Genomic DNA, 576,716 nt, shown 5'->3' with positions numbered 1-576,716 from the left:
GACGTACCAGGTGAGCCTGGGTTTCGGGTCGCCCATTCCTGAGGTGCAAATTGCAACCAGCAGTGCTCCTGTAGAGTAACTATCAGAGAGTTGTTCTATCTGGGGTGGATTTTTTGGAATTACTGTAACATAACACACTTGTTAATCAAAAAAGGGCACAATAATGATTTAATTAATAATAATATTTTTAAAGCAGATTGATTAAAATTGGTTGTCTGGCTAAAACTAGCGGATTCCCATAAACCATGATTAATTACCAGTAAAAAATAAGTATTTTAAGGGGGAGTCGGTTGTCGGAGACGCGAAATAATTATGTCACCTGAGCCGCACGAAATCTCGAGTTGAAATTAATGACGTCAGTTTCAAAGGTTGTAAAATGTGTTCCCGGCCATGGGTTAACCCAACTGTGTAAATATGTCTTTCTCGTACTCTAATCCGGACCCTCTAAGTGATTATTTATTCCCATTCCGTCATGAATAAGATGGTAATTTAAATGTGATGTTTTGCTTTCCTGTCGTATCACACCCCGATTTCATTACGTTAATCTGATTAATCTAATTCATGAATACCAACTAGTGAGACACATATAAATATTTGTCGAGGCTGTATAAACCTTATTATACTTCCTGTGTTCTGTCTATCTAGTTCTCTGTCTGTCTGTATGCCTGTCCGGCTGTCTGTTTGCTTTCTTATCTTGGTGTGAGGATGAACCGTTTTGGTTATGGGCAAGAATAACATTATTTCATTTTAGAATAAATAAAAAAACAGTGATTTTCAGTAATTGTGAGCTTCCTAAGCAATTCTATATACAAGCTGTTTACACTTCTATAACCAAAAAATTTTTAATTATAAAAATTTCATGTGAAAATTGTGAAATAAATTTCTAGTGGAAGCAAAATTGGAAGAAATTTCGGTCCTCCTGAGTTTCGAAGAAAATTTCCCGTAAATACTAATGAGCCATAATTTCGAAATTTCTTGGGTGCATTAATTGCTACAATTAATACATACAGTATATAACGATGTTACGAAAAACGTAAAAATTTACTAATATTCGTTAAAAATGTGAGAAATTACTAAAAACGTAACACTTTACGTTTCCATACGATAAAATCGATACGATCAAAATCCATACGATCATTTTCCATACGATCAAAATACATACGATTAAAATCCATACGATCAAAATCCATAAGATTAAAATCCATACGATCAAAATCCATACGATCAAAATCCATACGATCATTTTCCATACGATTATTTTCCATACGATCAAAATCCATACGATCAAAATCTATACGATCAAAATCCATACGATTAAAATCCTTACGATCAAAATTTTGTTACTAATACTAATTTAATGAAATATTAAAAAAGTAAAAATAAATAATTTTAATTCTTCCTGGATTCCCAAAAAATTACTAAAAACGTAAGAAATAACTAAGACATAATCATTTTTTAAAAAAACAATTATTAGAATTAAGCTTTTTTAACTAATTAATACAGTACTTATACACATTTTTGTATATAATTAAGGTTTTAATAATGTAATTTTGTGTACAATTACAGCAGTTGTAAAACTTTTTAAGTAAATTTGTATATAAGTAAAACAATTTCCAAGAAAATTTATATATAATTTAGATAGTTTCAAAGTCTGTAGACAATTAAGACACTACTGAAACTTTTATAAGACTTTTGTGTTTTATGGATAGAGTGGGAAACCTACAATTAGTGCAGTTATCAAACATTCTAACACAATATTATATACAATTTAGGGAGTTATCAAGCTTTCTTAGCCATTTTATTTACAATTAGTAGTTAAACTTTTAAATATATTTATGTATATAATTAAGATTGGTAAAAAGTTTTTTATATAACTAGATACCTTTTAAACTTTCAAAGGAAACTTGTACACAATTTCTACAGATTCAAGGTGTTTAAACAGTATAAAGCAATTATGTGCATAATTTGGAAAAAAGTTTAAATAATTCTTTTAAAGATTTTTAACTTTTAAGATACTAGTGAAACTTTTTAAGTACTTTTGTGTTTATTTTGAACAACTCACAGATATAATTATTTATATTGAAATAAGTAAATTACTTTACTTTTTCTAAGTAATTTTAAATAGAAGGAGTCGCAAAACTTTTAAAACAATGTATAGGATTTAATATAATTTACATTTTTGTGCATAATATAATTATATATAATTTTAATTAGTTTATTACATAAAATATGTTTTAATGTAATTATTATTTTACTGTAATTTATTACTCCAATTACACATTAATGGATTTATAAATAATGATTAATTAATAAGAAAATAAAATTTGCCCGTAATATGCAATAATTTTAATTGATTAATCCAATTCTTTATTATAATAAATATTTATTAATTGAAACAAAATATTTTAAACAAATCACTTTTGATGTAAATATTTTGCTAAATGAAAATACCATTATGATATTATAAATGGATCACATGAAATACTATAATTTACCAATAAATCTATGAAAAAATTATATCAACAAGTTTTGTTCGTATTTATTACTTTGAGCAACAAAAGAATAATAATGCATTTGATGAACAAGTAATTGGCTTGCAATTCAGTAACATCTGTCATTATTTATTAATTTCCCAACCCACGTGATATATTAATAACAGATATAATCAGTTTTAAAGTAATAATTCAGTTTCAGCTATGTAATTAACTGTTATAATTAACGTGTTATGTGGGACTAATTATTTTCACGTGAACGTTATACATTTATGTTTTGGCAAATTGATTTCGTACTCGTAATTTATTAAAGACCCAATTAACGCAACTAATTAACCACTTCATCATATTTTTACCTGCCACCGTGATGTTGTACGTCTGAGACGCCAGGCGGAAGGCGGGCGCCTCGCTGGACACCTCGCATCTGTAGGCGCCCGAACTGTACGGCCTCTGCAACGCCACCAGCCACAGTTCGCACGTGTCCCTGGTGCAGTGCGACCTGTTGGTGTCCACCGTCACACCCGGTACCGGATACTGGACGTAGTTCGTCGGTCCGGACGGTGCGTATCTGTAGAACTCGTGGTCGTCCTTGTACCACTTGACGGCGTACAGATCCTCGCCGCCCATGTCGAACTTGCAGTACAGCTGCATCTCGTGCCTGGGATCTTGGATTGATGGGGCCGTCATGTTGGTGAGGCGCAGACCCACTGATTCATGACCTGCAAAAAAATAACGAGGTGATTTATTCGATGCGGACGAGGTACTGGGTTGATCAATTACGTGACCCAATTATGAGTTAAAGGGAAAATATGCTCCCATCCCGACCTGGTCTATTGATACGGCGTAAAAAACTAATATGGCGGTAATTTATATTTCTTAAGAATTCCGTGTACAAGTTCGTGGACGCCATAAATTTGATGTCGGAGCTATTCAAACAGTTAATTTATTCCTATCATTTGAAGGGTCTAGAAAAAACAAATTGCTGCTTATAAAGTTTGCCAGTCGATTTTTTAAGGGTCAAGGGGATAAACAGGCTCATTCAGTTATTTGAAAGTTTAAGAAGAATTTGCATTCGGTTTTCAATTTTCTCCGGCAGACACGTTCGAACAAAAGGGGGAATTTATTTTCTGTAATTTTGTCGATGTGCAATTGCATAGCTCAGATGGATAAGTTATTTTATATGATATTAAATTTATCTTCCTGGGCTGGCATTTTATCTGGCGATTAAATTGTTCTTTATTGCCTTTATGTTCGAGTTGCATTTCTCGATTGAAGCTCGAGCAATATGAAATCTTGAAGCGGATAAACAAAGTAAGCGTCTTTTATTTAGTCATTACGAATATTTCTTGTAAACAAATAAGAAATTTTTTAAAATTAAACTTTCAACGTCGTTGACTTCAAGTTTTAATAGAAGGGAATTAAAAATGTTTTAGATCACAATCTACGAGGAAACCTGAGGCCCTGGAAATTATTTTATATTAAAACAAAAATTTTTAAATTTAATCAGGACATAAAAGAAGCAGGTAATTTTGTAAAATTTACTACAACTACAGTTACAGCGAGTTTTACGTTTATTAATTAGATACATTTTTTGACAGATTTTATTTTAATAAATGCAGAAAAATTGCTAAATTTCACAATAAACGACTGTTACTCACAAATGTGTATACAAAAAATATACATTTATAAATTTTTATTACAATATACACTTTACTCAAATAGCCTTTTTTTATTTTTTCTTAATAATTTAAAACAAATTTCAAAAAAAATTGTGGACATGCAAAGTAAACAACTATTATTAGAAAATACAAAGAACTATATTATAATTTTGATAGATTGGCTAGTTTATAAAAATTCCCTTTATTATATTTTTTAATGTGATAAGAACCAAGTACAAATTTTTAAAAAAAATGTGATTTTAATTAGCTAAAATGATCACAAAAGTAAAAAGATACATTCATAAAAAATATATTGACATGTTGGTAAAATATCCAGTTTATTAAAATTGCCTTTATTCCATTTTTTAATGTGATACTTAAGGATTTAAGATTCATAAACAAATTTTGAAGAAAAATGTGATTTTAATTACCTAAAATGAACACAAAAAGTAAAAAGATATATACATAAAAAATATATTAACATATTGGTAAAATATTCAGTTTATTAAAATTGCCTTTATTCCATTTTTTAATGTGATACTTAATGTTTTAAGTTCCATGAACAAATTTTAAAGAAAAATGTGATTTTAATTAGCTAAAATGAACACAAAAAGTAAAAAGACACATACATAAAAAATATATTAACATATTGGTAAAATATTCAGTTTATTAAAATTGCCTTTATTCCATTTTTTAATGTGATACTTAAGGATTTAAGTTACATGAACAAATTTTAAAGAAAGATGTGATTTTAATTAGCTAAAATGATCACAAAAAGTAAAAAGATACATACATAAAAAATATATTAACATATTGGTAAAATATTCAATTTATTAAAATTGCCTTTATTCCATTTTTTAATTTTATACTTAATGATTTAAGTTACATGAACAAATTTTAAAGAAAAATGTGATTTTAATTAGCTAAAATGAACACAAAAAGTAAAAAGATACATTCATAAAAAATAAATTGACATATTGGTAAAATATCCAGTTTATTAAAATTGCCTTTATTCCATTTTTTAATGTGATACTTAAGGATTTAAGATTCATGAACAAATTTTAAAGAAAAATGTGATTTTAATTGGCTAAAATGAACACAAAAAGTAAAAAGATACACACATAAAAAATATGTTAACATATTGATAAAATATTCAGTTTCTTAAAATTACCTCTATTCCATTTTTTAATGTGATACTTAAGGATTTAAGATTCATGAACAAATTTTAAAGAAAAATGTGATTTTAATTTGCTAAAATGAACACAAAAAGTAAAAAGATACACACATAAAAAATATATTAACATACTGGTAAAATATCCAGTTTATTAAAATTGCCTTTATTCCATTTTTTAATGTGATACTTAAGGATTTAAGTTACATGAACAAATTTTAAAGAAAGATGTGATTTTAATTAGCTAAAATGATCACAAAAAGTAAAAAGATACATACATAAAAAATATATTAACATATTGGTAAAATATTCAATTTATTAAAATTGCCTTTATTCCATTTTTTAATTTTATACTTAATGATTTAAGTTACATGAACAAATTTTAAAGAAAAATGTGATTTTAATTAGCTAAAATGAACACAAAAAGTAAAAAGATACATTCATAAAAAATAAATTGACATATTGGTAAAATATCCAGTTTATTAAAATTGCCTTTATTCCATTTTTTAATGTGATACTTAAGGATTTAAGATTCATGAACAAATTTTAAAGAAAAATGTGATTTTAATTGGCTAAAATGAACACAAAAAGTAAAAAGATACACACATAAAAAATATGTTAACATATTGATAAAATATTCAGTTTCTTAAAATTACCTCTATTCCATTTTTTAATGTGATACTTAAGGATTTAAGATTCATGAACAAATTTTAAAGAAAAATGTGATTTTAATTTGCTAAAATGAACACAAAAAGTAAAAAGATACACACATAAAAAATATATTAACATACTGGTAAAATTGCCTTTATTAAAATTGCCTTTATTCCATTTTTTAATGTGATACTAAGGATTTAAGTTTCATGAATAAATTTTAAAGAAAAATGTAATTTTAATTAGCTAAAATGAGCACAAAAAGTGAAAAGATATATACATAAAAATATAAATTAACATATTGGTAAAATATCCAGCTTATTAAAATTGCCTTTATTCCATTTTTTAATGTGATACTTAATAAATTTTAATGAAAAATGTCATTTTAATTAGCTAAAATGAGCACAAAGAGTAAAAATATATATACATAAAAATATATTAAAATGTTGTTAAATTACCCAGTTTGTTAAAATTGTAAAAATCCTATTTTTTAATGTGATACTAAACGTGATGTGTGAAATGTGATATATTATAAATGTGGTGAATGCGCCAGTGTTCACTTGAACAACCAACAAGTTATTTTCCAATATAAATAAATATTAAAATATTTTAGTGGCACTTTATTAAATAACATAAAACGGGCCATTATGTTTTTTTAGCATATTGAATATCTGTTTAATACTATTCCCAAATAAAATTATAAAGGTAAACATGAAAAATAATAAAATGGAAGAGGATTTTAAAATTTTGCCGAATTCATCACTTTATTAAAACCGCAATTTGCTGCTCGATTTTTTGTGAACGCGCCAGTATTTCATCCAGTAATTTTGCCCTCGTTTTTAGTCGCACGCCTAAATTCGATTTATTTTCTGATCTTGTTTTTCCCAATTTGTTAGTTCTTTTGTTACATTAATTGCCTTGTTATTCAATCTGGTCCAATAAATCCGTTCGACATTAACATTGATTAAAGATGGAAAATCCAGATCCAGATTTAATTTCGTGTTTCGTCGTAATTTCGTGCCCCGACCAACGTGTGTGTTCATACAAAGTTTCTCTGTGTCATAAATGGTCGTTTCCTATGGAAATTCCATTTGGATCGACTCTTTTGTAGATCTATATATATAGTCTGAATGGAGATTGAAAAAAATCAAATTAAGATGGTATTTTTCACTAGACGTTTTTTTTTCCATTTCTCTAGTGTGTTCTACAAAAGTATCGTGTTTCCATCAAGCATTTATGAATGTCACGTTTTAAGATTAGAGGAGAGAATAAAAAAGATACACGGAGATGGAGAGACTTTGATATTAGATTACACACTGACAGAAGTTATAAATTGTTGGCGTGAAATGTTTCAACTTTTCAAAGATTGCTACATACGGGACGTCTGGGACTACTTTTTCATCAAGAAATAGTGGAAAGTCGTCGATAAATTATTTTTAAATCGCCCCTTAAAGTCGCTCGAACTATAAAAGTCTCGTTTGTTCTACATCGGGAGTTCCTTAGTAATTATTTGGTGAAAATTAGCCTTGACTCTACCAATTTATTTCCCAACAAACTTTTAAGTCTATGCCTCTCTACTCAAACTGATTACAAGCGATCTTATAATGCTTACCATGGCTTTTACTAATATTACATTCACATTACCGAGTAAACTCCCTTTTATTCACCTCTATTTTCTACTTTTATACCTCTCGTTTATTAAAATTAAAATCCACTTCATTTACCACCTTCATCTGCACAATTATTTACCGTTAATCATTAAAAATTTATTACACCTGTAAAACCATTCATAATGTAAATTTTATCAAAAAATTGTGCCCTTTTTACAACTTTTATCAGTCTGAACGCATTTAAAATTAAACTCTACAAAATGAACCAACATTTATTGTTTACCGGAATAATTCAGTTTATTTTTTCGTGTGTTTTGTAATAAATTATTTCGGTTTAATTTCATGATATATTTTGAGTTGAAACAAAATTTTATTTTCGACTTTTTTGTTCGGGAACTCATTTATTTATTTACATCAAAATCTGTTATTCACTTCATTTTCCACTTTAATCTCCATTATTATTTGTTGTTAATCACTTAAAATAACAAATTTACAAATTGTATCGAACTTTTGTTGAACTGTTAAAAACTCTCTGAAATTAAGCTCAACAAAATGGATCAATATTTAGGAGTGATTCAGTTTATTTTTTGTGTCTTGTTATAAATTATTTCATTCTAATTTTGTGATATTTTTTGGGATAGGACAAATGTTACGTGGAAAACTCATTTTTTTATCTAAAGCATCACTCATCCCTTTACTTTATTTAATCAGTCAAAAATTATTACTCCTGTAACATCATTCAAATTGCGAAATTTATTAAATAATGTGCTTTTTATGATGTTTATCGAAGTGAATGCTTGTCAAATTAAACAACACAAAAGGGCCCAACATTTATTGTTTACCGGAATAATACGGTTTATTTTTTGTGTGTTTTATTATAATTTAATCGTTTCCTTTCATAATGTACTTTGGATAGAAATACAAAATATTTTTTCAAATAGTTTTTATACTGAAAACTTTTTTCATCAAAATTTATTCATGTAAAATTATTCAAATTTCGTAATTTATTAAATGCTTTTTATCGAACTGAATGCTTTTAAAATTAAATATTACAAAAACAGGTATTCACTTCACATACTACATTCTTCTTCACTATTACTTATTATTTAATCAATAAAAAATTGTTATTCCTGTAAAATTAATCAAATTTCAAAATTTATTAAATAATTAAATGAAGGTGCTTCTTATGATTTTTATCGAACTGAATGCTTTTAAAATTAAATATTACAAAAATCAAGTATTCACTTCACTTACTACATTCATCTTCACTATTATTTATTATTTGATTAGTAAAATATTATTATTCCTGTAAAGTTAATTACATTTCAAAATTTATTAAATAATTAAATGAATGTGCTTTTTATGCTTTTTATCGAACTGAATGCTTTTAAAATTAAACACTACAAAATGAACCAACATTTACTGTTTATATAAATAATATAGCTTATTATTTGTGTGTTTTTTATCAATTATTTAATTTTATTTACTTTGGTGGAAAACACAAAATGTTTTTTAAAATATTTTTTATGAGGAAAACGCAATTAATATGAATTTTGCTTCATCAAAAACAGGTATTCCCTTTACTTATTACCTTAATCTTCACTATTATTTATTGTTTGATCAATAAAACAATATTATTCCTGTAAAATTATTCAAATTTCAAAATTTATTAGATGATTAAATGAATGTGGTTTTTATGACTTTTATCGAACTGAACGCATTTAAAATTAAACACTACACAATTGGACCAACATTTACTGTTTATCGAAATAATTCAGTTTATTTTTTGCGTGTTACATTATAAATTATTTAGTTTTAATTTATAACATGTTTTTTAAAATATTTTTTATGTGGAAAACGCAATTAATATGAATTTTGTTTAATTTGTTTTAACATTCTGCTACGGTCATTTAAAAAATAAAATTTGTAGGAAATGTTTAAAATAATTATAATATATTATAAATGGAAAAATGAAGAATAAATGAATATATTTACATAAAACATATAATTAATAGGAAAGAGAATTCAATATTATTACAAGCGTGATTTAAATAAAACTAGGGATTGTTTTTTTATTGGCCGTTTTACAGTTTACAAGTAATTGCAGTTTGAAAGTTTGTTACGGAGAGAACAAATAAAAAAAGGAGGGATCGATAAAAGACGAAAACCATAAAAGCGCCGTTTAAGTTATAATTTGATTGGTAATTGATTTGTAATAAATTTGTCTGTGTTATGTAAATTCGTCTGTAAATTGCGAATTAAATTTATTTTAACGGGCCGGAATTTTCGTCCACCTTTATGTTATTTCAATTAACCTAAAAAACTTTTTTTCCCCGCCAACGCCCACGGCTTAATAATCCCGTCAAATAAAATATCCCGGGATCTTAAAAACTTTCGCGGGCTAATAAGGGAATAAATCATTAGAACTTCCGGCAAATGCAAATGCCCAAAAATTCCGTGATAAAGTATAAAAATTGGAAATCTTTATAGAATAAATTTATACAGTCCCATCCTTAATTTATTTCACCTTGGCGCAAGCAATTATACTAGATTAACGACAATTCTAATACAGATCCTATCGGGAACGTATTCTATAGGTGATAAATTTCGGAAATAAGCGGGTCGAGAGACATTAATTTATTTTAGAGACGCTATCCAGCAGTGATTCCTGCAAGAGGGCTCCTCTCTCTAAAATATTACTTCATAAATAGTCCGTAAGTTTGGTAACGTTATTGGCCAAAACCAACTTATTTACCCACATCACATTATTTTACATGAAATCTATGTTCATTTATCCGGACGACCGTTTTCGGGATCTAAATAACGACTGTTACCAGATTAAACTCGGCAACGCACAGTGGTGTGTGTATCCTTGACCGAAAAGATCAAACCAATAAATGAAACTAATTAACATATACATTGTTTTATAGAATATAAAAAGAATTGTCTGAGTACCAAAGACTTGAAAAATAATTGGATAATTTGAATGTCAGAAGCATAACGAGCAGTTGGTTAGTGGATAGACCTACAAGAAAAATTCAGGTTTCTATGCCCAGCTAAATTTAAAAAAATATGTAAGTAACATTTTCTGGAATAAGAATGTAGTAGTTTTAATAATACTGTATAAAATGACATTATTTTAATACTACGTATATTATTTTAATACTGGATAATTTGAATGTCAAAAAACAATTCAATCTTATCGTCAAGCCGACCTAGAGGAAATGGGACTTGCTGAAATTAGTTCAAGCATTGCGAGGAGTTGGTTAGTGGCTAGACCTACAAGAAAAATCCAGGTTTCTATGCCCAGCTAAATTTAAAAAAATATATAAGTAACATTTTCTAGAATAAGAATGTAATAGTTTTAATAACACTATATAAAATTATATTATTTTAATACTACATATATTATTTTAATACTGGATAATTTGAAAGTCAAAAAACAATTCAATCTTATTGTCAAGCCGACCTGGAGGAAATGGGACTTGCTAAAATTAGTTAAAGCATTGCGAGGAGCTGGTTAGTGGATAGACCTACAAGAAAAATCCAGGTTTATATGCCAAGCTAAATTCAAAAATATATATAAGTAACATTTTATAGAATAAAAATGTAGCAGTTTTAATAATACTGTATAAAATGATATTATTTTAATACTACATATATTATTTTAATACTGGATAATTTGAATGCCAAAAAACAATTCAATCTTATCGTCAAGCTGACCTGGAGGAAATGGGACTTGCTGAAATTAGTTCAAGCATTGCGAGGAGCTGGTTAGTGGCTAGACCTACAAAACAATCCAGGTTTCTATGCCCAGCTAAATTTAAAAAAATATGTAAGTAACATTTTCTGGAATAAGAATGTAGTAGTTTTAATAATATTGTATGAAATGATATTATTTTAATACTACGTATATTATTTTAATACTGGATAATTTGAATGTCAAAAAACAATTCAATCTTATCGTCAAGCCGACCTAGAGGAAATGGGACTTGCTGAAATTAGTTAAAGCATTGCGAGGAGTTGGTTAGTGGCTAGACCTACAAAACAATCCAGGTTTCTATGCCCAGCTAAATTCAAAAAAGTATATAAGTAATATTTTCTAGAATAAGAATGTAGTAGTTTTAATAATACTGTATAAAATTATATTATTTTAATACTACATACATTATTTTAATACTGGATAATTTGAATGTCAAAAAACAATTCAATCTTATCGTCAAGCCGACCTGGAGGAAATGGGACTCGCTGTAATTAGTTCAAGCATTGCGAGAAGCTGATTAGTGGGTAGACCTACAAGAAAAATCCAGGTTTCTATGCCCAGCTAAATTTAAAAAAATATATAAGTAACATTTTCTAGAATAAGAATGTAATAGTTTTAATAACACTATATAAAATTATATTATTTTAATACTACATATATTATTTTAATACTGGATAATTTGAATGCCAAAAAACAATTCAATCTTATCGTCAAGCTGACCTGGAGGAAATGGGACTTGCTGAAATTAGTTCAAGCATTGCGAGGAGCTGATTAGTGGCTAGACCTACAAAACAATCCAGGTTTCTATGCCCAGCTAAATTTAAAAAAATATGTAAGTAACATTTTCTGGAATAAGAATGTAGTAGTTTTAATAATATTGTATAAAATGATATTATTTTAATACTTATATTATTTTAATACTGGATAATTTGAGTGTCAAAAAACAATTCAATCTTATCGTCAAGCCGACCTAGAGGAAATGGGACTTGCTGAAATTAGTTAAAGCATTGCGAGGAGTTGGTTAGTGGCTAGACCTACAAAATAATCCAGGTTTCTATGCCCAGCTAAATTCAAAAAAGTATATAAGTAATATTTTCTAGAATAAGAATGTAGTAGTTTTAATAATACTGTATAAAATTATATTATTTTAATACTACATATATTATTTTAATACTGGATAATTTGAAAGTCAAAAAACAATTCAATCTTATTGTCAAGCCGACCTGGAGGAAATGGGACTTGCTAAAATTAGTTAAAGCATTGCGAGGAGCTGGTTAGTGGATAGACCTACAAGAAAAATCCAGGTTTATATGCCAAGCTAAATTCAAAAATATATATAAGTAACATTTTATAGAATAAAAATGTAGCAGTTTTAATAATACTGTATAAAATGATATTATTTTAATACTACATATATTATTTTAATACTGGATAATTTGAATGCCAAAAAACAATTCAATCTTATCGTCAAGCTGACCTGGAGGAAATGGGACTTGCTGAAATTAGTTCAAGCATTGCGAGGAGCTGGTTAGTGGCTAGACCTACAAAACAATCCAGGTTTCTATGCCCAGCTAAATTTAAAAAAATATGTAAGTAACATTTTCTGGAATAAGAATGTAGTAGTTTTAATAATATTGTATAAAATGATATTATTTTAATACTACGTATATTATTTTAATACTGGATAATTTGAAAGTCAAAAAACAATACAATCTTATCGTCAAGCTGACCTGGAGGAAATGGGACTTGCTGAAATTAGTTCAAGCATTGCGAGGAGCTGATTAGTGGCTAGACCTACAAAACAATCCAGGTTTCTATGCCCAGCTAAATTTAAAAAAATATGTAAGTAACATTTTCTGGAATAAGAATGTAGTAGTTTTAATAATATTGTATAAAATGATATTATTTTAATACTTATATTATTTTAATACTGGATAATTTGAGTGTCAAAAAACAATTCAATCTTATCGTCAAGCCGACCTAGAGGAAATGGGACTTGCTGAAATTAGTTAAAGCATTGCGAGGAGTTGGTTAGTGGCTAGACGTACAAAATAATCCAGGTTTCTATGCCCAGCTAAATTCAAAAAAGTATATAAGTAATATTTTCTAGAATAAGAATGTAGTAGTTTTAATAATACTGTATAAAATTATATTATTTTAATACTACATACATTATTTTAATACTGGATAATTTGAATGTCAAAAAACAATTCAATCTTATCGTCAAGCCGACCTGGAGGAAATGGGACTCGCTGTAATTAGTTCAAGCATTGCGAGGAGCTGGTTAGTGGCTAGACCTACAAGAAAAATCCAGGTTTCTATGCCCAGCTAAATTTAAAAAAATATATAAGTAACATTTTCTAGAATAAGAATGTAATAGTTTTAATAACACTATATAAAATTATATTATTTTAATACTACATATATTATTTTAATACTGGATAATTTGAAAGTCAAAAAACAATTCAATCTTATCGTCAAGCCGACCTGGAGGAAATGGGACTTGCTGAAATTAGTTAAAGCATTGCGAGGAGCTGGTTAGTGGATAGACCTACAAGAAAAATCCAGGTTTATATGCCCAGCTAAATTCAAAAATATATATAAGTAACATTTTATAGAATAAAAATGTAGCAGTTTTAATAATACTGTATAAAATGATATTATTTTAATACTACATATATTATTTTAATACTGGATAATTTGAATGCCAAAAAACAATTCAATCTTATCGTCAAGCTGACCTGGAGGAAATGGGACTTGCTGAAATTAGTTCAAGCATTGCGTGGAGCTGGTTAGTGGCTAGACCTACAAAACAATCCAGGTTTCTATGCCCAGCTAAATTTAAAAAAATATGTAAGTAACATTTTCTGGAATAAGAATGTAGTAGTATTAATAATATCGTATAAAATGATATTATTTTAATACTACGTATATTATTTTAATACTGGATAATTTGAATGTCAAAAAACAATTCAATCTTATCGTCAAGCCGACCTAGAGGAAATGGGACTTGCTGAAATTAGTTAAAGCATTGCGAGGAGTTGGTTAGTGGCTAGACCTACAAAACAATCCAGGTTTCTATGCCCAGCTAAATTCAAAAAAGTATATAAGTAATATTTTCTAAAATAAGAATGTAGTAGTTTTAATAATACTGTATAAAATGATATTATTTTAATACTACATATATTATTTTAATACTGGATAATTTGAAAGTCAAAAAACAATTCAATCTTATTGTCAAGCCGACCTGGAGGAAATGGGACTTGCTGAAATTAGTTCAAGTATAGTGAGCAGTTGGTTAGTGGATAGACCTACAAGAAAAATCCAGGTTTTATGCCCAGCTAAATTCAAAAAATTATATAAGTAACATTTTATAGAATAAAAATGTAATAGTTTTAATAATACTGTATAAAATTATATTATTTCAATACTACATATATTATTTTAATACTGGATAACTTAGTTCAAGTATTGCTAGAAGTTGGTTAGTGGATAGACCTACAAAAAAAAATCCAGGTTTAAAATTTGTACTTAAAGCTTGAAGTTCAACTAACTGTACTGTCTCTGTAATAAAATAAATTTAATATTATTTTCTCTAGACCAAAGGATAAAGAAATATGCATCTTCAGTTTATAATCTAAGTTACTTAGATAAGGAAATACTTTAATATATGTTTCAGTTTTATAGATATTCAAATTTTGTGTCCAGATTATGAAAATTTGAAGTTCTTCCTATAACCAGAGCATCACATTTTTAACCCTCTTCGAGCAGGGCCACCCCACCGTGCAGCCCAACGTAACAACGTAGCAACACCAAATAATAAACCATCGAAATTAAAACGAGCACGACACGATCGAGTGTTTTTCCGTGTTGTTTGTTTGAATTGTAAATATTGTCGTTTTGGTGTGCACACCGGGAACCGCAGAACGAAAAGATTAATAATGGTCTCCGAGTAGCGATCGGGTTAACAAGGTATTTAATTACAAGTTTGCTTACGCCGCGTCGATAGGCGGCGTCGCCCGTTTCCCGTAACGCCGTATCGAGTGTCGATCAAGTGTGTTTATTTTATCTAAAATGAACACGTACCGCCCCCCAAAAAGTTCCGTCGCGCGTAATTTCATTAGACTGCTTACATGTACGAGGACTGTCTGGTTGCACGGTAAATAGGTAATGCCTTTCGTGCAGCCTGAGTAGTCTATGGAGCGTATCTGGGTGCAACTGGGGGAATAATTTTCCTGATCCAATTAACCATAAGTACGAGATCCGCCGGGATACATTTTACCCGTCTCTACTTCACGACACATATAGACGAACAAATTACACCAATTATATGTAACCGTGAAAAGAATTTACTTGTTAGTTTTTCTTTACTTTCCACTCAATAAGAAATTTAATGCCGGAGGAAATATAATATACTCCATTTGCGAAGCTGAATTAGTTATTATGCGCTTGGAGCGTCTCTTAAATTTACTTCATTCATAACAATTTATTACCCTTATTGTATGAATTACAAAATTCTTAATAGAAATTTGATATTTTTATTTCACGATGTACATACTATTAAGAAACAAAAAATAAATATTTATATTTATAGTTATTACTATCACTGATTCTGATTTAATTAAAAAATATTTATGTGCATATTTATTTAAAAATAATTTTCATATATGACATATTTGTCAAAAATTTAAATAATTCTAATTTAATTTTAAAAAAATATATATAAATTCAATAAATTTGTTTAGAAAAACAATTTATTTTTATAATTAAATATATATTTTAGAATATAATTCATTTAATGTTATTTAATTAATATATATATATATATATATATAGTTAATTTATTTAAGTTGTACAGTGAAATATTTATATTATTATTATATTTTATTTAATTAGAAAAATGTTGTAGATGATAATTAATTAAGTTTATTTATATAAACTAGTAGGATATGGTAACATGTAATAATATATAAATTATATTTGGTACAATTTATTTGTTTGTATTTACGGGAAACGGAAAAAAGTGGCGCATCCACCAAAACTGTAAATGGCTAATCATTACTTATAAAATAAACTTGTACAGTATGATTTAAGTACGAATTTGGAAGAATATAAAACATAAATTTCTTGTTTTTAGTGCTATGTGAAAATAAAGAAGTTTTGAATATTTATAAAGTTGAACAATTTTTTTACTTCTTCCATAAGAAATATGTTTTTAAATGATAATTCACTTAATGTGATATGATTAAGGAAATTAACTTTATTTATATGGATTGTAAGGATATGATAACATGTTATAATATATAAAATACATTTGGTAAGATATATTTATTTGTATTGACAAAAAATATGAACAAAAGTGGCGCATCCACCAAAATTGTAAATGGGTAATAAAATAAACTTAGGCAATATTATTTCACTAAGAATTTGAACAATATACAACAAAAATTTGTATTTTTTAGTTCTATGTGAAAATACAAAAAGTTTTGTTTATTTATAAAGTTGTAAAATGAAAAATGTTTACTTCTTTTAATAAGAAATATGTTTTAAATGACAATTCACTGAATGTGATATGATTAAGAAAACTAACTTTATTTATATGGATTGATAGGATATGGTAAAATGTAATAATATATAAAATACATTTGGTAAGATATATTTGTTTGTATTTACAGAAAACGTGAATAAAAATGGCGCATCCACCAAAATTGTAACTGGGTAATCATTATTTACAAAATAAATTTAGACAACATGATTAAAATATGAATTTGGAAGAATATACAACAAAAATTTCTATTTTTTAGTTATATAGGAAAATAAAAAAGTTATGAATATTTATAAAATCGTATAATGAAGAATTTTTTACTTTTTTCAATAAAAATATGTTTTAAATGATACTTCACTTAGTGTGAAATGATTAAGCAAATTAATTTTACTCATATGGATTGGTAGGATATGACAACATATAATACTATATTAAATATATTTGATATATTTACAGAAAATGAGAACAAAATGGCGCATCCACCAAAACTGTAACTGGGTAATCATTATTTATAAAATAAACTATATCTAAACAAATATCATTTAAATAGGAATTTGGTAGAATATACAACAAAAAATTGTGTTTTTTATTTCTATGTGAAAATGAAAAAAAATTATGAATATTTATAAAATTGTACAAGGATTTTTTTTAATTTCTTTTAATAAGAAATATGTTTTAAATGATAATCCATTTAATGTGATATGATTAAGAGAACTAGTTTTATTTATATTATATGATATATTGTTATGATATTTATTTGTATTTACAGAAAATGTGAACAAAAGTGTAAATTTATAATAATTATTTATAGAATAAACTTGGACAATTTTTATTTCTATGTGAAAAATAAAAAGTAAAAAGTTGTGTAGTGTATATATTTAATATCATCTCACTAAGAAATCTAACAATATTTACATGGATTCGTAAGGTAAGACAACATAATGAAAAATTAAATTAATTTTATTAATTAGAAAAAAGTTGTATAGCCAAAGTATTTTCTTTAATGAAAAATACATTTTAAATGATAATTAATTTAATTTTCTAAGAACTTCTCTTAAGAAAGTTAATTAACATTATTGTGTGCAAAAATTTTAATATTTAAAGAAATTAATTTTAAAAATAAGTAAATCTATGTTAAGTAAATAAAAATTATGTAATATAAGAACTAATTAGATTTTCAACATTATAATATACCTTAAAACATTTTTGTTGCCATTCAACAAAAGTTGTAAGACGTTAATTAAAAGTTTCCTCTAGGCAATTTTAATGGGAGTGCTTTTGACGGCATTACCAATAACTCAATGGGACAGTAATTTCATCTGACATTGAGCTTATTACTGGGCAAACATAAAGAAAAGCTCTTTAAAGTTAAAAGTTGTGACGCCTAAAGTCTTCAATCAAAATTGAATGTATTCAATTACATTAGTTAAAAAAAAATGTGTATCGTAGAAGTCAAATAATAAGTCCATTCGAAAAATGTCAATACCTTATTATTTACATGTCAGCAGTCATATGTATCGAAAATAAATACAATTTAAACGTCAATAAAACTTCAGGATTGGACAGACATGGCGAAAGCAATTATGTGTCTGACGCTTTCATTTATAATTAACGCCCTTTCATTTGAGAATTTTATTAGTTTAAATGTCTCAAAATACATTAGATGTGCTTTGAGACGGTGCAAAGATAAACAGACGGTGAAATCAAAAGCTTAGCATAAATCACAAAAGGTTGCGATCTTCTTACAACATGAGGTCCCCCGATCATTTTCCTTTCGGTCCTTTTTCTCGCTGTTTAATTAATCCTCATAATTTCAGTAATCCCTTCGGACTTAATAAATTAACTTCACTTGTGTATATTAAATAACCACACAGCCCGGGGGGGTGAACGCTATTGACGTCGAATATTCATTAGACAAAACTTTGCAGCCGGTGCAAATAAGTAAACGCATTAAAAATTAATATTCTACGTACACAGAGCGAAAGTGTGCAATTATTAAGAGTTCAAGACCGCCCGAGGCTCCGATGATGAGGTTGTGTCTATATAGTTACGTCGTAAAACGTCCCCCCCTCTGATAACGTTTCAAAGGGGCAAGATAAGCTCGGATAAAAATTATGTAAAATGTTGTCAATCAAACTTTTTTCCGTAATGTTCATGTGTGTCAAATTGGCCAGCACCACATGGGCATTATTAACACAATTTTTTAATGGATTTGTGGAACTCGTTTGAAAGGTGTTTTTATTGTCTATTCAATGTTATTGTGGTGGTTAAAATGTGTTGTGTAGTTACAGAGTTGTGACCGACCGAAAATGTTAAGAATTTAAGTACCACAAATAAAATAATATTCCATATATTTTTTTTTCAAATAAAAAGTTATGAATATTTATAAAGAGAAAATATTTTACTTTCTTCAATAAGAAATATGTTTTAAATAATAATTCACTTAATGTGCAAACTAACTTTACTTAAATGGATTGGTATGATATGACAACATGTTTTATTATATAAAATAGATTTAGTAAGATATACTTGTTGTATTTACAGAAAATGAGAACAAAAATGGCGCATCCACCAAAACTGTAACTGAATAATCATTATTTATAAAATAAACTATATCTAAACAATAACATTTGAATAAGAATTTGGAAGAATATAAAACAAAAATTTGCATTTTTTTATTTCTATGTTAAAATAAAAAAGTTATGAATATTTTAACATTTGTATAATGAAAAATTTTTTACTTTTTTCTATAAGAAATATATTTTAAATGATAATTCACTTAATGTGAAATGATTAAGCAAACTAACTTTACTTATATGGATTGATACGATATGACAACATGTAATACTATATAAAATATATTTGGTATGACATATTTGTTTGTATTTACAGAAAGTGAGAACAAAAATGGCGCATCCACCAAAACTGTAACTGAATAATCATTATTTATAAAATAAACTATATCTAAACAATAACATTTGAATAAGAATTTGGAAGAATATAAAACAAAAATTTGCATTTTTTTATTTCTATGTTAAAATAAAAAAGTTATGAATATTTTAACATTTGTATAATGAAACATTTTTTACTTTTTTCTATAAGAAATATATTTTAAATGATAATTCACTTAATGTGTAATGATTAAGCAAACTAACTTTACTTATATGGATTGATACGATATCACAACATGTAATACTATATAAAATATATTTGGTATGACATATTTGTTTGTACTTACAGAAAGTGAGAACAAAAATGGCGCATCCACCAAAATTGTAACTGGGTAATCATTATTTATAAAATAAACTATATCTAAACAATATAATTTGAATAAGAATTTGGAAGAATATAAAACAAAAAATTGTATTTTTTTAGTTCTATGTGAAAATGAAAAAAGTTATGAATATTTATAAAGTTGTATAATGAAAAATTTTTAACTTTTTTCAATAAGAAATATGTTTTAAATGATAATTCACTTAATGTGAAATGATTAAGTAAACTAACTTTACTTATATGGATTGATATATTATGACAACATGTAATACTATATGAAATATATTTGGTAAGATATATTTGTTTGTATTTACGGAAAATGAGAACAAAGTGGCGCATCCACCAAAACTGTAACTGGGTAATCATTATTTATAAAATAAACTAAATCTAAACAATATCATTTGAATAAGAATTTGGAAGAATATAAAACAAAAATTTGTATTTTTTTAGTTCTATGTGAAAATGAAAAAGTTATGAATATTTTTAAAATTGTACAATATTTTTTTTAATTCTTTTTAATAAGAAATATGTTTTAAATGATAAACCACTTAATGTGATATGATTAAAAATGCTTTTATTTTAAATAAAAATAAATATAATTATTACTAACCTAACCTCACATGTAGATTATTATTAACCTAACCTCACATGTAGAAAGTATTTAAGAGAATTCATAGAAACTGAAAGCGCTTAATTTTTTTAATATAAATCAATTTGGTCCGGAAAAAAAAGTTTAACTGACCACAAACAAAATAATATTCCATTTCTTTTTTCAAGTCGAAAAACGTATACGATAAGACCTAAACAAAAAACGATAAACGGGCGGTATAAATAAACTAGCGAATTTGTTTAACACCATTAAAACAGATTCAAAAAATTCCGTAGCATAAAAATCCAATTTTTAAAAATATTTTATACTTTTGCCCACCACTGTATTATAATTTTTCAGATTTTAACACAGAATAAAAATTAGTTCTCAAATGTAAAAAGGGCAATCAATTTTTAAATTTATTATTGAATTTGAAATTTATTGAAATAAATATTTAGATTTACTGGTAAAAATTGTTTGAAAAGAATTTTCAAAATAATTAGTTAAAACGATTTCATGCTCAATTACACTTCGCAATTTAAAATGAGTGGTGAAATTTAATTCAGATTGTCCACCAAATTAGAATGCATGTTTAAAGTTATTTGTACGTACACACAGAGTATTAATACGTTTATTTAAAATCATAAACCACATTTTGCGTTGCACAATAAAATTGGAACAGATAAAAATAAAATAAAGGGTTTTAATTGCCTTGAGCTTTAATGATTTTAATGTTACCGTCCACGTACTTTGTACCGTTGTTTATTGCAAGGAATGTGTAGTTATCATGTTTAATTATTGTCGTACGCGGTATTTGGGCTTTAGTTACGCTTCTATTATCTGTGTTGTAAAATTAATCCTTTAATTTGTTGTACTTTTATAAATTGCTCCGGCCTGGATGAATAGCACTCATTTTAATTGTTAATTTAATTATTTCTGTTTGGCGGCAACTTAATTATCTCGTATATAATACGCTGTTTGTTTCTGTAAATGTTCCCTTTTTTGTGTTGAATTTTAAAACGGAGAAATTCTAATCTAGATCACCTTAAAATTGCTCACGCAACTTTGGACGGATACATTGTTTGCCTTTACGTACTTAATAATTTGATATAAACGATTTTCTTAATTAATTAATCCTTTTGTGGCCGTGGCCCGGATGAATGCCAGTCATTTTAATTGTTAATTTATCCATTTCTCATCGACGAAGACTTCATTACATCGAATATAAACGTCGCATGAAATGTTTTAATGGATTTTTGGGTTAATATTTCATTATTGCCACTTAATTCCCATCTAATATGTATAGCGAGATATATAAGACTGGGGATATTTTTGCTCACCCCTTTTCCCGGCTCCTTCGCTGCGGAGATCAACTGGAAATTTTAGGTATTTTATCGAACAATTTGTGTTTCGAGACTCGTTAAAGATTTAACATTATTGGATGTTTTGAGGGTTGTGAAAATGTGGTTTTAATTTAACCCGTTTATCATCCTTATACGTAAATCAGTCTAACTCAATTAAAAAATAAATTGCCCTGTATCATATTAGTACTACCAACCATATTAACCTACCCTGATTTACCCTAAGTTTGTTTAATAAAAGTTAAACGTGTAAAAACGTAAATTACCTTTTCCTGAAACTAATAAAACACTGCTATAATTTAAAATAAACAAACATTAAAAAATTTCTTTTTGAGATATTTTACCAGTAATTCAAAATTTTTATTCCAAATCCGTTAGAAATCTATCGACAAACTCCAATTTATGGGCAAAATTCATTTACAAATATTTTTTAAACATAAATGACTGTTATTTTACTCAAACATTATTAACGTGGAAAAAGCTGTGTAAATTATCCAAAAATTTCGAATTCAATAAATATTGACAATTACAGAAATAATTATACGTTGAAATTCTACGTAATTCCAAATTTTTTTGATTATTTAAAATTATTGAATTGTAAAAAGCAAATTTCGTTCGAATAAACATACAAATTTATATAAATATTTTTGTATTAAATTTAAAATTCAGTTAGAATATGTCCAGTAATGAAGAAGATCTAAATAATTTCTTCTCCTGAAGAAAATATAGCTCATCAAATTTAAATATCAATAAATGTTTTTTTCTCATATTTCTAAGTCACTAAATATTTTTTAAGACTATTAAATTTTTCAAATTCTTGGCACAATTTTGAAGAAAAATGGTACTCTTGATTAATTTTGATTATCACAGTCGTGGATATTTCAGATTTAGTGTTGAGTGGCTGTATTATTTTTTCAGCAAAAACTTAAAATAAAAAATTTATTTAGATTTACTTCATTACTGCTCTCAAATTTTGACCACCTATTTTAGAAATTTTTGTATCATCAACGGGATTAAATCATTTCAACAAATTTTTCCGAAAATCGTTTTCGACCTATTTTTCCAAATAATTTTATATGCATGTGCCAAATCCCTTAAAACAACAAAATAGTACTCAAATTCTATTTTATGTGCAAAATAATTTTACAAATATTATTTTAAACACGAAAACAATATTAAAAGGGAAAAAGGTGTATTTATATTTTTCAGTTAACAAAAATGTTTGGATATTATATTTTTCTTCAATGGTTTACAAATTCAATTATAAAAAATAAATATTGATTATAGAAGTAGTTGTATAAAAATGTTTGTAACCGATAACAATTACACTAACGCCATACGATTAATTTAATTTTAAATTGACACAAAAGCGTTAAATTAACGATTTAATTTAAATCGATATTTGCACACACACACATACACAGAGAAAAAATATAAAATAAAATAAAAACTTGCATTGCACAACAAAATACATAAAAACTGCTATAAAATTCAATAACACGCCATGTTTGCAGATATCGTAATACATAAACAATATTTATTAGAATATTAAACTGGATAGTGTAAATATTGATTCAAGTAGACAGAGTACCGAGTGGGGCGACTGACATCATCTCAATCATTGTGTTTGATATCGTCTGACAAACTAAATAGGCATGCATTATAGTTCAATGGACAATCGGCTAATTGTTGATCTATTACAGGTTTATGGGCTCTAAGAAAACACATAAACCGTATTTACGCATTAAACTGTGATCAATGTTTAATACGGGACTCAATTTATTGGATCTAGATTTAAACGCATTAGTTTACTTTTATTGTTTGCCGTTGCTGTTAACATCAATCGGGTAAAATTACGCATTCAGCCGCACGAATGGAAACCCAATCGGCGCATTCGCCAACAATGTGGACAAAGACGTGGCGCATCCACCATATTTTTATGTGGTGGGTAAAAAGTGGTTCTTGAACAAATAGCCTGTAAAATGATGACGTATTAAATAAATAAATAAATAAATAATAGTTGACGTAAGTTATGTTGCTTAGTACCATTTAATTTATTTGAATGGTTTTTTTATTGTATATTCAGAGACATTATGTTGGAAAAAATAGGAAATAGAGTTGTGACTAATTTATTTAATGTATTATATAAACTTTTCAAAAAATGTATTCAGTATTTATTACTAAAATATTCAAAATTTACAGTTGGTTGTTGATTCTGTTTATAATTTAAAGATATTTTTTTGAAAGACACTCTTCTCTTTCGGCCATTGGAAGAAAAAACTGATGTAGAAGACATAATTATCATGTTGGAACCCATAATAAGAGATATTTGTACTAATATCACACCAATAAGTGTCACAAGATCATTTTCCATGTAAAAGGTAGTTACAGTACTTGTCAATTTGGCTCACCTCAACTTTAAAGCAAATTTAGTTAAATTGGCAACATTTTACAAGACTGTTATTTGAGGTCGATATCTTGCTCCATTCAAAAGTTATCAGGTGAACTTTTACCACCTCGCCGCTGTACATGCAGTTTATATTAAAATTTGATAAAATACGTAAGACGGCCGAAAAAAATTTAGGATAATAAAGAATGTTTATTATGAATAATGGATGCCGAGTCAAATAACGCTGTAATTTCTCTTGTTGTTTGCCAGGTAAGGTATTGTGTGATAGATGGATGCGTGATGAAACGGAGGATTTTACTTTCCATTATTTTTCTCAAGCACAATAATTTGAAAATTGGAACGATTGGAATTCCCTTCCTGAACATCTGTGCCATCGGCATCGCATCTTTCATTACCTCAGTTATCAAATAAATACAATCAGGGCTTGATGGATGCACCGTCAATTCCACGAACAATTTCCGACAATCGTAATATTGCATATATATATATATGTTTTTTCAATGCTGTCAGTCAGTCGATTAATAATTCTTGTGTGTAGGTGAAACATGATTAAAATAGGTGAAACTAATTGGTAGACGGGGTTAAACGGATTGATCGGACCAAACCTTCCGTTTTGAATTTTGTAGCATTTAAATTCGTGCAGCTTTTACGTTAATTATTTGCTTCACGCCGAGTGCACTTTTTTCGACTGGTAATTGTAAATACTCTTTCTGGCGTTGTACGTTTCAACAATGGTTAAATTGGTTCCATTACCTAAACATATTTTTTCCCGTATTCACTTTATTAAAAGTAGGTATAATTTTCTACGCTGGAAAATGTACTTGGCTCTATTACTGGAGCTTATTTTTAAAATAAAGGTAGTCGAATCTACATTCATTTGTTTATTTACATACACGACTCATTGGGATTTTTAAATACAATATTTGAGTATACTTTTCTTTAATAAAATACTGATTTTACTTAAAACTTTTTTAATACTTTTAATTAATTAATAAAGTATAAAATTCAAAAATCAAATAAATATTCATATATTCGAATAGTTAAACATTTATTGCAATATTTATACTGGAATAGATACTTCTGTATTTGAATATTCTGTAACACATAGATTAATCGAATATTCGTACTATGAATGAATATTAAAGTATATTACAATTCAATATGCTTACCATAAGTATTCAAATATCAAGTATTCAATTACAATTTTGAAATGTTTATTATATATAATATTCGGGAATATATAAATCGCGGTTTATATTATTATTTTACTTAAAATTGCATTGAAGTATTAAAATATTCAAACTGTAGAATATACGAATAAATGACGTGTATAAAAATTGGAATTATAAATTATATATAACATCGTTATTTTCGTTTAATTACATTAATTATTTGATTATTTAAAGATTGAAATATTTCTTCCTAATCTATAATATTCAGTACTATATAGAATAACCAAATATTCGTTAAATATCAAATATATAAATATATTTATGCAAATGTATTGTCACTTAATTACATATATGAATACACCAAATATACGAATATTCAGTTATATGGATGAATATTGAAATATTTAAATATTTTAAATCAGTTACATATATAAATTATATGAATATTGAAATATTATTTGCCATTATAAAATATTCAATTCTAAATAAAATACCCAAATTTTTGCTAATATAGAGAATATTTGAATATTCATATAAATGATTTTAAAATAGTTACATATATTATATATAGAATATATACTTATTGTCCTTAGTTACATATATGAATATGTTTTCCTTAAATTATTACTTATTTTTAAAAGTATTAAATTGATTAAATATACGAATTATTTAAATATTGAAATATTCCTTCATATGGCAGAAAGTTATAAATAGATATTTTAAAGAAAGATGCTTTTAAATTAAAATAAGTTTAATCATACGGTTCATAAAGCTTTATTAGCCTCTTGAATATTTATATAAATTATCCTACTATTATTTTCCTTTAATATTCATTCAATACAAGTATGTCTTTACAGTTCAATTTTCTATAGAAATGCATTTATGTTGAAAATAACAATAACATGGACAAATATAAGCAAACGTTCTGTAAAGAAAAATATCTGATTTAAATTCCCTGAAATCCACAACTTTTAACAAACAAATATTATTATAAAGCACACTGCGAAAGTCAAATATAAATCCGACGAATTCAAATGAAAACTTACTGATATAAACGACTTTTTACATTTATTATATTTTATTACGAATACTATTTTTGTGTTCGCATATTAATATTATTATTTTTTATTTTAACAGAACATAACAATTAATTACCAATAAAATAATAGGGGATTTTTGGCAAATGCGTCAATTTAGCAAAATAAATTAAACAGCATTTTAAATTTGTTTAATATTTTAAATAAATAATGCGGTGCGTATATTTAAAAGCACAGTTGATTTGTTACCATGAATATTTTATTTGCAAAAATTTCGTTTAGTATTAAATAATAAAATTTGCCGATTTCCGTTTAACAAACTGTACATTACAAAAACCGATAAAATATACTTGTAATAGAATTCAGAATTCAATTCGAATATTTGTAATTCGTATTTTATAAAGGTTATTTATTTGTAACTAACTAAACTTACACTTATACTCGAATATATTATAAATATATTCCTACAATAAATTATTATAAATAATGTATTATTATATATACTATAATCTTGAATTTTTTGAATAAATATTGAAATATTTTATGTATTATGGAATATTTTACTATAAGAAAAAATATTTCAATATTTATTTAAATATTCTATTAATTTATTAATAAATATTCATTTATATTTAATTATTACAATATACTTGTAATGGAATTGAACATTAAATTCCAATATTCATAATTCATATTTTATAAAGGTAGTTTATTCGTTATTCTACAATGAATATTTGAAAACTTAAATGCATTTTTATGTAAAATAAAGCTAAAAAATAATTTAAGGTAAGCAAGTATACAATTATATTTAAATATTCAAATATTTACCCATATAAATGAATATTTGAACGTTTAGTATGTTAATATACAAACATTTATCAAAATAAATCATGAGCCACTTATCTTGTATCTGATATGTGTCTCTAACTAAGATACAACAAGGACATTTCTAGTAAATTTCGAAATATTTAATATTTCAGTGCAGAGATATAAAAATGCAGTTTCTTTCAGTCAACGTTTAATAAAAATGAGCTAAAACACATTGGACAGTATTTCTTTTAGTCTTATTTTAGATTTCAAATATTATCACAAAATTATTTAGGTGTATTAAAAGAGACAACATAAAATACATATCAATGAACCATCATTGTAAAATAATATCTATATAATTTAATAATTTATTCAGTATCATATTATCTATATATAATAATTTGTATATTTTTTAATTATTATATATATAAATATACACATGTATATGTATATACATATGTACAATAATGTAATGATTATTATTGATACATCTAAATGAATTATACTGTTATATAGTGTTTTTATTAGTAAAAAAATATATGCTGATTTTGTTTAATCAAATTATTTTAATAAAAAACTAAAATATTCATTAAATCAACTACGAATTACAAATACATTGTATTTAGTTATATGAATCGACAAAGCAATATATTCAAAAATAAAAAATACTGTAAATTTTATTGTTTTTTTTTCTGTTAAATTTCGTATTTAGTATATTAAACATTAAAAAAAAACAAAAAAATTACTATAAATTTTTGTGATTTATTTACAATTTATATTTAAAAATGTATTAAGTAGCTTAATAAAATATTTTAATTCTTATATGAAAAATATATAGTAAGTTGTCGTAATAATTTTTATTATTACCTATATTGTTACATCAAGAAAATATTATTTGCTATACTTAAATATAAAAAATAGTTGGAATTTTATTATTTGTTTGTAAAGTTTTCATAAATTAATATTACAGAATATCTTACCAGAAATGCTGATCATTTATAATTTTTATTAAAATATCTGTTAATTAACTCAATAAAATATTGTGTTCATTATATTTAAAAATTATGTAAGAAGCCGTAATTTATTTTACAAAACATTAAGTTTTTGTACTAGAATTTATAATTTTTGTTATTAAATGTATTCATTGGTTGGATTAATAATTTGATTTGTTATATTTAAATATAAAAAATAGTTGGGATTTGATTATTTGTAAAATTTTGTATCATAAACTAACATTACAAAATATAAAAATAAATCATGAACTTACATTTGTGGTAAATTTAGAGATATTTAATATTTCAGAGATGGAGATATAAAAATGCATTTTGCTTCACTCAACATTTAATAAAAATGAGCTATGAACACTTAAGTTTTAGTCTTATTTTAGATTTCAAATACTATCATAAAATTATTTAGGTGTATTAATAAAAAATACATATGATATAAGTGGTCAATAATTGTAAAATATTAGCTAATATAAATTTGAATTAAATAATTGATTCAAAGTCACATGATCTATTTATAATAATGTGTGTATTTATAATTATTACATATTTATTTTAGAATTAGAATGGCACTGATTTTAGTATTCAAAAAGTACATGATCAATTTATTTAATCAAATTATAAACTAAAATATTCATTAAATCATTAAATCAACTACGAATTATACATACATATATTGTATTTTGTTATTATATGAATCAACAAATCAAAACAAAAGCCAAACCATTCACCTGCGCCAATGACAATATCTATTTGCATTGGTAATATTTTAATTATGCTATGTGCTATACGATAGCCTTTATTATTTACTTCACACCACATGCACCATTTTCCGGTCGCTTTTTCCAAACACTTTTTTTGCACCGTTATACACTCTGGAAATAATTAAATTGGGTTCATTATCTAACCATGCGGTTTTTGGCGTTTTTGTTTCGATTCGCCGGAGTAATACGCGGCCGGTTTTCGTCCCGGAATCGGTTTTTGTCGGTCGAATTTTTTTTTGGCATTTAATTTTTGACCGCAGCCGCCGCCACCCCCGAAAACCGATTTTTTTCGTCGGTCTGCGTGTGGCCCGAAATTCGAAAAAAAAAAAAAGAGGAGAATACCAGCAACAAGAACGCCGGGCTCGGCCCAGGTTAATGAGGACTAATAAAGCAAATTAAATGAAAATTATTCATTCCAGCGCATAATTTCGCCGCCTGTAAAAGGCGCAACTACTCTACATATACATACCCCACGTAATAAACTTTAACGTTCCGGAATATTATTCCTATTGTATAAATTTTAATGAAGTTCGCAAGTTGCAGCCTGCAAATTTTATTTTATTTTATAATATGTTAACTTGCGCTTCTACTTGCCAGACGCACTTTACTTAATTTGAATATTTTCGGTTTGGGAAATGTAATTAATCTTTATTTTTGTCAACAAATGCGATTATTGAAGGAAGCTTTTTGAAATTGAAACATGTCAACACAATTTGTTTATACAAATTTGCATTCTGCGCAAACACGATAGTTTTTAATTCGTGTTAATTAGTAACAAGTCAGATTAGATTTATATTAACTACATCTGTAAAATCTGGCGCCAATTAAATAAATCATTTACTAAATTAATTAATAGCAATTAGTGTAGGTGATAAACTGATAATATCCGAAATAGAAAATTATTATATATTATATATAATCGTCATTATATGCATTAATTATTTTGATTTTTAAATTATATTTGCTAAATTTAAATATAATACGTAGTTATAATTTTATTATTAGTTATTTGTTACATTTGAAAATAAAATTAGTTTCAATTTTTTTGTGTAAAATTTTGTTGATATCATCTATTAATAAAAACGAACAATAAATTTGTGCGATTTGTTTATATTTATAATTTGGATTAAAAAACCTGTTGATTAGCTTAGTAAAATAAATAAAATTTTATTCTTCATTAGTAAAATTCTGTAAGTTGTCTTAAATTATTACTAAACATTAAATTTTTTTTATTAGAATTTATAATTTCTATTAGTAAATGTATTTAATTAGTTGGATAAAAAATTTGCTATATTTAAATATAAAAAATAGTTTGTAGTAGTCAAATTTTTTGGTTTTTGTTCTCATAAATTAACATTACAGAATATCTTACTAGAAATTGGTGCCAATCATTTATAATTTTTATTACAAAAATTGCAAATTAGTTTAATAAAATATTGTGTTTATTATATTTAAATATGAAAAATAGTTACAATTTTATTGTTCATTATTAAAATTCTGTAAGTAGTCGTAAATTGTATTACAAAACATTAAGTTTTTGTACTAGAATTTATAATTTTTTTTGTTAAATACGACAAATAGACATATAATTTTATTATTCATTGTTAAAATTTTGTAAGTTGTCGTAAATTATATAACAAAATATTAATTTTTTGTTATTAGAATTTATAATTTTTATTGTTCAATGTATTCATTCGTTGGATTAAAAATTTTATTTGCTATATTTAAGTAGAATTGTATTATTTTGTTTGTAAGATTTTGAAAGTTGTCATAAATTACCATTACAGAATATCTTACTTGAAATTTGTACCATCATTTATAATTTTTGTTAAAATATCTGTTATTTAGCTTAATAAAATATTGTGATTATTATATTTAAATTGAAAAATAGTTACAATTTCGTTGTTCATTATTAAAATTCTGTAAGTTGTAAATTATATCACAAAACATTAAATTTTTATTATAAGAACTTTTAGTTTTTTAAATGTAATAATTAGTTGGATTAAAAATTACATTTGAATATAAAAATAGTTTGAATTTTATTATATGTTTAGTAAATTTTGTAGCTTCCCATAAATTAACATTACAGGATTTCTTACTAAAATTTGTGTCAATAATTTATAATTTATATTAAAAAATCTGTTAATTAGCTTAATAAAAAATTCTGATTTCTGAATTTTATTTAAATATGACAAATAGTTACAATTTTATTGTTCATCAGTAAAATTCTGTAAGTTGTCGCAAATTAAATCACAAGACAATACATTTTTGTTATTAGAATTTATAATTTATATTATTAAATGTACTAATAAGTTCGAATAAAAAACTTATTTGTTATATTTAAATACAAAAAATAGTTCGTATCTTAATTATTAATTGTTTGTTAAATTTAAGTTCTCATAAATAAATATTACAGTATATCTTACTAAAAATTTGTGCCAATAATTTATAATAATTATTAAAAACAGCGTTAATTAGCTTAATAAAATAATCTGATTATTATACTTAAATATGGTTACAACTTTATTGTTCATTAGTAAGTTCTGTAAGTTGTCGTAAATTATATCACAAAACATTAAATTTTTGTTATTAGAATTTATAATTTTTGTTATTAAATATATTAATTAGTTGGCTTAAAAATTTCATTAAATTAAATATAAAAAATAGTTAGAATTTTATTTGTTGTTTTTGCTATTTCAATTTATAATTTTTATTATTGAATGTATTAATTAATTGGATTAAAAATTTGATTTGCTATATTTAAATATAAAAAATAATTTTTATAGTTATTATTTTGTTTGTAAGATTTTGTAAGTTGTCATAAACTACTATTGCAGAATATCTTTTGCTAAAATGTTAATTAGCTTTTGATTATTATATTTAAATATGTAAAATAGTTACAATTTTGTCATTCATTATTAAAATGCTGTAAGTTGTCGTAAATTATATTACTAGAATTTATAGTTTTTATTATTAGATATATTCATGATGAAAAATTTTATTTGCTATATTTATAAAAAATAATTGGAATTTTATTATTTGTTTGTAAAATTTTGTTCATAAATAAATATTACACAATATATTAGTAGAAATTTATGTCGATCATTTATAATTTTTATTAAAATATCTGTTAAATAGCTTAATAAAATATTGTGATTTAATAATCAATCAACAATAAAATTGTAACTATTTAAATATAATTATTTGAAATGTCATATTTAAATATGACAAATAGTTACAATTTTATTGTTCATCAGTAAAATTAGTAAAGATGACGTAAATTATATCACAAAACATTAAATTTATTGGAATTCATATTCTAATTATTAAATAAGTTCGTATAAAAAATTTATTTGTTATATTCAAATATAAAAAATAGTTTGATTCTTCTTAATTGTTTGTAAAATTTCATATAAATTAACATTACAGAATATCTTACTAAAAATTGGTGCCAATAATTTATAATTTTTATTAACAAACCTCTTAATTAGCTTATAATTCTGATTATTTTATTTAAATATGACATATAGTTACAATTTTATTGTTCATCAGTAGAATTCTGAAAGTTGTCGTTTAAATCAAAAAACAATAAATATTTGTTATTAGAATATATAATTTGTATTATTAAATTTATTAATAAAAAAATTATTTGTTATATAGTACAATTTTATTGCTCATCAGTAGAATTCTGAAAGTTGTCGTTTAAATCAGAAAACAATAAATATTTGTTATTAGAATTTATAATTTGTATTATTAAATTTATTAATAAAAAAATTATTTGTTATATTTAAATATAAAAATAGATGGAATTTTATTATTTGTTTGTAAAATTTTGTATTCATAAATTAACATTACATAACATCTTATTAAAAATTGGTGCCAATCATTTATTAATTTCATTAAAACATTAAATTTATTAGAATTCATATTCTAATTATTAAATAAGTTCGTATAAAAAATTTATTTGTTATATTTAAATATAAAAAATAGTTTGAATCTTATTAATTGTTTCTAAAATTTCATATAAATTAACATTACAGAATATCTTACTAAAAATTGGTCCCAATAATTTATAATTTTTATTAACAAATCTCTTAATTAGCTTATAATTTTGATTATTTTATTTAAATATGACATATAGTTACAATTTTATTGTTCATCAGTAGAATTCTGAAAGTTGTCGTTTAAATCAAAAAACAATAAATATTTGTTATTAGAATATATAATTTGTATTATTAAATTTATTAATAAAAAAATTATTTGTTATATTTAAATATAAAAATAGATGGAATTTTATTATTTGTTTGTAAAATTTTGTTTTCATAAATTAACATTACATAACATCTTATTAAAAATTGGTGCCAATCATTTATTAATTTCATTAAAACATTAAATTTATTAGAATTCATATTCTAATTATTAAATAAGTTCGTATAAAAAATTTATTTGTTATATTTAAATATAAAAAATAGTTTGAATCTTATTAATTGTTTCTAAAATTTCATATAAATTAACATTACAGAATATCTTACTAAAAATTGGTGCCAATAATTTATAATTTTTATTAACAAATCTCTTAATTAGCTTATAATTTTGATTATTTTATTTAAATATGACATATAGTTACAATTTTATTGTTCATCAGTAGAATTCTGAAAGTTGTCGTTTAAATCAAAAAACAATAAATATTTGTTATTAGAATATATAATTTGTATTATTAAATTTATTAATAAAAAAATTATTTGTTATATTTAAATAAAAAAATAGATGGAATTTTATTATTTGTTTGTAAAATTTTGTTTTCATAAATTAACATTACATAACATCTTATTAAAAATTGGTGCCAATCATTTATTAATTTCATTAAAACATTAAATTTATTAGAATTCATATTCTAATTATTAAATATGTTCGTATAAAAAATTTATTTGTTATATTTAAATATAAAAAATAGTTTGAATCTTATTAATTGTTTGTAAAATTTCATATAAATTAACATTACAGAATATCTTACTAAAAATTGGTGCCAATAATTTATAATTTTTATTAACAAATCTCTTAATTAGCTTATAATTCTGATTATTTTATTTAAATATGACATATAGTTACAATTTTATTGTTCATCAGTAGAATTCTGAAAGTTGTCGTTTAAATCAAAAAACAATAAATTTTTGTTATTAGAATTTATAATTTGTATTATTAAATTTATTAATAAAAAAATTATTTGTTATATTTAAATATAAAAATAGATGGAATTTTATTATTTGTTTGTAAAATTTTCTTTTCATAAATTAATATTACATAACATCTTATTAAAAATTGGTGCCAATCATTTATTAATTTCATTAAATAACTGTTATTATCTTAATAACATATTTTTAAAATAATAAATGACTAAAATATTTTAATTTTTATATTTTTAATTTAGTTAATTTGTAATATTTGATAATTTATATTAAAAATATAGATATCGCAACATTTTGTTAGAAATTGTGCTTTTACCGTTCAAGTAAAATTACGAAATTAGTTTGTCTGCAATACTGTCTATAAAAAAAATTATAAAAGAGTAATTTTGTAGTTTCAGCAGTGTTTGGTGTTAAACAAGTCACATTCAAGTGCCGTAACCCACATTCCCGCAATTAAAATTCGCAAGTTATAATGCAAATTAAAAAAATTCTGTTACTATAAACTTGCGCTTGTACTATGCAAACGCACCGCACCGACGACGATTTAATCTCCACAAAATCAAAACGATTGTTTGGTTAATTGGAAATGGTGTGGAAGACAGTACGAGTGGCGACGAGTCGCATCGATTGATAATTAATTAAAAACAAAACAACAAAAGGAAAAAAAGTCCGCACTTACAAAGCAACAAGACGCTGAACAGATGAAAGAACTGGTACCCGAACATTTCAACAGCACCGTCCGTATCCGGCCACAGCACCAAAACCACTAGAAATTGTTTAAAAACGGTCGAGCGTCAGATTAAAAAGAGGCGCGAACCCGTTTCGTATTTATGCGATGGACAAAAATTGCGGGAGCGCGTAACCGGTAGCCGGATCCGCGGCGATCCTCCGACGGCGAGCCGGAACAGTCGAATAAAACGGCTTTTGGCGGGTTTATTCCCGAACGAGCACTGCGTGTGCGGTACGCGTAAACGGCCGTATTGTGTGCCGGTGTCCGCGGGGTGGGCGTGCCTTTCGCTACGAGACGCCAGTCAAGTGTGTGGGGCCCGGGATCCGTTTGAAGCTGAGTTCCAGGCTAAACTGACTCTCCGGTTTAGGGCCTTTTGCGCCTCCAACGTTTTGCGTCGGACCCGTTCCGCTGAAATGACGATGTTGGAATATCCGCGGCGGGACGTTTCCTACTTTCCTTCTTTTGCTCCCACCTTTCGCTAGTTTTTTTTTTTTTACTATTTTCGTTTCTTTTCTTTTCATTTCTTCGACTCTCTTCTTCCCACCTGGCCGGCCGTGGTGTGGTGGTCAAAATGGGGACCGGGACGGGACCTGGACATGCTTTCGCGTTCGGTGGCTAATCGCTTTCTTGCCCAGGGTTACTTGGTTTATTGCTTTTTAATTAGGCCTTTTAAGCGGCACAAAAGTTTGACTTTGCACAATATTAAACTAATAACTAACCGCCAAGTTTAAAACTTATTAAACAGTTTATGGCAAGACAGTTAACGTGTTAGTTGCTGAAAAAATACAGCTTCATAAACTTATATTTATATACTCCACATGGACTAACTTTTATCACAATATTAAAGTTTTAATACATGGACAACTATTAAAAACTCGTTCTACAAGTTAGGCCACATTATTTTATATATATTGTCGCATATTTATGTAATATTTGTTTTAATTTTAATTGAATATAATAATAAATTGTGTAAACTTCTTAAAAAAACATTAAAATATGTTCTAATCGTGAGTTGCTTTTTAGAGATACCTGTTGAAAAATACTGAAAAGTAATTCATGTGCTTCAAATGCTTAATTAATTGATAATTTAGTTACATCTATTTTTAATTGAGAACAAATTAATGAAATTATAACTGAATTAGCCATTAATCTTGATTTCCTGAAAGTTCTTTATCTAGTAATAAATACATAAATAAGATACTAAAGATACTTGATTACTAAATCAAATTAAAAATATTAACGCAGTAGATAATATCTTAATTAAAGAATTACTTGTCATATTTAAATAAAAATTATACGTTGTACTTTTGTACAAGAAATTATAATGTTTCATTTAAGAGCTTTCAAGCTTTTATTCGATTATAATAATAATTATTTATTATTATTACTGCTTCATATATATATATATATATATATATATATTATATTTATATACTCCACTTGGACTAACTTTTATCACAATATTAAAATTTTAATACATGGACAACTATTAAAAATTAGTTCTACAAGTTAGACCACATTATTTTATATTGTATTGTCGCATATTTATGTAGTATTTATTTTAAAATCTATTTTTTATTAAAATTAATCATTTTACGAGCTTTAAAGCTTTTATTTGAATATAATAACAAATTGTGATTAAAATATGTGAATTGCTTTTTACAGATACCTGAAGAAAAATACTGAAATGTGATTCATGTTGTTTACATCTATAAATGCTTAATTAATTGATAATTTACTTATACTTACCATTAATCTTGATTTTCTGAAAGTTATTTATCTAGTAATAAATACATAAATAAGATACTAAAGATACTTCATTACTAGATCAAATTAAAAATGTTAAGATATTAGATAATAGCTTAATTAAAAAATTACTTGATAAATAAAAATAATAAATAATATCATAGATACTTAATTTATACATTTTCTATACAAAAGAATATAAGAAATTATAATGTTCCGTTTAAAAGCTTTCAAGCTTTTATTCGTCTCTAATTACAAATTTGACTAAGTTCTTTAATAAACATAATAAAAATTTATTTTACTCATGATTTCATTTTAAAATTATACTAACTACCTGAAGAAATATACTGAAAAGTTTCTCATGTATTTTATACCTTCAAATGCTTATTTAATTGATAATTTCATTAAATTTATTATGGTTCAGAACAGATTGAAGAAGTTTATTAGAATTTGCTGTTAATCTTGATTTTCTGGAGCTCATTTATCAAGAAGTAAATACATGTTCGATTTATGATCGTATCCAACACAACTTTATAAGCATCAAAAGTATTGTTACACCGAATTAAGAATATTAAGGTACAGCATTATAAAAAGGCTAAATTTTCAAATATAAATGAGTTATGCGTGTTTAAATTTCAGTAAATCGTAAAGAATATATTCTCATAGTTTCTCATTTTGTGAAACTACCTGAAAATTAGGCTCACAGGAATGCTGAAAGTGAAATATTATGGTACAAATTCATAAATTGTATTTTAAAATCGTTAAAATAATTAGTTTAAATCACTTGTTATAGTTAAGTAAAAATTATGGTTACAGTTGTCATAGAAACTTGTAATTTATTCGTTTCCTGTACAAAAAATATAAGAAATTTCGATTAAGAGCTTTCAAGCTTTTATTCGATTAAATAAAAAATTTGGTAAAGTTCTTTAATAAACATAATAAAAATTTATTTTTTTCCTGATTTAATTTTAATATTATACTAATTACCACAAGAAAAATACTGATTTATTTATTATTATTACTGCTTCATAAACTTATATTTATATACTCCACATGGACTAACTTTTACCACAATATTAAAGTTTTAATTAAATTTAACTATTAAAAACTCGTTCTACAAGTTAGGCTACATTATTTTATATATGTTGTCGCATATTTATGTAATATTTGTTTTAACATCTATTTTTTAGATAAAATAATATAAATAATCAATCTAATAAGTTAATTATTTTAGGAAACTTAAGGTTTTAATTGGATATAATTATAAAATGTGTAAACTTTTTTAAAAAACATCCGATTTTTAGATAAGAATTATAAGAAATTATAATCATTTTAGAAGATTTTAAAGATTCAATATAATAACACATTTTGTAAACTTCTTTAATATACATAATTAAAATATATTCTCGTGATTCTTTTTTAACATAATTTTAGTTACCTGAGAAGCTTTTCATGTATTTTGCACCTTCAAAGACATCCACTAATAATAAACTTGCTGATTTACGATAATATCAAAGTATAAGTTTTTATCTAATAAAAGTTTTAAAGGATTATTGAAAATGTTGGGATATCTCATAATAAACTATTAAGTTAATGTAATATTGTGAGAACTGCCATGTTAAAATTAGTTTTATTATAGCTTCAATTAAACGAATCGGAGTCGTTTCAATCAAATAATAATTGTGATTGATAACTGCGGAAGTAATAATTGAAAATTCGTTGGGTAAAACGAATAAACTATAAAATTTTAATTTTTTACGTCACATAACATTACGTCAGTCTTTTAACCTGAAATTCCACATATTCCACGCCAAATGTTTCCTACGTCTCACTTAATAGTTTACATGCATAAGAATCGTATTGTATATTTTATTAGGAGCCGCTATAAAGGCAAGTATCACAGGGGGGATTTAAAATAGAAAAAGGAGACAATTTTTCGCCGCGTCAGAATATAAACCGTTTTAAAATTGAATTAACGTACACAGCACAGATGACAACTTTCATCCCGGAAATTTTAAATCAATTATTCAACAAGTTTGTCTCTTTTTCAGGTCAATTACTAGAAAAGAATTTTTTTTTTTATTTCTCCCTCTTGCATTATCAGTATGCAGGCTAAATAATTTTGTTAGCATTACTTTAAGGCTTTTAACATTATTATTTACTTCGCACCACATGCAGTTTTTGCGAATGGTGTTTTGCAAATACTCTTGGCCGGCTTTATACGCTCGAGCAATGATTAAATTGGTTCCATTATGTAAACAGAGATTGTTTTTGCCTTGTTTCAATTCGCAGGCAAAACTGTTTCATATTTAATTTTGAATTACTGGAATAACTCATAGCTTTACTTAAATAAATTGTTGAAGGGATAACAATTCATTCAGCATAATAGTATCATTTAGACATAAATAATGTATTTGTGTCAAAATGTTTCCTTGTGTTTATATTATAACTTTACAATTGTTCCTTTGTAGTACGAATATACTTTTGTTACAAAAGCTTCGAGACATAAACATTATTTAACGGATTTTTATGTATTACTTTTAATGTTTTCAATATTTGCTGCCAACGTGGCTTTTAAGAAGGATTTCACGAAATTATTGTTTTTAAAACTATTACTATAAACGTCAGTTGAAGGAAATAATAGTGACACTTAATATTTTATAGAAATTTAAACACCGTAACTCAAAATGACAACAGTCATTATTACAGCAACAGAATATCAAAATAACTATTTTATTTTATGTAAACACTGTTGAAATAATATTAATTTACTATTGTTGTTTTATTCAGTATTGTAAAAACTATTATATTATTATTCTGTAAAATACAGAAACTTTAATTTTGAAAGGAATTTTTAATTTTTAAATCTGGGGGGAAGAACGAAAAGATTATAACGAAAAGCCTGATTAATATCAACACACAAGCAACCTGGTGATTGATATATAATAGTTTATGCATTTGTACAATAATATTTCACTTTTAGCATCTTCAGTTTTCCTGTGAGCCTAATTTTCAGGTAGTTTCACAAAATGAGAAACTATGAGAATATATTCTTTACGATTTACTGAAATTTAAACACACACAACTCATTTATATTTGAAAATTTAGCCTTTTTATAAGGCAGTACCTTAATATTCCTAATTCGGTGTAACAATACTTTAAAACTTTTGATGCTTACAAAGTTGTGTTGGATACGATCATAAATCGAACATGTATTTACTTCTTGATAAATGAGCTTCAGAAAATCAAGATTAACAGCAAATTCTAATAAACTTCTCCAATCTGTTCTGAACCATAATAAATTTAATGAAATTATCAATTAAATCACCACTTGAAGGTATAAAATACATGAAAAACTTTTCAGTATTTTTTTCCAGGTAGTTAGTATAATATTAAAATTTAATCATGAGAAAAATAAATTTTTATTATGTTTATTAAAGAACTTTATCAAATTTGTTATTAGAATTGAATAAAAGCTTGAAAGCTTTTGACGAAACATTTTAATATCTCATATTCTTTTGTATAGAAAACATATAAATTAAGAACGAATAGAAAACGTATAAATTAAGTATCTATGATATTATTTATTATTTTTATTTATCAAGTAATTTTTTTAATAAAGCTATTATCTACTATCTTAACATTTTAATTTGATCTAGTAATCAAGCACTTTTAGTATCTTATTTATGTATTTATTACTAGATAAATAAAATCAAGATGGCAAATTCAGATATAATTTCATTAATTTGTTCTCAACTAAAAATAGATATAAATAAATTATCGATTAATTAAGCATTTGTAGATGTAAACCAGATGAATTAATTTTTAGTGTCTCATCAGGTAGTTTTAAAAATCAAATCACGACAAAAATATATTTTAATCATGTTTTTAAAAGCTTTAAAGCTCCTAAAATGATTAATATTTTAGATTATAATTAAATACATTTTGTTATCTAAAAAATATATGTTAAAACAAATATTACATAAATATGCGACAATTTATATAAAATAATGTGTCCTAACTTGTAGAACGAGTTTTTAATAGTTGTCCATGTATTAAAACTTTAATATTGTGGTAAAAGTTAGTCCACGTGGAGTATATAAATATAATTTTACGAAGCAGTATTTTTTCAGCAACTAACACGTTAACAGTCTTGCCATAAACTGGTTAATAAGTTTAAAACACGGTGGTTAGTTATAAGTTTAATATTGTGCGAAGTCAAACTTTTGTGCCGCTTAAAAGGCCTAATTAAAAAGCAATAAACCAAGTAACCTTGGGCAAGAAAGCGATTATCCACCGAACGCGAAATAATGTCCAGGTCCCGCCCCAGTCCCCATTTTGACCACCACGGCCGGTCAAGTGGAAGGGAGCGGGTGAAGAAATGTGGAAGCAAAGAAGCCTGATTAAAATTACTAGACAAGTAACCTCGTAATATACACGTAAACTAATTATTTGAATTATTTAAAGGATTTGACATTTAACCCTTTTAAATACCGGCGCATTCACCAAAAAATAAATTTTATTTTCGTTTAAGAACATAAACTGTTATCAGAATATAGATGGATATAACAATATTATTTTCTTTCTAAATAAAAGCTACCTATTAATTAAAATAATTTAATTAAAATATTTTTAAAATAAATAATAAATGAAATGACAATTATAATTTTCCGGTGACCTCGAAGCTCACTATTTTAATTTGCATACAGGATACTTATCCAGACCTAATAAAACTCGATTTTCGTTTGACCTAAAATATAAATTCAATTGCTTTTTGTATCCAAATTGAATTTATATGCTATTAGAGTCTGCTTCAGCAACGTTTTAAATCTCATTACTATTGTGTGTCTTGGCTATTTAGACGTCTACCCTATTATATAAAGCTTATTCGCTTTGATATGAAAATACCAATTTTTATCCTCGCTTGTCACTGCTTATTGGTATATATTTAAATATGAAAGGTTTATTTTTACATTTTTGCTTTTAACCAGCGTTGATATTTTCTATTTTAACACTATTTTCACTCAACTATTGATATTCCGAATGTAGGTTTTTATTACCGCACAAAACTTAGATTTAAATCCTGTTTGAAATGGCACAGAACTTCCGACAAGGAGCACAGTCACTAATCTATAATTAAAATGTTTATTTGTCGAATTTTTAATTTCACGTTTCCATAATTATACGCCGCTAATTCAACTTTTTGGATATTTAATATTTCACAGTTTTTTTTCCGTCGAGTAAATTTTTAATCTTTTTCACGGACAGAGAATTCCCAGAGCTGCTGCGAAACCCCATTTAAAAAGAGATATTCGACATCTTAATACAAACTGGGTAGGGCCAGAAAAATGGGGAACAATACCCCTAAATATAGCCAAGCTCGGGGTAAATATTTTAGTTTTTCGCCTAGTTTACTATAAATCGACAAAGGAGGAATTTTCACGGCACGATTTTTAGCCGGCAAAACATCCTTTGTCCCGCAATAGAAACATTACTATTAAACTTTTAAAATCACTCTTAAATAATTACCGTTCCGCGTTCTACGTCTGTGTCGAGTGTAATTCAGTTTAAAATTGATATTTTAGCAAATTCGCAAGTTTGTTCATGTAAAATATTAATACCTGTTAAATATGCATCAATGGAATCTTAAAACTGTTTCCCTTTAAAATTTAACGAACGTTTAAGTACGGCTTAGTCACATTTTGTTAAATTTATGGAGTATAAACACCCGAGTTGACGCACCGGATTAAAAAATATTATCTAGCCTAAATTATATAAATAATTATAAACTTTGAACTTAATATGGGATATTTCCACCTTTGCTACGAAAGACGGTTTCTGTTCATACTCAAAATCTGGGTTCAAATTTTATGTTGGTCTAAATTTCGAGAAGAAGAGGCTCCACATCTTCTAAGTTATTGGGATGGTTAGGATGGTCCCTTAGACGTCTCCTAAGAATGTCTCAGATATGTTATATTGGGTTGAGATCTGGACTGCGAGGGTGCTTCTAGATTACTACAAGCAATGTAATATTTACTTGGTGGTGCGTTAATTTGTTGGATTTACCACATCTGCAGAAACCAATTTAGTTAATAAGAATAGTAAAATTATGGAGTATAAACACCCGAGTTGACGCACTGGATTAAAAAATATTATCTAGCCTAAGTTATATAAATAATTATAAACTTTGAACTTAATATGGGGTATTTCCACCTTTGCTACGAAAGACGGTTTCTGTTCATACTCAAAATCTGGGTTCGAATTTTATGTTGGTCTAAATTTCGAGAAGAAAAGGCTCCACATCCTCTAAGTTATTGGGATGGTTAGGATGGTCCCTTAGACGTTTCCTAAGAATGTCTCAGATATGTTATATTGGGTTGAGATCTGGATTGCGAGGGTGCTTCTAGATTATTACAAGCAATGTACTATTTATTTGGTGGGGCGTTAATTTGTTGGATTTACCACATCTGCAGAAACCGATTTAGTTAATAAGAATAGTAAAATTATGGAGTATAAACACCCGAGTTGACGAACTGGATTAAAAAATATTATCTAGCCTAAATTATATAAATAATTATAAACTTTGAACTTAATATGGGATATTTCCACCTCTACTACGAAAGACGGTTTCTGTTCATACTCAAAATCTGGGTTCAAATTTTATGTTGGTCTAAATTTCGAGAAGAAGAGGCTCCACATCCTCTAAGTTATTGGGATGGTTAGGATGGTCCCTTAGAGGTCTCCTAAGAATGTCTCAGATATGTTATATTGGGTTGAGATCTGGACTGCGAGGGTGCTTCTAGATTACTACAAGCAATGTAATATTTACTTGGTGGTGCGTTAATTTGTTGGATTTACCACATCTGCAGAAACCAATTTAGTTAATAAGAATAGTAAAATTATGGAGTATAAACACCCGAGTTGACGAACTGGATTAAAAAATATTATCTAGCCTAAATTATATAAATAATTATAAACTTTGAACTTAATATGGGGTATTTCCACCTTTGCTACGAAAGACGGTTTCTGTTCATACTCAAAATCTGGGTTCGAATTTTATGTTGGTCTAAATTTCGAGAAGAAAAGGCTCCACATCCTCTAAGTTATTGGGATGGTTAGGATGGTCCCTTAGACGTTTCCTAAGAATGTCTCAGATATGTTATATTGGGTTGAGATCTGGACTGCGAGGGTGCTTCTAAATTACTACAAGCAATGTACTATTTACTTGGTGGTGCGTTAATTTGTTGGATTTACCACATCTGCAGAAACCAATTTAGTTAATAAGAATAGTAAAATTATGGAGTATAAACATCCGAGTTGACGCACTGGATTAAAAAATATTATCTAGCCTAAATTATATAAATAATTATAAACTTTGAACTTAATATGGGGTATTTCCACCTTTGCTACGAAAGACGGTTTCTGTTCATACTCAAAATCTGGGTTCGAATTTTATGTTGGTCTAAATTTCGAGAAGAAGAGGCTCCACATCTTCTAAGTTATTGGAATGGTTAGGATGGTCCCTTAGACGTCTCCTAAGAATGTCTCAGATATGTTATATTGGGTTGAGATCTGGACTGCGAGGGTGCTTCTAGATTACTACAAGCAATGTACTATTTACTTGGTGGTGCGTTAATTTGTTGGATTTACCACATCTGCAGAAACCAATTTAGTTAATAAGAATAGTAAAATTATGGAGTATAAACATCCGAGTTGACGCACTGGATTAAAAAATATTATCTAGCCTAAATTATATAAATAATTATAAACTTTGAACTTAATATGGGGTATTTCCACCTTTGCTACGAAAGACGGTTTCTGTTCATACTCAAAATCTGGGTTCGAATTTTATGTTGGTCTAAATTTCTAGAAGAGGCTCCACATCCTCTAAGTTATTGGGATGGTTAGGATGGTCCCTTAGACGTCTCCTAAGATTGTCTCAGATATGTTATATTGGGTTGAGATCTGGACTGCGAGGGTGCTTCTAGATTACTACAAGCAATGTACTATTTATTTGGTGGTGCGTTAATTTGTTGGATTTACCACATCTGCAGAAACCAATTTGGTTAATAAGAATAGTAAAATTATGGAGTATAAACATCCGAGTTGACGCACTGGATTAAAAAATATTATCTAGCCTAAATTATATAAATAATTATAAACTTTGAACTTAATATGGGATATTTCCACCTCTACTACGAAAGACGGTTTCTGTTCATACTCAAAATCTGGGTTCAAATTTTATGTTGGTCTAAATTTCGAGAAGAAGAGGCTCCACATCCTCTAAGTTATTGGGATGGTTAGGATGGTCCCTTAGACGTCTCCTAAGAATGTCTCAGATATGTTATATTGGATTGAGATCTGGACTGCGAGGGTGCTTCTAGATTACTACAAGCAATGTACTATTTATTTGGTGGTGCGTTAATTTGTTGGATTTACCACATCTGCAGAAACCAATTTGGTTAATAAGAATAGTAAAATTATGGAGTATAAACATCCGAGTTGACGCACTGGATTAAAAAATATTATCTAGCCTAAATTATATAAATAATTATAAACTTTGAACTTAATATGGGATATTTCCACCTCTACTACGAAAGACGGTTTCTGTTCATACTCAAAATCTGGGTTCAAATTTTATGTTGGTCTAAATTTCGAGAAGAAGAGGCTCCACATCCTCTAAGTTATTGGGATGGTTAGGATGGTCCCTTAGACGTCTCCTAAGATTGTCTCAGATATGTTATATTGGGTTGAGATCTGGACTGCGAGGGTGCTTCTAGATTACTACAAGCAATGTACTATTTATTTGGTGGTGCGTTAATTTGTTGGATTTACCACATCTGCAGAAACCAATTTGGTTAATAAGAATAGTAAAATTATGGAGTATAAACATCCGAGTTGACACACTGGATTAAAAAATATTATCTAGCCTAAATTATATAAATAATTATAAACTTTGAACTTAATATGGGGTATTTCCACCTTTGCTACGAAAGACGGTTTCTGTTCATACTCAAAATCTGGGTTCGAATTTTATGTTGGTCTAAATTTCGAAAAGAGGCTCCACATCCTCTAAGTTATTGGGATGGTTAGGATGGTCCCTTAGACGTCTCCTAAGATTGTCTCAGATATGTTATATTGGGTTGAGATCTGGACTGCGAGGGTGCTTCTAGATTACTACAAGCAATGTACTATTTATTTGGTGGTGCGTTAATTTGTTGGATTTACCACATCTGCAGAAACCAATTTGGTTAATAAGAATAGTAAAATTATGGAGTATAAACATCCGAGTTGACACACTGGATTAAAAAATATTATCTAGCCTAAATTATATAAATAATTATAAACTTTGAACTTAATGTGGGGTATTTCCACCTTTGCTACGAAAGACGGTTTCTGTTCATACTCAAAATATGGGTTCGAATTTTATGTTGGTCTAAATTTCGAGAAGAATAGGCTCCACATCCTCTAAGTTATTGGGATGGTTAGGATGGTCCCTTAGAGGTCTCCTAAAAATGTCTCAGATATGTTATATTGGGTTGAGATCTGGACTGCGAGGGTGCTTCTAGATTACTACAAGCAATGTAATATTTACTTGGTGGTGCGTTAATTTGTTGGATTTACCACATCTGCAGAAACCAATTTAGTTAATAAGAATAGTAAAATCAATTTTTGTCTGTCTATTCTGGAACTAACAGTAAATTTAATGTTTAAAAAAATTCTAAAAATCCCTCTTTAATTAAAATATTTATAATTAAATTTCTATCAGTTGTTTAAAATAACAAAGGTAGATTAAAATAAAAATTAATAAATAACAAGATAACATTTAACACATCTGCAGGAAACAACTAGACTAATAAACATGCATTCGCGGTTAAAAACGCAATTTATTAATTAAAAATCCGTCATATCATACCTGTGTTTTAATTAAAGAGCGCAAAATTCAAATCCGGAATTTTAAATTTGTGTAGTCACGTCCGTTGCGCCAGACTTTTTACATAAATTTCACGTGTACGTTCAACGGCCAAATGTTTTCTACATCTCACTTAATAGTTTACATGCATAAGAACCGTATTGTATATTTTATAACGAGTCGCTCTAACTGTGGGTATCATATGGGGGATTTAAAATAGGGAAAAGGACGCGGGCATTTTTCGCACGGCGACGGCGTGTAAACTATTTTAAAACTGAATTAACTTGTGCGGCACAGATGACAACTTTCGTCTCTGTATTTCGGTAGATTATTCAACAAGTTTATAACTGGTAAATTAATGGGAGGCACTTGTAATTTGTTGACCGGCAATAGTTAAAACTTTTATTGCGAAATTATTATTTTGTTTTAATTATGCACCGGAACCGTTTAATTTAAATTGCATGTTTTGGTGGATGCGCCAGTTTATCGAAATTAAAAGTTTTAAATGCCTTAACTGGATGATTTAAAATTTTATTGTTCTTTTAATGTGAATTATGTCGTTTTAAAGTTGGTGTTATTAAGTATAACTTTTGTCTACATAAAGTTAATTTGATGCAAACTATTTAATATTTAGATTATTAAAATATGTTTGAGTAAAAGTTTATAATATATTATTAAACATGTTCAAAAGTAGGCATTACACACTTAATATTTTGATAATCTTGAACATGTTTAAGTAATATTTCAATGACAATTAATGAATAATTAAATTTTTAGTAATCAGTAATAAATTTTAGTAGAGCCAAATTTAAAAATGTCTAAAATTAATATTAAATTTTGTCTATACATATTTAATATTTGGATTTGAACATATTGAAGTAAATTTTTAAAATGTATTTATAAATATGAACAATTAACGAATACATAAAATTTAGAGAGTTAATTTTATAACTAGTACCAAAATTTCAAGTTAGGAAATGTCTAAAATCAATATTATATTCAACCTATTTCGTCTCGATCTTAAGAAGTCAAATTGTTGGTTTTATTTTTGGGACATCATGATTATTGTTATCAAAAATATACATAATTTAGTATATATATAAAATATACGTAATTTTTTATTAATATGGAACAGGTTTAAAATGTATTCTGAGGTATTAAAATTTCTAATTAAAAAAGTCTGAAATTTACATCAACATTAAGAGGTCAATTTATTCTTTATATTAATTTATAGAACATATTATTTATTTATGTTTATTATTATATACCAACTTTAGTATTTTTATCTCGTTTTCTGTTGTTTTTTATTAAGAAATCGGCTTATTATTTAGAAGTTAAAAAAATTTGGATAAGTTATGAAACACTCTATATATGTAATATTTTAATAATGCTTGAAAAGGTAAAAATAAAAGTTTGTAGATTCAAATTTTTAACTAATATTAAAAATATTTGAATATTTAAATTTAATGTATTTCCTCTTAATATTAAGAGATCAATTTATTCTTTATATTAATTTATAAAACATAAAAAGTCACTGTTTGATCTTGTTAGTTGCTACAAATATACATAAACTAAATAAAATATATTTAATATTTTGATAATTTTGAACAGGTTTGAGAAAAATTTTAAAATGTATTCTTAAATTTCTACATTTAATTAATACATAAATATTTATTAAATGGAAATAAAAATTTACAGTTTATAAAAAAAATCTCTGAAATGTCTGAAATTAATATAAAAGTATTTCCTTTCGACATTAAGAGGTCAATTTATTGTTTATATTAATTTATAGAAGATACAAAACTACTATTCTTAAATATTAGAATTTAATGTATACGGAAAATATTTATTAAATGAAAATAAAATTTTATAGAGTCAAATTTATAACTAGAATTAAAATTTCTAATTAAACATTTTGTGAAACTTTTTAAATTATTTCCTCTTAACATGAAGAGGTCAAGTTATTACTTGAATATTAATTTATGGAATATGTAGAAATATTTAATATTTTGATAACTGAACGCGAGTCAAATTTCTAATTAATCTGAAATTAATATTAAATTCATAGTATTTCCTCTCAACATTGAGAGGTCAATTTATTATTAATAATAATTTATAGAACATATAAAACTACTGTTTGATTCTATTTATTACTAATACAAATATACATAAACTAAATAAAATATATTTAATATTTTCAGTAGGTTTTTGTTAATACATAAATATTATTTTATTAAATAATAAAAGATATTAGATTTAAACTAGTACTCCAATTTCAAATTAGGAAATGTCTGAAACTATTTCGTATCGATATTAAGAAGCCAATTTGATGATTGAAAGCTCATGTTCGTTATTATTAAAAACATATTTAAACACATTTAATTTAATAATAAGATTATGTCGAACATCTTTAAGTACAATTTTGATACATAAATAAATATATAACTATTTATTAAGTAGAGATAAAAGTTTGTAGATTCAAACATATAACTAGTACTAAAATTTCCAATTATGAAATGACAGAAATTAATATTAAACTCAAACAATTTCGACTCTATGTTAAGAGGTCAATTAGCTTATTCATATTAATTTATAGAACACAAACAAATAGTGTACACTCATGTTTGTTATTACAACAAACGTATACAATGTAAAGCGAAGTTATTCACATTGAAGCTACAATTAAATTGCACTTTTCTCCGGTATTTTTCAGTTAAGTTAAAAACCGTGCTTGAAATGACATGAAAGTCCTGTCAGAAATTTTATGTGCGGATCTCATGTGATTAGGTCGAGAGGGAAATGTATATAGTGCGAAATTAAATAGACGTAAAACATAAAATAAACTAAATGGAAAACGTATGTTTATCTTGCTCATTCCACAGTGGCTGGTCACCTTAGAGCCAATTTTCCACTCAAGTTGACCTTCAGGCACAACTGAAACCTTTTTAAAATTCAATATAACACCCTCTGTTTTATCTACGTTTGTTCTAATGTTTTTGACGACTGTCTAGTGGAAGCTGTGGCATATTGAACCATAAACTCGTGATATTTATTATATTTCTAGATTGAGGGAGCAGCACAATATATAAGATCCAATATACCATTCATATGCACGGTAAATAAACTCGTGGCATTTTTTTTTTTTTTTTTTTTTTGAGACGACGGACCAGTGAATATTGAGCAAGGAATCATAAACGTTGGGGGAAGCGACTGTAAGTAGGTGCTAATCTCACGGGTATTCACCCAAGCCAACCAATATCCACCCCGGGTCATAACTATGAAATATCACGGGGGAGAATAGGAAATATGTTATATATTGAACCGAAAAATCAAGTCCAAGGCCAAATTAATCGCTATTTCTATTAACGTAAATCCTTCACAAAATCAACACACGTTCGCACAATTTAATCTGTTGGGCGAATGTGAAGAATTCAAATTAGTATCTTGAATGCGTACAAAAAATATTGATTTTAAAATATACGATGCGGCAACAATGTGAACTTTATAAATTTCAATAACAATACTCATAGTTTCAATCTCATACATTGTGCTTTGAGGAACAGCGTCGTTTTAAATTATATATTCTTTAAGTAAGTTGTTATAAAAATGATAATTACGGACACATTGAACTAATAATTGAGATTTTGTAGGAAGGGTGTCATCAAATATGATTAAATAAAGATCAACACTTATAATACTCATAGTTTCTGAGTCATACTTTGCTTTTACATGGAGTAGCATAGTTTTAACTTTTACTTTCTATTATTTATTAAATAATTTCAATGATAATTACTAACTCATTAGAATAAGGTTTGAGATTTTGCAGAAACGACGTCATCAAAGATAATTAAATAAAATGATAATGCTTATAAAACTCAAAGTTTCTGTCCTATATTTTGTTCTTATAAGAAACAACATATTTGTAAATTTTACATTCTATAATTAAGTTTATATAAAAATTATAATTACGATCTCGTTGAAGTAAGAATTGAGATTTTGAAGGGACGGTGTCATCAAATATGATTAAATAAAGAATAGCACTTATAATACTCATAGTTTCTGAATCATACTTTGCTTTTACATGGAGCAGCATAGTTTTAACTTTTATTTTCTATTATTTATTTATTATTTTCAATGATAAAGGGGAACTCATTAGAATAAGGTTTGAGATTTTGCAGAAACGACGTCATCAAAGATAATTAAATAAAATGATAATGCTTATAAAACTCAAAGTTTCTGTCCTATATTTTGTTCTTATAAGAAACAACATATTTGTAAATTTTACATTCTATAATTAAGTTTATATAAAAATTATAATTACGATCTCGTTGAAGTAAGAATTGAGATTTTGAAGGGACGGTGTCATCAAATATGATTAAATAAAGAATAGCACTTATAATACTCATAGTTTCTGAATCATACTTTGCTTTTACATGGAGCAGCATAGTTTTAACTTTTATTTTCTATTATTTATTTATTATTTTCAGTGATAAAGGGGAACTCATTAGAATAAGGTTTGAGATTTTGCAGAAACGACGTCATCAAAGATAATTAAATAAAATGATAATGCTTATAAAACTCAAAGTTTCTGTCCTATATTTTGTTCTTATAAGAAACAACATATTTGTAAATTTTACATTCTATAATTAAGTTTATATAAAAATTATAATTACGATCTCGTTGAACTAAGAATTGAGATTTTGAAGGAACGGTGTCATCAAATATGATTAAATAAAGAACAGCACTTATAATACTCATAGTTTCTGAGCCATACTTTGCTTTTACATGGAGCAGCATAGTTTTAACTTTTATTTTCTATTATTTATTTATTATTCTCAATAATAAAGGGGAACTCATTAGAATAAGGTTTGAGATTTTGCAGAAACGACGTCATCAAAGATAAATAAAATGATAATGCTTAAAAAACTCAAAGTTTCTGTCCTATATTTTGTTCTTATAAGAAACAACATATTTGTAAATTTTACATTCTATAATTAAGTTTACATAAAAATTATAATTACGATCTCGTTGAACTAAGAATTGAGATTTTGAAGGAACGGTGTCATCAAATATGATTAAATAAAGAACAGCACTTATAATACTCATAGTTTCTGAGCCATACTTTGCTTTTACATGGATCAGCATAGTTTTAGCTTTTATTTTCTATTATTTATTTATTATTTTCAATGATAAAGGGGAACTCATTAGAATAAGGTTTGAGATTTTGCATAAACGACGTCATCAAAGATAATTAAATAAAATGATAATGCTTATAAAACTCAAAGTTACTGTCCTATATTTTGTTCTTATAAGAAACAACATATTTGTAAATTTTACATTCTATAATTAAGTTTATATAAAAATTATAATTACGATCTCGTTGAACTAAGAATTGAGATTTTGAAGTAACGGTGATATCAAATATGATTAAATAAAGAACAGCACTTATAATACTCATAGTTTCTGAGCCATACTTTGCTTTTACATGGAGCAGCATAATTTTAACTTTTATTTTCTATTATTTATTTGTTATTTTCAATGATAATGGGGAACTCATTAAAATAATGTTTGAGATTTTGCAGAAATGACGTCATTAAAGATAATTAAATAAAACTCATAATTTCTATCCCATTCATTGTTCTCATAAGAAACAACATGTTTTTAAATTTTACATTCTATAATTAAGTTTTTATAAAAATGATAATTACGAATTCATTGAACTAAGATTTGAGATTTAGAAGGAACGGCGTTATGAAATATGATTAAATAAAGAATAATACAGATATTACTCGTAGTTTCTGAGCTATAGATTGCACTTATATGGAACAGACCAATGTTAACTTTTACCTTATATTATTTATTTACTAATTTCAATGATAATTAAGACTCATTGGAATAAGGTTTGAGATTTTGCAGGATATACATTGTCAATGATAATTAAATAAACCAATAATACTTTCAAATCTCATAATTTCTATTCGATACTTTGCTTTTATATAAAACAGCAGTTTCTAATTTCAGCTTCTACAATTACTTTGTAATTTTTCTATACCGTTAGTTATTGTTATTAGGATTATTAAAATCGAGAACAGAACATAAAAACAAGGAAAAAAAGATAATTACGAACTCATTTGGAGTAAGAGTTGAGATTTCACAGGAACGGCGTCATCAAAGATAATTAAATAAAAGAAGCGTTAATGGTCTCGTATAATAATTTGTTCCTTTATTATATAAAAAAAAATATACTTCCCGCTTTTTAAGGACCCACCTGAGAATTATAATAAAGCTCGCCGAAATCCAAAAAGAGATTTATCTGATTTATTTCGTGCGAATGTTTTCATCTGATAATTACATAACAGTGTATTCAAAGAAGGGCTTATGTACTTGTTAAATAGCTTTATCGTACACAACGGGTATCAGACGGTTGAATTTATACGTCTTGAGAGGCGCATAGTCGCAGGAACGATAAGAGAAAGAAAATTAGTTATCTTAAGTGGGTTATATATGGCAAACAATGGGGTTGGAACATCGTCTCTCTTATTTCAAAACCGCAGCTTGGAGCATGCAGAATAGAATACGTTCGACCTCAGACGTTTCATCTAGGTTAGGAAAACTAACGCGTTATCTTAGCAATCTTGACTTACGCCGTAAAATGATTTCGCGCCACTTGTTTTCCATCGGTAATGGATGAAACGGGGACGGCGACAAACTCGATAGAGCATGTTTGAAAAACCGTCGAAGAAAAAAAAGACGACGATCTCCATGCACGCCGTGTCAATTTTGTTTTTGGCCTTGGTCCTTTGAAAATGGGATGATGAACAGTCGAAGTGAGACGAAATGGATTACGGTGCTTGAGACGTTCTACACACAATGAAATTAAATAGTTAAATTGTTCGATAAAAAAAAAAAACAGTAACTTGACAATCGTAAAATGCGCCGAGAAAACAAAACTGGCGAAGTTCTATGTTTGGAGGAAGACGTCTGAGCGTTGCGTTGTAAATGAACATCGCGGCAATATGTTGTACAATGCTCTTACTATCGGCAAAGTTTAAATAAACAGACATCACAAGCGCTATCGGAGTCACGGTTTTACAAAGAAAAACTGTTTCTCTTCCGTCTTGTTTTGTCTTCAAAGGTAATCGAGTAATTCCAATATAGTTAATTTAAGGTTTGAAACGAGCTAAAACCAATTTAACAATAGTTTATCTTATCAAATAAAATGAAACTTTCTTTAGTTCAAGTTAAATATTTGCCGTTCTTCACTGTTTGCTTGTGAAACACATGACTTTATTACAATACAATGACATGCCTTAAAAACTATTCATTACTCTGGTTTTTGTTTGAGCAAGCCGCAAATGAACTACAGTAACAGACCGAAGGGAAATTCACGAGATGCAAATACAGGGAAAAAATATCCGACACGAAGCTATTTGTCTGTCGTTGTGAGTGAGCCGCTGGTTTTACTTTTAATTATGCATTGCGTATTGATTAAAACATAATAAAAATGTTAAATAATATCACCAATTAATTTAGATAATTGGATATGGTTTAGAGATGGGTTAGCTGGATGTTCCAAGCCGTGTTAACTTGAGTCCAGGATAATTTGCGTCAAACCGAACTTAGATTATTACTAACTCGAGTTACTATGAGTTTATGTTTTTATTTTATTACGTAGAGTACTGTGGTACTTTTAAATAAATATTATTTAGTTAATATTTGATTATATTTATAATCATAATATAATATAGTAATATTTATTTTTTTAACCTTACATGTCGTTTTATATTATTATTATTATAAAATTAATATTTATTTATAATTTAAATTTGAATTTTTACACCATGTTAACCCTATTCCATTTAATAAATATTTATGTATTAATTAAATGTAGTAATTTAAGAACACATTTTAATATTTTACTTACATTATTAAAATATTAAATATATTTTATTTAATTTATGTATATTTGTAGTAATAATAAACAGGGTCAAACTGTAGTTTTGTATGTTCTATAAATTACTACAAACAATAAATTGACCTCTTAATGTTGAGAGGAAATATTTATTAATATTATATTAATTTCAGACATTTCAAACATTTTTTATAAATTTGAATATGTAAACTTTTATTTCCATTTAATAAATATTTATGTATTAATTAATGATAAGAGGAAATACTTTGAATTTAATATTAATTTTATATATTTTTAATGTTCTAGAACATACCGTAACTGAAGTGAGATATAAAAGGCGCAAATATTAAAAAATCAGCAACATGCTGACGTAAACTAACTTTCACCGTATGTTCTATAAATGACTATAAATAATAAATTGACCTCTTAAGAGGAAATACTTTGAAATTAATATTAATTTCAGACATTTTTTAATTAAACATTTTAATACTAGTTATAAATTTTACTCTATAAACATTTGTCTCCATTTAATAAATATTTATGTATCCCTTAAATGTAGATATTTAAGAATACATTTTAAAATTTGACTTATTTAGTTTATGTATATTTATAGTAATAACAAAATGTGGTTTTATTTGTTCAATGAATTAATATTAACCATAAATTGATGTCTTAATGTTGAGAGGAAATACTTTGAACTTTAATTTCAGATATTTTTTAATTAGAAATTTTAATACTAGTAATAAATTTGACTCTATAAACTTTTATTACCATTTAATAAATGTTTATGTATTAATTAAACGTAGTAATTTAAGAACACATTTTAAAATTGTACTTAAACCTGTTCAACATTATCAAAATATTAAATATATTTTATTTAGTTTATGTATATTTGTAGTAAACATACAGGATCAAACAGTAGTTTTGAATTTTATATAAATTAATATAAACAATAAATTGATCTCTTAATGTTGAGAGGAAATATTTTTACTTTATTATACGATATTTCAGACATTTTTTATAAACTTGAATATGTAAACTTTTATTTCCATTTAATAAATGTTTATGTATTAATTAAATGTAGTAATTTAAGCACACATTTTAAAATTTTACTTAAACCTGTTCAAGATTATCAAAATATTAAATATATTTTATTTAGTTTATGTATATTTTTAGTAATAACATACAAGATCAAACAGAAGTTTTGAATTTTCTATAAATTAATATAAACAATAAATTAATCTTTTAATATTGAGAGGAAATATTTTTACATTATTATCAGATATTTTAGACATTTTTTATAAACTTGAATCTGTAAAGTTTTATTTCCATTTAATAAATGTTTATGTATTAATTAAATGTTACTACATTACTATTTAAGAACACATTTTAAAATTTTACATATACCTGTTCAACATTATCAATATAATAATTGACCTCTTAATGTTGAGAGGAAATATTTTGAATTTAACATTAACTTCAAACATTTTTTAATTAGTAGTTTTAATACTTTAAATTTCACTTTATAAACATTTTGTTTGTTAAAGTGACCTCTTAATGTTGAGACGAAATACTTTGAATTTAATATTAATTTCAGACATTTTTTAATTAGAAATTTTAATATTAGTCAAAAATTTTACTGTACAAATTTATTTTAGACATTTCCTAATTAAAAACTTTAGAGCTAGTTATAAATTTGGCTCAGTTAAATTTAATTACTGATTAATAAATATTTAATTACACATTATATTTGAAAATGTTACTTAAAAATGTTCAAGGTTATTAAAATATTAAATATGTGAGAGTCAGTTTATTTTAAATATTTCTTAATTAGAAACTTTTTAATAAATATCTATTTTTTAATATGTTTTATAATATATTATAAATTTTTACTTAAACAATTTCTAATTATCTAAAAGTTAAATATACACATTATAAAATAACAAAAAATTAAAAGAAAATTTCTAGTTATGTTAATAAAGACAACAGAATTTGACTGTGTATTAGATGAAAGTCAATTGGTCTCTGCGCACAATTTCTACGCATTCAAACTCATAAATGCGTGGAAACTCTGCGCTATAGTCAATTATTACACTATATACTAAAAAAATTAATATATTCTGTTAAATATTTAATAGAATTGCCTCCTTTTGTTATGTATTTATGTAATTAAACAAAAAGTATTACCACATTAATTAAACTGTGTATGTTACTATCCAGTTTAAAAACGCAGAAAATGCAGTATAAAATTCGTAATGAACAATATTCAATATTTCAGAATTTGCTAAAAAGAACATGTTAAAAAAATTATCAAGAAGCTGATTTAAATTAACATATCCTTTGTAAATGTGTTTCCATTTTAAAATTAAAAGAAAGTTACTAATCAATAAAGATAACTGATGTGTCATATCTTGGATGAAACTCGGTTAACCTCTGCGCACAATTTTTACGCATTCATGGTCATAACTGCGTGGAAACACTGCGCTCTAGTCAATTATCACTCTATACACTAATATAATTGACATTTTCAGTTAAACATATAATAAAAATGTTATGTATTTATTTAATTAAACAAAAAACATGTGCGCATTAATTAAAGAGTATATTTTAGCGTCCCATTTAAAAATGCATAAAATCTAACATAAAATTCGTAATGAAAAATATATAATATTTCAGTACATGTCGTAAATGAAGTGGAGTATGCGAGATGCAAATACAAAAATAATTGCACACCACAAATTAATTTCGCGTGATATACGTCGCATATTTATCTGTCACGTGGAAATTCCGTAAATTTTTCCCATGATTAAGGTTAGATAATTATATATCCGGTTACAAAGCCAGAACAAGAAAGAATATGAGAATTAGGAAAACAGAACAATAACACCGTTAACAGCAATTTCTCTTATGTCGCCGGCGAAATTTTGGGGGAAACATTGTTCTCCCCATTCGCCCCGAATTTAGTGCCTTATTACAATTACTTATTTATTTCTCACCTCAGCACGGTAGTGGCAACACAGATAATTTATAACAGTTTCTGGTGAAGCGGAATTTATGAACGCCCTAAACATTTTGCCAGTTTCGTTCCAAATTACTTCAACCGTTGGATAATTGTTTTCGATATGATACACCCTCGGCAATTATTTACTTGTCAAAATATGAACGGGGAAAATATCAAACGAAATTATTCCGACCACGCGCGAACGGGACTATAAAATTGTTACGAATTGTCGCTATTCTTTTTTTTTTTATTCGCCGTCTCGTTCCTCGTTGTATGAAGACAGTGTTTATTTTAGAATGTACCGACAAATGTTTGCTATTTTCTTGACATTTATTCCTTGTTTATAATATTCAAACACGAGACATTTTAAGAATTTATTTGGCGAATGGAGCCAAGCAAAAATGGAGGCGATGTTTCATTCATTTCTTCAAGGCAACGCACAAACTTTAATGGGGGATACGTACGTATTTTTTTATGAACAGAAAATTTTATTGACGTTCAATTTAAAAATAAACACTTCAAATTAAACACTCACGCCAGAGAAGGAAGGAAGAAGAAGCAGCGACCGTAAATTTTAATGAACTTTCAGGCGTGTAAGCTCATAAAAGCAGATCAATGTTATATTATTAACAATCTCGAAAAAATGTCGCAAATTGAATTTAATGCGGTTGAAGTTTTCTTTATAGAATGACACCGTTAATTAATGGTGGTCCCGGCTCGTCTCTGTGGGACGTAATTTGAGGGCCAGATTAAAAAAAAAAAAAGCTGCATGGCACAAGTTTTAATATCAAAACTTTGAAAGTTTGCGTGTGCATAAAAAAGTTTTTGATAAACTCACCTTGCGGAGGTGAGAAATATAACTAATTAAAATAATTGTATTAAAAAATAAAATTGAAGTGGTAAATTGGGGCGACATTTCCCGGACCAACGGAACTTTCATGTGCGGATTTGTCAACTTCGAATTCGGCCGAAAGATCAAAAGGAAAATAAAAATAACGAGATACGTTATATCTATGTATATATTTTTTAACATTCCTCATTTAATTTTCCTGTAATACCCCGGATTTTTTGTAATAATTTTGTTGGGGGTTTTTTATTTAGTAAACGGAACATAAATGAATTAGAGCAGTAAACGCGAAATATGCCATAATATTTGATTATTTAAAACCTATAAAAAGACGGGTTTGTGGGAACAGTCAAAGATGTTCCCTCAACGATAAATAAAATTGCGAAGTAAGAAAACTTTATTTAATTTTAAAATTTCAATATTTTCCTAAATATAAATTGGTTGAGAGATGTACAAAATTATTTAAACATTTTTAACTAAATTCACGAAGCTTTGAAACCCAAAATGATCTTCTTTGTTTATTATAATTTGGTAATTTGAATAAGAGTTTATAGACAGTGTATTATTTAGCAAATTTAAAAATAGTTTATTCTGGCATGTCACTTAAAAAACAATTTATTCTCGGGAGTTGTGAGTAAGTGAGTTAAATATGTATTATTAGATATAGTAAAGTTTGTATAAAACTACAGTAATAACTGAAGAATGGTTCGGTTTTATTAGAATTTTAAATATGTAATAATTATTTGACGTTGTAAATCTGGTTGTTTTAAAAGTTAAAATAAAGGTGTTTGTTGTAAATCGCTTTTATCTTCCTGTATCTAGAAGACAAAGTTTCCTATATATGTTTCTAGGTGTAAGTTTTCTTTTATTATTAAAGTTATACGTTACGCTTATAAAGTTCCCATAATAAAACCTGAATCACAGCGTATTGTTGTGTGTGTTTCAACCAAATAGTTTGCTGACATATTAGTTAAAAAGTGTCTAATATTCATTATTGAAAGTTGCAAATTTGTCCACAAGACCATGAATATTAAAATATGTTTTTTCCTTAGGTTGTTTTAGTATTTTAAAAATGTAATAGTCATCTGTCGTTGTAAATCTGCCTATTTAATGGGTCTAAAAACTCCATAAAAACATTGACGAAACTAGGTGTATACATAATTCCCTACTTAAAAATGTATGGAGTGCATTTTTCATAGACCACATTAGCTGCAAATAGCAATAATGTATGAGGTTTATTTCTCTTGGTGTACATTAAATTTTTATAGCAATAATAAATGCGAGAAGTTTGATGTAGACCGGAGAAAAAAAGGAATTAATCCAATTTTAAACCTTTACTATGTATTTAACTAGGACATTATGCATCATAATATTGTTGTTAAATGAGATCGATAACTATAATCGAACAATTTTATATCTCCGGTGGCATAAACTTGAATACGTAACATTGGATGTGTTTTGACTATAAAGTGAGATTGGATTGCGTTCGGTTGTAAAGAATATTTTGTCAGTCAATTTACCAAATCAAATTAAATAGCTACGTTTCATTAAATGGAGTAGCCACATAATTAAATTATAATAACAAGCCATCAGTGGATATCAAACCAACCCTATCTCAATTCAAACTTTGTTGTTTTCGGATGGGAAAATAATCTTAATACACGTTTTGGCATTTAGTTATAATTGGTATCATAGGGCACATAAATTTGTATTGAAACAAAAAAGTTTTCAATTATATTTCATCAAATTTTATAGCTTTATCATAGTGACTATTGTACGTAATATATGACAAACGACAAAGGTAAATATCTTACAATTTATTGAAAATATCGCTATATCTTCTGAAATATCTACGGAAATTGACTTTGGACAGTATTCAAAGAAGTATACTTTTTTATTTAAAACTATAGAGACTTTCCAGAGGTACTTTATTATGTAATATAAATATATGTCCTTAGAATTTTGAAATAATATGTGTGAATTCCCACATTTTAATAAGAAGAAGCTCGAAATAAAAGAAGTACAAACAAAATAATGGGACACATTATCATTTAGTAAGATTGTTTATAATACTTTTATCAAATATTATCTTTGATAAATTTAACATATTTATTAAAAATACTATTTTCTGTAAGTTTCAAACACTACAAAGTTAAATATCTCAAAATTTATTTATTTTTTGGAAAGTTTTTACATATTTTTAACAGTTCTAGAAATATTTACGAATATTGACTTTGGGCAGTATTCCAAAGAAGTATACACTTTTTTATTTGATAAAATGTAGATTTTCCACAGGTACTTTTTATGTAATATAAACATCACTTCTTAAAATTTTTAGATAATATACGTAATTCCCACATTTTAATAAGAAGAAGCTCGACATGAAAGAAGTACAAACAAAATAATGTAACAGATTATCATTAATTAATATTGTTAATAATACTTTTATCAAACATTATGTTTGGTAAATTTAAAATTTATTTTTTGAAAACTTTTTACATATTTCAAACAGTTCCTGAATATCCACGAAAATTGATTTTGGGCAGTATTCAAAGAAACATACTCTTTTTTATTTGATAAACTGTAGAGACTTTCCAGAGGTACATTTTATGCAATATAAATATATCTCCTTAAAATATTGAGATAATATGTGTAACTCCCACATTTTAATAAGAAGAAGCTCGAAATAAAAGAAGTACAAACAAAATAAAATGACAAATTATCATTGATTAAGATTGTTAAAATAATACTTTTATCAAACATTATGTTTGGTAAATTTAACATATTTAGGAAAAATACTATTTTCTGTAAGTTTTAAACACGACAAAGTTAAATATCTCAAAATTTATTTATTTTTTGAAAACTTTTTACATATTTCAAACAGTTCCTGAACATCCACGAAAATTGATTTTGGGCAGTATTCAAAGAAACATACTCTTTTTTATTTGATAAACTGTAGAGACTTTCCAGAGGTACATTTTATGCAATATAAATATATCTCCTTAAAATATTGAGATAATATGTGTAACTCCCACATTTTAATAAGAAGAAGCTCGAAATAAAAGAAGTACAAACAAAATAAAGTGACAAATTATCCTTGATTAAGATTGTTAAAATAATACTTTTATCAAACATTATGTTTGGTAAATTTAACATATTTAGGAAAAATACTATTTTCTGTAAGTTTCAAACACGACAAGTTATATATATATATATATATATATATATATATATATATATATATATATATATCAAAATTTATTTATTTTATGAAAACTTTTTACATATTTCTAACAGTTCCCGAAATATCTACAAAAATTGATTTTGGGCAGTATTCAAAGAAACATACTCTTTTTTATTTGATAAACTGTAGAGACTTTCCAGAGGTACATTTTATGCAATATAAATATATCTCCTTAAAATATTGAGATAATATGTGTAACTCCCACATTTTAATAAGAAGAAGCTCGAAATAAAAGAAGTACAAACAAAATAAAGTGACAAATTATCCTTGATTAAGATTGTTAAAATAATACTTTTATCAAACATTATGTTTGGTAAATTTAACATATTTAGGAAAAATACTATTTTCTGTAAGTTTCAAACACGACAAGTTATATATATATCAAAATTTATTTATTTTATGAAAACTTTTTACATATTTCTAACAGTTCCCGAAATATCTACAAAAATTGATTTTGGGCAGTATTCAAAGAAACATACTCTTTTTTATTTGATAAACTGTAGAGACTTTCCAGAGGTACATTTTATGCAAGAAGAAGCTCGACATAAAAGAAGTAAAAACAAAATAAAGTGACAAATTATCATTGATTAAGATTGTTAAAATAATACTTTTATCAAACATTATGTTTGGTAAATTTAACATATTTAGGAAAAATACTATTTTCTGTAAGTTTCAAACACGACAAGTTATATATATATATATATATATCAAAATTTATTTATTTTATGAAAACTTTTTACATATTTCTAACAGTTCCCGAAATATCTACAAAAATTGATTTTGGGCAGTATTCAAAGAAACATACTCTTTTTTATTTGATAAACTGTAGAGACTTTCCAGAGGTACATTTTATGCAATATAAATATATCTCCTTAAAATATTGAGATAATATGTGTAACTCCCACATTTTAATAAGAAGAAGCTCGAAATAAAAGAAGTACAAACAAAATAAAGTGACAAATTATCCTTGATTAAGATTGTTAAAATAATACTTTTATCAAACATTATGTTTGGTAAATTTAACATATTTAGGAAAAATACTATTTTCTGTAAGTTTCAAACACGACAAGTTATATATATATATATATATATATATATCAAAATTTATTTATTTTATGAAAACTTTTTACATATTTCTAACAGTTCCCGAAATATCTACAAAAATTGATTTTGGGCAGTATTCAAAGAAACATACTCTTTTTTATTTGATAAACTGTAGAGACTTTCCAGAGGTACATTTTATGCAATATAAATATATCTCCTTAAAATATTGAGATAATATGTGTAACTCCCACATTTTAATAAGAAGAAGCTCGAAATAAAAGAAGTACAAACAAAATAAAGTGACAAATTATCCTTGATTAAGATTGTTAAAATAATACTTTTATCAAACATTATGTTTGGTAAATTTAACATATTTAGGAAAAATACTATTTTCTGTAAGTTTCAAACACGACAAGTTATATATATATATATATATATATCAAAATTTATTTATTTTATGAAAACTTTTTACATATTTCTAACAGTTCCCGAAATATCTACAAAAATTGATTTTGGGCAGTATTCAAAGAAACATACTCTTTTTTATTTGATAAACTGTAGAGACTTTCCAGAGGTACATTTTATGCAATATAAATATATCTCCTTAAAATATTGAGATAATATGTGTAACTCCCACATTTTAATAAGAAGAAGCTCGAAATAAAAGAAGTACAAACAAAATAAAGTGACAAATTATCCTTGATTAAGATTGTTAAAATAATACTTTTATCAAACATTATGTTTGGTAAATTTAACATATTTAGGAAAAATACTATTTTCTGTAAGTTTCAAACACGACAAGTTATATATATATCAAAATTTATTTATTTTATGAAAACTTTTTACATATTTCTAACAGTTCCCGAAATATCTACAAAAATTGATTTTGGGCAGTATTCAAAGAAACATACTCTTTTTTATTTGATAAACTGTAGAGACTTTCCAGAGGTACATTTTATGCAATATAAATATATCTCCTTAAAATATTGAGATAATATGTGTAACTCCCACATTTTAATAAGAAGAAGCTCGAAATAAAAGAAGTACAAACAAAATAAAGTGACAAATTATCCTTGATTAAGATTGTTAAAATAATACTTTTATCAAACATTATGTTTGGTAAATTTAACATATTTAGGAAAAATACTATTTTCTGTAAGTTTCAAACACGACAAGTTATATATATATCAAAATTTATTTATTTTATGAAAACTTTTTACATATTTCTAACAGTTCCCGAAATATCTACAAAAATTGATTTTGGGCAGTATTCAAAGAAACATACTCTTTTTTATTTGATAAACTGTAGAGACTTTCCAGAGGTACATTTTATGCAATATAAATATATCTCCTTAAAATATTGAGATAATATGTGTAACTCCCACATTTTAATAAGAAGAAGCTCGAAATAAAAGAAGTACAAACAAAATAAAGTGACAAATTATCCTTGATTAAGATTGTTAAAATAATACTTTTATCAAACATTATGTTTGGTAAATTTAACATATTTAGGAAAAATACTATTTTCTGTAAGTTTCAAACACGACAAGTTATATATATATCAAAATTTATTTATTTTATGAAAACTTTTTACATATTTCTAACAGTTCCCGAAATATCTACAAAAATTGATTTTGGGCAGTATTCAAAGAAACATACTCTTTTTTATTTGATAAACTGTAGAGACTTTCCAGAGGCACATTTTATGTAATATAAATATATCTTCTTAAAATATTAAGATAATATGTGTAACTGCCACACTTTAATAAGAAGAAACTCGACATAAAAGAAGTACAAACAAAATAATGTGGTAGATTAGCATTGATTAAGATTGTTAATAATACTTTTATCAAACATTATGTTTGGTAAATTTAACATATTTAGGAAAAATACTTTCTGTAAGTTTAAAATACGACAAAGTAAAATATCTCAAAATTTATTTATTTTTTGTAAACTTTTTACATATTTCTGACAGTTCCTGAAATATTTACGAAAATTGACTTTGAGCAGTATTTAAAGAAGTATACTCTAACAGTTCCTGAAATATACTTTCTAGAGGTATTTTTTAATGTAATGTAAAACAATTTCATAAATATTATAATAAAGTTGGAAATATTATTATAACTTAATTAGAAATAACACATCTCAAAAGTCATATATTATTATATTTATATTTCCCAAACAATTCGAGAAAATATACACATTTGGTTGTACAGAATATTTTCTCAGTCAATTTACCAACTCATTTAATCTGATAGCTACGTTCCATTAAATGGAGTAGCCAGATAATTAAATTATAATAACTAGCCATCAGTGGATATCAAACCAACCCTATCTCAATTCAAAGTTTGTTTGTTGTTTTCGGATGGGAACACGATCTTAATACATGTTTTGGCATTTTGGAACATATAAAGGATAATTTCGGCGATTTAGTCCTTTGTATAATTGGGACCGGGATGGGGAGGGGGCTCTAGAAATGTGTTTGTGTTGAAACAAAAAAGTCCCCAATCATATTGTCTAACATTTTAATAAGAAAAAAAACGAAACGAAAGAAGTACAAACAAAATAATATATTGATAACATTTCTGGTTCATTTAATCTTGGCCGCTTAGACCGTCTATCGTGTAATTTTTTCCCAATATAAATCGCATTTGATCTATCTATCCAAGTTTGCGAGCGGTGGAGAACGGCAAACATTTATTGTATTACTATACAGGAAACGTCCAGATACAAAATAGATTAACGTCTTATATATCTTCGCGGAGCAAAAAGAAACAATCCTAATATAAGTGTCAGAATTTGCGGATGCTATTTTACACTCTTATTTATGTCTGACAACACCGATCCTTTTCTTAATCCGCATTGTCACGTACGTGACGTCGGCATTTGAATAATCACTTCAAGCAATATTTCTCTTGTCATACGTTGTCCGGCATTTCCGGAATCCGGCCCGTGAACATCACATTCGTTAATTTATATTGTCACGTAGAAGGACGTGTTCGTCAGATTTTGCAATAATCCTTTCATAATCGTGCGATACATCTTAAATAGACCGTACACAAAATCGAAAATCACAATTGCCCCAGTTCCACTTCCAAAACCATCATCACTATCGTATTATTACAGTAATGTGTTTATGTTCATAATCGAATGAATAACTCGAACGGGACAAAGCCGGTTCTAATAGTCTACACGCCGTATTAAATCCAAACTACCACAGATCAGTACACTTTTTATTGCACAATCGCCGGGGATTTTCACGGTCCCATTCGATTCGCAATTGCACTTCAATTAAAACACGTTTCTTTGTATCGCTGCGCCGAAAATTGATCCGGGTATGCGACACACTCCGCCATTTGCCCTAATAAAAGAATTAGATTGATATATTTCGTTTTTTTTTGTGCTAGTTCCACGTTCATCCTGTTGTCGGAATGGAGAAACATCCGCCGTTGGACTTTTTGGAGACGATATAACATGATTTTAAACTCATGCATTAAACCACGGCAATTTCTTGAAGAACCCGCATCTCTGCGCGACGTTGCTGAGTGAACAATTTAAAATTTAAATCGGTTCGTTAAAGTGCTGAAAAAAGTATCTAACCTCCCGAAAGCTATTGTCAACATAATAATGAACCTCTATCATTTTACATGCAAACAAAATGTTTCGGGGGGAAAGTTTTTCTTGTTCTTTGTCGCTGCAGAAGCCCCGTTCGGGGGTCACCAATTATCCGGTTTCTTTTTTTTTTTTTTTTTTTAATATTTATTCGCCGTTCCACCCCGTTTTGGATGAAAACTTTAATTGCGTCTTGTCTTCGATATTAGGTTTCGTAATTTTTACACTTTATTTGCGTTGATGTCGGAAAAAATATGGATAATCAAGTTTTCGGTAACCGGTGTTTTCTTTCCTCTAATACTTTCAACTTAATGAGAGCCATCCGGGCTTTTTTAACCGATAAATTCAACTAAGGACAAACTTCTTTGATGTAGTTACCGCCGACATTACACATCACCAGTTTTCTCGTGGACATGACATTGTAATAGTCGGAAATCAAAAACCGACTCCTGTCAAAAAAATTTAGACAGGCGACTTCGTTTAGGATATATTTATATAAAAAAAAAATAAAAAGAAATAATGTACAGGATGTCTCAAATTGATTTTATTTAGTTTTTACGAGTGTTTCTCATGTTATATATAATATTATTTCACGTAAATATTATCAGAAATTGTATATCTAAACTAGAGACAACTCAATATATCATGAATTATACATTTTATAATGTATATTTCTTTGATATATTATCTTTTAACTAAGATAAAACATTATTTCAGATAAATTTCGAAATAATGAATATTATTGTCTGTAAGACATAGAAGAAGTGACTGATCAAACATATATTAGATAATTACTGATTTTTAAAAATATTATTAATGGTTATGACATCATAATATTCTTGTTAAATAATATGTTTAGTATCTTTAACATAGTACATCCATGAAAAATACTACTTTCCCTATTTCGCAGACGATAATTTTAAACATCTCGAAATTTCAGAAATTGTATATCTTAACTAGGGACAACAATATATTAAATTATATATTTTATAATGTATATTTCTTAACATATTACATTTTCTAACGTATAACATTATTTCAGGTAAATTTCGAGATAATGAATATTATTGTCTGTAAAACAGAAGAAGTAACTGAAAATTTATCTTTTATATCTCGTCTCGAAATTTATCAGAAATTCACGAATTATATTATATGTATATTTCTTGATATATTACATTATCTTTAAACTTAAGATATAACATTATTTCAGGTATATTTCGAGAAAATAAATATTATTATTTATAAAACATAGAAGAAACTGATAATTTATTTTTGATATTTTTGAAAATTAAATTTTATCTTCGTAAAAGGCATAATTACAGATTTTTAACAAATTATTATACCTAATATAGTCTATGAAAAATGCTATCCATGTTTTGTAGATGACATATAGATATCTCGAAATTTACTAGTAATATCGTTATATCTTAACAGAAATATCTCAATATTTCACACATTTGTGACCATTTCTGAAATATTAAAGAAAACTGACTTTTGGTAATTCAAAAAATAATAATAACACGTATATTCCTTTTTTATGAGAAATGGTAAAATTAACTTCATTAAACTTTGGAGATGATATAAGCAACTTTTTTATTTCAAATGGAATAACATCATAAATGACTTTTGTAATGTGTTAAATTATCTTTACCTAAAATATAATTATATATTTGGTAAAGTTCGAGATAATTAATACTGTTGTCCATGAAACATAATAAATCAACTTGTGTCGGGTCGAAAACTGTTTTTGAAACTGTTTTGTGCTTTTTTTCGAATTAAAACTTTTCATTGAATCGCGAAAATTTCATTCATGTAACGATCACAAGTTAAACAATGCAAAACAGACACAATTCACTTTTGTCCGTACCGCATAATTATTGTTGTTGAAAGTCTGACTCTCCTGATGTATTAAATTCACAAAACCAATTAAAAGTGGAACGTGCAGTAATGTACATATGTTATCAATTGATCGTAGTAAAATTGTTTATTGTTTGTATTGATACAAATTAAGCGCCGCTTTATATACTATAACATTCATAAGCTTAAAGTTTTAGTGTAAAGCTTCCATTGTTGTTATCACTGAAATACTTATTTAATCCGGTTTAATTAAACAAGATCAAAGTGAAAATAAAATGAAAACATTTATTTAAATTGAAAATATTTACGGTAAAAATGACATAAAAAATAACAGATTTCATTAAATTTCATCAAATTTGATTATTGTAATCAAATGGGTTAAATATTATTCGAATTTTTATTTTATGTTTTAGTAACATTTTGTCTCTGTCACAACAATAAATAAATTCTTTTTATGTTGTATGTTTACACAAAAATATTTAAATTTGTTTAATTTTTATGATAGAAATATGGTAAAAATTTGCTTACAAAGTCTATTTTTATTTATACTCTAAAAACTGAATTTGAACTAAACTTGAAAATAATTAAATGTAATTTATAAAATTTATTTATATGTAGGGTGACATTTGTGAAAATGAGTTTTTCCTTTTAGATTTGAAATTTTAAGTTTTATGTAAATTACTCTCTATACTTATTATTTCTAACAATTCCATTAAACAATTGCATCAAACATTTCAAAAGAATTAAATTACATCTAATTTTTTTTTTTTCTAAATTAAAAATTCTGATTTTGGGCAAACTTATGTGCATTTTCATCCTTTATTAGATGTGATTTGTTATTTTTTATGTTTTGCATTTAACAACTTATTATAAATAATTCATTTTTTGTAAAGTTATGAAATATGTTCTAAACATATTATTAATATGTTCTGGATATTTATTAATTTAAATTGAGTATTTAATTTAAAATAAAATATATAAATTACAACAATTTTTATACTAATAAATACGTTAAACATTAAATTCGTTAAATTTAATATTTAAATATGATTTTATTTGATGTTTTGCATCTGTTGAAATAAGTTTGAGTAAATATTATATAAAAAGTCACAATAATTAAATTTTAGTAATATCGTTATACATAAATATTTGATTTTAATAAATACATAAAATTATGTAAAACTGAAAAACTCGTAATATTTCTTTTAACCTTGAAAATATTTAAAAATTATTAAATTAAATTTTTAAAACTGTTTATTAATTAAAATTGAATATTTAATTTCCAGTACTTTTTGATAAAACAAATCATAAATTTATCAAAAAGTTAAAATATATAAATATTATTCAAAAAAATTGTAGCAAATTTTATACTAACAAATGCATAAAACATTCTATTAAATTTCATAAAACCTGATATAGTTATCCATATATAAATTATTATATAAAGTAACTATTAATAATAATATTACTATTATTATTATTTGTTTTTTGTTCTTTGAATATGACAATGTGTTTGTGTTTCTTTATAAAATTATAGTCAAAAGAAACTGAATTTTTTTTTTTTTTGATTTTATGGCTATTTCATCTGAAAAATAATATATACAAAAATTAATGTTAAATGTAACAAAAATGTTATTATTTATATTAATAAATAAAATATTTAAAACAGTTATATTCTACTCATTTATTGGTTAAAATTGAACATATAAAAGAAATATATATCTCATTAAATTTTATTACATATATTTTTTCGTTAAAAAAATGTAAATTTCTGAATTTACGATCATCTTTTATCCATATTTAAATTATTATATAAAGTAATAGTAAATAAATTTATGTAAATTAAACAAAAAATTACTAAAATAATGAATAAAATGGAAAAATGTATTATTATATTTCCTTAATTAATTATTATTAATTATTACAACTAAAAATTTGTTTTTTATGTTTTAAATTATGAATAATACTTTATTATTAAATCACAATGAAAAGTACAAACAACAATTGTTTGTTTTAATAGCATTTTTTATCTAAATGAGAAAATTAGTTTTCCTCTATTATTAGTTGTTAACAATAAGTGCCAATTACATTTTCAGAGTATTAAAATGTTAATTAGTCTTATCAAATCTCCCTTAATCTCACTCAAAGTAAACATTAATGTTGTTTCAGAAATTTTTGTAAAAATAACAGTTAAATTGTAAAATTATAAAATTAGTCAAGTATATTTATATTCTTGTAATTATTTTAATTAAATTGAACTGTAATAAATTAATTAATACGGAATGATATAAAAGATAAAGTATAAACTTATGAAAAAGATAAAGTGCAATAGAGTAGGCAGCGAAGAACACAACAAACGATAATATATGTGTATATGTCCACATCTAGTTTTTGAAAGGAATGGTTTTATTTGTTGAAAGAAAGGGACGGCAAGAAAGAAATAATGAAAGCAAGTAATGTCGTGACCGGTGGTAAAACAAATGGTGTTGCAGGGTGTCTGTCAGCGGTGGCGGGCGGGCAAAAGGTTGTTTTTCGCATCCTGCCCCCATTGTTTCTCGTGGAATGATTCTTTTTGATTTAAGACCAACGAAGAGACAATTTATATCGACGGGTGGATTGCGCCGGTGGCAGTGGTTTATGTGGTGTACAGAACATGAGACCGTACTTAAGCGCACCATTACGCTATGACCGTGATCACAAAAGATGTGACACATCATCAACAATACTGTCACACGCTGACATACATATACAAGACTTTGGATCCCAGCTATCCTGCCTTACTGGCTGTTACTGGCTGCCCGTGTCCACTCGTCACTTCTTCGCACTAGAAAAATTGCTTTCGTTCCGGCTTTAAATGATGCCCTCACCGTCTAGAATTCTAATCAACTCCTTCCCTTACTTCGTTCTAACCACTTTGTTTTCCACATGCACCGTCCGTAGACCATCTAACGATTTGACACGTGAGATTCACTGAATAACAGATTATCCATAATCCTCACTTACTCGTCATTTACATTCAACACCGCCTCACATATTTACCTCTTCTTAAAACCCAACATGACACTGTCACATTGAAAACGGCTCACGTAAATAATAAAAAAATACACACGAAATGATTTCACATTCGCACAATGTTCGTTCAGAATCAAAGTTTTCTTCATTTAAATTTAATCATCACTTACAACGTATATTATTTCACTCGATCAAGTCGAAATGTTTAAGCAACTATGTACTTGATTGGCCATTATAAATAAAATAGAATGGGAACTTCCTTTAAAGGCAAACTTTGATTTACTTCTTATTGTAGTGCGGAAAGTTTATAATGAAATATACTAGCTGGGAGGATTACATCGAAATTCGAGTTTCAATGCTGGAACATGTAGATTATAACTCTCCAATTAGGTACCATCAGTTTAATTAATTAAGTTCATTGAAATGTGAAATCTGCCATGTTCTTTTACATGTGGAAGTTTAATCTTATCGACGTGTAATTGATAACACGTCAAAGTTTAAAACGAACCGTAGTTTGTATTTCAGCCAATCATTTTTAATTTCAATAACTATTGACCAGTCCATAATAGTGGACTGAACAACAAACTGAAAATGTATTTATAAATATAAAAAAGTATGTAAATTGCGTTTAAAAATATAATATTGTAAATTTGACTATCTAGACTTTACATTTTCTTCATAAAAATATCTAAATTTCACAGAAAAAAACTGTATACAAGTTTCAGATGCCCATATTCAACTTTATCTCAGAAAATATATCTTTACTTCATAAATTAATTGGAAATGAGTTTAAAAGTAGATAAGTTTGAAAATTCGTTAAATAAATTGGAGTAAATTGGAATATTTAAATCTTGCAGAAGAAAATTTTATACAGATTTCAGATTTTCAGGTACAGTCCTGTGGAAAATTGTTGTATTTAAAAGTAAATAATATTGTAAATTTTATTGTAAAAGTAGTTTACTTTTTCTTTATATAAATATTTAAATTTTTCAGAAAAAAAATAATTGAAAATTTGATGGTAAAACCAATTAGATTTTACATTTTATCAATAAATATACCTAAATCTTGAAGAGACAATTTTATACAGGTTTCAGATTTTCAGGTACAGATTTATCTTCATAAAAATATCTTTACTTCACAAATGAATAGGAAAAGTGTTTAAAAGTAAATAATAATGGTAATTCAGCTTTACTTTTATAAAAATATATAAATACATCTTTAATACATAAATCAATTGGAATTGTGTTGGATATTATATTTTTTAATAAAAATATTTAAATCCTGAAGAATAAAAATTTATACAAATATCTGATTCACAAGAACAAGTTTATCTTATTTTACAGTTTGTTCATAATAATAAACATTCGTATAAATCTTTCAGCAGAAAATATTGCATAGATTTCAGGCTTATCCTTATAAAAATATCAGAAATGAATAAAAAATATGTTGTGTTCAAACAAAAATAACATTGTAAATTTGAAGATAAAACAAACTGGCTTTTTGTGTATAAAATATATAATACATATTTGGAAAGGACTTTAGGAGATTTCAGGTTTTCATATACAGGTTTATTTTTACAAAAAATACCCTTACTTCAGAAATGAATTGAAAATATATTGTGTTTAAATATTAAATATTATCATAATTTTAGGGTACAACACACTGGTTATTATATTATTTCCATGATATACACAAATCTGACGAAAATTATATACCGACATAATAATCTACACAGTGATTTTAATTACAATCAATATGTTTTTACTTTAATGAGTGCCAAAAGTCTTTAATCAATGCACAATCGCTGAATGTTTCATCAGTACAAAACAACAAACTGTAATAATCGAAGTAAAGATTTAATTGGAAATGCATTTTTTTAAGAATAAAACCGTTAATGGCATCAAGTTCAAAGCGATTCTTTTGTCGGGGATTCTGTTTTATGTTGCTCTTTGTTAATTTACAATTTTTCCGATCATGCTTATCGAAGTCGGCGATAAACAATAACAAAAAAATTAACTGGAAAGGCGAAACAATCACGGATGTTATTTAATAAACAATAGCTGTTTTGAGTCGAAACGTAACTTGAAACTGGACGTAAATAATAAAATTGGATTATTAACCCTAAGTAAAAGTCGTATGGACAAAACAATAAAATATTAAATAATTATAAACATCATAACGAACATCATTAATGTACGTAAAATGTTTGCATATGCAAAGCTTTCTTGTTTTTTCCATTAGTGCTTTAACCCCTCTTATTCGGTCCAAATTAAAATCGCATTTATCAAGATAATTTATTCAGTGTACAATTAAAAAAAAAACACTCGTGGAATTTCACTCGAAGTTGCAATCAATAAATTTCATTCCGTTCCATATTCAACAATGATTTGCGGTCGATGGCAGCAGATATTTGCGCTTTCGAATTTAGCCCTTTGACTCCCGAAAAGTGTAACAATGGAGCGAAATTGAAATTGTGTCTTGGTCAGATTTTAATTACGACGAGCAAAGAAAAACTGAAACATCCGGCGAATTTATGTATAACCGTGCCACCACAGTCACGGAAACGTTCAATTTTAAAAATAAATGAAAAATAGTCGACAAATAAATGATACTAGGAGATATTTTTGTTGTAAATGGTATTAATTATTCTCGTTTGTCCATTCATTTGCACTGCACGTCTTTTGAAGTGGATAATTTGGATTATTTAAAAAATCAGAATTTGGACCAAAATGAAATTCGGACCCAGATTTTGAGTATGAACAGAAGATGTAAAACTGTCACTCGTAGTAGAGGGTGAAACACCCCATATTAAGTCTATATTTTTATTTTCTATAAACATCAAATTCGTTCAGTAACACGATGAACACGGGAAAAAATTAATAAATTGGTTCACTTGACATTTATTCCTATCTCTGCAATATTTTTTTAGAGGCAAAGAGTTTGAACATTTGAATGATTACTCAAAAACCAATTGATTTTATCGGTCCGTAATTGACAATTTGCACACTAGATGACAAAAAGGTTGTTGATAACGAGGATGATTATATTATTGATTATATTATTGATTAAAAATAATAAAAATTTATTCGTTTGAGAATATTAAAATTATTCACTTCAAAAGACTTGCAGTATATTTAAAAAAATACGCATATAACTGGAATTACAGGAAAGCTCATTTAACCATTTTTCATCAGTTTATTTGAATGAAAAATATAAACATTTAGCAACAAACTTGTTAACTGTATTTCATTACATCTACATTTTTATTCCATTTTTGTCAGGTAAGGTAATTTTTGTAATTGTGTAAACCATCGATTAAAGACGCAAAACTTAATACTGAAATTATTTGTTGTTGAAAGGAGCTGAAAATTGGCAAAAACTTTCTTCAGCTGTAACTTCAGTTATTTTTCTTCCCATCGAAACGAATTAGACATCGATGGATGCACAATCTACTCATCTTTCTATTCATCATCTTTTCATTCACCTCAACTTAAGTGTAAGCTTAATTCTGGACGTCACTTTAAGTAATCTGACAAACTGAAAAAGCATTAATTTGCCATTAACTAGATGATTGGCCCAGTTTAAAAAAATTACTTAAATGTAATAAAAATTTATTCATTTGAGAAAATTCAAATTATTCCCTTCAAAAGACTTTCAGTGTATTTAAAAAAATACGCATATAACTGGAATTACAGGAAAACTCAATTAATCATTTTTCATCAGTTTATTTGAATAAAAAATATAAACATTTAACAACAAACTTTTTAACTGTCTTCTAGTTCTTTCATTACATCTTCATTTTTTATTCCATTTGTGTCATTTTTTTAGTCCATTTGTTCTTACTGAAATTATTTGTTGTTGAAAGGAACTGAAAATTGGCAAAAACTTTCTTCAGCTGTAACTCAGTTATTTTTCTTCCCATCGAAACGAATTAGACATCGATGGATGCACAATGTACTCATCTTTCTAAAGAAATATCATTCACTTCAATCGGGCTTACACATAATTCTGGACGTCACTTTAAGTAATCTGACAAACTGAAAAAACATTAATTTGCCATTAACTAGGTGATTGGCCCAGTTGAAAAAAAATTAATTGAAAGTAATAAAAATTTATTCATTTGAGAAAATTCAAATTATTCACTTCAAAAGACTTGCAGTGTATTTAAAAAAATACGCATATAACTGGAATTACAGGAAAGTTCAGTTAACCATTTTTCATCACTTTATTTGAATGAAAAATGTAAACATTTAGCAACAAACTTATTAACTGTCTTTCATTACATCTTCATTTTTTATTCCATTTTTGTCAGCTAGGACAATTTTTGTAATTGAGTAAACCATCGATTAAAGACGTAAAACTTGAGACTCTGAAATTATCTGTTGTTGTAAGGAGCTGAAAATTGGCAAAAACTTTCTTTAGCTTTAACTCAGTTATTTTTCTTCCCATCAAAACAACTTAGTCATCGATGGATGCATAATCTACTCATCTTTCTAAAGAAATATCATTCACCTCAATCGGGCTTACAGTTAATTCTGGACGCCACTTTGAGTAAACTGACAATCTGAAAAAACATTAATTTGCCATTAACTAGGGGATTGGCCCAGTTGAAAAAAAAAATTAATACTTTAATCACTTCAAAATTGAAATTTGTAAACAAGAGTAATCGTTAGCTGAAATAATCCGACTAGATTTAATTGCAAATCCAATTCTTAAGATCATTCGGCGGAATCAATCGAATCTTTTGTCGAAGATTATTTTCACTCCTTGTGAGCACAGAATTTTACCTTTTGAGCTTCTTGAAACACAAAAAAAAAAAATGCTGCCGAACGCGAAACAAAGAATTTGCCGTATTTGACTGAAATGTAAGTTAAAACTGGAAGTGATCAACGATCGCAATTGAATTACGAGCGGTTTAATTGAAAATTAAAATAACGATCACGGACGAGTTAATTAAAATGTTGATGCCGCAATTAAAGAAATATAAACAAAACAGTCTTTTGAATATTACGTGACAATTATATTTGTGTTTCCCCTTGTAATTAAATTATAAACCGATATTTCTCTCTATAAACTTTTTATTGGGTTATTTCACAGTCGAGATGAATTTATTTTAGCAATGCACAAATTTCATGCAATTAAATGTTTCCGAGATACCGGAATAATTAACACACAGCGCAATTATAATTGTAAATATTATTTTTCAATATACTTTTGTCGTCCATGTTAAAATGTAATTTTTAATAATTTATTACTGAAAGCATTAATTTTTAATAATAATTTACATAATGAAACTTTAAAAAGTGATATATTTAATTTGAATTTAATTTAAACGTTGTTTCATGTGTAAAAGCTACTTTATCGTCACCAACTGTAAATTGCAATTAAAGATGCATTCCATTTGCACTGAACTAGTTAATCAAGTTTTTATTTATTGACTGCAATTAAAATTTGACAAAGGAACAAATTTCAATTTATCCCTATTATCATACTCTTCACTGTCAAAGAGTTAAATTTGGAATGCACAAATTTCAGTCCCATTCATCGCGAATCCTTGTTTAATATCCCGGAACAAAATTTATTGGAGATTTTTTCCGCGGGAGTGTTTTTTAATTGTACACAAAATAAATTAAAAGAATTATCTTGATAAATACGATTTTAACGACTCTAGAGACAGTAAAAAGGGTTAATGCTCTAACTATAAAACAAGATATTCCAGTTTGAATGTCTAATAAATCTTTGGTAAAGAAACTGTATACATACTTCCAGATTTCTGGATTCTGGTTTGTCTATACAAAAAATGTACTTATTTCAGAAATGATTGGATATTTAACGAAAGTTTGGAAGCATAACAAACAATTTTTGAAATTCTATTAGTAAAAATAAGTGATTCTGAATACAGATTTCAGATTCTCACCTTATATTCTTCTTTCAGAAATGTATTGAAAATATTTTTTGTTTAAACGTTTTGTGAATTTGAGGATACAACACATTGTTTTTATATTTCATTCATATATAAATGGTTCAGAATGAATCTATATACAAATTTCAGATTCCCATATTCAGATTTATCTTTATAAAAATATCTTTATTTCAGAAACGTATTGAAAATATTTTGTTCAAAAATAAATAACGTTGTGAATTTAGGGATACGACACATTTTATTAATAAAAATATATAAATCTTTAAACTAGATATTGATTTTAGCTTACTAGATTCAGCTCTATCCTTATAAAAATATCCTTCCTTCAGAATTGATTTGAAAATATTTTGTTTAAACATTAATAACGTTGTAAATTTAAGGATACGACAAACTGTTTTTTACATTTTATTCATAAAAATATAGAAATCTTTCAGAAAGAAACTATATACAGGTTTCAGATTCCCAGATTCAGTTCTATCCTTATAAAAATTATCCTTCCTTCAGAACTCTATTGAAAATATTTTTTAAACGTAAAGAACGTTATGAATTTGAAGATACAACACTGTTTTTTTTTTACATTTTATTCATAAAAATATAGAAATCTTTTAGAAAGAACTATATACAGGTTTCAGATTCCCAGATTCAGCTCCTTCCTTCAAAATTGTGTTGAAAATATTTTGTTTAAATATAAATAACTTTATGAATTTGAGGATACAACACTATTTTTACATTTTATTAATAAAAATATAGAAATCTTTCAGGAAGAAACTATATACAGATTTCAGATTACCAGATATAGCTGTACTCTTATAAAAATATACTTTCTTCTGAATTGTATTGAAAATATTTTGTTTAAACATAAATAACGTTATGAATTTGAGGATACAACACTATTTTTACATTTTATTAATAAAAATATAGAAATCTTTCAGAAAGAAACTATATACAGATTTCAGATACCCAGATTTAGCTGTATCCTTATAAAAATTATTCTTCCTTCAGAATTGTATTGAAAATATTTTGTTTAAATATAAATAACGTTATGAATTTGAGTATACGACAAACTTTTCACATTTTATTCATAAAAATATATAAATATTTCAGAAAAAACTATATACAGATTTTAGATTCCCAGATTCAGCTGTATCCTTATAAAAATTATCCTTTATTCATAATTGTATTGAAAATATTTTGTTTAAATATAAATAACGTTATGAATTTGTGGATACAACACTGATTTTTTTTACATTTTATTCATAAAAATATATAAATCTTTCAAAAACAAACTATATACAGATTTCAGATCACCAGATTCAGCTGTACTCTTATAAAAATATGCTTTCTTCAGAATTGTATTGAAAATATTTTGTTTAAACATAAATATCGTTATGAATTTGACGATACGACAAACTTTTCATATTTTATTCATAAAAATATATAAATATTTCAGAAAGAAACTATATACAGATTTCAGATTCCCAGATTGAGGTGTATCCTTATTAAAACTCCTTCATAATTGTATTGAAAATATTTTGTTTGAACATAAGTAACGTTATGAATTTGAGGATAGGACAAACTGTTTTTTATGTTTTTTTCATAAAAATGTATAAATCTTTTATACAGATTTCTTATTGCCAGTTTTATTATTATTTACTTTATTTAAATGTAATATAAGATTGTAAATTAATGGTACAAAAAACTGATTTGAATATATAAACATTTCAGTAAAAAACTGAACATACATATCTCCATATTCAGGTTTATCTATATAAAAAGTACCTTTTGCCTCAAAAATGAATTAAAAATGTTGGGTTTAAACGTAAATAACATAGTGAGTTTAGGGGCCACAACAAATTTAATGAATAAAATATAATATTAAAAAGCAAACATCGAGTATCGTGAAGTTTCTACGCTACTAACACGCTACTACTAATTACCTGAAAATTTGGTATCAGATCTTCGCTTAATAATTCAGCATGTGATCCTTGGGGGTATATGTATAACTATCCTTACGCCATTCCACATCAGGACTCAAGTTTCTCGTGATGTTTACAGTAATTTAAACCTCTTTGCCGAGCTTACGTTTACCCTTTTTAATATTTAAAGCGAAACTTGTTATTTCATTAAATAAAACTGCGGCTAAAAATGTGTGTGGGTGTGGGTAATGAAAAATTTTTGGTACATTGTAGTAGGTGAGTTTGACCACTTTGTAAACCGTTGTTGTTAATTAGGAAGGCGTCAGTTCAATCTCAGTCATCTAATATGAATTTAGAAGTTTAATTGACCTAGATCCAATGATCTATTATAGTACAATATAGTGTAGTCTAGTGGAAAAGAGTAAGAGCATCCGAATTTGTGGCGCAACTTTATTGGCCGATTAACTTTATAGCAAGCGAGGCAGATTAACTTAATCGCTATTTTCTGACGCCTGTATTATGGTTCCACTGCTGCCACATATAAACTAATCTTTATCTATGCATAATGAAATCTTCCGTCGAATCGATTTTAAACAAAACGCACCAGTAGCACTAGGCACTAATCTGCATATTCATGGAAGTGTTCATAATTTCAGCCGACACGGAGATAAGGTTTCTGTATTGAATCAAATGGATTGTTTCGTTGTTAATGCGACCATTTTTCGTCATAACTAACCAACGGAGAAAACGGCGACAATCTCAATTTATTCAGCTGGCTCCGTCTGCTCATAATTAACACCGTTAAAATATAATGATACAGAAATGAATACAAACTAAAACCTTAAACCAAGTGCATTTGTTTCATATTAATTTGTTCCCTGGCTAAATACGGTAGACATCATTTGTAATGGACTCGCCTGTAATGGACACTCGGTTATGAACAATTTAAATACCTTTTAAAAAAGTGTCAACAATGTCGGATGTTATGGATTTTTCTATGGACTATAAATGAATGAGTGTCCATTTCGTGCTTGATTTTCTGCATAGAGAATAAAGAATTCTAATCAATAAAGTAATTTCGCAGCCCTTTAAATGATTTAAAATATAAAGAAAGGAAAATATTAAATATTTCAATATTATATATATTTTTTTATATATTCGGCCATGTAGTCCTGCTTCAATAAGGCTATTTCTTACTGTTCTGCTTCTAACACCTAGATTAAATTTTGTCGAAAGTTCCTCCGTGATTTGACTATCTTGGGAGTGGTTTTTTGTGGATGTCCTGTCTTGCTTCGATCTTCAAGAGCACCTTAACTGCGGAATTTACACAATATCTTCGAAACAACACTCTGAGTAATATTTAATGTTTTGCCACGTCACTTTCACAAAGTTCAACTACTCTTTTCCTAAGTTGAAGTGAAAAATAAACGTGTTTAGGCATTACTACGTTGAAACCGACCGAAAATGAAAAAAATTTAAGTATAATTGATCGTACATAAAATAATATTCCAAACTTAAACAAAAAACGATGAGCGGGAATACTAGCATATCGGACGGTAAGCACAAACTAGCGAATTTGTTTAATACCATTACAACAGATATGAAAAATCCCCGGGGATACAAATACAATTTTTAAATATATTCCATACTTATTTCCACCACTGTATATTCCTGTTTTATTTATATTATTTTATGTTTTTTTATGTAAATTTCTTTATTTTACATTGAGTTTTTAATGAATAAATAAATTATTTGTTTCTGCGTACTTAACTTAAACAAAATGCCTTCATGTAATATTAATTTCTACATTTTTATAAAGATTTTTTAATTTAAAAATACAATTGAACCAACCTGTAATAGATCCTTTAATTATGCATATTTTTTTCAATTATTTAATCTAAACAATTTAAAACAATGTCATTAATGAGAGACACTATGGACTTACCTATAATGAAGACTAGGGTGGGCCAAAAATGACGATTTTTTTTAACATCCAAGACTGAAAAATTGGTTTCTAGATATTTTTAAAAAATTCTCTTCAAAGGTATGTTAATCTTAATAGAAAGGTCTTCATCTAAGTTTTCCATTTTTTCTATATGGAAAAAATTCATATCTCACCATTACTTGATCGTACAGAAAATATACATTTGTAGGAAATTGAATGCTCTATAAAAAAAGGTATCTTACAATTTTTTCATGACGCTTACCGTTTAGAACAATCGGTCTCAAAGTGTGAAAAATTTAACAAAAATTTTATTTTTACTTCTAAATTTTATAAACATCAGAATACAGAAAATTTCTATTTACATTTTTTGCAGGGTATTTAACGTTCTACAAAAAAAATTTATTACCATTTTTTCATAACTCTTACAGTTTAGAAGACATTGAAGGTCAAAGTTTGAAGAATTTAACAAAAATTTCTTTTTTATTTCTATATTTTATAAGCACCAGAACACAAAAAATTTCTATTTACATTTTTTTGTAGGAAATTGTACGTTCTATAAAAAAGATGTATTAAAATTTTTTCATAACTCTTACCGTTTAGAAGACATTGAAGGTCAAAGTTTGAAAAATTTAACAAAAATTTTTTTTTTTTACTTCTAAATTTTATAAACACCAAAACACAGAAAATTTCTATTTACATTTTTTGTAGGAAATTGAACGTTCTACAAAAAAGATATATTAAAATTTTTTCATAACTCTTACCGTTTAGAAGACATTGAAGGTCAAAGTTTAAAGAATTTATCAAAAATTCCTTTTTACTTCTAAATTTTATAAACAACAAAACACAGAAAAAGTCTACTTACAATTTTTGTAGGAAATTGAACGTTTTCCAAAAAAATAAATTAAAATTTCTTCATAACTCTTACCGTTTAGAAGACATTGAAGCACAAAGTTTGAAGAATTTAACAAAAATTTCGTTTTTATTTCTATATTTTATAAACAACAGAAATCAGAAATTTTTTATTTACATTTTTTGTAGAAAATTCAATATTTGAAAAAAGAGATTTATTAAAATTTTTTCATAAATCTCACCGTTTAGAAAAAGTTGAAGGTTAAAGTTTGAAGAATTTAACAAAAATTTCGTTTTTATTTCTATATTTTATAAACAAGAGAAAACAGAAATTTTTTATTTACATTTTTTGTAGAAAATTTAATATTTGAAAAAAAAGATTTATTAAAATTTTTTCATAAATCTCACCGTTTAGAAAAAGTTGAAGGTCAAAGTTTGAAGAATTTAACAAAAAATGTCTCTTTTACTTTTAAATTTTATAAACACCAGAACACAGAAAATTTCTATTTACATTTTTTATAGGAAATTGATTATTCTACAAAAAAGTTATATTAAATTTTTTTCATAACTCTTACCGTTTAGAAGACATTGAAGGTCAAAGTTGTGGATATCTTCTAAATGGTGAGAGTAATAGATTAACCATGAGACCTTTTTTGTAGAGCGTTTAATTTCCTACAGAAATATAAAATAAAATAAGTTAGTATAAAATTTAGAAGTAAACAAGAAAATTTTGTTAAATTGATACTGAAGAAAAAATTGAAAACTGATTGGAGGAGGACCTGCTTATTAAAATTAAGAGCTCATCTTTGGAGAGCATTTTTAAAGGTGTCCAGTATCCAATTTCTGAATAATATTCAGAGCACTTCAGTGCATTTAAGGAAAAAATATAAATAAAGGAAATTATAGATTATATTTGAAAAGTCAAATATTTTTTTATTACTTTTAATTTTGTTTATATTTTTTATGTGTTAATCTTCACAATCGTCTGAAATTCATTATAAGTGAATTCTACTGCTTGTGTTACCATTTCCAAATTTATTATAAAATACATAAAAAATATAAAAACTATTTTTCTATTTATTGTAAAATTATAAGTTATTTTTGAAATTTCATTCGGTCAAACATATTTTTTTGTTATTTGTAATATTCGATACATTTTTTTCCTTTTTATGTAAAATTCTTTATTTTATATTGGTTTTTAGTGAAATGTAAATAAATTATTTGCTTCTACGTATTGATATTATTTTTAATCCAAATATTAGATTTTTATAAAATAGAATTCCTACTTGTAATGGACTGATTTTTAGATTTCTGTCCCCTGTACTACTGTGTATTATGTTACACAAAAATATTGTTTTTATATTTATTGTAAAAATACACAAAAATATAAAAACTACTTTCTTTTAGAAAAGGCAACTCTCACAAGTTTAGTAATTATTTTACGGTGTTGATTAGGTCTTCCTCACGAGACAGAAGCGTGGTATACAAAAGTGGTTGTTTTGCGTGAATTAAAGCCGTCCCCGCCACCGCAACATAAACGATACAAATGTGTAATTGGTTAGGTGTCGTACATGTTCGGCTGTCAGGTGTGATTGGTCTTGTAAGCTCGGATTTAAACGTGTACAACCATCCGCCGCACCGTTACGGTAAATACGGCAAACGTCGCATTGTGTCGACAGGAAACACTCGAGACAGATAACGGGGACGTTCGACGTGAAAACAACACGTTTGTATATTTGTCGAAAGTTCAATTATGACACGGGAGAGAAAGCAATTTCGGCTCGCTATATTTCAGCAACAGAAACACTGTTGTTCACTCAATAGAGTTAACGTTATTAGAGGACTTGACACGTGGGGCACATTCATAACCTGAACATAATTGGTGAAATAAAAGGCAACGCGCAATATTTTTTTCTGCGTCAGCATTAATCATTTTTGAAGGATTTTCAAGGAGGGGTGTTGTAATAATAGGGTTATAGAAATATTTCCGATGATCACGTGCAACGTTTATCCATGTAACCTGTCACTGAATCATTTGGCCAGGGCCCAATAAAATCCTAATGAAACTACTAGGCGGCATGAATTTATAGCAAAACAAAATGCGCCCCAAAAAACTACGTGCACGAAGAAATGGCCCAATAAACGGCAATCTCATCTCGCTTATTTAAATTTTCGATAGATCGACGAGGAATTTAGGTGTCGCATATCGCAAATAACGCCCGGCAATTTCAGTTACGTGATCGGAACATTTTGCACATATAAACTTGTACAAGACGTGAGGGGTTAAGTGTATTTTTACGGTCCATTACAGTAATCATTAAATCCGTGTTATATGGATCGGAACACTGTTTTCACCGGAGAGTTGTGGAAATTTCGTGATCTGTGCAGGACAACATTCAACTATGTATTTGCAGTGGCGTAACAATATTTTCATTGTACTCTATGTGACTTTTTAATTTTGGTGGCAGTAAATTTAATAACTAACAACACGGACTACAAATGAATGAATGTACATTAAAAGCTAATTTCACCTACATTTCTACAAAGGGATGGTCAACAAGGAATTCTAATTAATAAAAAATGTAAAACACCGTAAATGACATTTATTTAAAGAAAATATATAAACTAAGGAAAATTATACATTATTTATTATTTTACGTGTCCTTTCAGTTAATAAATAGATTATTTCCTTCTACATATTGATATTGTTTTAATCTAACCAATAAAATGGAATTCCTACTTATAACGGACTAATTTTCAGACTCCTGAAGTCCACTACAAGCGAGTTCCACTGCGTATTATGTTACTCAAAAATATTTTTTATACTTATTATAAAATGTACAAAAATGAAAAAAAAATATGTTCATAAACTAAGTACCTCGTTAAGTTTTTCTCAGTTGTAAATTTTTTTCTTTTAAAGAAGTAGATTAAACTAATCTGTATTAGGTCCCTTTATTTTGGCTATTTTAACAATGTAATAAATAACTCATCTCTAATGGATTACAAATGAATAAATACACATTAAATATTAATTTCACTTGGGGATTCTCCTTATTAATAAATAATTGTTATCATTTTTAACCTAAATTTTAAACTTTTATAAAATAGAATTCCTACTTATAATGGGCTGATTTTCAGACTCCTGAAGTCCACTGCAAGCGACTGTGTATTATGTTACACAAAAATATTGTTTTATTATTTATTATAAAATGTACAAAACTGAAAACAATATGTTATTAAACTAAATACCTCGTTTGATATTAAGTTCTTCTCTGTTGTAAAGATTTTTTTCATTTAAAAAAATAAATTACATTAATCGGTATTGGGCCCCTTTATTATGGCTATTTTTGTCTAATTATTCATTTAAAATACTATTAAACAGAATAATAAATAATCGATTTGTTGACTCACCTCTAATGGACTAGAAATGAATGAACAGGCATTAAATGTTAATTTCACTTGGGTATTCCCCTTATATTTCTATGCAGAGATGGACAACAAGGAATTCTAATTAATAAAATAATGTTCAGATTACTGTAAATGACATTTATTTAAGTAAAATATATAATCAAAGGAAAATTACTGATTATTTTTGAAATGTCATAATTTATTTACTTGTACATATTGGTATTATTTTTAACTTATATATAAGATCTTTATAAAATGGAATTCCTACTTCTAATGGGCTGATTTTCAGACTCCTGAAGTGCACTGCTAACGAGTTCTACTGAGTATTATGTTTCGCAAAAATATTGATTTTATATTTACGAGTATTATAAAATGTACAAAAATGAAAAGAATATGTTCTTAAACTAAGTATCTCGTTTGATATTAAGGTCTTAGTTATTTTCACTTGGGGATTCCCCTTATTTTTCTATGAAGAGATGGTCAACAGGGATTTCTAATTTACAAAATAATGTTCAGATCACTGTAAATGACTCCTGAAGTCCACTGCAACCGAATTCTACAGTGTAATTTTATAATAAATAGTTTTTATATTTATTATAAAATGTACAAAAATGAAAAAACAAATATTATTAAACTAAGTGGGTATTTCCCTTATTTTTCGACAAGAAATTTTAATTAATAAAATAATGTTTAAAGTACTGTAAATAACATTTTATTAAAGAAAAAGGATAAAAAAAGGAAATTATAGATTATATTTCAATTGTCATTTGGTGAAACGTTTTTTTTTTTTTGTTATTTACAAAGTTCGACACGTTCTTTACGTTTTTATTTTAATGAATAAATACGTTAATTAATTCTGTTAATTCTGTTTCCTGAAGCTCATCAAATAAAACATATTTTTTGTATTTTATTATAAAATACACAAAAATGAAAAAATATATTTTTAAACTAAGCATCTTCGTTTAGTATTAACTTATCCAGTACTATAAAAACTTTTTGTTTCAAAAATATGATAGACCGACTTGTAATCGATCTCTCTATTATGAATATTTGTTAAAAGTTGTTTAAAGTTTTAAATACTATTTATTTATTTATATAATCAATGTTGGAAACTTATCAACTAATCCTTCATCAAGAATATTATAACTAAGATATAAATTTCTTTTGTTCTTTTTTGTTCAGTATTTCCTTGAAAATAAATTAAAATATTAAAATATATGAGGATAATATGATGAATAGTTTAAGATTGGGGATTATTATGTTATTTAAAAGCTTTTTAAACTCTTCCTAACTATGTTGTTTATCCTTTTTCTATATTTTTTAACTTAAAAATGGTGCATTCAGATGCTACAATCCATGCGAATTTCCTTTATGAGTTCACAAATCAGCTTAAAGCAACAGGAGTGACATGTCGCATTCGCAATTTGTTTGGAGAACATGCTGTAAGATATGAAGTCAAGCAAATGAGCCTTTTATCGATCTTATTGTCGCATCCGACGAAAAATAAGTTGATTACGTCCATTCTTGCAGGACTATGCTGGACAATGGTATGAAGCTAGTAAATCTAATCTGATAGAAGAGTATTTAACATCAATTTCACAAAAACTTACTCAAAGGAGAGATTATTTAGTTTATAGAAAAGACGTGCTTCTTCACAACAACCCAAAATAGGCTTCAAAATGTTAAATTTAGTTCAACCTTTGTCACTACATAGTCTAGATATGTCTTCAAGTGATTATTATTTATTTTTGTCTTTGTATTGCCCAATTTTTTAAGTAATAAATGTTTAATTCTAAAGAAGAGGTCAAAATTGAGGTTGATATTTTCTTCATTATTGATTATAATTGTGATTAAAAATTAATTTTCACTCTTTCACAAAATATTGTTTCGTATTTTTATCAAAACTATATTTAGCTTAATATAATAATACAAATTTCATCCTGCAGCAGTAAATAATCTAATCTTTTAATTCTTCTTCGAGTAGGAATTGAAGTAAATATATCCGAGGGTGCATCGTCCAACTTCCAACTTGCTAATTAAATCATAATAATCGCAGCATGAGTCGTAATCGTAATCATGCCATAACTAGTTGAAAGTATTGTAGTCCAGTAATTGACATTCCAACCCGATGAGTGGCTCATGTATATAACTTGATTAATACATTACTGAAATTAATACCATTGAAGACTTGAGAATTACCATTGACAATGCTTCAGAAACAATATGTCAACATGTTGCTTGTTAACATCTTGTATCGAATCATGGATACGTTGAGCGATATATTGTACACAGGAAAATAGCAGTAATTTTGACAATTCGCTTCAGACAACACCGGACGAACTTTAACTACCTAAAGCAATAACTCCGTAGTCAAATATGACTTGTTTTGGTGGCTGAACTCGTAGTACGCCCTGTATAAAAATGCTGTGAAAACTGTACGGAAACAATTTTCGTTTCAACGCTCACAGAAAATCAAACGAAAACGACCGAAACAGAGTTTGTTTTGATCCCCTCTCAAATACAAGGAATGTTGCACTAAATTGGATAGAAAATCACGGATAACTCGAGAAATATTTGTCCGATCGAATTGCGGTTTTATTTATTGAAATCGTAGGAGTTCGTTTTGAGAGTATTGCTAAGATTAAATTTATTTTTAGACGCATTCGAATGTCATGTATCACGCAGTTCCGTCATCGATGTAAAAGTTTAATTAACAATTTCGTTCCTGACAACTTTGTTATGAATTTTCGTTCGGGACGCAAAGACGATTAATTTATAAGTTCGGGCAGATGCAGAAGCAGACACAAACGAGTGGTTAGCTGTAATAAATAAGGGATATTATTAGATCTCAAATGAGCACTTAAGAATTTTATTCAAGTCTTTTCATTTCTTGGTTAGATTAAAGACGAACGTTGGCTGAATTGCAAATGTAAACTTAGCTGGGGTTAACTGACGTTAAAATGTTCATATTATGTTATGCGATAAATATGCTTGGATGATATATTGCTGGCCGACCCTCTGCTGTTTAAATTATATTTATCAAAAAATTATATGTCAACCCGAAATTCATTTCAACAGTGTTCGCCTGCTTTAACCCAGTTAAGTACGCGTCCCGAATGAATAGTTTCGTCTCTTTATGCCAGGAAACATTTCCATTGTTAATTCGAGATTATAACAATAATAACTTCAACCACAATTATTTTGTGAAGCCATATATTATTTAGTTCAAGAAGTTCAACCATTATTCTACAGGATGCGTACATAATCAAATTACAAGTGCTACAGTTGCCGGCGTCAGGTGAACCAAAAAATAATTGTGCACTAAAATAAAATTTGTGCAAACGCTAATGGATTACTGAATATTGTTCTGCATCTGTTAATTGTGTCTTTGCGTATGATTTGGATTTGAACAGTGTAATTCACGGTAGTTCTAGTAAAATTTTAATTTATGTTGGCACTAAACAGTTTGGTCGGTTGTTTGAAATTAATTTTATGGCTGGATAACTGTATGCAGAATGGTTCGGTATTTCCTACTATTAACAAATTAATGAACTATTTCCAATTTGAGGTACGTGCCGTTTCGCTAGTACTTAATTAAAGGTATATTGTTTCCTATACTACATATGGATTATTGACGAAATGTGAATTATCAAACATGGCAAAATTTCCAAAATCAATCATTGTTACAGGCATATTAAGTTTAAAACAAAAATTTACTAGTTTCAAACACGCATGAAAAATTCAATTCAATTTTATATTGCAATACTATAATGTTTCTAAACAAGATGCATTTACACAAAACAATATTTGACTGACAACAGACATTTACAATGACAAATTGTAATTAGGATGTATATTAGGGAATCCCATCTAAGGGTGGGAAAATGCATCTACGAGTTATTGAAATAATTATTCTCTTGGATGTTTAGTTAATGTAACTGGGGAATATTTCATTAACTTTATGAATTGGTTATGCGAATTTTGGTCCCATTTTCCCTCACTATCAATACATTTTAATATAACTTTCCTTTAAGTTTATTACTTATTTATTTTCAATCGTTATCCATAGGAAACTGAACTAATATTAATTTAATTATAATATTCAATAAATTGTGATATATTCTAAATGAAGAGATATGGAAACAGAAAAAGAAACAAAAACAAGAAATAACAAGACAAGACAATCAAAGGAAGCAGAGAAGAAAGAGAGAAAATGGAAGAGAAGAGGATGACAAGAGAATGAAAAGAGAAGATAAGAGAATGAGAAGAAAGAATAAGAGGGTGAGAACAGAAGAGAATGACAATAGTATGTGAAGAGAAGATAAGAAAAGAGAAGAGGATAAGAAGAACAGAAGAGAAGAGAAGAGAAGGAAAGAGAAAGGAAGAGAAGAGAAGGGAAGAGAAGAGAAGGGAAGAGAAAGGAAGAGAAGGGAAGGGAAGAGAAGACAAGAGAATAGAAGAGAAGACAAGAGAAGAGAAGACAAGAGAAGAGAAGACAAGGGAAGAGAAGGGAAGCGAAGCGAAGGGAAACGAAGGGAAGCGAAGGGAAGAGAAGGGAAGAAGAAGAGAGAAGAGAAGAAAAGAGAAAAGAAGAGAAGAAAAGAGAAGAGAAGAAAAAATAAGAGAAGAGAAGAGAAGAGAAGAAAAAATAAGAGAAGAATAGGGAAGAAGAAGAGAGAAGAGAAGGGAAGAAAAGAGAAGAGAAGAGAAGAGAAGAGAAGAGAAGAAAAAATAAGAGAAGAGAAGAGAAGAGAAGGGAAGAAAAGAAAAAGTTATTGGAATAATTATTATCTTGGGTTTTTAGTTAATGTACCTGTAATATATTTCATTAATTTTCTTTAATTAATATAAATATAAATATAATAATCAAAAAATTCTGGTTTATTATTTTAGTTTTTTAATGTTTTACCACTAGGTGAAGAGTAGAAAAGAAAAGAAAAGGGAAGAGAAAGGAAAAAAGGGAAGAGAAGAGAGGAGAGGAAAAGAGAAGAGAAGAAAAGGGAATATAAAAGAAGAAATGGGAAAAAGAAGAGTGCACAGAAGAAGATAATAAATCAAGAAAGCAGAAGAGAGAAGATGAGAGAAGGTGAAAGAAGATGAAAGAAGATGACAGAAGACAAGAGACAAATCAAACGAAAGCGACCAAAACAGAGTTTGTTTGAAATTAGTTTAACTGGATAACTGTACACAGAATATTTCAGCATTTCCCACCCTTAACAAATTAATGAACTATTTCCAGATACATTTCTCTAGTATTTGATTAAAGTTACATTGTTTCCTGTCCTACTTAATGATTATTGTCAGAAGGTAAATTATAAAACGTGGTAAAATTTCTAAAACCCATCATTACAACAAACATATTAAGTTTTCAACGAACATTTACAAACTTCAAAGACATGAAAAATCTTGTTAAATTTTATGTTGTAATAATATAATGTTTCTAAATGAGATTTATTTACACAAAACTACTAATTTGATTGAAACAAAACAGACAGTAATTTAGTCAAAAGATAAAACTCAACCAACCGTTGCCCAGATATGTCACGCATTTAAGGTCGGATAAAAATATTATAATTTAAAGAGAGATTATGAGTAAGAACGACAATAAAAGCGTAACGTGCTTACACGTAATAGGGGAATATTAATTAAGAATTTGCATGAATTTTAAGTGGAGCATGTCCCTTTACTAGTTCTTTTTTGTGCAGCATTTCCTTAAGTATAATTTACTTTTAAGTCGGCTGAAATTGGCGATATGCATACATCAGCAGGAACAGTAGGAGAACGAATCTTAATGAACGCCTTTTAGATGTTGGTGTAGGAAGCCAAACTGTTTTGTAACTCGTGCAGTTAATTCAGTGTAAGGAGTCGGAAATGGCAAACCTCTAAAGCTTTAATAATTAGAAAACAGGGGCTGTAAGCATTACCATCTATTTCCTGGTTGTATTCAACGTCTAGTAGATCAGATCGTTCAATGGATGTAGCCTCAAGGCGGCCAAGTATTCGACATTCGAAAACTCGAACAAATTATTACCCAGATACGAGTTTCTGACCTTTTTCAGCTTTTGCTTTTATAAAAGCCACGATCTTTGCGCCAGACTCCAACTACCCGTTTATTAGTTTCTATTATTGGCAAGCATCAATCAGAAAATTCACCCTCACACTGGTCTATCGCCTTTCAGCCCCTCACCCCACCTTTTATGTCTCTTTCAAGAGATTTCGATTCAATTTTCTTTTTTTATCAAACTTGATAACTAACACTTTCAAATAACAATTGATGATTGTTGATTAGACAATAAAAATAACGTGGTGATAATTCTGGAAATAATTGGTCCTGTAAGAGACCGATGTAACCGTGCAACGTTCACCGGAAATCTTTTATTGTAGCTAATTTTCATTATCAAGTTTTTACGAGGGTTAATTAAGGCCCCTCCATAAATCATCATTTAGTGTCTGGAGCGGCTCGAGGGGAAATTTTTGCACGGAAGAATCCCAAGAGCGACCATAAAGGATACGGATAGATAGCCTTTATTCCCCCCATCTGAAACAATATACACTGATGGCTTTTTTATGAACATATTTCATTAGATGAAGGACATGCTATTACTGTTTACCTTAGGCGGATATTGAAGCACGAAACTCAAGTTATAAATTAAAGCCGGGATCACCCCCCATACATGTCTGTATTAAAAACGTATACGCCGGGCACTTACTCATGCCATCTTAAAGCGCCGACCCTGTTTAATAAAAATTTATACGGCCGCATTGTATCGACGAAAAAATCGTTATCACCGCAACACGTTCAATATTATTATTGTGGCCGCAATAATTTTTCACATTTTAACTAAATTAACAAGTAAAAAATCATTTGTTATACCCAGCTAGACAACCTAAAAAAGATATATGAGTCCTTTTTTCGGGGGAAATTTAAAAAATCACACACACTCACACCCACGCACAAAGGGTTGTAATGAGCGAGATTCCAAGTGAATGGAAATAAATCAATTCGGCGTGAATTTATTGTGAGACGTAAGGGGTGGGTTGACTTAAGTGCACTCTGTATTATTAGGGCGCGTGACAAGCCAACCAGGGTATAATTGGCGAAATAAAAGGCACCTACAATATTTTTTCCATGTCGGCATCAATCACTTTTGAAAGGTGAGCCGGATAATTACATTATAGGAATATTTCAGCAGACGATGTGCGGTGTGTGCCCCGCATCGTCGGTGTTTATAATGCGTGCCTTGTTTGAGCGTTTATTTTTGTTGTTTCAATTTTGACAAATTAACATTTATGTGTTCGTCAGTGTCTCTTGATTTATTACTTGTTAATTGGGGCATTGTTTAGCGTTAACTGTAATTAGATTATGATTAGATGGGGTTAAAGGTAACGCATATTTACATAGGTTAATAGGAAACGTCTTGATCAAATGCCAAACTGTAATTGGAATGTATTTAAGCAAATCCTAGATGGGAAAATGCATCTATGAGTTATCGGAATAATTATTCTCCTGAATGTTTACAAAATGTAACTGGGGAATACTTCATAAGTAGATTATATAAATTTTGGTCCCATTCTAACAATATATTCTTATATAACTTTATATTTAATTCAAATTTATTTTCAATCGTTTCAACAATTCATTAATATTAATATAATTGTAATATTAAAATATACTGATATAGAGAAGATATGAGAAGAGAAGAGAAAGTGAAGAAAAGATAAGGAAAGTAAAGAGAAGAAATGAAAAGAGAGAATGACAAAGTGAAGTGAATAGAAGAGAAAGAAAAGGAAAAGAATTGGAAGAGAAGAGATGTAAAGATAAGGGAGATAATAGAAGACAAGAGAAGAGAAGAAAAGATAAAGAGAAGTAAAAAGAAGGGAAGAGAAATCAAGATAAAAAGAGAGAATGAATGTAAAACAAGGTAAAACAAGATAAAAGAAGCAAAGAAGAGAACAGAAGAGAAGAGAAGTAATGAAATAAGAATAGAAGAGATGGGAAGTACGAAATGTAAAGATAAGAGAAGATAGAGAAAAGAAAAGAAAAGAAAAGAAAAAGAGAGAATAGGATAGAAGAGAAGAAAAGAGAAGAGAAGAGAAGAGAAGGGAAAGAAAAGGGAAGTGAATAGAAGTGAAAGAAAGACAAGACAAGAAGATGTAAAGTGAAGGGAAAAGAAGGGGAGAGAAGGGAAGATAAAGGGTGAGAATGAATGTAAAAAGAGGGTAAAACAAGAGAAGGAAAAAAGAGAACACAAGAGAAGAAAAATAAAAGAATTGGAAGGGAAGAGATGGGAAGAGAACTAAGAGATGTAAAGATAAGGGAAGGTAAGGGAAGACAAGAAAAGAGAAGAAAAGAGAAAGAAAAATAAAGACAAGAGAAGAGAAGAGCAGAGAAAAGAAGAGAATAGAAGGGAGAGAAGAGAATAAAATGAAAGAGGAGAAAAGAGAAAGAAGGGAAGAGAAATCAAGGTAAAAAGAGGGAATGAATGTAAAAACAAGGTAAAACAAGATAAATGAAGGAAAGAAGGGAACATGACAATAGAACAGATGGGAAGAGAAGTAAGAAATGTAAAGATAAGGGAAGATAGAGAAGAGAAATGAAAAGATAAGGAGAGAATAGGAGAGAAGAGAAGAGTAGAGAAGAGGAGAGGAGAGGAGAGAAGAGAAGAGAGGAGGAGAAAAGTGAAGAGACGAGAAGAGGAGAGAAAAGAAGAGAGGAGAAGACAGGAGAAGAGAAGAGGAGAGATGAGAAAAGAAGAGAAAAGAAATTTTTATATAGGTTAATAGTAAAATTTTTCATCAAACACGAATATTATTGTGATATACAAGAAATCTTAGATGAGAAATGATTCTATCAGTTATCTAAATAATTATTCTTTTAGATGTAGTATTTATAAGTTGATTATTTAAATTTTAATACCATTTTCATCTAATGATATTATATTTTATTATAACCTTATTTTATATTTATTACAAATTTATTTTCAATCGTTATTCATACAACACTTCATTAATATTAACATAATTATAATATTAAAAAATTACTGATTTATTTTAGTTTCCTAATTTAATTATACAATGTTTTATCACTACATTCCACAATAATTTTGTTCATTAATTTATTAAATTTTATGCATCATTGTAATTTCGAATTAATTTTATTATTTATATATGACAATACAAATAGCATATCGTATAGCATATTTTAAACATGATAAAAAAGTGTAGTAAAAATACTACTACCGAATGTTTAGTTGCAAATTACTTTTGCCTTTTGAATTGTGAATGTTAAATATAAGGAGAAATGAAATATTTTAGACCGGCCACCCTGAATTACCAGGGTTTCATAATTATGTAGATAATTTACATTTTGATTTCCTCCCTTTTAAATTTCCATCCATCTTAATATACAAGATCCATTCATCAGATTGTATAAAAATAAATCTTTTATTCATTCAATTTAATAATCAGGACACACGTGAGTGCGTACATATAAAAAAGGCCAGTTGAAATATATTTTTTTTCTCCACAGGTTGAAACCGAGTAGAGAATCTGCGGTACGGGATGATGGAGAGAGTGAAATAGCGGCCTTCCTGTTCATGTGAGAAGGGGAACTCCATTGTCTGTCGTCTCTATTACGCTTTCAACTCATACCCCGAATGTAACTACATTAAACTGATAGCGTATTTACGTTTGGTATCTTTTGCATAATTTTAATTTAGCTCGGCCCACTATTTGCATAGATTTTGGCTCCGCCACAATTCTGGCACTGGCTGGTAGCAAACGTTAACTATGGATCAGTTAGACCACGGACGATTTACTATAATTGTTGCGGTCTGCACGACGATTTTCTGAAATTAAACCCAACCAAAAAAAAAGCAAAACGGCACGTTCATTAATACAACAAGCTGGATCCTTGATTGAATGGACCGTTAACATTCCAAGATATTAATCGGCGTGATCACGATTAATATTTTGTGTCCTTTTGTGCGGTAATACTTAATACAAACTCGCAACTAACGGGGCTGATTAGACGTAGAATTTCTGGCGACTATATGGACCGTCGAGGACCGAAAGCGCAGCGAGTAATTCAATCAATGACGGAATTTCGGTCGCTATGACTATACGGAGGGTACGGGAACGTGGAATATCAGAAGGCATCTACAACTAAGCACTAAGCACATGTTGCTAGTGTGTGTGCGGGAAAACATGCATTGTAATGTTTTCGTAATCCATCTATCTAAGCATCCATCCATCATTTAATGACTCTTTCTATTACTGCAAGCTGGAGCGGGACGGCATTTCAATAATGAGATAATTTCCCATTTACTTTTCCTGTTTTTTCGCCGGCTTAATCCATTTTACTATAATCTAACTGGGTGGTTGTTTTTTTTCGTTTTCCTGCTACATTTATCCTGGCGACACTGTTTTTCATTCAGGAAGTCACGTGTTAAGTGTAATGTAGTGTAGTGAATTGATATGTTTATTTTAAATTGGTTTAGTACAAAGGCAAACTAGATTTTTCTTTTCCAATTTGAATTAAATAATATAAAAGTTACATACGAAAACGATTAGTAAGATCATTAATGAAAAATAAAAAAGAAGTTTCAAAATATGACCAAACAAAGGAAAAGAGAATCTAAATAAGAAAAAATAGAGAATAGAAAGAAGAAAAGAAAACAGACGAGAAAAGAAATGAAGAGGAAAGAAGGGAAGAAGAAATTGAGAAGGGAAGAAAAAGAAGGGAAGAGAAGAGGAGGGAAAAGAAGAGAAGAGAAAAGGAGGGAAGAGAGAAGAGAGAAGAGAAGAGAGAAGAAAAGATAGAAGAAAAGAGAGAAGAGAAGAGAAAAGAGAAGAAAGAAGAGAAGAGAGAAGAGAAGAGAAGAGAAGAGAAGAGAAGAGAAGAGAAGAGAAGAGAAGAGAAGAGAAGAGAAGAGAAGAGAAGAGAAGAGAAGAGAAGAGAAGAGAAGAGAAGAGAGAAGAGAATAGAGAAGAGAAGAGAGAAGAGAAGAGAAGAGAGAAGAGAAGAGAGAAGAGAAAAGAGAAGACAAGAGAGAAGAGATGAGAGAAGAGAAGAGAGAAGACAAGAGAGAAGAGATGAGAGAAGAGATGAGAGTAGAGATGAGAGAAGAGATGAGAGAAGAGATGAGAGAAGAGATGAGAGAAGAGAAGAAAGAAGAGAAGAGAGAAAAGAAGGGAGAAAAGAAGGGAGAAAAGAAGGGAAGAGAAGGGAAGAGAAGAGACAAGAGAAGAGATAAGAGAAGAGAGAAGAGAAGAGAAGAGAAGAGAAGGGAAAAGGGAAGGGAAAGGAAGAAATGACAAAACAAAAAAGGGAAGTAACTGTTTCTTTTAATTGGATCTTCTAAAAATAATTACTTATTTGAAAATAAAAAACACTAATAAGTTTTAAATGATAAAAAATGCGTAGCATAAATATTTGAAATTATAAATTATTTAAATAATGTAAAATAATAGAATCCGTTGCCCCCAAATTAAAATATGTCTTTCAACTAACCTTCGGTCTAAGTTATGCCTTTATATTTCACGGCCTATTGTGTTAAGGACAGTTTAAATTCTCGGAGTATAAATATAATAGAAATCAGTGATATTACCCAACCCTAATAAACTACCCCTACATTATTTCTGAAACAGGTTCAACCTTCTTTCATAAAATACTACGGGCGTACGTCTTTTATTTAATTCGGTCGCCACTGGTCAGTTTTAACTGTAAATTACTGCAATTAGTGCTGCTCTTGATTGGTTTTCTCGACTCTATCGGTCCTGATGAGGTCACTTCTCTCTGTTACTGCCTTAAAATAGAACTGATAATCTTTTGGCACAACTCGGATCGAGAAATACCTCTTTCACATACCATTTAATTGAATTTCGTTAGTAAGTTAGTGAGTTATGTCATGGGGCAATTTATGAGAAATGTATTGCATCAGAATGGCAACTATTTTAATTTACTTAAGTGTTTGATAATTCATTTTATTTGTAATTTAAAACATTAAAATTGTGTGTTTTTGCTCAGTACAAGGAACGAAATAAAATAGTTCTGTTATTGTCAAGTTTTAATTGAGATCATTGTTATAATTTAGTTTCAATATCCTTCACCTTAATTTACTTTACTTTACTACTGGAAGTATTTAAACAGCTAAGAATGGGACAATGGACGTTTTACATTTTAAAGGTAACTTTTGAGAATTGTTTGGGTCGTATTTTAATTTCCTCGAACACTTTGTGGCCAATTAATAATTAAGCAAGTAAAAGAGCAAGTTTCCCAAATAATATTGTGTGAGTGAGCTATATTAAAATCCGGCTAAAATTCGTTAGATACGAATTATTAAGTTTGTTATACTACGGTTCTAGTTTTTAGTAGTTTGAAAATTTAAATTAATTAGTTTACAACATAACTTACAGTGTAAGATAGCATTACAAGCTTTTACTACACTGAGCAAGTTTCGTTGAAAATTTCGAATACGTGCTACCCACACTTAAAAGGTTTACTTATGTTTAATTCAAAAAGATTTAAATAGATTATTTCGTTATTAGCGGATCATGTTGAAATGAATAAATAATTAAGTTGTATAAGATCTCGAGACTGCAACAGTGTCAATAATAAGCAGTATCAAATAAAGCATTTCCACCGTTCTGGCATGTTATTTATTATTTTGTTTTGGTCGTACTAAGAAATGGAACGGAGTCGACAGATATGAATAGTAATAAGTAATTCCCAGGCATCTGGCTGAACATTGTGTTCTCTAATTTTGTTTCATTACCTCTCTCTCAACTAATAACCACTAATTAATAAAAAGCTTTTCTTCGACGACTGTTCCTCACGAATTGCATTGTACGCCGTATTTCAGACTGGATTAATATTAAAACTGTGAACAAAATTTTATTAAATTTTACTGTTTTCCCTTTATCTATTCCAAATTAGAATTTCTAATTAAGGACTAAAACGAATATACTTTTCCTTGTTTTATTAATTTATTATATCCACATTGACGTTCCATAACTAATTAACCCAAAATATAATTTATGCCCGTTCATAATTTATGAATATACTAAACTGAGAATTATTTAAACAGCGTGATTCATTTAAACCGATTAACTCTTAAACGTTTATTTGAGCATCATTAATCGATTGGATATTATCCAAATATGTCGCTGAACTTTAAAATGATTTATTGGCTATTTTATTATGGTATATTATTTATATAAATATTATAAGCACACAATTATTGTAATTAATTCACAGATGCACCCTCTAGAGTCCAGCCAAGTTGGAAATGTGACAATAGTAACGCCCATCGACTTGCGCACTCGTTCGTGCGCATTTCCAATCGTGATTAACTCGTTAATTATAATTCCCATTTTCTACACATTTATCCCGCCAGAAATATTTTGTACATAGGAGACGCCAATATGAATTTAGTTTAGGTTGTTTTAATATGTTCGGAGCATCAAAAGAATCCTTAAAATTTCAAATACATAAAACATGTACCGTAGATTTTAAAACATTCTTGAGTACAGTTCATACATCATTTATGAAAGTTGTTAGATACGGCTCGAAAATAAGACATGCAAAAAAAGGGAAATTGGCGGCTCAGTTAGAAAATCTACAAGTTACGTTGGTGCGCATGTAACGTAATAAAATGCCCATATCCCGATATTAAATTTGGTTGTAGCCGATTTTTCCACGATGTTTCATCTATCCATCGAATAACGTACGAACTGTATTTCAAATTAACAATTTATCAAGAGCATCTGTAGAATAAATACATATAAAATGTGACAGGATCCCAGATATTTATCATTAAGCTGCCAAGTTGAAAGGGTTATGAGATACCACCACTATATTCAAGTGACAACAGATAATGTAAAGAAGCCATTATTCTCAACGGTATTCGATGCATGACTGCCAAAAATTTATATTATTTATGATTTCTGGATTGACATTTATTACGCAAACACTGTCACTCATTAGCACTAAATTATTTATCCTGCCAAATTGAAGCGAAAATTGTGGGCAATAGCAGAATGTTTAAAAATTTATATTTATATTTAAATCATTTATTCGGTTATATCTTGTAAATTATTGTAAATAATAAACAAATTCTAATTTTTATAAACTTCTCAATATAAAAATATACATTTATTTAATAAATCTAAATAAGCTTAAAACAAAAATATTACGTTAAATATATTTTTAAAACAATAATTAAGAATTTACAGTTGATTTTCCTTTTAAATATCAATATTTTGAGCAAAACTACTGTAAATAATGAACAAATTGAGATTTTTATAAATCATTCAATATATAAATATATATTTAATAAAATATACATTTAATAAATCTAGGCAAACTTAAAACAAAAGTATTAAGTTAAATCTATTTTTAAAATAATAATTAAGAATTTACAGTTGATTATCCTCTTCTATAGAAATTTATGTGTATTTTACAAGTACAATATATAAAGCTTTCAATATAAAATTATATATTTAATAAATCTAGGTAAGCTTAAAATAAAAATATTAAGTTAAGTCTATTTTTAAAATAATAATAAGAATTTACAGTTGATTATCCTCTTCTATAGAAATTTACGTGTATTTTACAAGTACTATATATAAAGCTTTCAATATAAAATTATATATTTAATAAATCTAGATAAGCTTAAAACAAAAGTATTAAGTTAAATCTATTTTTTAAATAATAATTAAGAATTTACAGGTGATTGTCCTCTTCTATAGAAATTTATGTGTATTTTACAAGTACAATATATAAAGCTTTCGATATAAAATTATATATTTAATAAATCTAGATAAGCTTTAAACAAAAGTAGTAAGTTAAATCTATTTTTAAAACAATGGTTAACAATTTATTGTCGATTTTCCTCTCCCATAGTAAGTTTTAAAAAATTTACTTGTGTTTTAAAAGTATAATTTAAGTCAATTATCAAATAAATATCAAGATTTTGAGCAAAACTATTGTAATAATAAACAAATTGTAATTTTTATAAACATTTTAATCTAAAAATATACATCTAATAAATCTAGATAAGCTTAAAATAAGTTAAATTTATTTTTAAAACAATAATTAAGAATTTACAGTTGATTTTCCTCTTCTATATTAATATTTAGAAATTTACTTGTATTTTACAATTACAATTTAAGTTAATTATCTTGTAAATTCCAACATTTTGAGCAAATAGTTGAATAAAAAACAATTTGTGTTTTTCATGAAACATTAAAAAATATACATTTAATGAATCTAAATAAGCTTAAAATGAATGCAATTTTTAAACAACAGGAATTTATAGCTGATTCTCCTGTATCGTAGTAATATTTAATTATTTACTTTTCTAAGCATAATTTATGTTTATTGCCTAGTAAATAACAAAGTTTTGAGCAAAACTTTTGGGCAATAAACAAATTGTATTTCTGATAAACTTTCTCAATAAAAATATATATTTAAGCGGCAATTTAAAATTTTATGGTTGATAAAAATAATTTACCAAATAGAATTATGTAAATATAAATAAAGTGAAATAAGAAAACAAAAGGAAAAACAAAATTTTAATAATTAAGAGTATAATAAATGTTCATACATTTTTACAATTTTAAACAGTTTATAAATTTATATAATTCATGACGTCAATTATTCCATTTACTTCGCATCTTCGCTACTCATTAAATGAAATATTCAGAAAACAAAGAGTTTGTGTTACATTAAGACTAGATTTGCGTTCAAGTCATTATTAAATCCAGGGTCTGCATCTAGGAACGGCGAAATTAATTTAATTTATGCAGTTAAGTAATCAATACATTAAAACCGTATACTATATTGAAATAACCATAATTATTTGGTGTAAATTTAGTTGATTCCAAAATCTCATTATCAAAATAAATACTTGGACGAGCACCGCAGTATTTCCATAATTAATAATCGATTTATTAGCCTGGCTCTAAATTAATTTAGAAATAAATCTGAATTAGTTCCCTAACGAAATTTATTCGGAATAAGTGTTTTGTGGATGATAACAAGTATCCAAATACAAAGGTACAGATTATAACAATGCAATCAAAGAATATTAGACATGAATTTTAATTAGTTTGAACCATTGTCTTTTAATTAGTTCGTTATTAAAATTTCGCCGTTTCAGATATACTATTGTACAAGAGGATAAAAGCCTTCTTGTTCATTTTCTCTTATTAAAACATTTTTCATTAAACAAATCAAATTTTAATAATAATCCGGTCTTGTTTTACACGACAGGGAAATATTTTTGGGTCGGCCACCCCAGCTGGAAATTTCGGTAAGTTATCTATCTACAGGGTAATTTTTGTTGGTTGTTTCAACAGGATGAAATAATTGTAATTTAGCAAGCTCATTAATTCAGTGGGTAATAGTGGAAGTTTGGCGTTGTTATTCAAATGAAGTTTGAATAGTTAATAAAATAAGTCGAGGGGGTACAAGACATATATTTATCAGAATTAGCAAATTGGGAATTAGTTGCCATTTGTTTGCAGTAGCAAAGGGGAAGACGGGAAGGTGAGATAGGTAGAATAGGTGGGATCAGAAGGAATATAAGAGTAGGAGTAAGAGAAATTCTATCAGGTGAGCTAAATTAAATTTAATTTGAATCTACGCCTTGTCCTGTGTATTCCCAATGTTGTTCTTAGTTGCTGCCTTTATCTGCGTCATTCGGTATTAGACTCATCCTTCCATAGGATTAATTCTTCTTATTATTCATGCATTAAGCTCGGTCCTTGTTACTTGTTACGGCGTAATCGATACGAAAAATATAATGAAAAGAGGTAGAAAATAATGGTCCACAAATTAAAGAAAAATTAATGATTATTAATTAAATTAAAAATATACTGATTATCTTATCAGTAACTCTTATACGACTATATAATCCTCATTTTTTATATGAATCAATTCATGTCACCAGACAGAAATCTTGGAAGTGGAAACATCAGTTTTGACCTCCTCTCCAAACCAGAGCAAAAAAGAAAACTTACAACATCTTCTTCAAAAACATAAGATGACTTTTGAAGTCACAAAACAAATTTGCACAAATCATAACACTTGAATTTTTAACATATACAGTGTAGAAAAAGCACTTACAGCATCTTCTTCAAAACATTTCGAGTATGATGTGCAACTTCTGTTATTTTAGACTGACTTGTGAAGTCACAAAGCACATTTGTACAAATTGTAACACTTGAATACATCATTTTTAATCCAAAAAATGTTTTAAATACAATGTAGGAAAAAATAAATAGTGGAGTAGGAAAAAGCATTTACAGCATCTTCTACAAAAACATTTCGTGTATGATGTACAACTTCTGTTATTTTATACTGACTTTTGAAGTCACAAAGCACATTTGTACAAATTGTAACAGTTGAATACATCATTTTTAACCCAAAAAAATGTTTTGGATGCAATGTAGGAAAAAATAAATAGTGGAGTAGGAAAAAGCATTTACAGCATCTTCTACAAAAACATTTCGAGTATGATGTGCAACTTCTGTTATTTTAGACTGACTTGTGAAGTCACAAAGCACATTTGTACAAATTGTAACACTTGAATACATCATTTTTAACCCAAAAAATGTTTTAAATATAATGTAGGAAAAAATAAATAGTGGAGTAGGAAAAAGCATTTACAGCATCTTCTACAAAAAACATTTCGAGAATGATATACAACTTCTGTTATTTTAGACTGACTTTTGAAGTCACAAAGCACATTTGTACAAATTGTAACACTTGAATACATCATTTTTAACCCAAAAAATGTTTTAAATATAATGTAGGAAAAAAGAAATAGTGGAGTAGAAAAAAGCATTTACAGCATCTTCTACAAAAACATTTCGAGTATGATGTACATCTTCTGTTATTTTAGATTGACTTTTGAAGTCATAAAGCACATTTGTACAAATTGTAACACTTGAATACATCATTTTTAACCCAAAAAATGTTTTAAATACAATGTAGGAAAAAATAAATAGTGGAGGAGGAAAAAGCATTTACAGCATCTTCTACAAAAACATTTCGAGAATGATATACAACTTCTGTTATTTTAGACTGACTTTTGAAGTCACAAAGCACATTTGTACAAATTGTAACACTTGAATACATAATTTTTAACCCAAAAAAATGTTTTGGATGCAATGTAGGAAAAAATAAATAGCAGAATAGGAAAAAGCTCCTTCAGCATCTTTTACAAAAACATTTTGAATATGATGTGCCACTCCTATTATTTTAGGCTGACTTTTGAAGTCATACATCGTTTTTGTAAGAAAAAGTAAATAGCGGAGTAAAAAAGAGCATAGAAAAGTTTTCAAATAATATATAAAGTTTAATAGAAACATTTTGTAATATAAAAATTTACTCAAATAAATCTAAACCAAAAACGTAATTTTTTGTATTTTTTTTTTTCAGTAGATAATATTACGAATGAAACTCTCACTCATTCTCACTCTCTTTTTACTTTCCATCTTTTCTGGTAATGGATTTTTAATCTGTTACTTTAGATTGTGTAAAATACAAAAATCATTTGTATAATTTCTCTCCGCCAAAACGGCGCGTATCGATTCAGATTATTTTAATTCAAGCAGAAAATGACGGGCAAGAAACTTAAGCGGCTTACGACGAGCGAAGAAGGAAAAAAAAATCCTTGAGCATAATTTCGGATGAAAAATAGCGATTGTTGTGTAACCGGAAATTTTTGTAATTTGTAAAAGTCAAGGGAAACTAATGTCACAGCAAATATGGGATTAGTTTTTGGTCGTGGCCGCAGCAAAATACATCATTTCTGTCAAATGGCCAAATAAAAAAAAAATCCTCTCTTCATCCTTCTCCACCCGCCGGTTTTAAATTATATGTGAGGTGAAAAAATTATCGAATTGCGCCTCAGGTATGTTCGTACATTCAAATGGGGCGAAAACTGAGCTGAAAAAAAGTAGGATTAATTTTTGCCGGTAAACTTTCGAAATTAACAGGGCAATATTGACAGAATCAATTTCCTCATTTAATCCAACGATGGAATTATGTTTCTTGAGTTATTTATTACTTTCGTTGCTAAAGGAGTGTAAAACTTTTCTGCTAGAAAGAAATATAAGATTTAATGGATTTTCACCCCGCAGTGGAACATGTTCATTAAGAAAACGTGAAGAAAACTGTTTCCATCAGATTAAAATTTTCACTTTTCGATGTTTATTTTGCACTAAATATATTTTCAAAGCTTTATGAAGCCGGATTATTTTGTTCCGAATTATAATTGCTTTTTTCAATTAAGGAGCACTTTTTTAACAAGTCATCGTCGCAGACAGGAGGGTAAGTTGACTTTCTGATTGTTACCTAACGCATAAAACGTAAAAAAGTAGGATAAAAACATTAACCCTTTCGATAAATCACAACGTACTTCTGGTAGGAGGAGTTAATGACTATAACTCAGCGGACACACTATTGTGTTTAATGTGTGCGAGTAAATATGAGTTTATTTATGATCGTTGGAAATCTGTGTTGATTTTTTGCTAATTTGTTGGCAATTACAGCAAAGACTCATATATCATTCGGTCCTTTTAGTAATTTGAGTGTACTTTCATCGTTTGGTTCGTCCCTTTTCACTATTTTATCTCTGGGATTCCATTTCCTGTTTCCGACGTTTTCTTTCACTCCAGTTGTCTCTACAGGACTGGACTCTGGAAACGCAACCGAGCCAAACTATTAACAAATTACTTCATATATCCCCTCCACGTATTGATTTTCACTTCACTGCCTGATTGATTTTAATTCGTTTTAATTACATTTCCAGATGCAAAAAGGCCACACTGTCCCACGTCCAAATAAAATTTGCCAAGAAAAACTGTAAACATTTGTCTGGATAATTAACATCAATAACGGCCTGTGTTATTTTAATACTTAATGTTAAATACCGTTTAACATAATAATACACAAAATCCTTGCATCATTATATCAACATATTCATTTATTAATGCTGAACAATAGTAGTAAAACATAATGAACACTGCATTACAATTACCAAAATATTTTAATAATACCCAGTTTAACCGTTACAATAATTGGTTATGCGTTTGCTTTTTAATCACTAAAAGGGTACCAAACGAGCCTGACAAACAGTTTTTACCACAATTACAGATACAATTTGGAAATTGGCTGTTGTGACTGTATCACATACCTACAAGCGTAATTGATAAATGTAATATCTAACAAACCAAAAATTACTAGAAATGTCATTTAAATATACTTTATTATGTGTGCCACTTGTTTTGTTCAAATTAATTACAGTTTTTTTTCAATTATAATATTTAATTGATTATATGTTTTAATGCATAAATATATATTTTGGTTATGAATAATTTGTTGTAATATTGATTTATACATTTTTGGACGAAGTAATAATTTTTTGCCAAGAATAATTGATAAAACTAATTGTCAGTCAAGCAAAATCAGCATATACTCGAAGAGAATTAAAAATATGAGCCTTGACTTAAGGCAGGTTCATGTGACGTCAGTACCTTTATCGAGACGTGCAATTAAAACTAAAATATTATGTGTATATGTGGAAGTTTTAAATTGATAATATTCTAATATTAATTTATACAAAAAAAATAAAATATTTGGATAAAATTTTATTATTCAAAAAATCGATAATAAGATCCAGTCCAGTCATTTATTTTCTGTTTTTTATTAATTTAAAATTATTTAAAATGTAATGGTAAGTATAGATAGTCAAAATATTCTTTTACATAAAAAAATCTCCAAAATAAAAAAATATATAATATATTTACATTTTAATAAAATTATTTTATTATTTCAATAATTTATAATAAATCATAAAAGTAATAGTATAAATTGAAAAGTTTCTCTGTTGATCATCTGGATAAAAACTTTTTTAATTTATATTTATTTTATTTATTAATAAATTTGTAAGGTTAGTTTTAAATAATCATTTATTATTGTAATAATAGATAATAAATAATTTTAAAATATAATGGTAAAAATGTTCTTTTACTTTAAAAAATATCTGAGTAAAAAAATATGTAATATATTCATATTTAATAAATTTATTTTTTTTTATTAGTTCAATAATTTATCATAAATCTACAGTAATAGTATAAAATTTAAAGGTTTTTCTGTTGATCATTTGGATATTTAAATATTTATTTAAAAATTTGGAAGGTTAATTTATACGAAAAATACAAAATTTTACATAATGATTTGTTATCCAAAAAATGATAAAAGTAGTCCAGTTAGTAATTTTTATTAATTTAAACAATTTAAAAATAAAAAAATATTAAAATAAATAAATATTAAATAAAAATATCTGAGTAAAAAAATATGTATATTTTTATATTTTTTCAATAATTTATTTCAAATCTACAGTAGTAGTATAAAATTTAAAGGTTTTTCTATTGATCATTTATATAAATACTTTCTTAATTTAAATGTATTCTATTTATTTAAAAAGATTGTAAGATTAATTCGTACGAAAAATACAAAATATGTTTTGTTATTCAAAAAATCGATTAAAGAGGTTCAGGTAGTTATTTTTGCTATTAATTTAAACAGTTTTAAATGGTAATTAAAGACAGATAAATTACTTAAAAAAATAAAAACTAAAAAAAATAAAATTATATTTTTCATTATTACAGTGATAAATCTAGAGTAGTAATATAATATTTTCTATTGATCATTTGAATAAATACTTTTTTAATTTAAATATATTTTCTTTATTAAAAAAATTGTAAGGTTAATTTATACGAAAAATACAAAATTTTAGATAATATTTTGTTATTCAAAAAATCAATAAAAGAGGTCCAGTTAGTTATTATTTTTATTAACTTAAACAATTTTAAAATAAAATGGACAAATTTTCTTTTACTAAACAAAATGTGAGTAAAAAAATACATAATATTAATATATATACATATAAAACTTAAAGGTTCTTCTGTTGATCATTTGTATATATATATTATTTATTAAAAAATTTGTGAGGTTGTTTTGAATGATATAGTCAAATATTTTTTTTACTTCAAAAAAAAAAACTATATAGGAAAAATAAATCTGTACAGGGTGTTTCATAACAGATACAGATATGTATCTCTAAACCTTAACATTTTTTATCTCGTTTTCTGTTGGACTTTTATTAGAATTTTTTTAAAAAATCGACTTATTTATCTGGTTAAAGATTTCGGAAAAGTTATGAATATGAAAAAAATGGAAAATGGAGAAGGGAGTTGACCAATTTAAATTTTTGACAAGATTAATTGTTATTTTACTTTTGAACTAGTAAATTTGTTTGAAAATAATATTTTATTTCATCAATTAAGTAATAAATTAGAAACATTTTTATTAATTAATCTTTATGATAACGTATGTGTGTGTGTGTGTGTGTGTGTAATAAATATTACAATTTATGATTTCGATAACATTCATTTTATTAATTTACTAATAAATCTTTTTTGATACACTTATTATAGAATAAATATTATTTTATAAAAAACAATAAATATTTTCAGTTGTACAGCCCCTCACATTAGATAAAACACGTTTCTTAAACGAAACAAGCATGTTTCAATGTTTGAAATTGAAATATGCATATAATAAGTAAATGCCAGAGACTACCTGACATATTTTCCGCATTTCAAACATCCTCTCAACTTTTGGCATTTTCCTCACAACTACGTTATATAGAACAGGTTTGAATGAATGCCTACTTTTACCTTTTTGTCTTATTTATATAGAATTGCTGTTGACATCTGACGTATTGATCTAAGTTTCACTGAAGCACCCTGTACACTAAAAATTTTTAAAAATAAATAGTGCACCTCGAGATTTCTATAAAATATAACATCTATGTAATATTGAATTATTAATAGAAGTGTTGACCACCAGATAACAATGGGTATAGAAAATTAATTAAGTGGAAGACAGATATTTAATATTCAGGAAGATTATTAGCAATATATCAGGAACAATGGAAAACGTAATTAATACTTTATTAAATTCCTGCTGTTTTACCTGCTGCCAATAATCCTATTGGAATTTATCAACGTATATGTTTATTAGTACAGCAAAGTGGCCGTTGAACAATAAACAAAGCTTAATAACTAATTAAATTGACTACATTTTAATTGTCGTTACAAATTTATCATTACAATTTGTGTTTATCAATCAAAATTCATGGCAAAATGTAAATAGTTATATTGCTGTTTCCTAGAATAGTACAAATATATCCGTATATTTGGTTGGGGGTGTTTGTAAAATTGTTGCCCCTAATTTATCCGGCAATCCCTCGCAAAATAAATAGAATAAGTCCGCCAGAAAACACGTCTTCGGGCAGCTTTTAAAGAGGCCCCCCTCCACCCTCTATTTGATCCCCAAGTCGGACGTCCGCTGCGACACGACCCCTCAAATAATTACAAATAACGTAAAAAACGTTTCATTCGGAGTCGGTGGGTAATCTGTCATTGTAAGGGACTGTGTGACGGACACGTGGAGGTCAGTGCCAGTCGCTGTATATCTCGACGGTTTTTCCAGCCATTCTCCAACACTCGAAATCTTTTCGTTCGGTTGGATTTTTATCTTCACAAGAGGTCCATTTCCTGTATCCGGTCGCGCGGCCCTTGCCATTATGCGGCGATGCAATTTATTGCACATTTTGACTAACTTTATTAGTCAAATTAACTTAACCGTTAAATTGTGCTAGGGAATTTTATGTAATGATAAAAATTTGGTGGAGAGACGATAAATTGTTGGGATTGGCGAAAGTGATTTAAAAAATAGAGTTTTACATAATGCCGGGTTATGGATAGAACGGCGTGGATATCAAAATGATAACCTCAGCTTCAATTTGAGCTCTTGGATTATAGAAAATTGTTCTTTAATAAAGCTCCATACTAATGAGTTTTCTGGCAGTTTTAAAATTCAATTTAACTTTACCTCAATTACTTTATTTTCAATTAGATCAATAATTACTTTTATTACATCAGAACTGTTGACAAAGGTAAATTTTAATCATATTATTATAATATTTTATTGTTAATAACTCAATAAATTCAATAGTAGAACAAAACACACAAATATAAACATAAAAGTAAGTAATTATAATTCACAAATTAGAATAAATTATTAAATACCGAAAAAAGTAATTTACGTTTATGGTTCACGAATTTTTTGAGTATTTTTTATATTTTTCTATTAAACTGTATAATTATTTGAAAGCTTTTTATGCTCTTTCCAATGATGCTCTTTATTTTATACATTGTATTTAAAACAATTTTTGTTTTAAAATGGTGTAGTCAAATGTTATAATTATGGATTTTGGTTTTGACGGTTTAAAAGTGGTAATGAATGCATTGAACAACGTCAAAGTTGTTTTGAAAAATGCACTAACGAAGAAATTAAGCAATATTTTGTTCAATGTATTGGAAATAGACCATTCATTAAACTGTCCTGAATCAACCATTGAAGCTGGTAAAACTGGTCAAACAGTGCTTAAAGAACTGTACAAAAATAGACGTAAATAACGAACACTTTGTATAAAATTTGAGCCTTATAGGATATATTTTATATTATAATTATATTATATTATATTATATTATATTTATACTGACAGTTTGAAAGCTCTTTAAGTTCTTTCTAACTATGTTTTTTATCTTTTTCCTATATTTTCTTGATTAAAAATAACAGAAGTGATCTGTTACATTCGCAATATGTTTGGAGAACATGCTGTAAGTGATGAAATCAAACAAATAAGCCTTTTATTGATCTCATTGTCCCAAACCACGAAAAATAGGTTGACTACATCCCTTCTAGTTATTTTGAACATCGGGATGAATCTGGTAAACCTGAGTGAACAGATTTAACCCAAGAAAGGTTTTGATGGACTCTAGACTCGAAAATTTACCAAAAACTTACTTAACTTCTTCGAAACATGTTCACCATCTGCTTCAAAATGTTAAATTGACATCTTTTACGAATTAATTTTGAAGAGATCAAAAGTGTGGTTGAACTTTTCTTTAGTTCCAAAAATTGAGTATACCAATTTCGACAAAATTTGTTACAACTGTCATAGTAAACTATAGTTTACTTAGAAGTAAATTATTAATCATATGTTTGTTTTAATATTCATACTCTTGGAGATCATAACCTCACCGAATATTCTCTGGACGTGCTTAGGAGACACTTAAGGAACCTTCCAAACTATCCCAAGAACATGGAAGAAATTTCTTGTGGACTAAAACTAAATTCGAATCCTAATTTTGAGAGTAATCTGATGGAGTCTGAAATTTGAAATAGAGGTGGAAATACCCTTTACTAAATAAAATTCATTAATTTATATAAAAATCGACTGTTATTATTTTTCCATTTGTTAAGATACAAATTATTTTTGTTTTCTTTAGGATAATTCGAAAAAAACCTAGAAAATCGCAGCCCGTAAGCTCATAGTAATAATCGAGTCCATTAGTAACAATACTGAAGGAATCCTCCCAGTTTTATTGTAGAAAATTCGCCGACGAATGTAATGAAAGTGGCAGAAATAATAACATTGGTTAAAAAAGGGGATGCATAAAAAACTACTATAACATGCCAACCTGTAATAAAAAGAATATTTTCTAAAAGTTCTTCCTTTATTTTACAAGGAACAGGAATATATTATATTTTATGAGCATTCCTGTTGAAAATATTTTTCACATAACATTTTCCGTACTTACATACGAAAAGTTCAGAATTCTTTGTATCCATATAATAAAATCATAAAAATATAAGTCTTGTTGAGTTAATAAGGTGCATAATAAAATATTCTGGAAGTAACTCACGTAAATACATAAATACATAAGTCCGCATAACAATAATCTGACTTCCGGCATACGTAAATACATAAAAATATTTTAAAGTCTTAATTAAAAATTTAATAAACCAAATCGTGTTTAATAAGACACATTTTTATTACGCCAATACATATGTGCATTCATCAGGATCGGGAATAAAAGTGGGCATTGTTAAGGAATACGTATTTTTTTGTGGGTAAACAAAATGGTCTTTGTGTGGTAAATATAAAAGTAGGCTTTTTATAACGCCATTATCTGAAAGGATCGTGTAGTTAAGTATATATTAACATCCTTCTCCGTGCCTATATTATTTTTTCCCCCCTGAAAATCTGCTCACTTTATATTGAATTTATGAATCGTGTTGTGTTGAAAGAATTATTGATGGGGTTAATATTACGATGTTTCATCTTATTTCTTACATGTCAGGAGTTAATGAAAACTTGTTTTTCACCCCACGTCAAAATTTATGGCTGCAAGGATTGTGCCTTTAGGTATACTAACGGGCGTAAATTGTTTAATTTTATAACATTGATATGTTGGAATTTAACAGGCCATTAAACGCAACACAGATATTTAAAGATTTATAGCTATTTATCCTGTAAATAAACGTATTTATTTTTATTAAACGTACATAATCCCTGGTATGATTTATTGAGCTCAGTGGCGGATTATAAAAAGTGCAAAGTTATATTTAATATTTGTTGGCAGTTATTTGAATAACTGATTGAAACAATTGTTACACTTGCTGAATAAACAGAATTTTTTACATTCATTGACATCAACATTGCTAATGTGACAGTAACATTGATAAAAGCTGTTGTTTTGTAAGTGAGGAATTTGATGTAAAAAGACCTTATCTAAATAGAGATTTATGTGTATTATCACCATACACACATACATACGTATATCTGTAACAGCTTTGTCAATATATATTTACAAGATTATATTATTAATAATAAATTATAGTTAATCGCATATTTATAGATGTACATATCTGTTACGGCATATCCTCTTGATACATATGTATCAATAATGTTCAATTTGGATTACAGCCGTTTAGTATCATTTATGAACAGGCCAATTTACAATGAATTAAATTTTGCAATATATCCCCTACTTAATTTTTAACGAGCCAATCTTCAGACAGTATATAAATTCAGCCTTTTAAAATGTAAAAATATGTTTGAATTACTTGTCTCTATAAGCTCTAACAGATTTTAAATACCTTAAAGTAATTGTGAAAAATGCAGTTGTTTGTTCACTTTATGAATTTAAATATTAAATTCTCGAATATATATTCAATAAATAGTCTTATTTGCTTCGAATCTTAATTCTTTTTGTGATAAAATAATATTAAATATCTTTAAATATTGGTAAATATAGAAAGGTTTCCTTAGTTTACAAACTGAAAATATTTTTAAATATTCAAATAACATTTAATGTTAATGGAGATATTTTACATGAATAACTTGCTTTTATAAATTTCTTCATATACGTTTAAGTATAATTGAGCTTATTAGATTTTGTAAAGTACTTGTGGGGTATTTTTAAAAGTAAAAACAAATATTTATTAAATAATTTGTATTAATTTTTCTTCAGATTCATAATAAAATAATTAATAATTATCAAATAATGTGAAATATTTTAAAAAAATAAGGTCCTTTTAATTATTAATTTATTTTGTTTGCTTTTATATCTTTCTTTTGAACCTTAATTCTTTAAATATACACGTGGCACATATTTTCCAAATAAGATTAATAAATATCGTCGTTTATTTGTAAATACACAAATATTTGCTAAGTTTACAAATAGAGACTCAGGGAGTATTGTTAGAAGCACAAACAATATTAAATATTTGGAGAATTTCTAAATAAATAAGTTATATAACTCGATTTTATAAATTTCTCGAAATACGTTTAAACAGGACTGGTTTCCCTCCAGATGAAGTTTTTAGATGCTGTAAGATAATTGTGGGGTATTTTTAAAAATAAAAACAATGTTTAACATTTCTTGATTTTTTAATTAAATAATTCGTATTACTTTTTTTATAGATTCATAATAAAATAATTTATAATTATCAAATAATATGAAATATTTTTGTTTAGATTACAAAATGAAAAATAAAATTCTTGAAGGTTCTTTTAATTATTAATTTATTTTGTTTGCTTTTATACCTTTCTTACCCTAATTCTTTAAAAATATATACGAGGTACATATTTTACAAATAAGATTAATATATATCGTCATTTATTTGTAAACCCACAAATATTTCCAAGTTTACAAATAGAGACTCGAGGAGTATTGTTAGAAGCACAAACAATATTAAATATTTGAAAATTTTATAAATGAATAAGTTATATAACTTGCTATTATAAACTTCTTCGGGTTTCCAGTACGTTTAATTATGATTGATCTCCTTCCATAAGAAGTTATTAAATACTGTGGACTAATTGTGAAACACATAAATATTTGTGCCAAAATTATAAAATACAAAATGTTAATGTTAAATGAAATAACCCAAATTTAATCAGTAAAAATCCCTTTCAAAACTAAAGTTACTATATTTATTTATATCCAGTTTTCCAACATTTTATAGAATAAGAATATAGTAGTTTACTGTATATGGTAGATATTTTACAGAAATATCATCGGCTTGAGACCTAAAGAGTAGTTTTAAAGGTACAAACATATTGAATAGTTCGAGATGTTTTAAATGAATTGGTTGTATTACATACTTCCTTTCACAAACTTTTTCAGATTCCCAATAGATATTTGATATATGCTCACATTCCAGATGAAGTTATTGTATTCTCAGAACTAGGTGTGAAATGCATAAAATATTTGTTTAATATATAAATTGAGAAATAGACGTTATTCTTAATCCTTAAGGATTCTTTTGATTAACTTCGACTTAGTTACTTTTATCCCCTTCTATTAAACCTGTATAAATAAATATACACATAATACAAGTTTACCTGATAAAATTATTAAATATAGTCAAGTAAATATAAATACACAAATATTTGCTTAGATTACGAATTGAGGACTATCAAGTATTTTTGAAAATACAAACAATATTTTACTTTTGAAGACTTTTTAACTGAAAAATTTGTATTACTTCTTCAAATTCCCAATACATTTAAATATGATAGATGATTGATCTCACGTCAAATATTGTGAAGTAATTGTGAAGCAAATAATTTCTTAGTTTATAAATTGTTTTTAAGAAACAAACAAAATTTAATATTTGAAGATTTTTGTTTGAAATTCCCAATAGTTTATAAAAAATTATTATCCACCTATCCTCGGATAAATTGAAAATTTTATACTGAACAAAACGACGTGGAGTAACTGCGAAACACACAGTTGTTTGTTTTGTTTATAAATTAAAAGCTGCACAATATTTTTAAAAGCACAAACAAAATTAAATTCTTCAAGATTTTTTCAATTAAAAGTTTGTTTTACTTGCGAAATATAATATAATAACGCGTCAGTATAAAGTGCTTAAAGTTTCTCTCTTCTTCTTTTTTTTTTTTTTTTGGTGAATAAAGAATATGTAAATAAAACGGCGAAGGATAAAAAGACGAATTAACGATGGCCCCGAAAAAAAGCGATAGATTATATAAAATGATTTCGAGCAGGGGCAATATGCTCAGTTTATTCAAAAGATTTAGTAAATCCCACATACAGGAGCCCAATATTGCTTTATTTATCGGAAATGGCATTGACGTTTATTAATCTGTATACATTATGTCCGCATCATACGGCATTAAACATATAATGGCATCATCGAAGCGTAATATCTAACCGATTTATTGATTTTTGTTAGTAATCTGCATGTAATTAATAATCCCACGGTGACTCTAACGTAATATAAAGCCTAAATTAAAAACCTAGCCGGGTTTTTTTTTGCTTACTTTTAGTAGTATCTAGGTTGCCACTATGTGTAGTTAACTTTCACGGAGCTTATTATATGTTTCAATGACAAGCTCTAGCTGTGTGATAATGAGCTCATGTTGATTAGGGTCTAATCATAATAAAACAATGTCTGAAGTAATTTAAAGTTGGCTTTCATGCAAACTTTGCGGATTCAGTCATTATGAATTTAGCAATGCGGGGCCGTGTAAACTTATGGCATATATCCCCATTAAATGGTGTAGTGGATGTTGGCGACACAGTATATTACACCAACTCCTGCTCACCTGAGAGCCATATGTCATATTAACAAATACACCACACTCGCACTCTTTACACTCTTCCTTTGTGCACGTCTTGATAACGAGGATCCGCCAAAATGTAACGTTTTATCACCGCTGATAATTTAATAAACGTCAAACGGAAAGTGTTTCGGGCTGTCTGGAGAGTTAATTAGTTTGGCTTACAGTTACATTCTTTGTTATTGAAAAAAAAATCAATAAATTGGCTTTTGTTGATTTATTGAAAGATTTTATTTTTCAATTAATGTTCCAAAACTGCTGCGAGATAACAAAAGGGACACGGTGATGAATTAAACGATTTTGGTCCATAGTCAGTTCAGGCGGAAAAAATGGAATTTGTGACAAAAATTAATTGAACAAGAGATCTACATTAAAATTAATTCTAAAACCCATCCGGAAGTTAGGAGTTGTGTGAGTAAGGAGTAAAAGTACATACTCCAAGGCATACACGGAATCCGGGGAGAATTTAAAGAATTATTGTCCGTGGTCAATTTGAACAAAAAATACAAATGAAAATTAATTCTAAAATCTATCAGGAAGTTATTAATCGAAAGAATAATAAGTACATATTTCAAATAATGGACAAGACATGGAAATGAGTTAAAGGATTTTAATTGGAAGAAACATTTTGTGGCAGAAGTTTATTCATTATATATTATTAATTTAAATTATTCTAAAACCGAGAAGAATTTAATAAGCAAAAAGTAAACGTACAAAATTTAAAATATGGAAGTAAATTCTGAAATTTCTCCAAAAGTTAAGAACTGGGTGAATAAGAAATGTAGAATTTCAAGAAAATCATATTGAAAAAATCTATTTTGTGACAAAAATTAATTGAGTTAGTTTTAAATTAATTGTAAAACCTGCCCAAACGTTATTAGTAAAAATATTTAGTATTTTAAGATATGGATGGCAGAGATGCATTTAAAGAATTTAGTCAATAGACAGTTTTGAAAAAAGAGTTTTTCAGCAAAAATTAATTGATAAGAAAATTTGCATTAAAATAAATAATAAAACATGTTCAGAAATTAAGAATTGTATGAATAACTAGTAAAAATGTATGTTCTTAGTTAATAATCAGTTGAAAAAAATAAATTGATGGGAAAAATAAATGAACAATAAACTATATTAAAATAATTTTGTCCAGAAATTAGGAATTAATTTAATAACAATTAAAGGACATACTTTAAGATATAGAATAATCAATTGAAAGAAGAAATTTTTAACAAAAATCTATATTAAAATTATTTTTAAATCCGTAAGTTAAGAATTGAGTGGTTAACAAAGTGGATGTATTTCAAGACGTAGGCAGAATATAAGGATAAAATAAATAAATTTAGTCCATAGCCAAATTGAAAAAAAAGTATATTTTGTGTTAAAAATTGATTTAACAAAAATTTATATGAAATATAGCACTGATTATTATAAAGATTTGTAAAAAAAGTGATATTTTCTTAGTCACTTCTTAGATTTCAAATTGGAATAGAGATATTTGGACAGTGGATATCACTAACTCATAGATAATGGCAATATTTAATAATAAACATAATAGAAAAATAATGAAAAAAATACAATAAATTTCAGCACAAGTATTGGGTCAGTTTCAAAGAATTATTTATTTATGATTCATTTAGTTTATACAACCCAAATTTTAAACTCGTTAGATAATTAAATTGTTTGGATAAATGCAAATATTGTTGTACAAATATTTAAAATATTTTACAGCGGAGACCTATATTTTATTTATATATTTTTAAATATTAGATTTTATTTGCATTTAATTCCACTTTTACCAAAAAAACACACACACACAAATTATAAGAAAAATATTTACCAGCTTTAACAAAATAAATAATTCTGAATATTCAATTAAATTAGTTTGTTTGATGTTAGTTAGTATTGATGTTTGAAAAGATAATAATACTTTTTACAATAATTACAACTAATTTTTATTAAAATTACCTTCAAATCTGCTCAATTTATTTTAATCTTTTTAAATTATTATATTTTTATCATATAGAAGTTGTTGATATATCAGTAAATTATTATTGACAAACTAAATAAGAAAATAATTAATAAATATAATTATATAAAATACAAAAAATATTAAAATTAAACACAATTTTGAAATTAAATCAGACGAAACTATTTAAATTTCTTAGATAAATATGTTATTCATTAATGTTGTAAGAATATTTATAGTTTAATTTTAATTTTATTGAGTTAAAACAAAATTGTTTTAAAGTGGAGACCTATATTTTATTTATATATGTTTAAAAATTAGGTTTTATTTGCATTTAATTCCACTTTTAACAAAAACACACACACACACACTATATATAAGAAAAATATTTATCAATGGTAACAAAATAAATAATTCTGAATATTCAATTCAATTAACAGAGTTTTGATGTTTGAAAAAGTGATAATAATACTTTTTACAATAATTACAACTAATTTTTATTAAAATTTCCTTCAAATTTGCTCAATTTATTTGCAATTTATTTAAATTATTATATTTTTATCATATAAAAGTTGTTGATGTATCTGTAAATTATTTTGACAAACTAATTAAGAAAATAATGAATAAATATAATTATATAAAAATCAAAAAATATTAAAATTAAACACAATGTTTAAATCAAATTAGACGAAACTATTTAAATTTCTTAGATAAATATGTTATTCATATATATTTTAAAAATTAGGTTTTATTTGCATTTAATTCCACTTTTAACAAAGAACTACACACACACAATATATAAGAAAAATATTTATCAATGGTAACAAAATCAATAATTCTGAATATTCCATTCAATTAACAGATGAGCTTTGATGTTTGAAAAAGTAATAATAATACATTTTACAATAATTACAACTAATTTTTATTAAAATTTTCTTTAAATTTGCTCAATTTATTTGTAATCTATTTAAAGATTTGTTGATGTATCTGTATATTATTATTGACAAACTAATTAAGGAAATAATGAAAAAACTTTATAAATTATATAAAATGCAAAAAATATTAAAATTAAACACAATTTTTAAGTCAAAATAGACGAAATTATTTAAATTTCTTAGATAAATATATTATTCATTAATGTTAATTTTAATATTACTAAGTTAACAAAATGCTGTTTTACAATTCAGACCCTATATTTATGTATTTTTAAAAATGGAGCCTAATTTCACTATTAACAAAAAAAAAATCAAACAAGAGGATTATTTTTATAAGACATGAATACATAGACACATACAATTCGGATAGAATTTTAATCAGTACCTAGTGCCAATCACGTGCTATGATATTGATTTATGCCTTCCGTAAACTTTTTAATGAATTTAAACTGCATTAAAATTTTGCAACTTTTTAGTTCGAAAGTTATACCGTTACTTCCTTGTAGCTAATTCTATTATAACTTGTAGATTGGATTTATGATTGGTCAACTTTGAAATTAAAATTATGAAATTAATCATTACAATAAACTTGGAGCGTTATAGAGGGCAAAAACAAATCAGTGAAAATCCATTGATGGACCCTTATGGGGCAGTTTACAGGTCGTGCACTAAATATCTAGTGGAACATTTTGCAGTAGTAAATCCGTGGAAAAACCGTTAAACTTGATTAAATGGTTGTGGTAATAAACGTATCATTTATAACGTTTATGATGTACACGACTATATTAAGTAACTACTATGCTAATTTAATCGAGATCATAAACTATTACCAGTCCCATATAAGCCGATATTAACCGCCTCCCGAGAATAAGTCCGACTAAAAACACATGCCGCAAGATTTTAACCCGACCCCCGTCACGTGTATGTTCCTTTAAATTACCCCATAGTTTTCTACCCCACTAACCAAATTACCTAAGTTCGTCTAATTGTTATTAAGAGGGTTGCACTGTCTTACTTCACTCGAACTATGCAAATCCCTACCCTCGGAACTAATTGTTTACCGCCTACAAACAACAATCTCATACGATTGTTCCATGGGCAAATGCAATTTTCCACATAACAAATTGAAAGCAATAAACGGTAGGCAAATATTTACATTTTGGTGTTGCCGTTAAAATATCCAGGCAAACCGAATAAAATAAATGGCGCTAGAAAACATAAAAAATAAAAAATATGGCTGAGCATAAAACATGACGTTTAATTATCGGCATAACTCATTTTGATTTATCTGGAGCGGTCGGTTAATCATAAATGTGTTGAACTAATTGTTTAATAGGCATTTTAGAGTACATGCACCTTTTGTACTTTATATGGATAATAACAAACGATAAATTTTTGGTTTATTGTCATTGTGATATATGGAGGGCATTTTACAACCTCTTAAACTTTATTGAAGCAAACGATTGTGTTGACTTCTCTGGAAAATTGCACTCGACTAACATCGTTTACTGCAACTTCCTAAAACTATAGTTGGCTTTTTCACGTCGACTAAAATGTCGCCAAATAATAAAAACTCTCACAGTGTAACTTCAAACTTCAACGATGAATTAATGATATACACTGTCCAAATATCTCCACTCACAATTTCAAATCTATGAAGTAAAAGGGTTTATCTGACTAACTAGGAAATCGTATATTTTTTTTAATAATCAATTGGAAAAAAAGAGTTTTGTAACAAAAATTAATAGGTTAGAAAATCTACATTAAAATTAGTAGTATAGTAAAAATATATATTTGGAGATATAGACAAGACTCGGAAATGCATTCAAGAATTTTAGTTGGTATTCAGTTGTACCAAAGTATATAGTGTATATATAGTAAATAGTATAAAGTATGCAGTAAAAAATAAATGAACAATAAGCTACACTAAAATTAATTCTTAAACATCTCCAAAAGTTAAGAATTTAAAAAGTATTAGTAAAAGTATTTAGATTTCAAGATATGAATGGGATTTGGGGATGCTTTAAAGGATTTCAATCAATAATCAGTGTAAAAGAAAAGTGTTTTGTGACAAAAATTAATTGATTAGAAAATTTATACAACATAGTTAAAGAGATGAACAAGATTTAGGGATAATAATCAAGTTAAACAAGTGAACAAATAAATGGTAATCAACTATATATAATATAAAAACAAATATTATTTTTCTTTAAATATATTTATTTTTATCAAAACATTTTCAGTAATTCAATTGAATCTCCAAAATTATTTTTTTTGTATCAATCGGTAAATAATTATTTTTTGTTTGTAATGATGTGTCTCTGAGTATTTTTTTTTCTGTTAAAAATGGTACTAAATTCAAATTTTAAAATATAATTTTTTGGAATAAAAAAATAAAATGTGGGTCTGAACCCTAAATCAAATTGTTTCCACTAATAAAAATTAAATTATAAATAATTCTACAAAAATTATGAATAATATATTCATTTATCCAAAGAATTTAAATATTGTATCTAACGTGATTAAAAGTTAGAATGAATAAACAAAATGAGTCATAGATAAATAAATATTTAACTATTGACACAATAGTTGTGTTTAATAATCTTTCAGATTTATATAAAATAATGTTTTTAATGTATTCTATTAACAAATATAGAACATTTACAGATTGTTGTCATAAATATTAATTCACAAATCTTAAAAATACGATCATTTAAATAAATCACAAGTAAATAAAAATTTGAAGGTAATTGTAATAATAATCTGCAATTTTTCTAAAAAGTATTAATATTTTTCTTTAAATAGATTTGCTTACATCTAAGCATGTTCCCTAATGGAATTGAATATTCAAGAATTTTTTAAAAATATATAAATAAAATATGAGTCTGAACTGTTAAACATTTTGTTTTCACTTATTGAAATAAAAATTTAACTATAAATAGTCCTTCATTATCTATGATTAATATATAAAATTGAGTAAAGTAAATGAGTCTCAGATAAATAAATATTTGAAGATGACACAATTATTGTGTTTAATCTTAATATCTTTATGTGTTCTATAAAATTATATTTCCTCATTATTTACTTATCATAGTCTATTAATAAAGTTGAAACACTTACAGATTTTAGCCATTAATATCAATTCACAAATTTAAAGTATACATTTTTATATAATAAAAATTATTATATAGTAATTATAATTAACTATAATTATTATAAAAAGCATTATTATTTTTCTTTGTTTACATCAAAACAAGTTCACTAATGGAAATGAATATTCAAAAATTATTTTGGTGCCATAGACAAATATTTATTTTTTTTTTGTAATGATTTTTTAGTGCATATGTGTGTTTTTATTAAAAGTGAGATTTATTTCAAAATTTAAAACGTATTTTTTAGAAATACATAAATAAAATATGGATTCTGTATTGTAAAACAACATATAGTATTCGCTTATTGAAATAAAAATTAAATAATAAATAATCCTACAACTGTTATGAATAATTTAATGCATTTATCCAAAGAATTTAAATTAAATTTTGTGAATAACCTCATTAAAAATTAAGATAAATAAAAAAATGAGTCTCAGTTGAATAAATATTTAAATTTAACACAATAATTTTCTATTTAATTTTAGTATGTTTGTGAATTATATAATTTACTACTTATTACTTATTAATTATTTTCTTAATTTAAATTTATTGGTTAAATACTTACAGATTGTGGTTAACACTATTAATTCACAAATTTCAAGAACTTATGTACATAATTTTTATGATAAGAAATAAGACCTACCTACAATTATTGTAAAAAGTTTATTATTTTTCTTTAAATATATTTATTACATCAAAACTGTTCGTTAAATGAATATTCAAAATTATTTATTTTCATGATAAAAATGTAATAATTTTGTTTCACATCAAAACCTGTTATTAAAAATTTTATATCATATCAAAAATAAGCATTTATTTGTTAAATATAGAATAACCAATAATACAAAAATAAGCTAATTAAAAAATATATGTTCGACATAAAATTTTCAATATTTTATTATAACAATATATTTAAATAAACGAATATACTAAATTAGGAATTTCAATAATTTTTATGAATATAGGCATGTCCAATATGAATTGAAAAATGTAAAATAAATGTTTAAAATTGTAAACAATTATAAAAAATCTATTGTTTTATATATACATATGCAGGATGTCCTAAATTGGTTTATTTTTTATATTATATAAGACAAATATCTCTTAGCTAAGATAGACGACAAAGTAATAAATTTTGAGATAATTAATATTGTTTATGAAAAATCCAAATTTTATATTCACTAAAGTCTAAAAAACTGACCTAATTATTAATTTATAAATAAATTATCAATGGTTAATATGATAATAATTTTATCAAATATCAATATTAAATATCTCAAAATTTATCAAAAAAACATTTTTAATCTCGATATAATTTAGGTTTTTTAATCTTAATTCTTTTTAAGTTCCCAAAATTACTTTTTCGAGATCTCTTAAATGATACTTTTGATTGTGGATAATTAAAAAACAGAGAATTTAAAACAATTGACTTTTTTATTATATAAAACAATTAAAATCTTAGCTTAGATAAACGACAAACTATTAAATCTCGAGATAATTAATATTGTTTACAAAAAATTCAAAGTTTATATTCATTAAAATCTCCAAAGTTGATATAATTATTAATTTATTCATTTAATGGTTAAGATACGTTAATAATAATTTTATCAGATATCAATATTAAATATTTCGAAATTTATCGAAAAACATTTTTAAGTTTATGTCATTTTATATAAATAATTTTCTTTAGAATCTTTACTCTTCTAATTTTTATTCTTCATTCTCATATCTCTAAAGTCCCAAAATTATAAAATTTAATAACTAAAAACATAAAGAATATTCACATTCTTAGGTTCTTTCAATTTTCAAATTTCTTTCTTGATCAAGGATTTCAAACATTACGATTTTGATATAGACTTTTTCTGTGGTTTCTGTTTTAAATTAAGATTTCTCATATATCTCAAAAATTAATTTATTTGAAATACCTTATATTATTTATAAAGTGTACGTAGACAGTTTTTTACGTTTATAAATAAAAGATTACATTTTTTATAAAACTGTCAAATAACACTTTTCATAGTAAAAAACGGAGAAGAAACGTTTCGAAAAATGAGGTTTGAACATTTAAATATGATTAAGAAAAGTCGTAATTGCTAACCAATTTGGGACTCCCTGTATATAAAATATTTATTATTTATAATGTTTAGTTTTTCTAAATTAATGTGTACAAGCTTATGTTTAAAATTAAATCGTTTTGTTTTCATTACTATTCAACATAAAATCATTTATCAATCAAATTTATTATCCTATTAATAACAAATTTAATCCCATAAAAGCAATGAAAAATATAGATTTAAAATATATTAAAAATATTGAATTTAATTTATTTTATTTTGCATTAAATATGTATTTATCTCTGAATAAATTAATCCATACATTTTCTAAATAATTTATGTAATATTAAAAAAGCATTAATAATTAGGTATATTGATTAAAGCATAATTTAAGTATTTTATTTATATAGATATGTGTATAAAAATTTGTTCATTCTTTATATATGTTTATAGACATTTTTTACACATTTTTATCACACTCATAAAATAAAACAACACACTGATAACAAACGGTTTATTGTCACACAGTTATTTTCTACGCTCTCGTATTGTCCGATTTAAAACTCTGCCATTTAAATCCTTAAGCTGCTCCTTAATGTCCTCGATGACCGCCACTTTCATCTTCGTCAGGCGTGGGTCGGTGAATTTCATGCCATAAATGTTCCTCCAATTGTTGTGCAGTTCATCTTTATACGTAGCAAAGTACAAGTCTATCTGTTCGTTGGACATTTCGATAATGTCAGTTTTGATTTTTTTCAGAGATTCCAAAATCTTTTGTAAAGCCGGCGGGTATTCCACGGGCACGGGCTCCTGCTCCTCCTCCTCCTCCTCCTTCTCCTTCGCCGCCGTTTCGTTTATTGCGTCTTCTTTGGGCTCCGCGACGGACCATTCGAAATCCACTATTTCCGTACATTCCGGCTTCGATTGTAATCTGTTTCTTTGTTTGGAGTTTTTGTGGCCCATCTGTACGCACCATCCGAATGTCAATGTGCACGAACTGTACGATTAGGGAGTTGCTGCGGCTCACTTAAAAATAAAATTATTTTTTTCGCATCGCACTCGGGAACGCACGTTACAGTATCCCGCGCCAAACTAAATAAAAATGTATCAACGACACACACAAATATTAAAATGTCCCAGTATAGATTTTCACCATAGATAACTTTTTATATTATTACAGATAAGTCATTGCACACACTACGTGTAAATAATGACTAAAATTTTATCTCATCGCGTTACAAGAATAAATTTGTATTCACTGACACATTTGTATTCTAATCGCCGCGGTATCATTGACAGACTAAATTACACATACGGGGCGCGTCCAAAATGACGTGTTTTTCGTACTTCCGAAAAGTTTAATCCGGCAGGCGGTTGTAACTCAATTATTCGGACTGGCAAAGCTACTAATAAGTATTAGGTAAATTATGTGCCAACAGTAAACAGAGCAACGGCATAACCTTAAAAGCCACTAATGTTGCCCCACATAATCTCATAATATCAGTCTAGGTTCTAAATAAATATTTTTGTTTTTATGACTTTATGTCTTTACTTAAGTGAATTGTTATCTAGGTTAAATAATATTTGATTGGAAATAGGTGGAAGTAATTAAATATTATGTGTTTGTAATCTACATGTTCCAGATTATATTTGGCACCGAAAAAATTTATTTATATTTTTAACGTTTAATTTAATATAACATAAATCTATTTAAAATAACTTTTATTCCATAAAATAATAAATAATATTTTGACAACGTTCTTGAGGCAAATTCATGTCATGAGAAAACGTTCTGAGTAAAATCAAATTCAGTTTTGACCTCCACTTTAGAATTACAACATTTTTAACCAAAAATGTTTTAAATACAGTATAGGACAAAAAATTAATAACATAGCTAGAAAGAGCTTTCAAATTATATATATTAGAGTGTCCGTTATTTCTTAAATTGATTTTAAACTCTGCAGCGCCCCCTATATTTTTAGTAAATGGCCTAAAAAAAATTATCCAATCCATATAAGCTCTTAATTTTGATAATAAACCGTGCCACAAAGACGATTTATTTCCCATTTAAATAACATGGGGTTTTTGTACTTTTTGGAATTAATTTTTTCTCTGCGAAGCCATTATTTATATTAAAATTTATTGTTAATTGCTGAAAATATTCTATTTTAGCTATTTTGTTGAATCTATTGAAATGATTGAAGAGAGGAGAGTCGAAAATAATCGAAAAGATATTACGATAAATTAAAAAATCGGGATTCACAATTACTTTATAATGAAAAAAGAATGTTTAACAAAATAAATTGTGTTCATTGATGTGTTGAAAAAATTATTTAATTAGTCCCATTTTACCAATAACTTCTAATATTTGAAGTTTAACTTGCATCGTAATTTACATTTTCAGGTTATCGGGATATTTATCACTAATTTTTGTTATGAAACAGTTGAAATAAGATATTTCAGCAATAAATTATAAATTTTGATATAAATAATAGTAATTTGTTGTTTAAAATGAAAAAAAAATGAAAAATTATTTTGAGTTCAACTTTGACCTTGAATAACTTTGAAGCAAGTGATTTTTTCGAAAAATGTTAAGAGAAACTTTTTGTAGAGCGTTCAATTTCCTACAAAAATAATTTGTTGCCGCAGCAATGTATGTAATTCCAAAAAGTACAAAAACCCCATGTTATTTAAATGGGAAATAAATCGTCTTTGTGGCACGGTTTATTATCAAAATTAAGAGCTTATATGGATTGGATAATTTTTTTTAGGCCATTTACTAAAAATATAGGGGGCGCTGCAGAGTTTAAAATCAATTTGAGAAATAACGGACACCCTAATATATATATACAGTTGACAAACAAGACAAAATGTTAAAATATATTCAAATAAATAATGAACCTAAAACTTAAATTACTCCTTCTGATCTTAATATTATTAAAAGTATATCTACAAATATTTGTCTCATGAAAATGTTTCAAATATTAAGAAACTGTGATTAAAAATTTAATAAAATAAAGTGGTGGAAGAAATTTTGGGATATTTACTTGTTACAAATGTTACTCAACGATTTCCTTAATCTATTTCAAATATAAACATCTAATTTACTGCAAAATCAGTTCATTAATCACAATGATCATTATATTCACAGCTTTATACTTTTTTAATAAAAAATCAATTTGGGTTGGAAAAAGTGTGGAATATTTTATTAATATTCATAAAAAATTAACAATAACTCGAATATTTCAATATTTTCTGGCGTAACCTTTGACTTTTTCCCATCATTGTATTCACTGAACTCCTTAATATTCAGATTTAATAATATTTAACAGAGATTAATTAAACGTTATATTAAATAAAAATTAAATTAAATTCCATTGTCTATTCAGAATTTGTTATTAAAAAAAATCCACAATGTTTTCACATAAAAAGTGATAAATTTTTAAGATAAAATAAGTTTTTTCTCGGCTACTGATTCTAAATAATGTTATTTAACAAAAAAATTAAAATAAATTGTTCAAATAAGAACCTGTAGATAAAATTTGATAAAAGATACAAATTTACTTAACAAAACTGTTTAATATTGATATCTAGAATAAATAATATTTTGTTGAAAACATATAGGGCCAAATTATATGTTATATCTCGTATAAATCTAATTATTTGTAATCGACAGTTTTATGATCGTACATCTACAATTTTTTTCATGTATATTTCATAGATATTTAAGATAAAATTATTTTTTTATTAGACACTATTTGTAAATAATCTTATTCAATTAAACTTTACATTAAATAAAAATTAAATTAAATTTTATTGTAAGTAATCGATCGATTTTGTTATAAAAAAGATCTACAATTTTTTCATACAAAATTTACAAAATAAAATAATATTTCATTGAAAATTGTTCAAACATTATGAAAGAATTTGATAAAAAGTATGTTAAATATTTGAAGATTGAATAGTGTGTGTTATATTATATACATTTGGTATGATAAATATTGAGGATATGAGCAGTAAAATTGGTCTAAAAATTAAACTGCACATATTACTAGGATTCATGTACTTCACTTAGTGTATAATTTACCATTTCAGTTAACTATGTCATAAGAAATGTCCATTAATTTTGTTATGGACCATTAAACCGATGTATACATATTTAGATGATTTATTTTGTTAGATTTACATAGAATAACTGCTAGAATATAATAGAACACTAGGAATATTGCCAAATATGGTTTTAAAATATGTTCTTGCACTAGACATGTAAATACATCAGCTCACAAAATTTACTGGTAATCGTTAAGTTCATCCAATATTCACGATAAATTTGCAATTCGAACAAGTGGAAATAGTCTAGTGTTAATGTACCCGCTTCTTTTATGGAATGGGAAGATTGCAAAGTGCAAAAACATCCTTTGTATATGACTACATGAAATTTCAATTTTTTATTCGCCTCTCTGAGATGTATCTTCTTCGTAAAAAACGCGAAAACAAAAACAATATTTGTGTAATTTTAGACGGCATGAAAAGGTCATGTGTGTTGGCTTGTTTTCAATTTATTTTCCTTCCAATGTTGACCTTCATTATCGGGTTATTAAATAAACTTTATTTCAATTTTAATATTACCTTTAAATTTATTAACGAGAACAGTATTGTAAATATTCAATATTCTTTCAGTTTAAAGTAAATTGGACTTTAAAGATTATCCAATTTTTATACAGTTGTAGTTGTAAAATTATTTAAATATCAAAATTTTTATATTCTTAAATATTTTTAGTAATATTTGATTTTATATCTAAATAATTTTCTTTCTTTAAACTTTCGACAGTTCAGATTTTTTAAATTCTTATAGTTCTTTAGATTTTTTAGGTTACTTAGATTATTATTTTTTTCCCTTTGCAGTGTTAAGCTTTTCAAATTTTTCAATTTCTTACTATTCTTTAGATTCTTTCAATGTTAAATACATTTCTTTATTAATTAAAGATTTTAAATATTATACGTTATATACATTTTTCATTTTTTGGTATCTTATCATCATAGTTTAGATTTCTCAAAATCGTCAGATTATTCAATAAACTTAGATTTTTGGGTTTTAGGTTCTTAATTTAAAAAAATTCTACATATTCTTGACATTATCTAGTTTTGCTATTTCACCTAAATATTAATTTTTAGAATCTCCCATAACTTAAATTCTTAAAATTAATATTTTTTAGATTATTTAAATTATGGAGATTCTCTGTATTTTAAAGTTGTTAAAATTATTCAGATTCTTTATTTTATTTAGAATATTTTAGATATAATTTAGATTTTTAAATTCTTAAAATTCATTAAATTTGTCAAGATACTTAGATTATTTAGGTTATTTGCATTTTAAAATTATTCAGACTCTTTATATCCATTAGATTAGTTTCTAATTCTAATAGATATATTACTTGATATTTCTATTTTTTAATTTATTTCTTGATTAAAGTTTTTAAACATCTTAAATTACACAGATTTTTCGTATTCTTTATAGTTGACTTAATCTTTTAGAATTTTTATTATTTTCATAATTTAAATTCTTTAAATTCTTTACATTTTTAGGTTCTAAATCAAAATCTAAATTTCCTTCTTAATCAAAGTCAATCTCAATCAAACATTTTAAATTATATATATTTTTGATATTATCTTGTTTGTAGTTTTGATGTTTTACTTTAATAATCTTTTTCACACTGTTTATTCTTTCCATAGATCAAATTTTCTTAGTCTAAGTTTTTAAATATTTTAAATTATACAGATTTTTCATATTCATGAAATAGTTTTGATATTTTATTTAAATAATCTTTTTTAGAATCTTTAGTCCTTTCATAGTTCAAATCTTTAGATTTTTCAGGTTACTTAAATTACCATATTAATTTTTAGAATCTCCCATAACTTAAATTCTTAAAATTAATATTTTTTAGATTATTTAAATTATGGAGATTATCTGTATTTTAAAGTTGTTAAAATTATTCAGATTCTTTATTTTATTTAGAATATTTTAGATATAATTTAGATTTTTAAATTCTTAAAATTCATTAAATTTGTCAAGATACTTAGATTATTTAGATTATTTGCATTTTAAAATTATTCAGATTCTTTATACTCTTTAGATTCTAACAATTTTTAAATTTCTTTCCTAATTAAGATCAACATTTTAAGTTATTTATTTCATCATATTCTTAGACTTATATTCTTTAAATTCCTAAAGCTTCTTACGATTTTTAAGCCCGTTGGAATAAAGAAGTATTTTACATTTTTTATTTTCTTAAAATTGTGCTGATACTTAGTTGAAACTTAATTAGTAAACGTTGTAATCAGAAATGTTTTGTATATCGTTTTTGTATTTTATATTAATTAATGATAAAACAACTCCTTTAATCTTTCAGTTTGCTATAAATTAAACCAAAAAGACAAAACTCCTAATTGATTCCTGAAGTTTCCCCGTTATGCAGTGTAGTGAAAGAAGAGCCGTACATACACGAAACTAAACTTCCCGCTATCCCAGATAAAACCCTTGATGCAACGGAAGTTTAAATTAAAAAATGAACGAACACTTTGTATATGCACACACTCGAAGTTCGTGTAGTGAACTATGGATTCAAGTAGCTGGCACATTCCGCTGAATCTAACTGGAATTAAGTTTCGTGCAAGTCAAAAGTATACGCCGAGGTGAAGGCGCTCAAGAGGCCGAACTTTAAATAATAAGGCCCCCCCTTAATTTATACAATTTGAATCAATTCGGCATTCCGGCCATAAACGCGATTTTAGAACGTTCGAGAGATACTAACTGTAACCGGTAATATTTAATGGAAAAGTAGTTAAAACCATCGGCATCTGTCGTGTTTGCAATTCAAATGGAACTTACTTGCCATTTAGATAGAGACTTTAAAACTTGCACAATTTTAGTGGCCGGGCTCTGGGAAATCCGACCCGACAACGTTCCAACCCTAAATCACGTTAAATCACTATTAAAAATATATTGTTATGTAACAGACTTCGTCTAATTGTATGGTCAGTTATAATTTGAAAAACAATTTGTGGCATACAGTTTGTAATAAAAATGAACTGAAACTGGGCAACATTAAAGGTGACAAAATGTTAGTGGTTACAATGCAAAATTCATTTTGTGCACTGCTAAAATATATTTATTTTGATGCAGCAAACTTGGTCAAGTAAATAATTTCCAGTATGCACAATGTGTTGGCTAAATACTCGTGACATTTCACATCGTTTGATGTTTACTTTGAAAAACTATTATATTTACAATTACTGCAATCTTCCAGACTGGATATATTTCTGCCTCGTTTTAATAGACAGATATATTTATACAATATTATATTTAACGTGACATTTCATTTCAATTTAACAATTCATTTCTTATAAAGCATTATTTGCAGCTAAATGGGAGTTTATTAAAATCTGTTTAATATAATAAAAAGGAGCCTTTTGAAATTTTAAATGAAATGTTTTTAATTAAATGAATAGAGAAAAATAAATAAATATTATTTTTTATTAAGCTGTATTTGCAGCATTTTTATATTAAATGTAATTCTTAATATACGTGTGCATAAACAGTGTTAGAATTAAAAAATGGAATGAGAGATAACAATTAAAGCTTTACCCTATATACAGATTAAATTTCATATAAAACAAATTTCTCCACGTTTATTGTTTGTCATTAAAACAAATAAGTAGCTTTTTAATATAAAATTTATAAAAAGCTTACAAGCTGAAGTTCAAGAAAATTCCTTCCTTTGGAATAAAAATTAGCTTTGTGTATCAAGGATACTTTACATTTTATATTGTATAGATTTTCCTTGAGATTATTTAAATTCTGCAGTTTCTTTAAATTTTTTGATACTCTATCTGAATAGTCTTTTTCAGGATCTCTATACATTCTAGATTATAAACTTTTTAAATTCGTATTTTTTTTTAGATTGTTTAGACTATTTACAAGTTTTTTAAGTGCTTTAAATTGTACAAATTATAATTCTATATTAATTTTTTTAAATACTTCTTTAGTTTTATATTCTTTCAATTATTTTAATATTGTGAAGGATTTTTAGCTTATATGGTTAAACATTTTAAAATTCTTTAGTTTTTCATATTTATGAAGATTTCCACACTTTTCAATTTTTTTATTATTACTATTATTAGAATATAGTTTCTTTATTCGATAGTTTATTTTAAATTGTTTATTCTTCAATATTTTTAATTTTTTAAACGTTCTAGACTTTTCTTAATAATTTATAATCATTATAGTAATTGAATTCTATTAATTTGTATTTTTATTTACGTCTTTATATTATAAAAGATTATCCTTCTTGATCAAAAATATAAACTGATATCCTTTAAATATTTCAGTCATACAAATCTTTTATTTCTTCAGATATTTCATTCAGTTATTCTTTTTTTGACTATTTAGATCCTTCTTATTTTTATATTTTATGTCTATATTTTTAATTTTTCAAGATTTTATTAAGAGTATTTAAATTTTATGATTTTAAACATTTTTTATTATATTTCAAGATTATTTTGTTTTAATATTTTATTTAAATAAGCTTCAGATTATTTAATCTTTCAGTACTTTATAGATTCTTTAATTAGATAGACAGATTTTATTATATATAGTCTCAAGATTATTTTATTTTAATATTTTATTTAAATAAAAAAATAAACTTCAGGTTATTTAAACTTTCAAAGGTAGTTTTTAAATTTTTCAAATTATTTTCCCTATTTTAAATAATTTTCAGATACTTTAAATTTTTAACAGTTTATTTTTTGGTGAAGGTTTTTAGACTTACTAATTTAAAATCTTTGATCTTTAAATAGTTTATAAATTCTTTAAATTTGTCATATTCTCTTCATTTTTGTAACTATTATTTTAAGAATAACTTAATTTTTTAGATTCTTTAAATTTTTATATTTTTCAATGCTTGAATTTTTTTAAATTGTCACTTTCTTAGATTTTAACATTTATCTTTTCTATTTTTAGCTATTTTTTAGATTCGTTACTCTTTCGACAGTTTTATAAATTCTATAATAATAAAAATTATTCTTCTTGATCACGAATTTTAATCTTAGATTTTCTAAATATTTTAGATTGTTTCTGCAGATTTTTCATTCATTTATTCTTTAGATATTTTTATAAATTTTTACCTATTTTAAATGAGATTTGTCACATTATTTAAATTCTCATTCAATTTTTCAACATTTTAAGTATATTTAAACATTTTATATTACATGGACTTTTCATATTCTAGAGATTTATTTAGATATTTTATAAACATTACTTTTTCCAGAATATTTATTCTTTCGAGAGTTTAGGTTATTCAGGAGCTTTAAATTTGTTAGATTTAATTATTATTATTAGTATTATTAGAATTTTAGAAATTTCTTCTTTGAAAGAATAAGAAAATTCTTTGTAGTTTTATCTTCTTACTATTCTAAGTTTTTTGTTGTTCAACGATTTTAAGCATGTTAAGTCTGATAATTTAGGATTTTTTTTCTTTTGATAATTTATATACTTCTTAATCTTTTAAAATTCTTTAGTTTTTTAACATGTCTAACATGTATTATTTGGATTCCTTAAATTTTTAATTTGCCTTGTGTCATATAATTAAAATGATCTTTTTTGGTTAAGAATTTTAAATTTAGCTCCATTAAATATTGTATTGATATTTTATACATTTTTTAAACATTTCATATTTTTGTATATTATACCTATTTTTAGAAGAGTTACGTTACTGGAATATTTATTGATGTTTCAGGGTGTTAAAAAAAATTAAATTTTAGATTATATATAAATATATAATTTTTTAATGTTCATGTTTTTATGCATATTCTAGTTTCTTTTAATTCGTTATATTGGATTTATTTTTTTTTTATATTTTTTAATTTTTTCAAATTCTTTTTAATTCTGTAGAATTTTAATTTGAATTATTTTATTTTTTATTAATATTTTTAAATTTTCATAAAATGTTGTAAGTATTGTTGACTTTTACAATTATAAATATTTCATATTTCATTTTTTGCCCTTTCTATTCAGATTATTTCAGATATTTTAATTTAACTTTTTTTGTGTCCTTTAGGCATATAACTCATTTTTTTTTGTAGCGCAAAAGAGTTGTATACATAAATTTACAATTTTAAGCGAAAACACTGTTTTAATTCTCCCTGCTCCGCAAATGAACATAGTGATAAACATTTTTTCAATTAGAAGCCGAAGGAGCCTATGATATTTATTTATACGTTCATATAAACATTGCTAATGCTGAAAAAGCATTTTTACAATATATTCATATTTTTATACAACGCAATTAGAATAAAACATTGCAATTTGTTTCGAGACGGTTCGGAACAAAAATATGACCTTAATAAAATTTTATATGGCTTAAAATTCCGACCGAGTAAATAAATAAAATTACATATCAAAAAAGCAATCATTTCATCATTTTTTTTTCTCTTGCTTTCGATATGTTTTATATTGTTGCTGATGAAAAGGATATTTATGACTGAAGCATCTCTTTTTTCCATGCATGGATATTTGTGGGGATACGTTGTATTGCTACGGTTTTATTATCAATATATTAGTCAAGTATTGTGTGGTCAGATATTGATTTATAACCCTTATCGTGAAAAGATGCACACATTATAGGGGCTACTATAAATCTTCTATTCAGAAATATTGTATGTATGTGTCGATCAACAGCCGAATTCAATATATTCCAATACGTTTCCATAACACGATCATTTTTATGTTTGCCCAAAGCAAAGTAATAATTAAGCATGAGCAACCCAGCCGAAAGGGACGAGGTGGAAAACTGGATGGATGGAAAGATCGCTTTTAATTTTTTATTTTGTTATTTCAATAAGCCGAACAGAATGAAAGCGCTGTAATCCCGTTCGGTTGTAAATAAGATATCTTTCGTGGAGTAGAGCAGACGTACGTAGAAATGTAAAATATTTAAATTGAATTCTTCCAGTAAACAAAACAAAATGCAAACATTAAATTGGATTTGACAGGGGTCTAATAGAATAAAAGAACTTAATAGTGCACATATCGAATTGAGGTTAAAAGAATAAAGAAAAACAACACACACACATGCACACACGTAAAATGTTAAGATACGAAAGCCAACAACGAAAGATGGATAAAGTAGAACACACAGATTTAGGTAGGAAACAAAAAATGACTAGCGTAGCAAGCTTAAAACTGAAATCCGATTTCTGCGAAGGCAAAGCTTATGTAAAAGCGCGTAGTTTAGAGCTTCTGACTATACAGGTAAGTAGATTTTCGCCATAATTCCCACGTCGAATGGACCAAATCATTACCAATTAATCCCAAATTCCCCCTTTGTCGCAACTCATCCTTTACATATTAGATACGACTTATTAATTATAACCTTATGATCCGCCTAACATTCCAATCAGCTCCTAAATCACGTAACGGTTAAACACTAAAAATTGCTACACTTTCAAATTATTCAAATTATTCAGGTTACTTCAAATTTTTTTCTTTGGATTTCTCAGACAATTCTAAGCAATCTAAACAATTTAAGGAATCTAGAGAATCTAGAAACTATAGAGAAACTTGAGAATTTTGAGAATTTAGAAATTTTAGATAATCAAGAGAATGTAAAGAATCTAAAAATATCATAGGATTTAGAGTATTAGAAAATCTAGAAAATCTAAAGAATCTAGAGATTCTAGAGAATCTAGAGAATTTAGAGAAACTAGGGAATCTAGGGGATCTAGAGAATCTAGAGAATCTAGAAAATCTAGAGAATCTAAAGAATCTAGAGAATCTAAAGGATCTAGAGAACTTAGAGAATCTACAGAATTTAGAGAATCTAGAGTATTTCTTGAAAATATAGAAGATCTTGAGAATCTAGATAATCTAGAGAATCTGGAGAATTTAAAGAATCCAAAAAAATTATAGAATTTAGAATATCTAGAGAGTCTAGAGAATTTATAGAATCTAGAATATCTAGAGAAACTAGAAAATCTAGAGAATTTGGAGTATGTAGGGAATATACAGGATCAAGAAAATATAGAGAATCTTGACAACCTAGAAAATCTATAGAATGTGTAATTTAGAGATTCTAGAAAATATAGAAAATCTAGGGTATCTAGAAAATCTAGAGAATCTAAAAAATATAGAAAATCTTAAGAATCTTGTGAATCTAGACAATCTATAAAATGTAAAGAATCTAAAGAATTCAGAGTGTTTAGAGAATCTACAGGATCTAGAAAATATAGAGAATCTTGAGAATCTAGAAAATATAGACAATCTAGATTCCACAGATTCTCAAGAATCTCAAGAAAATATAGAATTTAGAATATCTAGAGAATCTACAATCTAAAGAAACTAAAAAACTTATAGAATTTAGATTATATATCTAGAGAATCTAGAAAATATAAAAAATTTAAAAAATAAATAAAATTTAGAGTACCTAGAGAACCTAGAGTATCTAGAGAAAATAAAGAATTTAGAGAATCTGGAGAATCTGGAGAATCTAGAGAATCTAGTGAATCTAGAGAACCTAGAGAATCTAGAGAATTTATAGAATTTAGACAATCTGGAGAATCTAGAGAATCTAGAAAATCTATATAATCTAAAAAATATCAAAAACCTAAAAATCTAAAAAATTTATAAAATTTAGAGTATTTAGAGAATCTGGAGGATCTAGAAAATATAAGGAACCTTAAGAATTTAGAAACTCTATATAATCTAAATAATTTAGAGAATTTTGAGTATCTATCTAGAATGTATAGAATCTAAAAAATATATCAAATTTAGAGTACCTAGAGATTATAGAGTATCTAGAGAATATATAGAATCTAGAGAATCTAGAAATCTAAATAATCTAGGGAATGTCAATAATCTAAAAATAAAAAAATATAGTATTTAGAGTATTTAAAGAATTTAGAATATTTAGAGAATCTAGTGTATCTAGAGAGTATATAGATCCTAAAGAATCTATTCAGAGATTCCAAAGAATGTGAAACTTCAAAAGAATTTAAAGAAATCTAAAGGTATTTGAAGAATTTGTAAATTCTAAAAATTTTAAAATTCTATAGAAATTAAAAAGATTCTAAAGGGTCCAAAAAATCAACAACAACTTTTTTAATGAGTTTAAAATGTGTAAGTATACACACTTATATAAAATGAAAGAATATAAAGGAATGAAAAAAAAAAAAAAGAAATATAATTTAAAAATTTATAGAATCTAAGGAACACAAAGAATCTAAGGAGTTTGAGGACGTCAAAAATTACTAGACGTCCTAATTCAATATTAATTTGAATTTAGTTTTTTTTGTTTTTTTTTTTTGAGAGATATTCTGAGTGCGGATCGGTTTCACAGATTAAGTTACAGATAAAATAACAGCGATTAGCGAGTAAAAATGGGATATATTTACGTACCTTGATTGCTTCCTACTCACATATCCACGTATCCATTCAATCGTTTGTTACAACTATGTTTATTTAGTCGTGAGAGCCGGTTTATCAAAAAGCTGTCGGATTCCACGGGGCCGAATAATTCGCAAGCAATTACTGGCAACAAACGTTTTAATTTTGGAATTCATTCACTTCATCACACTTTTAAATGGTACACAGTAAAAAAAAAAAAACACAAAAAAGATGAACGAGACAATTATTCTTAGTTCAATGGACAAATACAAAACGGAACGATACCGAAAAACAATTCCAATTTTTCTGGCTTTTGTATTTGGACGCCGGTCCATTGTTTTTTAATATTGCTAAAATTCGATTCGATAAATACCTACCGGGATAAACGCCACTGTTTTTGTAAGATTTCGCAGTTCAACAAACCAATATCGTTTAAAATTTTCCAATTTTCAAATCATTTGTTTTATTCAATAATTTTATTTGTAGAATGATTGTAATTTTTGACTCAACAAAATTTTAAATATAATTTTAAGTTTCACAGATATTTTAGTCATTATCAAATTTTTAGTTTATTTAGATGCTTTAGACTCTTAAAATTCTTTAGATTCTTTAGATTTTTTAGATTCTTTAGATTCTTTAGATTCTTTAGATTCTTTAGATTCTTTAAATTCTTTAGATTCTTTAGATTCTTTAGATTCTTTAGATTCTTTAGATTCTTTAGATTCTTTAGATTCTTTAGATTCTTTAGATTCTTTAGATTCTTTAGATTCTTTAGATTCTTTAGATTCTTTAGATTCTTTAGATTCTTTAGATTCTTTAGATTCTTTAGATTCTTTAGATTCTTTAGATTCCTTAGATTCTTTAGATTCTTTAGATTCTTTAGATTCTTTAGATTCTTTAGATTCTTTAGATTCTTTAAATTCTTTAGATTCTTTAGATTCTTTAGATTCTTTAGATTCTTTAGATTCTTTAGATTCTTTAGATTCTTTAGATTCTTTAGATTCTTTAGATTCTTTAGATTCTTTAGATTCTTTAGATTCTTTTCTTTAGATTCTTTAGATTCTTTAGATTCTTTAGATTCTTTAGATTCTTTAGATTCTTTAGATTCTTTAGATTCTTTAGATTCTTTAGATTCTTTCTTTAGATTCTTCACATTTTTCAGATTCTTCAGATTCTTCAGATTTTTTAGATTCTTCAGATTCCTCAGATTCTTCAGATTCTTCAGATTCTTCAGATTCTTCAGATTCTTCAGATTCTTCAGATTCTTCAGATTCTTCAGATTCTTCAGATTCTTCAGATTCTTCAGATTCTTCAGATTCTTCAGATTCTTCAGATTCTTCAGATTCTTCAGATTCTTCAGATTCTTCAGATTCTTCAGATTCTTCAGATTCTTCAGATTCTTCAGATTCTTCAGATTCTTCAGATTCTTCAGATTCTTCAGATTCTTCAGATTCTTCAGATTCTTCAGATTCTTCAGATTCTTCAGATTCTTCAGATTCTTCAGATTCTTCACATTCTCTACATTCTTCTTTATATTAAGTATTTGAATTCTTTAGATTCTATAAATTAATTATTAATTTTAGATTTTTTACTAGATATTTTAGATTCTATAATAACTTATTTGTAGTTTCTTTAGATTCATAATTGATTGTTTTTCATTTACTTCAAACTTTTTATCTGGAAGTTTTATAGTTTTTTGGATAGTATAGTATATTTATTTTTTTAGAATATTTAGTTGTTTAACTTTCTTAGCTTATTCAAATATATATATATATATATATATATATATATATAAAGAAATCAGATATTAGGAACACCAGATTAATTATTTCTTTAACTGGCGCAACAGCAGGGAACGTGACCCTGGTCGATAAATCTCATAAGTCAGCGTCTCAAAATGTATTAATTTTCAGTGGGTAAGATATCCATTACAGAAAACAACATAATACCTTTATATTACTAGAATGCTCGTCTTTGATCCTTCTGGCGTGGTGCGTTGAACAAGACGTAAGCAGACGAAAGTAATGCGTTGTAAAACCATGTTGTGTAAGGTGCAAAGGCACCCCCGCGTCCTGAATCAAAGGATTACCAACACCTCCTATGTGACAAACAGTTTTAGATCATCCTGGGGTGGAAAGGTGTAATATGAGATCTTTACCCGTCTCTTACCACCCGCTGTTAATTCTATAACTACGAGGATCTAATTAATTTTATTGGGGTGGCGGGGGGAAGCCGGTGTCTTCGCAATTGACTTACACGTCAATTTAGTACAATTCTAACCACAGTGGTTGGTGAAAATTTAATTTTATACTCGAGTTTCACTTTTCAATGTTTAATTTTATTATTATATATAGGTACAGTAGTGGTCATTATTGTAGCAACTTTTTAAAAAGTTAAATGTTTTAGCCATAACTGTTAAAATAATATTAATTTACTATTGTCTTTTTATACTGGATTATATAAACTACTATATTCTTATTTTATGAAATGTTACATATATTTTTCTGAATTAAGCTGTTCATAAATATAGAAACTTTAATTTTAAAAGGAATTTTAATGACCATATTTTTGCTATTTAGCAACCTGAGGTATATTTAATATTTTTACCACGACACGTTACTGATAACCAAGACAACTATACTTTTCTTTTCTGTATTAGATTAATATATAACAAGAAAAATAATTGTATTGTGCATAATGTAAGTTTCGTATGCTTAAACATGAATATAAAATATAAGTAAGCCGTAAAAAGAAATGGTCAAAGCAACAAAGAACTATTTAAAATTTTCAGTGGGACATACAGAAAATTTCAATGGAATTGTGGCGAATGCAAATGTGTTGTTTATTTAAATGAATTCTCCTTATCGAAGGAAAATAAAATGTACATAGGTAACTTATTGAAAATATAGGAATAAATTTTCGTGCAAACACAAGAAATACATTGTTGGTTTATTCTTTACCAACAAATATCCAATATAACTTTACCTTTGTTCTGGCAACATGTTATTTCTTATCCAAGTTTTTCATTTGACGAAGGAAATAAAAGCAAAAGTCATGGCCCTCTTTAAAATAACATCATTTTTGCCGTAAAACGAACAAACTTTGACTATTCCTCGGTTATGTAAAGGCATAAACAATGGAGAAATAGCGGAATGGAGACGTGGTTATTTGACCAAAGACCGCGCAGGACATATATTTTCTAAACTGAAATTGTGCAATTTCGCGAATCCACACAATCCGACACATAAAAACTAACATTCGAACAGTCAAACATCTGCTGAATGTATCGCCTAAATTATGTATATGGCCCGATTTTATCTATTTCCTTTTATCCTGCTCCTTTTTATTTTTAATTCGCTTTTCTAATTCCATCAAACGATTCATTCGTTTTTATACAAATATATGTGATGGCAAACAATCTCAATTATAACAATAAATGAATAAACTATTAAATCTAACTGTTATTTGAGTTTTAATTCTAATTAAACATACATTTTTACATTTTTAAACCATTATAGACTTCTAAATTGATTTTTGCTTAAACCTTTTTAATTATGGAATACATATTATGTATGAAAAAATTATTTAACCACTAATTATACACTGTTATATTTAAGTAAATAGTACATTATTTGCATTAAATCTGAAACAACCTAAAAATAGAGCTACAACTCCTCCTCAATATCGGTTTTTTGAACTTTTAACTTTGAGGAAAACAGTTTGTGACTGCAGGATAATTTACGACCACATACAACTCGTGTTGTCAGAAATTATCTTACTGACGTTGGGATTAATGATATTGTCCAGCCAGCACGCAATCCAGATCTTAACCCAATAGAACACACATTTGGAGACGTTTAAGGGACCATCCTAACCGTCCTAATTAGACCAAATTAAATTCGAACCCACAGTTTAAGTATGAAAAAAAGATGTGAGGCTGTCATTCGTGTAAGAGGTGAAAATATCCCATATTAAGTACAAATTTTTATTTTTTATGAACATCAAATTTTGTCAATTTTTATTTTTTTTTAGAAAAACAATATTTTTTTAAATTTTTTATAACAATTATAAATAAAAACCTATTTTTAAACAAACATACGTTTATTTTTCTTGTATTCAGAAAATATTAATAATAATCAATTATTATTAAACGTGTTATAACAAAAATACCAAAGACGTATGACAGTAACCTCAAGTTAGAACTGAATAAATTCATATATTTTATCACAACTCCCACTGTTGCTAAAACTGTCAAAAAACACCTATTAACCGATTGTCCAATTTAATCAATAAGCAATAGTTCGTTAAACAACAATAAAACGAGGAAATAGGTTCAATTCATCAAAATATAGTTTGAATTGACTTGTTGCATCCAATCTCGTTCTTTTCACTATAAGATTTCTATTTCGGGAACAAAAATGGTGCCCCTTTCCCGACATCGATTTCGATGTGCCTTTAAGTCTGCACACACAGAGATACATTATCTTTCATGTTTATTTACCAAAAAAAAAAAAAAAACAGGAGAGGAGAGGAACACTTTTTGTTCGTTATGACGTTGGACGTTTGAAATTTATACCGAGAATAGTAAATTATGCAACGGCGTGGAAAACTTTAGTTTTATATGTAAATTAAATTTAAAATGTTACATTTGCATTGAAAAGGCAATTCGTTTTTGTTGTTCCACTAGTCGTATAATGTTTTAACGTTATGTGAAAATAATCAGAAATAATGGATATTGTATCTCACGATGTGTTTAACCTCGCTAGATTATTTTTTCGCCATTTAAAATGGTTATTTATGAAAAAGATTCACGTGTAACTGTTGTATATGTTTTTTTAACATTGTTGCATTGCCTGTAAAAAATTGGATGTTTAATAACAATTGAGCGGCGAACGAAATGCGATAAATCTATTTTTTCGCTATATTTTAATGTTTGTTTTTCAATTTTCCGATAAGAACGCCGAATTTTTTTTATGCAGATAAATGTTGGACCAGTCATTTATTTTCTTTTATATCAAAACTTGTAATTAAGGCTCTTGTTAAAATGTTGCCTTTTGTTTGAATTTTCTCCTTCGACGTAATTAATTAGAGAATAGTTTTAAATACAAGTCTGGTTATATATACTCGGGGGCATAAAAAATACATCACATACAGTGGTGGACAACAGTATAGAATATTTACTTGTTACAAATGTTACTTAATGTAACTTAATTCTAATTTACTGCAAGATTGGTCCATTAATCACAATGGTCATTATATTCACAGGTTTTTTTTAATAAAACATCAATTTGGGCTGAATAACAGTATGGAATATTTTATTAATATGCATAAAAATGAACAATAACTTAAATATTTCAATATTTTGTGGGGTAACCTTTGACTTCTCTATGTTTTAAAGAAGTTCTTGATTATTATTAATGTATTTTGGGAGTGGTTTACTAAATTGAAGTGAAAAGTAAACTACGTTGAAACCGACTAAAATATCGAATATTTTTGTCTGAATTTCTAATAATTTTGTATATTTTATTACCTCAAAATGTACATAAAAAATAAATAAACTGTGAGAAGCGTGTCTGTTTTATGTGTCACTCAGTATATATAAAGTTTGACGCAATAGCTTTAAGAGAGATTTACGAGCCGAAAGTTAAAAATATCAGTAAATAAAGATAAGTAGTAACATATGTAAAGGACAAAAGTGTGAGATCGTATATCATGGAGATATTACTTGAAAAAAGTTTAAAACAACGCACACAGGCGATACCAGTTAACTGGTGTAAGCGGCTGACAGATTTAATATTTTATGAATTGTATGTTTAACTTTTTAAATAAATATTCTCTACGGCCCATAAACAGTTGAACTTGCTTTTAAAGTGCATGCAGATACCGACAGATTTATTCACCTAACAATTTTCGAAAGATGTGTAACAGATAATAAACCATATACACGGTTCCGCAGCTGTGCCGGCTTTCCCGCATTTAATGAAGGATAATTTCATTCCGGTGTAGTGAAAAAAAAAAGTTTCAAACAATTTTATTTCAACGTGCCGCCTCGGAATCCGGTTTCCGGATTAATGGATCCGGGCCATTATTGTTGCATTAATTGACACGTCGTTCGGGCTCCCACCTTTCGGCATTTGTCAAAATTCCTATTGAATTTATTTGTATTAGGGAAGTAATGAGGCTTTCTTACATGAAATTCAAACGAATATATTTTTAATAAATATTTTTAATGCCCCCGGATGGTCGACCAAGGTTGGTTAAGGATGTTTGACAATTCTTCGATTGTTTGAGACTGATTTGCTTTTTCTGCTGCCGCATGTCGTAAACTAATGTCGTTGGTCTTCCTGATCCTGAGTCAGAGGGATCAAAATTACAGGATGTTAACTATCTTTCACATTCACAATATTTTTAGTCCCAACTGTTACGTTACTATCCTTTCGAAACTGGAAAAGCATACAATGCCGGATATGCCCTTCTGGTATTTAACTGGTCATTTCAGCCCAAATTGCAAAAAAAGTTTAATATTGAATTATTTAGAAATGAACAAGTCACACACGGAGGAAACAGTGGATAAAATAAAAACATAAAATTAATTTCCTTTTGGATGTAGTTGTAATTATATAATTTGTTTGCGCATTCTCGATGTTTAAACATTTATAAACGTCAAAATCATATTTTTTATAGTATTTTATAGGTTACTTTACTGATTAATTAAAAAAATTTAAATAGTACCCGTTAAAATGGATCTAACAGTGGATAAAATAAATTACTTTTGATATAATCAACTTATTCTTAGAATTTGTTTAATAATAACTAATTATTGGATTGGTTGCGCATTCGCCATTTTTAACAACAGTTGCAAAAATGGTGGATGCGAAACAAAAAACTTAATTAAAATATTCAAATGAATCAGGATAAGATATTTGAAAACATAAAACTAATTGCCTTTTGGATGTAGTTGTAATTATACAATTTGTTTGCGCATTCACGATATTTTAACATTTATTAAACATCAAAATCATATTTTTTATAGTATTTTAAAGGTTACTTTACTGATTAATTAAAAAAATTTATATAGTACCCGTTAAAAATGGATCTAACAGTGGATAAAATAAATTACTTTTGATATAATCAACTTATTCTTAGAATTTGTTTAATAGTAACTAATTATTGGATTGGTTGCGCATTCGCCATTTTTAACAGCAGTTGTAAAAATGGTGGATGCGAAACAAAAAACTTAATTAAAATATTCAGATGAATTAGGATAAGATATTTGAAAACATAAAATTAATTGCCTTTTAGATGTAGTTGTAATTATACAATTTGTTTGCTCATTCACGATATTTAAACATTTATTAAACATCAAAATCATATTTTTATAGTATTTTATAGGTTACTTGACTGATTAATTAAAAAAATTCAAATAGTACCTGTTAAAAATGGATCTAACAGTGGATAAAATAAATTACTTTTGATATAATCAACTTATTCTTAAAATTTGTTTAATAGTAACTAATTATTGGATTGGTTGCGCATTCGCCATTTTTAACAGCAGTTGTAAAAATGGTGGATGCGAAACAAAAAACTTAATTAAAATATTCAGATGAATTAGGATAAGATATTTGAAAACATAAAATTAATTGCCTTTTAGATGTAATTGTAATTATACAATTTGTTTGCGCATTCACAATGTTTAAACATTTATTAAACATCAAAATCATATTTTCTATAGTATTTTAAAGGTTACTTTACTGATTAATTAAAAAAATTTAAAAGGTGCCTGTTAAAATGGATCTAACAGTGGATAAAATAAATTACTTTTGATATAATCAACTTATTCTTAGAATTTGTTTAATAGTAACTAATTATTGGATTGGTTGCGCATTCGCCATTTTTAACAACAGTTGTAAAAATGGTGGATGCGAAACAAAAAACTTAATTAAAATATTCAAATGAATTAAGATAAGATATTTGAAAACATAAAATTAATTGCCTTTTGGATGTAGTTGTAATTATATAATTTGTTTGAGCATCCACGATATTTAAACATTTATTAAACATCAAAATCATATTTTCTATAGTATTTTAAAGGTTACTTTACTGATTAATTAAAAAAATATAAATAGTACCTGTTAAAAATGGATCTAACAGTCGATAAAATAAATTACTTTTGATATAATCAACTTATTCTTAGAATTTGTTTAATAGTAACTAATTATTAAAAACAAAAAACTTAATTAAAATATTCAAAGGAATTATGATAAAATATTTGAAAACATAAAATTAATTGCCTTTTGGATGTAGTTGTAATTATACAATTTGTTTAAACATTCACAATGTTTAAACATTTATTAAGCATCAAAATCATATTTTTTATAGTATTTTATAGGTTACTTTACTGATTAATTAAAAAAATTTAAATAGTAAAAATGGATCTAACAGTGGATAAAATAAATTACTTTTGATATAATTAACTTATTCTTAGAATTTGTTTAATAGTGACTAATTATTGGATTGGTTACGCATTCGCCGATATGTCCTTCTGGTATTTAGCTGGTCATTTCACCCCAAATTGTAAAGAAAGTTTAATATTTAGAATGAACGAAAGTCACAATAAGCTTAAAATGACTTTAGTACGCCTTCAAGGAACACAAATCAACTACCGACATAATAATTTGTAATTTTGGTGGATGCGCCACGTCTGTGCTTTAATCGTGACAATCGAGGGGCACCGTGTTTAACGTTGAACTTTTCCAGTGATTTAATTCAGCGATGGCAAACAAACAAGGATGATTTTAATTAAAAAAGCCGACAGTCAATCTGTGCTCGTGCACTCTTATCTTAAGACCGCACACTATTTCTCATGCACGTAGCAATCTTTAAAAAAAAAAAAAAAGTTTGGACGATTTCGCGGGAACAATTTATAAGTTTTCTCTATGTAATCTAATATCAGGGCTCCCCCTTCGTTCCATGTATCACTTTTATTCCCTTTTCTAATCCTGCGACGTGACGTTCATAACAGTTCGATAGAAACGCGATACTCCTGTAGAAATTACAACTCGAATAGGAAATCGTTGGCGTAAAAAAGTCGGATTATTAACACCTGGTACGTATGTGATGAAATCGAGATTCTCATTATATGGGGCGAGCTCGCTCCGAATTTGAAATTTCTCATTCTGCGAAAAATATATGACTGAGACACACGCGAGGGTGAATTTATAAATTAAAAAAAAAAATAAATAAAATTACGAAACAAATTACAGGCCGGGCGAATGCGGGCTAAGATTGCTCCTTTAAAAATGCTGGCGTCCATGTATTACTTATGTGATTACAGGGACACGGAGGAAAGAAGGAAAATAAACTTTAATTGGATTTTGTATCTGATCAGAAACAGCTTGTTATTCAATTTACGGACACATTATTCTATTTAAAGGTTTATTTCTTATTACATAATACACTGGAGTGTGTTCCTAACTCCTGCCGTACTGTAAGTATAACAGCCTCTCCGAACGTTGTCACGCCACTACATTTAATTATGTTTGGACAAAGGAAATTACGCAATATCACGAATAACATACATAGGGAAGGGAAGAGCCGATGAACAAGATGATGGCATTGTAGGGAGATCCCTTAAAAACACGACGATAATATAAAATGCATTTCGTATAATCATGTTTCGTCATCATGTACTTTTAAACTTTATTCAGGTAATACATAAAATATTAAGTAACTTCAGTTCAAAGAACGTTCAGAGATCAACTGACGAATGCGCACATTTAATTATATAATTTGTTTGCGCATTCACGACATTTATTAAACATCACAATCATATTTTTTATAGTATTTTAAAGGTTCCTTTACTGATTAATTAAAAAAATTTAAATAATACCTGTTAAAAATAGATCTAACAGTGGATAAAATAAATTACTTTAGATATAATCAATTATTCTTAGAATTTGATTAATAGGAACTAATTATGGCGCATTCGCCATTTTAACAACAGTTGTAAAAATGGTGGATGCGAAACAAAAAACTTAATTAAAATATTCAAATGAATTAGAATAAGATATTTAAAAATATAAAATTAATTGCCTTTTGGATGTAGTTGTAATTATATAATTTGTTTGAGCATCCACGATATTTAAACATTTATTAAACATCAAAATCATATTTTCTATAGTATTTTAAAGGTTACTTTACTGATTAATTAAAAAAATTTAAAAGGTACCCGTTAAAACGGATCTAACAGTGGATAAAATAAATTACTTTTGATATAATCAACTTATTCTTAGAATTTGTTTAATAGTAACTAATTATTGGATTGGTTGCGCATTCGCCATTTTTAACAACAGTTGTAAAAATGGTGGATGCGAAACAAAAAACTTAATTAAAATATTCAAATGAATTAAGATAAGATATTTGAAAACATCAAATTAATTGCCTTTTGGATGTAGTTGTAATTATATAATTTGTTTGAGCATCCACGATATTTAAACATTTATTAAACATCAAAATCATATTTTCTATAGTATTTTAAAGGTTACTTTACTGATTAATTAAAAAAATTTAAAAGGTACCTGTTAAAATGAATCTAACAATGGATAAAATAAATTACTTTTGATATAATCAACTTATTCTTAGAATTTATTTAATAGCAACTAATTATTAAAAACAAAAAACTTAATTAAAATATTCAAATGAATTAAGATAAAATATTTGAAAAAATAAAATTAATTGCCTTTTGGATGTAGTTGTAATTATATAATTTGTTTGCGCATTCACGGTATTTAAACATTTATTAAACATCAAAATCATATTTTTTATAGTATTTTAAAGGTTACTTAACTGATTAATTAAAAAAATTTGAATAGTACCTGTTGAATTTTTAATACATTTTAATAAGTTGCTATAATTATGGCCACTACTGTATATTTATATAGAATTTTCTGTTCTCTATGCGTCCAACTTACATTTTTTTATAAAATAATAAAGTCAACAAATTTAATGCGTTGTTTAATGTGTATACACGTATGCTTTTAACCTTTGATGTAACCCACACATGAAAACATGTAGAGTTTTAAAATAAAATAAAAACAATAACGTTGAAGTGCCCTTTTATTATTTTTCGACTGACAATAAATTTCAAAATATTTTGAATTATACTACTATTGCACTTGATAAAAACCATGGAAGGGTGCAGCGAATTATTTATCCATAAAAATTTTATTTAGTTTGCACTTAAATAATTTAAACACCACTTTTTGTTCGTATCCAATTAAAATTTCAATTTATTTAATAAAAGCAAAACAACATTTGTATCTTTTACGCCATGTGATAATTTAAAAACAATTCAGGGAGAAACATGTTTTTACGATTAAACAAATTAGTTATTCTTTTTTGAAAAACATAAATTTAATTTAGTCCATTTCTTTCCTCTCGGGGCAGATAACTTCAATTTAATTTTATTTTTAGGAGCAATATTAAATTCCCTTATAAACTCGAAGATTTAATAAGCTTGCCTTTGCTGTGAAGGCATAATGAGTTATGCATTAAATATATTTAATATGTTTTATTAAAATCATCCACTACTCGGATAAAAGCCTCCTTTGTAATGTTCTAATAAATTCGTTTTGTAGTTGCACAAAATGAAATTATAATACTAGAAAATTGCATGTTGATTCACTTTTGCGTTTGTAATTGTAATAGCTATTTACAAAAATATTTTAATGCAGCAGCAGTAGCAGGAAAAAATTAATATGCGTCACAAATCATTGGACAGCATTTGCGGTTATTATAATGTGTATAAAACAATTGGATAATTAATTTATGATATTAATATATCATATGTAAAACCTAGTAATTTTTGAAAATTAGAATTATGCTAATTTTAATGAAATATGACCGTTCTGTATAGTGCTAGATAATATATTTATAACCAAATAAAGTATAATTTTATTTGTATTTATCGATATAACGTAATGTTTTCGGCCGGAATTTATTGAAATTACTAAAACGACCATTATATGTGAACGAGCACTTCATAAACAAAATATTGTTTATTTATTTGTATTGCACATGAATTACTGATTCATAAATAAAAACGAATAAAAATAACAGGCAATTATTTACACAGAAAATTTTGGTGTGTTTTTAGTACCACTATGTTACATCCAATATAAAATCTGACTTTGACATATCGCTGTATGACTTTAAAATTGCTTGTTTTTAAAATTCCTATTTAATATATACAGTAGGAGAAGCGTTTGACTCGTCTGAATTTAGAGAGAGACATCATGCATGACAGAGACGTATGTCTCATAATGGGAGACACTATCACTATTGTACATAATGTCTCTTTCAGGGTTCAGATGGATCAACCTTTTTTCGTACTGTATTATTTAAATAAGTAATTAATGGGCATATTTGATGAGTGTTACAAGATCTTGAATGATCAACAAACATATGCTGCATTTAGTAAAAGTGGCACATTTCACTAATAAATTAATATATTATATTAAATAATGGATTTTTATTAAAAGAAAATTAAATATTAATTAGATATAATGAATGAGAGTGCCAAAAATTTACAAAATAATCTACAATAATTCGAAACTTTTAGAAATGAAATTACTTACAAGCTGATTAATTTATTATTTTTACTAATAAGTTAAATTCAATAATTTAAACATTAATTTTTTTAATATATTTTAAATATTTAAAAGAATTTTATCTAATTACTGGGCTTATTTGATGAGTGTTATAAGATGAATAATTTACACAGAAAATTTTGATGTATTTTTAGTACCACATCCAATATAAAATATTGACTTTGATATATCGTTGTATGACTTTAAAATTGGTTCGCTTTAAATTATTGCGACCCCCCTTTATTAAATCTCGGTCTTGTTTTTAAAATTCCCCTTGTTTATTTTCAATTTTCTACAGAAAACTGAATACTCTAAGTTTGACAGCAATCATAATGGCTTTACTGTGTTATTCAATTTTTCACAGAATAAACACGTTTATGATAAATTCAAAGGAAAATGCACATTTACACAAAACCTTGTTTGCATTACACAATACACTGTAATAATAAATGATGTACAGGTAATAAGAAACGTCATTATATTTTTATAGGTTTAATTAAGTTAGTGCTGGTCTTATTAAAACCGACAGATCCTAACTGTAAGAACAAATAAAATATCAGTTTAATATCGTACGTTCATGTTTTACTATCTGCTCATTGCCGGCATTAACTTTATGAAACCCCGTTCATGTTAAGAACAAACTGGATGTTTACACGGGATAATTTATTTTAATGAGGTTGTTTTGTGCACTTTGTACTACAACGCCCGAATAGGGTAATCAGATTGTATTGGTGGAGGTGTGAATTCCCGTTGCATAAGAAAATCAGGAATTCTATTCCTAATCCCCCGGCCACTTCCCGAAACACAGTGTTTTTGTAATTTAATAAAGAAAGGTTAACAATGTATTAGGGCGTTCTAACTGGCCTAGCCAGTCTTTTCAAAATGACCATAAAACTTAACAAATAGAATGAACCAAGGGAAAAAGTAAATTAGATCTAGTAGAAACTTGCCGACCATTGTCTTGCATTTCCTAATTCGGAAATAGAAAGAAATAAAGGAAGGAACAATAATCAACACTCTCTCAAGACAAATTACACACTGGTAACGGTGCCCACCAATTTTATTAATTTAATTTACGATTTCGGCGATCGGGCGGTTAATTAATCGGCTAATTTTTACACGCCCACCATGCAATTATCTAAGACCGTTTATATTGTTTCATTAAATATTGGGATTCAGAAGATTTTTATTAATGGTTGTTGCGTAATATAACTTTTTTAATGTTTTACTAACATGCATGCACACTCTTGTTAAAATAGCCTACATTAAATATTATATTTATTAACCAAAATATAATATTTACAATTAAAAATTAAATATAACTTTTAAAATAATTTAACTAATTGCTGAGCTTTTTGCTGAATGTTATAAGGTCTTAAATGGGTAATAAACATATGTAGTATTTAGTTAAAGTGGTACATTAAATCAACAAATTAATATATTGAATTAAATATTGTATTTTATTAAAGGAAACTTCAAAACTAATTAATTGTAATTAATGAGAGTGTTAGAAATTTTAAATGTAATCTATAACAGTTCGAAACTTTTAGAAATAAAATTACTTAGAAGCTTAAAAATTTATTATTTCTGTTAATAATTTAAATTCAATAATATGAACAGTAAATTTTTAAAATATTATATACATACATATTATACAATTAAATATAAAAATTTTAAAGAATTTTAACTAATTATTGGACATGTTTGCTGAGTATTTGCAGCATTTGGTTAAAGTGGTACTTTAAATGAATAAATTAATATATTATTTAAAAGAAAATTAGATACTAATTAGATATATTGAATATCAATAAAAGAAATTTAGAAAATATTTTACAACAGATCGAAACTTTTAGAAATGTACTTACAGACTGATTCATTTATTTTTACTGACAAATTGTCTTCAATAATTTGAACAGTATTTTTTAGATTTTGTATAATATACAAATAATTTTAACTAATTACTGTTTGCTGAGTATTATAAAATCTTGAATGGACATCAAACGTTTGCAGAATTTAGTTAAATTGGTACTTATACCAATATAATATATTAAATTAAATATTATATTTTTATTAAAAAAAAAACTAATATAGATTAACTAATTATATATAATGAATGTCAATGACAGAAATTTAAAAAATAAGCTTCAACAGTTCAAAACTTTTAAAAATGAAAGTACTTACAAGCTAATTAGTTTACTATTTTTACTAATGAGTTCACCTCAATAATTGGAACAGTATTTTTTTTTTTTATTATTATTTTAGTATACAAATAAATATAAATATTTTAAAGAATTTTAGCTAATTATTGAACATGTTTGTTGAATATTATAAGATATAACACTTACAGTATTTAGTTAAAGTGACCAGCAAATCAAATGTTGTATTTTTATTAAAAGAAAATTAGAAACCAATTAGATATAATGATTGTCAATGCCAGAAATTTAAAAAATAATCTTCAACAGTTCAAAACTTTTAAAAATGAAAGTACTTGCAAGCTGACTAGTTTATTATTTTTACTAATGAGTTGACCTCAATAATTGGAACAGTATTTTTTTTTAATTTTTTAATATACAAATAAATATAAATATTTTAAAGAATTTTAGATAATTGCTGAATATGTTTGATGAATATTATAAGATTTTAAATGGGCAACAAACATTTACAGTATTTTGTTAAAGTGGTACATCAGACCAGCAAATTAATATATTGAATTAAATATTGTATTTTTATTAAAAGAAAATTAGAAACTAATTAGATATAATGAATCTCAGTGCCAGAAATTTAAAAAATAATCTACAACTGTTCAAAACTTTTAGAAATGAAAGTAAGTACTTACAAGCTGATTAGTTTTACTAATGAGTTGACTTCAATAATAGGAACAGTATTTTTTTTTAAATTTTTTAATATACAAATAAATATAAATATTTTAAAGAATTTTAGCTAATTACTGAATATATTTGTTGAATATTATAAGATCTTAAATGGGCAACAAACATTTACAGTATTTAGTTAAAGTGGTACATCAGACCAATAAATTAGTATATTGAATTAAAAACGGTAATGGGAGTGTCAAAAATTTCTAAAATAATCTATAACAGTTCGTATCTTTTATAAATGAAATTACTTATAAGCTGAAAAATTTATTATTTTTACTAATAAGTTAAATTCAATAATATATGAACAGTAATTATTGGTTGTTATAAGATCTTGAAAGGACAACACACATATGCAGTATTTAGTTAAATTTGCCATTTTGACTTTAAATATTGTATTTTAATTAAATATTAATTAAATATTAACCAGCCATTATGTATGATACTGACACAAATTTACAAAGTAATCTACAACAGTTTAAAACTTTTAGAAATGAAATTACCCACAAGCTAATTATTTAATTAATTTTACTAATGAGTTAAATTCGGAAATTTGTGCAGAAATTTTACAGTGTTTAATTTTTTTTTAATTAAATATTAGAATTCAAAGGATTTTTACTAACTACACATACAGTCTACAGCTACAGCGACGCAGTAAATTGTGACATCGCTTTATTGAATTGAATAACGTATTTTTATTGGTGAAAATATCTTAAATAGCCTCGATGAATAAAGAAATTAACAATAAAAATTGGCAACGAATAAAAATGTAATTACTTAGCAAATAATTAACAGAAACTTTAGCAAGGATTAATTTTAATTTACCGTTAGTGATAAGTATTTTCCGACGACACTACTCTTAAAATTAAAACACCTGACATCTGATCCGTGTAAATCAAAAAATGCGGGAGAAGCAAACGTGTAACAGCGGCGTTAAAACTTGTCAAATTAAAAATTCCGCACTCTGGAAAGTTGTTGAAATAAATCATTGTTAAATACTGAAACGGAAAGCATGTTTACCTAATAAATCATAGAGGCCCTAGAGAGAATGTACTGTTCTGAAATTTACACCAGCGAATAATATTCACAGGTTCATTAATACTGAAAAAATTAATCTTGTCCTTTTCGTAACGAAACTTGCCTCTTCGTTATTGTGCCTCGTTCTTTGTTAGTATAACAATTATTTATTATGCGTGAGATTTGGTGCATTAGAAGATTGTAAAATTAAAAATTTCATAAAGCATCCGCCAGCCATTTGTTTTACAAACAAGGCAGATGTCGCCAAAAGTAAAATTTACAGGGGAAAATATATTTAAATTGGGACACCGGTTGTCGTTTTGTTTCGAATTTATTATTGTTTCCTTTAATCTTATTATTTATGAGGTGTTAACAAACAAGAAATAATTATTATTGTACTTTATTAAAACTACAATTTTAAAGTATTAAGAAACTTACACTGTTACAAGAAATTAACCACACCTATAATTGATTATTATTAATATATTATTATTTTTATTTAAAAATAGGTTTTTATTTATAATTGTTTCAAATTATCTTTCCTAACTAGTTTCTGAATAGTTTTAATACTTATTCGAAACCCTTCTACGTTTTCTAACTGAGACTGTAAATTTCTTGTAGTCACAAAACGTTGTCTCAAAGTTAGAAGTCTCAGAAAACAATCTTGATGAGGAGTACCATTTCTACCATAGTATGGTCACCAATTTCTCTCTATGTACCGTGTAAGGTACGGGATACACCAAACTTTTCGGTTATTTTGCGGTAACTCCAACTTTCTTCCACTAACTTAACAATTAACGAAAAAGGGAATGATAAATAAGTTCTAACGAAAGGCTGCAGCGATAGTTTAACCTGCTAATTTACTAGAATCGATATATTTCAAATAACAAAGAAATTAAACACTTTTTAACTGTCTTATTTGAGGGTTAAGTAGTAAAATTTATTCACATAATTGCAGGTGGTGCGTTAATTTCTTAGAACAATGTACTTTGCAGTGAGCATCCACTTTATTCTTAAAGTGAATGGACTATGGTATGTGCGAGTGTAACGCTGAAACGCAAACAAAACAATTTAGTAAGTGTCCTCCGTAAAGTAAGTACTAAATGGTCTGTATGCCGCGTTTCGGAGCAGTGATATAACTTTCGCGAGTAAATATTTTTGTTCTTGATTAATAAATAATGGACCCTCTTTGAGAGAATTTTTGTCGTTTTATTTACATTAAGCTTATTTAAAGACGGGAGAAGAAAGTGCAGGGCGTGGGCAAATAAGGGAAGGAATTTGTTTTCTCGCAGAGTGTCACTTTGAAAGTATCTCCCTTTGGTTATTTGATATGAAAACTCAGCAGTTAAACAACGGCCCCGACGACAACACAAACACGCAACTTTTCATATCGTTCCCTTTTAATTCTCATAAGGAACATGTTCGTCAGCTTCCTCCTCTCATCGTAAACATTTCGTAATGATATCGGGATATTGGTTCGGCTCCTGATAAATTTCTTTCGATGTTCTGGGGCACATGCATCGCAGTATTAATCTCTTATTAAAATCTGAATTAGTTCTGCGAATTCCGGCTGTGTAGGTATGTGCATTCATCTGCGGAACTAATCAACATCAAAGTCAGCATTGAATGGATCCCATGTATTAAAATATCGGTTTGATTTAATTAAACCCAAACGTTCGTGCGAGAACTTTAATAATCTTACACGGTGTAATAAGGCAAAAAAGGAAAATAACATAAATCCGTGCATAATATATCCGGATTTAATTAGGTCAACACGTTTATGGCGTGCCTATAATTTCGTCAGTGTTGTCCTTCCACAGATGACATCTCATTCACAATGTCACCCCGGGGACAACTTCAGACTGTAAACTACAAATAAGAAGAGTTCCGTAGGCAGCTTACATTCCGCCCGGATATAAAAAAGGATGAGTCTATAAGCATTTTTTGTTGAAATTTCTTTCTCGGTAATATCAGCAAGTTTATGAGCAATTTGGGTGCTGACAAATGCTCCGGAATGTCTTACTTTCATTTAAGACTTCACCCCCCGCAAGAAAATAAGACCGTTGCTTAATTTAAACACCAATTTTGTAAATGTTTTTATTGGGTCCAGATTTATCAAGCGTTTTGCCTCGTGTCTAGTATTTTTTTTTACTGTCGTTTAACTTTAAACCGAATAAAATTCATTTAAGACAATTATTTTAAATGTTTTATTGCCCTGTTTTAAAAATCTTTTAAGGTCACAAATATTTATGCTAAACTAAATTTAAATAATACATTTATTTCTGTTATGAAATTAATTTGTATGTAAAACATTAATCGACATATTTGTTTTTGGAAAATATAAAAGGAATTAAAGTTTTTAATGTATTTTTCAATAAACACTAGATACTTTGATTTGAGAATCTGAAGAATAGCCTAAATGAGATAGATCTTCCTATTCAATCTCAAACAGCTTTTTCAACCAAAGTAATCGCGGATAAAAATTTATGATGGGTGTCTTTATAAAATTCTAGCTCAAATTAAGACAATTCTTTTAGTATTTGAGCTGGATTTTCAATCAATAGAGTCTACAATTCCCAATCTTCAAAACCTTTTGATTTCCCTGAATGTTTTTCACCAGAGAGATCAAAATAACCTACTTTGAAACGTTGGATCAAAAATTTTACACTTGTATAGGATAAAACCACATCAATAAGTTTCTGTCAATGCTTATTGAGTTTCAAACAGTAAAAGTATTAAATAGCGATAATATAGTTTGCTTCTTTTCATTTTAATTGTTCAATAAACACTCGATAATTTGATGTAATAAGTGGAAGAGGATGAAATTAGATTGGACGAGGTCTAGTGAATCGGTTAAGGGAGGAAGAGCTTTCCATTCCAACTCTAACAGCTTTTAGAGCCAAAGTAGTCACGGATAAAAATTTTGGTTACTGCCTGCATCAAATTCCAGCTCAAATTAAGACAATTCTCTGAGTATTTGAGCTGGATTTTCAATCAATAGAGTCTACAATTCCCAATCTTCAAAACCTTTTGATTTCCCTGAATGTTTTTCACCAGAGAGATCAAAATAACCTACTTTGAAACGTTGGATCAAAAATTTTACACTTGTATAGGATAAAACCACATCAATAAGTTTCTGTCATTGCTTATTGAGTTTCAAACAGTAAAAGTATTAAATAGCGATAATATAGTTTGCTTCTTTTCATTTTAATTGTTCAATAAACACTCGATAATTTGATTTGATAAGTGGAAGAGGATGAAATTAGATTGGACGAGGTCTAGCGAATCGGTTAGGGAAAGAAGAGCTTTCCATTCCAACTCTAACGGCTTTTAGAGCCAAAGCAGTCACGGATAAAAATTTTGGTTACTGCCTGCATCAAATTCCAGCTCAAATTAAGACAATTCTTTGAGCATTTGAGCTGGATTTTCAATCAATAGAGTCTACAATTCCCAATCTTCAAAACCTTTTGATTTCCCTGAATGTTTTTCACCAGAGAGATCAAAATAACCTACTTTGAAACGTTGGATCAAAAATTTTACACTTGTATAGGATAAAACCACATCAATAAGTTTCTGTCAATGCTTATTGAGTTTCAAACAGTAAAAGTATTAAATAGCGATAATATAGTTTGCTTCTTTTCATTTTAATTGTTCAATAAACACTCGATAATTTGATTTGATAAGTGGAAGAGGATGAAATTAGATTGGACGAGGTCTAGCGAATCGGTTAGGGAAAGAAGAGCTTTCCATTCCAACTCTAACGGCTTTTAGAGCCAAAGCAGTCACGGATAAAAATTTTGGTTACTGCCTGCATCAAATTCCAGCTCAAATTAAGACAATTCTTTGAGCATTTGAGCTGGATTTTCAATCAATAGAGTCTACAATTCCCAATCTTCAAAACCTTTTGATTTCCCTGAATGTTTTTCACCAGAGAGATCAAAATAACCTACTTTGAAACGTTGGATCAAAAATTTTACACTTGTATAGGATAAAACCACATCAATAAGTTTCTGTCAATGCTTATTGAGTTTCAAACAGTAAAAGTATTAAATAGCGGTAATATAGTTTGCTTCTTTTCATTTTAATTGTTCAATAAACACTCGATAATTTGATTTGATAAGTGGAAGAGGATGAAATTAGATTGGACGAGGTCTATCGAATCGGTTAGGGAAAGAAGAGCTTTTCATTCCAACTCTAACAGTTTTTGGAGCCAAAGCAGTCACGGATAAAAATTTTGGTTACTGCCTGCATCAAATTCCAACTCAAATTAAGACAATTCTTTGAGTATTTGAGCTGGATTTTCCATCAATAGAGTCTTCAATTCTCAATCTAAAAACATCTTTGATTTTCCTGAATGTTTTTCACCAGAGAGATCAAAATAATCTACTTTGAAACGTTGGATCAAAAATTTTACACTTGTATAGGATAAAACCACATCAATATAAGTCTCTGTCAATGCTTATTGAGTTTCAAACAGTAAAAGTATTAAATAGCGATAATATAGTTTGCTTCTTTTCATTTTAATTGTTCAATAAACACTCGATAATTTGATTTGATAAGTGGAAGAGGATGAAATTAGATTGGACGAGGTCTAGCGAATCGGTTAGGGAAAGAAGAGCTTTCCATTCCAACTCTAACAGTTTTTAGAGCCAAAGCAGTCACGGATAAAAATTTTGGTTACTGCCTGCATCAAATTCCAGCTCAAATTAAGACAATTCTTTGAGCATTTGAGCTGGATTTTCAATCAATAGAGTCTACAATTCCCAATCTTCAAAACCTTTTGATTTCCCTGAATGTTTTTCACCAGAGAGATCAAAATAACCTACTTTGAAACGTTGGATCAAAAATTTTACACTTGTATAGGATAAAACCACATCAATATTAGTCTTTGTCAATGCTTATTGAGTTTCAAACAGTAAAAGTATTAAATAGCGATAATATAGTTTGCTTCTTTTCATTTTAATTGTTCAATAAACACTCGATAATTTGATTTGATAAGTGGAAGAGGATGAAATTAGATTGGACGAGGTCTAGCGAATCGGTTAGGGAAAGAAGAGCTTTCCATTCCAACTCTAACGGCTTTTAGAGCCAAAGCAGTCACGGATAAAAATTTTGGTTACTGCCTGCATCAAATTCCAGCTCAAATTAAGACAATTCTCTGAGTATTTGAGCTGGATTTTCAATCAATAGAGTCTACAATTCCCAATCTTCAAAACCTTTTGATTTCCCTGAATGTTTTTCACCAGAGAGATCAAAATAACCTACTTTGAAACGTTGGATCAAAAATTTTACACTTGTATAGGATAAAACCACATCAATAAGTTTCTGTCAATGCTTATTGAGTTTCAAACAGTAAAAGTATTAAATGGCGATAATATAGTTTGCTTCTTTCCATTTTAATTGTTCAATAAACACTCGATAATTTGATGTGATAAGTGGAAGAGGATGAAATTAGATGGGACGAGGTCTTTTAGAGCCAAATCAGTCACGGATAAAAATTTTGGTTACTGCCTGCATCCAATTCCAGCTCAAATTAAGACAATTATTTGAGTATTTGAGCGGAATTTTCAATCAATGGAGTCTTCAATTCCCAAGCTTCAAACCCTTTTGATTTCCTTAGCTCAAGTTGCGACAATTAATTGAGTTTTCCTTCAATAAAGCATACAATATCTCACCTTAGAACCATTTTGATTTTCTTTCATCTGAAAGGTCAAAATAACAGACCTTGAAACATGAAAAAAATTTACACTTGTGTAGGTTGAGGACTATAAACGTCTATCAACGCTTGTTGAGTTTCACACGGTTATAGTATTGAATAGCAATTGTGCTGTGTGCTTATCTCCATTTCAATTATTCAATAAACACTCGAAAGCAATAAAACGATGTCAAACATTACAGAAAATATAAGACACGAAGTATGAAAGAAATATTTCAAAGATTAACTCAAAATACCATTTATTGCCAAGGACCAAAACTTAGTTTACCATCAGCAAATTATTAAAGACGTAGACGTTCATTTGGGTTAGTAATTTTTAATAATGGGCAAATTTAATCGATAAAACAAAAGAGGAAAGGTAATTTAGTCGTGTGATGAAGTAATGTTGAATTGTCTTGGGCATGAACATGAGTAAGTTAAGCAGCTTATGGGGAAGTTTGCATACTTGGAATTTATGTAAATTCGAGTGTTAAGCGGTGTTTAAATTTAATTAGAACATTGCTCTCCGTTAATATCTAATGATACCTCTAATACACGAACGTTTAATAGATTTAGTAGTGTGCAGTTTGATAACTCAGATGTGTAATTCAGTTATGTTAATAAATATGTATGAATCATGCCGGTGCTTCCACAGGACAGATACCGCGATATTTATGAACTTAGCAAATAATTAACTGGCGCAGTTTATCAAAATTCAACAAACCGAACGTTAAATTAAAATTATACATATAATGAAATTTTCGCATCGGATTTTAATTGTGCAAGTGGCAAAGTCGGAACAGACGATAATAGAACAGAAACATAATAATCTTCTTAGTAGTGATTTTCTGAAAATACACCGACTTAAGCGATCGCATTAACTGACGGGGGACTACCACTGGCTTTTCCAATGAATTTTCTGACACAATTCCGCCGAGATTTCGGACTCCTCATGTATACATTAAGCCACACTCGTAGTGCCTCACTTTATTATAATATTTGCCGCCCGACGTTCTGTTTCGAAATTAATATTTTCTTTAATCTTGTTATTTCTGAGGTTAACGGAAATGCTTTGGAATATTTTAGAAAAACATTGCCGTAACAATTCAACGGATCTCGTTACGGAAATCCTTTTGTAATTTCTTACTGGAGTTTAAAATTATAATACCGCACAAAAGATTTTCTATTAAAGTTTTCCCATCGTTTTTTATTAACGGCTAAGGATAACGAGCTCATTTTTCTTAACACTAAATTGTGTAAAAATTACCACTTATAATTATCAATTTTTAATTAAGCTGCCTTACTTAATTGACTATTATTTATTTGACACTTTCAACAAGATTTTGTACTAAAATATGCTCAGGATGTCAGGATATAATAAAACTGGCTTAATTTAATCTGTTTAAGTTGTCTAACACGTCGATTGTGTCAAACCATCTGACTGTATTAAAGAGTCTAATAACTGTTTACAATATATTTTTTATGTAATTTGTTGATTCTCTTAGAAATATACATTATACATTACATTATTAAGTCACTGATTTATTAACTGCATCTATGTCCAAATGGCAAATTTATTAGAAACATTGTTATATTCCTAAAGTTGAACATATTCAATTATTGTTAATACAGATTATTCTATATATTGAAATTTAGAGGCAATAATTTGTGATAAAAATCTTTTCTACCTAAAAAAGGGCCTAAAGGAAATTTATACCGTTTGATAAAATAAATTCAAATAAAATAGTGAGATATTCGACTTTCGGGAGGGGAAATGACCCTGTATAATATATAATGTATTATTTTGACGATAGAATTTGACCTTAAAATATCTTTTCAATAATGTACATTTTGTAGTATGTACAGTATTGGCCAAAATTAAAATAACGTTTTAAAATATATTAATATATATAAACTTTATGTTAAATTAAATAACTTATGTCCAAATCAATTCAGAAAAAAAAAATTTATAATATTGTATAAAAAACAATAGTAAATTAATATTAACAATTCACATTAAATAAAAGAGTTGTGGCTAAAATATTTTTACATTTTAAAATAATTTATATAATAATGTATAAATGTCAATTTTGGTCAATCAATTAAATTTAGTGATATTTAGCAGTTAATAAATAACTTACTTGAATTATTTTACAAAAAATAACAAAACTAATTAATTAGAGATTACTTATATGGACAGTTCTATAGATTCTTGGTAAAAAGTGACTTTAAAATAACTAAACATAAAACAAGAACAAAATTTTACTGTTTATTGACTGAATATGATAACAACAATATTAAAAATCATCAAAAACAAAAATAACGTTAAATCTTTGCCGACGATAAAACGCTATACAGTAATTAAACCAAATTAGTAAAGCTTTGAATATGTTGATCCATTTTCCATCATTAGTAATTTTGATTACTCAAATGTTCGTTAAATATTTAGTAAAGGTTTAGCAAACCTTTCTGTTAAATCAAATTTCTGTTTGACAAAAAATTCTTGTCCCGATGTTTTGTAAATGACAATTTTAAATTCATACCAATATTGCCTGATGTGTCACAATATCTGATAATTCTCCATTTCACAAATTGATTTAAAACTATCCCTAAAGTGATTTTAACAACAATTTTGTTAATATAAATACAAAGGAAATTAACACAATTTAAACATTACTTGCAAAAATATTATTATGCCCTTTATATTTCATAAATCATTTATTATGATAAATCACAATAATAAATATCACATAACAAGAAAAATCGTGTTTTCCGACACTTTTTCTTTTATGGTTTCCATTGACATAATAAGTTTCCACGAAATATAGAGATTTTTTTTAATATCTATCAAAATAAATTTAAGCACTTACTCCATATTGATGTCTTTAAATCAGGAAACTAATAACTTATCAGTAAAAAAATAAATGATTGTTTTTTGTTATGTTCCAAAAATAAATTTAATATTTCATGATTTGAACCTCTGATAAAATAAATAGTAACAAAAAAGTTATTGAACTTTTTAATAAGTTAACTTATAGATAATATTTTTGTTTTTATTTTATGTTTAATACTTACTGTCTTCTAATTATTTGATTTAAATAAATTTACTATACAAATCCTACATAAAGAAGTATCTAGCAACTTACTTTTGACAAAATAAATTCAAATAAAAGAGTTACTAAAGTTTGTAACAAGTTAACTCATAGATAGTATATGTGGACACCAGTTCTTCTGTATTTGATGATATTTTGTATCACTGTCTTCTAATTATTCATAGATAACTGTTATATTAGAATCTTTCATTTCTTCTTAATTATTAGTGTAAAAACTTGACTTAAATAAATTAACTATTGCCTCTTCTAGTTGTAAATGAAAATAAGAATAAAAAATCTAAATCTGGATAACAGTACTTCTGTTTTTGATGATATTTAATATTGCCATCTTCTAATTATTCATAGATAACTGTTACATTAGAAAATTTTATTATTTCTTAATAATTAGTATAAAAACTTGATTAGATCATTTGATCAATTAACTGTTGATATATATTGATTTTTTTGGTCGAATACATTTATGATTGAAATGAATGAAGAACCAACTTTCTATATAAAGAAGTACTTAACAAATTTCAACATCTGACAAAATAAATTCAAACAATAAAGTTATTAGACTTTATAATAAATTATAGACAGCTTATATAGATAACAATATTTTAAAGTATCTTGTTTCTTCTTAAATTTTTAAAATTGGACAAAATCAGATAATGTTGGACAAAATAAATTCAAACAAGATAGTCAGTTATTTGAAATTCTCCAGTTTTAGTTGATATCTTGACGTGGTCAAAATGCAAAATACTGAACCAGAGAAACCCCGTATGGTTTGTATGATTGATCCTGTTTGTGCACTACAATAGGTTTTGGAATGTTATTACAAATTCATCATTTGTGTAATGACGTTATTGGTAAGGTTTGCCCGGATAGATGGATGGACTGTCTAAATCAAATATGTCGGAGCTTGTTTGATGACGATTTAGTGGTCCTAAACGTACACTGTGAGAGCGACTGCTGTCAATAAGACAATTATTTGACTTGAAGGACAATGCACACATGTGTCTTAACGAAAAACCAACAACGCAGTGTACGGCCGAATTACTGCGGAACGTAATTAGGAAGATAAACTTTCGGAGGTGAATTAGATTGTGTACTGCAATAACACGGTCGGTGTGTCCTAAATTAACCGGCTGCAAACTTATTTCGGCACTCTTCATTAGGTAATGCTAATTTAACAATTCGTACTGTGCGCGATAAATTCGCGGATATTAATGCGGGTTCGTCTTGTTAAAATTATTCAACATTGGGGTGAATTATAAATCAAAGGAAGGGAACTATTTTCCGGTAAAGTTTGTGATAAATGTAACTGGCTGTTCCTTACACGAACTTTGCTGCAAGTGATAGATATCTGTCAGTCCGTATTATTCCGCCCCCTTTTAAAGATCCGCACCACTCACTTAATGTTCTATATCCGCGTTAAATGGGCCAATTTTTAGAGCGCAACTGTTTTCATATTTATGTCTCGCGTTGCAGCCGTAAGTTGAACACCTCTTTCCGGTGCAGAAAACCCCAGATAGGTTGCTTCGGTCGACCGGAAATGGCCGTATGGGTTTGATAATAGGTCAATAGTGCGGTCCACAAGCGCAATACCAATGACTTGACATCAAGAGGACCACTTTACATATATATTTTGAGGGCGAACGTTCCATTTATACTTATGGCGGATGCGACGGGATTACTGCACATCTATTTTATCTACTTTTATAAATAAATGAAAGAGCAAAACGACATATTTTGATAGGTACGGGAAAGAGTCATTTAACAGATTTACATTTTTTTTTTTAATCAATTTGGTTTGGAAAATAAATCAAATATTTCAATATTTTGGCTTTTATCCCTGATTGGCATGTTTTAGGTATAAATAAGATGTTTCTAAAATGATTGGTCAAAATTTGAGAGTAGTTGAAATACCTTCAATAATGAAGAAAATCTAAATAACTTTCTCCTGAAGGAAATATAGTTAATCAAATTTAATTTTCAAAAATTTGTTTTATTCTCATATCTCCGTAACCATTGGTCCAACTGCATTTAAATTTCCCCATTTTCTTGCCCTATTTTCTACTCCACTGAATATTAAAAAAAAAACGTTTCATATTCTTTGCACAATTTGGAAGAAAAAAGGTTCTTTTGATAAATTTTAATTGAAACAAATCAGATTTAATGTTCTTCAAACAACAATCAACGTATAAAATTCCACGTGTAGTCCACACTACCATCAAAATCTTTCATAGATTAATATTTTTTTAAATACTCGACTATGAAGTTCACTAACTTAATAATAACCTATTATACAGACCGGAGAGAATTGTCGAAATCATCCCATTTTTCGTCGCATGTAACATTACGATTAGGAAAAAGCTCATTTGCTTTGCGTGGGAGGAATGAATTAGCAATTGTCAAACGCCTAATTTTGTTATCCTCACTTAATTCGTGTAATCCATTTTGACCAACTTTTTCTTTAAATTAATTGTATTAAGCCTCTTTCTAATGATTGATTTGTCACAACTTAATGACCGTCATTTTGCCAAACATAAAGAGCATAAAGCTTTTTCAAATAATATGTATAAATAAATAAAATTATAATCTAGTGTATTTAGTGTCAGGTTCCAAAAAGTTATTACACTTTGTTGGAATCTGACAAATATCAATCGAGTTATTATGCTCTAAACACTTAAGATATTCTTTTTCTGTCTGGTCTGGAAACACACCTAACAATCAGTTTTAACCAATTTGGGGTCACCCAAATAATAATATCATACATTTTACCATTTGATAAAATGTATCTCTGAAAACAGAATTTAAAATATGCGGTTTCCATTATTCAATTTAGCGTATAAAATTTTATGACTTCCGTAATTTTCACATAAACTAAAAATCTAAAGCGGATAAAAAAAATATTAATCCTCGATGAAAAATGACAGTAAAATGTTTATTGTTTTTAGCACTTCCATAAATATTATCAATGGGAAAAATGCACTATTTATTTCTGAATAAAACAAGCCATGTTCAACGTTTTCGGAGTTCTTTTTAAACAAATATAAAGTATCAATTTAGTTAGATAAATCTGATTTTAAACTTTAGTTGTTCGAAAACGTCACAAGTTACGGCAAACAAGTTTTATGATTTAAAAGTAGGTATGTGAATTTGGAATTGTTTTCTACAGTATGTTTTTGTGGTTTTTATTATTATTGATTTAAACGACTTCAATAGCTATAATTTTGAATATTAAACTAAAATTTGATTTATGGATTGATATTAATTAATTTTTATCATAAAAATATATTTTAATCCGAAGTTAAAATTAATTATTTTTTATATAAAATATTACAGAATTAAATTAATTTTCGTAAAAGCTTTTTAGTAAAAAGTAATATTGACCGACATCCTCTATTTTTTGACCTCCAATTTAAAATTGTTCATTACTAGATTTAAAATTTATCAGAATTATTTTTAGTTTTTAAATATACCTTTGTGTATCAATATGTATTTATATAAAAATTAATTTTTGCACAACATTTATTAAAAAATGTCATTTTTGCAAATATTTGTCAATTAAAAATAAAATTAGAGCCCTTAATTTATATCACTTTATTTAATTAAATTGTTAATCTGTTATATGTAAATAAAATTCTTTACTACTTATTTTATCGTTTATTAAATGTAAAAATAATTTGCCTTATATTCCATTATTTCATTGACAAATCATTTTAATTAACACTAGTTTTGATTTAAAGATTATATATATAATATTAATTTATTTATAAATATAAATTTATCATTTATAAGAATTATTTTTACGGTTTTTTTTTAACTAAAACATGACAAATATAAAATGCATACTGACATAAAAATACATTTTTAAATATGTATAAAAGGCAAAATATTTTATCCCTTGTAATATGTGAAAACAATAAATCTTTTAAACGTTTTATATTCGAATTTTTCAGTAACAAATCGAAGCTTTAATCAGAATAGCTTTTAGCTAGAATTGATTATAAAGCCGATCCAACAATTGTGGTTCAAAATATCTAATTATTTAAGTGGAGTTTATTATTAAATTGTGGCTGATGTGCCAGAATAATACGATAATCCTGATCCTCAAATAATCCTCAAAAAAAAAAGGAAATATACAAGTGGTAAAACATTTCAAGTATTTTAATATTAAGAACCCACTTTCCAATAGATTATAAAATGCACTTTGAATGTAGTTTTCTAGTTTATCTTTTAACATCAGTATGGATTTATATAAAATATAATTTCAATTTTGCATAAAATTAATAAAATTAATTTTTCTAAAAGGTTAATATTAATTCTTTTTCGTTTTTCCCTTTTTAATTCAAACAGTAATCCATTATGTAATTAAAAATTGTTTTACATTTAGCATAAATTTAAAAATTATGATAACCATTTGACTTTTTTCTAAATATTGACAAAAAATGTACATTTTACCTATAATATATTTTTCAGTGATAAAACGCAGCAATAATTATAAAAGTTTGTGGCAAGAATTAGCTATAAAGATGATCTAATAATTGTGACTCACAATGGAAGTTGATTTTAGGATTAAAGTTGAGGTTGATGTGCCAGGATAAAACGATAATCCTGATCCTCAGATAAAGGAAAATATGCAAAAGGTAAAACATTTCAAGTGTTTTATATGAAGAAGCTACTTTTCATTAGATTATTAAATGGACCTTGAATGAAGGGTTAAACGAAAACGTATTTTTATAAAGAGAAATCGATGTTTGACTAAAAAGAAGACTACTAACTGATAAAAATTAAATAGTAATGTTATATTAATTTTGAGAGACAGTCAGTTTATATAATAAAATAATAATAATAAAATATTTTTATATTAGGAATCTATATAATAGAACAATGAAAATTGTATAATATTTAATATTAATATTTAATATTTATTTCTTTCTACCTAAAACGTGACACGTTACAAAATATATATAGACAGAAATATGCACATTTTAAATACACATATAAACCAAAATATTTTATCATTTGTTACATTAAAAATAATACATCTTTTAACTGTTTTACATTCAAATTTTCCAGTGACAAAACGCAGCTTTAATAAGAAAAACTTTTGGTCAGAATTAATTATAAAGGCAATCAAATAATTCTGATTCACAATGTCTAATTATGAAAGTTGATCTTAGGATTAAAGTTTTGACTGAGGTACCAGAATAAAACGATAATCTTGATCCTCAGATGAAGGAAAATATGCAAGAGGTAAAATATTTCAAATCGTTTATATTAAACACCTACTTTCCATAAAATTACTGAAAACATCCTGAATAGATGGTCAAAAAATATTATTAAAGACGTGTCAATTTTTAACCTTAAGAATTACTGCAATATTGTGGTCTAATAATTGTACTTCACAATATCTAATTATGAATGTTAAAAGAAAGAATGCAGAGTTCAATATTAAAAACCCATTTTTCATTAAATTATTGAAAGCACCCTGATTAAATGGCCAAATTGAGTTTTTATAAAGAAGAGTCGATGTTTAACTGAAAAATTATCACAATACTAATTAAAATTAAATAGTAATATTGAACTTTTAAATTTATTTTTAACTCATGAATCATTAAGTATTTATATAAAAACTAATTTCAATTTTATATATTTTATATATTTATAAAATGATTCAATTATTATTAAAGGTTTTCCATTAAATGGTAATATTAAATTCTTGTTTAATTTTTTGTTGTATATTTACATAAAAATGCTCATTTTAAATATGCATAAAAACCAATTTATTTTATCGTTTGTTATATGTAAAAATAATAAATCATTAAACTGTTTTCCATTATTTTTATTCATTTTAAGTCTAATGTTGATTTTAGGATTAAAGTAATAATTTTCAAATGAAGGAAAATGTGCAAGAGGTAAAACATTTCAAGTATTTTATATTAAGAACCTACTTTCTATTAAATTATTGAAATCACTCTGAATAAATGATCAAAGAAAAATTTATTCTGAGAGGGAAGAAAAGATTAATACTATATTTGTAAAAATTAAATAATAATGTTGGATTAATTTGGAGAGATGTCCAATTTCAATATTTAACTTCTAAATGGATTTACATAAAAATTAATTTCAATTTTATATAATATTAATAAAATAATTAAATTTTTTGAAAGGTTTTCTATTAAATGGTAATATTCACGTTTTTTTTTATTTTTTCCAGATTAATTAAATTAGTATTCCAATATATATAGTAAAAATATTTAATATTCAGTATAAATATATAAAAATACACATTTTAAATATGAATAAAATCCAAAATATTTCAACGTTTACAACGTTTTAAATTCATTTTTTTTTATAGATAAAATACAGGTTTAATAATAAAAACTTTTAGTTAGAATTAATTATAGACAATCAAATAATTGTAATTCACAATGTCTAGTTGTTTTGGAATTAAAGTTGAAACTGATACGTCAGAATAAAACGATAATCTTGAACCTCAGTTAAAGGAAAATATGCAAGAGTTAAAATATTTCAAGTGGTTTATATTAAGAACCCACTTTTCATTAGATTATTAAAGGCAACTTGAATAAATGGTCAAAGAAAAGAATATATTTTAAAAAAGAAATGTCTATTTTTAACTGAAATAATTATTACTATTTTGGTAAAAATTAAATGATAATGTTGGATTAATTTTGAGGGACAGTCCAATTTAGTTTTTAAGATCAGTATAAATTTACATAAAAATTAATTAAAATTTTATATAATATTAATCAAATAATTTAATTTTTTTAAAAGGTTTTCCATTAAATTATAATATAGTTTTTAATTTTTTCATATTTTAATTAAATTGGTAATCCATTATATAATTAAAAACTATTTAATATTTAACATAAATTAAAAATTTATCAACAACCTTTTAAATTTACAATATTACAACATATTGATCCAAAAATGCACTTTTTAAATATGTATAAAAATCGAAATATTTCGTCCTTTTTTATACTTTAAAATAACTGTATAAAATTCAAATTTTCTAGTTATAAAATGCAGCTTTAATCTGAACAATTCGGGTTAGAATTGATAGTAAATCGATCTAATAATTATAATTCACAACATCTAATTAAATTTTGAGATTAAGAAATGTGGCGGATGCGCCAAAATGGATCGAAAATCCCGATCCCCGGATAAAGGAAAATATGGAACGGATAAAACATTTCAGGTGTTCTATATTAAGAACGGTACTTTTAATTAAATTATTGAAAGCGTACTGAATAAATGATGTTCTGGTTGAATAGAATAAGAGGAACGAGTTAAGAGGGTAATATTAATGGCATAATGAAAGAGTTTCCCGGTCGTATTAAAAGGTAAAAATATTTGAGAGACGTGTCATCTTTATACAGCCCGGATCGCAAAAAATTTAGCATCCATTTCATTAAAATTTTAAAATCATTATTCTCGCAGGCCCTGGCTACGGTGTCGACTGTCGCGGAGCATAGGAAAGATCTCGGGGTAAACGGTAAATTATTCATAGGCATGCTGCTACTTTCAAAATTCCACACGCAATCCCATTCTCTTACGTTTTTATAGCGCCATGCAAATATGTCTGATGTTGTCATTCTACCTGGCAACGACAAAGCCGAACAACTTTTTTTTTTTTTTTAGTTTTTGCACCTCGGACATTTATTTAGCACCCTCGGACTTTTATTAAAGGGACTATCAATCGGTTTTCCGCTACCACGTACCTCTTCCTCTCTCTTACACCCTTTGTAATGTTAATGCGTATTTTTACAGCCTCGGTATTTAAAACGAATGCTATCTAAATACCCCCTTAATAAGCGTTGGAAATATAATCATTTAATATTCATGTCTCTTTTTTTTTTTGAAGTCACAACGTAATTTCTTTTCCTTTCTCGGTATATTTGAAAATTTGATCACCATACTCTTTACAAGCTTACATCATGACGTTTCATTCCGCGGAATTAAATTATTTTCTATAGGCATTTACTGTCGTGGTCGACTACCCGTTTAAAGTTAATATGTTTTCCCTTTTTGTATTGTCTCGTTTTTCTTTCCAGCCTCTTATTTGACGGAAAGCATATTAAAAAGCAAGTTTTCAACGCAAAATATATATTTTTTGGCGGTACTTTTTTTACTGATTTTTAGGAAATGAAAGTTTACTATAAAAATATTTTTTATGTAATAAATACCCATAAAATAGAACACACAAAATCAGTGGTCATTGATTTTTGGTGTACAGTTTTAGGTTACAAATTCAGACAAAAATATTGATTAACATCACTTTTTTAATGAGAAAAATATACACTATTTGTATATTTATTTAAAAATAGGTTTTTATTTATAATTGTTACAAAAAATCTTAAAAAATATTGCTTTTATAAAAAAATAAAAATTAACAAAATATAGTGTTTATAAAAAATAAAAATTTGACCTTAATATTGGGTATTTCCATCTCTACTACGAATGACAGCCTCACATCTTTTGTTCATATTCAAAATCTTGGTTCGAATTTCATTGTTGTTCAAATTCTCCCAAATTTCAAATAGAAGACACATGTTCTATGTTATTAGGACCGTTAAGATGGTCCCTTAAATGAAAGACCATAAAGTAAAAAGTTTCTATAATTTTATTGTTGTATAGTAAATACAACAATAAGTAAAAAAAAAACAATAAACATTATAAGCACTGACATTTAATTCAAGAAGTAGGTACATATTTTATTTAATTTTGACTCTAACCTAAAGTCACTTATAAACCAATAATTCGCCTTCAATCATGCTCACTAATTTTTTAAACAAAAGTAAAATGAATGTAAATTTTAAATATATATAAAAGCCAAAGCATTTCGATGTTTGTTATGTGTAAAAATAATAAATTTTTTAAATGTTTTAAATTCAATTTTTGCAGATAAAATGCAGCTTTAATAAAAAAAACTGGGCCGCAATTAATTATAAAGACAATCAAATAATTGTAATTCACAATGTATAGTTGTTTTGGAATTAAAGTTGAAACTGATACACCAGAATAAAACGATAATCTTGAACCTCAGTTAAAGGAAAATATGCAAGAGTTAAAATATTTCAAGTGGTTTATATTAAGAACCCACTTTTCATTAGATTATTAAAGGCAACCGAATAAATGGTCAAAGAAAAGAATATATTTTAAGAGAGAAATGTGAATTTTTAACTGAAATAATTATTACTATATTGGTAATAATTAAATGATAACGTTGGATTAATTTTGAGGGACAGTCCAATTTAGTTTTTAAGATCAGTATGAATTTACATAAAAATTAATTAAAATTTTATATAATATTAATAAAATAATTTAATTTTTTTAAAGGTTTTCCATTAAATTATAATATAGTCTTTTATTTTTCCTATTTTAATTAAATTAGTAATCCGTTACATAATTAAAAACTATTTAATATTTAACTTAAATTAAAAACCCTTTTTAAATTTACAATATTATCACATATTGATCTAAAAATGCACTTTTTAAATATGTATAAAAATCAAAATATACGTTAAAATATCTGTTTTAACATCAAATTTTCCAGTGGTAAAATGCAGCTTTAATCGGAACAATTCGGGTTAGAATTAATTGCAAATCGATCTAATAATTATAGTTCGCAACATCTAATTAAATTTTGAGATTAAGGAATGTGGCGGATGCGCCAAAATGAATCGAAAATCCCGATCCCCGGATAAGGGAAAATCATTAAATCATGCTCATTAATTTTTTAAACAAAAGTAAAATGAATATTAAAATAGTCCGTATGTGTAAAAATTTTGTTAAAATTGGACGACTGGACCTACATATTATATTTTCCATGTTCATATTCAAATTAAGAGTATAAAACTTGTTGTTTTCTACTTGAATAAAATTTCCTCATGAATAGACAAAAGTCCAGTGGCAAATAATCAATTATAAATTTGTTTAAAGCACGTTTTTATTAAAAATGCAAATGTGTAATTTAAAAGAAATGCAAATGTAATTCCATCATCTGACCTAAATTTATCCAATAAAACTTTACGACACTCTGTTTGTGTTCAAACAGAAAGTTTGCAATCATAGTAATCTTAATGTTTTAACGAGTCAAACAAACTTTTCAATCTAAAGTCGAAAATCGTCATTAAAAAGTAAAATTTCTAAAGATATTAAAAGCGATTTTGTTCAGATTACTATTCCACCTTCATTGTGGCTTAGTCGGATATTTCCACTATTAAAATTACGGAGCCCTTAGTGGAGCAAAATTTTTAATAAAACTCAATCGTAACACACCCCTATTACCGTGTAATGTAATTAAATCGACTGATTAACAAGTTCCATTATTAGAGAACAGAGAAATGTAATTAATTAATATGTACCTGAACGGTTTATTAATGTAAGACGCCCGACACAAAATAAATTCATGAGCTAAGCTAATTAATTGATATTTACCAGGCTCATATTTACCAATTAAATATAATCAACGTATATTAGAATAGCAAGAACCATGATATGACAGAGGCAAAGCTTTGTCAACCGTTTACGTAGCTACACACCTTTTACAATCAATAATGGGGTTAAAATTTGCATTTATATTCTGTTATTATAATAAAGCGTCTTAGTAGGGGTGCAAAAAAAAAATTATGGACTCGATTTCAAAATGCAAAACGCGGAAATAAATTCATTCGTCGGCGAATGAAATACGAGGATTACAAACGGGCGGTTAATTTTTATTTTTAATTTTTTACAAATGCTAAACGCGAATTTTACCGATTACCGATTATTAAATTAACTCGGCGTGAAAAATATTAACTGCTCATACGGGTTCACACGTATAGTTAATAGGTTTTTTCCCCTTATTTATAGTGCCAATTTTTAAATTAGTTTGGCGGAAATCGTCCTAGTTTCCGTATATGTATGTGTATATTTTAATTTTAATATGCTTTTTATCTGACTATAAAAATGATGTATATGAATTCGAAGTTACCGCCTTTTGGTCTGAATTTGTGCCGGTACTAATGGTTGACAACCTGATCTAAAGACATACGAAGTATCTATGTCACATACCTTGAATAAAAGTACGTAATTAAATAAGAAAAATATTTATTATTTTTTTTTAATTACCCAAATAATTGTACAACTATTGACTTTAACAAAAACCTGAAAAAACTCGATAAAATCTGGGATAAAGTCAATAATAACTGGAAAAAGTCAGTACAAGACAGTAACAAGGCTCATGCCACATAATAACAGCACCTTTACAACAATAGATACCCCCTATTAACAACAACACCCCATTAAAACCATAAACAACCCATTAACCCATTATACCATACTATTAACCCATTATACAGACGGCACCAGAGGGTCGTGACGTCATTGCCTGCCCAAACCGATGGGTATTCCACTTGTATACGAAATTAAACACTGACCTTAGAAAGATTGTGATGAGATCATTAAGCTCACGCATTCAGAACGAAACGAAATTAAGTGCGAAAATAAGTTCGCCGAAAGTTTACGAGATCCCATCGCTGAGAGAGAAAAAAAAAACCTGGCTTCTAATAAGAGTATGTCAAGAGAAATTTAATATTGAATCATCCATCCGGAATAGCCAGAGTAACTTTTAAGATGATCGTATATTAATTTTATGGAATACTTAAAGCGATCATAAAATGCTTTTGATGACTGTCGCCTATGGTCCTAATAATCGACAGGAATAAAACACTGCCGTTGTGCCATGCTTGAATAATGTTTTCTTATAACGGCGAATGGAGATAGATAATTTTTGTTATCAAATTGTATTTTAGTAACTATAAAAATAAACGCAGTATGCAGAACGTATTAAGATATTTTTATAAAATTTGATATGCTAGTAGGCACCTTTTGAAATAAGAAATTATTAAAATTTGAAGTCAATCGGAAGACGTATTGTGGGTATAACTTAGTTTTTGTTACAGTTTGTTTTATTCAGTAACGTTTAACATACCTAGAGTACGAGGAAGGAGTAATTTTAGTCAATTAAACTATAAAAGATAGAGATAGAACAGTGGGTCTGCAGGAAGCAGGAATTCGTTTCAAGAAATGTGAACAGAGATGGGCAGTCATGAAGTGAAGAGGTAGAGCAAGAGGTTCCGGATCCAGAGCTACCACAGACCTACAAGATCATCGTCTTAGATTATTGGCCCTAGATGACTTCCATATGTCATACAAACGTTTTTTATATTACCTACTTGTGTTCTATTTTACCATTTTATATAACCAAACACTATGAAAAAATAGCTTTCGATATTTTTTATAGGAGAAAAATAAATTTTGGTATTCTTTTCATTAAATATTAAAAATTTCATTTACTTGAATAATATTAATAAAGAAAGTTAAGAAGTTCAATGTTATTCGAAAGTTTTAGTACTGTATTATGCAATTAGATATTCATTATACAGTGTGACCTATTTAAGATGTAAACTTGTCTGGAACTTTTATATTTACAACTCTAATTTTAATAAATAATAGCTTAAAAATTAGAAAGTAAAACATTCCATACATATCATAAAAATGTTTTTTATATCACCCACTTGTGTTCTATTTTATCATTTTATATAGCCAAACCCTGTGACAAAATAGTTTTCCATATTTTTTATATAAAAAAATAAATTTTGGTATTCTTTTCATTTAATATTAAAAATTTCATTTACTTGACAAATGTTAATAAAGAAAGTTGAGAAGTGGAATGTTATTCAAATATATTAGTACCTTAATGTGCAATAATATATTCATTATACAGTGTGGCCTATTAAAGATGTAAACATACCTGAAACATTTATAATTACGACTCTAATTTTTATGATTAAAAAGAATAAAAAATAGAAAATAAAACATTCCATACATGTCATAAAAATGTCTTTTATATCACCTAATTGAGTTCTATTATGTCATTTCATAAAGCCAAAAATTGTGAAAAAATAGCTTTCAATATTTTTATAGGAAAATTTTAGTATTCTTTTCATTTAACATTAAAAATTTTATTTACTTGACAAATGTTAATGAAGAAACTTGAGAAATTCTGTGTTTTTTATATAAAAAAATAAATTTTAGTATTCTTTTCAATTAATATTAAAAATTTCAGTTGATTGACAAATGGTAATGAAGAATGTTGAGAAGTTCGATGATATTCGAAAGTTTTTGTACTAATGTTCATTATACAGTGTATTTTGTTAAAAAACTAGGTTTCGATATTTAAAAAAAAAAAATAATTTTTGGTATTTTTTCACTTAATATTAAAAATTTCATTTACTAGACAAATATTAATGAAGAAAGTTGAGAAGTTCAATGTTATTCGAAAGTTTTACTTTTTCATACTTTAATGTGAAATAATATATTGATTATACAATGTGGCCTATTTTATACACAACAATTCAAAAGATAAAAAATGTTTTCTATATTCTCTAACTGAGATCTACTAAATCACAAATTTACAAATAAAATGAAAAATGTATCACAGAATATCAAATACTGGTTTAACGCATTAATTTCACAACTAGTTAAAAGTATATAACTGTATTTATACATATATTATGCATCTTGCTGGCATTAATTTTCAGAATTAAGTCAATATATAATATTCTGAGATACTATTGACATTTTATTCCATTCAAAAATATGCGTTTTCAATAGTGGCAATATGACGTTCCAGCGATATGTGGATGAGGTTTTGGAACCTTATTTTATTCCCTACATAAGAAGAGACCTCGGACTAATTTTTCAGCAAGATAATGCCCATCCACATATTGACAGGAATACATTAAACTTCCTAGAAGCCTCCTAAGTGAATTTACTACCTTGGTCACCCAGATCTTCAGACTTTTCCCCAATTGAACATACGTAGGAAATAAGACGTTAGATTCAATTCGTCTGGGATGAGATACCACAAGAAATCAAAGATCTATTATTAGCTTCTGACAATTTATGTTTTAAGATCTTTGTTTAATTTTTTAATCAATTATTATTCTGTGCTAGGTATTATTTGTATTTTTCCAAAAAAAAATGAATAAATCAATTATATGTAGGTGTTGCGCAGTATAATTAAGGCATAAAGCACCTTTCAGCTGCTATTTACAATTTAGCTTCGCCGCTATAAATGAAAGGACGGCGTCGAGCAATAGGATTTGATTCCTCAAATTTCTTGTCCCTTCCGTTTATAATATGATAAGCGGATTGTAACCGTTACAGATTGACCAACAGACAAATTGCTTACTCGTGTTATTTCGAAAAGGGACGATTTGCCACCCATAAGGCCGTTTTATCTCCAAAAACAGTGCGCTGATATAGATAGCGTTGATATCCCGGCCAAATCCTTTTGCCGCAATGTTTCACAAATAATTCACACACGGCAAACACAAACGTAGTTACAACAACATCAAATTTACAGTTTAGTGAACGTCCTTACAACATTAGACATTAAAAATAATTAACGGCAAGCCCACTAACAATATTGATATGTGATTTACATGCTAAACATTTTGTTTTTAGTAGTCTGCAATTCTGGTACATCTCCCGCAAATTAATTTTCAAATTACGTCCGTTACGTAACTCTATAGTTTAAAATTTGTTTAATTAAAAGTATTTTGTGTAATGCACAATTTGTTAAACAAGCTCATAACAAAAACAACTAACTTCGACTCCACTAACAATATTGATGTGGATTTCAATTGTAATTCTATTTAGAACGTTCTGTTTGTTTTGTGAATGAACAAACAAAATTGAAAAAAAAACACAAAAATTGAATAAAACCTCCAGTTCAAGTTAAAAAAAGAAAATAATCAGGGAATTAATTAAAATAATGTGGTAATTTAATATTAGCCAACGTACGATCATTAAAATTCCAATTCACATTTTCCAATTCGTTTTTATGATTATTACGGGGATGATCTAATTGATGATCATAAATGCAAAGATATAAATTTTCCTTTGCAATCGTTTTGTTTGATGTTCAATTTATAACTTCCGAGCATATTAAATTATAATATTTTTGAAGTCGGCGAAAGCCAAGGATGCGTTCGACTGTTTTATCCCCTCGATTGTTTCAAATCTTTCCAGGATTTAAGCTTTATCCCCGAGTTTTGCGGCGATTTTCGATTTTCCCTGCCCCTTTTCATTTTAAAGTAACATTCCCTTCTGTCGTCCGTTTTTGCTGGTCTTCCGCCGAATTAGTTACATAAATATTTTGTTATTTGAAAATGTGAGCCACTAATAGTTTTATCCTGCGCAAGCCTAAGTCAAATTAGGTTTGCCTACAAGTTCTAAAACACTATTAGTCGCGATTCCAGCGATTCCGGGGCCCCTCCGTATTGCATTAAAGTTATTTACGAAAGCAACTTCTAATTCGTACTCGTACAATGCCCTCAATTATTCTGAACAAACCGAAACTTCCCTCCGCAATCGTTTTATACTTAATCTATTTAAGTTACTTAGCCCGTCTTTTGCCAACAGTTCCTGACAAACAAATCAAGAGTCTTAAAACGTAGAACAAATCGCCCAAAAATATACAGAACTTTAAAGTGAATAGAAACTTTACGCATAATTATACAATCGTTATCTTTTACGTTTCTTTCGCGTTTAAACGCTGTGTCACCACACAATTATTCAAACGCAACACTTTCAATCCAATTACTATCGACAAAGACTAACCGACTTTAATTTAATAACGCACTAACAAGGCCTTAACTGTAAATTTTTGCTGTTCTTTTTATTTGATATCAAAAAATTTCGTTTGCCTGATGAATGCTAATGAAGAAAGTTGAGAAGTTTGACGTTATTAGAAAGTTTTAGTACTTTAATGCGCAATAATATATTCATTATACTGTGTGGCGCATTCAAAATGTAAACGTCCCTGTAATTTTTACATTTACAGCTTAATTTTTATAAATAATTGCTTAAAAAGGAGACAATAAAACGTTATACCAAGTCATTAAAATTATATTCTATATCACGTAATTATGTTATTCCATTTTGTATGGTTAAAAATTATGAACAAATAATTTTTTATGAAAATAATAAATTTTAGTATTCTTTTCATTTAATATTAAAAATTTCATTTGCTTGAGAAAGTTGAGTTCACTGTTATTCAAAAGTTTTAGTACTTTAATTGTCAATAATATATTTATTATACGGTGTGGCCTATTTAAGATATAAACATACCTATAACTTTTATATTTACTACTCTAATTTTTATAAATAATAGCTTAAAAATGGAAAATAAAACATAGATGTCATAAAAATATCTTTTATTTCATTTAATTGTGTTTATTATATCATTTTGTATTGACTAAAAATATGAAAAAGAGCTTTAGATATTTCTATAAAAAAATTTTGGTACTCTTTTCATTTAATATTAAAAATTTCATTTGCTTGACAAAAGTTAATAAAATCAGTTAAGAAGTTCAATGTTATTCGAAAGTTTTAGTACTGTATTATGCAATAGTATATTCATTATACAGTGTGGCTTATTTAAGATGTAAACTTGTCTGGAACTTTTATATTTACAATTCTAATTTTTATAAATAATAGCTTAAAATTTAGAAAGTAAAACATTCCATACATGTCATAAAACTGTTTTTATATCACCTACTTGTGTTCTATTTTATCATTTTATATAGCCAAACACTGTGAAAAAATAGCTTTCGATTTTTTTTATAGGAGAAAAATAAATTTTAGTATTCTTTTCATTAAATATTAAAAATTTCATTTACTTGACAAATGTTAATAAAGAAAGTTGAGAAGTGCAAATGTTATTCGAATATATTAGTACCTTAATGTGCAATAATATATTCATTATACAGTGTGACCTATTAAAAATGTAAACATACCTGAAACTTTTATAATGACTTTTATATCACCTAATTGTGTTCTATTATGTCATTTCGTATAACCAAAAATTGTGAAAAAATAGCTTTCAATACTTTTTATATGAAAATTTTGGTATTCTTTTCATTTAACATTAAAAATTTCAGTTACTTGACAAATGTAAATGAAGAAACTTGAGAAGTTAAATATTAATGTGCAATAAAATATTCATTATACAGTGTGGCCTATTTAAGATGTAAACATACCTGCAACTTTTATAAATTCGAATCTAATTTTTATAAATAAATGTTTAAAAAATATAAAATAAAACATTCCACACATGTCATAAAAATGTCATTTATGGAATCACCTACTTCTGTTCTATTATACCATTTTATATACCCAAAAATTGTGAAAAATAACTTTCAATATTTTTTATATAAAAAATAATAAATTTTGGTACTCTTTTCATTTAATATTAAAAATTTCATTTGCTTAACAACTGTTGATGAAGATAGTTGAGAAATTCAATGTTATTCGAAAGTTTTAGTACTTTAATGTGAAAAATATATTCACCACAGTGTGACCTATTTAAGGTGCAGACATACCTGTAACATTTAAATTACTTCAGCTAAGCACACTAATTTTCAGAATTAAGTCAATATATAATATTCTAGAATACTATTGACATTTTATTCCATTCTAAAGTATGCGATATTTTTCTATCAAGATACTATTAAAATGTTAAAGTAAATCTACTAAAAACAATTTTATAGCATATGAACAAGTAATTAGAATCAGAAGTTATGCTTATATTTTAAGTAAAATACACCATATTTAATTTGTATTAAAAATAGTGTAATAGTAATAAGTATAATAAGTAATTATATCCAAAGCTTTTCTTGTTATTTCTACATTTTCATTCCTCGTGTTAAACCCATAAAAATGCGGTCGAAAGTCGAAAGATAAAAATTGCGGTCGCAATTAAATAAAATCAAATGAGACGATTTAAAAAAGAGACCGGTACATAAAATAATAATAAAAAAGCTATTACACGCGGATGTATATGAAGTAGTTAACATCGCGGGAAAATTATCTTAAGTTTATAAGAGAATGGATGTAGAACCATTAGAATAAAACGTTGATTATAAAGAAAATTTATCTTAACGCCCGAACATAAAAGTTAAAGTAACTGATAATATTAAGTGAAATCAGTGGGTCGGATAAAAAACAGCATCATTCTGAAATTTTTGTTGGGTGATAGCCAGTTAGGAAGAGCAATCATCCTGATAGATAACCGGATTTGGTGTCCCGTTCGGGGGCATTTCAGGATGTGATATCTTCCCAAAATCAACTTACTTAGACTTAACTGCTTTCCACTAACGTTTTCGATTGCAATTCTTAACCGTTACGTTTCCCCTTACACGGGTTCTTCCCGAAATAAAACGGGCCGCCCCCATGCATCGCTCCAATTTATGACGGCGAATCTGTTTTAATTTTGAAAGATTGATTTTTAAGGGTAAACGTTCGGTTTGTTTACGGCGAGGCGCGGGGGACGGGCGGGGATAAAAGAAAGCGACGTTGGGGTGGGTCGGGGGCCAGTATGTTAAAAGTACTTCAGCCCCGTTTGGCTATTTTGCTTTATCCCTGCCTCGAAGGGGCAATTTTACGTCGTCAGTGAGAGCCATTCAGTATTCCGGCACAATAAAAGTTGATAGAGATTTTCATCTCTCCACAATTTCCCAGACAAAATCTACAGTTATGACAAATTTAATTCGGGCGCATCCTCTCCCCCCCTCCGCGCCTCACCTCAGACACTTTGCTCACCACCTAACTAATTTTCTTGACGGCGAACTTTTTGTTTGTTCGCCGGTTTAAGGGAAAGAAAATATTATCGTGTAATCCGCGACACGTTCAATAAAGATAACATGTCTTGTCACGTTATTGTTATGTACACTTTAATCGCATGCGCACTTTCTAGACGGTAAAAGGGCCGTAAATCACGGGATTTTTTTTTTTAAATCTGTAATTTATGCAGAGATATGTCCCCACACTTCATTTTTTGACGTTAAACTGGAATATGATATTCTCATTTTTATTCATGAGCCTTCTCGACCTGATAACAGATAAACTCGTTCGTTTTTTTTTTAATAGGGGGTGAGAATCTGGAAGTTCAACTCAATACTTTTCTATTTAACTGCCTCCTTTTTCATGGCACGATTTAAATATTTATTATGTCGATAATGTTCAATGAAGGATGTTCATATTTGTGACACAAAAAGCTATTTTATATAAGAGTTCTCCGTAAATTTATATATAATTTTAAATTTTCTTTAAAACCATTTCATAACTTTAACAAAAAAGTAATAAAAATTAAAATATATAATGAAATATTTATAATATAAAATATATATATAAAAGTGCGCCATCTATCGAAAATTTATTATTATGATATCTTTAAGATTAAATAATTCTGTATTTCTAGCGTCTTTCTGCAGAAACCTGCTCTTAGTTCCTTAGATGTACGTTAGGTGGAAGTGCCATATTAAAAACACATACTTCCATAGTGATTGAAAAACATTCTAGATAAACAATATTTTTTTGATATTTAAAAAAAATTATCACTTTTCGATAGTAAATATTTACAATCAATTACATAAATTTAATTATTCCTATAGTTGTAATACTTCCCCAATGAATAAAAAACAAATTTTAGATTGTAATAAATATATATTTTTTATATTAAAAAATTAAATCATTTTTAGTAGCTTATATTTATAATCAATTAAATTCAATAATTATTTTTTTAATTGAATTAAAAATTGAATAAAATACATATTATTATATTTTATTTTAAATTTAAATTGTTAACAAAATCTGTTATGAACACAATTATGCAGTTTTAATTAACCATTCAATAGTTAAACGTTTAAATAAACTATTATTGTTTACCGTAAAACCACAAGTTAGTTACGGATTTGTAGTATTTTTTTTTATTTTTATTTATAAGAATTCCTGGTACAAAACGAAAAAGTTACTTTAGTATTCTATTTAAGTTCATAAGCTCCCAAATTATTTCGAAAATTTGTTGAAACTACAACAAACAAATTTAAGAGAATATAAAAAACTGAAAATTATTACATTATTATAAACTATGTACTGATTGTTGAGTAGATTAAATAAATGTTTGATTTTATTCTTTAAAAAAATCTATAAATTCTTATAAAAATAATAAAAATTAATTTGATAATTTACATAAATAAAATACAAAATTTTGCTCATTTTAATTTTAAAATCCAAATTCAACGATTTAATTATTGTTGTTTATTTTTTGATATTTCTTGCTAAGTAGGGGACAAATAAATGTTTATTACTATTCATTGCTATTCTCGGTGGGCCACAAGGATCGAATTTGAGTCCTCTATTGTCTATTATATTTATTAATGATTTGTCAAATGTATTGAAATTTAGATGTTAATTATTTGCAGATAATCTCAAAATTTTAGGTCAAATTCAGAAAGTTAAAGATGCCAAAATTGTAATCATAATATTATCAGAAATTATTTTATTATAAAAAGTTATAATTAGTCTTTAGACTGATTAATGTTGATATTTACATATACTTAGACTTTATTCGCAATAAAAATCTATAAATTTTTATCAAGGCAATAAAAATTCTGAAATAAGGGGAAACAATATAATTTACCGAAAATTGTGTTTTATTATCTTCCTTACAAAGATAGTAATAATTATTTTAAAAAATTAAAATACTTCCTAATATTACTTTTTAAATTAAATTTCAATTAAATATTCATTATTAACTAATGACCCAATTAGAGAAAAAATTAATATAAATAAGACACATTTTATTACATATTATTATCATTTTAATATTTTCAAATTTTATATTCATCACAGTTCTTGGAGTACCACAAGGGTCGAATTTAAGTCCTTTATTATATAATATGTTTATTAATAATTTACCTAATGCTTAGAATCTAGATGTGTATTGTTTGCAGACGATATCATCAAGTTTTTTTATCAAATTAAGAAGCATAATGACCATTTAAAGCTCCAATCAAATCTTCAATCAAATGTTCTATCAGCGTGGTGTGTTGTAGATAGATTGGAATTCAATATTGCTAAACAGAAAACTTGTTCCTATTCTACTTCTCTTCTGTTAATCCAAAAATATTTAATAACTCAATCAGGGGGAAATCTTTCAGGAATTTACAAATGTATAAGTGGTCCTAGAAAATTTTTGGTAAGCAATTTAAAGTTGTTAAGCAGATAACCTCAATCTGTAATTACGTTCTTTAAACTTTATCCTAAGAAACCGTGCATGCATTAAATGAGAGGATAGCTTCTCAATTTGGTACCTGGTTTATAATGTTTATAGAGTCTCCCTGGAATTAATCCAAAGAAAGTTTCTGTCTTTAAATAGTGATGAAACATATCTTTTGATCTTTTATATTTTAACTAGAAAGCTTTGCTCAGTAGATTTGATTGTTAATCAACGCAACTTCCTCATGATATTTGTGACTTTTGTATATTGATTTGACGAAGTTTCTTAATATACTATACTTAATATATAATTATACCAAGATTTGTTTCAAGAAACCCTTTGTGCTTTTATATTACTATTTCAAAATCCCTTTTGTTATTAATATGTGCTTGTTTTAATATTATTTCTAGTCATTATGATTTATTTTTTTTTATTTTAATATAATAATTAATCATGTTAAGCACATTTTGACCTATCTATTTAACTATTTTTATAGTTATGTATTGTTCTATTATTAGACCTATTACGATAGATAATATTTATTATTTAATTAATTGTATATTTCAAAAAATAAAACAAAATTAAAAATAAATTATAACCTTTACTTTCTTTTTCATAATACAATTTAAATACAATTATACTATTATATTTTTTATTTCAATAATGTGCTTAATTTATTCTTTAAATTTATATAATTTAAAGTATTTATTTATTTAGTAAATGTTTAATGAAAATAAAATATTAACATATGTATCATATAAATAAAATATAATAAGAAAAACATCGAATACTACGAAAATCCAGTGATTTAAAATTAGACTTTTATTTAACATCTGTAACAATAATTTAAAGCATGTATTTATTTAATAAATGGTTAATGAAAATAAAATATTCCAAAATGTATTATATAAATAAAATATAATAAGAAAAACATCAAAACTTTCGAATATCCAATATTTTTAAATTAAACTTTTATTTAACATCTTTAGTAGAATCTTAAAATATTTATTTTTTTAATAAATAATTAATAAAAATAAAATATTCAATAAATATATTATATGAATAAAATACATTAAAACATGGAATCTTTCGAAAATCCACCATTTTTAAATTAGATTTTTATTTAACATCTTTAACAGAAATTTAAAATATTTATTCAGTAAATGATTAATACAAATAAAATATTCTGAAATGATGAATTATATGAATAAAATATAATAAGAAAAACATTTTTCGAAAATCTAGTATTATTATTATTTTTATATTAAATAATATATTATATTTCTGTATTATAAATTTACAGGAATCTGCACCTACTTACTTCTGTTAATGTTAGATAGCAATGTATCAAAAACAAATTCTAGGTTGTAAAAAATATTTTTTCTTAACATTAAAAATAAATCATTTATTGTTAAATATTTATTACCAATCACATCAATAATCGCTGACGTTTTTATAGTTTTAATTTATTACAATGATGATTAACTGAGATATTAAAAATATTTTATTCTAAGTTTAAATTAATATAATAAATTACAGACAAAATAAAAAAATAAAAGAATGGAATTTTAATGAACCATACTTTAGTTAAGACGTTTAGGAAAACAATTATTGTTTGGCGTATAATCTTAAGTTAGTTATGGATTTGTGGTATTTTTTTATTGTTTAAAAGAATCCTTGATGCAAAACAAAACAGTTACTTTAATTTACTTGTCGATTTGCCACCTAATCACTTCGAAAATTTGCCAAAATTGTAGTTCAAACGATTGTCAAACATACACTTAAACTTAAACAATATAATTTATCGAAAATTTTTGTTTATGCCGAGTTCAAAATTACAACAAAGACCGATAATTATCAAAAAAATGTAAAACACTTCCTGATATTACATTTTAATATAAGTTCTAATTAAATATTCATTATTAGCAAATTATTAGCATACTTCCATTAAGTAAAATACTGAAATATTGTGGCTCGCATTAATTAAATAGAAAACGCAATTAATTTTTAATGAATTTACCATTAAAGCATGCGTTAAAACCAAAAATCCTCAACATTCCTGTTATTTTCGAAGCAAAGTGAATTTATGGTGCAATAAAACTAGTCAGATAAGCCCTATTATGCCACGAAAGTAAACTGCATAGACTTGGCAACGCTCATATTGTACAGGTAGTCCAGGTAAATGTTGGATACTTTGTACGCATGTCCAGATTAAAGACTAGTTACCGAGTTACCTTCTGTCAGGTGCGATCATTTTAATAATCTATTTTGCCGTTGTGTGTACACCAGAATTTCGTGCTTAAAAAAAATACTAGTGATAAAGTGCATTTAGTTATTTGTTATAAACAATAAGTACTATGGATTATTAATTTTCCATATAGGTAAGTTGTGTGTGTGTGTGTGTGTGTGTGAATCATTCCAGCAACTAACTGTTATTATTACTGTATTGGATCGCCACGGTGGCTCTAACATTTTTCTTTTGCTACAAGCAAAATCTATCGACAATCTGCGGACACCCACATGCCTGAGTTTAATTCCTCAGTTTCTTCATCGACGGTTTTTCCACGTCGTACGACGCGAAATGATTTTTAACGTTTGTGGGATGTGGGAATATTGTTTGTGTCCGTTCACACATTGTAAATGCATCCACCCAATACACTTGTCGAATAATTTTAACATACAAAAGTAAATTTATTCAACATATCCTTTATTGTATGGACACATACGAGTTGTTGACATTCCTCGCATTCCGATCGGTATATGGTCAAAGGTGTGGCAAATCAACAATTAATATTAAAATTTTGTTTGTATTTTTTACATAAAATTCCCCACGAGCTTCCCAAAGCGGTGTTTTACTTTTGATATCTAAATATTTTTAATTATTTCGGAACGTCAAAGGGACAATATAAATTAACTAAATGTTGATATACAAATTGATAAGATAATTTTATTATAATAAACATTTAAAATACAAATAAATATTTGTACAAAGATTTCGACACAAAAATCGTATGGACACGTACTTCAGTTTATGCAAAAACCCATCAATTTCAAAAAATATATGACACAACAAGCATTGTCTATAGAAAATCTTTAAGTTAGAAATATTGCAAAACCCCCATGATGATTCAATCTACAGAATGAATCCTCCTATTACTGCGAAAATGATTTCAAAATTTGTTTCCGAGTAAAATTAAATTATCAATACCAATACACATTCTTTTTAATAAACTAACTTGTAAGAGTGAACCTTTTGGTCTTCATTGTATGACGTGTAATCGGTATTCTTCTACTTTCGGATTTCCGGTATTGTTTTCTTTTTCTAATACCTTTTACACACGCAATCTTTCTTTTTTTACCGTCTTCTCGTAATTTCACTATTATTGTTTAATTTGTTAATTTCGTTTAATTAATGGGAGTTATGAGTTTATTCAAAAATTAATTGTGTTATCTTGTTAGTCTTTGAAACAATACGCTTTTATGTTTGTGTGGTTACTTTAGCCAAGACAATGATTGCAATAATGTTAAATAAACGTTAAATAATGAATAAATGAAGACACAATTAATTAATAAAATTAACCGCCTGAAAATTATGAAGAACATTTCAACAGCTGAATATTCTTGCGGTACTTAATCTGAAATAATGAGACTGAATCTGAAAGTTGTGAAGAATATTTCAAAATTTGAACCACTAATTATTGTTTTATTTATTAATTTAATTAATAGGAGTTATTTTTATTCAAAAATTAATTGTCTTATCTTGTTTATATTAGTTTTTATCTGATATTTTTATAAATTTAATCATTGCCGGTCAATTAGATTTTTCCATGCATATTAATCCATTTTTTAAAAATTTTATTTATTTTGTGTGACAAATTTCATAAACAAAAATAGGCATTTACCACCTAAGTGTGAAGAACATATTCAAAAGCTGAATATTTTGCTGTAATTTCTTTGAAGATTAAATTAATAAGAGTGAAGACTCAATTAATTAATAAAAATAAACATTTTTGTTAATTAAAGTAGAATATTCTTGCTGTTCTTAATTTGAAGATTAAAATAACCATTTTACCACCTGAAAGAGAACATTTCAACAGTTGAAAATTTCTACAGTACTTAATTTGGATATAAAAATAATGGCAATGAAAACCCTATTAATTAATAGAAATAACAATTTTTAATCTGAATTTTATGAGGAATATTCAAAAGCTAAATATTTTTTCACTTCTTAATTTGAAGATCAAAACTCAATTAATTAATAAAAATAAACATTTTACCATCTGAAAGTTATTAAGAACCATCTGAAAGTTGAACATTCTCTCAGTACTTAAATTGAACATTAAAATTTTACCACCTGGAAATTGTGGAGAACGTTTAAAAAACTGAACATTCTTCAAGTACTTAATTTGGAAATGAAAATAATGACAATTACACTCAATTAATTAATAAAAATAACTATTTTACCACCTGAAAGTTGTGGAGAATATTTCAAAATTTGACCATTATTCCAGTACTTAATTTGGAGATCAAAATAAAGGCAATAAAGACTCAATTAATTAATAAAATAACCATTTTACCACCTGAAACTTAAGGGGACCATTTCAAAAGCTGAATATTCTTCCAGTACTTAATTTAAAAATCAAAGAGACAATTAATTAATAGAAATGAACATTTTATTACTTGAAAATTGTGAAAAATATTTCAACAGTCAAATATTCTTACAGTTAATATAAAAATGAAAACTCAATTAATTATCAAAACAAGCTGCGGAGAACATTTCAAAAGCTGAATATTTTTGCGGTCATTAAATTGAAAATTAAAAAAACCATTTTACCACCTAAAAGTTGTGGAAAATATTTCATAAGATGAACATTCTTGCAGTACTTAATTTGGAAAACAAAGTTAGACTCAATTAATTAGAAAAAATAACCATTGAAAGTTGTGAAGAACATTTCAAAAATATTCTTACAGTACTTAATTTGAAAAACAAAATAATGACAATAAAGACTTAATTATTTAATAAAATAATTATTTAAGCATTTGGAGAACTTCCAGTACTTAATTTGAAGATCAAATTACTGATAATTAGACTCAATTAATAAATAAAAATAAATATTTTATTACTTGAAAATTGTGAAAAATATTTCAAAAATTGAATATTTTTACAGTACCTAATTTTAAGATTAAAATAACTTTTTATCACCTGAAAGTTATGGAGAACATTTCAAAAACTGAATATTCTTATAATACTTATTTTGAATGTCAAAATAATTATATTGAAGACTCAATTAATAAATAAAATAACCATTTTAACATTCGGAAGTTGTGGAGAACACTTCAAAAGATGAATATTCTTACAGTACTTAATCTGAAAATCAAAATAATGACAATGAAGACTCAGTTAATTAATAAAAATAATTATTTTATGTGCATATTTATTTTTATTTAATAATTTCAGGAAACATCAATTTCTAAGAATTTGAGAGAAATTCAAAGATTCGTAATTACTCATTATTTTATTTCTCATTAATTCTAAAAGTATAAATATTTGTACAGAATTTGAATTTCTATTAAAACATTGTTTAATGCCATTTTAATAGTAGAAATCTTCGACTCTTAGAATAACATTTTTATAGCAATGAACAACGAAACTGCAATAAAAATGATTCGCCATATGTTGTTACAAAATGCAAAACACTCTGCTTTCTCACGTATTTCAAATGAAAAATTTTTTGTACTAATTGATTTATACCGAAAACCATTTCATACAGTTATTAATTTTCAATTACACAAATCGAAGAATTCGAAGAATGTTAATAGTGCAATAATATCCGTTTAATTGCCTTACACGGAGCTTGGGGAAGGGTTATTTTCAAACAAACTTTCCATTTTAATTGGCCACAATTACCAACATGCAGATGTTGAGAATTTGAAGAAATAAATAAAATAATTATTTTTTTCTTAGCCAGTTTATAAGTCTGCTTTTATATGTATTTCGATATAGCAACAATAGTTAAAAAGGCAGGCTACCAGATTCGCACCGTTGGTCTGTAACAATTCTCATATTCTTACATATATTATTCATGTCTACCCTCTTGTGTTTATGTAAAATTGCACAAATTTATTCCGAGTCTGGCTCTCCGTGAACTCATTTTTCCGATTTTTATGTGCGCCTTACAGGAAATTCAATAACAACAAAAATAATTAATTGCCATTCACTTCGAGGAATCCACGCTATCTAATCTGGCACTAGTCAATACAGCAACCAGCTGCTACACCAAAAACTACAATTCATGAATGACAATAACTATTGTTCATCAGTAGTAAACAAACGTAATTGTTACAGCAAACAATAAAAACAAAGAAAACGAAAAATGGCCTACCGAAACGGTTACTCCGAAAACGATCGCGACTTAGACAGGGACAGGGATGATAGGAACAGCGATGGTGGCAAACCCCACATCATCGAGCACTTGGCCACGTTTACCGTAACGGCCGAAACCGGGATACTGTATCCTGCTGATGGGATGAGAAGACTGTTACAATTAGAGAAGACCAATGGTATTTGGTCACAGAAGATGTATCTGTCGCTGGACAACTCCTGGGCGCTCATCATGGACTTCGAAACTGGGGTATGTTTAAGTTTTGGTTTATTCGTAAGTATGAGGCTTTGGGAAAATTCGTTAGAAGCCCCAAAACTTATATGTTCTTCTGAAGGTTCAATTAATTAATAAAAATAATCAATTTACCACTTCAAATTTGTTTTCAAAACATTTCAAAGGTTGATTGTTATTGTGGTAATACATTAGCGAATCACGTAACATTTCAAAAATTGAATATTCTTGTAGTAGATAAGGTAAAGCTTAAAATAATATTATATATTTAATTAATTAATAAAAATAATAATTTTATCTCTTGAAATTTGTTATAAACATTTCAAAGGTTAGTTGTTATCAAGGTACTTAATTTGAGGATAAATTTATTCTTAAAAAATTTAAAAGTTATGGTGAACATTTCAAAACTTGTGGTACTTAATTTGAAGATTAAAATAATAATATTAAATATTCAATTAATTAATGAAAATAACAATTTCACCATTTTTAAAGCTGTGGTGAACATTTTAAAACTTGAATTTTTTGTAGAGCCTAATTTGAAGATTAAAATAATTACAATGATTATTCAATTGATTAATAAAAATGATCATTTCACCATTTAAAAGTTGTGGTGAACATTTTAGTCGAATTTTTTTGTAGAACCTATTTTAAAGATTAAAATAATAAAAATGAAGTATTAATTAATAATATTTAATTCGTAAAAAGAATAATTTCATCATCTAAAGGTTGTGAACATTTCAAAAGTTGAATTTGTTTGTAGTGCTTAATTTGAAGATTAAAATAAATACAATGAAGATACAATTAATTCATAAAAATGATCATTGTATCATTTAAAAGTTGTAGTGAACATTTCAAAAGTTGGATATTCTTGTAGTGCCTAATTTGAAGATAAAAATAATATTGAATATTCAATTAATCAAGGAAAATGATCATTTCACCATTTAAAAGTTGATTTTTGTTGTGGTGAGTGAATATTTGTTTCTTAATTTGAAAATTAAAATAATTGAATATTCAATTAATTATTTAAAATGATCATTTCACCATTTAAAACTTGTGGTAAACATTTCAAAAGTTGAATGTTCTTGTAGTACCTAATTTAAAGATTAAAATAATAACATTGATTATTCATTTAATTAAATTTATTTATTTTATTTAAATTAATAAAAATGATCATTTCACCTTTTATAATTGTGGTGAACATTTCAAGAGTTGGATTTTTTTGTAGTACCTAATTTGAAAATTAAAATAATTTTTGTAAAGATACAATTAATTCATAAAAATGATCATTTCTTCATCTAAAAGTTGTGAACATTTTTCGTATTCAATTAATTAAGAAAAATAATCATTTCACCATTTAAAAGTTGGTTTTTGTTGTGGTGAATATTTCTAAAGTTGAATTTTTTTGTAGTACCTAATTTAAAGATTAAAACAATGACACTGAATATTCAATTGATTAATTAAAATGATCATTTCACCATCTAAAAGTTGTGGTGAACATTTCAAAAATTGAATGTTATAGTAGTACCTAATTTAAAGATTAAAATAATAACATTGTTTATTCAATTAATTAATAAAAATGATCATTTCACCTTTTAAAATTGTGGTGAACCTTTCAAGAGTTGGATTTTTTTGTAGTACCTAATTTGAAAATTAAAATAATTTCTATTAACATACAATTATTTCATAAAAATGATCATTTCTTCATCTAAGAGTTGTGGTGAACATTTTTCATATTCAATTAATTAAGAAAAATGATCATTTCACCACTTAAAATTTATGGTGAACATTTCAAAAGTTAAATTTCCTCGAAGTACCTAATTTGAAGATCGTAAAAATTACAATGAAAACACAATATTCTTCGAGCACCTAATTTGATGATTAAAATAATGAAATATTTAATAAATTGATTACTGCTTTAGTACCTAACTTGACGATTAATTGTTGTGGTGAACATTTCTAAACCGTTCTTGTGCTACCAAGACAAAAAACAGTAATAAACAGTCGAGTAATTAATAAAAAAAAAACCATTGAAAGTTGCGGTGAACATTGGCAACAGCCAAACGACCTTTCTTACCACAATAAAAATACCAAGAACGATGACATGTGGACTACCTAATTCGCTCCGCTTCAAAACTGGAATAAAACTAACCAGTGTGATTTATGCGAGGGCAGCGCAAATAAAGGACTGTAAAAAATTGATTTGGGTGTTAATTGTTTCAGAACGTGATGGAGAGGTTCCCGGCAAATTCGATACAAGAGCCCACGGCGTTTACAAGCCACGACCCCATGGATATGTACAATAATATATTAGTATTTATTGTTGGCAACGCCAACCAGTCCCATCCACCTGAAATGCACATTTTCCAGGTAAGAAACAAACAAATGCATGTTGTTATGGGGGCCCGTTCGAAAGGTTTTATTGGTATGGCTTTTGTTATGGGCTCCTTTATTTTTACAGACGTCTGATTGATATCGGGGATGTTGGTTTGTTCTTTTTGCCAAATTGTTACTATTAAATGCACGTTTCAATAGATAGCGGGAGTTCCAAGAAGAGTTACGTCGAATGTGTAATGTAATCTAGAAACAATTAAAAGATTAACGAGTCTAACAGATAACATATTAATGTGATGGCTTTTACAGCATAATACACACAAAATAAACAAAAGATAAAGCAATAAATTTAAAATAAGACAAAAAATTAACTAAATGGACATTATAAAATGGTTTTAAAAAATGTCGTTATCTTAGAATCTGTGAAGGACATATTATCTTGCAAAATTTAGTCCAAACAATATTGATAAGCATTGATGATATTGCTGATTACACGAAAATTATAACTAGTCATAAATTGTCAATACCTCTATACCTCTATCTAAGTGAGGGATTTAAATATGGCCCATATTTATGCGTATATCAATTAATTATAATAAATAATTTACAGTTTACAACTTGACATAATGTCTTTATAGAGCGGCTTTTATTTTAACAGACGTTTATTTGACCGATATTAGATTACTTGCCAAATTAATACACGATAAAATAAATCCCACAAATATTTTAATCATTATATACAGTGTGGCCCATTTGAAAGTGGGACACCCTCATAAAATTTTTATTTTTTGCCCGATTTTAACATTTTTTTTTTCACTTATGAAGCATGACAATTAATAAAAAGTGTGTCTAAATCGAACAAAAATACAAATTTTATAAGGCTTGTCCAGCTTACAAATAATCGACCACACAGTATACTTAAAATATTTTCTAAGAAGAATTACAACATATAGAATGTAATCTAGAAACAATTATTATTGCGTTCAATAGATAAAATATTATAGGTGATATGATGACATTTACAATTTAATACACATACCATAAACAAGAGATAAACTATCAAATGCAGAAACATAAAATTTTAATTCTAAATGGACTGATATGAACATGTAAAATATAAAATGTTTTGTTTGTTACCTTTGATGAAAGTATCTAAGTACAGTTGTTTATATTAATTATTATTGATTATTAATATATTTTCTAATTAATGAAAATTATAATTTATCAATAATGGTCAGTATTTTCATTTCCAGTCAGGGTTTTAAACAATTCAAAATTATTAAAATATAATTAACAATTTAGAGTTTCTAATTATTTTTGTTGTATCATCTGTATTTCAACTCAAGATACTATTCAAATGTTTAAATTTTTGCAGATATTTTTTTAATTCTTAAAAGAATTATAGTATATCAAATATATACTAAGGACTCAATTATTTATATATTCAATATAATCAATAAAATATAATCCAAGATTAAACAATTCAAAATTATTATTAAACATTTACACTTAAATCGTCAAAATATAATTAACAATTTACAGGTTCTAATTATTTTTATTGTTTTTTTTATTTCAGCTCAAAATATTAATATTCAAATAATTTTGATGATAATTTTTTGATGTGATTAAAATCAAAGATATTATGGCATATCAAATACATACTAAAGTAAATCCTCGAAGGTGCTCATTTATTTATACCATAAAATATAATACAAGAAGAGTTACAACAATCTAGAAATAATTATAAGATAGGTTTTAAACAATTCAAAATTTTTATTATACTTTGACACTTAAATCGTCAAAATATATTTAACAAATTACAGTTTCTAATTATTTTTTACGTATTTGTATTTCAGCTCAAGATATTATTATCCAAATGTTCAAATTTTTGCAGATAATTTTTTGATTTGATTAAAATCAGAGATATTATAGTACATTAAATACATAGTAAAGTAAATCCCCGAAGGGGCACCATAAAATATAATCCAAGAAGAGTTGGAACAACTGGAACGTAATCTAGAAATAATTATTAGATAAGTTTAATGCTGAAACAGATAGAAAATAATGGTACGATGAAATTTACGATTTAATACATATAAAATAAACAAAAGATAAAACAATAAAAGCAAAGGCATAAAATTTTGAAATTAAATGAACTGATTAAGAACTATTAAAATTTACCACACTATTGGGAAAATAAACAAAATACATGCATGCATTTTTAATTAATTATTAGTAATTTTTTAACAGTTTCTATAAATATAGAACATGATTGGTTGATAAGTTATCTTGCAATGTTAATCAGAATCGATGATATTTGTGATCGTCCAAGACTAAAAAATTAGTCGTGAATTAGCAGTGTGAGAAATGGTTGCCTCAATGGATAATGAGTCACTTTATTCGTACGTAAGTGAGGGTTTAAATCCATTTTTATTTTATTCGAATCTTAAAACGGACAACCAACTAGTTTGTCCACGTAGCGTTCTCACTTTTTCCCAGATTTTCCACAAAAGCCGAAGATCTAGAGAGTATACTAGAACTATCGAAAGTGATTTCCTTTACGGCTTTAACAGGTTATAAAACATACGTGATCGAGGACAGGTATTATAAAAACCCGCATAACTGTAGATAATACAGCTCGAGTGAAACTCGCTTACGAGGGTGAAACGTTATATCCACGTTCCCATGTAAAATTCTAAAACTAGGAAGTAATATTATGTGCATGCATAATGGCCATGTGATCGCATCGCTAAAGTTTTAATTAGGTAATAATAATTGAACGTATGATTCAACGTTATAAATAATAAATGCCACGGTGGGACGTAAGATCATGGGGCCCCGGGTTTTAGAAAAAAAATGCGTGTTGAATTACGCTCCAGCCCCGGGCCAATTATCGAATTCCAACACGGTTTTGTAATCGGGCTCGTTCCGACGTTATTGTCCTAATTTGATGTGTGATTCTATGAAAAAATGCATTTGTATATAATAAATACGTCATTCAATTGTCGGGACGGCATCATCACTAATCATCTGTATCGTTTAAATGATCGATCAATCATTGTTTTAAGACATATCACTGCCAAATCTTTAACATCATTGAGATTTGGTATAATAAGCTTAAAATTTTGTAACTAATTAATTAATTGGGGGATTAAAACATCAAATCCTTAAAACTTCTTTGATAGAATTGATTTTTTAGCCTGTAAAGTTCAAAATAACATAATTTTCCTCAAAATAATCACCACTATGATCAACAATTTTTGGCCAACGATTTTCAAGCAAACTGATGCCAGGAGAAAAAAAATGCTGTGCCCTTGGTACTTCAGAAAATATCAACCTCAGTTTTACCTTCCTCTTCAAAATTAAACCATTTTTACGTAAAAAAATTGGGCAAGGACACAATTAATTACACAGTCATGTGGAGAAATATTTGGACCATGTGGTGATTGAGACAGAACTTCCCATTTAACATTTTAAAACTTCTTTTGTTACATGTGAACTTGAGTCGTCATGAAGAAACAACACTTCTTTTCTATAGACTAAAAATACTAAAGAATCTTTGAGAAAGTTTATTATTTTACAAAGAGTAAACAGTTATATTGATCGTTTGACATATTGATAGATGGTCAATAAGCAATCCACCATACAGTCATTAAACTCTTTCTTGGGTTAACACTTTTTAAGTAGTGTTCCACCAGGTTACCAATTTCAACAAATTGTCCAAACTTGGGACAATTGGCGTAATCAAACCATTCTTCGTCGCATAAAATATTTTATATGGAATCCATTTGTCCATTTTTGATGAAATTCATTGAATGGAGCCTCTAAATCTAAATTTCTTCAGTGGTCTTCAGGACGACCTTGACGCTAAGCATCTTCAATGCATTCATTGGTACAATTGCCATGTATAAAGTGAAAAAAATTATAATAAAAAAACTATCAAGACATAATCTATGGATGTACCTCTATATTCCATATGGATAGGTAAACATTCTTCGTGGTATTTAACAATTCGACCAATAAAAGACAAGGCTGGACAATTTTCAAACCCTAATTTTGTTACCTTAATTTATATAGAATCAATTTGTCAAACTTTTTGATAAAATTCTTTGAATGAAGTCTCTAAATCCAGATTTCTTCAGTGGTACAAACTTCAGGACGATCTTGACGTTGAGCATCTTCAATGCTTTCATTGGTACTATTTTGTCATGTATAAAATGAAAAAGAACAATAATAAAAAACTATCAATACATCATCTGTGGAACTACCTCTATACTCCATAATAGATGAACATTCTTCGTTGCATATAACAATTCGGCCAATAAAAGACAAGGATGGACAATTGCCAAATTCTAATTTTGTTACCTTAAATTATATGGAGTCCATTTCTCAAAATTTTTGATGAAATTCACTGAATGAAGCCTCTAAATATCTTCAGTGGTACAGACTTCAAAACGACCTTAACGTTGAGCATCTTCAATGCATTCATTGGTACTATTTTGTCATGTATAAAATGAAAAGAACAATAATAAAAAATTATCAATACATCATCTATGGATCTACCTCTATACTACATAATAGATGAACATTCTTCGTCGCATGTAACAATTCCGCCAATAAAACACAAGGATGGGCAATTGTCAAATTCCAATTCTGTTACCTTACTTTATATGGAATCCATTTCTCAATTTTTTCATGAAATTCTCTGAATGAAGCCTCTAAATTTAAATATCTTCAGTGGTACAGACTTCAGGACGCATCTTCAATGTATTCTCTGGTACTATTTTGCCATGTATAAAATGAAAAGAACAATCAATACATCATCTATGAATCTGCCTTTAAACTCCATAATAGGTGAACTGAAACCAACATTATTTTGGTTGCAGTGTCAGAGTATATCAGCCCAAGACCTAGTAGAAGACTTAAAACAATTGCGCCAGGGCAAGCTGGTAACGCGAAACCGCAAGAGCAGCATCCCGCCGCCGCCCCACAAGCCACCACAGAACGTCATCAACCCCCAAAGAGACCACAACCGAGATTACCACGGATCCGACTCCGAACTGACCGCCAACAACGACGACTCGAGCTCGACCACCAGCGAGAAGTACGAACGCGACGTGACCATCCTGAACCACTGCTTCGACGACATCGAGAAGTTCATAGCGCGACTCCAGCATGCGGCCGCCGCCGCCCGCGAGCTGGAGCGGAGGAGGAAAAACAGGAAGTCGAAGAAACGGGACATCGGCGACGGCATGCTGACCATGAGGACCAAGCCGCCGCCCGAAAAGGAGTTCATCGACATCTTCCAGAAGTTCAAGCTGTCGTTTAATCTGCTGGCGAAGCTGAAGGCCCACATTCACGATCCGAACGCTCCGGAGCTGGTGCACTTCCTGTTCACGCCTCTGGCGTTGATCGTGGAAGCCGCCCACGATCAGTATTTCGATAAGCGTCTACCCCACAACGTGGTTTCGCCTTTGCTTACCAGGGAGGCTGTTAATTTGCTTAACAACTGCGTGACCAGCAAGGAAACTGAACTGTGGCATTCTTTGGGACAATGTTGGCTTATTTCTAGGTATGGATTATTGGCAATTTTATAACCACTGATTCTGATCAACTTACATATTTTGGACAGAATCATATGATAAAATCTAAGATTGTGCTATTATGCTTCGATAAATCATGTTTATTAATAACAGCAGTTTATCATCAACGATTGTAATATCTGTATTTTTAGTTTCTCTTTAAAACCATAACTGCTGCATATTCTTATCCACTTATCAAATAGAATATATAATAAAAAAAATTAAGACGACTTAGGACAACTACTTAATTGTGAGATTGTGTAAAAACTAACCTAAATATTTAAATTTATAAAATATTTCAAAAGTATCTATATTTCTTCATATTTTTCTGAAAGCTGATATTTGGAATGAATTATTTACATTTACTATTTATCTTATCTAAGATATCTATAATTACTTACTTTATTATTATATGATTAGTTTCTTTAGAAGAATATCGTAGAATTTTATCTTTTCATCAACGATAAGGTTTAATCAATTAGTATGTGAAAACTGTACTATTGGCAGTAGAGTTAAATAATGATTGACGAAGATTGGGAATATGAATCGTGCAGGTATTCATCAATTTCAGTCACATGTTGATTAATGACCTACCTATTTGTTTTCAGGGACCAATACAAGGGACACGTACAACCGTATCATCCAGTCTTCACTGATGGCTGGTCCCCCGATATAATTGACGAACAGGAATCCATGGATAAATACACCAGAGATTCCACCGATGGACCTTATGGCGCTTACACCGATTACTCATCCAACCAAGATTACTTATATGATAACCACCACCACCCACCAGATAAGGACATCCCACCAAACATCGGCGACAGCACCAAGAGCGACATTTCCGTCGATTCGATAGAAAATAGAGGAGAGGAAAGAGGCTACGGAATGACCGGCCGGAACCAGGAAGCCTTCTTGGAAGACCTACAACGTCGCGGTGCTCAAATTGTACGTGTTACATATCCTAGGACTGCCAACAATGAAAAGGAACTCACCGTTTCACGTGGCGAATATTTGGAGGTAAGTTAAATAGAAATTTTTAATTGGAAATGATTGTTTAATAAATTGTGGGTTCGTAGATTTTGGACAACAGTCGAAAATGGTGGAAGGCCAGGAACATCAGGGGACAAGTGGCGCACGTGCCTCACACCATCGTAGCCCCACTTGGTGGAAATGTATACCCCAACCCAATTTATGTAACAGAGGTACAATTAACAAACAATTAATTCGATTAACAATAATTACATTTAATTTTCCTCCACAGGACTCTCAGGATCGTTACCCAGGTCACAGTTCTGGAATGCAAGACCACAATATACCAAGTCCAATCCAAAATAAATCCTCAGATTGGATCCAACAAGAACGTATTGGTAAGAAGGGAGAGTTTCGTTACTTTTAAGATAACCAGCTCTCAATTATAATTTCTCGTCTGCTTATGTGCATTATTTTTATGTCGGTCATGTTGGTAACTTCTTCTCACTCAAAGACTTCACATGTAACTTATTATTTTGTTATTTAATTTGTATACGTCAGCCATACTTTTTTTTTAATTTTTTACATGTTTTGCTATAAATTTACGTGGTGTGTTAAATTTGTTTGGTTTAATGTATGCAGTTTTGTTAAATGTGTATTTTTTTCATACTCACAATATGATATTACTAAGAAACCAAATTTTGTTAAGGAATATTTTTTGACTATTATTTGACAAATATTATCGAAGTATAGAGTTAATTATAAAAACGTTATTAAATCAAATTGTCTTTATATATTGAATTGTATATAAAATTTAATTTTTTAACAATTTGACATCTTATATATGAATTACTAACTAAAATTACAATATAAATGTAAACTATATATCAAAAATAAATAATTATATTATATGTGTGCTTTATTGTGTTGCTTTTGTTTTGTCCTCTCTCAATGGTAAGTACAAACGCTTTATAATGCTTCATTGTATGTGTATAATTGTTTATATTTATAAATAAAATTAATAACAAACAGTGAAAAAACATTATTCAATAGTCATATCTTACGTAAAGTTATGTGAAGGACATATGCTAATTAGCAGTAATAATTATATATGAATTCGGCGATGACGAATATATCGAAGCACACTTCTTTACTTACTTCACATAGTGACATCTATTAAAAGGTAGAAGAAGTGTTTAATGTACAAGTTGTATTCAACTAAATTCAATTGACTCATCTATCGAATATGTATCAAATTAGATGGGGTTAAAATGTAAATTTCTACATTTCTCTGTTCGGTTCTTGGCGGCATCTATTAAACAATAGTCCAACTTATACTTACTAGAAAACAGTTAACAAAGAATTTGTGGATATATTTGCCTCATACAATTATAAATTTATCTAATCCTTCAACATAAAAGACATTATTAAAAGCAACCAACTTTTAACTACTTTTGTAGATAATTCATTTTCGCCGCCACCTCCGCCTCCGCCACCGATGAACCTTCCTCTCCCAGTTTCAAAAATTCCACCACCTCCCGCACAATCAACATCATCATCTTCACCCGAGCCTCCCCCACAACGCAGAAGGAACTCCTTCCACGAAAGGAACGTGAGCCCCCCACGACCAATCGATTTGCCGTAAGTTCTGACCTAAAGCAACGCGAACGTTTTAAAAAAATAACAATTTCCAGTCGCAAACACTCCATCCAGTCCATGCACGAACAGCTCGCGTCCGTTTACTCGATAATCAATCAAAGGGAGCAGAAATCCCACATCAAAATCAAACAAACACCGGAGATCTTCATCAACGAGAAATCGACGCCGGACGAGATAAAGAGGTGGTTCGAGCTGAAGGAGTTCGGCGACGGTATTTACCAGAAATTCGAGGGACTGAACGTTAAGCAACTGTTCGAACTGACGCGTACGGATCTGCAGAAGGTGTGTGGAACTGAAGAAGGCAAGCGATTGTTTTCGCAATTGCAGTTGCAGAAGAGTTGTAGTGTAAGTATTAAATTGTGTTACATTTTCGTATATTCTCTATGCCTCCTTTTTTGTTTCAGGAATCAAACACTGGTCTTGAACTAGAGAATATTTTGGAGAGGCGAAGAAAAAAGGTGGAGGCTGAGAAAAATATGAACAAAAATGAGGACCAGTAAACATCAGTCTAACGATTAAATTATTGTAAATTATATTTCTAGACATCTATTCACCAAAAAAAGAAAAATTATCTTATATGTAAAATAAAATTTATTATTTTGTACTTGTAAAGTATTATGTTATATATATTTTTATTATGAATAAATATATAATTTTATTTAAAAATGGCCTTTTCAACAGTGGAACATACTGGAAAACACTATGTTTCCATTTGCCAAGAAAGAGATATCACTTTGTTGGATATTTCAACAGGACAACTATCCCAAACAAGTACTAAGCGACAAAATCTTCAAAATAAAGTCCCCTGTGAAACATTTTACGCTGCTAAACAGCAAATAAATTAAGAATAAATCAAATAAAATGTTGTCAAATACACAAAATGCGTTTTTTGGAAAAAATATATAAAATAAATAGAATGTTGATTATTTTTATGCCTATTAAACATATAAAGAGTAAAATAAATTAAAAACACTGACCCTCTAAAGCAGCAAATATTCAATTAATATTATTGATCAAAATAAAACATATTGAAAATATCTTTAAATCTAAAAAATTCAAAATATTATCAAAGCTGTAACATTTGCTTATTAAAATTTTAATTTATTTAAGACATTTTGAATTTAGGGGATGCACCAGTACATATGGCGCCATCTATATATTAGTAGCTCAACGCGTTGTTGTTAAGATTAACCTTAATTCTTATATAATTACAAAAACCTTGAATTTAATGAAGCGTAGGCGTATGAATTAACTACATCAACTGCGTTGATTATCTTTAAAAGCTAAGAAAACCGATGATAATTTATGTGGTGTTTCTTAATTGTGTGGGCACCAATTCAAATAGGTAAACATGTGTAACTAATCGATTAAAATACTATAATAATAAGTAATATTATAAATATTAATCACATTTCTCAAAACAAGTGAGTGTTTTTATTTAATTTCAAGTGACTGTGTCTCTATAAAAATGAAAATAGCTAAAGTGGGTCACCTTCCCACATTACGTATTGATTAACCGGATAAATCAAAGCCAACAATAGATAAAATCCGCATTTACCAAATTCATTAGCAAGTCCTGAAATAAATAAGTGTCAAAATTGAATCCAACATGTGTAGCAAAGGTTTTGGAAGGTCGATATTAATTCAGTTTCATGCGGCCCACCAGGTTGTTTTTTTCACTCTATTAATATCATTTCCACACATTATCAGTAATTATTGACAGACAATTTAAATCAACTGCTGTCGACAAGTTTGTCTGCTGAAAAAACAAAACGCCTTTGTAATATTGCGGCTACTCTATTCAGTTCGAAACGCCAACTTCGCTTTAATATCTATTTTTCATGTTCCTGAAGAAAATTTCTAATAAATTTATGCTTTTACCGATGTATTAGCAATATGTAATAGCCTATTTGTTCCAGACAAGATTTTTACTGCTTCACGTGAGCCATTTTATTTAGAAAATACCTTTAGTTTAATTATATGTATATGTTTCACCAATTTGGCTGGTACTGTTTTAATCAACGTTCTTCGGTACCCACTTTTTTATGCAAAACTAAATTTCTTTTATGCTCCAACTGACCATAACGTACAAAATATATGTTACCTGTAACGATGAATAAATGAACAGTTAATTATTAAACTGTTTTATGTTCAAAGTGACGCATAGAAAAAGATGTTGATTAATTAAAATATGGCGACCTGCCATGTTTTAACAAGGATGCACAGCTTGAACAAACCAAATTGGTTTTGACCACTTGCAATTATGATTCGTTCGATTCATCATTACATAATAAATTTCCTTGTTTCGCTGCCTGACTTTCCTACCTTGTCCTGTCACTGATTTATAAATTGCTATTATAATAAATCTGAAATGAAAAAAAGGCCAGTTATTACAACGGCAACAATATTACTGCAAGATACGTTTATCCAGATAACTTTAGAACGGGATATCTTGAAACACTTGTTTCTTGCTGCGCTATAAATAAACACAAATTGTTGTTATTTTTAATCGATTCCAGCAATAACTAATGTAATCGTGTAACTGTGCAATCGGTACGATGTAAATTTTGCAATTTAGTGCAAATAAAACAAACACAATGTATGTAGTGTAGATTTATTTCAACCAATAACTAGGCTAAATTAACACAATAAATTAGAATTTTATTTCCGGCTTTAATCTTCAGCCCCGTTATCATATTATTAATGTACGCATTCTTGAAATTGTTAGGCGACAAAATAAATAATTGAACAGTGATAATTAATTTTAAATTTGTATGTATTATGCGGAAATGTCAACAAATTTGTCACAAAATTACTTAAGAAATAAATATAAATTATTATTTCTTGAGCTTAAGAATTTATAAATTGAAGCACTAGAATTAATTAACAATTATTTTTGAAAATACATTCATCATATCTGCATTTATTTATTTTCGAATAAATATAACATAGAAATGATATAAATTATTAGAACTTTAGTATACATATAGTATTATATTTTAAACAAAAAATTGTTTATGGAGTTTTTAGATAAAAATGTGTATCTTGAAAATATATATTTTTTTACAATTCCATTAAATAATTTAACACAAAATAATAATAATCCAATAATATATGATAAAAAATTAAAACAATATTTATCCTGTTTTATTTAAACTAAATGAAAAAAAAAACAAAATTTAGTTTTTTATAGTCTTTAAATATTATTAATTATTAGTAATGCAGAAGAATAAATAAAATATTGTTAAGAATAGAAAATTTTCAAAATTTTTGTGTAAAAATAATAAAAAGGTAAATTTATGACAATTTAATTTAAAAATAATATAAAAACAAAATATAATTTTAAGGTGAATTAACTTAAACCTCTTAAGAATAATAAAAATATAAAACAATTACAATTTTTATTTTTTTTTTTAATTTATTATAATAAATTAATTTTCAAAAGTAATGTAAAAACACCATATATTACAAATATCTATAAAAAATAATTAAAAAAATATGTAAATCTAAATTAAAATAATTATAACTTTAAAAATTCTTTATATCTACTATATTTTATTTTTTAATAGAAAAAATACTGTTAAAAATTTTAAAAATTCTAAATTTTTAGTAAAATTAATAAAAATGTAAATGTATGAAAATTTAATTTAAAAATAATATAAAAGCAAAATATAATTTTAAGATGAATTAAATACCTCTTAAAAATAATGAAAATATGAAAATTAAAAAAAAAGCAGCTTTTAAAATTTATAAAAAACTTATTATAATAATTTAATTTTGAAAAATTGTATAGAAACATCATATATTACAAATCTCTTTAAAAAGGTAATAAAAAAATGTGTAAATCTAAATTAATTATAACCTTTAAAATTCTTTTTACCTACTATATATTTTTTTAATAAATAAAATACTGTAATTAAAAATTATTAATTTTTATGTAAAAATAATAAAAAAGTAAATTTAAAAAAATTAAATTTTGTTGGAAAAATAGTTAAAATCTCTTTAAAAATAATAAAAATATTTGTACAACTAAATTAAAACATTTATAGATTTTAAAATTTTATAATAATTATTTCTGGACATTAATTGTTGTTAATTGTTTCCTGCTATATATTTTTTAGTAATGTAAATATCTAAATTAATTATTTAATTATAAATTTTTGTAGGGATATGGTATAGAATAAATAAAATATTGTAAACAAATTGAACATTTCAAAATTTGTATGTAAAAAGTCATGATTTAATTTTTTAATAATATAAAAATAAAATATAATTTAAAGGTGAATTAACCTTTTAAAAATAAATCTAAATTAAAACAATTACAGTTTTGCAAATTTATAAAATAGTTTTTGTAATTTCTTTCAACATAGGCACTATATTTTATTATTTATTTAATTAATTAATTAAAATTTTTGAGTGACAAAATAGAAAAGTTTTAAATAATAAATTTACAAAATTTTGTTGTGTAATTTTATGGTAATTTAACATAAAAAATAATGAAAAAAACAAAATATAGTATATATAGAAAAAATAACAAAAATATTTGTAAAATTAAATTAAAAGAATTATTGCTTTTAAAATTTTTAAAATAATTAATTCTACATACTATATTCTACTTTTTAATAATGTAACCACATAAATTACAAAATTTTGTTAAAAAAATAATAAGAAATCTTATAATTTAATTTAAAAAATAATGTAAAAATAAAATATAGTTAAAGAAAAAATATTAAAAATGTTTGTACAATTAAATTAAAAGAATTATAAATTTTAATTTTTTTTATATAATTATTTATAAATATTATATTTTATTTTTAATAATGTAAGTATCTTAATTAATTAATGTTATATATTAAGTCATAAATTTAATTTAAAAATAATATAAAATTGAAATATAATTTAAACGTAAATGAAGTTACACATTTTAAAAATTATAAAAAATATATAATATAACTATAGTACTGTAAAAAGAGTAAAAATAATAGATTTTCAAAATTTCATTGTAAGAATGATAGAAAAGTAAAATTATGAAAATTTAATTTAAAAAACAAATATTAAAAACAAAATATAGTTGAAATCTATTAAAAAAAAATAATAATAAAAATGTTAATAAATCTAGGTTTTATTCTATTATTATTATTTTTATTTTATTATTATAATTTAATTATAAATTTCAAGTGATATGATATAAAAAAGAGTAAATCAAATTATACCACTTAAAAAATAATAAAAAATATGTAAATCTAAATAACAATAAAAACAATTTCAGTTTTCGAAATTTTAAAATAATTATTTTTGATGTTTCCAACACAAGTACTACATTTTATTTTTTATTACTGTTAATTCTAAATAAATAAATTAAGAATTATTTGTGATATAGATAAATTAAATATTGTTACAAAAAACTGAAAAATAATAAATTTTTACAATTTAATTTTAAAAAATAATTTAAAAACCAACCAATTATAATTAAAATCTCTTTAAAAAATAATAAAATATAAATATAAAATAAAAAAAATTTATTCTTATTGTAAATTTTAAATTATATTTTTCATAATATATTTTTTTCAAATATATCAACTGTATTTTATTTTAAATTATTAATAATTAAAGTTAATAAAACAAGTGCATGTTTTTAATAGACTTTTTATAAAATAATATGTTTTATAGAACATCAATTTTAATAAATAATTGATAGTTATTCCAATAAATATTTCAAACATGGAGCAACGCCAAACGGCACGTTCACGGCACCAAGCGGAAAAAAAAACCGAAATAATGCAAATAGTAAGTAACAGATTGTTTCCCAGTTATGCAATAATTGAGCGGCGCATAATTATCCAAAGAATCTAGTATCCTTCTCGGGCAAATGAGAATGAGAATGTTTAGAATTGGCGGGGCGAGCACTTCACTCCATTCTTCGTCTACTCGATCAGTCGAACATTGAAGCGCTACCGCAGTAAATAAACGCTACGACCGGTGTTATTATTATTTATTTATCATCATTGTCGGTTCGCCCGTGGACGTTGTTGGTGATGGACTGACTGATTATATATATTTTTTTTTGTGTGTGTTTGGGACCCCGCACGGAAAACACAACGAAGCACGGTGAGCACCGTTCAAAAATACATTTTTTGATCCGCGATGTGACACTGGACTTAAGTCCGTACGTAGGTGATGTTTATTTCGACGATCGCTCACTTTTGGCGTTTCGAGTCACACGGGAACGGTTTGCAGTTTGTTCACGTTTTCCTCGAATTTGAATTTATTTTGTGACGGAATCGCAAATATGCGAAGCGGTGGTTTTTAATGGTCCTGCTACGTTTTGTTGTTATTGTTTATTCGGATTAACAGTCGCCGTTCTTTTTGCGGTGCATGTGAAAAAATTGACGGCGACATTCATTTATATGTCCTCAGGAATGTATTAAATGTGTGAGGCGATGTAATAAAATGTGCGGATGATTTTTCATCGCACATTTTTATCGACTTTATTAAATCCCTCAACATTCAAGACATGTAAACAATTTAAAAAACACGTTTTTTTTTTTAAACAAGACAAGGCGATTGTTACACTCTTTTTATTTAAATGTATTATTTATGCTCTTTAGATTTCTAATAACAATACAATGTGTGCATGAAAATCGATAAATCATCAATGAAATGTTAATTTTTGCATAGGTGATTTTTTTATAAATAGCATCTGAAAACTGTTGCACTATAAAATATATGCATGTAGGTTGAAAAGTTAAATAATAGAATTGTCAAGGTGATGATCAAATGTCATACCTCAATTTTAAGGCTCAATTTATTATCTTTTGCTTAATGAAGGAATTTTAACGAAGATTTGTCTTCCTCTTTGAATCAAAATCAGTAAATGTTGTTGAAAATTGTTCAAATTGATCTTAAGCCATTTCAGACATTGTATTTATTCTTAATTTTTGGGAGTTAAAATTGTCTCTGTTTACAATCTTTTAAATGTATTTTTTCTGATTTGTTACACTATTTTATTTTTAATATTTTTATGCTTGTCAATAAAAATTTACAATATTATTTTAAATAATAGAAATGGTCCATTTTAAAATTGTTAACTGAAAACTATTAGGAATTTATGTTGGTTGAAATTTTAAATAATGGATTTGTCAAGTTATGTTGTCATACTTCATTTTTAAGGTTCAAAATATTAAGTTTATTAAAAGAAGTTAAGTAATGTTTTTCTGTTTCTTCTCATTTAGTTACACAGAAATATATAAAAAATTGCAGTGAATTAAAATCAGCAAATATTGATGTAAATTGTTCAATATTGTTAAATTGATCTTAAGCCCATCTGAGACATTGTATTTTTATTTTATTTTTTGGAAGTAATATAATGTGGACAATAAAATTTAAAAAAAAAATATGTACTTTAGGTGATTAGACCTCTTAATTAAATAATTGTCATTGTTTAGAATATTTTAAATGAATTTTTTGTTACTTTATTGTTATATTACTTATAATACACTATTTTATTTGTAACATTTTTATGCTTGTTAATAAAAATTTACAATATTACTTTATATAATAGACTTGTTAATGGTCCATTTTTGAAATTATTACATCGAATACCATTAGAAGTTTATGTAGGTTGAAAAGTTAAGTAATGGTTTTGTCTAGTTTATCTTAAGTTTATTGAAAGTAAAGTTCTTAAAATAAAATATACTTGCAGTAAATTAAAATCAGTAAATATTCATGGAAGTTTGTCGAAAGAAGACAAGTAAAATTTTTTTTGTTTATTTTTGTTTAGTTACGTGTTTTTCTTAGGAGATATATAAAGTGGTTGATGAATTATAAAAATATATATGTAACTTAAATGATAAGATAGTTGTCATTGTTTAAAATTTTTTAAATGTACTTTCTACTGCATTTGTTACTTCTTTTCATTTATTACCCTTTATTTCTAATATTTTGTATGCTTGTTAATAAAAATTTATACTCTTACTTTAAATAATAGACTTATTTATAGCCAATTTTTAAATATATTAAAAATGTATGTAGGTTGGCAAGTTAAATAATAGATTTGTCAAGGTGATGAGTTGCAGTGATTAAATGTCATATTTCAATTTTAATACTCAAAATATTATCTTACGTTTATATATATACGTTATTATATTTTTGTTTAGTTATAATATAATAATGATAATGATTTTTAAAAAATGCACCTTAGATGGTTAGACAATTGTCACTGTCTACAATCTTTAAATATGCTTTCTACTGCATTTGTTACATCTTGTTATTTATATTTCTTTTTTATACACTATCTTATTTCTAATATTTTTATGTCTGTTATTAAAAATAGACAATATTACTTTTATAATAGACTCAGGTAACAGGTATTGAAAGTACATATTTAAATTAAACAAATGTTCATAAAAATATCTTAAATAGTCAAACTTCTTAATTAAATAATTTTAGACAATTGTGACTGACAAATTTTTAAATATATTTTTTACTGTATATGTTACATCTTTTTAAATCTTTGCACATTTAAATTATTTTTTCTAATATTATATATTTATAAATATTACTTGAAAATCTGTTAAAATATTCTTCCAAATTATATATTATTTATTATTTTATATTTCTAATGGTCGTTACTAAAAATTAAGAATATTTTTATCATGTACTTAATATTTAGTCAAATTATTACAATACAACTTGAAAATCTGTTAAATATTTTTATTTTCATTTTTTGACAGACAAAAATGGATAATGAAAATTAATATTCTTCGACATCTATTATATATTTGTAATATTTTTATATTTGTTATTAAAAATTGGCAATATTATTTTTATCTTAGCCTTGATATTTTATCAATTAATATCAATAATCAATTTATTAAAATATTACCTTTTAATGTATTTTCTAATGAATTCTTTCACTTATGGAATTTTAAATTATATTTTTTTTTGTTTATACTTTATATTTCTAATATTTTTTAGGCTGTCTATTAAAATTAAAAATATTTTTAATATTAAAATATAGCTCAAAAATCTGTTAAAAATCATAATTTTAATTATATTTGTGTATACTATTTTATATTTGTAATATTTTTTGGCTTATTAATAAAAATTAGAAATATTTTTATCACAGGTTTGATCAGATAGATATTTTGGTAAACAAAAGTGGATAATGAAAATTAATGTTTTTCGATATCTAAATTATATTTTTTTGTATATCATATTTCTAATATTTTTGTAATTGTCATTAAAAATTAACAATATTATTTTTATCAAAAACTTGATATTAATTTATTAAAATATTACTTGAAAATCTGTTAAAATATATTTATAATCATTTGCATGCCAATTTAATGAAATGTATATAAAATATTTTAAATAATTTATTTTTAAAATTAATAAGGTATTTTCTAATGAACCTTTTTACTTATGTATGAGGACATTAAAATTATATTTTTGTATACTATTTTATATTTTTCATATTTTCTAGGCTTATTATTAAATTAAAATTATGAATATTTTTTATCACAGAATATTTAGTCAATTTCATATTTTATTTTATTATTATTCTTATTTCTATATGAAATATTGTATTTATTTTCATTTTTTACAGCCCTTTAAAGCAGATAATAAAATTTTATAAATTGTATGTGAATTATTTAAAATAATTTGTTTCTATTTATTTATTTATTTTTTGAATCTATTTGTCATTTAATTTTGTACACTTATATCTAATATTTTTTATATTTGTTACTAAAATTTGTAATGTTGCTTTTATCTATTTATTATTCAACCAATTTATAAAAATATTACTGTTAAAATATAATTACGAGTGAAAGTATTTTCTAATTAATCTCTTATTTATGTTTATCGACATTTAAATTATAATTTTTACACCATTTTATTTCCAGTATATAGTCAGCAAAATTTAGAAAATATTACTTTGCGCACTGTTTCGTCAGTTCTAAAAATACAATTTTTTTAGTTATATTTAACAAAACACAATACCGCAAAATCAGTAAAACTTCCCAAAAGGAGATATACAATTTCCTAAAAATACACACACACAGACCAATGGTTTTTTAAACATATGTTAATATATTGTTAAAACTTTTGACAAATAAGATAACGAACAAACAATACGTTTCCAATATTCAAAGTATAGTTACATAAGCGTGTCACAGTTTGTTACCAAAAAAAAATGCATCTGTTCCATTCCTTGTGAGTATTTTGATTTGATCGGTGTTTAATTTTCGAAACGTCAACAGAACGCACGTTCAACCATAATCATATTCTATTTTCGGAATATAGTAAGACTATTATTTATAAATAATGACGTCGCATAAATACGATGGTAATTATCAATAAATCGGACGGTTTACCAACAATTATTCCAATTAAAGCAAATTCGGAGCCGCAAACTGGATTAAAAACGAAAGTACACAAAGGAAATGTGCCTCGGTTGGTGAACAAGGACAAAATTTTTAAATAATTAGATAGAAAATCGGCCTCGGTGCGGGAGAAACTCCGAAATGTGGCGAGAAGTAGGAGCCAAAAGTATTTCCTGTTTGTCGTCCGTTTATATTCGTCCACGTACTGTTTATTTTAAATCGGGCATTCGCACATTTTAATTGTTTATTTTCAGTTATTAGAGAGGGAAGCGTGCGCCCGCGCCGTTATTTATAATTTACGCACAGAACGGAGAAGTAAAAAACGGTGTTTCCTGTACAGGTTAAAATTAAAATTGTCCATACCGCCCCGGCCTTATTAATAGACGCGGCCGTAAAACGTTGGTCATAGGAATTTCGCAAGAAAAACATCTTCGTTGGCCAATTATAAATAGATTTCCATTAACGGCGACGAATCATTGAAAATTGCGACCCAAATGCGGCTTCCTTAAATAATTGTCCGCTAATAACCGGTTGGGTTTGGCGTATTTAACTTTCCCGCTGGAAAAAGTTTTGAAAAAATCGCATCCTGCTGTCGGCGACTTTCCCCGCTTTGCGTTTGCGAAGTTCGTGGCGAAATTGACACGCGAAGAACAAAACCGATGGACGCGTTGGGATTGATGTTCAGTTATTTTTACTGATCGTCTTCTGGGAACCGTATGAGCGGACCGTGGAGAATTAATGCCTTAATCGACCACATGTCACGCAATTAAAACCTATTTTCAATGAATAAATTATCAAAAAAAAAAACAAATCAATGATACATAACGAAACATTAGGTCTGTGGGCAGGTAACGAAACTAACAGGAAATTACTCGAATTTCATGCAAGGACATTAATGTTAAAACATTTGAATATTAAGCAAAAATTTTAAATTATTTTTTTATGAAATGTGCTTTGAGTTATTCCTAAATTATGATACGAATGCTCTTGTTAGAATTTTTTCAATAAATCACCTGAATTTGTATTAAATATGTAAATAATTTAGTTTTATTCTGATATTTTATCCAAAAATAATATAAAATCCATTTAAGAAGATGTTGAGTGTATTTTTATCTATTGAAATTCACTTAAATATAAATAGATATTTAATTTTACAAAAGCATATATATATACAGATTATAAAGGTGAATAAACTTCTTAATCAAATTATTTTAAACAATTGAGTGCTTCGAATATTTTATATTATATTTGTTAGACCTTTTTGTTTTACATATTAAATTATTGTTACTAATATTGTTTTTGATGTTTAAAACTACAGAAAATAATATTTAATACAGTGATATTGTAAAAAAATGTACTTTCAAGTGAATGATTAATAAATATTAATAGACATTACACTTGTTGTACAAAAATGTTTAAATCAATTATTGATAATGATACTAAATTATTTAGTTTTATTTTAATTAATAATCTTAAATCCACTTGAGATATTGGGTTATTTTAAGGCTGTTAAAAACATTAAAAATATATACATATAATGTATTTGTTGTTACAGCATTTTCTTTAAAATATTGAATTAACAATAATCCAATAACGATATTTATTAACAACTATAAATATCGTTTTTGACCTTTATGATTACAATCACAAATACATAAATACTGAGATTTTTAAACAAAACAACAGGAAATTACTTTTATTACTTCGTTAACATTAGTCGAAAAATTAACTTGTAAATTAATCGCAATTAATAAATATTAATAGACATTACAGTTGTACTAACAATACAATTATACTAATAATTACATTAATAATTTAATATTTTACATTTAAATTTAAATTTAAGGGTATAGAGTGTATTTTTTTGTATTTTGAAACTTATATTTAATTTACAAAATATATACAAACGCATAAATTGTTAGATAATTAAATTTCTTATTAATTTATTTTATATAATTTTAATTATTTTCAATTTTTTATTTCAAAATAATAATAAATTGAGATATATAGAGCTTTTTTATATCTTGAAATGAACTTAAAATTAGACATTTAAATTAAAAAACATATAAATACACAAATTATTAGATAATTAAACTTCCTACTTTTTATATTTTTAAATCTACATTTAAATTAAAAAATATATACAAACGTATAAATTGTTAGATAATTAAATTTCTTATTAATTTATTTTATATAATTTCAATTATTTTCAATTTTTTATTTTTTATTTCAAAATAATAACAATAATTTGAGATATATAGAGCTTTTTTATGACTTGAAATCGAATTACAATTAGACATTTAAATTAAAAAACATACATAAATACACAAATTGTTAGATAATTAAACTTCCTATTAAATTAAATAAAATTTTTACAATACAATTCTAGAAAACAATGTTCTTGCAGATTTTGACCAATTTAATTTTTATTAAATTATTTAATGTATTTTCTGGTATTATTTGTTACATTATTTCGTTTTACATATTAAATTATTGTCAATAAATACCTTTTTTGATGTTTACAATGAAAATTAATTGTTGAGTTTTTAAATAAAACTGCAGGAAATAACTTTCATTACTTCTTTAACATTGGTAGAAAAATGTACACTTGTATTAGTTGTTTAAAATTTTTTAAATAAACTATATGTAATTATATAAGTAAATTAGTTTTTTACATTTATTTCAAAATTGACAATAATATATTAAGATATAGCGTATATTTTTATATTTTGAAATCTACTTAAAGTAGACAATTTAATTAAAAAATATATAATAATACATAAATTGTTAAATAATTAAACCTCTTGCTAAATTATTTTATAAAATTTTGACTAATTTAATTTTTTAATGCATTTTCTGGTATTGTTTGTTACATATTTTATATATAAATATTAATAAATACAGTTTTTGATGTTTACGTTTACAATCTGAATTAATTGTTGAATTTTTAAATAAATCCACAGGAAATAACCTTTATTACTTCTTTAACATTGGTCGAAAAATGTACTTGCTAATGAATCACAATTAATTAATATTAATAGACATTATACTTGTACTAGTTGTTTTTTAAATAAAACTGCAGGAAATAATCTTTATTATTTATATACTTGGAAGTGAATCATAATTAATATATATATTATTAAACATTACACTTGTTCTAGATGTTTCAAAATTTTTACATTGCCGAAAAATATGCTTGGAACTGATTTATAATTAATAAATATTAATACACACTTTATTACACTTGTTCTAGTTGTTTAAAATGTTTTAAATAAATTATCTACTTGAGATATTTACTGTATTTTGCTTTTGAGGTCTATTTAAAGCAGTTTTTGATATTAAATATCATATTATGTACATGAATTATGTTAGATGATTATTAAGTTATTTTAGACAATTGTGAATTAATCCAAAATGTGTAATCTAGGCTATTGTTACATTACTTCGTAATTAATATTGAATTCCCATTACATCAGAACTTATTTTAGAATTTTTAGCATTGTCGGACAGTACAAGTCAATCAATTAACATTGACACATTATTCTTATTTCTGCTGTCTATTTTTTATATATGTAAATTATTTGTTTTTTTACATACTATATTAAAAAAATAATTATAATAAATGTATTCTTTAATGTATTTGTTGCATCTTTTTATTTTAAATAGTAATCTATTGTTAATAAATATCGTTTTAGACATTTACATTTACAATCAGAATTAATTGTAGAGTTTTTAATTAAGCCCGCAGGAATTTATATTTATTACGCCTTTAACATTGTCACTTTTACAACACTACTACTAACGTATTGTTTTAAACGTAGAATAAACCCGCAAAAATTAATTTAAAAACCAATTACTACTTTTTTTCCATTATCAACGTGGAGGACCTGTTTCCATTCCTCCATTACCACCTTAATTGCATCCATAATGGCACAACGAAAATTATTAATTCACAATAAATTTCGTTTCCACTCTATAAACAAATAACACATGCAATTTAATCTTTAGGAACACATTTACGGGTAAAATCATCTTGATAATTGCGAATTCACGCTTTATTTAATACACGTAGGGGTATCGTATATCTTAATATCTTTTCTTGCACAATGACAAATAAATAAATGTAACAATACAAGCAAATTATATTGAATTATAACAATATTTCAACACACTTGTAAATCAGCTCAGTCAATGTTAACTGGTAAATGTAATTAATTTCTGATAAACGGCCAGTAGTCATTAATGGTAATTTTATATTTGTGTTTCTTTTTTTTTTTATTTTACTACGATAAGTGTGTCGCAACGAATGAATTGCGTATGTAGATCAGGTGGTTAGATGATTTCCCTTCAAGGAAATCGCAATTGTTTACTAAAAGTTTGTTGTAAACATTTGATTAAACTAAACTAAAGTGTAGTTTTGGTGATAATTTGGATAACTGTGTTTAATGGTGTTTGGTCACTTTATTCAATCAAATTGGATCAAACGAATAATTTTGTATCTATAGTGGCGGAAAAAAGTATGGTATATTTTTAAAAATTGGAGTTTTATCCCCTGAGATTTTTCATATCTGTTGTAATGGTGTATATTATTTTATTTGGAATCAGTTGTACTTAAATTCTTAACATTTTTGGTCACTTTCAACGTAACAAATAAATTTACCATACTTTTTTCCACCACTGTAAGTATAGTATTTATTAGAAAATTATTATTATATATAAAATTCCTATATTGTTGTAAAATAAGACATTTTCATGCTTTACAATTCAAAAAAAAATTTAAAATTGAACCAAAAAACAAATTTTATAAGAGAGTTTCTCTTTCAAATGGAGTAAGTACACTTTTGTCAGATGTGTTATTATATCAATTAGATTTGTTCAGGTTTCCAACAGATTAGGGAAAACATTAAGTAACATTTGTAACAAATAAATAAATATTCCATACATTTTTTCATCACTGTTAATTTGAATATGATTTAGATGACATGTATGGCGACATCAGCCCGACAATATTTTGTTGTCACGATAATGTTCATTGACTAATACGTTTCGCCAACGTGTTTTATACAGAACAGTTATTTATCCAGTTAAAAAAAGCAATTTTGTAGGTGTAAAAATATTGACTAAGGTTGTAATTTCCAAGTGGCGATTCGGTTGATGGTGATCGAGATCGGAGTGCCTCGAATCCATCCTAAATGTGTAACATCTTGCATATCTAGTGCAATTATGATAATCTTGAACAGGATGTTTGTGGATTTTATGTTATTAGGTAGTTTTATGCCGAGTGCGTGGTCGACGTAAATCCACTGATAATATAGGAAGTCTAAAAACTAATTGAATACGTGTTAAACATAAGCTCATGCACAATTTTGTAGTTATTGTGATACCCCGCCCACGTTCAATTATAAACTGGCAATCAATTATTCTACACCTTAAATTATGATGGTAATAAGTTCATTTTTACAATACATTTAAATACCAATCGCCTTTAAATGCCAACTTTCCTAACCCACAACCATAATTTCTTGATGTACCCAACCAACCATATTTTATTTATTGTTTATCTCCCGGATGATAGCAATATTTATTTCCATTTAATCATCGTCTATTCTATTTAATGTTGTACACTCCTGTCGAAATCTGATAAATCCCCAACGATTTCGTTTTCCTGCATTCCTACATCTAAATTCTTGTAAATTAATAAAACTGCACAACCGCAAAAACCGCAACTAGAAATTTACCATTAACATTCAATACGTGTAAAGCGGCCGCAACAAATTAATTTTCGCACGTACAATAAATTTAATCGACTATTAATTAATAATAATAATTTTTAATCATGTATTTACCAATAAATAAATTAGTAAAAAAGTGAACAACAAAAAAACTGTTTGTGTCATTTTTAACATGTTTTTTTTTTTTTTTTCAAAAGTATATAATTTATGGTATATTACATTATCTCTAGCTAAAATACAACGATATTTCTGGAAAAGTTCGAGATAACAGAATGATTCTAAAAAAGTATATTTCCTTAAATTTTCAAGATATTGTTTATTTCAAATCCCGAAAAACATAAAAAAATTTTAAAAATACATAATTGATATATTAAATTATCTCCAGTTGAGATACGGTGATATTTTTGATAAATTTTGAGATAAAATACTTTATACAAGTACTTTTCTGTTTCAAATTCCAAAATTTTATAATTTGTGATAAATTTTATTAAGTTAACTCTTGCTAAGATATAACGACATTTCTAGAAAATTTCTAGATGAAAAATATTTTCTACTGACACTTGTTATTCCAAACATAAACCACAATTAAATTTGCTTCTAAAATGTCGAAAATATATAGTTTTTGAAAAATATATAATTATTATTATGTAAGTAAAATACGATATTTGTAAAATATTTCGAAATAACAGAATACTTTCTACAAGCATAGTATAAAATACTCACTTTAAAAAAATATATTTTCTTAAAGGTATTATGTGCTACATTTTATTTCAAATGGAACCACAATTGAATTTGGTCTTAAAATCCCGAAAAATATCAAGTTTTTCAAAAATATATTATTTCTAATTAAGATACTGTGATATTCTTCTTCTTCTTTTCTATTTCCAATTCCAAAATTTGATAATTTGTGATATATTATGTAAATTAACTCTTACTAAGATATAACATTTCTAGAAAATTTTTAGATAACAAAATACTTTCTACTGGCACTTTTTTATTTCAAGTATAAACCATAATTGAATTTACCTTTAAAATGTCTAAGAAATGTAATTTTTCATAAATATATAATTTATGATAAATTACATTATCACCAGTTAAAATACAACGATATTTATGGAGAAATTCGAGATAACAGAATACTTTCTACAAGCACTTTTTACGTAGTATAAAATACTAACTTAAAAAAGTATATTTCATAAATTTTCAAGATATTATGTGCTACATTTTATTTCAAATGGAAACGACAATTGAATTTACCCTTAAAGTCCCGAAAAACATCAAGTTTTTCAAAAATATATTATGACATATTAAATTAACTCTAATTATGATACGGTGATATTTCTAATAAATTTCCAGATAAATTACTTTCGACATGCACCTTTTTGTTTCCAATTCTAAAATTTTATAGTAAATTAATTCTTGCTAAGATATAACGACATTTCTAGAAAATTTCTAGATAAAATACTTTTTGCTGCCACTTTTTTATTCCAAATATAAACCATAATTGAATTTGCCTTTAAAATGTCGAAAAAATATAATTTTTCAAAAATATGTAATTTATGATATATTACATTATCTCTAGTTAAAATACAACAATATTTATGAAGAAGTTCGAGATAACAAAATACTTCTTACAAGCACTTTTTTATGAAGTATAAAATACTGACATTAAAAAAATATATTTCCTTAAATTTTCAAGATATTATGTGGTAAATTTTATTTTATAATTGAATTTGCCCTTAAAATCCTGAAAAACAACAAAAAATTTTTCAAAAATATATAATTTATGACAAATTAAATTATCTCTAATTAAGACACTGTGATATTTTTGGTAAATTACGAGATAACAAAATACTTTCTACAGGCACATTTATACATAGTACCAAATATTTGCTTTAAAACAATAAGAAACAATATTGTTAAGTCTTAGATAATGTATATTTTTACTAGATAAAAAATGAGTGTAGGAAGTTTTTACATAAAAAATAAATAAAAGAAGAATGTCAATTGTCGTAGACATTTCAAAAACGGCCAGACATTTCAAAATGCGGTTTGTGGTAAATATAAAAAGTAAAAATAATAAGATGTGGACATATGAACCAATTTGTTGGGACACCCTGCACCACAAGAAAATGTCAAACTAAAAATAGACAACACAGAATATGGTATCTTTGTGTAAATGGCGCCGGTTATCTGAATGAAACCAATAAGTGACCAAAACTTTGATAAAATAATTAATCATAGATTAGAGTTCATATGTATTGTTATGATTAATTTATTCGGTTTGTGTGCAGGCAGGAAGGAAATAAAATAGTGGTGATTACTCACTGTATACGAAAAGCAACGTGAGTTTTTCATCAGACGTCAAATGATGCGGTCTAATTATTTATTAGCGATCTAAATCTTTGAAGTACATGTTCTAGTTTTGTTTGTGTTACAACGGACTTGTCAAGCGTGAATAATTGTACGTACAATCTTTGGTAAGGTTTTCATTATTTGCTTGTAATTATTAATTTGTACACAAAGCAACTATATGATGACATTGCGCTTGTTAAAGAAACTGATTAAAAATATTTTGTGCTTCCTCCTTAATTGTTTTGATACAGTCAATTGATTTTTAGAAAGTCACGAAAAAAAACCGGTAAAATAAAGTTTCAAAACAATATAAATAATTGTTTATTCATGTTAATGAGTGTGTATTTATCGTTCTGTAATTGGAATAAAATTATCAAGATTTAAATATTCATTGAATAAAAACTCCTTTACCTGTTTTGTTTCTCCATTCAAACAGAGACAAACAAAGGTAATTTAAGCACCTACTTTTAACGCCATAAACGCACGTAAATAATTAGCAAAATGTGGTACAGGAATAAACAAATAACGCGTGCAATAAACAATGTAAACTGATGATTTGAAATTTAATTTGCAGAAACACGAAAATGAGATTATTTAAACGAAGATGTTCCGATCCGAATCCCCAGCTAGTAAGCCTTTCACCCCTCTCAGAACCCGACAGTCTTTCGAAGTCGTCGCGACAGCCAAGCTCCGAAAGCATCGCAGAATCAACAAAATCAAGTAAGTGCAACAACGATTATAGTGTGGAATTACATTAATTGTTGCGTTTGTAGATAAATCAACATGGGGCAAGATGGTGGGCCAAAAGTGGGACCAGCTCAAGCGTAGCGACTCCTCGGAAATACTGCAGGTGACGCCGGGGAGGCGCAAACAATGGTCGCCACTCCATAAACAAACCACCCCCCCAAACGACGGGGTTTCGCCCAAGAGGATGTCTCGAGTTGAATCGCTGAAAAGTCTTCTGGGTTCCGATGGTGAAGAGTCCAGATTTGACAAACTGTCCAAGGCTGAGCTTAGGAAGATCTACGATATGTACAAAAACGTCAACGACAGTCCACAGAATGAAAGACCGACGAAGTCCAGAAGACGTGTCAAAAGCACCACTGACAACTTGGAGTTGAGTCAGCAGCAACTGTTAGACTATCTGATGTTGATCAAGCCCGACAATCAGGAACTGGAAAAGCTCTTTACCCAGGTCTCCAACGAGAGTCCCAAAAACAAAAACAGACTGGAGATACTCAACGAAGAGAAAAATCACTCCAAGCCATCGAGGTTTAAAATGAGGAACATATTCGGAATCAGATCTTCATCCAAGTCGGACGACGAGTCGGAATTCAAACCTACACGTTTATTATCGTCAACTGGAAGCTTGACAAGCCTGACCAATTTCATAATGCCCCACAGAAGAAACTCCAATCACTCCCCAGTGTTGCCCAACAAAATTAAGTCGGACGAAAGTGGGTACGGCAGCGACTCAACCAGAACAACCGGCGTGGATTCCCCACGAGGTTCCATCAAGTCCCAACTTTCCGACTTGTCCAGCAACGACAAAAGGGAGATCCTACCTAAACCATCGACATCCAAGAGCTGCTACAACGACGACACGGACACGGCCGAAGAGGACGACGACGAAATGATCGTGCCCAAAAAGTTTGGACGTTCATTAAAAAAATTCACCAACAAAAAACGGTCCAGATCCCACAGCGAAGACTCGGACACGTTCTCCAGAAGGAAGAGCATCAGACTGAAGAAGTCACCCAGCAAGGCGGAGAAGTTTAAAGTGTCCATAGAGGATTTGAGTCAGGCGTGTTGTGACAAGTTGAACAAGTTAAAAATAGGCGCGGACTTTCGCATGAAGCCAAAAGAGAGCTCGAATAAGATTTTGGAACGGGAGTTCAAGTGCGTGAGACTCAGACTGGAGAGGAACGAGAGCATTGGAGTAGTGATATCCCCTTACGAAAACGGACCAGCTGTAACTTACACCATCGCAAACATTGAACCCAAATCGGCAGCTGAAAAGTAAGTTGAATTAGTTTGTTAAGTGACGTTTGATGTTAATTGGTTTGTTTGCAGGAATGGCAACTTGAGAGTGGGAGATGAAGTAATAAAACTAAACGGCACCCGAATAAAAAACACTCCGTACACGTTCGCGGAAAAACATTTGGCGGCGGTGAATGGTGAACTGGAAATAGTCATTTCTAGATTGCCGACCACGAATGTTAGTAAATCGACGACGAAAAGCAACAAAAGAACTAGTTCGTCTAGTTTTATAGATATGCCAGTGCTGAAATACACGGTGACCAGCGGCAGCAGTAAAAAACACCTGCCATCTGGTAAGCCAGACGGGAAGGCAGACAGGCTGGTGACTCTGAACGATATTACGGCGGGCGCTCAAAAGACCGACGACGACCTGGAGAGTCGCGTGACTTTCAGCGAGAAGAAGAAACAAAACGACGACGGTGAAATCTTCAAGAAACCCTACGACTATCCGAAACCGAGGCCCATAACCGGAATGAGGAAGTTCTCGTACACGACCGACGCAACGATTAAAATACCGAACGACACGAAAAATCCGAAACACAAGAACACACCTTACAAGACGGTCAAGTTCCACAAAGGGCCGGGCTACAAGAGTCTGGGGTTCTCGGTGGTGGGGGGCAAGGACTCTCCCAGAGGTCCCATGGGGATTTACGTGAAAACGATATTCGAACAAGGCCAGGCGGCTGAAGCTGGCACCTTGAAAGAAGGTAACAATTTGGTTTGGTTAATTCATCCAAAGACACTATTAATTTGCTTTTCTTTATTCCAGGTGATGAACTGTTATCAATAAATGGAAAATCATTCGAAGGACTTACACATCATGAAGCGGTCGGATTATTTAAAAATATTAAATGCGGTGATGTTTTGATAGATGTTGTGAGACGTCCGACGTTTCAAAAGTTTTCCAGCTCATTATAAGGCGCTACTTAATATTACTGATATCATTTCCAGTGTTGAAAATTGTCGTACTCAAAATTGCTCAAAATTTAGTGTTATTTTGTTAATAAATAAGTTAATTTTGTATAATTATGCTTCTTTATGCATTGAATTGTTTCTGTTTAATTTATTTATAACTGAAATTTTCTTATTGACTTTTTGGTTGACATTACGTTTTTCCTTTTAGAATTAGTTGTACTTTTGTTTCTTACATTTTTATTACTGGAAATAATGCCAAATTATATTAATTAAATTATAATAGTTAATATAACTTTACTAATGATTTAAAGCACAAAGACTAATTTTGCATATTTAACTAGGCCGAAAAACCAAAAAATAATTTAAATATTTAATTGCAGCAAACGAATATTTAAAAATAATAGGTTTATATGGTTTTCGTAAATGTAAAAAATGTTGTTTATTTAAAAAAAAATGTTAGTTAAATTTTTGACATTTTGAAAACTGCTGTTAATTTTTTCGATATTAGGAATATTGGCTGTGACAAATAATGTTTACGTTATTTAAAATTAGTATTTCTCAAGTTATGCAAAGGCTAAATTTATTTGAAACATTCAAGATTGACTATTTATATGTATGTATATAACTTGTATGTAAAATGTTTAACTTATAATAAAATAATACTTAACACTCTAGATATATTTTTTAAGTTTTACTAGTGACACATACACAGTAAGTAATTTAAATAATTTCAATACATCCCATAAAAAACCTCAGTGACTAGTAAGCTTCCTCATAATTTTTCTACTTTGTTTTATCATAGTAATTTAATATAAAGTAGAATGCATATATATCCGCTTCTTTATAAATATTAAAACAGAAATTTATATTGATCAAATAATGATATTATCTACAAACATCGAGGTGCCTGTTATTTTATTTATAAATGCTAATACTAATCTTTCTCCCCTTTGAATTTCTTGTGCAAATTGTGTTATTACAGTTTAATCTTGAACGTCCAATTAATTAAATTATAATGGTGAATGTGACTAATGACATAAAATCCGTCTAATTTTAAATACTTAACTAAGCACAAAAAAAAAAAAAAATAATTACTTTCTACTAATATTTAATAATAACGTTTTTGCAATTTTGTGATATATATTCTTTTGAGGTTTGAAAAACTGCTGTTCATTTCTTTTTAAATTAGGAATGTTGGCTGTGACAAAAAATGTTTCTTTTAATGAGTATTTTCCAAATTATGTGGATCCTTCAAGATTGATAATTTATATGTGTGTTTAAAATTTGTATGTAAAATATTTAATTATAATAAAGTAATACTTAACACTCTATTTATATCTTTATATATTTTGACACAATAAATAACTTAAGTAAATTCGTAAAATACAAATGCCTACATTATGTATTATTTAAATAATTGCAAAATATTACGTAAAAATAGCGAAATAATAATTAGACAACTTTTTAATATTCAAGATTTATATTTATTTAATCATACAATTTATAATACGTGATTTTTATTAAAATTTGTTAAATTTTATTACCATACATATATGTCCGCTCTTTCATAAACTTTCTTTTTTAAAATTTACGATTCTTCCCATTTTATAAATGATATTATACAGATCGAAAAGCATCCGATTTGTATGAACCTTAAGAGAGACGTAGTACAGGTGGTAGACTTTACTGTCTCTGTGGTGCATGATGCGTCTCGTAAGATTCAGAAAGATCAAAAGCTTTTCAGTCTGTATAATATCAAGAAATATTCATTTTTTCACCTTTTAAGGTACAATTTTAGTTTTTAAAATAAACTGCATATTGATCCACCCACAAACTTCAATAAAACGAATAATTAATTTCATACAATAGATTAATTAATTTTTGTTTGTTTTTAAATAAAAGGTTTCAATATTAGTTTTACCACATAAATCTTAAATTATGTTGGTTCAACTTTTATGTTCTTAGAAATTTCAAAATATACAGTGGTGGTCACAAGAATTTCAAAATGTTTAAAGTAAATTCATTAAATACAAATACCTATTTTAGGCATTATTTAAATAATAGCGAAATATTGCATAAAAATAGCAAAATACTTAATTCAAAATATTGTGTTACTATTTCTATATTTAATCATTTAAATTTTATTAGTATGCATATATTCAGTTTTTCACCTTTCTTGGTTAGTTTTTAAAATAATAAACTGCATACTGATCCACCCACAAACTTCAATAAAACGAATAATTAATTTCATACAATAGATTAATTAATTTTTGTTTGTTTTAAAGTAAAAAGCTTAAATTACATTGATTCAATTTTTATGTTATGGCAAGTTATAAAGGTTCAAAATATACAGTTATGGACACAGAATCAGCACACATTTAAAAAATATATATATTTATTAAACAATATATCAAAATTGTTTAACAGCTTTGATCATTATAACAGCCCATATATAACCGGCGAGGCATAGATTCAACGAAATATATTAAACTTGGATCACCCAAATAAATTTAAAAGAATTATATGATTTTTAATTTTTCCATAAAATTATGAAAATTTATGAGGTTTCAAATGGGCCACACTGTATACGAAATAAAATTGTTTATACTTAATTCTATTAATATAAATTAAAATGCATATATGTCCGCTAATTTATAAAAAGTACTTTCTTCTTAAAAATTTATAATGATCCGTCCCATACAATTAATAATTTCATATGATATCATTTTAAATATTTTAACTAACAAATTTATAATGCATATTGATCCTCCCACAAACTTTGTGCAATATTTTAATTTAGTTTCTTTTGAATTCATATAACAATATTTCAATATTGGATATACCAGAATAATCTTAAATTATGTTAATGCTTTTACGTTTCTATGAAATTTGAAAACATTTTGCTGAACTAAATACAAATAAATCAATTTCCAAATTAATGAAATTAAATATTTTCTCAATCGTCTAAAGAAATAATGTACTTTTTTGATTAATAAACAGCATTAACGAGAATAAAAGTAAATATTCCGGTCACATTCAGTACATAGTAAAATAGAAAATCGCAACAAAAGACACCATATGTCAGTCTCGTTAAAAAAGGAACGGCAAACAATTAATAAAAAAGCGAACAACGCATCTCCTAAATAAAACGTCCCGTGAAAAGAAACTGTTAACAGTGTTTTAATTATTCGATTTGTTAATGGATGACGCGTCCTTTTAAATCCGTCAAAAAACTGGTTGGGAACCGCAGGCTTTAGAACCATCGATGTTCGATGGTCTGTTGGTCTGTGTTTAGAACACATTTGTGAGTTCCGCCATATTAGTACCTAGATAATGTACAAAAACCTCAATGAAACCCGTAACTAACCAGTAAACAGTGTGATTTGTGATTCTGGACAGTGTGGTTCACGTATTGTGTCAGCACGACTAGTTTTCGTACAAACTAGTTTGTGATGAGGGTTCAATTAACAAAATGTAAAAATAAGGTTAGGCCACTGCTGAAAGATTAATTAAAAACAATCCAATCACCCCGTTAAACTACACTAAATCACATGGACATTCGATTACTTTCCAATAGTGCACGCTGCAACACAAATATCATGCATTTACATTCGTAAATCTCAATCACTGAAGTACTGAAACCAGAGACAAGATGAGTCTGCAATCATTCGATCATGAAAACAGGGACAGGTGAGTGGCGTTACGCACGTTAACGTCCCGTGTACAACGACACGTTTTTGTTTTAGTTGGTACTTTGGTGCCATCAATCGGCAGGAGGCCACTGATTTGTTAATGAGTGAAAAGGAAGCCGGTGTGTTTCTTGTTCGGGACAGTGCTACTTCTGTTGGTGATTATGTTTTATGTGTTAAGTAAGTTGGTTTCAGTGTTTTAAGTAGCAAGTTAATATGCATGACATGGTTTTAGGGAAGATAGTAGAGTCAGTCATTATATTATAAACAAAATTCAGAATAAAGAGAGCATTAAATATAGGATTGGGGACAGATGTTTTGCGGATTTGCCCAAGATTTTGAATTTCTACAAGCTTCATTATTTAGATACAACGCCACTTATTAGACCTGCTTCTAAAAAAGTTGAAAAAGTTATTGCGAAATTTGATTTTGAGAGTCAGGTAAGTCATTTTATTGTTTTATCTCTTTTTAGATAAGGATTTGTTTGTTAAAATAATTGATTAATAAGCAGTATTATTGTTCTTCTGTAGACAATGCTTAATAGTGTTATTTAATATTTTATATTATTACTTATTGTGTGCATTATGTTTATTAATGTTAAATAATCAATTGTTGTTTACATTATTGGAGTTATTTCATTAATAATTATTAAAAAATTACATATAATGCAAGTTTTAAACATATGATTTTCCTTGAATAGTACATGAAAAGTATTTAATTAATTTAATTACATAGAAGTATAAGTAAAAATTAAAAGAAGTGTTTTCCTAAACAATTAAATATAAATCATTTATAAAAAACTAAGGAAATGATTAATGAAGTTTTAAACTCAAAAATGGAATATAAAAAACTATTTTCATCGTTCACGAAAAAATGAATATACTAAAAAGTATTTAATTAATTCTAATCACATAAAGGTATAAGTAAAAAATTAAAAAAAAGTGTTCTTAAAAAAGTAAAATAATTTAACAACAAAAAAATTAGGGAGATGATTAATATTAATCACTTTACATAAATGAATTTTATCACATGTTCATTGTCCTGGTGACAGGCTAATAATAAAAATAATTAACTTTATCAATATCTGAGATGTTTGATGATTTTTAAAAATTCAATTGTTTCAGTGACTTTCAGAAATTTCGTAGACCCTGAATCACGTTTATTCACGTCTTAGCATTCAACAAATCATTTTTGTTGCAGGAAAAAGATGACCTATCCTTTAGAAAGGGAGATATATTAACCATAGTGTTTAAGGATGAAGAACAGTGGTGGACAGCTAAAACAAGTGAGGGAAAGACAGGCTTAATTCCAGTTCCGTATGTACAGAAAGTAAGTCCTATTTATCATGTGGTTGATTGATATACAGTTATATGTCACTTCCTTCCTCGTCCTTGTTTAAATGCGTTCCATTTTTAATTTTAGATTGATGAGAATCAGTCACCAATTGATATTCCAAGGCCGGGTTCAGGGGAGCCCATAACGGGCAGCGGGAGTCAAAGTGAGAGTGGAAGGCGGAGCCAAATACAGGTACTTGCTGAATTGTTGGTTTCAAAACTACCACTAAATACTGGAATTTGTTACAGAGGAAATTACCAGCGAGAGCCCGTGTGAAGCAGGTACGAGTGCCGAACGCTTACGATGAGACTGCTTTAAAATTAGAAATTGGTGATATACTGATGGTTACGAAGATGAATATTAATGGTCAGTGGGAAGGAACTCTCAACGGCAAAACTGGCTATTTTCCTTTTACGCATGTAGAGTTTCTAGATGATGATACTGGCAGTTAGTTGAATATTTTATATGCATAGAAACACTATTGTTGTATAGTTGCTCCATACTGTATATTTATTATTAATATTAACATGGATATATATTATCATTATTTATGAACAATTACAAGTTTGTGCTACCTATTATTGTCAATTTGTATTTTTCTTAATTACATATCAATATTTAGGTAATTGTGTTTATTTCCCCGTCAAAAGCTACGAAAGAACAGGCAAGTATTTCAGTAAATTAAACTTTGTGCATAGTTTGTGTCTGTAATATGTTACAGTTGATAATCTTGTGGCAACAGATAAACACTACAACACCTGGAGTATAACGAATTCATAAACAAAATCTTGTTAATATAAACAATAGTAAACTTAAATCGTTATGTGTAGTTCTTATGAAACACGTGCGTTCTAAATTTGGGTATTCTTAATAAATGATTCATCGCGTCATTTAATAATTTACGCTTGAAGGAAAGCATTTTTTCGGACAAGTACTTCAGAATAATCATCTTGCATAATAATAATAATAAAATAATAAATTTGAAAATAGAATTGGGGAAATGGTAATAATGTTTATGGCACCTTTTCCATTCTATTTTCAGAAACTAATTCAAGATATTTTACGTACAAATATTAAAAATGTCATTTGTACCCCAAATTTTTTCAAAGCCCTATAATTTTCTAAATGAGTATTTCAATATAGAAAAACTAAGTAGTAATGTGAGGAGAATTAACCTCCACTGCCGTTTGAAAAAAATTGGGTAATCCTCACTTAGGGGGCTGAAAAATAAGCTAGACAAGTTTTTGGATTTTGTATAAAAGTCCCTTACCAGCCTGTAACGCCTCGCAGTACCTTTTAAATGGGCCACACAACAGTTTGAAAAAGTAATTCACCATATCACATTTAAATTTGTTGAACTTTATCAAAGTAAATGTTTTTGAGCCAGATGTTTAATAATATTTATGACATCTTTTCCATTCCATTGTATATTCAAAAAATAATTAAGATATTTCACTTCAAAAAATGTTTAGTGCCAGTTAAAAGTTTTTTTTAATACATATATTTACCGTAAATAGTGCAATTTTTTATTTACAGTGATATCAATAGATATGTTATTGTATTGTATTTAAAAGTAGACAGATAATAATTTGTATTTAATTTTTATATTATATATGTTGGACAATAAAGCTATTATTAAAAATTTAAAAAGGCATATTTATAACCTATTTTTAATTTTATTGTTACTTTATAAAATTCACAAAATGATAAACAAAGATACATTTGTTTGCCACCCCTACCATAGTTCCAACACAACATATTTATAATGCATTTTATACTGATATATTTTTTTAAAATAAATATAAATTTTGATTTTGTGCTTCACATTTAAATATTAATTAGAACTTACCAACGCCAATGTTGTGTTCTTTTGGATGGAGTCGTTTTAAAGGGTTAAAACATTATTCGCACTGCAAAATTACATGTTTTACATTTTTATTGGATACACAATGAATAAATTTATTTAAAATATTATTAAAAAGATTAAAAGCTTGTTTATAGTATCTTAAAAAATTAAAAATCATAAAAATGGTAATGCCAATATATTTTTAAAAAGTTAAATAAATATCTAAAATAATTAGGCAACTCAAAGTACACGCATTTCTTTATTAAATTACAACAGCGCACATTAACCTGTAATGGATATTTACTTATATTTACTCAAAATTAAAACTCGTACTAATTGGATATTTCGTCAAATAACAAATTTAAATTCAAATTGGATTTTGTAACGTATTTACGCGTTCCGTGTGCGTATGATGTTGGCGGTCCGTTTTGTTTGACAGTTTCAAACAACGCCGTACACTGCATTACCGACGGACCAATTTCTGATTGTTTCTATACGCGATGAATGCGTGATGCTTTCAATGTAAATTTTAAGTGAAATAAGATGTAATCTATTAAAGAACACCGAAAATGGGGCGATCAAAATTTCCGGGAAAGCCCTCAAAGCATACAAACAGGAAAAGGGTCAATGTTCTGCCACCAACAGGAGAAACAACAAATGTTGATACATGTAATGCAGTGACAGTTGAGTCTGTTGCAGAAAACAAACAGGTAAACATTTTAAATTCGACAATAACAACGCGAAATGTGCCCGTTACAATTGCACAACAATAATCTGTTGATATTTCATAACGAATTTCCATTTTAGGATGAGGATATTTCCGAAAACGACAGTGAAAGTACTGTCAATGACAATGTTTTGAAGACAAAAGTTTCAATCAAAAGAAGACTGACTAGAAAAATGCAAAGCTCCTTGCGGAACAAAAACGCATCGAAAAGGAGCCTCTTGACCAAAATCTGCGGCAAAACAACAATAAAAACAAAGCTAACCACTAAAACAACAAGGAACACAAAACTATCACGTCGGTCAGTCCGTTTCTCCACCGCAACGACTCCAACTAGAACCAACTCGCAGAAGGAGGCCAACAATTTAGTGGGAAAATTTGTTTTACCAACCAGAAGTGTGCACTCATCACGTGTGATCAAACCTAACAAGCGGTTCATCAATGTAGATCTGAATGAATCTCTAACAGTGAAAAAGAAAGTCATCACCAAGAAGCATTGCGTCAAACAAGATGAGGACAAAAGCAAACCGTCGTCTGACGAACAGTGCGGGGAAAATTCAGGCAGCTGTAGTACTAGTACTAGTGAACCAGTGGTCGAAAAGCCTGGACGCGTCGTGCTGCGACAGGCGAGACTCAAACTTCACACCCAGGCCCCCAGCGGGCCGGAGGGGCCGTTCTCGAGCAACTTAAACAATGGTTCACCACCAGGGACGGTTACTTGTGGTGTTTGTGGTGCAGTTCGGTTCTATAGGTTTGTGAAACAAGCCAGGAAATTCAACATTTATAGCTGTGAGTCGTGTAGGAAGTTCATCTCTAAGATGATCAAAAGACAGAGTTGCGGGAAAGGTGTGAATTCTCTAGTTTGCCTTAAAGGCCAAGGAATGTGCCATGTTCCTCCGATAGTGCGTAGTCAGCAGTGGAAACTGATCCGGTGCGCTTATAAAGCGCGGTGTCCTGCTTGTTGGTTAAAGATGTGCCTTCGTTCATTTCAAATGCCTCTGAGTCTAAAGCACAATTTATTACAAATGTTGCCTGAAAACATGAAAGGGCCTGACATTGTTTTTAACAACTCGTCCCTGTGGCAAAGCAATATTGAAAATATTGACACCAAAGTCGACAACAAAGTTATCGAGACAACGATTACACAACGACCACTCAGATTTAGAAATCCAACAAGCAATAAAGTTGAACCACCCCCAGTAGCACCGGCACCAGTCGTACCTGCACCCAATTCAGACATAAAACGTCAAAAAATCGACCTCAAAGGTCCCCGTGTTAAACACGTATGCAGAAGTGCGTCGATTGTTTTGGGCCAGCCATTGGCCACTTTTGGCGCTGAAGAGAAGAAAAGTGATCCTACAGAGCAGCCAATTGAAACCGAAGACAAGGACAAACCGGTGATTGTAGAAAAAAGTGTGCCTGAAAAGAGTGGCAATAAAAGTGACTCGAATTCTAGTGAGACTGATTCATCAGAAGGTGATAAGATCAAAATACAGATGATGATGAGTGCAGCTTCTGTTTCGAGTGTCCGGAGGGAGAGGAATCAAAAAGCACAAGCCTCAGAGGTATGTAAATTTAAGCCACAGTTACTAAATCGTTGTGACGAAAGGGTTTTATGAGTTTTGTAACTAGAATTTGATTTGTCATACTTGTTAGAACGATAAAATTGTTGTAACATTAATTGTTTTATACATTGAATTAAATTATTGCATTAGTCAAGCATAAAATTATTTATTACAATGTATCGTCAGTATTTTATAGTAGTTTTTCATAATTATTATTTATTTAGGCAAACATTTCACTTGGTAATTAGCAAATTATTTTAACAATTCAGGCACGACCTTCGGACAGAAAACAGACCCATTATGACAGTCAGAATGGGATCTCCATCGACTTCTGGGAGGGCTACGACCCCGACGAGATTTGCCAAAGTGGCTACTGTCTAATATCGTCGGAACCGTTCACTATGCCCTCCATATGCTTCCTCTGTGGGAGTGGAGGACGTGACTACTTAATTTATTGTTCCATGTGTTGTGAATCGTACCATTCGTTCTGTCTGGAACAGAGATCCCACAGCAATATACGGCAGAATCTTTGGGTGTGTCCTAAGTGCACCGTTTGTCCGGAGTGCAATCAGAGCGACAGACAGAAGATCAACTGTCAGAAGTGCATGAAGGCCTACCATCCGGAGTGTTTCAACAACAAGTGGAACAACAGCCTGGACCAACCAACCGTAAGTTGACTGCTGCTGATGGGGTTCAAAAAAATTACGTCGATTTCTTTCGTAGGTTTGCTCAAAATGTCTGAGGTGCAAAAGTTGTGGTTCAGAGAACATCACCAAGTTCGTGGGGAATCTTCCCTTGTGCATCACATGTTTTAAACTCAGAAAAGAGGGCAACTTCTGTCCGATTTGCCAACACTGTTACGACGAGAACGAATGTTGTGCAAAGGTAGGTTTATTTTTATTGGTGTTGACCCACTAAGCTGACACCTGTTACGTTACAGATGATGGAATGCTCCAAGTGCAACAAATGGGTGCACTCGCAGTGCGAGAAGCTGTCCGAGGAGCACTACCAAATCCTGGCGATCCTTCCCGAGTCCGTCGAGTACATTTGTGCCTTGTGCACGAAGGAACAGACCTGGAGGAAGGCCATAGATGCGGAGATCAAGTCCAGTTTCCATCACCTCATCCGTTTGTTGAGTAAAAACAAAACGGCGAGGACCACCCTGAAGTGGAGTCCTTTGAATAATCATTCCCCTTGTCACAAGTCAATCACCAACGTCCGGAAGTTGCAGTTTTCCGAAGCGGCCATGGACGTGGACAACAACAATTGCAGCAAAAGTGTCGCCGACATCAATAAGATCTATTCGTTCGAAGAGAACGAGCTGCAGATGAAGGCTGAGTCGGAGAGTTTGGCCAGCACGTTACATGGTCTCTCCATGGTTGACATAAAGAACAAGCTCAACTCCAACGAGTACTGTTCCGTTAGGGAGTTCAACAAAGACATGGAGGAAGCCCTGGAGAACACGCATTCGGAGCAGTTGAAAAAGATCTACCGTTCGATATTCCATTCGATTTTTCCCTGGTACGAAATCAACGGTTGCCAAGAAGAGCCGAGTAAAAACGAGGCAGCGACAAAGGAGGAATCTCAGAGCAACGCGGTGAAGGAAGAAGACCGTGTACAAGTTGAATATGAAACAATAGACACGAGGATGTGTTCGTTTTGTAAGATCACAGGCGATGGCTACAACTACGAAGAGTCACGGCTGTTGTATTGCGGGCAGAACGAATGGGTACACGCCAACTGTGCCCTATGGTCGTCAGAAGTATACGAGGAGATCGACGGTTCTCTGCAAAACGTCCAAAGTGCTTTATCCAGAGGTCGAATGATCAGATGCTCAAGCTGTAAGCAGAAGGGTGCGAGTGTCGGCTGTTGCTTCAAAGGTTGCTACGAGACCTACCACTTCAAATGCGCCCAAAACTCGAAATGCCAGTTCATGCATGACAAAACCGTATACTGTTCCACCCACGAGGTACCGAAGAAAAGCCATCCGTTGACCTCACCAAAGGAGTTCGACATTTACAGGTCGGTTTTCGTGGAGGTCGACAAGAAGAAGAGGAAATACTGTGATATGGAACGGGTTAACTTCATGGTTGGGTCATTGTGCGTCAAGAATCTCGGCAAGGTTAATCCACTGGTATCGGATTATCCTGATGTTATTATTCCCATGGGCTTTGTTTGCACCCGGCTCTTCTGGTCAACTGTTGATCCCTGGAAACTGGTTCCATACATCATTACAACGTCAGTTTTAAGCACTCACTGCAGCTCTACGATTGTAGACAAGAATTTTACTGTGGATCACTCTTTGTCCAAGCCGGAGGTGGAGAAAATCCTTAAAGAGTTATACGTTTGGCAAAAGGACATCGACAAGAAAAAGTCGGAAGTCCTGGACTACGAAGACGATGAAGAACCTCAAAATGGGGCTGATTTGCTTTCACCAGAGCTAACCAACGCCATCCTGGAGGAAATACCACACGACTTGCTGGACGGAATATCGGTACAAGACATTTTTCCTGCATCTCTGGCGTTTTCCATGGACAACAAGCTAGAGCTGGGCGACGACGACAATTTAGACATGGACATGAAGTCGTCCAAAGAGCTAAGGCGGAGCAAATCCGAAGTGATGCCCCAAATCAACAAGCTCGAGCAATTTTCCAAGTCCAGAGGGCAACAGCGGTCCTGCAGTTTAACCCTGAGTTGTAAGCTGGACAGTTCCCTCCCGCCAGCAATAAAGAAACGGAAAATGGCCGCAGCAACGCGGGAGAACAACATGTTCTTTCAACTGCTGCAGGTCGACGGTAACTGCGACGACAGCAGCAGCAGCGAGTGTGGCTCACCCACCGGCACCGGGGTGGATCCATGGGGCAATCCGGTGGGTGAAGAGCCGGTAACTTGCGAGAAATGCCAGTGTACTTATCGCACCCAGGCCAGTTACAAACGTCACTTGGACACGTGCGAGGTGCTTTGCACCAGCGAAAGCGACTCGGAACTGGACAACAACATGATCGTCCTCAGCAAACCCGTCGTGGAACGCTTAGACGAGCCTTCATCAGTCGTACTGACGTCCTACGAGTCGTACCAAAACGAGATTCACACTTCAGTATTAAATACTCAGACTTTTGTCACGGCTAAATCGACGGAGCTGATATCGATGCCTCACACGGATATTCCTTTGCAGATGTCGCAGCCCATACAGCAAAAGCAGATGATTCAGAACATGACGGTGCCAGTTAACACGGTGGCACCCATGAACTTGAATCAACAAGTCACCGACGCATCACACAACTCGTACACCATTAATCATCCCGCCTTGACGATAGGCGACAATCACATGTCATCACAGCCAGCTCAGTATTGCGTTAACCAAACGGTACCACTTTGCGTTAATCAACCCTTACAACTACAATCGAATAGCATTCAAGTCAGCCCCAACACCTCGATTTTAAATGCCGGAAATCAACTCTTAAACCAGACGATTTCAATAAACCAAGGCTCCATACAGATAAACCAGCCATCAACGTTACAACAGCCGTTAGATTTTCAACCGCAGTCGGTTACGATACAATCAGTGCCGTTCAGCAACAACGTGACTCCAATTTTGAACGTCACACCTCAAAATCAGTTCGCGTTGAACGGTAAAATCATAACGACTAATCCGTTGATGCAGACTGTTAACGTTCCTACGACGCAGTGGGTGAAACCGGTGGCCAAGCCGACGGTTATAGCACAGAAAACCATCAAGGCGCGGGCCAGGAGTCGAACAATCGCTGCCAAAAGACACTACGAGGATGGGGACACAATCATTTTAAATCAGGTCAGTTTTGGTTGGTAGTAAGTACCAAAAATGGATAATTTAATCAGACCCTTAACTAGATCAATAGCTAATACAATTGAGGAGGTAATAGAAGTAATAAAGCCATTCAGAAGTTCAATAGTACAGAAACATTAAAGGATGTTCCAGACGTGCCAGAACTGAAGTAAAGCTTTTAGATGAAATTTTTGATGAATATGTTCCAATGATATGTCGATCAAGAGGTACCAGAACCGAAATACATTTTTAATAAGTATCTTCTAATAATGTGTTGACCAAGAGGTTCCAGTACATAAATCCTTTGCACTGAAAAATGATTTAGATTATATAGTCAAATTGGAAGAATCTTTTTTCTATTTAACTGTAATAAATTCTTTTGTTTCAATAATATTAGACAGACAAAATTTGTAATTGAGAAGTATTTTTATTTAAGCTTTCTATTGTTTTAAGAGGTTTAATTGGATCATTACCTTAAAAATGATGGGTGGAGAACGTAGCAAATTAAAACTCTTAAGACAATAGGAGTCGGAACAAAAATGCTTCTTAATAATATTTTTGTTATTGAATGTCTGGTGATTTAATTTGTCTACTAATTAAAATTAAATAAAAATAACTAACAATATTCAACAATTCAATATCAATCTAAGAATTGTATTTATGATATGATTTTTTTTACTATTTTCCTAAATTATTCTTCAATAAAATGTTGAATTTTTGACATTAAATAAACAAAAAATAAATATATTATTAATTAAAGTTCAGAGTACACAAGGCCCTTGAGTTCCAAGGCATGTTTAGACTTGCTGCTGAGAAATACTCTTTATTACAGTCAGACTGGAATTATCTTTTTTGTAGTTAATAACAAGTTCTTTCATGGCAACAATATTTTTGTTATTGAATGTCTGCAAATTTAATTTCTGTGAATATTAACGACAATTAAACATTTCTACAAAGTTTTTATTGTATTTATTACGGGATTAAATTAAATTTGTTATGTAAAAATAACGTCGAATATTCAACAATTCAACATCTCTAAGAATTTTGTATAAATATTTTTTACTATTTTCCTAAATTATTCTTCGACAATATATCGAATTTTTAACATTAAATAAATAAAAAAATGTTATATATAAAAATATTATACTCCAGATGTTTTCTTTTTTTCTAAATAAATTAAATGCTTCCAAAATATATTTTTTTTGTTTTTACTTTATTAAATATTTTATAAAATTATTGCAGAACTCAACAACATCCCCGGTGATAGTTCAGCATTTGCCGTCCACTAATTTTGTTCCGTTTGTTGACGCGTTCCAACAGCAAACTGGTCAAAATGTTCAATATGTAGCAACTATCGCACCTCAAGTCAACGCCACTTTACCCACACAACCCCTGGTCCAACTCCAACCGGATAACAACCTCATCAGCATCGTGCCCGGCCTCCAGCCCACCATGATCATCCAGCAGCCCCGCGTCATCGAGAACCAGCTGGTGCTGGACAGCAACGGTTCCTTGGGATGGGCGCCTCAAACCGTACAACCCGTCTATTACGGATTCGAAACGATCGTTCAAAACACGGTGATGCAGTCGCAACAATTCCTGCCGACCACCGTGCCCGGCGTCCTGACCGCCAACAGCAGCTACTCGACGACGACGCAGGTGTTCCAGACCAGCAAATTAGAGCCAGTATTGGACGTCTCCTCCAATAGCTTCGTACTAGTCAATCCGGGACAGCTGGTCAACTCCCAGGCCATCGAGGTGCCTCAGTACTCGCAAAGCCAGCCGATTAACACGGTTGTGAGCAACATACTGCCGCAGCAGGAGATCAAAACGCAACCGCAATCTGTGATCAACTACTCACAATCCGTTACATCACACAAACCGGCCACGGTCACCACGTCGGCGACACACAGCATCACCCTGCCGACGGCTCCCTTCGTACCTGAGCAAGGTATACCCACGAACATAGTTGTGCCGACACCCAAGCCGCCCACTTCCACCCAGAGTCGACCGATGAGTCGAGTACTGCCAATGCCCACGAAAAAGGAACACAAAAAGTTCGTCGTCGAGGAGGCCAAAAAGCAAATCATCGAGGAACCCAAAAAGATCATATCCCATATCAAGTATGAAGATGTCAAAAAGGTGCAAAACAGCAAATTCGAAGAGGTTAAAAAGTACATGTACTTCAAGTACGAGGAGGTGAATAAAATTCAACCACCCCCAATAGTACAGATTAAAATGGAAGAACACAAACCCATCAGCCCTCCAATGAAGGAAATTAAGGTCCTGGAAATGCCCAAGTTAATCGACGACATTGACAACCCAGTGATAGAGGAAACCAAAGAAGTACCCGTGGAAGATTTAAAAATTGAACCGGTGATACCTGCACCTCCGCCACCACCACCATCTCCCGTCATTCCTCCACCCCTTCCACCACCTCCTAACGTGGAGCCTCCGCCTCCACCTCCACCTCAGCCTGAGGAGCCTAAGGCTAAACCATCCAAAATAATCATACAAGACATAAAAATATTAGAACCCAAACCTGTTAAAGCAACAGAAGTGACTAAAGAGGACAAAAAACCAAAAGCACCGCCAGAGCTGGTTAAAGAAGTAAAGCAGGAAGAAGAAACGGAAGAGCACAAGAGCGAAAAGTCGTTAAAACTGGTGTTCCACAAGCAAGGCCAAGATGGCACATACAAAGTAAGCAATTCAATCCACGTGGCCCCGTTTAAGCTCAAAAACGTTCTACCTCTGGTCGAGAAGAACAAGCAGGACGAGAAGATCGAAAAACTAGAGCCAGTAACCAAATCGAACGGCAGTAAAAAGGAGAACGACAACCCCATGATCGTGTACACGATGGAAACCAAAGACGGATTCAAATACTCGTCGACTTCGATCTCCGATCTGTGGGACAAAGTCATCGAGGCGGTGCAGGCGGCACGTGCGGCTCACAACATGGCCCCACTTCCCACTTCCAACGTCTCGATGAACGTGCCGATAAGCGGACTGAAGAACGCCGCCATGAAGTACTTGATCGAACAGCTGCCCGGCGCGACCAAGTGCAGCAAGTACAAGCCGACGTTCAGCTTCCCGCCGCATTCCAAGGAGCTGGAGGACGAGTTCCTGACCGGTCACAGTTTCGGGTCAATCCGGTGTGCGCCCTTGGAGCGGGAACGGAAGGAGTACGACATGTTCGGGTGGCTGTCGTCCAAGCACAGGAGTCCGGACGTCTCCTCCGAGACTGAAGTGCTGCCAAGGTAAGAACAATCAACAAACACTGTAAATTTAGTTAACAAAACTATTTATTTCAGGAGAGGCTCCGTTACTAACTTACCCATGGCCATGAGGTTCAGGCAGCTAAAGCTGACGTCCAAGCAAACCGTGGGTGTTTTCAGGTCCAGCATTCATGGGAAGGGTTTGTTTTGCCTTAAAGATATTGAGTCCGGGGAAATGGTCATCGAATACGCCGGAGAGGTAAAATACATTGTTTTTTCTGGAAGATTTGTCTCTAAATGAATTATTACAGGTGATCAGGTCTATTTTGACGGATAAACGGGAGAAGTACTACAATTCGAAAGGTATTGGCTGCTACATGTTCAGAGTGGACGATAATTTTGTCGTGGATGCTACGATGAAAGGAAACGCCGCACGTTTTATCAATCACTCGTGTGATGTAAGTATTCAGTATCTTTACCATAATGCAAAGTACCTTTTAACTTAAAATAACATAATAATAATAATATATATAGCTTTTGAAATGAAGCTTTCAAATGATATATACAATTTAATACAAAAATCTTATTATATAATAATAAATATTTATTTGGATAATAGAATGCTCTTTTGTTATAATTATTTAATCATTGGCTGAAGTAAAACTGTAAAAAAAAATTAATTCAGCGTTACCAAGATGGCAAAGACTTTACTGCTAATTAGAGATTTTTTCCGGTATCGAATATTTTACATTAATATTTTTTTCATTTATATCATATATTAATTAAAATTGTTTGTTTCAGCCTAATTGTTATTCAAAAGTGGTGGAGATTCTGGGTCACAAGCACATAATAATATTTGCTTTAAGACGAATTTTAAGTGGTGAAGAACTTACATACGACTATAAGTTTCCATTTGAAGAGGACAAGATTCCTTGCACATGTGGCTCACGCAAATGCCGTAAATTTCTTAACTGATATTCAGTATGAAACATTTCCTCAATTTTTTCAAAATTTCCGTGTAGTTGACTAGAATTTATATTATATACATTATATCTTTTTTATATGGTTCCTTTACTCGAGTATTATTGTTTTGCGTTTTCGTTTGTGTATTATTTAAGGTGTAATTTTCCGTATACAATTAATTGGTTTGTGTTTTGTGTCGATTTTTGTTTGTATACTTTTTCCATATACGATTGATATTTTGTAATACTCGGACGTCTTGAGCATTCATTGCCGAAAACTAACCGTACCATTTTTTTAAATTTAGATACTAATGAAAGCTTAAGAACAGAGGGAAATATTTTGACTGATATTCAGTGTTTTCTTTTTTGAAATTAGAGATATATATCATTGTGGAACAATGATTAGTTTTTGAAAAACAAACTCACTTGTATAATTGTAAATTTGTCTGTAATTATAGTGTAAATATCTCAGATTTTTTAATATGTATGTAATTTTCTTCCCAGGTAGCACCTATCACGGCCATTATAAAGTTACATTCTTAAAATATATATAGATTAAGATTTTGTAAAGTCAACAGTATTTGAAAATTTTCGTAAGATTTGGCTGTGAGGTTATATGCATTTGTGCCATTGGCTGAATAGGTGTTACTTTATTAACGTTTTTGATAAAAAGAAAATTGTCATGTGATATGTTGCATAAGTTTTTGCTAAATTTTTCTCAATAAATTTATAGCTGTTTGAAATGAGATCTTGTTGGTTTTTAACCGTTTTATGTTGAAACGACGCGAGATCCTACACGAACATTTAACAATATTATACTGTTGAACAAAATTGTTGAGATGAACAGATTTTATGTGATAAAAAAGTATAGTTTATTTATATATAGTCCTGAAAAATACGGGGTGTATAAACAACGTCCATATTTTGAATCTCTGAGCGTATAATATTGTTTTGTGTTTTTTTGCATTTTGTTTAAGAATCCATAAAATACATCACCTTGCCATTTTCCATTTTGGTAACTTCCTTGTGCAGTCTTTTCTATATATACATATATTTTTTTCCTATCGGAATTATCACGCTAGTAAGTTAATAAAAATGGAAAATATTTTTGTATCAGCACTTGAAATTTTATATGTACAAAGAGTACTTGTAGCTTTACATACAGTTGGTTGTGAATTTATTAGTGAATTACATTTTGTTTTTATTACGTTAAAAATTAGGAAACAAAAAAAAAGTATTTTTGTATAACCCATACGATTTTTTTACGTGCTACGTATTTATGTTCTATGTAGTTGAGTTAATAATTTACAACCCAATTGTAATTATAAAATGACAATATTGACATATCAATATAAAAAAAACATAGAATATATTATTCTACAGTGTGTGATAAGAGGCCTTGTAGTATCATACATGTACGGGGATGATTGTTTAGTGTCTTATATCTTTTAACATATTTAAATTGAGAACTAATCATACCCTACTTTGGTGCTTACTACTTGTATTTAACTTCAGCAGCTGTGCTAACCTGTATCTATATATATTATTAATAAAAATTCGATTTAACTTTGTCACTTTTTATTACACAATTATTTCAATTTATATAAAATCTTAAAATTGATAAAAAATTTAAATGAATCACCAGTTTTTACGATATTGTTAAGAGACGTTTAAACCGCTTTTAATCAAATAAACCTAATTAAAAATACCACCATTGAAACGAAATTCCTAATTAATGAATACAACCATGATTAAGAAGGAATTTGAAACCACTTGTTATCTGAAAAATATAACAATACGAACAAACATCACAAAAGAAACAAGGTTTCTTATTAACCGAAGCGTTTAATTTGGTACTTTTTTGATTTCTTAAGTTAAGAAAAATTTTTACAAATTTCAAATAATAAAGATCTATTCATTTAATTGACTTTTAGTGGCACTGAATTATTACTTTTTTTGGATTAAATTAAGAAAAATTGACATAATTATTTAAAAAAAAAAAAAAACAAATTGTCTTTTTTGGTACTTTGAATTATTAAAATCAAAGACAAATTTACTAATCAGTAACTCATGTGATGTGATAAAGTTAATATAAGAAGAGAAAACAATCATCCATTATTTTTTGTCAAAATTAATAGATTTATTTTTTATACAACAATAAGATTTATAGCTTAAGCATTTATAAAATGGCTCGTGAAAGTTTTTGAATTATTTTAGTGTTTTAAATTGCCATAAGCTAAAACTAAATGTAACAAATATAATTCTACTCATTTAAATGAACTTATAATTGTGATGTTAGGTAGTCCATTCATCCAAGAAAAGGCAAATCATCTATTTTTTGTTTCCTTTTTGTTTTCTTCTCAATATTAATTAGCTAATTTATTATTTATATAAATGTACTTGCAGATTTTTTAGTTATTTTAATAGTTTTGAAGTAAATTAAGGAAAATTGATACAAATATTCCAAAAATCAATTGTTGATTTTAATTGACTTATTTTGGTACTTTGAATTAATAAAACCAAAGACCAATTGGTACAAATAAATAAATCAGGAGATGTGATATAGTTAAGATAAGAGAGAAACACCCACTATTTTTTTTTCTATATTAAATATAAAATTTATAGTTTAAAAATTTATAAAATTGTAAGTTTTTGAATTCTTTTGGTGTTTTAAATTGCCATAAGCTAAAATGTTACAAATATACTTTTACTCATTTAAATGAGTAAATCAGAATGAAATCTTATAAAGTTGACAACATATAAATGTGATGTGATATAGTCCATTCATCCAAGAAAGGACAAGTCATCCCTTTTCGTTTCTTTTTTGCTTCTCAATATTAATTAGCTAATTTTATCTATAAAGCTGTACGTGCAGATTTTTGACTTCTTTTGGTGATTCTGGATTAAATTAAGAAAAATTGATATAACTATTAAAAATAAACAGTTGTACAAGCTTAATTGACTTCTTTTGGAACTTTGAATTATTAGAAATAAAGACAAATTGGTAAAAATAAATAAGACATGATAAATATGAGAAGAGAGAAGCCACCCATCATTATCTTTTTGCTTGTCATTATTAATTAACTGATTTAGTATGGATATAAAACGTTTGATTGTTGCCGGTTTTTCGTCCATTCCAGCCATTTCAGATTATTAAAGGGTAATATCGGCACAAACAACCAAATAAAAAAACCAAATGAGCAAATCAAAAAGAAAACGTTTATTAAGTCGTGTGTTAAACATGCGCACCGTGGTGCGTCCCATGTAAAACCCACGTGGGTTCCGTGGTCTTCCTGCCGTTGAGCCAGTATGACCCGTATGACGGCAGATCGAAGGCGGAGGCGATGGCAAATGGGGACGGAGGCAATGGCAAAGGCAAGAGTCAGACAGGAGGCAGTTGACAGTCAGTCGAATGCGCGCCGGTATGCGCTTAGATACCACGGCCAGTCTCGAACAGTGCAGGCTACACCGCTGCGATGGATAGAGTTCTGAAACGCGTTGGCCTCTCGAAAAGAAGTCAGTCCGACATAAAAGACGGATCGCAGGAGACGACGGTCGTCCAGGACTCTATCAAGAAACGGAGGAAACGCAGAAGTAAATCCAGACGGCGGCCGTCTCAGGAGAATCGGAAGTCTCGCGGTATATTTAATATTGATTGGGAATCTGTAAGGGACTGCAAATCTTGCAAATCACGCGCAATCACCAGAAGATTCTGTAGTAAGAGATGTGATAATGAACTGTACAGGTCTAATAGTTTTAAATTTGAAAGATTTATTAGAGGAAATGAGGAAGTTTCCACCCTAGGAAAAAAGGTATGATTGACAAGCAGTCTAACAATACTACTAACATCCTAAAACAAAACAGCATCTCTCTGATCTGTACCACTTATCACTCTATCTATCTATCTATCTATCTATCTACCTATCCCTTCATTTTATTTTTATACACTAACAAATTGCTACACCTTACCTTATTGATTGTCTATGTTTTCCAATTTAAAATGCACTGTAAATTTTCGCGCATCTACAAGATGTACAGTAAACTGGGCTGTTATAAACACCGTTTTTCTATTATAAACGAGTTTTTAAAACTTAAATCCCCATATGTACACATAAACTTATTAATTTATTATGCCAACTATCAGTAAATATGTATACGAATGTATAATAATAACGCTGATATTTACCATTACGTGTTTTTTAATTTGTAACAATTTATTTTTCATTTTGCTCTATCAACTAGTTGATTTGTTATTTGTTGAAAGTAAAATTCTTTTTATTAGTTCAATTTGTATTTTTTAATTGGTGAAAAACTAAATTTTCAATCTACAGAAGACAATTATTTTAACAACATTATTTTATCACTATTTTATTTTACATTTACACTACTTAAACAATTACTTAAATTTAATTTTTATTTTGCTACTTTAAGTAGTTTTTTTTTTTAATTTAAAAATTAAACTGTTTTATCACTATTATATTTTAGTATTATTTTTTATATTATTTATAATTGTTATATATTATTTATTATATTTTTTTATTTATTTATTATATTTATTTTATAAAACTATTAACCCTATTAAATTTATATATATAATACATGTTATTATTTATTTAACATTTATTAAAAATGTGAATAAAAATTGATAAAATTTTACATATATATTTTCTAAAATTGTCTTATAATTTTATTACTAGAATTTTAAGCTACATCAGTAAAATTATTAAACTATTTATTACTATTATATTTTATATCATATTTATTTAAATTTATAATATTTTTTATTATAATAATTATTATTAATAGAAATGAAGAAAAATATACATTAAGTCACATTATATAATTCAATGTTGATTCAAGATTATCATTTTGTTGTTTGATGATTTGTAAACTTTTTAATTTATTTTATTATATTTAAATATTATTTATACTATTTATTATATTTATTTATGAAATACACATTTTTTAAAAATAAAAAATAATTTTAAGCTACGTCAATAAAAGTATTTTAACAATTTTATCACTGTTATATTTGTTTGTTATTTTTTATATTATATATAATTGTTGTATATTATTTATATTATTTTCTAAAACTATTAATACTATTCTATTTTATTTGATTAATATTAATTAAGAATGTGAATAAAAATTAATAGGATTTTCTTAAATAATTATAATAAAGAAGGAACATTTTTCTTATTAACTCAAATAATTTGTATTTTTTAATTTATTAACAGCAAACACAATTAAAATTATTTAAAATGTTTTATCACTATCATATTTATCTATTATTTATCAAATTATATTTATAATTATTATACTACTATTTATATTATATTTATTTAACCATATGATATTAAATTTTACATAAATTATTTATATAAATTAACTATGTAAATAAATATTAATAGAATTTTACACACACAGTATAATTCCTAAAATTTTCTTTTAATTTTATTGTTACTATAAATGAAGAAAATTTAAAAAATAGGTCAAGTAATTGTATATAATTGCATTAGTCATCTTAATACTTACTCTAAGAAGCCATACTTAACTTATTTTAATTTAGTATTGATCCAAAATTTTCATTTGTAACTTAAACTAGATTTGTTGATGATTTGTTAATTGTTCAAAGTAAAATTCTTATAATTAATTTAAAATGTTTATGTTTTAATTTTTTAAAAACAGAAAATTAAATTTTTAATATTTAAATTATTACTTTTTTTATTTTTTTATCAACTTAGTTTTTATTTGGTTGTTTCAACTACTTATTTTAGTAATTTCTTAATTGTTCAAAGTAATATTCTTGTCATTAATAAAAAATATTTATATGTTTGAAAATGTACATTTATGTTTTAAAAATGAAAAATTAACTTTTTAAACTATGCAAATATATATTATTAACTGATCTTATATTTTTTCAATGTTTACGTTTAATTTTACATATGTCTCGACAGGAACGTTCAAATCATTATTTCATTTTATTTTTTAACAATGTGATTGTCATTTATTTTTAATAATTTGTTATTTGTTTCTCATTAATTCAATTTGTATTTTTTAATTTAAACACGAAAAAGTTATAGTTACTACTGTTAATTTTTTCACATATTAGTGTTAATAGTTAAATCGGTAAAACTGTTTTTTATTTTTTAATTATTTGTTTTAAGTAATCCTCTTTATGACTCCGTATTGATCCAAAATATTTAAGTCATTTTTTTTAAATATATTTTTAAGCTACATAAATAAAATTGTTTTATCACTATTTCTATTGATTTTATTAATTTTTACATGTATCACACCACTGATATTTATTTATTTGTCAACATATATTAGTTAATAATAGAAAAATGTATTAGTTAATGCAGTTAATAATAGAAAAATATTTTTTTTTATTATTCATTTATAATATTTTAACTAACTATTTTATCACTATTTATATTAAATTTTACAGGTTTTAAATATTACTTTAGTTAACACTGCAAATAAATATTAATAGAATTTTGCACAGATAATAGCTAAAACGTTAAAAAAAGCATCAACTAACATTATATTTTAATTTATTATTAATCCAATATATTTGGATTATGATTATTATTTTTTTAAATAATTTATATAATTAAATATTAACACTACAAATAAAAATTAATAGGTTTCTACATAGATCACTCCTAGAACTTTCTTATAAAATCATTTTTACTAGAAATGAAGAAAATTAAAAAAAAAACATCAATTAACCTTGTATAATTGCATTAGTCAATGTTAACACTTACATAGGAATACATTTATTTTAATTTATAATACTTTAGTTGTTAATTATGTTTTTGATGACTTTGTATTTTTTTATAATAAGTATGAAATTAAAGGAAAAAAGACATTTAACATTTCGAAAATGTCGTCCAAACTGAATTATCTCTATTAATTAATAATTTCATTAGAACACTTCGATACTAAGAACTTTTTCTACCAATATTTCTTTCTCTGTATTAATTATAACGTTCCATCAACTTCGATTTTATGGGTGCATTTAATGTGCAGCGAGATGGACTGTTAAAAAAAAACCGTTCTCTCTTTTAAGCGAGCTTTTAAAATTTATAATAATTAAACATGTAATTTGCCATTATTAAATTTCTCGAGAGGATTCAGTTATTCGTGCATAAAGTCACGTTTTATAGTTATTAAAAAGCTCTATTTTAATACGACTGTATTGCACATAGCAAGAAACATAACTATGGTAATATACAGTGTGGCCCATTTGAAGGCGGGACATCCCCATAAAATTAGCATTTTTTGTCTGACATTGACCAACGTTTTTTCAATTGTAAAACATGAAAATATGTACTTGTAGGCAACATGCCACGTTTTTTGGTCCAGAATCAACATTTACTAATACTGTTATATAAAGTTATTTGATTTATTATTCTTATTATAATTATAAGAAAATTTTAGAAATTATATATGTAAAATCCTATTAATTTTTATTTATAAATAATGTATGTAAGTATAATAAATAATAATAAATAACTAATAATATAAACAATATACAACAATTATAAATAGCAGAATATAAAAAATAACAGATACATATAATAGTGACTGATTATTTTTTTATTTTTAAAAAATGTCATTTTCTTAAATAATTATAAAAAATAATAGATATAATAGTGATAAATAATAAACTGTTTATTTCAAATAATTTTGCTGATGTAGCTTAAAATTAAATTTTTCGTTTTTGAAAAATTAAAAAATATAAATATTTCGATAAGATGAAATCTACAATCAATAAAAAATATTTGAAATAATAAAATAAAAATTAAATTGTTAAAAAATAATTGTTTAAATAGTGTAAATAAAAAATAGTGATAAATAATTACTTGTGTAGCTTAGAAATTAAAATTTTAGTAATTAGAATATTTTAAAATATCAAAGTTTTGGATTAATAAGAAGAATTTTACTTTGAACAATTTACAAATAATTTAAAAATATAGTTGAACCAATAAATTACGAAAATTTTGGATCAATAGTAAATTAAAATAATTGTTTTCTTGAAGTAAATATTAATATTGACTTATGCTATTATATAAAATTACTTAATACATTGTTTTTAGCTTTAAAATTTTATAAATTTTATTAATTTTTATTCACATTCTTATTTAGTGTTAAATAATACATGTAAAATTGAATAATTTTAATAGTTTTAAGAAATAAATAATTAGTATAAATAATATACAACCATTATAAATAATATAATAAAATAATAACAGATAAATATACAGATAGTTAAAATGTTGCTTAAAATTATTTTTTTATTTTTATAAAATGTGTCATTTTCATAAATTAAAACATAATTAACAGTATAAATAATAAATAAAAATTATAAATATAATATAAAAAATAATAATAATACAATCAGTAAAGAATACTTGTAACAACAAAATAAAAGTCAAATTATTAAAAAATAATTGTTTAAATAGTGTAAAATAGTAACAAAATAACAAAATAATTATACTTTTGGAGCTTTAATTTTTCATTTTTAACAAATGAAAATTATAAACTGTACTAATCAGATAATAGTTTTAGAAAACAAATAAATAATATAATATAAAAAATAATAAAATTTTTCTTATTAATCCAAAATATTTGTATTTTTAAATTTAGTACAATTTTAATTTTTAAGCTACACAAATAAAATTATTTTAAGAAAACTGTGTTTTCACTATTTAAATTTAATTTTGCTTTACTTTAACAATTTATTTTTTATTTTGTTGTTTTAAATATTTTGTTGATTAGAATTATTAATCCAAAAAATTTATATTTTAATTTCATTTTTAACGAAAAATTAAATTATTAAGCTGCAGGAGTATAAACAGTTTAATTGAACTATTTTTATTTAATAATGAATAATCAAATGGGCCTCACTGTATATACTTTTTTAACATGAATTATTAACTATAATTATTTTTAATATTACGTGTGTTTGGTAAAAATAAAATTTTGTTACATTTTAATTATTAAGCTGCCAAAATAATGTTTAAATTTTATATTAATTGTAACTATTAATTATAATGTTTTTAATTATTTCACTATTACATTTAAACAGCGCATATTTAAGTAACAGTAACATAAGCAGTTACAAAACTACTACTGCATTTTTTTAAACCAGTTTGCCTAACTTACAAATTAAAATATTTATCTTTCATAACTTAAATATCAATTACCAGAACGCAACGATAAAAACTACAAGTTTACTGTGATTAACGAATATTTCACAATTAAGATTCAGCTCAAATATTTACGTTGAACTCAATTTCCTCGTTATCTGTTGTCTGATTGACGGCAAAGTTTCACGTGGAAGGGTGGGAAAACGCCTAACCCATCGTCCGACGATCATTTCGGTGCGTTAATGAGGGTTTTAAAAAATTTCGTGCACACCGTCACAAATCGTACAAGACAAACAGTAAGCCGGGCAGTTAAAAAACCGCTTCTAAACAAGTTTTGCGTACCTTAAATTTCAATTAAAATTACATTGCGATAAAGTTTGTGGACGTTTTTCGTACGTCGTGTGTTGTTGCGTTTAAGAAGACAAAAATTGGGGCACAAGACGTTTTTAGATGGCCGCGTTCGGGTAATATCCAGGGCGGACCTGCGAAAATAATTACCGGTGAATATTTCATGGGGTGTTTTTAAAGGACGGGCGCAAGAAGGAGTTTGTTAGGAGGCTGTAAATAATTAACGTCGTCGAACACATATTTTAATTTTTCATTCGGTGCCCCAAAGTTGTTATTATTAAAATGGAAATGGTTCGCTGTACAGGGTGACCCAAATTCGCTCTTTTGGCACTATAATAAATAATAAAGTAGAACTTCCATAACTCAAAAACCAACCAACACAAAAAAAAATCAAGTTATCAAGGTTTAAGTATAATTTAAGATAGATATAACAAAAAATACTGTCAAAGTATACACAGTAATACATAATAAAATCAGTATTATTAATATGTAATATATTATGTAGTTTTAATTTTAATGCAAAAAAGTCAGTTATGTGTGTTTGACGATTTTCAAAAAAACTACGATTAAACCATTCCAGAATAGCTTTAGTAGCGAAATTACCATTTTAGGGGTTGTCTTTAAGACATAAATTTGAAAAACCCTTAGTAAAATGTACTCCATTTAGAATAATAAACACTATAAAGTAATTTGTAGGAGTTTCCGACATTATTCTAATCAATCGTTAATTGGTCTTTGAATTGTTCCGATAGGGACCCATTTGGGCATAAGACTGGTACCATCGGAAAGGAAAAACCTCGAGAAGTTTACCTGAGGCAGGAGGAATTCAATTTATCGAAGGTTGTGCCAAATATTTAGTTGGAGTTATCAAGATATTCGAGTAATCGAAGCTCGAGTTATCAAGTAAAAATTACACATAATGTTCACCTTGGTCATAAATAAAAAAATAAGATTTTATATAATATTTTAGTACCATTTATTACATGGACAAATTTTTAACTAATATTTCGGCTTCCATGAACTACAGTGGTGGTCATTATTATAGCAACTTTCTAAAATGTTAAATATTTTAGCCATAACTTTTAATTAATGTAAACTGTTAAAATATTATTAATTTATCATTGTTGTTTCATACAATTTTATGAAAACTATTCAGGAATGGTTTAATCATACCTTTTTGAAAATAAAAATAAAAATACTTTGGTCAAACACATTAAAATAAAAACTTTACATAATAATAATAATAATCATAATATTCAGTGTATTATGTTTTACATATTTTATAGGTTTCAAAATATTATTTTTAATAAGTAGATATCTAGTTTAAAAACTCGAATTTTTTTTTTTTTTTTTTGTAAATGATGGTTAGACTGCCAAATTCAATTTCTTAGGTACTTCAGAAATTGATCCTTTGATTTTTAGGTCAGTTTTTCACTATGTGGTCTGTAAATACTCTTTTATCAGTCAAAAGCATCCAATTTGGGACACCCTTTACACAAACCACCACATTAATAAATCTACAATTTTTCCAAATATGCCAAATTCAATTTTCTTAGGTACTTCAAAATTTATTCCTTGAATCTTAGGCCAATTTGGTCTGTAAACACTCTTTTATCAACCAAAAGCAACCAATTTGGGGCACCCTTTACACAAGCCACAACATTAATAAATATACAATTTTTCCAAATCTGCCAAATTCAATTTTTCTAGGTACTTCAGAAATTGATCCTTTGAATCTTAGGTTAGTTTTTCACTATTTTGTCTGAAACACTCTTTTATCAGCCTAAAGCAACCAATTTGGAACACCCTGTACACAAACCACGATATTAATAAATCTACAATTTTTACAAATCTGCCAAATTCAATTTTCTCAGGTACTTCAGAAATTGATCCTTTGAATCTTAAGTCAGTTTTTCACTATTTGGTCTGTAAACACTCTTTTATCAGCCAAAAGCAACCAATTTGGGACACCCTGTACACAAACAACCATATTAATAAATTTACAATTTTTCCAAATCTGCCAAATTAAATATTCTTAGGTACTTCAGAAGTTGATCCTTTGATTCTTAGATCAGTTTTTCACTATTTGGTCTGTAAACACCCTTTCTGTAAACAGCCAAAAGCAGCCAATTTGGCACACCCCGTACACGAACCACCACATTAATAAATCCGGGCAAGTGTTTCGCTTATTCCAAACCGAAACCCGGTTTTATTTCGGGGGGAGTGCTTGTGTTACATGAGTACATACATTTATTTAAATACGGTGCAAAAGAGGAGACGGAGCTGGGGACGTTACTACGCACACTGAATATAAACGTCCGTATTTTTTTTTTCTTTTTTGATGTACACGGACGTAAAATATTTTTTTACGAATCTGGGAAACGGGAATCAATAATATGTAATAAAATTTTGACTGCGGGGAAATATGGTCGGTTAGGTTTTACGACGAGACGTTTGTTCGGGAACGACAGAATGGAAATATAATAATGTGCCCTCGTATAAATAAATGTAGATTGTTTGAATAGTGAATGTGCGTCAGATGCAGGGAGTTTTTGGAACTTATAAATCGCAGGTATTGTTCTGGTAAAACAGGTATTTTCGTAAATTGCTCTATTTTACTTTTCCTTTGTGATTTACGAATAATTATTCAGTTGAAAACTTCTGCACGTGAATAAGCTTGAAAATCAATAATCTTCATTAGTGGTAATGTTATTTGAAATTTTAGATTATTATTTATTAAACTGTCAAACAAGATATAAAAGTTATAATCACGCTCTTAAACTTTTATTACAAAACTTTTACAAAAAAGCGTATAATTTTATAATAACAGTGTATGGCTAAATTTCTTTCTTAACAATGAAATAATCATTTTTAATTTGAATTTAAGTTGTTAGATAATTGAAAAATAAAAATTTACATAGAAAATATTTTTTTTATATTTTTATGTTTGTTAAATATATAAAATATTTAATTAATTTTAAAGTATTAATTTTGCAATTTTAAAATAATTATTTCATCCATTTCCTCCAGATTGGCTTTAATTTCAGTTGACAAGATTGGATTGTTTTTTGACATTCGAATTATCCAGTTATCGAAGTTTTTCTAAATTTTTTAATTTCCATACGATCATTTTCCGTACGATTAAAATCCATACGATCATTTCCTATACGATTAAAATCCATATTATCAACACCCATACGATTAAAATCCATACGATCAATTTCCGTACGATTAAAATCCATACGATCAATTTCCGTACGATTAAAATCCATACGATCAATTTCCGTACGATTAAAATCCATACGATCATTTTCCGTACGATTAAAATCCATACGATCAATTTCCGTACGATTAAAATCCATAAGATGATTATCCAAACGGTTAAAATGCATACTATCAATACCGATACGATTAAAATCCATACGATCAATTTTCGTATGATTAAAATCCATACGATCATTTTCCGTACGATTAAAATCAATACAATCAATTTCCATACGATTAAAATCCATACGATCAATTTCCGTACGATTAAAATCCATACGATCATTTTCCGTACGATTAAAATCCATACGATCAATTTCCGTACGATTAAAATCCATAAGATCATTTTCCATACGGTTAAAATGCATACTATCAATACCGATACGATTAAAATCCATACGATCAATTTTCGTATGTTTAAAATCCATACGATCATTTTCCGTACGATTAATATCAATACAATCAATTTCCATACGATTAAAATCCATACGATCAATTTCCGTACTATTAAAATCCATACGATCATTTTCCGTACGATTAAAATCCATACGATCAATTTCCGTACGATTAAAATCCATAAGATCATTTTCCATACGGTTAAAATGCATACTATCAATACCGATACGATTAAAATCCATACGATCAATTTTCGTATGATTAAAATCCATACGATCATTTTCCGTACGATTAAAATCAATACAATCAATTTCCATACGATTAAAATCCATACGATCAATTTCCAAGCGATAAAATCCATACTGATTAAATTACATAGTTTCACTTTAATAACTTTCTGGATTTTTATTTCTTTACTAATATTCGGAAAAATAATTAAAAATGTAAAAATAAAAAAATTCTAATTCTTCCTGGATTCCCAAAAAATTACTAAAAACGTAAGAAATAACTAAAAACGTAAAAATCACTAAAAACACAGTTTTTATTATCTGAAAAATCCTAATTTTAAAAAAAGGAGGAACAATTAATTGCTCTCCCATAAACAACCCAAACAGAACTTAAACAATCGTAAAATACACCCACCATTAATTATTGATAGTGCACTGTGTAAAAACGGATGAAAAAACGCAAACACAAACAAATATTTCGCGTGAGCTTTCAATTTTGACAAAACGCAATGCCAATAAATGAAGTGAAAAACCTCATCGAGGTATGTTAACCTTTGTTAGTTTTACGATCGGTATAAAAAGCAAACTGAACATGCAGCAAATCCTTTAATTATCCTTGAATTTCGGTTCGATTTAATTTTCCACTAATCCGACAGAATTCAATTTCTGTCCTGTGAGGTTTTATTATTTTTAGAATGAGAATTTGTTATTTTGAAAGACAAATTAGATAAATACAACGAAATACAGCAAATATTTTTATTATCTTTGAGTTTCAGTACAATTTAATTTTTTAGTAAGTCTACAAAATTCAATTTCTTCACTTATAATATTTGAGAAATATTTTTTAATTTTAGGGATACATCCTTTAATTATCCTTACGTTTTGATACTATTTAATTTTTCAGTAATTCAACAAAATTCAGTTTTATCACTTATGATGTTTAAGAAATTAAATATTTTTATTTTTGGGGATATAAATATAATTGTATTTATTACAAAAAGTTGTCGAAGAAGTTGAAAAGTAAATAATATCGATACAAAGAAATGCAGCAAATCCTTTAATTATCCTTAAGTTTCGATACCATTTAATTTAATATAATTGTATTTATTATAAAGTGCTGTTGAAGAAGCTTTGAAAAGTAAATAAGATAAATATAACGAAATGCAACAAATCCTTAAATTATCCTTTAGATTCGATACCATTTAATTTTCCAGTAATTCAACGAAATTCAGTTTTCTCACTTATGATGTTTGAGAAATTAAATATTTTTATTTTTGGGAATATAAATATAACTTTATTTATTACAAAATGTTGTTGAAGAAGCTGTGAAAGATAAATGAGATAAATACAACAAAATACAGCAAATCCTTTAATTATCCTTAAGTTTAGATACTATTTAATTTTCCAGTAATTCAACAAAATTCAGTTTTCTCACTTATGATGATTGATTGAGAAATTAATTTTATTTTTAGACATTTAACTGTAATTTTATTTATCGCAAAATTTTGTTATTTAAGAAACTTTGAAAGGCAAATGAGATAAATATGTCGAGATGCAGCAAATCCTTTAATTATCCTTGAGTTTCAGGACGGCTTAATCCTCCAGCGATTCAACAAAATTCAATGTTTCATTTATGATATTCGATGAATTAAATATTTTTATTTATAAGGGTATAAATATGTTGAAGAATTTTTGAAAAGCAAATTTGATAAAGGAGTAAAACATTTCAAATCCAATAAAATTCAATGTTTGTTAAATTAAAAAATAAATAAATAAAAGATCCTTAAATATAAACATTTCAAATCCATATAAACAATTCAAATTCGTCGAAATACATCAAATTCTTTAATTATCCATTAGTTTTAGAGATATTTAACTTTCCAGTAATTGAATTTATGACATATAATGTCTGATAAATTAAATAATTTTATTTTTAGACATTTAACTATAATTGTATTTATCGCAAAATTTTGTTACTGAAGAAATTTTAAAAGACAAATGAGATGAATACGTCGAGATACAGCAAATCCTTTAATTATCCTTGAGATTCAGGACGGTTTAATCTTTCAGTGATTCAACAAAATCTAATGTTTCATTTATGATATTTGATGAATTAAATATTTTTATTTATGAGGGTATAAATATGTTGAAGAATCTTCGAAAGTCAATTTTAATAAAGGAGTAAAACATTTCAAATCCAATAAAATTCAATGTTTGTTAAATTAAAAAATAAATAAATAAAAGATCCTTAAATATAATTGTATTTATTACAAAATTTTATTATGAAGCTTGGTAAGGTAAATGAGATGAAGGAAGCAAAGAAATGCAGCAAATCCTTTAATATCAATTTGGCTCACTCAAAAAATTCAATTTCCGTCTCATGATGTTACATTAAATACTTTATTATATATTTGAGAGGTTTTTTAGGCAGTAAATCGTTGAATATAATTATGTTTGTTAAAATATAGAGTGTTGAAAGAAGCTTTGACAAAAGGCAGACGAGATAAATACGGTAAGCTAATAAAATGCCTTTCATGGTAAATATTATGCATTGAGAATGCGCAAAGAAATATGAAACGAAACGAAAGTGTGACGTGAAAACCTCAATGAGTAACATCATCCTTTGTCGCTTTGCACGATTGAAACAAAGCAAACACGGCCGAAACAAACTGAACGCCGACAAATCCTTTAATTATCCTTGAATTTCCGTGCAATTTAATTCTCAAGCAACGTCACGTATGCATTTAATAGGAAATTAATTCCGAGTGTAAATATCGTTAATTGAATGTGCGAAAAGTGGCGTTTTTCCCTCTCCCCGCACACACACATGCACATATTCCATCCCCGATAATGAGCGGGTAAAAATGAAAGTGCGCTTTCGGTTTCGGGCCGCGCGCACGGCATCGATCTGCCTTTTGTTGGCGGCGTGACGGCCGCCGCGGCGCAAGCCCGCCCGCCGCCATCCCATTGGACCCCGCCGATGTCACAATATTCCCCGATCCCGTAAATAGTCGATGACTCATCACCGCCAACAGTGTTTCCCCGATTTTCCACACCGACTGTGTCACTATTTGTTTTTGCAATTTTTGACGTTCATTTCACCGTTACGGGTCCACACCGTCGAGCTTTCCGCCGTTCCGGTAAGCGGTCCGGTTAAACTAACCCCCCTTGCTAGTGTACCGACTTCTTGGATCACATGGCGCTCATATGTTTTACCTGGGCTTTTGTTTTGCCGTTTTAGATATCCCTTTGCGACGACTACATACTGCCGATTGATCATCTGAACAAGATCAGGCCGGTCTCAGCGGCGGCATCGGTCACCCACTTCGTCGAATCTAGTCCCAATGAAGAGAAGGTGAGTGTGCACGAAAAAAATTTGAATTTCCAATATTTCCATCGAGGGCACGCTCGTCCGTTATCCGTGGATTATGTGTTAATGTGTTTTTTTTTTTTTTTTTTTTTTTTGTTTGATAAACACCGCGTCTCTATCGTCTCTCTTTTGTGCCACAAAAACGTTTGGTGGCTTATGTCTATTGTGTTTATTAAATTCCCGAAAAATTTATGATCCCATTGCATTATTCGAGATTAGTTTTGTTCCACTTCAATTTCGAGATGCCCCGTTTAATTAGACGATAAATTTTCCGGTTGCACATGTGCTTTGGGAGGACTTAAGAATTGTTTTATTTTTGTTAGTTTTGCTAAATTAAAAGTGTGGTTTAGGTAAATTCGGTGTGGTTTCTGTGAGTGTGCGAAATTTATGGGTGTTTTAATTTAGTTTTGAATGAAAAGCAGATTTTAATGAGATAATGCTTTACGTTATCGTGCTTTAATTAATAAAAATTGTGTGAAATATCAAAAGTTTTAATGTCTGATATCAAAGTTTGAAGTTGAAAAAGTTACTAGATTCAATTAATTGCAAATAATTCATTTACAAACTTTTATAATGTGAAAGTTTTGTAAAAGCTCTTAAAAGAAAACAATGGGATAATGACTAATTACAATTTATTTAGTGTTGTTTCATTATTTTTTTGCCCCCAAATATTTTGGAACACATGAACAATATAAAATAATTTTAATTTTCCTTAATTAATAATAAAAGACTTTAATAAAACCAAAACTTAGTTCAATACCTTTATCAAATATTTTTTTATTTAATATTTTATAATAGTAATTTTTAATCGAAAAAAAAATTACCTTTTAGTATTTGATATTTCTAATTTTTCCTTATCCCATTTTCTAAAATAAATTTAATCAATATAATTCATATTTAATATGCTTTAATCTCGGTTTATAATTTTTAAGTAATTAAAAAATTTATTTGTAGAAAAATTCTATAATTGACGTTTATGAATAATTGATAATTAAGAAAAGGTATATAAAACTTATTAATTATCTGTTTTATGTTATTCTGAATATTTCACTTAACTTAATTAATTTTATGCTGTTTTAATAAGGATAATTCTTGTTATTTCGGTTTTATTTATAACATATGAAATATCGAAAGTTTAATATCAAAGGTTGAAATTTAAAAATGGAAAGTTACTTGTTTCAATTAACTACAAGTAATTAGTAAACTTTTAAAAAAGATAAAAGTTTTTTAAAAGTTCCTAAAAGAGAACAATGGGATGAAGATTAACTACCCCAACTACTTAAAATAATACCACCTTTAAGAAATAAAATATAATCGACAATACATAATTTAAAGTTAAGCTTAAAATATTTTTCTTTTTTTTTTCTATTTAATATTTGAAATTATTAAAAATAAATATAAACATTAAAATTCAAAATAATCTGTGTTAATCTCAACTGCAAATATTGGGTTTTTAATATATCAAAACTTTTATGAAATCCCATTTAAAATATATAATAATATATTTATTTATAAAATTTGTTGTAACTTGTAATAATTGAAAAAATAATAATAATTTTATTCTTCTTTATATTTAGTAATAAAATTATTCAATAAAACTAAAACTATTTCTGAATTACTTAATTTAGTCTAATTAAATTATATATTATTTTTTTTCTGAAAATTTCATGAGACGAATAAAATAAAATATAATAATTTAAAATCTATTTCCAATTATTTTATCTATTTGTTTTGTTGTTTTTAATTTTTTATAACTAAGTACAATTATCAAAATAAGTTTATTTAATAAAATTTTTGAATAATTGACAAAAATATAAAATAATTTTATCCTCCCTTAAATTATAAGTAAAATATTTCACATGTTGCCATTTTAATAAATATATTTTTAATTAAACTAAAACTATTTCTAAATTACTTTAAGTTTACACAATAAAATTTAAGATCAATATTTATTCATCTTAAATACAATTATTATATTCTGTAACTTACAAAAATTTAAGAAATTTGTCTGAAAATCAATAAAAAATGATCATCGTACATTTTTTTCATTCTAAAGGTTTGAAACAAAGAATAAAACATTTTAAAAATAGAATAAAAAAACTTTTGAATACTAATTAATTAGAAGATAAATTTTCTGGTTGCACATCTATTTTGGAGGACTTTAATTTTACTAAATTAAAAATGCTTTAGGTGCATTTTGTGTGTGTGCTGAATTTATTTGTTTTAAATGACGTTTTAATAAGTGAAGCTTAATTCAATGCTTTGTGCTACTTTGGTTTAATTAAAAAATATCTAAAATATCAAAATTTTTGCATTAATTCATAATTAATGTTTGAAAGAATGTGTAAAAGAATTTCAAATTAATTAGATGATAAATTTTCTGGTTGCACATGTATTTTACAGAAATTTCAGTGATTTGCATATGAACAAACTTTATAGCCGTTTTAATACATTTTAAATGAAAATAAAGTTTTTAAATTGAACTGCAATTTAATCAGAAAGTACTTTTTTACCTTTCTTTAATTTAAAAACACATCAAAAGTAAAAAAGTTTTGAAATATGATATCAAAGGTTGAAATTTAAAAATTAAAAAAGTTACTTGTTTCAATTATTACAAGTAATTAATTTACAAACTTTCGAATGACTTGAAAATTCTGTGAAATCTCTTAAAAGGAAACAATGGGATAATGATCAATAAATTTAAATTTGTTCCTTGACTAAATTATAAATAAAATAGTGTAATAAAATTAAAACTATTTCAAAAATACGACTTTGATTTGTCTAATTAGTTATATGTATATTTTTTTATAAAAAAAATATTTTATATTGTAAGAAATAGACTAATTAATTAGCATACTTATTTTAATTCTAAAAATTTCAAATAAAATTTAATTGACATCAAAAGTTTCTGAACTACTAAATATTGTTCAATAAGTGAAAAATTTATGATGGCAACAATTAATTTTTGTAATTGTTTTATTTATTACACTAATTTATGTACATGTTTTAAACTATTGAAATTTATTCATTTATTCATTCAAAATCATAAAAATGTCAAGTTAAACTCCTTTTATATTCAATATTTCGAATAAGCTTTAATTTTCCTAAACCTAAAATTAAATAGTCAGTTTTTTCTTCATTTAATATTATCTATGGTTTTCTTTTAATAAATACATAGGAATATAATTACATTTTGGTTTGAGTCTTTTAACTACAGAAGTTCAACATTGAGTATTTCATAAATTCAAACAATAGATACTTTCATTGATTTTTTGGCCTCTTGTTCAGACCAGTAAGAATTGTCGTAATTCAGTCATTCTTTGTTGCTTTTAACAATACGATCAATAAAAGGCTCATTTGCGTTGCGTGCAAAGAGAGAATTGGCAAATGACAAATGTCAAATGTCTAATTTTGTCTATTTGTCCACCTTATGGATGAAAGTCATTGGATGAATCCTCTTTCTAATGGCTGATTCATCGAAATTCAGTGGCTGACCTATTTTCAAACATGTTGCACGAGGATTTTGCTCGAGATATTACCAATTTCTTCCTTAATATAGGTTTCAGGACGACATTTATTGATATTTTTAAATTGACAAAACAAAATCATACGATTTTTACTTCATCACTTTCTCCAACGAGGACCTGTTTTAGGACCTGTTTTAGGAAATGTTTTAAATACAACGTAATAAAAAGTAAAATATACAGTTTATTACAAAAAAGGGTAAAACATTGTATAAAAATTGATTCCGATAAATCATGATCGTAAATTACTTTTTCCTAACCCGGTAATAAAACAGATAGCCTTTTATAAAAACGGCGGATGCGCCGGTTTAGTTAATCGAACCGGACGAATTGCTTTATGTGTCCGTATCTTATCTAACACCGCCTTGATTGAATCGTTACTGGTCCCCTAATCACGTTCGCACCAATTGATCAATCGAAGTATCACGTCTATAGTCTATAGTGGCCGTAACCGTAATTGCGTCCGCAACCACGCACCGCAGCCCAATTTGCCGACGACGAACAAACACAAAAAGACAAATTAGAAAACGCTACATTCATAAACGTATTGTCATGTAAAACATGTACCTCCCTCATTAATCACCGCCGGGGCAGGATCCAATTTTTCGTCCACCAGCTTTCCATTCGAGGGGGCGGGGGTGGCAATTATGTAATATGTAATATTCATGTGTCTAGTCTAGTTGTGCGGTCCGGCGTGTAAATTGCTATCGATTTACATAAGTGCATTAATTCGTTTTATAAATAGCACGGGCGAATTTATTTTCGTCCACCCCCGCCAACGAATTAACAATAATTGAAAAAACAAGTAAATGAAACGGATGACTCATCGAGATGTGTGGGCCGATAAACAACCCGTGGCCCGTTAATAATTCAGAGCTACCCCTTTTTTTCCCTCTAACGGCACCAAGAAAATTCCCGTTAACGGTGGAAAAAGGTGTGCGAGACCAGACGCAAATAAAGAAATTATATTCCGAAAAGGGAAAGGAATATCAGTATTAAAACTGCGCACTACGGATTAATGTGGGCCCATAAAAATGGAATTTATGTGACAATGGTGGGACTGAACGTGCCACAACCCCTAACCTGGCTCGTTCAAGATGAATGCTGATCCAGTCAGACAAAGGATTATATTAAACATTGCAGCATGAATTCGGCTCAATGGCGAGGAAACCGCGTTATAAATATTTAGGCACTTGTAGTCAGATTTAATTAAAATCGTTTATAGGGTTAATTGTTACAGAAATACAAATTTCAACCCTTTCTCTCCTCATTCAATTGTGGATGCTGCAATTTGCAATTGTAATTCTTAATCGTGTACTCAGTGACAGAAAATAAAACACACAGATCACAGATGTCGTTGACTTTTGGTGTGCAATTTGAGTAAATGATTAAATTCACAAAAAACATTGATTAGTGTTCTTTTAAACTAATTATGAGTTGGATATTCATGACAATCATTGTCTCTCTTTGGCATTGTTCTAATGAAGTGTCCAATTCGTCCTGCCACCTCTGCTTGACATTGAATATCTGTCTTAATCTGCCTTAATTTCCTGTCTATGAGGTCTCACACTTGGTCAATCGATGATAAGTCTGAAGATCTCGTTGATTATGACCATACATTTACATCCGAAAGTTGGAAACACTTCAAAGTAATCCTCGCAATATAAGGTCGACTGTTACCCTGCTGGATTTTAAAGGATACTAAAGTAAGACAGTAAATGGGGTTCCACAATTTCCTTGATATCGCCAGGCGGTCAAATTACCTCTAATGAAATTAAACTACCATCCCAAATTTTGTTAAAACTGGACCACCTACAGTAGAGGCCATAATTATAGCAACTTATTAAAATATACTAAAGATATGAATTGGATGCCAGTACTTATGTTTATCCCAATCCAATCTCCAGAAATCAACCCTATAGAAAACATTCAAAATTATAAAACAAAAAGGATCTTATACAAAGTGTTAATGTTGTTTAAAGTTGCTATATTTATATCCAGCTCAATTCAGAAAAATAGATGTAGCATTTTATAAAATACAAAAATAGTATTTTTATAATACTTTAAGATTAACATTGCTACATTATTAAATAATATAATTAATAAGTTATAAATCAAAAGAAAAGAGAAAGGTCCCTGAACACCTTTATATTTCCAATTCACTTAAAATTAATTATACAAGTCAATTTATCATTTCTTCAAAAGAAACCACTAAAAAATAAAATAAGTTAAGTAAATCAAATTAAATCTTTATTATTAAATAGATAATTGTGGTTGCAAAATCACATTTAAATATTTTAGAATAAAGAAACATAAGTTAAATTAAAAAAATATATCTAATTCCTATATTTATTTCATGTTATTGTAATAATTAATATGTTTTTGATTAACAACTCAACAATACTCAAAAGTACTAATATTAATATTCATTACGTTTAATAAAGCTTAGACAAATATCATATTATATATACTTATATATTTTTTTTAATTGTAGAAAAATAAATATATAATATAACATATTATGATTTTGATATACAGTCGATCTTCACACAATTAGAATCCCAATGTTAAAAATAGATAAATTAAATAAATTATAAATATTTTTATCTAATTCCTATATTTATTTCATGTTATTGTAATAATTAATATGTTTTTGATTAATATCTTAACAGTACTCAAAAGTACTAATGGTATTATTAATTACGTTTAATAAAGCTTAGACAAATATCATATTATATATACTTATATATATTTTTAATTGTAGAAAAGTAAATAAATAATACAACATATTATGATTTTGATATAGAGTCGATCTTCACACAATTAGAATCTCAATGTTAAAAATAGATAAATTAAAAAAAATTAAATAAATTATAAATATTTTTATCTAATTCCTATATTTATTTCATGTGTTTGTAATAATTAATATGTTTTTGATTAACAACTCAACAATACTCAAAAGTACTAATATTAATATTCATTACGTTTAATAAAGCTTAGACAAATATCATATTATATATACTTATATATTTTTTTAATTGTAGAAAAATAAATAAATAATACAATATATTATGATTTTGATATAGAGTCGATCTCCACACAATTAGAATCCCAATGTTAAAAATAGATTTCACTTAAAAAATTCATTGAAACATTATCCAGACAATTACAGAACCCATCGTCGTGATTATTTTAAATTCCGCAACGATCGACGTCGCAGCTTCGTCCTTACACAAAGGAAAATTCACACTCTCGACGACTGTTCATCCAAAAAAAAGTAGAAAACACCATAATCGCCAATAATGCTTCTAAACCTGCGAACTTAATAATCTCCGACAATTTTCCTTCAGCCAGGAGAAGTATTCACTTGAATAATAATGATCACAACAATTTAGTCCTTCCAGTCGTCCCTTTAGCGACGCTTTCCCCTAGATAAAAGGATTTCTATTTCGGATTTATGTTTCGGGTGTGTTGTTCCGTTGTACAAGGAGCGTGACGTTCAACGTCGTGTCGCCCGAGATTGATTGTTATATTTTATTTTGCAGATTACGGTTTTAGAAACATATTCTAGTCCACGCGACCAAAGACAGCCTACAAATAACGACGAAAATGACAGTAAATGCTTCACTAGTCCAGATCGAGAATATTCACAACCGTATACAACAGGTATGTTACACATTTTGTTGGGGACTGTAATATATTCCTGCTAATCAGTTTAAAGTTGGTGAAATTTTGGGTCAACTTTAAAAGCGTTTTTGCTGCTACGTAAGATTATATGCAAAATTGTTTAGTGCTTCAGGCTTCCCTCTTTGCTATTTTCCTCTCGAGGCTTTGTTCATTCTTTTTACATTGTTTAGTTTCATATTTCACCGTTTCTTTACCAACTTTTAAATTAGTTTTTTCTGTTTTATAATCTTAATAGTTTTTCTCCTTTTTCTCTTGTAATAACTTCTCAGTTTCAGGAAATATACGTAATGAACTGAAAATTTCTTCGTATTTTTATTGTGCACACAATGTCTGACGTTTATAATATTTCTGTCAATGTACTTTTAGTTATTGTTAAATTATTAAGTCAAGTTATGATGAAATAATTGTTTGATGTTATTAATTTTAGATGCATGCTCTGAACCATCGTCAGATGAAGTATTCTTCGATCGCAGAGTAACTTTACTCAATCCCTTAGACTTAACATCTCCAAACAGTATACATGAATGCGTATTCCCCCAAAGTGAGACAGTCAAATCGCCAACGAAAGCAGACATCAAACGCCACCCATCCCCGTACTACTACGGGGATCTATACAAATATAAAACAACCGAGGGATCGCCAGTGAAGAGCAACGCCTACAAATGCAAAAAGAGCCTGAGCTTGGACAAGCCGCAACACGTGACCAATCATGTTGAATCAAAACCAACAAATCAAAAACGGAAAACGTTAAAGAAACATAAACGAAGCTCAAGCGTCGACAATTTACCATTAGATAGACCAATCCGAGCCAGAACCAGCCGTCAAAATAAGTATACTAAAAGCTCGAGCGTCGACTCGCAAAGCTCGGACAACTGTAGGAATGTCACCAAAAACATAAACTCACCTTTTATTTTAATCACAACAAAAGATGAGCTAGACATGACCCGACAAAGGCATGTGTATGAGACTGCTTTTGACTGCCAGATCAGCAAGTCCGACGACGATTTAGATGAGATAGACAAAATTTCCAACCATCCCGTCCTTATACAAGCAAGCGAGTCCAAGTCCACAATCGCCACGAAAGCCAAGGAGGACGCCATCAGCGAACTCTCTCAAAATTTGCAGGTCAGTCACATTACATCACAGGCTTCCAAGGTGAATCATCAAACCTATGGTTATTTTCAGGATATGCATCTACCAGTAGAGATATCAAAAGCTCCAGACAGCCTTTCATTATTGCCCTTAAGATGTTACACGCCATCACCTCCGTCCACAGCACCTTTACCAACAAAGTTCCATGGAAAAGAGCTGATCATGAACAGTATCAGAAGTGCCCCCAACTTGCCGTCGCACCAGAAGACCCGTGTGAAGCACATGCATCACTCGGCGAATTCACTGCGAGGCCATTCTGCCACCGAAAGCAATAGCAATTTGCAAATGCAAACATCTAGTTCCTTACGTTTGGACTTTGCAAACACTAATCAGTTCATAACTGAGTTTAAGGGCCGACCTAGTCATTCTAAAGATAATTTGCAACTCAATAGGGATAGGATATACGAGATCAAGGACAGGCCGAGGAAGGACTTCCTCATGTTAAAGAAACGAGAGAAGTCGAGCAATATTAAAGATAAGATACATAGACATAAGTACTCTAGCACTGAAAGTATCACTAGTAGCAGCTGTGGCAGCATGGAGAGTATTAAGAGCAGCACCAGCGAAGGTAACAGAAGTACCTCGAGCTCAGAAAGCAGACAGTCATCTTCGTTGAGCTCCCACAGCTCAGACTCGGGCAGAAACAGCAAATACTCGATATCCCAAAGCTCAAATTTCATGCCACACAACAACAAATTACATATTCTCAGCCCCATATCAGACAAGTCATCCCAAGAACCAATCTCGGAAACCTCCGACAACAACCGTAACAACAACTCTCAGAAGTGCTCACCGGAAGAAGTTTGCCTTACCCCTCCGGACATAATGAAAGTTAAACGACGACTACCTCAAAATCGAAACCTGCTAAGTTTAGGTTTCCACACGGAGATCCAGGGCTCGGACAGCGGCATATCGATCCAGTCGCGCGAAGGCATCAAATCTAGGTTCGGATTCAACTCGGAAATGTCCGGTGCCCCGAGTCAACAGGACTTCTCCGACTTGCCGTTCGATATGCCGAAGCTGCGCAGAAGGAGGATGCTGCTGCAAGATCCTTGCACCTCCAGCAGCGCCACCTCCGTGGATCTGCGTGACTTGCCTTTTGATATGCCTAAGTTGAGGAGGAGATTGAGGGTTCAACAGGATTCCGTTTCGCAGGCATCTTCTAGTCAAAGTGTGGTTGAAGCTGACCGACAAGGTAATGGAATTTTGCTAACATACTTTGGAGTTAATCGGTGGGTTTTAGGTTTTGCTCCCAAGCTAACGTTGAATTTAAACGATATGCCTGTTTGTCAAAGGCCAGGTTTAGGATTGTCGTTAGGTTTAGGTTTGAACTTCAATACTACAGGTAAAATTTCCTCGTGTGAAATACTCATCGATAACAAGAGGCCCCTAGAAAAACAAGGGTAAGTACAATTGTTGTTGTAGTTAAATAATCCTAATAAGTACTAATTTGTGCTTTCAATAGCTGGTTTCATGGTTCTATAACGCGTATAGAAGCTGAGACTGTCTTGAAGGACCTGAAGGAAGGAAGTTTTCTTGTCAGAAACAGTGAATCATCAAAGAACGATTTTTCATTGTCTCTCAAGTAAGTGCATGTAAAAACCACATCAAGTCTTGCTCAAAAATTACTTTCCACAGGAGTGCCAAAGGATTTATGCATATGAAAATTCAAAAGAACAACACAGATGGTTGTTTCATATTGGGACAGTTCAGCCAACCATTCACTTCAGTGCCTGAAATGATAAAACACTTCTCCTTGAACCGTTTGCCGATTCGAGGTGCTGAGCACATGTGTTTGTTGCAACCGGTGATGGCCCAACTTTTGTGATAAAATGAGACATGTTTGTATTCTACATATGGTAAGGAAAATTTTTAATAAAGACATTTAAAATATAATTTATGTTTTTTACTAAAGACTACTTATTAAATTTGTATTTTGAAACACTGTACATAAGGGCAAACATGTCTGTGTAGAGGTTTTGAGGTTTAAATAGTTGTACCTTACAGATACTAATTAACTAACAATGTAATTGTTTTCAGATTAACTTTCTGGATATTTCCATCGTAATTTTAATATTTAACTAGAGATAATAGGTTATACAATTAAAATTAGTTTAACAATAGTGATTTGAAACTAATGTATAAGTAGTACTATAGAGTATTTTCTATTTAACAATTGTTATATAGTATTCACTAATACGTATATGTTATGAAAGGTGTATATATGTATATAGACGTAATTATAGATTTTTACACAATAATAAAAAACAAAAACTATTGTAAATAACCAAGTATATTTTTATAAATGTTATATTTCTCTGTATAAGTATACAGTATATACACTTGGCTTCCATAATGCAAGATTTCCTAAATCACCCAATAAGAAATGTTGCAGAAATAGTTGTGAGTAGTTTAGGACGTCTTGTAAAGTATATTTCTTAATTTTAGTTCACTTCTAACCAAGATTAACTGTATTATTAAGGATCTAAACTAATGCATGATTGTTTTTAACAGTTTTTCAAAGAAAAGTATTTGTCATATTAGCAAGGTGAAAATTCTAACATTTTTAAGAGAATTTAGGTCCTAAAATTATAACATTGTCAAAATTACAAGTATCAACAAAATAAAGTTTTACTACAGTATTTTATTCTTTTTTTTAACTTGAACCTTCAATCCAAAAACCATTATTGAAGTCTAATGGGGTCAGGTCCAGAGAATATAATTTCTAGACATCCATAATATAAGGGATGTCTTTGGACATCGTATATCTAAAGAACCTACAAATGTCCTAATTTATCAGTGGATGGTCAATAAAATATTTAATCTATCTAAGTTTGATCCATCTGAATCCCGAAAGAGACATCATGTACAATAGAGACAATATGTACTCCTACTATGGGGCAGACTGTCTCATGCATGATGTCCCTCACTAAATTCAGACGTGTCAAACGCTTTTCCTACTGTATGGATATGTATGTGGATGACTCTATATACAAACAGAATGATTATTAGAATATTCTGTGAAAATTACATTAATAAAAATCGTAAAGAAATATCTATATAAGACGTATATAACATAACCTAATACAACATACAAAAAGTACAGTATTAGTCTGGAAAGTACAGTAGTGGTCTGGGAAGTACAGAAGTGGTCTGGGAAGTACAACCAATGATGTAAAAGAAGGATGTTATATGGGGATAATAACGTCAACCAACGGATATCAATTATCTCTTCCGTGTGGTATGTGGGAAAGCCTAGGCATGACTCTTAAGATAGTAGAAGAAAAACCAACATAACTTTTCAAACTTATTTTAATAAATTCAAAATCCTTTTTACATTTGTACTTAACACATAAATATGTACAAATATATTGTATTACTATATAAAACTTTTTTTATTAGAAATCTAAAATATAATGTAACATAAAAAACTCTTTTAGAACTAACACTACTTGAGTGACCAGCAAGTGTGACAAAGTTGAAAATGGAATAGCAGTTGCAAACACACAGAGCTGTTATAAAAAATACACAAAACAAGATTAAAATTGTATACGCCATAATATAAAACAAAGAGTGTTCCAACAAAAATTACCCCTGTTCTTGTCTTGCATGTTAACAATAAAGCTGTGAATGTTTGCACATAAATAAACAGGAAGCTAAACCGTTTGCAACTTATGACAGACTCTAGAATGCAATTTAAGTCAGAATAGTACAAAAACTGGGTAAGAATAATAATTTTAAGTAGAAAAATAACATTGTATACATGTTAATTCACTTCCCTTATGGGCTGTACCAGACTAGTTAACACCCAGATGGAAACTGGCTTTCCAATCTTGATACGTATTTATATTTTTAACGAATAAAAACAAAAAGAAACCCATTTCAATTAACACTAACTGAGTGACGCGTGTCAGAGAATAGTACAAAAAAAACTGGGAACGCTGATATACGACCAAACAATACAAAAATTGACGATTGACCAAGTTTTGTAACAGCAATGGTCAACATTTCCCGCATTGCATTGTTCAAATCATTTTTTATTAGACTAGTTCTTTTTTATAGAGATTGGATGCATCCATTAACATATAGAGCAGTTGGGCTTTTCGCTCGTACCGTCGGCCTTTTCAATCTCCGTCACTAGCAGCTGGAATATATCAGACACAGACTGGAAAACAAAGAAACAAATTATGATGATTTAATTAATGTTTAAGGGGGCACGTACAGCATTTTGTTTAGCAGAAGTCTCCAAAAAGATGGCTTTCCATTCATCCGCCAACCGTTTACCCTCTTCCGCTGAAATGGCTCTTTCCATGTGCAAGTCCGTCTTGTTCCCCACCAAAACCACAGGAACACTGAAACATTTGTCTAAATAAAATCGCATACTTGTTTATTCGTAATTATTTAATTCGATTTTCTGGAAAGCAATTCCTTAAGTGATTGGGTATAGAATTACAGCAATGTAAAGTCCGGCAAACAAACAAAAACAAATATTTGCCAACGAAATCAATAACGCAGATTTGTATAGGCTCTCGTTTTATAAAACATTTTTAAACAACATAACAATCGGCTTTGGAATTTCATAAACAATAACAAGATAAATCGTTCAACAGAAAAATCAATAAAACAGATTTGTACATTATAATAGTTCCAGATAACCACACATGGTCTGAGCGTTGAACTTGATATCAACAAAATAAAACGTAATAAATTAATAACTGAACGAGATAATCCCGAGATCACTCACTGTGGTTTGCCGGTGATGTCCAACAGTTTCTCGTGTATCTTTTTCACCACCTCGAACGATTTCATGCTCGTAATACTGTATACTAAAACATAACCGTGCACATTGATGCTGTATTGCGATGGGAATATTGAATATTCGTCGTGACCTGCGGTGTCCACCAATTTCAGTTCGTAGTCCTGGGATTCGATCCTTATTGTTTTTGTGAAGACTGCAAATCAGGACACAAATATTACTTCAACAGGTCCACATCAATTTACATTTTATAAACGTGTCATTTTATGAATGAACGAAGACGTAAAAGACCACAAAATAAACCAAAGCACATTACAACAAAATTACGAAAACAAATAATCAAAAATTTGACCTTGTAAAGTCGGTAAAACTAAAAATGTCAGACGATGCAAATGCATTCATTATACATGTGTTAAAATGAAATCTATTTTCGTTACTGGCACCTGAATTTTTCTATTAAAAAAAATGGAACGACTGGACAATATTTAAACCAGACAGTTTTAAAAATAAAAAGTGCATTATTTTTTGAATATCGTATTTTTTTTGTCCAATTTAAATTTATATGATGCGAATAATAATTCCATTATCAAGCTTGTGTTTAACCTTGCTGTCCCCCCAAAAATAGTTTCAGCAGACAGTTTATCTCCCCAGTGTATTGTTACATTAGTCCCATGAGATACTTATACATATTAACATACATATTACGATTGGTTTTTCCATAACAATTTGGCATAAACAGACAAACAAAGAATTAACTATTGTTGTTATCAATCACAACAGCATATTTTTCTCTGCCACTAATGATTCATAAGTGAAGAAGTTGTTTTCTATAATTCTTCTTCTTTACTGCTGTTATCAAACAACTGCGTGTAGGTCAAATTATATGACAAAAATGTGCTTAGTAATTCAAAGAACTGTTTTGTAAGTAGGGGACAATTTTGTTCGAACTTCTTGCCCAAGATTAGGAATATAATAAATAACTATTGAGTGAATTAGATAATATTTATTAAAATCATTTTAAGCAATATATTTTATGACGTAATATGTATTAGATATTAAAAAGTACAACAAACTTGATGCAATTCTTTGAATTACTAGAAACATATGGCAAATGAATAATTGTATTCAAAAAAATTACACCAAATATAAAAATAACACAACTTTAAAGAAGTTATTTTCAATTGTTAATGAAACAACTTCATTTGGATATCTTAAATCATTTTTTTATGAATTTATTTGTTTAACCAACTAGGCTATAGAATAAACTGTCAATAAAGCCACAAATTATCTTGTTTTACATCAAATATCTTCTTCTAAGTAAAGTAGTAATGCTTAAAGTAGAGTAAACAAAATGTTTTTAATAATTATCCTTGTTTACTGTTATGAACAAGTGAAAACAGGTCAAACAATATGGCACAACTGCTTTTTAGTTGTTTCAATAGCTAAAGAAATTACTTTATTTGGTTTTCTTGCATACAATCATAATTTATTACAATAAATAATAAACTAGGTAATTTATTCAACAGACAGAACATAAAATATGCTTAAAAATCTGGTTAAAAAAATAATAAGTCTGCGTTTGTCTTATACATTACGAATACAAAATACATTTCTTACAAGCATATTTGTAAACACAACTTTTTTAAGAAAAAACTGTTAATTAGACATTCTAACATTGCCCAAGACTGTCAAGTTATATTGAAATGTAGTTAAATACTAACTAAACAAATACTTGGAACATTGAAGAATTAATCTATGTGTTCCAATAGGTAAGGAAATTATTTTATTTTTTGATAAACGTAATGATTAGCTAAGTAGTACATTCGAAAACTCAATAAACATAAAATATGTAATAAAATCTGATTGCATCCTATTCAAATATTAATAAATATACCTCAGTGTTAAAAATTGACAATACTAGATATTTTTCTTGTATGTGTATTGGTAAATATAACTTTTGTTTTGAAAATATTGTCAACTTGACATTTTGACATTATCTAAAACTATTTAGTTTGATTGAAATTTTGTTAAAACTAGCTTGGAACCTTGAAAAACTAATCTGTGTTTCAATAGGTAAGGAAATTACTTTATTTTCTCGACAAATATAATGATTGGTTAAGTAGTACATTCAAAGACCCAATAAACATAAAATATGTATAAAATATTTTTCTCATATGTGTATTTGTAAATACAACATTTGTTGCTATTTTGACATTTTGACATTGTCTAAAACTGTCAAGTTTAACTGGAATTTAGTTAAATCCTAGCATGGGACGTCGAAAAATTAACGTATTTATTTTAATAGGAACCTTGAAAAACTAATCAGTGTTTCAATAGGTAAGGAAATTACTTTATTTTCTTGATAAATATAAGTAGTATATTCGAAGACTTACTAGACATAACATATATAAATAAAAATAAGGTTGTATCCTATTGAAATATTAATAAATAGACCTTAATATAAAAAATTATCAGTACCAGATATTTTTCTCATATGAGTATTTGTAAACACAACTTTTGTTTAGAAAAAATTGTTGACTTGACACTTTAAAGCAATCAAGTCTGATTGAAAATTTGTTAAATACAGGCATGAAACATTGAAATGTTAATGTGTGTGTTTAAAAAAACATTTAATCATAAATGAATCATCTTTTTTTCAATTACTGTCAATTAGACACACATAAAACTGTAATATAACCTATAAAATATTATTGGAAAGTTTTGACTGCACATTTAACAAATGATCCAGATAATGAATGTGAATTTCAAATTATCATGCCTGTATTTAACCTTGTTGCCCCCTAAAAAATTTCACCAGCAAGTTTATCTTCCCAATGTACTGGTACGAAAGTCCCATGTGTTATTTCCAAACCAATTTGCAAATAATGTTTGTGATTTCACACAAAAACAAAAGAAAAAACATGTATAAACAAACACACAAAACAAAAACGTGACCAGACTTACTGTTTTCAATGGTTGGATCATATGAGTCCACAAATTGGCCCTCGACAAACTGGATGCTCAGGGATGATTTACCTTAAAAACCAAGAAAAAAAAACAAGGTGACCACTTGTTCCTGTTGAATATAAACAAACATACCGACAGATCTGTAGCCCATGATGGCGAGTTTACGTTGTTTCGGAGGCATAATCGGATATTAAAAGTTTATCACAGATATTATTAAATCCTGCTTCACCTCAAGCAAAGCTGATAAGACAACGCACCGAACACAGGAACGGAAAATTGGGAAAAATAAACGAACTTCATAAGTAGCGAGTTTTCATCCCGACGTTGATCACTTGCGACATCACGATTCTTGTAATTCACCACAAAAATAAAACGTCTATTTTGACTGAATATTGCGCATTAACTTCACAACACTCGCGACTTTTTGTGGCTACGTTCCGTTTAATCTCGTTCGCAGTTACACGCCACAAATACAAAGCGAATCGATTCACTCAAATCGTGAATTATGAATTTGAATTCAACGTACACGAGTACGGACAACGCGGTGTGCACTGGCGGTCGTTTTTGATGTAATTCTGGAAATCGGTCTTCCTTGTTATTGTTCCACCATCGAATGGAGCTGTCAAATGGCGAACGGCACGTCCAAGAACGCGCTCCGTGAAGGACGAATTTAAACGGGAAATATCAATTCGTGTTTATTGCATATCAAACGCAGTTGTTTCGCTGGTATTTCCAGCGGAATATGGATTTTTAGTGTTCCGATATGCTTCATGGTTTGACCAATTTTTGGTGTATGGTTTTCGATGCAATTAAAAATGCGGGAGTTTTAAAATTGTCTCATAAGACCCGTCTGCAGTGCTTATTAAATTTAAAATAAATGTATAATAATACATGGTTCTAATTATTATTTTATTAATAATTTTTAGAACCAGGGATCTACGTTTATGTATAGTATTGGTCATTATCATTTTAAATATTTTAAATTACTAAATAGTTTAGCCATAACTTTTTAATTTAATCTGAATTGTTAAAATAATATTAATTTATTATTGTTGTTTTATACAGTGTTATAGAAACTACTATATTCTTATTCAATAAAAAGTTACATCAATTTTTCAAATATGGGATAAAGGGATTTTTAATGATTAAAACTGAGTAATTTAATTTAACATAACACTTTGTATAATAGCCTTTTTATTTTATAATTTGGCCCATCTCGTGGCATATACTGTAAATAATAAAAGTAAATTAAAATTGTTATAATGACATACAAAATATTATATAAATAAAATATTTGTCTTAAATTATTATTTAAGAAGAATAAAAATATACAATTATTTGAAATCATAATTAGCTTAAGTTTAAAACTATATTTTCCATTCCTTTTGCTTTTTGAAGTATCAAATATTTAATAAAAACCTGGTTTAAAGTTTATTTTTTACTGAAAAACTAAAAAAAATATTGAAATCCATTTTTTTACATTATATTCTAAAAGTTTCAAAAAAGTATTCGAAAAATGTCAGACATACCTAAAATATTTACTATTATTAATTATTCATTTAAAATTATTAATATATTCACATGATTTAAATTTCCGTATAAAATTGTATAATTCTTAATAAAAACAGTTATAACAGTTATGACAAATGTTATAAAATTGTTTAATTTATGAAATTTTCAAATTTTAACACAAATTCCAAATTTCAAAGGATTTTTCCAATAAAATTATTTAATATATTCTTTTCCGTTAAATTTTTGAAAAATAAACGATTTAAATGTAAAATTTAACACATTTTTAACCTAAAATAATTAATTAAATCTTTAATTCTGTATATTTGAATAATGTTGTAAAATATTATCAAAAATAAGAAATATTAACTGAATTTTTTCTTAAAAATAGTGGATTATCTAATGATTTAATTTTTTTAAATTGAATTAACTTAGTAACAGCATACTTTTCAGAGAAAAAATAAAATTCTTGTTAGCTTTTGTATTACTGAAAAGTATCCAAAAACCGATGTGAAGTACAAGCGATTTGGCGCTCTATATATTGTGAGTTGAACTATAAACGTAATAGTTCATTTTAATAACAATAGATGAAGTACTGCGAACTTTATTTCTGTACCTTTTACTACATAACATAAATTGTAGGTGGCGTTAGTGGGTCGCTAAGAATTTGTTTCATTTATATTTATTTATTTGTGTAATATAATAAAAAAAGTATAAAAAATAAAAATATTGTTTTAGTGATTGTTTCAATTGTTATGTCATGTAAGTTTCACAGAGGTACTTAAATTTTAAAAAACACCAAATATTATTTACAAATTTGGGTCTAAAAGTCAATTTTGCTTTAATTTACTCTGTTACAGTAATGTTTTCTAATAATTTAGTTTCTTATAAAACACGTTGGACAGAATAAAAAACAAAAAAAATTCTTCACTTTGTTTTAATTACAAAAAGGCTGAAAAAATAACTGAAAAAATAGTAATAACATTACAGTATTCCGTCGATAAAAAATACAAGAATATGATGTTGAACAGAAAAGAAATTAAACTGTTTATTCTCCCTATTAGTTATTAAATTGTACATGCACAAAATGAAACTTACATATTAAATAACAATATTTATTTTTTATATACATTATACAGTTCTAGAAGTATGTGTCCTGAAATATATGATTTAAAATATGTACATAGATGAATGTGAAATAATAAACTTTAGACAAATATCAAATGCTTTAATATACATTTATTGTAAAAAACAAGCTTTTTTGAAGTAACGTGGTTAGTTCACAAACGATCCAGACTTGTCTGTCTATGTACAAAAATACAGGCCAGTTAGGTCAGTCAATTCTTGGTACTTTGGTCTTCAATATTAATTAAATATTTTTGTTATATTGGCTCAGAACACGGGGTAGCACCTAATCCAAAGGAATCGATGTTAATCTTGTACATGGAAAGTTAAGCCATTTATCAGTCGATTACATATCCCAACCCTTCCTGACTAGACCTGTATATATAAATACTGTTTTGTTCTCTATAAATAATTACACTTATTGTATGAAAGGAACTAATTCGTTACGATTTTTATACACACATATACAAGGTCTCTGTACATCGATTAAACCTTCACGAATAAATCGAAATAATTAGGGAATGTTATATATGGTTTAAGTACGGCTCAAATGTGTAATTTTGATCTGACTATACCCTGCACAGCAGCGACGACCTTCCTCCCAAACGTAAGAAAAACGAATTTCACTATCGTCTAATAAGGCTTGGGTTTGGTTTCATTTTAATTTATACAAGTCTGGCCCTCTATTTTTTCATTTTTACATGGTGATCTTATTTATAAATTATGACCTAAGTACAAAAATGTAAAAACCATCAAAACTGCATATGTCAGAGCTTGAACGTTTATGGAAGAAAATGTTTGATATACATATTCATCTGGTGTTTTGGCGAGAGATCTGATCTCTATGTGGGCTAGCACGTCACAAATATACCAAGTAAAAAACCTTCCTTCTAATTTTTATCAGTCTCAGTTTTATCCGAGGTTTTCTACTTTACATTTCACAACTTCAATTTTTAATTTCAGAAACCCATAGCCTGAGAAACTAATTCTTTACAGTATTTACATATATTTCCTATTTGTTAACTTATACCTTCAGGAATTTAGGAACAATAATTTTAGCTATTCCTTTCCCTTGCACAGTCAGTATATGAAATAGAACAAAGTACGTTTGCATTACAATAGTAGTTACAGTAAAAAAAAACAAAAGTAATAAATTTATACATGTATAAAAAATATAAATTTCGTTACATTGAAATCGGCTTCAGTAAAACTGTATTCAAATAAACATATTATGTACAAACTATCACATAACAAATCACACTAAAAAAAGTCACATAACATAAAATCGACAAAGAAACAAAAAAAAAAATACATTAACCAAACTGTGGGATGTGATGGCTGTACATACATATTGAAAAAAAAAATAGCGAAGTTAAAATAGAATTCTGAATACTGATTCGTAATTGTATCTGTATTAATATCACAGGCAGGAGCATAAATGGTCTCAAGTGAAAACTTTAGAGAGATGTTAAGACAATCTTGGATACACTGGTCGTTTGATACAAAAAAATGCAGTGTTTGATTTTAGATTCGAGTAGCGGCAGAGTAACCAAGACACCGTTTGTCTAGTTTTTGAAATAAACTAATCAGATCTCACGAAAAACTTTTACAGTAAGACGAAATAATAATAGTAATAAATAAATACGCATCTAAATTATTTAAAACAATAAATAAATAATCTAGAATGTGTTTTCTATTTCTGCTACCCCTACCCTGGACATTTCTTGACATAAACATCTATATATTTATATATTTTTGTGTACAGAAATAAATTATACAGAAATAAACAGATATTTCAAATCTACATCGGCTGACAGTCAAAATTATTGTGTTAATTGACTAGAAAATGTCCAAAAATTTTTTAAGAAGCAACAAAATTGGCTGCATTAAATCGACGAAAGAAATAGTTTACCGAATAAGGCGATCATTTAAAATACCTGTATGTGTCAATAATATGTCATAAGGCAAACAGGAGTATATCTAGGTATTAGACCGATCTAGGTTCATACAAATTCGTTTAATATGAATGATGGTAATCACAGTAAATAAATTAAAAGAAAATGTTGCCGCATGTCTTTTACGTACGTGTGGTGTTAAGAAAAATTATAAAGTGGGGCATGCTTTTATTGACAATTAATTCCGTAAGATGTACAGAATTTGAATACAGGACGTCAGCCGAACAAAAAAAAATCTTATAAAATTATATTTTATTTAGTGTAATAGTGTAGTCATTTTAATTTCTTGAAAACTTAAAGATACAAATTCCAGTCACTAGTTTCATTTACAAATTAAAAGAACAAAACTGCAGTTTTACAAAGATATTATTAAAAATGGGCCTAACTAAATATTAATAATAAGTGTTTCTGAAAAATCGTTTACAACTTTAATTAACACCACAGTATTATTATTATTAATTTTTAGATGTCTGCAGCAAAAAAAAAAAAAGTTTTTATGACTACAAATAGTCATATATCACATGGATAATTCTACACATTGTTAAAGTTTTACTAGGGTGGAAAAATGTGTAAGATGGACAGATTAAATTATTCTGCCTTATTAGTACATTTTTGCAATGTACCAAATTAGTAGAAAAGTTTATATATAAAAAAATACATAAATGACGATTATAATATTTATGAATAAAACATGAACTGAACAATTGTGACGCTTGAGCACAGGCCATACCTAGTTATACCGCCGTGCCAAAAATAATAATTATAAACAAAATCGCCATGTATAGCAACATTTCAATAAGGTCCATGAAATGGGTTGGTACATAGTAGGAACAACATTTTTTTATAAACACATAAATTCGTGGGGAGCTCGCACACACGACTAATAATTGTAAAAATTATAGCCCCACAATCCGCCCCAATCCTAGCTGGGCCTCTGTCTTTTCGCCGGCGGTTCCGGCATACTTAACATATACTTCAATTGCGGCATGTAGTCGACCACATTCCGCACTTGCACTAGCGGCAGCGAGGTGTCCGTTATGTTTTGATATTTGCCCGTTTCCATCAGCACGCGGAACTGGGCGCTGAAAACAACGAAAACGACACATCAGTAATGCGCATGCGCAGACCGACACCCCACACAACCCCCCCCACTTACGTATTTGGCTTGTAGAGTTCGATGCCCAGCACGTGCATCACCTGCTGGCACGACTGCACCGGCATGTTGTGGAAAAAGTTCGCAATGAGATCGGGCAACGTGACCAGCAGGTCGCTGGCGTTCGAGTGCTGGTACGGTTTCATGGTGATGCACGGCACGACCTTGCCCTCCGCTATCTCCTTCGGTATCACCTTGTATGGAATGTTGTTGGGCTGTTCCGGTATGGGGATCAGCTTTTGGCGCATCGTCGCCTGCATCCGGCCGTTCGTCGCCGCGTTCCGGTCGTCCGGCACGCCGGACGGCGTCGTGCACTGGGCCCGCGTCGCCTGGTGCGCCGGCTGCTGGTTTATTATCGGCTGTTGCGTGCTGCTCACGTTGTATGTGTTCATGCCGTCCCTAACAAAAAATGTGTTTAGTTAGTACAGCAATCACAAGTCCAACATATACATCAAACAACATAAAAATTAAGTATTGATGTTTACTAAAATGTATAACAGTGGCCGCGCAACAATAATTTTTTTATGGATTTTTTAACTATAAATTAAATATAAAATAGACTAAACTAAATAAATATCCTGTATTATTGTATGTTGTACAAATTGTTATTCATAATCATTCCTAAAAATAGATTTCCAAGAGTTTTATTAGAATTTAAATTCTTATCTATTAAACAAAAAGGTTTCTTCCAAAAATATGTAATGGACTAGAATTAAATTTTCAAGTATGATGTTATCATAAATCCTTCTTTATCACTTATCTAGTAAAACATTTAAAATAGGCAGAAAAAATGAATTTTTATATAATATATGTAATGTGAATTTATCATTTTTCAAGAATTCTTATCAAAGTTCTAATTAGCTAAGGTGGCTCTGATCAGAGTTTTATGTTTTCTGTAAAGAGTTCTATCAGTATTCATACTTTCAATTCAATTTTTAGATACCATGTAATAAATCTGACTATTTTTCTTAAAAAATACAGTTCCACGAGTTCTTATCAAAATTCTACATTGCTCAGGAAGCTCTGACGAGAGTTTTAAGTATCATGCAAAGATTTCTATCAGAGTTTATACACTTACCTATTAAAACATTTAGAAAAGACAAAAAAAAATTGAATTTTTAGGTAACATGTAACAAACCTTGCTATTTTTCTTAAAAAATGTAATTCCAAGAGTTCTTATCAAAGTTTTGACCAGCTCAGGAAGTTTTAATGAGAATTTAAAGTGCCCTGTAAAGAATTCCATCAGAGTTTATACACCTGTCTATTAAAATATTTAGAATAGACAGAAAAGAAATGATTTTTTAGGTAACATGTAACAAATCTTGCTATTTTTCTTAAAAAATGCAATTCCAAGAGTTCTTATCAAAGTTTTGAATGGCTCAGGAAGTTTTGATGAGAGTTTTAAGTGTTCTGTGTAACAAATCTTGCTATATATCATTTTTCTTAAAAAAATGTAATTCCAAGAGTTCTTATTAAAATTCTAAATAGCTTAGAAAGTTCTGATGTGAGTGTCGTGGGTTGTAACCTATTTTATACATACTTATCTATTAAAATATGTAGAATAAACAGAAAAAATGAATTTTTAGAAGACTTATTTTCATATTTATCGTCATCTTTTTTTTAAACAGACCCAGGAGCTCTGAGTAATGTACAAAATATGAACATCAGAATTTATCTACAACATTTAAAATAGGTAGAAAATCTTTTAGGACCTCCTTTATGGTCTGAAAAATTCTATTAAAAAATCTAATGTGAACAGAAAAATTTGAATTTTAAGATAGTACGTATGGAGAATACGTTTTCCTATATTTTCCTCCTTTTTCCTATTACTGTTCATATATTTTCCAAACAGGTGTACAAAAAACAAGGCTATTTAGAAAAATTTCACAAAAAATTTCCTCCACCTCAGTCACGTCCCATCCACTGTAAATCAGTTCATTGTTCTTTATAACTATCAGAACCGAGACGCGTACCTGTTGTTGCTGTCGTACCTCGCGATGGCGCCATTCATCTGTATCAGTGGTGGGGGAGGGTACTTCTGATAGCTGGGCTCCATTATCATGTAACCCGACGAGTTCCCCGTATTGCTTTGCGAGTTTGCGTACGATGCTTGCCTGGAATTACAAAGAAAACCAATCAATAAATCATCTACTAAATTCCAATACACTAAACTAAAGAAAACTCTTGGGGAGGACCTAGTGAGAGGTAATCGAGAGGATGGATGAAATTTTTTTTTTTTTTTGATTTTAAATTCTGGGGATGATTTTATGACCTCGTATATTTTAATTTAGCCAAACAACTGACTCAAATAGTTTTTTTTTGTTAAATCTTTATTTGAATCATAAATAATATACAAAATAAAAATACAAGCAATAAAAATTATAATAATAGAACAGCAAAATATTTTTCATTTTGCCAAAAATAAGTTTTTGAAATACCAACCTTTCAAAATCTAAATTTTGAGTTAATAATGAACTAATATTTACAAAAGTATATCAAAATTTTTAGGAAAATAATAACACCTTGTAGTACTTGTCCAAAATATTGTTACAATTAATTTTCTTAAGAAAAATAATAAACAACGACCAACTTTAAACGTATTTTTGTTATTGAGTTGTTAAGAATCAAATTTCAGATAGACAATATGGTCCTTTATAATGGAAAACTGAAAATGTATCATGTATTTTCCATACTTGCATCTGGTTTATTTTAAAAGCTACGTAAAAACTTTAGAAATTTAATGGTAAAACTAAGATCTATTGTTATATGTAAACAGATCTTATCCATTATGATCCCACTTGTTGGCATCCTTTTCAAGCTCACATAAGATTTATACAATAAACCATTCATAGCCAACTGGAACAATTTACAACATAATCGAAAGCTTGGAAGCTTTTTCAAATTTTTTATTGGTTTTCTCAAAACATTTGGTACTGTTGACAGCTCGTCATTTTAAAATATTGTTTTATGACAATAATAAAATTCTAAATTATTTAGAATTGTTGATAATCATATGAGACTGATAATAAACGAATATTAAATAAATAAACAAACAATTTTAATTGGTTTTAATGTACAGGGTTAAATTGAGTGCACAACCACATATTCTTGTCCTTAAAATAGACTAAATTGACCCAATTTACCTATATACCAATATGCTTCCTAAGAGATACAGGCTTTCAAAGGTTGATTACTTAATATAGTTATCATGATATATCGGAAACTAACAATGGTAGAATAACGAAATTTTGTAGTTATATAAGTCTAACAAAATAGGTTTGAATTGGTTCAAAAACTACAGAGGTATTGGAGGGGGTGAAGAGGAGCTTAAAATTTCCCAAACTTTTTTATTTTAACTTTGAAGTTTCATCTCATAAATTTTAGATCGAACATTTTAATATCATAATTCAATTGAATTATAATTTTGTGAGACCAGTTACTAAGAGCATTGCAGCAACTGGAAGAACCTTTGAAGACTTGCATCACTCTTAAAAAGCATATTGGTAGGTAAATGGGTCGAATAGGCCTATTGTGGTTAATTTTTGTGCACACAGTATACTTAACGAAAAGCGTTTGATTCATCTGAATCTTAAGAGACATCATGCACGACAGAGGCAGGAATAGTCTTCCACTACGTGGCCATCACTATACACGTAGTGGGAGACTTTTCCTGTCTCTGTCGAGTATGATGTCTCTCTCAAGGTTCGGACGGATCAAACGCTTTTTTATAGGTATGGTTCATTTAAATATAAAAGCAATTAATTGTCAGGCTCAAATAACTATCAATAATTCTAATCAATATAAATTTTATAGTCGTAATAAAACAATAATATTTTAGCAGCAGCATCGAAAATTTTGATATTAAGCTAATTAATAATTTTAAAAAGGTTGATTGATTGATTTTACTTAATTTGAGTATGTTTAAGTCAATAACAATAGATCTTTGTTTTAGCAATAAATTTTGATCTATAAACTTTTTATGTGCTTTTACAATAAACCAGGTGAGTTGTGAAAAATTTGAGACAGTTCCAGTTTGTCCGTTATAACGGACGAAGTATGTAACCCATCAAAAACACAACAAATCACTTTTGTTGTTCAATAACAAAGATACATTAAAGTGGTCGTCTTCTAGCAAACACTCTGTATAATGATTATCTGTCAAAACAATAAAATTGTGCAGTAAAACGTGCATAAAATAAAAAATATATATATAATTTATCGATAGTTTGGTACCTTAGCCGAAAGAAAAGGGAAACTTAAAAAGAGTCAACCCACTAACTACGTTATGAGGTCAGACATCAACCATTTAACTCACCACTCATCCTTCGGGTATTGGGAATAACTAAGAAGATTTCACCATGTTAGTGAACGAGTAGTCGAAAATGATTTTTTAAATAAAAGTATACAAATTTTTAAACTCACCATTCTTTTTTTCCGTATTGGGAATAACTATGGAACATAGAAAACATTAGAAATGGTTTTTAATTGTTTCACTCCATTCACCCTACTTTTAACAAAAATATAAATAAATATCAATGCATTCCATGACATTTAATTGTAAAAAATAGACAAATACTTAAGGAATTTAATAAAATAAAATAGCATTTATATGACGAACACAATCGTAAAACATTTTTATTTGAGGACTAATAAAACTACATATTTTAGTTTATCAATAAAGAGAAATGTATTGTTGACAAAATAATACCCTCCTCAATATCGATAACAAGCCATATCGAATCGGAACGATCGTAGTGTTATGTCGAGTTCCCAAGAACAATTTTATCTGAAGATAAGTTGTATCAACAATTTTTAATGTTTACGCTACCAGCAACTCAGCAAAACTAGACTCAGCACGATAAAAGAGGAACAAAATCGAAACAATATTGAATTTCACGTCGGAATTTCAGGTGGACTACTCACGTACAGTGACACGTGACTACGACAGACCGAAACTTTTTCCGCTCACCCCGTATACGCACTCTTGTGGCTTATCTAAAATGAATTTTAAATTCCCTCCGCGATATGAAGGAAAATATTCTCGACGCATGTAACTCGACATTCCGGCATTTCCGGTTTTTGATGCATGTGAATTAAAATTTTTACAAGGCTTCAGAAAATATTACACAACTTTTTTTTTAATTAAATTAACGGAATTAAGCAAACTCTAGTGTCTAAAATAATACTAATAATAATAATCATGCATATTTTGGGTATTTTGGGTTTACTTACTCGTTCTCGAATATGTTAACCTCGAGATTACTGGAAAAAGTCACAGAAATAATTTGCGAATTTGTTGGGATGCACACAATGAGCAGAAATTTCAGCATTTTAATAATCTATTATTAACCGACCAATATCGGATAAAGTAATGAAACTGACACTGATTGAATCAATATATTGAAATTCGATTTGTAAACGTCAATTGCATTTTTATCAACATGACACTCTTGCATTTACAAGAATTTTAATTATATTTTAGCACTATCGATATGATTATATTTCAATAATTGCAATAAAACATGCATTAATAAATACACTGATTCAAATTGATTTTTAGAGTTTTAACACTACTAAAATTTCTGTTGACGTAAAATTTTTGTTAAAATTTACTTTGGAACAATTTTAAATAATAAAATCATAGATAAAAATTTAGTTTTTTGTAAATATTACATTTATGTTCAAATTAATTGTTTAATAAATGTATTGTAAAATAAGTTTTTGTATAAAATGTATTAGTGTAAAAATTTAATCCTCCTGAATTTAATTGAATTTTAACCAAACTTCAACACCATCATATTTAATATTTATCTTGAATATTATACACACATCTAAATATAAAATCATGCATTAATAAAATAAAATGCATACAAACTGTACTCAGAACATAATACCTATTGATTATTCTAAATAAACGTAAAGTCTGTTGGTAGAAGATACTTAAACAATAAAATGATTAATGAATTTTTTTTTATATTTTATTAATATTTGATGTCATGACTGTTTTTATGACAAGTTGTTTTGCATTTACAAGAATTTTAATTATATTTTAACACAATCAATAGTTCAACATTATTTAATTATATTTTAATAAAAGTTCGTGAATTAATATTATATAAACAAAAGAAACGTGCTTTAATTACTGAATTGATTCAAACGTGAATTTTATAAAATTAAATATGTTGACTGCTCGTAAATAAATGTAAATTTTTGTTAGTACAAAATTCTTAAACAATAAAATTAACTTTTTATTTAGTTTATTAATATTTGATTTTACGACCGTTTTTATGTCAAATGCATTTATACACATTTTTATTACATTTTAGTACATTCAATAGCTAAGAATTATTTAATTATATTTTAATATTGTTCTTGAATAAATATTATCTAAATATAAGAAACATTCTTTAATTAATAGATTGAGGATATGATTTTTTAAAAATTAAATCTGTTAAAACTATTCGTATATAAATGTAATTTTTTATAGGTATAAAATTCTTAAACAATAAAATGATCGATGATTTTTTATGGTTTATTAATATTTAACGTCATGATCAATAATTATAATTGTTTAATTAAATTTTGACGTTAAAGAAACATGTTAATTAACTAAAACTTCTGTTGACTCTTTGTGAATGAAAGTATTTTTATTTGTACAAAATTCTTAAAAATAAAATTATTAATATATTACACTATTCAGTTTTAATATTTATTCTTGAAAGAATTTCATAAAATTAAATCTACAATTTTCTTTTTTTTTTTTTGAAAACAATTTTAAATGAAAAATCATCAATAAAAATTCATTTATAAACGTTTTTTATAATCATTTACGTTTAAATTAATAGTTTTATAAATATTTTATGTAATAAGATTTTAATTAAAATATTTCTACCATATGTTTTAGTATGTAAATTTCTTTATTGAACGGTTTTATATTAATTAATTATCATTTTTTATAATTTATATTGAAAAAATACTATTACTTCTAAATGAAAAAAACATGTACTAATAATAAAATGCGTAGAAATTTTACTCGAGCATGAAATTTTACAAATAATAAAATACCTACTGACTATTTTAAATGAACGTAAATTTTAATTATATAAATTTTTGAACAATAAATGATCAAAAAAATTTTTATATAATTAATTATAATTTATTCATTTATGGAGAACAGAAAAGGTACTGATTTTAAAAATTTATGACAATTATAACTTGACTTGAACCACTTTCTTAATTTAATTTAAACATTTATTTTAAAAATAACTGATGACCCACAAAATTAACCATAAATAACGAACACCCTGTATAAAATTTGGGAGTATTAATAATGGCTGCTTATAGGACGGTACTTGGTTAATGTGTATGATAAAAATGATTTTTTTAGCATTAAAATTAGTAGTTTTACAGACATTTTAGTCAGATCCTCCATGTCAAAATTTTTGGGCAATTGGGTTGGTATGGCCCTTTTATATGTAACCACATGTAGAATTTAAAAATCGAAATATATACATATATTTCCATTGAAATTAACGCAGTTGATGTCACTTCCGGAGAAACCGGAAATGAACTTTCGTCCAAAATAAATTAGAAAAGTAGTCAAGTCACGTTATAATTGCTATAAAAATTTTAGATCAATAACTTTTTCCATTTTCCAAACTTCTAATGAATAAGTTAGGTGAATCACCCTATATATACATAAAATATTTTTCTGTTGTTTTCTAAATGAGCACTATCAATATTCTTTTTTGAATTTACATTTTTACAAAATGGAAAATAATATATTTTTTTGGCTTGTTTTTTAAAATTATAAATCTTTATCAAAATAAAAATGTATGCTCCACATTGAATTGTTTTACTCAAAATTATTATCGTTTATTATAGTACAATCTCTGTTCCTGCATTTCAAAGAATTTTAATCAATTTTCAGCACAATCAATGTTACATTTGTTTAATTATAATTTAATAATAATAATTTTTCTTGTGTAAATTATACATCTAAAAGAAAAAAAAACATGCATTAATAAATAAAATGCATACAAATTTTACTCGAACTGGTAATTTAAAATTAATAATTTATAAATAGCAAAACACCTATCGATTATTTTAAATAAACGTAAATTTTTATTGGCTCAAAATTCTTCAATATTTAAGTGGTGGTAATACTAAAACTAGTTTTTTGATAAAAGTTTTTAATTAAAATATTTACGCCAAAAGATTCTTTATTTTACTTAATTAATAATTAGAAAATGGAAAATAAATTACATTATAAAAATTCCATATTGAATGGTTTACATTAAATCGTTATCATTTATTCTTGTATTTAAGTGAATTTTAATCACATTTCAGCATAATCAATTGTTATATTTAAGATTGTTAAATTATATTTTAATAATTTATCTTAAATAAATATGATGCACACACATCCAAAAGAAAAAAACATGCATTAATGAATAAAATGCATACAAACTTTACTTGAACTTGAAATTTAAATTTATAAATAGCAAAATACCTATTGATTATTCTAATTGAACGTAAATTTTTGTTGGTACAAAACCTCAAACAACAAAATAATCGGTGAAAAATTTTATATGTTTTATTAATATTTATTTAATATTAAAACTAGTTCTTTGATAAGTATACAATAAAATAAATTTTAATAAAAATATTCATACAACATGCATTTTTTATTTTATTTAATTAATAATTACATGAATAAATTTTTTCAGTTTTAAATAAAAAATTATGTTCCATAATGAATTGTTTTACTCCAAATCATTATCGTTTATTGTAGTATAATCTTTGTTCCTGCATTTAAAAGAATATTAATCAAATTTCACCTCAATCAATTTGAAACATTTGAGATTGTTTAATCATATTTTAATAATTTTTCTGTAAAAGAAAAAAGCATACTTTTATAAATAAAATGCATATAAATTTTACTCAAACCTGTAATTTAAATTTAATATTTTATAAATAGAATAAAATAAAATAAAAAATTCTCAAACAATGAACTAATCAATGAAAATGTTCATATAAATTATCAATATTGTTAATAACAAGTCTTTTGATAAATATATCATGAAATAAGTTTTTAATTAAAATGTTTTGTGTATTTTAGTTAATTAATATATAATTAGAAAACGTAAAACAATATTTTTTCTGTATGTTGTGTATTCCAGGCTGTGTGACATTATTTATTATTTTAATGTTAGGCACTTAATTAAATTGTTTCTTTTATAAATAAAATTTGTTCCAACGTAAATAAATAAGCTAGCTTTAAAACAAAAAAAAACTAAAAACGTCCACAACTTATCTAAACTTACCAATCATCTTTTCCGTATGTTGGATGGTAACTATAAAAACAGACAAACTGAATAATTCAAGTGGTAATGTAATTTTTCTCTTAAAAAAAAAACAATCAAATCCGATAAATGGAAACTGTTTTAGCAATATTTTTATGCGGTCAGCAAAACAAATTCAATTAACATCGCTTTAGTTAAAGTTAAATTGACATTGCTTCTGCATCTCTGGATGTGATTTCAAAATACTCACAAACACGTATTATTCAATTAAGTATATTGTTTGTTAATTTGATCAAGTTCAAATCTACAAATATTGATTTGTAGATATTGTTTGTGATGCGGCAATTCTCCATTAACTTGGAAGATTTGACGGATATGGATAATTCTGTGGGTAGGCCCGGGTCTCATTAAATTAGTTATATCAATTTTTTTACGAATGTGTCAATAAAAATTTTTATTATTATTTATTAGTTTTAAGCCGTATTGATTCGGATGTTATTACCTCCAATTAAAAGTACGATTAATCTAATTTGATTATTGATAATGTCATGTCTAACTATTATAATGTAGACTATATAAATCGATATTCTTCAACACTTAGGGAAACGTAAACGTGTTTTATAAATGTGTATTTATATCGTGTTTGAATTATTTAAGAACTTCCAATCATAAAATAATCATACACCACATTCGCCAATTTTCTTGATTTATTTATTTATTTATCCCTGTATTATAAACTTAAAAAATAGTAGTTAATTATTTTAGAAATATTCAAATATTTGTTTATATTAAATTAATACAAATATAAAAACTATTTGTAAATATTTGCATAAACAGCATTTAAAATATTATGAATGGTTTTCGGGCACAAAGAACGACCTGGTAATGTATTACCATATTAATTAATTTTAATTTTAATATTAAAAATGGCATCGAAAGCTCGTGTGCTCATAATAAACATTACAAATTATGTTCTTGCAAATTAGTTACAGGTGCCAATGGATTTAATTCAATTTTATTTAATGAAAAAATTATTCAATATTTATTATACATATTCCTCATCGATTCTGAGGCTTCTTATATAATTCTTTAATTATTTAACTGACAAAGAAATTTACGAGGACAAATTTATTTTTAAATTTAGAATGCCTTGACATAAATTGACAGATAATTTTGACATTAAGATAGAAAGAATATATTAACAATTGATTAACGGAATAATTCAGAAAGTTTCAAATTTCATAAAGAGGGAAGTCTAATGAAAAAGTTTAAAGTTTCGTTCTTAGTTTAATTAATAAATTTTATATGAAAAATTCTGATGTTTCCAGTATTAATTAAACAAACTTTATTGAAAAAAAGCCAATCTAGTTTAAATGAAACTAATATTTCCGTATATAATTTCAGGAAAATTTTATTGCATTTGTACATTAAATAAAGCAGTTTCTTGTAGAGTTTAAATTATTTAGGGGCAGGCAAGTTTTAACTGAAAAGTTTTTGTGAACAATTTTATTTTTATATCCTGTCACATTATCAATCAATAAATTTTACCAGGCCGTTTTAAAGCTTTAATTTGAAAGTTTCAACAACAATTAATTATCATATTATTTATTTTTAATATGTAAATTTTTATTAGAGTTACAAGTGATTGTATGATAATAATAAATAAATGAACTAAACAAGAAATTAATTGAATAATTCAGTGCTTATTATAAACATTTAAAATATTTAAACAATTTTATTTATTTTTCTAATGTGACATGATTAATCAATATATTTTATCAGGATCTTTTAAGTGTTTAATCCAAATGACTGACAATTTTTTATTATTTAGCAATGAAAGATTTTTTATTTGAATAATTATAAAAATATGTAAGTTTTATAAACACATTTCAGAGGAATTTAATTTGCAGTTATAATTATTTTGTAAAAACCTAATTCACAAAGCGTATTAAATAAAATATAATACATCTTGTTTATATTTTTTATGAAGAAATATTTAAAGAAAGAAATTGAATCCTCAATTTTTAGTTTAATAAATTTTATATGAAAAGTTCTAAGGATAATAGTTGAGACATTAATTAACAAATTTCTATTAAAAAGAAAAGAAATATTAATTTATATTATTAATATTTCTAATGTGATAATTAATCAATATATTTTATCAGAATCTTTTTATTATGTGACAATAAAAGATTTTTTATTTGAATAATTATAACCAAAATCATCCTAATTATTTTTAATAGTTAAAAACAAGTGTAAATTATTTTTATTAAGAATTATAATTAGAATTTTTATCAATAGTTAAAATGCAGTTAAAATTTTGTACAAAAGTAATTCAAGAAGCATATTAAATAAAATATAATACATCTCGTTTTTTACATTTCTATGAAAGAACATTTAATGAAAGAAATTGAATCCTTAGTTTCTAGTTTAATAAATTTTATATAAAAAATTCTCAGGACAAAAGTTGAAAAATTAATTAACAAATCTGTATTAAAAAGAAAAGAAACATTAATATAAATTTTAATAATTTTACAATTTGTTGAAAATTTTATACTTTTAAATTAATAAAACATAAATAAATATAGTTTATATTATTTGAAAAAAGCTTTTGTGGACAATTTTCCCTCCAGAGTGAACGAATCAGTTAATAAATTTGATCTGACAGTTTTAAGTGTTCAATTCGGAGTGTTCAACAGTAATTAAGAGCTAATTTTGACATTTATTTTGGAGATTAAGATTAATTGTACAAGAATTATATATTTAAAAATTTATTATGTAATATTTCTGCTTGAAAATATGTAACAATTTATAATTTAATTTATTTTTAATATTTAAAAATATATAAATGATTTTTATTTAGAACTTAATGAACAATTTGATGTGTAGGTAAAATTATTTTCATTGGCAACTCAACAAGTGTATTTAAATATTTTCCTTATATATAATATAAGAATTATATGTCAGTTAACAATAAAATTTTAATAGACAATTTTGTTTCTAGGAACACTAATTAAAAGTTATTTTCACATTTAGAATAATTATTTAATCAAGTTTTTATATTCCCATGAAAGTTGTTTTTATTATAAATTGGATTGCCAAAGTTGATAAGTAAAAAGTAAGTGTGACAGGTCTCAAACGTTTTTATCTAATAGGAACAATAAGTTCCAAAACTTTTAATCACACATATTAATTTTAATACAAATAATGTGCTTGGATTAAAAATTAAATGGCACAAGATCCTAATCAGTCAAAGGACCAAACCAACGTTAGTCCACATTCACACAGGTGGTAAAGACCAGTGGTCCTTCACATAGAAGAAACTTACGTCTGTGACACCCTAACCAGGGGCGGCGGAGCCGGCGTCATGGCACCGTAATAGGACGTCGACGGTCTGATATTCCTCCCCGCATTGCCTACGTAGGTCGCCCTGGAGGCCGAACTAGCCGTCCTCGGTTGCGACAGGTACGGCCCGGTGGTGGTGGCGGTGCCGCCACCCAGATAGTTTCCGTACACCTGGATGTTGTGCGGCAGGGGGTTGTTGTTCGGCGCCTTCGCCTGGGTGGCCGGCTTCGGCGACGGGGGCGGATGGCTGACGATCGGTGCCGGCGGCGCCGTCGGCTTCCTCGTCCACTGGGCGATTTGCGCGTGGCTCCGGGACGAGTTGCTGTTCACCAGCAGCTGCGAGTCCAGGTTTTTCTTTGGCCAGTAGTCCTCGAAGAGGGTCCCTGGTGGGAAATAGTTTTTAATATCGTTAAGGCTAATCACAGAACAGGAATCGTGGGCGAACAGTTCGTTTCGTATGCCCTGCACTTTGCAACAGAACTTCAGGTATGCAAGGTCCCAGCCCTCCAGTTTATCAGCGCGCTGCTTCAGATTGTCCGTTTCGCCCTCAAAATAAAAGAGGGGCACGTACTTTTGGCCGTTATACACAGTATAAGGTACCACTGATTCCCTATTTATCCTTATAAAGCCGCACCGCTGCATCGAGTCTGCGTCCACAGCACTAATTAGTTTGTTGTAACAATGTCCTAAAAATTGGTAGAACTCGTTGGCGTCCGCGTACCGCACAATCAGGTCCCTGGTGGTGAACTGTTCCCTGCCAAACTGATAATCCGAGTGTTTGTAGTTGATCTCATTGAATAACCTTGCCTCGGCTTCTGTAATATAATAACTCCTAATGTTCGTACAGTTGTACAAGTCCTGGTGGAGGTAGTTGAGTAGTGTGTTTAGGACTTTCATCTCCACCATCCGTACAGCACAGTAGTGTTCACCTGATCGAAATATGTATGGGATATGTTCCTTGCCAACTTGTGACCAACCGAACCTGCCTTTGATTGACTCCTCATCAACCGGCCTGGGCTCACCGGCTGCTGGGCTTGTGTTGTTGACATTTTTCTTGTCCGGCTGCAGGAACGTTAATATGTTCATGCCAGTGCACGAGGCCTGTGGTCGGGACAAATTTGCCATTTTCGCCTTGTTGGCCTCAACAAACTTTGCCGCCAGTTCCTGTATTTCGGCCTCATCGTGACGCTCTTCCTTTACCTTGTGCATTTCGGTAAATGGTTACGATATTGAGCAGCCGAAACCAACACTACATTCCATAATGTTTATGCTCCGTGTAACGTTAATACGCAAGGAACACCAGCACCGTCACCCACCATCGAAAAGCCGTCTTGTTTACGAATGAGGTTAGGCACGGATTTGATCCCACCGTCTATGTTTTAGCGGCCATAGGCCATAGCGCCGCAATAAGATCAACACTCGGTGCTCTACTATGTTGCCGGACTCACTTATTACGAAAACTACCAGTTATATTTACAGAAAAACCGGGACTTCTGGTTACATTATTGACAACTCCGTGCACAACACTAATCGGACTGCACCGCGTACATGTTAGCCGTCGACATGATTCGTAAACTTCTCGTCCACTTCGAAAGCTGGTTCGCACCGATCGCACCGTCCGGTAAAGGAGTGCTAATCTCATACAAGGGTACCGTTGCCAACATAAGGATTTTCGGTTATTTTTAAGTCCCAAGATGGCCGACGGCCTGAACGCAACCTCCAATCACATCCCTTCCACCGGCCGCCACTTCACGGCATAGGCCGCGAAACGCGGTGACGACACCGTTTTCGATGACGTAGCCACGCACCCTCGCGCGAAACCGCACGGACCGATTCCCAACGTCCCAAGGTCCTCGACGTTACACCACGCGAACGTCAATTCGGAACTCCGCAGGTTTTTCGTCATCCGACTGACGGTCTGTCACCGACAACTTGCAGTCGCAGCATCCTGAATGCGACGGATAAATGTTAATGCAATTGACGTAATGTCAACGTTCAATTCGTTTTTTTTATGCCCTCATTAATTTGCGAAGTCTGGGTCCCGATGACGTGACGTTTTAATAAACATTTTAACTTTCGCATGTCAACGCAAATCGCACCGATAACGTGTAAAACCCACGGCTGGTAAACGAAAGTAATTAGATCGAGGGAGATTCGTCCTGGTGCCGGTCCTGATTAAAATTATATTATTGACATTGTAATTAAAATTTTGCTTTAATTATAATAATTTTCGTGTGCTTTTAATTTTACATTAAACTTTTATTGTTTTAAAGCCGTTTGTGTTGTTTATTTGTGGGAATAATGACGATTTGTAAGCGGAAAATTTTATCGAGTGTTACAGGACCGGCTTCGGGTAAGGTCAACATTTTTATTGACCTCAGATGTAACTGTGCGGCGGAATCTTGTTGCTATGCTTCAGCTGAAACGCTCAATTCAAAGTATTTTTTAAAAAAATTTGTGAAATTACACTTTACGTTATCAAGAGCATTAAAAAAATGGGATATTTAGGAAACTATGTTTTAAAAACAATCAACTTCAAATTAACTTATTATAATAAAAGCACTCACCTGACTTAACAAAAATGATATGTCATCAATCACCTAATTATTATTCTATAATATATTTTATACACCTGGTACAGTAATAAATATCCAAATAAGAGTGATAATAAATATTACAGAATGTTTTTTATAATCATTACTTTTCGTATATAAAATGGTAAAAAACGTTTAAAATGTCATACGTCAAACGTATAGTAGTGGATTTCTTGAGAACTAACCTAAAGAATTCTACAATTAGATGCGACAACTTATGTATGCATTTACTAAAAATACAATATCTACGTTTACTTCTGTCTATGGTCATATTATTTTATTTATATATCTATGGTCCTTATTAGGTAATATAAACAAAACTTTTAGAATAATTTAATTAACACCCGTTTCACTTTAAAACAATAAAATAGACTTATATAATATATAAATACAAGCATTAATACATATTTTGAAAATATTAATTAATTAATTAATTAATAATATAGGAAATATAAAGAATAATATTCGTAACCAATGAAGTAATTAGTATAAAATAATTAAATCAAAAAAATTAATTAATTACTTAAGTTTGAAAATACTCTATTTTATTTTGATATTGAATTACAGTGGTGGCCAAAAAATATCACATTACTATTTATTATAAATTCGGAAATGCCCACCGCTAGTTAATTGCAATCAAAATATTTATTTAAAATAATTCATTATATTATTTCTACTTAAATAAAATCTTTAAAAAAACATTTAAAAATATATATTTTTTAATTAGCTTATATATAACTTAAAAAAATTATAACCGTCTGTAAACGACGAGGTATAAATTCATCAAGACATTAGCAAAGGTCTTTTCAAATTAAATTCCATGACTCTTCAATTAATAGACACAATTCATCTAAATTTGATGGATTTTGGTATTTTAATCGAGACTTCATGTCGTTCCATAATTTTTCGATTGGATTTAGATATGGGATTTAAGTTGAATCAGGAAGCTCAATATTATTATCTTAATCAATTGTGAACCACTTGGAACCATGCTTTGGATCATTATCATGCACAAAATACATGTAACTGGTAAATTATCATTGGTAAATGGTTCCAGTACGTCTCTCATCATACGTCTGTACATGAAAAGGTTCATTTTACCAACAATTTTCTTCAATGGTTCTATACCATGCTAAGAAAAGGAACCCCAAACCATAACATTTTTTCTGCGGTTTTTTAAAAATTTTTGTATTGTATGTGGGGTCAAAACTTATTTGCAGAACTACAAAAGTATTGTTTATCATTTCATCCTGCTCCTCACTAAAATTATGGACAATAATTAATATATTTTTGGGCAAATTTTAGTCTTTTTCGAATATTCTTTTTTAATACCAGTGGCTTCTTAATCCAGTGGGGTGTTTATATTTGATTTCTTCAATTTTCATGCTTAAACATTAACCATGTGTTGGTTTTAAACCAAAAAACGAAGCTTTCGTATATAAGTATATACTTACAATTGAAAAAAATTGGATAGACAAATTTTATGAGGATGTTCTGCTTTCTAATAAGCTACACTGTATATTTAAATGTGCCATCATTGGTCATTTATGTGGTTATAAAACTAGTGTGAAGGAACTTCTTAATTTACCTTAAGTATCGTGATTAATCATAAAATATATAATTTAAAATATCAAAAGTATTGAATTGCCTGAAAAACATGTGGAATCAAATGAAAATAAAACAACTGTCAACGGATTTTTTATTTAAAATAGAAATATATAAAAACATGTCAATATGAACCTCAGTAAACTTTGAATAATTAACTTTATTGATTGCAAGCACCTTTAAATTTTACAATAAAAGGCACAACATACCTGGAAGGCAATAAATACAATTGAGTTGATGACTTAACATCGTTTTAAACAATTTCCCCCACCGCAATTGATTTAAATGGAGAAACACATCAAATTTAATACAGATAGAAAAATACTTTTTCGTTAAATTAATCCCTAGTAATAACATCCAGAATGTCATCGAAAGTATCCCGCAAGGAATAAATGAAGTCGGACCCGCTCTGATAGGGAGGATAGCTAGTGACCAACACCCCCAGGGAATCATCCTTAATAATATACCCGACTCCCAGACCATCCTTGACGACCGGCCCGAAACCACCAGCGAAAACTGCTGGTGAATTAAGGGTGCTGGTAGAAAGGATGATGTGGTTCAAATATTCGAAATCCTTGTCGTCAAAAATGTTGCATCTGATGTTCTTGCGATCGGCGATCTTGCGCAAAGCGAATAGGTGACGGTCGAATCCCTGGCCCATTGCGGCCTCCCTGGTTAGCTGGCTATGCACCCTCGAGCACTCGGCGATCAAGCCCTCCAGTTCGGCGGGGCTGGCCTTTTGTTCCCCGTTGATGGCCAGACAGAACGCCTGAGAAATAAAATTTTTGTATCAACTGGTACTCGGCCAGATTTTTAGGCAAATAGTATCTACTCAGACAAGAAACAAACCTTATTTATTTCAAATGGAAATCATTTGAGAGTTAACTTACTTTAGTGGCAGAAGTGCAGGAACGTACAGTCTCAGTTCTGCCATGCTTAAAGGCGGCAGTGCTGCAGGATTCGTAGGTGGGCACGAATTTGCCGGTCAATCTATGGTAGCCAACCTTAAAAGGTTTAAAATAAAATTATTACTGCGACTTTATGTTCATAAGTCGTTACGTACTTGGAAACCAAGCTGCATGACAGCATCAGGACTAAGAGATTGCTTCTTGCAAGCATTCTTTCCAATCTTATCAAAAATCAAATAATCAATATCCAGTGCCTTGGTCGTCTTCTTATAATCCTCTTTGGCTTGGGCGATACTCATCTTGCAGGAGTCCGTTAAATTGAAATCTAAAACAATGATTATGTACTCATTTTACATATAATCATGCTGATTTTTTATACCTAAGCGTATAACGTTTTTGATGTCGTCATCGTACGGTTTGGTGTCGCAGCTGACCCTAGGATTGTCCAAAGAATCCTTGTAGATGTCCTGGACGTAACGTAGGACAGCGACACCATCTCCCCAGGAATGTTCGAAGTTGACAGCGGCGCATCCATCCTTGCTCACTTGCAATGAGATCGACTTATCAAACCATCTGCACAAATAGATCATGAATATAAATCCCAGACATTTTAATTTAAATTTACTCCATTTATCCATTTTACTTGGTTATTGAATTACATTACAGTAAAGTCTTATAATTTAAAATTTCAAAAGTATTACCTAATGTAAAAACAAATTAAAATATTGTTTAATCTTGACTTTTGTTATCATTAATTAAAACTTTCAAAAGTATTTTTAAATTGATTTATCTCTATATAATTTAAAGACAAGAAAGAATATTTTTGAAATTTAGTTTATTTAATAAAATTCAAAACTTTCAAAGGTGTATTTTGAATTAAATTGTTCCATTAATTTTGTTACTGATTTAATATGAAAATGGCTTATTAAAGTATTTTTAAATTATATTAAAAAATATTTAAATTATTATTCTATTATTAATAAACTGTGGATATAAAAATTAAAAAATAATTGCTTAATTTTAAAACAAATTAAAATGTTGTTTAACCTTGGTTTTTGTATGGATTCGAAGTTTCAAAAGTATTTTTAAACTCTATATACAATAACTAAATTTAAAGACAAAATAAAATATTTTTAAAATTATATTGCTATTGACTTAGTGATATGAAAATAGCCCACGTTACTAATAAGTTTTTACGTTCACATCAATAGTTTCCTGTCAATAAGTTATCAAACTATTGTTTTCTGTAATGACATTTGATAATTTCTAAAACAATTTACCTATTGGTTCCATCACCATGAAGGAAATTCCTGACAACTAAATAAGGATCGTCCCCAACAGCAATGTCATCCAAGCACACATTGAACAAAGCAGAATCAATCAACTTTAAATGAGCATCATTGCCATCCTCAGCTAAATTATGCCTAATTGTAGCCCATTGATCTCGTTCCATTGTTGTCAGGATGCCGACAGGAAACTCGCATGTTTCCACGGTATCCTCCAGTACGTACTTCAATCTGGCCAATATCTGATCCGGGGGCAAGATGTCGTTGTCGTTGGACAACACCTTGAACGCGTAGAAGTGGCCCTTGTGCTGCACTGTGATGTGCTTTCCCTCTGGGTTATTGAAAAGCCTGTCCTTGTCAGTCTCCGGGATTCTGGTAGTATTGAACAGGCTAGGATATTGACTCATGTCCAAGGGGTAGGCCTTCATCAAGTAGGCACCGTACCAGGACACAGTTTCGGGCAACAAGCTGCACACGTTGCGGAACGTGTCGGTGTCGCTCTTTTTGGCGTTCAAATGGAAGACTTCAGGCTCCAACAGGCCGGCCTTAAGCGACTTGTAGAAGCGCAAGGAACTTATGATCATATTGGTGGTTCTGACTAATTGACTGTTGTACTCGGGTCTGGGGTCATTGTGGACGACCAACATGGGGTTGTAGTTAATAGGCAACGGTTTCCTGTCGCGCAAATACATGTCGAACCAATACTCGGATATGTAGCTGGTGAACTTGTTTTCTTTGTCATATTCGATCAGCTTTTCCTGCAAGTACTTGCCCATGTCCTTTTTGAACTGCTTAACATTGAATTCGGTTTTGCCGTACGCTTCGTCGATTAGCAGCGGTTTTTGGGCTGCCAAGTATCTTTCGCAGGTCAGTTCGAGCTTGGGTATGGGCAATCTGGGTAGTGAAGCTTGGAAATGCATCGTTGGAATTTTGCTTTGTTGCAAGAATTGATATTCGCCGTATTCGTTCGAGATTATTTTAGTTTTTAGCATTTTGTACATTGCCCTAGGGCTGTTGTGGGTGTAACGTAAGATACGCATGGTGGAAATCTGATCAAAATAAACAATTGAGTTGTGTGTGACTTATAGGTTAGGAAATGTACTTACGATTGACGAACTTAAATGTTTGAAACTATCTGCGATTAGATGAACACTATCACATTTCAGTATGGATGACTATTAATCTAATTTATAAGCTAATTTAACTAAATCAACTACTTAAAAACTACAGCCTTCAAAACATAACGCAGTGTCTGCGAAATTTTGACAGGCTTTCGTAGACCGGTACCATGCATTATTAACAAAAGATAAACGATATTAGTAAACAGTGTAGTAAACAAAGACAGCTGACGCAACAAGTTTGGATCAGGTGTGAGGTTCGAAAAAAAAGAGGCGGCATTATACGCAGTCGCTGTGAGGTAATAAAGGACGCTCGATGGTTTAAAGTTCATTGAATACGAGGGGCCCAATGGAAGTTGTTTGGGCACGTAGACAAATATGGAAAAACGCGAAGGTTAAAAGGGTCGTAATGAATGCGATATTAGTTTTTTATGCAAATCCTGTTTAAAATTCCAGGCCAAACAGTACAGTTTAAGAAATTTTATTTTTGATTTCCACTATTTTTTATTACTTTGTACTTTAAGATAAATAAAATCTATTTATCAGATTTTTTTAATTGATTTATTTGATATTATTTAAAAAAGCCTCTGATTTTTATCATTACTAGAAATATTGGATGAACAAAAATATATTTTTTTAGTTTTGACTTTTTCTGGTGTCTAACATAAAAAACATAAGGCTTTTTACTCTTCACTCGAGGTTTGAAAATCAATTTATTCTTAGTAGGATTACCTCAATATCATCAAGAAGGAAAAAATACTCCTGAGAAGAAGAATGATAATTAACATGAAAGACCAATAACTAAATATTGGTGACGTCGATGAAAACTCAAGATACTTTCCCAATATCTCATTGAATCTATATCTCGCCATTTACATTATTATTATACAGTTTGACCCGTCTGAATTAAGAGAGAGACATCATGCACGACAGACACAGCAGAAGTCTCCCCCATAGGGGGAGACTTACTGTCTCCTTCAGGATTCAGATGGATCAAACTCTTTTCGTACTGTATATAAATATAATGGGTATCCAACAAAATATTAACAATATGTTTGTATAAATTATTTAATAAATATATATTTTTTCTCTTAACAATGTATCTCCTTTCTTCTGCGTGATGCCTGCACCTTAAGTATATCGGGGAATCCCATAGATTGTGGATCAACTCCGGAAACACCCGAGTGGGATCAATACAACGGTTATCAGGAAGAGAGCACAGTAAGTGCATTATCAAATAAATTGATTTTATTTTGGGTTAGTAATTTGCTAATATATATAGGCTATTTCTGTGACCAGCCACGTTGTGCATTTACTTTAAGATATAATTTAAGTATAAATTATTTTGATTGCATTTAATTAGGGGTGCACACTTGCTAATTAATATTAATAGCAATGTGGTCATCACTGTATTTATTATAGGGACACGGATTTATTAAATAAAAGAACATCTACGTCATCTTTTTTATTAATATATCTATAGTAGTAATAAACTATAATTTAAGTGAATTATTTACAAAATAGCGAAAATAAAAGAACATATATTTACCGTTAAACCAAAATGATATTACAATTTTTCAGAAAAAGCCAGTTAATCGAATGCTGGAGACGTCAATCTTCCACATAACTGAAATGTAGTGAAACTTTTGATAAATCAAATAAATTAGTGTGCAGAAATTATTCTCAACAAACATTATTTCGATCTACAAGAATAATGATCAGTTAAATGCTGTTGCTGGACAGAAATAAGATTTGAAGAGCTGTATGCGCGAAAAATTAATTTTACAATATGCATGATGTTCCTAATATATCACACAGAAATAATTTAACAAAAAGGTGGGATGTATCACATAAGATTCATCTCACTCATGTTACACTTCGATGGGGCTATGAAGCTTTAGGTCACCGCCAAAAGCCGGCTTAAAATGTTTTTACACAGTTCTAGACTTAGATTTGGTTTGGTTATTTGAGAAAACGTCAATAATTTAAAATTTTATATTTATGTCAAAAATAATATTACAATATAGAATAGATATGTATTTTGTATAAAGAATATAAAACGGAGTTGTTATTAAATTGAAAATGGTCATGTCATGACAATAAAAGGTATAATAATGTGTATAAGTAAAAGAATATAAATATTGTATAGTGAGTATGCCAGAAGTTGGTTTCTGTTTTACAAACAATTTGTAACAATAAGAACATCATTCTTAATATATCCTATTTTTAAAACAACAATTTTTTTATAAATATGTGATAATTAAATAATTTAGGGTAACAATTTGTTAAATAGTATCACATTGCTGAAGAAATATATACTTTGAGTAAAACACATACTTGATATTTATACTATTTGATAGATAATGTTTACCATGATGCGTTCTACCAATTATTTATAGGCTAACTCTTCGAAATAATATTATGGGTGGGCCATTTTCAATGCAATGCATTTACAGAGGGTGTTTAAAAACTCTAAATTTCCGATTAATACAACTATCTAGAACTTTAAGTTCCATTTAGGACACCAAACTCATCAAGAATGCTCCATCGTGTACATTATCGATAGGATATTGTACGTAGACCGAAAAAAATAAAATAAATATTACACGTAAGTACGGATTTGAGAGTGAGATTCCGACTTGTAATGAGGTAACTAGGTATTTATCATATTCTATAAATACTAAACTGTTCTAGTTACAGAGTAGACAATTAAGCCCAAACATTGTAGTCCCACCATTCCTTCTCATATCCCTCATGTACGTGCTCCAAAAGCACCTTTCTTCTACCCTCACAATACCTACAAAACAAAACGTACAATTATAATTACCCATTTAATTACATCAAAAAATTAAACCAGAAATGTCCGGTAATTACCTGTATTTGTCCTGTACTTTTTGTTTAATATCCGCAAGATTTTCAGACGTAATATCCCTCTCCAAGTATTCAGACAGAGTCTCAGTAGCACTTTCTAAATCCTTTTGGTTCTCTTCGAAAATCACAGACTGGTTATTCTTCATCAAGTAGTAGGCAAACACGTACGTGTACATCAGTGTCTGCCTACACTGACACAATATATCGACTGCCCGTTTCAAGAACTGGACCTCGATCCAGCTCATGTTGTGCTGCTGCATCTCCTCCATTTTCTCCTTGACCGACGCGTACAACTTGTGTTCGAACTTTAACGACGCCATGTGATTCATGTAGCGGTTGCAATAGAAAAGATATCTTTGGAGCGCCGACCGCGATCTCTCCTGCGCATCGCGAGCTGCCTTCGCCTCATCCTCATCGTATCTGATACATAGAATACGTAAGTTAAGTCTGACAATTTACTCACGTAACTCTGTGGGCAAATATTCAAATATTACATATATAGCGGCGACAAGATATGAAGAAACGAATTTTTGGTGACCTTACTGCTTATCCATAAGCCTTTTAGTCAGTGTACCTTAGATGCGCATAGTTTGAGATACTTCTTGGTAAAATTGATCTGGTTCTTTACGATTCAGGTTGTGTGACATCAATGTCAACAACTGCGATGACTGATGATAATTGAACTAAATAATTAAAGTTGTTTTCTCAATTTTGATCTCATTGACAGCCTGAACTAACTGTTTCTGTTATTATGTGATCTAATAGATTGACCACAAATTGATACCAATATATGAATGCTCAAACTAACTGTTCAAGTCATATAATGATCTGCATTAGTATATTCATTAAATTATGATTCAAATCTTATTCAAGAATAACAATTTCATGTATCATGTATGGTATAAAGTGGCAACGGATATTAAGGTTGGTTATCTGGAGTCCACTCTACATCTCTAGGTTCTTGATGAAGGAAATTGTACAGTACAATCTCATCCTCTGAACTTGCTGTAGAATAGAGGACTGCACACATATCCAACAATTAGAAGCTCAATTTTTGGTCCAATATATCTGGACAACAACCAAAATCAACTACTACATAATCTGAACAGTGATTAATACTTTAAAATATGTGTAAAACATGAGAGTACTTATTGTGAAATATTGGACACATATCAGTCTTTTGCTTATTATAATTATTTAATCATTGAACGAAGTGAAACTGTAAGAAAAATTATAATTCAGCATTTCCAAGACCGTGATGATTGTTTCCATATCTATAGTTGTTCAAAGAGAACGAAATTTCTAGATCAGTTGTCTAAGTTGTCATTTAGTTGTCAATCAGATGTCAAAGTGACAGGGACCAAATCAGACCTCTGAAGATGCTAGCCTCTGTCAGGAAATAATCCCAACAAACAATTAGCCTGAACAACTATAGATATGTTACAAAAAAATATATTTTATATAATAAGAATTGAATTGATGTCAAGGCACAAAATTATGCTTGAACAACTAGAAAAGCTGGGTTGTGAGACCTTACAACTTCCCTCAAGGTATCTTGACTTAAATCCTAGCATGAGATATACTAAAAACTTTCAAATCTTCAACCTCGCCCTAATATCCTTGCAAACCTTGGATATGCTCCAAGAAGAATTAAAGACTCTCATAGAACGTAAGTAGAGGAGGTGTTAAGTCATTGATACCGATGAAGGGCATATAATGTACTAAATTTTATGTAATCGTATATATTTTTACTAAATAAATTATTATTTTTTCAAAGGAATTTCTGGTTAAAAAATTCCAAAAGAAATGCGACTTGTACATACTTTTTTCAATGAATGAACATGAGTTTATTTCTCACTTCTATACACAGGAATATTTGCCCACAAGTACATCTTTTCTTTGACCATGGTGTTACACTCTACGTCTACTGGGATAGCTTCAAAAAACAACAAAACATCACACCAACAAGCGACATGGACCATTACCTGTTGCAGTTGTACCACGAGCTGCCGTGCGGCTCCCAGGGTCCCAGACACACCCAGCAAAAGTCGGCCTTGCAGTTCTGGTTCTTGCACACCATGTGATTGCAGCCGCCGTCCTTCTCAATCGTCACGTTGCACCGTGGACACTCTTTGGTGTTGGCCGCTATCCAGTTACTGGTCTCCGAATCGTCGTCGCACTTCTTGATCCACATCTTGAGCAGATGACACTTGACCGGATCGTGCCAGTTCTCGCCGCAGGCGAAGCAGAACGTGTGATTGCACTTGCAGGTGACGCGGTGCGGCTCGACGTATTGCACCTTGATGGCCATGCTGCAGTCCGGCGACGGGCACCATCTCAGCAGACGGTTGCACTGCAACACAACCGATAGGAAACGCCGAAAAACAAAACTGAGCAACAAATTACCTCGACGAAGCTGTTGGTGATTAAGTGCTGGTACTTCAGTCGGACCTTGGAGTCGCGGACTAGTCTCATGACACTCGCATCGTCTACCAATATGTTACAACCGTGAGCTGCGCAAGCGATAGTTTGTCCCATTCCCTCCTCCATTATTTTCGTAGTTAGATATTCACCCCAGCAATGAGTACAGAACCTGTGGCCGCACTCCAACCCAGTCATATGCTATCGTTTAAATTAATATATTATTTTCACAAGTCATTGTACAACAAACAATAATTAATTAACATCGAAGCAGCAATTTCAATACCACTTTAATTAAATGTAGTGGATCAATTTAATACAAGACAATGCAATTTTATGCATCACATTAGAATTTTGAACGTAATATGAAAATTGCACTCACCGAATATGGCAACACCATAAAACAGATCTCGCATTCCTCTGTGGCATTGTTTGACTTCTTCTCAATCTGCAAAATGCACTTGAATGAACTTATGGATGGGACTCATTGTAGTAATAAATATTAAGACGTTTATTAATCTAATTTGTTTGATCTAAAGGAAATATAACAATAGAGCGACCAGAAAGTAATGTCGTTTCTGTGTATGTCGATATGTGATTGTTATGAAGAGCCAAAGTCATTTAAAGGTTTTTGTCACTTGTTCACTTCTAAATAAATGCCTGAGATGGTTTTCAAAGTTCAGGTCCGGTAATTTTGAACTCTCTGACTCCTATCAGATCAGGAAGACCAGTGACATTAGGCAACGACATGCTAAGGGCAGAAGTGGAAGCAAATCCATGTCAAACAATTGAACAACTGTTAAACACCCTTAACCAACCGTAGTCGGCCATCCAGGGGAATTTACATGTTATAAAAATGAGCAGAGCAGGTGTTTGGGTCCCGTATAATCAATTCGAAGAGAACAAAGCCATCTCATACAACATATTGCTTCAACGGCGCCATACAAAACCGTTGCATGATCGTTTGATCATTGGATATAAAAAGAGGGTCCTATATGACAATCCAAACCCAAAATGAATCATCACGTACTAGTTTACATCTCAAAAAGGCGTTTCTGTCAGTTTGGTGGAGGTATTGCCTCACCCACCATCCTCACCCGATATTTCACCTTCGGGTTTCCATTTATTCAAACGTCCATAACATTTTCTTTGTGGCAAAATTTAGATGATGTCCAAAATACCATCTCGTGATGTTTTACTCAAAAACCAATTGATTTTTATCAGTCCTGGATTGAAAACTTGCATTTTAGATGGCAAAAGGTTGTTGATTACGTGGGTGATTATATTATTGATTAAAAAAGAAAACTAAAAATTTATTCGTTTGAATTTAATGTATAAAAGCGACATTACTTTATGTTCTTAACATTAAGAAGCACAAAAACAAACTCTCTCTGATTGTGGTACATCATTAAACCATGAACATTTCAAATTGTACTATGAAAATCAGCCCATTCGTTCCATGTTGAATGAAAAGTACTACGAATAGTTGCTGAAGATAAGTGTAATAACTGAAATTGAACTCTCGATTTTTTCTCACTGAATTACTATTCTTAAGCAATTTATGTAAGTATTTTTAAGAATATGTAATATATAAGAAACAACACAGGCACAAGACAGCTATGCAATATGTAAGTAACTGAAGATATAAAAATGAACTGCTTATTTCAAATTTACGACAATTTCATATTAATTCTGATTTATTTATAAAAATATTTATTCCCCAAGTTATTAGATTATTCTCAAAAAATAAAAAAATCATACCATGTATTTATTTATGTTTAAATGACATCATCTTATTATCATTTTATGTAATATTGTTTACTTAATATTGTATGTAAAGATGCAGAACCCCCTAAGTTATTTGTAAATCACTTTGAAATATTTAAAAAAGACCTGTAGCAGACATTATATAAATTATGTGACATATTATTCAGAGGCTGAAGAAGGGTTATAAGTAAAGTGCATGACCCCATTATTAAATTACTATTTTCAAATAAATTTAAGTGCTTGATGTAAGATTAAAGATAAACAATAAATCATAATAAAAACCATCAAATAATTATTGTAATTAACACAGTGAGAACATCAGATTGATTTTAGAAAGCTTTAGGCAGAAACAGTTCATCTATTTTCCAAGGAGTTAGTCACAATTAAATTTGTTAAACAACCATAAAACAAATCAATTTAGTCCCATCAAATGCAAACCAAACCCACAAGAGTCATTTCAGGGTCACTGACAAACACAATTAAAACTTAACATTTTAAAAACTGCAACTGCCTTAAATATGTTTCAATTATTGGTGTTTTATGATGTGTATCAAGTTATTTTTCTGCTTGTTAATACAAGTGAAATGAAAATTAGCACCTGCCTTATCACAAGTTCATAAAGAGTAAATAATTGGATGAATCATTGTCAACAATGATCAAAAATTAAACAGAACAACCAGGAAAAACTGACCTTAGTTTTATTGCTAATAGCTAACTGTTTGAAGGGATTAACTACTCGAGCCTCAGAGAAAAGTTGATCTTGGTCCTGATCCGGATCATAGAACCTCTCCATCAGTTTTTCCTTGTCCCAGCGGAAGTAATTCAACAGTATCCTAGTGGTGGTGGTCGGAATCTGTTGGAAAACAGCGAATTTAGTTAATAATTCAAGTGGTTCCTTTGTTGTGGCTCGAACAGTCAACAAGAACTTGCCTCAACTACGGAGTTCACGTCTTTAATGGAATCGACCATGTGTTGGACTATTTCTTCGGTGCTGAATACTTCGTACGGATAATCATCGGAGTCTGTTTGTTTATCTCTGTGAGTGACTTCGACTTCCATGGCAAAATCGACGTCGTCGCCACTCGATTCGTTGCCTGAATCCACATCGTCGTACGTTTCTTCCTCAGAGTCCATTGTTTCTAAATTAATACCTCGTTTTAATTAAGTATTAACTTCGAGATTGGTATTTAAATATAGACTGTGAAGAACAAAACAGTACATAAATACTGAGCTACACAGAGCGCTGGTACATGTTATACTACCAACTGAGACTTTGACGTATCCTCTGTCAAATCAGAAACTCGACGGGCTGTGCAGATGTGAGACTGTATTGGGAAATTCCCGTGCGCCTCCGGCTCGCACATCCAATTGCCCGCGCTATTTGAACTCGAGGCGCTTGTAAATACAACAACCGACAGACACTGATTATAACCTATTTCTCTGTCAAAGTTGTGTAAATGCAATTTACGGGTTTATTTGAACGAAATTCATTATAAACTAAAGGTTAATAATATGTGCAACTTACCTTGATTGATACAAAAAAAATTTTTGGTTAATTTGCTCTGTATTAAACTATTTATGACTTAATTTGTGTTCACGAAAAAATTTTTGACATTTGTGGTTAATACGTTTTCGACTTACCCCTAAGAAGATAGTTATTTTGTTTCCAAGGTTTCAATAAACAATGACAATCGATAGATGTTTATATACAGGGTGATTCATCTTATTGGTCATTTAATTTCCAAGGATTCAATAAACAATGACAATAGACATGCGTTTATATACAGGGTGATCCGCCTAGCTTATTCATTAGTTGGTTATAGTTTCAATAAATGACAATCTATGTATGTGTATTTTTATACAGGGTGCTTCACCTTATTCGTTATTTAGTTTCCAAGATTTCAATAAACAATGACAATTGATGTCCATTTATATACAGGGTGATCCGCCTAACTTATTCATTAGTTGTTTATAGTTTCAATGAATGACAATCTATGTATGTGTATTTTTATACAGGGTGCTTCACCTTATTCGTTATTTAGTTTCCAAGGTTTCAATAAACAATGACAATTGATATGCATCTATATACAGGGTGATTCACCTATTCATTAGATGTTTATAAACAATGGAAAACATTTTTGGAAATCCAAAGTTGAATCCTTGATTCAAGTGGAGGGTAAAATGGATCGTTTTCAGTATAGGGACAAGCAAATAAGAATTTCTTCAAACCATACAGGAACAGTGGCAACAAATTCCTGTTGACATATTGCATACTGTCAATCACCTGTCAATATAATTATCGTTGATTATGGACCAATTTTATAGTAAATTAGATTAGATTAAAAAGTAATAGATATATAATTATAATTAGAAATTAATTTATTTTTAATCAAATGTTACTGTATTCAGTGATTTAAAACACAGTTTTAAAAATTAATCTAACAAGAAAATATTTAAAATATTTGAATTAAAATTATGAAATTATTGTGATATATTTCTGTAGAGCTAAGAACCTACCTTGTGACAGTATGTACAATACAATACAATAAATAGGATACTAATCACTACACTAATTAACAGCATACTAAGTCGAACCGCACCACCGTATTTATTTAAGGGTGAGGCAAACGTGATCCACCACCTGATTTAATACCGGTCGACACACGTTTCGATAAACGACTGAATTGATTCACATTTTCAATCAGCATTTTCAATGAAATGCAATTTTTCCATTGAAATGTCAGATTTTATATTAATTAAACTGATGTTAAAAAAATAATTAATGATTACAACTAATATGTATTGTGAAAGTTTAATAAAAATAATGTGGTTCTAATAGACAAATTTTAAATAAAATATATTTGAATCCGAAATTGAATGAGTGTAAAAAATACAACAATTTGAAAATAAAGTAAAATACGATAGTATTTAAAAATTTGTTCTGTATTTATAATTTCTTAATAAAACAATCCATCTTTATTTATTTATTTAACTATTGGAATTAACAAAATATACAAGTGTATACAAGTAAATTAACATTTGTTTTGTGTTTTTTTTTTTTAAATCAAGTAATAAATATAGTTTAATGTAAATAAAAATTTGTTTTAATTATAATTTTATAACAAAAATTAATTTAATTTCTTTCAGTGTAAAGATATTAAATTCATGGTTTTAATCTAAAATGCTTAAAATTAATTTTTTAATTTAATTATCTTATAAAAAAAGTTTTAAATAATTGAGTTACAATATTTATGTATTTATACATTTTTTTCATATTCATACAATTTTCAGAAGTATCATTAAACTTAAATTATTTTATTAACTTAGTTAATTTTTATAAATAATTTGTATAAATATGAAGAAAATAAACCAATCATAAAAATTCTAATTCAATAATTGTAGAACTGTTTTTAATAAAATAATTAAGTTTTGATAAATCAACATATAATCTATAGTTAATATATAATACAATATTTTGATTTAACAACAATTTAAAGATCAAAAATTTGAAAATATGTTAGTATATAATAAAATATTAGAAATAATGAAATAAAGCGGATTAACTTATATGTTTGCTTTTCCTTTTCATTATATACAAAATTTGGTAGTAACAAAAATAAATAATAGGCAAATGGGGAAATATCTAAACTATATAGTGGACGAGGTGGAACTTAATTTAACAATTTGCTTATGTGGTCTGTAGAATACTCTTTTTATTAATTAAAGAAGCTTGTCTTAAGGAAGTTTTTGATGAATTTGATCAACTTGTGTTGCATTAGACTGAATTAAATGGCAATTAAATGTAATACGAAAATCTAAATATGGTTGTGCACCTTTATATAAATAATAATTGTGTTTCTTACGTTATTTTATTGTTGTTTTTGAGAATTTCAATTTATTACTGCGTGTAATGAATAAATTGGTCACAAAGTTGTATAGATCACAAATTTTATAGTATTTTGATATCATCCAGAATTACCAACCTAAAGACTAAGTTTGTTCATATTCTTATGCAGAATACATATACGAAATAACATAACCTAAAAAATAAAAATGTTGGCTGCACTGGCGAAGCGTTTGCACGGGTAACAAATTACTGCCAATAAATTGTGTATGTATATCATGGTTATTAGATTTAATAATCTTTATTCCATAAAATAAGCGATAACATAAATGTAACAACGTCTCAAGTAACCAATTAAGTATATTTAAATTCGACGGCGTGCCCACTAGTGATTCCTTATATCCAGATATACTACAAGATATTAGTTTATTAGTTATATTTGATTGTAAATTAATCCTGAAACTTGCGTGAGTATTTAATTTTAATTCTTACAAGAGCGCTACGTGAATTTACAGAATACGTCTGAAAATTCCGTTATGATTGGCATGTGACTGACAGATGGCGATACAAGTATGAAGTTGTGTTTTAAAATTTAAAATTCTGGTTTTATCGTTGTTTTATTTTTTTATTGTATTTTTACAATGGTTAAACTTAACTTATAATTATTTATTTTGTTTTGTTTTGCTTGTCGGTTGAAACAACCTATAAAAAATCATGAGTACATTATATGTTGTAATTTTACAATAATTAATTTAACTTATATTAATTTATAAAATAATATTTAAATTATTGACTTAATAATTATTTATTATAGTACTGATATAGTGTTGAAACATTTAATTTGATTAATAGATGAAGAAACATAACATAGTTTTATTTAAAATATACGCATATAAGTATTAATTATGTAAAATATTCTAGTATGAAAACAAAAGCGATGTAATAAAAATATTAACCTTAAACATGAATAGGAGTGGCAAAATAGCGCTATTAATTTGAATAAATTCTTAGACCTATCCAGACTTTAATTCAATTCTTGTGACACGCAATTCTAAAAATATAACTGTGTTTTTGGTATATCTGAAAATTGTGTAAAATCATATATTTTATCATGATCTGTTTTTCGAACGGTAGCAGAAACTTAATACTTGTATAAATAATGTTAAAGCTAAAGCAATCCAACATAATATTAAAATAACAAACTAACCAAATACGACCGAGATTGTCCTTCTAGACTGATAAAATGATATTTACCATAATAATCATGTATGACATATATGACGTATGAGATCCTCAATTTATGGCTTTTGTTGTTGATTTTTTCTGAAACAATGAATTTTATTTAAATAAAATATGTATTAGTAATTAAAAAAACAAATTGAGAGCAAAGTAAACTGACGTTTCACTTTCACTATACAAATTTGGTATATTAAAGAATATTTTGGTACTTGTTTATCATAATTCAGTGCTTAATTTATTCTGGAGATAAAAGATAACTTTAATATTGGTTTTGGAAAAATAAATTTACCTTCTTAAGGTATTCAATTATTAAAGAGGCAGTGGCAAAATAAATAATTGTCACATTGAGACATATCCGACCCAAACAAATTAAATTTACTTTTGTCACTCCAAAGGACAGTGTTCACCGTCTTGAGTGAGAGAATTTATACAAAATCTTCGAAACAGAATAATATTTAATGTTTTTCCCACATCTCATTGCGTTGGGCCACTTTCACAAAGTTCAACAACTCTTTTCCTAAATTGAAGTGAAAAGTAAATGTGTTTAGGCATTACTACGTTGAAACGACTGAAAATGTTAAGGATTTAAGTACAACTGACCGCAAATATATTATATTCCATACTTTCAGTCATAAAACGTAAAACGATAAAGACCTAACAAAAAACAATGAGTGGCAATAACTAGCGAATTTGTTTAACACCATTACAACAGATTCCAAAGAATAAAAATTCAATTTTTAAAAATATCTCATATTTTCTTCCACTGTATGTAAAATTGCACAGTCCATTAAAGAGACATCAAAGTTTCAGCAGATTTACCAGCTTCAACCCAGCGAGAATTGATATAATCAACCCAAAGTGCCACATTTAACAATACAATCAATAAAAGAGAAGAAAATTGCCACTTGTGAAACCCCTATTATCATTATTCTCACAGTTTATGTGGATCAATTTGTCCACTTTTTAATGATTCATTGCTTAAAACCTCTCTATAATGCCACATTCATCGCAGTTTAATGACTGGCCTATTTCCAAACATGTTCCACGAGGATTTAGCACGAGATACTGCTTAATTTCTTTGATGGTACAGGTTACAGGACGACCTTGATGTTGTTCATCTTCAATGCGTTCATTGCCACTTTTAAGCCGACGAAACCAAAATGAGACGACTCCATCATTTACAACATTTTCTCCAAATGCACTGTAAATGTTTCTGTTGCTTTTAACTGATTTTTGTTCCTGCGAAGTAAATCTGCAAGCAATATACCGTTTGATTGCACCATTTCTTAATCAAAAACGTTAAAATGTCCATTAAATTAAATAAATCAAGAACCACAGAGGTAAATCACACAGAAACAACAATAATATTAAGTATTAACTTCCACAATAAGACTGTTTCTAGTGCAATATATTTATAACAGTTAACATCCCTAAAATCTACCAGAAGTTACGTTGCTGCAAGTGTTCAGAAATAAATGTGGACGTTTAACCTTTAAATTCGTTTAATCCATTTGCCTGTGATTGTAACTATGTAATTTTTATAATAAACAAACGTCTAGGCTTAGAAAAATGTTTATACTAAACGTACTTCAACGTTTAAAATAACTGGTGTTACATTAAATCGTGTAAAGTTACAAAATTGAAAGAACAAATAGTGAATTCACCAAGGAAAAGTTTATCAGATTATTTAAAAGTAAATTAAATATTTGTATTGTATTTTAACAGTCGAAAATTGCGTCTTAATAAATACAATTACCGTATCAAATTGATAAATAAACGACTTTTATTCCTTGTCTTTTAATTTGCATTTATTGCAGCGAATAATGTACGTATCGCATAATTTTTCTTTAATTACTTTATAAATTATTCAAAAACGGCGCTAATTATTTGCGAATTTAACGAAGCAGTAAAACACTGGCAGCGATCCTCAGAGACGGCGTGTCGAAAAGTGCATTTCTGTTTCGTCGCCCATTGCCGGACCGAACGAATTTGTTGATTGTTGGGCGTAGCTGCGTTTCAATTATGTAATCAACTATTAAATGTGCCGAAGTAAGAAATGAAATTCCTAATTAATATTTACAGGACTGGACTCGACACTGATAACTCAACAAATTACTCTATTCCGAGGTCGAAACGAGTATTTTGGCTTATCAATTTTTTTTTCGTATTTCTGGGTCGAGGCTACGTAATTAGTTTTTGGATGGGTTGAAACAAATTTTAGATCGCCACAGACATAATAAAAACATTTATTTTTGTCATTCGTTTCGATTATTAATTTTATTTATATTTAAAATAATATTTTTTATGGGGCTAATTTTCCGTCTATTACATTAAATTACTTAATACACGTAAACGACGGACATGAATCATTATTAAAAAATACACATTGTAAAAATGCATCATAACTGCAATTCCTTGACAAACATTTGAAGCAAACACCGCATAAACAATTTTCGGCAAAACTACAAGCAACAATGATAAAATACAATTAAATTATTCGCTTTTGTTAATTAGAAAAAAAGTATATTTGTCATAGAAGTTTTAATTTGTGAATGATTAGCAGGTCTAGACGTTTATAATCGCAATATAAAAATTGACGATACGTTTGTTTGATGCCATATTATGTGTAGTTATTGTTGGTGTTAAATAATTTATAAATATTTTTCTTATTTTTCTATAAGTAACACACTGTTGTTATCTATAAATTCAATCAGTCTATTATAAGTAAGTATATTTTGTTTTATTCTTTGAGTTTTTAACAGGACGTAAATTTTATTTTAAGTGAATTAAAATTTATATTTAAAAATAATATATGTTAATAATTTGTTAAAAGTGTTAATTATTTAATTTTCATTAAAAATTATTGATAAAATATAATATATAAAATTAAATATGATAAAAAACAAACATATAAATTTTTCTTCATTCATTTTTCATATAAAAAATCTTTTTATAACCTATATATATATATATATATATATATATATATATAGGTAGGTATATATATATATATATATATATATAAGACTGAGCTTAAATTTCATGTTTTAATATTTAACTATTATATAATAAGGTGTTATGGATATTTTTAAACAGCAAACTTTAGTTTATTTAAAAATTATTTGAATTAAAATTTATATTTAAAAATAATATATGTTAATAATTTGTTAAAAGTGTTAATTATTTAATTTTCATTAAAAATTATTGATAAAATATAAAATATAAAATTAAATATGATAAAAAACAAACATATAAATTTTTCTTCATTCATTTTTCATATAAAAAATCTTTTTATAACCTATATATATATATATATATATATATATATGAGGATCTCGTACAATATTATTAACTGAATAACTTTTTAATCTTATTTAATATTATTGTGAATGAATATCTAACTATTACTAACTTACTTCTTGTAAAACAATTCATCGAATTAAAGTTCTTGTACAAATGTTAAATGTGTTAAAAATAAATAACAAATTTTTTTTTATTTTTATATAATACATATAATTATTTTACAATTCCATAAAAACAAATATATAATTTTTTTCCATTCCATTTTTCATTTTAAAAATTTTATTTTACATTAGTATAGTCAATTTAAAAACATATCATTTCAAAAATTGAGACGAATCTTCTACAATATTATTAATTCTGTAAATTTAACTTTTTATAAATTCTCGTATTTGAATTAATAAACAATACAAGAATTCTTTATTTTGATTTTGAGGGTTTTTAATATTTATTTCCCCTTTTATTCTTATTTATTATTAATTTTAATAATTTTTAATTAATTTAATACTATTAGTTCTTGTGGAACTTTTAATGACATATGTTAAATGTTAATAAAAAATAAGCAATAAAATTTTTACTCATTTCTCGTATATGTACTAATAAATAAAAATTATATATATATATATTTTGTAATTTGTTTTAACGTTTTTTAACATTCTTATTTTGATTTTAGTATTAAAAGAATGTTTTCTATATTATTTTTTGTTTCATTTTAAAATTCATTTTTTGTTTTTATTAGTAGCCAATTAAAAAACATTTTATTTCAGAAGTAAAGATGAATCTTCTACTATATTTTTAATTTTATTATTTTTCAATTTTATATAATATCAATTTTAATGAATTTCTAACTAATTTGATATTCTTAGTTCTTGTTGAACTTACTAAATTATTATACATATATTAAATGTTAATAAGAATAAAGAATAATTTTTTTACAAATTTCTCGTATATAGATTAATAAATAAAAAACATACATTTTATAAAATTCTTCTCGAGTTTAGTTTCTTGTTTTTATTAATAGTCAATAAAAACATTTTATTTCAGAAATAAAGGTGAATTTTTTAAAATATTTATAATTTTAGTAAATTTATGACTAATTTGACATTCATAGTTCTTGTTAAACTTAATAAAATTGTAAAAAAATGTTTTCTATTATTTCTTTGCTTACTATTCATTTTCATTTTAAAATTCATTTTTTGTTTTATTTGTAGTAAATTAAAACAAATATATTTCAGATATAAGCGTGAATCTACTACAATATTTTTAATTTTATAATTTTACAATTTTATAATATTTATTTTAATAATAACTAATTTGATATTCTTAGTTATTGTTAAACTTGCATTCTTATACATATGTTAAATGTTAATAAGATACATTTTTTATATATTTTTCGTATTTTATTAATAAATAAACATGTTATAAAATTACCATATTTTTCATTTTGGATGTGATTCCCTATTTCCCCTTTTGTACTTATTTTGATGTTGATATAAAAAATGTTCAAAAATTTCTATATTATTATTTTGTTTAGCATTATTTTTTCATTTTAAACATTCCTTTCTGTTTATTTTAGTAGTCAATTAAAAATATATTATATCAGAAATAAGATTGTATCTCCTACCTTATTTTTAATTTAATAAATTTTTAACTTTATTTAATAATTTTTAATGTTATGTGATGTTACAGTCTGAATGAATTAACAAATAAAAATAAACACTGTAAAATTCTTTGTTTTTTTTATGGATTTTTAACAAAAGTACGGCCTATTTCTCCTTTCATATTTATTTCGATATTGATATAAAACAATGTTTAAAATTTGTTTTGTCAACATCAATATTTTACTATATTCTTGTTTCTGTTTTAAATTAAAAACTTATCTGCTTGTATTAGTATAGTCAATTAAAAACCATTATTTCGGAATTAAGAGATTATATATATATATATATATATATATATATATATATATATATATATATATATATAATTTTTAATTATATAAATTAATAAATAAAAACATAAATTTTATAAAGTTCTTTTTCCATTTCTACATTCAATCTAACTTTGATGTTGTTATAACAAATAACAATCCTTTTAAGTTTAAACTAGTATAATTAATTATAAAACATATTATTTCAGAAATAAAATTGGATCTCCTAAAATATCTTTAATTTTATAATTTTTCAGTTTTGTATAATGTTAATTTTGACAAATTTATAACTTATTTTTAGTTTTCGTACATATATAAATATTAATAAAAATTAAGACGTTACAATAAAATTTGTACTAATCTCTACTGGAGGGATTAATTTTTAATTCTTAATTAATGTTGGATGTATAAAAAACTCCATATTATTTTTTGTTTAATATTTTTTAAAAATCCCTCTTTTATTATAGTCGAATATCGTACAGCATGTTTAATTTTATAATTATTTAATTTTATTTAATATTAATTTTTTCTTAAGTGAGTAATATACGTATGGTCTGAATAATATACATATGTAATGATATTATCCGAAATTCTAAAATTTTATTTTGCATATATAAATTTATAATAAATATTCAAATTTTCTAATCTTTTTTAATATTATTTTTTTTTTTTTGGAAATTTTTCGTTTGCACAATAAATTTATAATAAATATTCAAATTTTCTAATTTTTTTTAAAAATTTTTTTGGAATTTTTTTATTTTTCATTATCTTACGTGAAAGTACAATAAATAATCAAAAATTCTAGTAAAAAGAAAACAATGTTTAATTTACGTTTTATAATTTATTTACTTTTTATACTCATTTCAAATAAGAAAGATAAATAAAGCCATTTCAATTATCTAATTTAAAATCTTGTGTAATATTTAAGCAACTCGTTGGGAAATTTTGTCTGGACGTTCGCACCAAAGAATTGAAGAATTGAATTGCAAAAATTTTTAAAAATCCATCTTCACGACAACATGATTCACCGTGCCAATCGAAAACCGCGGTTGCCCAACATTGCCTCAGCACACGAGTTTCCTCGTAAAACGGTCCCCCGATTAATCACCACCCCGATTAATGACCGGAGTGTTCCACGACCGGACCATCCGGGTCCGCGGGTGCGTTTTAATTGCACGAATTTCGCGCCGGTCCTGTCACATTAAATAAAGTAGTTTGTGGCGTTTAAAGCGCGCATCACATGTATTTACTTTTTGATCAACATTAGTTAACAAAGAGATCGCCGGGACTAGTATATAAACTTTTCGCCATGTTTTCATAAATCAGTTTCACTGCGGAGGCCTTTCGCCCTGCAGTCCCCTTGCGAACGCCGCGACACTTCTGACTACTCCAAGTAAGTCCCAATTTTTTTTTTTTTCTTCATTGCTTCGTGCTGTTGACGTGATTGTTTCTGATTTATTTATTTGTTTTTTTCCTTTTGGGGGGTGAGCCGTTCATCGATCGGTTATGAAACGGGAGAAACTGCCTTTCGCGTTATCGAGTCGTTGCTAATGAATTTTTTCATTAACGCCGGCTTATTAATTGAAAAAAATTAATTAGTACCTTTTAAAAAGTTATTGCGAATATGTGCCACAAGTGTGCGTTTTATATATTTATTTATTTTTTATTAGCGACGTGTTTTGCAAGTTAATATTTATATTTGCTGCCGTGTGTGAGCTAAATAAGTTGTGTTCTTTTTGACGTGCGTCATTTAATTAAATGCAAGGCAGTTTTAATACATTTAATTCTAGTAAAATTCCTTGCAAATATGTAAATATGTTTCTAAAAATAATATTTTTTACAATATTGACTTAGTTTTATTGATTTTTATAATGGGGGGCTGAAAGGGACACTTTTATTTCACATTTATTATTCTGTTATTACTGATTATTTCAATAAATTTTTAAAAATATATTTCTTAATAACAATGATTTAATTTTAATAATTTTTATAATGGGGGGTTGAATAGGTTACTTATATTTCACATTTAATATTCTGTTTTGCTCATTATTTCAATAAATTATTTGAAAACACTTATGTAGAATTTTTCATTTTTATTGTTTAAATTTTAATTGCTTAAAAAATGGTTAAATTATAAAAATTATGAAACAAATTTATTATATTTAATTCTAGTAAATTTCCTTGAAAGTGTATAAATTTATTAAAGCTTCTAAAAATATATTTTTAATAATAAAGAGTTTGTTTTAATGGTTTTTATAATGGGGGGCTGTAGGGGTCACTTATATTTCACATTTAATATTCTGTTTTTGCTGATTATTTCAATAAATTATTTGAAAACACTTATGTAGAATTTTTTTTCATTTTTATTGTTTAAATTTTAATTGTTTAAAAAATGGTTAAATTATACAAATTATTAAACAAATTTATTATATTTAATTCTAGTAAGATTCCTTATAAGCGTATGAATTTATAAAAGTGTCTAAAAATATATTTTTAATAATAATGAGTTAGTTTTAATGGTTTTTATAATGGGGGGCTGTAGGGGTCACTTATATTTCACATTTAATAATCTGTTTTTGCTGATTATTTCACTAAATTATTTGAAAATACTTACGTGTAATTTTTTCATTTTTATTGTCTAAATTTTAATTGTTTAAAAAATGGTTAAATTATAAAAAATATGAAAAATTTATTATATTTAATTCTAGTAAAATTCCTCGTAAGTATATGAATTTATTAAAGTTTCTAAAAATATATTTATAATAATAATGAGTTAGTTTTAATGGTTTTTATAATGGGGCTGAAGGGGGCATTTATATATTCACATATAATTTTAGTTTTTGCTTTTATTTTAATAAATTTTTTAAAAACTATAATGTAGATATTTTTCATTTTTATTTTTTAAATTCTAATTGTTTAAAATAATGATTAAAATATAAAAATTATTAAACAAATTTGTTATATTTAATTCTAACAAAATTCCGTGTAAGAGTATAAAAATTTATTAAAACTCTAAAAATATATTTTTAATGGTTTTTGTAAGGGGGTATTTTTATTTCATATTTAATATTCTATTTTTGCTGATTCTTTCAATAAAATATTAAAAACAGTATAATAGAATTTTTTATAATTTTATTTTCTAAATTATGTTTCTTTATAAAAGTTACAAAACAAATTTGTGAATTTATTAAAGTTTCTCAAAATATATAATTTTAATAATAAATGGTTTTTATAATGGGGGGTCGAAGAGGACATTTATATTTCATATTTAATATTCTATTTTTTCTAATCTTTTCAATAATAAAATAATAAAAAGCACTAAATTTTAATTTTTTAAATTTTATTTTCTAAATTATATTTGTTAAAATGATGTTTATAAAAAAATTAATAAACAAATTTGTTATATTTAAGTTGAGTGAATTTATTAAAGTTTCTAAAAGTATATTTTTTAATAATAAATAGTTAAATTTAATATTTTTTGTTGAATGTTGAATGTTAAATGTTGACTTCTATTTCAAATATATTATTCTGTTTTTCTTGATTATTTCAATAAATTATTCAAAAAAAAACTAATAGAATATTTTATTTTATCTTTTAAATCATAATTTTTAAAAATAATGGTTCCAATATAATAAAATCTTAAAAATAATATTTTTTATATTCTTGAGTTAATTTTAATGATTTTTATAAGGGGAGTGTGGAGATCATTAATACCTTTAATTCATAAAAATTAGTATAAAATATAATTTTTATAAATATTAATATAATTTAAATATTTAATTGATTAATTTAATAACTACTTATTTATTGAATCTTATATATTACACAAGAAAAATTGTTAAGTAGTGGTTTTTCTTGATTTACAACAATTAATTCAATGGAATTTTTCAACCATAAACCTAAAATGTGTTAATTGTTCTTATATTGAAGTAATGGAATATTGAAACTAAACTAGATATTTCTCGTTATATAATTATGTAAATGCTACTGTGAATTTGTGTCATTGATTAGAATCAATTGAAATAGAATAACTTCTTCGTAAAATATAATTAATAAATAATAATATTCCCGCTTAAAGTATGAATCATACATTAGTATATCAGTTAAATTGATCAATTGCTTTTTTAAAATTTATTGTTCAGATGATTAGATTTTGTAAAATAGACAAAGTTTACTATAAACAATTTAATAGAGGTCTTCATCGAAGTGGCCATAGTGCTAAGACATAGCCCGTTGATGTTTGCATCAACCTAATGAGCTTTGTAATAGTCTTAACAAGTTTGATCTGGTTTTAATGAAACATGAGATCATAAGAATTTTACAATTTAATTGTTTGGTACTTGGACCAAACCCTTTTGTTTATCAACTCAATTGGTCTGCATTGACAAGAATAGCAAATTGATCCTATAATATTAGACGACAAACTATTGAACCAGTCTATTTATATTCCAGCATCAATGGAACTGAGAAATTTGTGTGTTTGGTAGAGGAAAATTCGACGGGTACGATAATTAAATTATAACGAATTCGACGAAAATGACTAACGTATCGTCGTCACTGACGAAATTTTGCAGACGAACTCGTTAACGTTTTAATTGTGAAACAATTAACATCGTTATTAGTTTATTACTTCTTCAAAAACACACACACATGACCGTTTACTATGTAATCCGTAGTACGGATTACACCTAAAACTGGAATCATTAGTACGTCAATCATTTTTGGCGTATCTAATGTACGTGTTCCTCTATTCCTGAAATTGTTGATTTATAATTGACCATTCACTGGTTTTAGTTCCAATTGATTTTGTGGTTTACCGCTAAAGTGACTAGTTTTCGCTGATTTACAATTTACTCAAACGATGCCATTTGATTACGATGAAATTTGATTGGGGTAGGTTTATGATTATTTATTAAAAAGCACAAAATTACAGTGGCTACTTCTATTTTTGAATAGCAGATTCTGATTTAAATGGTATAATTTTCTTAGTTCCAGTAACTTGTTTTAAAACCATTTTTATCTTCCATGTAGTACTACGATTTTTGGCACAATGTTTTTATGAGTACCTCTATTCCTGAAGTTGTTAATTACATTTTTTTATTGAGTAATATTTTTCTAGTATAATATTTAATTTACTAACGATGATATTTGGTGACAATGACGAAGAAATTTGAATGAGCAATGTCTCTTTTGGAACAGCCAGTACTATTAGAACAATTTCTTTGAATTACAAATGATTTTATTGTATTTTATGTAAACAAATTCAAATTAATTTGATTTAAATGGTGTTTTATTCTTAGTTCTTCTACGTTTCTATTTGAAGTTATATCCTTTGTAATATGTTCTAAAACCATTTTTATTTTTAGTACATCTATAATTTTGGGCACACTTAATTATGTACATGTTTCTCTATTCCTGAAGTTGTTAATTACATTTGATAATTCAATAGTTTTAGCTCCATTTGATTTTGTGGCGTTATCCTAAAGTCACTTATTTTTCATGCATTTAATTTACTAAAATAATGCTATTTGGTGATGATGACGAAGAAATTTGAATGAGTAATATCTCTTCTGGAGCAAGCCAATATTATTTGAACAATTTCTTTAAATTACAAATGATTTTATTGTATTTTAAGTAAAGAAATTCAAATTAATTTGATTTAAATAGTGATTTTTTATTAGTTCTACATTTCTCTTTGACCTAAAGTTTGTAATCTCTTTTAAAACCATTTTTATCTTTAGTATGTCAATCATTTTGGGCTCATTTAATGTATGTACGTGTTTTTCTATTCCTGAAGTTATTAATTACATTTGATAATTCAATGGTTTTAGCACCATTTGATTTTGTGGCTTCATCTTCGCGTCATTTATATTTCTTGTATTTAATTTACTAAAATAATGCTATTTGGTGATGATGACGAAGAAATTTTAATGAGCAATATCTCTTCTGGAGCAAACCAGTATTATTTGAACAATTTCTTTGAATTACAAATGATTTTATTGTATTTTATGTAAAGAAATTCAAATTAATTTGTCTTAAATAGTGATTTTCTATTAGTTCTACATTTCTCTTTGACCTAAAGTTTGTAATCTCTTTTAAAACCATTTTTATCTTTAGTATGTCAATCATTTTGGGCTCATTTAATGTATGTACGTGTTTTTCTATTCCTGAAGTTATTAATTACATTTGATAATTCAATGGTTTTAGCACCATTTGATTTTGTGGCTTCATCTTCACGTCATTTATATTTCTTGTATTTAATATACTAAAACGATGTCATTGGGTGATGATGACGAAAAAATTTGAATGAACAATATCTCTTTATCTTATTAATCTGTTTTAAAACCATTTTTATCTTTAGTACATCAATCATTTTGGGCACATTTAATTATGACCAGTTCCTCTATTACTGAAATTGTTTGTTACAATTATCCATTCACCGGTTCTAGTTCCAATTCATTTTGTAGTTTATTTTCTAAAGTGACTAGTTTTTGGCAGATTTAATTACAACCTAAAGTTCCATAGTTTTTACCCCATTTTAAAATTTAGTACGTCAATCATTTCTGGCGTATCTAATATACGTGTTCCTCTATTCCTGAAATTCTTGATTAATGAGAGGCTCATTCACTTATTTTCACTCACCAATTGATTTTGCGGCTTACGACTAAAGTGACTCATTTTTCGGGGGATTTAATTTATTCAAACCGTGTCATTTGATAACGAGGAAATTTAAATTTTTTATAACTTGACTGGAATTAACTGGCTCAATTTCTTATCTTTGTAATTTGTTTAAATTATTTTTTTCTGGCATAAATTACAGTTTATTGGTGTGTACACTCTTTCATTTAAAGTATAACTTCTCCTATTTTCCATTGCTTATGATTGTAGTAGAAATTGACTCATGGTATCAACTCATCACCAACATGAGCTTAAGCAAATCACCTTATTTAGTGACGTACTGTAACTGATTGAACGTCATAAACAACTTCCAGAATTATTTCTAGACAACAACATTTTAATACCATAACCGACAATTTTAGAAACAATAAAAAAATAAAGTAAACGCCTGTTAAATGTAGTGTCAATAGTATAATGAACGAACACATCTACTCTAAGCATCGATTGATTTAATTAGCGCCTCTTTTGTGTGAACTTTAATGACCATGGAAAGTGGTAAACAAGAGAAGTAAAAAATAAATAGTCTTAAAAGGGACACGTTTCATTCTTTATTCCCCAATTGTCGATGAGTGTTATTTCCGGACGAGCGTGTTAATTGAACGTGAATCGGATCCCGGGCATCTTATTGACGTTGACTGACTGAACTATCTATCGGTTTATTGACGGAGATTTCTGTCGTACACGGTAGAATTCCGATTGAAATGTACAAACAATACGTACGTGGATGGACAGTCGGCTAGTTAAAGTTAAGAATTCATATCAACGGCCATAGCAATTTGTCTATCTGTTGTAATTTGTTCATTACTGGCTGCTGTGATATAAGATACTGTCAGTGTTCATCCTTACACGACAACAGAGAGGTAGTCCTCACAACATTATTATTATTATCATTTCTTCTTGCAATCCATCTGGGTTTAGAGTGAATTCCGGGACAAATGGTGAAGGAATACGTATTCCGGCCAGGGAGAATTCATATTATTATTATCATTTAACAACGCAGTGCCTCAACAAGACGGTTTCAGTCTAATTTGTGTCAATATAAGATATAAAGGAAACGGACTTTTATGTCGCCTTTCATGAACAATTTAGATTACGTCTTAATTTTAGGTAAGTTTATTTTTTTAACCTTATAACAATGTTCATTCTTTCTTTGAGAGAAAACCGCATTTTTATTGTTTAAACTAATGTTTGATAGTTTTGTTAGGGGTACATTAGTTCCAGTGCTTTTTTTATTAATTCCACTTAATTATTTTCTTATTATAAAAAAAATATTTATTTTAATAAATTCTTTGTTTTTTAAATATCACTACTTTTCCTGATTGTAATTACAACATATTTCGATATCATATTGTGTGTTTGTTCACTTGTTTTCAATGTATTATTAATTAATTATTTATTTATGAGATTATTTAATTAACAACAAAAAATGTGTTTCAGAAGTGCTAAATTATTTTTAAATTTGAATTAGATAATTTTAATTACATTTATTTTATTAACATATTAATAATCATTTCTGCTAGTTTTGTGCTAATTTTTGTAAATAGTTACATTTATTTATATTTTTCGATAAAATTTAATTTCTAATTTAAAATATTTATTATGAATGTACATATTTATCTCGTATTATTTTTTATTTCAATTACAAATTATTATTTTTTTAATATATGTAATATTTAAACTTTTATATGTATTGGAAATTCGATTTTTTACTTGATTTCATAAATAATTCTTATGATTCATTATGTTATTTTGTTTTTGAATCGTTTTCAGTAAATATATTGCTGTCTTTTTTGTAGTTTGAAAATGTAAATATGGTTTTAAACTTGTTTTTGAAATAATATTTATTAAATAATTATAATAATGTACGTTTTTATGGACAAGAAAAGAAAAAAATACATTTTTTAAGTATATTTCTTCTAAATATGATAAATATTTAACGATTTTTATCATTTATAAATATTTTTTTCCATTAAAATGTGATAAAAATGCAATATTTTGTTAATTTATTTATTATTTTATTTGACTGAAATTATCTATTTTATTAATTTTATTCTGAATTTGATTTTTTTAAACAATTCTAAATAAAAAGTATGAAAATAAAATTATATAATATTTTTTACTATTCGTAAATATTTTTCTCCATTAAAAAATTAATTTCTTAAGGTAATTATTAATTTATTTTATTTTTTAACTTATTTCTGACTGTAATTTTCTTAACAAATCTAATTTAAAAATATGAAAATCAAGACTAAAATGATTAATTTAATATTTTTTATTATTTGTAAATAATTTGTTCCATTAAAAAATGAAATATTTCAATGTTTTATGATATTTGTTTATTGTCTTATTTTCTTGGGAGTATATATTTTATTAACTTAATCCTAAAAGTGATTTTTTCAAAAATACTGGATGTATTTTCTGAATAAAAACTATGAAATCATTGTCAAAATTGATTTTTCTAATATTTTTGTTCATTTGTGTATATTTTCATCCATTAGAAAAACCAACATTTCAGTATTTTTTATTATGTTTATTAATTTATTTATTTTATTTCATAAAATATCTATTTTATTAACTTTTTTTAGTTTATTTTTGAACTATCTGATTAAAAAATATGAAAATCAAATTTAAAATTGATTTTTCTAATATCTTTTATAGTTTATAAATATTTTTTTTCATTAGGCAATTAAATATTTCAGTATTTTTTATTATTTCTATTTATTTATTATTATTATTTATTTATTTATTATTATTTCTTTTGATAACTTATTTCAGTAAAAATTAGATGTATCCTGATTGAAAAGCATGAAATCAAATTTAAAAATGATAATGATGTTTATAAAATTGATGGTACTGTGTAGTAATTAATTTTTTATCAAATATATACATTTTTTTCTTTTTAATATGTCGTTTTATATTTAAATATTACAGATATGAATTAGAAAAAGCTGAATTGTGATTTGCGGTTTGAACAAATTTAAATAAAAAATGGCGACAAACAAATAATATGCTACTAAAAAACTAATTCAAAATATTTATTGTATTTATTGTTGCAATTGGGGATTTCTGCAGTCCAGTAAACAATCAATAAAATGACGTTTATTAAAGTTTGTCAAAAACATGCTTTGATCAAAACGGTCACCTTCAATTAAAACTAAACTTTGTCATAAATATATCTTAAAAAATCGTTAAAAATTGTTTTAGTGCACATCTTACTGAAAAGTAAATTAATTATCATTTTTAATTAATTCAATTTGTAAAAATTGAGTACGACGTCTCTGTACCGTATTATTCCATAATCAAATTGTTATCGAGACTGATAAAGTTGGTGTTATATTTATATACAATTTTTTATTGTTTAAAGTATTGATGTTGATATTTGAGTACGCTTTAAGAACAATGTAACTAACAATAATACGATAAAGTAATGAAGTGGACAAAGATCATTGATAACTTGTCTTATGTACACCAGACATTTTACATACATACTCAATTTTAGGCAGCGTATCTCAAAAAATCAGACTCGTAATGTGGGAAATTTTTGCTTTTACTTCTTAACACTTAAACAGAGGGGTAGTTTTTGAATGGATCAGAATATCGACCTCGAATGAAAGCCAGTTTTAATAAAATTTAATAAAATATTTGTTAAATGACAATACCAATTTTGAAATGAAATGAAAAATTATATTAAAAAAGAGAAACTGATTATTAATTTGTTATTTTCTAAATTAGAAAATTAAAAAAATAATAAATATTTCTACTGCAAAAGAAACAAAAAATAATTATAACAAAATTAATTCTATAAATTCCAAAAATATATATATTTTTTTAAGATAATAGATAATAATAAAAATTTAATTTGTGGGAATAAGTGAGTGCCAAATAAACTCCTGGTTAGATTATTTATATATTTTTTTGAGTTGAATACATTATTCTTCTAATTAATGTCTACATTAATTTTTTATAAATTTAACATATTATTTTTTGTCTTAGTTTGGCTTTTTTGTTTGTTATATTTTATTATTATTATTAATAGTTTTAATAATATGTAAAAAATTAATTATTTAAAGAAAATAAAAATTCTATTTATATTAAAAGATTATTTATTTAACACATTATTTTTTATTTTAGTTTTGTTTCTCTGTGGTGTATATAAGTTTTTAAAAATACTATTTTATAAATAATAATCAAAATCCGATTTGGGGTGATAAATGATACAGAGAGGTACTAAAAAGTCCTCTCCTAATAATTTTTAAATTTAATAAATGGATGAAAGCCATCTTTGTTTTTAATAAAATCTGTTGACCCCAAATAAATTCTTCGTTAGGTTACAATACTATTTTTGAGGTAAATGTATTTCTTAAAGAATACATAAAAGAAAAATTAAATTAAAAAAAGAAAATGTTAAAATTGAGAAATTTTTTACTTTACAATTTATAATGATTAACATTTTATTTTATTAATTAGAAAAATTAATATAAATTTTCTATGTAAATAATTGAAATATTGAACATTTAAATATTATTACTGTAAAAGAAACAAATAAATTAAATCACTAAATTCCAAACATATAGAAAAACAGTTAACGATTTAAAGAATATAAAATTGAAACGAGATATACAGGGGGTCGTAAAAGTTTCCCCCTGATAACTTTTGAATGGAACAAAATATCAACCTTGAATAAAAACCGTGTAAAATTTTGTCATAAAATTGACATGTTCAAATTACTCAGTACCATGGACAATATCAACTATTTTTAATGGAAAAAGTGGTCTTGTGATACCTCATTTAAAAGGTATTTTTATTCTCTATTAAATGTCATTTTGCTGGTTAAATCGGATGAGTAGTTACGGTGTTATGAGTGATTCATTTAATGTGTTAGATAAACTTCCTAAAAAAAGATATTTTAGCTCTATATTTTAACAACTGAAGACTTCTGACTTTTTGGGGTTTATAATGGTTATAAGGAGGGGGGAACTTTTTACGACCCCGTTGCATATTCGTTGCGTACATAAAGTGGGTATGTTCGAGCATGTTACACTTTGACATTTCAACAAGCCCAGATTGACGGTAATCGTGTCATAAAGAAAAAACCGATTGAGAAAACGAAAGCTTCCTGTTTTTGCCCAACGAACGCGCGTCACAAACTGACACCGAAAAGATTTTATTAAAAAAAATTAGTAATTTTATAATCGGCGGTTGTGTGTGTGTGCCTTCCTTCAATCGTCGTCCGTTAGTCGTCGGTTTCTGCCTCATTTTGGCCGTAAACGGCAGGAAATTCAGTAGGCAGTACTTAAATTTAATTAACTAATTTTATAAACACACTGACAATCAAGATTAGAGCTTTCACATTACACCCTCTCGACGACTGTGTACACACAGTTTTGGTACGTGCAATAAACAAAAATATTAAGCGTATAACCTTAATAGACGACCATGTTCGTCGGTGGCCGCAAATTGAATGGGCGTTCGACAATCGCAAATATTATTTACTAGATCACCGACATAGTAAATCATTAACGAAAACTCAGATACCGCTTGTTTTTATTCATAATTAAAAACATGTTGTTGTGTGGTAGTTTAAGTAGATAATGTTTATTATAAATACAAATCGACTTGCAGAATGCTTTTATTGAGGTGTGTACTATGCTCCTAAATAAATTTCGCATAAGTGCTATTTAAGTTTTATTGGGTGTGTTGCATTGTTGTTACGAATTTTTATCGCCATCTAAATATATATTTTTTTATATATAAATATTTTGAGTATGTATACCATATATAACTTGCAGATAAGAAATAAATAAGAAGTTTATTAAATGTACATGTTGAATGAACATGAAACAATATCATTTCTTAACCATAATCACTAATATCAATTCTGAACAATTATAACTAAAAATAATCATAATTGTTATTACTATTATTTATTATGCTTGTTTTTTATTTTCTAATATTTTTCAAATATATTTACTAATAAATATTAAAATTATAATTTATTTTTCATATATTTTATAAACATAAAATGAAAAATTTTTGATCCTATAAATAAAAAAATACAAACAATTCAATTTTTGTAAAATTTGTCTAATTTATACTTAGCTTATATTTATTAATTATCACTTTTGCTTTAAATAATATATATAATTTTATTATTTATGATAAAAGAAAATATTAGTTATTTATTAATCGTCTAAATCACTTTTTATCTCTAAAGTTAACATAATTAAATTACTTTAGATAGAGCAAATTGTACAAATATTACAAAAAAAAAATATTTTTCCATGACATAAAACAAAAATACAAAGAAATTCATATTTCCTGTATTTTGTATTTGTTGAAAATAAATTATACTCACCAAATTATTGATTTTTAATTTTGAACATTTCCAAGAAAGTACTAGAAAATTATTATTTACTGAATTTTGTTTTAAATATCATAATTTTTTTAAATTATGGCAGTAACAAATATTTTATTTAATATTTTTTTCAATATTTTTTATTCTATAAAATACAAATTAATTATATTATTTTATTATATTACCTAAAATTCTAAATTATTCTTCGACTTTTAAATTAGATTTGCATTAGATTTTGTATATATTAAAAGCAATCTCATCAGAATATTTATATATATTATATTTATATTTTACTTATATTTATATATATTATATATATATATATATATATATATATATATATATAACTATATATTATATATATAATATTATAGTTATAATAAAACAGTTTTTATTTATGACAGAAATATTTATAATTTGTTTAAGATGAAGCTATTTTTTATATATGGGAGTAAAATTCGTTTATTTTCATTATGTTTTTGTTATATTACAACCATTACTTTTTTGTATTTTTTTTCAAGAGAACAGATTAATTATCATATTTTATTTATATATATTCTTTTATTAAATTGCTTAAAATCCTAAAATTAATGTATTTAAATAAATTTATTCTTTTTTTGTATTTTTTTTTTATTTTTCAGTGTTTGTCAAATAATTTCTGTTCATGTAATTAAGCAAAAAATCATTCTTCTATATTTTATGTATGTTGAAAGCAATTTATACTCAAAAAAATATTAATTTTTCACTTTTATTTATATTATTATATTTTTGAAAAAAATACTAACAAAACATATTTTTTTTTTATTTTATTTAAAAGAAAATATTAATTTTTATTTATGTCAGCAAGAAATATGAATAATTTGTTTAAGATGGCAGTAAAATTTATTTAATTTCTTTATGTTTTTTGTTATATTACAAATATTATTTTTATTCAAGAAAATACAGAGTAATTATTATATTTTGTTTATATATATTCTTTTTTCTAAAATCCTAAATTATTCTTCGTCTTTAAAATTAATATATTTAAATTAATTTATTTGTTTGTTATATTTTATTATTTTCCAATGTTTGACAAATATTTTCTGTTCACGTAATTAAACAAAAATAAAAAAAAATATTTTTTCTATATTTTGTATATGTTGAAAACAATTTATACTCACCAAAATATTATTTTATCACTTTTATTACTTTATGACAATAAATATAGAAAAATACTGAAAAAAAACTATTAGAGAATATTATTATATATATATCATTTTATTTTCTGTAATAAGATCTATTAAATATTGATATATTTAAATTAATTTATTATTTTATATATTATGATCTATTGTTTTCCAACATTTACCAAATATTTAAAAAAATAAATAATAAATAAATAAATAAATAAAAATTTTCATAGGGCAACTTATAAAAATCAATATAGAAATTTATTTATCTTTCTTCCTCATTTTTAATTAGTTATTGTAATTTTTCATATATTTTATATTTACAAAAAGTTAAATAATATTGAAATATTGAAAGTAACACAAAATATTAATTTATAACTTATTTTAAACACACACATTTTAAAAAATAATGAAAAAGAATACGAGTTTTTACATTTTGTTTTTCTATTATTTTCAATATATATATCTTAAAGTAAATATCCTTAAAAATGTATAAATAATTTCCTTAACTTTTTTTTTAGAAAAATAAATTAATAACACGTTTATATATTTACTCTGTAATATAAATAACTGTTTAAAAATATTTATAATTAACAACAGATATTTTTTTTTTATATATTTTTAAAACTGTGTCCCAACATTATCAAAAAAGCAATATAATATCGGGCTTATTGAAAAAAATATTTATTACCAAGAACTTGCCAAAATTTATTGTTATTATTTTGCATATTCCTGTGTTTTGGTGGTGTCCATCGTTCTATTTCGACAAGAACGTTAATGAACCTATTTGCTGGGTTTATTTTCGACGTTTCTTAACGGGATTTGGGACAGGTGATAATATTCGTGTTGCGTTATCCAAGGCTCCATTATTTCCATAAACCTCATAACACTTATTTATAAACCCAATGCTGTTAGAATTAGAATTATAGAAATAACCAGGATGAATATAAACAAGGCCGGGACCGAACCGTCATTGATTATCAAAAATATAATCTCCGGCTCAGTTGACTAGATCGAGATTATAATTTTTATCGGACACACTTAATTTGCGACGTGCCCAATTACGAATCATTTGTTTGATCGACGGAAACTGAGCGGTAAGCAAGAAACGTTTCTCACGCTTTGACGGCTTGCATCAGCACATCCCCAAAAAGTTGCGCGACATTTTAACCATTGCAGCGGTCTCGGGATCGTCGAGCCTATTTGTGTTGCGGCCTTGACATGCTAAGATGTCACCTTGAAAACAAAACGAAGATGCGCGACAGTGCAACGGCCACCGCATCAAAAAAAAAAAAAAAAAGAAAAAATACGCAGTCCTCAAAGTTTCAATATTTTTAATTAATAGATTTTTTCATCAAGAATTGAGTAAATTGAGAACAACCTCAATTGGGCATATAAAATAATAATAATAAAAAAAATATTTTTTTAAAGATTTATTCATTTTTTTAAATATTTATGGAAGAGAATAAATTAGTGAGAAGTGAATTTTCTCAATTGAATGTTATAAATAAACAATAAAATAATTATAATAAATTTTATTGAAAAAAGTGAGTATTGAGTATTTTTGTTGAAATATAAAAGAGATAGATAGATATTTTATAGAAAAAAAAAAAATAATTTTGAGAAAAATTGTTTTATTAAAAATATTTTTTTTTTTTAAATTTCATTTTTCTAAATATTTATGTAAGAGAATAAATTGATGAGAGGTAAATTTTCTCAATTGAATGTTATAAAAATTAATAAAATAATTATAAAAAATATATTTTATTGAAAAAAAGGGAGTATTGAGTATTTTTGTTCAAAATTAAAATAAAATAGATATTATTTAGAAAAAAAAAAATAATTCTGAAAAAAATTGTTTTATTAAAATTATTTTTTTAAGATTTATTCATTTTTCTAAATATTTATGAAAGAGAATAAATTGGTGAGAGGTAAATTTTCTCAATTGAATGTTATAAAAATTAATAAAATAATTATAAAAAATATATTTTATTGAAAAAAAGTGAGTATTGAGTATTTTTAAAGATTTATTTATTTTTATATTTTTTATCTTTAAAAATTTATGTAAGAGTAAGATAAATTGTTAAATTGGGTATTAAAAATAAGATAAAAATATATATTTAAATTTTATTGAGTGTGTTTGTCGCAAACTGAAATAAAATAGATATGTTACAGAAAAAAAAATAATTTTGAAAAAATGTTTTTTATGATTTATTCACTTTTCACCTAAAAATTTATGTAAGAGGTATTGTTAAACTCGAATTAATTGAGTATAATAAAATAATTATAAAAAAATATATATTTTTAAAAAAAATGAGTATTTTTGTTTAAAATTAAATAAAAAAATATAAATAACTAAAATATAAATAAAAATAAAATAAAATAATATATAACATAAATAATTTTGAATTATTTAAAATATGTTTTTTAAGATTTATTATATATTTTTTATTTCTAAAAATTTATGTAAGATAATAAATTGCTAAACTGAAGTTAAACTGTCTCAATTGGGTGTTACAAAAAATAATAAAATAATTATAAAACATATATTTTATTGAAAAAAAATGACCATTGAGTATTTTTGTCTCAAATTAAAATAAAATAGAGATTTTATAGAAAAAAAAAGTAATAATAATTTTAATTTAATTTATTAAAAATATTTTTATGAAGATTTTTTTATTTTTATATCTTTTTAGCTCTAAACATTCTTGTAAGAGAATAAATATTTTATAAAAATCAAATTTCAAATTAATATAGAATGTGATCTTCAACGTCCTTAAACAGAAAAGTTCCATGTTAAAAATACAAATTAATAAATTAATTAAAAAAAAATCAATTTTTTGTATATTTTTAAATATGGATGACACATATTTTAATATTTGAACGTTTGTTAAAAAAATGAATGAAACATATTTAAAATATATGATTCTTCACGTGGTTCTTTGTTAAGATGTTTTCCAATATAGATAATTGTAAATGTCAAAAAGTATCAAATATCAAAACTAGTTACGCCTTTTTTGCCTGTTTGTCATTTGATACTTTTTGATGGTTTAATTTTATGGACAAGTAAACAACCCAAAATTTGTTTTTTCTGCTTTAACCTAAATTCTTAAATTTATATGAAGTTCTTTATTTTTTATTATTGGCCAATTTATCAAACAGTAAAGTAAACTAACATGATATTATTTTAATAAAAGATAAAGAAATTCATAATTTCAACTCAAGTTTATTATTTTAAAATTATTTCATGGTATCAGGCCAGTAATGCATATTTGCATTTTCCCACCATTCAAAATTCATATCATATATTCTAAGAACAGATTATTAATTGCTTATGAATTAATGAATAGTTATTACAGAAAAATCAACAAAGAAAATAATTGATAAACAAAATTTTTATTTAATAAACATAAAAGTGAATTAGTCTATATTTATTTTATATTTTATATGTGATTTAAATTTTTTATTAGTTTAAACCAGTCTTAATAGTTAAATAGTTCTAAATAAAATTAATCTTTTCATTCATAGTATTTAAATAATGCTTTTTTAATTTATATTTTATGTATATATTGACTTGTGATAAAAATATAAATAAATTTCTCATTCATTTTTATTAATCTGTATCATTTATTTATAGCATTATTTTTGAATAATTTAATTAATGTTGAAAATATAATTTTTATAAATATTTTCTTAAAAGTTTATGTTAATTGGTGATTATAGTAAGTATTATCTAAAAATCTACTTAACTAATTAAAAAATATATTCAAATCTATTCATAAATATTCAAATTTATTGATTTTTATTCAATTTTGAAATTAGGATATTTATCCTTGAACAGTTATCAGGAAATATTCCCCAATGCTTGAATTAAAATTGAGGATTTTATTATTAAAATAAAAATTTACAAGTCGTTCATTCCCACCGACGTTGTGTTATTGTATGGTACTACATAGTACCAAACAGTCTCTGCAGCACTACGTTTCCCACAGTCAAAAAATCCCTGATCAATCAATTTTCGGCCATCTGACTGCAATAAAATAATTATGCGATTGGCCACCCCTCCTCAATCGACAATCCAAAATCGTCAATCGGCCTATAAATGCCCAAGAATTGAGGTATTTTCAATTTTAGTACCCAAACGCTGATTACCGATATCGTTTCTCGAGCACTTCGTCTCTTGGATCGTTTTATTGTTAGTCCGGGTGGTGATCTGTGCATATTATCTTCCGTGTTCCCCGTTTTGTTTCGGCGTGCGCCTATTTTTGGTTTCGGAAAAATCAAAAAAAGAAAAAAAAATTCGACGATCTCGCGTGAAGTTTCGTGATATGTAAGTTATCGCTGTTTGTTTTTGTTGCATTTGTTTGAATGTAAGATTGTTGTTTACATTTTTTTTCGATAATGTTTAAATAGTCCAAACAATGTTGTTTAATTCAATATTGATTGGTATTTAGAAATATTAAATCACACGTTCAGTCCCTATCAATAATTGGTACAATTCCTGTTTATTTTCACTAATCACATTTTTATACTGTTTTATTATGTGCCATGCGTAATCTTGTTTGTTTTGATGTTCGTGTTCTTTTAGATACCGTAAATGAGCTTGAACTGTTTGTCATTGTCAATGGTGGTAAAAAAAACTTTTGTTTCTTTGTCTTCACTGACATTTACTTAAAAATATATATCTTTCTTCTCTGGAGGTATTAATAAAATATTATTAAAATTGTGACGTTACGAAATTGTGAATCTTGTGCTGTGTGGGTTTTGTATGAACAGGAACTAAAACGTGGGACAAAATGAGTTGCTATTTGAATGATAAACTTGATGAACTCGTAAGTGATAGTTGTTTCAATAACATAAATAACAAAGTTAAGACATCCCTTATATTTTTCTAATTGATTAAAATTGTCTTGGTACTATACATTTGGAAAAAAAGTTGTCATTAAAGAAGAATCAGACTAAAATTGTTTTGAAATATTTTTGAAAACACAAATTTACGATTAAAGGAACATGACAAATAATCACCAAAACAAGTTAGATATTTTCTACAAAGATGGTGACGCTTATGGCGAAATCCCAAAAAATTCAAGATGTCTCTTTTATTTTTTCTGAATAACTATAATTTATTGATATATTCTTGAAAATACATTGTTATAATCAAAGAAAAATGATCAATAATGTTTGTAAAAGGTTTAAAAACAAGTTGACAACTTCTGAGAAGTTGATGATGCTAAAAACAAACTTCCAAAAAGATATTCTTTATAATTTTCTATTTAACTAAAACACAAATTTGCAATCAAAGCAGAGTAACTAATTATTCACCTTTCATGAAGATGATGATACTAAAAAAACCCAAAAAGATAAATATGAGAGATTTCTTTTATATTTCTGGTTAACTATAATTTAATGGTATATTCTCGAAAACACAATCTTTCAATCAAAGAGAAATAACTAATAACGTTTGTAAAAATTTTCAAACCAAAACTGTATATTTTGATAAGTAGTAAAAAATGTTGGGCGCCATATAAGAAGTTAACGGCAAAATCACAAAAGTATATTCTTTATATTTTCTAAAAAAACTAAAAGTTTTGATATAATTTTGAAAACAAATTTATAATCAACCAATTATTAACAAACAAGTTGCTTACCTTCTATGAAGATGGTAATGGTAAAGGAAAAGCCCAAACAGATAAATAAAAGCTATATCTTTTACTTTTGTGGTTAACTATAATTTATTGGCATATTTTTGAAAACACAATGTTTTAATCAAAGGAAATGACTAATAACTTTTTTAAAATTTTCATAGCAAAATCATGTATTTTGAGAAATAGTAAAAAAAGTTGAGCGCCATTTAAGAAATTATTGATACTAACGACAAAATCCCAAAAATATATTCTTTATAATTTTGTAATTAACTAAAAATTTTGATATAATTTTGAAAACACAAATTTATAATCAAGGAAGAATAACCAGTTATTAACAAATAAGTTGGTTACCTTCTATAAAGATGGTGATGCTAAAGCAAAAGCCCAAAAAGATAAATATAAGATATATCTTTTATTTTTCTGGTTAATTATAATTTATTGGTATATTCTTAAAAACACAATGTTTTAATCAAAGGAATGGACTAATAACGTTTGTAAAAATTTTCAAAACAAAATCATAAATTTTGAGAAATAGTAAAAAAAGTTGGGCACCATTTAAAAAATTATCGGTGCTAACGACAAAATCTCCAAAATACATTTTTTTATAATTTTCTAATTAACTAAAAGTTATAATATAATTTTGAAAACACAACCAAGAAAGAATAACTAATTATTAACAAACAAGTTGGTTACCTTCCATGAAGATGGTGATACTAAAGAAACCCAAAAAGATTAATATGAGACATCTATTTTATTCTTCTGGTTAGCTATAATTTATTGGTATTCTTGAAAACACAATATTTTAATCAAATAAAAATCTAATAATCTAAATTTAAGAAATTGTATAAAAAGTTGGGCGCCATTTAAGAAGTTATTGGTGCTAACGACAAAATCCCCAAAATATATTCTTTATAATTTTCTAATTAACCAAAAATTTTTATATAATTTTTAAAACACAAATTTACAATCAAGGAGGATAACAAATTATTAACAAACAAGTTGGTTACCTTCTATAAAGATGGTGATGTTAAAGCAAGGCCCCAAAAAGATAAATATAAGACATCTTATTTTTCCGGTTAACTATAATTTATTGGTATATTCTTGAAAAAACAATGTTTCAATCAAGGCGAAATGACTAATAATGTCTGTAAAAATTTTCAAAACCAAACCATATATTTTGACAAGTAGTAAAAAAAGTTGGGCGCCATTTAAGCAGTTGTTGATGTTAACGGCAAAATCTCAAAAAAATATTATTTATAATTTTCTAATTAACTAAAAATTTTGATATAATTTTGAAAACACAAACTTACAAACAAGGAAGAATAACCAATTATTAACAAATAAGTTGCTTACCTTGTATGAAGATGGTGATACTAAAGCAGAAGCCTAAAAATATAAATATAAGTCATATCTTTTATTTTCTGGTTAACTATATTGTTAATATATTCTTGAAAACACAATGTTTCAATCAAACAGAAATGACTAAAAACGTTTGTAAAAATTTTCAAAACCAAACCATATATTTTGACAAGTAGAAAAAAAAAGTTGGGCGCCAATTTAAGAAGTTGTTGATGATAACGGCAAAATCCCAAAAAAATATTATTTATAATTTTCTAATTTACTAAAAATTTTGACATAATTTTGTAAACACAAATTTACAATCAAGGAAGAATCACTAATTATTAACAAACAAGTTGGTTACCTTTTTTAAAGATGATGATGCTAAATCAAAAACCCAACAAGATGAATATCAGACATCTCTTTTATTTTTCAGGTTAACTTTAATTTATTGGTTAACGTTTTAATCAAAGGCGTTTGTAAAAATTTTCAAAACAAAACCATATATTTTGACAAGTAGTAAAAAAGTTGGGCGCCATCTAAGAAGTTATTGGTGCTAATAGCAAAATCCCAAAAATATATTCTTTATAATTTGCTAATTAACTAAAATCGCAAATTTACAATTAAGGAGGAATAATAAATTATTACCTTCTATGAAAATGGTGGTGCTAAAGAAAAACACATCTTATTTTTCTGGTTAACTATAATTTATTGGTATATTTATTCTTGAAAACATAATATTATAATCAAAGAAAAATGACTCATAATGCTTGTAAAGTTTTCAAAACAAAACAATATAATTTGGCAACCAGCAAAACAAGTTAGGTACCTTCTAAGAAGTTGGTGGTGCTTACGGTAAAACCCCGAAGATATTTTAAAACTTCCTAATTAACTACAATTGCCGTGTTTTAATTACAAATTTACAATCAAACAAAAAACAAAACAAGTTGGTTATGTAGTAAAAATATGGTGATGCTAATGGCAAAATTCCAGAAAGATAAATTAAACCATTCTTTATATTTCACTAGTTAACTATAATTCCTTGCTAGGTTTTCTAAGTCACAAAGTCACAGTCAAAGTAAAATGACTAATAATGTTTGTAAAAGTTTTCAAAACAAAACAACATATTTATATATTTTTACAATTAGCAAAACAAGTCGTGTACCTTCTAGGAAGAAGGTGATGAGAGCGGCAAAACCCCAAAAAGATCCGAAAACTTGTGTGCAAACGCACAATCAAGGACACGGACGTTTAGTCGTTTTCGTTTATTCTTAACCGTCAAAATTTCATCGATTATGGATGACGTGCTAATCAATGGGTGACCGATCGTCCGCCACCATCGCCTTGTGACGACGGTGGTGGGTGAGCCGGATATTTTGGCCCGTGCTGATCGCCGTATATCCCCCGTAAATCTCTTAAACACAAATATAAACAAACGCTTATAAGCTAATATATAGATTACAAACCGTACACTGTCCCACCAGACTTGTTGTATTCGTTCGACGGGCGAAAGGTATCAGCGGTATCACCAGCAGGCGCGATCCACGCTTTTGAATATCGAGAGAGGTTTGGAGTTTTGTTGGGCTTGTGTGTCTTCGGTCGCATCGAATTTTGCGATGTGTTTTGTGGCTCTGACTGAGATTTTGTGTTTAGTGAATTATCTTGTAATTTTGTGATATGTAAGTCCATTCTTCTATTATTTTATGTATTTTTTTGTTTTAAGTGTATGTTGGTGTTTAATCGACTATTTGAAATTCAAATTTTCCAAAACGTTTTGCGGTGCTGTTTAGGAAATCTATGTCGTTTTGTTTTATCGCACTTTTTGTGTGTGTGTGTGTTGCTCAATAATAAATTTTCGTTTCGTTTATACTCGAATTATTTCTCTATTAAATTTAAATTATTCAATTTCTTGAATATTTAGATAATTATGCATGATATATTTTAAATTACAAGTGATTAATAAAAACAAGTTATGCACATGAAAATATTTACTTTATAATTATAAATAGTACATCCATTTTAGTAGACAATAAATAGATACTTTATTTTAAAAAAATCCTTTTATTATTTTATTAAATATGAAATAATAAAGGTGGAAACTGGCGAAAATTCACTGTTTTTAAAATATGACTAATTCTTTATTTACGTTACCAATTATTATCTTAACAGGAATTTAATTAGTGCTGCGTTTATCCGATATGTTGTCTATGTGATAATTTACTAAACATTTAGTTATATAATGATAATTATGCGTGGTATAATTAAGAAGCTGATGTTTATTATAACCCAATTGTGTTCTGTTGTTCATTTCAAGCAAAATTGTTTATTAGACATTTATTTACGTGATATTTTCTCTTTATCACACCAACTATAATTAAGCTTTCCACACATTAACAAAAATACGAATAGAAATCTGTTTTTTTTTTTTAAACAAGTATATTATCAATTGTTTAACACCTAGGTGATAATGGTGTTAAATTTTAATTTTGGTAATCCCACTATAAAATTTGCCATATTTAAGACATAATAACCATTTAATTTAATTTAATAATTATTATTTAAATTGTTAATTGCTTTTAAATTGATATACAGTTTTATTTGAGTTCAAAATCCACATGATAAAGTTGTCCGGAAGTTTATTTTAAATTCTGTTAAAAAAACGATATTGTAATTCCATTTTCTATTAAAATCTGTTCATTATTTTTATCATTTATATTTCTAAATATTGTGTATTTTAAAAATACGTTTAAAATAAACAAAGATCAAACAATTTATTAGTATAATTATTAATTTTTAGTGGCGTAATTTACTTTCTATCTTTAGATGTATTAAAATCTATTAAAAAGCTTTTTCACAATACATAAATATTAAAATAAATTCATCAGATTATAAAAATGTGTCCAGAAGAATATTTTACTAGAAAATTATATTTAGATTATTTCTTCTATAAATAATTGTAATATTTATCCAGTTTTATTGAAAAAAATAGGTAGAAATTAATTAAAAAAGATTAATTTATTTCTTATTCCATCTAAAAATCTATCTAGAAGTTTGTGTTATATTAGGTATAAAAAATATGTTAGAGATGAAATATTTTTATTTAAATAAGAATCATTTATTTTTCTTCTTTTAAATATATTAAAAATTTATCCAAAAGTTGGTTTTATCCTGTTACAGCTAAAAAGTATGTTTAGAATATTTCTTTTATGTATAAAGAAGAATTATCTATTCTTACTTCTATTAGATTTATTAAAAATCTGTTCAGAAGTTTATTTTATATTGGGTATTACTAAAAAATTATGTCTAGAATATTAATTTTATGAATAAATGCCATATTTATTCAGTATTATTAAAAAAATAAAGATAGACGAAAAATTTTGAATAAAAGAAGAATTATTTATTTTTTTATTGAGTCTATTAAAAATATATCCAGAAGTTGGTTTTGTCTTGGGTACTACTAAAAAGTATGTTTAGAATATTTCTTTTATGAATAGCTGTAAAATTTATTCAGTATTATTGAAAAAATAAAGAAATATGAAATATTATTAACCAAAAAAAATTATTTATTCTTTCCTCTATTAAATCTATTAAAAATCTGTCCTGAAGTTGATTTTATCTTGGGTATTACTAAAAATTTATGTCTTGAATATTTATTTTATGAATAAATACCATATTTATTCAGTATTATTGAAAAAATTTTGAATAAAAGACGAATTATTTATTTATTTTTTTATTAGATCTATTAATAATATATTCAGAAATTGGTTTTGTCTTGGGTACTACTAAAAAGTATATTTAGAACATTTCTTTTATGAATAGCTGTAAAATTTATTCAGTATTATTGAGAAAATAAATAAATATGAAATATTGTTAACAAAAGAAGAATTATTTCTTCTTTCCTCTATTATATCTATTAAAAATCTGTCCTGAAGTTGATTTTATCTTGGGTATTACTAAAAAATTATTTTTAAAATTTTTGTTTTATGAATAAAAATTATATTTGCCCATTATTATTAAAAAAATAAACATAGATGAAAATTTTTGATAAAAGATGAATGATTTATTTATTCTTTTATTAAATCTGTAATAAATCTTTATCTAGAATCTTACCATGAAACTATGTTTATAATATTTCTTTTATTAATAACTGTAATATTTGTCCAATATTGTTCAAGAAACAAACGAAACTGAATATTTTTTAATATATATATATATATATATATATATATATATATATTAAAAATTTGTTTTATCTTGTGTATTAAAAAAATAAAATATCAAATGTCTCATTTATAATTGTTATTAAACAAAATGAACAAATTCAAAATAATTTGAGATTAATTCTAGAAAATTAAATTTGTTCAGAAGTTTGTTCCATATTTAGAATTCATTCATTATTAATTTAATGTTCATCAAGTGTCATTGCAAAAATAAACAAAGACGAAATAATTTATAGTCACTCTTAATAAAAGAATAATGGTTTACTTCCTTCCTTTAGATTTATCTATCCAGAAGTTTGATCTATCTTTTATGTAACTAAAAAATAGTTTAGATCATTATTGTGACACTCATCGAGTGTCATTAGAAGATAATTAAATATAAAATAATTTGTGGCCATTTCTTTAGTAAATGAAGATTGCTTTGTAGTAATTTATTTTCATAAATTTTAATTATGTGCAAGAAACGATCACCAATCTCAAGATCGATTGAATGCAAATGATGAAATAGAATCGAAAGTGTCATCTTGAGTCAGGTGATCGTAAAGATCTGGACCGTATTAAAACTTTTCCCTATGTGTTAATTTCCATGACAACCGCGTTTGTTTGGATTAACCGTACCAAGGCCAGGTGATCACCAATAAATCATTTTCTGCTGATAAATATGTTCTCTTTTGGAAATAATGTTACCGAGTCCAAATGGGGGAACAGTCGTGTGCACAAGAAAAAGAAATCAACAATTTACTAATAATTCAAAACAGCATTCGACTGTTTATTCGCATTGAACACGTCACATGCAACAAGTTTTATAAGGTAGGTCATCAACAATCCGTAGACAAAAAGCGAAAATATGATGTTAGTTAGCAACGGGGAAACTGAGAAAAAATTCATTAAAACCTTCGATCGTTGAAAATAAATTTACGATCCGCGAAGCATTCAACGTTTCTTCTTCTACTGCGAAAGCTTCTGTCCAATAATATTGATATCTTGGCAAATTAATATCTAATCTTATGCAAATGAATTCACAAAGAGTGTCCATTAATCAGTATGCAAGTAAACAGAACCATGGAGGTTGTATTATATAAATCCCAGGTTCGGTGCAGTAAAAAAAAATCGACTCTAATGTGCGATGCAAACAGTTCTGTTTATCTGTTTATCGTAATTGTTATCGTAGAATAATTTCATTACACGTAATGAAAATTTCAGTAAAAATTATTCACAATAAATACATTTGTTTATTTATATCTGCGTTTAATTGGCAGCATTAGTTGTTTTTAATTTTTCTTGACCTTGCTCTATAATTTACCCTGTAACTTAACTTTATTTAATACGCACATTGTTATTGTTTCAATTCTCCGGTCGGCACTTTGAGATTAGTCGACCGCTACCACGCTGGTAGCGTTTCACACTTGATTACCATTACTGTCATAATTTCGTTATCGTTTGTCATTTTAATAAATTTGAATTATATAACTATTTAAACAAATTAGCGAATTTTAATTTCGATGTGGACACATTGGTTTCGTCAAGGTGGACCGACCGAAATCGATAAACAAACGTTTGGTTTGGTACTTGGGGTTTTCCTTTGATCCCGACTTATATCGAAAAAGGCTTGTTTATATTATTATTTCGTTCGATGTGACGTTGCATTTTGCGGATGTTAATAAAATGCTAATTAAACCCACGTGCACAATTTTTAAATCAATATTTTGGAAGGTTCTGGAGTTTTGGATCCTCTGAGTAATACCATATTTATGTTAAACAGGTTCTGTTGTATTTGTTGGTGACTACTTCAAAACTTATTAGTTATTCAATTTTGTCAACTTAATTCTTTAAAAACTTATTATCTATTTAGTTTTGAAGAAGTTATCAACAAATATAATATAACTAGTAAAGTTGAAAACCATTTTTATCAACTAAATTATAAGTAAATATCATTCTTAGCAGCTTAATATCTACTTTACTTGTCAGCCACACAGTTTTGAAGAAGTTGCCATTAAATACAACCAAAATTGTTAACTTAAATACCGTTATTTTGAACTTAATTTCCTAAATACTTATCAATTATTCAGTTTTGGAGAATTTGTTAGTAAATCCAGCAGCACTAGTCAACTTAAAAACCATTCTTATCACCTTAATTTCTTGTTAACATGTGACCTATAGATATAGATTTGAAGAAGTTGCCATTAAATAGAACCAAACTTGTTAACTTAAACATCTTTTTTCTCAACTAAATTTCTTCTAAACTTATCAGCTATTCAGTTTTGGAGAATTTATCAATAAATGAAACGAAATTAGTTACATTAAAAATCATTCTTAGCAGCTTAATTTCTTCTTAACTTGTGAGCTTCACATTTTTAAAGAAGTTGCCATTAAATATAACCAATATTGTTAACTTAAACATATTTTTTTTCAACTAAGTTTGTTCTAAACTTATCAGCAATTCAGTTTTGGAGAATTTGTTAATAAATGTAGCGAAACTAGTCACCTCAAAAACTACTCTTAGCAGTTAAATTTCTTCTTAACTTCTTAAGAAGTTGTCATTAAATACAATCAAACTTTTCAATTTAATTTCTTCAAAACTTATCAGCTATTCAGTTTTGGAGAATTTGTCAGTAAATGCAGCAGAAATAGTCAACTTAAAAACCATTCTTAGCACCTTACTTTCTTGTTAACTTGTGACCTATATAGATTTGAAGAAGTTGCCATTAAATACAATCAAACTTGTTAACTTAAACATCGTTTTTCCCAAATAAATTTCTTATAAACTTAAAAGCTATTCAGTTTTGGAGCATTTGTCAATCAATCTAGCTAAACTAGTCACCTCAAAAACCATTCTCAGCAGCTAAATTTCTTCTTAACTTCACAGCTATACAGTTTTGAAGGTTGTCATTAAATACAACCAAATTTGTTAACTTAAACATCGTTCTTCTCAACTAAATTTCTTCTAAACTTATCAGTTATTCAATTTTAGGGAATTTGTCAATAAATGCATCTTAAAAACTATTTTTAGCAGCTTAATTTCTTCTTAACTAGACAGCTAGACAGTTCTGAAGAAGTTGCTATTAAATAGAACCAAACTTGTGAACGTAAATATCGTTTTTTTCAACTTAATTTGTTAGAAACTTATTAGCTATTCAGTTTTGGAGGATTTGTCAGTAAATGCAGTGAAACTAGTCACCTCAAAAACCATTTATAGAAGCTGAATTTCTTCTTAACTTGTTAGTTATACAGAATAGATAAACTTAAAACGCCAGTTTAGATATAGTTTTTCTTAATTTGTCAATAAATACAATGAAATTTGTCTGTGTGCATCAAAAATCACTTAATGGCCAAAAAACGTCAATTCTGTCTTTAAAATATTTATTTTGACTGTTTCTTCTCCCTTTGATTATCATTTTTAACTATAAATTTAGCATCATATTATTTCTTTTTCATTTTGTATATATTTAAATCATTTATTTTGATATATAGCACACATTTAAGTGACCAATTAACATTATTATTCATACACATGTTAATAAATGGCGGTGACGTTTTGGAGCTCAATTTTTAATATTGATGTAAATACTGATAAAATGCAAATTTAGGTGAAAAATTATTATTTACATTAATACCAACGCGTCACTTGATTATCAGGAACAATAGAGAACGTGTTTTCGGATCGAATTTACTGAAACAATAAGACATAAATGAAGCAATAAAATGATTATCATCCCATTATTATTAATATCCGATGTTATAATATCGTTTTTTAGAAGTAAAAACATGTAAAACAAAGAATTGCAGGAACGTGGCTTAGTTATCTACTAAATTAGTTAGTAAAATTATAATAAAAATTTGTAAATATAATTTTTGATAAGAACAATCTTTGAACGTATTGTAAGATAAATGTGAGCTTGAACTTTTGTAATTTTATGAATCAGCATTAACATATTATAATAAGATTTTAATTTTAGTCACACAAATATTTATTCATTGCGTGTATGTTCTCACAATTATAGAATATTGATTAGCTCACACAAATATTTATCTATTTATTGTCTTATTAATTATAAATAACAGTTTATTCAGTTTTCATTACGTATTAATATTTACATTTCTTGTTGATTGCCACACACAACTTCTTTTTGTTCGCGATCGTCGGATTGAAAATTCAATTTCACACAATAAAAAAGTGTTTACGAAGGTTGGATTTCATGAAAACCAAGTTCACATTGAAACGTCTTGTAGAACACGATTTTTTCTGGAAATGGTCGACCGTTTAGCAGGAATTAATCTCGTCGTTGTCGCCGATTACACCAATAAAAATGTGCCTTTGTTAAGTTTATTGTTGATTTTTTTTTACCCTCGAAATAGCCATGTATAATAGTCGGAATCATGACCCACTTTATATTAAAGTTTATAGCACAGTGACCTTGTGAATTGTCGATGTCCGCAATTATTCGGAAGCCTTGCTAGCTCACGAAATAAAAAAAACCCAGAAGAACCCAGCTAAGCCTGTGTGTGCGCCGTTACGGTCCTGCGTGTTTTGGCGAAGAGGCTCTTCTGACGCGGAGCCACTCGCACCTTCAAAACATGGGTGGTTCATTGTACATCTCATCGGGACCTTGAACATCATTGTTTATTTTTGTGCATCATCAAATCAGGACAGTCACTTAAAAACTCACTGTTATTGCACTTCTCCACGCTCGCCAGTGAAAAAACACGACAACAAGATAATTTCAATTGTGGAAAATTTCGGCTGGACGGCCGGCATCAATCTTTATTTGTTTAAATAATATTGATATGGGACTTTTTCAAGCAACGAACAATCGCTATGTTAATTTTGCACGAGCGCTCAATTAAATTTTACTATTTGCATTTTAATCGTGTTCGTAGTAAGAGTTATTGAAACTGAAAGTGTTTGGATCGATGCAATAATATGTTTACCAGATGAATGAATTACGAATTAACACCAACTACTAAAATAGTTAATTTAATTGAAAATAAAATGAACACTAACTACGCCTTTTTTGCTGAATTTCCATATAGTGTCTTTAAATTGAATATATTAATAGTGTGATTAGTTCATCCAATATGGCGCATCCGGTACCTGTTTTCTAATAAATATTACGGCCTCTAAGAAGAATTCTCAGAAACCGCCCATTTACTTTGATTATTATGCATTTAACAATTAATAAAATATCAATTCGGATGTTAATTTTGCACGAGCTTGCCTCTATCTTGTTTTATATTGACTGAGTTGTTAATTGATGTAATTTATGTTTCGTAAAGTAGTTGGGTGAAACACGTTGATGACTTAATTACTGTTCTTTTTCAAAACTTACCAATTATTCAGTTTTGAAGTAGTAGACAATAACTTTAACAAAATCTGTCAATTTTTGCACCATTTTTCTGAAGTTAACTTCTTCAAATCTTGTCAGTTATTCAATTTTGTACAGATTATCAATAAATGGAACATTATTTGTCAATTTAAACATATTCTTCTTAAGTTAACTTCTTCATAACAGTATTTAGAATGATATGTCCACCATTGATGAATGAACTGATGCTAAAATATTTACTAATTACCCCTTTTAGTCATATTTTCATAAAGCGTCTTTAAATTGAATATATAATTAATTTGATTAGTTCATCCAATATGGCGCATCTGGTACTCGTTTTCTAACAAATACTTCTGCCTCTATGAAGATTTCTTAGGAACCACCCAATGACATCTATTATTACGTATTTAGCAATTAATAAAATATCAATTCGGATGTTAATGTGGCACCAGCACTTATTATTTGGTGTAATTTATATTCTGTGAAATATTTGATGACTTAATTATTGTTCAAAAGTTATCTTCAACGAAATCTGTCAATTTTAGCACCATTTTTCTCAAGTTAACTTCTTCAAATCTCGCCAGTTATTCAATTTTGCACAGGTTGTCATTAAATGGAACAAAATTTGTCAATTTAAACACATTATTTTTAAGTTAATTTCTTCATAACGTAGTAGGTCTTCAGTTTTTGCTGAAATTGAAAGTACTTGAACCATAGATGAATCGATTTCAAATTATTATAGTTACTAAAATAGTTTCTTTAATCAATTCTAAAATATCTTCTAATTACGCCTTTTTGTTATATTTTCCTAAAGCGTCTTTAAATTGAATATATAAATAATTGTAGTTCTTCCAATATGGCGCATCCACTTCCTGTTTTACAATTGAAACAATGACGTTTATGGAGTTTTCTTAGAAATCGCCCAATTACTTGGATTACTATGCATCTAGTAATTAATAAAATACCAATTCAGATGTTAATTTTACACGAGCACTCGTGTTTATAATAAATGAATTGATAATTAGTGTAATTCAGATTTTGTGAAGCATCTAAATCAAACAAGTTAACAATTTAATTAATGTGCTTCTTCAAAATTGATCTGTTATTCAATTTCGAAAAAATTGCCAATAAAAATAACAAAACTTCTTCTTAAGTTAACTTCTTCAGAACTCTTATCAGTGTTTTTAAATTGAATGTGTAAATAGTTTGTTAATTTATCCAATATGGCGCATCCAAGTTTTTTTAGAAATCACAAATCTCCTTTAATTATTATTTAACAATTAATAAAATACCAATTTTGATGTTTAGTTAGTTTAGATTTTGTGAAGTAAGTCAATAAATTGATTTAATTTCTGTTCTTTAAAAAAACTTATCAATTAGTAAGTTTTGAAGTTGTTGCTAACAAAATTCAAAGAAATCTAACAATTTAAACGTCATTTTTCTCAAGATAACTTCTTTAAAACTCATTCAGTTTTAAACAAATTGTCAATAAATGTAACGCCTTTTTTGTCATATTCCTATACCTTTAAATTGAGTGTATAAATAATTTAATTAGTTAATCCAATATGGCGCATCCATTTCCTGTTTTACAATGGAAACTATGACGTGTAAGAAGTTTTCTTAGAAATCACCCATTTATTTTGATTATTACTCATTTAACAATAAATAAAACATAAATTTCGATGTTAATTTTGCATGAGCACTTGTTTTTATGTTGTTTATAATAACTGAATTGTTAATTGGTGTACAAATTTTTTGAAGTAGCTAAGTGATGACTTAATTACTGTTTTTTTTTTTTGAATATTTACCAATAATTATTGAATTTTGTTCTTGCTAATGAATGAAACTTGTCAATTTAAACACCTTTTTTCTCAAGTTGACTTCTTCACAACTCATTAGTTATTCAATTTTGAACAAGTTGTCAATAAATGCAATAAAATTTGTCAATTTAAACACCTTCTTCTTAGGTTGACTTCTTCAGAACTTAGCTGTCATTTAGTTTTTATTGAAATTTGAAGTATTTGGATTGATACAATGTGTATACCAGATTAATGCATTTTAAATTACCATTACTACTAAAATAATTACTTCAATTGAAATTAAAATGACTATTAATTACGCCTTTTTTAAATATATTTCTGATTTTAATTTGAATATATAAATAATTCGATTATTAATCCAATATGGCGCATCCAAATCCTGTTTTACAATAAAACCCATGACATCTACGAAGTTTTCTTAGAAGTCATTCATTTATTTTGATTATTATTCATTTAATAATTAATAAAACATAAATGTCGATGTTAATTTTCCACGAGCACCTGAGTTTATCTTGTTTATAATAACTAAAGTGCTAATTTGTTTAATTCAGATTTTGTGAAGTAGCTAAGTCAAACAAGTTGACGTCCTAATTACAGTTCCTCTTCAAAACTTCTTAAGTTAACTTCTTCAGGACTTTTTATTGGATTTTGGATCGATGCAACCATTACTACTAAAATATTCACTTTAATTGACATTAGAATGAATGCTAATTACATATTTTTAATTGTATTTCCATAAATTGAATATATAAATATTGATTAATAATCCAATATGGCGCATTCAATTCCTATTTTCTAGTTAAAACCACGCCCTCTGTGAAGTTTTCTTGGAATTCACCCATTTACTTTAATAATTATGCATTTAACAATTAATAAAATAACAATTTGGATGTTAATTTTGCACGAGCACTTGTATTTATCTTGTTTATAATAACCGAATTGTTAATTAGTGTAATTCAGATTTTGTGAAGTAACTAAATCAAACAAGTTGACGACTTAATTACTGTTTAACAAAGATCAAATTTATTTGCGTTTTACGTATAATAAATAGTCGGATTGTTTTTTGACGTATAATTTAAATTTACCTGAGATTTTTCGAAAATTATCCTTGTTTACATTATTACAATGTAAGTTACAATAGGATAAGTAAATATTATCGGAGTGGCCTCTTTTAGCACGACCTTACAAGGTTGTTCAGATTTAGTGTTTCTTATTTTTAAATAATAGTCATATTTGAGGTTATTTGTTTTATTTGTTAGTTTCGAAAACCTGATCGGAAAGTTGAAATCGCATTAATTTGTTGGAAAAATAAATGCGCAAAAAATTGATTTATACAATTTTGTTTGGAAATTGCGTAAAAGTTTAACTACCTGTTTTAAATCATGTATAAATGTTTATATAATTATTTGTTGTTTCTACCGTGTTAATTGTTTTAAAGGTAATAATAAATGTTTGAATCCCGAAAAAACAATTTCAATAGAAACGGTTACACGAGCAAAGTATAAAACTAACGGGGGAATCACCTAATAAAATTGGAAACAAAAGCTAATTTTATCAGTTAAAAATAACTTGACCAGTTCAGGCTTTGGTTATTTTAAAACAGTGAAACGAATAAATGTTTAATATATGTACTAATAAACGTTAACTAAGTGTATTGTTTTCAGTTCATTAATCGGCTTAATAAAAACAGCAGATGTTTTAATAAGCATGATCATTGAGCGTTTGGTGTCCGTTTTAAAGTCGCCAACACATTTTTGCAATAATATCTGGAAGTGAACGACTAGGAAATGCTTATTTACCCATTTAGGCGACAATGATTAGCGATGGTTTTAAGTGGAACAATTAACAACAAGATCACCTCCATATTCACATGGATTTAAAATAAATCCATATAAGAATTCAAGTTTATTTCATTGAAAACGACGAGAAACACATTTTCTATAGTCTACAAGGTATCGCCAATCCATCGGTGACATCTATATGCAATCAAATGCGATTCTTTGTGAAGTGACTCACGGTTTAATTGACACTGACAATAACTCTTAATTAGTCGTCTTTTTTCGCGTCGATTCAACTAATTAAACCTAATGCCATTCGATGTTTTTGTTGTGGATGCATTCTAACCTTTTCCTTCTAACTTTCAGTCCCAGTTTTCAGGTTTTAACAAGTAACAACACATGTTGTGTTGTGGATTAATCATCATGGCTAAGTTTTCTTTAATTAGTTTTAATGAGCTTATAATAATAAAAAAAATAGAACAAAACATAGTAAAATAGGTTACACAACAGTGCTATTGTTTCAATTAATTTATTACCATTTTTCTTCTGCGTCAATATCATTATGAAATGATTTTCACTGGTATTTTTGTCAAGGATATTCATGAAAATGATACAAGACGAGGCACTGCATTGATAGTGAAAGCAAAACATTTATGACAACAGTGTAAACCATTAAAAACTTGTTTTCTATAGTTGTCTATACCTAACTAATGCATTGATACCATTATTGGTGAAATAAATCACGACCGTCTGGCGTTTTATCATCGGTGAACAACCAATTTTCTGATTTTCCTCGTGCCTTCCTTCCTTTCACGGTTTCGTAAACTTGCCCTCGTACTAACTTAACTCTGTGAAACCAAGTGAAAAATGCAGTGCCTGCTTCACTGCATGTAATAACTATCGCATAATTGTGGAAAATAATTTTGTATGTGAATATCATTCGATTATGAAAACGTTTTGTTTATATAAAAACTAGCACAAGCATAAAATACAACATAATCGCGGTCCGTGTGTTGCTTTGTAACAGGATCTTTGCCGAAAAAATTTGCGGCCAGCCAGAAAACTTTCATGCTACTTAACATATTCTCGTTAACTTTCTTTTAAATAATTAAATATTGATTTATGTCGTTAATAACCTTTGCAACAATGAAGCGAAAAAATAAAACACATCGGAACTGTAACACCGTCAAGTTTATTTATTAATGGAAATGCGGCATTGACATATTTTCAAAATGCTTATTAAAAATCTTGTTTATGACAAGTTTACGTAAAAATAAATAATTTATTTAAATGATTTAGGTAATTTATGCTCTGCCGTACTTGATTTATTTAATACCAGATTTTTATCAGCCCAGACGTAGCCCCCCTCAGATAAACCCAACCGTTTTATTTTGATTGCTGAAACTAACAATAAGACTGGTTGGACCACTCGTTTTGGGTTATTGGACGGTGAAATTACTATTTGATAGATTTTATATCAGTTTACACAGTTATATATGTTATTTTGAAGCCAGTTTTCACCTTTAAATAATCAATTTAATAATGAATTAATAAAATGTGGGTAAAAATTGGTCACAATAGTGCTTAATGATAATAATTTATAATAATTATTATGAATGAATGAATGAAATATTTAATTTTTCCTATTGTTGTTTTGTTCTTAATAATTACACACAGAGAGTGAGTAAAAAATGCTAATGTAGTACCCATTGTTTGTTGCAGAGACTAATTTAATCTCTTGCCCGTTGCCCCCATTGCCATCCGCCGCCCAAAAAGGAAGACCAACCAAAAGGAACTCAGCCGCCAGCCACCGCCAAGCCCTCAATTGAATTTTCGCTAAGCGCAACAGAAAACAACTAATCCATACATCGTAGAATGGTAGAAGGTGATCCTGCTTCAAAACCCAAGCTTGACTGTGATGTAAAAGACGAGCGAGTTGCTAACGGCTGCGGATCAAAGGATCTCGAGTTAGCGAACTTTGCAACACTAAAGGACTTAGGCAAACTTCCGGATGTAGAGAAGGGAAGCAGCGACAAAGCTGACTTCGAACGGGCCATTGAATTGTCCAGCTATGGAAAGTTCCACTACCTCCTGTTAGCAGTATGCGGCTTCGTGAGCACGTCGGAAGAGATGGACGTCATCTCGATGTCGTTCATCCTTCCATCGGCTCAGTGCGACTTAAAACTCAACACCCAGACGAAAGGATGGCTAAATTCCATTATTTTTATTGGAATGATGGCCGGCGCCTACACCTGGGGATCGGTTGCTGACGCACTTGGTCGTAAGAAGGTGCTCATCGCGAGTTCGTTCATGAACGCCATATGCATCGTTGCGTCCAGCTTCAGTCAGTCATATGAGCTGTTCATGTTCTTCAGATTCCTAAATGGGGCGGCGTAAGTGTCCACAACATCATCCACCAACTTGTTGACTAACTATTTGTGTTTCAGATTGGGGGGCAGCGGGCCAGTAATATGGTCTTACTTCGCAGAATTTCAGCCGAAGTCCAAACGAGGTTCGATGTTGTCGTTCATGGCGGCATTTTGGACGTTAGGCAATTTGTTTGTAGCCGGTCTCGCCTGGCTAATCATACCTCAAGATATCGGTGTTGTGACATCCACTTTCGTGTACAACTCATGGAGGATATTCCTTTTGATTTGTGCCATCCCTTCGTTCATCGTGGCAGCTTTGCTGTGCTTCCTGCCGGAAAGTCCGAAGTTTTTGCTGACACGCGGCAAAAGCGAGGAGGCACTGGCGATTTTCAAGCACATTTATCACGTCAACACCGGCAAGGATCCCGAAGACTATCCGGTGAAACATTTGATATTAGAGGAAAGTCACAAGTCAATCGAGCAAGAAACAAAGGAAGCCAAAAGATCTAAATACAGGAACATGCTCAGTGATATTGTAGATAACAGCAAGCAACTCTTCGTTTCACCAGTAGTCAAGTTTACCTTCATCTCAATTACAATCAACTTTACATTCCACATTGGGTAAGCCCCACAATCACCTCCTCAAAACCCAGTACTAACTAAAGAGTTTCAGTTACTACGGTTTGATGATGTGGTTCCCGGAACTCTTCAATCGTTTCGACGAGTATGCCAGAGTGCACCCGGGCGAAAGCGCTTCCGTATGTAAAGTGACGGAATTCGTGGTGCAACAGGGCAGTCAGCAACACGGAGGCACGTGCTCCGACAAAATCGGCAGCGCCGTCTTCATGGAGTCCTTGATAACCGTGGCTGCAGCCTTACCAAGCAACATCATCGCAGTCTTGGGAATGGACCGTCTCGGACGTAAATTCTTCTTGGGTAAGTCCCCCATCGTGTTCCCCGAGACCGTAACTCATTCTCGTTACTTCAGTTTTCAGCACGATGTCTTCCGGACTTTGCGCAGCTTCCATGTATTTCGTGTACAACAAAACTCACAACTTAATTGTGTCGGCAGTGTTCAGCAGCGTTATTTCATGCGGTAACGCCGCTCTGGATTGCTTAATTACAGAAATCTTCCCAACAAATCTCAGGTAACATCTTCATTCAATTCGTCAGCTTCAAATATTTATTGGTGTTTTTATTTTAGGGCAACGGGTGTGGCTATTTCGATGGTGGCAGCTCGTTTAGGTGGTATTATTGGTAACATCGTTATTGCTACTTTGCTGGACATGTACTGTCCAGCTCCAACATTCATCGTTGCAGCGTTGTTGATTGGTGGAGGTCTCCTCTGCCTCTTCTTGCCAAACACCACTCGCGCACCATTGTCTTAAATTCGTATCGAGAAGGATGTGTAATAAAACAGGACTAAATATTTAATTTGTTATTATTAGATCGTTCATTAATGTTATATTCCTATCATTGTTCAGCATTGCATTTGTAGATAAAAGAAATGTATTTCATGTAGTATTATTTCAGTATAGTTTTGTTCACTTAGTTGGTATTCATATTTTTTCATTATTGTATTGTATTATACTTATAATAAAATTTTAGAACTCAACGTTTTGTTTTATTGCTACATACTGGTGGTGTAATAGTGGTTGCATAACTTTACTTACTACAAGAATTCAAATTTATGTAATTTTTGAGTTTAAAGATAGAATTATAGATAATTTTTCAGGACACTTACTTCAGAAATGTTGTTAAGTACTGCTTAAAGCATCCATGACATTATAGATTATATTATTTACTTTATAAAACCAAAATCAAGAGTAAATATTCCTTAGTTCAATTGTAATTAATATTGAAAGTCCTTCTAAACTACCCAATAAGATATTGGCCAAAGAAAAAAAATCAATCTGGAACCAGAAAAAATAAAGATACGTGTAATGGAAGGAAACACCATGAACACAGGAAAATGGGCCAATTTCCTCAAAGATTGATATCGTGATTGCAAGCACGCCTTTTGCGCGTTTCGCCTCGCTCATGTATATTCATTAAACAAAACCATCAACGTTTGTAAAAATAATGCGAATAAATTAATATTGAATTTATTCCGAGATATTTTTAGGTTTGTTTACTTTTTGAGATCTAATGTTTTGGTGTCGCAACGTAACAGAAGGTAAAATAAAAAAATGGGCGAGACATTCACGAAAGCCTGCATTGCTGACAGATTAAGATCCACGATAAAGCTTGATGTGGTTCAGTTAATGTTTGCAAGAGAAGGCTAATGCGAAAATCAATGAGTTTTGAACTAAAGGGCAAAGGAAACGTGAATGTTGTTGGTCTTGTAAGTTTTTATCAAAAAATCTTCACGTGGATTTAACTGTGTGAAAAAGTATTTTTGACATGGAACTTTAGCTTTCATCATTTTTACTGTATGGCCTTTCATTGCTCTGTGAGAATTTAAATCGATTATTTGCTGGGGGTTTTTTATTATTATAATTATTAAGTCATTGGTCGAAGTGAAACTGTAAGAAAAATTATAATTCACCATTACCAAGATCGGGAGAAACAGGCTAAGAGTTTATGGCTAGATAAGTCAATCGTTTCCTGCATTATTGAAAAATTTAGAGAAACTAGCCAAGTGGTAGCTATAAAAAAATTTGTCTGAGATCGACAAACTTGAAAGCATGTCAAAAAACAATCCAATCTTATCGGCAACCTGAAGAAATGGTACTTGCTGAAATTAGTTCAAGAACTGCGAGATGGTTAGTAGACTTACAAGGACTTGGATTACATTCATTGGACCATAGAAGTTGGAAGGAGCAGTTTATAGTGACAAGTTTAAATTTATAAAAAAATGATGGTTCTGCTTGTGTTAAACATTCTACAGGGATAAAACTAAGCAAAAAATTTGTTATACACACAGTGAAACAAGATGGCGGTTCAATTATGCTTTGGGGATGCTTCAATTCTTCTGGCGTAGACCCTCTTAGGCTGATTAATGTACAGGGATATATTAAACAACAATTTGCTTCCATATATTGAAGAAATGTTCTTCAAAAACGTGTTTCAACATGAAAACGATGCCAAACACAAATTCCAAATTGTGACAGATTGGTTAAAAGACTAAAGTATCAGTGTTTTGTCTTTCCCGACCTAATCTCCAAACAACAACTTTATAGAAAACATGGAGGATCACCTTTATAACCAAATTTGTCATAAAAATTGTACAATGAATGAACTCAGCACAGTAGTTCAAAAAGCTTGCAGCAATATAGACAACATTAAAGTAATGAATCTAAGATAAGTAGAATAGGATCAAATGGTGAACAATACGTTCTTCATCCTTCAAATACACTACAAATACATTGAAACACTTTGGAAGAAGCGTTATGGTTCAGGGGTTTTTTGACATGGTGCCAAGACCGTTTCATGTACAAAGATATCATGAGAGATGTAATGGAACCAGTTGCCAACGATAATTTACCAATTACATGGAGGTGTCTGTTATTTTTTTAACTACCATTGTCTGTAACTGATCTCTACAACGTTTGTTCCAAAACTTTGGAGTCTTCGGAGTCTTTGGTGTCTACATCAAAATAATCTCCGTTATAATTTCTCTGTTATTATCATCTTGATATACTTTTGAACAAAATATAGAAGAAATAAACGAAATCTGGGAGTCCACATAAAATAGCTCCCGGCTTCAACCCCCGTGCCGTGTGACTAATAATCCCATCGCGGCTTTGTTGTGTTTGCGCGTAGAAGTTCGTAAACATAAATTAAGTCCCTAGCATCTAGGTGTCGGACAAAGACTCCGCATGGCATTGCTTGCCCCCATAATTACACTTACATTATATAATTTGACGCAGTGCGCAAATGTTTTTCCAACCCTGCCCCATTATATATTATTTATTTACCTTAACTACCATTATTTCTATAGTTTTATTATGCAGATAATATCCAATAAATTTAAGCATGCGCCTACAGTTGGAATTAAAAACGTGCTTTTCTGATCATATCAATTCATAAGCCGCCAACATAACTGTTCAAAGTTCGTCGCTACCCTCATTTCCACACCACATTCGTCAAGCATGGAGCAACTGTCTCCGAACCAGCCGCACTCGAACAAACTGCAAGTGCAAGCGAATTACAACAAACTATCGGACCACATCAGAAGATTGACCCCGCAGGGGGTGCAGTGCAGTGTGTTTTGTGGGGGAGTCAACTGTAAATATGAGAATCCCGAAAATTGGAAGGCGGACAGTTTGGCTCTGCAGGGAATATATTCGCATTGGTAATAGTTTTTATTTTTTTGTTTTGTTTTGTAGTTTCTGTTGGGGTTGTCCGCGGATGGTACAACAGGTTGGTTAGTGGGGGGACACCAAACGGGTTTTGGGGGTCAATTGTTTTGGTTTAATTGTTTCACCGTATCGATAAAATGAACAGCTGACGTCAATAGTATATATTTATTCGTCCTTAAACTTCTTAAGCGTGAGAAATATAAAATTAGTTTTCCCAATAGTCAAATTAATTTTATAATTTTTAACTGAATATTTTATTGTATTAAGTTTTACATTTCTATTTTTGTTTATAATCTTACTGAAGTTCTTTATTCTTCTGGACAAATAAAAAATAAATATTTATAATAAATCAATTAATTTGAAATGTTTATGATTTAAAAATTATTAATCAATTGTATATCAATATATAGAGATTTTTGTACCATTTAATTTTACTGAGAGCTCTTTTTTGAGGGAATTAACATAAACATATTTAAATCAATTAATATTAAATATTTAAGATAAAAATTATTAATTTCTGTATTTTATAAAAACAAACAAACAGGGAAGATATTTTTGTATTCAAGAGATTTATTAAAAGATAATAATAAAAATTTTTGAGGGACTTTTTTTATTATTTTTTCTTTGGAATGTTACCTAAAATTATTTTTTTTAATAAATACAAATAAGAAAGAAAATTTCTGTAAAAGTTTTTTATTTAGACTTATTTTTTAAATTTTACCACCTTCCATATTTTTATTATTATTTAAATTAATTAATTATTAATTGCTGTATTTTATATATTAACTTTTTATAAAATAAATAAAGAAGAACGAGATTTTTTAAATTAATAAAGTTATTAAAAAATATTTGGCCCATAAATAAATATTAAAATATATAAATTTAAATAAATAAATATTTTAAGTATTTAAATTTCTATTTTTTTATTCATAATTTCATTCATAAGTTATTTGTTTCTCAGAGAAAATAAATTACAAAATATTTAAATCAATTAATTTTGAAAATAACAGTTTTTGTGTTTAAAAAAAAAAATAATTAAAAAATGGTAAAGATTGTGTATTTAATACATTTATTTTTAAAAATATAATTTAATTTTACTTTTTTGAGAAAATTAACACGTACATATTTAAATCAATTAATATTAAATTTTTGTATTTAATAGTTATAATTTAAATATTTTTTTTGCATTTTTTATTTGAAATATTAAATTTCTATTTATTAGTTTATAATTTTACTGTTCTTTGTGTTTTAGAAAAAATAAACTCAAAAATATATAATTTGTATTTTATAAAAAAAAACAAAAAAGAAATATATATTAAATTTATTTAAAAAAAATATGGACTAATTTTTATTTGAAATATCTAATTTATATTTATTTGTTTATAGTTTCACTGAAAGTTTTTTAGAGAAAACAAACACAAATATTTAAATCACTTTATTTTGAATATAATATTTAAAAATTATTAATATTTAATAAAAAAAATTATTTAATTATTATTATTTAATAGTATTTCTCTATTAAATGTTTAATATAATTTTGATTAAAATATTCTGAAAATGCATTCAAAAGACTTTTTTTACTTTTACTTTTAGTTTACTTATTCATTTTTTTTATTTGTTTATGATTTGTGAAACTTTGTAATAAAGTTTTTGCAATTTATTTTTACTTTTATTATATTTTTCAATTTTATAAAAATATTTTTCTATATTTAAAAACATTTTAATTTATTAATTTTTTTGATTTGATTTTTTAAAAGTAATAATATATTTTTTAATTTTAATTAGACAAAGGTGTATATTAATTTTTATGATGAAAAAAATATATATTCTCCATTAATTTTAAAAATTGAGTATTGTATTTTAATGATATATTCATTGCAATTAATCGAAAATCAATATATACATATATATCATATGTACTGTATGTGTTTAACATTTAAAAAACTTTGATTTCATATCTACACCATTAAAAGTATAATTGTCTAACTTTCACGGTCACAGTGCAACAGGAAATAATAAATTTTAAATAACATCTAAAACAATTATCTTTTTATTACAGAATTAATTTAAGTACATCTTTCAAAGAACTGTGTATATTTTTTTGAAAGATTGATTGAATTAAATTCATAAAATTAAGACATTCAAAACAATTAAATTAAATGCATATAAAGCTATAAACGAAAATTTAAAAATTTATGTATCTATATAAATTCTCTTATATTAATTCTGTTTTTATAAATTATGCCAATTATTATAATTTGTTAAACGAAGAAATTAACTGAAATTCAATATTAAGCATCTGGTCTAAGTTTGTCCTTGAAATGCATAAATTTGAACAAAAATACGTTATATAAGGATAATAATAGGTTCGGCTTTCGCTTTTATTCATAATTTAGTTTCTTTCATATCGGAAATGGAAACTGTCACCCTGTTATTGCAATTGATTTATAAATTTCGTCAACACTTGATGTTAAGTTTTCCTACACGACCACATTGACAAGCAGGAAATGTGGGACGCAATTTAATACGACCTGAATATGTCTTCATGAATTATGGTTTCAGGTCGTGTATTGCTCGTCTTCGTTTTTACCCCAATACCAATAAAAGGCAATTTGTCAAGGCACTACAATTTATCAAATTAGGCTAACCAGCTCTTTCAGTTACGGTAATGATATATGAAAATCGATAGGTCTTTAGCGTGATCACTTAAAATTGATTTTAAATTACGAATATTTGGAGGATTATTGAACATACAGGGACTTCCAAGTCGATCGTTCGCAACGAAGTTTACAGAAATAACGAATCGGTGTCAAGATTTTCCTTTGCCCTTCACCAAATCTATTATTTACAGGATCACCGATGACATACTGGCGATGGCAAGGCCCAGTACACTAACAATAGTACAAAAAAACGTGATACAACAGTTCGAAAGGTACAATTATCCACCCTCGTTGGTCATGTTTAACGATTTGCTTTCAGTTTGGGCATAAAAAGTATTATTAATCTACAATGTCCCAGGGAACACGCGAGTTGTGGACAACCATTAGACGATTCGGGATTTTCGTATGACCCGAATATTTTTATGGAAAACAACAGTAAGTTCATTCACAATTCATAATTCAAAACCTTATCTGCGGACTATGTCTAAATTGTTGTTGTGCAGATCGATAAATGTATATCATAGAATTACATACAAATATTTTTTATGTTGCTCACTCACCGTAATTAGTTTTTGTTTTGCTCAATTTTACTCGACACGAACTTACATTGCACCAAAATAAAAATAGAAATAATCTCATTGTTTTTTTTTTTTTGTTAATTAAAAATATTCTTGTTTGGAGGTCGTGTCGCTGTTTTTTTATGAATGGCAAAGAGTACTAGTTCATTTATTGTCTAATTATAGAACAATATTAAGGTTACTGCTAAAAATGTCATAAAAAATTACACATATATTTTTAATGCTTTATTAATTTGCTGTGAACAAATTTGAATATCCTTTGGTATCGCGTTCGTTTCTAGATTTTTAAACTTTTATTTGTAAATAAAATGAAATTACGACATTTTATTGACTTATTGATTAAACAAAAGGACTTATTTATCTTGATTGTCATCTTTCCATTAAGATTGAAATGATAATTTTATGTTTTTTGGCATGTTTGAATTTAATGACATTTATGAAAAGTTTTTGTACAAATGTTCCTTCACAGTAACCACACTTTTTTTATTCAGAAAATGGCAAGATTAATTACTGTGATTATTTATACTTTAGGAACTTATTACAGTTTTAGTATTGTTCTGAAGTTTCTAACTACTTAAATTACTCGTCAAAATAGCGAGTTTTTCTTCAGACTAAATATGCATTTTTGAAATTGGTTCTTTCATCTTAAAATAAAATTAGCACATCTCTAATTTTGTTAACAATTTCTTTTTAAATAAAACTACAACTAATAAAATAATTTATTTCTAGAAACTGTCCAAAATCTTAGCTACTTTTTCTTCCATTACTTTTTATATACAGTAAATTAGCAAGCTTGTCTGAAAGTTTCTAAAGTCCTAAATTCCTTGTCAAAATAATGATAATTTTATATTTTCTGACATATTTGATTTTAATAACTTTTATAAAAAGCATTTATACAACCGTTTTTTATAATAAATATACTTTTTTGGAATTTATTCTTTCACTCAATATCTCGTCTTAAAATAAAATCAGTATAGCCTTCATTTCTGTTAACAATTAAAGTAAGCTTCTTCTTCTTGTATTCAGAGACTCTAAATTTTTGTCACTTGTCATTTTCTCTTCCATACTTTTTATATACAGTAAATTAGTAAGCTTACTTGAAGGAATTATTTATCTTTTTGGAAAATTATAATAGTTTTAATACTGTTTAGAAGCTTCTAAACACCTAAATTCCTTGTCAAAATAATGATAATTTTATATTTTCTGACATATTTGATTTTAATAAGTTTTATAAAAAGCTTTTGTACAACCGTTTTTTATAATAAATATGCTTTTTTGGAATTTGTTCTTTCACTCAATATCTCGTCTTAAAATAAAATCAGCATAGCCTTCATTTCTGTTAACAATTAAAGTAAGCTTCTTCTTCTTGTATTCAGAGACTCTACATTTTTGTCACTTGTTGCTTTCTCTTTCATACTTGTTATATTCAGTAAATTAGTAAGCTTACTTGAAGTAATTATTTATCTTTTTAGAAAGTTATAATAGTTTTAGTGTTGTTTAGAAGCTTCTAAAGATCTAAATTCCTTGTCAAAATAATGATAATTTTATATTTTCTGACATTTGATTTTAATGAGTTTTATAAAAAGCTTTTGTACAACCGTTTTTTACAATAAATATACTTTTTTGGAATTTGTTCTTTCACTCAATATCTCGTCTTAAAATAAAATCAGCATAGCCTTCATTTCTGTTAACAATTAAAGTAAGCTTCTTCTTCTTGTATTCAGAGACTCTACATTTTTGTCACTTGTTGCTTTCTCTTTCATACTTGTTATATTCAGTAAATTAGTAAGCTTACTTGAAGTAATTATTTATCTTTTTAGAAAGTTATAATAGTTTTAGTGTTGTTTAGAAGCTTCTAAAGATCTAAATTCCTTGTCAAAATAATGATAATTTTATATTTTCTGACATTTGATTTTAATGAGTTTTATAAAAAGCTTTTGTACAACCGTTTTTTACAATAAATATACTTTTTTGGAATTTGTTCTTTCACTCAATATCTCGTCTTAAAATAAAATCAGTATAGCCTTCATTTCTGTTAACAATTAAAGTAAGCTTCTTCTTCTTGTATTCAGAGACTCTAAATTTTTGTCACTTGTCATTTTCTCTTCCATACTTTTTATATACAGTAAATTAGTAAGCTTACTTGAAGTAATTATTTATCTTTTTGGAAAATTATAATAGTTTTAATACTGTTTAGAAGCTTCTAAAAACCTAAATTTCTTGTCAAAATAATGATAATTTTATATTTTCTGACATATTTGATTTTAATAAGTTTTATAACAAGCTTTTGTACAACCGTTTTTTTACAATAAATATACTTTTTTGGAATTTGTTCTTTCACTCAATATCTCGTCTTAAAATAAAATCAGCATAGCCTTCATTTCTGTTAACAATTAAAGTAAGTTTCTTCTTCTTGTACTCAGAGACTCTAAATTTTTGTCACTTGTCACTTTTTTTTCCATACTTTTTATATACAATAAATTAGTAAGCTTACTTGAAGTAATTATTTATCTTTTTGGAAAATTATAATAGTTTTAGTGTTGTTTAGAAGCTTCTAAACACCTAAATTCCTTGTCAAAATAATGATAATTTTATATTTTCTGACATATTTGATTTTAATAAGTTTTATAAAAAGCTTTTGTACAACGGTTTTTTACAATAAATATACTTTTTTGGAATTTGTTCTTTCACTCAATATCTCGTCTTAAAATAAAATCAGCATAGCCTTCATTTCTGTTAACAATTAAAGTAAGTTTCTTCTTCTTGTACTCAGAGACTCTAAATTTTTGTCACTTGTCACTTTCTTTTCCACACTTTTTATATACAGTAAATTAGTAAGCTTACTTGAAGGAATTATTTATCTTTTTGGAAAATTATAATAGTTTTAGTGTTGTTTAGAAGTTTCTAAAGACCTAAAATCCTTATCAAAATAATGATAATTTTATATTTTTTGACATATTGATTTTAATGAGTTTTATGAAAAGCTTTTGTACAACCGTTTTTTACTCTAAATATACTTTTTTGGAATTTGTTTTTTCACTCAATATCTCGTCTTAAAATAAAATCGGCGTAGCCTTCATTTCTGTTAACATTTAAAGTAAATTCCTTCTTGTTGCACTTCAATAATTGAAGTTGTAACTACCAAAAGAATCCTAATCTAGAGACAGTCCAAAATGCCACTTTTTTTCTATTATTTTTTTTTACATCCAATAAATTAATGAGCTTAATTTTAGTAATTATTTACCGTTTAGGAACATTATGAAAGTTTTAATATTGTTTTGGTGTTTCTAAAAGCCTGAACTCCTTGTCCTTTCATATAATAGTGTGACCAATCATTAGATTAATGTAATCTTCCATTTCATGTTGAAAGCTTTTGACCCTATTTTAATAGCAACTGTTTTTAATTTTAATTAAAAAAGTATTTTCCAACTGAACTAGAGCACAACTAAAATATTAACAACAAAGTCTCCACAAATAAGCCATACAAACAAACACATTGACATAGTTTGCAGACAACACAGGCCAACTGATTAATTCATATCCTCCACAATTTTCCAGTATATTATTACAATTTCACATGGAAAGATTACGGCGACGCCACATTATTAGGTCTTCTGAACATGGTAAAAGTCATCGCCTTTGCCATAACGGAGGGCAGAGTTGCGATTCACTGTCATGCAGGTATGTTTGTATTCCAACCAATTCGGACAGTTATAATTATTCGTTTACCGTTTCCGTAGGGTTGGGCAGGACAGGTGTGTTGATTTCGTGTTATTTGGTCTACGCACTGAGAGTGTCGGCGAACGACGCCATCAGATATGTTAGATTGAAGAGGCCAGGATCGGTGCAAACGAAAGGACAAATCGTTTGCGTTAGACATTTTGCTCAATTTATTCTTCCCAAAACCATTACATTTTTTATAAGGTGAAACGTACTGTTTATGAAAGAAATTGTGAATCGATAAGTCGGTAATGGAACATATAATTTTTATTGTCGGTTGTTGTCAATCACCACGTTAAAATTACCACGTATGTGGTTTTGTTGGATTGGTAAATTAGAGCACTTTGTAGCAGTTTATTATTTAAATCAGTAAGCAACGTTGTAAAGTAGCTGCAATAAAGTTTTTATGATTCAGCAAACTAACCAGGAAATCAATATCAAAGTTTCCAGCTCAAATTCTAAATCATACACAGCAAGAAATGTAATGAAATGCAACATTGAAACATATTTTTATCGATTCTAAAGTTTCTTAATGGTTGTTTTAAAGTTTAAGCGGAATTATTGCAATTTTCATAATTCCATGGTTAAGTTCTGCATTGCATGTTATAATTATTTCTTATTGCAGAGATACCAATGAAGATAAATATATGAACCAATTTTCGTTGCAAAGGTTCTTGAGAAGGCAACAAGTCTGTCTCCATGGCTACGAGGAAAGAAACTTTAAATATATTCCAAAGGTAATCCTTTAATCCTTCAAATCAAATTGGTCTATAACACACCTTACAAACTATTTTCAGATTATACATTTTATATGTGAACGTATGTTAAAACTGTGTGCATGTTGGGTGGAAGAATTCCCCGCCTCCAATATTCCATACACCGCTAATTTCCTAACGGCCACGATGCACGAAAAAATGGAAAGACAAAACAGCATCTACAGCATAAACTGCATCAGTTCAGACGGTAATAACTAACTGATCAGCAGATAACCATTTTCTCTAACGGTGATCTTTCAGCAATTTATCAATTAAGCGAAAGCCTACAATCTCCATCGACTCCATCAAACGACATCTACTCGGCACCCTCAAGTCCAAACCCTTCTGAGAACGGCGACGCCAGCGACACCTTTTCTGAGTTCAGCACCTTGGATGGGGAGGAGATGAACGAGGAGTTGTTGTTGCAGAACAACTGTTTCAAAAAGCTGGAAATAAAACGGAAGTTCCTGCAGGAACAAAACCTGGAAGACTGCAACACCTACGACGCCACGAGTCTGGTCGAAGCCCTGCTGATGGACTACAACGAACTGGGCAGTGACTACAAGAAGATCATTAAACAGTACCAACATCAAATCAACAACTCCCAGCTGGGGTGGCTGAAGTTGTCCGTGGAGAAGGATTTGAGAATACTGGCGGGGCTTCTGTATGAATGGTTGGAGAATTTGAAGACCCCCATCATATCGATTCATTGTTTTGAACACATCGTCATTAATTACAAACAGGCTGACGTTTGCTTCCAAAAATTCCCCGTGGTATGTATTGTATCCCTTAAATTTACCCGTTAAACCTTGTTTCTTTGCAGGAAGATGCTTATTTGATAGAGTACATGTTAAGATTTTTGTCTAAAATACAACCAATAAGTAAGGAAGACCAAGAACGTGTTCTGAAGAGGTTCGTGGCCGCTTTCGCACATCAAAGTGTTGTGATCGATGGGAAAGTTCTACCTTCAGGTAACTAATCCCCATTCCCCGTCCATTATTTTTGATTTATCGAGTGTTTTAGAGAAAGGTTTCAAAAGAGTGCGCGATGGGACGTTCGCCTGTACGATGATATTCCTCCAGTCACTTCTGGAGCTAATTGACGACCACCACACACAGAAAACAGCATTACCAAACATAAGCGTGCAGGACGAAGACGATGATGACGATGAGGTCGAGTATGGAAGTGCAGAAAATGAGAATCTGTAATTTTGACTGTGTGCCAATGGTGTTTTTCTCTAAAAAAGTGTGATAAATATATTATATTGAAATGTAAAGCATGTTAAGATATTAATTCTGTCTACTTCAAATTTTTATAATGTTTTTCTTGATGTATTCTCAATATTGTCCAGGCTTAAATGATAATAAGTTTTATAATGTAATTTTATGAAAAAATATATGAGAATGACAGGCTGTTTTTTTTAATGACATTCAGAAGAGGTAAACCAAACTAATGGGATGGAGAACATGAAATCAAAACAACCTAAGATTGTATTATATCATTTATTATTAAATTATACATATTATAAACATAAGAGATAATTACACATTCAATTAATACTGGAAGTTTTTGTTTGAGCTGCTTGTTCGGGAACATTTTTCAATCATCCTAATTCAAAGAAGTTGGAAAATTGGTAGTGACAAACAACAACAAACAAATAATACCTAGGTGTGTTTAATTGTAGGAACATTTTGTATGTGTTAATTATTTATAAAATTTGCTTTGTACAACTTAAATTAAAAACCGTTAAGATTAAATTATTTAGATTGTACTATGAAATTCTCCTACTATTTAAATAAATAAAAAAAAAATGAAGTTCGGTACAATATTGCACTTGGCACAACAAAAAAAAGGTATCTAAATAATCACAATACTAAAAATTAAGGGGTGTCGCGGTCCGCCGAGTCCGGAGGTGGATGCTTCCTCTTCGGCGGCGGCTGCAACGGGAACAACCGATGCTCCGAGGGCCAATAGATCTGCCTCTCGTTGTCGACCGTCAGGGTGGCCGACAGAGAAGGCACGTACTGCTCCGGCATCCAGTCGAACGAAAAGGCGCTGCCGGTGTGAGTGCTCGGCGTAGCCGTCGGAGTTGGAGGAGTGCTACCGACGTACGGACTCAACTCCTGGTGGCACAGGTCGGGCACCTTTTGCAACGTGTCCGACCACGGTGGGCTCGGGTTCCACTGGTCCATCAGCTCGCTCGGGTCCACTTTCAGTAAGGTCCTGGGCCGTTCGGACATGTGGGAGATCACGAGGAGGCCGCTGCCTCCGCCGTCGCTGTCCGGCACGTCCACGTCGGCGACGTCCAGTTCCAGATTCTCCAGTTCTTTGGGCTTTCTTTTGCTGTATGAGTAGTCTACTGGCTCGGAGTCGATCCGTCTGTGGTGACGTGGATGCTGGTTCTGATGGGCCTGGGTCTGGGACGTGTGGTGGGTTATGTGCGGCTGCAAGGATGGGGTCATCGTTGTGAGATGGGAGTATCCGCCGGTTTCGTGGTTCGATGTGAACTCCGGTCCTTGCGTGTGCTCCGTTGGATAATAGAGTAGTCTCGATGATGGGCCGACGTCGTAGGTTAGTCCGTATTGCAGTTTGTTTTGGACGGAGTAGTAGTGGTAGAGCCAACTGTTGGTTCTCATCACTGAAGCTTCGGCTTCGCTTAATACTTGATTGGTGCACACTATTACGGGTTGTTGGTTGCTCTCAGAGCTTTCTTTTACTTGGAGGACGCAGTGCATCCAGAGCCATTCTCCAGATCTACGTTGAAATTTTGCTAACAGGATACAGGATCGTTCTTGTTCCGATTGTGTTACTGAAAAACAAAACAAATTGTTGATTATAACATTTTTAGAATACATTTAGAAAGTTTAGTAGTTAAATGTAAAATTAATTTCATATGTGTATTATATTTATCTTTAAAACTAACTAAAAAACTAAAAACGATAATAATATTTAATCAAAGAATATAATGTCATAATTGATTTTAAATATATGAACTTTGATACTATAAATAATTTTTCAATGAAAATTTGTTTAATAATTTTTTTAAATAAAATTATTATTATTGTAAAATATATGTTTTCTAAATAAATAAATAAAATCTACAATTACATTTATTTTTAAGTAAAGAAAATTAGTTTGATTAAAAATTAAAACTATTAAATCAATAAATTATTTCTATTTCTTTCCTTGTAATTATCATTTCATTAAAAATTAACTTAATAATTTTTTACTAACAAGATAAATAATTGGATTAAATATTTAATAAAAAAAACAATAATTCTACATTTGTTTTTATATTAGGAAATTCTGATTATAAATAACTTATCATATAAATTATTATATAAATATATATATGAAATTTTGAATTTGAAATTTTATCAATTAAAAATCCAAATAAATCAACAAATTATTTTTAGAATTATTTCTTTATTTATAACTATTATTTCATTAACAATTAATTTTAATTTTTTTAATAAGAAGATAAATTATACTGAAAATACTAAAAAATTGTTAAAACTTTAAAATATTTAATTCTTAATTTATTTTATTAAATTACATAAACTGTTATAAATAAAACTTAAATTGTTATATTTTTCTTTCATAATAAATCAATTAACAATATAAAAAAAATATTTGTGATTAATTTAGTAAATTTCATAAAAATTTTTTTATTTAAAATTTGTTAAACATTGAACTATAAATTGTATATAATAAAAAATAAAATAATATATTTAATTTAATAGGAGTCTAATTTTTTATTAATAAAAATTAATTTAAATTTCAATAGTCAATTATATGACGCAATTTTTATTATTTTATGAGCTTTAAAAATTGGTCAATTTAAGAAAAATTTTAAATAAAAAATTAGATTAGTTCTTAGAGAAAAATCAAAATATAATGAAAAAGGTAAAAAATATAAAACAAATGAAAGGAAATAGTAAGTTTATAGAATAAAACTGAAATTATAAAATTTTTGTATTATGAATATTAATTTAATTTTCTAATAAAAGTTGATAAATAAAAATAAAATTTTAATTAAAGTTAAAATTGATTAATTTAAATAAACAAAAAATTAGTATAGTTTTTGTATATAAACTAAAATATAAAGAAAAGATAAAAAACATAAAATTTGTGTTTTATAAATATTAATTTCGTAATTTTCTAAATGAACATGATGAATAAAAATTAAATTTTATTATTATTTTATTTGTCCTAAAAAAAAATATTGAAAATTTACTTAAAAATTGGTTAATTAGAAGAACAATTTTTAATAAAAAATTACAATAATTATTATAGAGATATTAAAATATAATGAAAAAGGTAAAAAATATAAAATAAATGAAGAATAAATAGAAAATTTATAAAATAAAACTAAAATTACAAAATTTTTGTTTTATGTATGTTTATTTAATAATTTTCTTATAAAAGTTGATAAATAAAAATAAAATTTTAATTAATTTAAGTAAATTTTTCGTATTCAATCAACTATATTGACGAAATATTTATTATATTTATTTAAAAAATGAAAATTAACTTAAAAATTGATTAATTTACGTAAATAAAAAATTCTTACATAAACTAAAATATAATGAACGGGTAAAAAATATAAAATAAATGAAGAAGAAATAGATTATTTATAAAATAAAACTGAAATTATACAATTTTTGTTGTATGAATATTAATTTAGTAATTTTCTAACAGAAGATGATGAATAATTATTAAATTTTATTATTATTTTATTTGTCCTAAAATTTACTTAAAAATTGGTTAATTATAAGAAAAAGTTTAAATAAAAAATTAGAATAGTTCTTATAGAGAAATTAAAATATAATAAAAAAGGTAAAAATATAAAATAAATATATTGACAACATTTTTATTTTATTTATAAAAGAATGAAAACTAACATAAAAATTGATTAATTTAAATAAATAAAGAAATGGAACATAAACTAAAATATAAGAAAAAGGTAAAAAATGTAAAATAAATGAAGAATAAATAGAAAATTTATAAAATAAAACTGAATTTGTTTATGTTTAATAATTTTTTTATAAAAATTGATGAATAGAAATAAAATTTTAATTAATTTAAATGAATTTTCCGTTTTCAATCACTTATATTGACGAAAATTTAATAAAATTTTATATAAATACAATAATATTTATTAAAAAAATGAAAATTAACTTAAAAATTAATTTGTGTAAATAAAAAATTAGTACATAAACTAAAATATAATGAAAAGGTAAAAAATATAAAATAAATGAAAAAGAAATATAAAATTAATAAAATAAAAAAATAAATTTTAAAAATTTTTGTTTTATGAATATTAATTTAATAATTTTCTAATAAACGTTGATGATTAAAAATTAAATTTTAATTATTTTAAATTAAAATTTCAGTACTCAGTCATACTGCAATTTTTATAAAAATAGAAAAGTTCTGAAATAAAACTGAAATTGCATTCATTTTAATTTAAAAATTTTCTAATAAAAATAGAATAAAAATTAAATCGACATTTCAGTATTCAATTATATTTACATAAATTTTATTATTATTATTAAATTAATATTAAAAATAAAAAATCTTTTAATTTAAAGAAAGGAAGAAAATACTAAGTTCTAAGTTCTAAGAAAAGTTAATAACAATAATATACTTTTTCTAACAATTTATTAATAAAAAATTATAAATTTATAAAAGATAATTCTAAAAGAACTAAAAAGTACTTGGCCAAAATACCTGAGATGAAACAGAAACTGAGTAGTAGGAGTAGATAACTATTAATTTATATTTAGTTTGAATTGATTTGGTTTATATATATATAAAAAAGTAAATGAAATAAAAAGAAAAAGTATCGCATTGAATGTAAAATAGGTAGATGGCCCAATAAATCGTTGCGGAGCCCGGTACGATAAGAATAAAATGTGTCAGGTAGGTAAAGAGTTGGTGTGTTGATACCGAAGTATGTAAATTGTATGATAGATGTATGTGTAATCGTTTTGTTTTCATGTGTGGCTTAGTGGGTACTTGGGTACTTACTGAGCCGATGTTTGGTTTGGGCCTCACGCGTACATTCCCAATGCAGCAGCCGATACCAAGACACCCCCTGCAGATCCGAGCGCGGAAAGCCTAGATAGAATTCACCGCTGCAACACAAATGTAACAGTTGTCGTGATTTATGGCATTGGATGTCACCGACTCTACCGCCAACCAGTGACCTGTGCTGCCCCCCCGCCTGACCGTCCCCCAACACCCCTCGTCCCGAAGACCAACTACGTTCCTGCTACGCTATCACGAGCACGAGCTTTATTTATCGTACGACCAAACAAAGGTCTGTACTCTACATACTGTACACTATTTCTATCTCTACTGTGCCTTATGCCTCCGCTCTTACCTCTGACTCTGACTCTGCCTCTGCCTCTGCCTGGGTTCCTCATAGAACATAAATACTGGGTCATTCCACGGCGAAAAAAAGACAACCATGCCAATACGGGGAGCTTTTACATTATTAAAATTGCCGGTATAAACTTACCACGGCCAGTTCCAATCTTAAAAATCTCGGAACGTAAATCTTTAATGGGGCTAAGCTGGTGTCGCCAACTGATACATTATTCAAAAATCTTTATCAACTCCTTAAAAAATTCATTGTGTTTACTTTTATTGTCTTTAAACATGTTTTCTTCAATCTATATATTTCGTTTTTTTTTTTTTTATTTAGTTATTCATTGGGTTCTCTCATACTTGTGGTGGTTCAAATTTCTTTATCATCTTCATATACTTATAACTTATATGTTTTAGATCTTTATCTTCTTCTAACAGACATTATGGAGGTAAACCAACAATTAATAGTCGCTGAGAACTTCTATAGAGACAAAAGTGTTGATTCTTTGAAGAAAATAAATATTAAAAAATGATTTCTTCAGCCTCTATCTCTTTCACCACTAACAAAATATAAACTAGTTAATTAATTGATTTATGTTAATCTTCTACCAATTCCTTGTTGGAAACGTTTAAGGAGTTAATAAACGTTGAAAATTACCTTCTCACCATTTAACTCTGTCAATACCAATGACACCACTGTACAAATGAAGAGTGGATCTTCATGTTACCAGGTGGCACCGTCTCGGAACCAGCTAATAAACTTTTTACTACAGTTGCCTCGTATCGAATACCGGAACTAACGCACCACCATAAAACTTCACATCCCAACGGCTTCATTACAAGTGACACGCATATTTCATGCTTAACAAAATCCGGAACGTGTGTATGTTTTATGAATGAACGTAAACAAACCGTTAAATGTGGTCACTGTTTGGTGTTGTTTTTTTTTTGTCGGTGGTTATTATTATTATTATTTTTAATAGATGGAGAAATTGCTCACTTGTTGTCGATGTGGATGAATCGCATGTCCATTGAGTGGATGGAGGTAAAAACGTTGGTCGCCCCTTGAACTACGCACTCCCTCGTTTCGGGCATCGCCACCGGTGTGCAGGTCGCGAGGAACACCGGCTCGTTCCTGCTGCACAACGGCAGGAAGGACAGGTAACGTCCCTGCACCAGAACTACCTGGAAAAGAGGAGACAAATTTATTAACAAAATAGTACTGATTCCACTTTTTCATTAGAAATGGGAAATTAAAGTCAAAGAAGAACATATAATTGGTCCAACCTATATGATTTGTAATGCTTGTATTGTGCTAAAAAATATCTGTTTCAATTCCATATAAAAATTAAAATTGTCCGGGTACTCCTTAAACCAATGAAGAATATATAATTGAAGATTTAATTGGATGAAGATATTTAGTAACAATTTTTTTCCTTTAATTGCAGTAGTTTACAGATTTTGGCAAATTCAAACACACATGGTTATACATATGGTATATAGAATTTATGGTACTCATCACTAACTAAAAAAACAATTGTTTTTGGTATGATTTATGTGATTTTTAATACTTAAATGTTAGGATATATGGCACGGAGGGCAAAATATCAAATTGTACTGAAATAGGACTGTTTCTTCCATTTTTTTTTATTATCAAACCAATGAAGAATGTATTACTGAAGTCCTAATTGGATGAAGATGTCCAGCAAGAGTTTTTTTCTTTAATTGCTCTGATTTATAGATTTTGACAAATTTCAAACACATATAAGACTTTATATGTAGGATTTATCATATTTGGTGAATATATATGGGCTCAAAATATTTGTAGAAGACCTTCATATACCATTAAGTAAGGAAATAATTGTTTTGGTATGTTTTATGTGATTTTTAAGACTTGAAAATTAAGAAATATGACACAGAGGAAGAAATACCAAATTGTATTGAATTAGGACTGTCTGTTTCAATATTTTTATTATCAAAGTCTTACTAAAACTAATGAAGAATGTGTTAATGAATACCTAATTGGATGAAGATGTCCAGCAAGAGTTTTTTTTTTCTTTAATTGCTGTGATTTATAGATTTTGACAAATTTCAAACACATATAAGACTTTATATGTAGGATTTATCATATTTGGTGAATGTATATGGGCTGAAAATATTTGTAGAAGACCTTCATATACCATTAAATAAGGAAATAATTGTTTTGGTATGTTTTATGTGATTTTTAAGATTTGAAAGTTAAGAAATATGACACAGAGGAAGAAATACCAAATTGTACTGAAATAGGACCTTGTGTTTTAACATTTTTATTCTCAAAATCTTGCTTGGACCAATAAAGAATGTATTACTGAAGTCCTAATTGGATGAAGATGTCCAGCAAGAGTTTTTTTTTCTTTAATTGCTCTGGTTTACAAATTTTGACAAGTTTCAAATACATATAAGGCTTTATATATGATATTTGGTTAAAATATATGGGCCCAAAATATTTGTAGAAGAGTTTCATATACCATTAAATAAGGAAATAATTATTTGGTATGTTTTATGTGGTTTTTAAGACTTGAAAGTTAAGAAATATGACACAGATTAAGAAATACCAAATTGTACTGAAATAGGACCGTATCTTTCAACATTTTTATTCTCAAAATCTTGCTCAAACCAATGAAGAATGTATTACTGAAGTCCTAATTGGATGATGTCCAGCAAGAGTTTTTTTTTCTTTAATTGCTCTGGTTTACAAATTTTGACAAGTTTCAAATACATATAAGGCTTTATATATGATATTTTGTTAAAATATATGGGCCCAAAATATTTGTAGAAGAGTTTCATATACCATTAAATAAGGAAATAATTATTTGGTATGTTTTATGTGATTTTTAAGACTTGAAAGTTAACAAATATGACACAGAGGAAGAAATACCAAATTGTACTGAAATAGGACCGTATGTTTCAATATTTTTATTCTCAAAATCTTGCTCAAACCAATGAAGAATGTATTACTGAAGTCCTAATTGGATGAAGATGTCCAGCAAGAGTTTTTTTTTCTTTAATTGCTCTGGTTTACAAATTTTGACAAGTTTCAAATACATATAAGGCTTTATATATGATATTTGGTTAAAATATATGGGCCCAAAATATTTGCAGAAGAGTTTCATATACCATTAAATAAGGAAATAATTATTTGGTATGTTTTATGTGGTTTTTAAGACTTGAAAGTTAAGAAATATGACACAGAGGAAGAAATACCAAATTGTACTGAAATAGGACCGTATCTTTCAACATTTTTATTCTCAAAATCTTGCTCAAACCAATGAAGAATGTATTACTGAAGTCCTAATTGGATGAAAATGTCCAGAAAGAGTTTTTTTTTTCTTTAATTACTCTGGTTTACAAATTTTGACAAGTTTCAAATACATATAAGGCTTTATATATGATATTTGGTTAAAATATATGGGCCCAAAATATTTGTAGAAGAGTTTCATATACCATTAAATAAGGAAATAATTATTTGGTATGTTTTATGTGGTTTTTAAGACTTGAAAGTTAAGAAATATGACACAGAGGAAGAAATACCAAATTGTACTGAAATAGGACTGTATGTTTCAACATTTTTATTCTCAAAATCTTGCTCAAACCAATGAAGAATGTATTACTGAAGACCTAATTGGATGAAGATGTCCAGCAAAAGTTTTTTTTTTTTTTTAATTGTTTTGGTTTACAGATTTTGTCAAATTTCAAATACATATAAGGCTTTATATGTACGATTTATTTGGTGAATCTATATGGGCTCAAAATATTTGCAGGAGACCTTCATATACCACTGAATAAAGAAATAATTGTGATGATACAGAAGACGAAATACCAAATTGTATTGAAATAGGACTGTCTGTTTCAATATTTTTATTATAAAAGTCTTGCACCAATGAGGAATGTATTACTGAAGACCTAATTGGATGAAGATGTCCAGCAAGAGTTTTTTTTTTTAATTGCTCTGGTTTATAGATTTTGTCAAATTTCAAACACATAAGGCTTTATATGTAGGATTTATGGTACTTGATGGGTGTATATAGGCCAAAAATACTTGTAGAAGACACCAATAAGTAAATAAATAATTGTTTAGGTACATTTTATGTAATTTTTAATACATAATACATTTTTCAAAATTAGAGTCCTCCTCAAACCAATGAACAGTGTATAATTGAAGACTTAATTAGATGGATATCCAGTAACACTTTTTATTTCTATAATTATAATATCTCGTTATGGTTTAAATAGATTGTGCATCTTTCCTTTAAAGTTTAGCTAAAGTTAGAACAAGTTCCATCAAAAGTACCGTTTTTACATATCAATATGTATGCTTCAATGTACTTCAATTTGCATAAATATGACTTTGTGAAGGGTATTTCAATAACTCGTACTTGAGTACATTTTCACGTGATGTGATCTTAAGAAACATTTATAGACACGTTCTTGTATATAAAAAATTGATGACAAGTTAGATTTTTTTATCACGTGAATCAGAAAATATGTAAGTACTTTGTATAGTTAAAGATGTAATTTTTTTATAAGAAGCAACATTAACAAATTGCGTCTAATTGATCTAAAATTGATAGTGTTCGAAATCCTTGCCGGTACTTATTTGGCGATGACAAGTGTCAAGCCCAAACCGACGCCGGAGAAGAACACGAAGCGGTTGGATAATAAAATTAATAACGAGTTGTCGTTGCACAATCGGCGAACTAATTAAATATCGGATTGGTAAAATAAATATCATTCCGACCATATATCAATCAGGCCGTTATAAAAATTACATAAGAGCAAAATGAAGCTTTGACAGCGATATTATTGTTGTGTAGAATGCGAGAACATTATTGGTGGCTTGTTTAGCATCAGTTTGTGCCTTTCACCGCGCTGGGCCTTCGAAGAATGAGTCCCACACCGGCGATCTTTACCAGCAGCAGATGCAGATTCCTCCCACACCCAGGAAAACTTAAAAGATACTGAAGGAATCTATCTAAATACACCTCGAACATTTCCAATGTTATTTATTATTGTTAATCGTTTGCTGGCAGCGCAATCGTTTCGCGGAATGAATATATTTGGATAAGCTTAGCCTTTTGTTTTATGGGTGGTCCAATTTTTTTCGCCGCACGTAACGGTACGGCGGTTCGGCGGAATTTCGATCTTTTCGCGGGCAAAACGCCTCCCCCGTTGGAGAACAGAACGGAAGAGAGAAAGGGTCGTTACCTTTTGGTCGCCGAATCGCATTTGTCTTCTGGCGTTGCGGGACACGTTCATCCTGCACAGGAACAACCGGAACTCGTCGTTCGCGTTGCTGTTCGATCCCGCGTTGACTGGCCGTCCCAACTCGCATTGGATTGCTTGGTGGTCCTGCTTATCTATAATATCATACACACTGTCCCCATGAATTAACAGGTCCTCCTGCAACAAACCAAAACAGCCCCGTTTAGCCCTTTCGATCGTGGCGATTGGCATTCTTGGGTTTGCGGCGTTGGGCAATCGCTGCGGAGGTGCAGTTTTCAATTATCCATCGGGTTTTATTAATGGGCATGCGAAACATTACAGTTATTTTGATTAATATGTTTGTAAAAGATACACATTGAATTTATGGTAGTGTGTACCTTCAACTTTGACAATGTGTGTAACCTAATGCCATAAACAACTTTACACTGAATAAATGTTTGCAAATAATGCAAGAGATTACAGAATCAACGTTTCGCAATACCATTAACATACACGGTGTGCGGATCTTGGGTACGTTCGTTCTGCGCATTTGCACTGTGCCAATGCAACAAAACGTTTTTGATTGTTTGTTAACGCGAAACAGGAAAAATTGTTTTAACATTTTACCATCATTAATTGTACCTATTGGAATTCTGTCGGATATGCTATTTTTACATCGTAATTTATATAACTAGTTATTTGCATATGTTTAAATACTAGCTTGTTTGTGTTTCTTTTATTTTTATACATCTGACTAATTGAAATTGGTTTAAATAACATGTTATTACCGCAAAATGAATTTTAATGATTAGCCACAAGGATTTTATATATTATATATCTTTTTTTTTTTTTTTTTTGTTAGAACATAATTATTCAATTGGTCAAGTTTTTATTTTCCATAAAAGTATTTAATAAATTACTGTTAATTAACAGCTTTGTAATTATGTACTTAATCGTAAAAATATCATTTGGCATTTAAGCTTATTCATATCTGTTTATCGTTCATCCATAAATAAAACAATTAAAATCACATTACGTCCGGACATTTTTTAAGACATTTATTTTATTGATCAGAAATGCCAAATATAAAATTAATAAATTACTCGATTAACGTTTAACGTTAGTGTTCATTAAAAAGCAGTTTACAAAAAGTCAATAGTCGTTTTAATCTTAAATATTCCCCCCTAATAACTATTATAAGTATGAGCAACAATTCAGAAGTAAACAAAATTCTGTTATTTTTAGTAATAAACGCTAAACATTCTTTAAATTAGAATAATTACTAAAATAATACTAGTATGGTACAAAATAATTTTTATTTTTCTAAATATTTGAAAATTATTGACCTTAAAAATAATATATAATATAATTTTTGTTTCTTTTACAATATAAATATTTAAATATTTCTTCTTTATTTTTCTAATTAATAAAATAAAAAGTTAATTACCATAATTAATTCTCTTAATATTAATGTTTATTTTTTAATTTAATTTTCAACTTATATTAAAAAAAAGGATATACATTAATATTTTCTTTTTTTGTTCCTGATATTTTTCTAGATTTGGTACTATTTTCTTAAATTTGTCTTATTTAAAAACAACAACTAATTAAAAAGAGAAAAAGAAAAAAAATATTTTGAATCAATTATACTATAAATATTTATTGTTAATATTAATTATAATCAATTAAATTATTAATAACATAAAATAAACGAAAAAAGAAATAAAAAATAAGATATTAAATAAATAAATATTTAATATGAATGATAATTAAGTTTCATTTTATTTTCATTAATTTATTTTTTCTCTATATATTTGGAATTTATTGACTTCAAAAATATTATTTTTTATTTATTTCACAATAGTAATATTTAAATTTATATTCTTTATTTTTTTGATTTTTAATATATATTTTTTAAATACATTTTCTGTTTTTTTTTTAATATTATAATAATAATATTTTACTTCAAAAATAATATTATCATATAATACATAATAATAAAATAATGAGTATAAGATTATTAAGAATGAAAAATAAATAAAATTGATAAAAAATAATAATATATTTAATAAATTTTTAAATATATTTGGAATTTATTGATCTCGAAAACAATATTTTTTTAGTGCAAAAATATTTAAATTTATTTTCTTTATTTTTATAAATAATAAATTCTAATTACCATAAATTGTAAAGAAAAAAATCTTATTATCTTAATTTAAATTTTTATTAAAAATAAGTCAAATATAAGAAGTTCTTGCTTTTATTTTCAACATTAATAATGTATAAGTATAAATAATTACAAGATTATTAAAAATATAAAATAAACAAAACTGAATTAAAATATTTTAAGTAAATAAACAGTTAATATGAATGTTAATTATTCTTCTATGTAAAAATATTGTTTTTTTTACAACAGAAATGATCAGATTCATTTTCTTTATATTCTAAATAATATATTATAATTTTCATAAATTGCAAAGAATTTTTTGTTATTTTTTATTAATAAAAAATACCTTGTTTCCCGAACAAATATATAGTTCAACAATATATATAAAACATTTAATATCAATATTAATTATAATATTAAAAATATAAAATAACGTTTAATGTATATATGAATTATATTTTCAAATATTGGAAATTTATAGATGTTAAAAATAATATATTTTGTTTTTTTTTTATTTTAATTTTTATTAAAATAAAACAAATACAAAATTTCTTATTCTTGTTTCCCTTTCTTAAATATTTGTTCATGAATATGTTCAAAAGTAACAAATAAAAAAAAATAAAAAATAATATTTTTAACAAATTATATGTTAAATATTTAATGACGATATTAATTATAATATTAAGAATATAAAAATTTTTAAACATTTATTGTGATTACTAATTTTATTTTCAAATATTGGAAATATTAAAAATAATATATTTTGTAGAAAGTAGAAATATTTAAATTTATTGTTTATTTTACATTTTTATTAAAATTTATAAAAATATAAATTTTCCTTAACTTGTCCCTCATTTTTTGTTCAGTAATGTTCAAAAGTAACAAATAAATAAATTATAAAATAATATTTTTAACAAATTGTATATTAAAAATTTATTGTAAATATACAATATACAATTTTTAATAGAAAATTTATGTTAACAAAACTAAAATAAAATATATTTAATAGGAATGTTAATTATTTTCATATTTATCGAAAATTTATTGATCTTAATGTTTAAATTTATTTAAATTGTTAATAAATTTCTTTTTTTATTAATTTGTTTACTAAAATCAAGGCAATTATAGATTTTTCTTGTTTCTGTCTTTTTTGTAGCAATATCTTTAAAAGTAACAAATAAATAAAAATAAAAAATGATATTTTTAACAAATTACATGTCTATTTAACATTTATGAAACATTTAAATCATTAAAAATAATTAATATAGATTATTTCAAAATATAAAAATGAAACAACAAAAATAATAATTTCTTTAAAGTAATACAATTAAAATTTAACGTTTGTCGACGTTGCAATCAATTGAATTAATAAATGAAGACTTGTATCTATCATTTTTCTATAAATACAGAAATTAAAATAAATACTTTCCTTGTACATTGTTAATTATTTTTACAAATTTATGGAAAATAATTAATACATATCTTCGGGTTGTTTTTAACTACACCTTCTAACATAATAATAAGTTACCGACACCAGTTGTTATGTGCACATAAAAGAATTATCCGATGCATTTAAATTACACGCAAACACGCTAATTATAATTATTAAAATTAACACACCCATAACACAGGTACATCTTTATCAACAAATCAAGACAATAATAATTAAATGCCAAGCAAAAACCAAAGACTAATAGTAAATAAAATAAAATAAAATAAAATAAAATAAATAAAAAAAATGTAAGCTTTATTTTTATAGCTCACCTGTAGAACACTCACCATGGAATGACCCAGGTACTCTGCAGCATTATCCGATATGTATAATAATTTACCATTCTGCGTCGTCATCATTAGAAAACCACTTAGTGCCTGTAATATACAAATACATTTATTTATTAATATTATTAATCATCCAATGCTCATTGTTGATGTTATTGTGCCACAGAGCTTAATTGATACTTTGATTTGAATCAATACATATTAATATATGGGGTGTGCTCATTAATGCACTAATTGAATTATCATTTCATCTATCGGTATCAATGGTCTTAAATGATAAGTTTCATGCGGAATTGCAAGTCACACGATGAGATGAGGATCGTAACGTGACTGGTGCGTTACACAGAAATAAAATTAATTGACCCCGCTCAGTTTTAAAATGTACGTTTCGAATTCTTCGAATTCTCTCAGAAAACTTTCAAAACTGATAATAAACAATATTGTAAAAAGCAAACTATTTTTGCTGTGGATAAAATCATTTAATTCAATACTTATTGTTACTTCTAATTTATTAATTTTGGTAACTTTCAAATGTTTATTTTCGATCATGAACCCGCTATAAAATTAATTAAGAATACCAAAAAGTGGGTAAAAAAATGAAGATGCCTTAACCAACATCAATTAACATATTTTCATGAAGTGGTTGTATAAGTGCAATTAAAAAGGAATATTTTTGCTGTGGTTAAAGCCACCTCAAACTATTTAAATTTTATTATTAATTTTTGTTATTATGTATTTATTATCCTTATATATTGTCTTAGCATATTATAGATACTAAAAATACAAGTAACTAATTTTTTATTAACTTTCAAATATTCGTTATGTAAATATTGAACTAATATTAAATTGATCATTGGTCATTAACTTATCTCGATGAAGTGGTTGGAAAAATTCAATTAAAAAGTGAATAAAAATATTCTGTGGGAAGAGCCACCCTCAAGCTACTTAAATTTTATAAATTATTTTATTATTAATTTTTATATTATATATTTATTTATTATTTAAATGACTCTAATTAATATTTTGACCTTAGCCCCAAAATAAAGTTAGTTAGTAGTACCAAGAACTGAATTAGAAGAAATAAATGAAGACACTTAAACTAACCTCAATTAACTTATCTCAATGAAGTGGCTGGAAAGGTACAGTTAAAAAATGAATATTTTTGCTGTGGGGAGAGCCACCCTCAAGCTACTTAAATTTTATAATTTATTTCATTATTAATTTTTATATTATTATATATTTATTAACCTTATACATTGTCTTAGCATATGGGTAAATAATATCAAAAATAAAAATAACTAATTTTTTACTTTTAAATATTTGTCATGAAATTATTGAATTAATATTTAAATGAATGTAATTAATATTTCGACCTTAGTCCCAAAATAATGTTAGTTAGTAGTACCAAAAACTGAATGAGAAGAAATTAATTAAGACACTTAAACCAACATCAATTAACTTATCTCGATGAAGTGATTAGAAAAGTGTAATTAAAAAGTAAATATTTTTGCTGTGAGTAAAGCCACTCTCAAGCTACTTAAATTTTATAAATTATTATATTATTAATTTTTGTATTAATATATATTTATTGTCCTTATATATTGTCTTAACTTATTATGGATAAATAATATTAAAAATAGAAGTAATTATTTTTTTGTTAACTTTCACATGTTTATCATGAAATGATTGAATTAATATTTAATTGGTCATAATTAATATTTCACTCGTGGTCCAGCAATAAAATTAATTAGCGTATCAAAATCTGAATCAGAAAAAAAAAAATGATGATTAAACCAACATCAATTATCATATCTCCACGAAGTCTTTGAAAAAATGCAATTGAATATTTTCACTGTGGATAAAGCCACTCTCAAGCTATTTAAATTTTATTAATTATCTTAGAATATTATAGGAAAATAATACAAAAAATACAAGTAATTATATTTTTATTAACTTTCAAATGTTTATCATGAAATGATTGAATTAGTATTTAAGTGATCATAATTAATATTTCGACCAAGGCCCCACAATTATTATTAATTATTAATTATTAACTGTATCGAAAACTGAATCAGACATTTAAACCAATATCGGTTGGAAAATTGCAATCGAAAAACGGAAGAAGACTCTTTCAAGTTATATAAATTTTATTAATAATTTTATTATTAATTTTTCTGTTATTATATATTTATTATTTTCATACATAGTTTTATAATATTAAGTACATGTTAATAATTCTAAAAAATTAAATAATTATTTCTTTTTTATGACTTTCAAATATCTATCATGAAATGATTGAATTAATACTTAATTGATCGTAATTAGTGTTTCGACCATGACCCCGCAATAAAATTAATTAGCAGCGCCAAAAACTGAATCAGAAAAAAAAAATGAAAACGCTTAAACCAACATCAATTATCATATCTCCATGAAGCGGTTGGAAAAGTGCAATTAAAAAGTGAAAAGATGATCTTTTAAAATATAAACAACATATAAATATAATGCATAAAAACGTACGGGGCGTTACTGTGGCTACGCCCACGAGCTTTAAGATAACAGTTCTTCCCAGTTTTTGTAAATCATGCCATCAGAAACAAATACGCCTCCTTTGGCCTTTTTATTAAAGGATCATTTTTCCAAGCCCAAACGCCACGGCCGAGGCACTTAAGAATTCGCCATGATATTCAGAAGAAAAAAAAAATGACGACGTCAGTCAGTCCACGCTGACCAATGATGGACAATCCATTTTCTAATTTTTTTTTGTCCGCTCTTAAACGTATGCACGGCTTTTAACCGGCGAGGAAAACGTGCCGTACTTTTACTCGTACCAGAAACGAAAGTGTACTCGACCCGCAACGTACAGTACGTTAGGAAATTCAGACGAATTAAATGAAAAAAATGGCCAATTATCTGGCTTCCATCATGTCAAAGTCGCTGATTGCACTCTGGATCCGTGGCACGGATATGGGCATTAGCTGCGAGCATGGTACCGAGTTTTTCCCTGGTCCGCGTTTAGCAATAAATAATATTATGATTAGTTGTTTTTGTGCGCCTCCATGTATACCGCGGGGTCAAGAGAATTGGCCGGGCCGAACAGGGCTAGTGCACAGATACAGTGCTAGTTCAGGGCACTGCACCGTGGAGCAAAACCGTCTTTTCTTGCCCATTTCTCACCAGTACTTTTGGTGGTACTGCAGGTCATTTGATTTAATATTCGTTCATGCAGATATTTTTTTATCTTATCTTTAGACAGACTTATTGTCAAAACCCAAACTTTACTTAAAAACTGGCACCAATGAATTTCGATGATGTACAGTGGTAGAAAAAAGTAGGGAATATTTATTTACAATGTTTTTCCTAATCTGTTTAATAATTTACTACAAGATCGGTCCATTAATGATCATTATATTCACAGGTTTTAACTTTTTTTTTTTAAATAAAAAATCAATTTGGTCTGAAAAAAAGTATGGAACATTTTATTAATATTAAGTCAAATTTTTCAATATTTGGTGGGGTAAGCTGTGGCTAAATACACCATTACAACAGATACGAAAAATCTCAGGAGATAAAAATCCAATATAAAAAATCTCACACTTTTGTCCACCACTGTAAGTACAAGTTTAAGTTTAAACATATCTAAATATTAAAAAATAATTTTCAAATTTTTGATAATAAAAACAGTAGAAAAGACAAAAACTAAAAATATAAACGAATATTTCAATAAATCTAAACAATAATCAATAATTTTCAAATTGTGAAAAAAAATTAAGGTTATAATAATAAAAAAATACTTTATAAAGTGGAAAAGAATACAAATCAGTCTTTAAAAATATACAAAAGGAAAGTCAAATTAATATTACAAAAATTACAATTTTATACATTATTATTTTTAAGTCTTAATAACTGTAAACTATAATAAATAATTAAAACAGTTCAAATAAATCTAAACAGTAAAAAAATCTGGAAAAATAATAATTATAAATTCTTTATTTATACAATTACAATAAAATATACAATTTTTCACGTTATTATTTTTAAGTCTAGATAAATCTAAAAAATAAGATGAAACAATAAATATTCTAAAAATTGTTTGGTCTGAAAAAGAGTATGGAACATTTTATTAATATTAAGTCAAATTTTTCAATATTTGGTGGGGTAAGCTGTGGCTAAACACACCATTACAACAGATACGAAAAATCTCAGGAGATGAAAATCCAATTTTAAAAAAATCCCACACTTTTGTCCACCACCCACCTCCTGTAAGTACAAAGTCGAAGAAGAAGAAAATAGTTCGGTCCCACAGTGCACTGGGTGGATCTGTATCATGGATAGAGAGCTGAAGACGAAAGAACGAAAGAAAGGTGGTGGGGGCCTTAGTGAGGTCAACGCGTGACCTCAAGCCGAGGGGTATGTGGCTACTTTCCCACGGGCCCGCCCGCTATATCTACCGCTCTTTATCTGACTCTAGTCTGTCATTAAATATGGCAATATGTTGTGAAGTAATCCAGATACATGCACAACTGTATCGATTAAGACACGGATTAGGCAATATAACTATAACTCGACCAACGTCCAACTGAAATCATAGTTTCGGTCCGTTTTCGATTTGTTTTCTTGTGCGTTATTATTTTTATCGTACGCTCCACCATTCCGGCCGACTCCTCTCTGCCTCGTCCTGAGATTAAGATCTGAATTGTTTACTGAGATCAGCGCAAAGTTCACTTTTGATTAATTTGTACAATCGTTTCACGTGGACTTGGGCTTAAAGATTGTTTTTCCTGTTTACAATGTTAATTGTTATTTTTCTTTGGATGGGTTGATGCGCTGAGGGATGCTGTGTAAGGAGCAACATAAAAATTAATCTTAAAGTTTTTTAAAAATATCAAAGAAAATAAATTAACTTAAAAAATTAACAAATATAAAGTGTTTCCTATTAAAAAATAATTACAATTTATGTCATTATTCATATTTATCAAGTATAAATATATTAATAAATAGATTTTACAAAATAGAGAAAATATAAAATATTAATATTGTAATAAATTATCATTTTTAAAAAATAAATAATTCAAAGAGTATATACACTAATTAAGAAAATTAAGAAAAATAGTTGAGTATAATTAAGAAGAATTGTGTAATATTTGAATAAATTGCCCAAATTTAACTTTCAAAATATTATTTTAGAGAATTTTTCTATTTTTTTGTATCTATTAACTAATAATTTGAAAATAATTTGTATGTGTATTGCATAATAGTATCAAAATTATTATTCATACTAAAAAGGAAAGGAACTGTTAAAAAGTATAACACATTAAAAGGTGATCAATACTTTTATATAATAAAGATAATATAATTTTCATCATTCATAGATATTTACATTATTAAAGTTGAATTATAAAACATAGAACAATTTAATATTTTAAATATTATTTAATTTTAATTTTTTATTACTTTAAAATTTATTAAATACCTATAAAGTTATAAATTAAGTATTATGTTTTCCAATAGGAAAAAAAAATAAAAAATTATTATGTATATTTGCCAAGAAATTCGCTAAAACATTTTTAAAATTAACTATTTTTAATTAACAACATCAAAATTAAAATTAAAACCAGTTTTTATGACAATAATTCTGAAGAATATTATAAAACATGTAAAAAAAGAAACAAAAATAGTAAAAATATAAACGAATATTCAAAATAATTTTATTATTTATTATTTTTAAGTTTAAACATATCTAAATATTAAAAAATAATTTTCAAATTTTGGATAATAAAAACAGTAGAAAAGACAAAAACTAAAAATATAAACGATTATTTCAATAAATCTAAACAATAATCAATAATTTTCAAATTGTGAAAAAAAATTAAGGTTATAATAATAAAAAAATACTTTATAAAGTGGAAAAGAATACAAATCAATCTTTAAAAATATACAAAAGGAAAGTCAAATTAATATTACAAAAATTACAATTTTATACATTATTATTTTTAAGTCTTAATAACTGTAAACTATAATAAATAATTAAAACAGTTCAAATAAATCTAAACAGTAAAAAAATCTGGAAAAATAATGATTATAAATTCTTTATTTATACAATTACAATAAAATATACAATTTTTCACGTATTTTTAAGTCTAGATAAATCTAAAAAATAAGATGAAACAATAAATATTCTAAAAATTGTAAAAAAAATAAAAAAATATAATTATAATAAAAATCATAAAAAATATATAAGAAAAAATTCAAACGAATATTTAAAAATAATATAATTTTATTCTAATAACTCTAAATTATTAATTAATAAATAAAACATAAAATAAGATAAACGAGTATTTAATAATATACAATTTTATAGTTTATTATTTTTATGTCTAGAAAAAACTAAACAATAACAAATAATATTCAAAATGTGAAAAATAAATTTAAAAAGAATTTAAAAAACTTGAAAAAACAAAAATGAATATGAATGAATTCTGTCTTTTTTTTTATATTATTATTGTTATAATATAACTATAACTATAACTAAATAATATAATTTTATGTTATTATTGTTATAATATAAAAATTTCTTATCAATAATTATTTGTCATATTAATAGTTAAGAAATCAATGAAAAATACACAATTTTATTCTTTACTACTTTCAAGGCTAGACTAATCTGAACAATAATGAATAATTTTTAAAATCTGACAAATAAATGCTTTTTTTTCCTGAGTATGTTAATTATAAGAAATAATATACAGAAAAATATAAAATAAAAAATTATTAGAATAAAATAATTATATAGAAATTTCCTATCAATAATTTTATTCTTTACTACTTTTAGTCTAGATAAGTATAATCAATAATGAATAATTCTCAAAATGTGAAGAATGAATTCTGTTTTTTTTTTGAATAAATCAATTATAAGGAATAAATGTACAGAAAAATATAAAATAGAAAATTATTAGAATAATGTAATAATTATTTAAAAATTTCCCATTAATAATTGTTGTCACATTAATATTTAAAAATGAATGAAAAATATACAGTTTTATTCTTTATTACTTTTAACTCTAAATAAATCTAAACAATAATGAAAAATTCTCAAAATCTGAACAATGAATTTTGTTTTTTTTCCTAAGTAAGTGAAATATAAATATACAGAAAAATATAAAAAAGAAAATTATATAATATAATAATTATTTACAAATTTCTTATCAATAATTTTTTATCATATTAATAGTCAAAAATTGAATGGAAAATATTTTATTCTTTACTACTTTTAAGTCTAAGACAAATTTAAACCATAATCAATAATTTTCAAAAACTGAAGAAGAAATTCTGTTTTTTTTTTCGTAAGTACGTAGATATATACAGAAAAATATAAAATAGAAAATTATTAGAATAAAATAGAAATTTCCTATCAATAATTTTTTGTCGTATTAATAATCAAAAAATGAATAGTTTTAATATATTGTAATAACATTAAATATCTAAAAGAAATATGATATATGATTTCTAAGGGTAATTGCATAAAAAAAGAAACAAACAACTTCAATTATATCATAATTAAGTACTTAATGTTAAATTACAACCTAATATGCATGGAATGTAGTCTGAGGAGGAAACTTTGGAATTTAACAGTTCAGAGTGTAATCCTCAGTCATGCTTAAGCTTAGATGTAAAAAATTTCTTAGAACATCATAATAAATGATGAGGTGTAAAAGATGAAGAAAGATCCTTCGGTATTTCCTGGGAAATAAATCGCAATTATATTTAGTACCGACCACTGATACCTATATACAAAATGAAAGGGCACCAAAGAGTAAAGAGTGCATTGCGTGATGCTATTTCCGAATCAATTACACAGGAATCGTAATTGATAGTTGTCGAAAAAATGTCAATAAACTGGTCTAATTTGGTTCACATAATGAACCGTTCAGATATTAAATTGCGTAGTGTTATATCTATTTGAAACCATTACCTCCTTGAATTATGTATTCAGACATTGAAGGAAAATTGCAGATTGGACGATGGTTCTAAAGCCCATCGTGGGAATTCTACCGTGTTCGGTTCTTAAATAAAACAATTACCCACTTGCGTGTTTGCAGCACATTATTGAACCATTTATTTTTCTAGTTTTCATAAATTCATATTTTCGATCATTCAAGCCACATTTTCACACGGCCACAAAAATGCACGCCTGCCTGCGTTCGAAAACTCTTCTCGTCTCTCTAATTAATTTATACGCTCAGCGCGGTCCGATTAAGATTACTGTCAGTAATCAATCATAACTCCTTGCTTTGCTCCACTCATTTTTTTATTATTATTATTATTATTATTATTATTACTCCACCATGTTTTTGCCTTCTCTCTGGCAATTATTCGGCGAAATTGGGGGCCAAGTAACAACATGCAAATCACTCGTGCTTAAGTTCTAGTGCTTACTTTTGAAAATCCAATATTTGGTGTTGGGCTTTGATGTAATCCTACGTCATGGCACTTAAAGGCTGAAACAAATATAATAGTTTAACTTACTTAACTTAAGTTGAAATGGAATGAACGAGGCATGAACAAGATGAACTGTCCCAGTTTTCAATGTGATATATTATCATTCTCCTCATTATAAAATACGTCGTGCAAAATTTAACCTGCATTAACAATATATCCCGAGCTAAAACACAAAGCGTTTATAAATATTGATGAGTCACTTGGATTTGATATACCGTGGAGCATAGATTGTTTTGGGTTAAATAATTTTCTCACGATGCCTTAAACTGTGGTGACACACAAAAGAAATAAAGAATGAAAGAAAAAAAAAAAGGAAATCAGTAACAAGCTCGTGTTTGACTGAAAACAATTGACAGGACCATATGACAATAAGTTGCATTTATCACGTATATTGCGGTACGGATATATAGTAAAATTACCCATTGTTTATTGAAATTGAACTCCGGAATATTAAGTCAATCAATGTCGAATTCGAGTCTAGTGACAAAATTCTCCATTGATTGGCCTGTCAATTAACTCTCCACTAGACATGTATACGTGCCTGCAAACGCTTCTTATCTGATGCGTCAGTCACTGTTAAAGATGCTAAAATGTTTATGGAATACTGAGGAATATGTCTAACTGGCGTCATCTATCTACGGTTCACCATCCTTTTTTTCCATGCATTTAAATTAAGGCGCTGATCGATTACTTTTACACACACACACCAAAACGACACACTAAAGCAAACAATGACTGAAAAAAACTACTACCACCATTTATTTACTGAACGGTCTAAATAAATAAGCGAGTCGTTCCAAGACGAGGAGGTGAAAGAACAATGAAGCATTGAATAATATTTTTAATAATTGACCGTACTAAATATTTTCAAATAAATTGAGCAATAGAACAAAATTGTTTAAAACAAAAACTCGATTTTTCAAGTAGAAAACTGAATTATAATTATCAATTAATTGATCAAAATTAAACTGTCCGAATACAATAAAAGTACAATATTTTATCTTCTTCTTAGGCTTGACAAACACGTATTAATAAATCACATGAAAGTTATTAATAATTAACCTTTGTTTAATAAAAGTAAATAAAGGTGATGAAAGCCAGTTTTATATATAGAAGAATAAAGTAAGAAATACTCTTCCACAATGAATTCTTCTCCTGACAAACATAAGTTATTAAACCATTTAAAGATTATTCAAGAAGTTAACATATTTATTATAAAATATGAGTAAAATTTATTTCTTCCTCTAATTAATGGTGATGTGATTATTATCTGAATACTGATGATGATTATTCATTGTAAGAAAAGAAATGTGAAAGCAGACGAAATTTATAACAAAATAAAATTAAACTAACTAAACTAAACTAACATAGAAAAATCTTCTTTCACAATTAAATCTTCTTTCTCTTGACAAATTATTAAAAATTATTCTAGAAGTTAAGATGTATTTATTTTAGAATATTAGAGAGATTAGAGTTAAACTTATTTTCTTCCTCTAACAAATGATGATACGATTATTATTTAAATAGTTAAGATGATCATAATTATACCTTTATTGTAAGAAAAGAAATAACATCAAAGAAGACGAAATTCATAATAATATAAACTTAAAGTAACTTTAGAACATGCAAAAATCTTCTTTCACAATTAATTCTTCTTTCAATTGACAAATCCAAATTATTAAAGCATTTAAAAGAAGATATAAGATGAAGATTTTATCTGTATTTTAGAATATGAGTAAAACTTACTTTTTTCCTCTAACATATCAAGATTAAGTTAACTTCAGAACATGGAAAATTTTTCTTTCACAATTAATTCCTCTTTCTCATGACAAACCCAAATTATTAATTAAACCATTTCATTTAAAAATTATTTAAGAAGTTAAGATAAAGATTTTATCTGTATTTTAGAATATGAGTATTTTCTTCCTATAATCAATGATTATTATTTTTATGATTAAGTTGATCATAATTACATATTTATTGTAAGAAAATAAATAACGTAAAAGCAGAGGAAATTCATAACAAAATAAAAATATATTAACAACATGGACAAATCTTCTTTCACAATTAATTCTTCTTTCTCCTGACAAACCGAAATTATTAAAACATTTAAAAATTATTCAAGAAGATAAATATTTTATCTGTATTTTAAAATATGAGTAAAACTTATTTTCTTCCTTTAACAAATGATGATTATTATTATAGTTAAGATGATTATAATTATATCTTTATTCTAAAAAAAGAAATAACGTCAAAGAAGACGAAATTCATAATAAAATAAAATTAAACTAACTTCAGAAACGAACAAATCTTCTTCCACAATTAATTCTTCTTTCTCCTGACAAACCCAAATTATTAAACAATTTAAAAATTATTTAAGAAGTTAAGATGAAGATTTTATCTGTATTTTATAATATGAGTTAAACTTAATTTCTTCCTCTAATAAAATATAACATGATTATTATTTAAGTGGTTAAGATGATGGCACCTTTATTGTAATAAAAGAAATAATGTCATAGAAGACCAAATTCGTAATAAAATAAAGTTAAACTAACTTCAGAACATCTTTTACAACATCTCTTTTACAATTTTTTTTTTTTTCATATTTTAGAATATGAGTAAACTTGATTTTCTTCGTCTAAAGAATAATAATCTGATTATTATTTGAATAGTTAAGATAACAATAATTACGCCTTTAATGTTACAAAATAATTAATGTCAAATAAGGCGAATTTAATCTTCTTCTTTCTCTTGATAAACTCAAGAAATTAAGATAATGAAAAAAAATTAAACTAAGCATATGGAAAAAGCTTCATGTCTAATGAATTCTTCTTGTATTGTCAGAGACAAGTCATTAAATTATTAAAGTTGTTATTAAAAGTAATTTAATGAATGATATTTGAAGGACGAATCCTTTTTCCTCGTTCAAACACAAATTATAAAATCATTTAGTTTCATTATTCAGTCCTATTCTTCATCAATTACTAATGGTGACTCAATCGAATAAATCTTCTTTCTTCATGGAAACAAATTTGATCATTTTTTTTTATGAATTTTTCATAAAAATAACATAAAAAAGTGACACAACAAACGCAATAATGTGCGTAGAGTATAAAAATGGTAAAACCCAATCAAAAATTGATTAATTTTGATGTGAGAAATCCAATTTTGGCGTTCTTATAGTTGCGGATGATGAACATTTAATTTGCAGCTGATTCATCTTAAGTTATTGCACACACACAATCCATCACGGACAAAGTGCCTTTACTTTTTGTATTTTCAGTTTTTTTTTTGTATGTTGTACGGTCTATTAATGGTAATTTAGAAACGAGTCTAACGGCTACATGATATGCATATTACGTGTGCTTAAACATTGTAATTAGTATGGTTATCATACCGCAATTATATAAAGTTTACTTTGAATAACTATATATAAATGTATTACACACTTCAGGAATAGCCGATCCACTAAATTTAACATAATGGTGCACTCAAAATTACTATGCGTAATCATTTCAATTATGAAAAGTACTGTAACATTAAAATTCAGGCCAAGTTTTCTTGCGTAGTACTCTTTTTTTTTTGTTCCATGCTTTCAGCCACCGTACAAAATGGATACTAATATTAATTAAGACCGAGAGGAGATGTTACGTTGTTTGCTTCGAAGGACATGTTCCGAAAACATTGTTTTATTATTATTTTCGCTTACCTTGTTGAAAATAGTTGGCTTTCCTAACATAAACACAAACTAATGCCATGAGTTGCAGCTGTGACAGTCTTTGTCTGGTCGAGGGTGGCAACGGCAGTAGCTCCCTCAGATTGGCAATTTCAGCATTAATTAAATCCCGACGTAATTTGCTAGCACCTTTCGTCGATTTGTTCGCGTCGAACCTGCAACAACAAATCGTAGTCGTATTTAAAATTAGAGTATTATATTCGGTTCGGTTATGTTAATCGAGATTAACGTTTTTATTGAACCTAGACCATAATTTAAGTTATCTGCTCCGATCTTTCCATGCCCCTTAATTATTTTTCGGGTTTAGTGGCAAGGCGGACTTCATTAAAAATAGAAAACATTTTAGATATTCATAAAAATTTTATTGTGAGAAATAATGGCGCATAAGGAGACTTATCTGGTTTAATTAATATTTCGTTAATAATCGATGGCGGCATAAATCAGGGAATAATTCATTAGGATTTATATTGGATAATCGATTTTGGTTGCGGACCATTTGTTTCGTTTTAATTAGTCGTTCTATATTGGAAAGTGACCTACAATAGACTAAATATATATTTTTTTTATGACGTGCTATATTGAATTTACAGGGCATTAACTGTAATGATAATTAATTTAAACAATTAGAAACCTATATGTTCACAGCTTTTGTTGGCACCATCATTAATCTTAATTTTTTGAAAACTGACGTGAATGCGGTTTGAATTAATTTTATGTATGTTTAAAGATTAATTACTCTATTAAAAATTTTTCAACGTATTGTCTTGAAGAAACAATAATTTTATCTTATAATAAATAAATTTTGGCTTTATTTTTAATTAAGTTATCTTTTAAACAAATATTTTAATAATTTGTAAGATTTTACTTATTGAAACAGGACACTTCATTAGAAAATTAATTTTGTTTAGTCCGTCTTTGAAAATTTTATTTTATAATTACAGCTGTAGCTTCAAAATGGAAAAAGGATTATAAATAAGTATTGTACTCATTATAAAAAATTTGTTGATATTTAGTGGAAGAAGCAATGTTTCACAGAGTGTTTATCTTGTTCTTATTCCAGTTTTATAATAATTAATAGTTTCAATTAATCGTAACCAACATCAAGATTTAAAAAAGATTACGAAGCTGATGGTTATTTACAATAAAATTAGCTTGTTTTGTTCCAACATTAAGTCCAATTGGCAGATTTATAATTATCAATTCGCTTAAAATTAAATAACTATTATTAAATAAAGATGAAAAATTAATAGCTTCATCAATATTGTTCATTCTTTAAAGAATCGACTGTTTATCTTGTTGTTCATCGAACACTGACTTTATCTGGACTTGGAAATTGGATAAGAATGATTAAAAATTAACATATCAAGATTTAAATAAAATTAGGAATTATTATTGATGAAGAGTTTGTTGATTGATCCACACAGAAATTTGATTTTTCAATAATTATTAATAGTTACAAAATTAACATTAATAAATTTAATATTAAGATATAAAATAGATTATAAAGTCTTCATGGATGAAAAGAGTCAATCGATTGGAAGAATTTCAATAGATTAAGTTTAACTAATTCTTGTCCTTTTTCCAATGGAGATTCTAGTTGTGAACTATTGATGATCAATTACTTCAAAATTGGATCAGAATATCAAGATTTAAATAAGATTAGGAGTCATCATCAAAAAAGTCTTTTTCTAATGGTGTTTTACATGTTCTTTCAACAATGAGCAATAGTTTCAAAGTTCAAATCAAAGTATTATTAATTGAAAAATTAAGAATATCCAAATAATTAAAAACCCTCATTAATATACATTTTCTTCCATTCATTTGAAGAACTAACTGATACAGAATGTATGTGCTAAGATTAAAAAATAATGAATCTTCATTTAAGAAAGGAGTATGTTTTCAATAGAAAATTATGTTTTAAGTAGAAAGTTTAGTTTGTTCTTCCAACATTAATTTAATCTGAGTCTAATAGTCAACGATAGTTTTAAAACTGGATAAGCATTATCAAATGCAATATTATCATTTAAAATACATTGCAAAGTCTATTAGAAAGTCTTTTTCTAATAGTTAATTGTAGAATTCATGTTTTATACAGAAATATATTTTTTCAACAATGACCAATAGTTTTAAAGTTCAAATCAAAGTATTATTAAATAGAACATTAAGAACAAGAAAATAATTAAAAATCTTCACTAATATACATTTTCTTCCATTCATTTGAAGAACTAACTGATACAAAAATTTTAGTTTTTTTCTTTTTATTTTCATAAATGCTGAAAATTAGATAAGCATTATCAAAAGATATGCTAAGTCTTTATTGAAGAAAGGAGTATGTTTTCAATAGAAAATTATGTTTTAAGAGGAAAGTTTAGTTTGTTCTTACAACATCAATTTAATCTGTGAGTTTAATAGTCAACGACAGTTTTAAAACTGGATAAGCATTATCAAATGCAATATATGATTTAAAATACATTGCAAAGTCTATTAGAAAGTCTTTTTCTAATAGTTAATTGTAGAATTCATGTTTTATATGGAAATATGTTCTTTCAACAATGACCAATAATTTCAAAGTTCAAATCAAAGTATTATTAAATGGAACATTAAGAATAAGAAAATAATTAAAAACCATCGTTAATATACATTTTCTTCTATTCATTAGAAGAACTAACTGATACAGAATGTTTAGTTTTTTTCTTTTTATTTTCATAAATGCTGAAAATTAGATAAACATTATCAAAAGATATGCTAAGATTAGAAAATATTGAGTCTTTATTAAAGAAAGAAGTATGTTTTCAATAGAAAATTATGTTTTAAGAAGAAAGTTTAGTTTGTTCTTCCAACATCAATTTAATCTGAGTTTAATAGTCAACGACAGTTTTAAAACTGGTAAAGTATTATCAAATGCAAAATTATGATTTAAAATACATTGCAAAGTCTATTAGAAAGTCTTTTTTCTAATAGTTAATTGTAGAATTCATGTTTTATATGGAAATATGTTCTTTCAACAATGACCAATAGTTTCAAAGTTCAAATCAAAGTATTATTAAATAGAACATTAAGAATAAGAAAATAATTAAAAACCATCGTTAATATACATTTTCTTCTATTCATTTGAAGAACTAACTGATACAGAATGTTTAGTTTTTTTCTTTTTATTTTCATAAATGCTGAAAATTAGATAAACATTATCAAAAGATATGCTAAGATTAAAAAATATTGAGTCTTTATTAAAGAAAGAAGTATGTTTTCAATAGAAAATTATGTTTTAAGAGGAAAGTTTAGTTTGTTCTTCCAACATCAATTTAATCTGAGTTTAATAGTCAACGACAGTTTTAAAACTGGATAAGTATTATCAAATGCAAAATTATGATTTAAAATACATTGCAAAGTCTATTAGAAAGTCTTTTTTCTAATAGTTAATTGCAGAATTCATGTTTTATATGGAAATATGTTCTTTCAACAATGACCAATAGTTTCAAAGTTCAAATCAAAGTATTATTAAATAGAACATTAAGAATAAGAAAATAATTAAAAATCCTCACTAATATACATTTTCTTCCATTCATTTGAAGAACTAACTGATACAAAAAGTTTAGTTTTTTTCTTTTTATTTTCATAAATGCTGAAAAAGATAAACATTATCAAAAGATATGCTAATATTAAAAAATACTGAGTCTTCATTAGAAAACTATATTTTAAGTAGAAAGCTTAAATTTAAATTGTTTTTTCAACATTAATTCTTCAATTCATTGTAAAAACAACACGTTCAAATCAATGAATGGAAAGTTAAGAATAAGAAAATAATTAAAATCCTTTATTAATATACGTTTTCTTCCATTCATTAGAAGAAATAAGTGACAAAAAGTTTAGTTTTTTCCTTTTTCAATATTATTTCTGTTTTTTTTTTTTTTTTTTGTTGATACTAAGAAAGTTTAGCTTGTTCTTTTTCTAATATTGGTGAGTTTATAATTAGCAGTTGCTTTAAAATACATAATTATTAAAAGAAACATCAATTTTTTTTAAAATGTAGTACAAAGCCTTCCATTATTGGAAGTAAGCTTCTAAGTATATTTGGAACGTGACCATGGATTGTTTCTGTAACAAGTTAATTTTAATAAATGACCATATAAAAATCACACTAATAATAGTTATTACTAATGGATTAAAGGATTAGCCCGGCAAAGCATTTTTTTCCCCTCTCGATTAAAGAATGCGAAGTATTTTCATCTAGACAATCTATTATGTAGGTGAACCTCATATGATAAATCGTTTGTAAACCAAGTGATAAGTCTTGTCTGTCATGAAATCCGTCCCTGATTTTGTTGTCGGTATCCATGGGTGTATTTAAAGGATTATAAACAGATTGCTATTGTTAGTTTTCGTGACTCGAGAGGCCGTTAAAGTTAAAGTGTTGTATTTGTAACGGTAGGCTGTGTTTGCCGTAGTATACACGTATCCAATCCTTAATAAATCCACTTGTTAATTACTCGAAACGTGTATCTTAACTTCACATGTTGGTACTTATGTTTTAGCGGGACGTCCTTACCTACATTTTTCAACAAGATGATACAGATACTTGCCTTGTTTTTCTTGCTTCTTACACTTATCTGGCGCAATCATCTTCGCATTTTTTTTTTTTACACCATTTAGTAGGTTGCAACATTTCCCAAGACTATGACGCTCTCGGGAATTAGATTCGGCGACATCGGTTAACGAGGCTCCGGTCCACGGTCGTGGACCAAATTCGGCATGACATTTTTATGACGCGCCAACAAAGAGCCGGCCAGGCCACATCCTCATTTGCACAAAAACCCATCAACGAAAATTGATCTAGATAAGCGGCAATTTAAATCCGCGTACCGTTCGTCTAAATGTCAATCGACGAAAAAAAAAAATGTAAATAAATAAGGAACAACTCGTAACCATAATTTCCATCTAAATGTAAGTTCAGTTAATTGCACATTAAAATGTGGATACTAAATGAAGTGAATTGCAAGTAATAAAGTAATGTGTGAATATGCAAATGAACTAGGTCTGATTTTGTGTAGTGAGACAGGCCTTAGTGCCGCGGGGCATCGAGCCGAGCCTGTATTCGATCTCGGTGAGCCATACCGGAGCCTGGAATTGTATCCGTAGCCGGGTTTTACAGTACCACGTTGCCGTGTTGAGCCAGAAATCTTCACCACATATTTATTCGTAATTGTTTACTTGTTGGTCACGTTATCTTCCATCTAAATCTTTCTATTTGTTTATTATATAATACATAAACAGAATTTGAATGATCTTTTCTCTATGACCAAACCAAAGGCGAAGCATATTTAAAATATGAAGTATTTTAAGTGAATTAATAGTATTTTTAAGATTTTAAACATATTTTTTGTCATTTTATTTTAAAATAAAAAAATTCTTAAAAATTACAAGATTTTATTCATACCAAATCTATTTGAATATAAAATATATGTTTGAACACAAAAGTATATTTAAAATATGAAGTATTTTAAATGAATTAATAGTATTTTTAAGATTTTAAACATATTTTTTGTTATTTTATTTTAAAATAAAAAAATTCTTAAAAAGTAAAAGATTTTATTTATACCAAATCTGTTTAAATTTAAAATATATGTTTGACCACAAAATTATTAAAAAATATAAATACCTAAAACTTATTTATCTACAATAAAATATAAAAAACTATAATTCTTAAATAGATATTGAATTTCCATATTTGTAATAAAGTAAAAAACATGTTTTTCAAAAAGAAATTTAATCAAACATATATACAATAAATACCAGAAATTACATAAATCTTGAAGTAAAAAAGCTATTTGAATGACTGTATCCAAATAAATATAAAATAATTAATTTTTCATAAACATAATTTCTTAAATATTAAGTATTTATTCAATTAAATAAAAAAATAAAAACAATAAAATTTAGAAATTAAAAATTATATTTTTTGAAAAGAAATAATAAATGAATTAGAAAATTATTATATTAAAGATTTACAAACATTTTGTTTTTCTATTTTTAAATATAATTTTTTTATAAAAAAAATTTAGAATTCAAAAATATATTATTTTTTATACACAGATGATAAAAAAAAACTAAAAAATATATTAAAACTTTTTTTAATATATATTTTTTCTATACAGTGTGGTCATAAAAAGTACACCTAAGTAACCCCCATAACAATCTTACTAATAATATTAATTAATATTTAGTAAATATCCAAATAAATAAAACTAATAAAAATTTACAATTTAAAAATATATTATTTTTTTTTATAAATATTTTGTTTTTTTTTGTTTTTTAAATATATATAATATAATTGAGGATATAAAAAGTACCCCCAAGTAACCCCCATAATTATAGTGTGACTTTTTACGGTTTTACTAACAATATTAATGAATATTCATTAAATATCCACCTAAATAAAACTAATAAAACATTATAATTTAAATTTATACATAAAACTGGATAAAAATAATACATTTATAATTTAAAAATATATTATTTTTTGAACAGAAATTATAAAAAAAAAACTAAAAAGTATATTAAAAATATATTAAAAATTAAACATTTTATATTTTTCTATTTTTTATATACGATATTAATGAATATTTATTAAATATCCTGCTAAATAAAACTAATAAAAATGTATAATTTAAAAATATATTATATTTTAAACAAAAATAATAAAAATACTAAAAAACATATTAAAAATTTATAAACAATTTGTTTTTTTCTATTTTTTATATACAATTTTTCTGTACATTGGGATTATAAAAAGTACCCTCAAGTACCCCCCATAATTATGGTGGGACTCTTTACGAATATTAATTAAATATCCAGTTAAATAAAACTAATAAAAATTTTTAATTTAAAAATATATTATTTTTTTAACAGAAATAATAAAAAAAAATAAAAATATATAAAAAAATTATAAATATTTTGTTTTCTTTATGATTTTTAAACATATTTTTCTATAGTTGGGGTTATATAAAGTACCCCCAAATACCCCTCCATAATTATAGTAGGACTTTTTAGAATGTCACTAATAATGTTAATGAATATTTGTTAAATATCCAACTAAATAAAACAAATAAAAATGTATAATTTAAAAATATATTATGTTTTTCAAACAGAAATGATAAAAATACTAAACATTTTGATTTTTTCTATTTTTTATATATAATACATTAGGGTTATAAAAAGTACCCCAAAGTATTCCCCATAATTATAGTGGGAATACTTATTAAATTTTCAACTAAAGAAAACTAATAAAAATTTAGAATCTAAAAATACCATATTTTTTAATTTTAACAAAAATGATAGAAATACTAAAAATTATATCATAATAAAAAAATAAAAAAAAAAAAAAATAAAAAAAGTACCCCCAATTATGATGGGACATTTTACGACCTCACTGTATATTTATTTAGTGTAAAAAATGCTCATTAATTTGTTTATTAATAACAAAAGACAAAATAATATATTTAAAATGAAAATATATGGTATAAAATTTATTTTTGACAAAATAATTGGTCTATTTTCATTCATTCATTTTTGATGAAACATTTATTAACATAATTAATGAATATTTATTAGATATACAATTAAATAAAAATAAAATATATATTAAAAATTTATAAACAAAAAGCTAAAAATAAATATTTTTTAATATTTTGAAATAATGTACAATTCAGTTTTTGAAGATATATTGAAAAAAGTTCAGTGACCATTTATAAGTATTTTCTGTGGGCTCAACTACGTATACATTTAAATTAGTATTTACTAAAATTCCACTAGAAAAATTAGGAAATTTAATTTTCAAAAATTGATTGATATTTAAATAAAAATATTTCAATGAAAAATTCAGTTTTTGAAGATAAATTGAAAAGAGTTCAGTGCCCATTTTTAAGTATTTTCTGTGGGCTCAACTACATATACATTTAAACTAGTATTTACTAAAATTCCACTAGAAAAATTAAGAAATTTAATTTTCAAGAATTGATTGTTACTTAAATAAAAATATTTCATTTAAAAATTCAGTTTTTGAAGATAAATTGAAAAGAGTTCAGTGCCCATTTTTAAGTATTTACTGTGGGCTCAATTACGTGTACTTAAATTAGTATTTACTAAATTTCCACTAGAAAAACTAGTAAATTGAATTTAAAAAAATTGATGATCCAAGAATAAATGCGCAAGCGTAAGTTAGAACGGGCAACAGCGCGTACGTTACTGATGCTGCAGCACATGCTTGCTTGATTGTTAGTTATGCGCCCGTCTTTTTTCCTCCCCCGCTACAGATCCGTAACAGCGCATAGCGCATTGCGCACACTAGGTCACTACACGCGCCCACAGACCAACAATTGTCTACCATTACGTTTTACTATTGCCATTTCTGAGATCCATCCGACATCGTCTAATTGAAACTCACTCTCACATTTTTCCCATTGCCTCCAACGTCCATTAATTATTGTCATCCGAATGGACCATGGGAAATCTGTGATGAATGTTGGACGACTGTTTTGTCAAATGTGACGGTGGGAGGAAATACGTGACGAAGACGTCACTTCCAAACAAGTTCATTTGGATGTTGGCTCAAATTCCCTCGATTATAATTAACGCGATGTTAATGTGTTGGATTAATTTATGCGAGAACAGCGGGTCGTACCGAAATGTACGTGTAAATCTGTCAAATATCTAAGATTTAGGAGCCTGATAAGTAAATCCTGTTAATTAGAAGCATCTAAAGGAACAAGTGTTCTGTCAGATATCATTCACAATAAGTAAATAATGTCTTTTTTTAGATTAACCTTTTGGAACAACTTAGACTAGAAACATCACTTGTTGATGGGCCACGAAATTTTGACAAAGTGCTGATCCAATTCTGAAGAAACAAGGAGAAGCTGCCTGTGTGTTAAGTTTTGAAGGAGTCGACGAACTTTCTCATAACATATAAAATGTAGAAGCTTCGAATTGTTTTTTTATGTAAAAGCACAAAAAAAAATAAAAAGAAATCGAAGCAAATGATGTTTAATTAATCCGGCAACAAAAGAGACTCAATGGAATTCTGGCCCAATAATCCGTGCAGGTTATAAAGATGTTGGACCGTAATTAAAGATCGGTTCATCAAATTTGAAGGATGCATTAGAAGAAACTATTAACATACATTGTACAAGTGTATGAAGAAAAAAAAAAATTCAATGGTCCGAAGCGTCGGTCGGCCAAGATTAATTGATTAAAACGCAAGTTTTTACACACCAGGATCGAAATGAAAAAGTAAATATTCAATAAGTGCTTATCGAAGGACTTAACAAAAGTCCATAATTAATATATACATTAGACAGAAGGCATGTGATGGCTTTATTGGCTGTAACGTCCATTTCAAAAGATTTATTCCAACCGCCTTCATTTTTATACATTTCCACCCAACTATAATGCATTTAATTTAATTAATGATTCTTTCTGATAGTCGTATATTTGAATCATTTGATTCACAAAGGTTCGTAGAACCATTGGCATCTAGATAGGATTAACTCAAGCTATTGAATTCGGTCACGCCTATAATGTTTTATCATTTTACACAAAATGGTATTGTACATTTCGGATTTCGTATCACTCAGATTTATAGTTTCTATGTACGCACTGTGGAGCTGTAAAATAATTTTGATTATATTTAATTTTAATAAATATTTACAAATATCCAATAAATTGATAAAACAAGTTTTGAAGTATTATCTAACATATAACAGTTATTTTTATTTTACTTTCCCCGACAGAAAAATGTATTACAAAAGTGATCGCACAGTGGAGCAAGACGAAAAAAATTGGGTACCAATAAAATAATAATCATAATAATACATCTCAAAAATCCACATCAACAACAAATTAATTAATATTTGTTGTTAGGTTGTTATTAGTGATGGTGATCAATCCCATTAAGAATTGAAGGTAAACGTACGAAACTATGCTAAAAGTAGTGTGTAGGTAATTTCGTTGTGAAGAGTATCTAGATTAAAATTACCTCCTGCTTTCCCATACCGTTGCGATGCTGTGCTGTTCTTGTGTGCTGCTCCACACTCTTCTTCTCTCCGTATTTTGTTCGCGCACAGTAATCTCAATGTTGTGTCTGAGTGAAATAAATAGTTTGGTGTGATTGAAATGGTATGTTGACATTTGAATATGTTTCCTGTCATGTAAAGTAATTAATAAAATACAAAATGAATTGAAATTGAATTTTATTTAATTGGATTTAATGAACCATCAGAAATATATTTCAATGAGGGTTTTATTTATTTTTATTTTGCCCCCTAAACTTGATTAAATATTTTTAAATGGTTTCAAATTAATCATTTTTAATTTTATAATGATTTTATTTTCCTTATTTTTACCCTAAAGTTATCCAGTTTTTTTAAAAAATTAAATATTAAAATATTTACTATAGAAAATGAATTTTAATCTGACTTAAGCCTTAATTTTAATTTGACATACCTAAAAAATTAATGTATATATTGTAATTTTTTCTCAGATCAGTTAAGTCACATTAAATATTTATTTATAACATTTATAATAAATATTTATATTAATATTTATAATATAATAATTAATATAAATATTTAATTTAGGGAAAAAATAAAAGTAAATAAGTTTATGTTCATATTTCTTTTTATTTATTTTTTTCAAATAAAATCTAAATTTAAATAATTATTCTGTGTTAATTTTGAAATTCATCTTTTTATAGGTTTTTATGTTTTGTATTAATTATAATTAATTATTAATAATATCCTTTTATATTAACCCCCCCCCCCACAATGTAATAATATTTATAATATAATATATAATTTAATGATAAAGATACTTTGTAAATAATAAATAATGATTTTGAAACCATCTAAAAATAATTAAGTTCGTCGTTTATGTTTGTTTTTATTTATTTATTTTTTTTATTATTAATTTAAGGGAAAAAATAAAAGTAAATAAAATTCTTATTGAAAGATATTTTTAAAATTTTATGAAGTTTATTGTTTATATTTCATTTTATTTTTATTCTTTCTATTAATTTAGGTGGTAAAACCAAAGTAAATAAAATCCCGATTTTAAAACTAATTTGTGTTAATTTTGTTTAATTTTAACATATTTTCTAAATTTATCTTTTTATAGATTTTTATGTTTTATGTTAATTGGGTTTTCTTGTAATATTATTCATAATTTTCTATAGTTAGTATGATTAATTTAAGAAAATATTTAATATCTAATAAATTTTATAATTTATTTTATAATAATATGAAAATTTATGAATAAATAAATAAATAAAAATTTGTTAAGAAATAACAAAATAAATTTTGGACCACTGTGCGGTGGTTTCCACGGTTATTCTTGGGCCAGAGCTTAGCCGTTGATTTTGTTCCCTCTCTTTGTGGATTGCGGAATGTTATGGGCTCAGACCCAATAGTACTTTCTCTGCTACACAACATTTTAGATCATAAAGCTCAATGATTATTACAAAAATTGGTGTACTTATCGTTAGTTCCCACCGTTTGTATCAATAACCGGACTCTCGGACCTTTCAGCGATTTATTATTCGATGTTTTTACATATTGGTGGCGGTACCGTACTATTCACTTTTCGTTTTTACATTGTCGAACATTAATCATTTGATGGGTTTACGTTTTGAGGATAATTAAAACTGAATTACTTCTTTTTTTTTGTTATTATTTTGTCTTTCACTTAACGAGACGCTAATTAGGTTGTTATTAATTATTTCGTACATCGAGGAGATCGCATGTAACAATTTTGATTAATATTTGATGATCAGTACCCGTCGAAATTTGTGGGAGACTATAGAATACACATTAATCACTGTGTTTATTTACTTTTAACGATCATTTCGTTTTTTAGTACTATTTCAACGTACATAGGTACTTCACAGAATAACGCTGTCGTCCTCTGAATAAACTAAAAATTAATAAAAGGTTGGATACAAATAGTACGTACGTACCATTTAGATGTTAAATGACTCTCCTCTTAAACCATCATCTCTTTTTAGCATCTCTTTCAACTAAATACTAATCATGATGTTATTAATTACTTGGTACTTGTGAGTTAATAATTTTGATTGATATTTGATGGTGCCGACGAAATTCACAGGGGGACATTAATCATATCGTGTGTTAAAATCGACTAGATGGTAATAATTTTGCTCTGGTGTTAATTGATTTACTGGCCTCACTTAAATTATTTTGTTGTGTATCTTATCCGGGATTCAAGTCTACTCGGAATTTACAAAGTAAACGTATAACTCCATGACATATAAGGTCATAGTTATATAAAATATTTTTTTAATTGTAGATGTTTTTATAAATCCGTGTAATTAAACCAGAATCTGGTACGTTGTAAATTTTATAAATGGTTTTTAATTACATAAATTTGATTTAAATTCACTTTCTTGCAATAAATTTACATTAAGTGGGGGCTTTGTAACGTACGTGCTTATCGTTTAAATGTAGTTTTTAACTAACGGATTATTTAAAAGTTCAATGTGAAATTTTTAAGGGTTATTCAACCAAGGTCGAGGTCATTAAAAGGGTTGTAGTTGCTGCTAGTTACCACATAAACTTGCTTGATCCTGTTAAGCTGACATTTTTGTTCTGATCAGACAACTGATTTGACATTGATTGATTAAAAATTTTATTAACAATAACATTACTTTAATTTGACAACCCCCCCCCGCGCAAAAAAGGAATTTCATAAACTAAATTAAAATCCACAGTATCAACTTAATCAGATTTTAGAGACTTAATTTTATATTTAAAAAAATTATTCTTTTGTCCCATTTCAAGATACATTAAAAAAATTGTTAAATAATATTTTTTAAATTGAAACTAAGAATATTAACTTAATTAACTTTAGAGCCCTTATTTTTTATTAACTTATTTTTTCCTCGAATATTCTCTTTAATGATTAACGATAAGCTTATTTCATTCTTACCCCATCCCTTAATAAATTATTTTAAAAATACAATTTTTAAATTAAAATTAAGATTAGAGTCATTTTAATTTTTTGATTATCTTCTTATAAAATTTTATTGTTTTGCCCCCTTCTAATTAAAAAAAAAAATATATAAAACATGTTAAATATTGATTTTTTTTTAACTGAATTTTAATTTTTATTGATTATCCTTCATACAAATTTTATTATTTTGTTCCCTTCCAAGGTATATCACAAAATAGAAAATATTTTTAAATTCTTCTGTCCTTTTTCAAAGTATTTTAAAAAATTTAAAACATATTAAATGTTGATTTTTTAAATTAAGAATTTAGTTTTGAGATATTTTATTTTTAACTTTATTTCCTTCCTTGATTATACACTTTTTTATTTATTTCATTAACAACATCATCTTTAATTTTAATAATAAATTAATAATTTTTCTGTTTCTAAATAACGTGAGAGGGGAAAAACAATTAAATTTTTAAACAGTACAATTAATAAAAAAGTACGTTTATAAAGACTTAAATTTAAAAATAATTGTTCTTAATTAATTTTTTAAAATAACTTGGGATGGGACCAAAATTTGATATAAATTATAATTAATAAAATTTTTAAAGAGAATTATCAATAAAAAATAAATTTAAGAAGGCTGTAAAAACTAATTAAATTAATATTCTTAATTTTATTTTAAAAATTTATTAAAATAAATGTATTTATTTATTTATTATTGACAGCTGTCAATTACTTTATTTTAATTTGAATAATAAATTAATTTTTTTTCTATTTTTCTAAATAACGTAGAGAGGCAAAACAATACAATTTTTAAACGACAATCAATAAAAAACACATTTATAAAAAGTCAAAAAATTTAAAAATAATTGTTCTTAGTATTACTTAATTAATTTTTGAAAATAACATGGGAGGGGAACTAAATTTGAAATATATAATTAATAAATTTTTTAAAGAGAATAATCAATAAAAAATAAATTTAAGAAGCCTACAAAAAGTAATTAAAGTAATATTCTTAGTTTGAATTTAAAAATCTATTAAAATAAATGTATTTAGTGTTATTTATTGACTGCAGTAATTTCTTTTAATTTAATTTTAATAATAAATTAAAAGGGGGACAAAAAAGGAAATAGATATGGTAAATAAAATTTTTAAAGAAAATAATTGATATAAAATAAAATTAACAAGTCTCTAAAACTAGTTAATAATCTTAGTTTCAATTTAAAAAATCAGTAAAAATAAATGTTCTTGTAAATTAACATTTTTCGATTTTTTTTAATAATAACCTAAAAGGGGAAAAACAATATTTTTGAACAGGACAATCTTTTTTTCTTGGCCCTATATCAAGCTGTCTCAAAAAAATCCAAAAAATATTAAATGTTACGATTAAAATCAAATTAAAACAGTTCACAATTATAAATGAATAAATTCAATTAAAGCTAAGCAGGTTTTTAAAGACTTTTTAAATTTATTTTTTTATTGTTTATTTTTTTATGACATTAACATTAACATCAATTATTGTTGTTGTTGATGTTACATTTACTGCATAAACTTATGCATCCTCCTGAGCTGACATTTTAATCCTGATTACACCATTAATTTGACATTGATTGTATCGATATTGTGGTGATGATAATAAATAAATATTTGTGATGTATTTTAAATTAATAAATGATAATAAAATGCAAATTTGACAAAAAGTAAAAAATAAATTGTCTACTTTTTTTGATAAAATTAAAAATTCACATAAGGAAACTCTGGTAGTAGCAATTTCTCCTTTGCAACTTTTAAATCTTTCAGCTGGTTTGTTTATTGCAATTGCTGACGACTTAGTTTCGTACCAAATAGGTAGATTTCAGACTAAGCTCTTCAGCAGCAAGATTTCTCTTTCGTTACTCGGCTTATTTGCGCAACATTTTATCGATTTTCACTTATTGACTGCGAACAATAAAAAAAAAAATTGTTTGATTCCAATCAATAACGACCTAATATGGATTGTTTGATTTGACCTTTGAAATAATTTGTGTGTATACGTTAGTTTCCGACTGTGACATCGATTAAACAAAGCTGAATAAAAAAATTCGGTTTCCAAACATCCACATTCGTCGAATGAAAACGGGGCTGGGAATATTATCAAATAGTTTGGTATTTACGTTGGGTAATTGCGGCATTACACAAGAAACAAGTAAGATATCAATTTTGTTTAGGTAAAGGGCATAAGATGTGGGAACTAAGTTATAAACGTACGATGTAAAATAGCAATGTACAATTTAAAACAACCTTATACGTAAAAGACACACGGTTATAAGCAAATGGTAGAGTCACTACCGTTATCCAATGGCAAATTTATTGCTAAAACGCAAAAGCCTTAAGTAGGAAATTTAAATTAAAATGCCAATGGCGAGCTTTTCGCAAATCCATAAATTATTGAATCTCGCTGTATTAAAACATAATCAATTAAATAGGTATGCCGATTACCATCTATAATAGATTTCCGACGATTGAAAACAAAGAAACCGAAGTTATTTACATCATTATGTGTCATCATATTCTTACCAGTTTCTATAATCTGTAAAACCTACGTTTTCATTACAATAATTTCATGAAAACCGCACGGGACTGTGCCAGACGAAATGACATGCATAATGGGCCTCATCCCTAAAAGGACCGACGTCAAGCAACCCATTATTGCTACGTCATTGTGTATTAAACAATTACAAATAAACAGGGGGTCCGTATTATTACCACACTACGTTTAAAACACGTCTTCGTACGTCACACTTTGTGCATCACAAATATTTATTATCATTACTACAATATCGATACAATCAATGTCAAATCAACGGTGTAATCAGGATAAAAATGTCAGCTTAGCAGGATGGACAAGTTTATGTAATAAGTGTAACAGAAACAACAACAATAATTGATGTTATTGTTAAGAAGTCTTTTTTATTGATTATCCCCTTTAAAAAATGTTATTGTTTCCTCCCTCTAATGTTATTTAGATAAATAGAAAAAATACTATTATTAAAATTAAATTAAAAGAATTCAAGTCAATAATAAACAAATAACTCAAAATAAATTTATGTTATCAAACTTTTTAAATTAAAACTTAGAATATTAATTTAATTAGTATTTGATGACTTCTTAAATTAATTTTTTTATTGATTATTCTCTTTCAAAATTTTATTAACTTGAATATATTTTTGTCCCCCTCCCAAGTTATTTTAAAATTAATTAAGTAGTACTAAGAACAATTATTTTTAAATTTATTGAGTCTTTAAAAATATGCTTTTTATTGATTATCCTGTTTAAAAATTTTATTATTTTCCCCCTCTAATTTTATTAATACAAAAAATACTATTATTAAAATTAAATTAAAAGAATTCAAGTCAATAATAAATAAATAATACTAAATACATTTAATTTATCATACTTTTTAAATTAAAACTAAGAATTTAATTAGTATTTGAGGACTTCTTAAATTATTTTTTTTATTGATTATTCTCATTCTCATATTCATTTTTATCCCCCCAAGATATTTTATAAAATTAATTAAGTGCTATTAAGAACAATTATTTTTAAATTTATTTTTTTATTTATTTATTTTCATAAATGTACTTTTTTCTATTGATTATCCTGTTTAAAAATGTTATTGTTTTCTATCTCTCATTTTATTTACAAAAATCAAAAAAATATTAATTTACTATTAAATTAAATTAAAAGAATTTATAGTAGTAAATAATAATTAAATAACGCTAAATACATTTACTTTATCAGACTTTTTAAATTAAAACTAGGAATACTCATTTTTGGCCTCATCCCATGTTATTTTAAAAATTAATTAAGGAATACTAAGTATAATTATTTTTAAATTTATTGAGTCTTTATAAATGTACTTTTTTACTGATTATCCTGTTTAATTTTATTGTTTTCCTCCTCTTACGTTATTTAGAAATATAGAAAAATATTAATTTATTATTAAAATTAAATTAAAAGAATTTTCAACAATCAATAATAAATGAATAACATTAAATACATTTATTTTAACAGATTTTGAAACTAAGAATATTAATTTAATTAGTTTTTGGAGACTCTTATTGCCTCCCTCAAATTATTTTAAAAATTATTTAAGGAGTACTAAGAACATTAATTTTCAGAAATTTTTTAAATTGAAAATTACAGTATTAACTTAATGAATTTTCGTAGCCTTTATAAATGTACTTTTTATCGATTATATTGTTTAAATTTTATTTGTTGTAAAATATAAAAAATGTTAATTTACTATTTAAATTAAATTAATTGGATTTTTAGCTATTAATAATAAATAAATAACATAAGTAACAGATTTTTTAAATTGAATCTAAGGATTTTAACATAATTACACTTTTTAAATTAATTTTTAATGATATATTTTAAGAATATAATACTATAAACATTTAGGGACTTTTAATTTAAAATTAAAAGTTTATAACTAAATCTAAATTAAACTTAAATTAACATAAACAACTCTCATTTTTGGCCCCCTTCAATTTATTAAAAAAAATAATTAATACATTATTAATTTAATTACTGTTTTATTAATTATCCTATTTAAAAACTTTATTATTCCCCAGTGTATTAAAAAAACGAAAAAATGTTAATTTACTATGAAAATTAAAATAAAAGAATTTATAGCTGTCTATAACAAATGACACTAAGTATATTTATATTTAGAGATTTTTTAGATTAAAACTAACAACATAAACTTAATTAGTTTTTAGAAACTTTTTAAATTTATTTTTTTCTTATTTAGTAATTTTAATAATGATAACATCCTTTTATTTTTGCCCCCAAATTGCCTCAAACACATAAGATTGATGCAATCGACAACTCACACATCGATACCAGGAAGTAAACTAACTAATCATCAAAAGATGAATATCATTATTAATATATGTTATTTCATTTCAGTTTTTTAATTTTTTTCCCCACTAAAAATAAATGTCCGTAACCACTAAAATGATCATCTTTAATTATAGCTTAGTAACGGATTTAGGTAATAAATCGCGGACAATCTAAAATAGCGTACATTAGGTCAAGGATCAAGGACATAAAAATATCAATAATCCTAATAAAACGTGGGGTTGGGACATTCAATAAAATTCCAATCATAATCCAAATTTAATTTTATAATGGCGAATTATAATTTGATCGTTTTTTTTCTGTTGGGATCTAATTTGGATCTATATAGGATGATTGATGTTTTCACATTAAAGAATACATTCTCTAATTGGGTCTAAAATATCAATTTATTACCGAACGTAACATGAAAATTGAAAGGTGATGTGTAAGAGATTTATTATTTGAGACAGTGTTGAATATAAATCTTTCTTAATAACCATACGGAATTATTAAGTGCATTAAGTGAATTAACTTTTAAGATAGTTATTAGGCAAAAATTAATCATCGTTACTCGGTTTAGTTTACAGACGAGTTGAGTTCAAATGATCCGTGTACTCGAATATCAATTAAACCATTGCATTCGATGAATCTTTAATCAAAAATTAGCTTCGCATAAACGATCATCTAAGATCAAGCACGAGCTTTGTTTCGAGATCACATTCAACGTGGATTTGAAACAACAAAGTATCAAGATCTTGGATGAATTAATGCTGGTTGTAAATTGCAATGGCAGCAATGTAAAATGTTGGTGTTGGTCGTAAAAATGTATCGATGAATCATCGATTATCGCAGCCAATCATCAATGAATTAAAATAGTAATCGGGTAAAAATGAATCATTGGTACTCAAGTTTTAAGTGATTCGTGTGGTGGAACAACAGTTACTTAAGTTAGACTTTCCACTCCATCGCAGCTCATCCCAAAAATTAAGTTTGCATAAATGATCATCTAAAAACGAGAGCGGTTGCACAAGCATTGTTTAAAGAAAGCATTGAAAATGTTGCCTTTAAGAGAACAAAGTTCTTTGTTTATTTATCAATTTTCTAAGATTACATAATTATCGGGAATTTACATTTGTTATTTATTACAGTATTGTTCTAGCGTTGATTTATGTATATCTAATATAACTTAAGCTTCAATTAATGCTTATATTAGACATAATAAAACTTGTTTTAAAATGATAATTACAAGACCCTTCGGAACAAAGATACGCTCCGGGAAAAACCAAACTCAAACCTGATATCACCATTAGACGACTCTCGCTTCGTTCGTACGTAGCTCAAAAATTAAATTTTCAATTACAATAAATTGTTTTTCTATAAACCATCGGTTTATTGGCATTAAACGCGTAATGAGTCCAATACCAAATTGCTTCTTAACATTTAATATTCGATTATCGGTCGGTAGTTGGAAATTAATGTCTCCTCTCACATTCCTAGATATCCACAACATTCTTGGAATGCTGGCACATTTCTTTCTCATTCTCATTTATTTAGTTGTCTAAAAGCTATTTTACTCGCTAAATATCCAATGTGTCTCCTTTACTGTAATTGTAATCGCGGCAAGGGGACATTTCAATCCAGTGATTGTGTTTCATTCTAAGTACCCATTTAACTTCTAAAACTGCAGGTTTATTACATATTGTTTATTAAGTTTCTAATAACTGTAAGCTGTGAGTTAGCTTCTTTTACCTACAAACATAATTACATGCAATTTAATAAACTTCGAATTCAAAGAATAGTTTTCTTAATTGGATATTTAGCTTAGTGCATGTATCAGATCTTGTTGTGACGCGATAAGGATCTTTTAAATTATGAGTTTCCAAATATCAAAGCTCTGGATGTGAATTTCAACAAAGCCTGAACAAGAATATATAATTATAAATGATGGTTGCTTATTTTATGAATAAATTATGACTAATATATGAATCCAGGATGTTAATCTTTTTCAATAATATTAAATGTTAGTCTTGGAAATACATAAATGTTTGCTTTAAGCCAATAATTAAAATTATTTCTTGTATGTAAAAGTTTGAAGAACTAGAAGATTTGTATTTAGATGTTTTTCGTCTCCATAACACTGACATTTAGTCTTCAATATACATAAAGGTTTACTCTGAGCCAATTATTAAAAATATTTATTGTATGTAAATGTTTAAAGAACTAGAAGATTTGTAGTTAGATGTTTTTCATCTTTATAACACTGACATTTAGTTTTGGAAATACATAAAGGTTGACTTTAAGCCAATAATTAAACATATTTCTTTTATGTAAAAGTTTAAAGAACTAGAAGATTTGTAATTAGATGTTTTCGTCTCCATAATACTGACATTTAGTCTTCAATATATATAAAGGTTTACTTTAGGCCAAAAATTAAAAATATTTCTTGTATGTAAAAGTTTAAAAAACTAGAAGATTTGTAGTTAGATGTTTTTCGTCTCTATAATACTGATATTTAATCTTGGAAGTATATTAAGATTTGCTTTAAGCCAATAATTAATAATATTTCTTGTGTGTAAAAGTTTAAAGAACTATAAGATTTATAGTTAGATGTTTTTCGTCTCTATAACACTGACATTTAGACTTGGAAATACATAAAGGTTTACTTAAGCCCATAATTAGAAGTATTTCTTGTGGGTAAAAGTTTAAAGAACTAGAAGATTTGTAGCTAGATGTTTTTTGACTCTATAACACTGACATTTAGACTTGGAAATATATAAAGGTTTACTTTAGACCAAAAATTAAAAATATTTCTTGTATGTAAAAGTTTAAAAAACTAGAAGATTTGTAGTTAGATGTTTTTCGTCTCTATAACACTGATATTTAATCTTGAAAGTATATTAAGGTTTGCTTTAAGCCATTAATTAATAATATTTCTTGTGTGTAAAAGTTTAAAGAACCAGAAAATTTGTAGTTAGATGTTTTTCGTCTCTATAACACTGACTTTTAGACTTGGAAATACATAAAGGTTTACTTAAGACAATAATTAGAAGTATTTCTTGTGGGTAAAAGTTTAAAGAACTAGAAGATTTGTAGCTAGATGTTTTTTGACTCTATAACACTGACATTTAGACTTGGAAATATATAAAGGTTTACTTTAGACCAAAAATTAAAAATATTTCTTGTATGTAAAAGTTTAAAAAACTAGAAGATTTGTAGTTAGATGTTTTTCGTCTCTATAACACTGATATTTAATCTTGAAAGTATATTAAGGTTTGCTTTAAGCCATTAATTAATAATATTTCTTGTGTGTAAAAGTTTAAAGAACCAGAAAATTTGTAGTTAGATGTTTTTCGTTTCTATAACATTCACATTTAGATACATAAAGGTTTACTTAAGCCAATAATTAAAAATATTTCTTGTGTGTAAAAGTTTAAAGAACTAAAAGATTTGTAGTTAGATGTTTTTCGTTTCTATAATACTGACATTTAGACTTGGAAACACATAAAGGTTTACTTAAGCCAATAATTAAAAATATTTCTTGTGTGTAAAAGTTTAAAAAACTAGAAGATTTGTAGTTAGATGTTTTTCGTCTCTATAACATTGACATTTAGATTTGGAAATACATAAAGGTTTACTTAAGCCAATAATTAAAAATATTTCTTATGTGTAAAAGTTTAATAAACTAGATGATTTGTGGTTAGATGTTTTGCGTCTTTATAACACTGATATTTAATCTTGGAAGTACATAAAGGTTTACTTTAAGCCAATAATTAATAATATTTCTTGCGTGTAAAAGTTTAAAGAACTAAAAGATTTGTAGTTAGACGTTTTTCGTCTCTATAATACTGGCATTTAGACTTGGAAACACATAAAGGTTTACTTAAACCAATAATTAAAAATATTTCTTGTGGGTAAAAGTTTAAAGAACTAGAAGATTTGTAGTTAGATGTTTTTCGTCTCGATATCACTGACATTTAGACTTGGAAATACATAAAGGTTTACTTAAGCCAATAATTAGAAGTATTTCTTGTGGGTAAAAGTTTAAAGAACTAGAAGATTTGTAGCTAGATGTTTTTTGACTCTATAACACTGACATTTAGACTTGGAAATATATAAAGGTTTACTTTAGACCAAAAATTAAAAATATTTCTTGTATGTAAAAGTTTAAAAAACTAGAAGATTTGTAGTTAGATGTTTTTCGTCTCTATAACACTGATATTTAATCTTGAAAGTATATTAAGGTTTGCTTTAAGCCATTAATTAATAATATTTCTTGTGTGTAAAAGTTTAAAGAACCAGAAAATTTGTAGTTAGATGTTTTTCGTCTCTATAACACTGACATTTAGACTTGGAAATACATAAAGGTTTACTTAAGCCCATAATTAGAAGTATTTCTTGTGGGTAAAAGTTTAAAGAACTAGAAGATTTGTAGCTAGATGTTTTTTGACTCTATAACACTGACATTTAGACTTGGAAATATATAAAGGTTTACTTTAGACCAAAAATTAAAAATATTTCTTGTATGTAAAAGTTTAAAAAACTAGAAGATTTGTAGTTAGATGTTTTTCGTCTCTATAACACTGATATTTAATCTTGAAAGTATATTAAGGTTTGCTTTAAGCCATTAATTAATAATATTTCTTGTGTGTAAAAGTTTAAAGAACCAGAAAATTTGTAGTTAGATGTTTTTCGTTTCTATAACATTCACATTTAGATACATAAAGGTTTACTTAAGCCAATAATTAATAATATTTCTTGTGTGTAAAAGTTTAAAGAACTAAAAGATTTGTAGTTAGATGTTTTTCGTTTCTATAATACTGACATTTAGTCTTGGAAACACATAAAGGTTTACTTAAGCCAATAATTAAAAATATTTCTTGTGTGTAAAAGTTTAAAAAACTAGAAGATTTGTAGTTAGATGTTTTTCGTCTCTATAACATTGACATTTAGATTTGGAAATACATAAAGGTTTACTTAAGCCAATAATTAAAAATATTTCTTATGTGTAAAAGTTTAATAAACTAGAAGATTTGTGGTTAGATGTTTTGCGTCTTTATAACACTGATATTTAATCTTGGAAGTACATAAAGGTTTACTTTAAGCCAATAATTAATAATATTTCTTGTGTGTAAAAGTTTAAAGAAGTAAAAGATTTGTAGTTAGACGTTTTTCGTCTCTATAATACTGGCATTTAGACTTGGAAACACATAAAGGTTTACTTAAACCAATAATTAAAAATATTTCTTGTGGGTAAAAGTTTAAAGAACTAGAAGATTTGTAGTTAGATGTTTTTCGTCTCGATATCACTGACATTTAGACTTGGAAATACATAAAGGTTTACTTTAAGGCAATAATTAAAAATATTTCTTGTGTGTAAAAGTTTAAAGAACTAGAAGATGTGTAGCTAGATGTTTTTCGACTCTATAACACTGACATTTAGACTTGGAAATATATATAAAGGCTTACTTAAGTCAATAATTGAAAATATTTCTTGTAGGTAAAAGTTTAAAGTACTAGAAGATTTGTAGTTAGATGTTTTTCGTCTCTATAACATTGACATTTAGATTTGGAAATACATAAAGGTTTACCTAAGCCAATAATTAAAAATATTTCTTGTGTGTAAAAGTTTAAAGAACTAAAAGATTTGTAGTCAGATATTTTTCGTCTCAATAACACTGACATTTAGACTTTAGAAATACATAAAGGTTTACTTTAAGGCAATAATTAAAAATATTTCTTGTATGTAAAAGTTTAAAGAACTAGAAGAGGTGTAGCTAGATGTTTTTCGTCTCTATGACACTGATATTTAATCTTGGAAGTACATAAAGGTTTACTTTAAACCAATAATTAATAATATTTCTTGTGTGTAAAAGTTTAAAGAACTAGAAGATTTGTAGTTACATGTTTCTCGTCTCTATAACATTGACGTTTAGATTTGGAAATACATAAAGGTTTACTTAAGTCAATAATTAAAATTATTTCTTGTGTGTAAAAGTTGAAAGAACTAAAAGATTTGTGGTTAGATGTTTTTCGTCTCTACAACATTGAAATTTGGACTTGGAAATACATATAGGTTTACTTAAGACAATAATTAAAAATATTTCTCGTGTGTAAAAGTTTAAAGAACTAAAAGATTTGTAGTTAGATGTTTTTCGTTTCTATAACACTGACATTTAGACTTGGAAATACATAAAGGTTTACTTAAGCCAATAATTAAAAATATTTCTAGTATGTAAAAGTTTAAGAATTTGTAGTTAGATGTTTTTCGTCTCTATAAACACTGACATTTATACTTGGAAATACATAAAGGTTTACTTAAGCCAATAATTAAAATTATTTCTTGTGTGTAAAAGTTGAAAGAACTAAAAGATTTGTGGTTAGATGTTTTTGGTCTCTACAACATTGAAATTTGGACTTGGAAATACATATAGGTTTACTTAAGACAATAATTAAAAATATTTCTCGTGTGTAAAAGTTTAAAGAACTAAAAGATTTGTAGTTAGATGTTTTTCGTTTCTATAACACTGACATTTAGACTTGGAAATACATAAAGGTTTACTTAAGTCAATAATTAAAATTATTTCTTGTGTGTAAAAGTTGAAAGAACTAAAAGATTTGTGGTTAGATGTTTTTCGTCTCTACAACATTGAAATTTGGACTTGGAAATACATATAGGTTTACTTAAGACAATAATTAAAAATATTTCTCGTGTGTAAAAGTTTAAAGAACTAAAAGATTTGTAGTTAGATGTTTTTCGTTTCTATAACACTGACATTTAGACTTGGAAATACATAAAGGTTTACTTAAGTCAATAATTAAAATTATTTCTTGTGTGTAAAAGTTGAAAGAACTAAAAGATTTGTGGTTAGATGTTTTTCGTCTCTACAACATTGAAATTTGGACTTGGAAATACATATAGGTTTACTTAAGACAATAATTAAAAATATTTCTCGTGTGTAAAAGTTTAAAGAACTATAAGATTTGTAGTTAGATGTTTTTCGTTTCTATAACACTGACATTTAGAATTGGAAATACATAAAGGTTTACTTAAGCCAATAATTAAAAATATTTCTAGTATGTAAAAGTTTAAGAATTTGTAGTTAGATGTTTTTCGTCTCTATAAACACTGACATTTATACTTGGAAATACATAAAGGTTTACTTAAGCCAATAATTAAAAATATTTCTTGTATGTAAAAGTTTAAAGAACTAGAAGATTTGTAGTTAGATGTTTTTCGTCTATGTAACATTGACATTTATTTAGTCTTGGAAATACATAAGTATATAGAGTGTTTAAGAGTATTTTCTATTACAAAGTGAACAAGTACTAAAACACTTTTATTTAAAAAAGCATTAAATATTCATTATTTTTATAATTTTAATATAAATAATTGTGACTTATTTTTTAACGGTGTATGGGTAATATATGAATGCAGGTTGTTTCAGTAATATCGAACTTCTGTTTTTGAATTGAAAAAGACTAGAAGAAAAATGTCTAATTATAAATAATTTACTCCCTGAGAAAGTAAGTTTAACATATGACGTATATCTATCTTTTCCAGTAATATTAAGCGTTAGTCTTCAAAATACATAAAGATGTAACTTTGAGAAGTAACCGAGAATGTTGCATCTATGTGCAACATTAAGGAACCATAAGATTAATGGACGCTTCTCAAATCTTCAACATTAAAGTTTAGCTTTCTCAATACATAAAAGAAACTGCAATATTTGTAGTTTAGTTTTCTCCTTGCAGGTGTTTTCAGTAACATTAAACACCAATTTTGAAAACATAAAGAGGTTGAGAACGTCGCATTTACGTAAAGCCTTGTAGAACCAGAAGAACCAAAGATGTTTTCCCTCTCCGCAACATTGAAAGGATATTGATGAAGTGGACGTTTAGTGTGTGTAAATTGTGTGTGTACGGACCTGTATTTACTATGGGACTATGGCACATTATGGAGCATGACTGGTTAAACGATGATTGAATTGTAACCATCCGCACATTCCATTATCACATTAGAATATTCATCTTTTAGCCATTGTGTCGTGAATATACTACATTTTACTTCTTAATATATTATTTATATATTTTTATTTACCAACAAGTTTAATAAATTATCACTTATACAGAGGTAGTTTCACAGTGAGGTTACTTGCCTCTTACAACATCTTTAAATTGACCACCACTGCACAAAGGACCGTATTATCCATAAATATCATCGCATACACTAACGCTTTTACAAATTGCACACATCAATTTCTCCTACACTTTATCTCACATACAAAACGCTATCACAGATTTACTACTTGTAATAACTGGCTATTGCCTGCGTCTGAAGACTCAGAAAAAATCATCTACCTTACCCGAAAACTTTTCCGTAAACGGGCACATATGTGAAGTAATATTTCGTCCGGGAGCTTATTTGTTGTTTAGTGTGCGACACAAAACCGCATTAAATCCTTTAATAACATGTTTTATTGTTTAATAAATTAACATAATCGAATTACAGAGTCGGAGATATAAATCTGTAACATAGTAAATATGTACAACGAGTGGAACTATAATAAACAAAATTATTTTCGTTTAGAAGGCAATTAATAATAGCCTTTAATCTAAATTGCTATTTACGAATAAGTTCGCGCTTTAAAACAGGTAATAAATGTGTTGAGAATAAACAATAGTGAATAAAAACATAATGTGGCCATTTTGATTTTACAAGCACTAAAATTTATTCAATGCTTTAAAAAATGGTTAAAGTGATACTTACAATTAGATATGTAGAAGGTTAATTGTTATTTTATGATCATAATAATAATTGAAAAATACAAATGTGTAAATATTTTTAAAAAAATACTGGATTATCTAATGAAATTGTTACGGAAGGTATTTTTTCAGAAATTTAAAATACTTTTGGGATATTTTTTAAAATATATATTATATATATTTATATTTCTGATAACATTGTTGTGAAAACTTAAATTAACTTTTAAATCTGTCTTTAAAAAAGTTAAATTCACAATAACCATTAACATATTTGAAGTGCCTAATAAAAATACAAATTATCTAATAAAAGGTAATTAATTAATTTAATATACTTTTATGATAATAATCTTGTTCTAAAAATTAAAAAACTTTTTAAAAAAAGTGAAACTCAAAATATTGTCAATTTTTATTTTTAATTTATTTTATTATATTTTAGGTTTAAAATAACAAAAAAAAATAAGTTGTTAGTAAGTTAATTAAAAAAAGAAACTAATAATAAAAGTTTTAACAGTATTTAATGAAAGATATTCAATTCATATTTCTTGTATGTAAAAGTTTAAAAAACTAGAAGATTTGTAGTTAGATGTTTTTCGTCTCTATAACACTGATATTTTATCTTGAAAGTATATTAAGGTTTGCTTTAAGCCATTAATTAATAATATTTCTTGTGTGTAAAAGTTTAAAGAACTAAAAGATTTGTAGTTAGATGTTTTTCGTCTCTATAATACTGACATTTAGACTTGTAAATAAGTTGTTAGTAAGTTAATTAAAAAAAGAAACTAATAATAAAAGTTTTAACAGTATTTAATGAAAGATATTCAATTCATGTGATACTTTTGTATCTATTGATTAAAATGGTTTTGTATTATAAATTAGATTATAATATAATCGTTGTATTGACAATTTGACAACATAAAGCAAAAATATTTAAAATTACAGTAATTATGATACTTAATATCTCAATTATTATTTTTGCCTAATCAACACGTGTTATAGAACATTAAATTAATTAGTTTGTAATTATTATTTCTATTTTAAAAATACTATATTTGGCATTCAAATATTTATTGTATTTTCTAGGGAGCATTCAAAGAATTGTTTAAATATAGAAAAATTGAATATATTTTGTATGAATGTATTAATTATTATTTGAAAAAAGCATTTTTATGATATGAATTACACAATATTCTGTACTAGAATTAATATTTTAAAATTTAATTAGATCCTAATTATGTTTCTATTATTTTTTAACATTTTTGTGAGTTCAAATATTTAATTATTCTTGTAAAAATGGTAGTTTTAAAAATACACATTTCTTGTAATTTTTTGTAGCAGAATTAATAATTTTAAATTGGAATACTAAATTTATAAGAAATAATTAAATTTTAGTTATTTTATAAATCTTTTATTTTATAATATTTCTGTACTAAAATATATTTAATTATATTGGTAGAAAGATTATAAAATTTTTTAAAATATTCACATTTCTTGTAAATATTTTGTATCACAATTAATATTCTTAAATTTCAGTACTTTTGTTGCACTCTAAATCTTTTTAATATTTCCGTACTAATTATACTGGCAAAAATATAATTATTTTAAAAATGTTCTCATATTATTGTAAATGTTTTGTAGCAGAATTAATATTTTTAAATTTAAATATTACATTTTTATTTAACTTAAAGAAGTTTTAAATATTTTCTAAAATTTTTATTTTTTAATATTTCTAAATTAAAATATTATTCTGGCGAAAATATTTATAACTATTTTTTTAAATACTTTCAGTTTTGTTAAATATTTTGTCCACAATAAATATTTTTACATTTAAGACTTCATTTTTATTTAACTTATAAAACACAATTAGATTTTAATTAGTTTTTAAATCTACTCATGTTTCTCTGCTAAAATATATTTAATTATTCTGACAAAAATATTTGTTTAATATTTTCGTTTAATGTAAATATTTTAAATTTTTATATTTTTATATAGTACTTCATTTTTATTCAATTTTTAAGATAAATATATTTTGGTTATTTTCTAAATCTTTCATCATTTTTTAATACTTCTATACTAAAATATATTTAATTATTATAGCACAAATATTTACTATTTTTTAAAAATATTTTCATTTATTATAAATGTTAATAATATTTTTAAATTTAAGTTCTTCATTTTTATTTATCTTATAACACACAATTAGATTTTAGTTATTTTAAAATTCTTTTAATTTTTTTTATTATTCTGGCAAAAAATATTTAAAATTATTTTTTTTAATATTTTCATTTATTGTAAATATTTTGTAGTAGAATTATTAAAAGAGATAATATGAGTACTTCATTTTTATTTAAGTTATAAGAAAATCTAATTAGATTGTAGTTATTTTTTAAATCTTTCGTTATTTTTTAATACTTCTATACTAAAATATATTTAATTATCCTGATACAAATATTTACAACTATTTTTTAAAAATATTTTCATTTATTGTAAATGTTTTGTAGCAAAATTAATATTTTTAAATTGAAATACTTCATTTTTATTATTTAACTTATAACACACAAATATAACACTAAATCTTTTGATATTTCTCTACTAAAGTATATTTAATTATTCTGGCAGGAACATTTATAACTATTTTTAAAAATATTGTAAATATCTTGTATAGAATTAAATTTTTAAAGTACTTCATTTTCGTTTAATTTATAAGAAATAATTAGATTTTAATTATTTTCTCAATTCAGTTAATATTTTTAAACTTAAGTAATTTAATTTATACTATTAAAATAGTATTAAAATTAGATTTTAGTTATTTTCTAAATCTTTCAATATTTTTTAATACTTCTCACTATAATATATTTTATTATTCCGGGAAAAATATTTTCTAAACCTTTTAGTTTTTATGTTTTTGTGCTAAGATATATATAATTGCTCTTATAAAGAAATTTTTTGCTTTTTATTATAGTAAGTATTATAGAAGAAGAGATACAAATTATAAATTTAATTGTTAAAGTACTTAATAGTTCTACTTTTTAGTACACGATGAAAAAATAAATTATGTTAATTGAGTTTCTTCATTATAAACTATTTTTGCACCATATAAATATTTAAAAAAGCAAAGATATATTTTAATATAACAGTAATAAATAATAGTTGTTTACCGACATTTTTATTAAGATTTTGTTTATTTTTATATACTTAGATTAAAATAACTACCTTTACTAATGTAAATATTTTTGTAGGAATTATTTATAGATAATTTTATTTTTCAGTGCACTAACTATTCATAAAAACTAATTAATAATAGTTGTTTTTCACCGTTTTTATTATGATTTTATTATGATGAAGTAACTACAATTAAAAATATATAAATTATTTTTGTTTTTATTTTAATTTTAATTTTATTCTTAATGCAGAATTAATAATAGATGATTCAATATTCAGATTTTTATTGAGAGATAAAAATTAAAAAAAAAATTGTTAATGACAAAACTGTGTCTGGCATCATCATCGTTCTACACAGCGAATGATACGAGATGACATGCGAAGTGATCCCGTAAAAAAAAAAATGGTAGAGCGGCGCCCAAATAAATGATCGAAACTTTACCGTCGCATCCCGGCCCAACGGGCCACGGAAACCGCATAAAAAATAACGTGTCAAAATAAAATTTACCGTGTAAACATGTTGGACACCGATCGCACCTAACTTTCCACACTACACACACATTTTCCGATTGGGTGAACCGCCGTCGGTTTTTGGGTGACCGAAAAAAAAATAAAATAAAATAAAATGAAAACGGCGCGAGAATCGAGATTGTTTCAGGCCCGAACACGTGAGATACCCGAGATACTGCTCTCGCTTCTTCAATATGGTGTGCGTGGTGAGCGAATAGCGCGAGTGGTAACCGACAACTAACGTTGTTGGTACCCTTCCTCTAAAGAGTGCATACCCCTTCTATAATCTCTCTTCTCCTCGATAGATATCATACCTCACCCATGGTCTTTTGGTCTTTGGTCTTAGCATTTTCTGCTACGCTAATAATTACACGAAAAAAAAAACACGGAAAAAATAATACACGAATTGTGGTACCTCGAGCACACCCACCCGAAGAGCTCTCTGCACGCGACGGTACTCTTTCCATCCGTATCGACATTCTAATGCTAATTATTTATGTATTTTCATGATGTTTTAATAAATTCTGGTTTTTTGTGTCGGCAATTTACATCTTCGAAATGTACTTTATAAAATTATTAACATAACAAAGGCAAAATGATGAGGAATATCCAACAGAAGACAGAACAGTAAAGTAATGGACTGTAAATTTATATTATTTAAAATTTTCTTTGAAATTACTGAAATATTTCTCATTAATTATTATTTTAACAATGCCTTTTTATCTAATTTGTCAATTTAACAAATAAATAATTTTAATATACATTTATTAAATATATTTTGTGTCTCAAATCAAAATATTTTTAATTTTATATTTTTTAAAATAAGAAATCTACATCTTTTTCTATTTATTCTTAAATTTAATAAAATATAATTCATACATAGATACTGTTAATTATTGTATTGTATTTGTATTAAGAAAACAATGTTTAAAACACTTTCCGGCTTAAAAGATGAAAGTGAAAATAATTTTTATGAGTTTTTTATGATATTTTGTTTTGTTTTATTTGTTACTACTTTAAGCAACATTTTTAACTGACTTTTTTAGTTTATGTTTTAATCACATTAATTTTATCATCTTGTAATTAAGTTTTTATCTTTAAATTAAAAAAAAAAACATCAATTAATAAATATTGTTATATTAGTTGCTACTCGAAAAATTATTTAAAAAAAAAGTTTATTTCAAAATAAAATTATATTTTCAGTTTTAAAAACCATACTTTGAATAGAATATTTTTACATAGATATATACAATAAAATAATATTAAATTTTCATTATATATGAGATTTTATACATAAACTATTTAGTAATATTTTTTATAACACTAAAAAAATCACTAAATTTTAATGCAAATATTGTTGTATTTATTAATATTTAAAACAGATTATTTGTTTATTTAATATATTTTATTTATTTTAAAATAAAATTATATTTTATTATATTATTTTAAAATAAAATTATATTTTCAATTTTTTTTATTTATTTATTTATTTTCATTAACATAAAAATTAAAAGATACTATTTTATTAAATATAACATAAATCATACATTAGATACTCATTAGTTAAATTTTAATACAAAAGTTAAGAAAAACCAAATTTTAAATTGGAATAATTTCCTACATGAAATTGAAATTAAATAATTTTTTTGATTTGATGAATAATTATGTATTAATAATATTAGTTAATATTTTATATAAATACTTTTACAAGTTTATAGTTTATTTTTTATCATAAACAAGTTTACCTAAACTTTTTATTATATATTTTATTACATATTATACTGACTATATTTATTTATTTATAATTAACAATTTAGTCCTTAATTTTATTAAAATTTTTACAAAATAATATAATTTTATTTTTATAATAAGATGTCTTTTCAAATTTTTAATTTGTTTTACATTTACTAAATTTAATTAAATATAATATAAATTATACTTTGATTTGAATATTTTTCGAATTGACTTTAAGAAAAAACGAAAAAAATATCTAAACTGGAACTATTTCCTGTACAAAAATGAAAGTGACAATTAAATTAAATTTTATGCATAAATTATCTATTTATATTTTTATTGGTCATTATTTTAAACACAGATTTCTTTACTAAATTTTTCTATTAATTGAATAATAAATCACAATCTGAATAAAGAAAATATTATTGCATTATTTATTAACAGGCATAACTTATTTTAAATATATTTTGCTATATATAATAATATTCAATTTTACATTTTGTAAATAAAATACTTGATTCATACTAAAATTAAATAAAATATTTATAATATTTCAGATGTTACATACATATATCAATTAAAATGTTGTAATATTGAAAACTCATATTCACAGTTTCACAGATTTGTTAGTAATTAATAAATAAGTTTATTATTATATTGAAAAAATAATCACATAATTTTATTTTTACAATATTTTTTTATTATATGAATACAATTATTTAAATTTTATAATTCTTATAAAGTAATAAATAACTATATAAATTGAAGGTTTTTATGTGAATTTAAATTATTAAACAGATTTATTAGTACTTAATAAAACAAATCGAATAATTGAACATTATTCATGTATTCAAAAAATAATTTTATTTTGAATTTTAATATTTTTTAATATGTGATGTGTATGAAAGTAATAAATAAATACCATAAGTAAATAAATTACATAAAGTTTTATGTGGATATCAATTAAAAGTTTCTAATAGTAAATAATGAGCAATTTCTATGATTCATTAGTAATTAATAAAACAGACTTAATAATTTGCTTTCATTCATATATTAAAAAACAATTAAATTTATTTTGTATTTTGATCATTACATAATATGTATGAATATAATTATCCAGATTTTATAATTCTTAGAAAATTAAATATGAATAAAAATTTGACTTTATTAATATATCTATATATTTAGCACTTATTATTTAATTGTGATTTGTATTAAACTGGTAAATCATTAAATCATATTTTTCTTATGTAAAGAAAATATTAATTTTTATATGTGAGAAACAATATTAACGTTGATCTAAGATTTTATTATTTAATTATAAATGTATCTAGAAGAAAATCTCTAAAAGTAATAAAAGATTTGAATTGGAAACATAGATTTATAATAAAAAAGTAAATCATTAAGTAAAGAAAATTTTAATTTTTATATTGAGGGACAATATTGACGTTAATCTAAGTTCTTATTATATGATTATAAATGTATGTAGATGAAAACTTCATTAATATATTCATATATAATTTTATTTAGTACTTTCATATTTTTTTCAGTATGTATAAGCATAATTACCCCAAATTTCATAACTCTTCTTCATAAAGTAATAGTGTAGAAGATTATAAAGTAAGATACCATTATATTTATTTTTAAACACAAACCTAATTAACAGCACCACTTGAAACTAACTAGAACAACAGTAAAATTAAACTAAAATAATTTTACAAATCATAAAATGTTTTAAACGATGATATATTTAAGAAACCCAAACAGTTAGTTAGTAAACTTTTCTCGCTTGATTATTTGTAACTTTGTGTATATTTTATTACCGGTGTGAGAAATTATTTCGCATTATATGGCCCGTAAAATTAATGTCGTACATGACCACAACGATATTTTATTTAGTGTCGTAGAAAACATAATATAGCCATAAAGACGACTATAAATTTCTTTACTTGTCTTTATTAACCGATACACATTTAATAACGCGAATTGTCGATAATTAGTATTTTTGTTTGACGCATTTTATGTCTTCATTATTCGCTTCCCGTTCTGTGTTTCGAGGTGCGTTTATTGCCCGCTATAACATCTTCATTAAATTAATTAGGTGCCACATACTCATTTTATTGTGCGTTACATATATCTTTACATATTATTATATTCATCCGTGGATGGGATTCGCTCTGGTGGTTCGCCAATAATTGTTAATAACAATGTAGAAGGGCAAGTACACACCTGCTATAAACTAAAGGTCCAAGAGCGCTCTGAAGAGAGTAAATCCGCGAGGGTCTAGGCGTCTTTGAGGATGCTGCATGGACGACGTAAAACAGTATCGCACAAAAGATATCCCGACTATGGCCAACATTTATTTAAAAATAAAAATAATCTTTAATATTCAAATTTTATTTTAATTAGTAAAATATTATTTGTATATCAATATAAGTTATAATTTTGATGTAAAATTTTATTATCTGATTATAAATTTCTTCATTAAAAATTATTAATTAAAAAAATGTATTATTATTCATTAAAAATTACGTAATAACGTGCCATAAAAATCTCAAATCATATCAAATACATTATTAGAATCTTTCTCACATAAAGAAATCTCTAAAAATGACAAATGATTTGAATAGAAACTTATAGATTTGTGAAACAAGAAAATCGTTAAAATATTCTTTTTACTTAAAGAAAATATTAATTTTTCAATGTGAGAAACAATGTTAACATTGATAGAAGATTTTATTGCATAATTATAAATGTATGTAGAAGAAAATGTCTAAAAATGGCAAAAGAATTAAATGGAAACTTATAGATCTGTATTAAACAAATAAATCATTAAAATTTCATTCTTACGTAAAGAAAATATTAATTTTTATACGTGAAAAACAATTTTAACGATGATTTAAGATTTTATTGTTTAATAATAAATAATTCTAGAAGAAAATCTGTAAAAATGACAAAATAATTAAATGGAAACTTATAGATTTGTATTAAACAAGAAAATCATTAAAATACTTTTCTTACTTATTGAAAATATTAATTTTTCAATGTGAGAAATAATGTTAACATTGATACAAGATTTTATTGATTAATTATAAATGTATGTAGAAGAAAATGTCTAAAAATGGCAAAAGAATTAAATGGAAATGAAAAACAATTTTAACGGTGATTTAAGAATTTATTGTTTAATAATAAATAATTGTAGAGGAAAATCTCTAAAAATGACAAAATAATTGAATGGAAACTTATAGATTTATATTAAACAAAAAAATCATTAAAATACTTTTCTTACTTAATGAAAATATTAATTTTTCAATGTGAGAAACAATGTTAACGTTGATACAAGATTTTATTGGCAAAAGAATTAAACGAAAACTTATAGATTTGTTTTAAACAAGTAAATCATTAAAATTTCATTCTTACGTAAAGAAAATATTAATTTTTATAAGTGAAAAACAATTTTAACGGTGATTTAAGATTTTATTATTTAATAATAAATAATTGTAGAAGAAAATCTATAAAAAATACAAAAGAATTCAATAGAAACTTACAGATTTGTGTTAAACAAGAAAATCATTAAAAATGATTATCTTAAGTAAAGAAAATATAAATTTTGATATGTGAGAAACAATGTTAACGGTGATTTAAGATTTTATTGCTTAATTATAAATGTATGTAGAAGAAAATATCTAAAAATGGCAAAAGAATTGAATGGAAACTTATAGATTTGTATTAAACAAGTAAATCCTTAAAATCTCTTTCTTACATAAAGAAAATATTAGTTTTTAATACATGAAAAAAAAATATTAATGTTGATTTAAAATTTTATTGTTTAATAATAAATATTTGTTGAAGAAAATCTTTAAAAATGACAAAAGAATTGAATGAAAACTTATAGATTTGTGTTAAACAAGTAAATCATTAAAATATTTTTCTTACATGTAGAAAATATTAATTTTTATATGTGAGAAACAATATTAACTTTGATATATGATTTTATTGTTTAAAAATAAATATATTTGGAAGAAAATGATTTATATTAAACAAATAAATCATTAAAATCTTTTTCTTACGTGGAGAAAATATTAATTTTATTATGTGAGAAAATCCCTAAAAATGACAAGAATTTAATGAAAATGCATAGATTTGTATTAAATTGTATATGTATAGAAAATATTTATATAATAAATAATCTTAATCTTGATATATCTATATTTTAGTATTTAAAAAACACGTGTAAAAGAAAATTCTTAAAATTGACTCATTTAACTTTAAACTGAGTATAATGATGATAATGGATCAAATAAAATAACAGAGAAAGAAATAAAAATGTGTATGGCTTTGAAAAGGTCCGGTAAAGTCGAGCATGTTTTAGAAATAAAGCAGTTCCTCACTGCCGCTATTTAGATTGAATCGTAATATTCTTGGACAGAGTAACCGCATTTCAACATGGTCCAACCAAGACGAAGACAACATAACATCCACCCGCACTAGAGGAAACCTGTTATTACAACGCTTGGTCATTGTCCGCGGACATTACTGACTTTAGTTGCTCCGTATGACCTAAATGGAGCACTCCGAAACCTAAGCATCACAAAATGCTATTTTCATCTTTATTATCTCGACTTTCGTTCTTTCTTCACAATTTTATTTATGCGATGCGTCCACCCATTTGATCACTATCGTTCACGTGATTTATTCATCTTTCACTTTAATTTTACCCTATTTAGCTTATCTTTTGTTAAAAAGTACGCTTAAATACGGCGCGTTCTTACTATCAGATCAAAAACCATGTGAACAAGAACAAACTTGGAGGCCCTGTGGAATTTTCGAAAAAAAACTCACGTCATTCCCGTTTTAGGATACGTTTGCAAATTTATTAATCGTTCAATTATGCCTCCATTATTTCACGTGGTGAATATCTATTTCATAAATCATTTTTATTTGTTGTTGTAACCGTACTGATTGGCAATTTTAATTTGGTCCGGCGCAGCATTCCTGAATTATAATTTTACATTTAAAACAATTTTTATTTCTAATTAATATGGTCGGAACGATTTATTTTTATGGCACCACCTCTTTAAAAATGATTGCCGCCAATAAACAAATACGTAATGAAAAAAAAAATTAACACAAAATGTGGTTCGTGCTGAAGTTTCGAGTCCCGTAAACTTTGATCCAAATAATGATTTTAATGATCGGATAGATTTTATAAAATGGAATCAGTAAAAAATTGAAGGTTAACAACCCTGTGACCCCTGTAGATCTAACCGTAAGATAAAAACGATATTTTGATATGATAGGTCAGACTTGTACATCACAATTTTATCTGGTTTCGTAACTAGTGCTATTGGAAATGGGCATTCTGTAACTAATGGCGTTCTTATAAATAAAAGATACGAATATTCACGTCAACGTAATGTACCGATCTCGTTTTTATCTTATTTGACATTAATATTACTAAAAGAATTTCACCGGTTGACAGATTAAAATATAATTCAGAAAGTGTACGGACCAATTTATACCAATCTCGTGTATAACGGGTTCTCGAAAATGCTTTATGCGATTTAATGTGAAATCATTTTTTAATCCCTTGACAATTTGCGTATATTCTTGAGCAACAATAAATGGCTCCACTGTCTACAACTTTTTATGTGGATTAAGCAAATTAGATCCAGGCAATAAATAAAAATAAAAGAAATATATCATTTTTAATGTTAGTTTGATTTATTATATTTTAATTTAAAGTTTGATTCACCATTAAATTAAATGGACCTGTTAAAAATGGAATTGTGTAATTTTTTTAACAAACTTTTGGCTTAAAACCAATGTTTTTGGCATGAAAATTGAAGAAATCATATTATAATTTTTTAAAGCAAATGGGTATATACCAAATTTCATATAAAAATTATGCATATTCATAATTCTCTATAATAATTAAAAATCATATTCATCTTAATGAATCATCACATTTTACAACAATTTTGGACAATTATACTAATAATACTATACTAATTTATACTAATCCTCTAAAAACTCAAATTTTATTAATTTAATGATATAATTAATGAATCATGTGCAGAAATTACTTATTACCCTTAAAAATAAGAAAGATAACCACGAACATTCAAAAAATAAAGTAATAAATGTATTCAATTGATTGTTGGATTAATGGAAGTAAATAAAATTTGAATATTAAGAGTATTATTATAAATACCTTATAATTAAACAATTTGTGTTATTTATGACTATTTATTTCATAGATTAATTGTTCGTAAAAAGAATGATATTTAATATTTTCACCCAATTCTGAATATACATAATTTTTTTATGATATTTGGTGTATACCCATTTCAGGTGGTGTAGTTAAATTTTCTATAAAAAATTGAATTGAGAACAAGTTCTCTTTACGGATGAATCTAAATTTTGCCTGTACACATTCGATAGATGGGTTCGTGAATTTCGATGGCCAAATGAGACATATGCCCAATGTAACTAACTAAATACCACCTTATTAGGCGGAGATGCAATTATGGTGTTGGGAAGCATTTCGTTAACAGTACGTACCGACTTAGCTCTGTTAAATAATGGTAATCTTAATGCTGAGCGTAATATTTTGGATATTCAGGAAGGGTATGTCGTGCCATATGCTTTTATATTGGTCCAAATTTTTTACTAATGCAGGATGCTCCACCACACATTGTTCAAGTGGTACAAAATTATTTTGCTTCTGTTGGAATTGGTACCAAGGCCTGGTATTGTTTCACAGTTCAGACTCTAACCCCATCGAACTTGAAGAAATGATAAGGAACCATCCAAACCGTCCGAAGAACTTGAAAGAATAGTCTTGGTAACACTGAATTATAATTTTTCTTACAGTTTCACTTCGACTAATGATTAAATAAATATAATAAGCAAAGAATTGCTGATAAATAGTCGATTTAAATTTACAGAGAGCATTGAAAGGCCGTAAAGTAAAAAGTTTTGTTTTGTCCATTGAAGAATAAAAAAATATGCAGTTTTTTAAAGAATAAAATTAGATTGATCAGTTTCTTAATAGACACAACAATAATAGAAAAACAATTTACATTGTAAGAATATGCATTTTAATAAGTTGTTATAATTATAATGGCCACTGCTGTATATAAAAATTGAATTTTACTAATTTTCTCTTTTTTATAAATAAATTTGTTTGTTTTTTTTCTGGATAATTTGAAAGGAATCACATTTTTATGCAAAAACAGTTTATTATAGCTGTAAGAATATACATTTTAATAAGTTGTTATAATTATGGCCACCACTGTAAATAAAAATTGAATTTTACTAATTTTTTCTTTTTTATAAATAATTTTGTTTTTTTTTTTAGATAATTTGAAAGGAAATACATTTTTATGCAAAAATAGTTTATTATACCATATTTTTTATAACCCACTTTCAGAAAAAATAAAGATCAGTTATTATAATTGCGATGCACTAATTTTTTGAAGCAGTGTAGTTTAACACAGCGGAAATTTTCAATAAATACAAATTCAAGTGAAAATTAAATATATTATTCATAGTGATTGTGTTTGAGTACGAGTATTTATAAACATCAATTTATGTTAAATTAAAGTTTATGATACCTTTAAACAATATACATAATTGAGTCAGTTAGTCATTAAACAATATTTATCTATTGCTGATTTTATAACGATGACGCGTTATTAGTTAATTCTCTGTTTAAATGTTTATTTGAAATTAACATTAATAGTCATAGATAAGAAATAATAATATGTGCATCTGTGCAGTCATATAAAATTTAATGTATTATGAAATTATAATGTATAACATACATTGGGCAAGGCTAAATATTTCAAAAGTTACATGTATATTTTACCTTATACAATTTTAATCCATTAGCATAATTAATAAATTAATATTTCAGAAAAAAATATAATGTAGCCAACACAATCTGTGCTATTTACAATCAAATTACATCAAACAATGCCAATGCAATTAGTTGCAATTAAAGCGACAGATAAACACGCAATATCCATTAGGGCCCACAAAATGAAAAGTAATCAGCCCGCAACACATTTGAATTGACAGATGAAACCGCCTCGCCATAAAATTAAAGACGATACCTCCTTATATAGGCAACCAATATGACACCGATGTAAAATAACATGCCGTTATCGGTTTCCAATTAGTTTATTTGATATGCATATGTAAACAAAACGCACAAAATTCTTGTAAGGCCGACGTTTTAAAATATTCATCGTAACGGCGGCCCACGCAAAACCGTTCTCGGCATGAACGGAGATACGGAGTGTTCTTGACAGATGTTTATCATTGTCAAAGCAGGGGTAGTTACAAGTCAACATGGAGTTTTCTGTTAAAAAGTAACGTTTTATAAGTTAATAGAAACATGAGACTGTCGTTTTCTTGCTTGATTAACTTGAATTAAAATGACAACCAAAAGGTGAGACCATGGAAACGGGTGTTTCTTTGTTTTTTCAGGTTTTCCTTATCAGTCTGTTTATGTGGTTATAAATGGCCAAAAAATGTTGGTTTCTTCAACCAGTTTTTCATCAATGGTTTTTACGTTTATGCATCACGTGACGGTTTTCGGATTGTTGGTGATTTTTTCTGTGATTTTAGTGAACTGAAAAAGTTGTCGGAAGAGAGCTTAACTCGCCAGCCGGAAGAAGTCTTCGATACAATATGCAAGTTAGGTGAGGGTTCCTATGGAAGTGTTTACAAGGCTTTGCACAAAGAGTCTGGACAGGTGCTTGCTATTAAGCAAGTGCCTGTCGACACAGACTTGCAGGAGATCATCAAAGAAATCTCAATTATGCAGCAGTGTGACAGCCCGTATGTTGTTAAATACTATGGGAGCTACTTCAAAAACACAGACTTGTGGATTGTTATGGAATATTGTGGTGCTGGTTCAGTGTCGGATATCATGAGGTTAAGGAAGAAGGCCCTGACTGAAGATGAGATTGCCACCATTTTATCAGACACATTAAAAGGCCTAGAATATCTGCATCTAAGAAGGAAAATTCACAGAGACATTAAAGCTGGTAATATTTTATTGAACTCTGAAGGACATGCCAAGCTGGCTGACTTTGGGGTAGCCGGACAACTCACTGACACTATGGCCAAAAGAAATACTGTGATTGGTAAGTGCTATTTTAACACTTCATACTAATTGCATGCATGTGATATTGTTGTGTAATTGGTTTTTATGGTACCACATATTTAACATGCTAGATATTTATTTATAGAAAAAGATTTATTTAAATCTTTGAACACAAAAACATGTATTTAATTTTGTCTACAATTTATTAACACTTATTAATAATTCTAATAATCATACAATTAGTGTTTATTGAGTGGAACCATAATTTTTTTATTATATGATTTCTTATAACACTCATTTATTATATTATTAACTAATAAATTATTTGTTATAGTGTACTTTGAGCTACTCACCTTTTGTTCCCCATTTTTATATTTAAATTTCATACTCATTCCATTTTATGTAATTCATTTTTGTGCTGTTTTTATTTATAGAAAACGGTTTATTTAAAATTTATAACTGACAAAATTATATTTAATTTTGCCTATAATATATTTGTAATAATTACGTTTATATTATATTATTATCATTGATATTTTATTATATTAATATTGTTTAGTATTTTATTGAGTAGTGTGTGGAGACATAATATTTTTATTACGCATTTTTCTATGTAACTTATTAATTTATATCATTTTAAAGTAATTCAATACAATAGTTTATTTGTATACTATAATTTGCTTGACCTTTATTGGTTAATAAAATTTAATATTTATTCCTTATTCAAGTATATTTACATTATTATATTATCTAATATACTCTGTTATGTGTAGATTTACTTTATACATCATATTAATTTTTATTTTTAAATTTTATGCATGTTCCATACTTTTTTCCAGGCCAATTTGATTTTCTATTAAAATATAGTAAAAACTTGTGAATTGTGATATCATTGTGATTAATGGACCAATCGTGCAGTAATTAGATTTATTCAGATTTGCAACAGATTAGGGAAAACAAAAAACAAAACTGTATATTCGTTTTATATTTAAATATTATGCATGTACTATTTAATGTAATTGATTTTTATGGTACTAAATATTGGATATATATTTATGTGTATAATATGGTGTATTTAAAGTATAATTAATTTTATCAGTAGTGTATTTAACCATTAACTAATTACCTTTTCTTATCTAACATTTATGCAAAATAAATACTAAATATATTAGTAAATTTCTTACTAATAAAATGTACTTAATGCATTATTGTGTGGAATGCGGACTTGACTAGAATAATTTAATTGTGTGTCATAATTTACTTTGAATCAAAATTACTTAACTAGGTAATAAAAATGATGAAGGTTGTTTTTAACTTCCCAACCCTCATTACTTCTATTATATAATATTACAACTACACATAATCAATTCCACAGACATCACTTCCTGTTACATTGATAATTTCTTTCCTCCCTCATTCCGTTGATCTAAAAACAATTTTAGATGTGTAATCTTGTGTGCTCCAGGGACGCCGTTCTGGATGGCGCCCGAAGTGATCCAAGAAATCGGCTACGACTGCGTGGCCGACATATGGAGTTTGGGCATCACCGCCCTGGAAATGGCCGAGGGCAAACCCCCGTACGGCGACATCCACCCTATGCGAGCAATATTCATGATCCCGACGAAGCCGCCCCCTTCGTTCCGAGAACCGGACAAATGGTCGCCTGAGTTTATAGACTTTGTTAGTGTTTGTCTTGTCAAAAACCCCGATGAACGTGCCACTGCCTCAGAATTGTTAAACCATGAATTTATAGGTGAGTTGGTTTTGAAATCATCCTCGGAAGTACCGATATTAGACAAAGTTGAATTACCTCATTGCAAAGAGACCTTATTTACCCAATAAAATCATCAATACTTTATTTGAACTTTTGTAAGAAAAAAAATTAATTTATAAAACTATAAAATAAGTCGGAATGACATTCATACAATTGGTTACCTTATCGTAAATTACCCATATTTACCTAATCAAATATTTTTATTATAATTTAATTCATTTATACTTTTTTGAAATGAAATTTTTATTCACAAAATTATAAAATAAGTCAGAAGACATCAATGCTGTTGAATAATGTCATTGTAAGGAGTCCTTATTTACCCAATAAACTCTTTCACCTTAATACAATTGGTAACTATCGTAAATTACTCATATTTACCCAATAAAATATTATTTTATAATTTAATTATTTGGTAGTTTTATGAAATGAAAATTCTAAATAAAAAAATAACGAAATGAGTCTCTTAACATTTATCCAATTCAACAATCTCGTCGGAAATACCTTATTTATCAAATAAAATCATTACTGATAAATTTATTCATTTATAGTGTTATGAATAAGTCAGGATGCCTCTCTAACATTAATTTTATAGAACACCTCATCGGAAACCACTATCACTTCGCAATGAAGTCATTATTGGTAAATTAATTAATTTGTACTTTTAGGAAATGAAAATATTACATAAACGGATCTGCTAATTTTTTGTTCTTATATTATTAGTTAATGCCAAAGTTCCGAGTATCCTGAGTACAATGATACAAGATGCTCACGAAATACGGGAGAGTCAGAACTTCCGAAACGTATCGGCTACGAATCTACCTGGTCTAAAACAGAACATCGTGGAGGAATCCGACGACGACGTCGCGTTAGGTCTGCAAACGATGGTCAATTGTACCGACGAAGGTACGTTAGTTCCTGGCAAGGACGGCACGTTAATCGCATCGCCCAGCGGCACACTCATCGAATTGGAATCGGAAATGGGTACGATGGTGATAAACAGTGATATCGACGATCAGACTATGAAGAGGCACGACACGGACTCTTCCAACGGCGGGAAGAAGTACCGACCAATGTTCCTAGATCACTTCGACAAAAAGGAGGCGGAAGTCAAAGTAATTTGTTCGTTAATCGAGTTGTGCATGTGTGTTTATTGTTTTTCTTTAGGGCAATGGTGTTTCTAGTCCACCTGATGTTGTAGACGCCAACAACGACGACAAACATCGGTACCAAAGTCACATACAGGTGCAAGTCAGTCCGGCGCCGCCTCAGCAACCAGCTCAAGAACACAAAGCCCCCAGGACCGTCTTCTCAGACAGCGAATTCGAATTTGTAAGCATTGTTTTTACTTGTTACCCCAGTTAAGGTGTAACCTCCGGTGTTTTACAGTTGAATTATTTGAGTTTGGAGGAGTTACAGCAAAGGATGACAACCCTGGACATGGACATGGAAAGGGAAATCGACGAGCTGAGGAAACGATATCAGCTAAAGAAGCAACCGATCCTCGACGCGATGGATACGAAACGTAAACGGTCGCAGAACTTCTAACTCTCTCTATTAGATTCGCAGTTGCAATTTATGGTGCTCAAAAAGATTTTTTAATACGTAGGTACTTGTTTATTTCCCTTTTTGATTAACACGAAACTTTTTGAGCGTTCTTTTTATTACTCCCAATATTGTACTTAAAATGGGGGGATTGTAGTTTTTTGTTTTAATCATGTATGTTGTGTCATGTTCTTGTTTTGTTTAGATAAAACAGCCAATCAAATGTGAAAATGCATAGTGATATTGAAATGTTCATATTTTTATATGAAATTGAAAGTCTTGTGATTCTTTTACAGAAAGTCGTATATAGGACTAATATCTATTTATCTAAAAATCAGTAGAAGGGACTACCAAGTACAGCTTTGTAACCTATGGAACACATATAAAGTGATAGTTTGATAATAAAATTTTTATCATATAATTTCCATCAGTTACTAAACTGGAAATCAAGCAAATAATCCTCAGTATTCTCTAACAATGGCTTGATTACCATTAAATTTTGTGTATATATAAATATTGTTTACAATAGATTATAACCTGTACGATAAGTACGCTTGCTGTGCCTTTTGTAGAATTTAGACTAGGGTTAAAATAGATCTGTACTCATATTTTTTGATGATCCCAAATAAAATAATCTCATTCATTAATCTATTTTCTTATTTCTACTAACTATATTACTACTTTCAAGTATAGTAAAAATGTCTTCAATTTTTTTTAATTAAATTTTTAGTACTGGGACTGTTAAAAGACTACAATACAGGGTGGTCCATCTAAAACGTACCAAAAGACATTACAGAGTAGGAAAAAATCTTTGAACAAAATCCAAAAATACGACAAAGTTTGTTTGTCAAAGGGACAAAGCATAGCAAAACGTTCACACCCTAACTGAGGGTGTTATCCCCAAAGTGTTGGGAATGGGTCAAATTCTAAAAACATTTTATTCAAGTTTATATAACTGGCACAACAAAACTGCATAAAAAACGTGAATAAAAATCAAATTTAGGTTGACTTATATTACTTTTATTTTTCAAATTTTTCCCATAATTTTTTGTCAGACTTTAACAAACTTTTTTTTTAATTGTAAAGCATTAAAATTGTGCAAATTTTGTATAGAAAATTTAATTACACCACTGGATTAAGCATACCTGAAATGGATATGTACAAAATTTTATAAAAAGGCATTATGCATATTTATAATTCTGTGAAAATATTTTAAACCATAATCTTTTTAATGAAATAAACTGTTAAAAATAGCATGAATTATCTTATTTTTCAAGAATATTGGACTATATTAATACTCTTAATATAGTTATAATAGTAATTTTTTGTTTAGGTTCTTTTATTGGATACGTTTTTTAAGTTGGAATATTATTTTATTTGAGGTCAGTTGTACTTAAATTCTTAACATTTATCAGACGGTTTCAACGTAGTAATGCCTAAACACGTTTACTTTTCGCTTCAATTTAGGAAAAGTAGTTGAAATTTGTAAAAGTAATCAAACGCAATGTGACGAGAGCTGTCTCGAATATTTTTTGTAAATTCCACACTCAAGGTGGTGTTGACAATCGACACAGGCCGAGACTAAAACTGTAAAGTTTCCTCTTCAAAGAACCTCGTAAAACATTAAGACAAATCACGTAGGAAATTTCAACACAATTTAATGTTAGTAGCAGAACAGGGAGAAACTGTCTTATTAATGTGGGACTACATGAACGAGTTGCAGTTCAAAGACCATTGCTATCAAAGAAAGAAGAATCATCTGACATTTGCAAAATCTCACTTGTCATGGAAAAATGGATCACTCTCATTTGGAGTGACGGAAGTAAATTTAATTTGTTTGGGATGGATGGTAGAACATTTGTAAGACGACCAGTGGGGCAAGAATATCATTTTAAATACCAAATTCCTACGTTTAACCATGGTGGTATAAGAATTATGGTTTGGGGATGTTGATCCTTGATCAAGTAAAGGGTAAAATGTATCATTTTCAATACAGGGACATACTGAAAAACACTCTATTTGCCGAGGAAGAGATTCCACTTCGTTGGATATTTCAACAAGAGAATGATTCCAAATATGACTAAAATTATTAAAGAGCAAAAAACATCAAAAGCAAACAAGAACTTCTTCAAACCATACATGAGCAGTGGCAACAAATTCCTGTTGACACATTGTAGAGACTGGATGCCTAAAAGATACCAAGCAGTGATAGAAGAAAGATTAATTGTGATTAATGGATCGATCTTGCGCTAAATTAGATTTGTTCAGATTTTCAACAGATTAGAGAAAACATTTGTAACAAGATACATTTCATTTTTTTTCCACCGCTGTAAGTATAGTATAATTAATAAGGCCAAAAAACGAGGCAATTTGTATATAATTTAATGCTTCACAATTGACAAAAGAATCGGACAAAAAACAAATTTTACGAGTGTCTTTTTTTTCTTTTAAATGGGCCACACTATAGACAAACACTTGTCAGAGTAGGAAAATATTTTTAAACTAATTTAAATTAGTTTTTACAAAGGTTTGATTGTCAAGAATGTAGTTTCTGAACGGCGTCTACTTATTTGAATAATAATCCGGGGCACTTTTGCCACGCTTACCCGGTTATTGGCTAAATTAGTTGATTTGAGGAGTGCTGTCACTAATAAAGTGATGGTCAATGACCGTTAGACATCGGGGTCGTTGAGTGCGATGCAACCACCACAATTCACGCTCATAAATATTAAATGCGCTTCAATTCAATCGTACACGTGCGTTTTTACCTTGCTAGAATATCCTAGAAAATGTTATACGACCTAACAGTGACGTGGGGATAATTTATAAAAAAAATCCCGTGACCGTGTTGGTATCACTGACATGAGTTGGCCATCCTAACCAAAAAGTACGTAAATTAACTGTTGACAGGGAGTTTTAGAATTGATGCATTTTTAGTAGAAACTGTTTGTGTCACTAGTGAAAAATTGTGCAATTTAATTTAGAGTAGTGTACTGGTGACTGAAGGGGTGAGTTCGCAGTTCGCCCTTTGGCCGTTCATCTTATCGGACCATAAAAATAACAAGTCATTGTAGTAAATATGGCTGACGATGTTCCGGTAAATCCCGAAAATGCGGAACAGAAAAAGGGTGACGGCGAGGAAACGGACGAGGCTGCCTCGGGTAAAATCATCACCGTGACCGTCAAAACCCCCAAAGAAAAGGAAACTGTTCAGGTGTCGGAGGATATGTCTATTCGAGAGGTGAGTGTTTATATACACATAACCAAACTTCGAAATTAAATTGCGTTTGCAGTTTAAGGATGTTATTGCACCTAAATTCAATGCCGAACCGGACCAACTGTGTCTTATATTCGCCGGCAAAATCATGAAGGACAGCGATTCGCTCAAGCAACACAATATTAAGGATGGGCTGACCATTCATCTTGTCATTCGTGCTGCCCCTCGACAAACAGGGAGACCTCCAGGTATGTTACTCATTATAAAGGCTTCTGTGTTTTGTTTATCAATTTTATTATGACTAAATTAAATGCACCAAGTTGCACACTAATGTCAATAAGTATGTCATGTGTCATTGATTAATCGAAACTTGTTATATATCTACATTTATGAACATATGTTGCATAGCTAGATAAAATTTTTGTAAACATTTATTAAGCTAGTTTACTACTTTGATGACTCATAGAAATTTAATTGTAAATTTATAGCCATACAAAATGTTTAAAAACCTTTTAATTAAATTATAGTTGACTCGGTCCATAAAATGTATTGAAATTATATATTCCATTTTTTAGTCTATGTCACGTATTCTTTCTTTATTACTCTAAAATTGTAACATTAGTGTGTGCTTTGAAAAATTAGTTTATCCAATTTGATTTTAATTTTGAAATAATTATTATGTCATGTCTGACTGTAGTTTGTAATATTTCATATTATTGATTGGTTTTCTATTATTTTAGGTGCGTTATTTTACATTTTCTAATGTTAACATGCAATAGAAATTAAAAATGAGCTGTCAAAACCAAGGATATGAAATTTAAATTAAATTTTAATTTCTTGAAATTTTCACAATTAAGGACTGAAAAAATTAAGCTGTGATAAACATTACTTCTAATATTCCTCAGTTTATCCATTTTATAACTCCAATAAATGTGTTGTCGGGGATGTAACACTCTAATTAGATAATTTTAATCAGTCATATACGATATTTGTGTATCGTTATTAACTACAAATAATTCCGACAGCCAAATTTTATTTTTTAATCTACAGTTTATTCAATTAAAGAAAATTTCAATCCACTCTAAACCAAAATCGGATGAATTTCATTCATTTTTTGTCAATTTTCAGTTATTTTTGTTATTGGATCACAAGTTTTATTTGTTTAATCTTTAGTTTATTCAATTAAAAAGATTTCTATTTACAGTAGACAAAAATCGGATAAATGTCTTGCATTTATTAACAATTTTCAACTATTTTTAGCATTTGAGTTCAGTTTTTAACTACAAATAGTACTAACATTGATAGTTTTATTTTTTAATCTATAGTTTATTCAACTAAGGAATATTTCCACACACTTGACATTGGAATGTTTTTTCCAGCGGATATAAGTCAAACACCGTTCGAATTGGGGAATCTCGGCGGTTTGGTGGGCCTTGGCAATTTGGGTGCCGGTTCCTCCTCCTTCATGGAGCTGCAGAATCGCATGCAATCGGAATTGCTTTCCAATCCGGACATGCTGCGACAGGTGATGGACAATCCTTTAGTGCAACGTCTTATGACCGATCCGGAAAATATGCGTGCTCTAATTACCCGGAATCCACAGATGCAGGAGTTAATGGATAGGAATCCGGAGATCAATCACATGCTCAACAATCCGGAATTATTGAGACAGACCATGGAGCTGGCCAGGAATCCGTCTATGTTGCAGGAGCTGATGCGCAGTCACGACAGGGCCATCAGCAATCTCGAGAGCATTCCGGGTTCGTGTTTTATTCGTTGTAATTTAATGTTTAAACGATAAGGAAATTTTTAAACGTATTTAAACAAGTCTTAATGTTGGTATATTGCTTAATATACAGTTACAGATATGAAATCTCGGAATAATGGTGTTATCTTTTAAATATAATTATTTAGTCTGAGCTTGGAATGCTTGTAAATTAAATAACCTGATAATTATCTGACTAAAAATTTGTAAAATATATTTAATACACCATATTTTTTTCTTTTTTGTAATGTATAATGTATATTAATTTTTATTTAATTCCAGGAGGATATAACGCCCTGCAAAGAATGTACCGTGACATTCAGGAACCAATGTTGTCTGCAACTACGGAACAGCTCAACCGCAACCCGTTCGCCAGCCTGGTAGACAACACGTCCACCAACAACCCGCAGCAGGGCACAGAGAACCGTGAACCCTTGCCGAACCCGTGGAGCGGCCAAACCCCGCCGAACCCTCCGGCCACGTCGCCGGGCCGCGGCGTCATCAACAACCCTCCGATGACCAGTCTGTTGCAGCAGATATCTGACAATCCGCAACTGATCCAGAACATGCTCTCTGCTCCCTACACGCAGTCGATGATGGAGGCTCTGGCTGCCGACCCGAACATGGCTAACAGCCTGTTGGCCGACAACCCGCTGATCGCCAACAACCCTGCGTTGCAGGAGCAGATGAGGGCCATGATGCCGCAGTTCCTTCAGCAGATGCAGAACCCCGAGATCCACAACCTGATGACCAATCCTCAGGCGCTGAACGCCATCATGCAGATCCAACAGGGCATGGAGACGCTGAGACAGACGGCGCCCAGCTTAGTGAACACGTTCGTGCCCCCCACCACGACCGCCTCAGCGGCCGCCTCGACCACTGCCGCCCCGAGTGTCACGACGCCGACGGCCACGAGCACCGCGGCGCCGACCACCGGGACCACTTCTACGTTGCCGGCGACCGGGGGTAACGGACACAGACCTGTGGATCAGTTTTCAGAAGTAATTACTTTACTATATTTAACACTCGAGTCTTCAGTGGGATGATAGAAACTTTCTCTTACATTTTTTATGGATTAAAATTAACTACAAATAATACCAACATACCAAGATTTATTTTTTAATCTACAGTTTATTCAGTTAAAGAAAATTTCAATCCACACTAAACCAAAATCAGATGGATTTCATTCATTTTTTGGAAATTTTCAGTTATTTTTGTCATTTGAGTTACGTTTTGACTACAAATAATTACAGTGTCACAAGTTTTATTTGTTTTATCTTTAGTTTATTGCATTTATTAACAATTTTCAATTATTTTCAACATTGAGTAACGTTTTTAACTACAAATAATACTAACATCCCTAGTTTTATTTTTTAATCTATTAGTCTATTCAACTAATGAACATTTCAACACTCACTAAGCCAAAATCGAATGAATTTCATTCATTTCAATTTTCGTCATTTGAGTTTGGCTACAAATAATTCCGGTATCCCAAGTTTTACTTGTTTAATCTATAGTTTATTCAATTAAAACAATTTTCTACCTACAGCAGGCCAAAAACGGATAATTGTCATACAATTTTTGCCAATTTTCAGATATTTTCGACATTTAAGTAACGTGTTTAACAACAAATAATTCCAGTTTAATTTTTTAAAAAAGCAACAAGTATTTTCTCGACAATTTTCAGTTTTTTCGACATATGAGTAACTTTATTAACTGCAAATAAATTCAACATCCCAAGTTTTTATTTTTTAATCTATAGTTTATTCAATTAAAGATTTCAAACGACAGTGGGCCAAAATTGGATAAATTTCATTAATTTTTTTGAGAATTCTCAGATATTTTCGTCATTTGAGTTGTTTTTGACTACAAATAATTTTAAATTACAAATTTTACAAGTTTATTCTATAGTTTATTCAATTAAAAAGGACAGTCGGATAATTGTCATGCTTCTTGTTTGACAATTTGACAAAACTTAAATCGTTTGAAACTTCTTTTTTATGTGTTTAATCGCAGATAATCAATATTTCCTAATTTTTAAATCTTTAATCAATAGGCAGTTATTATTACAATAATTTATTCTCAAGAAGTAAAAGCCCATACATTCCATGCAGTTCATTTTCATATGAACAAACTTTCCAACAATATATAATTTCAAATTTCACATTTTAACCAATAGTTAATTCAATTACAAGAATTTTAAAATGGAACATCAGATAAATCCATGCCATTTTTGACAAAAATATTAGAGAAAGTTCCTACTTTTCCAAAATAGAAATTTATAAACCAGTGTAATAATTAATTTGCTAATGATTAAATTATTTTCCAGTTTATGGCGCGAATGGTAGCTGGAATGACGCAGAACGATAACCAAATACCACCGGAACAGCGGTACCAGGCCCAACTGGAACAGCTCGCCGCAATGGGTTTTGTAAATAGGGAAGCTAATTTACAGGCGCTAATTTCGACGTTCGGCGACATCAATGCCGCCGTCGAAAAGCTGTTGGCGCTTGGGCAACTGTCTATGAGCTAACCTTTCTTTTTTGGAAACTCTTATGATTAGTTATTCCATGCATTCTTAGTTATTCATTTTAATTACTTGATTAAGCTGAACGTACGTTCGGTGGTTATTTTGTTCCGGTAAAAGTTAATTTTGTTACGCTCTTAAAGTCGTAACTATTGTTTGATTGGGAATTTTAGGATGATGTCTAAAATCTGTTAAGCGAACCGGCAAGTGCGCAAGCGTTTGCTGTTGGTTGTCAATAATTTTCTATAAATTTGTTACAGATACATGTGTCTTTTTTGGAACAGTGAATGTTTCTATATTACTTTTTATTAACTCAGAAGTTATCAAGGTACTGGAAGTCAAACAGCCTTTGACAACCTCTGGCTTAAATGATTTTAATGGTCGTGACTAAATCGCAAAGATATTTCTCAAACGATTCCATAAATAATCTGATACAGAATATGATTGCTGTGGATTATATTATTGAACACAATTGACGCCAAAATTTTAAGTTAACTAAATTTCTGTGTCTGGCTGTTTAAGGATTTCCTAAAATTAAGTAAGTTATAGTTGTTTTTGTTTCCATAAAATGTATTAAATTACCAATCCCATTTTATTTCCCCAATTTCTAGTCTGGCGTAAATTTGGATCGGCTAATTTCTTCAAAACATTCTAAACATAAATTATTAACGAACCCGTTCTAGTATACATAAATATTAAAATTGAAAAAAATTATATTATAACTGTTCTTTCGTTACTGTTCTAAGATCTTTACGTAACATTTGTGTACGCCTGTCCGAAATGATGATAATATAATTTAGTCCAGATTGATTGCAATTTTGAAATAATCGGTAAAAAAATATACTAGTAAATTCGCTGTGTCATATCTGAATGTAATTTGTAATATTCCATGTTTCTAGTCGGTTTTCTGTTATTTTGGATGGGCTTGTCTTGCAAAATATTTTATATTTTCATCAGCATGTAATTAATGAACGTTGTAGGGGACAAAAAAATGTGCTGTGTCAAAACTGAAAACATCAAATGGTGTTAGTAACTACTAGATGATTAAGTTTTAGCCTTAAAAATTAGTATAAGCTCACATGAATCGAATAATTTTTTTTGTCCGCTACTGAAAATTATGGTTTCTTATATAAAATATTTTGGGAAAACTATTTCACTCGATGTTGATAATTTAGGGTTTGATATACACAAATTTATGTAAGAGAGGTAATTTTATTATATGGTAGATTTATCGATATGTAAATCTTATTTATTATCTATATTTTCCCATTATAACTGTCAACTGAACCTTGTTTGATTTTTATAAGCAGAAAATATAAGACTCGGAGTTTATTTTTCAACTGTGCCGTTTATTTTATTTTATTTAGTTTCTTTCATTTATGCCTAATGTACTGAAGTTCTAACTAATGCACTGTCAGGGACATGATACACCAGTTGTGTAATTTTAATCTGTTATCACTGTGAAATTAATTATTAGAAAAATAAACATTTTCTAGGAGATTTACGTAATTTTCAACACATGCATAAAATCCCTGAACACTTTTTATATTGTTAGTATCATTAGAGTGGAACAATTTAATTTTTTTTACACAAAATATAAAATTCGGTTCGTCACAGCAATGGTTAAAATTTAATTTGGAGAGGTAAAAACAAAACTGTATAGTAGTTTTAAAAGACACCTCTAAAATAACTGAAGCCAAAGCGAGAGCACACAAATAACTCTTCAACCATTTTACCTACTTAAAGACACTTAAAAGTACCCATCTCTCCCCTAATTAGCCTGACGTAATTCATAAATCCTGCCTTTGTCTGCGAACGGTGCCGACGTACAAACATACCAGCGCAATCATCAAGACCTTAACGCCTACCAGAAGTGTAAAGAGGCCCAGGCAAATATTATTGAGCGCTTCCTGGAACGCCGTCCAAATTTAGATTTGTTTTCGAATGGCTGAGTCACTGTTTGAATTTATGGGAAACATTTTCAAAAACTGTGGATTGAGATTAGTATTTTTACTTATGTACGAAAGATTTAAGGTGTACTGTCTTCTAGAAATTATATGTTTAATCTTTGCCTCAATCCTCGGTAAGAAGATTATGTACAAAGTAACAAAAGAAAAATACATGATACACGTAATAGATAATGTTAACCCTTTGGATGAACTTGGGTTTTGATTTTCGCATTCAACCAAAGCTTAAATAGTACCTCTATCTTCTAAAAGTTATATATTATATTAAATCTTTGGGTTAGTAGATTATTTCAATAATAACAAGAGAACAATATTTGACTGGACCTCACAGCAGAGTACTCTGTGTTAATTAATGTTTTAATTCCAGCCTTCAATCAAAGATTAAATATACATCTGTCTTCTAGAAATTATATATTAAGTTTTTGACTTAGCAGATTATTTTAATAACTAGTGGAAAATATTTTACTGGGCCTTATCTACAGACAAATTACTTCTGTTTTTGTTAATATATTAATTTCAGCCTCCAAACAAAAATAAATATACATATGTCTTCTAGAAAAAAAAAAATAATTTTTTGACAGCAGATTATTTTAATAATAACTAGTGAAAAATATTTGACTGGGCTTCAGCTACAGACAAACTACTTCTGTGTTAGTTAATGTATTAATTTTAGCCTCCAAACAAAAATAAATATACATTCGTCTTCTAGAAATTATATATTAATTTTTTTACTTAGCAGATTATTTTAATAATAACTAGTGAAAAATATGTGACTGGGCTTCATTTACAGACAAACTACTTCTGTGTTAGTTAATGTATTAATTTTAGCCTCCAAACAAAAATAAATATTCATCTGTCTTCTAAAAATTATATATTAAATTTTTGACTTAGCAGATTATTTTAATAATAACTAGTGAAAAATATTTGAGTGGGCCTCATCTACAGACAAATTACTTCTGTGTTAGTTAATGTGTTAATTTCAGCTTCCAAACTAAAATAAATATTCATCTGTCTTCTAGAAATTGTATATTAAATTTTTGACTTAGCAGATTATTTTCATAATAACTAGTGAAAAATATTTAACTGGACCTCATCTACAGACAAATTACTTCTGTTTTAGTTAATGTGTTAATTTCAGCTTCCAAACAAAAATAAATATACATCTATCTTCTAGAAATTATATGTTAAATTTTTGACTTAGCAGATTATTTTAATAATAACTAGTGAAAAATATTTGACTGGGCCTCATCTACAGACAAATTACTTCTGCGTTTGTTAATGTGTTAATTTTAGCCTCCAAACAAAAGTAAATATACATCTATCTTCTAGAAATTATATATTAAATTTTTGACTTGGCAGATTATATTAATAATTAATGAAAAATATTTGACTGGGCTTCATCTACAGATAAACAACTTTGTGTTAGTTAATGTTTTAATTTAAGCCCTCAAAGATTAATTATACATCTATCTTCTAGAAAATGTATTGAATCTTTGACTTGGCAGTTTATTTTAATAATAACTAAACAAAAATATTTGACTGGGCCTCACAACTAAATATTAAATTTACAGATTAAAATAAGACTAATTGAATAAGCCTCAGGTACACAATAACTTGGTAGTACTAAAAGAGGGGTGCGAACTGCGACACATTGTAGTAATTAAACGACAGTTAATACAAACAATGACAGTTGTTGAAACCGTACTACAAAACAATGTAGTGTAAGTGTGTGTGTAGTGACCTTAGCGATTAAGACACTCGTTACGGTGTGGTTATTTGAACGGTTTGGCGGCATTTTAAGAGTGAACCATTGGCTAGGTACGTATTAACCACTCCTCTTGAACCTTAGAATGGTTCTCAAACCATTCGTGCCGTTCACGTCGCGTAGTATGTATAGTCCGTTACAAAAATGCGATGCGAAAATTCATTTAACGTTAAAAGTGCCGTGCGTACGCATCTAGATTGTGGTAAAGCGATTTAAACGTGAAAATATGTTGTATTTTGTGGTGGACGGTGGTGTTGTAACATAAACTAGCTGTGCTTTTCGCCAAGGTATGTGAATTTTGATTTTATTAAGGCCCTTCGGCCACGTATCAATCTCTCTACCTGTGGAAACAACTGCAAGTATTGGAATCGAGTGTGTTTCTTCTAGGTTTTTTTATTTGTTTATTTATTTATTTTATCACGCACTCCTATTTCGCAGTTTCGCTTTATGGGGTGACACGATGCAGTTGCACATTCCTCGGCTGTCGGGTTTGTTTTGAAAAAATCCAGCGGGTTGGTTTGCGGGTAATTCAGCAGTTTTGCGAAATAATTTGCTTAGAAATGCGAATTTTTAACATTCCTAGCATGTGTAGCGGTTTTGTGTTTCTTCGGTTCGGTACTATAACAGGTGTATATATCTATAAACAAAATTAAAGAACAGTTGTGGCAATCTACCGGTTATTTGTTAACCGGCCTGTAAAAATTAACCATGGAACGGTTTTAACATATTTCGACTTTTCACCAACAATATTAAAGTGTTATTAAGGCGGGAAAATGTCATGTTGAAATTTATTTTAGGCGACCAAATTGTTTCGGAATTTTTAAAAAGAAACCCAACTAACACTAGAGTAAGATAAAATTTCAAGTTTTAATTATTGATTTATTGGGCTCCAACTGCACACACATAGCTGTTGTATTTCCTTCTATAACAGGTGTACATTTTCTACAGTTTGTGTTTATTTCAACCAGGCTTATTATCTTAATCAAGGAAATGTATTTTAAATGCGAGAAAACGAGATATAATAAAATATAAAATATGCGAATTAGAAATTTTAATTACAAAACCCATAAAGGCAATGTACGGAAAATAAAATAATACTTGGAAAACATACAAAATAAAATATATTTCAGTATTTTACATATAAAAGAAAAATTAATAATTAATTGATTTATTTGTATGAATAAGATTATTAGACACCCAAAAAAGTAAGAAATAGAAAAAATAATACTTAATAAACATACAAATTAAAGTAATTTAATTTAAAAAAATAATAATTAATTAATTTATTTGTATAAACTTAAAATGATTAAGAATTATTAGGAAACCTAAAAAATAACTGATCGAAAATAAAATAGTACTTGTTTTTGTAGTAAATACAAATGAAAAATTATAAATTTAATAATTTATTTGCATAAAATAATGCTTGCTAAACATACAAAACGAATTATATTAAAGTATTTTTGTAATAGATATAAAAGAAAAATTAACAATTAATTGATTTATTTGAATGAACTTGAAAAAATTAAGAATTATTAGGAATTATTAACGAATCGAAAAAGAAAATAATACTTGTTCAACATACCAGAATTAATTATATAATATATTTTGGTAGTAAAAGTAAAAGAAAAATTATAAATTTAATGATTTATTTTCACAAATATCCATAGAATTTAAATATTATTAGAAAATCCAATTAAAGTAACTAATTGAAATAAAATAATACTGGCTAAACAAAATGAATTACATTAAATTATTTTCGTAATAAATATGAAAGAAAAATTAAAAATTAATTGGTTTATTTATATGAACTTGAAAAAATTAAAAATTATTAGGAAACCTAAAAAAAGTAACTAATCGAATATAAAATAATACTTCCTAAACGTATATAATGAACTATATGAATGTATTTTTGTGGAAAAATAAAAGAAAAATTATAAATTTAATGATTTATTTGTATAAAAATGTAAATAATTTAAAAATTATTAGAAAACCCAATAAAAGTAACTAATCGAAAATAAAATAATACTTGCCAAATATACAAAATAAGTTTTATTAATGTATTTTGGTAGAAAATATAAAATAAAAACTATAAATTTAATGATTTATTTGTAAAAATGCATAGAATTTAAAAATTATTAGAAAACTCAACAAAAGTAGCTAATTGAAAATAAAATGATACTTGTCAAATATACAAAATCAATTATATTAAAATATTTAGGTAATAAATATAAAAAAATAACAATTGATTGATTAATTTGTATGATCTTGAAAAAATTAAGAATTATTAGGAAACCTAAAAAAAAAAAATAACTAATCGAAACTAAAATAATACTAAACATACATAATGAACTATAATAAAGTATTTTGGTGGAAATATAAAAGAAAAATTATAAATTTAATGATTTATTTGTATAAATATGCAAAGAATTTAAAAATTATTAGAAAATCCAATAAAAGTAACTAATAATTGATTTATTTGTATGAATTTGAAAAAAATTAAGAATTATTAAGAAACCTAAAAAAGTAACTAATCGAAAATAAACTGATACTTGTTCAAAATACATACATTAATTATATTAATATATTTTAGTAGTAAAAATAAAAGAAAAATTATAAATTTAGTCAATTATTTTTATAAATATCTACAGAATTTAAATATTAATAGAAAACTGTAACTAATAACTAAACTTATAGTAACTAATCGAAAATAAAATAATACTTTCTAAACAAAATGAATGAATATTTTTGTAGTAAATATAAAAGAAAAATTAACAGTTAATTGATTAATAAATTTTATGTATTATGTAAGTTGAAAAAATTAAGAATTACCAGGAAACCTAAAAAAGTAACTAATCGAAAATAAAATTATACTTGCTAAACGTACAAAATGCAGTATATTTAAGTAAAATTGAAGGAAAAATTATCGTTTGTTGATCTGTTTGTGTGAACTTTGAAAGAATTTAAATATAGTTACAAAACCCAAAAAGGTAACTGACCGAAAATAGTATGCTAAACGTATATATTTTGGAATGAAAAATAAAAGAAACAAGATGAAATCTAACATATAATCAATTTTCACGACCATAACCACAACAAAACAACGTTTGCCGGAAGATGATTAAGATAAAACTTCTTATTTTAATTATTGATTTATTAAAATCCAAATGCATTAAGCGGTGTTACTTCCTTCTACAACAGGTGTGTATAATTTTATATAACAGTTTTATTTAATTCAAACGAACTTTAAACTACCGTTTTTCACATTATAAAGTCCCCGACCAGTACGACCGCACATCACCCGGCCGTTCACAAAAACCAAAAAAGAAAATACGGCATCAAGGGCGGGAAACGTCTGAAATTACAAATTCCACCTGCCCAACGTCTGTCCTACCTGCGCATCTAGAACACATTGTTATTTTAATTGGGGCCCTTAAGAAAACGACCCGGGAATTCAACGTGTTTTCCCAAAAATTTACACGCCCCCTTGAACATAAAACCCCCATTGTCGGATGGAATTCGTTCACCAAATTTGCACATTCACCTGTCAAAAGCAAATTAGAATTTTACACTTGTCAGGTTTTAAAATACGTTCCAATGGGATAGGAGGCCCAGATTTTTTGGGTAACGACGAATTCATCATCTTAAATCCACTTGATTTATGGTTCAATAATTTAAAGTTAAAAATAATGTGATGAATCATAAAAACCACATGTTTGTGTATAATTTACAGTTCCCAACTTACAGCTGTGCAAAACGTCGCAATGTTGATCCGGAACCGGAGTTTAAATTAAAAACGGTTCATTCCATTCAGGTTTATAATTTTTTACAATACAACAATTGCGTAAAGGAGAAGTTTTGTGTACTGAAAGCGTTTTAATCGTTAACATCAGCCTGGGAACGGAATTTGTCCGGTAAACATGGTGCAGTTGTAGGAAGACGTGATAATTTTCGATTACCAACCAATCCATGTGGGACCACGTGCCACACCTATATTAATATTTCTTTGTTTCTTCTTCCAGGCATCGGTGTCGTATATCTAAGCAGAACGAAGACCCAATAAGATGATGTAACGATAAACGAACGTACAACTAATCGCCCCTCATCAACCATGTTTAAGGAGGACATAAAGAATTCGAGTATAAAGTAAATGAAGGGAATATGTGGAAAGCATATTGGTGCAGTTCCAGTCACTGGTTCGCAATCCTCGTAAAACGAATTATTTTCCCAATGATTTTGAAACGTCAACAGCATGTTGAAGCATATGTTAAACACAAACGGGGCTGTCGCCAATCGAAATGTACCCCGACCTGATAGTTCGATTGTTATGGAACCGAGGGAATCGGCGTCGAGGTACAGGTCGCCGAACGGTAACACGTCCAGAGTTTCGCAACAGTATCCGCTGAACGTGTCCCAGCTGCACAACACGACGCTGGACAATTCGAAGCATTCGATTTACAGTACGGCGGTGCTGCCGCCCGGCAACAAGGCCCTGAATGGAGGCCTCAACATCTCCAGGGTGCGGAACCAGAGCACCGTCAACAAGTTCATCGCCAAGTCCAAGCAGGTCGGCGTCAAGGAGATGCTAGTGAGTTTGGGACTGTTGTGCCTAGTGAGTTTGTTGTTGGCGTTGCTGTCGCTGATCTTCCTGCTGAAGATCTCGCCGGTGACGGCGAACGATATACGGGAACTATTGAGGGCGGAACAATTGACTGTTATCACTGCCGAAGAGTATGTGGTCGTTTACGAGGTCACATTGGCCTTGTGTGCGCTGACTTTGTCGTTGAATTTGTGCTGTCTTCTAGTTTGCGCCATACAATTCTTGTTCGCCGTCAAATTGGTCAAAAGTCCACATGGAGGCAATGATAGGTGAGTCCTTAATTGAGATCGACTTGCTGATGATTGCGGGCCAGATTAGATCAATTTACTATTTCTCGAATGATTTGGTGTAGTTACATCAGCTGGAGTGTAATTGAAGCTATTGTTATCAGCATTATTGCTTGATAAAATTACGGAAATCCGTCAAGTGATGAGATTTAAATTTAATTAAGATTGAATGAAGCCTTAGTTGTGAATGACTTAAACTAAGACGCCGTGGATTTATATCAATTGACATGTTTACCTAATAAAAAGACCAATGACCGGTAAAAATATATGTATTTAAATATTTGACAATATATTTGAAGACGGCATTGTCAAATTCTATTTATGAAAATTGTGTATATCTTCTATGAAATTATTAACTTTTTTTTTAATTAAATTTATGATCCTCTATATATTTTTTTAAATTTTTTGAAGACGCGTGATGAAATGTAATATTTTAATATCACATAAATAAGTCAATACAAAAAATAAAAATTACCAAATTTTAATGATAAAATTTGTTTAAAAAAAAGTAAAAAATAATAAATTTTTGACCCCCTTTATTTTTAAATATCTTTTTTTTGGATAAGGGAAAGTATAAAAATATGTAATATTTTAATATCATATAAAATGTCAATACATACAAAAATTATAAAATTATCAAATTTTAGTCTTAAGGTTTGCCTCAAAATTATAAAAATAGTACATTTTTGACCCCCTTTATTTAGATTTCTTTAATTTTTTTGTATAAAAGTCTATACATATTAAAATTACAAATTTTAGCGATAAAATTTGTCTCAATAAAGTAAAAAAGTAAATTTAGATTTCATTATATTTTTTTGTATAAGTAAAAATTTGAAGAAATCAAATTTTAGTCTTAAGGTTTGCCTCAAAATTATAAAAATAGTACATTTTTGACCCGCTTTATTTAGATTTCTTTAATTTTTTTGTATAAAAGTCTATATATATTAAAATTACAAATTTTAGTGATAAAATTTGTCTCAAAAAAGTAAAAATGTAAATTTAGATTTCTTTATATTTTTTTGTATATGGAAAAATGTGAAGAAATATAATATTTTAATATCATATAAAAAGTCAATACATATAAAATTTATAAGATTACCAAAGAGTGATAAAATTTCTGTCAAAAAAGTAGAAAAAATAAATTTTTGACCCCCTTTATTTAGATTTTTTTAATCTTTTTGTATAAAGTAAAATGTGAAGAAATCCAATATTACATAAAAAAGTCAGTAGATATAAAAATTATAAAATTATCAAATTTGAGATAAAATTTGTCTCAAAAAAGAAGAAAAATAAATTTTTGACCTGATTTTTGATTTTGGATTTCTTCAAATTTTTTGTATAAAGGAAAATGTGAAGAAGTGTAGTAATTTAATATCACATACAAATGTCAATACATATAAAAATGTAAAATTACTAAATTCGAATGATAAAATTTGTCTCAAAAAGTGAAAAAAGTAAATTTTTGTCTCTCTGATTTATATTTCTTGAATAAGGAAAAATGTGAAGAAATATAATATTTTAATATCATATAAAAAGTCAATACATATAAAATTTATAAAATTTGAGTGATAAAATTTGTCTCAAAAATGTAAAAATAGTAAATTTTTGTTCCTCTTTATTTAGATTTGTTTAAACTTTTTGTATAAAGGAAAATGTAAATAAATGTAATATTTTATTATAAAGATGGCAAAATCATAAAAATACTAAATTTGAATGATAAAATTTGTCTCAAAAAAGTAGAAAAAATAAATTTTTGACTCCTTTTATTTGTATTTATTTAAAATTTTTCTATAAAGTAAAATGTGAAGAAATCTAATATTTTTATATTACATAAAAAAGTCAAAAGATATAAAAATTATAAAATTACCAAATTTGAGTTATAAAATTTGTGTGAGAAAAGTAAAAACCTTTTATTTAGATTTATTTAAAGTAGAAAAAATAAATTTTTGACCCCCTTTATTTGGATTTCTTTAACCTTTTTGTATAAAGTAAAATGTGAAGAAATCTAATATTTTAATATTACATAAAAGAGTCAATAGATATAAAAATTATAAAATTACCAAATTTGAGTAATAAAATTTGTCTCAAAAAGTAGAAAAAATAAATTTTTGAGACCCCCTTTATTTGGATTTCTTTAAAATTTTTGTATAAAGTAAAATGTGAAGAAATTTAATATTTTAATATTACATAAAAAGTAAATACATATAAAAAATGTAAAATTACTAAATTTGAGTGATAAAATTTGTCTCAAGAAAGTTTCTTCATATTTTTTGTATAAGGGAAAATGTGAAAAAATATAATATTTAAATATCACATAAAAAGTCAATACATAGAAAAATCATAAATTACCAATTTTAATATTTTAAAAATATTTTACAAAACATTTGAATTTTTTAGTTTTTTTTTTAATTTCCAAAAAAATTATGTGGCAGATAATTATTTTTTTAAGTTTTTTTTATATAATTATGAAAAATTTAGAAAGAAATAATAGGGCGAAAGCAATTAAAACATTATATTTCACCTGTAAAAAGCCGTTTTGTAGAATTTCGAAAACATGTGTACAATATGGCAGTGGACGTAATGCGTTTTAAAACACACGGATGGAATTCCTAATTATTTAAACAACTCTACACGCGTCCATCCCACAACAAAAACGTGTTCGGATCGAATTCAATCCTATTTACGTAGATCGACCATTGAACCATGCCTAGACATACATTTCACCACCTTCGACCGTTCGAACGATTAAAAAAGGACTCAATAAACAACTTCTGGTCTTCTGCACATGCACTCATTCACATTTTAATTGTCCAGTCTGGCGGCACGGGATTTCTACGGCTTCGATCGATGCCCAACGTACGCGTTTCTTCTTCAATTGTCTAAACAATTGCACAAGTGTTACTTATGTGCGTCAGACATTTCGCAGATTTTTATAAATTATATACAAAAAAAGTTTGTTTAGATGTTCGTGGAATCTGTTAGCTAGTTACATGTTTCCTGCTTGATTAATTAAAGAAAATTATTCGACTAAAATTATACTCATTGGCTCAGAATACAACATACAGAGTGATTCATCTAACTTATTCATTAGAAGTTTTATATTTATCCGGAAAAAAGTATTGATTTGAAATTTTTATAGCAATTATAACTTAAACTACTTTTTTAAGTTATTTTTAATAAAATTTTATTTCGGGTTTCGCCGGAATTGACATTAACTTTGTTATTTTCATTGGAACACTCTGTATATTTTTGGATTTTTATATTTATTATGTAATTGCAACTATAATGGGTATAAATGTCCTATAGCTAAACCCAATAGTTTTTGAATTATTAATATATTTTCAAAAATTTTGACAGATTGCTGAAATGCCTGTAAAGGTACCAATTTTGATGCTGGAACGTTCATTTTTTGCATACATGTTAATCAAGGACCATCCTATAAGGAGCTATTATTAGTACTCCCAAATTTTATACAGGGTGTTCGTTACTTACGTTTAATTTTGTACATTTTAGAATATCAATATTTTTGATATTTTCAACGGAACACCCTATATATTTTTGGTTTCTACATATAATTATGGATATAATGGCTATATCATGTTCTATATCTAAATCCAATAGTTTTAGTTACTAATTTATTTCCAAAAATTTTGAAAGATTGATGGTCTAACTGAAATATCTGTAAAGCCACCAATTTTGATGCTGGAAAGTATATGTTTGGTATACATGTTAACCAAGGACCATCCTATAAGGAGCTATTATTAGTACTCCCAAATTTTATACAGGGTGTTCCTTATTTACGTTTAATTTTGTACATTTTAGAGTATCAATATTTTTGATATTTTCAATAGAACACCCTGTATATTTTTGGATTTTTAAGTTCTACATATAATTATGAATATAATGGCCATATCATGTTCTATATCTAAATCCAATAGTTTTTGTGTTTTTAATTTTTTTCCAAAAATTTTGAAAGATTGATGGTCTAACTGTCTGTAAAGTCACCAATTTTGATGTTGGAAAGTACATGTTTAGCATACATCCAAACCAAACCCATCTTATAAAGAACCATTATTAGTACTCCCAAATATTATACAGGGTGTTCATCATTTACCTTTAATTTTGTGCAACTTAAAACATTATTTTTAGTGAGACACCATATATTTTACCATAATTAAACTGAATATAAAAAACCTTTCTATTGGTATAAACATTTCCTATACATAAGATGAATATTATCAGTGAATTTAACATCCAACATTAAAAGTGGTGGCTTTGATGATGTCTTGTACCTGTCAGAAGGCACCACAGAGGAAGGTATTTTTTTGTGGAGATGTCTGTTCATCGAACAGCTGGGATTTTAATTTGGGGTGCCATTGCATATGGCAGTCGGTCACCTTTAATTTTCATTAGAGGCAATTTGACCACCCAGCAATACATCCAGGAAATTGTGGAACTCCATGTGTTGCTTTACCTTAGAACACTTCAAAATCCAGTTTTTTAAAAGGATTGATCTCATGTTGGCAGCGTTACTTTGTAGTTTTTCCAACATTCCTATGTAAATTTCTTATCATGGCCATCAAGATTTTCTGATTTATCACACGCTGAACACGTGGGAGACACCATGGACTCCTAAAAATTCAACCCTTCTTCCTCCCATGTTGGTGCACCTTCAGCGTCAAGTAGAGGTGACATGGAGTGAGCTACCACAGAAAATTGATCACTATTAGATCAATCTCAAGGCTGTCGATGCAGACCTGATCAATATATTCAATATATTTGTCTGAACAACTCCAAATTGCAAAGCAAAAATCAATGAAATATGACCGCTGAATCTGTGTGTTCTATTTTCTACGTCACTGAGTATACTACATTCTTCACTCCATGGTCAAGTAGTCAACGTGGCCCGGAGCGAATTATTCGGAATCCTAAAGGAAACATCTAATTAAAAATTCGTCGGTTTTTGCGTGGGTCGATTATAGTAAAATATTTTCATAGTAAAATTCATATATACAATAGAATAAAAATTAATAAGCGTATTCACACAGATCATTCCAGATAACAAGGCAACGCAACTTTTGCCGTTAGTTTTTTACCGTTTTTTTCGGTTTTTTTTCCGTTGTCGTTGCTAAACTGTATCAATTTTGAAACACGGTGTTGTTTTGTTAAATAATAAATAAGCATAATGATAACGTTAATGTTTGTTCAAGTACCAAATTGGTGTTACAACCGGTTTCCAATATGTCTACACTCATTTACAAAAATATTCGCTTGGATATTTATTAATATCTTGACAAATACGATCGTCTTAAAAGCTCTCGCTGACAAACACAACCTTCATTATTTGCATTTGTTTTGTTTCATAATCACTTCATGAAATTAATAAGGTAGTTTCACTCTTTAAAGGCACACGCAATTCTGGAGAAATTGTAAATAGGAAAAAAGAACGGATATCGCAGTAATTATGGTCAAAAACGCAATTTACTGTGACATAATTTCAAGGCGGATGTTTTTACTTTTTGTCGATTTTTCTATTACTTTTTTTGTTAATGTCTTAACGGTTCAATTTTTATGGTAAATGCTCAATTACAATTGTTTATTTTATACATTTTTGGTTAAAAATAAATTTTAATTATGGAATGGTTTTTCAATAATAATAATAATTTATGGAAAATGTATTAAATAATGTTCAAAATTTAATTAATATTTGCATAACATTAAAAAAAAAATATATATATTATTTGACTAATTTTGTTAAATTATTGTTTTTCATAACTTTTTTCTTAAGACTATTGATATTTTATAACATTTAGTTTAGAATGTCCAAAAGTTGTAGTAAATTGAAATTCATAGAAAATCTATCAAGTAATGTGTTAATTTTATTATTATTTATATTTATTGTTGAACAAATAAAAAAATAAATTATTATTCTACTAATTTTATAATATCAACAATTTTTATATAATATTTCATTTTTACAACAAATACAAACAGAAAAATGGTGTCTTTATAAAAATAAATGCATTAAAACCAAATTTAAACAAAAATTATTATTTGAAAAATTGTGAGAGATCAACAATTTTTATATAGTCTTTCATTTTTAGAATAAATACAAACAGAAAAATGGTGTCTTCATATAAATAATTATATTAAAAACAAATTTAAAATTTATTTTCTAAATGTAGTTTTCTATTGAATTTAAATTTTTAGAAAATCTATTAAATAACTTGAATAATTGTGTTTTTTACAATTTTGTAAATGTTTTTGATAACATTTTTCAATAAACAAATTGACAATTTACTTAAAACTTAGGCTAGAATGTCCAGAATATATATTAATTAGAATACATCATTACAGTAATGTTATTTTAATTACTATTCATTACAGAACACTAAAAAATATATTATTATCCGATTAATCTTTAATTTTTACAATATATACAAACAAATGGTGTCTTCATAAAAATAACTTATTAACTACATATTTAATTTGTGTCAGATTTATTATTTGGTTTTTGGAATTAAAATTCAAAATATAATTTAATAAAATATTTATTTAATTAAATGTGTTTTCTATTAAATTAAAATTTATATATAATCCTGCTTTTTAAAATATTTTATGCATTCTGGCACAGCTCACACAACAAATTTTTGTAATAGAAAAATGGTATAATTAATTAATTGAATTTTACATCTTTTACATTTTTAGATATTTATTAATTTTTACAATAATTGTAAAATAATGTCTTTAATAATTTTTTTGTACCACTTATTTTATTTTTTATAAAAATAATAATTTCCTGATTTCAACAACCAAAATTCGAAATATATTTAGTAAATTATTCAATTTACTAATTATAATTTGTATTAAATTATTTTTAGTATATAATTGAATTAGTTAGTTATAAATTTTATACTTTCTCAAAGAAAGTAATTAAATGATTTGTTTAATCTTTAAAAAAATGTTTTGTCTTATACATTTTTCTTTTTTACAACAAATTCAAATAGAAAATATCATCTTTAACTTTTTATACAAGAAATATTTTTAATTTTTAATCTAAAGTATCTTTTTCATAATCATTTATTTATTAATAGATCTTTTATAATTAAAAAAAAAAAAGATTTTATTTGGGTTCAAGAATCAAAATTTGTCACAATTGTTAAATAATTGTCATAATTTGATTAATATCTAATTGTTGTTGATTTTAATAATTTTCTGAAAGTCTAAATATCATCTAAATTTTTAATTTTTATTGTTTTATATTATTCCTCTTCTTTTCAATAAATAGGAACAAAATATATTGTTTTTAATTTTTCTTATACAATATTTATATTCTGTAGCATTTAATGTAAAATATCGAATAAAAATTAATTAACAATTTTTATTTAGGTTCAAATATTCTCGAATATCTATTAAATAATTCGAGTATTTAAATAGTTAATTAAATCTATTTGACAAAATTTGAATTTATAAAATTTAAATATTCGAATAATTCAAATTATTCGAATAGATTATTGGAACCCCGTTATTATTTTTAATTTTAAACTTATGAGCATTTATCTATTAAAAATAACTTCTACCATTTTATCAGATTTTATTACACAATCTGAATATTTAAACCGGGAAATAAATTGTGAAAGTACGAATCGATTTTATAATATAATTAAATCAGTAGAGTCGTCTTCATTTTCAGGTGTAAAACATAAATAAGAACGTCAACAAAAAAAAAATATATTGCGTTATAACGTTCATTATGTATAATTACATAACTATTTCAAAAATTTTAATGTTTTGTTATTCAATTCGTACGAATTTAAAATGTATTTATGTATTTGAAACGAGTTATCGAAAAAATCCATTTAACGCAGAACGGTACAACCGCAAATATTTATGTGCCTTTCGTCGCGTTCAATGTCCCACATCATTTTAATTAATAATAACAATAAAAAAACATTTAATTTATGACCACCAATCGGTAAAAATGAAGTGGCGACACTGGACAAAAATAAATTAAAATTTTCGACTTTCGGCAATTTAAATTTGACCACGAAAAAAATCGGAAAGGAATTCGAAAAATTTTAATTCAATCAGAACGAACCAATAAATATGGATTCCGTTTGAAACGAAACGGTCCGGGCCTCAAGTATTTGCATGTTTTGCATAAAACCTGTCCCACTTCTATTAATTAATTTTAAGAGCCATTTAATTTATTTATTTATGGGGGGACGAACGCTAAAGAATGAGGACGTAAAACGATATTGTTTTTATTTGCTTAATTGAGAGATTTTGATCTACATTGCTTTAGTGTTGTCGAAACGGCTTCACGTTGAATTTTTCAATTAAAAATAGGTGGCGTCATAACGGACGTACACTAAGCTGCTGACGTCATTGGTGCTCAAAAATGAATAGATTAGGTCAAACTTTTTTGTGTATTGAAGCACTGTCTGGAATTGTTGAACGTGGTCTGAAGAAGGTGCAAGAGAGGTTCAGGACGTCAAAAGACAAAGGAATGTCAAAACCTTAAAGCTTTAGCTCTCCAGGATTGTTTTGTGAGCCTTCCTGCAATTATCAATCGGTGGTTTATAAAAGAAGGAAGTTTGTGCTAAATTTGACTTATATTATCTAATAAATTCATATGAGAAAATTTTCAATATCTTTATCACTCGTATCTTGAAGTAACAAGTGATATTCTGAGTGTTTTGGCTCAATTTTGAATTTAAGTATCTAATTACTCCAGGTATGAAGATTTTCATATTGGTCATCACTAATTTTGAGTAGATCAGCCAATTTTCAAGACGAAAATCTCTAAATAATTGGTGACACTTGAATTTGTCTTGTTTCAAATTTGAATTATATTATCTAATAAATCCATATGAGAATATTTTCAACGTCTTTATCACTCGTGTCTTGAAGTAACAAGTGATATTTTGAGTATCTTAGCTCAATTTTGAATTAATTATCTAATTATTCCAGGTATGTAGATTTTCATATTGGTTATCAGTGATTTTGAGTAGATCAGCCAATTTTCAAGATGAAAATTTCTAAATAATTGGTGACACTTGAATTGTCTTGTTTCAAATTTGAATTATATTATCTAATAAATCCATATGAGAAAATTTTCAATATCTTTATCACGGGTGTCTTGAAATAACAAGTGATATTTTGAGTGTTTTGGCTCAATTTTAAATTTAAATATCTAATTACTTCAGGTTTGAAGATTTTCATATTGGTCATCACTGATTTTGAGCAGATCAGCCAATTTTCAAGATGAAAATCTCTAAATAATTGGTGACACTTGAATTATTTTGCCTCAAATTTGGTTCATATTATCTTTGGAATGTGAAATGGGATAAGTGATGAGTACTGATTTTGTTTGGCCATGTATGTCATGGCTTTAATTTCAACTCTTAGCCATCTCTTCTTGTTTTTCTTGGTCCTGGTAAGGCTGAATTAAGTCCGCAATTTTTTAAAGAATAAAATTAGATTGACTAATTGCATAGTAGACAACACTGGCACCCAATTTAGTACTACATCTCATATTTTTAAATTTTAATAAATTGCTATAATCATGACCACTACTGTATGTTCGAACCGCTGATTTACATATTAAAATAACTTGCTATTGTAATTAATAAATCTTTGGCAAGTTATCTGATTGACCTAATATAATAATCAATATACTAACTATAATTTATCTCTATAATCTGTTAATCTTCATTCAACCGCATGGAACAGTGGTAGTAGGCGCAGTGGGCACTGATGACGTCACCGCACTCCAACCCGGCGCCATACTAAAATTTAAATAATTTATATCTGCGAAAATACTCAACGTATTCAAATGAAACAAACGCCATTCCGTTTGTGATAACTATATCTGTTAGGGAATAAAATAATATATGATGTTTTTTTACAATTTATATGCTCATTGTGCGATGTTATTGCTTTGTCCACACGATAATATTTATCGGTAAAAACACGCCGTACTTGTCTGCGTAACTGTATAAATACAGTATCCAGTTGCACTTACGAGAAATCTAAAGCAAACATAGCGACGGCTTCTTTTTATTTTTATATTCGACACGAAACAAACACATGTGAATTTACAGATTCAATATTTAAACTGATTTCAACATCTCGCATGTTATTGTATTTATTTGTGGTGTGGAACTCGAACGCCACTCATGTTAATGGGTTTTTTATTTTAATGTTTTAATTTCGCATAATTTTAATATCCTTGACATTTTTAACTGTTTACAATTAACAGTGTTTCCCCATCGGTGATTTTCAATCACCACGATACGCACTCTGTCTCTGTGTGTGTGTGTGAACGACGCATGTACGATCAGTTATTCAAGTCAGTGTCCAGGTTGACACGTACAAATCAATTAACTAATTAATTCCCCGGCAATTAGCGAGGTTTTTAAGCATTGTGTTACGGTAATTGTTTCGATGTTTTATCAAGATCGTATTTTAATTTGTCGAGGAAATGTTGTATTGTAATGGAATGCCGAACATATCACGACTGCGTATGACATTTATATGTTTATGGTCGTCGTAATAAATATACAAGTTTCGAACACTTAGAAATTGAATACGAATTCCTATTTGTCTGCAGCATCCTGGACGCCGTTGTTAAATTAATGTCTGTTGAATGAATGATAGATACAACAAAATTTAAATAAAAAATATTTTCTTTACAAATTTTATCCATACAAGTATCAAAATTCGAAATATATTTTAGTAAATTGTTTAATTAATTGTCTGTAAATCAATGAAATTTATAATTTTTAACATATTTTTGAACTTTTACAACAAGAAACTGGTTCAAAAATTCGAAACATTAAATAGTTAAATATTTTAATTGGCTAGTTGTGAGCTGTATTAAATCAAATTGTTAAATAATGTTCCTGAGACAACGAATTTTATTATTTTTAACCAACAAGAGACTCAAAAGAAGCTCCAAATAGATAAATGGGAAATTTTACCTTATTTTGATCATTATTCAGTGTTTGATTGATTTAATCCGAAGGAGGATATAGAATTTTTGTCTTATATCTATATATATATATATATATATATATATATATATATATATATATATATATATATATGATAGATTAGCGACTGTTAATCTGTCTTTTTAGTTTGATTAAAACACTAAATTCACAATAATACGCTTTATTACGACAAACGTAGTTTAACCCTCAACATCTAAAGCTTGACTGCTCGGTTCTTTCTTAAGAACTGCCCCGATTATTAAATGTAAACAAATACTTCAGATTTGCTTATGAAACAAAACTAGTCTAAATAGATGTGAGCACGTCGCATCGGTCCATCGGTGAAGGTGATGACGTAAGCTAACACGGCCTTCCTGACATGTGGGGCGTCCTCGCACCTTCCACAGTTTTGCAAAGATTCACCTGACACCGGTAATCTGTAAACATTATAACAGCAGTACAAGCTCAAAATATATTCGAAGAACTAAGTCTAAACCTTATTTCATTTAACAAAATAGACTGTTATGCGGCACAGTTAACAATCACTAGAAGCTCAGAGGCGGCTCAACCATCAATAGGTCTGTTACACCCATGACTCTCAAGTGCTATCAAAAGATACCATATTCTAGCCAGGAGCTCAGAGGCGGTTCAACCACTACCAGGTCTATTACCCGCTTGTCTCACAGACACAGAACACAACAATCTAAGCCTGCAGAGCAGGGACCTTAAAAATAGCCTGCCGAGCAGGGACCTTTAAACATAGCCTGCAAAGTAGGGACCTTAAACATAGCCTGCAAAGTAGGGACCTCAAACATAGCCTGCGACGCAGGGACCTTAAAAATAGCCTGCCGAGCAGGGACCTTAATCATAGCCTACTAAGCAGGGACCTTCACATATAGCCTGATACACAGGGACCTTAAACAGCCTACTATGCAGGGACCTTTACACACATTCACACATCAATCTTATTAAATAAATCTATATCCATCATACCTTATAGAATTTCTGTATCTGGCCAGGTTCGTAACTGTTCATGCGCCGCTATTGTAGTTCTACCTCGGCTGCCAATCCTTCGGAGAGCATACCTCTCATTAGGTAAACAATGCGTTACCTCAAAGGGTCCGTGATACTTTGGTTTCAATTTTCCTCCATTCGACAGCTGACTATTTTCAACAACAACTTTATCACCAACAGCGTATGGTATTGCCGGCACTCTTTTCTTATTAAAGTTTGTAATTGTTCTACTGGTTACTTCGCACACGCGACTGTGAGCTTGTTGTCTAAGTATTTCAGCGTCCACATCACTTGTCTGTATTGGCACACCATTTAACAGTTCGTTAGTTGCTCTCAGACGTCGATTTTCACCAAACATTAATATCCACGGCGCGAATCCTGTCGATTTGTTCACAGTTACATTAAAATCGTCCTCAATATCAGGTAGCACTTTTGTCCATTTATTTTCGTCTTTTTCATTCAACACAGCACGCATCGCATTAAACAAACTTCTCATAACGCGTTCCACTTGTCCATTACCTCTAGGAACTCCTGTTGCAATTAGGTGTAGCTCAACAGAGTTATCATTGAGAAATTCTCGAAATTTACTCGCTACAAATGCTGTTCCCCGATCAGCTATTATTCGTTTTGGTCGACCCAATTCCATAAATAATGCATCTAATGCCTTTATAGTACATTCGGCATTTTTTTTTGTCTAATAGGACAAAATCGCACAAATTTAGTAAAAGCGTCTATAACCACTAAAATTTGAGTGCATTTATTAGATTTGACCAAAGGTCCGGCATGGTCAATATGCCACGTATCCATTTTACTTCGTTTTCTGTTGACACAATCCACTCCGTTTTCCAGTAAAAGATTTACCCAACACACACGATCTACAATTTGCAACATATTTGCGTACTGTTTTACCCATGCGTGGCCATATTAAGTCCTCACGTAATTTCATTAACATTTTATCAGCACCAATATGAGACGAGTTATCATGATACAGTTTCATTATCTCTAGTCGAGCTGCTACAGGTACAAAACAACGTTCGCGACCATCATTTGAACATTGTAAAAACACTAAATTGTCTTTCACTATATATCCCGTCTCATGATGCGTTTTGTTTATTATTGTCTGACAAAACACATCCTCTGATTGATATTCACAAATTGTCTTTGGTTTGTTAGCAATAATTCGTGCTGCTAAAATTCGTTTTGTCGGAGATGCTGTATTTCGACTTAAATAGTCGACATGTGCCATTTTATGTCCTGGTCTATATTCTATATCAAAATTAAAGTCCTGCAATTTTATCCACCATCTTGCAACGCGGGGGTGTAGTTCCTTTTTGAGTGCTGTAGCCCTTACTGAATTACAGTCTGTATAGATTGTAAACTTTATACCATACAGATATGTGCGAAAATACTGAGTGGCTTCCACTATCGCTAGAGTTTCCAAATCATAAGAATGATATCGCGATTCACAATCAGTTGTACGCCTAGAGTAATACGCCACTGGATGAAGCACATTATTTAAGTCTTTTTGCATAAGTATGGCACCCAATCCAAGCGAACTCGCGTCTGTATGTAGTTCGGTAGTCAGTTCCGGATCAAAAATGTTCAAAATCGGATAAGAAGTCAATCGTTTCACTAAATCCAATCGCACATTTTCACATTCACTTGTCCACTCAAAAGTTTTTCCCTTACGTAACAGTGTAAATATCGGTGCTGTTAAAGTTCCAAAGTTTTTCACAAGATGTCTAAAATATCCAGTCAGTCCTTTTTCGATCACACCTAAATATTTCACAGATGTTTGGAAAAAGTTACACTTTTGTATATTTAAGGGCGTCAATGTCCTTTCTTAAGTTCTTAAGACATTCTTGAATGGGTCGAGAGGGCACAACACATCATCAACATAAACAAACGCAATATCGTCTTTAAGTGGTCCAAGGGCTTTATCGATGGCACTCTGATAATCTGATGGAGAGTTTATGAGATCAAACGGCATTCGGTTGTTCTTTTATTTCTTTCGTAACCCACTCGTCCATTCCTGACAAATTCAAGTCATATTCCTCAAATGCAATTTCTAAATCTTACAAGTCGAAACTGCGCTGCAGCCACACTTAAACCTTCTGCGCAGCCATCTTCAATGTTGCTTGAGTAGTTTGGGCGTTGGCCATTGTCGATAAAATTTCCATGTTTTGTTTTTGGAATCTGTTGTTACTTTCTTGCTACTAATCTCTCTCCGATGCACTTTTGGTAATGTTCACAACGTTCGGACTCACTGCGCGTTTGTGTTTTTCACTATTGTCTGTTCGTTCACAAAGAAACACAAAAAAAAATTTATTTTTTTTTTTAGGTCCTTTCTTCCGGAAATAATTCACGAGAAGATATCCCACTTCTGATGATAGATTAGCGACTGTTAATCTGTCTTTTTAGTTTGATTAAAACACTAAATTCACAATAATACGCTTTATTACGACAAACGTAGTTTAACCCTCAACATCTAAAGCTTGACTGCTCGGTTCTTTCTTAAGAACTGCCCCGATTATTAAATGTAAACAAATACTTCAGATTTGCTTATGAAACAAAACTAGTCTAAATAGATGTGAGCACGTCGCATCGGTCCATCGGTGAAGGTGATGACGTAAGCTAACATATATAGATGTTTAAAATAAATAATAATATAATAATTTTAAAGTATTTTATTAAAAAACATTATTTGAATATACAGTATTTCAATATATGTTAAAATAATTGTTAAAAAAATTGAACCAGATTTATTCATTTATTTTAATATTAACTAAATTTAATTTTCACGTTAAATATATTTAATTAAAAGTTTTCTAAACATTATAAAATTAGATAATTTTGAAAAATAGAATATGTGAAAATAAAAAATTATAAAAAAAAACAAAAAATAAAAAAGTATTTGGAATATTAGACTTCAAATTAAATATTATTAAAAAAATTGAAACACGCTTTTTCGTTTATTTTAATATTTTTAATTTTTAAATTAAGTAAATTTAAATAAATAATAAATATTATAAAATAATTAGAATTAAAATGTGTGAAAATTAAAATTTTATTAAATATAAAAAAATATTTTGAAACATGATACTTTATATTAAATTTTGTTAAAAACAACGAATCATTTTTTATTAATTATTTATAAAAATATTAAAAAAATTAACGTTTAAAATATTTATTTTAGATAGATATTTAAATATCTTTAAAAAAATCAAATAAAAATAATTATAATTTTCAAAATTAATTGAATTTAACAAAAAACAAGTTTTACTTCGTTATTTTTGGAGTCAATAATTTAAATTTAAAAATTACCACCATATTTTTTATATTTATTTAAAATCCTAAATTATCAAATTTAATATTAAAAAATACCGAACATTTTAATTCTATATCAAATATGTTTGAAATTAAATTATATAAAATAGAAATTAAATATTAACAAAATAACTTTATCTAAAAGTTAGTGGTAACTTACTAAATTATTTATTTATCACAAATTTTAATTTTTTAATTTATATTTTATGAATTTATTTATTTCGGAAGAGGTTTTAAAAAATTTTTGAATATTTTACAACTTTTACAAAAAATATTAATAAGAAAAATAAATTAATTAAGTATAATTAATGTATTTTATTTGGTCTTAAGGATTAAAATTCGAAATACTCCTCATTAAATTGTTCAATTAATTAGCTGAAAGTTGTAATAAATTAAATTGTATAGAAAATTTGTTAAATAATCTTTCTAGTTTAATTAATATTTATTTCCCCTTAAATTAAAATATATTTTCTAAATCCTGAATCGACGAATTTCATAATTTTTAACATCACCATCAAGAGACTTATTAGAAGTACCAAAAAGGTAAATGGGAAACTCTACCTCATCCAACATATGGTACAGATAATCCTCCATTTCATTATTAGTTATTTTGATCATCATTAAATATTTTACATAATAAACAATGTAATTCGGAGGGAGATGCAAAATATTCAGAATTTTTGACTATATTTTTCAACTTTTACATGAAATACTAATAATAAAATGGTTGTATTAATAACAATAAATAATTTAATATAATTAATGTATTTTATTTGATTTTAAGGATTGAAATTCGAAATATACCTTATAAAATTGTTCAGTTAATTAGCTGAAAGTTGTTTTAAATTAAATTGAATAGAACATTTGTTAAATAATATTCCTACTTTAATTAATATTTATTTCCCCTTAAATTAATATATATATATTGTAAATTTTGAATCCATCCATTTAATTTTTAACATTAGTGACTAAAATTACGTCCAAAAAGTTCATTATCCACGATACAGTTCAGATAATTATCTATGTTATTATTATTTGTTTTTGTCATTATGTCGTTATGGAATATTGACAAAAACTGGTTGATTATAATGATGATAATGTTGTTGAATAAAAGTTATTTAAAAAAAAAGTTGATTCAAAATTAAATATTAAAAACTGTTTTATAATCACATCTAAAACTAGTTTGCCTTAAAAATAAATCGCAATGGTATAAAAGGAAGAAAAAACATAGAAAATCCGGTAAAACAACAAAATTAAATATATGTTACGGAACTAACAATTCTTGCGGCTTCCTCAACACCGTCATGTTTGGGTGGTTTCATCAATCACACAAATAAACAGTGTAGTTTTGTTGCAATCGTCCCAAACGAAATTGAATGAACGCGTTGAATTTCGGAACAGTGTTTCATTCCCGATGCTGGTTCCCACCAGTGTGGGTTTCTGTTAATTTCCTGCTAAATAAATCTCCTTTGTAGCGACGCAACGAACAGGAAGCGATGCCACTAAACAGTATTTACCGCTCTATTATTGTTACTTAATTGCACTTAATAAATCTCCATTCCGTCACATTATGAACAACGAAAAAATGCACACATAATAGGAAATTGAACGGCGGCATTTCTGAATATTAAACACCGCAGAAAAAAATGTCGACATAATTAATTAAGTAAGAAACAAGTGTTCGTTGTGAATAATTCAAGTGATTTATGTTCAAGGAATCGAAACCCAGGTAAAAATTCGTTTCCTGGCACGCGAATCTCTCTGCGGGTTCGTGTGTGTGTGCGGTTTCTTTTTCTATTACCTAATTAATTTTTCGGCCGTCCTTCGGAATTTTCGATGCGGAATTAAAAATCACCCACACATTGTATTCAAATTTTGTCTGTCTGGCGGAGTTGGGGAACGGGCGACGGAGATGTTTCGGTTTGCTTTTCACCTGGTTATTGTTTGGAGTCGGTTTAAAAATATACTTGGATGTGCGGAATGTTTATTTGCCTTGTCTGCGTTTGTAGGTCAGCAAGAGTTTTTAATGATGTGCAGAAAATGCTACGAAAACGAATTGGATTTACATTAATAAATGTTTCGAAACATATAAATATATATAATGTATCTTTTTCAAATTTAATATTATATGTTGTTTATTCATATTTTCTAAATATCACTAATTAATTAATTTTCTCAAACCTAATTATATCTAGTTGTATTTTTGCATTCTACTTATATAATAATTGACATTTATGTAATAATTTTTTAATCGTGAATGTTGACTATAAATTCATTTTTCAAAAAAAAAAGTCATTTGGTGACATAACTAACATATTATGTATAATTTAATAATCATTTTGTAATTTCCTGACAATTGCTTAAAATATTATCAATACCCATTTTATTTAAAAAAAAAACAAAACAATAATTTAGTAATTTTTTAATTAATTGTATGTTTGATTAAATGAAAACTTTCAACATACATTTATTTGACTTTAAAAATCAAAATTTAAAATGTTTATAATTCATGTTCAAGATAAACATTTCAAAATTATAAATAAACTAATTTTACAATTGTAACAATTGTTTCAATATTTCTTCCAGTTTTGCAACACGTACATAGAAAAAAAGTGTTGCCATCATAAAAATAAATTCATTAGATATAAGAAGAATAAAAATTTAAAATATCTTTATAGTTCATGTTTCATTTTCAGAATTCTAAATACACTAATTTTTTAATTTTGATAATTTTTTGAATATATCTTTCAGTTTTACAGAACATACATAGAAAAAATGTTGTCTTCATAATTAAATATTATCAAGACACTTATTTGGTTTTAAGAATCAAAATTTAAAATATCTTCATAGTTTACGTTCAAGATAAGCATTTTCAAAATTCTTGATATACTAATTTTATAATACATTTTTTTTAATATTTCTTTCATATTAACAAAAGTGTTTAATTAATTAAGGTATTAAGAATCAAAACTCGATATATATTAATATTGTTCCTTCTAGTTCATTTTTTTTTTTAATATTTTACATTTTTTCAAAAATCAAAAAAAAATATGGTTGTTTTCATTAAATAGAATATTTTTTTATTTGCTTTTAAGAATTAAGAATACAATTAAATAAATATAAATTATTTTTTTATTTGATTTCAGAAATCCGAATTTGAAGTATAATGTAGTAAACTATTCAATTAATTATAATTTTCAGATATGAAAATTTTCATAAAACCTGTTAAATATTTTTATATTTTTTACCATTGTTTTCTGAATTTGAAAAGTCAGTATATAGAAATACAAAAAAAATGTTTGCCTTTGTTGATACCCTTTATCATAAACAATCAGAGGTTTTTTTTGGTATCACCAAGAAAAATTAATAATATAGTTCTATTCATTGTAAATTATACAATATAGTAATTAAAATTCTTTAAAAATTGTTGCCAGTTTAATTAATATTTATTTTTTATTAAATTTTTTAATTTAATTTTTTTTTTGAATATTTTACATTTTTTTTAAATTAAAAAAATATGATTTATATTTAAATTTTATAATTTTTATCATTTTTCAATTTTTACAAAAAATACCATTCAATAAAAATAAATTATTTTTTTTATTTGGTTTCAGAAATCCAAATTTAAAGTATAATGTAGTAAATTATTCAGTTAATTATAATTTTCAGAAAACCTGTTAAATATTTTTTACCATTTTTTCTGAATTTATATTAGAAATTTGTCTTTGTTAATACCTTTTATCATAAACAAGTTTTTTTTTTGGTGTCACCAATGGAAATTAATAATATATTTCTATTCATTATAAATTGTACAGTATAGTAATTAAAATTCTTTAAAAATTGTTACCTGTTTAAATAATATTTATTTGTTATTTAATTATAAATTTTTTCGATTATTTTAACAATTTTTTATTCATTTTTTTGCCACAAATAAAATTGAAATATATTATTTTATTTTTTTTTTATACATCATTGACATAAATCAAAATGTAATTTTCATAAAAATAATTTAATTGATTAAATCAAAATTTTAGAAAATTTTTTTAAATAATTTAAATAAATTAATGAATATTATTGAACAATTTTTCTAAACTTATTTTGACCATTTTTTCTTTTTAACAATAAATACAAGTAAAAATATGTTTCATATTTTTTTTGTACAATAATTGACAGTCAATTTTTTATTCATTTTTTTGCCACAAATAAAATTGAAATATATTATTTTATTTTTTTTTATACATCATTGACATAAATCAAAATGTAATTTTCATAAAAATAATTTAATTGATTAAATCAAAATTTTAGAAAATTTTTTTAAATAATTTAAATAAATTAATGAATATTATTGAACAATTTTTCTAAACTTATTTTGACCATTTTTTCTTTTTAACAATAAACACAAGTAAAAATATGTTCCATATTTTTTTTGTACAATAATTGACAGTCAGTTATTAAATCCAGAATTTGATACAAATAATTCTATTAAATATGATAAATTCTTTTGGTTTCAATTTAATTATTTAATTGGATTAATCAATTAATTGAATTAAATTGAATTACTAATTAGTAATTTATATTAAATCAAAATTTATAGAAATTTTGTTCAGTAGTAGTAGTTTTTTAACTTTTTTTTTAATTTATCTAAATTTAGTTTCTTACTATGTAACTTTTATAATTATTTCATTCGTATAAGAAAAATAACAGTTTTTAGAAAATTTAAGCTAAAATATTATAAAACAACTAAATCTTTTTTTTGCAGGACTAACAAGTACTTGCAAAAGTCTTCAGTTAGCCGAGTATGCGCAGTGGGTGGATTCTTCATTTCCATACCAGTATTTCTAACAGGTTCGTACTTATCCCATCAATCGTCCAATAACCGATGTTTAACCAAACATTCGCATCATTTTAGGCATAATACTGTACACGTTCATCCAGTTCCACTCGACTCCAGCCATAGTGACCAGCGTGTTCATCGGCCTGGGCATCATCTTCTGCGGCTGCGCAATGGTGCACAACGTGTTCATATGGCAGCGCGAGAAGACGAACGCCGTCAAGGAGCTGGCGCTCCAGCAGCACGAGCAGTCCGTCCACAACTCGTTCCACAGCGTGGCGGCGCCGCCGCAGATCAACCACTCGCACGTCAGCAACTACAACAGCTTCGCGCACAGCATGGCCACCATACACGGCAACGGGCCCTACATCGTCAGGCCGTCCACCACGACGCCGCCCACGGGCGAGAACCTCAACCTGACCAAGCTGTCGCATCCGAGGGAGGCGAGCGGCAGCGTCAGCCCCGGCATGCCCAACACCACTCTGGACCTGAGCAGCGTGGCCACCACCAACTCGCCCCACGAGCTGTCCACGCTCGTCTGATTTGGTCCTTGTAGTCTCGTGTGGTACCACCACGAAAACTCTTCTTTTAATTATTATTAATTAACTAGTCTGTTGGATGACCAATTTTTGTTGTTGTCAATTGTGGAAGATTTCGGCGGAATGGGAGGTGAATTGCACGTTGACTCATTCGGGGAACTGAAGGTCGACGTTGTGGGCGAAAGTAAAATATGGTTAAACAGGGTAACAAAATGCTATCGGTGGATTTTACTGTGTTTCTAAGCGAAAAAACGGAGGTACAAAACAACACAAATGGCCATATTTGCCTGCATCAACGTGACAACACAAATTCAAGTGACTCATCCAGAGTTTAATAATATCGACGTCTTACCTAATTCTTAAATACTTCTTGCAATTATTAGGTATTGTATTATTTATAACGTACTACTAGTTAATATTTATGGAGTATTAAACCAGTCATGTATTTCTTGTCACTGTTATTCTATTATCAGAAAAAAAGAAATGATATTAATTGTATATAGATTTTTATATTATTTAAATGAAGTATTTGAAGTGGCAAATGGGTATTCAACTATCCTGTATATAGTGCTTTATTTCACACGTTTTTGTGAAAATTCAAAGAATGGTTAGTACAAAAGTTTCACTGCCTTTTTACATACTACAGCATAGAAGAATATAGATGTAAAACCGACATATTTTATATTAAATATATTTATACACTACGTGTATGTGCAGATCAAAAATATTAACTTGTGCCTTTCTTATTGTAACAATTTATATGATAACCAATTAGGCATTTGTTTGTTGTTCATTGATTAATACTTGACATTTGCAATAAATAAATTTCCATATGTTTCTACAGGCTGTGATTGTGTATCAAAAAATTAATGACATCCATTCATTTTTACTGCATGTACTTTAATCTTGCCTTTATACAACTTAAATAATAAATATATTTTATATATAACCATTTTTTATTATTTATTTCTTACATCTTTGAACAAATTACCGTGGTGTAAGTATTTTTCATGTTTTGTTGTCCATCCAAAGTGTTCCTTGAGGTGTTACAGACTGGGACAAAGCCCCGAAGCAAGTGAGGGATTCCCCAAATTATTTCAAATTGAAATGGGGGTCAAATGATACCTCGTTAAAGAGGGCTTTTAATTCCCTATACACTGGTGCTTAGTTTTTGAAAATAGATCCATTCGTTCAGAAAGTTATAGGCCTTTAAAGTGCTTAAAAATTCAAAAATATTAAAAAATGAATTCCAGAGTATTCACTCTGCCATCTACATTTCAGTAGCATAACTTAATATTTATGTGGACATCTCTACACATTCAATATCTTGCGTCTACAGGACACATCCTAACAGGAAAGTTTTCTATTCAGGAGAAATAATAATCTTGTTGTTAACTTTAAAGATCAAGTTTCTGAGACTAGTTAGAAAAATGATTTGATATGTTACTAGACACAAATGTTTTATATAATTAATGTGATTTAAAAGACTTTTGATTAATATACATTGTATTAAAATCAATAACTTTTTGGTTACTAAAAATTATAAAATTATGGGTAAAAATACTCATTCATACGTTATTGAGAATGTAGTAATGATTATATTTTTATATCTTGTAATTTATCATTAGAAGTAAAGCACAAAGAGAAATTTGAGAATGTTATTTTTGGTGTGCATATTTGAAAACAGATGGCGCAACGACTAATTTTTTAAAATTCGGTAATTCCTGAAATATCAGGAATATAACTTGTATTTTAACTTGAATTTTTTCGAACTACTGTTACATAAAGCAATAATGGACAACAATTTAAGTATTAAATACAATTATTTACATTTTTATAAAATAAAGAGTGGAAATTAAAAATAAAAATAAGTATAAAATATATAGTATTTTATTTATAAACTCAAATCGTACATTTATAAAAAAACCTTAAATAATATTGCGAATAATATCATCATATGATCATTATTATAATAATGACCAATGAAGACAAGTCGTTGGTTACAGTACACTTACATAACAATCTTTTCTTTGATATATAAACTAAAAGTTTGGATACAGAGAGCTATTTTAATTAAACTAACATAACTACTCTAATATCATTTGAAAAAATTGTACGCAACCGACTATGATAGTTGCGCACAAAAAATAAATTATGAGAAGAAAACAATGTACAAGACAAAATCTCAATATCAGTACCACGTAGAATTTCCTCAGATAAAGAAAAATTCCGTTTTATATATATAATACAGAGTGAGCAAAAACTGAGTAAGGCCGACTCTGCACTGCGATTGAAGAATTGTACCTCAAAAGTAGTTAAAACCACGTTTTGAATTTAAAAAAACAAACAAACAATAATAAGAAATATTGATAAAGCATAAGTCAGGTACGATTAAATTTTTTTTTTGTGCGAGCTTGGTAATCTTGTTCTTCTCGCAACGTTGAAATTGAGTCATATAAAAAAAAATTGAAAGAAAATTCTGAGAACAATGATCAACTAGTCGAAGTCCGGGAGGCTAACTATTTAATATAAAATATATAATTTATGGGCTTCAAAGAGTCAATGAGTGAATTTGCTTGCTCTGCGTCTAATTCTTCAGTACTCCTTATCACAAAACACTTAAGGTGTTTTCTCTACGTCATGGCTGGTCACTATGTACAAAACATATATATTCTAAAGCTATATACAAAAATGAGTTTTCCCTTGACCTTTCCCGCAGATACTGTACATATTGATTTATGTGTTAAGATCATTTACACACTTGAATTTTGAGATCATTGGTGACCAATTAATTATATATAATAATATAAAATGATGTAAACCTTAACTATATAAATGTAATAAAAATATGCAATTTCTGAAAACAATAATAAACATTGCCACCAAATATAAAAATTTATAATATTACAGTTACATTCAATGTTAATGATCACACTCATATTTTTCAAATAACATGTGATCACATAAAAATAATAAAAACAAACACTAACAATAACTTAAATGGATTAAAATGTTTCGACAGTTATAAAACATTCTAAAATCTATAAACAATAATAAAATGCGCTCTTAAACATTACATCGTAAAAAAACAATCACAACAAAATGATATTTCATAAGTACGTAATATAATATCAATGGCGGTTTCATAAAAAGTTAATCAGTGGTCCATTAGCTCCACAAAAGTTATGTCAAACAAGTCCTCATCGACTGCCTTCAGCTCCAACAAAAACAAATCCTCGTTACAGTAGTACGCAACCATATCATCATCAATTTTGGCCGTAATGCTGAAAAAGAAAGTCAAATTTATTTTCACGTCAGAACAGTTAATTAAGTGTTGTCGAAGAAAACTGGAGAACACACCCAACTTACACCGATTATCTACATAATCGGACGCTAAAATCAGCACATTAAATCTAACAAACAAAATTTGTTTTGTGTTTTCAGTATTTATAGAAGTTTTAATCAACAAACTGATCTTCAATCGCATCCGATGGTCGTACGTTATCCGCGAATTTCACTTTTTTGGTCGGTAACGAGTGAAAGTTCATAAATCTCATATGCAATAACTGCGGCCTAAAGCGCTCAGGCGACTTGAAGTACAGTTTGTGTGATTATTATTGTTGCATTGTTCAAGAAAGTACCTTTTTATCAATTATTAATAACATTAATGACCTACATCAATCGAAATCGCGATTTCACTATGTGCCTTTGGCATTTTATCAAATGTTTTTGATAATAAGTTTCTAAATAAGATTTTGTGATTACTCTAAGAATGGAGATTTGCTACTACTGCTCTTTTGTAATGTGTCTTCTGGTGCATTGAGTTGACAACGAAATCCTTCAGCTTCATGACTCGAGTACAAAATATGATGAAGTGATTTCGTTGTCGGTGTATAAAAGTACAACAATTTTGTAATAGGCAGTTCTAGCAAATGGAACTAATCAGCCATCTAAACGGGCATCAACATTAGCAACAAATTTTGAAAGCTGATATATTCCAGTAATCAATCAATAGTGTGATGCTAATCCTAAACAGTATCCAGCAAAAACGTTTCTGAAAGTGTGTATTGCACGATAAACAGGGCGCCAAAATTGCTCCAATCACCTGATAATGAACGACTGAAAAATAGTTGAACGAATTGGAGCATTTTCAGACTTTGATCCATTTATGGATGGTTCCGGAAATGGATGAAAGTTTATCTGGTGTGAAACAGTGTGTATTTTTTTACAAATGTGGGCGCCCCTAGTGCTTAGTATTTGCGAACTGTTAGTGCTTTATACTGTTAGTATCTCCAGTTCACTTTCTCACAACTACTCCAAAATCTATCTAAACTAATTTAAAAAACTAACTTACCCTTTTTTGTTTTTTCTAAATAAGTTATTAATACTGGAAGCGCTTATTTTGTACTTATTCTCAATCTGCAAAATAAGGAAAACAGAAATTAAACTTCGAATTGCATACTAATAAATGTTCTGTCTTTCTTCATTTAGCATAGATTTAGAAGAAGTACTGAGCTTTTGAAATGATACGTGGAGCTAGCAAAAGTGAACTGATCCCACGTAGGTGATACATGATGTTAATCGACATGCCATTTAGTTATTTATTGTTATTAAAACCGAACGATGAAATGTAATGTAAAAGCCCAGTACGTCCATTCCATGCACGTTAGGCAACAAGCTAAGCGTTACTAATGGGCTTCACTTACCGCATTCAATAATCCCGCCGTGCTGGGTGGCACCACGTGCAAGGGAGTGTAAACCTCCTCGTTCTCCTGGCGCACGTACAACATCACCCTCTCATTCAACGGAGGAGGACCGACACTGCCCGGTCCTCCGGTCATCATTTTTGGCCTCTTCAACGGTGGCGAGAACACGTTACCGTCTGTCGTCAAGCTCGACTCCAAAATGTTGTCCTTCTTGTCGGTCTCCGGGGGGAAGTGGTTGTGGAATTTTAATGTGGGGGTCGTGGGAGGTTTCGTGGCCGCGTGCAACAAGAATTGCGAACCCGATTTCACGTGGTCGACGGGACCTGTCAGCGAGCCGTCCGTGTCGTGCGGTGCGTAGAAACCTTGCAGTTCCATCGACGTCAGCTGGGGAAAATACTACATTTCAATACGACAATCCCAACAATCAACCACCAAGTGTGACAACCTTCCCAGCGTCGGGAAGGTGCGATTACTTCGAGTACATACCTTGTCGATGTCTTCGGCCGGCGAGAACAGCACGGGTGGTTTGTTCAGATCGCTCATACTGTAGAATTCGGATCTTTCGCACATCGGGTGGTAGAGTTCGTCCAGCTTTTTCCTACCCGTTGCCGTCATTTTCCTTTTGGCTGCTCGCCTTTCTTCGTCTCTAGTCTTACGTTCAGCGCCCTAAAAATGGCTCAGGTTTAAGGACCCGGTACTAAAGATTACAACACTAGTCTTACCTTATCACAGAACACTTTAATTTGGCAATAACCTCGGTGGAAGATGTTCGTATCTCTGGGATCTTCGTAGGTGTCGATTTGGAGGTGGAGTGGAAGACCTTTCACACCCTTTTGGCTACTGAAGTCTGTACTCAGGCATTGTACAGCTATGTTTATCTAAAAACCCAACAAATTCGTTAGTAAACTCAAAATTTTGAACGCAAAAAACGGGTTACCTTGGCAGGGCTTTCCATTGGGTTCCAGTACACAGCAATGGCATTGTGTGCGACTTCCTCTATACAACCCACTAGACCAACACTGTTTTTAGTATCTGCAAGACAAATTACACAAATTATAAACCGATTGTGGTGGATGGAAATATGACAACATCCAGACTTACCAACAACCATGTTAGTAATGCTTGCACAGAAAAAAAATAAAGATTACAATCAATGTGATAAGAATCGTTAAATTCTAAATGTAGTTTCGTTTGGTTTATGACGTATTTACGATTTTTACAAACACACTGGAACAATGCTGTTATTGGAGACGCAATTTTCGCCGAGAATATGTTCAACAAATTAGTTTCACGGTTTGTGTAGATGTTTGCTCAAGCTATTTCTGTAATGCAAATTTCAAATTGTATGCAAAACGTGCGTCAATTGAAATATTTATCGAGATTTATAGATATTTAATTGATGTTAAATTTTTATACATCTAATAGTTGTTGTTGGGAGGTGTGACAACTCGTTTTATAATTTTATTACACATGTTGACGCCAGTAATTATAATTTATAATTAAATTTTTCAGGGTTTAAACAATTTAAACTGCCTGTTTCGCTTTAATTAATTAATTAATAGTTGATCACATTAAAAGTTTATAAAACTTGCCTAAACATTTTATTGTATGCAAAACGTGCATCAATTAAAATGTTTATTTATTGAGAATCATTGATATTTAATTGTTAAATCTACTAGTCGTTGCTGGGAGGTGTGATAACTTGTTTTGTTACCACAATATGTTGGCGCCAGTAACGATTTATATAATTAAGTTTTCAGGGTTTGAACTTTATTACATCAAGGGATTGCTAAACTTTTAATTTTAAAGGTAAAAACTGGGATTCAGTTAGTAATCAGTATTTCAAAACATATTTACTCACAAATGCTATACAGTTTGATGAGTTGTGAATAACATGTAACCTTGCATGCAATGGTACCATTCAATAAATCCTAGAACTTATTTAAATGATAAAACTTAGATAATGCTAAAACTATTTTGTGTGTAGTTTTGTTAATTTCATAAACAACAAATTAATTTGTTTGTTGATTAACAGTTAAAATAATCAGAAAAAATTGTTATGATGTCACAGTATGACTTTGTATATTTATTGGAAGAATTAAAATAAATTGTGTTGGCAAACTTAATATACTATTTTTTTTTTTGTGTAGTTATATTAATTTCATAAACAGCAAAGTAATTAATTTGTTGGTTTAGAGTGAAAATAATCAGAAAGAATTTGTGTTGGTGCCATTGTATATTTATTGAAAGAATTGAAATTAATTGACTTGATAAACTTTTGGATTTTCAGAGAAAGGGGTATACTTAATAATTAGTATTTTAAAATATATTTGTCCTCAAATATTATACAATTTGATGAGTTGCGAATAACATGTAACCTTGCATGCAATGGTACTCCTACAATAAATTCTAGAATTCATTTAATTTCTAAAAATTAGACGCTAAAACTCTTTTGTGTGTAGTTATTTTAATTTCATAAGCAGCAAAGTAATTAATTTGTTGGTTTTGAGTAAAAATAATCAGATATGTGTGATGGTGTCATAGTATGACTTTGTATATTTATTGAAAGCACCGAAATTAATTGTCTTGGTAAACTTTTCAGAGGCAAAACCTGATTTAGAAAGGGATCTAATTAGTAACTAGCATTTTAAAACATATTTATCCAGAAATATTATACAATTTGATGAGTTGTGAATAACATGTAACCTTGCATGCAATGGTACCATACAGTAAATCCTAGAACCTATTAAATTGCTAGAACTTAGATAGAATAATATTAAAACTATTTTGTGTGTGGTTATGTTAATTTCATAAACAGCAAAGTGATTAATTTGTTGGTTTAGAGTAAAAATAATCAGAAAAGTTTGTGATGGTGTCATAGTATGACTTTGCACATTTATTGGATTTTTCAGAGGCAAAACCTGGTTTAGAAAGGGATATATTTAATAACTAATATTTTAAAACATATTTGTCCACAAATATTATACAATTTGATGAGTTGCATACAATTTTACCATACAATAAATCCTAGAATTCATTTCTAAAAATTAGATATTATAAGGCTAAAAGTCTTTTATGTGCAGTTATGTTAATTTCATAAGCAGCAAAGTAATTAATATGTTGGTTTAGAGTAAAAATATTCAAAAAAAATTTGTGATGGTGTCATAGTATGACTTGAAAGAACTGATATTGATAAATTTTGTCAGAGACCCAACCTGGATTAAAAAGGGTTTAATTAGTAACGAGTATTTCAAAACATATTTATTATACAATTTGATGAGTTCTGAATAACAAGTAACCTTGTGTGCAAAGGTGCCATACAATAAATCCTAGAACTTGTTCAACTGCTAAACTTTAGATATAATAAATTCATTATTGGTTTGTTTGAAGTACAAATAAACAGACAAAAATTGTGACGGTGTCATTCATGATTTATTGTATGACTAATTATTGCATGGTAATTGTAAGAATTGTGTTGTTATTTATTATTTGTTTTGGTGAGTAATATCTTCTTCCAAAAATTGTCCATTCCTTGTAACTTTTTATATTGTTAACAAAGACTTTGTTGTGGTTTAAGATGATTGTGGTTGAGTGGACATAAATGACTGTAAGATTATATGCATTTAAAATAGTTTATTTAATATTATTGTAATAGGCAATAAGAGCATGGAAAATAGTACCTGACATTAGAATTTATGGATTTAAATTTTGTATCATTATACTAAACCCCACACAAATAAATAAGAAAATAGTATCAATACTTCCTACACGCAAAACCCACGTGACTAAACTACTTTATGTTTGAAAATATATCGCACGTTGCCGCATTTCTATTAACCATTCCAGCCATTAATTAACTAACCTATCGAATTTGAACAGTTCATTTCGTAAACGTCCATTGTCTCACACATAAAGGCCAATTTATGGAATTTGCAGGCCGTCGCAAAGAAGAAGAAGAAAAAAAGAAAAAACAGCAACGAGGGGCATATTTTGTGGCCATCGGTCGTTTTATTTTGTCACTTTATACCTGGACTCCGGGCATAACTTATCCGCGATAATACAAAACAATTTTTAGATTCGCCACAAAAGAGACAGTTTATGGCCAAATAAATACCGGCTTCATTTAAATATAAATTGATAATGTGATGGCTTCTAAAGGTCAGATTCGACGCCCACATTGGAAATCCGCGGGCGCAACTTATTAGTTTGTTTTCGAATCGCGAAACACGCAGAGGGAACACGGTACTTACCCGCATCTAGTATCCGCTGCTTGACCGAGTGCTGTCGTCCGTGCCAGAACTGCCAGGCCTTAATCTCGTCCTCCGGGCTCTTCTCCTCTCTGAACATCAGCATGACGATGCTCTGGAAATGTTAGGAAACGTGTAATAGGCGATTTTCGTCATCGACGCTCCAGATTGTGCGGCGTGGCATAATTAAAACGGACAATTACGCTCGGCCACCACAACAATAATTAACTTGATTAAATTTAATTACTTGTAGTTTTTTTTTTTTTTTTAATCGATTCCCGTCGACGACTTTTTGCTAGGCCAGTCAATTATGATATGTAAAACGAACAATTCGTCGGGGACCAGGCCGATGGGACATTTTAACTAATTGCCGTCTTGTTGAAAATAAGATTTTAATCAATTTACTCTAAAAAGGATTATACAAGGTTATGCACTTTGAATGCGTTCATTTATATGCAAATTGCCGAGATATTTATAGGTGAAAATCGTCGTTTTATGCAGTCGGGGAATCGATATTAGGTGCAGAGTGTTTACGTTTTCAATAACTGACATACTATCATTAAAGGCCGAATTAAAAATTGCACAATTAACGCGTAATTGTCCGGCTAAATTACAGGATGCGAGATCCAGAAAAATTTCTCCTGCTCGTATTTATTATTCAGCGGTGTCAAAAATGTATAATTATACGGCTACATAAAAGCCAACGTTGTCGAGGATCGTTTATTTCAATTAGGTACGCGATTGATCACTTCTTTAACGGGGCTTGGACACTTCGTTTTTTCGTTTGGCAATATTTTTTCAATTAAGTTTTCGGGTTCAGTCTGAAGTCTGAATGAGTGCAGGTAAAACAGCTTGTAATATATTTGTTCCTGATATTGAGGATTGCATTAATAAGCGTCATTACGGATAATTAAGAAACGTCTATAAACTTTCCTATTAATTGGTATAATTATAGGTAATTCCTTCGATCAGCCGTTAATGAGTGAGTAGGTATATAATTGTAAATTGTCTCATTAGAATGACCACATTTGTCATACGCTAGAAGACTTGCGATCGTTACGATATGTCCATATCAGGCAACATATGCCAGAACCACTTGTTTTTCGGGCAAGATTCTCTTACAGTAATTGGCCGTCTTCGTCCGTACGTGCACGGCAGAACTGCTAATTCTTCATAATTTTATAAAATATCAACCGCATCCATACCAACAAGGGCATGCCCGCTAGATTTTTTGTCATAAATCACAATTTCATTATCAATTACGGCAAACAAGCAAAAACTTTGCTCCTATCTCGGGCTGGTGTAACGCATATCTGTTGGTAAAAGTGCCCCTGCTCCAGATATTAAGTTATAATATCATGCAAATTAAAACCTTACCTTTACAGTTTGCGATTTGAGCTGCTTATCAGGATCCGGTATGTATTCTAAGGTGATGCCATAAAACTGTCCCTTGTTGATGTACGTTATTCTGTCGTCCTCCCTCCTTTGGGATGTCGAAATCGGCGTCTCCAAGTGGTACTTGAACCCAACGGGGGAGAATCTGGAAAGCAACAAGTGTTAACAGGAAAAATTCGGCGTGCAACAAATAATAAAAAAAGCAACAACGCCGTAACGGAACATGTAAGAGATGTTGAACTAAAGCAGTGCAGTTGGTAAATAGATACAAGTTGTAAAACAGGCTCATTTTGATACTACAACCGTTTCGGCCGGTTGATATGACGGTCTTTATCAAGTGTCACTGTCGCAATCAAGTTTTTCCAGTCCACATTAGTTATTGTGAGGTCATATGTAACTTCGGTGCTCTATGAACGAAACCATTTCGTACCACTTCCGAGAACCATTTAACATGTTCTCACGTAACATCATAAAGGGACCTGACATACGCGGTCGACGGCAATTTTCACTCTGTGTAATATTCCGACATTGACATCTAGACTTACATTCTCACACATTTCACCATTTTTATTTACGTTTCGTTTAAAAGCAGGTACCATTTTATTTCTGGGAAGTCATTTTTATGCGCACCACTTTACGTAGCCATTAACTCGTACCATTTTCACACACGGCTTCGACGTTTTCCACGTACTTCCATGATTCACGACCGGCTAATATTATAAAACACAGTTCGCTCTTTGACCGCACGTGAAAATTAATATAATGTAGCCATAAATTTATGTGAGGTAAACATTTTTTCGTGTGTGTGTGTGTGTGTGTACTTACATTTTTGGGATTTGGATTTTGTCGGCGTCGTTCTGACGTCCGAAATCGTGCCACGGTCGGCTTCTGCTGGTGGGCTGAGATCCGGGCGATCCTGAGTTGCTGCTGCCTCTCTGAGACAACGACAACGGATCCAAAAGTGTGGCGTTCGTCTGACACAGTTCCGTGTAATCGAACGACTGCAAAAGAGAACACATGAAGCGACACGCACAGATTGAAGATCAGAGAAATGTGGTGGTGGCTATTTTTTTTTTAAATCCCTTCGCAAAGAAGTGGTAGATTGGAGTAGTTGATTGAGGAATCGTCGGGGGTAGGTGTTTTATATTTTGGGTAGTTAGGTCTAGGGCTCACCTGCTGCAACGTGTTCTGGTCACGTGGTGTGATGGCATCGGCCCCGATGCCGCTATCCGGACTGGGTAGATCAACAGTGAGTCCGGCCGCCGTGGCGGCGGCGATAACTCCGGCCTTTCCGTGATAAGCGGATTGGCGCACATAACGTTCCACAAAACTGGCAGTCGCACCACCACTAGCCGTTTCATCACCGTAGCCCAATTGGGCGCCCTGTCTGAGCTGTGTGGAGTAAACTGGTTCGGGGGTGCCGGCACCCGAGGTCACCGTGGTGAAGTACTCGCGATAATACGGATCGGACACTGAGAATGCCCCAGAGCTGCTGGGCCTTCCGGTTGACGAGGAGTAGATGGCCGAGCCAGCGGTGCCGGTGCCCATCGAGCTCTGCGTGTACTGGGTGACATGATCGGTGTACGGAATCGGTGATGGGGTTCCGCTTCCGGAGTTGCTCATCGAGGCGAATATCTGCGTGGTGTACATCGCTGGTTTGAGGCCATCCGTGGATATGAATTCGATTGGGCCGGTCCCTGTGGTCGAGCCGTCCGCTAAAAGGCTGCTGTGTGTTGAGGTGGGTGTGCCATTAATCGAGCGAGAGCCGTGCTGAGGGGAGTTCAGCCCCCGGTGGCTCTCGTCTTTTATTGAATTCACATCCACCACGAGATCGCCAGCCTGGGCTCCGGATGACACCAGCACAACCTATAACGAGGAGATGAGTGACCATGCGTCCTGCTGCTGCAGCTTCCGCCCTAGATCTACCTACTACTAAGTTTTACTACCCCTGGGTCATGCACTAACATCTAACACTAAAAAGCAAAGAATGTCCAAGACAATTTTTTATCATTCATTTGCTCATTGACCAATTGCTTCAATCACCAACCACCACACATCCACCTCACAAAACAGGATGCCTTAGATGATACAGGAAATAATCAACAATCAGTGTCACTACCAACCAAAAACAAACACACGTTAAGAAATCACCTTGTGTCTGGGTTGTTTGCTGACAATTATCGACCCATCTAAACTAGCCGAGCTGGGCGAGCTACAGTCTAATTTACGGTGGTGACTCAAGTCCTCCGGTTCCCTTTTAACAATTTGTAAATTTTGGCCGCCAGTCGCTCCAGGCTGTGTGTAACCGACGTGCTGGTTAATAAATAAGCCTTGTAACTCTTGCGAGCTAAGCTGGCCGGCGCTCGAGAGAGGCGGAGTCGAGAGCTCCAGTCCCGCCCCGCTCACCAATCCATTGGCCGCCTTCAGCTGGGACGTGAGGATACCTCCGGCCTGAGAACTCGCCCTGAAACAAACACACGTTACGTCATACGTTTGTCTAAGTGGGGGACCCAGCACTATTTTGTCGCCAAGCATCTTCCACAACCGTATCACCTCTAATCAGTTACTTTTTTTTCTAACGCGTTTTATTGCTACCAAAACCAACTTTTGTGGTTTTGATTTTATCAATTTGAACAATTATTGGCTAGATTTTAAATAAAAAGTACCTTGGAATGTTTTAAAATTGTTGTCGCGGGGGAAAGTACTAAATTATTGATAATGATCACTTTTTGGCCCTGACTGATCAGTTTTCGTCATCAGTTGGGCACGTTTTAGCTTATATCTTAGTGAATGTTGATTTTAGGGGAAAACTTTTCAAACAAAAAATGCGTGGAATTAAATTACAAGCGTTTTTCATTAATAAACATTTTTAATATATTCAACACAGGGGGCGCCACAGTCGTTTGAAGGCGTATCTTCAAACCCGAATATCTAATAAACGGCTTGAGATAAAAAATTGCTTTAAATATGGAAATACTCACACAAGAAAACTTAAAAATTATTTATTATAAAATATTCAGGAATTCGCCTCAATAAAAAAGTTACGCACTGGTTAATCGTGGTGACTATTCGTTGTGTAAAAATTTGGACGCCATTATGAGACAGTAAAGGTTAATTAGTAATCAGAGTGAAGGTTTAGTGAGTTTAGTGAAAAAAAATCATCAATCACACGCGCCAAAACAGTGAATCGGGATCTTGAAAACGGTGTTGGGTGACTTCTGTAAATAATCTGTGTTAGAAATCTATCATGACTGGTTCATTGGACGCAACTAGTCGTGATTAGTGCGACCTGTAGTCAGTTACCCGGCACCAGGTCACCTTCACAATGCCAACAACCACGCGTCAGTGTACCTAGTTTAACACGTGATCGCCTAGGATATGTTGCACCCAAACACCCACCTTATACTATGCATTAAGCTTGACTATTCTTTATTCTAGTACTTATTACTCAATTGCAATCTATATGTTGACCTAGTAAAGTACGCGTGTTACAAGTATTTTAATAGCACAAACTGCAATGTCATGTTACATGCGGGACAGATTTAAGCCCCAGACAACGAGAAATGTTATTGTTTTCTTCACAACAATCTGTTTTATTTCCCATAAACACTAGATTTATTGGAATTTTCAACTAATCAGACACGTACATGTTTGCATATTAATTATACGAGTTGTTTTTGTTGTTTAAAATTGTTATTTATAGTAAAATTGATCGGAGATTGCCGCAACTGTAATGTGAAAAACATGTTATCCACCACGATCTCCCGCCAACGTTCCAAATGGTCTTAACGCAGAAGCGGTAACAAAAAACAGTTTTCCGGCTTTTGGACTTTCGTTAAGGCACGATAATGGAACTAAATAGACAGACTAGAATGTTTAAGTTAATTTCCTTCATGATTTACATGTCATTTAAAAACCAAATCACGCCTATTCGTTTATCCAGGCTGTTGGTCGCATTTACTCCCTAATTCACGCTACACTTAACCTTTTTTCTTCGACCTAATGTGGGCCGTCATTGAATTATATAGTTTCGGATGTGTGGGACCACACATGTTTACTTAAAACCAAGACTTAAGTAATTGAACGTTGTGATTATAAATGCATGACGTTTTTTTTTCTTGTTCGGGTGCCCGGGGGGCTCGGGGGCAATTGTGAAATTTCGGTTGGTATAAATAAATGTTTTGATTTTATAATCCGCACTACTGTATGCAAAAGTATAATGGTCCCGTCTAGGTATCTTTATCCTACAGCAATCGAAATAATTCAAAAGGCCGTAATGGTAATTTCTAAATCCTCGCTTGTGAGGAGCCATTTCCCAAGAGGGGCGATATGATCCTACATGTGTAATTTTAATCCTGCACGAAAATACTTATCTACTATCTGCATTGAAACTTGATACTGATAGTATCAGGTTGAATCGCATACCTCTTAACAAATTATATCAAAGGCTGTAGGTAAGACCCCCGAATGGGAGATTTATTTGTTATTTTAAGCTTTTATTGGCGATTTTTATGCGGAATTTATTCATGACGCATAAACTGTGTTGGTACAACCTAATGAAAACATTTTGAAACCTCCACTTTATTAAAATTAAAAGCAGTTCGTGCACCAACAATTATGAAAATGAATCTAATGGTAATTAATTCCAAAAAGGCATCACTAATTCGTAAATTATTACGATTAATTACGCACTTCCATATGAAATTATTATGCTAATAAGCCATTTTATATTCCAAGCATTGTTTTGCTTGAACACACGCTTTATGTGATAACCATCTAAGCTTTTTACGGTGTAAATAAACAAAACGGAGTTACTTAATTATCCAGTTCGCGTTTCGTAACAGCCGTAATGATGAAATAAATTGACACTTTTTCTGTTATTTAAATTGTAACACTTGAGACGTTACAGACGATTTGGTTCGAGCAGCAGCCGCTCTCAATGATGCTAATGATTTGCTACACGAATCCACTGATTTTTACGCTGATTTAGAATAAAAAAAATATCACACAGACCTGCGATGTCATCACTCATCCGTTCCATTGTCAGTTTTCGTCCCCGGCATATACAAATTTCTGCCTATTGTCCCGTTCTCATTCATATAGTCAAGAGTGAATATGGTTATGGTATCTCATAAAAACGGAGGGGACTTAAAAAGCTTCCTTCTGTATATTTGATTTACTACAACTTTTATTTATAAGACTAGAAATGAACATTTTATAGCGATATCAAGACGGTTTCATCCGGCTTTGTGTTGTAAATTAAAAAAAAAAACGACTTTTGCCGAAATTATGTTAAATAATTCGGAATTCGTCCCGGGCACAATTCATATTTTTCACGTGGGTGTCCCCGCCGTTAATTTCTCACGAAAATCAACACAGCTGGTGTAAAGCTATACGTTTAAATAACCGTCTTTACTAAGTCTTCTTTCAATGATTAGATCACTGTCACAACGATTACTTACATGGATTTTGTCTTACGTTACGACACTAAATAATAATTCTGAGGTCAACGAGTTTAGGAAATTAGAGAAGATCTGTTTAAAGCCATACGAACGGCCATTCCAACCGACTACTCGTTATTTAATGGGTGATAAATATTTTTCATTTCCTCCAAAAAAAGTGTTTAAAAACATCCACAAGCACGAAATTTTATAAATTATTATGACAACTTGTGTTTTAATGGAAGTGATCACTTTTTTAGCCTGATTGACCGAAACCACCCAATTTATAGACGCATTTTTGCTATTATTTCGAAAATAAGCGACCGTGGCAAAAAAGTGTGTTAACAAAAAATGTTTATTACAACACTAGGAACGTTTTTTACTTATACAATATTTCGATTGCATCATCACAGGCGGCACTACAGGCGCTTGAAGTTAAATCTTAAGGGCGCGATAACTCCGCAACCGTTATAGTTAACCGACTGTTCAAGACACGAAAATGATCACGTTTGAAAATGCAATAAACTTAATTAAAAGTGATTTTGTGCCAAGTGTGTAATTTTAAAGTTGCCACCCCAAACGTAAAACTTGAACGAACGACTTACGGCCATATGTCAGCCAATTTGTCCTTGGAATCGGCGGGCAGGGGCGGCAATTTGTAGTATTCGTAGATGAGACCCATGGTGGCCGTTTGGTCCTCGGCACCGCCGCCTATGTTGAGCATGGCTGTCGTCGCCGCGGTCAACGGATGTTCGTAGTAAGCTCTCCAAGTCTGTTGGTCTTCGGGAGGGGCCTGCCCCTCGGACAAATCGGCCATACCACGTGGACCCACCACCGGTACTTCGTTCCCCGCCGACGAGGAACTGCCACTTCCTTGTTCCAAGTTATCCTTGCGTTTCCTGTAACAAAAAAAGAAAACAAACGGTGATTAGATTTCGGTTGACGGCAGGGATGGTTTGATTGATGATGGGTGGTCGTGACCCTTGAGGTATTTACATTTCGATTTTTTTACGCTCTGTGAACTGAATCCGTAATATAGATTAATTGATGGAATTATGATTGGATGGGGTCTTAACCTATAAAAATTATGTTTAATGATCGTGGTTACTAATTCTTAAAAGATTTCCAGACTCCTGTCGAGTATAAGTAATATCTTATACATGTTAATCAAACGTACAAATTACATATGTAGGAATTCCTGGCTGAATCTCATGTATATAAATTAAAATATTTTAGTTATATAAGTATTTTTAAAAAACATCTAATTTATCATGATAATTACTTTGACAGAAATAAATGCTAAATTTGCTACCACCAATATATACAATTAGGATACGGAGATTTATAACCACCGTTAGCTCAAATATACATTTATTATGAGCAATATCTCATAACGTTTAACTCATTTTCGACAATGATTTAATTTGCCATTGCATAATCAAGCGACAATGTATTATAAACAAGCGCTTACTTACATTGATTTGTAGATATCCGCCATATGAAAGTTAAACGTGAAAAGTCGGAGAAAATACATGGTTTAAATCTCCACATGTATGTTTCTTGTTTTGTCCATAATAAATATAGAATGATGTCTTTAAGTGTAATTAAGAGGGTGTGGTATGTGTGCGTTTTTTTTACAAACGGTTTTACAGCACTATTCGTCATTTAAGAACAACTTTCGCGAATATATCAAACACTGTCTATAGATTCTAATATCTCTGGCAATAATTTTAAATGTCAACCGAACCGATTTTAATCGCCCAAATTAATACTTTTGCATAATAATTTAAATATGGGCGTGACCGGTATAAAGATCACTTAATTTTCTTTTATAATAAGTATTTTTTTTTTGTGCACAATAAATATAACATTGCGAAACTTCAAGCTTTATTAGAACATATAATTTAGTGAAGTACGCATTTTATTTCGACGTTTTTATTTTAATTATGGAACCTTGAACTTTACTGCTAATTTAAGATGACCATAAATAGTAAAAATGGTCATCCAATCAATACGGGTAAACAAAAAATATATGAATTCCAATCCTTTTTGTGATTTGATCGTTTTTACCATGTTTGTCTAGTCCCAATAAAAATTATATATATTTGTCTAAAATAAAAATTGTGTAATACTTAATAAACATCTTTTAATTGGTTACATTATCAAAACTAAAAAATGTGTCTAAAACACAAGTTGTGTATTAGTTGAAAAAATTGATTATTTGATCATGTTGTCCATCTTTGTCTAGTTTCATCATATTTATAAATATTACATAATGTACCTCAAACAAATTGTGTAATAGTTGAAAAAATGGATAGTTTTTTTAGTTTCCTTCATCTTTCAGTAGTTTTATTAAATTTACAAATATTAGAAAATATGTCTAAATTACAAATTAAGTAATAGTTGAAAATATGAATAATTATTTGATTAGTTTGTCCATCTTTGACTAGTTTAATTAAATTTATAAATATTAGAAAATATGTCTAAAACACAAAAGTGTAATAGTTAAAAAAATGGATAGCTTTTTGAGCTTTTAGTTTCATTAAATTCATAATGATTAGAAAATGTGTGTAAGGCACAAATGTGTAATAGTTGTAAAAATAGATGGTCATTTGATTATTTTGTCCATTTTCCACTAGTTTCATTAAATTTATAAATATTACAAAATGTATCTAAAACACAAATGTGTAATAGTTGAAAAAATGGATAGTTATTTAATCAATTTGTCCATCTTTGACTGGTTTCATCAAATTTATAAATATTAGAAAATGTGTCTAAAACATAAATATGTAATAGTTGAAAAAATTGATAGTTATTTAATTATTTTGTCCACCTTTGACCAGTTTCATTAAATTTATAAATATTAGAAAATGTGTCTCAAACACAAACTGTGTAATAGTTGAAAATATGGATAATTATTTAATCAGTTTGTCTATATTTGACCAGTTTTATTAAATTTATAAATATTAGAAAATGTGTCTCAAACACAAATTGTGTAATAGTTGAAAATATGGATAGTTATTTGATCAGTTTATCCATATTTGACCAGTTTTATTAAATTTATAAATATTAGAAAATGTGTGTGAAACACAAAATGTGTAATAGTTGAAAATATGGATAATTATTTGATTAGTTTGTCCATTTTTGACTAGTTTAATTAAATTTATAAATATTAGAAAATGTGTCTCAAACACAAACTGTGTAATAGTTGAAAATATGGATAGTTATTTGATCAGTTTGTCCATCTTTAACCAGTTTTATCAAAATTTATAAATATTAGAAAATATGTCTCAAACAGAAATTGTGTAATAGTTGAAAATATGGATAGTTATTTGATCATTTTGTCCATCTTTAACCAGTTTCATTAAATTAATAAATATTAGAAAATGTGCCTAAAACTCAAATGTATAATAGTTGAAAAAATGGATAGTTATTTAGTCATTTTGTCCATCTTTGATTAGTTTTATTAAGTTTATAAATATTACAAAATGTGTCTCGAACTCTAATTCTGTAATAGTTAAAAAATGGATAGTTTCACATTAAGAAATGCCTCTAAAAGTGGTTGGTGATTTTTTAAATCTTTGACTAGTATGAAAATATATGTGTAAAACACAAATTGTGTAATAGTTAGGAAAAAATATATAGTAAAAAGTGACCAAAACACAGTTATTGTTTATAATAATATAGTATAATGAAACAGTTGAGTCCGACGTCAAATGCCGTCAACTTGATATCTATTAACTCAGTAATAAATTGTGATAATTATGTCCCATAAAATATCAAGCATTTTAAAGGCAGCGGAGCCTGTAAGCGTTTAATTTTCATAACTCCAAATTATTCCAATGTAAATGTTGCTATTCTCGGTTAATAATACGTTTAAAGCGTAGCAGTGGAATCACATACACCATACATATAGTTATATTCCAATTAGAACTAGTTTTGCCGCAATGAATACAAATTGCTTTGCATAAATAAAGTCTGTTAAAAGGAGTAGGTTCTGTCAATATAGGAAATAAGACGTAAGAAAGTGTTTCGACCGATATCGCTGAAACATATTCGTTTTATTGTTTCAGTCTTTCGTGGTCGATTACTTTTTAAGAGGCATGCGGTCGTAAATTATCGTTTTATTGTTATATTAACTTTATTATCAATAACCGGTAAGGTCCCGGCAGTGGCCGACAGTACCAACATTTTATTGCCCATTTCAACACCTGAAAACCGCTTCCACCCGTGCCAAATAATAACAATAATAATAATAATAAAAAAACTGAACTCCTTGCGTCATTAATTGGCAATTTAATCGATCTATTGTAACCTACGTGTATCGATAGATATATATATTGGAAATCCTACCTGTGAATTTCAATTTGGCAGATACCAATTTGAAATGTCAACCGGGGCCGGCCGATTTTAATCGTTCAAATTAATAATCCTGAATAAATAATTTTCTACTACATGGGCGTTGGCTCTTGAAATAACAGCCTCACAAAATAGGAACGAAATTGTTTCTTATTCTTTACTCCGCATTATAATAAATTATAATGCCCGGCTTTTGCATACATTTGCATAACGTTACAATTTTTTCCCCCGTTTCTGCCACAATTAAGGCTTACTACTCCTTCGATGAAAACGGACACCCGATTATTGTTTTTGCCGGCCGGCCTACTAAGCTTTAAATAGTAGCAATTATTCGTTATTTATTTTGATAGGCATTTATAAATTACGTCGTTTATTGTTATTAAAATAATTATGAAAACGTGGGATTATGCCCCAACTCCTGACTAGAAAATCATTATTTATGGCTAGTCCCAATGTGATACGTACAATAAATTAGTATGAGGATGACAGTCCGTATTGATCTCTTGCATAACAAAACGGAAAATGACGGCGTCCGAAAATAAAAAAAAAAAAAATCAGGTAGCCCCGAACTTATTTGTTATGCGTGGTGGCATCTAAATTATTCGAATTTAAAGTGATATTTCCAGGACGGCGTGATGAATGGTGATATTACAGTCACGAAATATCATCATTGATGTTATTATGCCTCGCTTTAATAAAAAATGCAGTTGTACGGGTGATGTGCGCGGCTCGTGTGGAATATTTAAATAATTTACCTTTGAAATTTATAGACTTGCACATTAATTATCATTAATTATCACGATTCCATTTATGCACGATATTACGTTGATTATACAATGGTGTGTGGTTTTTTTTTTTTCGCCGATGATTTTTAAGTACAAATTGTATTAATTTGTTGTTTTATTTTTTGGGCAACAACAACATAACGATGACGTAGGTCGAAATTTTGTTTGCTTTCAGTCGCCTGCAATTTTGACCACTTTGTTTCGAGTATTTAAAGAGATAAATGGAAGGATGGACGTCTTGTTGGTTTGTTTGTTCAATACCAAAGTGTTTGTTTTCTTTTAAAATTATTTGCCTTTTGATACAATGCACATTTTCTGTTAATTAAAAAAAATACTGAAACAACAATGAATTTATATAAACAAAATATATATTTCTTTATTTGAAAATCCAGATTTTTAAATAAATAAATCGCATTTAAAATAAAAAATCTTTATTTTTATACATTTTCTTATTCATATAAAATATTGACATTTATTTTTATTAAAATATCTGCATTTGCCTAAAATCTACACGTACAGAAATAATTATAAATTAAATGATTTTGTTTCCTTTAATAATAGTTTAGTAAGAAATACTATAAATTTTTATTAATTAAAAAATTCTAAAACAACAATAACCATACTTCTAAAATAAAAATTATATAAGTAAATATATTTGTTTTATATTAAAAAAATAGAGATTATAATAAACACGTCATTTTTAAAATAAATTAATGTTTATGTTTATCCATTTTCATATTATGTACAAAATATTGATAATTTTTTAGACCATTTGTTACTTAATATATTTATTTTTCTTAAAATATAGATACAAATAAACCATCAATAAACATGCTTTTAAAATAAAACTTATATAAATAAACATATTTGTTTCATATTTAAAAAATAGAGATTTTTAATAAACACATGTTTATACATTATCATATTATATATAAAGTGTTGATATTTTTTAGATCATTTGTTACTCAATATATTTATTTTTATTCAAATAAAACTAAAATCTACAGATATAAAAATGACCATAAGATACATGATTTAATATTTTTGTTTCCTTTGATAATAGATTAGTAAGAAACACTATTCTTTGTATTAGTTAAAAAAAATTAAAATAACAAATAAACCATCAATAAATATGGTTTTAAAATAAAAATTATAGAAATAACCATATTTGTTTCACATTTAAAAAATAGAGATTTTTAATAAACAATTCATGTTTAAAATAAAGGAATATATATATGTTTATACATTTTCATACTAATTATAAAAAGTTGATATTTTTTAGATCGTTTGTTACTCAATACATTTATTTTTATTCAAATTTAATATTTTTGTTTCCTTTGATAATAGTTTAGTAAGAAATATTATACTTTTGTATTAATTAAAAAATTCTAAAACAACAAATAAACAATCAATAAATATACTTTTAAACTAAAAATTATGTAAATGAATATATTTATTTTATATTTAAAAAATAGAGATTTTTAATAAACACGTCATGTTTAAAATAAATTAATGTTTATGTTTATACCTTTTAATATTATATATACAATGTTGATATTTTTTTTTGGTCATTAGTTACTCAATATATTTATTTTTATTCAAATAAATTTATAATCTGCAGATATAAAAATGATAAGTTACAAGATTGAATATTTTTGTTTCCTTTGATAATAGTTTAGTAAGAAATATTATACTTTCGTATTAATTAAAAACAACAAATAAACAATCAATAAATACACTTTTTAACTAAAAATTATGTAAATAAATATATTTATTTCATATTTAAAAAAATAGAGATTTTTAATAAACACGTCATGTTTAAAATAAAGCAATGTTTATGTTTATACATTTTAATATTTTTGTTTCTTTTTTGTATTAATTAAAAAATTCTAAAACAACAAAGAAACCATCAATAAATATGCTTTTAAAATAAAAATTATGTAAATAAATATATTTATTTCAGATTTAAAAAAAGACATTTTCAATAAACACATCATGTTTAAAATAAAGAAATGTTTATGTTTATACAATTTTGTAATCTGTTATACATGAATACAAAAATAATTTTTTTATGCAATTTAAAGCTCTCTTCTTTTAATAAATAATGTTTATGATACAAAAATGATCATAAGTTACATGATTTCATATTTTTGTTTCCTTTTATAATAGTTTAGTAAGAAACACTATACTTTTGAATTAATTAAAAAATTCTAAAACAACAAAGAAACAATCAATAAATATGCTTTTAAAATAAAAATTACGTAAATAAATATATTTATTTCAGATTTAAAAAAAGACATTTTTTATAAACACGTCATGTTTAAAATAAAGGAATGTTTATGTTTATACAATTTTGTAATCTGTTATACATGAATACAAAAATAATTTTTTTATGCAATTTAAACCTCTCTTCTTTTAATAAATAATGTTTATTACGAAACATTGTTAAACGACTCCGTACGTTCCCTCGAAGGTTGCCAAATCGAAAAGGGTAAATCAGACGCAACTTATGCAAAATAATAAAAAAAAAAAAATAGTAACGGAAATCATACTAAAATTTAATAGAAGAATTACACGGTTACCTGTTAGGTCATATACCTGATGTTGTTAAGTATATGACCATTGTTGTTTTTGACAGCTCTAAATTTTATCGCTCCGTGCCCGGCAGGGGGCTTTTTCCACCGCCGAAATTTCCGCCGAACTTGTGCCGTTTTCAGTTGCGGTTAGCGACAAATATTCAAATTAGAAATAGTATCGGATGTCGTAAAAATCGCACCGCGTCCGATTTTTGTGCATGAGGCCGTGCCGACGACGACGAGATGAAATCGACGAACAAAAGGGAATGTGTGCACGACAAAGGGGTTGTTTTTTTTTTCGTCTTGTTCGAGAGGTATGTTGCTGTGTGTGTGTGTGTGTGTGTGTGTGTGTGTGTGTGCGTGAAAGGTGTGCAAGCATCTCCGGCATTGTGTTTGTTCACAACAGGTAACGTATGATGCTGCATCTATTTTTCCCTTCAACACTTTCGTATCAATCACATTATACTTGCATATATCGATATCAATTTAGGCATTTTTTTTTTTTGCCTCGCTACGTCTTTTTTGATGGCTTAATACGTCCGGACGTTTTGGGGATTAAAACATCCCTGCAAATCGATTATTCACGCGTCGCATCGCCGAGTCATTTTTAAATTCATTATCACGGCACGGCAAAACTTTCCGTAATGGCGTGTTTATTAATTGATCGATTGCGTTTTCGTCATTAGTTCAGTTCGTCAAAGAATTTCTGTTTTAAAATCGAAAGTAACGGTGGAGTTTTGTAGAAAATAGTTCAGTCAAGGACTAAGTCTTTAAATGATAATTTGCTTAATAGTTGTAGTAATGGTGACTAATGTTTCCCAAATTCGATGTTGACTTTCTTTTTCCTTTAAGCTGGCGATTTAAAAGGCCGTAGATGGATGCGTTTCGTAACTTTTGAAAATACGAATAATTGTAACTTTTTATGAGACGCACACACCTTAACCAATCATTCTTTGAATGCCTGACATTATTTGAACGTTTTAATGCCTACATAAAATTAAATAATAAAACTAAAAAAATAATAATAAACTTTACCACTGTTATTTAACCACAAAAACTGAACATATGTGTATATGTAACATATCTTCAACACTATAATATTTTTTACGATTGACTACACCTTATTTAAATACGTCAGACTTCAATTTTTACTTTTAAATAAATATTGTCTATTTAAACCTAAATTTTGACATAAAATTTTTAATATATTTCAAATAAATTGATGTGTTGAAAGAATATGTCAAAAAATATACATTTATACACCATTATATATACACATTATTAAATTTAGTTAATAAAGTCGTACAAAATATCAAAATTTAATAAAAAAAGGTCAAAATTAAAAAAAATAATTTTTGTTAAATATTGATTAAATAAATTTCTGAACTCTGATAATTTTTGTTTTTTTTTTTTAATTAAATATGTATAAAATTATACACTTTTTAAAATAACAAATAAAATATTAATTTAAGTGAGTAAAATTAAAAAAAATGACAAAATTTGACAAAAAATAATCGAAATTTTAAAAAATATTGTTTATTTAATCATATTTGATATTAAACAACCAAATTTCTTAATTTGAACAAATATTTTTTAATTTTTTTATAAATTATGTATAAAAATATACATTTTTTTAAAAATAACTAACAAAAAACTATAAATACATAAAAATATTAAATTAAATGATTTAAATTAATAAAATTAAATTATATATCAAAAGGAATATGTATAAAAATATGCATTTTTAAAAAACTAACAAAAAACTATGTATATATCAAAAATATTAAATTAAATGATTTAAATTAATAAAATTAAATAAAATATTGAAATTTAATAAATGATTATCAAAATTTTACAAAATAATTATAAAGATATTATCAAATTTTTAAAACTTAATCATATTTTATGTTAATTAAACAAATTTCTTAGTTTTAACATAATTTTTTTAATAAAATATAAAAATAACTTATTTAAAACTATGAATACATAAAAAATATTAAGAAAATTAAATAAAATATAAAAATTTAACAAAAATTAAAAAAATAATTGTTTATTTAAACAGAAATTTTTTTTTAATTTTGACAAATATTTTTGAATTTTAACATAAATATTTTCGAATTTCTTAATATATTAATCAAATAAATTTCTGAATTTTAACATCAACATTTTTCAGTAAAATATGTATAAAAATATGTATTTTTTAAAAATAACTTACAAACAAAAATAATACACAAAAATGTTAATTTAAATTGTTTAAATTAAATAAAATATCAAATTTTAATAAAAAATTATCAAAATTTTAAAAAATAATTATTTATTTAATCACATTTTATATTAATTAAATAAATTTCTGAAATTTAACAAACATTTTTAACAAAATATGTTTAAAATTATACTTTTTTTTTAAATAACTTACAAAAAACTATGAATGCATAAAAAATATCAAATCAAGTAATTTAAATTAACAAAATATCAAAACTTAATGAAAAATGTCTTAAAAAAATAATTGTTTATATAAACATAAATTATAATTTTGAATTTTTACAAAATAAAAATAATTACAGTTTGGCAATATTCAAATAATTAATCGATTTGAATTAAGTCATTTCAAGATATCAAAATTTAGAAAAAAGAAAATAGTTTATTTAAACAGAATTATAACTAAGAACTGAGTTGGATACCAATATTAATAATAAATATCTTAAGAATTAATATTTTTAATTTTCAATAATATTATTAATTTATGTTAACTATATATTTAAAAAAAATTATTGTTTCTATTGTACAATAACAAAAAATGGACATATGCAGTTTAAATCGTAACATTGTGTTCCATCTTTTGAAAACATCTTCAACACCGTGATATTTTTTCCCGATTAACAACACCTGAACTAATCGTTCTTTGAATACTCCTGATTTGAAACTCGTTTCAAACGTATTTATGCGAATTTTGACAGTCCGACCAAAAGCACAAATTTATTAAACCAGTTCCATAGATTTACGTTTTTCCAACCGAAATTCATTGTGATAGTGACTCGAGCTTTTTCGATTTTCCCACCCCGCAACAAATTAAATTTATTAACGTTCTTGTAATCACTTCCTTTATATAATCGACGGGCGGGCATTAAAAAATTGGATTTAAAGCCGACATGCAACGTAACATACGTTACGATTATGGGGGCATCGCAAAATAATTTATTAATTACGCACAGATACAACAACAACAACAATAATAATAATCAATTAGGCGTGTTCCGTTAAAATTCTGTGGGAAACCGTACATGTCAATCGATCTAGGAAAAGATTTAATTAACTCGGTAGATAAAAGCTGTTCTAGTTTTCGGTTTTTTTCGTTTTGAATCCGTGAGGCGACCAAAATAATTAACAGTACCTTTAGGGTGTGCGTACAATGCAAGATGAAAAAATCCGATAATTAAACATTTGACCAACTTATCAGAGTTAATTAAAAAAAAAAAAAAAACTAAAAACGAACGAACTTAAAAATGGACCAATTGCTCCTGATCTTTATCGGACGTAGAACGACGTCGGTTCACATGTAACTCGCATACCTGGAAAGCCATAAATCAAAACGTGGTGGTACCTTTTGTGCGATGGGCCAAGAACTATTTTTATCCATAACACAGTTTATTTATTTTGAAATTCAAATACAGGCGTGACGGAAAAGAGGGAATAAAACGTTATTTATTGGATCATTTACATAGTGAAAAAAAAAAAATAATAATGCACGTACGTAATTCACACATGCCGCCGTTTAATATTTATGTACGTACCGTACGATTTCATGAAATTATTTGATTCGTACGCCGGCACCGGTGATTATTATTTATAATTCGTGAGGATGTGTCTGTGCGCGATAAGGATCGTCGTTAAAAACAACAAATTACGAAACGTATGAATAATGAATTTTGGAATTTTTCAAAATCGTCGATTTTCGATTCGTTGACTCCGATTATAATTGCGAGGAAAAAAAAAAAAACCTGACGTCAGACGTTGAATTCTGTTTTGCATAATTTTTATTGACCGCTTCAATGTTTCAGCCATTCAAATATTGGTTTTACATTTTAATTGGAGCTTATGGAAATGCCGACATTTTATTTCGAGGCTCTGGATAGGAGTGTCGCACAACAAGGCTTCATTCAATCATAGTTTTTTTTTTGGTTGGGGTATTTTTAAAATATAATTGCATGACGCATTAAAAATAATTTATTTATTTATTTTAAATACATAAATTATACAATAACAAATATTTATTGAAAATATATTATAAATAAAACCAATAAAATTATAAATTATTAAAAATTACATAATAAATTTATGAAGTAAGCAGATTTTTGCACCTCAAGAACAAACATTCATTTTTTTTATAAAAATATAATTTTTGAAGGATGTGAATTAAAAATGTTGCATAAAATATTAAAATTTAATACCAAAATTGAAAAAAATTGTTAAATTATTAAAATAATATGTATAAAAATATACATTTTTTTAGAATGACACAAACAACTAATAAATTAAATAAAATATAAAAGTTTAATAAAAAAATTATCAAATATTTTTTATTTAAAAATATGTTAATCATATTTTTGATTTTTAGTATAAATATTTAAGAATTTTTTAATAAAATATGTATATTTTACAAAATGACAAAAACTAAATGATTTAAACTAATAAAATAATAAAATTTTAAAAAATTATTGCTTATATAATCATATTTCATATTAATTAAATAAATTTCTGAATTTTAACATTGGTTATTGATATTTTTTAAATAAAATATGATGAAAAGTATAAATTTTTTAAAAGTAACTTACAAAAAAATGTACACACAAAAATATTAAATTAAATAATTTTAATTAACAAAATAAAAAAAAGTATCAAAATTTTAAAGAATCATTGTTTATTTAATCATATTTCATATGCATTAAATAAATTTCTGAATTTTACCATAAATATTTTTGAATTTTTTAATAAAATATGTGTAAAAATGTATATTTATTTAAAATAACTATGAATAAATAAAAAATATTTAATAAATTGATTTAAGTTAAAAAATAGAGTAAAATATAAAAGTTTAACAAGAAATGGTCAAAATTTTAAAAGAGTTGTTTATTTAAACATATTTTTTATTAATGAAATTTCTGAATTTTAACATAAATATTTTTGATTCTTTTAATAAAATATGTAGAAAAATATATGTTTTGTATTAAATTTCATATGAATATAATAAATATCTAATTTTAAACACAAATATTTTCAAATATTTTAAAAAAAAGTATAAAAATATATATTATTTTTTTAAATAATTTATAAAAAACTATGAATACAAAAAAATATATTTAATAAAGTGATTTAAATAATAAAATATAAAAATTTAACAAAAAATGATCAAAATTTTACATTTTTACATTGTTTATTTAAACATATTTTATATTAATCAAACAAATATTTTTGATTTTCTTAATAAAATATGTAGAAAAGTATAAATTTTTTAAAAAAATGTGAATACACAAAAATATATTAAATGATTTTAATTAATAAAATTAAATAAAATATCAAAATTTAACATAAAATTTTCAAAATTTTAAAAAAATCATTGTTTAATTAATCATAATTTATAAGAATCAAATAAATTTCTGAATTTTTTGTGTAAAAATATACATTTATTTAAAATAACTTTAAAAACTATAAATACATAAAAAATATTTAATAAATTGATTTAAATTTAATATCAAAATTTAGAGATAAATGATCAGTTTAAAAAGCAATTAATAAATATTTGAATTATAACATAAAATTTGAGGATTTTTTAAATAAAATATAAAATGTAATTAAAAACTTGAATTTAAATGGGAAGAAAAAATATTTGGATCCAAAAATAAACGTGAATTAACCTGTTAATAATTATAATTTTTAATTTATATATACATACATAGTTAAACAGCAAATAAATTTTGATTATGCATCATAATTTCGTCATAATTGAAATAATAATGGTTCCGTAAATGAACTTTTGTCGGTAACTCATTTTGATAAAGTCTATTATTATTAAGAAAAGAATATTTAAAAAGCAGATTAAATCCGGTAGATGTAATGGCTTTTCCATTTGATATATGGAAGGCGATTAACTAGTTAAGTAGTTACCAACTAATTATAACCTATCGGGGCCGTATTTTAGTATATATATATATATATAGTAAATTTAATCAAAATTACATACGAACAGTTTTTAAAACTTCTTTATCAATCAATTTATCCGAACTAATGTCCGTTAATTATACAGGAACCGAGAACTGAGACTCCGAACTAAATCACCTCACCAGTTGTAGAAAAAAATCCCCGGTAATTCATACAAATCAAATATTGATCCGGGCACTTTTCTTGAACGAACAGTCAATATTAACTTGTTCGATGCCTTTACGTGCGCAGCGAGTCCAAAGTACTGTACCCTTGTAAACATTTACTACAGCACGGAGTAGGTAGAAGGAAACTAAGAAGTAAGTAAGGAAAAAAAAACGCCCCGGCGTTGACCATCGACAGAAAAAAGGGGGAAGAAATAATGGCTAATATCGGTAAATGAATAATTTCACGAATCAGCGTGATTTCGTCGGGTCGTTAATGATTCGGGTGCCTAATTAGATATATAGGGCCAGAAATAAAAGGACCTACCAACGGCGTGAGATAATGGTCGAGCCCCAGGTAGTAGTGGTAGTGGACGGACGAAGGCCCCCGGACGCCTTTCACGTTTTTATCGTGTCCCCTAAATCTAATACCCATATTTCAGGGCTACACACACACACACACATACACACAACAACACAGAAACCGTGAATATTTCTTGTCCGATGATATTCAATTACCGAATTATAACCACGCCGTTTTATTTGATGTAAATTTATATTTCTTTTTGTTTTAGGAGTTTTTATCTCCGCTGGGACAGTTTGTAAAAGGATGATTAACTGCTTAATTATTTTTAATGGGCAGTATAAAAAAACGGATACATGAATAAAGATAATTTTTACTTTTAAATTTATTAATATGGATTTTCAAAATTATTAAATTAATTGAAACAAATTAAATATTTTTTATTTTTGATACATACTACAAGAACAATAAAAAATCAGAAGTAACTTAAAACTGTCTTTTGTTTTGACCTATAATATCTAATTTTTGTTTGAATTTTGAGTTTTTTAGCACTAAACACAGAAGCTTTTTCGAAGCTTTTCTAATAAATTAAGTAGATCTTTAACTAGTTACCCGATTTTAACCAACAAAATATCATTGAATAGGGAATAAAATACTTTTCAAATGACATATAGAAAGACCACCCTTTCTGTTTAGAAAAAATAGTTGATAGTACTCATATGGTACTGCCCAACTTGACACTTGCTACATTTATGTCAAAATTTAGTTAACATTTTACATGGCTTTTATTTAAGGTGAATATTTTGTCCAATTCAAAAATTATCAGGCGTGAGGAACAGTATATTTTTATAATTAGTAATAAATGTCACTATTTTTTACTAAATAAAATCTTATAATTACTAAAAAATTGAACTTGAATTTGAAGTAGTTTTTATTGATTTTTTATTATAAATACATTAATTTAACTCCTCAAAAATAATCAATAAATTTTAAATTTCTTGAATTAACAGAATTAGGAATTTTATAAGTTGTAATAATAAAAAATTACATTAAAATATGTATTATTTATAAATATTTTTCAATTAAAATAAATTGATTAAAAGTAATAAATAAATATTTATAAAAATAATATATAAATTCTTTAATTTAACAATTAAAAATTTATTAGATTTGTACAATTAGGTTTATGATTTTTTATTATCAATAAAAAAATTGTATCTTCAAAATATATGAATAAACCCAAATTATCAAATCAAATAATTTATCAAAATCGACTAACCTTTAAATTTTTAAAATGACTAGTTTAGCTTTAGAAATTGGTTTCAAATTTAACAATTATTTTATTAAGTGTGTAAAGGTTTTTCTATTTTTTATTAATATTAATAAAGTATATAGATAAAACTAAAGTTTATTACGTTAAAAATGAATAAATGAGTTGAATGAAATGAGTTTATTTGTTAAATCAACTTAATTTAATCCCTCAAAAATGTCACAGAAAATTACTTGGATTAAAAGAAAGAAAATTTTGTAATTGTAATAAAAAAGTATGTATTAAAATGTATAAACAATTTTATTAATAAACATTTCATACTTACATTTTGCACTGATTGATGATTTCAAATTTAACAATTAAAACTTTATTTTATTAAATTTATAAAGTTGGTTTTATTATTTTTTATTATTAATTAAAATATTTTTACTTTAAATTATATGGATAAATCTTAAGTTTATCAAATTAACTTATAAAATCAGTGAATTGAGTTTGAATCATTGAGTATTTTTTCATTATAATAGAATAGAAGAAGTATATATTAAAATATATAAATAATATTATTAATAATATACATTTCATATTTAAATATTATATAAAATATATATATTTGAAATAATAATTTCATCAAAATAATGATCTATGATCATTTTTTCTAAATTCAACAATTAAGGCTTTATTTTATTAAAGGTTTATTATTTTTTATTATTAATAGAGGAGTTTTCAGTTCCAAATATATGAATGATCGAACTAAATAATTTATAAAATGCTACTAATATTAGAATTTCTAAAATAACCAATAAATTTAATTGAATTAATATCTCACAAATTATATAATTATACATACTCTCTAATTAAATTATTTAAATGGAGATAAATATACCAAAATTATTAACCTATAATTTATTAATTAATAATATGTAAATAGCATTAATATTAATTTTAAAATATAACTCATAGAATACTGAATATTAAAATTGACTAATATTGATTTTTTGAGGTTATAAATATATTATTTTGAGATATAAAATACTTAAATGTGGAAAACAAAAAGTTGTCCTCAGCTTAAACTTAAAGAATTGAATCAGAGAAAGTTTTATTAAAGAATTTTAATTTTTAAAACATAAATTATATTTAGGTTATTTACATTTTTAAAAAAAGTTTTAGAAAACTTGTGAAAACATTATAAAGTAAGCAAAGTTAACGTTAAACAAACGAACGTGGATTTATGCGAGTTTAAAATGCCAAAAGGAATTGTGCCAAAATTGTTACCGAGCGAGGAATGCCTAAATTACACCAGATTTCATGAAGAATGGAATTTTTATTTTGAAACACTTATCTTAATTTCAGCCGAACGATTTAAGAAAACATTTAGCCCACGAATTTGTGACATTATAACCCCACTAAAATCAAATAAGACCCAATTACGTGGCCTAACTACCACAAATTACCGAACAGTATTAGATGTCTAAACATTTACCCGAACTAATTATCACGTTTTAAGTAGCACTAATCAAAACCACTAAATAGGTAATAATTCCCAACGTGTCCGAGTTTCGTGAAACGTGTCCACGCAACACAATTTCCATCGCACTCAACAGATCCACCCTGTTTTTTTTTTGTTTTTTTGTTCTCTGTTTTATTTGGGATACGGTCACGCATCCGACTCATTTGGTCAACCCTGAAACGGCTCAAATGGCTCTCGTAGCCTCAGGTCATTAAAAACCTGAGGTTTGGTAACCCTTCTCTACCGACGGTCCTTGTAAAATACCAGTGACAAGAGTTGTCACTGTTTTTTTTTTCTTCTTTACCCACTCCCAACTCGCACCGTCCGTTTCGGACGGTTTCAGGACTTCGGCAACACCTGAATGGGTATTTCAGCCCGTCCGTCTGTTTTGATGACATAATGCCCACTTTTGGTGATTAGAATTTTAAATCAGGCTTAATCGGTTCTTTGGGTATTATAATTTTGTTTTAAATTTAAGACAAAAATATTATTGGGTGACATAACTTTTTGAGTACGCCGCATTAGCATATTTTGGCGTGATGAATAAATATTCATTTCGTTATTTAACATATTTCGGCAATTGAGCCAGCCATGAAAAATTAATTGACAAACCACAAATCGTCCAAAAAAAGATTCAGCACCGCAGGAAATTTACGACTGTTTTATTATAATTCGTCGGCGACCAAAAAAAAAAAAAAAATTGGCAATAATAAAATAATTCATTACCTCAGACGTGAATTGAGGTAAGGATTATCCTTTAGAAGAACTCACTTTAGCACTGTTTTAATCACAATGTCACTCACTATGTCAACAATCACTTGAAACAACAGTCGTAATATCACATCTTAATCGTCGAGTGACTGTGACTGGCCGATGGATTGACCTTCCTCCAATGGTGTAAGATCGACGATGTCTTCAACCCGACTGAACTGGCCAAGCTAAGTCCGGCTACTCGACCGCCCATTATCATCTACAGGTAGCACGTACACATATGTGAACGCATGCGTCCACATTTTGGTCATTCGGCCTTTTATTTTGCTGCCTTTTATTTTTTTTTTGTGTTCTACGCTATCACCCTTCACGTCGAGGGCTGGATTTTACCGACAACGTCCACTAACTCCGTCTTTGCCTTCGGATTTTTACCCTTTAACTTAATTATAAAATTGTTTCTTGTGTTGGAATATTTTTGTCACCTTAGTTTGGTATTATTTTGTCCAATTTGATTTTTATTAATTAACTAACATTTGTAAATATTTATTTATTTAAAAGAAATAAGTATTAATCAATATTTAATACTTTTTAACAAATTTTAATCGTTGATCAAACAATTTCTTTGATCAATATTCAGGAACCACATTTTCGAAAAAAAGCAATTAATAAAAAAGAAACCTTTTTATGTCAGCAAATATTTAGTTATTGTTTATTAGTGCATTCAACTTTTATGTACACAAATATAACATAAAAAATTCCATGTTTTTTTTCTGATGGTGCTATATTTAGATTTCTTAATAAAATTGAGTAATCAGATATTTATACTGATTTGTGTCCAAATTTCTATTTATAAATGTTAAAAAACCATTTTATTTTTCTTATAAAATCTATATTTTTTGATATAATTAATTTTTATATCAATTAAATTCGATTTAATACTTTTCTTTAAGAGACTTCAATGATGGTTAAGAAGGGTTTGTTATTTCAGTGGTTTTGATCAGTTGTTTCGTCTAAAATAAACAAATTACTAAAATAAACAACTAAAAATTTAATATTTTTTATGCTAGCAAATATTTAGTCTTAGTTTGTTGGTGTACAAATATAAAATATAAAAAAATTCCATGTTTTTTTAAAGCTAAATTTAGCTCTTTTAGATAAATCCAATAATTTTACAAATATTTATTCTGATTTCTGTCAAAATATAAAATATAAATTGAAGTTGAAAAAAGGTATTTTTTGTTATTGTTGTGTAAATTTAACACAATTTTATCATAAAATCCCCGTGTATAAAAATTAAAACAAATTTACCTGATTTATTAAATTTTGAACAGATTAATTACTGAAATTATCATTTTTCTGAAGATATTTCAAAGATGTATAAGAAAGGATTCCATATTTAACTACTTTTTTGACCAGTTTTTTAGTGTATTTTAGACTAGTTTTTGTTTATTACATTTTAAACTCTTTCTGTTATAAATATTAGTTTTAGAGTTGTTGGTACTGATTTATGTCAGATTTTTGTTATTGTTATGTTAATCTAACACAATTTTATCATAAAATCCATGTTAACAAAAATTAAAACAAATTTGTGTGGTTTATTAAATTTTAAACCGATTAATTATTGAAATTTATCATTTTTCTGAAGAGATTTCTACGATGGATAAGAAATGATTCCATATTTAATTATTTTTTGACCATTTTTTCAGTGTAATTGTTTTAAAAATTAAATTTTTCTTATTTAAAGTTTATATATCAAAGGATAAAAATAAAGGTACTGATTTACTAAATTTTTAATCAATTGTTAATTGATCAATAATGGATTAGAAATATTTCATTTTTAACATTTTTTTATCCATTTTTTCAGCGTATTTTGCAACAAAAGTATATAAAAATGTTCAAAAATGAATCTTTAATGATAATCTAGTTTTTATTTATTATTGAATTTATATTGTATATACATAATATTATATTATATTTTAATTTTATATATAAATTTAACACTTGAGATGACAATGATGGATTAGGAAAAAATTTGATAGTTTTTTTATCCATTTCTTCAATATTTTTTTGAAAACAAAAAATGTATGAAATGAGATCAAAAAATGGATTTTTTTATGTCAATTAATATCCAGATTTTATTCATTACTACACTATTTTGAAATGGATGGATTAGAAAATTCAATTCTTCACTGCATTTTGAAAAACAGTGCAAATACACCTCAAAAATTTTTTGTACTCAATTGTAAAATTTTAGTATTATATTTTAATTAAAAATGTATATTTATCACTTTTTTTAAAGAAATGGTAACGACGGATTGGAAAAAATTTGATGTTAGCCATTTTTTTCCATTTCTTCAGTGTATTTTGGAATAAACAAAAAAAATGCTGTCTTATATTTTTTAAGAAATGACAGATCAAAAAATAATACCAGATTTTTTTGTTTTAAGTATATTATAGAAGAAATAAAATAAAATAGATTTTATGTACATTTTTTAAAGCTAAAATTAATTTTTTTTCTCAAAAATCTGATAATTTTACAGATATTTCTACTTAATTTTGTTGTATGTGTGTGTGTGTTAAAAGTGCTAATTTGTTTAAAAATTAAATACTCCTAATATTTATGAAAATAAAATAACCCTAAGTAAAATAATATTTTCTGACTTGATTGATGTTAAAAAATTTAAAAAAGCAAAATGCCAGATCGGGAAAGGATGTCTGATTGTTTTGACCATGGGACAACAGCAAACACACCCTTTTTACTCCAGCAAATATTATTTCAGTCGAAATTCCCAGTTTCCAACACTGCTAATTACCAATGTCAACAGAACGCCTCCAAATCCAAAAAAAAAATCACAGTTTTAGCCATTTCCTACCAGAATATGTAAAACACCCAAAAAACGAAACAAACAAAGTCGGATTTTTGTTACTATTTTTAACATAATTTATTAGAAACAACTTTTACCCGAAAACTAATGTTAAAGGTTGACTCAATCGTCTAAAACGTTGCAGTTCTTAATGGTAAAGGAACAAATCAATCGGGCAGCGTCACAAATCCATTATCGACACAAAGACCGACCCACCCATTAGTCAACGGGGGCTGCTTCAACCACCTGTTCAATATTTGGACGTACTGATTGCCGTTAAATACCAAACAGAGGCAAATCCGATTACGTCGTAAAACAACCATTCGTCCCAATTTGCCAGAGCAAAATCTGTAAGTTTGCTTTTATATATATATATATATATATAAAAAATAAATAAACATCGATTACAACGTCAATTACGCTGACAAATGCCGGTGATGTTGTCCGACGTAAATAATAACATGTAATTAAATTTTCTCGTGTAATTATTCGAGGTGTAGTATTTTTACAGTCGTTGAATGGCGGCGTAAAAAAAAAGAAAGAAAATGATTCGTCTTAAACAGCGTTTCAGTTCGACGCGTATAAGGTATAAAGTAAAAACGGACCGTTAGAATGATGGTGACAATTCGGGTGGCGATTCCGAAGGAATTATTTTAATTTTAAAAGGTTGTTGGTGTTCGATACGATATAAATCTAGTGTGGCGGAAAAATGCTGACAACAATAGTCAATAATTGCTATATTATTATGCGGCACACAATAGAACAATATGTATTACATAATTAATTTTACACTCCACTTTTTACTTTTTAATGCACTAACTAATAGGCGACCAAATATAAAAACTATATTAATTATGATTGACTTTTACAAGATACTATCGACATAATTGTTTCCTACTTATAAAAATACTAAAATAAACAACACGATATAAAGTACAAAGCGTTTAATAATATTCATGTTGTACGGGCTGTTATTCTTATTACATATACAGCATGAAGGAGTTATTAAATTGAAATATTCACGTTACAATGCATTATTGTTTACGGAACAAATTTTTGATTCCCTATTGTCGAACTGGATAACAAAGATCTTTATCAAATTATTAAAAATCAATCACAGCTTATTGACTTTTATTATTAAACTATTAAAGAACTTGTTTTTTAAGTTGTCTTATTATTATTATTTGTATTATATTTTTTTTTATTTAGCATGAAGTAAAAATGTTGACTATTACTTATAAATTATTAATTTATTAAATTTTATTATTACACAATTAAAGAGACAACTCATTAAAATATTAATAAAATAAATAAATTATTTAGTATATTTATAATTAATACTTTTTACTATTCATTTTCATGACGTGATCATCTTAAGAAGAAAAAAAATTACTGAACTACGATTTTTTGCTACTTTTACTATTTTATTATTTTTTTATTCAAAAACTTATACTATATTATAATTTCTTTTATTACTACCCTGTTAAAAAGTAAATTAATTAGCCGTTTTTTTTATTTGATTGAATATAAAAGGGGGGAGAAAAAAATATATTACAAATTTCCATTTTTTGGTACTATTACAGTTTATTATTACACTATTACAGTTATTATTATTATTTTTCAAAATATTACATTTTTAAATTCTTCAGAAAGAATATCCATTAATTTATTCGGAATTAATAATATTTTATTGCATTTTATTATTACACTATTAAAGAGACAGTTCATTAAAGTCTTAAAAATAAATAAATTAATTAGCTTTTTATTTTTATTATTATTGCTATGCATTTATTACCATTTCGTTTTAGATAAAATAGCTAGAAGTAAAAATTAATGGACTACTATTTTTTTATATTACAGTTATAATACATTAGTTACACAATTTTTTTTTTGTAAATATTATTTTTATAACTTTTTTAGGAATATTATTTTCGAAATTTTGTAATATTTATTAAAGAACTGCTGAAAATTAATAATATTTTATAATATTATATGATTGCACTACTGATATATATATTTATATATATATTTAAATCTTAATAATAAACAAACTAGTTAGATTGATATTTTTTATTCCTTGATAAACAATATAAAAATAATACGAATTTTTATATATTTTTGTAAATATTACAAGAATAGAAATAAGTATTAGTTTGAGAAAACTTCCTTTTTTATAATTAAATATTATTTTTACTTTTACTCAAAAACTTTCCTATTTATAATTCAAAATGTATATTTTTTGTAAATATTACACATGTAATTTTCTTATAATATTAATATACTTTAAGGTTGAAATAAGTATTACTTATTTTGGGGGTAGATGAAGACTTTCTTTTATATAATTAGATTTTATTTTTATTTTTACTTTAAAAATCTTATTTATAATTCAAAATATATGAAAAATGTATACTTTTTTGTTGATATTACATATAATTTTTTATAAAATTAATATAAAAATTGAAATAAGTATTACATCTTTTAAAGGCAGATGAAGACTTTCTTATATATAATTAGATATTATTTTTACTTTTACTTAATTCAAAATGTATAAAAAATGTATATTTTTTTGTAGATATTAGATGTAATTCTTTACAATATTATTCATAAAGTTGAAATAAGTATTACCTAAGTTGAAGGTAGATCATTACTTCATATTTTTATTATTATTTGAAAAATTATAATTCAAAATATATAAAAAAGTATATTTTTTTGTAAATATTACACAAGTAATTTTCGTATAATATTGATATTATGGTTGAAATAAGTATTACCTATTGTGAAGGCAGATGAAGACATCTTTTTGTATAATTAGATAGATATTAACTTTACTTTGCCTTAAAAAATCTTATATATAATTCAAAATATATAAAAATTAATATTTTTTTGTAGATATTACATATATCTCTTATAATAATAATTTTAAGGTTGAAATAAGTATTACCTATTTTGGAAGTAGATGAAGACTTTCATATATTTAGATATTATTTTTACATTTACATAAAAAATCTTTCAATATCTTCAAAATATATAAAGAATGTATACTTTTTTGAAGATATTACATATATTTTTTATAATGTTAATCTTATTAATATAATTAATAATGTTAATCTTATTAATATTATTAATATTATTAAATATTCAATTTAATTATACTTAAAAAATCTCATTTATAATTCAAAATATATAAAAATATACATTTTTTATAGATATTACATGTAATTTTCTTATATTACATTATATGTCAATATTTAAATAAGTATTACATAAGTTCTTAAAAAATAATTCCAGCTTGTTAAATTTACTCAATATTACATTGCAAAAAAAGCAATATTTAAAATAAATAACAATAATTTTCCATTTAAATTTATTATAAAATAAGTGATGGTGATTAATTGTTCCAGATACAAAATAATATAATAGTTAGGAAGTGTCATACATTAAAATTTATGTTGCTGTTCTTATAACACGTACAACATAAAGGAGTGATTAAAATTGAATTGAAATATTGACGTTATCCATGTTACAATACATAATTGTTTGCGGAACAAATTTTTCGTCCTATTAGTATTTCGCATTTACACGATTTCCTATTATTACAGAAACAAAATAAAATAAATCAATATGAAATCTACAGAAACAAGACGAAAAAAAAAACCCACGTAATAGTTAAATATAATAACCATTATTTATATTTATAGTCGTATATAAGTGTCCAGTGCTTAAGGTATTATATTTATTTTAATAACCAGCCATAAATCTGGCATAAGTGAAACAATCGATGGCAGTAGCCGGGCACAATGGCAGTAGTAGTAGTAGTACCGACCGACTGGTAATTGTGAAATGGACGGAAACGGTCCGCGTAAAAAAGTGCACGGATTTAATTTATGCCGAAAGCGGTGACCATCTGATTAAAAAATTCAGGTACACAACGCCCTATGGGGTGGCTCACTCATTATTTATTTCAATGTCCGAGCCACCCATTGTTATCTAAAGATAACCCCCTTCACGTGCAATTTTTTTCGTGGGCCCCGAGGCCCCGACACCATTTACATTTCGGCCAAGGAACGACCCGAAGACCAACACGAAGACACTTTGGGGAGGACAATATGTAAATATGTATTTTGTGCAGTGGTTATTCGCGGATGACGTCATCCGTTTGATTATTTTAAAAGTGGCGAGCTTATAATAATATATAATATGGCACTCATAATAATATAATAATACATGTTATTGTGGTTTTTATGTATTTTTAAATTTTTAATTAGAGAATGCCAGACGTTTGATATTTATTATGCAAATTCCTTATTTTATGGAATACATTAAAAATAGTCCTTTAAAAATATCCATTTAAATCTGATTTATGATTTTCTGATCTGATTTAATATCTATAATAAATACTAATAAAATTTGTTTGTTCTTGATTACTTAATATTTAGTCTCGCCAGTTATTTTTGGATATCAAGGAAATCTTTAATATTTAAACTATTTTTTACAAATACATCATTCTTTAATTCTTTTGGTCTGTGACTGGCAAAACTAATTTTTATAGCAAATTCCTAATTTTATAGAACATAGAAACATAGAACAAAATTTTAATTTAATTTGAACCTTTAAACTAACAGAATATTATAAGTTTAGTTAAATTCCTTATTTATAAAATATATTACATACACAGTTTCATTTATGATTAAAACAAAAATAAAAATACTTTCAAATTATATTAAAATTATTATTTGTGTTTTTGTATATTTTTTATTTAAATTGTGGGGCAGATTCAAACAAATAAAAATACATTAAGAAATTCTTTTAATTTTTAATAAATATTCATTTGAATTCTAATTAATATCTTTAACATTAAATGGTTATATAAAACTGTACTTTTATTGAAAATGTTTATTGAATTTTTTAAAAAACATTAATTACACATCGATTTTAAGTATTGTTAAATAATAATTAATTTACTCATCATCATTGGGTCTTTTATAAATGTTTATTGAATATGTTGTTTATTGAAATTTTTAATACTTTATTATATAATTTTATTAAATTTATGATTTTGTGTCATTTGATTTAATTAATATATTTAAATTTAAATGAATATTTTAAAAGTTTTTTTTTCGTATTATATTTATTTATATGTAAATGTTGTGGAATATTTTCATAATGTGGAATATATTCAAAAAAATAAAAATATCTAAACTATTCTTTTATATTTAATAAATATTCGTCGATAACATTAAATAAAACTGTACTTTTATGGAAAATATTGATCATCATACAAAATTACAAAATTATTATTTCCTAAATATTTTACAAGATTAATTATCTACTTTTTAATGTAATTTCTTTATTTTAAAGTATATATTACACAAATTTTAAATCTAATTTGATTGATGATTAATGATTTAGTGATTTGATTTAATATTTAAAATCAATAGAATATAAAAGTTTTAAAGTGTTATCTTAAAAAAATATTTTTTATTTTTCTATTTCATTAACAAAAATATGTAAACAATTTTTTTAATTTTTATTAAATATTCATTTGAGTTATAATTTACTAATTACTTTATTCTAGATTTGTTAAGCAGATGTTAGTAAATAAATAGTTAATAATTTACTTATATAAATTTTCAAAATTTGTTTATTAAAATTATTTATGTATTTTTTATACACAAATCACTAATTACAAAAAATTAAATAAATTTTTAATCTAATTTAATAATAAATCTTAATCTAATTTTATATAAAACAAATATAATATTAATGTTTTAAAAATTACTACAAATATTTTTTACAAAAAAAACTACATTGTGTGCTAAAACACACAAAAATACATTAACAAATTCTTTTTTTTTTAATGAATATTCATTAATTAATATCTTTAAATGTAAATGATTATATAAAAATATATTTTCGTTGAAAACATTAATTATTTTATTTTAGATATTGTTAATGAGATATTAATAAATAAAAATTAATTTAAACATTGGGTAATTTCTGATACTTATTGAATTCTTGAATAATATTGTTTATAAGCTTATATTTTGTTAAAAACAATTTATTAAAAAATATTTAACTTACATAGCACATATTCTAGATATTAACATTATTATACAATTTTTTGAAAATTCTTAACAACATTTAAAATAAACAATATTTTATATAAATTATTCATTTTAATGTGTTTCAAGCCTTTTAAATATGAATTAATATTTTTAAAATTAGACAATTATTCAAAATTGTACTTAAAATTTTGTCGAAATCATTAATTTATGACTCTGTTGTCCAAAAATTTTAATAAAAATCGAATAAACTTAGAGAATTAAACATCTGTACCTCATTTTTTATAAATATCATGTATTTGAAATGCTTAAAACTACATGTAAAAAAATCAATTCTTTCTTTATATGTAAATAAAATTTAACAATACCATCAGTATGATATTGTTTAAAATTCAATATGCAAATTGTGGATATATGAAACGTTCTTTAAAGTTATAAATTTAAATCTGATTTATGTCTGTGATCTCCACTACATTATAATTATTTGTTTCCTATATTTATTTAAAATCAGTCTGTTGAAATAATTATTTATATAAGTAATATCAAAATTTACAATACTAATAAAAAAATATTTGTAAATTATGTTAATTTTTTTAATGTTTGTTTTTTAAAATAAAATTTGGGATCTACGTTTTTTTAATCAGATTTAATCTACACAAATTAGTTTTTTGAAATATATTTAAATTTGTTAAAAAATTTCATTATTTTGTCATTAAAATTTTATTGATTTATTATTTTCATTCTGATTTTATATTTATAATAAATTTTATTGTATAATATTTCATGGATAAGTCAATTATTTTATTATTTTTGTCTGACACAAAAAAAAAACAAAAGGACACATTTTTTTAATAAAATTTAGGATTTATATTCTTTTAATCAGATTTAATCTATACAAATTAGTTTTTTGATTATATAAAAGTATATCTAATTTTGGCAAACAATTTCTTTATTATATTATTAATTAGTGTGTGTACTAATTAATATTTATATTGATTTATTATTTTTAATCTGATTTAATAATATTTTTAATTAATTTATATAATATTTGATAACAAATTTAAAAAATAGTAAACCCCACAATTTTACTTATTTTTGTCTGATAAAAAAAAAAACAAAAGGACACAATTAATTGTAAATTGATTGTCATTAACAAATTTAAGAGTGAACTTAAATTACCATAATGTAAGAACACATCCAGAATTTAGCATTTTCATATAAATCTGTTGGACGCGCCATTAAAAGCCGAGGAAAGTCCATTTTAATAAAAAATAAAGAAGAATGTGTTCTTTAATTAACGGCGTCCATAAACACGGTGACGCTGGCGTAGTGTCGGCCCGTTTCGGGCGCACCTGAAAAATGAAATCGGCCGAATATCGAACCACGAGTTGGTCCACTGTCCCGATAGTGCTATAATGATCCTCTAACATACCAAAGCAATATATAATTCCATACATTCAAATTCCTGTCCCACGGTTTTAAACGTCTTTGTCTTTTTCTCCGATTATACGCCTTAATGACGTTCTATTAATCTTCCGAAAATGTGTCTAATCTCAATGAGAGAAAATAAAAGGACAGTCTCAATTTATAATTGTTGCGGGTAATGCGAGAGCACTTTATTTTTGATCAAGCTGGTGTAACAACCTGGAAAACAATACCAAAGGTTGCACCGCTAGATATCACGGTATTGTGTTCACAAAATAGAATGGGAAATAATATTGTTGACATTTGACACGTGCAGTGAACGCATGCAAATCCGTCCGAAAACGCACACACAATTTTTATACAAAAACGGTGAGATTATTGTTATTGTCGATACATGAAAGTATTAAAAATAAAATGAATCGATTACAGTTATGCGAAACAGGGAACGTGCACTTTTTAATCTATTATCTTGAATGTTAAAAATCGCTCCTCCCTCTCAATAAACTGATTATTAAACTCTGGCATTTTATTGTTACTCCTGAATTACATTTCTTATCTGCCGATCGGCCAATTAAAATCGGTCAGCGGAGAACTGAGAGCTAAAGTTACATAAATGACCAGGTATTGGAAATTAATGGCTGTTGTTTTTATGATTTCTCCTACTTTTCAAATTCACTAAATGATGTTAATTAACAATAACAAAATTACAGAAAATTATTTTACTCTCCAATGTCAAAAATAAAGATTCAAATCATGCATTACTTTAATCAATTATTTCTATAATAAATATACTAAATGATTTTGCCATTAACCTGATAAATAAATTTAGAAGATTTTTATGAAGAAAGATTGAAATCATGAAGGTATTCAGTTTTTTTTAAATTAGTTGTTTCTATATATTTCTTTCTTTTACTTTTCAAATGTTATGTGTGTGTGATTTTAATTAACACTAACCAAAATATGGAAGACTTTTATGTTGTCCATTGTGAAGAAATAAGGCTGAAATCATGAAAGTATCCAATTTTATTTTATTCAGAAAAGCAACATTATTGTTTATATATATTTTTTTACTTTTCAATTGTTGTAAGTGATGTTAAATAACATTAACCAAAATGTGAAAGATTTTTTATGTTGTCCGATGTGAAGAAATAATACTGAAATCATGAAAGTATCCAATTTCATTTTATTCAGAAATGCTACGTTATTGTTTTTATATACTTTTTTACTTTTCAAATGTTATAAGTGATGTTAAATGACATTATGGAAGATTTTTATGTTGTCCAATGTGAAGAAATAAGGCTGAAGTAATGAAAGTATTCAGTTCTATTTTACTCAGAAAAGCAGCATTGTTGATTTTATATATTTTTTACTTTTAAAATGTTAGATATGATGTTAAATAACACTAACCAAAATACAGAAGGTTTTTATACTGTCCAATGTGAAGAAATAAGGTTGAAATCATGAAAGTATCCAGTTTTATTTTGTTCAGAAAAGCAACATTGTTCTTTTCATATTTGTTCTTACTTTTCAAATGTAATAAATGTTGTTAAATAACACTAACCAAAATACAGAAGATTTTTATACTGTTCAATGTGAAGAAATAAGGCTAAAATCATGGAAGTATCCAATTTTATTTTATTCAGAAAAGTAACATTATTGTTTATATATTTTTTCTTACTTTTCAAATGTTATAAATGATGTTAAATAACATTAACCAAAATACAGAAGATTTTTATATTATCCAATATGAAGAAATAAAGCTGAAATTATGAAAGTATCCAGTTTTATTTTGTTCAGAAAAGTAACATTGTTCTTTTCATATTTTTTTTTTACTTTTCAAATGTTATAAATGTTGTTAAATAACACTAACCAAAATACAGAAGATTTTTATACTGTCCAATGTGAAAATATAAGGCTAAAATCATGGAAGTATCCAGTTTTATTTTGTTCAGAAAAGCAACATTGTTGTTTTTATATTTTTTCTTACTTTTCAAATGTTATAAATGTTGTTAAATAACACTAACCAAAATACAGAAGATTTTTATACTGTCCAATGTGAAGATATAAGGCTAAAATCATGAAAGTATCCAGTTTTATTTTATTCAGAAAAGCAACGTTGTTGTTTCTATATATTCTATATATTTTTTTACTTTTCAAATGTTAAATCATGTTAAATAACACTAACCAAAATATAGAAGATTTTTATATTGTCCAATGTGAAGAAATAAGGCTGAAATCATGAAAGTATCCAATTATATTTTATTCAGAAAAGCAACCTTGATGTTTCTATGTAGTTTTTATTTTTCTAATGTTATAAATGATGTTAAATAACACTAATTAAAATATAGAATATTTTTATATTGTCCAATGTGAAGAAATAAGACTGAAATCATGAAAATATCATGTTCTATTTTATTCAGAAAAGCAACATCGTTGTTTCTGTATATTTATTTACGTTTCAAATATTATAAGTGATGTTAAATAAAACTAACTAAAATATGGAAGATTCTTATATTGTCCAATATGAAGAAATAAGGCTGAAATCATGAAAATATTCAATTTTATTTTATTCAGAAAAGCAACATGATTGTTTCTATATATTAATTTTCTTTTCAAATATTATAAGTGATGTTAAATAACATTAAACAAAATACAGAAGATTTTTATATTGTCCAATGTGAAGAAATATGGCTGAAATCATGAAAGTATCCATCCAGTTTTATTTTATTCAGAAAAGCAACGTTGTTGTTTCTATATTTTTTTACTTTTCAAATGTTATAAATCATGTTAAATAACACTAACTAAAATATAGAAGATTTTTATATTTTCTAATGTGAAGAATAAAGACTAATATTTCGTATTTACTTTTTATTGTTTAATCAGAAGCACAATTTCATTAATATTTTAATTTGTATTAAAGGGCGCCACTTACGTTAGTACCATATACGGACCATCCATCAAGTACGTGTTGTAAAATAATTCTTTGCACGCCCGAGTAAAATCCATTAAAATATTATAATGAGTTCCGTTTTAAAATGCCGGTTTTCCGATTTATAGTCAAATGAGAATTTCTAGAAAATGACCAACAGATTTCGATCTGCCAATTAAAATCGATCAACGTGGAATTAAGAGCCTTGCATAAACGACCGCAAATTAATGGCACTTCTATAATGTTTTTTCTACACATTGTATTATGTAAGTATGCGGAAAAAACTGTTTTGAATAGTTTTTTGGGGCCGCATAAAATTTTGCCAGTGTCTAGAGTCCGAATCCGGCCTTCGTGTTATAAAACTGCGGTGCCAAATCAATGCCAAGCTGTTTGGTTGTCTGTCTGTCTGTGTGTGTGTGTGTGTGTGTGTGTGAGAAGCAAGTTGCAAAATCTGTCCTTTGCTCTTTTCTCGTGCGACATTCGAAAATCGGGCGCTCAGTAATTGGACACTTTTGATTTGTTTTACAGTCGTACCTTTCTAAAGATGACCTATATTATAAACGTCCCATAAAAACAATTTCTCTTTTTTGTTACTTTTTGGCGTGTCGATGTTGCACAAAAGATACAATTATAAATGAATTTAAGAAAGTGAATCAAAATTAATGGGTTTCACCCTTTAAACGTAACCATATCAGATGCGAGCACTTGTTTCTTTATAAGAAGTGAAATTACCCACATTAATTTTGCACAAGTGAACGTTTCAGAACGTTTCACGATCGTTACAGTCGTTTTTTGTGCCTTTCGCGAAACACCCCCGTATATTTAATTAAGTCGGCGCGATCAAATGTCGAACCTTTTTACAGACTGACAAGTGTGATATTTATGAATTGTGATAAGCAGATTAACAAAAACAAAAACAAAAAAACCAGAGCAAACGTTACGCAAGTCACGTGAACTTTACATGCATAAATCAAAGTTATTAAATACGAAATTTCTCATCATAAAGTCGCGGACTATAAAAACACATTTCTATATTACGCTTAAATGCAGATTTAATAAAACCGATGCGATCGGAGAAAGTTACTTAAAAAAATTTCACAATTCAATCTGGATATTTGATAAGTTTTTCATTATCATATGTAACGCGCATTTAAACTGTTACATCAACTAAAACACTTTTATCCGTTTCATCATAATGAGAGAGAAAAAAAACTGTAATGACTTCATTTTATTAAGATACATTACTTTAATGCCCTGTTTTAAATGTCGAGGTATTTGACACTTGTGGAATTGTTATTTGATACATGGGGGAAACCTGAGAAGGCATATTTTTTCTCATTTTAATAATAAAGAATGTACTTTAAAGTCTTCGTCGATTTAAAATGGCTTCATGGATACATTCACGAAATCTGACAGTTACCTTGATGTAATTATAAATCTCATAAAGGCATCAAAAGAGGTGAAATTCAAAATGTGACAAAATTCCTAAAGTTCATTTTATTTTGGTAGTTTGAAATATGGAAATTGAAAAATGCCTTCAAAAGAAGTCTTTAACATCTAAAGTCTTATTTTTTATTAATGGATATTACAATTTTTAAATTTTAACCTTCTAAATGCAGCAAAAGATGTTTTTAAGACCTAAGGTATTATTTTATATTAATATATCAAAATTTTCTAATCTAAAGACCAGAAATTCAGAAGAATCTTTCTAAAAAATGTACTTCTCTTGTTTTCGTCGATTTAAAATTGTTTCATTCATGAAATCTGACAGTGACGTAGATGTATTTATAACTTTTCTAAATACGACAAAAAAACTAACTAGAAAACTTTAAGATCAACCTTATTTTCTGACAAACAGATGTCAAAACTTTTAAATGTCGAGGACTAGAAGCCATGATGGTACTGTAAAGACCAGAAATTGAGAAGAACCCTTCTAAAAAAGCTACTTCTTTTGTCTTCGTGGATTTAAAATTGTTTCATTCATGAAATCTGACAGTCACGTGAATATATTTAAAACTTTTCTAAATACAACAAAAAATCTTACTATAAAACTTTAAGATCAGTCTTACTTTCTGACAAACAGATGTCAAAACTTTTAAATGTGGAGGACTAGAAGCCATGATGGTACTGTAAATACCAGAAATTGTGAAGAACCGTTCTAAAAAAGCTACTTCTTTTGTCTACGTGGATTTAAAATTGTTTCATTCATGAAATCTGACAGTGACGTAGATGTATTTATAACTTTTCTAAATACGACAAAAAAACTAACTAGAAAACTTTAAGATCAACCTTATTTTCTGACAAACAGATGTCAAAACTTTTAAATGTCGAGGACTAGAAGCCATGATGGTACTGTAAAGACCAGAAATTGAGAAGAACCCTTCTAAAAAAGCTACTTCTTTTGTCTTCGTGGATTTAAAATTGTTTCATTCATGAAATCTGACAATCACATGGATGTATTTATAACTTTTCTAAATACATAAAAAAAATCTTACTATGAAACTTTAAGATCAGTCTTAATTTCTGACAAACAGATGTCAAAACTTTTAAATCTCGGGGACTAGAAGCCATGATGGTACTGTAAAGACCAGATATTGAGAAGAACCCTTCTAAAAAAGCTACTTCTTTTGTCTTCGTGGATTTAAAATTGTTTCATTCATGAAATCTGACAGTCACGTGGATGTATTTATAACTTTTCTAAATACATAAAAAAAATCTTACTATGAAACTTTAAGATCAGTCTTAATTTCTGACAAACAGATGTCAAAACTTTTAAATCTCGGGGACTAGAAGCCATGATGGTACTGTAAAGACCAGATATTGAGAAGAACCCTTCTAAAAAAGCTACTTCTTTTGTCTTCGTGGATTTAAAATTGTTTCATTCATGAAATCTGACAGTCACGTGGATGTATTTATAACTTTTCTAAATACATAAAAAAAATCTTACTATGAAACTTTAAGATCAGTCTTAATTTCTGACAAACAGATGTCAAAACTTTTAAATCTCGGGGACTAGAAGCCATGATGGTACTGTAAAGACCAGATATTGAGAAGAACCCTTCTAAAAAAGCTACTTCTTTTGTCTTCGTGGATTTAAAATTGTTTCATTCATGAAATCTGACAGTCACGTGGATGTATTTAAAACTTTTCTAAATACAACAAAAAATCTTACTATAAAACTTTAAGATCAGTCTTACTTTCTGGAAAACAGATGTCAAAACTTCTCGAGAGAAGTCATGATGGTACTATAAAGATCAGAAATTGAGAAGAACCTTTTTAAAAAAGCTACTCTTGATGTAATAATAAATCTTTTAAATATACCAAGATTTTGAAATCTTGACCATAAGAAGAAGACTTCCAAAGACCATGAACTAAGAAACACCTTTCGAAAGAAAAAAAAAAAGTTAGTCCACAAGCACCATCATTGCGATTAAAAAAGATGCTGAGTTATTAATGAGCACATTTGGTATTTCTTTGCCCACATCTCAGGCTTGTGTGTATTTTAACACAATACCGGAGGTATAAAACAAATATTTTCGTACCCATAACGGTTTACATAATAACAATGCAGTCTTACAGAACTTAAATGATCAATTATTATTATTCTATATAATAGTAGTAAGGAGTGGTTAAAAAAATAAAGCCAATGTCGCTTAAGTATGTTTATATTATCAATGATAAATTATATTCAAACCAACGCAAATATCAATCTGTCTTTATCAATACGGTAGGGACTTTTTCTGGGATTAACCTCAATTATTACGAATTGCACCATTGGAATAAGTAGTGTCGCGTTGTGGGCAATAAAACAATTTAAACAAGATGTGTTTTCTCTTTTTATAGACAAAAATGAAAAATGATTTGACATTTGCTAAACCCTAACCTAACGTAACTTTCAAATTTCAAGGACTTCATTAATATGCATTTCCTATTAATATTTTGAAAATAACTTAGAGTGTTACGTAACACGTAAAAATCCACGTATTAGATTTATGCTGTGCTAAGAACGTTTTGAACAAGACCAGACGTCAACTTGTAAACAAGATCATTATTTGTAATTTATAACAATGATAACACCATTTAGCATATATTTTCTATTCATTATTATTATAATTAAACTAAAACAACACACTCGCTCAAAATGTTTTTAATTTTAAATCATTTGTCTTGTTTCCTGCAATGATGCAACTACTGGAAATGCATTAACAACATTACAAAAATGTCACAATTATTATATCGCCAATAACTCATACTTATCAGATCATTATTTCAGACATAATTTTAATTATGTCTGCTATAAAGATAAAATTTAATGCGAATAAAATGTATTGCAAAGGAAATGCACTCGTTACACAAATTGCGTAATTTTGTTTATTTCTTCGGTTACTGTTTTCGGGTTTCGGAGGGTTTCTGAGGGAAGTCGGAATGAAAACCGGAAATGTGACGATCAAAAATGACATTTTCAAAGATTACTTCAAGAAAATGAAGTCAATTATACTTGTATATTATTTTATGTTATCTCAAGATCAAGATGGCAGTTGAATGGCTGAAAATGGACTTGAAGTACTTAATGACATTTCAAGATAAAAATAAATTTGAATGTTATTAAATGAATTAAACTGTCTTATGATTAAAAGAAGGGCATTTTAAAGAAATAATAAAGCTAATGAGAAATATCTAAAAATTCATTTGTTAAATTATTATTTTTTAATAAATAAAATATTTAAATGAAGATTTTAAATTTTTCAACTTTATAGAATTATGATTAGAACTTAAACTTTATCTAATTTTTACACTATCTTAAGATGAAGATTGTGATTGAAAAGTGAGAAGACGTCTTAAATAATTAAATCAGAATAAAAGATATAAGAAAATAAATATATTTTTTTGTAATTTACGCAATTATATGTAGAAGAAATATGTTTTAAAGAAGTAGATGTGTTAAAATGAATCAGAGTAATGCTCAAACTAAATTATCGATTAAATTTTGTCTCCTTTTCACCCAATCTGAGAATGAAGATGGAAATCGAAAAGTTGGATGAGGTCTTAAATCTTTAATTATATTATGTGTAGAAGAAATATATTTCATAGAAGAATATTGAAACTAAATCATCAGTTAAACTTCATCCCTTTCTTACACTGTCAAAAAATAAGAAGATTAAAAAGTTTTTTTTGTAATTTTATACAATTACAATAGAAAAAATATGTTTTAAAGAAGTAGATGTATTAAAATGAATCAGAGCAATGTTCAAACCATATCATGAATCAAACTTTATCTCTTTTTCGTCCTATCTAAGGATGAAGAGATTGTAAAGTTGGGAGAGGTCTTAAATCATTAATTATATTATGTGTAGGAGAAATATGTTTCACAGAAATTGCTGAGAATAATGTTAAATTAAATCAGTTAAACTTCATCTTTATCCATATTTTTACACAATCTAAAAATAAAGATGGAGATTAAAAAGTTGGAAGAAGTCTTAAATCTTTCAACCCAAATAAAATGAAAAAGAAGATAAATATCTTTTTTGTATTTTTATACAATTATGTGTAGAAAAAATATGTTTTACAGAATTTACTGAGAAGAATGTTAAACAAAATCATCAGTTAAACTTCATCTTCTTTTTACACAATCTAAAAATAAAGATGGAGGTTAAAAAGTTGAAAGAAGTCTTAAATCTTTAATTCCAAATAAAATGAAAAAGTATTTTTATACAATTATGTGTAGAAAAAATATGTTTTAAAAAAGAAGATGTATTAGAATTAAAAGTTCAAACTATATCACCAATTAAACTTTATCTCCTTTTCGTGCTATCTAAGATTGAAAAGTTGAAAGAGATGTTAAAGCACGTATAGAACAAATATGTTTTAAAGAAGTAGATGTATCAGGATTATTGAGATAATATTGGAACTAAATCATCAATTAAACTTTTTATTCTCTCTGATGGAAGTTGAATAGTTAGAGTAAAATTAGAAAAGTGAGTGATGAAAAAGAATAAATATTGGGTGTATATTTCTATAACTTGATTTGTGCACACCTAAAATCGGTTGTGTATTTTAGATATCGAATATTTGATCCGAATCGAGAGTCTTAACTTCCCAATACACATAAACCGAGGCAATTTCACACGATTAACCCCAACGGATTGACATTTTTATTGCGTTACGTTTTCACGTGCATTAATTTTCGTCACGAAAACCGAAAAGCTGGATGATTCAACGGCCATAAATTAACCTTTATCTGTTATGTCATTGCCAGGTATGAGTGTTTCGATTATTTTCTAACTTGGAGCCCGATACGACACGATAATGCTTTTAAATAAGTCCAGATACAGCGTTTATCTCTCATGCAAATTTTTTATATTGGTTTCATAATTTAAATAGATCACGCATAAAGAATACCTGATTGGGATCCGTGGGAGAGTAGGCACGTTAATTGTGGACACAAGGGGGGTATAATTCTTCTAATTTCCACCGCGGCCCGTTGCATCGCCTTGACATTAAACTGCCGGCCACAATTTTTTTAAGGCACAAATCAATTCGATATTTGTTTATTGTTTTTTTTCGAGTCGAGCCGAGTCTGTTTATATTATTTACGATCATGGGTGTGTAATATCTGAAATTGTAATGGATAAAAAATGATCGGTCTGACGTATGATTAAACAATTTTATGTTTTAAAGGCAAGCGTATAATGAAACAGGTGTTGTCAGCTCGGGGCTAGTTGACTTGTTACAGTTTCAGGTATTGCCAAAATTGTATCTGAAATGTCAGGACCGTTGCAACACCGCTACCGATCTACATACATATCCATGTTCACTGATAAACAATCGACATGTATTCACCACTACACAAGGTGAACGGTGAAACAAGGATAAATCTGTATCAGTCTTCTTCACCTCCTTCAAACGAGTCCTTGCTTCGTTTTAATTCTAGACTTTAATCGTGGTATGATAATGATTGAATCAGGAACTGTATTAATTCGTTTGGTCGGCTTAAGTAGATGCTGTGGAATGATTACGTGTTCGGGTTACAATAGTCAATACATTTATAACCTTAGCAAGGCCACTATAAGTCAGTCGTGCTCCTACCTTTAACACCCACAAGGAGTCTATGAATTTATTTGATAATATCAGTATAATCTAATTCTTATTCATTACTTACGCAAATTAGATATAAAACCTTTGTCAATTGTTCAGTTGACCACATTAGGAAATACCGTGAATTTAATAATATTCTGTTAGTCATATTAATACGGTAGATTGGGATTCTTTAACCCTCTTAAAGTGTTTTCTTGTTGGAATGAATCATATTATATTAATGACTAATGGAAAATCATGTGGCAGTTTGATGTATTTCATAGATTATACACTTTTTTATTAATTAATTATTCAACGTATTGACTTTCAAATGACAAAGCCTATTAAGTATAAATTTCAAAACCGCCATAAGAAATTGGTAAATAATCAAAGTATAAATCAAATATCTTAATGAATGGCACGATTATAATATATACATTTTGTAGCGTAATTACAGATTGCATTACGTTAAACTATATTAAAAAAAAAAACTCGACATGCAATAAAAGCATACAGAAACGTGTTTTCAACCTCCTTTAATCACTTCTTCCAAGCTCTTGTACGAAAAACATGTTTTATCTCAAAAACGATTGTTCGACAAACTTTTTATTTTTGCATCGGGCTAATGAGGTTACTGTTTTTGAGTTTTAAGTGAATGGCTTGAATCTGATGTCTTGACTAGTGTTACTTCTTTCAGTCGTCCAGATTGACATAGTTGGTTTAAAACAAGATTTTTTGCTTTAATAAAGTGAATGATCTGTAGATTTCTACACAAATAGAAGTAAAATCTTAATAATGTTAATGGTTACAATATTACGGTGATATTAAATTTTATTGGTGTGTAAAAATCTTGGTAGAAAATGAGCCTTTAACCACTTCTTCCAAGTTCTTGTATGAAAAACATGTTCGTCAAACTATTTATTTTCTATCAGACTACAGTTTAATGAGGTTACTACTTTTGAGTTTTGACTGAATGTCTTAAACTTTATGTCTCTATTACTGTTACTTGATTCAAGCCATCTTCCAAATTGAAACTGTTGGTTTAAAACAAGATTTCTTGCTTTAACAAGCTAATTGATCTATAAATTTCTACACAACTAGAAGTAAAATGATGATCATCTCAATATTACTAAGGTAAACAACAGGAGTTGAAATTATTAAGTTTTATTGGTATTTTAAATCCTGAAATTCAGACTATAGTCTAATGAGGGTACCATTTTTGAGTTTCGAGTGAATGTCTTAAATTTGAAGCCTTGAATGGTGTTACTTCTTTCAACAAAATTTGTTGCTTTAAGAAGATAAGTGATCTGTAGAGACCCAACTAGATGTAACATGTTAAAATAATCATCATCTTAATAAAATTAATGGAAACAACACTACGGTGTTCACTTAAATTGAAATTGTTTAATTTTATTGGTGTATAAAAATCGTGGTAGGAAATGAGCCTTTTATTACATCGAATAAAAAATAAAATGAATGACGTTATAAATAATATTTTCATTGCCATATAGGCAGGGGAGAAGAGGCACTTTAAGCCTAATAAAAAAGAACAGGATATTTATAAAGCCGTTACTTCACTTGTCAACATGATTTACAATATTTCAGATGATCAGTTGCAGTTTGATAACAAGATTGAAAACAATTCCCGCCCATTTGATTAAAACCGCAATTAGCCGTGCGATCGCGATTGTTTGATTAGTTTTATTCAAGCTTTCGATACAATTAAATTAAAATCGATTAAAACATTCATTTTAATTTTATTTCAGCTCGTTGCGCCGCTGTAACCGGTTCGAATGATTTTTTTCGAAACCATATTCCCTCAACGCTTTTTACCCGGTTTAATTAATTAATGTGAAAAACCCGGGACGGTTTTTGTTATTGATTCAAGGAATATTTTAAAACGAAAAGCGAACCATATTTAGCAGATGCGCGACCAGAGAAATAATTGGCTTCGATTATTTTTGTTACCGAGCCAACGGATAAATTAACCAGTGTCATTTTATTTTCTTGCTAGAATTACCCGGTTAAAGGATCTATCGTGGTATGATAAACTTTTCTGCCATCGTTCCTCTTGATGCGAATTAAACACTTTATCTGCAAGATGATGATGATGATGAAGTAGTTAAAGATGATCAGAAGCTACTGTATATGTTAATTGGACAAGGAAAGGAACATAAAAAGTACAACATATTACAATTTCCAACAAAATCAGATCGGAAAGGACATTGAAATGTATTTAAGAATAATGATTTGATTGGATATTTATCTAAAATCTAAAAAGAACGACAAATTTACGAAAATTAGATGATATTTTACATAAATTATTGAAGAGAGTTGCACCCTTCATCTCAGAAATTGGAGAAAAAATTGTGGAAGTATTGGAGATAATCAGGAAGAAAACTATTTATAATAATACAAAGAAAAGTGAAATGAAAGAGCAAAGAAGAAAATTATACTTTCTTCAATTATTAAACACTGGATATGTTTTCTTGACATATACTAATGTAAAATATTAATAATTGTATCCTTCCAAATTTAAATTCGCACGGTGTATTTGTCTTGTGTCCTTATTGAACCGTTTGAAGACAAATGGTGAAGATATCTATTTAAAATGACTAAAAAGAACGACCAATTTGTGAAAATTAGATGATATTTTACATAAATTATTGAAGAGAATTGAACCCTTCATCTCAGAAATTAAAGAAAGAATTGTGGAAGTATTTAGAGATAATCAGAAGGAAGAAAACTATTTATAATAATACAAAGAAAAGTGAAATGAAAAAGCAAAAAAGAAAATTATACTTTCTTCAATTATTAAATACTGAATATGTTTTCTTGACATATACTATAGTGTAAAATAATAATTGTATCCTTCCAAATTTGAATTCGCATGGTGTATTTGTCTTGTGTCTTTACTGAAACGTTTGAAGACAAATGGTGAATATATTTATTTAAAATGACTAAAAAGAACGACAAATTTGTGAAAATTATATGATATTTTGCATAAATTATTGAAGAGAATTGAACCCTTCATCTCAGAAATTGAAAGAAGAATTGTGGAAGTATTTAGAGATAATCAGAAGGAAGAAAACTATTTATAATAATACAAAGAAAAGTGAAATGAAAAAGCAAAGAAGAAAATTATACTTTCTTCAATTATTAAAGACTGAATATGTTTTCTTGACATATACTATAGTGTAAAATATTAATAATTGTATCCTTCCAAATTTGAATTCGCAGGATGTATTTGTCTTGTGTCCTTACTGAACCGTTTGAAGACAAATGGTGAAGATATCTATTCAAAATGACTAAAAAGAACGACAAATTTGTGAAAAGTAGATGATATTTTACATAAATTATTTAAGAGAATTGAACCCTTCATCTCAGAAATTGAAGCAAGAATTGTGGAAGTATTGGAGATAATCAGGAAGGAAGAAATCTATTTATAATAAAACAAAGAAAAGTGAAATGAAAGAGCAAAGAAGAAAATTATACTTTCTTCAGTTATTAAAGACTGAATATGTTTTCTTGACATATACTATAGTGTAAAATATTAATAATTGTATCCTTCCAAATTTGAATTCGCATGGTTTATTTGTCTTGTGTCCTTACTGAAACGTTTGAAGACAAATGGTGAAGATATCTATTTAAAATTACTAAAAAGAACGACAAATTTGTGAAAAGTAGATGATATTTTACATAAATTATTTAAGAGAATTGAACCCTTCATCTCAGAAATTGAAGGAAGAATTGTGGAAGTATTGGAGATAATCAGGAAGGAAGAAAACTATTTATAATAATATAGAGAAAAGAGAAATGAAAAAGGAAATATTGAAATTATACTTTCTTCAATTATTAAAGAGTGAATATGTTTTCTTGACATGGACTATAATGTAAAATATTAATAATTGTATCCTTCCAGATTTGAAATTGCATAGTGTGTTTGTTATGTGTCCTTACTGAAATGTTTGAAGATATCTATTTAAAATGTCTAAAAAGAATGAAAAATTGATGAAAATTAATTAAGATGTACTTAAAATCTTTCAACTGAACTGTTCACCTCATAAACTAAAGAAAGACTGAGTAGATAATGAGAAAGGAAGGGAGTAGCTATAATTATAAAGATAAAAGAGAAATGTGGAAGCAAAGGACAAAGCTACATAGTCTTTTTTTAATTATTAAAGAGTCAATGTTTCTTCTTGACATAAAACTTGATACAGTCTGTAGTACAAAATATTAATATGCTTCGAGATTTGGATCTGTGTGTGGTGTGTTTATCTTGTATCTTCTGTGAATACAAAAGCTGACATAATGTATTACACCGATTTTTATTGAAATGGCGGATAAGTATCGCATTGTTCTTTAACTTTTAGTTACGTGGTACGATTTTGGTCGGTAATTTACCCAGTTTGAAACACTATCGCAGTCATCAATTCAACTGTGATAATTACTTTTAGAGATTTATGTAGTACTTTTTTAAACCGGCTATAAATATCAACACTCCTAAATAGTTACTATGCTAATTTCTTGATTTAACGTTTTAGTAATACCGAGTGGGAAATAAAATAAGTCTTCTGTCCGTATAACTGTTAAATAACTTAAAATCATTTACGCTTGTGCGTATGTGCAGTTTATCAAAGTGATTGATTTAAAACATCGACATGGAAATTTTACGAATAAAAGACCCGTTAGGTTTAATAATCGGGCCATAGTGAAAAATTTTAAAATTCGTTTACGCAACCTTGCCGTTTATTAAGTGAGGCCCATTCTCTTTGTGCGATATATTTGGGGCAGCGAAAAAATGAGTAAAAAGTTTCCGGCAATCAATGTAATAAAAGTTCGCGTCTGGGTACATAACGACCTTTAAAGTAACCTTATTTGGGCCATGCATTAAGCGCTCATTTTCGTTGTTTTATTTTTTTATTTTTTTTTTTTTATTTGTTTCATTTTGTTTTTCGCATACCCCGTTGCATTTCTTATATGCACGATAAAATTGCGTTCATATTCAATGCGAAACATTTAAATAAGTTAATACATTAATTTCATCTCATTTATAACTGCTGAAAATAAATACTTCAAATTTTTAACGCCATAATTTAATGGTTTCATCATTATTTCAAGGTTAATGTTGGGTAGAAGCGTTTATGTTCGCCTTTATTGCGTTTTATTTTAATATATTGCCGATTCTTAGCGCCTACCGATCGTTAACAAAAAAAACAACAACGAAGAAAAGATCCGCTAACGCAGTGCCAAAGGTGTTAATTATTTTCGACGATATTGATATTCGTAGAGAAATTCCACGACTTAGCCAGGATATTACGCTCATTATTGGAATTATCGAAATTATAGGGGGGAAAAAAAATCAGAAGCTTAACATATTATTACTAGTTTTAATAACTGGTCCGTAGAAGGAATTGTTGAAATTCTTTTATAAATAACACAATTTTGTTGTTGTTTAATAAAAAATGACAATTAATTTCCATTTAGTCATGCAATTACTATTATTAAAATATTATCATCATTAAAATTGCATTTCAATTGTTTATAATGTCTTCGTTTTTATTAAACAATTACTTATTTCCTATTTACAAACTGTGTTGTGGATTCTTTCAACGTAAACTTTATAAAATATTATTCTTTTGTTTTAATACTGTCAAGTAAGTAAAAATAAAATTATTAACAAATTTTAAAAAATTATTTCAATATAAATTTTTGTTGATAAAATTTCCTTAATTTTTGCCATTTAAAATAAAATTATTTATTAGTTATTAAGCCGTATATTTATTGAAATTAATTGTTATTAATAATTAATATTTATTATAAATTCTCTTTGTTGTTTTTTATTTTTCAAAAGTGAAGGTATATTCAATAACAAAGTCATCATCAATCTTTTCTAGTAGTTACAAAAATGACTTTGTTGTTTACTATAGTAAATCATAAATATTAAATACATCATTTAATTATTGACAAAATTTTGCTTATTTTTTCATTTTTTTTACACATAGATATTCAGAATTAAAAATAGAATTAATTGTGTAGACGTTTATTTATTTGATATTAAATTTAATTAATAATTTTTATTGTAATTTATAATTGTTTTTGTTACTATTTTATATTTTTTAAAAGTGATTCAGTAACACTTTTTGTTTATTAATTATTTTATATTGTACCACATTAACTATTATATGTACTTGATACTTAAAACTTTTTTCAGTATAAAATTCTGTTAATAAAATATTGTTTGTTTTTCTTATTTTTTACACATTTATAAATACAATATTATGAAATTATTATTAATTTAATTAATACTATTTACTAATTTATATTGTAAATAATACATATTAACTATATATGTGTCTGATACTAGAACATATTTTCTTGATAAAATTTCGTTTGTTTTTGCTATTTTTAACACGTTTTTATACAATATTTAGAATAAAATTACTAATTATTCATTGAAATTAATTGCAATTATAAATTAATATTTATTTAAAATTTATTTTGTCTTGTTGTTATAAATATTTTTAAAAGTGAGGTGTTTCTTCAATTATAAAAAATAATTTTTAATATTGTTTACTATTTTATTTTGTAAATAATACATATTAACTATTATATGTATTTGAAACTGAAAACTTATTTCAGTATAGAATTCTGTTGATAAAAATCCGTTTGTTTTTGATATTTTTTACACATTGTTTATAGAGGTGAATATTTATTGAACCTAATCGTAATTATTTATTACAAATAATATTATAATTTTTCTTTTTTCCTTTTTATATTTTTTAAAAGTGAAGGATTATTCAATAACAAAAATAACTTTTAATATGGTTTTTGTTGATAAAATTTCGGTTATTTTTCCTATTTTTAACATATTTATATGTAATATTTAAAACAAGATATTTATTAAAATTAATTGCAATATATAATTAATATTTATTAAAAATTTATAATTTATCTTTGTTGATTTTTATATATTTTTTTAAAGTGGTTTATTCAACAACATAAATAATTATTAATGTTGTAAACTCAGTACATATTTTTATTAATAAAATTTCGTTCGTTTCCTATTTTTTATTCATTTATATTCATATTTAAAATAAAATTACTTGTTATTTGTGTAGGAGTATATTTATTAAAATTAAATATAATTATCAATTAATATTTATTAAAAATTTATAAAAATTTTCTCTTTTATGTTTTATGTTTATTAAAAGTGAATGTTAATGTTCAATAACAGAGATCTTATCAGATATTTCCAACATTTAAATTTCTTATACAAAAATGTATTTTTTAATATTATTATTATAATATATTGTATAATCTTAAAAATTATCTGAATAATTTAATTTATTTAATATTTAATCATTTGATATTTAAGACTTTTTCAATATACATTTTTTATTTTATTTTTTATATAATATTTACCATTTGTTTATATACAGTATTTATTAATTTAGTTTGTTTATTAAAATTTATAAATTTTGTTTGTTGTTTGTATAATTTTTAAAAATAAATGTTTATTTTAACAACAGTTAAAATATATACACATGTGTAAATACGCTTTTATTATTGTTAATTATAAATATTAAATCAATAATTAAATTAATCACTTTTCCCAGTTTACGTTTTTGTTGATAAAATGTACTGTTTTTCCAATTTCTGAATCATTTATAGGCAATATTTAAAATAAAATTATTTGTTATTCATGTAGGTGAATATTTATTGAAACTATTAATTAATATTTATTAAAATATTAATTTTCTAGGTTTTTTTATGTCTATTAAACTAAGTGAATGTTAATGTTCAATAACAATAACGATAATAAGAACTTGTCAGTCATTTATACCAGTTAAATTTCTTATACAACAATGTTTTATTATTGTTAGTAAAATGTTGTATATATTACAAATCATGAATATTAATCGAATAATTTATTTTATTTAATAATTAAGTTTTTTTGTAATATTTTTAATTCAATTTTTTTATTTATATCATAAGTATATATTATTTTCGTTTACATTTTTATTACTTATTAACTATGTGATTATTAAAATTAATTAAATTAATTAATATTTATTAAAATTTTTAAATTTTCTTTGTTGCTTTTTTATGTTTATTAAAACATTTTCATTTAGTGACGAAGATAATATTAGTAATTTCAAATAGTTAAATTTTACATACATTATAATAGACTAAATAATTTAATTACGTATTGGAAACCAAAGATTTTTTCAATATATATAAGTTGTTAAAAATTTATTTTGCTACTTGTATAATATTTATAATATATTATTACATGCTAATAACTACGTAGGCGTAAGTTTATTGAAATTAAATGTAATTATAAATTAATATTTATTAAAACTTATTAAAATTTTCTCTGCTGCTTTTTATGTTTATTAAAAGTGAATGTTTATTCAATAACAAAGATCTTATCAGTCATTTCCAACAGTTAAATTTCTTACACAAAAATGTAATTTATTATTGTTATTAGCAAATCATAAATATTAACTAAATAATTGAATTATCATTATACTGTAAGAAAGAGAGATAAATATGTAAATAGGCATCTCGTTAGTTTTTTTTTTTTTTGTGGTTCGATTTCTCGTTGTTCGTGTCGCAACATCCACACAAGAAAACCATTTCCTTTGTCGCTAATTGTGCCTGGTGTAAAATCGCCGTTAATACGCAGTAAACGAAAATAACAAGTGAGAAAAAACAATTGTCCGAAACGACGAGAGGAGGAACGGCGTTCAAATTTTTTCTTTTACGTTTTCTCCATGGTTCTAAAACGGTCCGCCTGAAAAATAACATGTGGCGATAAACGGCGCAATTTCGCGTCCGGCCAGCGAGCCTTTTAAATTATTATTGAAAAAATAGCCAACGTCTTCACGTACGCAGAGCGACGAAAAAAAAAGGAGAAAAATTAAAAAAAAAAAACAACGCAGAAACAAAAAGGAAATATGGTGAGTCCGTGACTGAAAAAATCGCAATAACATCGGCCACATCAGATGTGTGTGTGTATATATATATACGAATGTATAGTAGATATTTACGTATAATTACGTTTTCTCTGTCTGCTTTTTCATTTATCATTCATTTCGTTTATTTTGTGTTTTTTTATTTGCGGTCCAGTATAGCAGTATAAGAGCAAAAACTTGTTTTCGGTTATCCCAGGTATAGGTCATTCCACTTAGGATGCACTGCGCACGCCCCAAATGGATCCGATGGATGCTGCATTCTCCAATATTCCGGCCCTCTACCCCCGGACTACCAAAACGGCCCAGACGCTCGTCATCGGGGGCCTCGCTCTCGCCTCTCGGTCGTCTCGGATGCGTTCAATTTCGAAACGCGCTCGAACTTCGATTTTGATGGTCGAGGCAGTGTTTTGAAAACATTAGAAAAAAAAAGTTTACCAAATTTAGTCAATTTTATGAGTGGTCATATTAATGACTGCAGCAGTTAATGTAGAAAAATATAAATTGTAGAAGATAAATCAAAGAAAACTCTTTCTTTTGGTGCTAAATTTATTGGCTTTCGTTCAGCCATACTGAAATTATAGAGTTAGAATATTTTTCAGTATTTAATGGGTTGTCACCACTTTATTTTAAGAGTTGTGGTAAAAAGATTAGGATAAAAAATATGGTAAGATAAATGATAAAAAGTCACAATGCACCTTTAGTCAGTAAATTAGAAAAAAAATTTTATTTTTATCATTCCACCTTTCTTTCAGGACCACTTTTTTTAGTAATATTACTTTCCTACACCTATTCAATTAATTCTATGGCTTCTGTTTAGCCATACTGAAAATATATAGTTTAATATTGTTCAGTGTTCAACGTGTTGTCATCACTTTATTTTAAGAGATGTGACAAAAAGATTGGGATAAAAAATCTGGTAAAAGTCCACAAGATAAATAATAAAAAGTCAAAATGCACCTTTAGTCAGTAAATTAGAAAGAAATTTGATTTTTGTCATTTCACGTTTCTTTCAGGACCACTTTTTTTAATAATATTACTTTCCTTCACCTGTTCAATTAATTCTATAGCTTCTGTTCAGCCATGCTGAAATTATATAGTTTAATATTGTTCAGTGTTTAACGTGTTCTCACCACTTTATTTTAAGAGATGTGGCAAAAAGATTAGGATAAAAAATATGGCAAAAGTTCACAAGATAAATAATAAAAAGTCACAATGCACCTTTAGTCAGTAAATTAGAAAAAAATTTTGATTTTTATCATTCCACGTTTCTTTCAGGACCACTTTTTTTTAGTAATATTACTTTCCTACACCTATTCAATTAATTCTATGGCTTCTGTTTAGCCATACTGAAAATATATAGTTTAATATTGTTCAGTGTTCAACGTGTTGTCATCACTTTATTTTAAGAGATGTGACAAAAAGATTGGGATAAAAAATCTGGTAAAAGTCCACAAGATAAATAATAAAAAGTCAAAATGCACCTTTAGTCAGTAAATTAGAAAGAAATTTGATTTTTGTCATTTCACGTTTCTTTCAGGACCACTTTTTTTAATAATATTACTTTCCTTCACCTGTTCAATTAATTCTATAGCTTCTGTTCAGCCATGCTGAAATTATATAGTTTAATATTGTTCAGTGTTTAACGTGTTCTCACCACTTTATTTTAAGAGATGTGGCAAAAAGATTAGGATAAAAAATATGGTAAAAGTTCTTAAGATAAATAATAAAAAGTCAAAATGTACCTTTAGTCAGTAAATTAGAAAAAAAAAATGATTTTTGCCATTCCACGTTTCTGTCAGGGCCACTTTTTTTTAGTAATATTATTTTCATACACCTGTTCAATTAATTCTATAGCTTCTGTTCAACCATACTGAAATTATATAATTTAATATTGTTCAGTATTTAACGTGTTGTCACCACTTTATTTTAAGAGTTGTGGGAAAAGGATTAGGATAAAAAATATGGTAAAAGTTCACAAGATACATAATAAAAAATCAAAATGCACCCTTAGTCAGTAAATTAGAAAAAAAATTGATTTTTGTCATTCCACGATTCTTTCAGGACCACTTTTTTTAGTGATATTACTTTCCTACACCTTTTCAATTAATTCTATAGCTTTTGTTCAGCCATACTGAAAATATATAGTTTAATATTTTTCAGTGTTTAACGTGTTGTTACCACTTTATTTTAAGAGATGTGGCAAAAATATTCGGATAAAAAATATGGTAAAAGTACACAAGATAAATAATAAAAAGTCAAAATGCATCTTCAGTCAGTAAATTAGAAAAAAAAATTGATTTTTGTCATTGCACGTTTCTGTCAGGGCCACTTTTTTTAATAATATTACTTTCCTACACCTGTTTAATTAATTCTGTAGCTTTTGTTCAACCATACTAAAATTATATAGTTTAATATTGTTCAGTATTTAACGTGTTGTTACCACTTTATTTTGAGAGTTGTGGCAAAAAGATTAGGATAAAAAATATGGTAAAAGTTCACAAGATAAATAATAAAAAGTCAAAATGCACCTTTAGTCAGTAAATTAGAAAAAAATTGATTTTTGTCATTCGACGTTTCTTTCAGGGCCACTTTTATGAGTAATATTACTTTCCTACACCTATTCGATTAATTCTATACTTTTAAGATAAGGTGACCTTCACTATTTGGCCACCCAGCACATTCGTAATTATTTTATAGATTACTCGATAACTCTCAGCCTTAATCGAAATTGAACTTTTCACTTGCCAAGTCACGGTTCTAGTTATCGAAGTTCGACCGTAGTTTTCTTCTTCCACGTCGACCCCATCGTTTTGGGCTAACTTTCTAAAATTATCGTCGTCGATTTTCGAAATAAGCGGTTAAACTGACCTTACTGGCTTAAATTACAATGGACCTTAATGAAAAACTTATTGTGTGCATTAAGCCAAACATTGTTACCGCAGACGGTGATTACGTACTTAAAAAAAATTCACTTGCAAACTTGTTTGTCCAAATTATTATTATTTATTTGCACATTCAAACAACATGTTTTCTTTTTATTTTTTACTAACAACTGTTAACTTTATGATGTTCTAACAAGCTTTGATATTTGAACAATTCTGATATTTTTTATTAGTTAATGCATTAAAGTTTATTTTACTGCGTTACTAATTATAGTAAATCTTATTCTATAATTATTGTTATTATATACGTGATAAATTAGAGAAACTTGATTCTTACCTCTATAATTAAGAATAACTCAAAAAATGTATTTAAAAATTCAAAAATAAAAAGTAAACATGTAATTATTAGAAATATGCTATTTTAGAAGTATTTTAGTATTCATTTATTAAATATTTGAAACTATAAAGCAAATGTGAACAGTCAAAAACATGTCTGTGTAATTTGGTGAAAACAAGTCAATATATTAATAAGAAAAAATTCAAAAAAATATAAAAAATATTCTATATATTATCAACATAAAATTGATGAAAAATTAATTTATTTAAATTAAAAATGATTTAGATGATACATAGAATTTGTTTCAGACATTAAAATTATTATAGATATTAAGTCGAAGAGAAAATTGGGAGGTACCAAAAATTATAGATGAAAAGTTTAAAAAAGTTAATTGGTAAGTTATTTTATTAGTTAAAAATTACCAATTATTAAAAATATATTATTTTAAATACTTAAAATATAAAGTAAATGTGAACAAACAAAAAAAAATCTGTGTAATTTGGTGATAACAAGTAAATTGAATCAATGTATTGAAGTGACAAAATTCAAAAATATATAAAACATATTACGAACATGAAATTGATAATTTATTTAAATTAAAAGTAATTTAGATGATACATACAATTTGTCTCAGACGTTAAACTTATTATAGATGTTGAGTCGAAGAGAAAATTGGGAGTTTCAAAAATTATAATTGAAAATTTAAAAAAAGTTAATTTGTAAGTTATTTTATTAGTTAAAAATTACAAATTATTAAAAATATATTATTTTAAATACTTAACTATAAAGTAAATGTGAACAAACAAAAAAAGTCTGTGTAATTTGGTGATAATAAGTAAAGTAAATCAATGTATTAAAATGACAAAACTCAAAAATATATAAAACATGTTACAAACTTAAAATTGATAAAAAATAATTTCTTTAAATTAAAAGTAATTTAGATGATATATAGAATTTGTTTCAGACTTTAAAATTAATATACATACTGAGTCGAAGAGAAAATTGGGGGGTTTCAAAAATTGTAAATGAAAATTATTAAGCTTTAAATTACAGTTTTAATAATTGTAATATATTTTAATATTAATTGTAATTAAAAGTACATATCATTAATAAGTAAATAGAAATAATCAAAATTAAATCTATGTGCTTTGGCGCAAACAAATTCAACAGTCAATTCGTCAAACCGATAGATACACAAGATAAGATAGATACATAATACATAATAAAGATCCTCCGTACATTGAATTAAAAAAAATTTCCATCAATATCTGTTTATCTCCGGCATAATACACCTTGTAAATACATTTTAAGAGAAACTTTCTCGTGAAATTTGTCGGCGATCATCTGATCTATTCTCTTTGAAAATAGTTAATTGGAGTTGGTGGCAGCAACAAGTTTCGTAGCAGGATATTGATTCCCGTACGCGACGTTTGTTCACGTCGAGTCATTAATTTCACCCGACAGGTATATCAATCCACTGAACAAACCAATTTTTACATGGTCAAATTCGTAAATTGATAACTTAATCCATTCCGACATTCGACAAGAATTTACCCAACTATTAAATTGTGAACTGTGGGATTATCTCATTTTAGACGTGTTAATTCCCATTTATTTTTTTTTTTTTTTTTCGTTTTGTCGAGTTTTTTGACGTATTTGAGATAAAATCTTTACGTTTGAGCCCGAAAAGTCGGACAGTTTTTTCTAAAGACTGGACATAAAAATTAATTGAATACGCCTGCCGTTAAATTAAAAAATTGAATGGCTTTGGCGGAATGAAAATTTCTGTAATGGAAAACCACGGTGTGTTGCAAGAACCGTTTTCCAAACGTTGGGCAACGAAAATATCAGTACTTACACCTTGGACTGAATCTAGTGTGATGAACGTACCTGCAACAAATAAAAACACAATCAATCATTGAACGTTAATTAATCAAAACGTGACATTTAACCTGCGCCAAGAGGTGTTAAAAAATTACAAAACGCCAATAATAAATTTCTTAACGTTATTAATTATAAAGTGGTGGGGACGTGATTAAGAAAAAGTCAGACGTCAGGAGTTTTAAAACTATTTAGTACGAACAGATAAGCGACAGCAAATTTCCTTAATGATTAAATAATACCGTGTAGACTGCATTTTAAGAAATGTTTATAATTACGGACATTTTTATCGTTGTATAATTAAGAATCATTTGAAAGTACCCGTCATTTAAATCACATAAAAGCACGCCTCGGGCTGTTATTGTCCTGCAATAAAAAAATAATAATACGAGGACGCAACAACAATTTAATATCTGCCAAAAAAAAAAACAAAAAAAATTGCATGTACAACGTATGTATGTGTGGCTGCATTAAAATTCAGTAACGTGAGAGGGAAATTAGCCGATATAAAAATGCCAAAGGAAAAAATAGCCGAAGCATTTAACATTATAAGTGGAAGAACGTGTATAGTATGTAAATATGAATGAAGTAAAGTGGTATTTATTGCGGAGGTTCTGCCGCATTATTATAATAAATGATAAACAGTGGTACGGTCGCGGCGGCAAGTGCGGTAGTGTACGAAACCTGATTTTGAAGTATTGAATGATTGTAACTAGCACCGAAACTAGCAATGAAACCAGTTATAATAGAGTAAAACCTCTACAAAAAGCGTGTTGAGGTAGGCTCCAGTACTGCAACTTAACTACTACTGGGGTTCCCCCCCTTCTCCCCCGAAACTGGAATATCAAGTAATGCCACGCGTTTGTGATCAAGCCGATCACCCACACCAAAACAACTTGATCTTCTTTACGTTTTACTCATCTACTTTGCGTTACACTGGAATTCCTACCCATACCAGTTTTGCCGGTGCTAATACCCGTACGGTACTCCTACTCCTACTATACACATTATACTATTATTATTATTTTTTTTTCTCTCTTTTTCGTGTTACCGTCGGCTTTTTTTCATCTCGCCTTTTGCCGTCACGCGGCTACCACGCTTTGCTTTAATTTTTGTTATTTGTTGTGCTGGTGTGTTGATTAATGTTCTCTCTCGTTATTGTCAAACTAATTAGTACTTATTAAATTGGGTTATTTATGTAGTACGTGTTTTGAGCTTACATACTCAAATTTTACTTTAAATTTTCACAGCAATAATTGTTGTAATTTTATAATTATTACATAGTTAGTTGCGACTTATAAAAATACTAATATAAAACACGAAAATAATTACTATGAGTGTTGCAGTAATTTATTGTCGGTAATATGTGGAATTTCACTTATACATATCAATTTTTGTAAACATTTTTAATTGAATTTGATGTGTAGAAAAAAATATTACTATAAAAGACAGCAACAAAATTGCTATGATTGATGTATGTAGTTATCAGCAATTTGTTATATGTAATAAGTGTAATTACAATTCAATTTTATTTTTAGAAACATTCTGTAATATATAATTAATGTTTTCTAATTGTATTTGGTGAATTCATAAAAATATTATGGGAAAATTATCATCATGAGTAAAGTAAATTATTGTACCAATATATAATGAGGAATATCTGGAATTTCACTCACATATATATTATATGTTTAAGTTGCTACACTTATATTATTCTAAAAGGCAGAAAAAAATGCAGTTTACGTTTTACAATTGACACAATTTACTAACTGTAATATATGTAATTACAATCCTACATTTGTTTTTATAAATATTGTGTATTATATATTCAATGTTTTCTATTTGTATTTGATACATTTATAAAAATATTATCATGAACATTGTTGGAAAGTTATTGCTACGAGTTATTTGTACTAATTTGTTATGAGGGATATTTGAGATTTCATTCTTATATTTTTGATTGAGGTTATTGTATTTATAAAAGTATTTTTACAAAAGAAAAGAAAAAATTGCTAAAAGTACTGTTTAGAGTTGCCAGTAATTTACTATATGTAATATTTGTAGTTACAATCCTACATCTATTTTTATAAATATTTTGCATTATATATTCAATGATTTATATTTGTTTTTTGGTATATTTATATAAATATTTAAATGAATATTGTAGTCATTTGTACCAATTTATTATGAGGAATATTTGGGATTTCATACCTATATATTATTTTTCATAAATATTTCACTTATGCAATTTAAAATTATTGATTTTTGATTGAACTTGGTGTATTTATAAAAATATTACTACAAAAGACAAGAAAAAATTGCTAAAAGTACTATTTAGAGTTGACAGTAATTTACTATATGTAATACATGTAATTACAATATTTTAAATTATATGCTCAATGTTTTTTATTTGTATTTGGTATATTTATAAAAATATTATTATACACATTGAAAAATTGTTACTATGAGTATTGTAGTTATTTGTACCAATTTATTATGAGGGGTACTTAGAATTTCATTTTATTTTTTATTAATATTTCACTTATGTAATTTAAAATTATTGATTTTTGATTGATTTTGGTGTATTTATAAAAATATTACTACAAAAGGCAAGAAAAAATTGCTAAAAGTACTATTTAGAGTTGACAATAATTTACTATCTGTAATATGTGTATTACATTCCTACATATATTTTTATTAACATTTTAAATTATATACTCAGTGTTTTTTATTTGTATTTGGTATATTTATAAAAATATTATTATATACATTGAAAAATTGTTACTATGAGTATTGTAGTTATTTGCACCAATTTATTATGAGGGGTATTTGGAATTTCATTCCTAAATTTTATTTTTTATTAATATTTCACTTATGCAATTTAAAATTATTGATTTTTTATTAATCTTGCTGTATTTATAAAAATATTACTACAAAAGACAAGAAAAAAATTGCTAAAAGTACTATTTAGAGTTGACAGTAATTTACTATATATATATACATATTTCTGAAAATATTTTATTTATTAAATTAATTTAAAATTATTATTTTTTGGTGGAAGTTGTATTTATAAACATATTAATTCCAAATTATAAAAAGAGCTGTAAGTACTATTTAGATTTGACAACAATTTACTGTCTGTAATACATATATAATAATTATATATTTTTATAACTATTTTATATTATATATTATTTGTATTTGACATTTATTTGTATTTATAAAAATACTGTCATAACAAGGGAAAATTATTACTATGAGTATTATAGTCACTTGTACCAGAAATATTTGGGATTCACTCCTATATATTATTTTTTTATAAATATTTCATTTATTCAATATAAAATGTATATTGATTTTTGACCTATGTTGTATTTATAGTAATATTACCATAAGAGACAGGAAAATAATTGCTTTGAGCACTGATTACAGCAATATCTGTAATATGTGTAATTACAATTCCATATAATTAATGTTTTTTAATTGTATTTGATGAATTCATAAAAATATTATCATGAAACACAGGTAACTTATTACCACGAGTGTTGTTGTCATTTACATCAATTATCGTTAATTCCGAAGGATTTCACCACTGCATCAATTTCTCTAAACATTTGATTTCTGCATTATAGTGTATAATTAGTTATTTTTATTGAAGTTTCGAAAGAACTTTAACATAAAACACGGGAAAACAAATTGCTAGGAGTATTGTTTTCAGTTGGCAGCGGTGTATTAACGGTAATATGTGGAATTACACCTCCATTACCTTTAATACGTTTTAAACAAAGGTTATGTAGATATTAATTCATTGGCCTTTCGAAGCATTTAACTATTATGTAAAATTATATTGTTCTTTTGACTCACCAGAAATTTATGGTTATAGTTATTATTTGTAATTTATCTGATAACATCATTATTCTGACTAATTTATTCTAATAACCAGATTATTAATAATTCCGTACAATCTCCCATTAGAAATTATTTGAAAAAAAAGCTATCAGTGATGGTTTTAACAGGAAACATTTTCCTACAAGGTTTTACGAATTCACCGCAATTGTCATAGTTATTTTTGGGGGGCCTCCCTCTGGGTACGGACGTAAAGCTCCAATCGCAGGCGAAAGTCACGCACTTTTTTTCCTAACGTAAAAAAGGCGCACACATTAAAATGCTAATCAATTTTTCGACATCGTAAAAAATCCAATGTCGCTAAAAGTCATTGATGGAGAGGAAACACAGTTAAATATCAAAGTTCAGTTTATTAATCGACTGTCTTATTATAAATCAAAAATGAACTTTATTATTTCACTTAATTAATGCTGTCTTTGAATACGTTATAAATTTCGCAATAATATAATTGTTGTTTATTATTATATTGCATAACGTTTCAGAGTTTTATAGATTGCATTGCCAGATAGGCATAAAAAAATGATACCAACATACCTACCTCTTTTCTATTATATCTGCCGTAAGTAAGGGAGAGTCCATTGTTAAATTTAATTTAAAATTTATATGCAAGAAGCAATGTTTGTTTAGTACCCCGTTAATAGAAAGCCGCATAAGAATTCCAACTTTAATCCTATATTCGCATAATTTTTTTTTTCCAGCCTTCGGTCGACTATCAAAACATACGCTTTGAATAAATCAACACCCCTTTGTTCACCGAGAGAAAATACAAGATTTGACCGTACGAATAATTCAACAATATTCTTTTTGTGCACTTGCAAACGTTACGTTACCTTTTCTGATTCGATGGAGATGAATATTTAAGCAATAAGGAAATAAATCTTGGCTCACTATTCCTAGTATTGCCCACGTAGGTTATTAATAATACTATAATTTTTAATATGTTAATGGCGTACGTTGAGTTGCGGTATTTTTTTATTTATTGAATTACAGTCGTACCTTTATATACGGATATCACAGTTTTTATTTAACTTTTTATTTATGTGTCAGACATCGTTGCTTAAAGCTAAAAATTTAAACAAATCAATCATTTCGAAGACGATTTCCAATTTTAACAGAGGGAATACATTGGAAGGAGGTCCCAAAAGTGGTAGAAAACGCAAGGACAATAAAAATACTTGATGTTCACGACCTTTTTATCAACACATCCCAAATAAATCAAGAAATAAACGAAGTCAGTGTGTCGGTGAGTACATAAAACGAAGACTAAAAGAAGCTGATTTCTGTGGCAGAAAATCAGCAAAGAAGCAGTCCTTCATTTTTGAAATAACATGAGTTTAAGGTGGACCTTGCAGCACGATAAGATATTTGATTGAAAAAACTCTTAGTAAAATGTACTGTAATAATCAATCGATAATTGATATCATAGGAAAGGAAAAGCCTCGAGAAGTTTACCTAAGGCGGAAGAAATTTGACTAAGGTTGTGCCAAATATTTAGTTCAAGTTATCAAGATATTCGAGTAATCAAGTAAAAATTGCCAACCAATTTTGAAAAATTCGTATTATATAAAATTGTTGGTGCCTCCATCTTGTTACAATATGTATATTTTGCATCATTGACGTGGGAGTGTAAAAAATACTTGAGCAGTTTTAATGAATACAAATAGACTTTAGACAGTTATCTTAATAATAATCGGAGCAACTTCAGCAGATCCTTAAAAATAGTTTATAAGAAAGTAATACACATTAAATGGTTAAACATTAACAACATAGTTGTCAATTAGCCTGATTACTTAAAATATATGTTTATATGCAAATGAAGACTTAAAAGCATCGGCTTCGGTATAATCCTGACGTTATTTTCAAAAATGATCACCAGCACAGCCATCTACCTACGCAATTTCATTAAAAGGCCTCTTGAAAGAAAGAAAAAGGAGAAAAATAAAGGCAAGAAACACCATCTGATACGTATCGAGTTTTTGGGGGCACAAATAAAAACAATCGAGCTAATTGTAATTGCGGTTTTAAAGTCCTTGGTTGCTCGAAAACAAAATGCACGTAATTAAGAATTAAAGAGTGAAATGATCGCACTTTCCAAAGCTCTGACCATTGCCCTTTATTGACAAAATGGAGCATACATCAAAAATGTGGACCAAGTACTTTCACAAAATTCGCAAGGTCTCCAAATTAATCAATTATATAAAATTTCACCAAAGCAATATTTTTGTTAATTATCGCATTAAGAAAATATACGTTGGTAATTAAGTGTGTTGATTATTTATAAATTTTGTATGTATAGATAAAATCGTCAGGGATCTACGAAATTTATTGTTTGTGTATTTTTCAACCTTCGAATTTATAAAATCTTATGCAAAAAGAATATTTTAAAGTATAATTTATTTAATTACCGTTTCTAGTAACGAAGCAATAATATTCAAATTAATATTATTGTTTATCAATATTTCGATTTTCCATCAGCAAATGGGATTAGGGACTATCCGAAATTTAAAATTAATGTTCGAAACAATTTCTTATCACATACAGAGCTGAAGGTCACCACAAAAATGTTTACCTACAACTCGATAGAAAACAAAGAGTGAAGGTGACGCATTTTGATATTCTTAATGAATTTGGGAAATCGTTAATTCTTATGAACGTAATTATACATAATTTGATTATTAATTACGGTAGAAACCATGAAAAATGGACAGGCAAAATACTTTTCTCATTATTTTTAAACACAGGGACAAAATTATTAAACCTAAATTTAAAATAATTTAATTTCAAGATATAGTCAATTATATAATGGTCAGGCAAAAATATTTTGATTATCTTTTATACTGACAGAAATATAAAATTAATAGATTGAAAAATAAAAAATTGTTTTAAAAAAGATATAGTATATCAAAATTAATAAATAATTTTTACCCTTGTCAGAAAAAAACACTTAAAACCCATAAAAATGACTAGGCAAAATAATTTGATTATTATTTATACTAACAGAGACATAAGGCTTATTAATGGGGAAGTAAAAATGATATCCTGAATTGAAGAAACAGTCAATTGTAAAATTATCAAGTAATTTTAACTCTTGACAAAAAAATAAAACAATAGAAAACAAGAAAAATGTCCAGGCAAAATATTTTAATTATTTTTTATACTGACATAAATTAATAGATTGAAAAGTAAAAATTGTGTTCAAGTTTCAAAATATAATAAATCATAAAATTAATAAATAATTTTTACCCATGATAGGAAAGAAAAGACACTAGAAACCAATAAAAATGGCAAGGCAAAATATTTTGATTATTACTTATATTAACATAGACCTAAAATTTATTAATTGAGAAGTAAAAATTATATCAGAATTTGAAGAAACAGTCAATTGGAAAAATATCAAGTAATTTTAATTCTGTTCTGTTTATTTTTGATACTGACAGAAATATAATATGACTATTCATATTGAATCTATATTGAAAAGTAAAAATTGTGTTTAAATTTCAAGAATAGTAAATCATAAAATTAATAAATCACATGAAGAAACAGTAGAAATCAATAAAACTAACCAGTCAAAATAATTTGTTTATTACTTCTATTAGCAGAGACATAATTGGGAAGTAAAAATTGTATTTGAATTTGAAGAAATATTCAATTGTAAAATTATCAAGTAATTTTAATTATTGACCAAGAAATAAATCAGTAGAAGAATAATAAAATATTTTTTTATACTAAGAAAAATATAAAATTAATAGATTGAAAAGTAAAAATTGTGTTCAAAATTCAAGATGTAGTCAATCATCAATCATTAATAAATAATTTTACTCTTGGCAAAAAAGTAAAATACTAGAAATCAATAAAAGAGACGACAGAAAACATATTTATTATTATTTATACTAACAACTGTAAAATTAGTAATGTTTACTATTGACAAAAACATAAAAGATTAGAAGGAAAGAAAATTAATATTTAATAATAACAAAGACATAAAATTAATAGATTGGAAAGTAAACATCATATCTGAATTTCAAAATACATTTAATTTTAAAATTAATAAGTAATTTCATCTATTAACAAAAAGTAAAATATTAGAAAGCAAGAAAAATGTCCAGACAAAATATTTTTATTATCATTTACTCCAACAGAAAAATTTAATTAGTAAAAATTATATTCAAATTTCAGAATATGGAAAATTAATAAGTAATTTTAATCTTTGAAGTAAAAACTTCATTTTATAATAGCAGAAAGATAAAATTAATAGATTGGAAAGTAAAAATCGTATCTGAATTTCAAGATACAGTCAGTCGTAAAATTAATAAGTAATTTTAACTGTAAAAGGCAAGAAAAAATGTCCAGGCAAAATATTTTGATTATTACTTATAATAACAAAGACATAAAATTAATAGATTGGAAAGTAAAAATTTTATCTGAATTTCAAGATACAGTCAATCGTAAAATTAATATGTAATTTTAAGTCTTGACAAATAATTTTAATTAATCTAAACTCTTACATTAATTAACCCAAATACATCCTATTAATACGGAAATGATTCAGATTCTTGCTGGTAAATTGATCTAATCCATTTCTGTATTATGGTAATCAAGTTATTTGTTATTGACAATATATGACAGGCCAGTTATTTTTTTTTTTCCTCTCCCAACACACGCATCGCATTAGTTACCAGTACGCAAGAATTAATTGGCCTTTTGATAAAGCTTTCGTACCGTTACGTCTTGCGTTTATCAATTTGGCCGGTTGCAAGATTTAAGGGAACGATCATCGATGTTCACAATGCGTGGATATAGGTGTGTTAGGTGCAATTCGAATTATTTGACCATTTAAAACAGTCGAGGTGTCAACGTTGAAATGTGGCGTACACGCTATAACTGTTCACCATATTGATGGTTATTTCGTTTTGAATGTACTCGACACATTAGCCGATTTATGCCCTCTTTTTTTATTTTCGCCTATACAAGACGATTTGTTGTGTACAACGCCCTTTTAGAAAGTGGTTAAGTGATAACGGTTCGTCTTAATGGTCTTTGGTGGTAACACGGTGTTTTATGTGTGCCGCGATATTTATACGATTGCCAATCGGAAATTGGTACACTTTTTAATTGTGATGTCATTTTCTTTCGAGCATTTCTCACGGTAATGTTAGTAATATGTCATCGTGATGGCTCCCGGAAGAGGGATGATTTTGATTAATTGAACGCAGAGGTATGATGACGGAAAGGGTATCGATGGATCTAGGGTAAGATGTTAATGGTCTCTCACCTTAAAAACTAACAATCTATTAAGACTTATCTATTCAAATCCGTCACGATGGGAAAGTCAAAAATAATGATGATTTATTTGTTGCTGTCAGAGATGCCATGTAACTTACTCCCACCGATGTATTACACGATTTTGGGGGTGAATATCACTTATTTAGGAAAAAACAATAAAAACTATATTTGAACAAACTTGTAGAGAATTTAATCCAGTTTAGTATTTTATAGAACCATTTTTCTATTCTTATCTACAATGCAAATTTATATTCAGATCTTATAATTATTTTTGTTTAATTGTTTAGATCTATCGAACGGTTGACAATAATCAAAAAATGATTTAGTAAAAAATAAATTTAATCAAATTATCTACAAATTTGTCTACTTACATTTTTTCTCAATCTGTATCTGTTTAAGAGATATTAGCTATCAAATATATTTAGCTATCAAAGCAATAATTTCCAATAAGATTTTGGGGGTGAATATCAGTTATTTGGGGGAAAACAATAAAAACCATATTTGAACAAACTTGTAAAGAATTTAATCCAGTTTAGTATTTTATAGAACCATTTTTCTATTCTTATCTACAATGCAAATTTATATTCAGATCTTATAATTATTTTTGTTTAATTGTTTAGATCTATCGAACGGTTGACAATAATCAAAAAATGATTTAGTAAAAAATAAATTTAATCAAATTATCTACAAATTTGTCTACTTACATTTTTTCTCAACCTGTATCCGTTTAAGAGATATTAGCTATCAAATATATTTAGCTATCAAAGTAATAATTTCCAATAAGATCTTGGGGGTGAATATCAGATATTTGGGGAAAAACAATAAAAACCATATTTGAACAAACTTGTAAAGAATTTAATCCAGTTTAGTATTTTATAGAACCATTTTTCTATTCTTATCTACAATGCAAATTTATATTCAGATCTTATAATTATTTTTGTTTAATTGTTTAGATCTATCGAACGGTTGACAATAATCAAAAAATGATTTAGTAAAAAATAAATTTAATCAAATTATCTACAAATTTGTCTACTTACATTTTTTCTCAATCTGTATCCGTTTAAGAGATATTAGCTATCAAATATATTTAGTTATCAAAGCAATAATTTCCAATAAGATTTTGGGGGTGAATATCAGTTATTTGGGGGAAAACAATAAAAACCATATTTGAACAAACTTGTAAAGAATTTAATCCAGTTTAGTATTTTATAGAACCATTTTTCTATTCTTATCTACAATGCAAATTTATATTCAGATCTTATAATTATTTTTGTTTAATTGTTTAGATCTATCGAACGGTTGACAATAATCAAAAAATGATTTAGTAAAAAATAAATTTAATCAAATTATCTACAAATTTGTCTACTTACATTTTTTCTCAACCTGTATCCGTTTAAGAGATATTAGCTATCAAATATATTTAGCTATCAAAGTAATAATTTCCAATAAGATCTTGGGGGTGAATATCAGATATTTGGGGAAAAACAATAAAAACCATATTTGAACAAACTTGTAAAGAATTTAATCCAGTTTAGTAATTTATAGAACCTTTTTTCTATTCTTATCTACAATGCAAATTTATATTCAGATCTTATAATTATTTTTGTTAAATTGTTTAGATCTATCGAACGGTTGACAATAATCAAAAAATGATTTAGTAAAAAACAAATTTAATCAAATTATCTACAAATTTGTCTACTTACATTTTTTCTCAATCTGTATCCGTTTAAGAGATATTAGCTATCAAATATATTTAGCTATCAAAACAATAATTTCCAATAAGATTTTGGGGATGAATATCAGTTATTTGGGGAAAAACAATAAAAACCATATTTGAACAAACTTGTAAAGAATTTAATCCAGTTTAATATTTTATAGAACCATTTTCACTTCCTATTTACCGTGGGCAAATTTATAGTCGGACCTCATAATTATTTTTGTTTAGAGATATTGACCTACAAAAATATTTTTAGAGGTCTCCGAAATGGACAGAGATAGAGAAAAATCATAAAGGGATAAACTTGTAAAATTTTAATTCCCTTTAATTTTTGAACCATATTTTTTCACATATTACTAATTGTCTAAAAGAAACGATAATAAGTGACCTCTTAAATACATCCGGGAAGCAAATTCTTTAGGATTAATAAACTCCTCTTGGCCATCGTAGACTAGATCACATCTCGAAAATTGTTTACCCAACTATAATTCGAGATAAGGTATAATCTTTATCTTCATCTATCATCAATTTTTTATTACTTATTTTTTACATAATCTCAAAACATTCCTTAGTACATAACTCAAAATACTTTTCATACAGAAAACATTGTTGTACAGTAAAACTAATTTTTAACTCTGTTTTAGAGATTTTCAACTTGAATAATCTTTTTAGAATTCACTGCCTTGAGAGATTACAACAGGGCGTATCTCCGAAATGGGTAAAGATAAAAGAAAAACGTAAATAGACGAACTTGTGGAAAATTTAAGTACCTTCAATTTTTATTGCACAACTTTTCCACTATCAGCAACCGTTTAAGAGATATAAGTGATCACCTCCGAACACATTCGTTAAAAATGAAAACTCTTGGCCATAATTATAATTCTAGATAAGATGTAATCTTTATCTTCATCTATCATCAATTTTTTTATTACTTACTTTTTACATAATCTCCAGTGAAACTCATACAACTTGTGAACCAAAATGGCAAAATTTGCAAAAAACACAAAGTCATAAAGGTTAACTAAAATAATGTTTGTTGCATTAATATTGTTCCAGTGCGGTGGAAACTGAAGCCAACAATTTGTAGACCAGAAAAGTATAATACGTTGACTAATGTCCAGGTAGTTTGCGTTGGTGTGAGCACAATTATTATTCCATTTGGAGTACGATTGAATAATATGTCAAATATTAGTGAAAGTTTAGTGGTTATTAACATATTTTGCTATTGTTTATTTTAATTTTGATTTAATGGCCTGGACCGTGAATTGGCGACTTTAATACACACATTACGTATTTAAAAATAGTTACGACCGTATACATATGTATATAACATTTAAATACATAACGGCGTGTACACTTCATTAATATTTTTAATCGTTATATTTTTATCTGGACCGGTTTTTCGATTATTATTTTTTTTTTCGACGGCGAAAACTAGAGCAGGTTATTTAGATTACAATCAGGGTATATCAATTCTGTGATTTTTTTTTCTTCCGATTTCCAATACAGTCTTAATAATGAATGCGAAAAGTGTCATGAAAGCGTTTTTATAAATTCAGCGAATGCTTACGTAATCCGCCTAATTAACGCATAACGGATTGGAAAGTTTGTTTTAAAGGAGCATTTGCAACCACAAAACCATTTAATTGTACATACTTATATATTTATGTTTTTATTAATTAAAAAGCAATCATGTAATGCATCGGTGGGAGTATATGACATCTCTGACACCAACAAATAAATCATCATTATTTTTGACTTTCTCGTCGTGACGGATTCGAATGGATAAGTCTCAATAGATCTAAGCAATTAAACAAATATAATTAGGAGCTCCGAATATAAATCTGTCCACGGTAGATAGAAATAGAAAAATGGTTTGATATTCAGTTTAGTTTTTTATAGGACCATTTTTCTTTTCCTGGCCAAATTTTTATTCGGGAACTCATAATGAAAAAATGATTTTAAAAAAAATAAAGTTTAACAAATTATCTACATATTTATTTATTTACGTTTTTTCTCAATCTGTATCCGTTTAAGAGATATTAGCTGTCAAAAACATTTATCTATCAAAGTAATCATTTCCAATAAGATTTTGGAGGTGAATATCACTTATTTGAGGAAAAACAAGAAATTCCACATTTGATCAAACTTGTAGAGAATTTAATCCAGTTTAATATTTTATAAAACCATTTTTCTATTTTTATCTATCGTTGACAAATTTTTATTCGGAGCTCAATTATTTTTGTTCAATTGCTTAGATCTAATGAACGGTTAGAAATAATGAAAGAATGATTTAATAAAAATTAAAGTTTAACAAATTATCTACATATTTATTTATTTACGTTTTTTCTCAATCTGTATCCGTTTAAGAGATATTAGCTGTCAAAAACATTTATCTATCAAAGTAATCATTTCCAATAAGATTTTGGAGGTGAATATCACTTATTTGAGGAAAAACAAGAATTCCACATTTGATCAAACTTGTAGAGAATTTAATCCAGTTTAATATTTTATAAAACCATTTTTCTATTTTTATCTATCGTTGACAAATTTTTATTCGGAGCTCAATTATTTTTGTTCAATTGCTTAGATCTAATGAACGGTTAGAAATAATGAAAGAATGATTTAATAAAAATTAAAGTTTAACAAATTATCTACATATTTATTTATTTACGTTTTTTCTCAATCTGTATCCGTTTAAGAGATATTAGCTGTCAAAAACATTTATCTATCAAAGTAATCATTTCCAATAAGATTTTGGAGGTGAATATCACTTATTTGAGGAAAAACAAGAATTCCACATTTGATCAAACTTGTAGAGAATTTAATCCAGTTTAATATTTTATAAAATCATTTTTCTATTTTTATCTATCGTTGACAAATTTTTATACGTAGCTCAATTATTTTTATTTAATTGCTTAGATCTAATGAACGGTTGGCAATAATGAAAAAATGATTTAATAAAAAATAAAGTTAATCAAATTATCTACATATTTGTTTATTTACGTTTTTTCTCAATCTGTATCCGTTTAAGAGATATTAGCTGTCAAAAACATTTATCTATCAAAGTAATCATTTCCAATGAGATTTTGGAGGTATTACTTATTTGAGGAAAAACAAGAAAAAACACATTTGAAGAAACTTGTAGAGAATTTAATCCAGTTTAATATTTTATAAAATCATTTTTCTATTTTTATCTATCGTTGTCAAATTTTTATTCGGAGCTCAATTATTTTTGTTTAATTGCTTAGATTAATGAACGGTTGGCAATAATAAAAAAATAATTTAATAAAAAATAAAGTTTAACAAATTATCTACATATTTGTCTATTTACGTTTTTTCTCAATATGTATCCGTTTAAGAGATATTAGTTGTCAAAAACATTTATCTATCAAAGTAATCATTTCCAATGAGATTTTGGAGGTGAGTATTACTTATTTGAGAAAAAACAAGAAAAACCACATTTGAAGAAACTTGTAGAGAATTTAATCCAGTTTAATATTTTATAAAATCATTTTTCTATTTTTATCTATCGTTGACAAATTTTTATTCGGAGCTCAATTATTTTTGTTTAATTGCTTAGATCTAATGAACGGTTGGCAATAATGAAAAAATGGTTTAATAAAAAATAAAGTTAATTAAATTATCTACAAATTTCTTTATTTATGTGTTTTCTCTATCTGTACCAAATAAGATTCTTGGGGATGAAAGGCAGTAAAATATATTTAAACGATCGTGTAGAAAACTTATTGTTATTTAAATTGTTAGATATTTTCCTACTATTAGAAGAGATTTATGAGATACGACTGAAAAACAGAAGATCTCGATCATTTTGCTACTTAAAGGTAGAGCTGTAAATGTCATCAAACATTTCCAAAGACCAAAAATAAAATCAGTCTAGAATTCCTTGTTAACACAAATATAAGATTGTAATCATTGCAATTTTATATTAAAAAAAGTAAAATATCAAATAAAAATGATATATATGATAATAAGATGTTTTAGATAAAATTTCCTGCATAATTCGAACATATCTCGAATTGTAACAGTCGTGTATCAGTAAAATCAGATTTTTCCCCGTGAATCACCACGAATAAACGTCGCCGTTGTGAGCGTAGGTTTGAATAGTGATCCTGCCTCCGCTGATAACACGCACACAAACAAAACCTCCAAACTAATAACAATAAATCTCAATAAACCCTCCTGCACCGTCTCAATTATGATAAAAGTTTCCAATCGTCCGGCCTCACCAATCTCTAAATCAATCCACGAATGATTTGTCGATGTTATAAATAAACGCCGTTCGTTTTAAACTTAAACGGTATTGAATAATATTGCTAGTATAGTAATTGGCCCTCTCTCTCGCAGCATCAGCTCGGTACCCCGGTCGCGCCTCCCGTCCCTCGCACCATCTCGTGTCTCAACGATTCTTTCCCCAGCGCGGAGACTTCGTCTCCATGGCCTCCGGGCCTCCGATGCTTCAGCCTTGGCGAGTCTTAAAGGTCAAAGATTAATTTTACCGTAAGACGTTCAACAATGTCTGACAGTCGGGCCCGAAAATTTTATTTGGTTTCCATCCATGTTCATTCACGACGAGAAAATCGGTTTCGGTGACCGACAAAGTTGGATTTGTGTCGGGATTTTTCGACCTTGCTCAATGGTTTTGAAGTAAATGAAACGAAATTGGTCATAAATGTAATGGGCACGTCAGAAAAGTCCTGGTTGGAAATTATCGTTGTAAAAAATGTTTTATTTAATGATTATGGTAATTTTGAACCATGGGGATGTTTCTAATTATAGACAAACTGAAAAAAAAAACAAAAAGATTTAAGGATAGTATTCCAAATACATAATAATTTGATTAAATCAATATTTCAAAACTGTTCAATAGATAATTTCAGCCTTTCTGTAAGTTGATTTATAAAATTTGAAGTTTTACATCCCTTGGTAGATAGTTATTTAATTTTTTAACGGATTCTAGAGTGAGAAAACTTTGTTTATTTCACATCTACGTTTACTCACGTGGAATAAATCTTTTCCTACCACAATCAGATTTGATTTATGTCTCAGTTTTAGGAGAGTGGTCAATAGTGTGAGTTTAATAATTAAAATTAGTAATAAAGGTGATGATACATGAGAAAAATGAGTACATCATATATTGGTTGGAAATTTTCATTACAAAAGAATGTTTTATTTCATAATTACAGTAATATTAAATCAGGGAGATATTTTTAATTATAGAATTTAAATAAAAAATGTCAGAAGTAGCAAAATGGACCAGATTTAAGGATAATATTTCGAATAAATACTAATTTGATTAAATCAATATTTCAAAACTGTTCAATAGATAATTTCAGCCTTTCTGTAAGTTGATTTATAAAATTTGAATTAAGTTTTACATCCCTTGGTAGATAGTTATTTAATTTTTTAATGGGTTCTAGAGTGAGAAAACTTTGTTTATTTCACATCTACGTTTATTCACGTGGAGTAAATTTTTTCCTACCACAATCAGGTTTGATTTATGTCTCAGTTTTAGGAGAGTGGTCAATAGTGTGAGTTAAATAATTAAAATTAGTAATAAAGGTGATGATACAAGAGAAAAATGAGTACATCATATATTGGTTGGAAATTTTCATTACAAAAAAATGTTTTATTTCATAATTACAGTAATATTAAATCAGGGAGATATTTTTAATTATAGAATTTAAATAAAAAATGTCAGAAGAAATAGCAAAATGGACCAGATTTAAGGATAATATTTCGAATAAATACTAATTTGATTAAATCAATATTTCAAAACTGTTCAATAGATAATTTCAGCCTTTCTGTAAGTTGATTTATAAAATTTGAATTAAGTTTTACATCCCTTGGTAGATAGTTATTTAATTTTTTAACGGGTTCTAGAGTGAGAAAACTTTGTTTATTTCACATCTACGTTTATTTACGTGGAGTAAATCTTTTCCTACCACAATCAGGTTTGATTTATGTCTCAGTTTTAAGAGAGTGGTCAATAGTGTGAGTTAAATAATTAAAATTAGTAATAAAGGTGATGATACAAGAGAAAAATGAGTACATCATATATTGGTTGGAAATTTTCATTACAAAAAAATGTTTTATTTCATAATTACAGTAATTTTAAATCAGGGAGATATTTTTAATTATAGAATTTAAATAAAAAATGACAGAAAAAGTAGCAAAAAGGACCATATTTAAGGATAATATTTCGAATAAATACTAATTTGATTAAATCAATATTTCAAAACTGTTCAATAGATACTTACAGCCTTTTAGTAAGTTGATTTATAAAATTTGAATTAAGTTTTACATCCCTTGCTAAACAGTTGTATAATTTTTTAACGGGTTCTAGAGCCAGAAAGCTTTGTTTATGTCACATCTACGTTTATTCACGTGGAGTAAATCTATTCCTACTACAACCAGATTAGATTTATGTCTCAGTTTTTGGAGAGTGTTCAAGAGATGCGAGTCAAATAATTAAAATTGGTAATAAACGTGATGTATACAAGAGAAAAATGAGTAAATCGAGTCCTGGTTGGAAATTCTCGTTGTAAAAAAATGTTTTATTTAATAATTATGGTAATTTTAAATCATGGGGATATTTTTAATTATCGACATTAAACTGAAGATACACGATAAAGCAGCAAAAAAGACCAGGTTTTACGATAATACTTCGAACAAATAATATAAGTTTTAGTTATATTCTCAGTGAATTCCCCTTAATTGCCAATTAAACAAGCTTTTACACCTAATTCATATGCAGAATTGCATTCATAAGAATTATTGATTTATTGTGTAATAGATTGCTCTACATAATATACAGTTTATTTATTGCCACTAGCTTAAGCTATCGCATACATTTTGCTTTATTTAGCTTTGTTAAGCATTTCCTTTTTATTTCTATGTCGATAATAACTGCTCTGGGCTGACTAAGGATACGCCTTATCCAGATCCCAACCACACACGTTTGCTTGTACGATTTTTTTTTAATGTGCGCTGTTACAATATTTAAATTAAAACTATTATTGATACATTGAAGTGGTGCTGGTAAGGTCGGCGGTTTCCCATACGGTCTTGCAAATGTGAACAAAAGACATATTTTAGATGTATGCAATTATTTAATCCACAAACTGACAACAAATTACAAAATAAAATACGAAACGTTTTAATAATTCATTGTGATTAATTTATGTTAGACTCAATATAATTTATAAGTAAAATTTTTATTTAGTAATTTTATGTAAATTTTTTTATCGTAAGCGGTTCTATAAATTTTACATATTTTAAGAATATTTTTTTAAAATTAAATAATTAAATAACTTGATATTTAACATATGTGCGTGTGTATTATTAATATAAATTATCAGTAAGAAACATCTTTTAAGGTATTTCATGATTAAGAATTTGTAACCATAAACTTTAAATTTAAGACCTTGAAATATTACTTTATATCTTTGTAAAAATAACCATCAACAATTTTTTAAAATTTATTTTATAATTTAAATAATATAATATATATATAACAATAATTACGTTGGTATTTTTATTTCATATATTGCTTTCATATTTGAAGAGTTTTTAGTATAAATTTCAACTTGAATTTTTTTATTTTAATATTATTATTAATAAATGGTCAATATAGTTTCAGTATTTATCTCACAATAAATGCACTAAAATATTATAATTTGTTAATTATTATTTAAACTAAAGTAAACACTTCAATTGAAACATTTTTGTTTAACAAACACTTTTATATCTTTTATTTAAATTGATTGTTCGATCACTTAATGATTTTATAAATATAATAACGTCTGGAATCTTGTAAATAGATTTTTTTTCAAAAATAATATACAATTTATTATAAACAAGCATAATAAATAATACAACCTTGATTAAAATTGACTGTTTCATGAAGAAAAAACAAACAACCAACAAAAAAAAAAAATGTAAAAAAGAAAAGATCACCAATATTGAACAAATAATTAATTAAAAAATATGAGTTACGTTTAACGGAATAATAATAACATTAAAAAAAATGATGATGAAGAAAATGATTTCGTATGATATTCAAGTAATATTAATGAATACAGTAAGAGTCATCTATTTATAACGAATTTAAATTTTAAATAAATTCCGTGACCTTTGCAAAAGCACTATTACAAAACACAAATAAACACATAATTGGATAAATATCTCAAGCAAACAAAATAAAATAAAACCGACAGATTTAAAAGTCAAAATATGTGTATCGTCTATTCAGTTTAAGATTAGAGTAGCGGGCTTTTTAGAGCATTATTTAAATCCTTTTCAATTGTCAGTAGAATTTTAAATTAAATTGAAGAAGTCCAAAATTAGTTCAAAATGTGAAGATTTTTATAAAATTTTCAAAAAAATTATACTTAAGTTAAAACATTATATATTGTTTATGCAATTAAAAACTATCAGTATTTTAAAGAAGTCAATTTTATTTATTTTTATTTTTATTATAATACTATATATCTATAGTCTATTCAATTTAAAACAGACTAAATGGCTTTTTTGAAGGTTGTTCTCAAAATTATTTTTTATAATTTATAAATATTAGAATGTTTTTAGTTTGTTATTTAATTTTATATTTTTTTATTCATACTATAATATTAAATTGAATTAAAAATTAATAAAATAATGTCAGTATTTTAAAGAAAACTAAAAAATGAGGTTGATTTTTAAGATATTCTAAGAAAATTACGGTTAAACTAAGAATTGATTTAAATAAATTTAAAGCATACAGGAGTTCAGTCCAATTTTATTCCTTATATTATATATCTATAGTATATTCAATGATAATCTGTGTAGAGGACTTTTTTGAACGTTGTTCTCAAAATTATTTTTTTTTATAATTTATGAATATTAGAATATTTTTAGTTTGTTATTTAATTTTTATATTTTTTTATACGTGCTATAATATTAAATTGGATACAAAATTAATAAAATACTGTCAATATTTTAAAGAAATCCACAATAAAACTAAAAAATGAGATTGATTTTTAATATATTCTAGGAAAATTGTTGTTAAACTAAGAATTGATTTGAATAAATTTAAAATGTAGAAGTTCTGTCCAATTTTATTCCTAACATTATATGTCTATAGTCTATTCAATTTGAAACTGTGTAAATAACAATTAAATATTAGATTGTTTTAAGTTTTTAATATAATATTAAGTAAATATTAAATATTAAAAATTTTAAAGAAGTCCACAATATGACTAAAAAATGAGGTTGATTTTTAAGATATTCTACGAAAATTATGGTTAAACTAAGAATTGATTTAAATAAAATTAAAAACAGGAACTCAGTCCAATTTTTTCTTAACAAAATTATTTTTTTAATCTATGAATTACAATGTTTCTAATTTACCGTTTAATTTTTATATTTTAGTCCAAAAATAAAACTAAAATATGGGTTGATTTTTCAAATATTCTAAGAAAATTATTGTTAAATTAAGAAGAAAAATAAAATGTGCAGTTCAGTCCAATTTTTTACATTTCTTATTTAATATTTCTTTTTTATATTTTTATTCAAATTAGTATTTTAAAAATTTAAATTAATATAATTCCAAAAATATTTTAAGGAAGTCGACAATAAGACCAAAAATGGGATTAATTTTTAAGATATTCTAAGATTTACAGTGACTATTTTAATCAAATCCAATATAAACCTTATTAATGGGGATAAATTAAAAATTTTTATTGAAAGATATATTTTTAAATAATTTTTTGCATTTATTTATTTTTTTTTTTTACTGTAGAATTTGAAATTTTATTGAAAATTGTTTTTTAATCTATGAATATTACAATGTTTCTAATTTACCGTATAATTTTTATATTTTTTTACTCTCACTATAATTTGAAAATGTCCAAAATTTAAGTCCAAAAAAAATACTAAAATATGGGTTGATTTTTCAAATATTCTAAGAAAATTATAATTAAATTAAGAATTGATTTAAATCAAATTAAAACGTGCAGTTCAGTCCAATTTTTTACATTTTTTATTCACATTAGAATTTTAAAAATTTAATTTAATAAAATTCAAAAAATATTTTAAGGAAGTCGACAATAAGACCAAAAATGGGGTTGATTTTTAAGACATTCTAAGATTGCAGTAACTATTTTAATCAAATCCAAAATAAACCTTATTAATGGGGATGAATTAAAAATTTTTATTGAAAGATATATTTTTAAATGATTTTTTGCATTTATTAATTTTTTTTTTTACTATAGAATTTGAAAATTTATTGAATATTGGAAATGTGAAGTCCAAAACAAAATAAAAAATGGGGAGATTTTTAGGATATTCTTAGAAAAATAAATTAGAAATTGTATTAGAAATTAAACGTATATTTAAATAAAAGTTGAGGCCAATTTTTATCCCGGCGTTGTGTAGACAAGTCAAAAATAAATAAATAGTTCGATCCGAGTGGGTAAACGATATGGGTCGTATCGTTTTTAGCCGACAAAATTCCCAACCTTGCAAACCTACATGCGTGAAAAATCGCGTCGCCGCTATTGAATGACACGGATCAAGTTTTGTTGAATTTCCCCCGTATTGTGTGTGTGTGTGTGTGTGTTGTTGGTACGCCCGGCCATGAACCTACGTTGCACTATCTCAACACACGACACCCTTGACGTTTTCTGGTCTTTTGCCGTCTTTTCTCGTGACGACGCGACGACCACAAAATTTCGATCGTCCCGTTTCGTCGCAAAACTTTATCGCCGCAAACATTTCGGCCGTTTCCTGTTTCCTGTGTGGCTGTCGGCTGCCAATTTGGCCGTACGGAAAAATCGGGCTTTCACCGTGCCGCGTGCTCCACCCGGGCAATTAGCGGGGCACGAGAAAATGCCTGTTTATTGTGCTGTGGTACGAAGTGTTGTGTTAATGGTAACAAAACAATTATTGTGGGAAATATCTGTCGTTCAATCAAGCCGATCATTCCGCTACTTATTTATTATTAACCGGCGAGTTAATAAATAACATTTTACAATAATTAGTATGAAACGATACTAAATGTTGCAGCAGTATATACAGTGAATGTACCGTACGTTTAATTCCACAACTAAAAATCGCACAAGACAAGGACTTTCTATTTCTGCAACAACAATTACAGTCGAACTTCGATTTGTTACAAAAAATCGAATTATCAACACTTCGAGTTATTAAATAAAATACATACACTACAGCTCATATATATAGCAACTTTAGAAATTTTCATTTGTCTTGATAAAAGTGTACAACAATACGGTCATATAATTGTTTATTAGTGGGTTTAGTTAGGTGTTAATTAATTAATTAATATTTGGAAAAAAAATCAAGGCTCAGAAATAGCATATCCAATATTTTTGATAACTTCTAAACACCTTTTTTTCATTGATTTCAATAGCTTTTCAATGTAATTTCACACAATTAAATTAAAACTTCTTTTAAATTTATAAAATTTATAACAGTAACAAAAACAAAAAAAATAATAAAATTAATATTAAGGTTAAAAAAATTAAAAATAACCAATTAAATTAAATTAATAAAAAAACAAAACAACAAAATAAACAATTAAAATGAAACAAAAGAATTAAAACTTATTTTAAATTTATAAAATTTGAAATATTATGCTTTAAAAATAAAAAAATTAAAATCTTTAATTCTAAAGTATTTAAAATATTGAGCATAAAAAAATAAAAATAAGAATAAACAATTAAATTAAAAAAAATGTCTTTTTAAATTTATAAAATTTAAAGTATTAAACATTAAAAATTAAAAGAATTAATTTTTTTTATTTTAATTTATAATTTAATCGTAACAATCACAAAAACAAAAAAAAAATAAAAATAAAATTGTCATTGTAAATTTATAAAACTTATAAATACTAAAGTAAAAAAATTAAAAATAACCAATTATATTTAAAAAAAAATAAAATATTATATTTTAAAAATTAAAAATGAACAATTGAAATGAAAAAAAAATTAAAATTTATTTTAAATTTATAAAATTTGAAATATTGAGCTTTAAAAATAAAAATAAGAAAATTAAAATCTTTAATTCTAAAGTATTTGAAATATTGAGTATAAAAAAATAAAAATAAGGATGAACAATTAAATTAAAAAAAAAAGGTCTTTCTAAATTTATAAAATTTAAAGTATTAAACTTTAAAATTTAAAAGAATTATTTTTTTTATTTTAATTTATAATTTAACAATAACAGTAACAACAAACAAATATAAAAATAAAATTGTTATTTTAAATATATAAAATTTATAATATTATGGTTAAAAACATTAAAAATAACCATTTAAATTTATATAATTTAAGATATTAACCTTAAAAAATTAAAAAATAATCATTTAAATTAAAAATAAATAAATAAATAAAATAATACAAAAAATACGTATTTAAATAAATAAAAATTACAGATTAATATAATATATTTAAAAATATTTATTTTTGAGCACATTTAATTTTTTTATTTGTACCTTCTGTTAACATTGGAAATCGCCCTCCAAATGATTGATTTGTTTAAATTTAAATCGACTGCAATTTTACTCTGCTTTTCGCCATTCCAGAACAATTTGTTGTCTAATTTGTATCGATAAAAGGGCACCTCTAGGCATTTTTAGCTTTAAGGAATGATGTCAAGCACAAAAAAAAAATATGAAATCAACTGGGAAGTAAAAAATGTTTAGACACTTAATAATTATAAAATTAATTCAAATTAAAAAGTATCGTTCTTTTAATAAAATGTTTTTTAATTTGTTGCTCTACATATGAGTTATAGTGTAAGTTATAAATGTGGACTGATCATGTAATTATGATTTAAGATGCTGCTAGAGTACTCTACTTATTAGAAATAATCTATAAAATATGTAATACATAATACAAGTTTTTATTTTAATGCAAAAACGTCAGATATTTCTGTTTTATGAAAGGACTTTTATTTTCATTATCAAAAAAGCAACGATTAAACCATTCCAGAATAGTTTTGTTAACATTTTCATACATAGGTTTTCTCAGACGAAGTCTGTTAACGAAATATAAGCATTACCATTGTAGGGGTTGTCTTTAAGACATTTAATTTGAAAAACCCTTAGTTAAATATACTTCCATTTAGAATTTAGAATGTTGTAATCATGTAATCACCATAAAGTAAATTGTAGGAGTTTCCGGCATTATTTTAATCAATCGATAATTAGTCTTAGAATTGTTGCCGACAGGGAATGCCGTTTGGTATCAGCGGAAAGGAAAAACTTCGAGGAGTTTACCTGGGACAGGAGAAATTCGACTTGTCAAAGGTTGTGTCAAATATTTAGTTCGAGTTATCAAGGAGAAATTACACATAGCATTCATCCTGGTACACCATTGCCAACCAATTTGCTTCGACTCATCAATAATTCGAGTTATCGAAGTCCAACTTCGTATATCGCATAAAAACCGAAACGTACCTGTCATATTAACACGATTTGCCTTAAAAGAAAAAAAAAAAAACTAACGTAAAAGAAATAACAACCGTACCGTTGAAACGTCTAAAGCTTTAGGTTCAAGGCAAAATTCCCCGCATCGTGCGACGCCGAAAATAAAAATCCATCCTAATGAATTTATCGTTATTGTTCGACGCATGTTAAACATAATTAAATGTATTGCCCGTACGTGCATTATAATATACTAGCGGCAATTACATATAAAAAAAGCCACACACTGACAGTGCCACAGTCTCGAAAAAATCTCCATTCCAATTTTGGTATGTCTGCCCTTGAATAATCCAGAAGAATCTATATTATGTGCCGCGGCTCATATGAAGTTTGTTTTCTGTGAATTCTCTCGCTTGCGTTTTCATCAAAATTCAGCGGCATCTGCGGATATGAACGATGATGATAACAAATAGCGCTTATCGAAATAATAATGCATGTCGGCTGTGACGTGGCCTTTTTTGTTACTTTGATATTTTTAGGCGTTGACCTTTCGTTTGAATTATTATTATTAAATGCCTTTTTTTTGCTCCAACTTGGTTTTCGTTTTGTTTGGTCATTTTAGATGAGGACGCAATGGGTTTAATGGCTTCTAGAACTTTGAAGAGGTCACTTTTGAATAAACGTATGCAGATTATTACTTTTTTTTCTGTTAGGATTCTGGCCACTCTCGTGTTTTTGAATGTTTTATATGTGGTCGTGAATTTTATTATATTAATTCTTTATTTTTTGCATATTTATAAAAAATATTACATTACACTTATGAAAGAAACGTATTTTTTGAATTAAGAACAATTGTCACATTTACATTCAACATAATAAAATCTTCAATTTAAATTTAAAATATTAGACTTATAAAAAATAAAATTAAAAATACACAATTAAATTTAAAAGAATAATAAAATTTTCATATTAAATTCACAAAATTTAAAATATTAAAATTAAAAATAACCATTTATAATTTAAAAAATTAAAATTATTTTAAGAATTAAAAATACATAATTAATTTAAAGGAAAAAAAGTTAAAACTTACTTTAAATTTATAAAATTTGAAATATTAAGCTTTAAAAATAAAAAAAAAAATAAAAATCTTTAATTATAAAATATATGAAATATTAAGCACAAAAATAAGAATAAACGATTAAATTTAAAAAAATGTCATTTTAAATTTATAAAATTTAAAATATTAAAATTAAAAATAACCATTTATATTTTAAAAAATTAAAATTATTTTAAGAATTAAAAATAAACAATTAAAATAAAAAAAATAAAACTTAGTTTAAATTTATAAAATTTGAAATATTAAAGCTTTAAAAATAATAAAAAAAAATTATAAAATCTTTAATTCTAAAATATTTAAAATATTAAGCATAAAAAAATAAAAATAAGAATAAACAATGAAATTTAAAAAAATGGTCTTTCTAAATTTATAAAATTTAAAGTACTAAAGTTTAAAATTTAAATTTTTTTATTTGTACTCGATTTTTTTCAATAATTATTTTAATATTTTTTTTTTATTTTTTCATAAATATATGAAAAAAATATTAAGAAAATTTAAGGCATTAGCCTTAAAAATTAAAAAATAACCATTTCAATTTAACGATGATTTTGATGATTTTTTTAATTTTTTCATAAATTTGTGAAAAAATAATTCAAAATAATCAGAAATTTATAAAATTTAAGATATTAATTATCTTTAAAAAAATATAAAATAACCATTTAAATTAAAAATAAAATAAAATATTTATGTAAATAAATAAAAATTGCATAATATATTTAAAAATATTTTTTTTTTTTTTTGTAATTTATCGTGGACACCTTTTTTTATAATTATGAATAATTATGTTTTATTTTTTCGTAAATTTGTGAAAAAATATTAGCAGTAATAACAAATTTATGTAATTTATTAAAAATATTATACTTAAAAAATTAAGAATAGACATTTAAATTTATAAAATTTAAGATATTAAGCTTAAAAAATTAGAAAGTAACCATTTAAATTTAAAAAATAATAAAGTAAAATATGTTAAAAGTATTTATTTTTTAACATTAAAATAATATATTGAAAATTATTTATTTATACACAATATTATAACAAAAAAACCTTCATCAAATAAAAATGTTTTTATTAAAATTATTATTAGTATTATTTTAGTTGTGTTTTTATCAAAAAAATATTTACTATACACTTATAAAATAAGAAAATTTTAATATTTTCTCTTTGAAATATCTTCTAAAAATAATTTTTCTTATTTTATTGGAAAAAACATGTATATTAAAATATTTTAACATTTCTTTTCTAACAATTATTATTTTTTTATATTTATTAAAGATTAATTAATATATTAATTACATCTGAAGAATATGAAAAAATATAATATTTTATAAAAATATTGTTCATTAAATTTTTCGTGGCAATTTTTAAATAAAATAAAATATATATGAACATAAAAATATTTCTAATTATATATCAGTTTTTATTTATATTTATGTTAAATTACCAATCATATTAATGTGTATTAATTACTTCTGGAAATAATAAGTTTTTTATCTTTTCTTTACTCAAATAAAATGTTTTACATAATCATTAAATTAAATTAGAAAAATTATGACTATCGTAAATAATAGAATATTACAATTTTAATCTTTTTATGCTATTTTAAATAAAATATTTCGGTAAAGAGAGTTGTTTAGTTAAAAATTTAATTCCAATTTTATTACTGTACTAGTTTGTCTCATTTGTTTATGTTTTAATAACTTTTTCAACAAATTAAACAACAATAAAACATAATTGAACAATTATAAAATACTTTTAAAACACACAAGTATAAAATGCTTAAATTATAAAATTAATTGTGATCTTTTATAATATTATGTTGTGGTTTTATTTATATTAACAAGAACTAAATCTAAATAATTAAATTCATTCAACATTTGTGCAACAAATAAATGAATTTCCAATAGGTGCACTATCACCGTCTTCTTATCCTCCTTGGTCGTTGGCTATAGATTTCCAACAATTTAAAGTAAGCCAGCTTTAATTGTTGTAGCATTGAGTTGACACGAGTCATTGGGCAACAACGAAATTGCTTCGGTATCGTTTAAAAACCTTGAGTTGTTTACGTGTTTTAAAACTGCAGCACGCATATATACATATATATATGTATATAAATAAATAAAAATTGAAAAAATTCTTGATTTTTGCCTTTACTCGTTTCACCAATCTTTATTGTCGATGCGAGAGAGTGAGAGAGGTTTGTCTCCTGTGCGCTCATTAAAGTCTCCCCGAGTAATTGCGTTTATTACGCTAATTGGCACGGAATTAAACAACAAAACGAAATAATACAAAATTAAATTTAAAAAATGGTTCACGCGGGAATACCGTATGAATAATAATAAAGACATTTCGCCAAGTTTTATTTAATATTGATGGATGATTGGTGATTATTAAAATGGTACGACCGAATGTGGATTAACATTTTGCAGTAATAAACAATAAATTAAAAGGATAGCAAAAAAAAAAAAAACTCTCTCGTGGCCATGAATTCAAAAATATGTTCTTAGAACCGCGTTTTATATTTATATTCAAATGAGTCAACAAAACAATTAACAACTGCGTTATTGCAATTGTTATACCCTCGGGTGATTCGCATCGGTTTTAAATCTTGGAAATTGGGATGTTAACGAATCGTTGACACCGTCACGGACGCATCGATTGGGTCGCCATTAGGAATAATGTTAATTTTATTGCCTCAATAAACGACATAAAATTATAATGAACATGACGAAAAATTCTAAACTAAAACCTAGTAATTAACTGCTGGTCCATGTGTCCATTATATCCAGCCATACATTAAATTAACAACAAAAACTAACGACACATCGAATCAACACAAAAACAGATATTCAATATCAATAATGAAAGTGAGCATATCTTTCGTAAGATACGTTTAAAATATCATAGGTTAGTCCAAGATTGAAATATATGCAACGTTTCAACGCAACACCGACGATTTTTTATTAAACTGTTATCTAAACAGCAAAACAAATAATTGAAAGCTGAAATGGACGCCTGAATTGAGAAAATATTAATTATTATTAATATTTATCGTTGCACCGTTCAGCCTTCAGCCTATGTCGAAATAAAAAGCCGCTTGTTCAATTTGAAGCTTTTGTTAATGAACAGCCGAGAAAATTAATTCGTACTGTGTTTAACACTAAAATAATTACGTTTCGTTCTCTGCGTTATTTTATTACGTGTAAATAAACTAGAAATTAATTTATATGTTATTGCAACAATGTAATAAATTATTTAGCTATTTTAGCATTTAAGGCAAGTTTGTAAATAACTATAAATCAGAGTGGATAAGCCATAATGAAATTTTATTATTTTAGTGACTAACGCTAATTAAATTAAGAAACTTAACTTTATTATTATTGAATCACGAAAAGTGGGAGGAAAAAAGTAAACTGATGTAAGATGTGATGATATTATTTATTATTTAATTTACACCTGTAATTTTCCATAACAGGTGAAATATAATAAGTTAATAAAATTGTAAATTTATTACCTTATTAATATGTTTCACCAAAATTATGACTAATGCATCGAAAACCAATAAACAAAAGGTTGTTTATAAATAAAAAAAGATTTGATAAATATCAATTTTTTAATATTATTAATTTTTTTAAACTTCTAGTCTAGTCAAAAGATATCGGAAACTAAAATATATATTAATTTAAATTAATAAAATTAATATTTAATTTTAATAAATGTGCCAAATTTAAACTGAAAATATTTAAAATAATAAATTTTAACAATTGTATAGAATTCTTATTTGATAAATATTTTTCTTTTTTCACTATTTCTTTATAAAAATATTGAAATCTATTTTTTTTTTTTTATTTAGTATATTTTGATTATTTAATGTTAATTATTAATATATATTTTTTTAATTAAACAAACCAAAAGATGACAAGAAACTTAAAAATTAAAACTCGAAAATATATAAAGTATTAAATAAAGATACGAAATTTTAAATTAAATAAAAAATAAAATAAGAAATTTTAATAATTGTATAAAATTATATTTTTAATAATTGACAATATATTTTTTTATTATTTCTTTATGAAAATATTGAATTCTATTTTTTTTTACACATAATTGTATATATTAAATATAAATGTTAATATTTAATATGTACAATTAATTATTACAAAAATTAAAAAAATAATCAGGAAACAAAAATGTGATAAGAATCTTACAAATATATATTTATCAAAAATATATGTACTATTAAATAAAGATATGAAATTTAAATAAAAATACAATACGAAATTTGAAGAATTGTATAAAATTATATTTTTAGTATTTGATAAAAAAAATTTCTTTTGTATTATTCCTTTATGAAAATATTGAAATCTAATATTATTCTTTTTATTAATTATTGATAATTTTTTTTAAAAAATCAGGCAAACCAAAAAATGACAAGAAACATAAAAATATATATTTATCAAAAATATAAAAAATATTAAAAAAATATAGGAAATTTAAATAAAAAAAATAAAAATAAAATAAGAAATTTTAAGAATTGTGTAAAATTATATTTTTAGTATTTGACAAATATTTTTCTTTTTTTATTATTTATGAAAATATTGAATTCTATTCATTTATTTATTATGCTTATTCTGTGTATATTATTAATTATATTTATACATAATTGTACATATTAAATATTATTATTTTTATTAATTATTAATAAAATTTAAAAAAAATCGGACAATAATATAAAAAATAAAAATAAAATAAGAAATTTTAAGAATTGTATAAAATTATATTTTTAGTATTTGATAAATATTTTTCTTTTTTAAATTTTCTTTATGAAAATATTGAAATCTATATTTTTTGGTTATTTTGTGTATTTTACTAATTATATTTACACATAATTGTACATATTAAATATTATACCTTTTTATTAATTATTAATATAATTTAAAAAACACTCAGGCAAACCAAAAGATGAAAAGAATTATTTATTATTATTTCTTTATGAAAATAGTAATATCTATGTTTTTATTTAGTACATTTTATTAGTTATATTTACACATATTAAATAGTCCTCTTTGTTAATTATTAATAAAATTAAAAAAAAAAAACATGAAACTGAATGTGAAAATTGAATTGTATATTATTAGTGTCTGATAAATATTTTTTTATTTATTTATTTTTCATTTTTTATCAAAAAAGATGAATTTTCTTAAAATTTTATTTAGTGTATTTTTTATATTTAATTATAAAAATATATTTTTTCAATTTGAAAAATGAGGTTTACTAAATAACTTAACCTAACCTAAATCTCCCCAACCTAACCTAACCTAATCAAAGCTAGCCTACCATAACCTAACCTAAACTCATTAACCTTAAACGAATGACGAAAATGAAAGATTTATTTACATAAACGTGTAACCTTGTTGTTAATTAATCGCCGAAAAATTACAAAAAATCAAACGTTACAAAATACAATAACGTATAAAAACAGCAAAAAGCAATAACAATAAAATACATAAAATTAACATTAACACGTGAAATTTTGTCAGTCAACGTTTGCGTGCATTCTAATTAAATATTTGTTTTAAACAATTGCAACAAGGAGGCGAACACAAAACGCACGTATTTTCCCAGGCACGTACGACGACGCATGTACGAACATCTTTAAAACGGCCCATCGTCCCGCAACCACGCGGACAAACCAACAAAATTGAACAAGCGTCTTTTCCAACGGAAAAATAAAATAAAAAACGAGAGGAAAAAAAAATATGATTAGTCGAATAGATGGATAGTCTCGAGCATGTAGGTATACAAAGTGGAGTCAGTTATTAGACTTATAATATTCGACCTTGAAATATTTGTATGGGCCAAGACAACTAACAGCGTTGCCTGGTCTGTTTTAATCCACAGCCGCATCGAGAAATTTCTTAATACCTATAAATCCACTAGGCTAATAAAATACGCTCGGCTTTTAGTGGCTCCCATCCTCTCTTCGCATCCTCGCTGCTGTTGCTGCTGCTGCTGCTGCTGCGTTCTTGGTAAACCGAACATTGGGGAATTTCAGACCATTATCATTGAATGAAAACGTTACGACACATTTTTGTGGCTTGGTTTTTGTATGTAACTATGTTAATAGGATCTTTTTCTCTTTAGTTTGTACTCAAATTTTAGATTTTTTTTGATGGAAGCATTGGGGAATTCGATTTTGGGCTTTTAAAACTTGCTCTTTGGTATGCCAGTATTAGCTTTATTACTGTTTATTGGGTGTATTAAAGGGAACTTTGTCTCCAAGCCTGTACAATTGTTTCTTTTTTATTTGAAGCAATAAAATTAGTGTCATTCATTGTTGGCCATTAAATTGAACCCACTCTTTGTAGGATAAATGGAAAGCTACGTTGGGTACTGGAATATTGCTCATAGAAAATTTGCCTTCATTGATTTTGGTGTTAACTGTACAACTTCTACTTAGTTAGTAGATTAGAAATATAGTCTTCAAGTAGTTTTAGTTAGCTTTGCTGTCAAAAGCTTTAGTGTCAAAGCATGAACAAGTAAAATAACTGCCTCCACATGCCAAAGAAAAGACTTAAAGTCTTACCTTAAACCGACGACTGGAACACCGACTTCGTCGACCAACTCGGAGAGGACGAGAACGGTGGTGCCCGGTACTTGGGCCTGGGGATATTGGAGCAGCCCCTGGCCGTTTCCCTGCAGCACCACTGACACTGTACCCGGAGGACTACCGACCGACTCCCCGCTAGCGTTAACCATCGTAGCCGCGTTACCATCGATCAGCACGTCAGCGATTTGCTGCTGACCAGTATAGTTGTTGATCGTTATTTCACCCGTGTTGTCTGCTGAGTAAATCTCCAGACTCTTTTGGTCTGGCGCCGTTGTGTATATCACCGTTTTGTTACCGTCATCGTATATTAGATCTATGGGGGTATCGTGCTTGTCTGATATCCCTTGAGCATATATGTCGTCGTCATTTTCGTACATGACTTCCGTTTTAACCTGAGTATATAGGGGCGGCCTACCCATGGCACTTTCTTCTTCCATTTCCTTCTTCAGTTCCATCACGTTCACCGGCGTCATGGTCGCCAACATTGCGGGCGACTCCGGCGCGTCCCTCTCCCTCAGCGGCGATCGTTCGGCCGGCGAGGCCTGCGGCGGCGGCGGCGACATCATGCCACTGCAAGGGGACGATTTCGACGGCAGATCATCTATGTTGCGACGGGTCATTATGGCATCTAATATTTGTTCAGTCTATATCACAGAGGTTTCTTCTTTTAGTCACACGTACGCGATTTATTTATTGCACTATCGATTATGGATAAATGTTCAATTTATGGCACTTGTATGGCTTGCAACTTATCAGATTTCGACCTCAAAACTCCATGTTGGTCGGCTGAAATTAAAGCAACAATCAGTTCCGTGACCGGCATAGTGGTGAGGTAAACAAAGCTCAGCTTCATTCAGCACAATTAATATTTCATTGTCAGCTTTATCGCCCATCCACAAGGAACAAAGAATAAAGAAAGGAGCCCTGTTGGTCCGGCATCATCTTGTTGCGATCGGAGCGTGCAACATCTGGACGAATATCCTACGAGGTGTCGACGTAAAGATAAAACTCTTTCAACATGGCTGACATATTAATACGTGCGATGTGATTGCGATAGGGATTGGCTGTAGATATGAGAGTAATTCTGAGTGGACATAAAATTGTGTTGGGCGTGTATTTTCAACTTTCCACTTCTTGTGCTTTGGCCGAGTTATTGATTCATGTGGAAGGACCGATAAAAACACCGGCCCCGCCGTACATACATACATACATACATATATATATCTAAATGATGTATGTATTGAGATTGCATTCATCGACGTCAGTTTCATTAGCGATGCGTTCATCAAGACGTGCACCACATTGAAGTTTATTAATGGGGGCCATTAAAAAACAATACGAAACGAGTTTTAGGTACGATTTCAAGTCTTATCTTATACCGAACACAAATGCATGTAAATTTCGTTTTATTTATGCCAGGATGGATTAGACAATGGATGCGGAAAATTGATTCACACGTTCAACTAGATTTATTCTTTTACTAGGAGGGTTTGTGTGTGGGCCAATCTTATTGGACCTTGTTGTGTTTATCCAAGATAATTTCGTTGTTGATGCAATGGAGGTCGAGGCGTCTGTTATCGAATGAAAAGAGGGTGGTGGGTGTGATAACGCGTGCGATTGGTAGCAGATAATCAGGTATTCTTGGTGTGCACGAGTCGGAACGGTACGACTTGCATACCTAATGCGACCAGGAAATTAACAATGAAATCGACAGTGAATTAGATAATGAGGGAATTCGCAACAATAATACAACAATTTACAAATATTTATCGAGTGGTACTGTTATTTTGAGCAAGGTACTTAACGCACAAGTCAAAAACAATGCAATTAATCGATGGGGTCAAAATTTATTTGGGACTTTGTCGGAGATTGTCATCGTCGTTATGTAAAAGATATTAGTTAAGTCCAACGTACCGCAGTACCACTTTCATAAAGCGATCAGTTTTAAGAAAATGAATAAACTTAAATAATAATCAGATAAATGAAAGTAAAGTTAAATAATGATAAGAACGAGGCGTGTGTTAGTAAGTAAGTAAGTAAGTAAGTAAGAGTACCAAGATGTGGACCTTGTTGAACAGCTTTAGTTGTCCAGTGAATGGACGGTTGGACAGAAAATAAAGAACGAAATGGAGAGTGAAAGAGTTAGGGAAATCCGCAAAATTGCCTGGCAATAGACCGATGGCGTTGGCAATAGACCGATGCTAGACAAGCGGCGCCAAAAGATGAGAGAGCACCGAGAGCACCGGTCCGTGAGTGCAAGTACAGGTAAACTAGTAGGGGCGTACCGCGTACCGCGTCGCCATTCAAGATCACAAGATCAAGTGTAAGCAATAGTTGATGAACAGGTCTTGCCAGCTCCCGGATAACAGGTATTATTGTAATCATTCAATATTGAAAACAACTAGGTGTGAGTGAATACTGTGTGTGTGACAGCCGGCTACTCGGTGCTCGGTACTCCGTCTCGCCGCCGTACCAGGACCAAAACGTCGGACCGAAAAGGGGTGTGAGAGTCAAGCTTGTGGATGCGGCCAAGGTGTATTTTCGGTTGGGTAATTGGATTTTGCAAGCAACATGCGTATAGTAGATAGGTGTGTTTGGTTTTACCTATTCAGTGTGTCTGTGGTACCGAAAATTGCGGGCAATCCCTTTGTTCTGGTTCAGTCACATTAGCAAGGATGGCATTGGCATGTCAGCCGCACTACACGACACAGTTCCTCAGTTCCTCGAGCCTCCATGCTTAACATGCATCCTCCAATATTGGACTTTACTACATTCAATCACATACCAGCGTCTACAGGTGTTTCGAACTAATACTCTACTGACTGTTAGTTTGCGGCAGCTCAAAGCTGATCGCAGGTACGAAACAGCATGCGCCAAGCGTACCACGGATACTTCGATGCGAACGGATCCCGCAAGAGAAGGATGGAGGGACGTTGGGGAGGTCGGCGATTGATTCAGCGGACGTTCGGACGCTCGCTGCGTTCAGCCTCCGGCTCGCCTCTCTCGCTTCGATCACTTGACGCTCTCTCACTCCCTCTCTCTCGTTCCATTCTTCTCCATCCTTCAACACACCGACGCACACTGATCGAGCCGAACAATTATTTCACCCCACTTACTTCGCTTATCCCTTTCTTACTTAACTCGCTTCGTACATACTTATGTACTTATTCTATGTATCCACCGCGTACATACTTATTTTCTCTCTGCTTCTTATTCGCTCTCGCACAAGCGCACGTAGATAGGTACTTATCTATCTTAATTCTGTCACTACTATGCGGATTCGGATTGTTTCTTGTTTTATTATTTACTTACTTACTTACTT

General features: G+C 27.5%; 19 protein-coding genes across 34 annotated transcripts in view; 11 read left to right on the top strand and 8 right to left on the bottom strand.

The window, feature by feature from the left end:
- The window catches only part of LOC109600798 (uncharacterized), a 37,414-nt gene extending 1,888 nt beyond the window's left edge, over positions 1-35,526 (bottom strand). The window contains exons 1-3 of the mRNA XM_020016976.2: positions 35,176-35,526; positions 2,849-3,211; positions 1-122 (exon numbers count right to left, since the gene is read on the bottom strand). The exon at positions 1-122 is cut by the window's left edge and continues 12 nt beyond it. Coding sequence (XP_019872535.2) covers positions 1-122; positions 2,849-3,211; positions 35,176-35,221 — 531 coding nt within the window. The 5' untranslated portion in view covers positions 35,222-35,526. The remainder of the gene's footprint in view (positions 123-2,848; positions 3,212-35,175) is intronic.
- Positions 35,527-93,984: 58,458 nt separating this feature from the next.
- Positions 93,985-96,710, top strand: LOC109609441 (uncharacterized). Its single transcript, XM_049961673.1, has 3 exons — positions 93,985-94,011; positions 96,117-96,253; positions 96,413-96,710. The coding sequence occupies exons 1-3, from the start codon at positions 93,985-93,987 to the stop codon at positions 96,708-96,710; spliced, it is 462 nt and encodes a 153-aa protein (XP_049817630.1).
- Positions 96,711-124,142: 27,432 nt separating this feature from the next.
- On the bottom strand, positions 124,143-125,002 carry LOC126266533 (uncharacterized). The gene has a single exon (XM_049970714.1). The coding sequence runs from the start codon at positions 124,603-124,605 to the stop codon at positions 124,171-124,173; it is 435 nt and encodes a 144-aa protein (XP_049826671.1). The 5' UTR covers positions 124,606-125,002; the 3' UTR covers positions 124,143-124,170.
- Positions 125,003-185,771: 60,769 nt separating this feature from the next.
- On the top strand, positions 185,772-201,362 carry LOC109609447 (epidermal growth factor receptor kinase substrate 8-like protein 2). Its single transcript, XM_020026108.2, has 10 exons — positions 185,772-185,927; positions 189,893-190,178; positions 192,381-192,527; positions 197,378-198,063; positions 198,682-199,093; positions 199,153-199,278; positions 199,338-199,443; positions 200,506-200,686; positions 200,740-201,049; positions 201,109-201,362. The coding sequence occupies exons 2-10, from the start codon at positions 189,921-189,923 to the stop codon at positions 201,202-201,204; spliced, it is 2,322 nt and encodes a 773-aa protein (XP_019881667.1). The 5' UTR covers positions 185,772-185,927; positions 189,893-189,920; the 3' UTR covers positions 201,205-201,362.
- Positions 201,363-206,611: 5,249 nt separating this feature from the next.
- LOC109609449 (uncharacterized) lies at positions 206,612-222,805 on the top strand. Its single transcript, XM_020026111.2, has 5 exons — positions 206,612-206,812; positions 219,751-219,896; positions 219,950-221,195; positions 221,250-221,923; positions 221,986-222,805. The coding sequence occupies exons 2-5, from the start codon at positions 219,761-219,763 to the stop codon at positions 222,132-222,134; spliced, it is 2,205 nt and encodes a 734-aa protein (XP_019881670.2). The 5' UTR covers positions 206,612-206,812; positions 219,751-219,760; the 3' UTR covers positions 222,135-222,805.
- A 2,522-nt stretch (positions 222,806-225,327) lies between these two features.
- On the top strand, positions 225,328-227,776 carry LOC109609462 (adapter molecule Crk). The gene is made up of 6 exons (XM_020026117.2): positions 225,328-225,821; positions 225,878-226,000; positions 226,056-226,260; positions 227,021-227,149; positions 227,243-227,347; positions 227,404-227,776. Exons 1-6 carry the CDS (start codon positions 225,784-225,786, stop codon positions 227,605-227,607), a joined length of 804 nt encoding a protein of 267 aa, XP_019881676.1. The 5' UTR covers positions 225,328-225,783; the 3' UTR covers positions 227,608-227,776.
- Positions 227,777-229,518: 1,742 nt separating this feature from the next.
- Positions 229,519-240,838, top strand: LOC109609440 (histone-lysine N-methyltransferase trithorax). Its single transcript, XM_049970700.1, has 9 exons — positions 229,519-229,711; positions 229,809-231,290; positions 231,560-231,958; positions 232,014-232,175; positions 232,231-235,101; positions 236,338-238,352; positions 238,407-238,569; positions 238,622-238,768; positions 239,112-240,838. Exons 1-9 carry the CDS (start codon positions 229,571-229,573, stop codon positions 239,283-239,285), a joined length of 7,554 nt encoding a protein of 2,517 aa, XP_049826657.1. The 5' UTR covers positions 229,519-229,570; the 3' UTR covers positions 239,286-240,838.
- A 1,862-nt stretch (positions 240,839-242,700) lies between these two features.
- On the top strand, positions 242,701-267,040 carry LOC109609452 (uncharacterized). 2 transcript variants are annotated; one of them, XM_020026114.2, is made up of 9 exons: positions 242,702-243,084; positions 255,907-256,020; positions 263,105-263,225; positions 263,674-264,371; positions 264,432-265,593; positions 265,642-265,801; positions 265,864-265,983; positions 266,037-266,257; positions 266,439-267,040. In XM_020026114.2, exons 1-8 carry the CDS (start codon positions 242,749-242,751, stop codon positions 266,224-266,226), a joined length of 2,901 nt encoding a protein of 966 aa, XP_019881673.2. In that variant the 5' UTR covers positions 242,702-242,748; the 3' UTR covers positions 266,227-266,257; positions 266,439-267,040. The 2 variants fall into 2 exon arrangements, with proteins under 2 accessions (XP_049826658.1, XP_019881673.2); XM_049970701.1 differs by having other exon boundaries at positions 242,701-243,084; positions 264,432-265,801.
- A 652-nt stretch (positions 267,041-267,692) lies between these two features.
- Positions 267,693-272,766, bottom strand: LOC109609443 (GTP-binding protein Rheb homolog). Its single transcript, XM_020026105.2, has 5 exons — positions 272,254-272,766; positions 272,119-272,190; positions 269,143-269,350; positions 268,621-268,750; positions 267,693-268,563 (listed from the first exon to the last, which is right to left on the bottom strand). The coding sequence occupies exons 1-5, from the start codon at positions 272,300-272,302 to the stop codon at positions 268,477-268,479; spliced, it is 546 nt and encodes a 181-aa protein (XP_019881664.1). The 5' UTR covers positions 272,303-272,766; the 3' UTR covers positions 267,693-268,476.
- A 1,965-nt stretch (positions 272,767-274,731) lies between these two features.
- LOC109609470 (uncharacterized) lies at positions 274,732-292,447 on the bottom strand. Of its 5 annotated transcripts, none has more exons than XM_049970703.1 (7): positions 290,497-292,447; positions 287,190-287,219; positions 283,096-283,125; positions 282,286-282,312; positions 279,855-279,977; positions 277,867-278,262; positions 274,732-277,792 (listed from the first exon to the last, which is right to left on the bottom strand). In XM_049970703.1, the coding sequence occupies exons 1-7, from the start codon at positions 291,720-291,722 to the stop codon at positions 277,633-277,635; spliced, it is 1,992 nt and encodes a 663-aa protein (XP_049826660.1). In that variant the 5' UTR covers positions 291,723-292,447; the 3' UTR covers positions 274,732-277,632. The 5 variants fall into 5 exon arrangements, with proteins under 5 accessions (XP_049826660.1, XP_049826659.1, XP_019881688.1 ...); XM_049970702.1 differs by having other exon boundaries at positions 279,837-279,977; positions 290,497-292,445; XM_020026129.2 differs by lacking the exon at positions 282,286-282,312 and having other exon boundaries at positions 279,837-279,977; positions 290,497-292,444.
- Positions 292,448-294,789: 2,342 nt separating this feature from the next.
- Positions 294,790-298,196, bottom strand: LOC109609448 (carnitine O-palmitoyltransferase 2, mitochondrial). Its single transcript, XM_020026110.2, has 6 exons — positions 298,013-298,196; positions 296,901-297,955; positions 296,000-296,193; positions 295,776-295,945; positions 295,603-295,716; positions 294,790-295,481 (listed from the first exon to the last, which is right to left on the bottom strand). The coding sequence occupies exons 2-6, from the start codon at positions 297,944-297,946 to the stop codon at positions 295,050-295,052; spliced, it is 1,956 nt and encodes a 651-aa protein (XP_019881669.1). The 5' UTR covers positions 297,947-297,955; positions 298,013-298,196; the 3' UTR covers positions 294,790-295,049.
- Positions 298,197-299,476: 1,280 nt separating this feature from the next.
- Positions 299,477-306,718, bottom strand: LOC109609446 (E3 ubiquitin-protein ligase ariadne-1-like). 3 transcript variants are annotated; one of them, XM_049970705.1, is made up of 8 exons: positions 306,609-306,718; positions 306,014-306,222; positions 305,775-305,936; positions 303,699-303,764; positions 303,302-303,517; positions 302,881-303,248; positions 300,899-301,315; positions 299,477-300,821 (listed from the first exon to the last, which is right to left on the bottom strand). In XM_049970705.1, the coding sequence occupies exons 2-8, from the start codon at positions 306,215-306,217 to the stop codon at positions 300,734-300,736; spliced, it is 1,521 nt and encodes a 506-aa protein (XP_049826662.1). In that variant the 5' UTR covers positions 306,218-306,222; positions 306,609-306,718; the 3' UTR covers positions 299,477-300,733. The 3 variants fall into 3 exon arrangements, with proteins under 3 accessions (XP_049826662.1, XP_049826663.1, XP_049826661.1); XM_049970706.1 differs by lacking the exon at positions 306,609-306,718 and having other exon boundaries at positions 303,699-303,755; positions 306,014-306,333; XM_049970704.1 differs by lacking the exon at positions 306,609-306,718 and having other exon boundaries at positions 306,014-306,332.
- Positions 306,719-316,647: 9,929 nt separating this feature from the next.
- Positions 316,648-353,707, top strand: LOC109609472 (synaptic vesicle glycoprotein 2B). Of its 2 annotated transcripts, none has more exons than XM_020026134.2 (6): positions 316,648-316,789; positions 351,446-352,116; positions 352,171-352,713; positions 352,766-353,028; positions 353,081-353,240; positions 353,297-353,707. In XM_020026134.2, the coding sequence occupies exons 2-6, from the start codon at positions 351,599-351,601 to the stop codon at positions 353,478-353,480; spliced, it is 1,668 nt and encodes a 555-aa protein (XP_019881693.1). In that variant the 5' UTR covers positions 316,648-316,789; positions 351,446-351,598; the 3' UTR covers positions 353,481-353,707. The 2 variants fall into 2 exon arrangements, with proteins under 2 accessions (XP_019881693.1, XP_019881694.1); XM_020026135.2 differs by lacking the exon at positions 316,648-316,789 and adding an exon at positions 338,102-338,260.
- A 2,478-nt stretch (positions 353,708-356,185) lies between these two features.
- On the top strand, positions 356,186-365,510 carry LOC109609457 (protein tyrosine phosphatase domain-containing protein 1). Its single transcript, XM_020026115.2, has 10 exons — positions 356,186-356,389; positions 359,248-359,328; positions 359,376-359,491; positions 363,193-363,315; positions 363,375-363,558; positions 363,980-364,091; positions 364,152-364,317; positions 364,371-364,882; positions 364,933-365,080; positions 365,133-365,510. Exons 1-10 carry the CDS (start codon positions 356,187-356,189, stop codon positions 365,315-365,317), a joined length of 1,830 nt encoding a protein of 609 aa, XP_019881674.2. The 5' UTR covers position 356,186; the 3' UTR covers positions 365,318-365,510.
- Positions 365,511-365,532: 22 nt separating this feature from the next.
- Positions 365,533-422,426, bottom strand: LOC109609438 (neuronal PAS domain-containing protein 4). Of its 3 annotated transcripts, none has more exons than XM_049965636.1 (8): positions 422,220-422,426; positions 391,877-392,058; positions 388,105-388,166; positions 379,657-379,761; positions 375,729-375,923; positions 371,485-371,669; positions 370,143-370,249; positions 365,533-366,918 (listed from the first exon to the last, which is right to left on the bottom strand). In XM_049965636.1, the coding sequence occupies exons 1-8, from the start codon at positions 422,228-422,230 to the stop codon at positions 365,990-365,992; spliced, it is 1,776 nt and encodes a 591-aa protein (XP_049821593.1). In that variant the 5' UTR covers positions 422,231-422,426; the 3' UTR covers positions 365,533-365,989. The 3 variants fall into 3 exon arrangements, with proteins under 3 accessions (XP_049821593.1, XP_049821598.1, XP_049821600.1); XM_049965641.1 differs by having other exon boundaries at positions 379,672-379,761; XM_049965643.1 differs by lacking the exons at positions 388,105-388,166; positions 391,877-392,058 and having other exon boundaries at positions 379,672-379,761.
- A 9,733-nt stretch (positions 422,427-432,159) lies between these two features.
- On the top strand, positions 432,160-437,036 carry LOC109609445 (serine/threonine-protein kinase 3). Its single transcript, XM_020026106.2, has 6 exons — positions 432,160-432,413; positions 432,593-433,113; positions 434,539-434,826; positions 435,568-435,959; positions 436,012-436,176; positions 436,234-437,036. Exons 1-6 carry the CDS (start codon positions 432,400-432,402, stop codon positions 436,390-436,392), a joined length of 1,539 nt encoding a protein of 512 aa, XP_019881665.1. The 5' UTR covers positions 432,160-432,399; the 3' UTR covers positions 436,393-437,036.
- Positions 437,037-439,155: 2,119 nt separating this feature from the next.
- LOC109609471 (ubiquilin-1) lies at positions 439,156-445,398 on the top strand. Of its 2 annotated transcripts, none has more exons than XM_049968819.1 (6): positions 439,156-439,397; positions 439,455-439,630; positions 439,683-439,854; positions 440,986-441,366; positions 441,654-442,372; positions 443,701-445,398. In XM_049968819.1, exons 2-6 carry the CDS (start codon positions 439,469-439,471, stop codon positions 443,902-443,904), a joined length of 1,638 nt encoding a protein of 545 aa, XP_049824776.1. In that variant the 5' UTR covers positions 439,156-439,397; positions 439,455-439,468; the 3' UTR covers positions 443,905-445,398. The 2 variants fall into 2 exon arrangements, with proteins under 2 accessions (XP_049824776.1, XP_019881692.1); XM_020026133.2 differs by having other exon boundaries at positions 439,158-439,397; positions 439,464-439,630.
- A 2,139-nt stretch (positions 445,399-447,537) lies between these two features.
- On the top strand, positions 447,538-474,174 carry LOC109609450 (uncharacterized). 2 transcript variants are annotated; one of them, XM_020026112.2, is made up of 4 exons: positions 447,538-447,917; positions 451,650-452,496; positions 472,612-472,697; positions 472,762-474,174. In XM_020026112.2, exons 2-4 carry the CDS (start codon positions 451,880-451,882, stop codon positions 473,223-473,225), a joined length of 1,167 nt encoding a protein of 388 aa, XP_019881671.1. In that variant the 5' UTR covers positions 447,538-447,917; positions 451,650-451,879; the 3' UTR covers positions 473,226-474,174. The 2 variants fall into 2 exon arrangements, with proteins under 2 accessions (XP_019881671.1, XP_049816959.1); XM_049961002.1 differs by lacking the exon at positions 447,538-447,917 and adding an exon at positions 451,383-451,541.
- A 920-nt stretch (positions 474,175-475,094) lies between these two features.
- LOC109609469 (protein grainyhead) lies at positions 475,095-576,268 on the bottom strand. Of its 4 annotated transcripts, none has more exons than XM_020026125.2 (14): positions 575,999-576,266; positions 573,371-574,180; positions 489,617-489,910; positions 485,722-486,034; positions 484,744-485,436; positions 484,396-484,571; positions 483,553-483,715; positions 482,179-482,290; positions 478,866-478,960; positions 478,651-478,806; positions 478,415-478,594; positions 477,929-478,324; positions 477,577-477,641; positions 475,095-476,506 (listed from the first exon to the last, which is right to left on the bottom strand). In XM_020026125.2, exons 2-14 carry the CDS (start codon positions 574,012-574,014, stop codon positions 476,380-476,382), a joined length of 3,414 nt encoding a protein of 1,137 aa, XP_019881684.2. In that variant the 5' UTR covers positions 574,015-574,180; positions 575,999-576,266; the 3' UTR covers positions 475,095-476,379. The 4 variants fall into 4 exon arrangements, with proteins under 4 accessions (XP_019881684.2, XP_049824296.1, XP_049824298.1 ...); XM_049968339.1 differs by having other exon boundaries at positions 477,929-478,312; positions 575,999-576,260; XM_049968341.1 differs by lacking the exon at positions 477,577-477,641 and having other exon boundaries at positions 575,999-576,268.
- Between the last annotated feature and the right edge of the window lie 448 nt (positions 576,269-576,716).

This window comes from Aethina tumida, chromosome 1 (genome assembly GCF_024364675.1).
Source record: "Aethina tumida isolate Nest 87 chromosome 1, icAetTumi1.1, whole genome shotgun sequence".
NCBI lineage: Eukaryota > Metazoa > Arthropoda > Insecta > Coleoptera > Nitidulidae > Aethina > Aethina tumida.
Note: the sequence above shows the minus strand (reverse complement) of the source record. Positions and strands in the feature narration are given on the sequence as shown.

What these genes read in the sequence shown, in the direction of transcription:
- LOC109609457 (XM_020026115.2), top strand. Translation starts at nt 356,187, where the DNA reads ATGGAGCAACTGTCTCCGAACCAGCCGCACTCGAACAAACTGCAAGTG. An exon ending in ACCATTACATTTTTTATAAG is followed by an intron (nt 363,559 to 363,979) that starts GTGAAACGTACT and finishes TTCTTATTGCAG; the next exon opens with AGATACCAATGAAGATAAAT. An exon ending in AAACTGCATCAGTTCAGACG is followed by an intron (nt 364,318 to 364,370) that starts GTAATAACTAAC and finishes GTGATCTTTCAG; the next exon opens with CAATTTATCAATTAAGCGAA.
- LOC109609449 (XM_020026111.2), top strand. Translation starts at nt 219,761, where the DNA reads ATGAGATTATTTAAACGAAGATGTTCCGATCCGAATCCCCAGCTAGTA. An exon ending in CGCAGAATCAACAAAATCAA is followed by an intron (nt 219,897 to 219,949) that starts GTAAGTGCAACA and finishes TTGCGTTTGTAG; the next exon opens with ATAAATCAACATGGGGCAAG. An exon ending in AGCTGGCACCTTGAAAGAAG is followed by an intron (nt 221,924 to 221,985) that starts GTAACAATTTGG and finishes TCTTTATTCCAG; the next exon opens with GTGATGAACTGTTATCAATA.
- LOC109609446 (XM_049970705.1), bottom strand. Translation starts at nt 306,217, where the DNA reads ATGGACTCTGAGGAAGAAACGTACGACGATGTGGATTCAGGCAACGAA. An exon ending in CTATTAGCAATAAAACTAAG is followed by an intron (nt 303,765 to 305,774) that starts GTCAGTTTTTCC and finishes TGCATTTTGCAG; the next exon opens with ATTGAGAAGAAGTCAAACAA. An exon ending in AAAGTACAGGACAAATACAG is followed by an intron (nt 300,822 to 300,898) that starts GTAATTACCGGA and finishes TTTGTTTTGTAG; the next exon opens with GTATTGTGAGGGTAGAAGAA.
- LOC126266533 (XM_049970714.1), bottom strand. Translation starts at nt 124,605, where the DNA reads ATGGGCCACAAAAACTCCAAACAAAGAAACAGATTACAATCGAAGCCG.
- LOC109609438 (XM_049965636.1), bottom strand. An exon ending in CAAATATTGGATTTTCAAAA is followed by an intron (nt 379,762 to 388,104) that starts GTAAGCACTAGA and finishes TGTATATTACAG; the next exon opens with GCACTAAGTGGTTTTCTAAT. An exon ending in TGCGATTCGGCGACCAAAAG is followed by an intron (nt 371,670 to 375,728) that starts GTAACGACCCTT and finishes CCTCTTTTCCAG; the next exon opens with GTAGTTCTGGTGCAGGGACG.
- LOC109609447 (XM_020026108.2), top strand. Translation starts at nt 189,921, where the DNA reads ATGGCCTACCGAAACGGTTACTCCGAAAACGATCGCGACTTAGACAGG. An exon ending in CACGTGGCGAATATTTGGAG is followed by an intron (nt 199,094 to 199,152) that starts GTAAGTTAAATA and finishes GTGGGTTCGTAG; the next exon opens with ATTTTGGACAACAGTCGAAA. An exon ending in ACCCAATTTATGTAACAGAG is followed by an intron (nt 199,279 to 199,337) that starts GTACAATTAACA and finishes TTTCCTCCACAG; the next exon opens with GACTCTCAGGATCGTTACCC.
- LOC109609448 (XM_020026110.2), bottom strand. Translation starts at nt 297,946, where the DNA reads ATGCGTATCTTACGTTACACCCACAACAGCCCTAGGGCAATGTACAAA. An exon ending in CAAAAACGTTATACGCTTAG is followed by an intron (nt 295,946 to 295,999) that starts GTATAAAAAATC and finishes TCATTGTTTTAG; the next exon opens with ATTTCAATTTAACGGACTCC. An exon ending in TCATGCAGCTTGGTTTCCAA is followed by an intron (nt 295,717 to 295,775) that starts GTACGTAACGAC and finishes AAACCTTTTAAG; the next exon opens with GTTGGCTACCATAGATTGAC.
- LOC109609470 (XM_049970702.1), bottom strand. Translation starts at nt 291,722, where the DNA reads ATGCACAAGGTAAAGGAAGAGCGTCACGATGAGGCCGAAATACAGGAA. An exon ending in CTGGTTAGGGTGTCACAGAC is followed by an intron (nt 287,220 to 290,496) that starts GTAAGTTTCTTC and finishes CTGTTTTTATAG; the next exon opens with TTACCATCCAACATACGGAA. An exon ending in AGGTACGACAGCAACAACAG is followed by an intron (nt 278,263 to 279,836) that starts GTACGCGTCTCG and finishes ATTTTTTGTTAG; the next exon opens with GGACGGCATGAACACATACA.
- LOC109609462 (XM_020026117.2), top strand. Translation starts at nt 225,784, where the DNA reads ATGAGTCTGCAATCATTCGATCATGAAAACAGGGACAG. An exon ending in GATCATGAAAACAGGGACAG is followed by an intron (nt 225,822 to 225,877) that starts GTGAGTGGCGTT and finishes TTTTTGTTTTAG; the next exon opens with TTGGTACTTTGGTGCCATCA. An exon ending in CAGTTCCGTATGTACAGAAA is followed by an intron (nt 227,150 to 227,242) that starts GTAAGTCCTATT and finishes TTTTAATTTTAG; the next exon opens with ATTGATGAGAATCAGTCACC.
- LOC109609469 (XM_020026125.2), bottom strand. Translation starts at nt 574,014, where the DNA reads ATGACCCGTCGCAACATAGATGATCTGCCGTCGAAATCGTCCCCTTGC. An exon ending in TTAAAGTGTTCTGTGATAAG is followed by an intron (nt 478,595 to 478,650) that starts GTAAGACTAGTG and finishes AGCCATTTTTAG; the next exon opens with GGCGCTGAACGTAAGACTAG. An exon ending in CGGCCGAAGACATCGACAAG is followed by an intron (nt 478,325 to 478,414) that starts GTATGTACTCGA and finishes ATTGAAATGTAG; the next exon opens with TATTTTCCCCAGCTGACGTC.
- LOC109609472 (XM_020026134.2), top strand. Translation starts at nt 351,599, where the DNA reads ATGGTAGAAGGTGATCCTGCTTCAAAACCCAAGCTTGACTGTGATGTA. An exon ending in AGATTCCTAAATGGGGCGGC is followed by an intron (nt 352,117 to 352,170) that starts GTAAGTGTCCAC and finishes TTTGTGTTTCAG; the next exon opens with ATTGGGGGGCAGCGGGCCAG. An exon ending in AACTTTACATTCCACATTGG is followed by an intron (nt 352,714 to 352,765) that starts GTAAGCCCCACA and finishes AAAGAGTTTCAG; the next exon opens with TTACTACGGTTTGATGATGT.
- LOC109609440 (XM_049970700.1), top strand. Translation starts at nt 229,571, where the DNA reads ATGGGGCGATCAAAATTTCCGGGAAAGCCCTCAAAGCATACAAACAGG. An exon ending in TCATCGAATACGCCGGAGAG is followed by an intron (nt 238,570 to 238,621) that starts GTAAAATACATT and finishes GAATTATTACAG; the next exon opens with GTGATCAGGTCTATTTTGAC. An exon ending in TTATCAATCACTCGTGTGAT is followed by an intron (nt 238,769 to 239,111) that starts GTAAGTATTCAG and finishes TGTTTGTTTCAG; the next exon opens with CCTAATTGTTATTCAAAAGT.
- LOC109609445 (XM_020026106.2), top strand. An exon ending in CAAAAGAAATACTGTGATTG is followed by an intron (nt 433,114 to 434,538) that starts GTAAGTGCTATT and finishes TGTGTGCTCCAG; the next exon opens with GGACGCCGTTCTGGATGGCG. An exon ending in CAGACAGCGAATTCGAATTT is followed by an intron (nt 436,177 to 436,233) that starts GTAAGCATTGTT and finishes GGTGTTTTACAG; the next exon opens with TTGAATTATTTGAGTTTGGA.
- LOC109609441 (XM_049961673.1), top strand. Translation starts at nt 93,985, where the DNA reads ATGACAATAGAACAGATGGGAAGAGAA. An exon ending in TAGAACAGATGGGAAGAGAA is followed by an intron (nt 94,012 to 96,116) that starts GTAAGAAATGTA and finishes AATAGAGAATAG; the next exon opens with AAAGAAGAAAAGAAAACAGA. An exon ending in GAGGGAAGAGAGAAGAGAGA is followed by an intron (nt 96,254 to 96,412) that starts AGAGAAGAGAGA and finishes AGAGAAGAGAAG; the next exon opens with AGAAGAGAAGAGAAGAGAGA.
- LOC109609443 (XM_020026105.2), bottom strand. Translation starts at nt 272,302, where the DNA reads ATGCCTCCGAAACAACGTAAACTCGCCATCATGGGCTACAGATCTGTC. An exon ending in TGATCCAACCATTGAAAACA is followed by an intron (nt 269,351 to 272,118) that starts GTAAGTCTGGTC and finishes CCTGATTTGCAG; the next exon opens with TCTTCACAAAAACAATAAGG. An exon ending in GACATCACCGGCAAACCACA is followed by an intron (nt 268,751 to 269,142) that starts GTGAGTGATCTC and finishes CAAATGTTTCAG; the next exon opens with TGTTCCTGTGGTTTTGGTGG.
- LOC109609452 (XM_049970701.1), top strand. Translation starts at nt 242,749, where the DNA reads ATGGATAGAGTTCTGAAACGCGTTGGCCTCTCGAAAAGAAGTCAGTCC. An exon ending in TTTCCACCCTAGGAAAAAAG is followed by an intron (nt 243,085 to 255,906) that starts GTATGATTGACA and finishes TTGCCGTTTTAG; the next exon opens with ATATCCCTTTGCGACGACTA. An exon ending in AGGCCCCTAGAAAAACAAGG is followed by an intron (nt 265,802 to 265,863) that starts GTAAGTACAATT and finishes TGCTTTCAATAG; the next exon opens with CTGGTTTCATGGTTCTATAA.
- LOC109609450 (XM_020026112.2), top strand. Translation starts at nt 451,880, where the DNA reads ATGTTGAAGCATATGTTAAACACAAACGGGGCTGTCGCCAATCGAAAT. An exon ending in CCACATGGAGGCAATGATAG is followed by an intron (nt 452,497 to 472,611) that starts GTGAGTCCTTAA and finishes TTTTTTTTGCAG; the next exon opens with GACTAACAAGTACTTGCAAA. An exon ending in CATACCAGTATTTCTAACAG is followed by an intron (nt 472,698 to 472,761) that starts GTTCGTACTTAT and finishes GCATCATTTTAG; the next exon opens with GCATAATACTGTACACGTTC.
- LOC109609471 (XM_049968819.1), top strand. Translation starts at nt 439,469, where the DNA reads ATGGCTGACGATGTTCCGGTAAATCCCGAAAATGCGGAACAGAAAAAG. An exon ending in ACAAACAGGGAGACCTCCAG is followed by an intron (nt 439,855 to 440,985) that starts GTATGTTACTCA and finishes TGTTTTTTCCAG; the next exon opens with CGGATATAAGTCAAACACCG. An exon ending in CAATCTCGAGAGCATTCCGG is followed by an intron (nt 441,367 to 441,653) that starts GTTCGTGTTTTA and finishes ATTTAATTCCAG; the next exon opens with GAGGATATAACGCCCTGCAA.